Raw genomic sequence first — 554,656 nt, 5'->3', positions numbered from 1 at the left:
TTGTTAATGCATGTTCTTCCTATTTGTTGTCTATGTAATTTTTCTTCGGTGCTTTTTAAAATTAAATATGACCGTCAAATGCTCCCAGTTTATTTTCAGTCCATTGATATGCTTGGGAGAAAGGGTGAACTTCATCATTATGAGACTCGGCATAAAGACCAGCATATTTCTTCTCGATTTATAACGGAGCGGTCGAGATTTTCACCAAGGAACATGGTAACAAGCCCATGGAGAAAATTTCGTACTGTATATGATGATACTAAATCGTTTAATATAATAAGAGTTGAACTTTTAAATTTTTTCCTAGAAACGTTTCACCATTAATCCTTTTTTTCTCTCTCTATGGATTTTTTTTTTAATTCATCATCTCTTATTGCTCATGATGTCATTCTCCGTGCACGTTTGTTTGATTGTTTTGTTATTGTGGTATTTATTTTGTCATTCTGCTTCATGTGGTGGGCCGTGGACTTGGGTATTGGATCTTCAACTAATATTATTTATGTTGTAAATATTGATGGGGTCACCACAATCACGAGCTCTGTCTCTCCGTGGTAACCCAGTGTATTTTATTTGTTATGCGTATTATATTAATAAATTGAACTTGAAACATTCGATCAAATTTTGAGATGGCTATTTGACTCAGCATAGTTTAAAAGTATAATAAACATGCTTTGGGAATCACATGACCCCCCCCCCCCCAATAATCCTTGAGGATAGGGCTGTAAGCTACTTAATTCCCACATTGTGTACGTTTTGTATTTGTTATGGGAATACATGACAAATTCTGTGAGAAATTTTCTGCTATCCTACAGGAAGGATTTCTCACGGAGAGAAATGTTTCAAGGGGCAATTTTCAGGAAAAGTGGTACACGAGAGGCGGAAGGAGATTGCCAGGCACTATTTGAAAAAGAGACAGACATTAAATTTAAAAGACAAATTATTCATCTGAAAGTAAGGAGCAACGCTTAAACTTAAAATGAACAAAAGTTAAAATTTATGTGACGGGCGCTGTTTCTTCCTCAACCCTCACTCCTAACGCTAAAGTTTGACTTTTCGTCAGCTTTCTTTAGGAAAGACTGGTCAAACACAAGGAAGGGCCTTCGAATTCGAATTAGAAGCACTTTTAAAGAACTTTAAGACTTTACCATAAAGAGGGAGAATCGAGGAAGATGCAACTCCCCTCATATACAGAATAATCTCTGTCTTAAGTTTTAATGTTGTTCTTTAATTCCAATTGAAAAAACTTGCTTCTTATTTAATTAAAGAAAAGAAACGTATATGGCATTCTTGTAGGCTATTTTGACGTTTCTAGGTTAAAATGGACACTTTCTACTTGGATACGGATCGACGTGCCATAATACTCGGAATCAGCACCATCGATTATCCTAAAAGCTCCTCAAACCAACGGTAGCAGATAAATGCCACCCAATCCTGTTTTAGCGATAGCCCGCCGTGGATTGTAGAATACTAACTAGAAGAGTTCAGTGTCACGTTCGAGATATGGCTAAACATATTGATGAACAGGTAAAGCAGGATTTGCTAAATAGGGACACAATTAGCATAGCAGTTTATGAAACCACATTCTGTATTGTAACAAACTATTCTAAAATGATAACATCACTGATCCAAACGTCACTTTGTATTCCTATTTTGGCTGATTTAGACCCTCAGTGAATAAGGCTGCCAACCTTGATATATATATATATATATATATATATATATATATATATATATATATATATATATATATATATATATATATATATATATATGTACGTATAAATATACCCCTCCCCCCTCCTCCAGTTACGATCATAATAATAAACACTAGTATTTAAGTACGATGAATAGGCAATCAAACAAATTTCAATTGTAAGATCAACTATCTCATTTTTTTTCACGGGTTTAGCTTCAGGGCGCAATGGTCGAAGTAAAATTAGAACCTTTATAATGTTGAATTTACATAATCCATTCTGTTGGGTAGGATGAGTGGGTAGGAATGGGAGAAGCAAAGAGTGAAGGGAGAATGGCTTGGTACGATGTCGCAGCTGTTGCTTTTGGAGTTATTGGAAGTATGTTGCAATTATGGAGTAAGTTAAGTTTATTTATTTTTTACTAAAAAGAACAACACGAAGTAGTATTTAAAATCTACCTCAGAAATAGATATGCATTATGTTCAATTTACTAAGTAGGGAAGGGTAAAGGATAAACGTTCTTCAGGGCCCCTGCTGGAACATAGCGCGTCGAATCGTTATTACAATTGCTGGGTGCTTTTACAGGTGGTAAAAGCATAGTGCATCAATCCATAGTGCTTCAACGGATTAAGGAGGAAGGGGAGGTTCCCAATAAAATTTCCAATGTTTACCATTGTTTATCCTTGACTCCAAATATGTAAGACTAAATGTGTTTTAGGATTCCAATTTTAAAATGCAAAATCGTAATAAAATTGCTTCAATATAATAAAGTTGAGTGTGATTCGAGAGGGCAAGTAAGCGAAGCATTTTCTTTTGTTTTTTAATCAGTAAACTAGGTCTAATTTTTTTTACTAGAAGCAATTACTAACTTTTTTTTTCACTAAACAACTTGCAAAATTTAGTATATTCTCTGACCCCCCCCCTTCTTACCTAAAAAGAAAAAAAATTGTAATTTGGTATACCCCTGAGTGGAACGAAAGTGTGATATTTCTGACCATCAGTAGACTAACTGATCAATTTGTCATTACATATAACGCTTGGACAAAAAAAAAAAATCTGAATCCAATTAAAATGAATAAAAGAAACCACACTTGTACATTAAAGAGTTTCCTTTGATTCTATTGGTTTATTTATGCGACGTATTTTCGTTACCCAATTACATTGTTCCTTATATGGGAGAAATAGGGTAAGATTCAAGATGATGGAGTTCTTTTTACCTTTGAAAGTCGTTGAGGCTGAAGGATAGTGAAGGGGGGATTGCCGGCCTCACTACAACTTCTTAATTGAGGTCCGTGTTTCTTAGGCCCTGGTTTGGGCTAAAAATCGTTTACTGAATTTTATTCTTTTTTTTAGCACGACAATCTTAAGGATTTTCCAAAAAGCCCCATCTCTATTATTGTCATTAAATAGAGTTAATATACCTAATTCCCACAGCAATAAGTGATTTCAACCGTACTTGTACATTAAAGAGCTTCCTTTGATTCTATTGGTTTATTTATGCGACGTATTTTCGTTACCCAATTACATTGTTCCTTATATGGGAAAAATAGGGTAAGATTCAAGATGATGGAGTTCTTTTTACCTTTGAAAGTCGTTGAGGCTGAAGGATAGTGAAGGGGGGATTGCCGGCATCACTCCAACTTCTTAATTGAGGTCCGTGTCTCTTAGGCCCTGGTTTGGGCTAAAAATCGTTTACTGAATTTTATTCTTTTTTTTAGCACGACAACCTTAAGGATTTTCCAAAAAGCCCCATCCCTATTATTGTCATTAAATAGAGTTAATATACCTAATTCCCACAGCAATAAGTGATTTCAACCGTACCTATTGGCAAGAGGGACACTTACATTTTTACCTCTCCAATTTCTAGATTTTAAGGTCTATTTAGTAAGGTTTACTTTCTAGGTATATTTTGTTTATATTTTCTGCCGTGTTTTTTAATTAGTTTTAGTTTTTCGGCAACCTAAAATCTTCGAATTAGTGTGGCAAAAGATTAATTTATTTTAATTATTAATTAATTTATTTATTTAGAGACAAAATTTCTTTCCCCCTTGCTGGTGCGAATTTCAGAAATGTAAACACGCATGTTTAAATGGTAATTCTTCCCAGTGTGACTTTCCAGAAGCAGTTTAGCTTAAACAGGGCAAGCAATACTCTTTTATTTATCCCTCTCTTTTCTTTTTTCTCTCTCATTTTTTAGCCCCCTCCTCAGCGTAGTTGAAATTCTCCGCGCGTTTCGTAGTTCTGGAAAGTTGAGAATGAGACAATCTTGAACACTCACAAATTGTAAGAAGACTAAAAGTGTAAGATAAGGTTATTTTAATCTACTTTACTGCTACTCTAATCTACTTTAACCTTCTTTCATGTACTTATATATTAATTTAGGGTACTTTAATCCACAACTTTAATCAAACAGTTCGTGGTAACGAACTGTAAGTAAGGAGCGATCCGGCCAAATAGTAACCGAAACTCTAAAAAAACGTAATTTTGATAGATATATCAAAGGAATTAGAGTTTGATGCTGATTTCAAATATATAAGTGTCATTGTTTCAAGCTGAAAGAAACTTTCGTATTTAATTGAATTTATAACAATTTTTCAGTTCATGGCTGGAAATCCCCTTCCCTCCCACAGCGTAATTTTCCATCGGAAACTTTTTCAGTATACGGCACTCTACTTCTCAATTTTTGGGTTTCCCTCATAGAATGTTATTTTAATGTGACAAGATATAAAACAAAAACTCAGATTTTGGCAAATACAGCCTATGTGAATACATCTAACCAATAAATCATACCAATCCAACCACTAGTTTCCCTAGGGGGAAGTAGGGCCTGATAAGCTCGAGCGCTCCAAGCTAAGGCTGGGAACTCGTATATGATTCACACTTTTGTCCCTAGTGAGGCTAGAGGAGAGCCGTGGGCTGCACCTCATCGCGGTGGGGTGGTGAAACGTTCTGCTGGCTGCCTAGCTATACGGGAAGAACGGCTGATGCAACGGGGCACCAGATGTTTGAGGAGCTGCGGGTCAAGAAAATTCCCCTGAAACACCAAGAGATATAACGATCAATGCCAAGGCGTTTGCAGTAGGCGATGTGGAGCAGGTTCGCTTGATACCTGATTTGAGAAGCAGGCGAATCATCCCCACCAAGAAACTCAAAGTTGGTTCTTGAAATGTAAGAAGTTGCAAAGCTGAGCCAACTCAGATGGTCCTTGCTAATGAAATGAAAACGTATTGTATCAATATATGCTGTCTTTCTGAGACTAGATTGGATGACATTCTGACGAAATCAATTGACCTCACGGACTCAGATACATTGAAATTTTACAGCTATGGACTGACTGATGGGAGCGGTCTCAACAGAGTCGGATTCCTCCTGGATCCAATTGTTGCATCATCTGTAATTTATTAGCAACCAGTGCCAGCAAGAATCTCTACACTGAAACTGAAAGGTTGGATTAGTATCATGACTATATTGTACGTCTATGCGCCTATCAGAGATAGCTCTGATGACGCAAAACAAGCGTTCTACTTTGAACTGCAGAGAATACTCGACTTTGTACCAGGATGCAACATACTATTTGTCACCGGTGACTTTAACGCAAGGGTTGGTAAAGCAGATGCAAACACAGAAGATAGACATAAGTCATACAATCGGAGATAGATGCTTGAACGGTGAGAGGTTGCTACAGTTTGTCAAATAAAATAGCCTATGCCTAGATAAGACCCAGCTCGAGCACAAGAAGCTCTAGCTTGTGAATTGGAGATCTAACGACGTTGGAGGAGTTCATGTCTGGATTCAAGAGTCCAAGGAGGTGCAGATACAGGCTCAAAAAATGGATCCGATCACTTTCTTCTCATTCAAAGACTAAGACTAAATCAAAGACAAAGCACCCATAAAAAGAAGATAAAAATCAATCGGTTTGACGTATCAAAACCACTGATTTTACAGATAAAGGCTGATTTCAAGCTGCAGGCTAGCAACTGATTTGAGGCCCATACTTACTGCACTTACCAAGAAAAGGTTCTTGGTCACACCAAGAGGAAACGAAGGCTCCTGATTTCGGACACCCCAATTGAGCTAGTGGAAAAGAAACGGCCCCTTCTCAATGGCCCTAATGAACCCCTAAAAACTTCTCTCAAACAGGTAAAGTAGTCTGCTTGTAGCGACAGGGAGAAATATTGGTAGCAAATGGCCTCTGATATGCTACAAGCAGCAGTATTACATGACCTAAGCAAAACATTCAAGCTACTGAGGGAAGTGACAGGCAAGTTGCCCACTGATCCCTGAAAGACAAAATGGGCGACCTTATTCAGACGGAAAAAGACCGCCTTGAGAGATGGAAAGAATGTTTGTCCGATCTCCTTAATACCACAAAAGCTCTGTGTGATCTTCCCGTTATCCATAGTAAGCCGAAGGAGCCCTACCGGATAGATCTACATCCACCGTCATTTGCTGATGTTTTGCAGCACCCTCAAAACATCAGCAAATGACGGTGGATGTAGATCTATCCGGTAGGGCTCCTTCGGCTTACTATGGATAACGGGAAGATCCACAGCCCCCGGAGAGGATGGAATCTCAGCAGAGATGTGTAAGTCATCCCCCACACTATTATGTCAGTTGAAAGACCTGCTAGTTTTAGGTAAGGACAACAAAGAAATTCCCAGAAGATTGTAAATTCTTAGTACTTATAACTGTATATAAAAGCCGAGACAAGGCAGTCTGCTCGAACTACCAAGGTATATCACTAATAAACCGCACCATGAAGGTCTTTTGCATAATCGTCTTCAGCCGTCTCAAGGACGCCCAAGACACGTTGACAAGACCAGAAAAATCAGGCTGAAGACCTTGCAGGGGCTGTCAAGAACATATTCTTACACTCCGCCTTATCCTACAGTAGAGTGAGAGATTTCATTTGTCTGCTATAATCGCCTTCATCGATTTTTTCTGCCACTTTTGACTCCAATTTTAGGATCGAGCTTTCGAAGATCATGGTGGAAGATGGTGTCCAAGCAGAACTGATTGAGCTACTCAAAGGAGCCCATGAGTCTACAGTTACGAGATTCCAAACTGATGACGGCAAAACCACGGAATTTGACGTTGAGTCAAGGGTCAAACAGGGGTTTCCTCTTTTGCCAGCCCTGTTCAATTACATAATAGACTGGATGAAGGTGAATTCACCCTGCACCCACAAATGGTTTATCGTTGGTTAGACAGAAGACAACCCAATCGCCCTGACAGACCTTGGCTTCGCAGACGACATGAGTCTCATCGGCCGTATCAGTAGCTCGTCGGCGGAGCTCCAAAGATAGTCAACGGTGTATCATGTACATCAAAGAAAGCTGGTCTTATGGTCAGCAAGTCTAAAGCAAAGGTCATGAAAGCAAACACTCAAAACCACCCAGATATCCAACTAGAGGGGGAAATCATCCAGAATGTTGATGATTTTCACTACTTTGGTTCCGTTTTACACATAACAGAATTGCAGAAGCTGAAGTTTGACCTTGAATAGGAAAAGTATGGCGTTTTATCACAATCAATAAGTTACTTTGGAATAGAGATGAAATTAGCGTCGAAATGAAGATGAACATCTAGAAGGCAACTGTTCGATCTCTCCTGCTGTACGCCTGTGAGACTTGGCCATTAAAGGCTGAAGAGACACGTTCACTAGAAGTATTTAACCATTGCTGGATGATGCACAAACTACGGGTCGGTCAATGGTCTCATTTCTCAAACGTTGAGGTTCCATGACGTTGTGCCCAAAAGTTCCCCCTCTCGGGAATCATAAAATAATGACGCCTGAAATTTCTGTGACACACTCTACGACGGTCAGCTGGAACCATATACCGCGATGTCCTCACCTGCGATCCCCTTCCAACTTGGAAACGGAGACCAGGCGGCCAAAGAAAGAATCTCTCTCAGACATTCAAGAATGAACTGAATCCTTAGTTTGGCTTCCATCGACACGGGCGTCGTTAGGAGAAGGACTGGCTGAAAATTGCAAAAGAGGCTCCTGCTGGCAGATCATGTTAGACTACGTCAGCCACCCTATCGTCCTGTAGTGCCGGTCAGGATGGATCATCGTCTAGTTCCCGCAAAAAAAGTAATTAAGTATGTGAAAACAGCGAAGCTATTTTATCAATCAGTTCGTGGTAAGGAAATGTGAGCATGGATCTACCTGGCACAATAGTAACCAATACTCTAAACAACGGAATTTCGATACCAACAGATATATCAGAAAAATCGTTTTTTTATGTTGATTTCAAATATATAAGCTTATTAAGTTTAGTCTTGCCCAACAAAGGTTACAAGCATGAAAAAAATTGGCATATTTTATAAAAAGAGGGAAACACCTTAAAAGTCAGAGAATCTTAATTAAAATCACACCATCAGATTCAGCATATCAGAAAACCCTACTGTAGAAGGTTCAAGCTCCTATCTGCAAAATGTGAAAGTTCGTATTTTTTGTGAGAGATGTTTTTTTACAACTGTTCAGCGGAAATTGAAAGTTCTATTGCCGTTTTTAAAAACTTAAGGGTAACTAGGCCCCTCCCACGCCCCTTTTTTCACAAAATAGTCCGATCCAAATTTTTGAGATAGCCATCTTGTTCAGCTGAGTTGAAAGGCCGAAAACCTTACCTTTGGAGACATCATGACCCCTCACAGCCCCTGTGGAAAGGTATTTAATTTATAAAATTTGTCCAGTGTTTGCATATACTATTTAATATTGAAAAGTATCCATATTTTGGGTGGCGGGGGTGAATTTTCTGCTGGTGGGATTTTCCACCGGGGTAATTTTCCATGGGGATGGAAGTTTCCAGGAGTCAACTTTTCAAGGGAAATTTTACATGGGGGGAATTTGCCAGAATTCCTATACGAAATTTGTCCTATGTCTTATTTTCTGTTTGGCGACTCACTTTTACACATGGAGATGTCCGGTTTAAGTTTCCATCAGGATTGAATTTTCTAGAAAATGAATCCACGGGGGTGAGGAATTTTTATTGGATGTGTATACAGACTTCATGGCATTATTTAAAATCTACCAGAAACTAATTAAAAAAAATTAACTGAAATTAAGAAGCGACATTAAAATTTAATACGAACAGAAACCATCACGATAGGGAAGAGTTGCCTCCTCCTCAACACATCGCTCTTTATGCTTAGTTTAAATTTTGTCCCAAATCCTTAGGAACGACTCCTGAATTACTATGTTCATTTAGTTAGAACAACAAGAAGCTCTATTTTAAAAGTACTAAAAACTTTAGCGTAAAGAGCGAGGTGTTGAGGAAGAGGAACCCCCTTCAAATACGTAATAACCTCCGTTCGTTTTAAATTTTAGTGACCCGCCTTACTTTCAGTTTAAAAATTTTGTTGTTTCTTATTAAACTAGATATTTTCCACTTATTGCAATGTATCTGGTTCCTACTTACTGGCTATATTATCTCCCGCCCCCTACTTTTTCTAGACCATGGGAATACTAAGATGCTATTAAATTGTAATATTAAGTACAGTGATCAACAATTAAATAAATCACAATTAAAGTATTGGCTATTCTGAATTTTTGTTACGGGTTTAGCTTCAGGGCCAGTGGTGCCGGTAACTAGAATTGAATTCGCGGAATCAATTTTATTTACTACATTTCTAAGTGTTCCTTTTAGAATGGATCACTAGAGATGAAAAAAGAAAAAAATAAGGGTGTGGGAAAAAATGGATTGGTACGAAGTTGTTGTCATTGCTTTGAGAGTTTTTGGAAGTATGTTGCAGCTATGGAGTGAGTTTTTGCGCACTATTATATTTAGTTTCATGTTCAATTTTTTTGGTTTATCGGCAAAGGTAGCTTCAATCTCATTAGCTTAAGGGTGCAGCTGGCACGTACGCAGGGGGGGCCTTCGGGCCCGCCCCCCTGAAATTTTGTGAAATGTTTAATATCCCCATGGTTTTTTGGGATTTCTGGCAAAAGTAGGACATTTATTAAGAATCTAGATCCATGTGTGAAGCCTTTTTTGGGGGATTTTACAGCATGCAATTATCTGGTCAAGTCACTGCCCAATTATTATCCATTTTCTGTCTAATCTTTTACCCTCTTTTAAGTAATTAGCAATTTTAATGTTATTTTTTTTTTGTAAAGAGAGTTTGATTTCCACAGCAAAATAGAATTATCCTTGATGTTAGGGCGTTTATCCCCCCTTTTCAGGATAAAGTACAATTTTTAATGGATCAATTTCGTAAACAATCATTTTTCATTAAAATCTGAGTTCTTGCAATAGAAGAACTACCCCCCACAGCACCCATATTGCAGTGAGAGCCCTAAAATTTCCCTTTCAGTGGGATATAACAGATTAATCACTGGTTCTAAATTGCTATTAAATAAAAAAAAACTGATTTTTTAAGCTGAAAGTAAGGAGCGACATTAAAACTTAAAACGAACAGAAATTACTCCGTATATGAAATGGGTTGTCCCCTCCGCAATCCCTCGCTCTTTACGCTAAAGCTTTTAATTGTTTTAAAAAGTAGAATTGTGGCAAAGAGTCAAACTTTAGCGTAAAGAGCGAGGGATTGCAGAGGGGACAACCCTTTTCATATACGGAGTAATTTCTGTTCGTTTTAAGTTTTAATGTCGCTCCTTACTTTTAGCTAAAAAAATCAGTTTTTTTATTTAATTTCTGAACGTTTTTGAATTAATGCATGTTTGGTTTTAGGTCTCCGCACATAAATTATTAAAATGAAATTTGTATATTAATTCTTTTTATGGCTAAATGGCTTTCTCTTAGTTTTGATCAGACGATTTTGAGAAATAAGGGTGGAGAAGGAGGCCTAGTTGCCCTCCAATTTTTCGGTTACTTAAAAAGGCTACTAGAACTTTTAATTTTTAACGAACGTTTTTATTAGTAAAAAATATACGTAACTTAAGAATTAACTTACGTAACAAACTTTCATAACCTTATATTTTTATTATGAATACGAGGGGGTTTTTACCCTCGTTAATACCTCGCTCTTTACACTAAATCTTAACTTTTCTCCCAATTCTTTAAGAATGACCCCTGAATCAGAAAGGCCGTAGAATAAATAGTTGAAATTACTAAAAATACTTTAGCATAAAGAGCAAGGTATTTATCTCCTCCTAAATACCTCGCCCTTTATGCTAAAGTATTTTTAGAACCCCTCATATGCGTAATAATCTCTGTTCGTTTTAAGTTTCAATGCTACTTCTTCCTTTCAATTGAAAAAAAATTTCCATGTTTATTTTTCATTGTTTTCTTATAGTAATGCTAGAGAATCCTGCGCCCTTTTCATTGAATTTTTCATCCCCCATGACAGATTCCTCCAAGGAAAGATCCTCCAACATAGTCCCTCTCCTCAGCCCCCCCCCCCCAAACAAAATAAAATCCCCCTGAAAACGTCTGTACACTTCCCAATAACCATTACTATATGTAAACACTGGTCAAAGTTTGTAACTTGCAGCCCCTCCCCTAGGGATTGTGGGAGAGTAAGTCATCTCCAAAGACATAGCTATTATAGTTTTCGACTATGCTGAACAAAATGGCTATCTCAAAATTCTGATCCGTTGACTTTGGGAAAAAAATGAGCGTGGGAGGGGGCCTAGATGCCCTCCAACTTTTTTGGTCACTTAAAAAGGGCACTAGAACTTTTCATTTCCGTTAGAATGAGTCCTCTTGCGACATTCTAGGACCACTTGGTCGATACGATGACCCCTGGGAAAAAACAAATAAACACGCACCCGTGATTTGTCTTCTGGCAAAAAAAATACAAAATTCCACATTTTTGTAGATAGGAGTTTGAAACTTCTATAGTAAGGTTCTCTGATACGCTGAATCTGATGATGTCATTTTCGTTAAGATCCTATGACTTTTAGGGGGTGTTTCCCCCTATTTTCCTAAATAAGTCAAATTTTCTCAGGCTCGTAACTTTTTATGGGTAAGACTGAACTTGATGAAACTTATATATTTGAAATCAGCATTAAAATGCGATTCTTTTGATGTAGCTATTGATATCAAAATTCCATTTTTTAGAGTTTTGGTTACTATTGAGCCGGGTCGCTCCTTACCCCATCCGCTACAATACTACAGATTAAATTTATTCTGCATTTTCCGATATACATGCTTTTTGCATTACTAAATAAAAAAAGTGATACTTTATATATGCTTTTTCGAAGGTTTTGCCCCCCCCCAAAAAAAAAATTCCTGTGTGCGTGCCTGGGGTGTAGTTATGTTCAATTTCACGAGTTAAGGGCAGCTTCACTTTCAATTTCTATATTTTTTGGTCATAATTATGTTCAATTTTAGTAGTTTTTGGGCGCTATTATGTTTACTTTCATGTTCAATTTATTTAGTTTATGGACGAAGTTAGGCTCAATTTCCTTAGCTTTTGGGTGCAGTTATGTATCATTTCACGAGTTTAGGGCAGGTATATGTTCAATTTCAACTATTTTTTGTCCATAATTATGTTCAATTTAATTAGTTTTTGGGCACAGGTGTGCTAAAATTCATGCTCATTTCATAGTTTTTGGGCACAGGTGTGCTAAAATTCATGCTCATTTCATAGTTTTTGGGCACAGTTATTTAGATTTCATGCTGGAATTAAGGAGTGAGCTTGATGCCATTTGTTTTCTGAGTGCTGCTTCTGATTGAGTGCGCTTTAATTCAATTGTATTTATTAGAGTAATATTCGATTATTTGATTTTTTATTCCAGTACAAACATTACGAACAGGAAATCTACCAAATGCTGAGTTTTTATTATTTCCTGGCTCGGATGGCTTATTTCAGGTGGCCATTTATGATAATGAAGACTACCGTGTGCCATTCCACCCCACACAGGATGTCAAGTTTCTACTCTACACTCCGTAAGCATTAAAATTTTTACTTTCTAATCCCACCCATTTCCCGAAACCGTAACGGTCTATCTTCTACACAGGGCTAGAGAGGATAGTGGGGTATAGTGGTATGAGGATGGCAGTCAAAACCGGGATGTAGTGCACATCTATGAAGAGAAGTTTTTTTTTTACCCTTAGGGTTCGACATCAGTAGAATTTAATATGTAGATTGTCGATGAGTTTGGCGTAATCTGAAGAGGCATGGGAGTAAATGGGGGGGGGGGAAGTCAAATTCTCCCTGGAAATGAATTCTCAAAGTCGTAAGGAAAGATTCAAAGGAACTGGGTACTTCTTAGGCGAAATAAAGAGTAGAGCGAGAAACAAAGTGGCGTAAAGAAAAGGCGTAAGTTTCTATTTCAGCTCCGCGGCTATGGATAGCTGATAGCCAAATCGTTTGGTTTTCGCTTCAGCAAAATTTAAGTGACGAAAGCTAAGATTTCTTAATATATATATATATATATATATATATATATATATATATATATATATATATATATATATATATATATATATATACATATATAACAACTTTTTTTGCTCAGGCTACAAAAATTATTACTGTTTTTTCTAAAGAAACTAATTAATTGTTCACGTTTAGTTAAAATCGAAACAATAGCCTTACGTGAAAAGCTTGTAGGCGATACGACGAAAGTGAAGCTTTAAATGAAGACAGTTTTTTGCTTACGCGAAGATAAATACGATTTTTAATTTTCTTATAATGATTTATAATGATTTATAATTTTCTTATAATGATTCTACCAACTTACTTTGAGTCTATTTTTGTTCAGCCAAAAACCAGTGCTTTATGTTACAAAACTTTTTCATGACAGAAGAATTATATCTCAACCCCGGTTATTGCCTTTGCATCGAAAACTAAGATTTTTCACAAATATTTAACTTTTTTCTTCAAACTTTTTTTCAAAGCTTTATATTAAATAAAAAACGTTTGACAAAACCATTTTTGCTTACGTGGCGTACGTGCACATGTAAATCTAGTTATAATGAAATTATAGAAAGACTCAAACTTGTTTTAGGCCTGTTCAACGTAAAAAAAAAAAAAAACTAAGTCTTACATGAGTAAACTCTCACGCAACGCTAAGCGACGAAGCCTCAAACGACGATTTATGTTCCTTACAGAAAAAATACATTTTTTACAACGTTTTCATTTATTAATTAACGTTTTATTAATTTTATAAATTAACGTTTTTTTACCTCGTTTTCAGCTTTGTTTGAAAGCAAATACTTTCAATGCTTTCAATGTTTGAAAGACTCTTCGGTAAAATGTTTTTGCTTAAGTTAGAAAAGCTAAGATCATAGTCATTGCAACCTAATTAAGAGTAAACCAAGACCCATAGTGACCGAAAGTTTGGAAACGCAATTAAAAAAAAACAAAACTGTCTGATAAGAAAAACTTATCATTTAAAGTTGATTGAGGACTTAAAAAATTATTTAGCTCTTTCTTAACAGTTCAAGCTTTAATTAAAAAAAAAAAATCGGAATTTCGAAAAAGAGCATCAAATCTCTTCTCGATTACGGTGGATAAATTATAATTAAATCAATGAATTATAATTATAATTGATTGATTATTGGTTTATTAATAATTGGTTTATTATTATTATAATTGATTATTGGTGGATCAATCAATTATAATTATAATGGATCAGTTATAATTAAATTACTGGATTCGCAATGGTATAAAACCTACAGTAGGAGTTTTTCAGCCCCCAATTTTGAAAACCCGAGGAGATCATACTTTGGCCTGTGTATGACTGATCCCTTTCCTTTTTTTCTTCTAAAATAGGAGAGCACTGTAACATCGAAGAGATATTTTATGGGTATGTTTGAAAGCAAATGTTCATATATGTGTTCTTTTTCACAAAAATGCCTGGATAAGGCAATCGTAGGGTACATTGTGTCAACAAAAATTGCATTTTTTAATAATTTCTTGTTTTTTTTTCTCGAAAGTTTTTTTTCTCGAAAAAGAGCGGAAAGATTGAAAAGCTTAAAAAGTGCACCCCTGAATTTTTCATGGTGAAATATCAGAAATCTGAGCTTTCGTCACTTAAATTTAGCTAAGGCGAAATCGAAACGATTTGGCTAGCAGCTATCCATAGCCGTGGAGTTGAAATAGCAAGATACGCCCTTCCTCTACGTCACTTTGTTCTGAGGTTTATTCCTTACTTTCGCCTAAGAAGTTCCCACTTATTTTAAGTCTTCTCTTACGACTTTTTCCCGCCTTTCAAATTTTAACCTAACTTACCTGTTTTGGTGATTTTTGACAAAATTAAAATCCCAGAATATTAACCTCATAATAATTAAGTATTCATGGATCACAGTCTAACAATGATAATGCCCATTTAATTCCTATTGCAGGAGAGTAAAGTTATGTGTACACATTCAGTTTCAGGGAGATTCGGACCCCCAACTTTTGAATTATCTTCCATCCAGTTGCCGTACTAAGTGAAAAGTAAAAAACACGGTTTTTTAGCTGCCTGATAAAAATCATTTTCATTTAAGAATAATAACTGTCATTTTTTTAATAGTATAAAGTATGTTATAGTATTTTGATACCCTAGATACCCAAGAGCTTGTAATGTTAATGTGTCTCATTTTCTTCTTTATTTCATCAGCACTAGCGGGGCACTAGAACATCGCTGAGGGTTATTTTCACAAAGTTAATTTGAAAACTGATGCACATTGCATAGGTACGTTAATCTGTGGTTCATCTTGATAGAACCGCCGTAAAGTGATGCTGTAAAGTTTTCACTGTATAGTTAAAACTGATGCACATTGCATAGGTACATTGATCTGTGGTTCATGTTGATAGAACCACCGTAAAGTGGTGCTGTAAAGTTTTCACCGAGAAGTGAAAACTGGCGCACATTGCATAGGTACATTGATCTGTGGTTCCTCGTGGTAGCACCACCGTAAAGTGATGCTGTAAAGTTTTCACCGTAAAGTGAAAACTGACGCACATTGCATAGGTACATTGATCTGTGGTTCATCATGGTAGCACCACCGTAAAGTGATGCTGTAAAGTTTTCACCGTAAAGTGAAAACTGATGCACATTGCCTAGGTACATTAATCTGTGGTTCATCTTGATAGAACCGCCGTAAAGTGATGCTGTAAAGTTTTCACTGTATAGTTAAAACTGATGCACATTGCATAGGTACATTGATCTGTGGTTCATCATGGTAGCACCACCGTAAAGTGATGCTGTAAAGTTTTCACCGTAAAGTGAAAACTGATGCACATTGCCTAGGTACATTAATCTGTGGTTCATCTTGATAGAACCGCCGTAAAGTGATGCTGTAAAGTTTTCACTGTATAGTTAAAACTGATGCACATTGCATAGGTACATTGATCTGTGGTTCATCTTGATAGAACCACCGTAAAGTGGTGCTGTAAATTTTTCACCGAGAAGTGAAAACTGACGCACATTGCATAGGTACATTGATCTGTGGTTCATCGTGGTAGCTCCACCGTAAAGTGGTGCTGTAAAGTTTTCACCGAGAAGTGAAAACTGACGCATATTGCATAGGTACATTGATCTGTGGTTCATCGTGGTAGCACCACCGTAAAGTGATGCTGTAAAGTTTTCACCCTAAAGTGAAAACTGACGCACATTGCATAGGTACATTGATCTGTGGTTCATCGTGGTAGCACCACCGTAAAGTGATGCTGTAAAGTTTTCACCGTAAAGTGAAAACTGATGCACATTGCCTAGGTACATTGATCTATGGTTCATCGTGGTAGCACCTCCGTAAAGTGGTGCTGTAAAGTTTTCACCATAAAGTGAAAACTGATGCACATTACAGAAGTACATAGATCTGAGGTTCATCGTGATAGCACTATCGTTAAGTGTGACCAAAAAAGATAAGAAAAAAGACCATAAAAAGATCGTAAAGTGTGTTTCTTGGAGATTCTCCAAGATGTTTTTTCATCTTGGAGATGAGATAAGTTTTTCAACTAAAAGTAAGAGGCAACATTAAAACTTAAGACAAACAGAAATTATTACGTATATGAGGGGGGTCGCTCTCTCTTCAATAATTAGCTCTTACGCTAAAATTGGATTTTTGTGGCAGCTATTTAAGAATCAAACGGTTTGTGGTAACGAACTCTAGTAAGGAGCGACCCGGCTCAATGTTAACCAAAAGTCTAAAAAACGGAATTTTGACACTAATAGCTACATCAAAAGAATTGCATTTTAATGCTGATTTCAAATATAAAAATTTCATCATGTTTAGTCTTACCCATCAAAAGTTAAGAACCTGAGAAAGTTTGCCTTATTTTAGAAAATAGGGGGAAACATCCCCTAAAAGTCATAGAACCTTAACAAAAATCACACCATGAGATTCAGCGTATCAGAAAACCCTACTGTAGAAGTTTCAAGCTCACATCTACAGAATGAGGAATTTTGTATTTTTTTGCCAGAAGACAGATCACGGATGCGTGTTTATTTGTTTGTTTGTCTTTTTGTATTTTGTTTTTTTTTTCCACAGGGGTGATAGTGTCGACCCACTAGTCCTAGAATATCGCGAGAGGGTTCATTCTAACAGAAATTAAAAGTTCTAGTGCCCTTTTTAAGTGACCAAAAAATCGGAGGGCATCTTGGCCCCACCCCTTGGCCTGAGGACGACTTAATTTTGTAATGGGGAATTTTGTATTTTTTGCCAGAAGGCAGATCATGGATGCGTGTTTATTTGTTTGTTTGTTTTTATTTATTTTTTTTTTTCCCCAGGGGTGCTCGTATCGACCCAGTGGTCCTAGAATGTTGCGAGAGCGCTCATTCTAACAGAAATGAAAAGTTCTAGTGCCCTTTTTAAGTGACCAAAATAATTGGAGGGCACCTAGGCCCACTCCCACGCTAATTATTTTCCCAGAGTCACCGAATCAAAACTGTGAGATAGCCATTAAATTCAGCGTAGTCAAAAACCCCCTCCCACGCTAATTGTTTTCCCAGAGTCACTGGATCAAAATTCTGAGATAGCCATTTTATTCAGCGTAGTCGAAAAACCTTATAACTATGTCTTTGGGGACGGCTTGCTCCCCACAGTCCCCGTGGGAGGGGCTACAAGTTACGAACGTTGACCAGTGCTTACATATAGTAATGGTTATTGGGGAGTGAACAGACGTTTTCAGGGGGATTTTTTGGTTGGGGGGAGGGACTGAGAAGAGGAGCATATGTTGGGAGAACTTTCCATTGAGGAATTTGTCATGGGGGAAGGAAATTTCCATGAAGGGAGCGCAGGATTTTCTAGCATTATTTAAAAAAAAACAATGAACAAATAATTATGAAAAAGTTTTTTCAGCCGGAAGTAAGGAGCAGCATTAAAACTTAAAACGAACAGAAACTATTACGCATATGAGGGGCTCACCTCCTCCTAATACTTCGTTCTTTACGCCAAAGTATTTTTAGTAATTTCAACTATTCATTCTACGGCTTTTGTGGTTCAGGGGTAAAATTTTGAATTTTGCGCCAATGAATTGGGGCAAAATTTAAGCTGCAATACGTAAGCTCGTTCAGTTCAAAAGTTCGTTACGTAAGCTAATTTATAGTTACGTATATCTTTTGCAAATAAAAACATTCGTAAAAAATTAAAGGTTCTAGTTGCCTTTTTAAGTAACAAAAAAATCGGAGGGCAACTAGGCTTCCTTCCCGCTCCTTCTTTTTCAAATTCATTCTATTAAAACTATGAGAAAGCCATTTAGCCAAAAAAATAAATATGCAAATTTCGTTTTAATTATTCCTCTGCGTAGAGCCAAAGTCAAAACATGCATTTATTCAAAAACGTTCAGAAATTAAATAAAAAAACAAGTTTTTTTATTGGAAGTAAGGAGCGACATTAAAACTTAAAACGAACAAAAATTACTTTGTATTTGAAAGGGGCTGCTTCCTCGTCAACGCCCTGCTCTTTACGCTAAAGTTTTTTACTGTTTTAAAAAGAAGGGTTGAAAGAAAGAGTCAAATTTTAGCGTAAAGAGCAGGGCATTGATGAGGAAGCAGCCCCTTTCATATACGAAGTAATTTCTGTTCGTTTTAAGTTTTAATGTCGCACCTTACTTTCAGTTAAAAAACTTGTTTTTTATTTAAAAATTACTAGTAAAAACGTTCGTAAAAAATTAAAAGTTCTAGTTGCCTTTTTAAGTAATCAAACTAATTCGATAGAAACTACGAGGAAGTCAATTAGCCAAAAAATAAATATCCAAATTTCGTTTTAATTATTCATATGCGGAGAGCCAAAATCAGAACACGCATTGATTCAAAAACGTTCAGAAATTTAATATAAAAAGCAATTTTTTTTTAACTGAAAGTAAGGACCGACATTAAAACTTAAAACGAACATAAATTACTTCGTATACGAAAGGGGCTGCTCTCTCCTTAACGCCTTGCTCTTTACGCTAAAGTTTTTTACTGTTTTAAGAAGTAGAGTTGAAAGAAAGGGTCAAACTTTAGCGTAAAGAGCGGGGCGTTGATGAGGAATCAGCACCTTTCACATACGAAGTAATTTCTGTTCGTTTTAAGTTTTAATGTCGCTCCTTACTTTCAGTTAAAAAACTATTTTTTTATTTAATAAGGTCAGCAGCGAAAAAAGCTAGGCTGGCATTAAAACATGTTTTAAATCATTTTCTTTCATTTTAATGAATTGCCTCGTTTCATCGCAATTTATTGTGATGAAACGAGTCGCCACCCCGGCGACTGTGGGTGGCCAATTGATCCTCAAAGACATAGTTGTTAGACGTTTCTACTATGCTGAAAAATAGCCATCCCAAAATTTTGATCGGGGGACTTGGGCAAAAAGGGCTTCGGAGGGGACTAGCTGCCGTTCAATATTTTGGTCACTTAAATAGGGCAATAGAACTTTCGATTTCTAAGCCAATGAGCTCTCTCCTGATCTTCTACGATCGTTGGTCCGATACGATCATCCCTGGTGAAAACAAACAGATACAAAAAGAAAACGAAAAAACAAATAAACACGCATCCGTGATCTTTCTTTCGGCAAAAATGCAAAATTTCATATTTGTGTATATAAGTGCTTGAAACCTCTACAGTAGGGTTCTCTGGCGTGCTGGATCCGATAGTGTGATTTTCATTAAGATCAGTTGATGTTCTGGGGGTGTTTCCTCCCTTTTTCAAAAATTGGATGAACTTTCTAAGGCTCGTAACTCTTGATGGGTAACGTTAAATTTGATGAATTTTACATGTTTCGAATATTTATCAAAATTCGATTGTCTTGAGGTATATATTGTTGTCAAAACTCTGTTTCTTAGGGTTCGGTTGCTATTGTGCCGCCACGCTTCTTACTTACAGTTCTTTATGACGAACTGTCTGACACCTAATAATGCTGACAGCCTTTTTTATTGTGGAAATTAAATTTAGCATGATTCAAAAACAAGAAATAGAGAACCAAATATACCTCTGGTTAATTTTATTTTTCTCCATTCTATTGACAATTTCAAGCTATGATGCTAATTCTTAAGGTTAATTTATAATCCTCACCAGTGCTGTATCCAAGGTGGGTTGTCCCGCTTGGCCCCGCACCCTCTAAAAAATATTCAGGTTGGTACAAAATCGATAAAATGTATGTAAACAAATTTTTGTGCGCTATGCAAAGCTTTTGTTGGTAAACTCGTCCAAACAAAAATCCCTCTAACACTACCAAGACACCATCAATCCAGATTCATTTACATAAATAATGATTTACAAGTCGTTCTCATTACCTAAATCAAAATCATAGAAAAACTTCCTAAAATACTTTTTTACGTAAAACAAAAAGAGATCTTACAGGGTTTTATTTTTCTTCGTTACAAAAAAGCATATATAGTTTTGTGATTTGAGTAACTAAATATCATGAGTGTAATTGTTAGAGTTATGTTTAAACATATATGTTGCATTGACTACAGAACAGTAATTTGTGTTTACTTTAAGTTCCAAATTCACTCTTTACTTCCATTGAAAAGTTAGTTTTTTCAAAAGAAATTTTATATAAAGATACTAGTTCCAGCCCTGTGCTTATAAAAACACCAAAGTTAAAACCTGTCTCAACGAAGCTTTTATGCGATGGCAGCCTCGTGTGACGCCAGCTTTTTTGCTTACGTGACCAAAATTAAGATTCTTTTTTTATGAAGACTCAACTTACTTGTTCCAAGCCTCCTTTCCATGCAGATTACATCCATGCTTTAATTAGAAACATTGATTTAAAATTCTCGTTTCTTGATTTAGGATCTTCCGCTTAAACCATTTCTACATGTTTGATTACGAATTGCTTCGATGCCCGACCGGGACTAATGACTTAAATATCCTAGACAAAAATGTTAGTGAAATGAGTACGTTTTTCAGGTTTTAAATAGTTCAGGGTCCGACCAGAAGTTTGAAATTGATATTCCCTAAACTCTTTAACATTAGTGAAACTTAAAACTTTACCAAACTTTGTAGAATTTAGACCTCGTGAAATATTCTTAAAACCCTCCAAACTCTCAAAGCGGTCAAGTGTCACTCCATATATATATATATATATATATATATATATATATATATATATATATATATATATATATATATATATATATATATATATATATATATATATATATATATATATATATATATATATATATATATATATATATATATATATGTTACTGTGAATGTCCGACAACCTTTTCAGCTTTATGCAAGGTTTGATGGTGACAGGTTAGATTAGGCGTTTAATGCATTCCTGAGATTTATGACCTAACTTAACCTAACCTAACTAATCAAACTAAGTTTTATTAATAAATTAACGAATTACTTAATAATAATATAACTTAACCTACACAGCTTTTATACCACATAAATGTTAATTTTATATTTATAATAGATCACATTTTTTTTTAAGAAATTAAAAAATTTAAACGGTAATTAAATCTTATGTAAAGTATAAATTATGTAATTATAAACTTACTCAGAGTAAATTACTAAAGTTGATATAAACTATATGATACAAATATACTAATAAGTATACAGCACATGATCAAACAAACAGTTTTATGCATTTACAAATTATAGTGTAAATATACTATATAAACAAACTATTTATTCTCTAAAAATGCTAATTATTATGTTATAATAAATTTCAATTATTTCTATATTTCATAGATTGTGATGGCGTTTTAAATAAATTACAGGCTTGTAGGAGGTAAATCTTTTCGAAAGTAATATTTAAATATTTAATTTTTCACAGCTTTACAGTTACTTTGATATAATCTATATGATTAAATAAACTGTATAATAGCCATACATTTATTTCAAATCAGTAGGTAGATCTTTATTGCTTGGATCGCTTAACGAAAGACAGTGGGCCAAGCTGTATACTTGTAAACAGAATTAATAGAAATTGGCATGGAAGAGGGGCGTTCGTAGCTTTGTTGGTCTCACGCAGCTTTCTGCTGCGTTGACTTATTACAAGTAGTAGTAGTAGTAGTTGTTGTTGTAATAGTAGTTATTGGTAGTGTTTTCTAGGGTTTAAACTTTTTATTATTGTATTTACTTGTAAATATAAGAAACTACCTTCCTCCATCCTCTCCCTCATATGAATGGGATTCGAACTAATCCCTCCAAAAAAATTGTGATCAATAAATTGATTTCTTTTATTTTAATGACACTAAAAGAGGGTTGGCAACCACAGTTTATTGTTGTTTAAATGTCTGATTTATACTATTTAAACCATAAAGGAGTATACATATTTTTTTACAGGTGGGGGGAGGGAGATTTTCTTACAATCTCTTGGGAAGGTTTGCTTATAAAGATTTTGTGGGAGGGGGAAATGGTATTTCCTAGTGTGTCTAGATTTTCCAGTAAGCCTTTAATTAACCCAAAGTATTAGTTATCCAGAATAAAAAAAAAACTGATGTATTTTGGAATATTATTATTGACGCAAAAATGAAACCCAAAAACCAACCCAAAAAAACTGTAAAAACGTTGACAAAGGAAATTCAAAATTAAAAAAAATTAATTTCTAAAAAGATTAGAAATTTTCTTTGATTTTTCTAAAAATCGTAGTCGATAATATTTTTCATGGTTCAATTCGGAAAAACTGAGAATTTTCTTGCAAAAAATACGGAAACTAATTTTATTTATTTTTTTTTGGGGGGGGGGGTCTACAATCTCATAGAAGAATAACAAATCAATTTTTGTATTCTTCTTACTCGCTCAAGATTTGACATAGCAACAACAACTAAATATAGTAACAGGAAAAAGGCAGAGCATTTAAGATTCCCCCCTTCAAACGCTAAAGGACTAATGTGAGTGCATTACACAATAGCTTGTAGGAGGTAAACTTCATAAGAACGTGTTATTTATTTTTATTTTGCATCTTAACAATTACTTTAATAACTTGTATTTCATTATGTAAGCTATACTATGGTCATAAGATCTATTCAAATTAGTTGGCAAATCTTGTTTTTTATCTTACAAATTTATACCTACTTAAATAACATTTATATAATACAATGTTCTTATTTGGCCATAAATTCAGAATTTATAATTCAGAATATTTGATCTGAACATGTTTTACTGTAATTATTTTCAACTGTAATATATAAACGTTTAAATAACCAGTTAGAATTTAAGTCCTGTTTTCATTGACGAAAAAAGGGACAACTTATCATTGAAAGAGAGGGTTAGTTGCCATCAATAAGGGTAATTTGAGAAGAAAAAAAAAACTTCCCCATTGCGTACGGAAAATTGTTTATTTGCATAACAAGTTACAGCACAAGCAAAAGCTGTTTCGAAAAATTGTAATTAGAAAAATAACAAGGATAAAACCCAAGAGGCATTGAATTATCGTATACAGGAGGGAACTTTCACTTTCCATCGATACCCTATCCCTACGCTCAAGTGTTGCATTTTGTATGCAGAAGGTTTGCTACGTTGCTGCGTTACAGTAATTGGCCAATTGGTGGCTATTAATGATTTAATCGCTTTTTAAAGCAATAGAAAGCGCTTGCAAGAAAAATGTATTGTCAAACAGTTCGTGGTAACGAACTGTAGAAAGGAACGACCCGGCTCAATAGTAACCAAAACTCTAAAAAAGGAATTTTGATACCAATAGCTACATCAAAAGAATCGCATTTTAATGCTTATTTTAAATATATAAGTTTCATCAAGTTTAGTCTTACCCATCAAAACTTACGAGCCTGAGAAAATTTGCCTTATTTTAAAAAATAGGGGGAAATACCCCCTAAAAGTCATAGAATTAACGAAATTCACACCATCAGATTCAGAGTATCAGAGAACCCTATTATAGAAGTTTCAAGCTCCTATCTACAAAAATGTGGAATTTTGTATTTTTTGCCAGAAGACAGATCACGGATGCGTGTTTATTTGTTTGTTTGTTGTTGTTGTTTTTTCCAGGGGTGATCGTGTCGACCCAGTGGTCCTAGAATGTTGCGAGAGGGCTCATTCTAACGGAAATGAAAAGTACTAGCGCCCTTTTTAAGTGACCAAAAAATTGAAGGGCAGTTAGGCCCCCTCCCACGCTAATTATTTTCCCAAAGTCAACGGATCAAAATTCTGAGATAGCCATTCTATTCAGCGTAGTCGAAAAACCTTATAACTAAGTGGTCTTTGGAGACCATTTATTCCCCCACAGTCCCCGTGAAAGGGGCTACAAGTTACAAACTTTGACCAGTGCTTACATATAGTAATGGTTATTGGGAAGAGCACAGACGTTTTCAGGGGGATTTTTTGGTTGGGGGGGGGGGTTGAGAAGAGGGGATATTTCGGGGGAACTTCTCATCGAGGAATGGGGGAAGAAAATTTCCATGAAGGAAGTGCAGGATTTTCTAGCATTATTAAAAAAAAAAACAATGACAAAATAAATTTGAACAAGTTTTTTCAACTGGAAGTAAGGGGCAGCATTAAAACTTAAAACGAACAGATATTGTTACGTATATGAGGGGCTCACCTCCTCCTAATACTTCGCTCTTTACGCTAAAGTATTTTTAGTAGTTTCTACGGCTTTTGTGATAACTATTTATTCTACGGCTTTTCTGACTCAGGCGTCATTCTTAATGAACTGGAACAAAATTTAAGCTTTACTGTAAAGAGCGAGATACTGACGAGGGGATGAACCACCTCAAATATGTAATAAAAACATGAGAATACAAAAATTTGTTACGTAAGTTGATTTATAAGTTACGTATCTTTTACTAATAGAAACATTCGTAAAAAATTAAAAGTTCTAGTTGCCTTTTTAAGTAACCAAAAATCGGAGGGCAACTAGGCTTCCTCTCCCACTCCTTTTTTCCTCAAAATCATTCGATCAAAACTATGAGAAAGCCATTTAGCCAAAAAAAATGAATATGCAAATTTTGTTTTAATTAATCCTCTGCGGAGAGCCAAAACCAAAACATGCATTGATTCAAAAATGTTCAGAAATTAAATAAAAAAACAAGTTTTTTTAACTGAAAGTAAGGATCGACATTAAAACTTAAAACGAACAGAAATTACTTTGTATATAAAAGCGGCTGCTTCCTCATCAACGCCCCGCTCTTTACGCTAAAGTTTTTTACTATTTTAAAAATTAGAGTTGAGAGGAAGAGTCAAACTTTAGCATAAAGAGCGGGGCGTTGATGAGGAAGCAGCCCCTTTCATATACGAAGTAATTTCTGTTCGTTTTACTGTCGCTCCTTAATTTCAGTTAGAAAAAACTTGTACTTTTTTTAATTTATTTTCCAATAAAGTAACGCTCATATTACAAGCAACGCTTTAATGTCACTATTTAGGTGGCTTTCTCTAGTTTAGATAATTTTGCCCTTTTTAACTGTTAACGTCGGCGCAAACTTGTATTTTAAGACGTTCTTTTTAAGATGGTTTTTCAAGCAACAATGGAATTTCACTATTGGGAGGTGGTGGCCATGATGAAATAATGGCCTACCTTGGCTCTATTTAAACCATAAATGAGGATACAGATTTTTTACAGATGCCAGCCTTTAATTAACCCAAAGTATTAGTTATCCAGAATAAAAAAAAACTGCTGTATTTTGGAATTTCGTAATTGACGCAAAAATGCAACCCAAGAATCCACCCCCAAAAAAACTATAAAAATGTTGGCAAAGGAAATTTAAAATTTAAAAATGTTTAATTTTTAAATAGATTAGAAATTTTCCATGATTTTTCTATAAATCGGGCTTGATAATATTTCCCATGGTTCTGTTGGGAAAAACTGAGAATTTTCTTGCAAGAAATATGGAAACTAAAATTAATTTTTTTAATTTTTGCTGGTCTGCTATCTCATAGAAAAATAAACAATCAATTTTCGGATTCTTCTTACTCGCTCAAGATTTGACATAGCAACAACAACTAAATATAGCAACGGGAACAAGGCAGGGCCTTTAAGATCCCCCCTCCAAACGCTAAAGGACTAATGTGGGTGAATTACACAATAGCTTGTAGCAGGTAAACTTTATAAGGATATGTTATTTTTTATTTGCATCTTAAAAGTTACTTTAGTAACTTATATTTCAGTATGCAAACTATAATTGGGTCATAAAATCTATTCAAATCACTTGGCAAAATTTGTTGTTTTTTTATTTTACGAATTTATACCTACTTTAGTAACATTTATACGACACAATGTTCTTATTTGGCCATAAATTCAGAATTTATAGTACAAAAGATTTGACCTGAGCATGTTTTACTGTAATTATTTTCTACTTTAATAAATAAACATTTAAATAACCTGTTTGAATTGAAGTCCCGTTTTCACTGACGAAAAAAGGGACAACTTAGCGTTGAAAGAGAGGGTTAGTTGCCGTCAATAAGGGTAATTTGAGAAGAAAAAACCGTTGCTTACGGGAAAAAGTTTATTTGCATAATAAGTTACAGCACAAGCAAAAGCTGTGAACAAGGCTAAAAGTAACAAGAAAAATAACAAGATTAAATTAGAAAAATAACAACTCAAGAGGCACCACTCAAGAGGCTAAAACTCAAGAGGCCCCAAATTATCGTATACAGGAGGGTGCTTTCACTTTTCATCGATATCCTATCCTTACGTTCAAGTGTTGCATTTTGTATCCAGAAAGTTCGCTACGTTAGAGTACTTGGCCAATTGGTGGCTATTAATGTTTTAATCGCTTTTTGAAACAATAGAAAGCGCTTGCAACAAAAATGTTTTCCAAATAAAGTAACGCTTGAATGTCACTATTTAAGTGGCCTTCTCTAGTTTAGGTAATTTTGCCCATTTTAATTGTTAATGTCGCTGCGGACTTGCATTTTATGACGTTGTTTAGGATGGTTTTTCAAGCAACAATGGAATTTCACTATTGGGAGGTGGTGGCCATGATGATATAATAGCCTCCCTTGGCTCTGGACAATTTTGCTTATTCATATTTTCAACCTCGTTCTCTACTTCCATTTTAAATATTAGCTTTATTATATTAAACAAATATGCGTCACGCTTTAGGTGGCCTTCCCTAGTTCATGTAATTTGGCCCTTTTTAATTGTTCACGTTACTGTGGACTAGTATTTCAATATATTTACTTTAAGTTTTTTTTATTTCAAGCAACAATGGAATTTCACTATTGGGAGGAGGTGGTCATGATGAAATAATGGCCTCCTTTGGCTCTGGGCAATTTTGCTTATTTATATTTTGAACGTCGTTCTGTACTTCCATTTTAAATATTAGTTTTATTATATTAAGCAAATAAGTCTCACGCCTGAGGTGGCCTACTCTAGTCCAGGTAATTTTACTTATTTCAATTGTTCCCATTGCTGCGGACTTATATTTTAAGATTTTGATTTAAGATATTTTTATGTCAAGCAACAGTGAAATTTCACTCTTGGAAGGAGACGTCCTTCCAATGGTGGCTTTCTCTGGCCATTTTGATGGCCAGATGAAGCGTGGATATGGTGATTTTGAGTTTAAATTTTTAACGTCGTTCTATACTTCCATTTTAAATACTATTTGTATTGTATTCACGAAATAATTAGTAATGACATGACTTGATACGGCATGATAAAGATATTAATAGACGCGACATTAATATATCCTACATAAAAGTAAAAACTGCAATTTAGATATATGAATGAAGCTTAAAGAGGGAAGCACGGGCCCTTCTTTGGGATTTTACATCTATTTTTAAATATTTTGAATGTAGCAAATAATTAATTTTAATTATTAATATTCTAATTACAAATAATTTTAATTTTAATTCTAAAATAGTTGCAGCAAGAAACAGCCTATTGTTGCTAAAAAGAGGGATATATTTACAGGATAGGCTTGTTTTGGTGTTACTTGGTTGTTTTACATTTGCTGTTTTTTTTTTCTTTCATAGGCATGTATTTTGGGGGTGATACCTGACACGGGGATGCCATGGATATTCTGTGGTAGCCACAAAACTTGGCTGGGTAGAGAATTTAGAGTGGCGAAACCCTATATAGGCCAGTGTATTCTCCTGATGAGCCCTCGTGTTGGGTTGTTGCCTCTGAATTATTTGTCTTTATTATTTTTTCTATTGTTTGGTAAATGACGACTTATACTTATTGACGACATGACTGCCTGTCCATGGATTATTCTTTATGGTTGATTGTGAATGGCTATGCTGTTTGACCTATGTGATTGTATGGATGAGTAGGGTTAAGGCCTCATTCAAGTGCTGGTCTATATTAATCACTAATTTAGGAAAACAGTCTTCCTTTTCTCCCTCTGTCTCTCTCTCTTTTTTTTGTGTGTGTGTGTGTTTGTGCTGTTGCATTGGTGATTTCTCTTTTCATGATATTTAAAATCAGAGTTAAAATGTGATTCTTTTAATGTAACTATTGGTATCTAAGTTCCATTTTTCAGAGTTTTGGTTACTATTGAGCCGGATCGTTCCTTACTACAGTTCGTTACCACGAGCTGTTTGATAAATGACACCAAAGATAAGGATTTTTTATTGATGAGTTGTACGATTCCTATGATTTAGTATGTCTCCAGGAGGATCTTCTCACTGCTTCAAGTTTGAATCTTTTTGCGTCGAAGTCAGCATCATATTGCGTTCTTGAGTCCAGCAAAAGCTACTGGCGGTCGCCCTTCTGGTGGAATGGTCTGTGTCTTTAAACGGGACATTCATCACCCTCTCCAGTGCTCTTCTACTCCGACGAATTTTTTTTTGTCTTTGCTTGTTGGTAGTATCGCATTTACAAAATCTTATCTCCCATATTCGCAAAGGCTTGTGGTCTGCCGAAGAATCTAGTGAATCAGGTGCTGTCAAACTCCCTACAGTATATAATAATTGGGGACCTTAATACTGATATTAATCGATCTTCCGTGAGAAGTGATTCACTTTATGAGTGTCTTCCATCGTACCGCGTTGTGCCAAATTCCTACAATTTTTCATATGTTCATTATTCTGGAAGTACAAGTGATATTGACCATATTATTTGCTCGCTTAGTATTATCTCTTCTTCTGCTTCTGTTCATGTTAACGAGCAAGATACTGACAACATGCCAATTTCAGCGGCATTTGTAATGAATAATGATCTATCGGAAACTAATTACTCACGAGAAAAATCAAAGTAGTTTGAAAAAAGGAACTGGAGCAAAGCAACTATGTCGCAATGCATCTCTACCTTGATAGTCCTTCTTTCTACCATTCGTGTTCCATATCATCTTTTTCAGCGCCAGGTAACTACGAATGGTAAAGCCGAAATTGACTGTTATTATAACCAACTTGTGATGTGTATGAAAAGGGCAGAATAAGCTGCCGTACCTCGGCAACGTATTCGTAAAAGAACACAAAAACCTATCAGGTCAATGGACCTTTGTTTAAAATCGATAAAAATAAAGCGAAACTATGGCTCCAGATATGGAATGGATGTGGTCGGCCTAGTTTTGGGTGTGTGGCTGATCTCAAACGTAAAACTAAAACCAAATATAAACTTTATCTGAGGTCGGCACGTTACCGCGGTATAGACTTCCCTGTGAGTAGGAAAGATTGGCGAAAAGTAATCAATTCTGACAAGATAAACGATGAAACTATGACAAGTAATTGCCTTTTACCTTCAGCTTGGTATAAAAATTATTCTTCGATTTTTTTGGTGATCGATATTCAGTGCATTCTGTATATGCTCGCCTTCCGACCCCCCTCTTTAGTACAACGCTTTCGCAACACCATATAGTGCCCATATCTTTTTCTTCCGTAGTGGATGCTGCGAAAAGTTTGAAATCTGATTCAATAGATAAGGATGGTATTTCTAAGATGCATATGCCGATTGAATGCACCCCCCCCCTTATATATCAATTTTAACTTCTTTTGAAATGTTTCTATTTAATTCAAGCGTACCTGAGAGTTTTCTGTGTGGCACTGTTTCGTCAATTTTAAAAAAGGGGAAAGTCACCGACTGATTACTCCTGCCAGTCCTGTGGTGGTGCAGTGGATTTGACCTTAGCTTGGTAATACGGGACCCAGAGATTGAATCACGCTGCAGGAATGCACTGCAGGGCTGACGCAGAGACCTTAGCAGTCAAGAAGCGTCGTTAATTCTTAAATAATGATTACTCCTGCTATCGACCTATTGCTGTCTCTTGTAATATTAGCAAGGTTTTTGAGAATATCATTCTACCTTTTTTGACTAAAAATATTATGAGGGTGAGAACCAATTTGGTTTCTGGTATGGGGTGGGTTGTCAGCATCCGCATAAGATTCTGTCTTCTTTACTGATTCATAATTCTTCCAATGGAAATGGTCTTTATATTTGCGCTTTGAATCTTTCGAAAGCGTTTGATAGTGTGGTCCATAGTCAGCTCCTTTTTTCTCTGAATAATTCTGGGGTCAATCTCTCTGTTATAATGCTTCTTGGATTTTGGTATTCAAATTCTTTTCTTCATTAAGATCCGCACCAGACACTATTATAAGGATACGAAAAGGAGTTAGGCAGGGCGGTGTTCTGTCCCCTACGCTTTTTAAGATTTGTATTTCTAGTGTGCTGGCTAAGATTTCAGGTACATACCTTTCTGGTTTTGTGGATGTTTCTTATCTTGCGTATCTTGACGACTTGCCGTTCCAAATTGCCTTGACGATTAGCCGTTCCAAAAAGGGTCTTTCCCAAACGGTCTCTATAGTTTCTGACGCCTTCTCTGATATTGGCCTTTCACTTAATATAGATAAATGTGAGTTTCTTCCCTATAACTGTACTACTGCTACTCCCCTTCACTGTAATAACTTCACTATCCCGCTTGTTGATTGTATTCGTTGGCTTGGTATCTCTATTGCTAACAATCTTTCGAGCTTACGTCAGCGTACTGTTTGTGATATAAGTAAAAAAATTCAGATAGGCTATGCAAATGTTGTTGCAAACACAGGGAAGTATGATAGACGTGCGCTGGCCAAACTTTATTCTACTTTCTGTGATCATTCTGTCCTTTATGCTTCAGGTCTTTTCCCCCCTCTTAATAATGGTAATTTAAAAAGAGTTCGGATAAATTATTTTAAATTTTGCAAATTTCTTCTGTATATTCCACCTTGGACAAAAAACCGGACTCTTATTAGAAAATTTTCAGTTCCTTATAGAACTAAAAAGTTAGAGATTCTTCACAGAAAACTCTCCAGTACAGCTTTTGCGCGCCTATCCCCTCGCCACCATCTTGTCTGTTTTTTTGTTGATTTTGTGTGTATATTTGTTTTTCTCTTTGTGTTTTTTTTAATATTTATTCTTACTCGACCATATTTACTTTATGTATCGTGTGGATGAAAAATATAATAAATAGAATAAACAATTTTGATTGCTACAACATTGGGAAGATATAAGTAGATACAATAGTATATATCTAATACTGAAATCAAGAATCCAGTTAGGACATACTTCAAGCTTAGAGAGGGGGTCACAGATATTTCTTCAGCCCTTTAATTGCGTTTTTAAAATATAGTCAATTGATCAAATCACTAGTGGTATCATTAACAGTAGCGAAAACTTGCGAATATACAACATTCTTTGCTGTCCCATTGTCTTTGCATATAAATAGATTGTCAGGTTTACCGACTCTTGAACATGCAACATATAATGGTCCATGGGAAAACAATCTGTATTCAGATCTATACCTCATGATTCTAATGATTGCCCTTGAGCTTTGTTGATGGTGATTGCTAATCGACCATTCCCTGTCCCGGTGTCCCGGTCGTCATTTATATCCCCCTGTTTCCCCCGGTGTCCCCGTTGTAGTTGTCTCCCTGTGTCCCGGTCGTCATTTATATTCCCTGTGTCCCGGTCGTCATTTGTATCCCGGTGTCCCGGTCTGTATATACATTCGTTTTTTAGTTTTGTTTTTCTCCTTTATTTTTTTCCTTTTTTTTTTCTTTTTTAGTTTATTTAGATTTTTAGATTTTTTAGTTTTTTTATTAGTTTTTAGTTTTTTTTTTCTTTTTAGTTTTTTTGTAGTTTTTACCTTCTTTTTAGTTTTGTTAGATTTTTTTTTACTTATGTCCTGGTCGTCATTTATACTCCCTGTGTCCCGGTGCTTTGTTGATTGCTAATCGAACATTCCTTTTGTCCTGGTCGCTTTCTCTTTGAGTGTCGTCATTTATTTTTTTCTTTTTTAGTTCTTTTAGTTTTTACCTTTTTTAGTTTTTTTTAGTTTTTTAGATGAAAATTTTTTTTAGTTTTTTCCTTTTTTTCTTTTTAGGTTTTTATTGGTTTTTACCTTTATTTTAGCTTATTTTTCAGTTTTTTCCTTTTTTTTAGTTTTTTTTTATTTTTTATTTTTTTTAGTTTTTTACCTTTTTTTAGTTTTTTTTATTTTTTTTAGTTTTTTAGCTTTTTTACTTTTTTTATTAGTTTTTAGTTTTTTTTGTAGTTTTTGCCTTTTTTTAGTTTTTTCGGTTTTTTTTTTAGTTTTTTATTGGTTTTTACCTTTATTTTAGCTTATTTTTCAGTTTTTTCCTTTTTTTTAGTTTTTTTTAGTTTTTAGTTTTTTTAGTTTTTTACCTTTTTTTTAGTTTTTAGTTTTTTTAGTTTTTTTTTTTTAGTTTTTTAGTTTTTTTTAGTTTTTAGTTTTTTTAGTGTAGTTTTTGCCTTTTTTTAGTTTTTTTCTTTTTAGTTTTTTTGTAGTTTTTACCTTCTTTTTAGTTTTGTTAGTTTTTTTTTTTTTACTTATGTCCTGGTCGTCATATATACTCCCTGTGTCCCGGTGCTTTGTTGATTGCTAATCGAACATTCCTTTTGTCCTGGTCGCTTTCTCTTTGAGTGTCGTCATTTATTTTTTTCTTTTTTAGTTCTTTTAGTTTTTACCTTTTTTAGTTTTTTTTAGTTTTTTAGATGAAAATTTTTTTTAGTTTTTTCCTTTTTTTCTTTTTAGTTTTTTATTGGTTTTTACCTTTATTTTAGCTTATTTTTCAGTTTTTAGTTTTTTTTAGTTTTTTAGCTTTTTTAGTTTTTTTTTCTTTTTAGTTTTTTTTGTAGTTTTTACCTTTTTTAGTTTTTTTCTTCTTTTGTATTAGTGTGAAATAATTCAGACGTCATATGCGGACAAACATGACGTCACCTGATCCACACACAGATCCACACACAGACAACTTATTGTTATATATATAGATAGATATGTGAAGTCCTTAGGTCCTCCATACAAGAAGAATTTCATTGCATCAAAATAGTATAGAAAAACAGATACGGAAATCCTTGCACCCTTACGAATCGATTACTCAATCATAAATAAAATCTAACACTACCCTAAATACGATTTTTGTATTGGGAGGGGATAGGGCTTAACCATGAGGAATATTTGTTATCAGCCTTAAAATAAGCATTTCGGGTATTTTATGTGAATCTAATCATAGTTGGAAGGCTGAATTACCTCCGTCTATGGCTTTACGTATCAGCGTAAAATATACTGAGTGAAACGGTGTAAATATAAATGAAGAAGACAAAACGTATTTTCAAAATCTATAGGGAGGGACGATTTTTTGTCAATTTTTTCAATAAAAATACCAGAAAAAAGGAAAAGAGTACAAAACAATTTATTTGCAATCAGGTCTAGGTGTTTAAACCTTAATTACATAGTTTCCAACTATAACTCAAATATGATGCAAAACGTTCAGGACACGCTTATTTTTAATAGCTACGTTTGACTTTTTAAACATGTGCTGTAAAGGATCAAATAAAAAAACCAAATAAAGTGGAGCTGTAACAAAAACTAAAGACGAGTGTAAGTTAAAACATATTTTAATTGAAACGCAAAACTACTAGAAATTTAAATGAATCAAATGTCAAGCTTGAAAAAAAAGAAGTCACCACAAAAACGAGTAGGGGTTACATCCCCTATCACTTTTGCATTCTTCACTTACATAAGGTTTTTCTCCAGTTTGGGTTCTCATATACCTAGTCCAATAAAAGTTCTAAGCAAAATTCTTTTTGCATCCTTCACATTCTTATAGTTATTTACCGTGCGCTCTCATATGCCGAGCCAAAGTGTGCTTCGAACAAAACTTCTTTCCGCATACTTCACATTCATATTGGTTTTCACTGTTGTGGATTCTCATATGATGAATCAAACTCTGTCTGGAAGATAATTTCTTTTTGCATACTTCACATCCATAGGGTTTTTCCCCATTGTGAGTTCTCGCATGCCTAGCCAAATGTTGCTGCAAAGAAAATTTCTTTTTGCACATTTCACATTCATAGGGTTTTTCTCCACTGTGAATTGTCATATGCTTAGCCAAACTGATTTTCCAACGAAATTCCCTTTTGCACGCTTCACATTCATATAGTCCTTCAGTGTGTGTTTTCATATGATTACGAAGAGACCCTCTCCAAGAATATTTCATTTTGCATATTTCACATTCATGCAGTTTTTCGCCAGTATGGGTTCTCATATGAACAGTCAAGCTCCGTTCATGAATAAATTTTTTTTTGCATACATCACATACTGCTACATATTTTTTGTTGCGTTTTCCATAAAAAAACCTACAAAGTAGCCTACCTGCTTCTGATGTCCCTGGATTTATCTGGGTTTGTTTTACGATGTCTGGATGACCGTTTGAACATTTAGACGGACTATCTTTTCGGTTTTTGAAATCAGTGGTTCCACTCATAAGCTGTGAATCTAGATCAATGCCAAAGTCTTCAAAACATAGAGCCATATCATTGAATATATGTAGTATATCTTCTTGTTTTGTAAAATCGGTCGCTCTACTCGTAAGCTGTGAGCCCTGGTCCATGCCAAAGTTTCCATCGAGTGCCTTCTCTAAGTCCGAAATTGTCTCGAAGTCCAGTTGTATATCTTCTCGGTTTTTGAAATCAGTGGTTCCACTCATAAGCTGTGAATTTAGATCAATGCCAAAGTCTTCAAAACAAGGAGCCATATCATCGAATATCTGTAGTGTGTCTTCTTGTTTTGTAAAATCGGTCGCTCTACTCGTAAGCTGTGAGCTCTGGTCGATGCCAAAGTTACCATCGAGTGCCTTCTCTAAGTCCGAAATTGTCTCTAAGTCCAGTTGTATATCTTCTCGGTTTTTGAAATCAGTGGTTCCACTCATAAGCTGTGAATCTAGATCAATGCCAAAGTCTTCAAAACATGGAACCATATCATCGAATGTATAACACTGGCTGATTGTGTCCATACCTGCTATTTTTTAGACTTATATAACTGCTTGCTTTTCAAAAATCTACTAAGGGATCTTACTAGTCAGCGCTTGTTTTTATGATATAAGTGACGTCATTGAAACAGATTGTCCCGTGATTTTTCATATGACGTCATCTATGAATGTAACATGAATGCAGTCTTTTGTAATAGTAAATGACGTCATCATAATGGTGATGTATATAATTATGACATCAATAATATGTCGTTTTTTTCCAATTAAGGTTTTTAATCAAGCTCGTGACCTATCTAGATTTTTTTTTTCAGGCCAGAAAACCCCAGGATACAAATTTTCCAAAGTTTTTGAAAAAATATATCCGCGAGCCGCAGGAACCTAGTGGATACGATGCCGGGCCCCGGCACAGCTACACGAAAGGCTTGTATATACTGATTCTCACTGTCACTTACCTTCGAACTGCAGTCTCTTCTTAATGTTATGGCGTCTTCATAGGTTCGATACACCAGCCCTACGAAAACGCAAATTTTTACTTTAGGTTGTGACCTCTTTAAATCGTTTGTGGCAGGGAACGTCAGTACTCCAGTTTTAAGAAAAACAACTTTGTAGCCAATTTCGAGGCCAGACCCCAGCACAGCTGCGGGACAGCTTTGTAATTATTGATTCTCATTGTTTCTTGTTTCCTAACCGCAGTCATCGTGAGCCTCTTCTTGATACCATGGGCCAGAACCCGGCACGACTGTGTGGCAGGCTTACGCACCAGGCTTGTAAATATGGATTATTATTGATGCCACCAATGATGTTTCAGCAATGTGCCAGATCTAAGAAAAAATACTATGTAGACAATTTTGAGGCTTGATCCTGGCACTTGTCACCCGGCAGGCTTGTATATATTGATTCTCCTTGTAAGTAGCAACCTTCAATGAGCCACCTTTGTTTGCTTCTTCCTCGGGTAAATGGAGGGCTCCATAGGGAATACATACACCGTTGAAGGGTCTAGATGACTTGTTACTTTCATTTATTATACATTCTGATTTTAGCTGTCGCTAGTAATTCTTGCTGCCGCGTATCTTCTAACTGCATATTTCTTTGATCTAGCTGGGGCACATCTCTGCACATTTGTTCTTCAATTTCATTTTTAGTTCGTTCTGGTCCTTGCTATCGCATGCTTTGTAGCCGCATATCTCTTTGTTATTTACTTTTATTTTTGACTTGTTTAGTTCTTTCTGCCGCTTATCTTCCAACCAGGTATTTATTTGTTCCTCACTTTTGTTTTAACTCGTTGTAATTGTCGTTGACGCAAGTATTCTAATTGTATGTTTCTTCGTTCTTCATTTTCGTTAATCATTACTTCAGAAATTTTGCAATATCCTCTATCTTAGCTGCTCAGATTGGTTTTGTTACATTTGATGGTCTAGGTTATTCATTTTTCCAGCCAATTTGAATGCAACCACCGTAGAAAAATTTAAATTCCTCCTTTAAGTTGTGACTTATTTAGTTCGTTTTTGTGTGCAGAAATGTCAATATGTTTAAAAAAAATAAGTAAAAAAAAATCTGCAGCTGATTTCAAGGCAGGGCCACTGAACGGCTTGTGTATATTGATTCTCATTGTTGCTTGTCTTCTAACCGCAAAAAAATAAACCTATTTTTGAGACGATGGCTGTCACTATAGGTTTGAAACAACAACCCCGAGAAAGATACAAATTCTTCATTGAAGTTGCAACCTTTTTAGATACTTTATTTGGCAAGAACTGTAAATATGCTATTTTAAGAAAAAATAGCTATGAACCCGATCTCGGAGGCGGCCCTGGCACTTGGCATGCGGTAGGCTTGTATATATTGATTCTCGTTATAAGTAGCAATCACAGCATATATATTAAACAGTAGCAAACATTTCCATAGTCTCTAGTAAACATTTTTGGGACACATCAGTTAAACACCTCCTCCATGACTCCGCCTTCTTTAATATTTTTGCTGTGGTAGCAATTGAAGCTATCACTGTGACGCAAAGCAAAACTTTCCTTTCTGCGCGCTGTGACATATCCCATATCTGAACCAAATTTTTGCTTTAGTTTAATATTTATGTCGTGGTAGAAACCTCCTAATGAATCACCTTTGTTTGCTACTCTTTCCTCAGGATAATCAAGGGCTCCACGGGACTCCATATGACGGTGAAGGGTCCCAATGACTTGTAATTGACGGTTATTGTGTTTATAGCATCTTATTTGTACTGTACTGGTTTGTGCTGGTTATTTGTACTGGTTTGTACTGGGATTTGTGTCACGTTTTGTTGGCGTATAATTTTATGATGGCGTTGTTCTTCTAACACACTGTTTCTTTCTTATTTACTCTCATTTTTGACTCGTTCTGATTTTCTCTGTCACTTATCTTCTAACAGATGAATTTCTTGTCTTTCACTTAAAAAAAACCATCTCGCATTTTATTTCCACAAAATTCAGTCCTTTTTTACGTCTCTTCAACCATTTTTGGCATATAAGGGCCCATGGAAAAAAAATATTAGGTAAACACGTGTTAAGAAACATGTCAAGATATATGAAGCAGAGAGAGGGGTCTTGGGCAATTTGTGGCAATTGCCCACAATTTGTGGCAATTGTGGCTGTACCAAAGTCCTTTGCTTTATAAATTCTTTGGCTATTTGGTTTGTTTAAAATATATTTTAAACATTATCCGTTTTATAACATTAACGAATCCAAAATTATTGTGACTATAAGATTATTCAACTGATAATCTAAATATAATAGTTATTTTCAGTAGCCTTCGTAATTGGTGATTTTTTCTTCTTTTTTTGTCGTCATAACAAATAAAACACACAGCTCGAAATAAGATTGTTTTCAATAAAGTGCTGATGATGTTCTGGTGTTCCGAAGCCGTGGGGGCGCTGACCCAACTCCTGTTCGTGGTAATTTTGTTTGTTTTGAACTTGACTTTATTACATGATTTTATTTATATACGCTGGGTCTAGAGACTCTAAGAGCTTCTTCTTCCTTATCACGTTCACAGCGAAGTGATTGCCGACAGCAAAGTCCACTGGCACCAATCCGTGAAATTATGGGGGAAGGGCAACAATATTTTTCGATTTTTTAATTAAGATACCGAAAGATATTGCTCAAATTCTAGAATGGGGAGTTGTAAATGCTACGGTTCCCCCTTATGTAAATGCTGTAAATGCTAAAAATACTTCAAAAACTAAAAGTGATTTCCTCCTGCTTTTCCCCTCCCCTTTCCTGGTACTCCTGGCTTATTCCTTATCGTGCTGATATCTGCTGGTAACTTCAAAAGGTTGAAGGGAGATTAAGCAGTTTTTTCAAAAGTTGTAAAACAAACAACAATTTTTTTTTCTAATCTGCGGAAAATATGCATCAGAGGGACGACAAGGCTAAGACACGAGGGGCCAAAAGAGCTGCCATCTTGTTCCCTCAAGAGGGAGTTTCACCAGAGTTTTTATTAAATAACTCCACCCGCCCCCACACCCGCTTAGTCAATGAGTTTCTGCAAATAGAAAAGTCCACATCAGCACTCAGATTTTCAAATATATTATACCCAGGGAAAATACCAGGCTGGGCCTGATACCTTCCCGAAATGTTGTTTCGACTCGTAAAAGTGTCGTTAAGGTGTAGGCAAAATGACGGTTTCACCAAAAAAAAATATTTTTATCATACTCACAAATTGGTCTTAAAAATACAGGTAAGAAGAATCTTAGCCCTTCCCCTGGGACTCTCTGGGATTTACCCCACCACTAGAGGGAAACAATTTATCTAGTACTGCTAATACTACTAATAACAACTCATCACAGATCCAAGCCGTCTGAGACAAACACAGCTACACACGGTCCTCTTCCCCACCAATCTGTTCGAAGTCCCCTCTTTACACCCTCCCAGGTAGTTTCAATTTCCTTTAAATTTTTCTTTACCACAATCTCTCACCCCAATCACGGACCACTTGCTTCCCGTTTAGTCCTAGACGGCTGGCCAAAAGGGACAATCTTCAGCAATCTGTCATCCTTCATCAGCAGAACGTGCCGTATCCATTTGCAACTTTCTTTGCCCCAGAAAGTGGAATTGAACCACACTTTTCGTACAGTCTATTGTTTGAAATACGGTCAGTCAGCCAGGTACCCAGAACAATCTGGAGGCAATTTCTCTGGAGAATATCTAGCAAATCTTCATCCACTTTTCAGAGCACCTATACTTCAAAGCTATATTTGACTGCTGTCCTTACTGTAGCTTCCAATATTCTGCTCTTGGTTTACAGGCTTATCCTCCGGTTCTTCCAAATCTTTTTTAGCTGTGAAAAAACCTGAGCCTTGGCTAGTCCATTTTTAACATCTTCTCTGCTTCCAGCGTCTCTCCTAATAGTACTATCAAGATAAATGAAGCTGTCCACTTGATCAGTCTTTTCGTTACCCAACGTCACCTTTCCATCTTCACTTATTCCTAGCCTTAGTGACTTTGTTTTTCCTCCCCATTTGATTCCGTTGTCTCCCATTGCTTTCCCTGTGTTCCTTAAAACAAATTCCATCAAAATAATCCAAATAAAGGAGTAGAACAAAAGCCTTCTTAACTCCTGATTTAATCGAAAACCAGCTACTAACCTCATTTCCTACCTTAACCGCAGCAGTATTATTCCCGTACATAACACTAATAACTTTAATGTATTTGTCTAATATACCATACAAGGGTAAAACCTTCACTAAAGCTGCTCTTAACTCTTAACGCTTTAACTCTTTCTCTTAACTCTACTTTTTAAAACAGTAAAAAGTTTGACTCTTTTTCTTAACTCTACTTTTTAAAACAGTAAAAAACTTTAGCGTAAAGAGCGAGGCGTTGATGATGAACCAGCCCTTTCACATACGAAGTAATTTCTGTTCGTTTTAAGTTTGAATGTCGCTCCTTACTTTCCGTTAAAAAAAACTTAATTTTTTTATTTAATTTAATATAGAAGCTCTTGTCCTCGGTAGTAAGGAGTTAGGCAGGGAATGGTCTTCCAAAAACCCTGAATTCTCATAAATTTTTGGGCACTTCTTATTTACGCTATCAAATAATTTTTGCTCTTACCCCCCTCCCCTCTCCAAAAAATGCCTATTTGCGTGCCTCCTCAGTGGCACAAAATAACAGTTCTGTGGTAGGTCGAAAAAGTAGGCTATATGAAAATATTCCCTCTGAATTACGCTCCTTACTTTCCGTCAAAAAAAAAAATGTTTTGTATTTAATTTAATATAGAAGCTCTTGTCCTCGGTAGTAAGGAGTTAGGCAGGGAATGCTCTTCCGAAAAGCTCTGAGGCTTTAGTTTCTGAACGTTTTTGGATCAATGCATGTTTTGATTTTGGCTCTCCGCGGATGAATAATTAAAACGAAATTTGTGTACGAACTTTTTTGGCTAAATGGCTTTCTCATAGTTTTGATCAAATGATTTTGAGAAAAAAGGAGCGGGGGAGGAGACCTAGCTGCCCTCCGATTTTTTGATTAATTAAAAAGGCAACTAGAACTTTAAATTTTTTACGAATGATTTTATTAGTAAAAGATATACGTAACTTACAAATTAGCTTACGTAACGAACCTCTGTATTCTCTTGTTTTTATTACGCATATGAGGAGGTTCACCCCCTCGTCAGTACCTCGCTCTTTAAACTAAAGCTTGAATTTTGTCCCAATTTCTTAAAAATGACCCCTGAATCACAAAAGCCATAGAATAAATAGTTGAAATTACTATAAAATATTTAAGCGTAAAAAGCGAGGTATTAGGAGGAGGTGAACCCATTATATGCGTAATAATTTCTGTTTGTTTTAAGTTTTAATGCTGCTCCTTACTTTCAGTTGAAAAAAACTTTTTCATATTTATTTTTTCATTTTTTTAGATAATGCTAGAAAATCCTGCGCTCCCTTCACGGAAATTTTCTTCCCCCATGACAAACTCCTCCTAGGAAAGTTCCCCCAACATATCTCCCTCTTCTCAACCCCTCCCCCCAACCAAAAAATCCTCCTGAAAACGTCTGTACACTTCCCAATAACCATTACTATATGTAAGCACTGATCAAAGTTTGTAACTTGTAGCCCCTCCCACGGGGACTATGGGGGAGTAAGTTGTCCCCAAAGACATAGTTATAAGCTTTTTCGACTAGGCTGAATAAAATGGCTATCTCGGAAATTTGATCTGGTGACTTTAGTAAAATAATTAGCGTGGGAGGGGGCCTAGTTGCCCTCCAATGTTTTTGGTCACTTAAAAAGGGCACTAGAGCTTTTCATTTCCATTAGAATGAGCCCTCTGGCAACATTCCAGGACGACTGGGTCGATACGATCACCCCTGGGGAAAAAAAAAACAAAAAAAAACAACCAAACAAATTAACACGCACCCGTGATCTGCCTTCTGGCAAAAATACAAAATTCCACATTTTTGTAGATAGGAGCTTGAAACTTCTACAATAAGGTTCTCTGATATGCTGAATCTGATGGTGTGATTTTTGTTAACATTAAATGACTTTTAGGTGTTGTTTTTCCCTATTTTCTAAAATAAGGCAAATTTTCTCAGATTCGTAACTTTTGATGTGTATGAATAAGCTTTTGATGTAGCTATTAGTATCAAAATTCCATTTTTTTTTAGAGTTTTGGTAACTATTGAGCCAGGTCGCTCCTTACTACAGTTCGTTACCAGGAACTGTTTGATTTGCAATATTAAAACTGTTAGCGGAAAAAATATATTAAGGTTGTGTTTGGCTTATCACGGATTTTGGCGAATTTCGGAAATTTAGGTAGTCGCAGCTTTGAGCTAGAGTTATATGTCTAATTAGGAACTTATCGTTCTTTTTACTGACTTAAAATTTCACACAGCTGAACCAATCGGGTATTAAAAGGGCGGGGCTATTTGGCTTCTCTTCTGAATATTAAAGTAGTCTCGCTGAGAATCCTAAAAATTTGTTTTCTTTCCTTTCACAGATCAAATAGGAAACATGCATTTCGGATATTTGTTAATAACGAGATGATTTTCAAGGCTTCTCCATTTATAAGAGACATTCCAGTTAGAATACTCATCCACGGATTTGGACAAAGTTCAAGAAAAGGGGACTTCCCTAAAAAGGTTAGAAAAAGTAAGATTTTGTATTATACTTGTACCACAAACCGCAACGTTACTATATCTTAGGGATTCCATGCCTATGTCCTTAATGAACATGTTACTGTTGACTACTTCCTCTGTATAAGAACCTCCTCTGGTCTCATGTCCACATTCATGGATCTTGATACAAGCCACTAATGTAGAGAAAATCGGTTGTTGCGCAAGTGGCTGGAAAAATACATCTAGGTACTCAAAAAGTAACTGGCGTTTTTGGATATAAGAAAAATTCCTAAATAAAGCTAATATTTTTCATCCTATTTTGTTTATATTTGAAAACTAATTTCCTATTACGAAATTCAAAATATTCTGTATCCAACATCAGACAGTTTTTGCATCCGTACAGTAACTTTTTAACAGGCTCCTTGTAAAGTTATGCCCCTAGGACTGCCAATACTTTCCTTTTGCGTTGAGGAGGGAACCGTGGAGTTAGTTCTGAAATTTTTGTATCTATTTTCTTTATAGTGTTTGGGTTAGCAGTTTGCGGTTGAGCAAAGTCGCCTAAATTTAGATGGTGCTGGGGATTTTCTTTTGGAAGTGTTATTTTACACTCATAAGTTTCCACGTGTTCTTCGATATATAGAGCACTTTGTTTGTCGGTTTACTAAACATTTCTAAGGAAATGAATCAGTGGTGAAACTAAGAAATTTAGCCTTCTCGGGTTAAAAAGTTCCAGGGGCAGCCGTTGTAGGAGGATTGAGGTCTACCAATTTTTGTGGAAAGTGGAGTATCAATAAATTTTATTTCGTATAAGGTGCATATAGCAAGTGTAATTCTCTCTGATAGGGGTTACCAAAAAGGGGGAGAATTAGCTTAAAAATATTATTTGTATTTCTTTATACCATATGACTTTGTATATGACTTAATTAACCTTAAATATCTGTCTTAAGTACCACTTTCGCAAGCAAGATTACTGAACTTAAAAAAAAGAACTTAAAGAATTACTGAACTTAAAAATTACTGAACTTAATTACAGAACTTAAAAATTACTGAACTTAATTACAGAACTTAAAAATTACTGAACTTAATTACAGAACTTAAAAATTACTGAACTTAATCACTGAACTTAAAATTTCAGTGTTTTGTACTTTGCCAATTTGGTTTCTTGGGGCCAAACATTTTGTTTTTGCGATAGAACATAGCAGGGAGTGACAGGAGAAGCTCAAGAAAACCTGAGGAAGGCTCAATTTTGAGAAAAGGCGGTGGTTTTAAACTGATATCAGGAGGCACCACAGCATAAATATTAAACAGTAACGACAACTTAGTTCAGAAATGGAACACATCACAGCCCACGCTTTGGTAAGTTACCAAAGCGTCAAAGCAATAGACTCCTATCTCAAAGCGTTAAACGTTTATCAATATGCGAAGATAGATGTGCTGCTGATATGTCTCAAAAATCTTTAATGGAAAGTATTGGGATTTTCGTCAATACTTTGGGAAACACTGAAAAAGTTAGATATGAGATGCAAAAATCATACATATTAGAGATTTCTAAGCATTACCAAGGGCTTTCAGGTAGTTGTATCTATAAATTAGCCAGATGCTTTAAATCTCCATTAATAATGCGAACTTGCTATAATACTAAGATTCAGGTAATGCTAAAACTTAAGGATAATATACGCTATGTTATATTTTTATAATCAAATATAAAAAAGCTAATATTATCAATTTTAATATGTATTATGAGGTGCATTATTTGTATCATTTATGTTTATATTGGTATGCAATTTACTATAAGCATGTCAATTAATATGTCAATTTTACACAACATTTCAATTTCAGCTTTTATGGCAGAAGAGGCAGATCCCTGTAATTTAATATACGTTGACTGGGAGAAAAGTGCTGTGGCACCACTTTACAACACGGCAGCAGCAAACACTAAAGATGTCGGTCATGAAGTTTCAAAACTTGTGTATTTTCTCATCTCTAATGGTGCTAATTTGTCAACGGTGCACATTGTTGGATTTAGCTTGGGTGCTCACGTAGCAGGATTTGCTGCAAAGCATTTTAGGAAAAAATATGGACAAATGCTGCCCCGTATAACTGGTAAGATTTGTTTCTATTTATATGACTCCTTCTTATTAAGGAGTGGCAATCTCTGAGCTAAAAAGTAACTCAGTTTTATGCCGTGTTGGCTTCGGATGTCTTTTTGCTGCGATGAGTTATTGGGTGCAGAGAGCTGTTCTGAGGTGTTAGCTTTAAAAATAACTGTAGTTATGCCCTTAGGTGTAGAAATCTACGACGTGTCATTATCTGCAGAAAGCAACGGTGTGTCGCTATCTTTAGAAAGCTATGACGTGTCGTTAGTTGTAGCAGTCTGCGGTGAATCATTAGCTCTAGAAAGCTGCAATGAGCTGTTAGCTGTAAAAAACTGTAGTAAGTTTTTAGCTGTACTATATGTACTTAGCTGTAGAAATCTATGGTGTGTCGTTATCTGTAGAAAGTAAATATGTGTTGTTAGCCGTAGAAAGCTGCGATGATTTGTCAGCTGTAGAAAGCTACGATGAGCCGTTAGCTATAGTTAACTGTAGTTAGCTGTTAGCTGTATAAGGCTAAGATAAGCCGTTAGCTTTTGAAATCTACAATGTGTCGTTAGCTATAGCAAGCTGCAATGAGTCATTAGATTGGAAAGGCGTAGTTAGCTTTAAAATGCAAGAAACTGCGATGAGTTGTATGACTCCTTCCTCCTTAGGCACTTGTATGACTCCTTCCTTCTAAGGAGTAGCAACCTTAGTACTGACAAACGGGTTTACTTTGTGCCTAGTTGGCTTCGGATATCTTTTCGCTCCAATGAGACGCTGTCTATGATCTCCAGAATTAGAAGCAATTCTATAGGCCTATACACCTAGGGGTCTTCCAGCTCAACGAGTTTTAACTTGACGTGTCTATTTTTTCACGCGTTTATCGTGTTGTTTTTTTCAGCTATCTGAAATCCACCTCTCAAATGGTACTACTAGAAAGATCCTTATTTTCAGTTCCTGGGCATTATTGTTGACAAAAACATGTATTTAAACTTCGCATCGGTAGGATTAAAATGAAGACATGCAAGAGCCTTGGCATTTTGCAGAAAGCTTAGTTTACTTTTCCTAAAAGTATATAAAGTATATTATAAAGTAATACAAACTATATTATAATAATGAGCTTTAAAGCTCCTTTTTCACTGCTTAATACAGTCTTGTGTGGCCTGCTGTGCAATAACATGGATGTCAATTTATCTTTCTTTCCTAAGAACTTTCTTAGGTTTATATATTGGCAAGAAACCTCATTGGGAAAACTAATCGTTTGAGAACTATATCCTTAGATCCATTTCATAATGACGCGTTAACCTTTCACATTGAGCAAGGCAATTTCTGTATTGCGCTCACGCCGGAACAATGTAAAGCTTGCGCAGTAAAATGTAACGCTACAGTCAGTTAGTCAGTCTTTATGACAGCACTTGACCTCCAAGGTCCAAGGTCCTGGTGGTGCGGATGTCTATTTTGCGGCTCTTCAGCAAGAAAATGCAATGAGGAAGGGGGGCATCCTGTGCTTTTACACCCCTCTTCATACGTAACGCTGCGTAAGATTAGGACCAAGCTCTATTCTCGTGTCGCGTTTGAGTGTAAAAGCAAAGGTTTTTTTATTAGGTTTTCTAAATAGAGGTTTTGGAGGGAAGATTGGCAATCTTAATGCAAGATTGAATTGGGGTGTGCCAAAAAAAAATCTCTTTGATTGCCGCAATAAAAGCTATACCAATAACGTATGGGGATAATTTTTTATGTCAGCTAAGAACTTGGCAGAAGTATGATTGACAAAACCAATTCCAAAGTAACTCAATTTCTAGTGTTGGCTTTACTCTTTGCTGCCGGTTGAGTTCTCAAAGTGTGTATTTTTTTTCCACTGACCTATTCAGTACACCCAATGCTTTTCTTTATTATGTTCATCCTCTAACCAAAGCTGGGCCATCTCTTTGTTTAATCAAATAAAAAGGAATTAACTGGCAGTCAGGAGAAAAATGAATCTTAAAATAAACATAAATTATTCCGTATATGAGAAGGACTGTCCCCTCCTCAACCCCCTCGTAATTTAAAACCCTCTGGTAAAGTCTTGTAGTAGTTTAGGAATGCTAACCAATAGCTCTAGTGTTTGAGAAGTTGTTCGCAAGAAGTCGGGACCAAAATACAACTCCGGCGTAAAGAGGATTGACAAGTGGGGTCCTCCTCACGTAAAGTTGCTCCTTGCTTTCAGCTGAAAAAATTGCTTTTTATTTAATTGCTGATCGTTTTTCAAGTCATACCCAGGACTAGCCAAGACATGGGATCGGATATTTTAGGTTAAAAAGAAAAATATTTTTGTCAGTAAGAGGAGAACTAGTATTTATATTCCACTTAATCCAAATGATGGGGACTAGAGATTAATTTTTACATCAACCCTACCCAAAACTTCTTCTATATTTACTTAAATAGTCACAAAAAATTGCAAAATTTGGGTGTGAAAATTTGGGCCTTTTGGAACATCAAGCTTTCCTCCAAATTAGCCAATGCCAAATTATACTTTAATGTACAGAATTTTATCAAACATAATCTGAATCATCTTGGTTAGATCTAAGCCGTAAAATCAGTGTCTATATTAACCATTTATCAGAGGCAACGCTTCAGCATTTCCTATAGTAAAGGCCATAAGGCTTCAATGTTTTTTGTTTTGTTTTTTTCCCAAGAGGCATTTCATATGGAAAGGATGGTCGTATAAACTTCGGAAAAGGATCACTTTAATGAAAATTGGAAGCTCTAGTGCCCTTTTTAAGGGTCAAAAGGTAGCTATTCCCACGCCCCTTTTCCACTTAACGGATAAAATAAAAGATAGTCATTTAGTTAAAAATAGTTCGAAGATCAGATTTTAGCGCAAGTTCAAATTTCCAGAATGGACCCAACCCCTCCGAGGAGGTAAGTGTCGCAAGTTATGCCCTGGGGCATAAGATTTTATGTAAGAGATCATCGTATGAGCTTTAAAGAGACTCTCTATAAACGGTGATTCTTCGTGACTCTTCAGGAACGGATATATCATTGGCTTTACTGTCTTTGAGACTGGGAAGCTTAGTACATGGGTTCTCGATAATTTTAAATCTCAGAGTTTTGGCAATCTTTGGGTCAAAGTTGTAGTTTATTTCTATACAGTAGGATAACGCCCCTTCGCTGTGGCACAATCTTTTTGATCACTTAAAAGGAGCGCTAGAACTTATGATTTCCAATGGAATGGGCCGTTTCTGAATTTACTAGAACTATTCGCTCGATACAATCACCCTTGGGAGACAAACAACAAAAAAACAAAAAGCATGAATCTGGGATTTTGCTTCTAAAAAAAAACGTGAAATTCCACATTTACGTAGGTGGGAGCTAGAAGCCTGTACAATAGGGCTTTCAGATAATTAATTGCGTTTTATGCATATATTTAAACACATTAATAAATTGTATGCAAAGTGGAAAATATTTTTTTTACAACTATACAAAATTGTAAAAACACCAGAATAACAAAAAAATGAAATGAAATGCAACTAAAAACAACAAAAGGATAGGCTTAATGCAAGTAAATTCGATTAATGTGAGCATAAATTTTTAGAGCATCTTTTAAATTATAAGGAAAATTACAAGGGGATTGCAAAAAATATTTCAAGGGAAGAATAAAAACAAACCAACTTGCAGCCTGAATCGACCTCAGGTTAGTTTTTAAGCACAAATACCAAGACGAATCTCGTTTTATTATGCATTGATACTTCATCTTATTTGACCAAAAATAGTCGGCAAAATTTTTGAAGTACTGTTTCCTTTTATTTTAATAAGTATTATTACTGGTATTATATATATTATTATAAATTATAAACAATTATTAATTGTTATATTATTTTCATAGTGAAATTACTACAAAAAAAAGTAGTTTTATGCTGTTATCGAATAGTTAGTGTGCGCATGACAAACCAATATTTTCAATATAGGACTAGACCCTGCATTACCGTCATTTTACGAAAAAGGAGCCTCGAATAGACTCGACTTTACTGATGCCGACTTTGTCGACGTCATTCATACAAACGGAAAATCAAGCGCAAGATTTGTTGGTGTTGGAATTCATAACTCTATTGGCCATGCTGACTTCTTCGTCAATGGAGGAGATAGACAAACAGGATGCCGAGGGCTTTTGGATGTTCTAAGTAGGTTCTCTTGCTTGTTTTTTTTTGTTTTTCTTTTCTTTTCATCAAACTTTTTTTCAAAAAATTGAAAATTTAGACTAAAGATATGGAATAGCATATCTATAGAATTAAAAAACGTTCAGAGTTTATGCCTAAAGAAAGGTTAATTAGGGGGTTTCAGTCAACACCAAAAGAACTAAGTAACTCTCTCTGAAAACCGAATGAAAAAAATTCAATTACCCAACAAGAACAGGTTTTTAGTTAAACAATCATAGATCGTTCTTGATGTATCGATTGGTGCTATCAAGAGGATTACTAGATGTGGTCATTTGTTACTTATTATTCTTCCATAAACGTAATAGTTGTAACTCTTTTCCATGCCACCCTGTGAGTTCAACTTTTACTTCCTCAAAGCTTCTTTTCTGCAAAGAAAGATTTTTTCCAGACAGCTTAAAACAATTTAATTTTTCAAAAGATCAAACACATGAGTGTAACTCTACAGGGGAAGGGGGGTTCCAATGAGGTGTAAAGTTTGAGGTGTAAAGTGTAAACACATCAAAACTACTTTTCAAATGTTGCCAAGGAGGGAAGTTCCAAGCACAATTTGGACCTTCCCCCCTCGTCACCGGCTGTTCTTAACAATAGTAAGTATTGCTATTTAGGAAAGTTTATAGTATCCCATTCCATTAAATCCGTGTCCTTGTTTAGCAGTTCGACCGACTGAGGTAGTTTTGTTAAATATTTTCCAGATAAATTGTCTAAGAATGGTTCCTTTACTAAATTTCTATTTCTGATTGGAAAACTTTTGCATGATTGTAAATTACTTTTTTAAATGGTTTTTTATATGCTAGGAGGCTACAAGCACAATTTGGATCCCCCTCCCCCTCGTAACCGGCTGTTCTTAACATAAGTAAGTAAGGCTACTTAGGAAAGATTATGGTTGCGGTAGTTCTTTTGAACAGTCTTGAAATGCAAAATTAAAGGTTTTCAGACGTTTCTGCAGTTGCAAGTCTATTTTTTATGTTGGTAAATATCGATTTAACGTAAGGAAGCTTTTTTTGAAAGGAGAAAAAAATCATTTGGCAGTCTTCAACATTCACTTTTGGAAACAATGCTTTTGTTTTTTATTTTACTTTTTTTGTCACTGTTGCTGAGATTTCTAAATATAGCTGATCACACATTTTTGTTAACCTCTGGAATGCTATTAAAAAGAAAAATAAATTAAATAAAAAAAATTTGTCAAATGAAGATTGAAACTAATACTTAAAAAGGACAGAAATTACATCGTATATGAGGAAGGCTGTCCTCTTCTCAACTCTGTACTCTTTACAATAAAATTTCAAATTGTGTCCTAATTCTTTATCAAAAACTAGCAAAACACATATTAAGTTGATTTAGAACGAGAATTGTTTTTAAAGCAATTTAAAATTTAGCGCAAGGAACGGGGGTTGAGGAGGAGGCATCCCGTTCATATACTGTATAACTTTTGTCTGTTTTAGAACTTTTGTAATTTATACCAAAGACTGACGCACGAAAAAAAAAGATTAAAAAAGGAAGAAAATTACAAGAAGCCTTGAAAAAAAAAACAAAGACGAGAATACCTTTAAGCCTGCAAATACACAAAAAAAGCAGAGATTTCGACAAGGCCCTCCTCTAAGTCAAACTCAATATTGATAAAAAAAACTGAAGGTTAGAATAAATAAAAAAAAATTATTTTTGTATCATTATACGAAAGTTCCTTTGGTTTGAATTCTCGTTAGAAAAGCAATTTGTCACCAAACCTTATCATCATCGCCTTTGGAAAATCCCAGTGCCATTAAGATGATGTTTGATGTTTACCAAACATCATGTTTATGAGTCGATGATGTTTCTGAGTAAATGTTGTTGAAGTGAGACCGTCTTTTTTAGTGAGCTTGTACTGCTTTGTTCATTAACAGTTTATGTTTGGAAATATTTGCTCCTTATACTGTCATTTCAAATTAGCAATTGAATTAAATACGTTCTGAGACCATACTGGCTACGCATGACGTATGAAAACAAAGAAAGGGAATAAAAAATGAAAAAACAAATAGGTGAAAAAAACGAGGATTTTATCAGCCAGTAGCTAAATATGAAAAACAAACAAATATTTCGACAAGGACCTCGCCAAGTCGTCCTCAGTGCTCAAAGAAAACAAAGAAAAAAAAACAAAAAAAAAGCAAAATCTAACCTTTATAAGTGAACTACACGAGAGGAAGACAGACACTGACTCAACCAACAAAAAACCAAGTTTAAATCAATGAAAGAGAAGTTACCAATTAGATTGAATAAGTATCCTTTGCCTTGCAACAGATTTCACCTGTCTACAATTTAGGTTTTCATTAGATATGCGGACAGGTTGTCTTAAATTAGACTGAGCGAAAGTATTCATAGAGTGTTTTAATATTAGATTATTATAAATTGGGCTTAAGGAAATATCTTCCGTGTCTCTATTTATAGCCAAATTTATATGTTTTTTTTTATCTCAATAGCCTCTTTAAAAGATTGCGGTAGACCATTTACAGTAGATATTAAAGTTGCCTCTTCAAAAAGAACTAAATGGTCAGGATTTTCGTATATATGCTGGGCCAGAGCTGAATCAAAGTTGTCATTTTTATTTTCCAATCTCATGAACTTATCTATTGAAATTTTGTGTTCCTGCAATCGTTCCCCTAGTTGTTGATTGGTCCTTCCAATGTAACATTTTCCACATGAACAGGGGACTCTGTAGACACCACTACCTAGTATAGGGTCAGTTTTATCCTTTCCCGAGTTGAAAAAATGTTCAACTTTTTGTTCAGTTTTAAAAGAAACAGAGAGATTATGTTTTTTCAAATTTTTCCAAGTTTGTCGCTGAGTTTTGAGACGTATGGTAATGTAGTGAAAGTTTTTTTCTCAATTGCCAGTGTACCTGAATCAAGGGGGACGGGCTTCCTGTTTTCCTGTTTTATCTCTTTTAATTGTCTATCTATTATATTTTCAATGAGGTTGATTGGGTAGCCATCACAGAATAGAATATCTTTAACATAATCTAACTCGGATTTTACATGATTACGTGAACATATTTTTAGAACCCTGTCGACTAAAGAAATTACTACCCCTCTTTTTACACAAGGAGGGTGATTTGACGAGAAATGTAGATACCGATCATTATGGGTTGGCTTTCTATATATAGAAAAATCTAGGCTAGGAATATTTTTTATAATTAAAACATCCAAGAAAGGGAGCTTTCCTGAATCTTCCAGTTCTATTGTAAATTGAAGATTCGAATCAAAAGAATTGAAATGTGCCAAAAAAACTTTTAGAGAGTTCTGACCATGTTCCCAAACAGCAAGAATATCATCAACGAAACGAAACCAGAGAGAGTGTTTTAAGGGGAAACTATTCAAAGCAGACTGTTCTATGAAATCCATGTAAAAATTTGCCAAAAAAGGAGACAAAACAGTGCCTATGGGCAGGCCCTTGACCTGAAGGAAAAATTTTTCTCGAAACCTAAAATATAAAGAGAACTTGTTGCAAAGACGTACAAGCGTCATTATTGTGTCAATTTCCAAGGTTTTGTAATATGTCCAAGTAGAATTTTCCTCTTATTTTCTTTGTAAGGCATGTTCACATTTATGGACATCGCATGAAGTGTACATGGAAATTGCATCAAAACTAGATAAGATAGTTTTTTCTGTTATACTATGATTTTTCAGCTTCTCAACAAGATCTATGGAATTTTTTATATAAGATTTCTGTATTGTTAGAAGATACTTGAAAATTGTAGCTAAGAATTTTCCTACGCCTGTAGCTGGAGAGCTATAACATGCTACAATAGGACGCAACGGAGTATCCTTCTTATGAATTTTGGGTAGACCATAAAATTTTGGGGCTGAACAACCTTTTGGGTAAAATTTTCTGTACATTTGAGGGGTGATTAGTCTATTATCTTTTAAAATTTCTAATTCTTTCCTCAACTGCTTGGTGTATTTATCTGTGGGATCAGTTTTTATTTCTTTATAAGTATTTTTATCCAATAAAAGGCTATTTATTTTATTTTGATAATCTGCAGAATCCATAATCACAACTGTGTTTCCTTTGTCCGCTCTTGTAATTACTGTATTTTTATCTTTTTTCAATTTTTGGAGGATTTTAATTTCTTCCTTTGATTGAGATGTAAGCGACAATGACGGCTTATAATCAAGAATACTCTTCACTTTTTCCCCTCTTAATAGGTCTGGATTTTCAACTTCACCATCAGAGCTAAAAATCTGAGCCATTGCAAATTTAGGTCCTTTTGATAGAATACTTAGCTCCTTGGGTGTGAAAACCTTGGAGGATAGATTTTCCAAAAGAGAGCCAGGACAAAATCTAGGAAGGAAAATCCGTGTTTGTTGAAAATATTGAAATTCGAGTTTCGAAAATTTTTCTAATAAGCGGGTTTTCGCTAAATTAAAAACGCGTCGGAAAGACCTTTGCGAGATCTCTAAAATTTGGAGAAAATCCGGAACGGATAAAGTCTGATGTAATAAAGATTTGAAATTAGATATTTTATTACTAAGGACATATCTTTTGAGTCTATGGTCTTTCAAAATATGTGTTAGAGTTAAATTAGACTGAGCGAAAGTATTCATAGAGTCTTTTAATATTAAATTATTATAAATTGGGCAATAGATAAGTCCATGAGATTGGAAAATAAAAATGACAACTTTGATTCAGCTCTGGCCCAGCATATATACGAAAATCCTGCCCATTTAGTTCTTTTTGAAGAGGCAACTTTAATATCTACTGTAAATGGTCTACCGCAATCTTTTAAAGAGGCTATTGAGATAAAAAAAAATATAAATTTGGCTATAAATAGAGACACGGAAGATATTTCCTTAAGCCCAATTTATAATAATTTAATATTAAAAGACTCTATGAATACTTTCGCTCAGTCTAATTTAAGACAACCTGTCCGCATATCTAAGAAAACCGAAATTGTAGACAGGCGAAATCTGTTGCAAGGCAAAGGATACTTATTCAATCTAATTGGTAACTTCTCTTTCATTGATTTAAACTTGGTTTTTTGTTAGTTGAGTCAGTGTCTGTCTTCCTCTCGTGTAGTTCATTTTTAAAGGTTAGATTTTGCTGTTTTTTTTCTTTGTTTTCTTTGAGCACTGAGGACGACTTGGCAGAGGTCCTTGTCGATATATTTGCTTGTTTTTCATATTTAGCTACTGGCTGATAAAATCCTCGTTTTTTCACCTATTTGGTTTTCTCTTTTCATTTTTTATTCCCTTTCTTTGTTTTCATAGTCATTGAATGAAAAAAAAAATTGTCAGTATTGGTTGAACAAACGTCTCTGTATAATATAATTGCTTAATTTCCGTTTATTCTACAATTATCTTGACCACAAATTTCATTGCTAATTTGTATTGAACACTAATGACAATTCGTATTTATGCAATGAAAGAAGCCAATGATATTCGTAATAGGCTCAAAGTAGAGTCGGAGTTAGGTGTTTTCTCAAAGGGGGAAGGGCAAATGTACTCTTTACCGCCCCAGCCGCACCATCAATACTGTAAACACTACAGTTTGTGCCCAAGAATATTAAAATTTAAGCTTGTTTTGCGCCTTTAGGCTTGCCACTCGGGGTGCTTATCCACTCAAGCCCCCTAGATCCAGTTGTGGTTCAAAGATATCTTTATTTGATTAACCATAAAAGTGCCACATCATAGTAGCTCTTATTCATGTTAAGATTCTGTATTCTAGTGCCAAGGCCGTATACGCCAGGGGGTTTGACCCCCCCCCCCCCCTAAATGGTTGTTTGACTCGTAAAAACGTAACAAAATGTAATAACAGTTTTTTTTATTTTTGAGGTTTTTTCGTGTACCCCCCACCAAATAAATAAATCCTGGTGTAAAATCCTCCCGAAAAAAATCCCTGCGTAAAACACCCCCCAAAAAAAAAATCCTGGATACAGACCTGTCGTGAGCTGTACCCCTTTTCCCCAAATTTTAACTTTGAACTTTCACTACAAAAGCAAAATTTAGAGTAGAAATTTCAAAAGCCTAAGCTAACACTATACTATTGGGCTACACCAACTATACAATAGGCTATACTAAAATCTATGAAACAGGGTATGCCAACGCTATACTAACTTTACAATAGGCTATATTAAAGTCTATTCAAAAGCTAATGCTAACGCTATGCTAATGGGCTATAGTAACTTCACAGTAGGCTATGATAAAGTCTATTCAAAAGCTTATACTAACGCTGTGCTAACAAGCAATACTAACTATTAAATGAAAAACAAGTTTTTTAACTGAAAGTAAGGAGCAACATTAACACTTAAAACGAACAGAAATTACTGTGTATATTGAAGGGAGGTTTCCCTCCTCAAAACCCCTCTCTTACACTCAAGTTTGACTCTTTCTCTCAATTTTACCTTTTAAAACAGTAAGAAACTTTAGCGCAAGGAGCGGGGTATTGAGGAGGGAAAATCCCCCTTAATATACGGAGTAATTTCTGTTTGTTTCAAGTGTTAATTTTGCTCCTTACTTTCAGCTAAAAAACTTGCTTTTTTCATTTAATTACTGAACGTTTTTGAATTAATATATTTTTTATTTTGGCTCTCCGCACATGAATAATTAAAAACAAAATTTGCATATTAATTTTTTGGCTAAATGGCTTTCTCTTAGTTTTGACCGGAAGATTTTGAGAAAAAAGAGGGAGGAGGCCTATTTACCCTCTAATCTTTTGGTTACTTACAAAGGCAACTAGAACTTTTAATTTTATACGAAAGTTTTCATTTGTAGAAAATATACGTAACTTGTGAATTAACTTACATAACAAACTTCTATGTATGTATATTTTTACTACCTATATGAGGGGGTTTGCCCTCTTGTTATTATCTCGCTCTTTACAGTAGAGCATAAATTGTGTCCCAATTCTTTAAGAATGACCCCTGAATCACAAAGCCCGTAGAATAAATATTTGAAATTGCTAAAAAATACTTTAGTGTAAAGAGCGAGGAATTTAGGAGGACATGAATCCCACATATGTGTAATAATTTTTTTTCCTTTTAAGTTTTAATGCTGCTCCTTGCTTTCAGTTGAACAGAATTTTCCATATTTATTTTTTAATTGTTTTGTTTTTGTTTTAAATAGTGCTAGAGTATCCTGCGCTCCCTTCGTGGAAATTATCTAATCTCTTGACAAATTCCTCCATGGAAAGATCCTCCCACGTAACCCCCTCCCCTCAACCCCCCACCCCCAACCAAAAAATCTCCCCGAAAACGTCTGTAAATTACCCAGTAACCATTACTATATCTAAACACTGGTCAAATTTTGTAACTTGCAGCCCCTCCCCCATGGAGAGTGATGGAGTAAGTTGTCCCTAAAGACATTGTTATGAAGTTTTTTGACTATGCTGAATAAAATGGCTATCTCAAAATTTGATCCGTTGACTTTGGGAAAAAAATGAGCGTTGGTGGGGACCTAGGTGCCCTCCAATTTTTGCGGCCACTTAAAAGGGGCACTAGAACTTTTAATTTACGTGAGAATGGGCCTTTCGCGACATTCTAGCACCACTGAATTGATACGATCACCCCTGGGAAAAAAAACACGCATCCGTGATCTGTCTTCTGGCAAAAAATAGGAAATTCCACATTTTTATAGTTAGGAGCTTGAAACTTCTACAGTGGGGTTCTCTGACATGCTGAATGCGATAATGTGATTTTCGTTAAGATTCTATGACTTTTCGGAGGTGTTTCCCCTATTATTCAAAATAAGGCAAATTTTCTCAGGCTCGTAACTAAATTTGATTAAACTTATATATTTAAAATCATCATAAAAATCTAATTCTTTTCATGTATCTATTAGTATCAAAATTCTGTTTTTTAGAGTTTTGTTTACTATTGAGCCGGGTCGCTCCTTACTATAGTTCGTTACCACGAACTGTTTGATAAAACATGCTAGATTAAAGCCTTTTTAAATGTCTATGAATAAGTTTATACTAACGCTATGCAATATACTATAAAATAGACTATAGTAAAACCTATTCAAAACCCTACAAAAGATTCTATTCTGACGCGAATCTCTTCCCAATTACTGTCTACTAGTACTATATCTTTGTATCTATTGCCTGGTTCATTATTAAGATAGAAAGAACTATTCATTCCAAGCCTCGGTGTTTAAAAAATTGCTGTCGTAAACCTTCGCTCTGGTTTGTTCGCTCCAAAGTAAGCATTGTTCAACTCATCAAATTACGTTCAGGCCGCATAACTAGCGTAAATATCGTGCGTGACTTTGGTTTCATCCAGAATCATGACTTTTCATGAAGAATCCTACAGAGCCTTTGCGGGCGCAGAGGACGTCGAAACAACACAACTTGGATACCATTATTGGTATCTAAGCTCTTTGAACCAATGTTTGTAGTGCTGGATTGAAACCACAGCTTAGATACCAATATAGTTATGATAACTCTTATCTTGCCCATGAGAAGCTTTTGGTAGGGAGCTCTGAACTTGGCGCCTCCTCCAAGCCCGCGCTTCGACGCGTAGATCGTACTGCAACACCATAGGCGGGGACGCAATTTTAGCATAATTCTCACATAGCGCTGAATCATAGCTCCACGATTCTATTCACGACGTCAGTCCAATTGGTCCGACTTTTAGATTCAGACCATCAGTTTTCTGTCCAGCCGCTAGCATCGCTACTGCGCACTGTGTCCCAAAAATAAATTGAATTTTCATAAATCATAAATTTCTATAATCATAATTCATATAATTCATAAATTTCATAAATCGAGTTTTCATAACTGTATTGGTATCTAAGCTGTGATTGAAACCGTGACTATCAGCGGCAGTTCTAGACCTGGGAAGGAAGGAAGGGGAGCATTTTTCTGACAGCTGACATTAAATTCCTTTTATTTTATACTTTTATACTCCTCAGGTATTCCTTGCCTCACCCCCCCCCCCCTCCCCCGAGGATTAAAGGCTAAAAATGATACTGGTTACTACAATTTGGCATTAATCTTTTACAAAAAACAAATTAATTTGGAAAACATAGGGCACATGACTCGCTAAAAACTATTTTATAAGAAGTATGAAACCAAGTGTTTGTATTTAACAGATGACTCCCATGATGATGATCATGGTCACCACGCCTATGAATAAATTGGTGAAAGAAAAAGAAAAGCATCATTACTACCCATTCAAAAAATCGATTTCCAGTGATTTTCAAAATAGAGGCGGGACTCAAACTCTATGGCGTAATTTTGTCAAAATCAGAGGGGAGGGGCAAAATAGGAGCAAATTTTCTCCAAATCAAAATGACAGAGAAAACTGAAGAATTAGCCATAGAGTACCATAAAGGTACAGATATCCTAAGGAAAACTGACCTGTTTCTGTGGAAACCTGAATTATGCAGGTTTTTCATAGTTTTGACAAGATTTTTGAAGAAACTAAATTTTTAGTTAAGGGGGTAAACTGGTCTCTGTGGGGGTGGGGCCCACTGAAGGTTGGGATGGGCAGTTCACCCTCTCCTCTTGTCTCATAGTAAACTATGCCCCTGGGCTCTAACCCTCCTGGTTAGGGTTTTCGGCAATGACTATTCTAATAGGCGTTTTGATGCAGTGCAATTTTCGATGAGTTTCAAGCTCTTTTTAAAAAATCGTGAAGATCTTGGGACAATAACCTTTTACTTTTTATAATTAGTATCATTTCTGGTAGATATGCCTTTTTGACTGCTGGGAGGCAAATAGTCGTTTGATTGAGCTCAGCAACCTACTCGACATTCTTTAAAAGTTCCGGCTTAATACTATAAATTGTTTCTGTAACATTGCACACCCCATTTCAGCAAGCTGGATGAACATATTATACTTTGATTTAGTCCAACATCCCCTGAAAGTTTCAACCAAGTACCGTAAGCCGGTCCTGAAATAGTTTAAATGCGCTCTTTTGACAACCTGGACGTACAGAGTGTCTTTAATTATCATCATCCCCCTTAACATTCTCTAATGGTTTTAACTTAGTGCCTTTCCCTAAATCTCCTTGAAACACAGATGCTGTTTGTACATCCTGGATATAGTGTCGACGTGAAGTAGTCACAGTGGCGAGTAGCAAGAGTTGCAGCACGAGTCTTCATACCCACAGCTGTAATTAATCAAAGTCACAAGTTGCTACAGTAGCAGTCAAGCCACATTCGTTATCATAGTCGCACGTAATTGCAGTCACGAGTAGTCTTAGTCACAAGTACTAATAAGTAGTGTGCTAATAATGACTTTAACGAAACACATAGGAGGAATACTATTGGAGCTACTAACCCCTCAATGCTTTATTATGCGCATCTGGGTCTTACACAATAGTAAAGTAACTTTTTTGCTATGGAACAATATAGCACATCTGATTATTACGTAACAGGGCAAAGTTTGTTTACTTATATGAATGTTTTCCTCACGCGTTTTGATTGTTTTGTTAAATGTTTAAAAACCCACAAGAGCCAGGAAAATCCTTCAGGGCCTGCTAAATCCTGTTTTATTCGATTCCTACGTACTAGGGGCTTGTTTTTTTACCTATGCATATATTCTCTTCAAGCTTTCATTGGTTGTTACGTAATACAGCAAACCAGTAGAGAACCTACAAGACGTTAGGCCCAAGAAAGCGATTCCAAAGAGAAAAAGGCAGTCAATACCAACGGGGCCCTAGCAAGCAGCTCAACTGGGGCCCTAGCAACCAATTCCCATGGGAGGCCCTAGCACTCAATTCCAGCAGGGCCCTAGCATTCTTTTGCGTCGGGGCCCTTCCAATTTTAATGTGGCCCCTAGTGACCAATTCTAATGGGAGGCTCGCTAGTCAAGTGGGAACCCCCCAGTTTTAACTAAGAATGACTTAATCTCAAGTGATTTGTTTATTTTCAGACCCTTGGGAACCTCCGCTTGTAACTAAAGGTGGCGCACAAGTGGATGTTACGTAATAAAGGAGTAATCGTGGGATGTTACATAATGCTTTAAGACGGTTTTTCTGCAAAATTTGATTTTCTTCAAGACGTTTTCCTTTTTCTTCAAGGTTTTTGTCCGCTCTAGGAATCGAATAAAGGACCAGAGATCTCAAAAAGGACCACACAAGAGCCTTAATCATCTGACCCAGCAATCATTTCGTAGTATTATGATTCGGGAAATTTATTCTACGGGACATGCTGTTGGTCTCGTCTTTCCAATCCATTCCACTTGAGAAACCGCAAGTATCCAACATTGTTATTGATTATTGCTCTTTTATACGCACCTGCTTGCTACATTGTATTAATTTTCTAAAGTGACATTCTCAAATGGCCTTATAAGACATAAGCTTTTAATTCTACATAAAGGTTTTATTAATAAAAAAAACGTTATGAACTCATGGAATCACAGAAAAAATGAGTTAAGGATCAACAAACGTAAAAAAATTTAAAAAAGCTGATAAAGCATAAAATATAAACAAAAAATCGTATTTAAAGAAATGTGAAAACCCTAACAACCGATTCGAGGGAGGAGAAGAGATTTGTGTTAAAAGAGGTGAATTTGAGCAATATTAAAAGAAATTTCTTAGAGATTTGAAAGAAAATGCATCGTTTCTTTTAGTCAGAACTCTATATTCCTGATTGACAAGCAGACATTTGAATAATATTTTCTTCGTATTTCTCTTAATATCGTTAGAGACGAATTTAAGCCACATTTATAGATGTTTTTGAGAGGTTCCAAGAGGAACACCCAATTCTGTAAGCCAAGGCTAGACATTCCTTGTTGAAAAGCACACATTTGATTAGTATTTTGCATAATCCCGTCAAAAGTTAATTTAATTCATATTAAAAGGTGTTTCTGAGAGGTTTTAATGAAGTTTTCGTTTCTTAGAGCCATGACTATGCATTTTTGATTGCCAAGCATCAAAAACATTATGAAATCATGAAAAATCAGAACAAAAAGTGGGTAAGCAGCTAAACCAACAGAAAAAAGGAAACGTAAAACATCAGATCGAGGATAAAATATAAGCAAATAAGCGTGAATTAAGGAAAGGGGGGTCAGCAGGGAAACCCAGGGTGATTTTTAATAGAGGTAAATTTAAGCAGAATTAAGAGATTTTCTGAGAGGTTCAAATGAAAATGAGACTTTTCTTTACGACAAGACTTTGCATTCCTGATTGCCAAGCATCTAAAACATTATAAAATCATGGAATCACATAAACAAGAAGTTAAAACTCAAGAAACGGAGAATAACGAAAAAAGCTAATAAACAACAAGACATAATTAAGGCTTGAATTAAGGTATGAATTAAGGCTAGAGGCAAGACAAGAACCCTAGTAGCCAATTCTTGGGGGAGGGGTGTGTTATTAGCAGTAAATTTAAGCCATATTAAGATATATTTCTGAGAGGTTTAAATGAAAATACCTCATTTTGTTGAGCCTAAACTATGCATTCCTGATTGACAAACACACCTCCGAATGTTCTTCTTATTTTTCATAACTTTTTTAAAGGTAAATTTAATCCGCATTAAGAGATAGAAGGTAAGTTTACGCCACATTAAGAGATATTTTAAGAGCTTTTAATTGGGAACCCCAATTCTTTAAGGCATTGTTAGGCCTTCCTGGTTGGCAAGCCCCTATTTGAATCTTATCTTTCTTCGTATTTTGCATAACATCGTTAGAGATAAATTTAAGCCATATTAAGAGGTATTTCTGAGAAGTTTTCATCAAAAAGTATCGTTTCTTTGAGCCAAGACGGTGAATTCCTGATATGCCAATCATCCCAAACATTATAAAATCCCGAAATCATAGTAAAAACAAATTTAAAACTTAACATATGGTGAAAATTGTTCTTATGTTTCAACCCCAATTGTTTAACCTTTTCCCGGAAAATACCAATGCCAAACAAGAATTGCTCTTTGTTTTTCTTTGTTATGTTTTAAGCAGGGCTTCTCGGCTTTATCTCGAAAACAGCGATACTAAAGCCGAAGTGCTTTGTTTTTGCTTCATTATTATTTCAAACCAGGGTTGTTTGACTTTTCATTTCCAAAAACGGCAATGCTATACCTAAATTATTTTGTCACTGTTCTCGTTCTTATGTCTCAACCATGCTTTTTTGGCTTGTTTCACAAATAATAGCAATACCAAAGCAGATACATCCCTAGAAGACACACACACGCGCATACACACACACACACATAAACATACATGCACACAATTAAACGCAAACGCACAAGCACACCCTCAAACATACAAAGATAGACAAAGAGACAGAAAAACATACACTTAAACACACAGTTACATAGAAAAAGACGAAAACACATTAAACACAAAAAACAGGCAAACAGACGCTAAGACAGATAAGCACAGAAAGTGAGTGAGAGAGACAAAACCCATTGAAACACACAGAGTTAGACACACAAAGAAAGACACAGATATAGCCAAACAGGCACTCAGATACAGAGGCACGGCGTGTTGTGAAACACTGAGTCAGACACATAAACAAACCAAGACAGACAAAGGGAAAAGCGAACATACGGTCAAACACATACGCGCAGAGAGGCACGTGTAAACACATAGAGTCACACACAAAAACGTAAAAGACACACACACAGAGACAAGAAAACAGCCCAGACACACAGACAGGGTGATAGGGGGACAAAAAGACATACTCGAACACGCAGAGTCAGACAAACAAAAACACAAAGACAGACACCTGACCAATAAAAGTACCACATCCCACAGCACGGGTACCTGCAACCAATCTATAGCTAACCCAAATTCCTGCTATCGACGTGTTGCACCACGGATACCTGCTGTCGAATTCTTTTGAGAGCTAAGAGAACAATTGTAATTCATATGGTTTTTTAGGTAAACCCACGTCTTTTAAGGATCGATCTTTTTCTTGCATGTTATTAGGTTAGGTTAATCTAATCTACACAAGGTATGTTAAGTTTCTGTTATTTTTGGGTGTGTGATTTTGTGTATATGTGTGTTTGTGCAAGCTTGTGTGTTAGTGTATGTGTATGTATGTGTTTTTGTGTGTGTATGGGTGTGTGGGAGTATCTTTGTGGGTTTGTGCGTGTGTTTGTGTGTTTGTATTTGCATGTATGTGTGTGTATTTCTGTGTTTTTGTGAGTGTGTTCGTCTGTGTGTGTGTTTGTTTGCGTCTGTGTGTGAGTGTCTGTGTTAATATGTGTCTGTGTGTGTGTGTTCCTACTTTCGTATTGTTATTTCTTGAGGAAAACAGCTGAACAAGTCTGGATGGAGCACAAAAACGAGAAAAGACACAAAACAATTCTACTTTGGTAGTTTTGGGGAAAAGGTCAAACACTCCTGGTTAAATTATAAGCAGAATGTTTTCTCGTTTGTTGAGTTTTAACTGCTTCTTCTGTGATTTAAGGATTTTATAATGCTTATTGTGCTTGGCCATCAGGAATCCATAGTTTGGCTGAAAGAAAAGAGGTGTTTTCGGTATAACCTCTCAAAAAGTACCTGTTAATATGGCTTGAATTCACTTCTAACGAGACTATTAAACATACAAAGAAAAATATGAATGATATATGTGATTGAAAACCAGGAAGGCCTAGCCATGGCTTAAAACAATGGGCCTTCCGTTAAAAGGTCTCAAAATATCTTTTTATGTGGCTTAAATTCACCTCTACTGAGATTTTGTGAAATACGAAGAAAATATTATTCAAATATGTGCTAGTCAATCAAGACTGCATATTATTGGCTGTTAGAAACCAGGCTTTTTCATTAAAATCTCTCAGAAATATCTCTTAATATGGCTTTCATTTACCTATAATAAAAATCCTCCCCCCTAGAATTGGTTGTTAGGGACCCACCTTTCTTTAATTAACAATTTTTGCTTGTATTTTATCTTTTATCAGCTTTTTCACGTATTGTTTTTCCCGTTAGTTCAGCTTCCACTGCTTTTTTCTGTGATTTCATTGTTTTATAATTCTCTTTTATCAATAAAATTTTTATTTGCAGTAAAAAGTATGTTTCTTACAAAGCCATTTGAGAAGGTCACGTTAGAAAATTGATGCAATATAGGAGAAATTTCTGGTGTTATATCTGATTCTTAAGGCGGACAAAGTCTTGAAGAAAAAATCTCTTAAAGTATTATATAACATCCCAAGTTTGCGCCGCGAATACGTAACAGTAACTTGTGCACCGCCATTACGTAATACTAACGTGTGCGTAACCATTTTGTAACTTCTACATACGTCTCGTCCTCAGTTAAAAATATGTGGTTCCCCACGGGCAATGAAGAAACGAAGTAGCGCGATATTACATCATTATCAGTTACAACCGGTGCTCCCCTCTTAGCTAGAAGGCCCCAATTTGCAATTAGTTGCTAGGGACTCAGTAGAATTGGATGCTTGTAGCCCGTTGGAGTTGCTTACTAGGGTCCCCGGCTAGAATTGGTTTCGAGGGCCCCGGTGCAAGTGCTTGCTAGAGTCCTGGTCGGAATTGGTTGCTAGGATTCCGTTTGAGTTGACTGCTAGGGGCCCGTTGGAGTTGGTTGCTAGAGTCCCAATAGAATTACTTGCTAAGGCCCCGTTGAAATTGGTTGCTCGGGCCCCATAATAATTGACTGTTTGGTCCCCCGTTGGAATTGGTTGTTAGGCCCCCCATTGGAATTGGTTGCTAGGGCCCTGTTCAAATTGGTTTCTAGGGGCTAATTGAAATCAACTGCTAGGGTCTCGTTGGGATTGCTTTCTAGAGCCTAGTATCTCAATGGTTCTGCACTGGTGGACGATATTACGTAGCAACAAAAAATTAATTTTGAAGAAAACGTTTGCCTAAGTAAGCAAAAAAGTCCCCTACTATGTAACAACCAAAAAAATCATGATTTGGCGGGCCCTTAATGTTTTTTTGGCTCTCGTGGGTTTTTAAACACTTCTCGTGGGTTTTAAACGAAAAGCCATAGAAATCTTGAAGAAAATATTTGGATAAGCAAACAAACAAGCCCCTATTACGTAATAATCAAATGTACTATAGCATTACCTAAAAAACAAATGTGCTATAGCATTGTGTAGGAGCCAGGTGTACGTAATAACTTCTTGAGGTGTTAGTAGCTACGATTGCATACCCCCAATTTTTGTCTCTAAAGTCATTAATAGCACACTACTCTCATAGTTCAAATCAAAATTAGCCTTAGTCACAGTTACAGTCACAAACTGTCGAATTTGCTAGCACTCCCAATCACAAGTAGCTACAGTCGCAGGTAGTCAAAATCAGAAGAACTCTGAGTCCCAAATGCTAGCATTCACAGCCGTAGTCGCAAGTAGTCACAGTCGCAATCAGTTACAATTGTAGTCGCTGTTACAATCAGTTACGGTAGCATTTACATGTAGTTACAGTCATAAGTAGATGCAGTCTCAGTCCCAAGTAGGCATATTTGCAAGTAGTCGCAATCGCTAATAGTCCAATTCGCGCATAGTCACAATTTTCTATAAGTTGTGGTAGTAGTCACAGTAGCTACAGCAATAGTGGTGCTCGAAGTTTCAAGTTAATTACCTTAGCCGCTCCTAAAATATTGCAATTACACCCTTTTGATAACCTGAATGTATTAAATGTGTCTTGTTTATAACATTCCCTGAATATTTATCGTAATACTCTTAGCCTTTCTAAACACCCAGGATCAAGCATACCCCCCTTACCAATGATTAATCCTGTGTAAAACAATGGTTGGAATGAATAATTTATAATCCTATATTTTAAGGACGTGGTATCCCCAGATATATGGTTATCATGTCCTTTGACCAAGTTGAACAAAGTGGCTATTTTAGAATAGCCACTGTCAAGTCTCAAGGGGGCATCTGAAAAGGACAAGGGAGGTTTTTCAACCTGTCTCAAGAATTTAAACTTAATTTATCATCAGCCAACCTACTATCAGCCTGCATATTTTTATTTTGTTCGGCACCTCCTCATCAGATCCTGAAAGTCTTACCGTAATAGCCTTTCTCTTCATGGAGACCCAGAATGAAAAAAAACCCTTCCTCTAGCAACGAGCAACAAGTCTTATATACAGACGACGGGCAACTTTTATAGCGTAGAGTCCTTACCCCAGGGGTCGTGGGGAGTTATGTCATCCCTGAGGCATTTTTTTGGCCCTTAGACCATTTTGAACTCGGACCATCTAGGACTCAAACTCGGACTCTAGACCATCTGACTCGGATCTGATCTGACTCTGTATGGCTTTGACACACGATCAGATGACATATACATAGGCTGCCACCCCAAGAAGCATAATTGTTAGACTTCTGACTATTTTGAACAAAATTGCGTTTCCAAAATTCTTATAGTCATGAGAGAGAGGGGGGAAAGGACATGAGGTTTGCTTACCGTCTGGTCACTCTTCAACACCCACCTCAGCATTACTAGCAAGTTTCCACTTAATACCCTCAGCCGTTCGTTAGTTATTACTGATACACCCTCGTGACAATCTTTCACATATAGTGTATGTATTTTAATCTTTTTCAATATCCCCTTCAACATTACTGGAAAGTTTCACGTTAATAACCTATGTCTCGTTGGAGACCCAGGATCAAACATGTCCCTTTTTCCAAAAACACACTTTATGTATAAACAACGAGCAACTTACATAACTTACGCCCTTCAGCCACTTTTCAATATAGCCTTCGACATGCTCTGAAATTTTGAACTTATTAACATCAGTTGTTCTTAATTTATTTCAGACACACTTTTCTTTTAAACTGGATATACTTAGGGCATTTTAATTTAGTTGCATACCTTTTAATATTCTCTGAAGTATTCTGTATGTAAACAATGGGCAAATTGTATAATTTACAATCTTTGCCGTGGAACTGTTGGGGTGATGGAATTCCCGAAGGTATTACCCCTTTGAATATTTTTTATCGGTTAGCCTTTTTATTAATTTTTTATCAACAAAGTTTTGATCAGTTTTGAGCGAGGACATCTAAAACAGCATGGGGGTTGTTGCCCTTAGAGAACTCTTAAATATTCCGCTCAAAATACCCTAAGTCATTCACGAGATATTAAAAATACGCTATTTTGACAACCACCTTACATATACTTTGTTCTGATTTTATTCAGTATCCCACTAAACATTTCCTTAAAGTTTCAACTTATACCCTATACCATTTTAGAAAACACGGATCGAACACGCCCTATTTCATCCCAAAAAAGCCTTAATATATACAGTGGCCAATAAGCATAGCTTACAGCCAAGGAGGAGGGCCGGGCTATTAACCCTGTAGGTATGTTTGTTTGAAACTTGGACTTTTTGAGATTAAATGGTCATCAAAAAATTTGGCTGGATGTAATTAGAAAAAATTAGCATGGGAGGGAGACTGGATGCCTTTGGTCACTTAAGAATTTTAAAAAGGGCACTAGAACTTTTAATTTCTAATCGAATGAGCCCCCTCCAAAGTTTATGCGGCTACACTTTCCATTTCAAGTTGTTCTGAAAAAAAAACGGAGAATACATTGAAGCGTTGCCGTAAAGCACCACCGTAAAGCACTGTTGCCGTAAAGCACCTGAGCAGTGCCTGAAGCACCGCCTTAGCGATGCCTCTTATAGAGATAACTAAGCATAATGTTATATGTTGCAGCTGCGTGTAGTCACATGAGAGCTTGGAGATATTTCTTAGAGTCTGTGGCAAGTGCAGACCGCTTTCTGGCAGTTCCGTGCCCTGATAATCCAACATTTAAGGCTGGCCTGTGTGGCGATTGTGATAGGACCAAAAGAAATTGCAGCGTTGCCATACCTATGGGGTTCTGGACTCCATCCACGTGAGTTGTTTTTGTTTTGTGCTAAAAAATGATAATGAAGAACAAATGGTTTTACTTTAAAATACTACTGATACGATTTATTTACATAGAGAATATGAAGCCAACATTCATGTATTCGGTTTTTGTTAGAACGAAAATATAAGAAAAACAAACAGAGTAAAAAAAAAGTAATTTTGTCACTTTGAGCGATATTAGATCTATTAATACTTGAAAACCATGATTTTATTATGGTGTATATGCTGCAGCACCTAATTTTCGACAGTGTTACCATTTTTAACCGTTGAAATAAATAAATAAGATTATTAGTTCAATTCGAAAAATTTTCATCCGTAAAAACTCAAAAACTTTTTTGTCTGTAAAAATTCCAACATCGACAATCTACTTACTTACTCACTACTTACTTGCTAATGTCCCAACCATCCTCATGGGACGTTTAGGGCCCCTCCTTTCATTTTTTTTACCAATACTTGATCAAATGTTATGTCAGGCGGAGTTCTGGATAGTTGGGTAATACACTGACAATAAAAATTGTTAATACACCCTTACGAGGTTGCTCCCGCGGCAGGTGCCGCTCAACACAAATTTTAATTCACTAATTTTTTAGTTTATTTTCCATAGATAGAATTTCCATCTATGAAAGATGGAAAAATTCCAAGAGGAAGTTTCCATAGATGGGGAGCTGAATTTCCCGGCGTTATTTAAAAACGATCAGAAATAAAATAAAAAACAAGGTTTTTCAAGTGAAAGTAAGGAGCAGCACAAAAACTTAAAATGAACAGAAATGATTACGCAAATAAGGGGGATTTTTTCCTCCTCAGTGCCATGCTATTTACACTGAAATTTGTTTTAGAACTTTTAATAGAGCTAATCATTCAAATTAAACGGCCCATTTGTTTCATGAGTCCTTCTTAAATAATTGGAACAAAAAGCCAAACCTTAGCCTAAAGAGCAAGGCATTAAGGAGGGCATAACCCTCCTACATGCATAATCATTTCTCATCGTTCTAAATTTTGACGTTGCTCTTTGCTTTTAGTTAGAAAAACTTGTTTTTTTAATTTAATAACAAGATTACATTGATGCTCAAAGAATATAGCAAAGTTGTGAAAACGAAACAAAAAAAAAAAAATCCGATCAGCTTAACAAATTGAATCTTAAAGCCCCAATACTAGTTCTTTTGACATGTCAAATTAAATATTTTAATTTCTGATTATATTTATTTTTGAGGGTGTTTCCCCCAAAAAGATCAAACAAATTTTCCCTGGCTCATAGATTATGCTGAGTAACGTTAAATTTTATAAACTGTACCCGCTTAGAATCACCATAAGAAACAAACTCTTTCGTTGCATATTTTATAATCAAAATTCCTTTTTTGAGTTTGAGTCACTAGTACGAGTTGTTCCTTACTCGGAACTGAGAACTATTTTCTGTAACAAAGTCACGCTAGCCCTCGAAGCTGTAAAATGAAATCAGTGAAGGTCAGATCAGCTTGCATTTAAAATATATGATAATACCCAAAATTAGTTCAAGGAATAAGAAATTTGGGATACAAAGGAATTGCACGAATAGAATGCATGTAACAAATTAAGTGGCTACTTTACCTCTTTCATAGAAAGTAAGTAGCCTTTCGCTAGCCATCAGGTGTTATGCATCATTGTGTCATATTGATAAGAGGGGTGTCACGCATCACTCTGTTGCATAGATTAGAGTGGTTCCAAGATTCATTGCACAGGAGCAATAAAATTCTGCGCAATTGATTTCTCTTGCCTTGAATTACCCGAAGGTGACTCCCTAAGGTGCTTGGAGGTGCAATAAACACTTGTGCAACTGATTTCTCTGGTCTTGAGTGTTACTCCACAATCAATTATGAGACGAGCATAGGAAAAACCCTATTGCGTAACTATTGGAGTCAATCAAATGTTACTTGCGATATTGAGTAACATCTTCATGTTGGCTAACTTGTTGCACAACTTAACTGTTTCCAAGTGAGTGTGGTCTTTGTTTTTGCTTACGAAATTGATTTGCACGATCGATTTCTCTAGTCATGAATTACTCGTAGGTCATTCCCTAAAGCACATGGAGGAGAAGTAAACTCTTGCGCAACCGATTTATCTGGCCTTGAATGTTATCTGTGCAATGAATTATCAGACAAGCATAAGAAAAACCCTATTGCGTAACTATTGGAGTCACTGAAATGTTACTTGCACTATTGCGTAACATCTTTATGTTGGCTAACTTTTTGCACAACTTAACTGCTTCCGAGTGAGCGTCGTCTTTGTTTTTGCAAAACCGATTTCTCTAGCCATTAGTTACTTGTATGTCATTCCCCATAGCCCTTGGAGGTGCAATAAACTCTTGCGCAAATGATTTCTCTGGCCTTCAGTGTTAGCTCCACAATGAATTATCAGACGATCATAGGAAAAACCCTACTGCGTAACTATTGGAGTCAATGAAATGTTACTTGCATTATTGCGTAACATCGTCATGTTGGCTAACTTGTTGCACAACTTAACTGCTTTCGAGTGAGTGTAGTCTTTGTTTTTGCTTGCCAAGTTAATTTACAAAATCGACTTCTCTAGCCCTGAGTTACTTGTCAGTTCTTCCCTAAGTCACTTGGAAGAGAAATAAACTCTTGCGCCACCAATTTTTCTAGCCTTGAGTTACTTGTAGATCATTCCCTAAACCACTTGGAGATGCAATGAACTCTGAAAAACCTAGACAAGGTGGTTCTAATGGTGCACTGAAAGGCCAGTGAAATTTTAATCAATCTGGTAATGGCGACTTTCTAAGGCTCTCTTGAGTATGAATGAACTATGAACAAAATTTAAACTAGTGTGAAACAGATTGTTAAATGGTTCAAGATCATGGTAATTGGTTTCTGATGATTTAAGAAGTATTTTACTGGTGTAGGATTTGAACTAGGGACTCCTAAGGATGAAGGAACGACGTGCTTGTCAACTACTAACAATTAAATGTTGATATTTTGTTCTTAAAAATGCATTAAAAGCAACATGATTCAAGTTAGTGAATATTGTCTTCCTCAATGAGCTGGTTAGTATGTCTATTTCCCCAAATGTTTATACCCCCCCCACAAATTTGTAACATGAGAATTCTCCATTATTTTCATAAGTCTTTATGTACTTATCATAAGAAATTCAGTTCAACCTTGACAGGTGCTATAGACTTTGAGTGAAGATGGTTTTTGGAGTCTTTTTTTTTTAGTGCGGCTGTCCCCACGATATTCTGTTGCTAGTCATCGAGATTGGTTGGTCTATTAGATGTTCTTATTCAGCATTAACAATATAGTGGTAGAGTAAACACTTCCATCTGATTTTAAACATTAAAGATAAAATATTTCAAGAAAGTGTCTCTACATGATAGAAATATTGTAGCATTGAATTGTAACTAGGAAAAATATTTCAACTACGAATTAAGTACTAATGGCGACATAATCGTAAACGAATGCGTAGATTCTCATAAGAGTGACCAAATAAATTTCTCTGGAGTACCGAACAAATTCAAAACTACTATTGGTAGATATATGAGAGTGAGATATCCAGAGATGGTACCTCTCAAAGAGAATGCAAGTTTATTACTACAAGTTGATTAAGAGGGTGAGCTTTTTGCTAGTGCTTCTGGTAACACGTTACCACTTGATAAATCTTATCTTGATTTTCGGGTATTAGAATTCAAAGTAAGGAAAAAGGGACAGGTATACTCTTCTGCCAACATTTTAAACTATATTTTGTCTACGTGCCAGAACTGTTATCTTTGTAAAACTAATATTTTAATAGACAGTGAAGTTGCACATAAATAAAAAGAGCATTGGCAAATAATATCACCAAGGAACATAAAGACAAATCGATGAAAAACAAAGCGCCAGAAAACTTTGCTAGTACCATCGGCAGTTTACCAGCAGATTATGTCAATGAATTCAATAATACCGATGATAAAACTTAGATTGAACCTGTAGGTTAAACAAAGTTAAAAGCCGTGTATGACCCCGGAATGGAATAAGTGCCATGTCAAGAAAAAACATTATGCATCATTTTCATATTATTATCACGAAATATAAGAAAGATTCAATGAAAATTAAAGTATAAGCAAATTCCAGTAGTGTAATTGGTAGTCAAACAGTAGGTAACGAACTGTAGTAAGGAGCGACCTGGCTCAATAGTAACCAAAACTCTAAAAAATGGAATTTTAATACCAATAGCTACATCAAAAGAATCGCATTTTAATGCTGGTTTTAAATATATAAGTTTCATCAAGTTTAGTTTTACCCATCAAAAGTTACGAGCCTAAGAAAATATGCGTTATTTTAGAAAATAGGGGGAAACGACCCCTGAAATTCATAGAATCTTAACGAAAATCACACCATCAGATTCAGCGTATCAGAGAACCCTACTGTAGAAGTTTCGAGCTCCTATCTACAAAAATGGGGAATTTTGCATTTTTTGCCAGAAGGCAGATCACGGATGCGTGTTTATTTGTTTTTTTGTTTTGTTTTTTTTTCCCAGGGGTGATCGTATCGACCCAGTTGTCCTATAATGTTGCAAGAGGGCTCATTCTAACGAAAATGAAAAGTTCTAGTGCCCTTTTTAAGTGACCAAAAAAATTGGAGGGCACCTAGGCCCCCTCCCAAGCTAATTATTTTCCCAAAGTCAACGGATCAAAATTCTGAGATAGCCATTTTATTCAGCGTAGTCGAAAAACCTTATAACTATGTCTTTGGGGACGACTTACTCCCCCACAGTCCCCGTGGGAGGGGCAACAAGTTACAAACTTTGACCTGTGCTTACATATAGTAATGGTTATTGGGAAGTATACAGGCGTTTTCAGGAGGATTTTTTGGTTTGGGGGAGGGGTTGAGAAGAGGGGGATATGCTAGGCGAACTTTCCTTCAAGAATTTGTAATGGGAGAAGAAAATTTCCATGAAGGGAGAGCAGGATTTACTAGCATTATTTAAAAAAAAACAATTAAAAAATAAAAGTGAAAAAGCTTTTTCAGCTGGAAGTAAGGAACAGCAATAAAACTTAAAACAAACAAAAATTATTACCCATATGAGGGGCTCACCTCCTTCTAATACCTCGCTCTTTACGCTTATGTATTTTCGGTAATTTCAACTACTTATTCTACGGCTTTTGTGATTCAGGGGGTCATTCTTAATGAACTGGGATAAAATTTAAGCTTTAGTGTAAAGAGCGAGGTACTGACGATGGGGCGAATCCCCTCATATATGTAATAAAAACATGAGAATACAAAAGTTCTTTACGTAAGCTAATTTACAAGTTACGTAAATCTTTTACCAATAAAAAGATTCGTAAAAAATTAAAAGTTCTAGTTGCCTTTTTAATTAACCAAAAAATCGGGGGGCAACTAGGCTTCGTCCCCCGCTCTTTTGTTCTCAAAATCATTCGATCAAAATTATGAGAAAGCCACTGAGCCAAAAAAAAAATATGCAAATTTCGTTTTGATTATTCCTCTGCGGAGAGCCAAAATCAAAACATGCATTGATTCAAAAACGTTCAGAAATTAAATAAAAAAAACAAGTTTTTTCAACTGAAAGTAAGGAGTGACATCAAAACTTAAAACGCACAGAAATTACTTCATATATGAAAGAGGCTGCTTCCTCATCAACGCCCCGCTCTTTACGCTAAAGTTTTTTACTGTTTTAGAAAGAAGAATTGAGAGAAAGAGTCAAACTTTAGCGTAAAGAGCGGGGCGTTGATGAGGAAGCAGCCTCTTTCATATACGAAGTAATTTCTGTGCGTTTTAAGTTTTGATGTCACTCCTTACTTTCAGTTGAAAAAACTTGTTTTTTTTATTTAATTGACTAGAAGACTCCATCATCGAACAGAATAATAGCAATGATGAAACGTTAGCCTATAGGCGAAACCATTTTAAAAGCCGTGTATGACCCCGAATGAAACAAATACCATGTCAAGAGAAAATATGTTGAAATTTTTATGGGAGGGATTATGAAACATTCAAATTTTTTATAAAATATTAATAACAGGCAATACAGTATGTTCCATTATTTCAATAAAACATTTCATTGCATTACTTTGTTATGTTTCCATTATGTTTATAAGTCTCAGACGTATCAGCAGGATATTCTGTAAAGTCGAAAAAGAGCGAACTGAATTTTTTGCAAAAGTCAGAGACATGTCAACTGGACTTTTTCAGTTTTTTACCAATATGTGACGCATAATCAGGATCTTTTCGAAATTCAGAAACGAGCGAACTGTACACATGGACACAGACAAAATAAGACAGATAAATAGAAACACATATAGAGAGACAGACATAAAACAACACAAACATACAGACAAACACAAAATGACACTTTGATACACAGCCAAAAAGACAGAAAGACGAAGGGAAACCCAGACAAACAGACACTCAGACAGGCTGACTGATAAAAAGATACCCTGACACACAGACAGAGAGGTAGACAAACAGACAAAAAGACACACCAACAGACGGATAAAAATACACACAAACAAAAAGACAAACACAGACAGACAGAAAAAGACACACAAGCAAACAGACAAAAAACACACAGACCAAAAGACAAACACACAAAAAGACACACAGACAGAACGATGAAAAGACACACAAACATACAGACAAAAAAGGCATATAGATAGCCAGGCAAAAATACAGACAGACCCACCGAAACCTGACGAACAGACAAAAAGACACACAGTCAGAGACAGACAGAAAGATACACATACCGACAAAGAAAAACAGAGACACAGACAGACAGAGATAAAGACAAATAGACAAAAAGACACAAAGACAAAGAAACACACATATAGAGACAGAGAGACACAAGGATATACCGACAGACAACAAAATGACACACAAAAAGACAGACAATACTACACACAGACAAACAGACAAAAAGGCACACATACAAAAGAGAAAAATATACAAAAAGCCGCAGAGAAACAGAGACAGATATAAAAAAGACAGACATACAGACACAGACAGACAGAAAAACAAAACACACAGATTGACCAAAAAGGCCATAAAGACGGATAGACAAAAGGACAAACAGAGAGAGAGATAAACATATACGAAGACAAACAGACAGACAAAAAGATTCCCAGACACACAGAAAAAAGACACAGACGGACAAAGGAAAAGACACATGGACAGACAGACAAAAAGACGTACTGAGAGACTGACAAAAGGGCAAACAAATAAACTAACAAAAAGAAACTGAGATGCATAGATAGACAGACAAAAAGACACTCGAACGCAAACAGACAGATAAAAAGACACACAAACAGACACAAAGGCACACAGACACAGAAAAGGACACGCAGACACAAAGAGATAAAAAGATACAAACGCAACAGACTCTAAGACACATACAGACAGATAGAGAAAAATATACACAGACAGATAGACTGAAAGATACACAGACCGAAAAACAGAAAGGCACACAGACCCACGAAAAGACAGACAAAACGACACACTGGCGGACAGTCAAAAAAGAATTACAGACGGAAGGGAAACACAGACAAACAAACACTCAGACAGGCTGACTGATAAAAAGATACCCTGGCACACAGACAGAAAGGTAGACAAACAGACAAAAAGACTCCAACAGACGGATAAAAAATACACACAAACAAAAAAACACACACAGACAGACAGAAAAAGACACACAAGCAAAGAGACAAAAAACACACAGACCAAAAGACAAACACACAAAAAGACACACAGACAGAGCGATGAAAAGACACACAAACGTACAAACATACAGACAAAATAGGCATATAGATAGCAAGGCAAAAAGACAAACAGACCCACGGAAACCTGACGAACGGACAAAAAGACACACAGTCAGAGACAGACAGAAAGATAGAGACATACAGACAGACAGAGATAAAGATAGTTGATAATTGTATAATTGTATTGTATAATTGTATAGAGATAATTGTATATACAGAGAACACACAGACAAAAAGATAAAAGGACGGAGAGACAAAAACACACAAACACACACTGACGAAACACTGACAGACAGACAAAAAGACCCATAGACAGCCGGAAAAAATACACACAGACCAAAAAACAGACGGACTTTTTATTTTTTAAGCTAGAATGGGGCTTTTTCAAGAGGCAAGGAGATATAAATGGGGATTTTTAAAATTCAAAGACAGGTGAATGCATTTTTTTCAAACAGTCAGAGAAATGACCACGAATTTTCCTAGATATTTACCAGGTCTGAGACAGAGAATTTTCCCAAAATCAGGAAAAAATGAAATAGATTCTCTTTTACAGTTAGAAACATAGTAATTGGGACTTACCAAGATTCAGAGGCTGGCGAATGCAAAATTTTCAAAAGTTAGACATGAGAACAAGATTTTCAAGGGTTTTCCCTAAAGTCAGAGAAACAAGAACAGGATCTTTTCAAAAGTCAGAAACATATAAAAACAGATTTTTTTTTATAAATTTGAAAAACAGAAACAGAATTTTTTTGCGACACTCGAAAGTCAATAACATGTCAATGGGAGTTTCAAAAGCTAGGGACGAATCAACAAGATCTTTCAACATTCGAAAGTACCTGAATTGAATTTATTTTTTCTTCCAAATGTTTTACTGCCTAAAATAAGATGAGGAAGTATGCGACGGTGCTGCTTAAAATATATTGTTTCTTCAAATGAAATAGAAATAAGCGAGTTCATTATTCAACAAACAAATATTTTCATCAAAATGTTATAATACTTTAAATATGATTAGAAAAAATGTGATGGTGTTGCTCAAAATATTTTGTTCCTTGAAAAAAATTAAAATAATCAAACGTACTATTAAAGGTGTCAAATATTTTCATGTTTTGCTGCTTGAAATAAAATGAGGAAATATGCAATGGCGTTGTTCAAAACCTATCATCTATTCATTTAAGTTCATAGATGGCACCATTTTTGCTACTAACCTTCTGCCATCCAATCCACTATAGCTATGCTAAGCAGATCAAGTGAGTTTTAAATTAGGTTATATCAGATTAACTTATTTTTAGTTATGTTTGTTTGGGTTCAATAAGCACACACGTACATACTGAACCCAAACAAACTTAACTCAAAATCAGTTAACACAATGTAACCAAGTTTAAAATCACTTCTGCTGCTAACCTTTTGTATTTCTGTCAGTGTGATTTTTTGTGTATCGGTCTATGTTCCTGTGTCTTTTTGTGTGTCTTTGTGTCTCTCTGTCCGTTTGTCTTTTTCTTCTGTCTTTTTTTGTGCCTTTTCCTTCTTGTTTCTCTGCCTATGTATCTTTTCGTGTTTCTGTCTGTGAATTATTTTGTCTGTGTGTCAATTCTTTTCTTTTCGTGTTTTTTCTGCGTATTTTCGTATGTCTCTCATGTGTCCTTTTGTCTGTCTGTAGGTTTGTCTTTTGTCTATCTGTCTGTGTGTCTTTTGGTCTGTTTGTTTGTGTATCTGTGTGTCTTTTTGTCTCTCTGTATGTATGTTTTTTATCTATCTGTCTGTGTATCTTTTGGTTAGTCTGTCATTTTTGTTTTTGTGTCTGTTTGTATATATGTGTGCCTTTTTATGTCTGCGTGTCTTTGTGTGAGTTTGGGTGCCCATGTTTCTGTTTTTGTGTCTTTTTGTCGGTTGGTCAGTGTGTCTTTTTGTCTGTCTGTCTTTGTGTCTTTTTTCTGTCAGTTAGTGTGTCCGTAAGTCTTTTTTATCCCTGTCTGTGTATCCTTTTGTCTTTCTGTCTGTATGTCTGTCTGTCGGAATTCATTTTTGTCTGTCTTTTTGTCCATTTATTTGTTCGTCGGTGTTTCTTTTCGCCTCTTCGTCTGTGTTTCTTTATGTTGCGCGTTTTTTTCTGTATGTTTTTTGTCTCTTTGTCTGTGTGTGTGTTTTTGACCTATCTGCCGATGTGTTTTTTGTCTGTCTGCCCTTGCTTCTTTTGTTTGTCGGTCAGTGTGTCTGTGTTTCCTTTTGTCTGTCTCTCTCTGTGTCCTTTTGTCAATATGCCTCTTGGCCTTATGTTTTTCGTCAGTCTCTCCGCTTTTCCTTCTGTCTGTGTGTCTCTTTTTGTTTCTGGGTCTTTTTTGTGTGTCTTTTTTTGCGTTGTCTTTTCGTCAGTGTGTATTTTTGTCTGTCCTATCCTGATCATACATCTCAAGCTTCTAAAAAAATGGAAAGATAACACAGAAATACATTCAAATATTTTTATTGAAATAATAGTACGTGCCATATTACCTGTTATTAATATTATCATAAGAAATTCAAATATTTCGAATCCGTTCCATTGAATAATTCAACGTTTTTTTTCTTGACATGGCACTTATTTCATTTCGGGGTCATACACGACTCTTAAAATATTTTCACCTACAAGTTCATCACACATTTTATCATTGCTATTATTCTGTTCGATTATGTTATCTGTTCGTAAAATACTTACCAATGACACTATTAAAATTCAAGGATGCTTTGATGTTCATTGAATTATTCTTATATTCCCCAATGATTTTATGAAAGTAATTCATCATGTTTTCTCTCGACATGGCATTTTATTTGTTTTTGGTTCATACATGACTTTTAACATTGTTTCAGCTATACGTTCAATATACATTTTTATTAACGGTATCATTGAATTCATTGACTATATCTGTTGTTAAAATGCTGATGATACTATTAACGTTTACTGGTGATTTGTTTTTGGTCAAATCCTCTTCATCTTCCTTGGTGATGTTATCTCCCAATGCCTTTTTTGTGTTGTCTGCAATTTTACTGTCTATTACAACATTATGTTTATAAAGGTAACCGTTCAGGGAAGTAGAAAAGATATGTTTCAAGATATTGGTAGAAGATTAAGTTGACCCTCGTCATAAACTATTAGTTTTAAGCTTGTAATCTTTTTGAGAGGTATCATCTTTGCAGATCTCACTCTCACATACCAATCAACAGTAGTGTTGAATTTTTTCGAATATTTTACTCGAAATAAATTTAATCTCTCACTGTTAGGTTTCCTGTGATTTCACCATTAGTACTTATTTCGTAGTTGAAATATTTTACTCTGTCAGAATTCAATGCCACAATATTTGTATCATGTTAAAACACTTTATTGAAATATCTCATCTTTACTTTTTAAAATAAGATGTAAGTTTTTACTCTACCAATATTTTGTTAATACTGAATTAAAAAAAAAACTAATGAATTTCGATGACTAGCCACAAAATAGCATGGGGTAGCCGAATAAATAAAACTAAAAATACCATGTTCACTAAAAGGTTACACGATAATACCTTTCAAATTTGAACTTAATGGTGTAAACGATTTCACTACAAGATGATTCTTTAAGACGTTCCAAAGGATCAATATACTCTTGAAATGCTTCATAAGATTTTTATGATACCAGACAAGATTTAAGTATCCTTTTATATTCCAAAAACATAAACCACATTTTTTAAATGTTAAAACTGTTAAAATAATAGTTGAGGTATAAAAAGTTAAGGGTGGGGGGGGGCAAAAGCCTGAAGGGGAAATAGGAGGCAATAGATCCCTGTGAAGTGAGTAGGGGGCTCTTTCAAATAGCCATTCTAACCAGGTCATTGGAAAAGGCACCGTTCATGAACATGAAACCTATTGCTTAGAATTTCTTTCTAAGAACAATTTATTCACATCGTTTTGTTAGGTCAGCTCACTAGACCGCCACTCTGTTCTTAGGAGTCCCAAATTCAAGTTCTATACCAGTCAAATGTTTCTGAAGTCATCGAAAACTGCTTTGCCATCATCTTAAACCATTACGTAATGTTTTTGTCATTAGCACCGAGAAAGGTGGGTTTGTTCAGAGTTCATTGTTACTCAAAAGTGCCTTAGGAAATACCATTACCGAGTCTGTTTAGATTTCATTCGTCTTCCAGTGCACCATTTGCTGAAACCTATTGCTTAGAATATATTTCCAAGAACAAGTTATTAACATCAACTCGTTATGTCAGTTGACTAGCAGGTCACTCTTTCATCATTAGGAGCCCACAGTTTAAATAATACACCAGTAAATTTTTCTAAAGTCATCGGAAACTACTTAGTCATCATATTCAACTATTACGCAATCTGTTTCGCATTAGCACCGAGAAAGGTAGAACCGCCTTGTCTGGGTTAGTTCATTGTTCCTCAAGAGTACCTTAAGAAATCGTCATTAGAGGGTTTTGTCAGAGTTCATTGCTCCTCCAAGTGCCTTACAGAATGACCTACAAGTAAATCGATTTCGCAAGAGTTTATTGCTAACGAGGGGCTACTGAGTTTCTTTAAAAAGGGTATAGCAGCCAGGTAATTCATTATATGCATTCTACTTACACATTACACTGGTTTTCACTTTAGCTAGCAGAAATAGCACTCTTCACTTAAAAAATTCACATCAGAAATAGCAAATTACTTCCTCAGATTTTCATTTAGTGCAGGAATTGTAAGTGTTTCCGTGTCCTTAAAAGGGAAGATTTGGAGTACAAAGGACAGTGAAAATGAAATCCAATTGCTTGAATTGGTCAATTGAAAATTAAAACAACATGAAGTAGAAAATTTAAATTTAAAATTGAGTGTTTAATTAAAAACACCTATATGTTCAGTGTTACAATTTTCAGTAGCAGACAAAACCAAGCTTAAAACTGAGAAACGTGGGTAAAAAATCAACAAAAAATTAGCTAAAGCAGCTTGAGCGTATTTTTCATTTGAAGGCTTAGTTTTTGTTCATAAATAAATAGATCGTTAATTTATGAATCATAAAATCCAGTTTAGGAAAGGCAACAGCCACGAATCCTTCAAAAGATTCAGAAGATTATCCACGTGAATAGATCCTACAACGTTCATGATTCTTTGAAAAACAGGGATACGACAGCAGTGCCACGAAATTAAATCTCGACAGAGGAAAGAGATACTTTAAGGAGGCTTTAAACCCACAAGTAGTGACAGAATCAAACGTTCTAAGAGCTGCTTCACAAGTACAAATTATTACACCCCGTCATCTCTAAAAAGATTCGAGACCAATGAGGCCATATAATCCCTGAAGCGAGGCAAAGCTCCTGGACCAGTGTTGTAACTGTGGAACTAATAAATATTCACTCAAAAGATGTCGTTGACTCATATCACAGTATTATAATTTCCACCTGGTCCGCTGGATATATCCCCGATCAATGGTGAAAGGCAGCAACAGTCCCAATCCTCAAAAAGGCTCGAAGAAAGAGTGCTACCATTATTCACCCTGACAATCCACCAAACCAGAATGCTGATTAATATCCTCCTTCATGAAATACGAGCAAACACTGGCCATGTTATTAACGTGTATCAAGCTGGGTTTCGACCGGGAGGATCAACTACCAACCGAATCTTTACCATGCACAAACTGATGGAGTGATACATTGAGTTTAATAAAGAGCTCTATCAACTATTCGCTGATTTTTGACAGGCCTTTGACGTCATCTGGACGAAAGGTCTGTGGCACATTATGAAACATCACGGTATCCCAGATGAAACCGTCAAAACCATCAAGGACATGCACAATCAGTTTAAAAGCCAATTTTTAACTACCGATGGGCTTATGACAATAAAAATTGTTAATACACCCTTACGAGGTTGCTCCCGCGGCAGGTGCCGCTCAACAGTCTCTTCGAGTGAGATATTGGGTAGTGAAATAGGGCTCATTCTCTTGATGTTCTCGAACCAACGTAGTTGCTGTCTTCTAAGGTTGCTTAGGATCATGTCTGGTGATTTTAGTCTCCTCCGTACATCTCCATTTGTGACATGGTTACTGTACTTAATATCCACTATCCGATATAGGCATTTCATTTCGAATGCTAGAGGGTGCACTCGTTTTGAGTTTTTACATGGTTTGAAATGTGGCTGGACTTCAGTAAATTTGAGAGTCTTCTGAACTAAAACCGGAAAGAGCTAGTCGGGGCTTAATATCCACAATATGGCATTTGTCGGCCATTAGGAAACTGCCAAGATAAAGAACTCGATCTACTGTTAACAATTATTCACCACATAATTATAGAGGTGGGATTTGTAGTTTTCTGGTATGATGCATTTATAACTTTAGTTGTGTTTGCATTAATCTGCATCCCAAATGACTTCGTCGCTTGAGAAGTGCTGTCTGCCTGTCTTTACCTATTTTTGCCCAATATTCAGATGGTATCAGGGAGACAATAGCATGCAGGACTAGGCTACTCAATGCTGGCATAAGATGTATCCCTGGAGGACTCTTCAAGTTGTCAAGAATTCATCAAAAAGCCCATCGGTAGTTAAAAATTGGCTTTTAAACTGATTGTGCATGTCCTTGATGGTTTTGACGGTTTCATCTGGGATACCGTGATGTTTCATAATGTGCCACAGACCTTTCGTCCAGATGACGTCAAAGGCCTGTCAAAAATCAGCGAATAGTTGATAGAGCTCTTTATTAAACTCAATGTATCACTCCATCAGTTTGTGCATGGTAAAGATTCGGTTGGTAGTTGATCCTCCCGGTCGAAACCCAGCTTGATACACGTTAATAACATGGCCAGTGTTTGCTCGTATTTCATGAAGGAGGATATTAATCAGCATTCTGGTTTGGTGGATTGTCAGGGTGAATAATGGTAGCACTCTTTCTTCGAGCCTTTTTGAGGATTGGGACTGTTGCTGCCTTTCACCATTGATCGGGGATATATCCAGCGGACCAGGTGGAAATTATAATACTGTGATATGAGTCAACGACATCTTTTGAGTGAATATTTATTAGTTCCACAGTTACAACACTGGTCCAGGAGCTTTGCCTCGCTTCAGGGATTATATGGCCTCATTGGTCTCGAATCTTTTTAGAGATGACGGGGTGTAATAATTTGTACTTGTGAAGCAGCTCTTAGAACGTTTGATTCTGTCACTACTTGTGGGTTTAAAGCCTCCTTAAAGTATCTCTTTCCTCTGTCGAGATTTAATTTCGTGGCACTGCTGTCGTATCCCTGTTTTTCAAAGAATCATGAACGTTGTAGGATCTATTCACGTGGATAATCTTCTGAATCTTTTGAAGGATTCGTGGCTGTTGCCTTTCCTAAACTGGATTTTATGATTCATAAATTAACGATCTATTTATTTATGAACAAAAACTAAGCCTTCAAATGAAAAATACGCTCAAGCTGCTTTAGCTAATTTTTTGTTGATTTTTTACCCACGTTTCTCAGTTTTAAGCTTGGTTTTGTCTGCTACTGAAAATTGTAACACTGAACATATAGGTGTTTTTAATTAAACACTCAATTTTAAATTTAAATTTTCTACTTCATGTTGTTTTAATTTTCAATTGACCAATTCAAGCAATTGGATTTCATTTTCACTGTCCTTTGTACTCCAAATCTTCCCTTTTAAGGACACGGAAACACTTACAATTCCTGCACTAAATGAAAATCTGAGGAAGTAATTTGCTATTTCTGATGTGAATTTTTTAAGTGAAGAGTGCTATTTCTGCTAGCTAAAGTGAAAACCAGTGTAATGTGTAAGTAGAATGCATATAATGAATTACCTGACTGCTATACCCTTTTTAAAGAAACTCAGTAGCCCCTCGTTAGCAATAAACTCTTGCGAAATCGATTTACTTGTAGGTCATTCTGTAAGGCACTTGGAGGAGCAATGAACTCTGACAAAACCCTCTAATGACGATTTCTTAAGGTACTCTTGAGGAACAATGAACTCTGAACTAACCCAGACAAGGCGGTTCTACCTTTCTCGTTGCTATTGCGAAACAGATTGCGTAATAGTTGAATATGATGACTAAGTTGTTTCCGATGACTTTAGAAAAATTTACTGGTGCATGATTTAATCTGTGGGCTCCTAATGATGAAAGAGTGACCTGCTAGTCAACTGACATAACGACTTGATGTTAATAACTTGTTCTTGGAAATATATTCTAAGCAATCGGTTTCAGCAAATGGTGCACTGGAAGACGAATGAAATCTAAACAGACTCGGTAATGGTATTTCCTAAGGCACTTTTGAGTAACAATGAACTCTGAACAAACCCACCTTTCTCGGTGCTAATGACAAAAACATTACGTAATGGTTTAAGATGATGGCAAAGCAGTTTTTGATGACTTCAGAAACATTTGACTGGTATAGAACTTGAATTTGGGACTCCTAAGAACAGAGTGGCGGTCTAGTGAGCTGACCTAACAAAACGATGTGAATAAATTGTTCTTAGAAAGAAATTCTAAGCAATAGGTTTCATGTTCATGAACGGTGCCTTTTCCAATGACCTGGTTAGAATGGCTATTTGAAAGAGCCCCCTACTCACTTCACAGGGATCTATTGCCTCCTATTTCCCCTTCAGGCTTTTGCCCCCCCCACCCTTAACTTTTTATACCTCAACTATTATTTTAACAGTTTTAACATTTAAAAAATGTGGTTTATGTTTTTGGAATATAAAAGGATACTTAAATCTTGTCTGGTATCATAAAAATCTTATGAAGCATTTCAAGAGTATATTGATCCTTTGGAACGTCTTAAAGAATCATCTTGTAGTGAAATCGTTTACACCATTAAGTTCAAATTTGAAAGGTATTATCGTGTAACCTTTTAGTGAACATGGTATTTTTAGTTTTATTTATTCGGCTACCCCATGCTATTTAGTGGCTAGTCATCGAAATTCATTAGTTATTTTTTTTAATTCAGTATTAACAAAATATTGTAGAGTAAAAACTTACATCTTATTTTAAAAAGTAAAGATGAGATATTTCAATAAAGTGTTTGTACATGATACAAATATTGTGGCATTGAATTCTGACAGAGTAAAATATTTCAACTACGAAATAAGTACTAATGGTGAAATCACAGGAAACCTAACAGTGAGAGATTAAATTTATTTCGAGTTAAATAATCGAAAAAATTCAACACTACTGTTGATTGGTATGTGAGAGTGAGATCTGCAAAGATGATACCTCTCAAAAAGATTACAAGCTTAAAACTAATAGTTTATGACGAGGGTCAACTTAATCTTCTACCAATATCTTGAAACATATCTTTTCTACTTCCCTGAACGGTTACCTTTATAAACATAATGTTGTAATAGACAGTAAAATTGCAGACAACACAAAAAAGGCATTGGGAGATAACATCACCAAGGAAGATGAAGAGGATTTGACCAAAAACAAATCACCAGTAAACGTTAATAGTATCATCAGCATTTTAACAACAGATATAGTCAATGAATTCAATGATACCGTTAATAAAAATGTATATTGAACGTATAGCTGAAACAATGTTAAAAGTCATGTATGAACCAAAAACAAATAAAATGCCATGTCGAGAGAAAACATGATGAATTACTTTCATAAAATCATTGGGGAATATAAGAATAATTCAATGAACATTAAAGCATCCTTGAATTTTAATAGTGTCATTGGTAAGTATTTTACGAACAGATAACATAATCGAACAGAATAATAGCAATGATAAAATGTGTGATGAACTTGTAGGTGAAAATATTTTAAGAGTCGTGTATGACCCCGAAATGAAATAAGTGCCATGTCAAGAAAAAAAAACGTTGAATTATTCAATGGAACGGATTCGAAATATTTGAATTTCTTATGATAATATTAATAACAGGTAATATGGCACGTACTATTATTTCAATAAAAATATTTGAATGTATTTCTGTGTTATCTTTCCATTTTTTTAGAAGCTTGAGATGTATGATCAGGATAGGACAGACAAAAATACACACTGACGAAAAGACAACGCAAAAAAAGACACACAAAAAAGACCCAGAAACAAAAAGAGACACACAGACAGAAGGAAAAGCGGAGAGACTGACGAAAAACATAAGGCCAAGAGGCATATTGACAAAAGGACACAGAGAGAGACAGACAAAAGGAAACACAGACACACTGACCGACAAACAAAAGAAGCAAGGGCAGACAGACAAAAAACACATCGGCAGATAGGTCAAAAACACACACACAGACAAAGAGACAAAAAACATACAGAAAAAAACGCGCAACATAAAGAAACACAGACGAAGAGGCGAAAAGAAACACCGACGAACAAATAAATGGACAAAAAGACAGACAAAAATGAATTCCGACAGACAGACATACAGACAGAAAGACAAAAGGATACACAGACAGGGATAAAAAAGACTTACGGACACACTAACTGACAGAAAAAAGACACAAAGACAGACAGACAAAAAGACACACTGACCAACCGACAAAAAGACACAAAAACAGAAACATGGGCACCCAAACTCACACAAAGACACGCAGACATAAAAAGGCACACATATATACAAACAGACACAAAACAAAAATGACAGACTAACCAAAAGATACACAGACAGATAGATAAAAAACATACATACAGAGAGACAAAAAGACACACAGATACACAAACAAACAGACCAAAAGACACACAGACAGATAGACAAAAGACAAACCTACAGACAGACAAAAGGACACATGAGAGACATACGAAAATACGCAGAAAAAACACGAAAAGAAAAGAATTGACACACAGACAAAATAATTCACAGACAGAAACACGAAAAGATACATAGGCAGAGAAACAAGAAGGAAAAGGCACAAAAAAAGACAGAAGAAAAAGACAAACGGACAGAGAGACACAAAGACACACAAAAAGACACAGGAACATAGACCGATACACAAAAAATCACACTGACAGAAATACAAAAGGTTAGCAGCAGAAGTGATTTTAAACTTGGTTACATTGTGTTAACTGATTTTGAGTTAAGTTTGTTTGGGTTCAGTATGTACGTGTGTGCTTATTGAACCCAAACAAACATAACTAAAAATAAGTTAATCTGATATAACCTAATTTAAAACTCACTTGATCTGCTTAGCATAGCTATAGTGGATTGGATGGCAGAAGGTTAGTAGCAAAAATGGTGCCATCTCTGAACTTAAATGAATAGATGATAGGTTTTGAACAACGCCATTGCATATTTCCTCATTTTATTTCAAGCAGCAAAACATGAAAATATTTGACACCTTTAATAGTACGTTTGATTATTTTAATTTTTTTCAAGGAACAAAATATTTTGAGCAACACCATCACATTTTTTCTAATCATATTTAAAGTATTATAACATTTTGATGAAAATATTTGTTTGTTGAATAATGAACTCGCTTATTTCTATTTCATTTGAAGAAACAATATATTTTAAGCAGCACCGTCGCATACTTCCCCATCTTATTTTAGGCAGTAAAACATTCGGAAGAAAAAATAAATTCAATTCAGGTACTTTCGAATGTTGAAAAATCTTGTTGATTCGTCCCTAGCTTTTGAAACTCCCATTGACATGTTATTGACTTTCGAGTGTCGCAAAAAAATTCTGTTTCTGTTTTTCAAATTTATAAAAAAAAATCTGTTTTTATATGTTTCTGACTTTTGAAAAGATCCTGTTCTTGTTTCTCTGACTTTAGGGAAAACCCTTGAAAATCTTGTTCTCATGTCTAACTTTTGAAAATTTTGCATTCGCCAGCCTCTGAATCTTGGTAAGTCCCAATTACTATGTTTCTAACTGTAAAAGAGAATCTATTTCATTTTTTCCTGATTTTGGGAAAATTCTCTGTCTCAGACCTGGTAAATATCTAGGAAAATTCGTGGTCATTTCTCTGACTGTTTGAAAAAAATGCATTCACCTGTCTTTGAATTTTAAAAATCCCCATTTATATCTCCTTGCCTCTTGAAAAAGCCCCATTCTAGCTTAAAAAATAAAAAGTCCGTCTGTTTTTTGGTCTGTGTGTATTTTTTCCGGCTGTCTATGGGTCTTTTTGTCTGTCTGTCAGTGTTTCGTCAGTGTGTGTTTGTGTGTTTTTGTCTCTCCGTCCTTTTGTCTTTTTGTCTGTGTGTTCTCTGTATATACAATTATCTCTATACAATTATACAATACAATTATACAATTATCAACTATCTTTATCTGTGTCTGTCTGTATGTCTCTATCTTTCTGTCTGTCTCTGACTGTGTGTCTTTTTGTCCGTTCGTCAGGTTTCCGTGGGTCTGTTTGTCTTTTTGCCTTGCTATCTATATGCCTATTTTGTCTGTATGTTTGTACGTTTGTGTGTCTTTTCATCGCTCTGTCTGTGTGTCTTTTTGTGTGTTTGTCTTTTGATCTGTGTGTTTTTTGTCTCTTTGCTTGTGTGTCTTTTTCTGTCTGTCTGTGTGTGTTTTTTTGTTTGTGTGTATTTTTTATCCGTCTGTTGGAGTCTTTTTGTCTGTTTGTCTACCTTTCTGTCTGTGTGCCAGGGTATCTTTTTATCAGTCAGCCTGTCTGAGTGTTTGTTTGTCTGTGTTTCCCTTCTGTCTGTAATTCTTTTTTGACTGTCCGCCAGTGTGTCGTTTTGTCTGTCTTTTTGTGGGTCTGTGTGCCTTTCTGTTTTTCGGTCTGTGTATCTTTCAGTCTATCTGTCTGTGTATATTTTTCTCTATCTGTCTGTATGTGTCTTAGAGTCTGTTGCGTTTGTATCTTTTTATCTCTTTGTGTCTGCGTGTCCTTTTCTGTGTCTGTGTGCCTTTGTGTCTGTTTGTGTGTCTTTTTATCTGTCTGTTTGCGTTCGAGTGTCTTTTTGTCTGTCTATCTATGCATCTCAGTTTCTTTTTGTTAGTTTATTTGTTTGCCCTTTTGTCAGTCTGTCAGTACGTCTTTTTGTCTGTCTGTCCATGTGTCTTTTCCTTTGTCCGTCTGTGTCTTTTTTCTGTGTGTCTGGGAATCTTTTTGTCTGTCTGTTTGTCTTCGTATATGTTTATCTCTCTCTCTGTTTGTCCTTTTGTCTATCCGTCTTTGTGGCCTTTTTGGTCAATCTGTGTGTTTTGTTTTTCTGTCTGTCTGTGTCTGTATGTCTGTCTTTTTTATATCTGTCTCTGTTTCTCTGCGGCTTTTTGTATATTTTTCTCTTTTGTATGTGTGCCTTTTTGTCTGTTTGTCTGTGTGTAGTATTGTCTGTCTTTTTGTGTGTCATTTTGTTGTCTGTCGGTATATCCTTGTGTCTCTCTGTCTCTATATGTGTGTTTCTTTGTCTTTGTGTCTTTTTGTCTATTTGTCTTTATCTCTGTCTGTCTGTGTCTCTGTTTTTCTTTGTCGGTATGTGTATCTTTCTGTCTGTCTCTGACTGTGTGTCTTTTTGTCTGTTCGTCAGGTTTCCGTGGGTCTGTCTGTATTTTTGCCTGGCTATCTATATGCCTTTTTTGTCTGTATGTTTGTGTGTCTTTTCATCGTTCTGTCTGTGTGTCTTTTTGTGTGTTTGTCTTTTGGTCTGTGTGTTTTTTGTCTGTTTGCTTGTGTGTCTTTTTCTGTCTGTCTGTGTGTGTCTTTTTTTTGTGTGTATTTTTATCCGTCTGTTGGTGTGTCTCTTTTTGTCTGTTTGTCTACCTCTCTGTCTGTGTGTCAGGGTATCTTTTTATCAGTCAGCCTGTCTGAGTGTCTGTTTGTCTGGGTTTCCCTTCGTCTTTCTGTCTTTTTGTCTTTTTGGCTGTGTATCAAAGTGTCATTTTGTGTTTGTCTGTATGTTTGTGTTGTTTTATGTCTGTCTCTCTATATGTGTTTCTATTTATCTGTCTTATTTTGTCTGTGTCCATGTGTACAGTTTGCTCGTTTCTGAATTTCGAAAAGATCCTGATTATGCGTCACATATTGGTAAAAAACTGAAAAAGTCCAGTTGACATGTCTCTGACTTTTGCAAAAAATTCAGTTCGCTCTTTTTCGACTTTACAGAATATCCTGCTGATACGTCTGAGACTTATAAACATAATGGAAACATAACAAAGTAATGCAATGAAATGTTTTATTGAAATAATGGAACATACTGTATTGCCTGTTATTAATATTTTATAAAAAATTTGAATGTTTCATAATCCCTCCCATAAAAATTTCAACATATTTTCTCTTGACATGGTATTTGTTTCATTCGGGGTCATACACGGCTTTTAAAATGGTTTCGCCTATAGGCTAACGTTTCATCATTGCTATTATTCTGTTCGATGATGGAGTCTTCTAGTCAATTAAATAAAAAAAACAAGTTTTTTCAACTGAAAGTAAGGAGTGACATCAAAACTTAAAACGCACAGAAATTACTTCGTATATGAAAGAGGCTGCTTCCTCATCAACGCCCCGCTCTTTACGCTAAAGTTTGACTCTTTCTCTCGATTCTTCTTTCTAAAACAGTAAAAAACTTTAGTGTAAAGAGCGGGGCGTTGATGAGGAAGCAGCCTCTTTCATATATGAAGTAATTTCTGTGCGTTTTAAGTTTTGATGTCACTCCTTACTTTCAGTTGAAAAAACTTGTTTTTTTTATTTAATTTCTGAACGTTTTTGAATCAATGCATGTTTTGATTTTGGCTCTCCGCAGAGGAATAATCAAAACGAAATTTGCATATTTTTTTTTTGGCTCAGTGGCTTTCTCATAATTTTGATCGAATGATTTTGAGAACAAAAGAGCGGGGGACGAAGCCTAGTTGCCCCCCGATTTTTTGGTTAATTAAAAAGGCAACTAGAACTTTTAATTTTTTACGAATCTTTTTATTGGTAAAAGATTTACGTAACTTGTAAATTAGCTTACGTAAAGAACTTTTGTATTCTCATGTTTTTATTACATATATGAGGGGATTCGCCCCATCGTCAGTACCTCGCTCTTTACACTAAAGCTTAAATTTTATCCCAGTTCATTAAGAATGACCCCCTGAATCACAAAAGCCGTAGAATAAGTAGTTGAAATTACCGAAAATACATAAGCGTAAAGAGCGAGGTATTAGAAGGAGGTGAGCCCCTCATATGGGTAATAATTTTTGTTTGTTTTAAGTTTTATTGCTGTTCCTTACTTCCAGCTGAAAAAGCTTTTTCACTTTTATTTTTTAATTGTTTTTTTTTAAATAATGCTAGTAAATCCTGCTCTCCCTTCATGGAAATTTTCTTCTCCCATTACAAATTCTTGAAGGAAAGTTCGCCTAGCATATCCCCCTCTTCTCAACCCCTCCCCCAAACCAAAAAATCCTCCTGAAAACGCCTGTATACTTCCCAATAACCATTACTATATGTAAGCACAGGTCAAAGTTTGTAACTTGTTGCCCCTCCCACGGGGACTGTGGGGGAGTAAGTCGTCCCCAAAGACATAGTTATAAGGTTTTTCGACTACGCTGAATAAAATGGCTATCTCAGAATTTTGATCCGTTGACTTTGGGAAAATAATTAGCTTGGGAGGGGGCCTAGGTGCCCTCCAATTTTTTTGGTCACTTAAAAAGGGCACTAGAACTTTTCATTTTCGTTAGAATGAGCCCTCTTGCAACATTATAGGACAACTGGGTCGATACGATCACCCCTGGGAAAAAAAAACAAAACAAAAAAACAAATAAACACGCATCCGTGATCTGCCTTCTGGCAAAAAATGCAAAATTCCCCATTTTTGTAGATAGGAGCTCAAAACTTCTACAGTAGGGTTCTCTGATACGCTGAATCTGATGGTGTGATTTTCGTTAAGATTCTATGAATTTCAGGGGTCGTTTCCCCCTATTTTCTAAAATAACGCATATTTTCTTAGGCTCGTAACTTTTGATGGGTAAAACTAAACTTGATGAAACTTATATATTTAAAACCAGCATTAAAATGCGATTCTTTTGATGTAGCTATTGGTATTAAAATTCCATTTTTTAGAGTTTTGGTTACTATTGAGCCAGGTCGCTCCTTACTACAGTTCGTTACCTACTGTTTGACTACCAATTACACTACTGGAATTTGCTTATACTTTAATTTTCATTGAATCTTTCTTATATTTCGTGATAATAATATGAAAATGATGCATAATGTTTTTTCTTGACATGGCACTTATTCCATTCCGGGGTCATACACGGCTTTTAACTTTGTTTAACCTACAGGTTCAATCTAAGTTTTATCATCGGTATTATTGAATTCATTGACATAATCTGCTGGTAAACTGCCGATGGTACTAGCAAAGTTTTCTGGCGCTTTGTTTTTCATCGATTTGTCTTTATGTTCCTTGGTGATATTATTTGCCAATGCTCTTTTTATTTATGTGCAACTTCACTGTCTATTAAAATATTAGTTTTACAAAGATAACAGTTCTGGCACGTAGACAAAATATAGTTTAAAATGTTGGCAGAAGAGTATACCTGTCCCTTTTTCCTTACTTTGAATTCTAATACCCGAAAATCAAGATAAGATTTATCAAGTGGTAACGTGTTACCAGAAGCACTAGCAAAAAGCTCACCCTCTTAATCAACTTGTAGTAATAAACTTGCATTCTCTTTGAGAGGTACCATCTCTGGATATCTCACTCTCATATATCTACCAATAGTAGTTTTGAATTTGTTCGGTACTCCAGAGAAATTTATTTGGTCACTCTTATGAGAATCTACGCATTCGTTTACGATTATGTCGCCATTAGTACTTAATTCGTTGTTGAAAAATTTTTCCTAGTTACAATTCAATGCTACAATATTTCTATCATGTAGAGACACTTTCTTGAAATATTTTATCTTTAATGTTTAAAATCAGATGGAAGTGTTTACTCTACCACTATATTGTTAATGCTGAATAAGAACATCTAATAGACCAACCAATCTCGATGACTAGCAACAGAATATCGTGGGGACAGCCGCACTAAAAAAAAGACTCCAAAAACCATCTTCACTCAAAGTCTATAGCACCTGTCAAGGTTGAACTGAATTTCTTATGATAAGTACATAAAGACTTATGAAAATAATGGAGAATTCTCATGTTACAAATTTGTGGGGGGGGGTATAAACATTTGGGGAAATAGACATACTAACCAGCTCATTGAGGAAGACAATATTCACTAACTTGAATCATGTTGCTTTTAATGCATTTTTAAGAACAAAATATCAACATTTAATTGTTAGTAGTTGACAAGCACGTCGTTCCTTCATCCTTAGGAGTCCCTAGTTCAAATCCTACACCAGTAAAATACTTCTTAAATCATCAGAAACCAATTACCATGATCTTGAACCATTTAACAATCTGTTTCACACTAGTTTAAATTTTGTTCATAGTTCATTCATACTCAAGAGAGCCTTAGAAAGTCGCCATTACCAGATTGATTAAAATTTCACTGGCCTTTCAGTGCACCATTAGAACCACCTTGTCTAGGTTTTTCAGAGTTCATTGCTCCTCCAAGTGGTTTAGGGAATGATCTACAAGTAACTCAAGGCTAGAAAAATTGGTTGCGCAAGAGTTTATTTCTCTTCCAAGTGACTTAGGGAAGAACTGACAAGTAACTCAGGGCTAGAGAAGTCGATTTTGTAAATTAACTTGGCAAGCAAAAACAAAGACTACACTCACTCGGAAGCAGTTAAGTTGTGCAACAAGTTAGCCAACATGACGATGTTACGCAATAGTGCAAGTAACATTTCATTGACTCCAATAGTTACGCAATAGGGTTTTTCCTATGATCGTCTGATAATTCATTGTGGAGCTAACACTGAAGGCCAGAGAAATCATTTGCGCAAGAGTTTATTGCACCTCCAAGGGCTATGGGGAATGACATACAAGTAACTAATGGCTAGAGAAATCGGTTTTGCAAAAACAAAGACGACGCTCACTCGGAAGCAGTTAAGTTGTGCAAAAAGTTAGCCAACATAAAGATGTTACGCAATAGTGCAAGTAACATTTCAGTGACTCCAATAGTTACGCAATAGGGTTTTTCTTATGCTTGTCTGATAATTCATTGCACAGATAACATTCAAGGCCAGATAAATCGGTTGCGCAAGAGTTTACTTCTCCTCCATGTGCTTTAGGGAATGACCTACGAGTAATTCATGACTAGAGAAATCGATCGTGCAAATCAATTTCGTAAGCAAAAACAAAGACCACACTCACTTGGAAACAGTTAAGTTGTGCAACAAGTTAGCCAACATGAAGATGTTACTCAATATCGCAAGTAACATTTGATTGACTCCAATAGTTACGCAATAGGGTTTTTCCTATGCTCGTCTCATAATTGATTGTGGAGTAACACTCAAGACCAGAGAAATCAGTTGCACAAGTGTTTATTGCACCTCCAAGCACCTTAGGGAGTCACCTTCGGGTAATTCAAGGCAAGAGAAATCAATTGCGCAGAATTTTATTGCTCCTGTGCAATGAATCTTGGAACCACTCTAATCTATGCAACAGAGTGATGCGTGACACCCCTCTTATCAATATGACACAATGATGCATAACACCTGATGGCTAGCGAAAGGCTACTTACTTTCTATGAAAGAGGTAAAGTAGCCACTTAATTTGTTAAATGCATTCTATTCGTGCAATTCCTTTGTATCCCAAATTTCTTATTCCTTGAACTAATTTTGGGTATTATCATATATTTTAAATGCAAGCTGATCTGACCTTCACTGATTTCATTTTACAGCTTCGAGGGCTAGCGTGACTTTGTTACAGAAAATAGTTCTCAGTTCCGAGTAAGGAGCGACTCGTACTAGTGACTCAAACTCAAAAAAGGAATTTTGATTATAAAATATGCAACGAAAGAGTTTGTTTCTTATGGTGATTCTAAGCGGGTACAGTTTATAAAATTTAACGTTACTCAGCATAATCTATGAGCCAGGGAAAATTTGTTTGATCTTTTTGGGGGAAACACCCTCAAAAATAAATATAATCAGAAATTAAAATATTTAATTTGACATGTCAAAAGAACTAGTATTGGGGCTTTAAGATTCAATTTGTTAAGCTGATCGGATTTTTTTTTTTTTTTGTTTCGTTTTCACAACTTTGCTATATTCTTTGAGCATCAATGTAATCTTGTTATTAAATTAAAAAAACAAGTTTTTCTAACTAAAAGCAAAGAGCAACGTCAAAATTTAGAACGATGAGAAATGATTATGCATGTAGGGAGGGTTATGCCCTCCTTAATGCCTTGCTCTTTAGGCTAAGGTTTGGCTTTTTGTTCCAATTATTTAAGAAGGACTCATGAAACAAATGGGCCGTTTAATTTGAATGATTAGCTCTATTAAAAGTTCTAAAACAAATTTCAGTGTAAATAGCATGGCACTGAGGAGGAAAAAATCCCCCTTATTTGCGTAATCATTTCTGTTCATTTTAAGTTTTTGTGCTGCTCCTTACTTTCACTTGAAAAACCTTGTTTTTTATTTTATTTCTGATCGTTTTTAAATAACGCCGGGAAATTCAGCTCCCCATCTATGGAAACTTCCTCTTGGAATTTTTCCATCTTTCATAGATGGAAATTCTATCTATGGAAAATAAACTAAAAAATTAGTGAATTAAAATTTTGTTTCTAAGAAAAATGCAAAATTCCACATATTTGAATTAAAGAGCTCAATACACCTAAATTGGTTCCTACAGTTTCTACTATTAGAGAACCTACAGGGTTCTCTAATAAGCTGAATCTGATGGTTTTTTTCGTAAAGATTACCTGGTTTTTTGAGGTGCTTCCCCGCCTTATCAAAGTCGGGTAAATGTTTTTAGGCTGGTAACTTTTCATAGGTAACGTTAAACTTAATGAATTTTAAATATTTTGAATAGACATCAAAATTTCATTCTTATAATATATTGGTTGTTATCAAGACTTTCTTTCTTAGAATTCTCGTTACTATCAAGTCGCATTACTCCTTACTTACAATTCGTTGCCACGAACTGTTCAATATTTTTAAAAAGGGTGACGTTTTTGAATTTCTTCGAAAAGGATACTTTTCTTAAGTGACGTAAAAGTATTGTGGGCTCTCTGTTTAATAGTGCAGGCTGTGGAGTTGTGTGATTTTTTAGGATAGTAATCGTATGATATTTCTTATAATTGGTAATTTTATCCTTTTTTTGCACTTCAATTTATAGTTTTCATTTTAGATAGATGCCATAGATAAATTGTTACTATTCTAAACCTTATTAAACCGCTGATCAGGAAAATTTGCAAGCTTAGAACTGAAAAATGCTTTTTAAATATTTTTACCATTTGTGCGGAAATTATACATTAATATTGGGCAACATATGGATGAAAATTTTATTCTCTTCATTGAATTGTTTTAATTTTAGTTGAACTTTAGGATGTTCACCGCATCTTAATTCAAATCATTTACGCTTCATAGACCTAACCGGTAATTTGGTGAATAAAAAAAAAACTTGACCGTCAGTTGGAGTTCATCGAGCATATCGCTTTTATTAGGCAAACCCATCAAAAATGTTTATCAAAAGCTAAAATGCAAATACCTTTATCGTACCACATCGTACCGTTAAATTAAATTATGTGTCAAATATATATATATATATATATATATATATATATATATATATATATATATATATATATATATATATATATATATATATATATATCATGAAAAGAGAAATCACCAATGCAACAGCACAAACACAAAAAAAAAGAGACAGAAGGAGGAAAGGAAGACTGTTTTCCTAAATTAGTGATTAATATAGACCAGCACTTGAATGAGGCCTTAACCCTACTCACCCATACAATCACATAGTTCAGACAGCATAGCCATACACAATCAACCATAAAGAATAATCCATGGACAGGCAGTAATGTCGTCAATAAGTATAAGTCGTCATTTACCAAACAATAGAAACAATAAAGACAAATAAGTCAGAGGCAACAACCCAACACAAGGGCTCATCAGGAGAATACACTGGCCTATATAGGGTTCGCCACTTTATTATTCATATATATATATATATATATATATATATATATATATATATATATATATATATATATATATATATATATATATATATATATATATATATATATATATATCCATAGATTATTCTTTATTGTTGATTGTGTATGGCTATGCTGTTTTGACCTATGTCATTGTATGGATGAGTAGGGTTAAGGCCTCATTCAAGTGCTGATCTATATTAATCATTAATGTAGGAAAACAGACTTCCTTTTCTCCTTCTGTCTTCCTTTCTTCTTTTTTTCTTTTTTCTTTTTTGTTTTTTTTAATGTGTTTGTGCTGTTGCATTGGTGATTTCTCTTTTCTTGATATATTTATATATATATATATATATATATATATATATATATATATATATATATATATATATATATATATTTATTTATTTACATATATATATATATATATATATATATATATATATATATATATATATATATATATATATATATATATATATATATATATATATATATATATATATATATATATATATATATATATATATATATATATATATATATATATATATATATATATATATATATATATATATATATATATATATATATATATATATATATATATATATATATATATATATATATATTTGCACTGAATAAACAAAGTCATTACACGTATTAATAAATCTTCTGTACTCTATTGATAGTCTGAGAAACTGTCGTAACCTTTCAAAAGTCATACAACGCTCATCAATCACTATACTCGTAAGCCGTCTTTTATCAAACCTACACCCTCCATGCGCTTCCTTTGGGGAACTAACTCAATTCATTACACTCACATTTTACATGATTCATACTCGCATCCATTTCTCCACACCTGGGGGAAAGGCAAGAACTATTCAATCTTTGCCTCCTTCCTTAATATTTCATTCTTGCCTCAAGCGACAAACTATCCGCCTTCAATTGAATAATATATTTTACCTCCTCCTTTCTTAATCAAACAGTTCGTGGTAACGAGCTGTAAGTAAGGAGCGGCACGGCTCTATAGAAACCAAAACTAAAAAAAAAACAGAATTGTTGATATTAAGAGGAATACCAAAAAATTTGCCTTATTATGCTGATTCCAAATGTATAAGATTCATGAAGTTTAAAGTAACCCATCAAAAGCTGCGGTCCTGAGAAAATTTGCTTTATTTTTGAAAAAGGGGGACCCGTTGAAGGACAACCAATCTTAATGGAAATAACACCATCAAATTCAACGTATCCGAGTTGAAGTTTGAACCCTGAAGTTCAAGTTTCAAGCTCTCATGAGCAAAAATGTGGGATTTTGTATTTTTGCCAGAAGGAAGATTACGGATGCGGGTTTATTTTTATTTTATTTTTTTCCAGAGTAAATTTTCTGCGGGGACTACTTTCTACTAGGGGACGGGGGAGGGGCTATTCGCAGGAAAACTTTTCCACAGAGGAGGGACTTTCCAGAATAATTCTTAAAAGAATCAAAAATAAAAGAGTTTTTCAAATTAAAGTGAGCTAAGAAAGGTTTTCAACCTGGTATCGACCGCGAGAAACTTTCCGAGCTAAAATTCGCAGCTAGAATGGAATTTTCTTGGGATAATTTCTCTGGTGGAGGGTACTTTACATGGAAAGAACTTTCCATAGAGGAATTTTCTGGGGAGGAGGAGCCGGATTTTCTGGCATTATTTGAAAATGATCATAAATTAAATAAAAATCAAGTTTTTTCAACCAAAAGTAAGGAGCAATAACAAAATTTAAAACTAATAGAAATTATTACGCATGTGAAAAAGGTCTTCCCTCCTCAAGACCTCGCTCTGTACGCTAGAATTTTTATTTTTTGTCCAAATTCCTTAAAACGACTCTCGAAACACAAGTAACGTTGAATTAGAATATTGAAACTTTTTTGAAAAATTTCATAAATTTCGGTTGCACGCAATTTTGAACAGATTTTGACTCTGTAAGATAAAATTTGCTGTTCTAAACTTTACTATGAATGATTCATCGAATGATTATCTATGACTTTTTAGTAAATTGATTTTGTATTGGGTTCGCTGTTTTATCAAACAGTTCGTGGTAACAAGCTGTAGTAAGGAGCGACCTCGCTCAATAGAAACCGATCAAAAGAATCGCATTTAAATGCTGATTTTAAATATATAAGTTTCATGAAGTTTACGCATCAAAAGTTGCGAATCTGAGAAAATTTGCCTTATTTTAGAAAATAGGGGAAAACAGCCACTAAAAGTAATACAATCTAAACGAAAATCACACCATCAGATTCAGCGTATCAGAGAACACTTTTATAGAAGTTTCAAGCTCCTATCTACAAAAATATAGAATTTCATATTTTTTGCCAGAAGCCAGATCACAGATGTGTGTTTGTGTTTTTTTCCAGGGGTTATCGTATCGACCCAGTGGTCCTTGAATGTCATTTGAGGGCTCATTCTAACGGAAACTAAAAGTTCTAGTTGCCTTTTTAACTGAACAAAAAAATGGAGGGTACCTAGGCCCCCTCCCACGCTCATTTTTTCCCAAAGTCACCGGATCAAAATTTTGAGATAGCCATTTTATTCAGCTTAGTCGAAAAACCTAATAACTGTGTCTTTGGGGACGACTTACTCACCCACAGTCCCCGTGGAAGGGGCTACAAGTTACAAACTTTGACCAGCGTTTACACATAGTAATAGTTATTCGGAAGTTTACATAAGTTTTCAGGGGGATTTTTTGGGTTGGGGGGTTGTTGAGAGGAGGGGGCTATTCGGGGGATCTTTCCATGGAGGAATTTTTCATGAGGGAAGAAAATTTTCACGAAGGGGGCGCGGGATTTTTTAGCATTTTTTCAAGAACATTGAAAAAATAAATATGAAAAAGATTTTTTTCAACTTAAAGTAAGGAGCGGCACTAAAAGTTAAAACGAACAGAACAGAAATTATTACGCATATGAGGGGTTCAACTCCTCCTAATACCTAGCTATTAACGCTAAAGTAATTTTATTAATTTTAACTATTTATTCTACTGCATTTGTAATTCAGGGGTCATTCTTAAGAAGTTGGGACAAAATTTTAGCTTTAGTGTAAAGAGTGAGGTATTGAAGAGTATGTGACCCCCTCATATACGTAATAAAAACATACGAATATAGAAGTTCGTTACGTAAGTTAATTCGCAAGTTACGTATATTTTTACTAATAAAAAGTTCGTAAAAAACTAAAAGTTCTAGTTACCTGTGTAAATAACCAAAAAATTAGAGGGTAACTAGGCCCCCCCCCCGCTCCTTTTTTCTCAAAATCATGCGATCAAAACTATGAGAAAGCCATTTAGCCATAAAATAAATTAATATGCAAATTTCGTTTTAATTTTTCATGTGAGGAGAGCCAAAATCAAAACATGCATTAATTCAAAAAAATTCAGAAATTAAATAAAAAAACAAGTTTTTTTAACTGAAAGTAAGGAGCGATAATAAAACTTAAAACGAACAGAAATTACTCCGTAAATGAAAAGGGTTGTTCACTCTTCAACGCCTCGCTCTTTACGCTAAAGTTTGACTCTTTCTCTCAATTCTACTTTATAAAACAGCAAAACTTTAGCGTAAAGAGTGGGGCGTTGAGGAGTGAATTGTCCCTTTCATATACGGAATAATTTCTGTTCGTTTTAAGTTTTAATTAAATAAAAAAACAAGTTTTTATTAAACTGAAAGTAAGGAGTGACATTAAAACTTAAAACGAGCAGAAATTAACCCCTATATGAAAGGGGCTGTTCCCTCCTCAACGCCCTGCTTTTTACACTAAAGTTTGACTCTTTCTCTCAACTCTACTTTTTAAAACAGTAAAAACTTTAGCGTAAAGAGTAGGGCGTTGAAGAGGGAACAACCCCTTTCATATAGGGGGTAATTTCTGCTCGTTTTAAGTTTTAATGTCGCTCCTTACTTTCAGTAAAAAAACTTGCTTTTTTATTTAATTTCTGAACGTTTTTTAGTTAATCCATGTTTTGATTTCGGCTCTCCGCAGAAGAATAATTAAAGCGAAATTTATATATTTGTTTATTTGGCTAAATGGCCTTTCCATAGTTTTGATCGAATGATTTTGAGAAAAAAGGGGGGTGGCCCAGTTGTCCTCCAATTGTTTTGGTACTTAAAAAGGCAACTAGAACTTTTAATTTTTTATGAACGTTTTCATTAGTAAAAGAAATACGTAACTTACGAATCAGCTTACGTAACAAACTTCTATATTCGTATGTCTTTATTACGTATATGAGAGGGTTTGCCCACTTATCAACACCTCGCTCTTTAGACTAAAGCTTAAATTTTTCCCCTGAATCACAAAGGCCGTAGAATAAATAGTTGAAATTACTAAAAATACTTTAGCGTAAAGAATAAGGTATTAGGAGGAGGTGAACCCCTTACATGCGTAATATTTCCTGTTCGTTTTAAGTTTTAATGCTACTCCTTACTTTCAGTTGAAAAACTTTTTCATATTTATTTTTTCATTGTTCTTTTAAATGATGCTAGAAAATGCTGCGCCCCCTTCATGGAAATCTTCTTTCCCCATGACAAATCTCTCCATAGAAAGTTTCCCCACATAGCCCCCTCTTCCCAACCCCTCCTCCCAACAAAACAACCCCCTGAAAACGTCTGTACAATTCCCAATAACCATTACTATGCGCAAACACAGGTCAAAGTTTGTAACTTGCAGCCCCTCCCACGGGGACTGTGGGGGAGTAAGTCGTCCCCAAAGACGTAGTTACAAGGTTTTTCGACTATGCTAAATAAAATGGCTTTCTCAGAATTTTGAGCCGGCGACTTTGGAAAAAAATGAGCGTGGGAGGGGGCCTAGGTGCCCTCCAAACTTTTGGTCACTTGAAAAGGGCACTAAAACTTTTCATTTCTGTTTGAATGTTCCCTGTTGCAAAATTCTAGGATCACTGGGTCGATACGATTACCCCTGGGAAAAATAAAAAATAAAAATAAACTAACACGCATCCCTGATTTGTCTTCTGGCAAAAAAGAAATACAAAATTCCACATTTTTGTAGATAGGAGCTTGGAACTTGTAGAGTAGGGTTCTCTGTTACGCTGAACCTGATGGTGTGATTTTCGTTAAGATTCTATGACGTTATAGGGGTGTTTCCCCCTATATTCTAAAATTTTGCAAATTTTCTCAGGCTCGTAACTTTTAATGGGTAGGACTAAACTTCATGAAACTTATATATTTAAAATCAGCATTAAAATGCAATTCTTTTGATGTAACTATTGGTATCAAAATTCCGTTTTTTAGAGTTTTGGTTACTATTGAGCCGGGTCGCTCCTTCGTTACCACGAACTGTTTGATATCACTCCTTACTTTCAGTTTACCAACACTTCGTTACCACGAGCTGATTGATATCGCTCCTTACTTTCAGTTAAAGAAACTTGTTTTTTTAATATTAATAAATAGCATTGAAACAAGCTGGACACGTAAAGCAAAAGCAAAAATACTGGATAATTCCAAGTTTTATTACATATAATTCCAAGTCTAATATTATAGATAGATAGATAAGTGTATTTCAAAAACCCGTGGGCCATATACACAAAAATATAAATAAATAACAAATAAGCAAGGAAATTAACAACAGTACGAACACGCACAAAAAACAGAATTCAACGCAAAAAGTACCTAATCTAACTACAAAAGAAATTAATCATATAAAACTTTTTCTTCTTATTAAAGATTTATCTATATATACTCCCACTCGAAATATTGTGGTTGGGTTACTATTTTGTAGAATTCCCGGAAGCATCAAATTAACCCCATGCAAATAAATTTCCCGTAAATCCAAGAGCACCGGGCATTTCCGGAGAAAATGATCCAAGCCTTCATCATCATCTTTACAAAGGGGACAAACATACCGCCTATCAGAACCAACTATCATTTTATTTTTGTCGAACGTTTTTTGCCTGTTCTGGATTGGAAGACAATTTGCCCTAAGCTGAATCCAACGACGTAGAATCATAGCCGGTAAGTTAAATTTGAAACAAACTTCCTCCCCAAAACTAGGTTTTGCCTGATTATAATGTTGCAGGGTTGTAGAATCAAAAACCAGCCCTTGCCAATGCTGAATTTCCTGACTCTCTAATATAAATCGTACCCGGCTTTCTAAATTTGTTGGTACATCACGAGAGCAAAGACCATTATTCCATAAATAGGGCATTCCTACTTTTTCTAGTAATAATTTAATTTGGGATGGCCACGAGGTTTTTAAACCACATTTCAACATCTCTTCATATGCCGCTCTTACTAGTCTATCTTCATTACTCTTAGTTAACTTCAACCAGAATCTAAGCATTAAAATATACCTACGTAGCTTTAAAGAAAACAGGCCCATATCACCTTTCAGAATCTGTGAATGAGTTGTCTGATGTAGACCAAACACTCTTTTATAATACTGGAGCTGAAGGGACTCCAGTTGCTGCACCGTTTCTCCACCCCATATCTCTGCTCCATATTCTATCACGGGTAAAATTTTTGTGTTAAATATTCTTTTATGCATTTTTAGGTTTTTGATCCCCATTATCGTCGGGTTTCTAAATATAGCTGACATGGCCACCCTACCTCTCTTAATTATTTCATCTACATGACTCCTTAGGCTTCCATTTTCCGATAAGATAAAGCCTGAATATTTTATTCTTTTACTTATAAATAGTTCCTTATTATTAAATTTAAATGTATAATTTTCATTGTCCCCAACCTTCCTTTTTTTTAAAATAACAACTTCGCTCTTTTCAGTATTCAGCCTTAACTTTTTTATATGCAAACATTCTTCTATGAGATTCAAAAGAGTCTGTAGATCTTGCGGTTTATTAGCCACCAAAGCAATATCATCTGCAAATAATAAGAGAGATAGTTTTTGAGTCCCTAGGCTAACTTTCGGAGCCCATCTATTCTCTAGAAAATTAACAACATCATTAATAAAAATATTAAACAACTTAGGTGAAAGGGTGCTGCCCTGTTTTACTCCCCGCTTAATATCAAAAAGCTTCGAAAACCTATTACCAACTTGAATGATTCCACTCACACAAGTATATATGCTCACTATCAATCTAACAAATGAATGGGGAAGGCCAATATTTAGCATGGCATCCTTCAATAATTCTCTTTCGACACTATCAAAAGCCTTATGGAGATCCAGAAATCCCACATAAAGACAAGTTTTACCCTTTCCATATTTGTCTATTAATGCCTTTAAAATAAACACACTATCTGTCGTCCCATACCCTGTCCTGAAACCTCCTTGTTCCTCATGCACTAAATCATTTTTATTTAACCAATTGGAAAGCCTGGTATCTGGTAAACCTTACTTAAAGCAGTTTGTAAGGTTTTTACTTAAACCTTACAAAACCTTAATTATATTGATACACGAAACTTATTATATTTCAAGATTAGACGAATGTACATATAAATAAAACCAGCAATACACACAGACTTGTTACGGAAATTGTAGTCGTATATGTTTTCTCTTTTAATTGCCAACAGTACAAGCGAAGATGATATTTCTAGCCCTGTGCTGTGCGGCAGTACATCTTCAACCATTAAAGGCAAAAAAAGGTTTGTCACACGCCGCAGAATTTATAGCAATGTACAATTTAAATAAATCAAATATAAGAGAAAACACTCATATCAAACGTTTTTCAGTAATAACTAGATTTTTTTTTTGCTTTTTATATCCTCAACTCCATAAAAACAGTGTAGCTCAGACATACAGTGTTCTAAATCGAGCTTATAGTGTTTGTGTTTACATACATAGCTTACACTGTCTTTGTTCATTTCGGTTGCACCTAGCATTACGCATAAGCTGTTCAAAAAGTTCAAATTGTTTTCTTCTAGCCTACTTTCTACGTATGTAATTAGAACATCAACAACAGGATGCAACACTGTATTTTTGAAAAACTCTTGCGCTGTCTCATATGGTACTATTGTGCCCCCACTTATTTTCACTGGAACTTTACGTTTCCGGGGCAATTCAGGAACAATTATAAATGTAAAACAATTATTTTACACATTATGAAGTAGATCTAACAATTATTTTTCAGCATATTTCGTTCTCAACCGCCTCAATTCTATAATTGTGAAAAATTTAAGGAGGGAGGGGGGGCAATCTTTTCTTCTTTTTCCATGAAAATACCAAATAAAAATTTGTTTTTGAAATCAAGGTATGGGTGTAAATCCAGGAGGCACCCCCCCCCCCCCTGTGATTAGCGCCACTGAAACAAGTTTCAATTGCAACGTAATACCATTCAATACTCGGGATTTTAGGTTTCTAGATCTCTGTAGGTCTGAATTCCTTCGGCATTGCCCTATGGGATCGCCTAGACCAAGTATTAAATTATTGCTTAATGTAGGTTAAAACGCAAAATTCACATACCATAGTCAAATTTAGATATTGAAAACAGTCGAGCTCGTTTCTAAAGAGCAAAATTCTCCCTGATTGATGTTTCACTGAACTTGCATAAGAACTAGATAATACTCATATTTCCTTGATGATAAGACTATATAGGTGGTATATGTGTATACATATAAATGAAGAAGTTCAATGGACTACTATCTTTCGCATTTTTTACATTAAAAATAAACTGAAATTAATGAAAAAAATTACCTGGTCGAAATAAAGAGCGAATTTAAAGCTTAAAACAAGCAACAGTTTAAAGTACTTAATGAATTATAGTTTTCCACCGAATTACTGTGGCAGCAACTACCCTTCCTTGACCCCCACCCCCACCCCCAAGCGAAGCCACTGTATTTTACCACTGTATAGAAAAGCAATGAATCACAAAGACTTCTTTCATCCTACCAATCCTTTACCTCTTAATCTCTTAAAAATATTTTCTGTCATTTTTGCAACTTCAATATCCATTCCTAATCAATTATCAGCACTTCCCCACCCTAAAATATTCCTTATCAGGTACGGCCATGAATTTGGTGACACATTTCAAAAAGCTGTTAAATAAGTTGATTTAAGCACCTGCACTCGTGATATCTTCACATTACGCTCCCAGAGCCTAATTACATTGATTATCTCACAGCTTATTAGCGGAAAAGTTCCCAATTTTCTTCTAATTATTAAACTATTACTGTATCTGTTTACACCTCGCCATCTCATGTAAAATCCTAGCTTTACTCTTTCTTGTTTATCACTTTTCTGGAATCCCCTAAACTTCCAATGCAGAATATATCACAGATGCTATATTATTCTTACCTTAGATACCTTAGAATTATTTTGTGAGCCTTTGCTTAATCAGAAAACAAAATTCAGACTTTCTAATAATATATACTAAATTAAAACTGGATATCTCTATCTGTGGTCAAGTTTGTCGTCCGTCACCATATAATAGCTGAAAATAATACTTTGCCGTAGAACAATATTTGTTGTTGCTTAAAAAGATAATAGGATTTCTTATGTCCTTTCCAAAGAACTTTCTCCTGGTATTTAGGACTATCGGTTTGGCAGAATCAATCCCGAGGAAGAATTCGCACAAATAATCATAAGACTGGAATTGTCTTTCTCGGAAAAAATAAAAAATTTCGATATGTATTGGGAAAAATATACAAGGAAAAATTTCCTTGTATATGGGGGCTCGAAAGCTCACTCATTCAGTTACTTGTCCTCGCAGGAGTATTTTCCCCCTTTTCCAAAAATAGAGAAACCTTTCTCAGAGTTTTAACCTTAGTGTCTACTTTTGTGTCTAACTTTGTCTCTGTTTTTGTGTCTGCTTTTAAACTTCTCGTATTTGCTGAACGAAATCACTCTATCTCCATCTGTAGTGACTTGTAATTTTACCCGACCTATGATCCATAGTGACCTCTATAATGTTGACATTGAACCATTCTCAGTGGTATAAATTTAGAGAAATAGAAAAACAACAAAGTTTCGTAGCATCTGCAGGATCCAAGCGGAGTTGCTCAAAAATCATGTCGGTACTATGCTGCTCTGGCTCCAAATGGTGTTCACTGCAACGGCGAAAGACTGGCGTACAAAAGTGATCCTACCACTGTGGCAGAAAAAAACCTCCAAGAAGGAGCACACTAACTTAAGAGGGAAACACTCCTCAGCACCAGGCAAGCTCTTTTCTATAGTGTTGTAACAATGATGTTTTGCACGTCTTCGACGAAAGCGAAGAGTAGAGCAGGCTGGTTTTATCCCTGATTGGCTCTGAACCCGTTTCAGAAAGAAGCTGCCAGGATCGGAATATCCATTAATTGGAAGAAGACAAAAGTTATAATAGTGCAGCCAAAATTTTACACTGACAAATCAAGATAATCGATCACCAGAAGCCGAATCAAAGTGGATGGCCATATCACTAACTTTGGTTCTATTATTCTTCAGACAGCTGCATCACCAACGAAGCTATTGCCCGCTCGACCAAGGTCCCTGTCGTCTTCGGTATTCTGAGCCATACTTAGAAGAAGCTACGGTCTCTTAGATCCGGCTGTAGGTAGCTGAGACATGGCCTACAACTGCAGCTGTCCATCGTCGTCTCGATACTCTGCAATCTAAGTACCTCTGGAAAATTTAGGGAATCCGATGGACAGACTTTTTCAACAATGACCATCAGCGAGGTATGACCTTCAAGTCACTCTTTTTACACCAGACTGCCAAGTGGAACTCTACTAGTTCGGTCATCTTCTGCAGCGGCCTTCAGACATTCTGGCTCGGATTCCATATGACTTTGACCCAATCAGTAGCGGCTGTAAACGTCCAAGAGGAAGGCCCAAACTCCGGTAGAATAACAGTCTCAGGATATGTCTGGATCCAGCATAAACTCCGCTGTCAAGACCCTTGCTACTGATCGCTCCACGTAGATGAGGCTGACGGCACCCTTAACGCCATCCTGGCATGAGGATTGAGTTGGTAAATTTGGTGGGTAAATTTAAACTTAATAAATTTTACAAATTGGAAAACAGATTAACCTCACAAAGAACCAATTCTTTCAATTTTTATGTTGTTATCAAAACTCCATTTTAAGATTTTTGATTACTATTTTTTATTACTTATTTTATTTACTTTATTATATTTTTGATATATATTTATTTAGCATAAATATATTTATTTAAATAAATATATTTATTTAACTATATTTATATATATAAATATAGTATAAATTTATTCAGTATAAATATATTTATTATTATAAATATATTTAATATAAATATTTATATAGTAATCAATATATATATATTTGATTACTTTATACTTTATTATATTTTACTTTATTATATTTTTGATTACTATTAGATATAGGATTGCTTGTCGCTTTCAGAACCGTCAAACATAAAAAGAAAAATATATAAAACACAATACCTCCCTTCGAACATCAGTAAAAAATGTTCATAACAAAACTTGCACCCCCCTCCTAGGATACTTACTGACAGGGCTCGAGATACCTCCCGTCACCCACTATCTCTCCATATTTTGTGCCGTTAAATTATGAATGAAAATATTTTGCTTTATAAAAGAAAGCATTTGTTCTCAGTAAAAAGGGGAGCTATCACCCCACGGCACCCACATTCACTCTTAATCCAAAAGAAAGAAGATCGGAGATTAGATTGTTTCCCACAGGACCCTTCATGCCCTATTTTATATTTATCTGAATTTTCAAGGACAGTTAGAAAATTCGGACCTGTATTTTTGAGTTAACAGACACAAATCCAACATCCCCCTCCCCTTCCCTGCCTACACAACGACCTACCATCCCTGCTCTAAAATAGCTTATGCGAATTTTATGTCGCTGTACATAATTTATCAGACATAAAGTGAATCAAATTAGTTTAATGATTCTTTAAATTAAACGTAAATATTAAGAGTTTATTTTATACGAGTAGGGTGACTCTTTCAAAACGAATCTGCCACATTGCAGCATTAATGCCTCAGAGATTGGCACGGTTAACGAACAGTTTTTCAATAAGTTTAAATCGATTGTCTATCTCAGAATTTTCAACTTAACTTTTTGGTCAAAATTGTAGCTAAATACCACAAAACGGAAAATACCACTTTGCCATGACATCATCTTTTTGGCTGCCTAAAAAGGGTAGTAGAACCTTAATTTTTGTTCGAATGAGCCGTCTCGCTATTTTTTGAACCAATGGTACGATACGATAAACCTGGGTAAAAAAAACACACAAAAAAATGCGCATCCGTATCTTCCTTCCCGATAAAATCCTACGAGGCCATGGGTAAAATTGCCGAAGATCTGGAAGATGCAGCTAGGCGAGACACAGTTGCAGGAAAAGATACACAGGAAAATAAAAAGTTTGATATACCTTGGATGTGAAGCAAGACTTTTTTTTTGAGGAAGACTTAACTATAGCAATAAAAGGATTCAATAAAAGGATTAAAGTCACTAAACTAGAATTTTGGTAAAATTTGAGTTTAGTGACTTTTGGCTACTTCGGAAAGGGGTTAGGTTAGGAAAATGAAACTTTCAGAGATGGGTCTAAAGGCTAAATTGTGTCCCGGGAAGGTATTTTGAAGTACCTACCTCCACTCTCTCTCCCTCTAGAGGGTCCTGACCTTTGATGTCCTTTAAAAATATGTGTGTTATAAAATTGAAACCTTGCAAAATAGATCTTCTGCTTGAATAAAGTACATAAAAATTGTTTTCAGGTTCACAACTTTGCTAAATCCCAATTTATAAGGTTTTAAAGACATGCAAATACATTTCCTAAATTCGAAAAAAAAACATTGATATGGCTTAGAATTCTACTCAAATAACAGGAATTACATTTTGAGAACTACAGGCAGAGAAAAAGCAACTGGTAACTGAAAATTAAGGTAAAATGTTGTTTTGTCAAAATTTCAATAGGTATAGACCTGTTATGTAGGTGAATTTCAGGGCCCTCTAGAGGGAGAAGGAGTTGCGTTGGGTACTTAAAAATACCTTCCCGGGATATACTTTAGCCTTTAGACCCAGGTTATGATAGTGTGGTACATGAGTTTCATAAATATGGTGGCTCCGAGGTTAAAAATAAGTTACTGAAGATTATGAATATTATTTTTGAAAAAGGGAAAATACCCAACGATTTTAGGAAAACCTTAGTTAAACCACTGTATAAGAAAGGTGATATAAAAACGTTCAATTCTGTTTATGTAAGAACTTTAGCAAATGTATTATCCTTATATGGTATACCAGACAAATACATTAAAGTAGTTAGTGCTGTGTACGAGAAAAATACTGCTGTGGTTAAGGTAGGAAATGAGGTTAGCAGCTGGTTTTATAATAAATCAGGATTTAAGCAGGGTTGTGTTCTATCCCCCTTCATATGGATCATTTTGATGGACTTTGTCTTAAGGAGCACAGGAAAGGCAAAGGGATACTAGGAATCTAATGGGAAAAAAAAACTCTCCTGGACTTAGATTATGCTGATGTTCTAAGCATCCTAGATGAAAGTGTGAGCAAAATAAATGAACTTTTAGAGGTTTTGCGAGTTCAGGATGCTAGAATTGGTTTGAAAATTAATGTTAAGAAGACTAAGTCACTAAGGCTAGGAATAAGTGAAGATGAAAAGGTGCCGTTGGGTAACGAAAGGATTGATCAGGTGGGCAGCTTCACTTATCTTGGTAGTATTATTAGTAAAGTAGGTGGGAGCAGTGAAGATGTTAAAAGTAGAAGAGCCAAGGCTCAGGGTGTTTTTTCACTATTAAAAAAAGTTTGGAAGAATAGGAAGATAAGTCTGAAAAACAGGATTAGAATATTGGAAGATATGGGGATGACAGTGGTCAAATATGGCTCTGAAGTATGGGTGCTCCAAAAAGTGGATGAAGATTTCCAGAAAATGGTGTAAAGAGGGAGGCTCTGAATATACTGGGATGGAGAAGCGTGCGTAGCTGTTGGCCTCAGGCGGCTTGGTGATGTGCTGAGTTGTTAGTAGTACCAGTAATAGAAGTAGTAACTTGTAACTTGTAGCAGTAACTTGTGATTTTTTTAACGTATTTTTATAATCTAATCACAAAATTTCTTTAGCGTTGATCAGAAAGGAAAATAATAGCTTCACCTTTTTAAACCCTGACCTCACCTTGCATGATATCTTAAGATAGTGAAAAAAACGAAAAATTCAAGTTCCACTGGATTGGCTCTTCTGTGTGAAATTTTTAGCCAATGAAAAGAACGCAAGGCTCTTCAGTCATGCGATTTTTTACAAGTAAAAATTTTCCCACTTCATCATTCCTAATGTTACTTATTTTTTTTTATAGAGCCCGAGGAAATTATTACTTATCCACAAAACGGAGGAAGCCATATTCCTATACTTGAACCTAAGAAGTACAAAAGTTGCCAAGGCCATCCTGCTACTGAAACCTGGAACATTTCTACAAGAGATTTTAAAGAGCTGACTAGTCATAAAGCTTCACTAACTTTTTAAAGTCAAACAAATAAACATCTAATATTTTTATTTCTTTTTATATTCTTTTGATTAGTCTATTTTTATTTGGTTAGCTTTTTTGGTTATCTTTTTTATTTAGGCTCTTTTTGATTAGAAATAGGTTACCAAATCAATAAATGACATACGGTGTGTAATGTTTAATTTTACTGCTTGCAACTACTACAATAACTTTTTGTGACTACTAACTGGGAATGTTGAGGAGGAAGTTGAACTTTGTAACTTTAATATTGAAAGAAATATCACTTTGATGTTTTGATACTTTGATGAAACTTTGGTGTTGAGAAGAAAATGGTATTGAAATGGAGATTGTTGAAGACCTGAAACCTTGGCAATTAAAAACGAACGGAAATTAACTAAAAAAAATACTTCCCGTAAAGAAGTTTTTCAAAAAAGGAAAGAAAAAGAAAAATGGGGAAAAAACAAACATGATCGCTTATTTTAATTTTGATCGTTTTGAGCAGTAGTAATTTCTGGTCGTTTTGAGTTTGAATTATTATAGGAATTTTTTCTGGTGTTCTTAAATTCAACATGGCTCTTAAGTTCTCTTTGGAAAATTTCTGTTTCGGAAAGATTTTAATGAATTTCTATTCGTTTTTGATTGCCAAAATTTTGGTGATTACGACGAATATGCCTTACGTTTCTCATGTCCCTGGTGTACGAATTAGAATATCTAATTCTAATTTAACTGTTCTAATTAGTAGTTTTTGGTTTATTTCAACACCCGCTCAACATTTCCTGAAAGTTTCAAGTAAATATCGCTAGCCGTTCCTGGTATATTTCAGATACGTCCTTCTGACAATCAATATGCATATAGTAGCTGTTGATTTACTATTCTGACCCTAAAATTTTGTAGATTTATTATGTTGATAACCTGGATACACTTAGTGTTCTTTGATTTAATTTAAAATTCCTCGATGCATTCCCTGAAGGTTCAAGCACTGGTCAAAATACCCTGAAAATTTGAACTTAATACCCACTGCCGTTCCTAAAATATTACTGATGTACCCTTTTGACAATCAGCATACACATAGTGTGTTTTGATTTTGTTCAATATCCTCTAACGTTCTCTGAAAATAGTCAAAAGTAAAAGTAGTACCATTTGCAAGTAGTCACAGTCACAAGTTTTTCAATCGGAAGTAGTCAGTGTTGCAGTCGCAACAATTTGCGGCTGTATTATGTCATTATGCCAATATTATGTCAGTAATCAACACCGATTTTAATAAGGCGGATCTATTGGTTCATTTTCTTGTATGCTCCAAAGGAATAGAATGATAGGCTTATAAAAATATGTCACATATTGTGTATATCAATACTTCTTTTGGAGGAACTTATAGTCATCCAAGGTCCCCAGTGTCCCTTCTCCCAACTACTTGCCCCCGCTGGTGGAGATTCCAAGATATATAATCATCCTGCATCAGATAGAGCAATACAGATTCAATATAATGTTGAACTTCAACATTTCCATTCTTCCATTCTTCTGTTAAATTAGGAACGGGTGACCGAATCTTAGTAAAATTTTATATTTGGAAGGAACTCATGTCTCAGAGCTCTTATTTCAAATCCCGACCAGATCTGTTGACATTGGGAGGAGTTGGAGGCGAAACTGGAAATCTTGGAAAACAATTGGAGTGGAGAAACCGGGATGAAACTTGGTGGGTAGAATAAGCAAATGTCGTAGATACATAATTGACGTAACCGTACTGGTTCCGCTCTCTTTGGGGGATTTAGGGGGTGGGATTCAGTGCTTTGGCGAGTTTGGTGCTTTCGGACGTGCTAACACGATGAAAATTGGTAGGCGTGTCAGGGACCTGCCCAAATTGACTTGATGACTTGAAGTCGGTTTCCCCGATTTGACCATATGGGGGGCTGAAGGGAGAGGAAAAGTTAGAAAAAATGAGGTATTTTTAACTCACGAGTGGGTGATGGGATCTAAATGAATTTGGATTTTTAAAAAGACCTCGTGAGTAAGAGTTCTTATTTTAAATCCCGACCGACACTAAGCTTCTGATTTTCCTTTTAAATCAATCTATTGATTCTTAGAATTTTGCTAGAGCTTATACCATATGAGCTCTTGGCTCTTCCGGCCTCGTCATAAGTGCCATATGAGCTCTTAGCTATTATTTTTATGTTTAATTGGATTACTTGTTTTAATTCTTATTCGTTTCGGGTTTCATTTATTCATTGATAGTTTTTCCTGTTTATTATAGGTTTGAATTGTTATAAAACTTTATTTCTGCTAATCTTAACTTTCAATATTGGTTTTTAGTTTTCTTTGAGAAATCAATGATATATTTAATCCAACTAAGATACATCAAGAGAATGAAATGGTTTCCTCTAAATTCTGTCTCCAAGCAAGCTCAATTAAGAAAGGTGTAACTAATAATTGACTGCACACTGAATCATCCAGTAAACATTTGCTAAATTTTTATCATTATATTAGCAAATATTCCATCTGTCTTATTTAAAAAATCGATAAGTAACAAAAATAGCTTTTTACCAAAGTTTCATTTAGAAATAAGCGATTATTCGTGTGTCTTTATCAAAAGCAAACAGTGAGTGTCATAAAGTGAGAAAAAGAGTAAAGAAAAAAATAGAAGGACGATTTTTTTCGTTTTTTACATTAGTTAAAAATTATGTTATGTAAAAAAAAAAGTTCGGAGCGATTGTAAACCTAAGCATAGCAAACCTTTAAGACTAAACTTCGACCTTCTAAAGTAGGAAGAGAGTAAGTGCCGCATATTAGCAATTTGGCCTTAAATGGGTCAAATTATTAATGGATAAAAATTTTAAGAATTGTTGAAAGGATGTTTACGTAGCATCCCAGTCATAGACGTCTTAATGGCATTAACTGCACTCTCCGTACCTAAATATACATGCTGTTAATAAAATGAGCCGTTATTATTCAATCAAACTAATGGGTAGAGAGCATCGCGAAGTTGCATATTATTTATCAGGGCGTCAGCCAGTAAATTCTCTCATGGGGAAAGGATACCTAAGCCCAGAAAACCTGTTTCATGCCTATGCGTTCAAACTTTCCAAGAGAAATGCTTCTAATGGCTTAAATAAATTTTAAGATAGATACGGATTTGAACTAGCCAAAAGACACTATGTATATACTTTTGATTCTACTTCTACGATTACTGAAACTAATTACACTAAGGGCATCAAGTTGAGACGTCTAGGGGGAGTTTCATGTAAACAAAAAAACTACACACATGCAAGTATTAAAAGAGTGTATAAGCAATATAATAGGTAGAGGTGCTCTATCATAGCTAGTAATTTCATTATATCACCTTTTTAAGAGTCAAAAGTTATTGGGGGCCAATCAGCCCTTCTCTATAGCTCATAATTTTCCAAACACTTCCAATCAAAATTTAAGGTAGTCATTTTGCTCAACATAGCTTAATAGTCTTGTAACTGTATTTCTAGAGCTATTGCCTAGGTCAACCCCTTACAGTTATGCAATTTGCCTATTATTTTTAAAAACTAAATGTTACCTTAAGATTAAATTAAAAAGCATTGTGTACATGCTGATTCTCAATAGGACACCTCAAAAGTATCCTAAGAACAACTGAGGGTTTTACGTCCAAATTTTTGGGGTTACTTTTATTACTACTTCTGCTCTAAAAATCTGACTAAATTAAAAGAGTGTAAGCGTATCCAAGCTGTCAATGAGCATAGATAGATTCTTTTTACGAATGCTATTAGGTTCTGTTTTTCAGGTCAACTAGAGGAAGTACAAAAGTAAATTAAACACTACAATTTGTGTCCAGATTTTTTAAAGTATTTAGTTGTAAAAAGTATTGAAAAATTTTCTCCAGCATATAAATAGCAACCCAAACCTTAAATTTTTAAAGAAAACCCCAAAAGTTTTAAACTTTTATTTTCTTTTACCCTGAAAAGATATTGTCAATATAAAGCAAACAGAATTTAATTTAAAAATATTTCATCATAAAGTATATTTTCTAAAGGAAAGTAAAGAACTCTATTTTAAAAAAAAAGAGCAAATATAGAATCAAATAGTCTACTAAGCGTAAAACAACCCCAAATCAGCAGCATATTATTAACATTATTAACATTTTATTATTTATTAACATTTTAAGGAATAAATATAAGCAAACCTATACTAGACTGACAATGCACATTCATTTGTTGTTTTTTTTTAGTAAAGTGAAAGTTATGTTGATGATTTCAGCTTTCTAGATGAAAGTTTGAGCAAAATGAATGAAACTTTAGAGATTGGTGAGTTCGAGGTGCTAGAATAGGTTACATTAAGTTAGGTTAGATGAGGCGTCATCTAACCTTTCTTAACCCAACCTACCGTGTGTAGGTTAGGTGTATGTTCCGCCACGCTTGGTACAGACCCCCGGACCTAAACTAACCTATTAGAAGTTCCATGAACTAAACCAATTTCACGAAGACAAAAATCATTGTGCAAGTTTCACGAAGAGAAAAAACAATATTCAACAAGTTTCACAAACAAAAATCAAAATGCAACAAGCTCCATTAATAAAAATTCAGTTTCATGAAGAAAAAACCAACATGAAACAAGCTTCAAAAACAAAAATCAGCACGCAGCAAGTTTCATGAAAAAAGATCTTCATGTAACAAGTTCGACGAGCAAAAATCCACACATGCAACGAGTTCCACGAAAAAATCAATGTAAAACATTCACAAAGAGAAAAAAACATGCAACAAGTTTCACGAACAAGAATCAGCATGCAACAAGCTCCACAGGCAAAAATTGACCCAAAAAGTTCCATGAACAAAATCAGTTTCACGAAGAGAAAATTAAATGTTCAAGTTTCAAGAAGAGAAAAATCAACATAGAACAAGCTTCACGAACAGAAATCAGCGCGCAACAAGCTTAACGAACAAAAATCAGAACGCAACAAGTTCAATTAGCAAAATCAGATTCACGATGAGAAAAATCAATGTACAAGTGTTACGGAGATAGAAATCAATATGCAACAAGTTTCACGAAGAGATCTGCTTGTAATTTACGGACAAGAATCGGAAAAAGTCGACAGCTTCATCTATCTTGGCTCAGTTAGAGATCTTTGTTGATACTGTGACCTTGATGCCCAGAACAGAATCAACAAAGCCCAAGCCATCTTCGCAAAACTCCACCGCCATTTGTGTAACTGGTGGGAGATCAGCATGAAGACAAAAGTTTATGTGTATAAAGTGGATGTTAAATCTGTTCTCTTCTATCCAGTCAAAACCTGGCCACGTAAGGCTCTTCACCTCCATAAATTGGAAGTCTTTGACCATCGCTGTCTACGTAAAATCCTGAAGATTCGATACTCCGACAGAATCTCAAATTTTTATATGCGCCACCACTACTGTAAAATCGAAACCGCCGCCTCGATTGTCAAACAGAGAAGACTGCGTTGACTTGGCCATGTCCTTTGAAGGCTCAATGGCCACATCATAAATCAAGTGCTTCTAGCTGCCCCGTCGCCAGATCGGCACAGAAGACTTGGCGGTCAATTGAAGAATTGGTGGGCACCTGCCAAAAATGACCTTGATTCCATTTGCGGATTTCAAAAATTTGGCAAAAGCTATGAGAGCTGCTGGCTCCATTTTACAGAAGAGTTGCCACAAGGCCGTAATAAATGGAAGTAAACCATACGTAGTCTTCTATGTGCCGGGGGAGCCATCTTTTTCTGGTTCCAGTACAAGTACAAGCAAGTAAGTATGCATCAAGTTCCACGAAAAAAAAATCAGCAAGCAACAAGTTCCAAGAACAAAATAAGTTTCCTGAGGAGAAAAATCAATGTACAAGTTTCACTCAGAGAAAAATCAACCCGCAGCAAGTTTCGCAAACAGAAATTAGCATGCAGCAAGTTCTATGAACGAAATCAGTTTCAAGAGGATAAAAGTCAAAGTACAAGTTTCACGGAGAGAAAATTCAACGTGCAGAAAATTTCACGAAAAAAAATCACCACGCTGCAACTTTCACGAATAAAAACAAGCGCGCAACAAGTTCCACGAAAGACAATCACTAAGTGACAAGTTTCATGAACAAAATCAGTTTCAGGAAGAGAAAAATCAATTTACAAGTTTCACGAAGAAAGATCAGCGCGTAACAAGTTCCATGAACAAATCGGTCTCAAGAGGAGAAAAATCAATGCACAAGTTTGACAAAGAAAAACCAATTAACATACAAGAAGTTTCACAAGCAAAAATCAGCAGGGAACAAGCTTCATGAAAAATATCAACAAAATTATGAAAAGGTGATGTTGGGTAACGACAAGATTGATTAGGTGGGAAGCTTCGCTTACCTTGGCAGTATTATTATTAAGACGGTGCGAGCAGTGAAGATGTTAAAAGTAAAAAGTGCCAGTCTCAGGGTGTTTTTTTACATTTAAAAAAAATTTGGAAGAATAGAAAAATAATTCTGCCAACGAAGATTAGGATATCGGAAGGTATAATGATGACTGTAGTCAAATATGGCTTTTTTCTCTTGGTGAAAGTTTTACATTGTTTTTTTCTCCTCGTGAAACCGATTTTGCTTGATTAAGCTTGTTGCGTGCTAATTTTTGTTTGTAGAACTTGCTGCATGCTGATTTTCGCTTGTAAAACTTGTTGCATGTTGATTTGTCTCTTCGTGAAACTTGTATTTCGATTTGTCTCCTCGTGAACCTGGTTTCGTTCATACAACCTGTTGCTTGCTGGTTTTTTTGTTTGTGGAGCTTGGTACATACTGATTTCTATTCTTGCAATTTTTGTATCTTCATTTTTCTCTTCGTGAAACTTGTGCATTGATTTTTCCCCTCGGGAGACTTTATTTTATTCTTGGAACTTGTTGTGTGGTTGTTTTAGTTCGTGGAGTCCGAGGTGTTCTGATTTTTGTCCGTCTAAATTTTTAGGTTTTGATTTTTCTCTATGTTAAACTTGTATATTGATTTTTTCTTTGTAAAACTTGTTATGTTGCGTGCTGATTTCTGTTTGTGGATTTAGATGCTTGCTGATTTCTGTTCCTGAATTGTTTTACATTTGATTTTTGTCTTCTTAGGCGTGTACATTGATTTTTTTTTCTTTGTGAAACTTGTTCTCTCGTCGTGAAATTAATTTTTTTCGTGGAGCTTATTGCTTGTTTTGTTTTGTTCGTGGAACTCATTGCGTGCTGTTTTTTTGTTCGTGGGACTTATTGCGTCCTGATTTTTGTTCCTGAAACTTGTTCCATGTCGATTTTTCTCTAACTTGTCTTACTTGTACATTCATTCCTCGTGAAACTGTTTTTGTTCATGGAACTTGTTGCTTGCTGATTTCTGTTTGTGAAACTTGTTACATCTTCTTTTTTCTCTTCGTTAAACTTGTGCATTGATTTTTCTCCTCGTGAAACTTAATTTGTTCTTGGAACTTGTTGCATAGTGATTTTTGTTTGTGGAACTTGATGCGTGCTGATGGCTGTTCATGAAACTTGTTACATGTTGACTTTGTTAAATTTTTACATTGATTTTACTCTTCCTGAAACTTATACATTGATTTTACTCAGCATGTCACTTATTTGGTTCATGGAACTTCTCACGTGCTGATATTTAATCGTGACAATTTTAGATTTTTGATTTTTGTTCATGAAACTTGTTGCATGTTGATTTTTCCTTTTCGTGAAACAGGTATATGGATTTTTCTCCTATTGAAACTGGTTTTGTTCTTGGAACTTGTTGCGTGCTGTATCTCATTCATGAAACTTAATTTTTCTCTTCTTGAAACTTATAGATTGATTTTCTCTTCTTTTATAACTCGTCTTTATCATGGAGCTTCTTACGCTCTGATTTATGTTCGTGGAACTTGATACATGCTGATTTCTGTTCGTGAAACTGTTTACATGTTGATTTTTCCTTTCTTGATTTTTGTGCTTGGATTTTTTCTCTTCGTGAAACCTGTACGTTGATTTTTCTTATAGTTAAACTTATTTTGTTCATAGAAACTATTGTGTGCTTATTTTTATTCGTGGAACTCCTTCCTTGCTGAGTTTTTTGTTTGTGGAGCTTGTTGCGTCCCAATTTTTGTTCGTGAAACTTGTTGCATATTGATTTTATTCTTTTTGAAAGTCGTACTTTGATTTTTCGCTTCGTGAAACTGACTTAGTTCATGGAACTTGTTGCAAGCTGATTTTTTTTTTTCATCGAACTGGTTGCAAGCTGATTTTTGTTCCTGGAACTTGTTGCATCTTCATTTTTCTCTTTGTATGAAACTTGTACATTGATTTTTCTCCTCGTGAAACTAATTTTATTCATGGAACTTATTGCATGCTGATTTTTGTTTGTGAGACTTGTTGCATCTTGATTTTTCTCTTTGTGAAGCTTGTACTTAGATTTTTCTCCTCGTCAAACTGATTTCATCCATGGAAGTTTTTGCGTGCTGATTTTTCGTTCGTGGAACCTTTTGCATGCTGATATTTTTTGTTCGTGAAACTTTTTGTATCTGCATTTTCGTCTTCGTGAATCTTGTACATTTATTCGTGGAACCTTTTTTCCTGATACTTGTTGCATGGATTTTGTGCATGGAACTTGTCACTTATTGCAACAAGTTTCACAAACGAAAATCAGCTTGCGGCGATTTCCACGAACTAGATCAATTTCACATGGAGAAATAATCAACGTAAAACTTTCACAATAAGTAAAATCAACATGCAATAAGTTTCGCGAACAAAATTAGCATGCAACAAGCTCCACAAACAAAAATCAGGAGTCTGTAAGTTCCATGAACAAAATCAATTTCACGAAGAGAAAAATCGACATGCAATAAGTTTCACGAACAAAAATCAGCGTGCAACAAGTTTCATGAACAAAATCAAGATTGCGTCACATCCTACGTGTATACCGTTATTATGTAGCACCCAAGTGTGTGCCTAGCTCATTTACAACTGGGACTTCCCCCTGAAGAAACAAGTCACGTTAGAATTCATCATCCGTAACAATGGTAAACATTCCCTATTACATAAGTAATAAAGAAGTAATGAAGAAAAACGTCTTGAAGAAAAACTTTTTAAAAATGTCTATAAAAGTCATCAAACGTCTTGACAAACATCTAGAAATGTCGCGAAGAAAAATGTCTTAAGACACGTCTTGGAATGTCATGAAATATCTTGAAAAACCTCTTGAATAAAAATATTTTAATAATCACCCCCCCCCTGCTTTATTAGTGGACTCTAGCACGTCCTATTATGTAACACTCCAAATCCTATTGTGTGACATTGAAAGAAATTCTGGAGTGAAGAAGCCCTGAAGGGTTTTTAAAGAACTGTCTTAGAAATCCTGGGGTAAAGAAGCCCTGAAGGTTTTTAATCATAGAAATCTTTGAAAACCTGAAGTAAACAAGACCTCATGGTTTCTTTTTAGCCCTCGTAGGTTCTTTGACACTCAAAGAAACTATGATGTTGCATTTATTCCCTATTATGTAACAACCAAAGTAACCCTCCTTATGATGTGAGATGCACCTGCATCTTTTAGAAAATATTCCCTACGACGTAAAATACAAATCCCTATTACGTAACTGTACTAAACACGTGCGCTATAGTATTGCGTCGGACCCACGTGTGCGTAATAACGTCTTGAGGGACTGGTAGCTCTAATAGTTTACCCCCTGTTTGCCAAGTTTAAACCAGTGATGTATCACTACTCTTATTTATGCTAAAAGTAAAAATCACAATCTGGTAGTGTCTAGCGTTAGTTTAAAGCTGAGATTTTGGCACTGTAACTTCCTCCCAATAAGTTAGTATGTTGGTAGAGTCCAGGATGAGATTTTGAGAGAAACTTACTAGGAACAGTTGAATACTAAACTGGAGAGTTTAAAATTTGACAACATGGAAGATGGATGCAATAATCTAAGAAAAACAATTTGTGAAGTTGAAGATGAAGTTGTGAGTTAGGGAAGAAAGCTAGGACCGAACCTAGGAATATTAGTGAAAAAGCTTTATGTTTAATAGAGAGGAGAAGGGCTTGTGCAAGAATTATCTGAGTAATACATCATATGAAAACAAAAATAATGTAAAGAAAGTTGGGAAAGCATTAAACTATAAACTAAGGAGATGTGAAGTGGGGGCCATTGATAAAATTGCGGAGGAACTGGAAAATGCAGCTAGACGGCATTGTAGTAAAATATTGTACTGGCATGTTAATAAATTGAGAGGGAGTATTCAATCTGGACTTTTCTCAGTTAAATATAAGAACGGGGCCCCAATTACTGATGAGGAACTCATTCACCACACTATCAATACCTGGAGCCTTATTATTTTTTTAATCCTTTTAGTACTGTCGCTAATTCTCCATAAAAAAAAATTATTCCTTCGTATCCAAGGTATCACAAACTTTTCCATTTTCCTCTATATATTTGCCTGATAACTATGCTTTTGGATATAACATAACCCTCCCACTGCCCCAGAGGAAGGGTCTCTAAGTTATAATATTTTCCCACTGTTTACCTATAGTATTTGTTATTGGTAAGCTTGTATGTATTCTTTTTACATGTTCTTGCTTTCTTTTCTTTTTACAAAATTCTTTTTGTAATTCTTTTGTAAGAATTTTTTACAAAATTCTTTTTACATGTCTTGCTTTTTCTTTTCCGTCTCAATTTTATGCGAGTAGTTGTTAAGGGTATCTGTTTTGGGTAAACTTTCACTGGGATTGAATTGACGTGAGGATATATATATGGGGAAGGTATTTATCCGTGGAAGTGGGACCAGATTTCCTGGGAGTATTTAAAATCGATCAGAAATTAAATAAAAAACTCATTTTTCAACTGAAAGTAGGGAGCAACATTAAAACTTAAAACAATCAGAAGTTATTAGGTATATGGAGGGGGTTGCCTCTTCCTCAAGACCACGATCTATGCGCTAAAAATCGAATTTTGTCCCAATTTTTTAAGAACGACTTCTAAAACACAAGGATCATTTAGTTAGAACAATAAGAAGCTTTTTTAAACATACTAAAAACTTTAGTGTAAAGAGTGATGTGTTGAGGAGGAGGCAACCCCCTTCATGCACGTAATAATTTCTATTCATTTTAAGTTTTAATGTTGCTCCTTACCTCCGGTAGAAAAACTTGTTTGTTGTTTTATTTAATTTATTGAAGTGACCAACTCATGTGGTTTCCAGATTATACCCTCGTGAAAGTGTGGGAGCTGGACCAAGCGAATGATCTCCAAAAGCTAAAACTAAATCTATCTGTGAAAATCTATCTATGAACAAAGGCTAATTTACATAGTGAAGGATTAGCTAAGGAACTGTACAGGCTATGATGATCCTGAAGATGTATTTATTAGACCTTGTAAGGCTTATAAAAAAAACTAACATCTCAAAATTCGGATTCAATACTATTGGACTCACGACAGAAGGACGAGTGGCAGAAAAGGGAAGAGAGGCTGGTTGCCCTCAAGTTGCTTTTGGTCCTTAAAAAGGTATTGCATTTGTTAGTTACCCAACGACTGAGTTTTCTTTCAAATTTCAATTGCCATTTTTCTAAGGAAAGCACCCAGGGAAAGTCACTCAGCCCATTTCTGGCCCTTTGTCATACCTGGTTGAGGGGATTATTTTTCTTTTTCTCCTTTTCCAACTAGGTCCCATTAACACCAGGACTTAATAAGACACGTTCCGAACTGATCAAGAAAAAGAGTTTGTTGGATGTTTTTCAGCCCAATTTTGTAGGTGGCAGTGCCCAGTAGTTTATTGTGCATATTAGGTTAATCCTAATCCAAAGACTTAAAGCTCTGAGTTTCAAATTGATCAGGAACAGAAGGCTTTTGTCCCATTTTCAGGCCTCCTATTCTCACAATCCAACAAACAATATTTGATTTTTTCAACCCAAAGTCTCATTCTCTAAATAAACGAGCCCCCCTTTTACATTACAAAACCTGTGTTTAGACCATTAGCTATTGCAATATTTGGCTATTAAAAGGAAAAGGTATAGGGGTTGAGTTGCCCTCCAATCATTTTCAACCATCAAAAGGGGGATTAGAACTTTGAATTTCAAAGGGATTGCGTTCCTTGTGAAGTTTCTACACAGGATAATTCCCCCCCCCCACTTCTGAAACAAAATGCTGCGAGCTGCCTTGCGTGTCCATTAAAAAAAGCTTGCAAAAAAGCTCGCGGCACTTACTTGTTAGAGATCAGAGCAAACACTATTCAGTCAAAGGTATTTTGTTAGTTGGACTTGTCATTGCACACATTAAATTCGTATGTAAACAATAAATCAATTTTTTATTTAATAAAAGTACAAGTTTTCCCTATTTACTCTTTTAGGCAAGCAATAAATATGTTATGCAACTTATCTTTAAGAAAATCCAACTTATTTTTAGTAGCTGTCTACGTGATAACCTTTCTAAAATAGCTTCTTTAAGGGTGGACATGAAAATAAATCACTGTTTACAATCCATATCAAAAGTGAACACTGAAAGTCGGTATAAAAAGTATCTAAGAGAAAAAAGTTGAACCATTAAAAGAAATAGCACTAAGATGAAAACCCTTTTTGCTATTATATTTGGCCTCTTCATAATAACGGCAAGTAATGCCAAAGTTTACGAACGCTGTGAACTCGCCCTGGAATTGTACAACGAACATAGCTACGGTAGACAATACCTTGGAGATTGTAAGTTTTCTTTTTCTATTTCCTCAACAAGTTCAGTCTATTCGCTTTACGATATGGACTTTCAATCCTGACTCGGATTAATTTTTAAAAAAATTTCTACAAAACAAGTTTTTCAAAGAAAAGTAAAGAGCTTCATTGAGCCAAAAATGCGAAGAAATAAATTCAAATAAACTTCCAAGGGTAAAATTACCACATATCACCATCAATGAATAAATGAAAACCAAAACGAACAGAAACTACTAAAGCTCAACCGAGTAAAGCTCAAAACAAGCAAAAATTAACGTGAGTAGGACTGACAACCCCCATGCCTTCTGAAGACTAGAACATATTTTTCACTTTACTGAAAACAAAACACATTTTTATTGTTTTCAATTTGTTTACTTTATTAAATAATAAAATATCAGAACTTTAAGAAATAACTACAGCCACAACTACCAATCCCCAATCATTTGTTTTTTTTTTTGTTTTTTTTTAGTAAAGTACAAATTCTATTCTTGGGTAGGCCCAATGCAGCCTTTTGGGACAAAATGATGTATTTACTTTACTTTGCAATTTTTTGGGTAAGTAAGTGAATTGGTCAAGTTATTTCATTGCTCAAACCGGAAGTTGAATAATTCTTCAAACTTTGGGTAGTTACCGACAATCCAATTTCAGGAATTGGATTGTCGAAAGAAATTGGACCTTTGCAATAAGTTCTGAATAAGGTTTTGGAGTTAAACGACAGACTATATATATATATCTATATATATAAAAATAAGTTGTCTGTCTGTGTGTCTGTGGATCAGGTGACGTCATGTTTCTGTGTTGACTGACGTCATGTTTTCGACTGACGAAATTACAGACCGGAACATCGGGACACAAATGACGACCGGGACACAGGGAATAAAAATGACGACCGGGACACAGGGACACAACTACAAAGGGGACGCCGGGGGCACAAGGGGATATATAAATGACGACAGCGACACAGGGAATAGTCGATTAGCAATCACCATCAACAAAGCTCAAGGGCAATCATTAGAATCATGAGGTATAGATCTGAATACGGAAACCTAACAATCTATTTATATGCACAGACAATGGGACAGCAAAGAATGTTGTATATTCGCAAGTTTTACTTAGTTAAAAACATATATATATATATATATATATATATATATATATATATATATATATATATATATATATATATATATATATATATATATATATATATATATATATATATATATATATATATATATATATATATATATATATATATATATATATATATCACAGGTGGGACATAGGGACAGAACTACAATGGCGCGTAACGACTTACGCGCGCAGGGTGGCTTGGGGGGGGTGCGAAGCGCCCCCACCAACTAGGTGTTGGGGTGGCGCGAAGCGCCACCCCAACAGCTAGTATATATATATATATATATATATATATATATATATATATATATATATATATATATATATATATATATATATATATATATATATATATATATATTGCATATATTGTCGTTTCGAATGGTCGTATTTTGCATTTATTTCTTTGATTTTTATCTAGGTCGCATTTACATTAATAGAGAAATTTTGACAAAGTGAAAAATTTTGAATAATTGTTTAGTTTTAATAGAGATTGTGAATTGGTAGCTTAAATACATGAGAGCCAGAATTAAGGTATGATAATCTTGTTTTGGTGTTACTTGGTTGTTCTACATTTGTTTTTTCATATGCATGTATTTTGGGGTTGATACCTAACACGGGGATACCATACTAATGTAGGAAAGCAGTCTTCCTTTTCTCCTTCTGTCTTCCTTTTTTTTTACGTGTTTGTGCTGTTGCATTTATAAAGAAAATCATATAGAACCAGACCCAGAAAATCAGTTCCCAAATCCACCTAAGTAAAGCCCCTATCCCGATATGTAAAAACTCCGGTGTCTACAGGATTCCTTGCTCTTATGGTCTTTGGTATATAAGAAGAACTAACCAACGACTTACGGATACACTAACTCGGCTCTCTACCTCAATTAATAACACCCTTAAAAGCGAAAAAAAAACAGAAAATTTTAACTTTGCCCTCTCAGAACACAAATTATTACTCCAGACCATGCTGTTTTGTTCAACCAAGCTAGCCTAATTTCGCGTGACAAAGCTAATGTCCAGCATTACAGAGAAACTGTTAAATTGTATAAATACCAACCCTTAGGTCTAGCATTGAACAGAGATTCAGATGATTTAAGAATAGATGAGTTGTATCTCGGTTTTCTCAAAAGAGAAGCCGATACTTTAGTAGTCCCTAAATTAAATGCTGAAACATTTCCCCAGTCATATAATCATATACGTCTTTAACCCCTTAGGTCTTAAAGGGTATCTGCAAGAAATGCAATGGTTAAAAGCAGAAATCAGGTGACCTAATTCACCAATTTATTCAATTGCTGCTTCTTTAGTTTGAGTGAATGAATTTTTTCTTTTATTTCTCAGTTGTTCGTAAGTATCCGTCGATGGCAATTCATTTTTGTTTGGATTTTGTGCAAATCACTGATATTGGCGAATAATTCACTTTATTGTTGTTAGGTATTTGATTTTAATTCTTTTAATTTTTGGTCTTCTATTTAATTTTTTGGTCGTTTTTTCATTGGTTTTGTTGTTTTTTTCCGCGTTTGTTTTTAGGTTTTTGCATTTTTCCTTGATCATATTATTATGTTTGCGCTGAAGAAGAGAGGTGGTTGTCCTCTCAAAATATTCATTTCCTATTTTTGTTCAGTATTTTCATTTGGCCTTTAAAAACCCTATTTTTGGTCGTTTTCTTTCTTTATATTATCAAAAATCAATCTCTCTTCCCAAAAAATAGAAATGTAATTAAATTAAAGTAAGCGAAGACCACAAATTCCTCGTCCTCCCCTTCCCATTAAGACTTCTTTAATCTTTTCTTAAACTGCTGTAGATGTTCAGCCGCCTTAATACTCGCCAAAGGCACGTTCCAGACACTCGATTCCAAAGGGTGAATCATAAATCCTGCCCGAGTACTCTACCTATGTTCAATAACAAGGTTATCTATTTCTAGTTTGATACTCATGTAAGCAATATTACTCGTATCATAATGAAAAAAATATCTGTACATATATCATTTTGTCATTAACACATAAAATTGCAGCCTGATAATCTCTAAGCTTTCTAACATTCAAGGCTCTTAACTTTCTTCAGCGTGTCTCCGTATCATTAAAATCTTTCAAATATTTTCCCATTATTCTCACCATATTAGTTTGAAAAATTTGGATACGTATACATATAGAAGTTACAAGCACATAAAACACAGCCATATGAAACATACTGATTGCCTATTGAATGATATAAAAGGAGTAAAATTTTATCCGGAAGAGAATGTGTCAAGGGACGAATAACCCCAACCCCTCTAGCCACTTTGGTAGCAATTAAACCACTGTTCCGCTTCCAAGATAATTTACCATCAAAATAAAAACCAAGATATTGCACACAATTTACCTAATTCAATGGCTCTCCACTCAATAGAATCTTTCAACGCAGATCAATCGGCGCTCCCACTCTAATACACATTATAAAATTAGTTTTACTCGGATTTACTGATAATAAATCAAATCAAAAGCCGTCCTGGCCGAGAGGGTTGTTGCGCTGGATTTGGGATCCTTTGTCTGAGAGGACGCGGGTTCAAATCCCAATGTACCTAATTTTTCAGTTTGGAACGGGGGTCAGTGGCGTGACTCTGTAAGCTTAGCCAGAGTCGACCCAGCTCTAAATGGGTACCTGGAGAAATCTGGGGAAGGTAAACAGGAAGGGTGTGAGAAAGCACAGGATGGCTGGCCCCCAGCCCCCCATTGCACTTCCTGGCTGAAGGGCCAAGAAACGGAGATCATCACCGCCGGTACGGACTGTAAAGTCTAATGACGTATCCTTTACCTTTTTACCATTACTGATAATAAGCTAAGACTAGTGAATGTATAAAGTTGAGCGATTACACTATTAATCTTTTCTATTAAAGACTCAACACAACGACTTAGTTGTTTTTTTCTTTATATATTTTTTGTGAGCCTTGCTTTTGAAAAGATCAAATATTTCGCGGTAACTTACTGTAAATGAGGGATGATTTGGCCTAATAATAACCGAAACTCTAGAAAGCGGAATGTTACTAACAATGAATCAACAAAAAAACTGGCTTTTAGCTTGATTCCAAATGTTTAAATTCGTTAAATTTAATATTACCCACAAAAAAGCCACGAAAGCAAAGCGTATCAGAGAACCTTGTGGCTAGAGGTTTCAAGTTTCCATTTTCAAAAGTGTAGAATTTTGTATTTTTACAAGAAGGAAGATTGCCAATGCCTGTTTATTTGTTGATTTTTTCGCCCAGGGGTTTTGAATCAAACTAATGGTCCTAGAAGATCAGGAGAGGGCTCATTTGAACGGAAATTAATAAGTTCTAGTGTCCTTCTTAGGTAGCCAGAAATGTCGGCAGCAAAGTGGCTTTTACTGCCATCTTATGGTACTGGACTACAATGTTAATCCAGAGAGGGAAATTAACATGGGGAACTTAACGCAAGGGAGATTCTTCATTGGGGATTTTCTTTTGGAGAAATTATTCAGGGGGGGAGGGGGGTATTTCCAGGAAAAAATTATATGAAGGTGGGATTTTTGGGATTTTTATAAAAAATGATCTGAAATTAAATAAAAAAACAAGTCTTTTTAAATAAATAAAACAAGTCGTTGGAAGCTTTCCGAAGGAAATTTTCAGCGAGGATGGAATTATGTGGGGGAAAGTTTATGCGTGAGAAACCTTCCATGGAAGATTTTTTTATGGGGGGAATTTTAATGGAGGGAGAGGTGGAGTTTCCTTCATGGATCTTCCTCCGTGTGCTCGAGCAGTTTTCCCTAAGGAACTATGACAAAAAGTCAAACTTTAGCGTAAAGAGCGAGAGTTGCGGAGTGACAGCCCCCCCCATATAAAGAATAATTTCTATTCGTTTTAAGTTTAGATCCTGCTCCTTATTTTCAGTTGATAAAACTTGGTTTTTGTTTATTAATTAGAAGATGTACACAATCAGTAGTGTTTTGTAGCATCATGAGACAGACAGTAGCTCCGAATTTTGTTTAACTAGCAGTTACTTCGCGTGACATCTTGTGCTAGCCGACTTTGGTCACGTATGTAATTCCACTTCAAATAAAATCCGAGCATATTATAATACAACAGTATAATATTGAAAATAAAAATAATATATTTTCGTTTTTGTAGGGGTTTGCATGGCTTACTATGAAAGCGGCCTCGCAACATTTGTAAAAAACCCTAATTCATATGGTGGCAACGATTATGGCATATTCCAGGTTAGTATTTTTAATTTTGATATAGATTATATCTACAGTGCTGAGTGTGGAAGACCTGCGTCGGTTTGCCTGTTTCTATGCTAAGATCAAGTCAAAGGGAGGAAAATCTTAGGGACAAAGAGGTAACAACAATAAAAATATACGCTAAACCCAACAACTCATTGTTAATCCTAATCCAAAGACTTACAGCTCTGAGCTTCAAATTGATCAGGAACAGAAGGCTTTTGTCCCATTTTCAGGCCTCCTATTCTCACAATCCAACAAACAATATTTGATTTTTCAACCCAAAGTCTCATTCTCTAAATAAACGAGCCCCCCTTTTACATTACAAAACCTGTGTTTAGACCATTAGCTATTGCAATATTTGGCTATTAAAAGGAAAAGGTATAGGGGTTGAGTTGCCCTCCAATCATTTTCAACCATCAAAAGGGGGATTAGAACTTTGAATTTCAAAGGGATTGCGTTCCTTGTGAAGTTTCTACACAGGATAATTCCCCCCCCCATTTTTGAAACAAAATGCTGCGAGCTGCCTTACGTGTCCATTAAAAAAAGCTTGCAAAAAAGCTCGCGGCACTTACTTGTTAGAGATCAGAGCAAACACTATTCAGTCAAAGGTATTTTGTTAGTTGGACTTGTTATTGGACACATTAAATTCGTATGTAAACAATAAATCAATTTTTTATTTAATAAAAGTACAAGTTTTCCCTATTTACTCTTTTAGGCAAGCAATAAATATGTTATGCAACTTATCTTTAAGAAAATCCAACTTATTTTTAGTAGCTGTCTACGTGATAACCTTTCTAAAATAGCTTTTTTAAGGGTGGACATGAAAATAAATCACTGTTTACAATCCATATCAAAAGTAAACACTGAAAGTCGGTATAAAAAGTATCTAAGAGAAATAAGTTGAACCATTAAAAGAAATAGCACTAAGATGAAAACCCTTTTTGCTATTATATTTGGCCTCTTCATAATAACGGCAAGTAATGCCAAAGTTTACGAACGCTGTGAACTCGCCCTGGAATTGTACAACGAACATAGCTACGGCAGACAATACCTTGGAGATTGTAAGTTTTCTTTTTCTATTTCCTCAACAAGTTCAGTCTATTCGCTTTACGATATGGACTTTCAATCCTGACTCGGATTAATTTAAAAAAAAAAAAAATTCTACAAAACAAGTTTTTCAAAGAAAAGTAAAGAGCTTCATTGAGCCAAAAATGCGAAGAAATAAATTCAAATAAACTTCCAAGGGTAAAATTACCACATATCACCATCAATGAATAAATGAAAACCAAAACGAACATAAACTACTAAAGCTCAACCGAGTAAAGCTCAAAACAAGCAAAAATTAACATGAGTAGGACTGACAACCCCCATGCCTTCTGAAGACTAGAACATATTTTTCACTTTACTGAAAACAAAACACATTTTCATTGTTTTCAATTTGTTTACTTTATTAAATAATATCAGAACTTTAAGAAATAACTACAGCCACAACTGACAATCCCCAATCATTTGTTTTTTGTTATTTTTTTTAGTAAAATACAAATTCTATTCTTGGGTAGGCCCAATGCAGCCTTTTGGGACAAAATGATGTATTTACTTTACTTTGCAATTTTTTGGGTAAGTAAGTGAATTGGTCAAGTTATTTCATTGCTCAAAACGGAAGTTGAATAGTTCTTCAAACTTTGGGTAGTTACCGACGATCCAATTTCAGGAATTGGATTGTCGAAAGACATTGGACTTTTGCAATAAGTTCTGAATAAGGTTTTTGGAGTTAAACAACAGACTATATATATATATATATATATATATATATATATATATATATATATATATATATATATATATATATATATATATATTGCATATATTGTCGTTTCGAATGGTCTTATTTTGAATTCATTTCTTTGATTTTTATCTAGGTCACATTTACATTAATAGAGAAATTTTGACATAGTGAAAAATTTTGAATAATTGTTTAGTTTTAATAGAGATTGTGAATTGGTAACTTAAATACATGAGAGCCAGAATTAAGGTATGATAAGCTTGTTTTGGTGTTACTTGGTTGTTCTACATTTGTTTTTTCATATGCATGTATTTTGGGGTTGATACCTAACACGGGGATACCATACTAATGTAGGAAAGCAGTCTTCCTTTTCTCCTTCTGTCTTCCTTTTTTTTTACGTGTTTGTGCTGATGCATTTATAAAGAAAATCATATAGAACCAGACCCAGAAAATCAGTTCCCAGACCCACCTAAGTAAAGCCCCTATCCCGATATGTAAAAACTCCGGTGTCTACAGGATTCCTTGCTCTTATGGTCTTTGGTATATAAGAAGAACTAACCAACGACTTACGGATACATTAACTCGGCACTCTACCTCAATTAATAACACCCTTAAAAGCGAAAAAAAACTGAAAATTTTAACTTTGCCCTCTCAGAACACAAATTATTAATCCAGACCATACTGTTTTGTTTAACCAAGCTAGCCTAATTTCGCGTGACAGAGCTAATGTCCAACATTACAGAGAAACTGTTAAATTGTATAAATACGAACCCTTAGGTCTAGCATTGAACAGAGATTCAGATGATTTAAGAATAGATGAGTTGTATCTCGGTTTTCTCAAAAGAGAAGCCGATACTTTAGTAGTCCCTAAATTAAATGCTTAAACATTTCCCCAGTCACATAATCATATACGTCTTTAACCCCTTAAGTCTTAAAGGGTATCTGCAAGAAATGCAATGGTTAAAAGCAGAAATCAGGTGATCTAATTCACCAATTTATTCAATTGCTGCTTCTTTAGTTTGAGTGAACGAATTTTTTCTTTTATTTCTCAGTTGTTCATAAGTATCCGTCGATGGCAATTCATTTTTGTTTGAATTTTGTGCAAATCACTGATATTGGCGAATAATTCACTTTATTGTTGTTAGGTATTTGATTTTAATTCTTTTGATTTTTGGTCTTCTATTTAATTTTTTGGTGGTTTTTTCATTGGTTTTGTTGTTTTTTCCGCGTTTGTTTTTAGGTTTTTGCATTTTTCCTTGATCATATTATTATGTTTGCGCTGAAGAAGAGAGGTGGTTGTCCTCTCAAAATATTCATTTCCTATTTTTCTTCAGTATTTTCATTTGGCTTTTAAAAACCCCATTTTTGATCGTTTTCTTTCTTTATATTATCAAAATCAATCTCTCTTCCCAAAAAATAGATATGTGATTAAATTAAAGTAAGCGAAGACCACAAATTATGGTTCCTCGTCCTCCCCTCCCCATAAAGACTTCTTTAATCTTTTCTTAAACTGCTGTAGATGTTCAGCCGCCTTAATACTCGCCAAAGGCACGTTCCAGACACTCGGTTCCAAAGGGTGAATCATAAATCCTGCCCGAGTACTCTGCCTATGTTCAATAACAAGGTTATCTATTTCTAGTTTGATACTCATGTAAGCAATATTACTCGTATCATAATGAGAAAAAATATCTGTACAGATATCATTTTGGCATTAACACATAAAATTGCAGCCTGATAATCTCTAAGCTTTCTAACATTCAAGGCTCATAACTTTCTTCAGCGTGTCTTCGTATCATTAAAATCTTTCAAATATTTTCCCATTATTCTCACCATATTGTTTGAAAAATTTGGATACGTATACATATAGAAGTTACAAGCACATAAAACACAGCCATATGAAACATACTGATTGCCTATTGAATGATATAAAAGGAGTAAAATTTTATCCGGAAGAGAATGTGTCAAGGGACGAATAACCCCAACCCCTCTAGCCACTTTGGTAGCAATTAAACCACTGTTCCGCTTCCATGATAATTTACCATCAAAATAAAAACCAAGATATTGCACACAATTTACCTAATTCAATGGCTCTCCACTCAATAGAATCTTTCAACGCAGATCAATCGGCGCTCCCACTCTAATACACATTATAAAATTAGTTTTACTCGGATTTACTGATAATAAATCAAATCAAAAGCCGTCCTGGCCGATTGGGTTGGTGCGCTGCATTCGGGATCCTTTGTCTGAGAGGACGCGGGTTCAAATTCCAATGTACCTAATTCTTCAGTTTGGGACGGGGGTCAGTGGCGTGACTCTGTAAGCTTAGCCAGAGTCGACCCAGCTCTAAATGGGTACCTGGAGAAATCTGGGGAAGGTAAACAGGAAGGGTGTGAGAAAGCACAGGATGGCTGGCCCCCAACCCCCCATTGCACTTCCTGGCTGAAGGGCCAAGAAACGGAGATCATCACCGCCGGTACGGACTGTAAAGTCTAATGACGTATCCTTTACCTTTTTACCATTACTGATAATAAGCTAAGACTAGTGAATGTATAAAGTTGAGCGATTACACTATTAATCTTTTCTATTAAAGACTCAACACAACGACTTAGTTGTTTTTTTCTTTATATATTTTTTGTGAGCCTTGCTTTTGAAAAGATCAAATATTTCGCGGTAACTTACTGTAAATGAGGGATGATTTGGCCTAATAATAACCGAAACTCTAGAAAGCGGAATGTTACTAACAATGAATCAACAAAAAAACTGGCTTTTAGCTTGATTCCAAATGTTTAAATTCGTTAAATTTAATATTACCCACAAAAAAGCCACGAAAGCAAAGCGTATCAGAGAACCTTGTGGCTAGAGGTTTCAAGTTTCCATTTTCAAAAGTGTAGAATTTTGTATTTTTACAAGAAGGAAGATTGCCAATGCCTGTTTATTTGTTGATTTTTTCGCCCAGGGGTTTTGAATCAAACTAATGGTCCTAGAAGATCAGGAGAGGGCTCATTTGAACGGAAATTAATAAGTTCTAGTGTCCTTCTTAGGTAGCCAGAAATGTCGGCAGCAAAGTGGCTTTTACTGCCATCTTATGGTACTGGACTACAATGTAAATCCAGAGAGGGAAATTAACATGGGGAACTTAACGCAAGGGAGATTCTTCATTGGGGATTTTCTTTTGGAGAAATTATTCAGGGGGGGAGGGGGGTATTTCCAGGAAAAAATTATATGAAGGTGGGATTTTTGGGATTTTTATAAAAAATGATCTGAAATTAAATAAAAAAACAAGTCTTTTTAAATAAATAAAACAAGTCGTTGGAAGCTTTCCGAAGGAAATTTTCAGCGAGGATGGAATTATGTGGGGGAAAGTTTATGCGGGAGAAACCTTCCATGGAAGATTTTTTATGGGGGGAATTTTAATGGAGGGAGAGGTGGAGTTTCCTTCATGGATCTTCCTCCGTGTGCTCGAGCAGTTTTCCCTAAGGAACTATGACAAAAAGTCAAACTTTAGCGTAAAGAGCGAGAGTTGCGGAGTGACAGCCCCCCCCATATAAAGAATAATTTCTATTCGTTTTAAGTTTAGATTCTGCTCCTTATTTTCAGTTGATAAAACTTGGTTTTTGTTTATTAATTAGAAGATGTACACAATCAGTAGTGTTTTGTAGCATCATGAGACAGACAGTAGCTCCGAATTTTGTTTAACTAGCAGTTACTTCGCGTGACATCTTGTGCTAGCCGACTTTGGTCACGTATGTAATTCCACTTCAAATAAAATCCGAGCATATTATAATACAACAGTATAATATTGAAAATAAAAATAATATATTTTCGTTTTTGTAGGGGTTTGCATGGCTTACTATGAAAGCGGCCTCGCAACATTTGTAAAAAACCCTAATTCATATGGTGGCAACGATTATGGCATATTCCAGGTTAGTATTTTTAATTTTGATATAGATTATATCTACAGTGCTGAGTGTGGAAGACCTGCGTCGGTTTGCCTGTTTCTATGCTAAGATCAAGTCAAAGGGAGGAAAATCTTAGGGACAAAGAGGTAACAACAATAAAAATATACGCTAAACCCAACAGTCCACATTCAGCTATCAGAACTGAATTAGCACTTAAAATACTCATTAATGACTGAGACCTACAAAACCGCATCGATGTGGATTGAACCTAAACTGCAAACTAGCCTCTAACTGCTCTGGTCGCTGCGTCTGTAACCAATGAGCTACAACATGCTACTGGTGATTACTGTCAATATACTATTCAATATACTACTGGTCTCCACTGGCAAATTTCACTTTTAGATCTCATTATGCTAATCATAGTGGCATATTGGTGTATTTTTTGTTCTAGGCATTTATCCTCCCCGGAAAATACCCCGTGCAAAATATACCCCAGCTGAAAGGAAATTATTCCCAAAAATGTATCCCCACTGAATATTAATTATCCTCCACAAAATGCCCCCCTGCAGAAAACTCCCCCGCGACAAGTATCCGTATGTTTCCCATGCAATAACAAATAGTATCTGTAAGCAATGGAACAATTACAAACTTTAAAAGGCATTTAAATTCCATATAGGGTTCTCTGATTCGTTTGTCGTTAGGGAGGGAGGGAGGTACCTCAAAGTGTAAATTTTAATGCCAACTCTCATTGAGCCATCAGATACACACTGAATTAGTTGTAAGAGAGAGGCAAGGGGAGGGAGGAGGTAGAAATTGTTGTATAATCCCAAGGTCCATAACCAGGATTTTTCCTGTTTTTTTTTTTTGGGGGGGGGGGTACAAAAAGCACTTAAAAACGAATCAAAAATTTAAATTGATATCTATTCCCTTTTGATTTCGGGGTAAATTTCTGGTCTATGCTGTTATTATGAAAGTGAAGGGTAACATTAAGCCCCAAATTGATGGGAATCTATTCCGTATAGGGAGGAGACTGCCCCTTCCTTATCCACATCTCTACCTCATGGTCTCAGAAACTTTGGACGGTCTTCAATAGATCAGGAAAAGAGAGTTCTAGTCTTTTTTTATAATTCGAAGGTGATTGTAGACCAACTAGACCACGGGGCGGGTGTATTTTCCGGCGTTATTTTCCGAGGGGGTATTTGTCACAGGAATATTTTTCTCATGAGATATTTGCTTTGGAGGGGGGTATTCTCCAGGGGTTATTTTCCGGGAGGTAGAGGCTGGGCACCGTAATTATTATTACATAGGAATATAGGATACTCTAGCTTCGATTCTCACTGATAAAGGAGAACCTTTTTTCAACTAAAAGTACATAGTATCATTAAAACTTAAAACGAACAGATTTTATTATGAATATGAGGGGGTTGCCCCCTCCTCAATACCTCGCTCTTTACGCAAAAGTTTGACTTTTTGCTCCAATTATATAAGATTGACTCATGAAACACAACGCCTTTGAATTAGTATTATAAGTTTTCTTTAAAAGTTCTGAAAAAAAAATCTTCAAAAAACAGAAAGTTTCTTTTTAGAACATTTAAAAAAGCTTATTATCAGAGCTAACGCTACAGCGTTGCCTAGCGTAAAGACTATACAGCTACAATGTTATATTATTTATGATTAATTTTCCCCAGAGTCAATTTATATGGAGGGGGCTTCGTATAAACTTCAAGTGCCCTAGAAGTTCTAGTGTCCTTTTTAAAAGTCTAAAGTGATCGGAGGGCAACTAGCCCCCCCAAGCTCTTTTCCGCCAAATGCATCCGATAAAAATATTGAGATAGCCATTTTGTTACAAATAGTTCAAAGATCATATAACAAAAAGTCCGGGATCGACACAACCCCCCAGAGCTTGGGGGCAGGCGTTGTAGGTTATGCCCTGGTGTATATATGATTTTTATTCGAGGGATGCTCGTATAAACTACAGAGAGGGATCATTTGATTAGAAATTGAAATTTCTAGTTCACTTTTTAAGAGTCAAAAGAGATCAGAGGGCAGCAAGCCCCCCCCACGCCATTTTCCCCTAAACCCATCCAAAAAATATTTTGAGATAGCCATTTTGTTAAAAACAGTTCAAATATCAGATAATAAAAACTCCAGGGTCAACCAAACATATAGGGACCAGGAGCAGGCGTTGTAAGTTAGGCCCTGGGGGCGTATATGGTTCTTGTAGAAGGCATACTCGTATAAACTTCAGATAGGGCTCATGTGATGGGAAAACCAAAGCTCTAGTTCGCTTTTTAAAAGTCAGAAGAGATAAAAGGGCACCTATACCCCCCACGCCCTTTTTCCCAAAATGCATCCGATAAAAATTTGGAGACAGCCATTTTGTTAAAAGAAGGTCAAAATCATATAAGAAAAACTCCGAGGTCGATAAAACCCCCCAGAGCCCGGGACAAGCGTTATAAGTTACGCCTTGTCGGCATATATGGTTCTTATAGAAAGGATGCTTATATAAACATTAGAGAAGGCTCATTTGATTGGAAATCGAAAGATCTAGTTCATTTTTGAAGAGTCAAAAGAGACCAAAGGGCAACCCATCCCTCTTTTTCCCAAACCATCAAGAAATATTCCAATGATCAGATGACACAACTTCGGGGTCCACGTGACCCCCCTTCAAAAAAAAGCTACAAGGGCTCTAACCTATGCCGCTGGGCTATATACAGTTTTTACGGAAAAGGTGGTCGTATGAACTTCGCAGGGGACTGCAATGACTAGAAATTGAAAGTTCTAGTTTCCTTTTTAAGAGTCAAAAGTTATCAGATGGCAACTAGCCTCCTCGCACCATACCCAAGGCCATAAGGCTCCAATTCATTTCTCCAGAATATAAACTTCAGTTATAAACTTCGGAGGGGCTCATTCAATTGAATTAATAATGTCTAGTGTTCTTATTAAGTAAAGCGTGGTTGGAGAGCATCAAGCCCCCCTTTCCACTCCCTCTTTTGCCCAAGCACATCCAATCAAAATTTTGAGATGGCTATTATGTCCGAAATAGTCAAGAGTTGAAGTAATTAAAATAATTATTCCTTGGGGGTTGATTAAACCTCCCACTGCCCCCAGGACAAGGGCTGTAAGTTATGCAGGCTGTCCATTATTCATATATAAGTTTTTTACCGAAAGGGTAAAAGTATAGATTTCGGAAAAGCCTCATTCGATTGAATGGCCGTCCTGGCTGAGTGGATTGGTGCGCTGGTTTCAAGATCCTTTGACTGAGAGGGCGAAGGTTCAAAACCTAGTGTACCCAATTATTTAGTGTGGGACGGGGGTCAGTGGTGTGACTCTGTAAACTCAGCCAGAGTTGACCCAGCTCTAAATGGGTACCTGGAGAAATCTGGGGAAGTTAAACAGGAAGGGTGTGCGAAATCACAGGATGGTTGGCCCCCAACCCCCCATTGCACTTCCTGGCTGAAGGGCCAAGAAACGGAGATCAGCACCGCCGGTAGGGACTGTAAAATCTAATGCCGTATTCTTTACTTTTTATTTTTACTCATTCGATTTAAATTGAAAGTTCTAGCTCAATTTTGAGAAATCAATAGTAAACAGACAGCAGATAAACTCTCCCCTACGGTAGCTGAAAGGTCTGTAAATAATGTTTTTAAGAACGACAATCTCCCCCCCCCCCGACAACTGTCAGCGTAATTGTTGTTATCCCCTGAGCCCACATAAGATTTTTATGGAAAGGGTGGTCATATAAACTTCAAAAGAGTCTCATTGGATTGGAAATAAGAAGTTCTAGAGCCCTTTTTAAGAGTCAAAGTGGTCGGAGAACAGCCACCCCCACCCTAACGTTGTATTTTCCCAAAATGCATCCAATTGAAATATTGAGATAGACATATGTTCAAAAACAGTCAAATGATCATATGGGGCATATGAAGTTTTTTATAGAAGGGGTTGTCGTATAAACTTTAGAAAAAGCTAATTTGATTCCAAATATATAGTTCTAGCTCCATTTTAAGAGTCAAACATGATGGATAGCAACTAACCCCCCTGACATCCTCTATTCACGAAATGCATTCAATTGAAATTGCGAGATAGTTGTTTTGTTTCCAGTAGTCCAAAAATTATATAACAATGTATTTAGGGTAGATAAAACCCCCCGGAGGTCACGGGCAAGGGCTGTAAGCTATGCCCCGGAATATAAAAGATTTTTATGGAACAGGTGGCCATATGAACATTGGGTCAGATGGAGCTCATTTGATTGGAAGTCGGAAGTTTTAGTGCCCTTCTTAAGATTCAAAAGTGAACGAAGGATAGTTAGCCCCCCCCCCCCTCAAGCCTATCATTCCCCAAAACGCATCCGATCGAAATTATAAGAAGCTATTTTGTTCAGTATTTTTAAAAGGTCCAGTAATTATGTCATTGGGCATGTCAACCCCCGCCCCACAGTCTCCAGGGTAAGGGCTGTAAGTTTACATATAATATATGACTTTATTGAGATTAATTAAAGACTTTTTACTCCAAATAAGTTTTTCAAAAAAAGTAAAGAAGTGGCTTTGTAAAAAGGCATTCTTAGGAATTTTCCTGCAAAAATTTTCGTTTACACTAGAGTCGATCGTTTAAACGTAAGGGAAAATTCGTAATACCATTTCTTCTGATGACTCCTAGCAATTGACGCCAGCGTGGCACAGTGTGACTGCCTAGTGGCATCCTTTGGTACTCGCATCATCACTTGAGCGTTTCCCGACGTTTGAATGTTACGATAGATATTTTTTTTTTGAACGATGGGAACATACCATTTCACCATTATATCGCATGGCGTAATTTATTAAATAATTTAAATTCGTATGGCACTATTAAACGAATGACGTAATTATATGAAAATCCTGTGGGAGGCTTAAAGCTGGGCCTAGTGGCCTACCAGAACTTTTTAGAGCGACATTTAAATACTGATTTGAAAGCTATTGCTCATATCTACGTGATTTTTACCAACTATACCATCCGTAAGTGTAAAACCAAACTAAAACAAAACTTTTGGTTTCACTTTTAAGTAGAGAAACTTGGAACTATACAACAATGCCATCATTGTAATAATTATGGTCCAAATTCTTAACTGGATATTTACAAGAACGACACCTGTATGTTCCTCCTCCAGGCCCCATTAATAAGCGATGCAATTTAGGTACAAACACTAACACATCCATTTAAATTGTTAGAGACTTGGTGCTGCTAATACAGCATTGGATTTCAAATTAGAGTGTCTTGTGTTCGATTCCTGCTGGGTTTTTTTCAACCACGGTTTGTCTCTTCTTTTTGATCACTTTCAGATGATTTCACTGTTTTATGGCCCTTGGTATTTACCAAGTCACATATAACGATCGCAAATTCTGTCGATCTGTCTGTCGGTCTGTCTGTTTGTCCCGGTTTTGTTAATTTAGGCACTTCCAGATAAGCTAGAACGATGAAATTTGGGAGGCATATCAGGGACCAAACCAAATTAAATTAGAAATAATTGTTTCCCTGATTCGACCATTTTAGGGGAGGGAGTAGGGGGACGGTTAATTCGAAAAGAATAGAAAAAATGAGGTATTTTCAACTTGGGAACGGGTGATCGGATCTTAATGAAATTTAATGTTTGGAAGGATATTGTGCCTCAGAGCTCTTATTTTAAATCTTGACGAGATCCAGTGAGATTGGGGGGAGCTGGAGGGGAAACCTAAAATCATAAGAACTCTTTGAGTGGAGGGATCGGGATCAGACTTGATGGGAAGAATGAGCACAAGTTTTAGATACGTGATTGAAATAATTGGAACAGATCCGATATCTTTGGAGGAGTTGGGGGGAGGGGATTTCCAAAGCTTTGGCGATTTCGGTGCTTCTGGAATCGATCCGCTCTCTTTGGGAGAGTTGGGGGGGAGGGTTAATGCTGAAAAATTTTATATAGAAGGAACTCGTAACTCAGATCTCTTATTTTAAATCCCGACCGGACCCAGCGTCATTGGGGGGAGTTTGGGGGGATCTGAAATCTTGGAAAAAGCTTAGAGTGGAGAGATCAGGATGAAACTTGGCGGGAAGAATAAGCACAAGTTCAAGATACGTGACTGACATGAGCGAACTGGATCTGCTCTCTTTGGGGGAGTAGGTGGGGGTGGGGTAATTCGGAAAAATCAGAAAAAATGAGGTATTTGTACGACATATGAAAACAAAGAAAGGAAATAATAAATAAAAAGAGAAAAATCAAATAGGTGAGAAACGAGGATTTTATCAGCCAGTAGCAAAATATGAAAAACAAGCAAATATTTCGACAAGGACCTCCGCCAAGTCGTCCTCAGTGATAAAAAAAATATGAAAGAGGAAAAAGAAAGAAAAAAAGAAACAAAGAAGAAACAACAACAAAATCTAACCTTCTTAAGTGAACTGTACGAGAGGAAAAAAGACACTGAATCAAACAACAAAAACCAACTTGGAATCAATGAAAGAGAAGTTACCAATTAGATTGGATCTTAATGAATTTTGATACTTAGAGGGACATCAAGAATCAGAGCTCTTATTTTAAATCCTGGCCGTTATTAAGCCTCTGATTTTCCTTTTAAATCAATCTATTGATTCTTAGAATTTTTCTAGAGCTCATACCATATGAGCTCTTGGCTCTTAGCTCTTTTTGCCTCGTCACAAATGCCATATGAGGTCTTAGCTCTTGTTGTAAATGTGATGCATTTTCAAACAGTTCGTGGTAACGAACTGCAGTAAGGAGCGACCCGGCTCAGTAGTAACCAAAACTCTAAAAAATGGAATTTGATACCAATAGTTACATCAAAAGAAATGCATTTTAATGCTGATTTTAAATATATAAGTTTCATCAAGATTAGTCTTACCCATCAAAAGTTACGAGCCTAAGAAAATTTGCCTCATTTTTGAAAACAGGGGAAACACCCCCTAAAAGTCATACGATCTTAACGAAAATCACACCATAAGATTCAGCGTATCAGAGAACTTTGTTGTAGAAGTTTCAAGCTCCTATCTACAAAAATTTGGAATTTCGCATTTTTTTTGCCAGAAGACAAATCACGAATGCGTGTTTATTTGTTTTTTTGTTTTTTTTCCCAGGGGTGATCGTATCGACTCAGTGGTCCTAGAATGTCGCGGAAGGTCTCATTCTAACGGAAATTAAAAGTTCTAGTGCCCCTTTTAAGTGACCAAAAAAATTTTTGGTCTAGAATTTTTCTAGAGCTCATACCATATGAGCTCTTGGCTCTTAGCTCTTTTTGCCTCGTCACAAATGCCATATGAGGTCTTAGCTCTTGTTGTAAATGTGATGCATTTTCAAACAGTTCGTGGTAACGAACTGCAGTAAGGAGCGACCCGGCTCAGTAGTAACCAAAACTCTAAAAAATGGAAAACCGGGATATCGATAGCTACATCAAAAGAATCGCATTTTAATGCTGATTTTAAATATATAAGTTTCATCAAGTTTAGTCTAACCCATCAAAAGTTACGAGCCTGAGAAAATTTACCTTATTTAGGAAAATAGGGGAAAACACCCCCTAAAAGTCGTAGGATCCTAACGAAAATGACACCATCAGATTCAGCGTATCAGAGAACCTTACTGTAGAAGTTTCAAGCTCCTATCTACAAAAATGTGGAATTTTGTATTTTTTGCCAGAAGACAAATCACGGATGCGTGTTTATTTGTTTGTTTTTTTGTTTTTTTTTGTTTTTTGTTTTCCCCAGGGGTCATCGTATCGACCAAGTGGTCCTAGAATGTCGCAAGAGGGCTCATTCTAACGGAAATGAAAAGTTCTAGTGCCCTTTTTAAGTGACCAAAAAAATTGGAGGGCATCTAGGCCCCCTCTCACGCTCGTTTTTTTCCGAAAGTCAACGGATCAAAATTCTGAGATAGCCATTTTGTTCAGCATAGTCAAAAGCCATAATAACTATGTCTTTGGGAATGACTTACTCCCCCACAATCCCTGGGGGAGGGGCTGCAAGTTACAAACTTTGACCAGTGTTTACATATAATAATGGTTATTGGGAAGTGTAAAGACGTTTTCAGGGGGATTTTATTTTGTTTGGGGGTGGGGCTGAGGAGAGGGGGCAATGTTGGAGGATCTTCCCTTGGAGGAATCTGTCATGGGGGAAGAAAAATTCAATGAAAAGGGCGCAGGATTTTCTAGCATTACTATAAGAAAACAATAAAAAATAAACATGAAAACGTTTTTTCAAATGAAAGGAAGAAGTAGCATTGAAACTTAAAACGAACAGAGATTATTACGCATATGAGGGGTTCTAAAAATACTTTAGCATAAAGAGCGAGGTATTTAGGAGGAGATAAATACCTTGCTCTTTATGCAAAAGTATTTTTAGTAATTTCAACTATTTATTCTACGGCCTTTTTGATTCAGGGGTCATTCTTAAAGAATTGGGACAAAACTTACATTTAGTGTAAAGAGCGAGGTATTAACGAGGGTACAAACCCCCTCGTATACATAATAAAAACATAAGGTTATGAAAGTTTGTTACGTAAGTTAATTCTTAAGTTACGTATATTTTTTACTAATAAAAACGTTCGTTAAAAATTAAAAGTTCTAGTTGCCTTTTTAAGTAACCGAAAAATTGGAGGGCAACTAGGCCTCCTTCTCCACGCCTTATTTCTCAAAATCGTCTGATCAAAACTAAGAGAAAGCCATTTAGCCAAAAAAAGAATTAATATACAAATTTCATTTTAATAATTTATGCGCGGAGAGCCAAGACCAAACATGCATTAATTCAAAAACGTTCAGAAATTAAATAAAAAAACTAATTTTTTTAGCTGAAAGTAAGGAGCGACATTAAAACTTAAAACGAACAGAAATTACTCCGTATATGAAATGGGTTGTCCCCTCCGCAATCCCTCGCTCTTTACGCTAAAGTTTGACTCTTTGCCACAATTCTACTTTTTTTAAAAATTAAAAGCTTTAGCGTAAAGAGCGAGAGATTGCGGAGGGGACAACCCATTTCATATACGGAGTAATTTCTGTTCGTTTTAAGTTTTAATGTCGCTCCTTACTTTCAGCTAAAAAAATTAGTTTTTTTTATTTATTTATTTTTAAAGCATGTCCCGGGAAGGTATTTTGTCAAGCACTCTAATTCAAAAGGAAATGAAAGTCATCCAGTTCAGCCTTTGCAACAACATTCTTAGTAAATCAAAAAATCCATACCAAAAATGAATGGCGTAAATTTGTCAAAATCCTGTGGGTGGGGGGGGGTCAAAGTTGCAGTCAGATTGAGGGTTCAAAGTTGTAGTTGCAGTTGCAGTCAGAGTTGCGGTCAGATACAAACTTTGACATGTGTTTACATATAGTAATGGTTACTGGGAAGTGTACGGACGTTTTCAGGGGGATCTTTCCGGTTTGGGAGGGAGAGTTAAGGTAGGGGTTACGTGGGAGGATATTTCCATGGAAAAACTTCTCATGGGAGAAGAGACTTTCAATGAAGGGGGCGCAGGATTTTCTAGCATTATTTTAAAAAACAATGAAAAAATAAATATGAAAAGTTTTTTCTACTGAAAGTGAGGAGCAGCATTGAAACTTAAAATGAGCAGAAATTATTACGCATATGAGGGGTTTACCTCCTCGTAATACCTCGCTCTTTACGCTAAAGTATTTTTAGTAATTTCAACTATTTATTCTACGGACTTTGTGATTCAAGGGTCATTCTTATGGAATTGGGACAAAATATAAGCTTTAGTGCAAAGAGCGAGGTACCGAGAGGGCTAAACCCCCTCATATACGCAATAAAAACATACGAATGTAGAAGTTCGTTACGTAAGTTAATTCGTAAATTACGTATATTTTTTACTAATGAAAATGTTCGTAAAAAATTACAAGTTCTAGTTGCCTTTTTAAGTAATCAAAAAATTGGAGGGGAACTAGGCTTCCTCTCTCAATCCTTTTTTCTCAAAATCTTCCGATTAAAACTATGAGTAAGCCATTTAGCCAAAAAAAAAAATACAAATTTCGTTTTAATTATTTATGTGCGGAGAGCCAAGATCAAAACATGCATTAATTAAAAATCGTCCAGAAATTAAATTTAAAAAAACAAGTTTTTTTAAATGAAACTAAGGAGCGACATTAAAACTTAAAACGAACAGAAATTACTCCGTATATGAAAGGGGCTTTTCCTCTTCAACGCCCCGCTCTTTTCTTATTAAAAATATACGCATAGTGCCTTCTGGCTAGTTCAAAATCTCCCACAACTTACCCTTAAAAGGTCTAAAAGGTCTTAAAGGTCTTTTTGTTTACTTGAAACTCCACCTAAACGTTTCAACTTAATGCCCTTAGTGTCATTAGTTACAGTAGCCGTAGAAGTAGTATAAAAAGTATGCAGATAATGCCTTCTGGTTAGTTCAAAATCCCCCAAAATTTACCCGTAAAGGTCAAACTTACTAATATAAGTTTTTCTTCAGATATTGCTCTGTTACCTCTTTGAAAGTCCACATGCTCTTAGTTCGTTTTGATTTAGTTCAATATCCGCCTAAATATTTCTTAAAAGCTTCACCTTAATACCCTTGGCTTGCGTTGTAGAAATAGTTGTAGAACGATTAGTAGCAGTATCCGCATAGCACCTTTGGTTTCTTCAACAACCCCTTGAACACACGCTTAAAGTTTCATCTTAATACCAACAACCGTTTTTGAAGCATTTCCCATACGTTCACTTGACAACTTATGTGGACATAGTGTGTTTCGATTTAGTTCCTTACAGTTTCTATATATTCCATATTTTTTGCCTCAATACCCTTAGTTTTAATAGCAGTACTAATAATAGTACCAGTGGAATTAATAGTAGTAACCTAAGATTTAGTGGCAGAAGTAATAACAGTAAGAATAATCATATTATGACTAGAAGCAGTAGCATTAGGATGCAAATATTTTCTTTTGGTTAGTTCAACATCCCCCACAATAAGCCCTGTTAGTTTCAACAGCACACGCCAAACTGTTCCTAAGATATTGCTACTACACTCTCTTGGGAATCTGCATACAGACGATGTGTTGTGATTCAGTTAAAACCAATTGGAAATTCCACCTTCATACCCTTAGGTATAGTTGTAAAAGTAGTCGAAGTAGTAGTATTGATATTACTATTACTATTATTAACAGTAATAGCAGTAGTACTAATAGCAGCAGTACCATTAACGTATTGCCTTTTCCTCAGTAGAACATCTTTCTCATCAAGTCTTGGAAGTTTCAACCTAATACAATCAACCATTGTTATTACATCGTTGATATGTCCTTTTGATTCCCTGTATGTTCATCTACTTCTTGAAATTTTAATCTCAATGCTCTTAGCCTTACAAGTAATTGCAATAGAAGCAGTAGTATTAGTGGTAAGTGTAGCACTAACAGCAGTATAGCAGTAGCGTGCACATATTGCCTTTTGGTCAAATGATCTTCCGCCTTAAGCATTCTCTGAAAGTTTCAACTTAATACCCAAATCAATTCTTGAGATACGCTTCTTAGACAATGTGCATGTAAATAGCGTCTTTTGATCTAGTTTAAGTTTTCCCACAATATTACAAAATGGAGTAGTGTAGTAGTAGTAGTGGCTGTAGTTGTAGCAGTATTGGTAGCATGAAAATATTGCTTTTTTGATCTATTCTCTTTTCATTTCCTGAATTTTCAAAATTAATATACTCAGTTGTTCTTGAGTTACGCCTTCCTGACATACGTAAACAATGAACGAATTACCTAACTTACTGCCCTTGCCCCGAGGACTGTGGGGGGGGGGGGGGTTGACATCTCCAAAGACATAATTACTGGAGCTTTCAAATTTTTTTGAACAAAAGAGCTTCTTATAATGTCGATCGAATGTGTTTTGGTGAATGATAGGCTTGAGGGGGGGGGTAATTGTCCTCCATTCATTTTGACTGTTAAAAAGAGCACTAAAACTTTCGACTTCCAATCAAATGAGCTCCGTCCGACCCAAGTTTTATATGAAGACAGTAATTATTACGTATATGAGGCGGGTTTATCCCCTCGTCAATATCTCGCTGTTAACGCTATAGTATTCTTAGTAATTTCAAAAGAGCTATTCATTCTAATTAAACCGCCATGGTGATTCATAGGTCACTCTTATAGAATTGGAACAAAATTCGAACTTTAGCGTAAAGAGCGAGGTATTGACGAGGGGGTGAACACTCTAATATTACTATATGAGGAAGTTCACCCCCTCGTCATTGCCTCGGTCTTTGCGCTGAAGTTCGAATTTCGTAAAATAATGGCCAACATAAGCAATAATTTGTTTGTGTTATTTTCCAGCCGATCTCAGAAATTCATTTTACCTTAAGCAGCTTCATAACTATAATTAAACAAAAAAAAACAAATTTTTTTAACGGAAAGTAAGGAGCGGCATTAAAGCTTAAAACGAACAGAAATTACTTCGCATATGAAAGGGGCTGCTTCCTCATCAATGCCCCGCTCTTTACGCTAAAGTTTGACTCTTTATCTTAACTCTACTTTTTAAAACAGTAAAAAACTTTAGCGTAAAGAGCGGGGCATTGATGAGGAAGCAGCCCCTTTCATATGCGAAGTAATTTCTGTTCGTTTTAAGTTTTAATGCCGCTCCTTACTTTCCGTTGAAAAAACTTGTTTTGTTTTTTTGTTTAATTTCTGGACGTTTTTGAATTAATGCATGTTTTGATCTTGGCTCTCCGCACATAGATAATTAAAAGGAATTTTGCATATTAATTTTTTTGGCTAAATGGCTTTTTCATAGTTTTAATCGGAAGATTTTGAGAAAAAACGAGCGAGGGAGGAGGCCTAGTTGCCCTCCAATTTTTGATTACTTAAAAAGGCAACTATAACTTTTAACTTTTTACGAACGTTTTCATAAGTAAAAAATATACGTAACTTACGAATTAACTTACGTAGCGAACTTCTATATTCGTATGTTCTTATTGCGTATATGAGGGGGCTCACCCCTCTTCGATACCTCGCTCTTTACATTAAAGCTTAAATTTTGTCCCAATTTCTTAAGAATGACCCCTGAATCACAAGGGCCGTAGAATAAATAGTTGAAATTACTAAAAATACTTTAGCATAAAGAGCGAGGTATTACGCGGAGGTAAACCCCTCATATGCGTAATAATTTCTGTTCGTTTTTAGTTTTAATGCTGCTCCTCACTTTCAGTGGGATAAACTTTTCATATTTATTTTTTCATTGTTTTCTTAAATAATGCTAGAAAATCCTGCGCCCCCTCCATTGAAAGTCTCTTCCCCCATGAGAATTTTCTCCATGGAAAGATCCTTCCAAGTAACCCCCCTCCTCAACTCTCCCCCCTCCAACCAAAAAATCCTCTTGAAAACGTCTGTACACTTCCTAGTAACCATTACTAAATGTTAACACAGGTCAAAGTTTGTAACTTGCAGCCCCTCCCACGGGAACTGCGGGAGAGTAAGTCGTCCCCAAAGACATAATTGTAGGGTTTTTCGACTATGGTGAATAAAATGGCTATCTCAGAATTTTGATCTGGTGACTTTGGGGGAAACATGAGCGTGGGAGGGGGCCTAGGTGCCCTCCAATTTTTTTGGTCACTTAAAAGGGGCACTAGAACTTTTAATTTCCGTTAGAATGAGACCTTCCGCGACATTCTAGGACCACTGAGTCGATACGATCACCCCTGGGAAAAAAACAAAAAAACAAATAAACACGCATTCGTGATTTGTCTTCTGGCAAAAAAATGCGAAATTCCAAATTTTTGTAGATAGGGGCTTGAAACTTCTACAACAAAGTTCTCTGATACGCTGAATCTTATGGTGTGATTTTCGTTAAGATCGTATGACTTTTAGGGGGTGTTTCCCCTGTTTTCAAAAATGAGGCAAATTTTCTTAGGCTCGTAACTTTTGATGGGTAAGACTAATCTTGATGAAACTTATATATTTAAAATCAGCATTAAAATGCATTTCTTTTGATGTAACTATTGGTATCAAATTCCATTTTTTAGAGTTTCGGTTACTATTGAGCCGGGTCGCTCCTTACTACAGTTCGTTACCACGAACTGCTTGATATTTATGTGATAATAAACCAAAAATATTGTATGTGTTCGGCTCGTGGTTGTTATCATATAAAAAAACAAGGTTTTTCCAACCGAAAGTAAGGAAAACATTAAAACTGAAAACTATCAGAAATTATTAAGTATATGAGGAGGTTGGCCCCTTCTCAGTATCTCATTCTTTACGCTAATGTTTGACTTTTGTTCCATTTATTTAGGAATGACTCCTGACACACAAGGACCGTTTAATTAGACTAATAAGCTTTTACAAATTCAAAAACACTTTAGCGTAAAGAGCGAGATACTGAGGAGGAGACCCTAACTGAGAGTAAGGAATAACATTGAAACTTAAAACGAACATAAATTATCGCTTACATCTTTTAATGATCTTTTCTTTCATTCATTTCAGTCATTTGAGAATTGCTCAACTTGTGACTCTCGTTTCCGTAACAATAATTTCGACCCCTTTGACCGTTTTATTACTATGCCTTACATAGCAGTTCCACAAACATCACTAATTTAAGTTACGTGGGAGAATCTTTCCATAGAGAAACTTTTCAGGGGGGAAGGGAATTTTCAATGGAGGGGGAGCTGAATTTCCCAACAATATTTAAAGAACGATCAGCAACTAAATAAAAAACTAGTTTTTTCAGCCGAAAGTAAGAAGCAATACTAAAATTTAAAATGAACAGAAAATATTACGTATATGAGATGGGTTACCACTCCTCAGTAGCTTGCTCTTACGCTAAAGCTTTTTTAAGCTCTTATAATAGGCTATTATTCTTATTAAATAGCCTTTGTGATTCAGGAGTCATTCTTATACAACTGAAACAAAAATCAAACTTAGGTTACTGTACGGTTATTATTAGTTAAAAAAAGTAAAATTAATATGCAAATTTTATTTTAATTATTTATGTACGGTGAGCCAAATTCAAAACCTGCATTAATTCAAAAACGTTCAGAAATTAAATAAAAAAACAAATTTTTTCTACTGAAAGTATACATTAAGTAAATACAATAACAATATTATTGCGGTCAAGGTAGGAAGTGAAGTTAGTAGCTGGTTTCGTATTTAATGTGGAGTTATGCAGGGTTGTGTTCTATTCTCATTTATATTGATTATTTTGAAACCTAGCTGTTTTTTTTATATTCATATTCTTATTTGTATTCATAATTTTGATTGTTTTTTTCCCAAGGAACACGACAAAAGCTATTGGTGAGCATAGTATCAAGTAGAAAAGTAAAACTGTCCTAAACTTTTAACCATGACTAGAACTATTAACCTAGACTTTAACCTAACTAGAACTATTTGAACTAGATTATTTGAGTGTTCTCGATGGAAATATTAACAAAATAAACAAATATTTGTAGGTTTTGACAGTTTAGGAGAATAGGAAGATAGGTCTACGAACCAAGATTGGAGTATTGGAATCCATAATAATGGCAGTGGTCAAGAAAGTTTTTGAAACATGGGCACTCTGGAGGACAGAGGAGGAATTGTTAGATGTTTTCCTGTTTGATGGTACCTGTACCATGATGGGTAGATGGGTACCTGTTTGCCTGACCGTATTTCAATCATTAGCTTTATTAGCTAATAAAATATATAAAACGTTGCTCTATCTTGCTTTCTGGAGCAATAATTAGAAAAAAATATACTTCGATAGGACACGTTTTGCAGATGAAGGATGACAGACTGCAAAAGTTCGTCCATTTTGGCCAGCCATCTGGGGCCAAACAAAAAGCAGGTCGTCCCCGAATTGAACGAGAAAAGTTCATAAGAAATATTTGACGGAAAATGTGACTTCTTAAGAAGGTGTAAAGAGGGGGGCTTTTCATAGATTAAGAGGCAGAGTGTACCCAGCTGTGTTCAGGTGGCTTGGTTATGCAGCGACTTTTTTAGTGGCAGCAGTAGTAGTAGTATTTGGAACATTAATTGCTCACATAACTAATATGAACTTCTGTACATAAATATTGCTTTGCACCTTTGTGGATTTACTTTCCATTTTCACTTCTTGCCTTCATCTGATCAAAAAAAAGAAAATATCGAAAATAAGATTACAAGAATCTTACAGGGTATACTATACTGAAAAAATAAGAGAAAGCTATGTTTAACAATTTTGAAAATTTTTTTTTATTTAAGACCTTCTGTTTAATCCCCATTGAATACTAGTAATTGTGACTTTATGCATACACTAGCCAAAAAGAAATGGCTTATTTTATCCTAGTTTCCGATGGTAACGAAAGCTTTTAATTTCAGATTAGTGACCATGAATGGTGCAGATCCCCCGAGAATCCTGACGTTGCAGAATGCACATACGACTGCACCAGTAAGTGTCAAAACTTTTTTCCCATTTTAGATTTTTTTTTTTCTTTCTTTTTTTATCTTCCATAAGGTCAGCTTTCTCGAATTATGTCTCTTTTATACATTAGACCTACCCCCGTACCAATTTATTTCTTTCTCTCTTTCCCTCTCGCTCTTATTATCCTTTTCTTACTTTACTAGTCTCTCTCTCTCTTTCTCTCTCTCTCTCTCTCTCTCTCTCTCTCTCTCTCTCTCTCTCTCTCTCTCTCTCTCTCTCTCTCTCTCTCTCTCTCTCTCTCTCTCTCTCTCTCTCTCTCTCTCTCTCTCTCTCTCTCTCTCTCTCTCTCTCTCTCTCTCTCTCTCTCTCTCTCTCTCTCTCTCTCTCTCTCTCTCTCTCTCTCTCTCTCTCTCTCTCTCTCTCTCTCTCTCTCTCTCTCTCTCTCTCTATCGTCCTCTCTCTCCTAGGAATTAAAATAGGTTGCATACTGTTTAAAAGTAAAAAAGAGTTTTCAGCTTGAATATTTTTTGTTAAGTGTGTGTTTTTTATTGTCTTTGTTACCCATTCATGGATTTCTTATTTACACTTCAATTTGTAGGTTTACTTGACGAAGATATTAACAATGATGCTGCTTGTGCCGTAAGTGTTCAAGCTCGCTATGGCTTTTTTGCCTGGAGTGGATGGGTAAACAACTGCCAAGGAACCAACACTGAAAATTGGGTTGCTGATTGTGGAATCTAATTTAATTTTTTTGTTTATTATCCATCTGGCTTTACCTTGGTTTCCGTTAATCAATAAATATATTAGCTAAAATATATATTTTTCACCCCTCTTGAAAGTTGAGCTCATAGATACCCAAAGTGAGTTGTTATCATCTCCTCGGAAGTGTTTGAGGGCTTGTCAAAGGGAAACAAGCGCAACTCGGCCCTTTTATTTGCGATAATGACACTACGCTGGGACATCGAAATATAATACCAATCCTGATAAATTCTCGTTTACTTAAAATCCATGACATTTTTGGTTTGAAATACTATAGTTGAAATGTCGGGTATAACTTTTTCAATTTGAACCAAACTTTATTTTTCTATTTATTTTTTATTTTCTTTTTTGTTCATAGGCTTGTTTGTTTGTGAGCACGTTGTTACTTGTTTGTTTTACTGTTAGTGATGCTTAATTCTACACAAGTGATTGCACAAACCATTTACCTTGTATCCCACGTATCCTATGGAAACAATTTACCTTGTATCCTACGTATCCTACGGTATCCTACCTTGTATCCTACGGAAACCCTTTACCTTGTATCCTACGGAAACCATTTACCTTGTATCCTACGTATCCTATGGAACTCTTGATTATAGTCAACGACTGGCATTCTTCTCTGTAACTCTTCAGCCCCCCTAAATGTGCCCCCCCTAAATGTGTGATCATTGAATTTAAAAAAAAATAAATAGTTTCTTACCTTGCACTGCCTCTCCATTTTGATTTGCAGCGAAATAAGAATATCTAGAGTCGCCTCTGCTTCTGAAATTCGTCTGTTGAATCTAGTTGAAACTTACTATTTATAAGTATCGGAGCAGGAAGGATCCACCCTCAGAAAACAAATTGGATACTAATTTTAGATGTTTCGATTTGTGATGTATGAAAATCGGTCTTAGTTTTCCTTTGTTATGTCTCTGATAGGCTTGTAACTTGAATGGGCAGAAGTAAACGGCGGCCTCAATGACGCGAAGACCTCGATGCAGATAAAAATATTTTAAAGATTGGCTTCATTGATATGATACCTGAAACTGTGCTAACAATTTCTTTTACCCTAGATTGAGTCTTCTTCGGATTTGATAAAGCAATATTTTCTCGGAGTTCAAAAAAGAAAAAAAATCAAGAATTCTTTAACCCTAGCCCACTGACCTAAATGAGTCAATAGATCATTTGTGTTAACACACAACACATTAGTAGAAGCATGACCATGATATGGTCTATCGACTGTTCATATATTTTTTTAATTTTTTGGTATTGAGTTTGCTCTTAAAGTGTTTAATGGATTATATCGTGCCTTTTTGTATGGAGGTGAGCGACTAGTACATGCTACATCTAGATCATTCTCTTCAAAAATGTTATTCGAGTTGTTGAGAAATATTTGAATAAGCTCGGCAAAGGCTGGTAGAACAATGATTACATCTGTTCATCTATATATATAAAAATAAGTTGTCTGTGTGTCTGTGTGTCGAGTGACGTCATGTTTGTGTGTCGACCGACGTCATGTTTGTCGACTGACGAAATTACAGACCGGGAAATCGGGACACAAATAACGACCGGGACACCGAAACATCTATCTATCTATATATATAAAAATAAGTTTTCTGTGTGTTGAGTGATGTCATGTTTGTGTGTTGACTGACGTCATGTTTGTTGACTGACGAAATTACAGACCGGAACATTGGGACACAAATGACGACCGGGACATGGGGACATCTATATATATAAAAATAAGTTGTCTGTGTGTCTGTGTGTCGAGTGACGTCATGTTTGTGTGTCGACTGACGTCATGTTTGTCGACTGACGAAATTACAGACCGGAACATCGGGACACAAATGACGACCGGGACATCTATATATATAAAAATAAGTTGTCTGCGTGTCTGTGTGTCGAGTGACGTCATGTTTGTGTGTCGACTGACGTCATGTTTGTCGACTGACGAAATTACAGACCGGAACATCGGTACACAAATGACGACCGGGACACCGGGACATAGGGAATATAAATGACGACCGCGACACTCAAAGAGAAATTACAGACTGGGACACCGGGACACAAATGACGACCGGGACACAGGGAAACAACAACAACGGGGACGCCGGGGGGAACAGGGGGATATATAAATGACGACGGGGACACAGGGAATGTTCGACTAGCAATCACCATCAACAAAGCTCAAGGAAAATCATTAGAATAATGAGGTATAGGTCTGAATACAGATTGTTTTTCCCATGGACAATTATATGTTGCATGTTCAAGAGTCGGTAAACCTGAAAATCTATTTATAAGCACAGACAATGGGACAGCCAAAAATGTTGTATATTCGCAAGTTTTACGTAGTTAAATATATATATATATATATATATATATATATATATATATATATATATATATATATATATATATATATATATATATATATATATATATATATATATATATATATATATATTTATCTATATTCACAGGTGGGACACAGGGACACAACTGCAATGGCGCGTAACTAATATGGTGTGTAACGACTTACGCACGCGTGGGGGCTTGGGGGTTGGGGGGCGCGTGGCGCCCCCACCAACTAGGTGTTTTTTAGTATATTTAACGTGGATCACTCATCGTAGACCTCTATTCCATAATACTTAACGGTATTCAAAATATAATGCATATACTCAAGAACTTTAGCAGAATATAAACAGTTATTTTAATATTTACCACAATGATGGCTAATAATTATAATAGAAGAGCTTTAAGACAAGGTATGATATTTTTCCTTAAATTACTGTAATTTACATTAGATGAAGGTCTTTCATATAAATCACCCTTTCAGTCAAATGAGGGCCAAGTCTAACATTTAATTGGACTTGGTCAATTTGAACTTTAAACGCTCCATGACTTCTTTTTGAAAGTTGTGGAGATAAATCGAGCAAGTCCTTTTTATGATATTTTTATAACCAGATAGACTGCGTATTCTATATATAGAAAGAAAATTCAATGTCTCATCTAACCGCATTGAAAAATATGCAAAAAATTATGTTTTAAATTTTGGCAATGATTCAAATATTACTACTACTACTACTATTACTACTAAAACAACTTACCACAGTCCCAAGCCACCTGAGGCCAACACAGATACGCGCACTCCTACTCCATCCCAATCTATTCAAAGCCACCCTCTTTAAATCCCCCCATGAATTTCCCATGTCCTTGAAATCTTTCTTTATTATATCCTCCTACCCCAGACGAGGAAGACATTTTTCCGTTTAGCCTTAAACGGTTGGACAAAAAGGACATTTTTCTGCAATGCGTCATCCTTCATCCACAGAATATGCCCTAGCCATATCAACCTCTCTTTTGTAAGATCCCTAGAAATCAGGATTGAACCACAATTTTCGTAAAGTCTACTGTTTGAAATACGGCCATTCAGCTGGGTACCCAAAAAAAATCCAGAGGCAATTTTTTCTAAGAAACATCTAGTAAATCCTCATCCGCTTTTCGGAGCATCCATGCTTCACAGGCATATTTGACCACTGTCATCTCTATACCTTACAATATTTGTATCTTCGTTTGCAGGGCTATCTTCCTATTCTTCAAAACTTTTTTTAACTGTGAAAAAACAGTTAAGCTCAGGTGAGCCTTGGCTATTCTACTTTTAACATCTTCATTGTTTCCACTGTCTTTATTAATAGTACTACCAGTGTAAGCGAAACTGCCTGACTCATCAATCTTTTCATTACCCAGCGTCACAATTTCATCTTCACTTATTCCTAGCCTTAGTGACATAGTCTAGTTAACATTAATTTTCAAACCTATTCAAGCACCCTGAACTCGAAAAACCTCTAAAAGTTCATTCATTTTGCTCACACTTTCATCTAGGACGCTTAAATCATCTGCATAATCTAAGTCCAGGAGAGTTTTCCTCCCCATTTGAATCAGTGGTCTCCCATTGACTTTCCTGTGCTGCTTAACATAAAGTCCATCAAAATGATCTATGTAAAGGAGGATAGAACACAACGATACTCACCTCCTGATTTAATACAAAACCAGCTGCTAACCTCATTTCCTACCTTAATCGAAGCAGTATTGTTCTCATACATAGCAATAATCACTTCAATTCATTTGTCTGGTATACCATATTATAATGAAGAAAGAAACCACCAATGCAACAGTACAAAGACATAAATAAACATACACCATAAAAATAGACAGAAGGAGAAAAGGAAGACTGTTTTCCTACTTTTCAGTAATTAATATAGATCAGTGCTTGAAAGAGGCCTTCACCCTACTCATCCATCCAATTACATAGGTCAAACAGCATAGCTATACACAATAAACCATAAAAAATAATCCATGGACAGGCAGTCCTGTCTTAATTAAGTATAAGTCGTCATTTACCAAATAGTACAAACAATAAAACAGACAAATAATTCAGAGGCGACAACCCAACACAAGGGCTCATCAGGCGAGTACACACTTGCTTATAGGGCTTCGGCACTTTAAATTCAATATCCAGGCAACTGGCGTGCCCACCATAAATTCTCTATGGTATCTGCGTGCTAGGTATTACCCCCAAAATATATGCCTATAAAAAAACAAATGTAAAACAACCAAGTAACACCAAAACTAACTTATCATACCTTGTTTTTTATTTCTGACCTTAGAGCCACCATATTTAAGAAACTCATTTGCCAGACTATCAGCACCTGGAGCCTTATTATTTTTTAATCCTTTTAGTACTGTTGCTAATTCTTGCTCACAAAACAAATCTTCCTTCACATCCAAAGCATCACAAACTTTTTTAATATTCTTCTCTATCTATTCCTGCAAATGTGTCTCGGTTTAAAACATTCTCAAAATGTTCTGCCCATATCTCTTTAACTCTTTCCTTATTATTAATTGTGGCACTGTTCCAATTTTTAGCTAAGACAAGTCTGCATTGACTAATCCCTCTCAATTTATTATCATGCCAGTAAAATATTATTATTATGTGTAGTATAGAAAATTATGTTTTGGACCACCTAACTCTTCCATTCAATTTACATAATTTTCAGTTCATTTTTCATCACTGTTCATATCAATTATTGTACATTTTTACAATTTTCAATCCCTACATTCAACATGAAAACAGGTCTTTGGAAATAATATCTGGTCTTATTTTAATACTTTTTCACAATCTAAACAAGGTTTTTAGATCCCACCTAGATCGCCACATCAATTTATCCCCTTTTCAATTGAATTCACACCATTTTTAATGAAAATTTCGAACATTTTATAATTTTGTATCATGAGCTTTATGATCAAAACAGGTCTTGTGAAATAAAGGTTTAATTATATTCTATTTTTCTTATACTACTAATAAAATGTAATAATTTAATATTTATTGGACAGTTCTACAGAAGAGCAAAAGCTTGAAAAACATTCTATAAAGGATAACTGTGAAGATCCTGACATGATTATACCAAAAATAGGATCTAAGATTGAATTTAAAAAAATAGCTAAACAAATGAAAGTACCTTACTACATTATAGCCGATTTTGAATCGTATAATGAAGAATTTAATCAAAAGAAAGATAAAAAGACAATGAAACTAGCAGAGCAAAACCCATTTGTTTATGGATGCCATGTATGTTGTTCTTTTTCTACAACACGAAATAAATATTACAAATACTTTGGTGAAGCTTCTAGCGGCTATTTTTTAACTACCATAAGCGAAGTGCTTAGAAAAATAGCCAGTGAGTACAAAACTAGACATCATCGAGATATCATAGTATACACAAGATGTATACATAGTATACACAAGAGAAAAATGGAATAACACAGCTATTAAAAGCTGTCATACTTGTGAAAAGAAAATAATAGCTAATAGTTTTCATTCAGATCACAACCGTACGACTGGTAATATACGTGAATTTACTCATGCAGAATGTAATAAAAACTTTATATTTAATAAACATATCCCTATTGTCATGCATAATCTCTCAAAGTATGACTCTCATTTATTTCTTAGAGAATTAGTACTTGATAAAGGTATTTTTATTCAGTGGAGAGTTTTACATCATTTCATAGAACAATAACTGTTAATGAAACCTAACACGAAAGGCGTTTCAGATTCACCCCGTTTTATGGTTTCATTGGTAGATCGGCTTTCTGAAACTTTAGCTAAATGTAAATTCAAAATATATTGCAATTGTTTAAGAAATAATGTCAAGTATACTTCTAATGTATTTCAAAATATTGAAGAATTCAACGAAATAATAATCTAAGGGATATATCCCTATGAACGTATTGATAGCTATGAAAAATAATTTTTACAAAATTACCTTCAGTAGACAAGTTTTATTGTAGGTTAATAGGGAAAAATATTTCTGAATAATCAAACAGTTCGTGGTAACGAACTGTAGTAAGGAGCGATCCGGCTCAATAGTAACCAAAACTGTAAAAAATTGAATTTTGATATCAATAGCTACATCAAAAGAATCGCATTTTAATGCTGATTTAAATATATAAGTTTCATCAAGTTTAGTCTTAGCCATCAAAAGTTACGAGCCTGAGACCATTTGCCTTATTTAGGAAAACAGGGGGAAACACCCCCTAAAAGTCGTAGGATCTTAACGAAAATGACACCATCAAATTCAGCGTATCAGAAAACCCTACTGTAGAAGTTTCAAGCTCCTATCTACAAAAATGTGGAATTTTGCATTTTTTGCCAGAAGACAAATCACGGGTGCGTGTTTATTTGTTTGTTTTTTTTTCCCAGGGGTCATCGTATCGACCAAGTGGTCCTAGAATGTCGCAAGAGGGCTCATTCTAACGGAAATGAAAAGTTCTAGTGCCCTTTTTAAGTGACCAAAAAAATTGGAGGGCATCTAGGCCCCCTCCCATGCTCATTTTTTTCCCAAAGTCAACGGATCAAAATTTTGAGATAGCCATTTTGTTTAGCATAGTCGAAAATCATAATAACTATGTTTTTGGGGATGACTTACTCCCCCACAGTCCCTGGGGGAGGGGTTGCAAGTTACAAACTTCAACCAGTGTTTACATATAATAATGGTTATTGGGAAGTGTACAGACGTTTTCAGGGTTTTTTTTTGGTTTTGGGGGTAGGGATGAGGGAGGGGGCTATGTGGGAGGATCTTTCCTTGGAGAAATATGCCATGGGGGAAAAAAATTCAATGAAAAGGGCGCAAGACGAATCTGGTCACGTTAGAAAAAAACGTCAAATTAAGAGCTTAATATACAATGCTGGGTGTTCGGAGCCTCTCTATTATGGAGTATAATTTGAAAATAACACAACTATACGAGCGATAAAACATATATACCACAACCATAACTCAACTAACGAAAGAACTGCTAAGAGATAACACAACTATAAAGCGAAAACAGGTGAAAACTAACGGGAAAATAAACGAACTAAGAGGTGGAAGGGGCCCAGAGAAAAAATATAATCCTTTTTCAATTTTGAGCCTAACTTCCGCAATGGAGTAATAATGTCAGAAGCCCCGAAATACCGAATTATTTTCTTTTCAAACAGTTCGTGGTAAGGAACTGTAGTAAGGGGCGACCCGGCTCAATAGTAAACGAAACTCTAAAAAACGGAATTTTGATGCTAAAAGATACATCAAAAGAATTGAATTTTTACGCTGATTCTAAATATATAAGTTTCAATTAATTTAGTCTTTGTCATCAAAAGTTACGAGCCTGAGAAAATTTGCCCTATTTTGGAAAAAAGGGGGAAACATCCCCTAAAAGTCATAGAATCTTAACGAAAATCACACTATCGCATTCGGTATATCAGAGAACTCTATGGCAAAAATTTCAAGCTCCTATCTAAAAAATGTGGAATTTTGTATTTTTTCCAGAAGCCAAATCACGGGTGCGTGTTTATTTGTTTGTTTGTTGTTTTTTTTTTTTTTTTTTTTTCAGGGGTCATCTTATCGACCAAGTGGTCCTAGAATGTCGCGAGAGGGCTCATTATAACGGAAATGAAAAGTTCTAGTGCCCTCTTAAAGTGACCAAAAAAATTGGAGGGCAAATAGGCCCCCTCCCATGCTCATTTTTTTGCAAAAGTCGACAGATTAAAATTTTAAGATAGCCATTTTGTTCAGCATAGTCGAAAACCGTAATAACTATGTCTTTGGGAATGACTTACTCCCCCACAATCCCTGAGGGAGGGGCTGCAAGTTACAAACTTTGACCAGTGTTTACATATAGTAATGGTTATTGGGAAGTGTACAGACGTTTTCATGGGGATTTTTTGGTTTGGGGGGTGGGTGTGATGGGAGAGGGCTTTGTGGGAGGATCTTTCCTTTGAGGAATATGTCATGGGGGAAGAAAAATTCAATGAAAAGGGCGCAGGATTTTCTAGCATTACTATAAAAAAACAATGAAAAAATAAACATGAAAACGTTTTTTCAAATGAAAGTAAGGAATAGCATTGAAATTTAAAACGAACAGAGATTATTACGCATATGAGGGGTTTTAAAAATATTTTAGCATAAAGAGCGAGGTATTTAGGAGGAGATAAATACCTCGCTCTTTATGCTAAAGTATTTTTAGTGATTTCAACTATTTATTCTACGGCCTTTTTGATTCAGCGATCATTCTTAAAGAATTGGGACAAAACTTACGATTTAGTGTAAAGAACGAGGTATTAACGAGGGTACAAACCCCCTCGTACACATAATAAAAATATAAGAATATAAAAGTTTGTTACGTAAGTTAATTCTTAAGTTACGTATATTTTTTACTAATAAAAACGTTCGTTGAATATTAAAAGTTCTAGTAGCCTTTTTAAGTAACCGAAAAATTGGAGGGCAGCTAGGCCTCCTTCCCCACCCCTTATTTCTCAAAATCGTCTGATCAAAACTAAGAGAAAGCCATTTAGCCAAAAAAAAATTAATATACTAATTTCATTTCAATAATTTATGTGCGGAGAGCCAAAATCAAACATGCATTAATTCAAAAACGTTCAGAAATTAAATAAAAAAAAACTAGTTTTTTTAACTGAAAGTAAGGAGCGTTATTAAAACTTGAAACGAACAGAAATTACTCCGTATATGAAATGGGTTGTCCCCTCCGCAGTCCCACGCTCTTTACGCTAAAGTTTTTAATTGTTTTAAAAAGTAGAATTGTGGCAAAGAGTCAAACTTTAGCGTAAAGAGCGAGGGACTGCGGAGGGGACAACCCATTTCATATACGGAGTAATTTCTGTTCGTTTTAAGTTTTAATAACGCTCCTTACTTTCAGTTAAAAAACTAGTTTTTTTATTTAATAATATATAAGAGCGAAATCTATTTGAAAATTGTTTAACCGTAAAATACTATTAGATTACACTAAATTATACCTAACGAGTGAGGTTTGAATTTTATCAGGAAAATTTTTCCTGAATTCAGGAAAATTTTTCCTGAATGTCATGGAAAATTTTTGAAACATATGTTTAAACAATTATAAATTATAAACAATTATGATAATCAATTATAATAATTACAATTATAATAGATTAAAACATTAAAATTAATTATAATAGAACAATTATAATAAACAATTATGTTTAAAGATGATCCGCTGCACATCTTCTCAGCACGAGGACTAACATGGGAAGCTTTTCTCGAACACTTTGAAGCAAAGTTCCATTTATTTCTGATGAAGATATGTATACCTTTATTGAAAAATTAATAAGAGGAGGTGTGTCCCAGGGTATGAAAAGATATTCTAAAGCAAATAATAAACATATGAAAAACTTTGATTTAACACAATCTTCAAATTTGACTGTTACCCTTTGTTAGTATACCCGTCCGTCTAAAGGGAAACAACACCTCATTTAATTAGCCGCAATTAAAAGATTACGTTAAGTCAGAAATGAATAGGGATAATGTAAGAGTCATTTACGAAGTTGATGGTTAGAATATCAAAGAGAGTTACACAATTTACAAAAATATTTATAATTAGCTCCTGAACATATTCAATATAAATTAAGTACAACTTGAAATAATAAAATAAATTATGTTGTGCATCATAAGAATTTTGAATACTATTTAAAACATGGCTTAATATTGAAAAAAGTACACAGAATACTAGCATTTACTGAGTTACCTCATTTAAAAGAATATATCAACCACAATGCTAAATTCCGACAAAAGGGAACGAAGGATTTTGAAAAAGGTTTTTTTTTAAACTCATGAATAAAGCCAGTTTTGGGAAAATCATGGAAAATGTTAGAAAAAGGCAAAAAATAGTTAAAAACATAACTTTAGATCCGAAATTCTCTTTAGCAAGAATTTCATGGTGGCCAGAATGGCCAAGTAAAAAATAAATCTAGATAAACCTATTTATACTGGATTTGCTGCATTTGAGTTATCTAAGATACTGGTGTCTGAATTACATTGTGAATACATGAAACCAAAATATAGTGAAAATATTTATTTATTTTATATGAATATGGATAGCTTTATTTTTAGTATTCGAACTGAGGATTTTTATAAAAACATTAAAGTAGACCTCCAAGAGAATTCAATACTACAGATTATATCAAAGATAGCCCTTATAACTTCCATGCAGTCAATAGAAAAGTGATAGGCATGATGAAAGATGAATTACTAGAACAATAATGTCCTAGTTTGTAGGTTTAATATCAAAATTATATGCTTATTTAAAAGAGGCTGACGATTAAAACAAAGCAAAGAAAAAGCTTAAAGGTATCAAAATATTGTTAAAGATAAAATAACATTACAGAATTATAAAGGCGTGTTATTCGTAAAAGTGGAAAGATTATCAGGAACTCAGTATACTTTAAGAGCAAACAAAAGCAAGAACATAGAATGTTCTTAGAAAAAAAATAAAAAGCCGAAGACCCTAATGACACCAAAAGAAAGGTTTTGAAAAATAAATTAAACTCTATACTCTGTGGATTTAATCCCTTGAAGCTTTAAGCTATAATCGATGAAGTTCAGCTATATACTTTAATCTTCAAAGCTATAAGCTTCAAAGCTATAAGCTAAAAAATCAAAACTATAAGCTGAAACTGTATAGTCTTCATAGCTATAACCTTCATAGTTGAACTTTACTTAACAAAAATTTTTACCAAGTAGGTGCATGGAAAAGCACAAATTAAAGTATATAAATGTGGAAAAAATATCGTTTTAAAAATAAACATTTGCTAGCACCTCTATGGCCGTTTCGACTATTGATTTTTGGTAACTCTGGATGTGGTAAAACTGATTTAGTCTTGAACCCTATTTATGATGACCTATACTTTCAAAAAATTTATCTGTATGCTAAAGACCTTGAAGAAGATAAACGAAAATATTTAATGATTAACATGAATGTCTTGAAAGAAAAAACTGACATGGATCTTTTTTTAATTAAATTATCTTAGACCATTTTGTAACAGAAAAAGATCAGATAAAACTAAAGATTTAGTCATGAGAGGTAGAAAACTAAATACATCAATAATCTATATTTCCCAGAGCTCTTTTGATACAGCTAAAATTATACGCAGAGGTGCCATTTGGGGGGGGGCAGGGGCGGGCAAATGCCCACCCCAGATTTTCCAGGGGGCCCAAGCTTCCACCAAAAAAGGTCCTTTGCCAGCCATAATAATAACACTATTTGCTATTAACCATCGTAAACTTTGATAGCAGATTAGATACATAATCTAATTCTCAGGTTCTGTCAAATGCCCGTTTCCTAGATGATTATATTAATATTATAAATTCTGAATATTTGCAGTAATTCCTCTAAGTTGATAGACTAAAATAGGTCATTTCCTATCCTATCATGATGGAATCGTTCCTTGTTATCTTCCAATTGCACTACATAGAAGCAATTACGCGAGCGACGAAATCGCTGTCTCAGCAACTCCATGCCGTTGCCGTCGACTTGGTTATTTCTCGATCGCGCACCCTGATTCAGGCCACAAGAAGCAAACTCACCGACCTGCGTTCAGATGCTTCATTTGTATCGCTTTTCAAGAAGGCTAAAGAGTTTGCAACAGAACTCGAAATTGAAGTACCTGCTGTGAATGGACCCGCGACTAGACCCTCCTCTGTTGGTCAGAAAGGACGACGTTGAAGAATTCAAAAGATCACCAAGCATCGGAAACAATTGGTGACAACTTTGACGCTAGGAAAGAATTTCATCGAATCTGGAAATTGGACTACTACTTAGGCGGATGAAATGAAGCAAGAATACTTCAAAACTTTAGACCGTCTACTAGCCGAATTGGACAGAAGGTTTACAGATAACTTGCCAGGGCTGAGTACGCTCGAAGCCTTGGATCCAAGCTCAACCAAGTTTATGGACACAGAGCTGCTCAAGCTTTTCTCTTCTCTTTACGGCGAGCTGGATATCGACAGCATTCTTCTCGAATCTCAAGCTGGTATTGCCAAGCGTTTCTTGCTCAATGAGTAGAAAAAGCCGGAAAACTTCCTAGACATTGTCGACCATCTTCAGGCATTACCAGTGCCTTACTCAGAAGTAATCAAAGTACTTCGTATTGCTGCCACACTTCCTGAGACAACAGGGAGCAATGAGCGTTTGTTTTCTAGCCTAGAAATAGTGAAAAACTACCTGCGGTCTACAACAGGAGATGATCGTCTCAGTCACCTCCTTTTGATATTTGCAGAGAAGGATTTAGTAAAAAATTTGGACTACAACCAGCTTGTTGACGATTTTGCAAAGATGAAAGCTCGGCGGTTCCCCTTGTTACCTTGAATGTTGTTATAATTTTTTTTCTTGTTATGTTTTTCATTTTTGTAAATATATTTGATCTGGAAGATTTCTGCTGAAGGGACACTGAGATTTTGGTTACAACCCTCAGCATAACAATGAAGGTTACTTTCACCGACGTATTGTTTACTTAAATAAGAAAGTTTCTCACTGAGGAATGCCAGCCTGTAGTCTGGTTGAATTTTCCACTTTCAGTTTAATCACTTAACCTTATTGATTGTATTCTTCGTTGTTATAATTAATCTTAGAGGTCAGTGTGGCTGAGTTCCACATTTGGTTACAGTACATTTCCAAGCAACATACGGGTGCTGAAAATGCATTTTTACTTCGAATATTCGATCAATGTGCTGCCAAAACCCGGATTTTTCTTACGCGACACAAAGTGAATCGGGGGGGGGGGGATGAAGTTCATGCCCACCCCAAGATTTGGCCCAAATGGTGCCTCTGATTATACGATCAAACTGTTTTTGTATTTTTCAAGCGTTGTAATTTAAAATAAATTGTTAGAATCCGATAAAACCAGGCATCCGACTTGAAAAAAGAAAGATTTATCAACTACTTTAATGAAACAACAAAGTATCATAAATTTTTACTCATTGATTTGAAAGGAAATGATGGATCTCTTAAGTACAGAGAGAACTTGGCTATTCGCTTAATAGAAATTTGCGTAAACTAAGTGAACAATTTTGAAAGCTTAGGAAGTAAATATACAAGTAAGTATACAAATATAAGAGATATAAGTAAATATAAAATTAAATATAAGTAAATATAAGGAAGTAAGTATACAAGTAACAAAAGCAGAATGCTAGATGATGATGGTAATCTTGATTTGAAACGATTAACTAATCTTATTAGTAAATATAATATAAGGAAGTTAAATATAGTATAAGGAAGGAAGTAAATATAAGGAAGTAAGTATACAAGTAACAAAAGCAGAATGCTAGATGATGATGGTAATCTTGATTTGAAACGATTAACTAATCTTATTAGTAAATATAATATAAGGAAGTTAAATATAATATAAGGAAGGAAGTAAATATAAGGAAGTAAGTATACAAGTAACAAAAGCAGAATGCTAGATGATGATGGTAATCTTGATTTGAAACGATTAACTAATCTTATTAGTAAATATAATATAAGGAAGTTAAATATAATATAAGGAAGGAAGTAAATATAAGGAAGTAAGTATACAAGTAACAAAAGCAGAATGCTAGATGATGATGGTAATCTTGATTTGAAACGATTAACTAATCTTATTAGTAAATATAATATAAGGAAGTTAAATATAGTATAAGGAAGGAAGTAAATATAAGGAAGTAAGTATACAAGTAACAAAAGCAGAATGCTAGATGATGATGGTAATCTTGATTTGAAACGATTAACTAATCTTATTAGTAAATATAATATAAGGAAGTTAAATATAATATAAGGAAGGAAGTAAATATAAGGAAGTAAGTATACAAGTAACAAAAGCAGAATGCTAGATGATGATGGTAATCTTGATTTGAAACGATTAACTAATCTTATTAGTAAATATAATATAAGGAAGTTAAATATAGTATAAGGAAGGAAGTAAATATAAGGAAGTAAGTATACAAGTAACAAAAGCAGAATGCTAGATGATGATGGTAATCTTGATTTGAAACGATTAACTAATCTTATTAGTAAATATAATATAAGGAAGTTAAATATAATATAAGGAAGGAAGTAAATATAAGGAAGTAAGTATACAAGTAACAAAAGCAGAATGCTAGATGATGATGGTAATCTTGATTTGAAACGATTAACTAATCTTATTAGTAAATATAATATAAGGAAGTTAAATATAATATAAGGAAGGAAGTAAATATAAGGAAGTAAGTATACAAGTAACAAAAGCAGAATGCTAGATGATGATGGTAATCTTGATTTGAAACGATTAACTAATCTTATTAGTAAATATAATATAAGGAAGTTAAATATAATATAAGGAAGGAAGTAAATATAAGGAAGTAAGTATACAAGTAACAAAAGCAGAATGCTAGATGATGATGGTAATCTTGATTTGAAACGATTAACTAATCTTATTAGTAAATATAATATAAGGAAGTTAAATATAATATAAGGAAGGAAGTAAATATAAGGAAGTAAGTATACAAGTAACAAAAGCAGAATGCTAGATGATGATGGTAATCTTGATTTGAAACGATTAACTAATCTTGGTGATCCAAAATCAGAGAACCAGTGTATGAATTTACCAGATGTGATAATTATTTTAAACAATTTCGAGGGTGAAGTTGTTAATCAACAAGATCTTACAAATCAGGATTTAAGTGAGGATATTAATGAATTAAATAAAATGTATCAATCACCTGACGGTATATTGACTAGAGTTAATGACAAAGGGCTATTATAAAAAAATACCTTAACAGTAACAAAAGAAGATGTTAATGCAGAAAATACTAGAATTAGAAATATCGCAAACCCGAAAAATAGAGCAGATGAAGTTAATTTTTCAACTTTATTGGTATACTCAAAGAGCTTCATGCAGTTGTCTAAACGTTTAGACAATATTGTATTAATTGTCTAAACATCGAAGTAAAAATCAAGCATATGAACTTTTTTTGGAAAGAGTATTACGAAAATCTTTACCTTGGGATTTTAACGATATATTTATTAGAGAACATAATTCCCTGATAAATGGAAGAGTATACAATATTTTTATGAGAATTTCAAAAACAAAAATTAAAACCTGTTTCGATTCACAACAAAAATGTAAAGTGCGAGTAACGCACACAAAAGTGAATGAATCTAAAATGAATCTATCCTTCAAATAACTACTTCAAAATCGTTCAAGATTATTGTTTTTATCTCTTATTGATTTATTTGAAATCAACAAAAAGCTGAATTTATTGAATACACAATTCATTTATCCCCTCTTCAAAAAGTAAAAATAAACTTATCTTTTGAGAAAAAATTGCCGAATTCGAATAGAAAATATTAGTAGTGGTTAAGAACCTATTAAATTATTGCTTACAAGAAAACAAATTGAAAAAATTGATAAAAAAAAATAAAGAATATATCAAAAATATCTATATAATCATATCGTATGATCAACTAATTCAAAAAGGTGGGTTACTTTCATTTTCAATACCATTAGAAGCTGCAGTAGGTGAAGCTGTTCTTACAAGTGCTTCAGAAATATGGCTGTGAAGCATGGGTGCTCCGAAAAGCGGTGGAAGATTTACTATATGTTTCCCAGAGATATTGCCTACGGATTGTTCTGGGTACCCGACTGACTAATCGTATTTAAAACAGTAGTATGTAGGAAAAGTATGGTTGAATTCTGCTTTCTAGGGCTATAATGAAAGAAAGATTGAGATGGTTCGGCCACGTTCCGCGGATGAAGGATGACAGATTGCCGAAGATCTAGGGCTAAACGAAAAGCAGGTCATCCTAGATTTGAGTTGGTAGGATGTCATAAATAAATGTTTAAAGGGAATGGAAACTTCTTGGGAGGGTGTAAAGAGGGAGACTCTGAAAAAATTGGGATGGAGGAGGAGCGTGCGTAGTTGTTGGCCTCAGAAGGCTTGGTGCTGTTTTAAGTTGTTAGAAATAGCAGTAGTAGAAGTAGATTGTTTGGATAGGGACTTTAAACCTCTACAACAAGATTTGCTGAATTGTTGAATTTGAAGATAAAATATTCATTAAGATTACTGGCCTTTTGGGGGTGTTTTCCACCTTTTTGAAAATGCTGAATTTTTACAAGCTCATATCTTTTAATGTGTAACTTTAAACTTGATGAAGCATTTTACTAAGCCAGTAACTCTATTTCTTTGGTATGCTAGATCTATGACTTTTAAAATCTGCGACACACATCTGTGTAGTATGTGACATATTTTTAGAAGCCTATCATAGTATGTTTGGTGCATGCAAAAAAATGAAACAATAGCTTCGCCTTCTTAAAATCGGTGACATCTACTTGTGAAAATTTCTTACGTATTTTTATAATCTAATCGCAACATTTCTTTAGTGTTGATCAGAAAGAAAGATAAAAGCTTCAGCTTTTTGAACCCTGACTTGGCCTTGCATGGACAGTAAGAAAAACAAAAATTTTAGTTCCACTGGATTGGCTCATGTGTATGAAATTTTAAGCCAATGAAAAGAACGCAAAGTTCTTCAGTCATGCGAATTTTTACAAGTAAAAACTTTCATAAGTCAGTATTAACTAACTAAAGAAATTAGAACTAAAAAGAAATTAACTAAAAATACTTCCCAAGAAGAAGTTTTTTAAAAAAGGAAAGAAAAAGAAAAAGGGGGGAAAAGAAAATAAAATCAAACATGATCGTTTATTTTTGTTTTAATCGTTTTCAGCAGTAGTAATTTCTGGTCGTTTTCAGTTTAAATTATTATAGGACTTTTTACTGGTGTTCTTAAATTCAATATGGCTTATAACTTTTCTTTGGAAAATTTCTATTTCGGAAAAATTTTAATGAATTTCTATTCGTTTTTGATTGCCAAATTTTTGGTGAATACGATAAATATGCCTTACGTTTTTTATGTCCCTGGTGTAAAATATACAATACTATTTAGTATGTTTTGGTAGGTTTGGTTTCAACACCCGCTCAACATTCCCTGAAAGTTTCAACTAAATATCGCTAGCCGTTCCTGGTATATTTCAGATATGTCCTTCAGACAACCAATATACATATTGTAGCTGTTGATTTAATATTCTGACCGTAAAATATTGCAAATTTATTCTGTTAATAACCTGGATACACTTGGTGTTCTTTGATTTAATTTGAAATTCCCCGGTGCATTCCCTGAAGGTTCAAGCATTGGTCAAAATACCATGAGTGTTTGAACTTAATACCCATTGCCGTTCCTAAAATATTGCTGATGTACCCTTTTGACAATCAGCATACACATAGTGTGTTTTGATTTTGTTCAATATCCTCTTACGTTCTCTGAAAATAGTCCAAAGTAAAATTATTGCCATTTGCAAAGAGTCACAGTCACAAGTTTTTCAATCGGAAGTAGTCAGTGTTGCAGTCGCAACACTGGCTATTATGTATATAATGTTTTTTAATTAAGGTCCGTTTGAACACAAGCACACAACGAAAGATTATTTCAAAAAGTAAATTTATTTTGAGAGAGTGCATACTTTACTCTATTTTTCAATATATTTACCAACTTTTTGAAACGTTTACCATACCTCTCAACTAATCTTAAAGTAAAGTCTTCATAGGAATTTACCACAGGCTCCAAAAACCAAAAGTTCACTGCTGTTTTTACGCCTTTTTCATCTTTTTAATGGTTGCCACTGAGGTGGCAACCGGTTGAACTAGAGACAAAACATGGCTTTCGCAGGTCAGTTGTGTGCATGTATGCAATACAGAGGTAAGACCCCTCAAGTCATTGGATTTTATACAATACTGATTCTACCTCCTTATTTTGGCACTAAAGCTAGCTTATACCACAGATGAAACATCTTATTTGGGCACTATAGGTTGCCTATACTACACACAGAACACTTGAGGCTTGTCCTAGTTATCTATCAGATTAACAGATGAAAGCTCTTATTTGGGCACTATAGGTTGCCTATACTACAGACAGAACACTTGAGGTTTGTCCTAGTTATCTATCAGATTAACAGATGAAAGCTCTTATTTGGGCACTATAGGTTGCCTATACTACAGACAGAACACTTGAGGCTTGTCCTAGTTATCTATCAGATTAACAGATGAAAGCTCTTATTTGGGCACTATAGGTTGCCTATACTACAGACAGAACACTTGAGGTTTGTCCTAGTTATCTATCAGATTAACAGATGAAAGCTCTTATTTGGGCACTATAGGTTGCCTATACTACAGACAGAACACTTGAGGCTTGTCCTAGTTATCTATCAGATTAACAGATGAAAGCTCTTATTTGGGCACTATAGGTTGCCTATACTACAGACAGAACACTTGAGGCTTGTCCTAGTTATCTATCAGATTAACAGATGAAAGCTCTTATTTGGACACTATAGGTTGCCTATACTACAGACAGAACACTTGAGGCTTGTCCTAGTTATCTATCAGATTAACAGATGAAAGCTCTTATTTGGGCACTATAGGTTGCCTATACTACAGACAGAACACTTGAGGCTTGTCCTAGTTATCTATCAGATTAACAGATGAAAGCTCTTATTTGGGCACTATAGGTTGCCTATACTACAGACAGAACACTTGAGGCTTGTCCTAGTTATCTATCAGATTGACAGAAGCTGAAAAACAAGAATTTTGGGAACTGGTTCGGAGACATATTTTTTCAGTTTATTTGATTTTAGATTGGACTAATAGAATTAGTGATATAGTATTCAACCTTACTTAAAAGCATCTATAACATAGGCCTAGCGTAACCGATTGTATCATCATATTCATGGGAATAAGTCCTTATATAACACTTCATATAGAGGAACTTATAGTCCTCCAATGTCCCATCTCCAAGGTCCCCAATGTCCCCTCTCCCAACTAGTCGCCCCCTCCCGTAGAGATACCAGGATATATGATAATCCTGCATCAAATAAAGCAATACAAATTCAATATAATGTTGAACTTCAATATTTTATATTAAATATTTATAATAGTAATACATTTTATTTATTATTCTCCTTTTTCAGTGCTTCACGCTCCGTTGTGCTCATTAACCGTCTCATTACAATGCGGTATTGATAAATCCCAGTACTCCTTCATATTTCAATGTAACCATCATTCAAAATGTATATTATGTCGTCGTACTATGATTTCCTACCTAGAGAAAAGAAGAATCAATATAGAGAAAAAACGATATTTAACATAGAAAAAAGAACACCCACGGTGACTTAGAATACACAACTGATTTATTATATACATTTTATTTAAGAAACTCAGGCAATAATTTTGACAAATGTTTAATTTTGACACATGTTTAAGATACATCCGATTTATTACATCTATTTAATCGTTTAGAAAACTGGGTTTTTTAGTTTTGACAAATAAGAACAGACACACGATTAAAATACATCTGATTTTTAAAAATAGTTGATTATTTAAGATACTAGGGTTTTAGTTTTGACAATTAAGAACGCAAACATGGTTAAGAAACATTTGATTTATTGAGAATATTTGATCATTTATGAAACTTGGGTTTTAAATTTCACAAATAAGAATGTACACGGTTAAGATACATCTGATATATTAGATATATTTAATCATTTAAGAAACTACGTTTTCTAGTTTTTACAAATAAGAACAAACACGATTACGATACATCTGATTTAATAAAAGTAGTTGATTATTTAAGAAACTAGGGTTTTAGTTTCGAAAAATAAGAACACACACACGGTTAAGATACATCTGATTAATTGAGAATATCCGATCATTGGTGAAACTCGGGTTTCAGTTTTGACAAATAAGAATACATAGGGTTTAAACACATCTCATCTATTAAGAATATTTCATCATGAAAACATAAGGGGACAGTCCCAATGGAATAAAAGCGAAGGGTGCAATTTCAGCTTTTCTTAGAAAATTGAAATATGAAGCAAAACATAGGTTGCCACGAATTTTCCCGGTTTTTAAACTTGTCACAGGTAGAATACTTTGATGAAGATGTTCTAGCATACGTTCAACATTTAATTGCCCTCCATTACTTCAAAATCAGATTTGAAGATATTCCGACGATGGAAATGCCACCATGGATCATAAACCTATTTGATGAAACGAAAGTGGGAAATGCTATATAACTAGATGAGCTACTCGAGATTAGCACTAATCAGGAGCTGGATATAAAACTTAAAAGAGGGTATCAAACATTTTGGTTGCTGGGAGAAATACCCGAAAAATATTCTGGACTGCAGAAGTTTTTGATAGCGTTTCCTTCGTCAAATCTTGTCGAATAGTTCTAATGTCGTTACAAACCTTTTAACAAAAAAAGCAGTAGATTGAATATCACAGAACGGGTAGATCTGCTGTTATTCCTAACCAAATTGAGTTGAACCCTAATATTGATAATTTGCTTTCAATTCATCAAGTAAATCCTCCGCATTAACACATGACTATTTTGTAATTGTTATTGTAGAACTATAGAACTTACTTTACCTTATTAATTAACAGCGTAAAAATTATATATTTGAATAAATACAACACAAGAACGCATACTTTTTTCATTTTTTTTTTCCATTCCGATTATTTCTAAATAAAATAAGCGAGAATTTATTGGTTCCTTGTGCTGTGAGTAGATGTCAAAAATATTATGCTGAATGGACACAATTTTTTGATTGGTCAGTCTTACATTTTGACAACCAATCACTGTACAATAACTTTTTTTTCTCGAAAACCCTGCATTTAAACAACGGAACATTGCAATTTTCGATCAGTTTTTAGCGGAAAGGGCAAAAAAAGAGCAGGAAGGGGGAGGGGTTGGTCACGACAAAATTTCTCTTCATTATCTTCTCAACATACCTTGAAATCCTCAACGCACACTCGTGGTGTTTGTATAGATATTGCTGATATTCCTTTTCATAACCAGCAGTTGTTTTCCAACAATAATAACCATATAACCATAACCATATATATATATATGGTTAACCATAACCATATAATAATAACCATAACCAGCAATAACCAGCGATTGTTTTCGGCATCCCTCTCAACATTTTCTCAAGGCTTCACCATAGTACCCTAAGCCTTTTTAGAGACCCAGGATTAAACATAGTATTTCTGCCCCAAAAAAACATTATTAGTTAACAATGGACAACTTGCATAGCCTACAGTCCTTGCCTGGAGGCTGAGGGGAGGTGTGGCTACCCTGGAGGTACAGATTTTTTAGCCTTTACGCTATTTTTAAAAATAGGACTATCTCAAGATTTTGACGTGAAGTATTAGGAGAAAAAAGAGTGTGGGAGGAGGCTGGTTGCCCTTCAACCACTTCTGCCGCTTAACAGGGGTACAACAACTTTCGACATCCAGCCGAATTTTATCCGACTACCTCTTCCACATAAACCTGAATTAACAAAGCAACCTGCATAACTTGCACCCCTTGGAGGGTCCAACTCCGAAAGCATAGTAATTTGGCTTTGGGCTATTTTGAACAAAATGGCTAACTCTAAATTTTGATCAGATGTGTTCGGGGGAAAAAGACTTGGGGCGGAGGGGGCTGGTTACCTTCCGATCATTTTCAACTTTTTAAAGTGGTACTAGAAATTGCGATTCCCACTCGATTGATTCCTCTCCCCCCCCCCACAAAGTGTATACGACCACCCATTCTATAAAAACCTTATACGTTAACAATAATCAACTACCATAACTTATAGCCCTCGCTCCGAGGACTTAGGGGGGTATCAAAATTGGAACCATAGTCTTTTGACCTACCGATTATTTTGAACAAAATGGCTGTCTTAAGATTCTATAAGCATTTGCAGAAAAGGGTGGGGGGGTTTAGTTGCCGTCCAATCACTTATGATCTCAAAAAGCAAACTAGTACTTTTGATTTCACATCGAATGAGCCTCCTCCAAAGTTCATACGATCACCCCTTCCATCAAAAAATTATATATTAACAATGGCTAACTTGTGAAATTTTCAACCCTTGCTCTGGAGCTTGGGGGTGTCAACCACGAGTGCATAGTTATTTGACCTTTGGATTATTTTGAACGAAATGACTACCTCAAAATTTTTGATCAGATGCATTGGGGGAAAAGAGACGGTGGAAGAGGGGCTAGTTGTCCTCTGATCACTTATAGCTCTTAAAAGAGCACTAGAACTCCTAATTTCCAACAGAAAAAGCCTCTTCCACAGTTTATATGACCACCCTTTCCATATGAAGTCACCCTAGAAAAGACAATAATATAACACTGGTTTGCCTTTATTATAGGCAATGCTATAGCGCTGCCTTTGATTACATCTTTGCCTGAAATTACTAGAAAAAAAGGACTTTAGACGGAGGGGGCTTTTTACCCTCCTGTCACTGCCAACTCTAAAAAATGTCGTCGACCGGTCCCTCAACTGTCGACTCGACCACCATTTTGACATGAAGTGCCTCTGAAAAAAAAAATTGAATATTGAAGTATTATCTCCCCCCTCAAACGACACCCCTGCCAATACCCAAAGGGTTTTGTTTTCAACAGCAAATAAAATGAAATTTAAATTGTTCTATGAGAGATTTTCGCAAAACATAGGTATTTTAACCGAGAGAAGATCGATCTCAACCCCATTTTGTCTCTTTTTGATAATTTTGTTTTATTTTGGATAATGGTTAACTGGATTTCCAAATTTATTACCTTTTTTATTTCGTTTTTTTAGTGATTTTAATTGAGACATATGCTTTTGTTTCTTTTTTTTCGTATGTTTTTTATTGCATGTTTTTGCGTTTTTAGGTGCAAACAAAATGTAATTTTTAAACTTTATCTTTTCAAAGAGCCATTCCAAAAATTAAACTCAATTCCATTTTTCCAGGCTATAAATTTTTAAACAAATTGCCAGACAGAAGCGACTTAATTGCATAACTATATAAAAAATTACAATTTACCGAGAGATTAAGTATTTTAACCGAGAGAAGATCGATCCTCTGTACTATACCTATAATCCGTCATCAGCAATATGGAAAAATAAATAAAATAAAAAATAGACAAAATAAAAAAATAAAAACAGAAAAATAAATATAAAATATAATTTACGATAAAAACGAAAAAGACAAAAAACAACAATTTGATTTTACTTTTTGGTATTTGTACACTGGAAAGGCAATGTCATTGTCATTCCTTCTTTCTATACCTGAGCCCTGACTAGAGTTAGTTTACAAAATTGTGGAATATTAAGGGGCCTGATAACATACATGGTCATTGGAAATAAATACTTATGCAAAATTCCAGATCGTACCACGGGAAGGAGGTGACATACTGATTACATGATTTGACCCAAATGTCTCTAGAATCTAAGCATATCGAGTGAATTAAAAGAGTTTCAAAACAGACTTTTCGACACGAAAAAAAGATTAAAATTTTATTGCCATCAAAACATTGGAGCAATCATTAAACAACTTCCGACTCTTACACAGAGAAAAATCAATCCAATATAAAGCACAATAAACATACACCGGATTTAACTGTACCTACAGTACCACTGGGTAAAAAAAAACCTATCCTGCCAATTACCAATATTAATAATTTATTATCTAATACTATTACCAAAATTATCAATGACTGTATTCGTCTGATTTAAAATAATTGGATTAAACCAATCCAATAGTAATTAAATAAATAATTTGGTAATTAAAAAGAACTATCCTACTGCTTAAAAAAATTGTCAATAACTGTATTCGTTCCATTTTACATTTGGAGTGAAACATTTAAAATGGTAATTAAATCGATAATTTGGTAATTAAAAAAGTTATCATCTTGCTGGTCAATGTTAATAATCTACTATCTAATAACATAGCCAAAAATCACAAAGAACTGTATTTGTTCATGATTAAGTAACCCAATAGTAATTAAACCAACAAATCAGTAATTAAATAACTATCGTGCCAGTTACCAATATTACTTAATAATATTACCATTAACTATATTTAAAATACTCTTGCAGTGATTAGATCAAGACTGGTAATTACCAAATTGATGGTAGTTTTGCAATAAAAATAATGACCAAAAAACGTATTTACCAAAAACTGTATTTATCCCATAAATATACCTGTTATACCACTAAGTAAAAAACACACTACCGTACCACTTACCAATAGTGATTATTTTTTATATACCAATATTATCAACACTTAATTACGAATAAATGCCAAATAGCTATTAATAATTACCAGTATTAGCAATGCCGTTTACCAACAATAAAAAAAGTAATAACAATCCAAAACTAAAATAAATAGTGAATTAATAAGTGAATATAGTCTAATATTCTTCTCTCGAACAACTTTAGACAATACATAAAAAACTGAGGTTTTTAGTATGACTATCGTATAACCAAAAACATTTCCTAGTACGATATTAAGGTTAAGAAGCTCAAATTAATCGATAAAATTTACTATGTTAGATGGATATTTATATATATATATATATATATATATATATATATATATATATATATATATATATATATATATATATATATATATATATATACTATATTTGATTATATTTCAGGTTAGGTTGTAGATTTTAGGGGTTATTTTTAGTTTTACGAATGGGACAATATAACTCCTTGCATGTATATGATGTTAGAGAAAAGGACAAAGGAGGGTTTATAATCTAGGGAGTTCTTGCCCTACTCTTATATTATCATGATATAAACTAAAAAAGAAAAAAAAAGAAAAATTGAACAACCATCTCATAAGATTCAAAAGTTGGAATTAAGAAGCAAGTGTTTTGCCTTTTTTCTAAATCGTTTTTTTCTTTCACCTCTGTTTTCTTTCTGAATCAGCTAAAAAAAAAAATTGCTTCAAAAGGTCGAGGAAGATTTTTTTTTATTGTTTTTAAGAGGAATTGTAAAAGGGTAGTTTTAGGTGTTTGTTTGACAGTATATCGAACAATAAGCTCTATGGACAATGTGGCTTGGTTCCACTTTCTAGGAGAGAAAGTTCCACTTTCTAGGAGAGAAAGTTCCACTTTCTCTCTTTCTAGGAGAGAAAGTTCTCGTTAAGTTCCACTTAACGAGAGAAATGTTCAGATGGTTAGGCCGTGTTTTACACATGAAGATGAATAGATTATACTTTTTGGCATTCAATCCAGGACCAAACGAAAACCAGGTTGTCGTCAAGTGGGGTAAGGAACATTAGCGTTCATGTGGCGTAATAAGCCGTGGAGTATAAATACGGCGTATAAGACGGTTAAACAAACAGTTGCACCTCCATTTTCATAAATAGCAAATTGAGAAACAAATTATAGCATAAATCGAACTAAATTATCGATTCTTTTCAACTGGAGAAAGATAACTAGAACCCATAGCAGAAATAATAAATCATCCCACTTCCATATTAAGATCGCACAAATAATCGCACATCGAAGCGATCACACTCAGGAGACAATCACTGCACCAACTTGGCATTAATAATAAAATTGGGTTTATAGTACGCTTCTATAGGATGCAACGGCAAAAAGAGCAACAGTAGAATATTTTAACCAATGCAAATTTGTCTGTATTGACAACACTGTATACATACCCATACACAGTATGGGCAACACTATGTGCAGCTCGGGAGGGGTAAATACAGAATTAACGACCCCCCTCCCACATTGATAGGTTTCACCCATCATCTTGCAATAAATACACTTTTTTTTAGTTTCTGAAAGGTCCCTCCATTGGTATTTCACAAATCCACCCCTGCAATTACTCTAATTTTTGACTTTCTGGGGGCACACATAAAATCACTCCCCTGGATCTACCCAGCAGTGCGGAAAAGCAGCTAAGCTATCTATTAAATTTACTCGTTAAAGTAATTTGTTGTAAATTAAAAGTGAATTGAATTAGATTGCTAAATTGTACATAATGTATTAAAATTAAAAATATATATGATAAATCTACTATATTAATCAATTAATTAAGTATACAGTAAACTTCAAAGCAGTTGTTAGATTAAAAATAAACTAAAATACCAAATGATGTATCAAACTAAAAGCCAAGTGATAAATTAATCAATTAAATCATGTGTTAAATTAAACAGCATGTGGTATATAAAAAAAGAAACGAAATTTTATACGAAAAAGCCAAATTATGTGTTAAATTAAAAATTTGTTTAGTTTGTTAAAATTTTGGACGCAAAATTGCGCCGTTTTTGTGGATATTTGACGTCAAAATTTTGAAGGGTCTCTAAGTCTATCTCCCGTTTTTTTTTCTATGGCGTATTATAAAAATTTGACTAAATCAAAATTACTTAAGAAGCGATAATTTAACCTAGTTAGAACATTAAATTAAATGTTTTATAATATGATTTTTGCCAGAAGAGAATTGCTATGCTTAAAGAAAAATGATTAAAATAAAATAAAAGATAATTCAAACATTTTCCAAGCAGGAATATATTCATGCTATGATAGTTGCAAGATAAAACACAATTTCATAATTCAGGAGAGAATTAGTTTCAAGTACATCAACAAATAGTACACCCACTTGTTATAGCATAAAGTTAACTAAAAGCATACCCTGCGATTTTGTCACAAAATTTCTTCTCTTTTTTTTACAGGAATTTAATCAGAAATCGCCCCCCCCCCACTTATCTGCCTGCACGATCGAATATGAACCATTACAGCACCCTTGGTACATTACGCCCTTACTACCAGCGCCCTTATGCCCTTACTCGTCCTCCCTAATAGTTTTCCTTCTGCCAGGTTTTATTTTGCAGAGTCGGGCTGATTTTTTTTTACTTTTTATATTGAAAATACAATAAAAGGCATTTATACAAATCTAGGAGGGAAGTGAGTATGCTAAATCTTAATAAAAATATAGAAAATATGTATTTTCATACATTATGGGTACAATAATACCCATTCCCCAAAATTTTGAGAATGATATGATTTATCATAATAAAAAAAACAAAGATAACTGTTTCAGGCGGTTTAATAATTTAGGACAATTTTGTTTTAATTTAGCCTGGGGGAGGAGGGACATCCCTAATCCCTTATAACTCCCTTGCACGTATGATTACAGTTCACATTCAAAGCAAAAGCGCAGACTAAAAAAGTGCCTTTGTCAGGAATTCAAAAGTAAGTGAAATTTTTCCGCAATTAAAACACAGTAGTCTATTAAGCAATTAATTATTAACGGAATTAATATATTAAGGATAAAAAAACGCAAGCAATGGTAATTTAAGAATATATATAGTTAATTATATAATGTCAATGGTGGGTAAAATTAAATACTATCGCTAAGGCCAAAACAATGTATTTAGTTAAAAAGAAAATAATACAAATAATGAATTTTTTTTCTCATGATACTTCAAAATTTTGGATGGTGTAATTTTTGGCCTACTGATGCTATTGGTTTAACTACTAAAATTGAAATTGGCAGGCAGCCAATAAAGATAAAGTTGATCAAAATTGATAAAGTTGCAGTCTCCAAGGCAAAGTGTCTAGACTGTGCTAAAGCAGAAATAAAACGTCAAGAGGCAGCGTACGTATGTGGGCTCTGATTGAAAGATTTGTGTTGTATTAAATTAGGCTCTGTTAATACAGAAACTAAATTCAAAGTGGCATTTAATTATTTATTATTATAATGATATATTATATAATAAATTTAATTAAGTTTATATCAATTTAATAAATTAAATAATATATAATAAATTTAATTGAGTGGCAGCTTCACCTGCAGGGTTTGTCAAGGCGACAAGATAAACATGAAGGCACATAGCTCTGTCTCTCTCTCTTACGACCTAATGAAGGAAAAGCTTCGTAAAGAATATTCAAAACCAATTTTTTTTTGAAGTTTTATTCAAAAAATTCCTTCGAGAAAGTGTCCTAATTTTTAAAATATAATTTTTTTATGCACCAGTAGTCGGTTTTTAATTTATTTTTAGGGTATTTTCCGAGAACTTTTCTAGAATAGTGTCAATCCGGTAGAATTAAGATCAAATATTTTTTTTGAAGTTTTATTATTATTATTTTTTTTTGAAGAATATTCCAAAATCCATTTTCTTTATTCTTTTTATTTGCCACAATTTTCCTTTGGCTGCTCAATTTTACGAAGGGAGGGAAGTTTCCAGAGAAGGAGAATAACTGTGCAAGGGGGAATTTTTCAGATGGAAGAAGATTTCCGCTGGGAGGGGGGGTGTATCTATGGGGTGTTATAAGACTAGAAACCTTTTTTCAGAGTTACACGTCAACCCAGAGCCCTTTACCTGAATAGTTTTATTCTGTCAAATAGACCTATGAATTCTTTAAAGTTAAAGTTTAACAGATATATTAAACCTAGTTATCCAGCTGGATTGAAGAACTAGACATATAGAACAATTTTGAATTTGAGAGAAAAATCTAAAGGTTGAGCAATTGAAACGAGTTTTCAACTAAATTTTATTGCCGAATTTTAGGTTGCTCTAAGTAGGTTTTGACACTTACAGACCTCAAAATTTCTTCTATTAAAAAGAGAAACCATTTTGATTACATTGACCATGAAATACATTGAAACAGCATTCTATTGTATCAAATTCTATTAAAATACTAGAAAAACAAACTCGTCTTCGGTGTTGACTCAGGAAGCGGTTCCTTGGCCAAGGAGAAGAGGTTCCCAGGATTCATCAGGGAGTAGCATGAATAAGCAGTAGATTCTTCAGGTGAATTATTGGAATTATCGAGAAGGAACTTTCGGGGAGATGACGATTTGATGATGAGATGACGAATTTGAGATGAGATGATGATTTGAGATGACGAACGAATATTCAATTCTATCCATGGATTACTTTGAACTTGGACTTTCAAAGGCAAGTAATGTGCAACATTTAAATTTAGATCTTCCAACATTTAAATCTTTAAATCATTAGAATGCTGATACTTAAACAGGCCCATTTAAATAGAATGGAAGTCTACATTATGATGTAGGACACCAGCCACTTTTTTTCTCCTAAGAGGCATAGAGGTACCAGGACGTATAGATTCAAAAACCACGGTTTCATAGATAAAAATGCTTGATTTTATTCTTTTGGTGACCCTAAATGCCAGACGTGATGACCTTTGCATCCACTTTGGTCGTAATGCATGGATTAGTCCGATACCCAGGAACTATGTCCTCCCCACTACAGACCAACCAGAAATCACGTCTTAAGGAAGAAAGGTGTTTTTTTTTTGTTAAGACTGTTTTATTATTGACAATCCTCTTTGATTGGATTTTCAAATTTATCAACTTTTTTTCCACTTCGAATTTGACACAAATGCATTTTTGCTAGTGTCTATACAATTTTTGTTTTTGTTTAGTGTTTTTCTATCATAAAAAAAATTTCTGAATTAAAAAAAAACAAACAAGTCTTTGTCTTTTCAAAAAGCCATTACAAAAATAAACTTTTTCCAGGCTGAATAGTTTTAGTGGGTTGAATAGTTCATTCAAATTTAAATCGTTTTTACCCCCTTCTCAACTTCATTTGGTCTCTTTTTGATAATTTATTTTATTTTGGACAATGGTTAACTGGATTTCCAAATTTATTACCTTTTTTATTTCGTTTTTTTAGTTATTTTAATTGAAACAAATGCTTTTGTTCCTTTTTTTCGTATGTATATATTTTCTTGTTTTTATTGCATGTTTTTGCGTTTTTAGGTGCAAAAAAAATGTAATTTCGGAATTTAAGAAATAAACTTTATCTTTTCAAAAAGCCATTCCAAAAATTAAACTCAATTCCATTTTTCCAGGCTACAAATTTTTAAACAAATTGTCAGACAGAGGCGACTTAATTGCATAATTATATAAAAAATTACAATTTACCAAAACAATCGTTAGCTTAGGCCTTACAACAGATGTTGAGAAAAAACAGTTTTAAATAGTGAGATCAAAAAAAGAAATTAAAAAAAGAACTAATTTACCAAATACACTTTTGACAAATCCCTGTTAGAGTCCGGGATTAGACAACAAATTAAAACATACAAGGCATCGAAAATCACTCAAAATTTCAAAAAAGAATACGTCCAAAAAGCTGAATAAACATAGAAAACAAATTTACACTTAAAACAAATTAAAATCGATGTACAGATATTGTTCACTCCGAACACTACGAAGGTCCTGACGTCACAGAACAAGACTTGGAGATATATATAATTACAAGTTGACTATGTGATATTTTCTCGATTTATCAAGTTGATTATTAAATTTGTTGGTTTCATAATAATACTTTTTAGATTAATTAAAAATAAAAATTAATATTAATCACTAAAATTAAAAATAAATTTTAAGAACTCGGAACCAGTAGACATATTTTCAAACAGAACACGTTGAAAATTTTTCAGTAAAGAATTTAAGATTTAGAGAAAAGAGGAGAAGAATTAGATCCAATAGGAATTACAAGATATGGATTAGAGGAAAGATGAATGAGAGTCATAGAGGAGAATGAGAAGGATTGGGGAATTAGAGTAGGAATAGGGAAATTTAGGACTTACAGGATTTAGTGGAAAAGGATTAGAGGAAAGATGAATTAGAGGCTTAGAGTAGGATTAGGAGGATTTAGGACTTGCGAACTTAGGGGAAAAGGACTAGAGGAAAAAGACTTCGAAAGAAACACTTCTTTTTGAATAATTAAAGCAAAATCCTGAGCTGACAAAAATTTTAGATGGGGGGCTTGTTGCCATCTTAGAAAGTAGTTGAGTCAGGTGAGGAAAACGTTCATGGATTTTCCAAGAGTAGCAAAAGTTGGGAAGGTTTTTCGCAGTATATACCCCCCCCCCTTTCCTTCTCTGAACGGTACTGAAATTTGACGAATGTGCACAAAGCTTCGTGTTATACAAATAAAATTCAGTAATAAATTGACACCGAACTGACCGAACTGAGGTGGAAACCAACTGACACCGCGAATTTTTATCTTTTCTTGTGAAGAAAAAGTTACCTTGTATTATAAGGTTTTCCATACAAAACCCAAGGTATGAGAATCCAGGGGCAGTTCCCTTAATGACTTCATTAATAAATATTGGGCAGAGAATCTTTCGTAATAAATAGAAGACCTGTCGGGCATGTTATTCATTTATTACTTTAAATATTATTAAAATTAATATTTAATTATTCAGTTGATGTGCTATTTAAATATATTTATTTGATACTACTTACGCTTAAATATAATCTAGTTATTCAAATTTATGTTATATTAAATATATTATGCAAATTATTTCTTAAATTATTCTATATTAAATTTGAATTAAAATTTAGAATTATTAAAAAACATAAATAATGTCTTAGACCGACTGCTTTTCCATTTACAGGATTTAAGAAAGAAAAAACAGGAATAATTTAAATAAAACAGCGTAACAGAAAAAAAACTAAACAAAACAGCGAAAAAAAACTTTAAATAATAAAAATTTGAATTTTTATTCTTACTTTTGACATTTAAAGTTTTTTTTCAATTTTCTATTTACATTATGCCTGTTTTTTCTCTCTTAAATTCATTCAATAACTTTATTAGCATAGCTCCTTGTTTTGTCTACAGACATATTTTCTATAGACATAAAATGGCTACTTCAAACCTTAATATTAGTGCCCCCCCCCTCTTAAAGTGTTGGACATCTTTCGGGAAAAAAAAACGGTAAAAAAAATGTGGCCAATTCAACTTTTGCACACTCTTAAAAATGCTGACACAAGAGATATACTCATGTGATAACCAGGAATCTTAGGAAAGGTGTTTATAATATTAATTATAAAGCACCAATTATAATCAGGGAGCTTGACAAACGGAATTGACACAACCAATATTACCCGAAAACCTTCAACAGATAAATCAGTAAAGAGAACAGAGTAGCGAACAAATTATTATATACATATCATTTAGAGAAATCACTAACTATAAGTTCATAGCTAATAAATTTATAAGCGTAAACATTCAAACGCAAAAAGAAAAATATTAAAGCCTTTTTATGAACAAAAATCAAGATTTTCGTGGTGTTTAACTTCCTCTGAGTTTCCAGACTGCGCAGAAACAAGGCGGAGGGGAGTCTCCTCCAGTTATGTCTAGATTTGATTTAGAAAAGAATATGTGCAATCACCCTGGCGATAGAAGCGACGACAATACGAGTGACTGATAATTAAAAACAATTAAAATTACTAAAATTAAAGTTAAAAATAAATAAATAAGATAATTAAAAAGAAAAGACGATATGAAGAATGGCAGTCAGCAGAGGCCTACGCGTAGAATGAAGGCCTTCATCTTCTTCCCCTCCCATCAAGGCCGTATTCAGAGGGGAGGGTGGCCCCCTCCCAAAAGAAAAATTTTGTTTGACTCGTAGAAACGTATCAAAAATGAATATAAAGATATTTTTGATGCATTTTTTTGCCCCCTGAAAAAAAGCCTTTTGTGATTGCCCTATTTAGAATACATTCAAATCTAACCTTCCTCCCATCCATAAAGAAGAAATGGCGGAGCCCTCCGGAATATTTCTTTACTGCTTAAGTGTAAGATTAAAAACAGAGGAAAGGCGAGGAAAATTAGCATAAGTGTAAAAATTATAATTAAAAATTATTATAACTATAAAAAAAGCACAAAAAAGTGTCATTATTTATTTTATCGTATTTGTATTTTGTTATTTTGATCATTCGGCCCAAAAACTAAGAATTATCATTTATGTATGTGTAGATCAACAGAACTTCCCGGCATCAATTGTTTATAGATCTAAATTAACTATTTTTTTTTTCTTTAGCATAGTTCATTGTAGGCTAGAACCCTCCACTTCTTGATTAGACCTAAACTTATTTTTTTCAGAGGGAAAGAGGTCAAACTTAGTTAAAAAGAACAGCAAACTTATTTATAACTAAATATTAAATACACAATATATATTATATATAGATATAATGTTAAAAACAAACTTTGAATATGTATGGTTAATTATAAGTAAAACATAATAAACTCATTAATTCTCCAAGCTACCTGGTCAATAAAGCTAGTCAGCACAATTTGGTGAGGATACAACTTTCCCATGTTTAAAACAAGCAATTAAATATGGGGATATTTCTTGATTTCAGTTGATCAACGAATAAACAACTAGATAGGGGAAAGATATCTCCCGATCTTAAAATCACAGAAGAATTTAATTAATGATTCTATTAAATAATTATTGGGCAATAATCACTTAATAATCAAGCAATAATTAAGGGAAATAATTAAAATCCCATTTTAATAAGGCTATCTCACTTTATCCATGCAATTATATCACGGGTAAGTAATGCAAATAGATTTTGGTTTAGATTCCAAACTTATAATAATACTTCGTATTATAACTTCTAAATTTTCTGAACAAAAAGAAGGGAAAAGATTAAAAGCGAAGCTGCACTTCTAAACAAATAAAAAGTTCAGTCTACAAAATGAAAAAATGTTTAAGCACTTGAAACATTCTAGTAGCTTAAAATCTAATGGTGCTACTTTACCATTAACAGATAATCTTTGGTTAGAAAGACAATAAAACATATAAAAAACTTCGGCATTCTTACTTCAAATCACATCACAAATTGGCTAGCAGCCAATCGCAACACGGCTGGTCATAATCTAGCGACCAATCACAACTGGCATCAATCACTGGCCCCGCCCATGGAAAAAAATCATCAACTTTCGTCTCTAACAAAATTATCACTTTGCGCAGCTGCACCAGGGGCACTTTTGCCCATTTTAACGCCCGAAGATCCGGGCTTTTGAGTTCCAACAGGCAACAAAAACGGCATCGAATTCGCAGGTACTAACACAAATTGTCCAGGGGCTGACGTAACAAGGCAAGCCCGTCCATCTGGCAACAGTGCCACTGTCGGAGCAATCATCATTTGAGCTGGCTGGGGCTGTGGCACCACTGGGGGATGGTTCTGAGGATCTTGACGTTGTAATATAGATGCAACGGTCTGTGGTGGTGCTGCTCTTCGTCTTCTTTTCTTGGGAGATTTGGCACTGCTCGACGAATTTGGCAACGCTGGAACCGCTACAATTGGAGCGACCGGCATTATAGCCTTCATTTCTGAAACTAAAAGTAAATACTTCATAAAAAGGAGGGCTGGGGAGTCAGAGCGATGAGTAAGCAGTACAGGAGTGGGCGGGGCTTAAAAGGACTATAAGTTAAAGAAGAAAGACAAACAAAATTTTTCAAAATCTAGGTGGAAGGGCAATTTTGTGTTTTTTGTATTATTTTTTTTCAAAGGAATATATACAAAACAGAAGTTTTTTTTTAATAAAAATGAAATGTAATGTAAATTCCAAATCTGAAGAGGGGGCAAACAAGTCTAGTGGGCAATGGCCTATGCAAGTTCGCCATGTTTTGTTACGCCTTATTCTCTTATATCCTGAAAATTATGTATATGCTATATAATCCAAGGTGTCGGTAAGACTTATCAGGGAATAGCTAGTCTAAAAACTGGTATGATGCTAGTACGAGACCGTGAGAATAAGTAAAAATTTCTACTAAAAGCCGAGGTTTACAATCAAATCAGTCAATTGATTTTAAAAGCTCTTAGCACATCATGAGGTATTTTGCTATTTTTAGCTAAAGATAAGCGATAGACAAGCCTCGTTATAGATATTGCACGCTACCAGTAGGTATACTATTTACTGTATGTTGTTTACATTATACTGTTTTGCTTTAAGGTTCATATGTCGAGTTGGAACTTTCACAAAGATTTTCTTTTTTGTTGTTGTTGTTTTTTTTAAGGGGGGTCGGTACTTAAAATTTCGTCACAAGAGGACAATCTACGTTTTCTCCAATTTTCACAGAACAGTATAAACTACGTTTTTATTTTCTTTTATTGTGTCTGTTGCTCGATAGGGTCTTGATAGGGTTTTCGGCTAGTCGATATACGTTCAGTAATCTACAAAAAAGCAAATTATAGCTACAGCTACTTAAGTTCTGTGAAGCAATTACAAGATATTACTAGAACTACCATAATCAAAACTCTCAAAGAGAACTTGATGAGCCATCTGACGACAGTCCTTAATTAAACAAGAGTTGAAGGAACTGTACGGAAAAATATCGTATTCTATTTTATGGACAATTCCTACATCTTGAAATATATCAAGCTTATGTATAATGCACATTATGTGTATATAATCTATGAAATATGTGCAGATAAGAGTTTATATGTAAATGGAAACAGAGATTAAACAAGATACGTGGGTCTCTCTAGCCAGAAATATGCAACAATTATATACCCGATAACATACGTTCCAAAATAGAACTACAATTTTCAGTACATATGTTTTCCCCTACCCCATCGAAGAAAATTAAAATCTGCGCACGGGGGTACCTACCCCTTATTAGCACCGTGGTTTTCAAGGAATCTATTTGATAATATAGCAACTATTCAAATACGACTTCTGATAATGACTTTAAAAAAAGGTTTCTAATTTATACCTCCTCATATTATTCATACGTCCTTGTATCAATACAATATTTTTTCCAAGAGTATATGAACTACCTCTGGGAGGATCTCGAAAACATATGCACTTACTCTGGGAGGTAAACATATGCTCTGGGAGGATCCTGATATTGCTATAAAAAAAAAACACACTTCAAAATCCACTTCAAAATCCAAGTACAGCTAATACATTCCAAAAAAAAAACTTCATTTAGACCTCAATCTCCCCTTGCAATGCCCCTTTTGTCCCTGCTATACTGCTACACTGTGTATGAATGTATTACATGATAGCATTCATTGTCAATTACTCAATATAATCAATAGGTTTTATACATCTGTTGAACCTTCAGTTGAAGGAATCAACAGATGGCTTTGAAGGAATAGTCTCCCCAACAGATACGGTTCCAAGCATGTGCAATGCCAAAGAAAGCTGTTTTCATCTATTCTTTCCTAGGTGTTTCCTCCGTTATTTAATCAGAACAAGCTGTGTGCATACATTTGACTTATCGCTTTCAAACCACTCAGAAGACAAAAAAGACGGTTCGCTCTCGTCGATTCCGGTTTCAAAGCCCTTATGCCCATATGGCAAAGCAAGGATTTGTCAGTACGAGTCATGAAACGACTTTTGATTACCCCCCTCAAAATATGCTCATGTGGATCATGACTGTTGAAGGTAGATGACCAGTGTCGACTCGCAGCGCTTGAAACGAAATGTATCCGCCGCTTTGCTGGTATTGGTCAGACTTCAAACATGAAAATCCTCGAACGTCTTAAAGTCCAGTCAACAATCCTCACCAAAATCCAAATCCAGCAACTTCGGTGGCTCGGCCACGTAAAACAGATGAATCCGTCTCCCGAAAATTATTTTCTTAGAACCGGCCAAGTTCACGGTTCTCGTCCTCGTAAAAAAAAAGGCAAAGGATGCAGCACTAGACCCTTAAGGTCCGAACCATCGGTGGCGATCTCCGTATTAAGGCCATTCAGCCAGGAAGTGCGATGGGGGGATGATGGCCAGCCATCCTATGCCTTTGCACACCCTTCCTGTTTACCTTCCCCAGATTTCTCCAGGTACCCATTTAGAGCTGGGTCAAATCTGTCTGAGCTTACAAAGTCACACCATCGACCCCGTCCCAAACCAAATAATTGGGTACACTAGGATTGAACCCTCGCCCTCTTGGACAAAGAATCCTAAATCCAGCACACCAATCCACTCAGCTAAGACGACCAATCCTCTCTTTCTCGTGGTCATTCCCCAAAGAGGTCAATAGGGAATTTTTTCAGACAGTGGCAAACAAATTCGAATGAATATTTCGGCCCTATGTACAAGGGCCGTCCTCAGCAATACAAATAAGAAAAGAGGATAAAATCAATAAAACTAAAATGAACAGTTTTTCAAAACAGTCCCAGCATTTTCATTCATTCAAAGTTCATTCAAATATTCATTCAATTCATTCAATGTTCCTTCAATGGCAAAACGGTCTCATTGCCTTTCCAACTTACTTGACCTAGCAGAGAACCATGAGGCATACAGAAGACGTATCCACTCCATTTTGAAGAAAGAGGTCCCAAGATCACTTTCAAGGACGAATGGGACTTGAGTCAAGTTTCAAAAGGAGTGTCAAAGGGAGAACAAATCTCCTTAGAAGGTAATCACTAAGATGAAAGCAGCGAAAAAACTAAAAAATAAAACAGAATCCAAGCAAAGAATACAAAACAAAACTCCCATCACGACATGGATTTTTTGGTGGCCATTCTCAAAATCCTCTCTGATACAACTTAATTTCAATATTCCAACATGGTCATAAATGAGCACCAGGTAGTGTATATGCGGGAGGATTTACCCAGAGTCGTGTTTTCAGGCACTGGGTTTGAAGCGTGTTTTGAACAAATTTGACAAAAATCGTTTTCAGGTATCCGTGTTCAATCCAGCAAAACTTTAAACCGTTTCCATCTTGCAAGTTCCAAGCCAGTTGGACGGGTTCTCAAAATTGTAATGCATCGTAATAGCATGGTTGAACACGGGTTCTGAGAAGACATTCACCCGTGTTGAATACAGAACTCAAAACGATAATCTACAAAACTCGAGATGAACCCCGTGTTGGATGTTGGTAAGTAAGCAAGACAGCACTAGACTCTTAAGGTCCAAACCGTCGGTGATAATCTCCGTTTCTTGACCCTTCGACCAGGAAGTGCCATAGGGGGTTGGAGGCCAAACATCCTGTGCTTTCGCACACCCTTCCTGATTACCTTCCCCAGATTTCTCTGGGTACCCATTTAGAGCTGCATCGACTCAGGTTGAGCTCACAGAGTCATGTCACTGACCCCCCCCCCCAACCAAATAATCGGCTACACCTGGGATCGAACCCGTTCCCCATGGACAAAGAATTCTCAAACCAGTGCGCCAGCCACTTAGCCGGTACGGCATTGGATGTCAGTGGCCTGAAAACGAGGCTCAGATAAGGCTTCAGCAAGACATACTTGCCCCTCCCTCCTGAACTTATTGTAGGTCTATTCAAACCCAAAAACAGCGATATTCAAATATGTATTTTTTTTATTGTTTCAAAATTAAGAGGTTTAGTAGCAGTATTACATTTTAATCAGAGTTGTCACTTCAAACCTGAAAAATAATAACAAAATAAATTAGGTAAATTTGGCAACACTTTTCGCCCGTAAAAAGTTAGAAATCTCTCGATTCCAAGAAACGATTATACATTTAGAAGAAAGTTACACCTTCTTAAGCTATTTGGCACCGCATATAGCTTGTTTTTTGCTAATTGTCCACCCATCTTTTTTTTAATTTTGCAATCGCTGGTACGAAAAACTGCACGTGGAGGGCTTTTTCCAAAAAGTATGGGTAACTTGTAAAAGTGGAAACTAGCATTAGTATCGGTAAAAAAAAAACAACATCAGGGCCATCTAGTGTTTGGCAATAATTGGCGTTATTTCAGGCTTTGCGACCATTTTTTTTTTACCATTTATTTTCTTACACAGCAAAATATATCTTAAGAAAATAAGAAACAAAACTCATAATTCATTTTTTAGTAAAAAAAAGATTTGGCAATCGCTGGTACGAAAATTGCACGTGGAGGTCTTTTTCAAAAGAGTATGGGTAGCTCGTAAAAGTGGAAACTAGCGTTAGTATCGGTAAAGACACCAAAATCAGGGCCATATAGTGTTTGGCGATAATTGGCGTTATTTCAGGCTTTGTGACCATTTTTCTTACCATTTATTTCCTACACAGCAAAATATATCTTAAGAAAATTAGAAAAAAACTTTATAATTCATTTTTTAGTAAAAAAAAAGACGATTTGGCAATCGCTGGTACGAAAACTGCGGGTGGAAGTCTTTTTCAAATGAGTATGGGTAACTTGTAAAAGTGGAAACTAGCGCTCGTATCGGTAAAAAAAAAAAAACATCAGGGCCATCTAGTGTTTGGCGATGATTGGCGTTATTTCAGGCTTTGTGACCATTTTTTTCTTAGGAGCTGAGATCAGACAGTTATCACTAGAATAATTTGACCAACTACACAAATTAATTGTTCTTATCACTAAACTGCAAAAAAATGCCATGTCGCCAAAACATTAGATGGTGTTGAGGTTGTTTTTTCGTCGAAATTAGCGCTAGTTTCGACTCTTGTAAGTTACCAATACTTTTTCGTCTTGCCCCTTAAATACTCAATACCCTTTTTTCCTAATTTTTTTATTACAGGTATATGGTTGTGCAAGTTTCCACCTGACCAATTTAAACAATTTTATGTATTATTTTCACTCTCCTTCGTGTTCTAGGAAGAATTCAAGAACAAACCTTGAGAAAGCATTCCTCCTTGAAGTTGCACCCGATTCGCCTGCTCTCCTCTGTGCGTGTTTGGCTGCTGCACAGTCTGCTGCTGCAGTAGAATTGTCTGCCCCCCTTGTAGAGATACTTGGTGAACAACACCAGAGTTTTCAAACGATTGTTGTGACAGTTGTACCACTGCAGGGGGACGGCTTCTGCAAGGACGAATGGCACCATTCCAAGAAGCTGAAGCTACCTAAAATACAACTCATGTGTTACCATTATTCAAAGTAACCAACAGTGGCAAGTTTAAAGGATTTGATAGAGCAAAGCCATACCCTCGTAAGAGGGACAGATATTTCCCCTCTAGGGGTCGTCCAAGCGCTAAAGAGTATGGGGAAAGTTTGACAATGTACACAGACGTGCAGAGAAAAATCAAACTTTGAAATTATACGTCTTTGAGCATGTGGAGACCCTCTCTAGAAAATTTTTACTACGCCAATGGTACACCATCAAAGCAGCAGCAACCCCAGCATATTTTCAAATTTTCCCAAAATCAAATAAGGTTTGAGAATCTGGGGGACCATACAGATATAGTTAAAGTAAAATCGGGAACCCCGCCGCGACATCCTTGATGGGTTATATAACACTTGTCTGAGCAACTCGATAGAATAATTAGATCTCTCTTCCGGTCTCTCTATCTTTATCTCTCTCTCTCTCTGTCTCTCTTCCGAGAGTGTTTCCAAGGCTAAGGAAAGCTCCCTTCCCCCGCCACATTAGCCCTGGAGCCAGAACCCTCAGCCCGGAATAAAGTCTAGACTACAAATATATTCTTAGATATTCCCGATTCCCATTCTCCAAAAGAAATCCCAGGCCACTTTATATTAAACAGGAGTTATTTTGCAGTTGTGCTATAAAGTCGTTTTTTCTTATTATTTTAAAAAACTTTTTCCACGAAACAACTTTTTCAAAGATGAGTAAAGAGCAGGAATAAAGTCAAATAATCTTCCAAGCGTAAAACTATCTCAAATCACCATCAGTAAACAAAGTATACCCAAAAAAAAATAGGAATTACACCAGATAACCGAGTCGCTCAAAACAAGTAAAAATTACCATGCGTTGGGCTGACACCCCCATGCCTCCTCAAGACAAGAATATAGCTTGCACTTTACTAAAAAAAAAAATGACCATGGATTGTCAGTTCAAAAAATACATACTAATATTTATTCCTTAAGGTTTTAATAGTTTTATATTTATTAAAGTAAAAAATTTAACTTTAAAATGTATTTTGTTCTTTACTTTACTCTCTTTACTTTTACTATTGCGCTGTCTACGATTCAGATTTTCATTGCTTTAAAAATTTCACGTTCAATAAAAAAACAAACAAAACGAAGAAAAAACATAATTAAGAAATGAAACGAGTTTAGATTTTTGATTGAATAGATGTCACTATAACACCATAGTAACTAAAATTTACTAAAATTACCTAAAATTTAATTTTGGCTATGATTAACAAACAGTTAGAGTAACAATAAGATTAAAATGAAAACACCTCCTCCCCTCGAGTCATTCTTAGGTCTATTCATACCTGGGAACCGCAGTTTTCTAAGATTTTCTTATAGTTATTTTTAAATTATAAAATTTTAGAACAGTACCACAATTTCGTCAGTAATGCCACGCTGAACTATGAAAACAAACAAGCAAAGATAAAAAAAAATTAAGAATTATAAAACAAGAGTTAAGAGCTCATATGGCACTTGTGACGAAGTCGGAAGAGCCAAGAGCTCATATGGCATGAGCTCTAGTAAAATTCTAAGAATCAGTTGATTGATTTAAAAGGAAAATCAGAGTCTTAATTCCGGTCGGGATTTAAAATAAGAGCACTGAGACACAAGGTCCTTCTAAATATCAAAATTCAGTAAGATCCGATCCGATCACCCACTCTTAAGTTATAAATACCTCATCTTTTCTAATTTTTCCTTTCCTTTCAGCCCCCCAGATGGTCGAATGGGAGAAAACAGCTTTATCAAGTCATTTTGTGCAGGTCCCTGATATGCCTACCAATTTTCGTCGTCCTAGCACACCCAGAAGCACCAAACTCACCAAAGCATTGGACCCCCCTAACTCCCCCAAAGAAAGCGGATCCAGTCTGGTTACGTCAATAACGTATCAACGACATTTGCTTATTCTACCCACCAAGTTTCATCCCGACCTCTCCACTCTAAGCGTTTTCCAAGATTTCTGGTTTCACTCTCCAACTCCCACCAATGTCACCAGATCTAGTCGAGACTTCAAATAAGAGCCCGAGACACGATTTCCTTCTAAATATCAAGTTTCATTAAGATCTGGTCACTCGTTCTTAAGTTAAAAATACCTCATTTTTTTTAATTTTTCCGCATTATCACCCCCCCAACTCCCCCAAAGAGAGCGGATCCGTTCCAATTATGCCAAACACGTATCTAGAGCTTGTGCTTATTCTTCCCATCAAGTTTCATCCCGATCTCTCCACTCTAAGCCTTTTCCAAGACTTCCGCCCCCCCCAACCTCCTCCCAATAACACTGGATTCGGTTGGTATTTAAAATAAAAGATCTGAGATCGAGTTCTTTCTAAATATGAAATTTCATTAAGATCCGATCACTCCTTTGTAAGTTAAAAATACCTGATTTTTTTCTAATTTTTCAGAATTAACACTCCCCCCAACTCCCCCAAAGAGAGTGGATCCGTTCCGGTAATGCCAATTACGTATCTAAGACTTGTTGTGCTAAGTTTTTCCACCAAGTTTCATCCTGATCCCTCCACTCTAAGCATTTTCCAAGATTTTACGTTTCCCCCTCCAACTCCCCCCAATGTCACCTGATCCGGTCGGGATTTAAAATAAGAGCTATGAGACACGACATCCTTCTATGTATTAAATTTCATTAAGATCCGATCACCCGTTCGTAAGTTAAAAATACCTCATTTTTTCTATTTTGTTAGAATTAACCCTCCCCCCAACTCCCCCAAAGAGAGCGGATCCGTTCCAGTTATGTCAACCGTGTATCTATGACTTGTGCTTATTTTTCCCACCATGTTTCATCCTGATCTCTCCGCTTTAAGCGTTTTCCACGATTTCCAGTCCCCCCCCCCTAATGACACTGGATCCAGTCGGGATTTAAGGTAAGAGATCTGAGTTTCGAGGTCCTTCTAAATATGAATTTTCATTAAGAGACAATCACTCTTTCGTAATTTAAAAATACCTCATTTTTTAGAATTAAACCTCCCCCCTCCCCCCCAACTCCCCCAAAGAGAGCAGATCCGTACCTAGGACTTGTGCTTATTTTTCCCACCAAGTTTCATCCCAGTCCCTATACTCTAAGCGTTTTCAAGATTTTAGGTTCTGCCCTAAAATCCGGTCGGTTCCTCTTCACCGGATCCGGTCGGTATTTAAAATAAGAGCCCTGAGACATGACATCCTTCCAAACATCAAATTTCAATAAGATCCAATCACTCCTTCGTAAGTTAAAAATACCTAATTTTTTAATTTTTTTTAATTAACCCTCCTCCCCCCAACTCCCCCGAAGAGAGTGTATCCGTTCAAGTTATGTCAATCACCTATCTAGGACTTATGATTGTTTTTACCACCAAGTTTCATCCCGATCCTTCCACTCTAACCGTTTTCCAAGATTTTAGGTTCCCCCACCAACCCCCCCCCCCCAATGTCACCGGATCCGGTCGGAATTTAAAATAAGAGCTCTGAGACATGATATCCTTCCAAACATGAAATTTCGTTAAGATCCGATCACTCCTTCGTAAGTTAAAAATACCTCATTTTTTCTAATTTTTCAGAATTAACCCTCCCCCCCCAACTCCACCAAAGAGAGCGGCTCCGTTTCGGTTATTTCAATCACTCATCTAGGACTTGCGCTTATTTTCCCCCCGAGGTTCATCCCGATCCCTCCACTCTAAGCGTTTTCCAAGATTTTAGCTTTCCCCCTCCAACTCCCCCCAATATCACCAGATCTGGTCGGGACTTAAAATAAGAGCTCTGAGACACGATATCCTTCCAAACATCAAATTCCATTAAGATCCCATCACCCATTCGTAGGTTAAAAATACTTAATTTTCTATTTTTTCCAAATTAACCGGCCCCCAATTCCCCCCCCCCCTAGATGGTCAAATCGGGATAACGACTATTTCTAAATTAATCTGATCCGGTCCCTGATACGCCTGCCAGATTTCAACGTCCTAGCTTACCTGGAAATGCCTAAAGTAGCAAAACCGGGACAGACAGACCGACAGAATTTGCGATCGTTATATGTCACTTGGTTAATACCAAGTGCCGTAAAAATAATTTTAAATACCTGAGGATCAAACGAAAATACTTCCTCGATTTTCAGAGGACATGGAAGACCACACTTACAAGTGCCATTCCGTCGTAAATAAGCGGCCACCGCTGAAGATGAACCAAGAGATTCGCCACTTGGACTAGAAAAAAAAACGTAAAAAAGACAATATCTTCACACAGCAGATGTTAAAAAAAAAAAAAAAAAAAAAAAAAAAAAAAAAAAAAAAAAACAGAGAAAAAAGGTACCAAAATGAAATTATTTACACTAAATCATAATGATACAACCACTAAAATTCCTGTTTTATCAAAATTCCAGTCTACAAATTTTCGGAATATTTTGTAGAACCATTTTAGGTATACGGTCTTGGCCATCTACTGGATATTTCCAGGCACCCCCGGTCATTCTTTCATAATAAATGTACTTAGTGGGGTGATACCCAGTAGCGTCGATTGGAAGGGGAGGCAAGAGGGGCAGTTGCCCCCCCCCCAAGAAAAAGCAAGAGATTCGCCCCTGGTGAAAACAATTCGTTTATAAACAGCAGTTTTTGTACTATTATTTTTTTTATTATACAAAACATTCTATTAAAATAATCGAGGGCGTTTTAGAACTATGGCTTCGACAAGCCTATGGCTTTCTCCTGTGTTGAGTAAAATAAATAAATTAGTTAAGCAAATGTAGCTATTGCAAGCCCTGAAACTTGTATTTTTAAGGCTTTTTTATCTATGCAAGCTTTCGACATGTTAATTTTAGGGGTTTTTTTTATCGATGTTAAGGATAAAATATACAAGGATTATAAAATATACTTCTTTAAAATATATAAGAATTATAAACACATAAATTTGCAAATGGGGTTAAATCCATTTATTTAGACAGTGAAAAAAAAAAACAGGTACATTTATCTCCTTTCACAACTGGGTGGTTAATTTATATAACCATTTTAGGTAAACGGTCTTTATCCATTTACTGGATATTCCCAGGCAACCCTGGTCACGCTTTCACAATATGGCTACAACCTATGATTATGACGTAACTGATCAATATTGTACACGAAAAATGTAGTTATACTTAGAAAATTGAATGTATTTTTTAAATATTTTTTTTGAAACAAAGGTTTCAACGCCATCAATTTCCTTTAAAATGAGCCATTAAACAGCATTCTACGATATTCCAGTGCCAAGCAATCTGAAGTGAAAAAAAAACAAGATTCCGTTTATGCAGAATATCGTGGTTTCAGCCAATTTTCTTGATTTTCAGTCTAATATATTTACCTTGTTGTTCAAGCCAAGGAAAGGTAAGTTTCCTACCTAGGGGTTTCGGACAAAGCGGTTCTAACACTGTACTTCTTGTTTTGATCTGACACCATTTTTTGGAAATTTTTCAGGAAAATTCTTAGGAAAAAATTAGGATTTTTTTACATTTCTTAGTATTGGACGCGATCGTCACTTACTAGGTTGCTAGCTACCGCTGCAACCCGGATGTGTACTGTATGGTCGGATTATTTCGTTCACGAGGAGCCGTGCATGGAACTTAATTGCAATTATGGATTTTTTAATTATTCCTAGACTTTTTTCGAAGAACAAAACAGCTTCGATGGAAAATACCTAGTATTTCTTAGATCATATTTATTTCTTTGAAGCTATTTCAGGCCCTGACAGGCCGAATCGGTAATTATAAGGTTTTTACTACCTGTACAGCTTTTTGACACGTAAAATTTCTGTAGCTCTACGACCCCATATACAAAATGTTGAAATTCCTTTGCACTTTTTTTAATTTTGAACACTACAATGAAAACAGACAAAAAAAAAACATGCGAAAACATGGATATGTTCTTGTTTTCTAGCCTAGCAACTGCCACCTGGTAAAGGACAAACCTAAACACATATTAAACAAAAATTAATTACTTTGAAACAAATTGGGTAAAAACAAAAAGTACACAATCAGAATCACCATGGTCGAAAATCCATGCTTGAACTACAAGAAAAAACACTTTTTTGCATGGGTAACATTGATATGTCTTTTATTTTCCTCTGCTGCAAGTTGAGCGCTGAAACATCACAGTGAGCTCTTCAAGGGCTCATTTTAAAGAAGCTTACTATATCTGATGCCTTTACAATTAACTTAACAAGATATCTATAGTAAAATCGATTTTTTGACAAAAGAGACTATCTCCGTATACAAGATGATGAATGACAGCATAATCGTAGCTTACAACCATAAATGATAAGATAGTAAGATTTAAAGGGTACCCTGGGTAGCGATGATAAGGTAGTTCGCCACTAGTCCTACCAAGAAAAAGCTGTGAATTTTTTTCCCTGTGTGTAATATACTTTACGGGCACTTTTCAATAATTCAATCTAAATCATTCAATCTTTTCAATCTAAAATCCTTCTAAGAGAAATCTAAGCACTACCATAATTTGATTTGGTGAATTGATAAATCTGAAACCAATAATTTAAGTATTGTGTATTATATATATATATATATATATATATATATATATATATATATATATATATATATATATATATATATATATATATATCTATATAAAAATAAGTTGTCTGTCTGTCTGTCTGTGGATCAGGTGACGTCATGTTTCTGTGTTGACTGACGTCATGAAATTAGGAATATAAATGACGACCGGGACACAGGGACACAACTACAACGGGGACGCCGGTGGCACAGGCGGGATATATAAATGACGACCGGGACACAGGGATTGTTCGAATAGAAATTACAGACCGGGACACCGGGACACAAATGACGACCGGGACACCGGGACACAGGGAATATAAATGACGACCGGGACACTCAAAGAGAAATTACAAACTGGGACACCGGGACACAAATGACGACCGGGACACAGGGAATATAAATGACGACCGGGACACAGGGACACATCATTAGAATAATGAGGTATAGATCTGAATACGGATTGTTTTTCCCATGGACAATTATATGTTGCATGTTCAAGAGTCAGTAAACCTGACAATCTATTTATATGCACAGACAATGGGACAGCGAAGAATGTTGTATATTCGCATGTTTTACGTAGTTAAAAACATATATTTATATCTATCTCTATTCACAGGTGGGACACAGGGACACAACTACAATGGCGCGTAACTAATATGGCGCGTAACGACTTACGCGCGCGGGGGGGCTTGGGGGGGCGCGAAGCGCCCCACCAACTAGGTGTTGGGGTGGCACGAAGCGCCACCCCAACAGCTAGTATATATATATATATATATATATATATATATATATATATATATATATATATACCCCCGGCGTCCCCGTTTTTGTTGTTTCCCTGTGTTCCGGTCGTCATTTTTGTCCCGGTCGTCATTTGTGTTCCGGTGTCCCGGTCTGTAATTTATCTTTGAATGTCGCGGTCGTCATTTATATTCCCTATGTCCCGGTCGTCATTTTTGTCCCGGTCGTCATTTATGTTCCGGTATCCCGGTCTGTAATTTCTTTTTGAGTGTCCTGGTCGTCATTTATATTCCCTGTGTCCCGGTCGTCATTTGTGTCCCGGTGCTTTGTTGATGGTGATTGCTAATCGAACATTCCTTGTGTCCCGGTCGCTTTCTCTTTGAGTGTCCCTGTCGTTATTTATATTTCCTATGTCCCGGTGTCCCGGTCGTCATTTATGTCCCGATGTCCCGGTCTTTAATCTCGTCAGTCGACAAACATGACGTCAGTCGACACACAAACATGACGTCACTCGACACACACACACACAAAACAATCCGTATTCAGATCTATACCTCATTATTCTAATGATGTGTCCCTGTGTCCCGGTCGTCATTTATATTCCCTATGTCCCGGTCGTCATTTGTGTCCCGGTGTCCCAGTTTGTAATTTCTCTTTGAGTGTCCCGGTCGTCATTTATATTCCCTGTGTCCCGGTCGTCATTTGTGTCCCGGTCTGTAATTTCTATTCGAACAATCCCTGTGTCCCGGTCGTCATTTATATACCACGCCTGTGCCCCTGACGTCCCCGTTGTAGTTGTGTCCCTGTGTCCCGGTCGTCATTTATATTCCCTGTGTCCCGGTCGTGATTTGTGTCCGGGTGTCCCAGTCTGTAATTTATCTTTGAGGTTCCCGGTCGTCACTTATATTCCCTCTGTCTCGGTCGTCATTTGTGTCCCGGTCTGTAATTTCTCTTTGAGTGTTTTTTCTTTTTAGTTTTTTTTTAATTTTTTACCTTTTTTCTTTTTTCAGTTTTCTTTTTCTTCTTTATTTTTCAGCGTCACTATGAAGTACATATCGACGAACCTTTGTTTTTTTTAACTTAAATCTGGTAGGCATTGATGACCTTATCCAAGTCAAAATCCTAAACCCAATCATCATTGCTATCATTTTCAGTTTTGATATGTTTTGACTCTCGCTGTCCAGGTGGATTTTCATCTAACTGCGCGGTTTTGCGTTCTTTAGCCGCAAGCCTGTTTTCTTGCTGTTCTTGTGATTCCTCGGAACGCTTTCTTTCCTTACTTTCTCTATCAGCAGCAAGTTTTTTGGCATAAACTCTTTGAGCAGCTTCCTCGGCTGTTGCCATTGTAGGTTCTTCAGTCATTTTACAATTAAACATTTTTCCGTGAACAAATGTCTTAAATACCGTTAATGACGTCACCGTCAAAGCAAAAACGACGACAACTAATTTCATGACGTCAGTCAACACAGAAACATGACGTCACCTGATCCACAGACAGACACACAGACAGACAACTTATTTTTATATATATATATATATATATATATATATATATATATATATATATATATATATATATATATATATATATATATATATATATATATATATATATATATTTACAGGTGGGACACAGGGACACAATAGGGAATATAGATGACGAACAGGACACTCAAAGAGAAAAGGACCGGGATACAAGGAATGTTCGATTTGCAATCAGGGACACAGGGAAACAACAACAACGGGGACGCCGGGGGGCACAGGGGGATATATAAATGACGACGGGGACACAGGGAATGTTCGATTAGCAATCACCATCAACAAAGCTCAAGGGCAATCATTAGAATAATGAGGTATAGATCTGAATACAGATTGTTTTACCCATGGACAATTATACGTTGCATGTTCAAGAGTCGGTAAACCTGACAATCTATTTATATGCACAGACAATGGGACAGCCAAGAATGTTGTATATTCGCAAGTTTTACGTAGTTAGAAATATATTTATATCTATCTATATTCACAGGTGGGACACAGGGACACAACTACAATGGCGCGTAACCAATAGGGCGCGTAACGACTTACGCGCGCGGGGGGGTTTTGGGAGTGCGCGAAGCGCCCCCACCAACCAAGTGTTTGGGGTGAGCTAGTATAGTATAATTTTCAATGATAAGTTAAAGTCTCGTTGGTAAGCTAGTGATTTTGCAATAACTGAGCTTTCATGCTAAATTCTATATTTGTCTTCCTGATCTGGGCTATTGAAAGATAATATCATTCAAAAGAAGCCAGGGGTTTGAACCTGGCCAGCGAATTGGCCAGGGTCAATCTAAGGTCCACCCCTACGCAAAGTTCGTAGTATAGAACTCGTGATTTGGTTTTTAGTCTGTACTGAAACTCCGCTTAGGGAATGTGTCTTCAGAGTTTATAGATGTATGTATAAGTGACCTTTGGTGAAATACAAGTGAGTTTTCCACAACCGTGTTAGATTATTTTTCCAGGAACCCATGCACGGTAGGAAAAAGGGTTCGCGAGAAATACCGTCATTAGTATATCGAAAGGGGGACCCGTTTACTCTTTAAAGAGACAGCTGGAGATATTAGTGTTGACCCAGGTTGGGGCTCCCGTGGCCGAGAGTTTGGCCCGTTTAAACGTTGGGACAAATTACCATACCCTGGAAAAGGGTATACCGTAATAGGGTATTACTATACTCTATATTTACGGTACAGTAGTGGTGGCTGCGGTGCATTCCATAACAATATTCGGTGCCAGTGTTGGTTCAACTACAATAAGTGGAGCAAGCACCGTTTCCGCACCAATAAAGTGATTCCGATTATTTTGAGAATTGCGAGGGCTGTAGTGTGCTTCATAACATGATAAGTAGATGTCACTGCATCTGCTCTCGTGGTTTTGTTGTTATTATAAATACTTGATAGTTCAAAGACAATAAACACAGCTGAAAAACCCAAATATTTGATGCTCAAAGCTATGTCTACCAGCAGTTTATTGTATTACCTGGTATATAGATATAACTATTATATAGGCTAATAACGCACGTGAACTCTAATGACAGACCAGACTAGCGTTTAAAAGTCTTTTCAGTTTAATCTCTTGTAGGCTCACATATTAGGTAAAAAATATATTGTAAAATTTCACTGAGAACATAAAACTTGAGTCTCAAACAACAATGAGACACAAGTAAAAAACTTTAAACAAATCAAACGAATTAATATACACAATGGAAAATAAAAACAACTGAAGTTAGGCCTCAAGGCTAAAAAAAAAAAAAACAGTTTTAAAGTGACAATTGTAAGGATAACGAAACCGTATATGAAATAGTCTAAACAAAAAAATGAAAAAAAAAGAAGGAATTTGCAATAATAGTCTAAACCAAAAATGATAAAAAGAAAAGTAAGGAATTTGCAATAAACAACAAATCAGAATGTGTTGTAATAGTATTGCAAAATATATATTATATTTTCATAGATTCTTCATGGAGTAGCTATCATTTATTTTTAAACGATTTTTTTGGGTTCGTTTGATTGGGTTGGTTTTATTTTTGAAGTTGTTACTGTTATATTATACTAATACTTGTTACTGTTACTGTTATATACTGTTACTGTTACATAGTTGTTATGTTACTGTAATAGTTGTTACTGTTATTTGGGGTTGGTTTTATTTTTTAAGTTGTTACTGTTATACTCTAGAGCAGGGGTGACCTACCCCCGTCCCGCATGCGGTACGCCGTAAACATTTTTGCAGCCTGCGAGATTCATAAAACCTGTATATTCTGCACTCCCATGATGCGCGCACATCTTGGAGCAAAAGCGCGGAGCAAAAAGGGGCATTGCAAGGGGAGATTGAGATTTAAAGGAAGTATTTTGTGGAAGGTATTAGCTCCAACTGGATTTTGAAGTGTGTTTCTTTGATAGCAATAGCATGAGTTGGTTTTATTTTTTAAGTTGTTACTGTTATACTCTAGAGCAGGGGTGACCTACCCCCGGCCCGCATGCGGTATCCTCCCAGAGGTAGTTCATACACTCTTGGAAAAAATGTTGTATTAATACAAGAACGTATGAATAATATGAGGAGGTATAAATTAGAAACCTTTTCTTAAAGTCATTATCTGAGGTCGTATTTGAATAGTCGCTTATTATCAGATAGTTTCCTTGAAAGCCACGGTGCTAATAAGGGGTAGGTACCCCCGTGCGCAGATTTTAATTTTCTTCGATGGGGTAGGGGAAAACATATGTAGTGAAAATTGTAGTTCTATTTTGGAACGTATGTTATCGGGTATATAATTGTTGCATATTTCTGGGTAGAGAGACCCACGTATCTTGTTTAATCTCTGTTTCCATTTACATATAAATTCTTATCTGCACATATTTCGTAGATTATATACACATAACGTGTATTATACCTAAGCTTGATATATTTCAAGATGTAGGAATTGCCCATAAACTAGAATAAGATATTTTTCCGTACAGTTCCTTCAAATCTTGTTTAATTAAGGGCTATCGTCAGATGGCTCATCAAGTTCTCTTTGAGAGTTTTGATTATGGTAGTTCTAGTAATATCTTGTAATTGCTTCACAGAACTTAAATAGCTGCAGCTATAATTTACTTTTTTTGTAGATTACTGAACGTATATCGACTAGCCGAAAACCCTATCAAGACCCTATCGAGCAACAGACATAATAAAAGAAAATAAAAACGTAGTTTATACTGTTTTGTGAGGATCAGAGAAAACGTAGATTGTCCTCTTGAGGCGAAATTCCAAGCACTGATTCCCCTTAAAAAACAAGAAAAGTTTTTCTTGAAAGTTCTAACTCGACCTATGAACCTTGAAACAAAACAGTATACTGTAAATAGTATAAAGTAAATAGTATACCTATTGATAGCGTGCAATATCTATAATGATGCTTATCTATCGCTTATCTTTAGGTAAAAAAAAGGAAGCAAAATACCGCACGATCTGTTATGAGCTTTTAAAACCAATTGACTGATGTGATCGTGGATCCTGGCTTTTAGTGGTTGGATCCATCACAATATCCATCACAGAATCGTATCTACACAGTCAGTCTATCTTTTAGATGGTACCTGGGTATCGTCCATGATTGGTACAAAATAAGATATTGAATGCAACTAAAAAGGTTATGTAACATTTGTTCTACAAGATGATCGTCTTGGATATGGGAGCACCCCTCCCCCCTCTCGTGTATAGTTTATACTTTGAATACAAGCATTTTATGCATAAACTCAGCTACGGCTGTTGAATGCGAAAAAAAAAATGTTAGCCATTGACTTTTCCAGAAGGTACAATAAATTTGAGCACAGGAAGATGAAAAATTTTGTAAAAAAAAAAAAAAATAATTAAAAGCAAGCAAAACAGCAGCCCTTTAGAGGGTTACAGTCATTTCTATGTCGTCCTCATAGCTACTGAAGAAAACGAACCTCAACTTCATAACACACGATGGGGTTTGGGTATTCTAACCAAATTTATTATTCGTTATTAGTTTCAGTCGTGAAAATCGTTATAATTTAGTTACGGCGTATGTTTCAATTGTTGCAACGGAATGATGGCAAATACCAAATTGGCAACCAAAAGCCTAGCAATTGTCGTCAATAATAATAATAATAAAAAAAAAAAAAAAAAAAAAAAAAAAAAAAAAAAAAAAAAAAAAAAAAAAAAAAAGCCAAACCGTAAACTATTCTTGGAATCAGGATCGATACACCGACGTGAAATTGAGATGGGAAACGGGGTTACGCATTAACGTGAATTATCTGTGAGCGTTAATTTACGAAATGTACGTGATTAAACGTTATTGATGTGTAGCGGAATTGCAAAAAAAAGGACTATGTGACAGAACCGACTAGTACTCTTACAATTATGCTCTTAAGAAGGTATGAATTTACAACTACCTTGTGATTGCTACAGATACTGCATGAATATGGGGACCATACCAATACCTTGATATGTGGATCAGGATTATAACCAGGATTATACATTAACATAAATAACCTATTGACGTTATTAACAGAATTTACGTGGCTAAACGTCATTGGCATATAATAGAATTTCATAAGACAAGATATATTTTTTTTTATAGGATTGTCTAGTACCGTTCTAATTATAGCATCTCATGGTCTTAAAACTGACATATAACAAGAGTCAAATTTAGAAGTGTCTTGAAATTGCATCAGGATACTTATTATGAAATTGCTTCTAAGATACTTATTATTTATAAATAATTATAAATAATATATTATTGTGTTATGTCTTTTTTCACCAACGTCAATGTGGAGGTTATTCTACGTACAAACAGAGCATACATACACAGAAAACTAACAGACAAGTACTTACCTTGAATAGAATACCTGACCCCCTTGTACACTTCTGGTCCAGCCATTTGGAACAGGAATAGCTGCTAAAATTATACAAATTTCAATTAAGGAATAAAAATCTTCAAAGGATACTAATTTAATTCAAACAAACCAAATTCAGATGTATATGCATTTAATCTTCTTAACGTATACTTAATATATAATGTTACATAGATGAGATAGTTGTAAATTGCAGCCTAGAGCAGTTTTGAACGCAATGTTCAAACAAGATTATTACTTCAGATACTGTTATTGGAAAACAGCATTTCCAATAACAGCATTATTGCTATCCAATAACAGCATTATTGCTATCTAATAACAGCATTACTGCTATCCAATAACAGCATTATTGCTATCCAATAACAGCATTATTGCTATCTAATAACAGCATTATTGCTATCCAATAACAGCATTATTGCTATCTAATAACAGCATTATTGCTATCCAATAACAGCATTATTGCTATCCAATAACAGCAATAACAGCTTATCTCTGTTACTGAGAAAAAATGTAACTATCAATATGGCTATGTTCTAAAAGCCCATTCCCATTAACTGTAATTAATTATTTGTACATTACCTTCATTCTAAAACAGCAGACAACAACAAATTCAAATCCCTAAATGCTCATATTGCCAAAAATTGTCCTTATTACACAACCATCTGGGGCCAAGCGAAATACAGGCCGTCTGCGAATAGAGTGGGAGGAGGCCGTAAGGAAAAATTTAAGGGAAATCGAAATATTTGCATGGTTTTTCTTGTTTTTCACTGGTTGTTACTGTCCTCATTTCTATCTTCTTTACGATTTTTTTGTCATGATTAATAATCTTCTTATTAACAGTACTTTGACTTTGGGGGAATTCGATGGGTTCAAGGAACAGAGTATGTTTTCCTGTATGTTTTTTCAGTATGTTTGAGGGAATTCGATGGGTTTAAGGAACACAGTATGTTTTCCTGTATGTTTTTTCAGTATGTTTGAGGGAATTCGATGGGTTCAAGGAACACAGTATGTATTCCTGTATGGTTTTTTCAGTATGTTTCGAGGGAATTCGATAGGTTCAAGGAACACAGTATATTTTCCTGGGCCATTCACTTCGCTGGCATAGGTGGGAGTAGATAAGATTTTATCCACAATTGTTATTGTCATTTTTTATCCAAAATTGTGTGCCCAAACGTTTTATTGTTAAAAAAAGAAAAAAAAATCAAAGAAAAGTAAACAGCCATAATAGAGCCTAATACAAACAAAAATAAGTCATAATTCGAAATTAAATCACAGAGAAATTACTTTGAATATATATTTGAAGCCAAAAACGAATAAGGTTATAAAACCAATAATCACAGAACATGAACATCACAGAACATGGATGAACGCTAAAAAACAGAAACGAAATGAATAGTCAATCCAAAGTTAAAAATAACAGAGATTATTACAGATAAGAGCAGGAATATTGCCCCTCTAAAGGCAGGGTGTCATTTTTACTCTGACAGAAAATTTTATCTTGAACACTTATGTTTTTTTTATTCGTACAAAAATCACCAACTACATAACTCATAGAATTACAAGGATTATCGAAGTTAAAAAACAAGATATACCTCAAATAAGGACAGGGACAATCCTCACTTTCTCTCAAACTTTCTAAAAGCTGGAGTGTTATTTCCACTTTACTGAAAACCCTATTTATTTTGATTGGTTTGTTTTTACTGCAAAATTTCTTCAGCAAAACAGAACTTCAGGACCATAAACAACATTCCAGCAAAGATAAACGTTTTTTGGTTCTATTTAACATAAAAATTTAGCAAATTGAGTCCTAAATAAAACTTCCAAAACAAAAATTAGTAATTTTCAAAGCAATCAGTTTTATTTGTTGAAGCAATATTTTGAATAGACGAACCCATAAATGACTATGAAATGAATTTTCTGAACATTCAAAAGCATTGCGCATAAAAATAAAAATTAATTCCTGGAAGTCTCAGCATTTTTTCCTTTTCCAATCGTATTATAATAAACAAATGTTTAAAAAAAATTTCAGTAAAGCATAAATGATGCCCTCACCTCTTGAGGATTTAAGCAGTCGCTCAGGTAGCTACTGCTTAAACCAGGTAGCAGTGGCCCTACGTCACCGTAGCAGGGCAGTAGCCGTAACCTTATTCATTTTAATTTGGGCTCCTACTGAGTCTCATTTATTTGCTTATCGTGGGTTCTGTTTGTTTTAGGTTTTAAGTAATATACGACTTAATTTCTACTCATCTTAGTTTTTGATTTGGGCTCCTACTGAGTCTCATTTATTTGCTTATCGTGGGTTCTGTTTGTTTTAGGTTTTAAGTAATATACGACTTAATTTCTACTCATCTTAGTTTTTAATTTGGGCTCCTACTGAGTCTCATTTATGTGCTTATCGTGGGTTCTGTTTGTTTTAGGTTTTAAGTAATATAAGACTTAATTTCTACTCATCTTAGTTTTTAATGCGACTCTGTTTTTCTTCAAAAACCTCTTTTTTGGAGAATGTGTTTTTTAGTTCATTTTTGCAACTGAACCAGTTTTATTATTGGTTACTTGTAGGAGTATTTGTCAAGTTCTCACAATTGTCCTGCTTATGAACTAAACATTTTAATTAAAAATTTTATAATTGAGAATGACCAGAATCTTTAACTAAATTTTGGGCCAATTACAATCGAAAATAGGGCAAAATCTTAATATTCAGTCCAAATGTTCAATCAGCCGTCAAACTGTGCAATAGCTTTTGGTAGCAGCTTTAGCATTCAAATTTGGGTGAATGGAAAGGGGGATTCATATGGATGGAAAATAGGTGTAATTTAGGTCTTCTGTGGGGATGAAGCCACCCTATAAACGCCTTTGAACATAATATTCAACCCTTCACCATATTCACCAGCCGCCATTTTATCAAGAAAATATTCCCATACAAAAAGAGTATGGGTAACTGATAAGAGTAGAAACTGGCTCTAGTGTCGACAAAAAAAAACTATAAACGCCATCTAGCGTTTGGCGACACTTGAAACTTTTCCTGAGATCAGAAAATTATTACTACGCTAATTTTGCTAATTCCACAATTATAATTACAATGGAAAGGATATCAAGTGTCGACAAACACTAAATGGCGTAGGTAGTTTTTCTTTTGTAAACATGTTATTCTAAGTACACAGCTCTTTAAATTTTCAGGCTGCAGGAGTTATAACAAAAGCCTATATTTATTTTTTTTGGAAGCAGACCACCTTTATAGGCTGCTTTTATTTTACCTAAGTGAATCAATACAGACAGATTTGTCTCCTTAACTCCCTCCCCCTTAATGCAGAATTTTTCAGTCCAATCTATATTCCCCGAAATATCCTAACAGACCAGCAAAAAATATTTAAAAACTTTAGGTATGAATTGGTAGGAGGGCATAAATATTTAAAATGGTATGAGGGTATGAATTAATCCAATTAAATTTCCAAAACGTATTGTCCTCCTAAATTCCCCTTGGTTTAACTTTCTTACCTTGAAAGTTCTTAACCAATAACAGAAAAAAAAAACTTTTGGCCTCTTCCGGAGTAAATAATCCTTGCAACCTAATTTTTCAAATATTTTCTGTTTTAAAAACTTTCTTCTTTTACATATTTTACAATATTTACTTCAAAAAAGGTAAAACAAAGTTGGGCATATTTTGGGTGTCATTATTCTGGGCATATCCGCGACCTGATAAACCTGAGAAACAAATTTGGGCATATTTTGGGCGTCAATATTCTGGGCATATCCGTGACCTGAGAAAGTAGATGCACTATCTTTTGGAGTCTCTCCTGTAGTGTCTCACCAAAAATAGTTTATTGTGCGCATGGTCAAATCTGATCTGATTTTTAAATGGGGCTTAAGTTAGCTTTGCGTGACTTCAATTCTTGGCCTTCATTAGTGTAAAAACAGCATTAGTTCCAGCTGCAGTAATTTGTATTAACTAACGATGCAGGATTAAACTAATTCCTGACCTCCCCGGTTTTAAGTCTTAAGCAAAGCCCTAAGTAGTTCTAAAGTCTAGTCCTGAATAAAACCACGCCGATGCAGTAAATACTCGATACAGAATTTTACTTGAAGAAACCAAACATAACTTATAAAGTCAAAATTTTTGCTGTATTGGTTCGTGATGTCCAAAAATTAGTTTCGTCTCTGAAAGGCTGAAATATTACTAGGGCGGGTAGACCTTAATGAATATAAGGCTATTGTGAAGTTAGGTTTTATCTAAATGTTACTCCCAAAAGAGGGTCAATAAATTTTGTTTTCTACGATTGGCTTAACTTACTGGGAATGTAGCGGAATCAGTTTGTTCTATCTAGGAAAATAACTGAAAACACCTGATTGCCAAGTGGGAATGTCATCCCCTGAAATGCCAAAGGTTATATGAATTTTAGCCCCTAGGAAAATAACTGAAAACACCTGATTGCCAAGTGGGAATGTCATCCCCTGAAATGCCAAAGGTTATATGAATTTTAGCCCCTAGGAAAATAACTGAAAACACCTGATTGCCAAGTGGGAATGTCATCCCCTGAAATGCCAAAGGTTATAGGAATTTTAGTCCCTAGGAAAATAACTGAAAACAACTGATTGCCAAGTGGGAATGTCATCCCCTGAAATGCCAAAGGTTATAGGAATTTTAGCCCCTAGGAAAATAACTGGAAACACCTGGCTGCCAAGTGGGAATGTATGGAGTTGCAATTTGAGATATATTGATGTTAGAAATAGGATTTTAAATTATTCGATTGTTTCATCCGCCAGAAATGTTTAATTTTGTAGTTTTCAAAAACTCTTTTATTTAAAAAAAAAAATATAAAATAGTACTGATATTTATATTTGGTCAAAATTGGATTAATTTCAAATTCTCAGAGAAGGAGGTCAACTATTGAAAAAGGTTTTTTAATAGTCGATATCAAAAATAAATAGCGAGTGGGGGTGATGGAACTTAAGATTAGCTTAGAACGAGGAAAATTAATTTGAATTAATTAAATATTAATAGCGCTTTCTTCAATTCCGTGGCTATCTGCTAGAAGAAGGCGCACAACACAATCGGGCCGCTTCGGAGACAAAATGGTACATATGCATTATCCAGACCACACTCTTGTTTTTTACTTTAATCAAACCGGTTTCTCCATATGCACTCAAAGATAACAAGCTTAGCCTGAGTGAAATAAACTACTGAGAAGGTATATTTTAATTAAATATTTAATATATAAAGGTGGTTTGGTATTTAATGCAATGCGTTCTGGGCTGCCTGCTTTCCATAGTTATCTTCTGTAGTTTCCATAATTTTATTACTAAAGCATTATATTTTCATCATATTTTGGTATATTTGATTACGATTAACCTAACTTCAATTTTTGAGTGTTTTCTTTGCGCTGGAGGGGGTAGTGGATTATAAAAAAGCGAGTTAAAAGTTAAAGGGATTAGAGCATAGGCTGCTCAGAATTACGAGTTCCACTAAGAGCACAGTTAGTAAAGGTGAAACCAACTATTACATAGGTTACCAAGAGGGAGTGGCGAGATGTCCTAACAATTCCCTTTGGTATATTTGCAGGGGATAACGGCTTTGGGATTTAGCAACCGATTCCCAAATTTTTAAAGGGTTTCAGTATAATTACTTACATTTTTACTATTATTAAGCTATTGTCTATTTTCTTCAAAATTAAAGAGACCTAACCCCAAGGATGTAACTTGGGAAGAATAAGGGTGGATAAGTCCCCCTGGAAAAGTCACAAAACTGAGTAAAATTTAAACAGTACCAATACCCGTTAATTCTCCCTCCCCCGCTCCTAAATAGCTATTTTTCAAAAGATAGGTAGCCACTAAAAATACAACTAAAAGTAATTAGTGATTTTTCGCGTTGGAAGAGGGGGGGGAATATTTAACAGTGAATATAAATGGCTAACAGTACAGGCTGCTCAGAATTGCGAGTTCCATTCAGATTTGAGAGTTCATTGAGTAGAGGTAGAGCAAGTATCAGACGGGATACCACTAAATGGAGGCAAAATGCCTAAAAACTCTTTTGGGCATAGTCCCAGGGGGAAGGAGCTTTGAAATCTTTCCACTGAATCCCATCTGTTTCTATGGTTTTCCCTCAACATCCTACATTTTAAATATTATTCACCTATTGCTTATATTTTCTTCAAATTGAAAGAGAGCCAAACCCCGCACAAGTAATCCAGGAAGAGTATGGGAGGGTAAGTCCCCCTGAAGAAATCCTAAAAGCGAGTAAAACCTACGTCCTGACCGTAGCCGTTAATCCCCCCTCCCAATTAGCCATATTTTCAAAATAGATACCTTGAGGATAATAAGCATTCTTCAAGTTAGGATTCCAAGATGGGTTGACTTCAGCTCTTGAATTATGTACTACGGCTCCACTTTGCGAAGACTGGTAAGTCCAATCTGGACCAACCTGATTCTGAGGCCCTTGCTGACTATTTGGCCACACACCATGTTGAATTTGCCACTGGTTCTGCTGTTGTGATGCTATAAATGGCAATAGTGTTATCAGCTCTCACAAGACAATAAAAACGAACAATTAACCAAACCCATGATCAACAATTTTTTTGGTCATACATTAACAAATACCAGGGGACAGAGCTTTAATTGGTGAAAATAGCTTTCTAATCTCCTTTGCAAAACGGATTTAACTTCATTTTGTTTTATTGGCTGGACAAACAAAATTATTAGGGTATTGGACGTCGGGCCATTTAAGACGTTATTCATATGAAAAAATCCCTATTAATTAAGGTATGAAGCGAATTTTCGAAATCGTAACGAGTATAGTTTGTTTTTCCACACCAGAAAATGAACAATTTTATTGTAACGAACATTCTAATTAAACAAACTATAATCCTCAAGCAAAGCTTGATCCAATGGTATGCAAACTATTCTTGTAATTTTTCTAACGTAATGCGTAGCATTGAATAAAAAGCAATTATGAATTTGAGACACACTTCATAGCTATGAAATCATAATATCTTTCTCTAAGAGCTCGGAATCAACTGATTTGTCGAAAAGGAAATTGCGTTTAGAAACTCTTATTGCTTATACTTAAGGCTTTCAACCTTCAGGGGTCTCTGATTTCAGTCAGCAGATGATTTATGAAAAATATATAGGGGGCAAATTTTATATTTAAGGAATATCTCATCATCAAATAACGCTGGAGGAATACCTTTCAAAGGCGATATTTGTGAGAAACGTCGTACTTCAGCTCCTGGGTTATATTTTCATCAAAGAAGTCATACTGAAGGGACAGCCATGCGTTTATGTCAGTGTTTAAGTACGCAAAAAGTTTATCAAAATGTTCAAGTAAAAATCATCAATGTATTCACACTAGAAAAAATTTCCTGTGTAATTTTGTGTTCTCACGAAAATTTTTGTCAGCAATATATAAGGAAAATCTTCTTCAAAATCTTAGCAAAGCCTAAGCAAATTTTCAGTGACTTAGAGTCCATTTTAAACTTAGGAGCAGCAGAATTTACGTCCTATAATAATTCAAACCTAGTGACCTGAAATTAATGTAAAAAAATAAATGCTATCCAAAAGGAACATTACTTAAAAATAGAAGTTTGGCTATTGCCCCCTTGCTCCTCCCCTAAGCGTAGGACTCCATAGCCTAATATGTCATTTGCGTTTTACTGAAAACTATGCGTATCTTGAATAGTATGCTTGGCTTTTCAAAGCGTCAACTTAAAAGCACGATAATAATCAAGGTGACTGGAAAGAACTATTGAAAATAAACTGGATGTTTATATGAGTGATATTAATTCCTGAAACATGAGTATTAGAACAATTTTATTGAAAATAATCATTTTTATGTAATAGTACAACAAAAGCGGAACTTGCGAGGATGTGCTAAAATAAAAAAAAAATAATAAAAAAAGAAAAGTAAAAAAAGAAAAAGAGTATGGAGCATGAGACCATTTACTGAAACCAACATAAAAATAAACAACAAAATATTATAATATAAAACCCCAAAACAACACAATGAAAAATACAGAAAAATAACCCAATGAAAATATAATTAATCGGTTTCGAAATCACACCTACGGAGCTACTCCACACGTAAATCAGATTTAAACTGGTTAAAATTACCATTATCCTTAATATCCTTAGTAAGTTTGTTCCAAAGCTTGGAAGCTCTATAAACAAGAGAAAAAGAAGACCTACTAGAAGCAACCAATGGAACCAATTTACTTTTTCAAAATTTTATTTCACGGTAATTTTATTTTTATTTTTCCGTATGGGAATGAGCATACCATCCCGAGAGGCATAGTTATTAGACCTTTCAACTATTTTAAACAAAATGCCTATTTCACAAACTTGATGAGTATTCAGGACATCTAGAAATGACAAGGAGGATTATTTACCCTGCAAGCACTTTTCATCGTGCCCTGAAACTTTTAACTTAATGGCCTCAACCGTTCCTGAAATATTGCTGATGCCCCCTTTGGACAATCAGCATCCACATAGTGTGTTCTAATTTGTTTAACATCCCCCTCAACATTCCCTGAAAGTTGTCACAATTAGATGTAGTCACAGTTGCCAGCAGTGGCAGTCACAGTCACAAGTTGTCACATTCAGAAGTAGTCACAGTCATCGCCACAATCAGTTGCATTGTGGGGGGCATCGTATACACGGAAGCAAAGTTCTAAGAAATTTTGAAAATTTCGGACAAATTTATGTTCCAAGAATTTCGATGAGTGTTGGGGAGGAGACATGTAAACAGTATAAGTGAGAAGGGGCTTGCTGCCCTCCAATCACTTTCAAGCATCCCCCTGAAAATGTCCTGAAAATTTCAGCTTTTAAACTAAGCCATCCCTGCCATATTACTGATAAGCCCTTTTGACAACCTCCATGTAAATATGATGATTTGGTTTGTTAAATATTTCCCTCAAGATTTCCAAAACCAGTCGCAAATAGTTTTTTTTACGCATGGTGTGCTTTGATTTGTTCAATATCGCCATCAAAAATACTAAAAGTAATCGCAAGTAAAAGTAGTCGCAAAAGCAGTCACAAGCAGTTGCAGTCACAGTTATGAGTAGCTGCAGTCACAGTAGTAGTGGCCATGATATTTTCAAATTAATAACCTTACCCATTCCTAAGATATTGCAGATACACCTTTTTGATAAATCTCGAAATATCACCTCAAAATCCTTACCCTTTTCAGAGGCATATGATCAAACAATCCTTCCTTTCCTAATAATAGATCCTGCACATAAAAAAAGGCCGAATTGCATGGCTTTTCAATTTTTTTTTCTTTTACCTTAATACCCTTGGCTGTTTCTTAGATATTACGCAGTGATCGCTTTTTAACATCCCCTCAACATACCCTGAAAGTTTCAACTTAATACCCTACGCCGTTCCTTAGGTACCGCTGATACGCCCTTTTGACCACCAGCATGCACTTAGCGTCTTTTAATCGTGTTCGGCATCCTTCTCGACAGTTGTTAGTGACATGTCATCCCCATAGGCATAGTTATTTGATCTTTAGACTATTTTGAACAAAATGGCTATTTTAAAACTTTGCTCAAATATTTTTGAAAGAACGGCTACTAAACGACATGTGCTAAAAGTTTCAAATTAATATCCTTAGCCAGTCATAAGATATTGCAGATCCGCTACTTTCATTAACTGGGTGCACATACTGCCTTTAGATTTAGTTTAATACATCCGTCAATGCTTTCCAACACAATGCTTTCCGCTCCTTAATTCTCATAGCTTTTTTGGACCCACCCAGAATCAAACATTTCCCCTTTTTCCTAATGACAGATCATGCATGCAAACCGTGGTCAAATTCCAAAATTTGCAATCATTGCCCCAGGGCTGTGGGGGGCATGGCATCCCCGAAGGCACAGCTATTAGACCTTTTGACTAGTTTGAAAAAAATAACCGTTCCAAAATTTTTATCTGTGTTGCAGAGAGGGTGTACGTAGAAAAGGCATGGGGGGAGGCTATTTGACCTCAAATCGCTCTTCAACCTCCCCTCAACATACCTTCAAAGTTTCAGTTTAGTATCCTCGGTCGTTCCTTATACATTGCTGATATTCCCTTTTGAAAAGCAACAAGCAAATATTGTGTTTTGCTTGTGTTCGGTATGTCTCTCAGCATTTCCTTAAAGTTTCACCTTAATACCCTAAGTCCTTTTAGAGACCCAAGGTCAAACATGTCATCTTTTCCGAATAAAAAACTTTATACGTAATCAATGGGCAAGTTGTATAACTTACAGTCCTTGCCTCGGGGGGCTGTGGGGGGTTTTGTCAACCCTGGAGGTATATCATTATATCCGATTAAAGACGCTTCTTGACTTCTAAGATCCTGGCGTTGGCCCTGCATTGTGTTGCCACAGTTGGGTTAAATCTCTTGGTCCTCCATTACCAGGCTGAAAACTTCGAAAAAAAAACAGAAAAAAAACAGACAGATTTTAAGGGTAGGAGGGCAGAACCATTTTTTTATAGTGGAAATTCTGACAAAAATGTGAAGTCCTATGAAGTTAAGGTTATAAAATTTGAAAAAGAAAGGTACAGAGAAAAAAAAAACAGAAACAGGTTAGGCAGGGCAAGAGAGGAGGAGGTAAGAGATGGAAGTGACCTAGAGAAAAGTTAGATAAATATAAAAAAAAAGAACTATTAATGGACATGCATAGAAGGCCAAAAAGTCAGACCTTTTGGGGCCAATGGAATATTTTTGGGAAAGGTCCTCCATTACCAGGCTGAGGGGCATCTCATCTCCTTTGGGTTATCGCAAAAGAGCAACTGGCAATTGAGTATTATTTTGAAACCAATGTTTTTAATATGAAGAAAAAGCGGTTTTTATACCAGATTTCACAATAGTTGGATTTCTTTTTGGAATTGTGGTGGTAAAAAAAATCAACTAAAAGCAAGGTAAGCGAGTAAATAAGTAAAAGACGTTACTAGACCCTTAAGGTCCAATACTCCCTTTCGTGGCCCTTCAGCCAGGAAGTGCAATGGGGGGTTGGGGGCCACCATCCTGTGCTTTCGCCCACCCTTCCTGTTTACCTTCCCCAGATTTCTCCAGGTACTCATTTAGAGCTGGGATGACTCTAGCTGAGATAACAGTCACGCCACTGACCCATGTCCCAAACTAAATAACTGGTCACGCTGGGAGTGAACCCATGCCCAATGGACAAAAAATTCTGAAACCAGCGGGCCAGCTACTTAGCCAGGACGGCTCTAAAACAAAAGCAAGGTGCAATATTAAAACTTAAATAAACAGAAATTACTCCAGGTATAAGGGCGGTTATCCACTCCTCAACTCTTTCTCATCTGCTCTCACTCTTTATGCTAAAGTTTGACTTTTGTTACAATTCTTTAAGAAAGACTGCTCATACACAAGAGCTACAGAATTCGAATTTTGGGGAAAAAAAATTGAAGAACTTTAAGACTTTAGCGTAAAGAACAAGATAAGGAAGGGGCAGCCCCCTAATATATGAAATAAATTGTGTTCATTTTGCTTCAATGTTGCTCATTACTTTCATTTGAATATTTTTTTTTATCTGTTCAAGGTTGACAATTTCTATAGTTAAGCAAACTAACATCACAAAAGCTTTTTGGGTTTGGGACAATGGTGGGTCCAAAACAAGTTAAGGTTATAAAATTTGAAAAAGAAAGGTCCAGAGAAAAAAACAGAAAGAGGTTAGGCAGGCAAGAGAGGAGGAAGTAAAAGATGGAAGTGACCTAGAGAAATGTTAGATGAATATAAAAAAAAAACTTTTAATTGACAAGCATAGAAGGCTAAAAGGTCATACCTTTTGGGGTCAATGGAATATTTTTGGGAAAGGGTCTTCCCCTAGAAATGAACATCTTTCCAAGGAAAAGTACAACAAACGTCTGTCTCTAGTATAAAAAATTACTAGTCAGACAATTACAGTTTTTTCCAATTCTGAAAACGTTTGTAATGTTAGTTGTATTTACTTGTTGTTGTTTTTTTTGTGTGTGTTTGTGTTTCGTTGTCGTTTTCTTAAGATGAGTTAATTTTAAAAAAATTGTTTTTTTTTCCTTAAATTTTTTTTCTCTTGAAAGAGGCTTCCGGACGTGGAGTCAAAATATTCGGATTTTTTTTAACTATTTAAAGTTTTGTTATTGTTTTTATCTTTTTTCCACTGCCTTGTTTAGATTAAACCCGTTTTCACTCTTTTAATTTTTGTATATGGAAAAGGAGTGTAGTCTCAAAAATCCTTTATGTATAACCCATTTTGACAGCTGAGTTAACTCTCTCTATCAAAAAGAGAGAAACCTGATAAACCCTGCTCTCTGCTCCAAGGACAGAGCATTGGGAGGTTGTAACAGACTGCTCTCAAATGTGACCTGAGTCGGTTTAAGGAAACAACTGAAGCAAAATGAAAAAGAAGATAAAATTGAACTAGAATAATGCCAGTGTCTTGTGTTCTATTTATGGAAATGGAGATTACCTTGTTGTTGATGATGATTTCCTGGGCAATGGTACTGGGCATTTTGCCAATCCCTCCTATCATATCCCGATGGATGCCATGTTGGCTCCATCAGATACTTTTCTTCTTGCTCTTCTTACATTCTTCAAACTTCATTGTTTGATCTTTCCATTTTAATCCACACATGCCCAAAATTACAATAGACTACTCCTGGAAAAAATATTATAGATTTTTTATAGTGGGCACATTATAAGTTGGGCAATTTGAACAAAAATGGAATAAATTTATCTTGATGTACCATTACTTTGTAAGAAGTACCTTGGTTAATATCTCTCCCCATTAAAAGTTGAATTTGTAGTATATTTGAGAAGAAAAAAATTAAGATACCATAAAAAAGGCAAATGTGTGAAATCATAAAAAAAATAAATGATATTGGAAGTGTATGAAAAAACCTGTTGGAAGCTAAAGGGATTTAATTGGATTCTAGGTATATAGTTTAGGATTATATATTTAAGGATTCAGGATTTAAGGATTCATCAATAAGTTATTTTCCCTAGTTTTCCTTGGAGTTCATGTCTTCAGATTTAATTTGCTGTTTTATTGAGTTCGTAAAATCATGTACTACTCCCCTGCCTACTTGTGACTTCTCGTTTTTTTTAGGTTGGCGACTTGATCATGGATTTTTTTTTTTTTTGTATTTATGTGTATCTTGAAGATGTGAACGCAATATGTTAAAAATGTTTTTTTTTATATTTTTGTTTCATTTTTGTTTCTCCTCTGTTTTTTTCTGGTCATAGAGCCTATAAGAGAGACTAAGTTGAAGTGTTTGTTGTAGCCTACATCTATTGATGAATAAATAAACTCTGAACTTTCATCAAAACTCACCATGAAGTACAGTACAGGACTACGTGTGCAAACACTGACAATGTTCTACAATGTTCTACACTGACAATGTTCTACTATTAGCACAGCAATCATTACAAGGCAGAAATCTTAATAGCAGCCGCAATGAGCCAATCTACAACTGCCCCCCTTAAATTTTATTTTCTGTCTCACACCTGAACTTAAAATGATGCATCCTACGAAAATCCTAGAAGCTATGCAGGAAATCGACTTTTGAGCAGATGCACCACAAGACCACCAAGAAGGAATGTTCTATCTGCTAAAATCAGAAACCAGATTGAACTAGGAGTGCCAAGCCAGCAAATCCATCACGAAAATTTTCTATGAAAAACTTAAATTGTCCTGGGTGGAGTCAATTCAATCGAACCAGTCAGCTGTTAGATATCCCTTCTTACAGTCCTGTACACAGTGTAAATAATGACCCAGACGTATTTCGTCAGTCACGTATCAAAAGGCTGTATCTCCATAATTGTAAGTTTTCAGAAAAGCAAACCAAAACCCTCACAACTTTTTTTTATTTCCCCTCTCATAACTGTAAAACAAAAACAGATTGATATGTATTGATTTTATATATCAATCCGTTTTTGTGTTATGGTTATCAGAGGAGAAATAAACAAGTTGTGAGGTTTTTTATTTGCTCTTCTGAAAGCTTACAATTATGGAGATGTGAACTTTTGATACAGGACTGACGATTTACGCCACTGATTAGTGTCAAAAACGTCATTTCCTCTATTTTGTGCCACAGAGAGCATGAGCAACATAAGCAGTACCACTGATTCACTCAGCCAGGCCACAGATTCTACTTCAGCAGCAATAGTAAAACACGTACTAATTACTGATTACCTCTTATATGTATGCTCTATTTGTGTGTTCTACTAACCAACGAACTATATAAACCTGAAAGTCTGATATACAGCAAAGGTTAGGAGTGATTTCATTAACTGAAATATACACCAAGAATACTAAGAGTGGACTAGAAATATTTCAATGCCTAGATAACGAAATATCTCTAACATATCTTCTAATAAAGAATACAAGAGTGAACTTTTAAGCATATATATATATATATATATATATATATATATATATATATATATATATATATATATATATATATATATATATATATATATATATATATATACAAAGCTACAATTGATTTTGATTTTTATTTCAAGGCCCTTTTTATAGACACAAAGCTACAGAACTTAAAAGATGATTGTCTTATTACAGGAGACTTCAATTTCCCTGAACTTTTGTTGAAGAAGATATTGACCAACAGCACTATTACCAGTGGTTCTACCAATATATATGACCCTGTATGGACTCTCTTATTATATCCCTTTATTGTCACTCTTATTAAAAGGAAAAGTTACCGCCTATTAATCAAGATAGTCACCTACAGACACAGAGGCAGACACACAAAAAGATATTCACTGACTACTAGGCCATTAGAGCTAAACTAAGCCGTCACTGCAATCAGTAGAGCTTATTGCAAATAATTTTTGTAGGTATTTCAATGGAGAAGGTCTCTGATTTAATGAAAGTGTTGTCAAGTGGTCACTTTCAAACAATCAAACGTTTGTCATATAGTCAATAGCCGGTAAATCAGAAAAAAACATGATATTCAGATCTTTAAAATGGAACTGAAGACTTTTTTTTCTCTGAGGGTAAACATCTTTTAGAAAAAACAATCATCTTGAATTGCTTTTCAAAACAGAATATGCAAAAATTTGATTATAGAATAGAATATATTTATTCACTACAATAGCCAGAGCAAGCATTAGCATGTCATGACAAAAATAATTTATACCTTCAAAAACACTCACAGGAAAATTTAACAAACATTATATTAATCAAACACATAAACATTAAATATTAGTCGCGTCAATATTATTAAAATGACGGGTAAAATATGGAACAAATGATTTGCGATATCTCTCAGTAATATAGGCTGAGCAAGTCAGTAACTGTGGACAATTCTTTTTTATTTGTTGGAGTCTAGTAACGGGTCCTTCAGTTGGGGGACTCTCAAGGTTGGGTAGTAGACGACAATGAGTTGGGGAATTCAAACAATTTAGTCCAAATCTATATGTTAAGCCATGTCTACGACTATCAAGTGAGTCCAAATTGAGTTGTTTCAGTGCATCCTCATAAGTTGAGTAGTTTTGTCCAAGTGATTGCCAGGTGTATTAGTCAGGTTTAGTTTCAATCCCTAACTACAAAGATTAATTGCAATAGCTTCTACTAAACATAAAGCTAATGAACTAGAAATTGATATCCATTATCATATCAATGAGTGGCAGAAAAAAATTCTAGATAACAGTCATAGAGACTTAAAAAATGTACACAAAATATAAGTCTGTCTCATGTACCAAAGATCCAAACAAAAGTGACAGCTATCATTAGACAGCTGAGAAACATTTAAGAAACACCACTGGAAAAAAGGAGACAAACCAGGTCACTATGAGAGATGTGTTAGAACTCAAGACAAATTAAGGAACCTGACTGAACAACTTCATTATAATTTCAATTTGAGACTTGTTGACGAAAGTAAGTTGAATCCCAATAAATTTTGAAACTAAATGTCTATCAAAGACCCCAGCTGGAGACCCACAATATCCAATGGAAACAAAGTCATAGCCGTCCTAAGTTTAGCCAATCTCCTTAATGAGCAATTCATTTGAGTCTTCACCTCTGAACAAGATAGTCTTCCTTCTCTAGTCCAATATCATAATATTTTAACACCAAAGACTATTACTACTGTCATACTGTCTACAGTTGAAAAACAACTTAGAAGTATCAACACTGCTGACCTAGACGACATTTTCCGCGAGGGGGGGGGCGAGGGGGGGAGGTAAACGCCTAGAACGCCATACTCTAACAATTTCGTGGGAAGTCGCCTCTCAATCGAAATCATCCCACATCAGACCTGTCTTCTAGAAGGAGAAAAATAAAAATAACTACAGAGACATCAGCTGTTTGTAAGTGTTTGAAGGGATGGTCAATAATAACTTCTCCAAATCCTTTTACAAAATGATCATCTAGGACAGGCAACATGGGTCCCAGCCATGAGATCTTGTTGAAACTAATCTCTTAAACACCTATAAAAGTAATAATTTATTTCCGATACAATAATGTAAATAGTTGAGTATAAAAGAAAAAAAGAATTTATGAAAACAGCACAAATATAAGATTGTGGAAAGGTGGCAACTGAAGCTGGTCACTCAACTATTATACAAAGCCACCCCTGTTAATTGATTCTCTTGGTTCTGACATTAGCTTTTGGAACAGGCTGCATTCCCAGCTTATACAAGTAGGAATCAACAAAGAATTAGTAGACTGGCTATCAGACTTTCCAGCTGGTATAACAAATATAGTCTAACTTCCCACAACAGATGGCAAACACAATTATCCCAAACCATCCAAGTTTGTGAGTGATGTTCCCCAGGGGACTGCCTATGGACCAACACTGTTTTGTATCTGTATAAATGATATAATATTTGTAATTGGCAACTATCTAACCCTCTTTGCTACTTGTTTAAAGCTATTCGATGTTTCTAACAAAACACAGGCTTAGCTCTCCTCTTTTAACAAATTGAAGTCCATCACTGTTTACCTTAGCCACAGTAGCCCACAGCATGATGGACAACCAGGCATCGTCTGTCCTGCCAATTTCAGCTTGCACTAGCAGCAAAGATCTGGGAATTATTGTAGATAACATATAGAAGTTCTCAGAAAAATATTCTATGCCAACAGGGTCCAAAACTAATAAAAAAAAACTCAGACAAGAGCATGCTGATTACCAGCTGATCATGTGGAATTTTCTTGGAACTATACAAGGCAACTATGAGACCAGCACTAGACTTTTGAGCCTATCTGTTCTACGGAAGCTATGCACATCTGACTGTTCAGTCTGAAATCATACAGCATGAGGTTGCATGCCCTAAGCTACCATGTCTGGTACTTCAACACAAGTACAGTGACATATAGCTAACATTCAAAAACGTGTAAAATAGCAAAAATAAGCTCTTCACACAACTTGGCAATAAAAGATTAACATGGAGTTACTCAAAGAAACTCTCAATGCCCTCTGTCAATGACAAAATTCATTTTTAGCCAAAGGGCAGCAAATGATTAAAACACACTGAGTGAGGCAACTGTGACCTCTGTACTAGCTGAAGTTTTCAAAAGAAGGTTTCTCAGAGAACTGAAAACCAAACCTTTGCAATACAAACAGGAGCATTAAATTTCTGTGTCTTATATTTAGCAGTAGTTATAACAATATAAATTCAGAGTTTAGCCAAGAAGCTGGAGCTGATTATCACACCTAACCAGCTTGGAGACTACAGCCAACATTGCTGGTCTGTATTAATGTCAGCATTAAGCTACTGAAGATTGGTCCTTGGATCATACCTGCCTCTAGTTGCTGTCACCAAGTGAGCTAACATTACATTTCTCCAACACAACCATAGTCAGAAGGCATATCACTGAATTGCAAACTCAGGAACAAACAATTTTTGCATTAAACAACTGGCTTCCAATCAGCAATGGAACTGAATATATTTACTTTGTCCAAAAGTTCAAATTAAGGTAATCTATTGATTTAATACTGAAATCGATACAGCATGATTATCATCATTGATCATCATATTCGAATTGAAATGGAATAGTTGTGGGGATTAAGTCATGGCTAATTGTAGAAAAAGCCAAGACAGATAGTCTAATTGAGTGAGAAGCAGACCTGGCATTAATTCCCCCCTTATTACGATTGTATAAAAAGGAGGTTAGTTCATTTTTTAATAGATATGTCTATCTATTATCCGTCCATGCATCATTGCGAGGGCAGTGAAACCAAGGTAGAAAGTCAAAGAGCTAATATAGTGATAGAACCTATAGTTTTCCAAGTGTTTGATTAATTTGGCTTGGGTAATGCTGAACTCTGGTTTGATACTGAAGCTAGTGTTCTATAATCTGTAGCTCCATATGCATAACACCATAATCTTTTGAGGTTACTCTTGGAATTATTAGTAATAGGTATATCATGATCTTAAATTGGTCATACTGCACAACTTAATTTTTAATTTGTGATTCATCCCTAATAGCTAATTCAAAGTTTAATTTTGAATTTAGTGAACAGTTTATTTTTATATCATTGCAAGCGGATTTCATATTCTTTCTTCATCCCAGTCCTTGGTTTGGCACATCAAACCAATTCATATGGTAAATTTTTAGATGTTTACATTATGGTATAGGGACAAACAACACGATGTCATTCTTATGCACTTGTCAATTATGATAACCATTTCACTCTTGATTCCAACTTAAATCCCTTAAACAAACCATAAAAGTAAGATCTAATTCCAAAGAAATCACTTAGACAGGGTAGTTTTCACACATCCCATGAAGTCAATTCAGCTAATCCATTATAAAAATGGATATGTGATACAGCACAAGATGGTCAAAGAATTTTTTTGGACCATACCTGCAACCCCAAGGGAAAGGGGTGCATTGCTATGGTAACAAACATAAAACAGGAATGTAATGGTATTAATTTTAATCTAACAATTATTTTCAGGCCATGATAGGAACTAGATGCCCCTTTAGGCTCCATTTAAGGTTTTTAAACTGTCTATTTACACTTGTTACATTGCAGGGTATATCATTTATTTTTAAGCCAAGGGGATTGGTGCACTGGATTTAGGACCCATTGTCTGAGAGGGTAAGGGATCAAATCCTAGTGTAGCCAATTATTTGGTTAAGTACAGAAGTCAGTGGTGTGACTCAGTAAGCACAGCCAGAGTCGACCCAGCTCTAAATGGGTACCTGGAGAAATCTGGGGAAGGTAAGCAGGAAGGGTGCGCAAAAGCACAGGATGGTTGGCCCCCAACCCCCCATTATATTTACTGGATGAAGGGCCAAGAAATAGAGATCAGCACTGCCAGCAGGGACTGCAAAGTCCAATGCTGTATTCTTTACCCTTTTTTTTATCTAACTGTCTATTTACACTATTTACATTGCAGGGTATATCATTTAATGTTCCATTGCAGCCAGATGGGCTGCACAATTCTCAATGTTTTTTTGGAAATATTGAGTTCCCATTGCAAACTATACTATAGAGTTACTATATACTATAGAGTTATGATGGATAACATAGTTTAAAACTAAATATTACTCTAAGAATAAATCAAAAGGCATTGCAATAAATGGCGCAAAATTTTTAAAATTGAAAAGACATGGCTAAAATTAACTGGATAAGTTTTTTGGCCTAACCAACAACACTTTAAGCAGTCTGAAGTACCGGTTCTGCCTGCATACCAGTGGGTAAAGGAAGGCATACTTAACTGCCCCCACCCCTGGGGTGCAAGAGGGGACTCATCAGGTGAGATCTAATTTTAACTAGTAAATTGCCTACATTATTCTGTTCTTGGGTTAATGCCACTGCTACTGTTGATGCTTGATGTCTTAACTGACTTCTTCATATTCTTTAACTTTCAAAATCTCCTGCTTTGTTATTTGAAATTTGCTCTTAGAATATGGACTGTATACTACCTTATACCCAACCTGTCTTATACCACAGCTTACTCTGTACCTGTTTTGTTGTCTACATCAGGTAAGAAATGAAAAGTCAACTCAAGCCATCCCATGAACTAAAGTCAGACAGCTCACTCCAATTCTCTGGATTAGAATCTGTTTCAGAGCAACTACTCATGCTCACTAACCACATAAATAACAGGACAATCAAACATATTACGCTAGCAGATGTACTGCAACCTGACAACCTTAAATCTTCAGTGAAAGGGTTACTTGACGACCTCATATTGGCTAAGATCTCTACCCAGGTAGATGAAGCAGTGATGAAAATGAACAAGGAACAGGTGCAACATGATGTCACTATTACTTCAGATAAGGTGGATGCATTCAAGCAGGATGTGTATACTGGCCTCAGTCTAGATCTTAGTAGTCTAGTTGATAACACCCTTGAAAGCTATAATAAATGCATATTTTCAATTGAGTCTTTTTGACTACTCTAGGGTCATCAATGAAAGACCTTGAGAGCTCTTTCAGGCCTATCCAGTCAAACCTGGCAAGATTAAATTACCGTTTTGAACAGCAGGCATTGAGCAACCAAATTATTGTCTTTGGGGTGAAGAAGATGCCCCCATTGAAAACACTGAAAGTCAATTTATGTCACTATGTCCTGGGAAATTTCCTGGCACACCAATAACTCAGTCTAATGTGTCAGCCTAAAGAATTGGCAAACAATCTGCCAAAACCAGGCCCATAGTTGTAGAATTTTGCAACTTATGAGTTTGTCAACTGCTTCTCAGACAAAAGAAGGATTTGAAAGGATCTGGTGCACTATTTTCTGAGACACTTACAAAACCATGCTTACAGCTTCTTTCATATACCAAGTCAAAGCTTGGCTTGTGTGTAATATTTGGTCCAGTAAAGGTGATATTCAGTATAAAACCCAATCTGGAAGAGTGGTTAAGTTCAGTGATCAGAATGAAATTGATTTGTGTGCTGCAAATGCAGAAAATTAAAGTGATAGGTTTGAATTTATTTTGTTATAATATGTTGAAATGTTTCTGTATAAATTTACTTTATGTTCTTACAATATTCCTCTTTTATTCTTTACTGTCTTTACATAATTTTGACTGGTGCCATATTATACTTTGGGCCAATTTTTTGGATGATATGTCCCTTCTCACTAATATTTCTTTATATTTGTTTGTGCTTCATATAGCCTGATTTCTATCACATTCTTTCCATGTCAGCATACTTGTAGCTCACATAATTTTAACTGTCACATATAGTTTGTGCCAATACTTTGCATAATATGTGGCTTACCACTGATTTTTTCTTTATGTTTGTTCATAACCCTATCACCATTACACAATTACGACTGGTCCCATGTTATATTTTGGGCCAATATTATGAAAATAATACATGCCATCCCACTGATATTTCTTTGTTTGTTTGTAATCCTATCACCTTCACAGAGGCTGATTTCTACTGTATTCTTGTCATGTTGGTATAATTGCAGCTCATATAACCTTGACTGGTTCCACATTATACTTTACCAATGGTTCCACATTATACCATACATTATCCCATTATATACATTATAGACGTTATACCAACTGGTTCCACACTATACCAATATTTTGATAAATATGTGCCATCCCACTTTTTTATTATTATTACATATTATTATTACCTATATAAATATATAGTATTTCCTTGCCTATGTGTTTGTGATCCTATCACCTTCTTATAGCCTGAATTCTATTTTATTTTTGTTATGTATTTTTGCATTTAATAATAAACTTGTCTCTATATATAAATAATAATAATAATATGTCAGCACACATGCAGCTCACATAATTTTGACTTGTGCAGATAAACAATATCTGACGAAAATATAACAGTTCAAAATAGGGATGAAACCTTTTAAAAGACAGTGAAACTATAAAATTTTAACTGAATATTACAGACACATATACTTTGTCCAACATCAGCAGTAAAACTAAAAGACATTAATAAAAACAACGAAGTTTATACCCAATAAACTGATTACAAATAGTTTATTGCTCTCATTTTTTTCAATGCAACAGCTGAAGCAAATCCCCCTGACCTTTTTGGTTCCAGTTCATTTGATTTATCTGAAATATCAGGTGGACAGAGGTCAAAGCTCTTAGGTGAAATGACATCTACTTTATTTGACCTCAGTAAACTATCATAAATTGAATTAAATCTAAATTCGCCTGTATCTCTGTTTATGGAATTATTCTTGAATATATTTTTTTTTTAATTTCGATTGTTTCTCTGATAATTTGCTTTAAACCTTGGTCCCTAGAAATCAAAGAAACATTCTGGAACAAAATAAAATGATTTGGATAACTAAAAATACGCTCTGATAGAGCCAACATGAAATCTTCAGGTTTGGAATTTTGCTTTAAGCACAAAGAAGCAGAATTATGATGTTGTAGCAATCTCATTTTCAAGTTTTGGTTAGTACATACCACATAAGAGCTTCCACAAGTACATTGGATTTATAAACCTCACTTGGTTGCTTTACAGAAGCTTGATCCTTTCCAGAATTTAAAAAGCTAGCCAAAGTATTACTACCTCTTAAAGCTACCTTTAGACCATTATTTTGTAAAAAATTTTTAAGTTTTTCACTCAGCCCTGGAACATATGGTAAAGAACAAAAAACATCTTTCTTTTCTGTTGTTTCCAGGATATTGTTAGAAAATTCTAAAAAAAAAAATTCTTCTGGTCAATTAACCAACCTGGACAATATTTAGGCCTACTTATAAAATTTCTTTTAACAACAACAATTCCTCCTCAATGAATTTTGCAGAGCAAATTCTAAAAATGTGGTCTGTTAAGGATATGGTTAAACCAATTTTTACTTGGCAGCATGACTGGAGAAGAACAACAAAAATCTATTATTGTTACTCCAAGCCTCCTAGACATAATATTTCTAAGAAGACCAGGATCCCTTCTTAATACTAAGTACATGCCCCCAATCAGGATAAGCGACCATGTTGCCATATAAATAAAACGACATTCCTCAAAGTAACTAACAGCTACATCAAAAGAACCTTCATAGACTATGAGAAGATTAGAATGGATCTCAGCAACATCTCCTGGGATGATGTCCTAATCAGCTCTTTGGAACAACAATGACAATGTTTCAAATCATTACTGCTAAGCAAAACTGAAACACTTCAAGCAAGCTCATCCCAAAACCGCAAACACCTACCGACAATGACAAAAGATATTAAGAAGGAAATTAACCAAAAAAGCAGACAATGGAAGAAGTACAAAGAGCATCCATCCCCAGAAAACAAAGAAAGATTTTCAAAGAGCAGGAACAAACTTAAAAACTTAACATGCGATTTATACACAAGCTTTGAATCTAAACTTGCAGATGAAGCTAAGACAAATCCAAAGAAATTTTGGTATTATGTCTCTAGCCAAGAACATAATAGACAAGGCATCAGGAAATTGGTAACTGAGGAAGGTGAAGAAATAACCAAGATCAACAAGCTTGCAAACTCCTTAAATCAGCAATTCGTTTGTGTTTTCAAAACTGAACCTGATGGTCCTTTGCCCTCTTCACCTGAATACATTGTAAAATCCCCAATGGAAAGCAATACTCTATTGCTTACAGAGGTTATCAGATGCTTACAGAGATTAGATACTAACAAATTGCCAGGACCAGATAACCTACATCTCAGGCTATTCAAAGAAACTGAAGCTATCATAGCAGAACTGATTAGGAAAATTTTCCAATTATCAAAAAGATAGGAAAAACTATTGGCCTATTAGCCTGACCTCAGTTGTTGTCAAAATGCTTGAGAGCATAGTCAATGATTCAATCCTTAAGCATTTGACAACCAACAAGATCTTGTCCCCAAAGCAGCATGGCTTCCAGTCAGGGAAATCAATTGAAACAAACCTCTTGGAATCATACAAGGAAATCTCAAACCTAATTGACCATGGACATGTGGTTGACCTGCTCTTGCAGGACTTTGCTAAGGCCTTTGACAAGGTTCTTCACAGTCAAAAGCACCCCATAATATCCACTATTGGCATCAATCAGGCTGTTGTTGACTGGCTGATGAATTTCCTTACAAATTGCAAGCAGGAAGTTTGCTTATTTCCTACAGATGGCCAACCAATCTACTCTGACAAGGCCAAAGTAATGAGCAGAGTACTGCGGGGAACTGTATTGGATCCAACTCTCTTTCTGATTTACATCAATGACATATTTAACCATATTGACAATGGCATGCACCTGTTCACTGATGATGCCAAACTCCTTGGTATTGCATGCCCTCAGAGTATCCAGCACAACATAGATGAGCTACAAGTTTGGACCCAAGACTGGTTTCTCTAATTTAATGTAGGAAAATGCTGTGCCATCAACAAAATGTTTTTTGGCATCAACAAGCCAAGTTATGACAAACAAACCCCAGTTCAAGAACAAATTTTTGCCTTTAAACTTTAGAGATCACAGATTCCTCAGCAAGAAATGACCATTGCTCAAATTACTACTATGCTTTGATTAGAAAAATGCTTTAACACATTTACAGACAGCAAGTGCAGACTATTATTAGAATACAACAATTACTGTTCACAAATCATCATGGCCCCAAGCTGCAATGAAGCCAAAACCACTGTGCACACCAGATCCAGTTCAGAGCTTAACTTTTCACTCCTTCCCTTCAAGTTTTCTCATCATTTTTTTATGCAGTCCTCTTTAGTCCTTGTGGGATCATGAAAAATATGGAAATTGCCAAAGAGGGGGAGGGGGGCATTAACCAACTAAGAAAGGGAAAACAATAGAAAACTTTGTTTCAAAACCAAGCCCTCTGTATATTTGCCCCTTTGTCCTCAAGACAATTTAGAACACAATTTTTCATTGTAATGAAGATACTACTAATACTACTACTAATAAAAACTCACCACAGCACCAAGCCACCTGAGGCCAAAACAGCATGCTCCTCCTCCATCCCAATCTGTTCAAATCCTCCCTCTTTATACCTCTTAAATATTTCTTTTTGATACCCTCCCACCCCAACTGCAGGCTACCTGCTTTTCCATTTAGCCCCAGATAGTTGGCCAAAAAGGACAATCTTTGGCAATCTGTCATCCTTTATTGACAGAACATGCCCTTCCCATATCAACCTTCCTCTCACTATCAGTCAATTGGGTACCCAAAACAATTTGTTGAAAATTTTGCTGGAAAACATCAAGCAAATCTTCCTTTATTCTCTGGAGTGCCCATGCTCCAGAACCATATCTGAACACTATCATCACAGTAATTTCCAACACTCTAGTCTTGGTTTGCAGACTTATCTTCCTATTCTTGCAAACTTTTTTCAATTGTAAACAAAAACATCCTGAGCCTTGGCTATTCTACCATTAGCATCACTAATGCTCCCAATGTCTTTTCTAATAGCACTAACAAGGTAAAGAAAGCTGTCCACTTAATTGATCTTCTTGTTACTCATCATCATCATTTCATCTTCACTTATTCCTAGCCTAAGCAGCTTTGTCTTCTTAACATTAATTTTCAAACCTATTCTAGCACCCTGAACTTGCAAGACCTATAGAATTTCATTCATTTTACTCATAGTTTCATCTAGGATACTTAAATCATCAGCATAATTTAAGTCCAAGAAAGTTTTTTTTCCCTATTTGATTCTCTGTTCTCTTATTGCCTTTCTGATGCTCTTTAAGACAAAGTTCACCAAAATAACCCAAATAAATGTAGATAGAACAGATCCCTACTTAACTCCTGATTTAATATGAACCAGCAACTAACTTCTTTTCTTACCTTAACCACTACACTGTTATTCATGTATACAGTACTAATCACTTTAAAATATTTGTCTGGTATACAATACAAGGATAAGACCTTCACTGAAGCTCTTCTAGCAGCTAAATCAAATGCTCACTCATAATATACAAAACTGAGGACCAATGGTGGTTGATGACTTATGGATTTCTCAATTATTAACCTAAGAGTGAAAATTTGGTTGATATTCTCTACCCTTCCTAAAACTGCAGTGTTCTAAATTACAAAGATTACCATTAAAGCCCCTCACAAACTTGGACTATTTGTCTAGGCTTTTTCTACAAGTAGCCATGGCTTGATGCCCACAACTACTGGATTTTAGTTCAAAATCAATGGACTCTAAAAAAGGAAAGCTTTTCATCTTGAATTCAAAATCAATCAATATAAAAAAGGCTGACCAATCTTTTACCAAACTTTAATTTCATCTTGTATTTCTATTTGGGTAACAATCTGGAAACAGGCTATTATTTGTCTAAAGGAAATATCTTAATACTTAAAATAAAAGTAGAGGCTAGGCTTACCAATACATCCCTTATTTTATGTAGGCTACAGTTTTAATACAGTAGTCATTACTGTATTACACCTACTGTATTACAGGGCTGTGTATCAAACAGTTAGTGGTAACAAACTATAGTAAGGAGTGACCCAGCTCAATAGTAACCAAACCTCTAAAAAAATGGAATTTTGATACCAATAGTTACATCAAAACAATCGCATTTTAATGCTGATTTTAAATATACAAGTTTCATCAAGATCAGTTATACCCATCAAAAATGAGACCCTGAGAAAATTTGCCTCAGTTTAGAAAATAGGGGGAAACACCCCCTAAAAGTCATATAATCTTAACAAAAATCACACCATCAGCTTCAGCATATCAGAGAACCATATTGTAGAAGTTTCAAGCTCCTATCTACAAAAATGTGGAATTTCGCATTTTTTTTGCCAGAAGACAGATCATTGATGCATGTTTATTTGTTTTCTTGTTGTTTTTTTTTTTTTTTCCCAGGGGTGATTGTATCAACTGAGTGGTCCTAGAATCTTGCAAGACGGCTCATTCCAACGGAAATTAAAAGTTCTAGTGCCCTTTTTAAGTGACCAAAAATTGGAGGGCACCTAGGCCCCCTCCCATGCTCATTTTTCCCCAAAGTCACCAGATCAAAATTCTGAGATAGCCATTTTATTCACCATAGTCGAAAAACCTGATAACTATGTCTTTAGGGATGACTTACTCCCCTGCAGTCCCCATGGGAGGGGCTGCAAATTGAAAACTTTGACCTGTGTTTACATATAGTAATTGTTACTGGGAAGTGTACAGACGTTTTCGGGTTTTTTTTTGGTTTAGGGGGGAGAGTTGAGGGGGGTGGGGTTACATGGAAGGATATTTCCATGGAGAGACTTCTCATGGTAAAAGAGAATTTCAATGAAGGGGGTGCAGGATTTTCTAACTTTATTTGAAAAAAACAATGAAAAAATAAAACATGAAAAGTTTTTTCTACTGAAAGTAAGGAGCAGCATTAAAACTTAAAACAAACAAAAATTATTACGCATATGAGGGGTTTACCTTCTTGTTATACCTCACTCTTTCCACTAAAGTATTTTTAGTAATTTCAACTATTTATTCTACAGCCTTTGTGATTCAGAGGTCATTCTTAAGGAATTGGGACACAATCTAAGCTTTAATGTAAAGAGCAAGGTATCAATGAGGGTTGAACCCCCTCATATATGCAATAAAAACATATGAATATAGAAGTTTGTTATGTAAGTTAATTTGAAAGTTAAATATATTTTTTACCAATGAAAACGCTTGTAAAAAATTAAAAGTTCTAGTTGCTTTTTTAAGTAATCAAAAACTTGGAGGGCAACTAGGCCTCCTCCTTTGCTTCCTTTTTTTCAAAATCTTCTGATTAATTGCAATTAATTAATATGCAAATTTTGTTTTAATTATTTATGTGCAGAGAGCCAAGATCTAAACATGCATTAATTCAAAAACGTCCAGAAATTAAATTAAAAAAAAACAAGTTTTTTTAGCTGAAAGTAAGGAGTGACATTAAAACTTAAAATGAACAGAAATTACTTTGTATATGAAAGGGGCTGCTTCCTCATCAATGCCCTGCTCTTTATGCTAAAGTTTTTTACTGTTATAAAAAGCAGAGTTAAGAGAAAGAGTCAAGCTTTAGCGTAAAGAGTGGGGTGTTGATGAGGAAGCAGCCCCTTTCATATACAAAGTAATTTCTGTTCATTTTAAGTTTTAATATTGCTTCTTACATTCAGCTAAAAAAAACTTGTTTTTTAATTTAATTACACCTTGGACCCAATAATCCAATGGCAAACTACATGATCTACAACCACACCACCAAAGTAAGAGAGCAACTAAAGAACAGAACAGAAGAAAGGGATCTAGGTGTCATTATTGATGATAAACTTAAATTTTAATAGCCATGTCCAGCATGTTGTTTCCTGTGCAAGCTCTAGTCTTGGGCTATTAAAACAAACCATCAACAGCAGACAGGCATCTATATTTATAAAATTATACAAGGCTTTTGTCAGACCTCATCTTGATTTTGGCATGTGTCTTGCTGGTCCTCCTTACCAACACAATGTGAGGCTCATCAAAAAACGTACAGAGATGAGCAACAAAAACCATATGAAGTCTAGCATCAACCTCATATGAGGACCACCTCAGGTACCTTAAACTGCCCACACTGGTTTACAGATGGTTGCACAGCAACATGATGCTTACTTACAAGCTATAGAATGATAAGTCAGCAATCTCAGTACCAGCCTGTACAACACAAGAGGACACTCCAAGAAGCTACCAAAGTCAAGCTCCCAGTCTAAAACTTGCCAAACATTCTTTTTGAGAAGAGTCATAAATCATTGGAATAAACTGAAAGATTCAACTGTCAGTGCTCCCTCCATCCAGTCCTTCAAAAACCAACTTGACAAAGAGTGGGAGAAGAAGAAGTGGAGGTTTGACTGGCAGTCATCAACTCAAGAGCACTACAGGTCTGGAAGATCTTAAAGCTCTCAGATGGATTAAGGTAAGGTAATATTTTTTATTACTTCAATTTGGTCATAGTTAAGGCTACTTAAAAGGTCCTTGATGAAACTGAGCTTTTCTAAAGACTAGAATATACCTTTGTCTGTCACTGCACAGTAAAATTACAAAAAAAATATAATTTTAAGCAATTTAAAGATGTGGATAATAATGGAAGGAAACAAAATAATCTAACTACACCTATTATTTATGTATATATATATATATATATATATATATATATATATATATATATATATATATATATATATATACGTATATATATATATATATATATATATATATATATATATATATATATATATATATATATATATACGTATATATATATATATATATATATATATATATATATATATATATATATATATATATATATATATATATATATATATATATATATATATATATATATATATATATATACGTATATATATATATATATATATATATATATATACGTATATATATATATATATATATATATATATATATATATATATATATATATATATATATATATATATATATATATATATATATATATATATATATATATATATATATATATATATATATATATATATATATATATATATATATATATATATATATATATATATATATATATATATATATACAAGTAACTCCCTAGAAAAGAGTTGGTATTTTTTTATCTTTGTAATGTTTATTAGTTAACTTGTGATACCAATCAATATCCAGAGGTTAATTCTTGTCTATTGTGTATTGTTGCTTATTGTTTTTTTACTGCTAATTTGTAACAAGACAATGCTTATTCTGCTTTTTTTTAAATAAAAAAAAAGAACAAGGCCTACTTTTATTATATTAAGATGATCCTTTAGAAGAGATGTACTTCCAGACTATTACCAGTAAGTATTTTGCAGTTCATATGATTTTCTTACCAATAAAGTGAACATACCACTTGATGCCTTTTTTATGTTCTTTATGAATATAATAATTGCTTCTATTGCAAATTCAAATTTAAGCACTTTTTGAGCTCTTAAAAATGAGAAATTTTCAATTAAAGCATTAGTTATCCATTATTTTTAACAAAATAATAGGCTACTATGTTTTCTTGGAGCTGTTTCCTTTGTCATTTTTGACAAAATAATAGGGCCTACTACATTTTATTGGTGACAAAATCATTTATAGCAAGGTTAGGTCAAAAAGTGTTTAAATTTGGGTTTTGAAATAGAAGCAATTAATATATTTGTAAAGAACATGGTAAAATTCTTGTTTATTGACTTTTGGCTATCTCAGAAAGGGGTTAGGTTAGGAAAATGAAACTTTGAGGGATGGGTCTACAGGCTAAAGTATATCCTGAGAAGGTATTTTGAAGTACCCACCTCTACTCCTTCTCTCTCTAAACAGCCCTGAAATTTGCCTTCATGACAGGTCTATACCTACTGAAATTTTTAAACAAGAAGATTTTACCTTAATTTTCATAAACCAGTTGCTTTTTCTCTGCCTTTAGTTCTGAAAATGCAATTCCTGTTATTTGAGTAGAATTCTGGGTCAATGTTCCTATTACCTGAACACTTGCTTAGGGTCATGAAACTATTGTTAATAGATCCATTTTGAACATCTTTTCTCTCTTACAAAACTTCTGCAAACTCCATGTTATGGAGTTATTCTAGCCAAAATATCCTGTATTGACACATATAGAATTGCAATCAATTCATCTTCATTGAATGGATATTTGAAGTTGCAAATCTGTAATAGTTTAGAAACAAATTTGGGCTATATATTTGCACATCAGGTGGTGGGGGTAAAGCATAGCATATATTAAATACATAAACTAACCATTTATGTATTTAATATATGCTATGCTTTACCCCCCCCCCCCTAATGTGCAAATATATAATAACTCCATAATGGTGAGTTTGTGGTAATTTTGCAAGAGAGAAATGCAAGAGACCCTAAACAATTGTTCAGGTAATAGGAACATCAATTGAATTTTGAATAGAACTGATTGAATATCAATTTTTTTTATAATTTAGGGAATGTATTTGTATATCTTTAAAACCTTATAAATTGGGATTCAACAAAGTTGTGAAGCTGAAAACAATTTTGTTGTACTTCATTCAAGCAGAAGATCTATTTTGCAAGGTTTTCCTTTTATAACACACATATTTTAGAGGGAGAAGGAGTGGAGGAAGGTACTTCAAAATACCTTCTTGGGATACACTTTAGCCTTTAGACCTATCCTTAAAAGTTTCATTTTCCTAGCCTAACCTCTTTCTAAGATAGCCAAAAGTCAATAAACTAGAATTTTACCAAGAACATACAAAAAGACATCAAGTGGTATGGTAATGTTATAAGTAAATCAATTATATCAACTATGAAATATTCACCCTATTGCCTCTATATAGTACTATAAATATACTATAAAAAGTACTTGTTCAGATGCTTATGATAATAAAAAAAACAAGAACTGAAAACTGATCTTGGTTATATGGAATTATCACTGCTTTTTAACCCTACAGGCTATTTGGTATCAGCACTGAGAGGAGAATTTACAAGTGCATTTATTTCTCTGCCTGATTTGTCTAGTATTTGAACCTAATCGGACAATCTTTAGAGACTTACAAGAAGGCAGGCATTAAAATTAGCTAAGAGCTAGAGTCCTAACCTAGTTTGGACTGTAGATCTTGAAGATCTCATCCACCTGGCTCAACGAATTTTGAAGTCAGAAGAATAACTGAAAACTCTCTCAATGCCTCAAACAGTAAAAAATTACTTTATACCATTCGCAAGTATGTAAAGAGGACAATTTTAAAGTATTTTCCCTCCTTTATGCATAATTTTATTTCTTCCTTTCCTCGGATAACAATGAAAGAGATGAACTCTTTCTGAGTGGCCTTCGAGCGTTACCCATGAAGATACAGTAGTTGAATGTTTCGACAAAAAGATATCACATTGTACATTTTAGAGGAATCTTTATCCCTTTTTCCCCAAGGATTACCAGGCACCCTCCTTTCGAAATACTTGTCGTCCTTTAGAATTCCTGTCTTCTTAGCCTTGCTCTTCTTACAAAAAATGTATGATTTTCCATTTAAAGAAAAAATCACTCAATGATAATTTATTGCACCCCCCTGGCATTGTGCACCCGTGGGCCCTGGTCTAGTGCGCCTATAAGAAAATCCAAGTCTGAATCCAAGCATAACAAACTTGCAAGTTTGTCCTTCCTCTTCCTCGAAACCAAGCCCTTCTCCTTATTAAATTTTACCTGTATGTTATCTTAGTATAATAGGTAGTCATACTGAACATGTTGTGTACTAAGGAAACTTTACCCTCAGAAGTCCTATTTGAGCTTTAAAATTTTGTTCTTCAAATCCCCACAATCCCCCAAAAATTCATATTCATAAATACACGAACGCTAACACGGAATGCAAATTTTTAGTTTGCTCTAACGTTATTTTTTGACAAGACCTCCAAGGAACTAAATGTTCTTTCTGGGAAATTTAGGAAAACCGGTAAGTTCGGGGAACGTGAAAGCATTAGTCTGAAGTATCGAACTTTGCCCCCAATTTTTTTTAAGCTTTAAGATTTTGTTCTCCAAAATCTCATAGAAAGTTAACATTGATAAATGCACGAATGTCAACACGAAATAAAAACCTTTTACTTTTTATCAAGATCTTCAGCACCTCAAATTTCTTTTATGCAAAGTCACGAGAACTGTGAAAAATCTGGGGTGCTTGAAAGTACTAGTACCAAGTGTTAAATTTTGCCCTCGAAAGTTCTTTTTGAGCTTTGCAATCTTTTTCTCCAAATCTGTAAAATCTTTGGGTTCTTTTCAAGCTGTATAATTTTTTCTCCAATTCTACAAAATCCCTCGAATACTACGCTAATATGAACGCTCATAAATGCACAAACATTAGCACAAAAATTAAATAATTAACTTTTGGAAAGATCTTCAAGGCCCCAATTTTTTTTTTTAGGAAGATTCTGGAGACACTCTAAAAAATTAGAGGAACGTGAAAATACTAGTGCCAAGACAGCGTCCAATTTTGTCCACAAACGTTCTTTTTAAGCTTTACAATATTTTCTCCAAATCTGCAAAATCTCCGCGAATACTTAAGTTCAAAAATACACGAACATGAACTCATAAATTAAATAATTATTTTTGGCAAGGTCAGAAAATCAAGGAGCGTGGAAGCACTAGTGTCAAGTGTCCTACTTTGTCCACGAAAGCTCTTTTTAAGCTTTGCCATTTTTTCGTCCGATCCCCAAAATTTTTACAAATTTTTCTCTGTTAATTTCTATAATCTTTAGGTTCTGTAAATTCTCCTCGAAAAACTAATTTTCATGATTTTACGACGCTTAACACGAACATTATATCGTTAATTTTCGGCAAGACGTCTAAGAACCCAAATTTCTTCTAGAAAAATTCAGGGGAAACTCTGAAAAATTCGGGAAACTTGAAACACTATTGCCAAGTATCCAACTTTGCCCACAAAGCTTTTTTTTAAGCTTTACAATCTTCTTCTCTCTAGAACTCCAGATTCCTTGGGTTATCCAAAATCTCCTCGAAAATTAACGTTTATAAATAATCGAACGCTAACACGAAAATTACATCGTTAATCATCGTTAACATTAGTTCTTGGCAAGATTTCCAAGAAACCAAACTTCTTTTAAGAAATTTCAGAGAAACTCTGAAAAATTCACGGATAGAAAAATACCAGTGCCAAGTGTCGAACTGATCCCTCAAAAGTTCTTTCTAAGCTTTAAGTTTTACAAATAGCTGATAAATAGCCAAGTTCAGCTCAGGGGTGTAAATTGGATACGGGGTAAGGGTGCAATCACTCCCAAGAATTTACTACCCCTTATAGTTTCCCAAAAGTGCATACTTGATATTTTCATTGAAAAAGTGACCCTCCCCCAATATTTCGAAAGATACATTTTTTTAATCATAAGTAAAAAAATCGAAAAGAAATCATCCCCTCCCCTCCTATATGTGCGTGACCTGGGATCCCTAAATTCAGCTATCTGTATATTCCGACTCGTAGCTGGATTTTAGCGAAGATCCCCTGTTGCTAATTATCAACTTTACAGCCTAAAACAACAAAAAGGTCATTAACATGATTTATTCATACTTTTTAGCAAAATTGTATGTTCCAGTCACCGATAACCTATAAGCCTGGCTCCAATCCAAGTTAAATAAATCTTATTATAATCAAACAAGCCTTAACAAAGCTATACAATCCTATGCTTAGTCCATTTAAATTCTGACTAATTTCCTCTTAAACAATTAAAAAGCAAAACGAAACGAATAAATGTTGAAAGAACACAAAAAAGAAAAGAAAAAGGAATGGAAAAACGAGGATGATATAAAATTTCACACGAACAGCAAAGTAATTTGAAATTTTGTATTAAAATATTAATAATGAACATGAGGTCATTATATATTTTGCTGTAATGTTACTGTAGCTATCTATCCTCACTTTAGGTCTAAACATACAACTATATTACCCAGAATTAGTATATCAGCTCAGTAATAAAGCCAAGGGGAGGGGGGTGGGCCATCCATTTTGAAAATAAACATCCAAACTCAAGCAAACAGGACGATGGCTAACACAGAACAGACTGCCTTTAGGAAATATCATGAGTGCTGCAGGGGATTTCCCAAGGAAGGAGAGGGTGGGGGTACGTGCTACCAGGAGCTTTATATTAACCGAATTTTAAGCGAAAACATTTTTATTTTCCTACTTTTTATTCTTTTTTTATATCATCTTGTTTAGCAAGGAACAGGGATTTCAGAAGGAACAAGAAAAAAAGACAATGAAAAAAGCTTTTTTAAAAGCGTAGAACTAAGCTATTGCCCCCTCCTCCCTATATCGGCGTCCATGGCCAATATACTACTGCAATCAAAGTAAAATGAAGTGAGCATACGGGAGATGGCAAAAATTTTGCACGAACCCCACGTTTCTATCGTTACTGTGATTTTCAAGATCCTAAAATTATTTATAGAAAATAAGGACAGCTCGGAAACAATAAATAACAAAAGTATAAGCAAATATAATGAGGAAAATGTAAAATAAATACAAAATATGAAAATAAATAACCGTTCTGTCCTCTCAGATCATGTCTGTGTGAACCCAGCGTTTGGAACTTCGAACCCAACATCATGTTTGCAGACAATAACAATTTTTTGTTTTCATTAATGCAAGACCCAGACAATGAGAAGCGCCCAATCAGGTGAAAAAACCCAGAAAAATTGTGAGACTACTTGTAATAATTATTCGCGGCTGAAATCCTGCGGTTCTTTTTACTGGCTTAATAGTCTCACACTGGAGAACCAACTGGAGAACCAATAACAAAAAATTGAACCTTTCGCTCTTCTTACTGGCTTTTAAATTCACAACCAATCAGGTTTTAAAAAGAAGAGTTTTTATATCAGGTTTCATGAAGAGCACAACTGGTTTTGAAAAAAAGCAGTTTTACAGATCAGGTTTTCATCAAGAACAAAACTGGTTTTAAAAAGAGGAGTTTTACACATCAGGTTTTCATTAAGAGCCAAACTGGTTTTAAAAAGAGGAGTTTTTATATAAGGTTTTCATCAAGAGCCAAACTGGTTTTAAAAAAAATAGTTTTACAGATCAGGTTTTCATCAAGAAACAATCAGGTTTTTAAATAGAGGAGTAAAAAGGTTTTCATCAGGAGCCAATCAGGTTTTAAAAAGAGAAGTTATTCCGCTTTTGGCATACAATTCAAAAATAGTGACAAACCGAGAACGAGACCAGTCAAATCAAAATGATAAATTCGAGTCTGAGCAATACATTCACCTTCGTTAGGGTAGCATTTTGTGATTGGCTAACAAAACACGTCGTATAGGAACAAGCATACATGTGTAAACCAATGAAATTAAACAAATTTTATACCACCGAATTACAGGATCTTTTTTTTTGACAAGTTTTAAGAAAAAAAGGGCAATTTAAAATGTAAACATTTATAATCAAAATGCAAACAGTGAATATCACTTATTACCTCAAAAAGAAATTTTCTTTTTGGTAGCAATGTCCGAAGAATTATAACAATCAACTTTATTAAAATCCCTGGACATTTATTGGATCGACACCGTCTAAAGAGAGAACGTTTCGTGTCATGTATAGGCGGTGTATAAGGGGGGGGGGGCAGGACGTGGTTCTGATTTAAGAAGGCCGTTTTCTTGTGGTGACTTTTATTAACTAAAAACTATGGGGAGGACTCAACCACATACAGATGGTGTTGGTAACAGTATTATGTTCAGTATTATTTGTTATACACAAATATCGTCTGAACTAGAATATTTTTTTGGGAATGTGGATTGTAATTAAACGGAATTATCGACATATTCTTCTGCTTGGCAAAATTTCTGAAATACACTTGAAAACAGAGAAGAAAGAAGTTAAAGCCCTCAATAAACTTCCAACAGGGAACAATCCTTTCGAGTAACGTCAACACTTAACGTTAAAGATTAAACGATTAACGCCAATTAATTTTGCTTAAAGTTATTCTTCAATAGCAAAAAATCAGAGGGCGCGATATCGTGAAAATTGTAAGAGGGGAAGGGAATAGGGCAGAGATTTTTTTCATTAAAAAAAACAAAGATACAGGAAATTTTTTTTTGAAACCAAGTGGGGGATAAATGCGGGGGCAATAGTAAGTTTATATGTGCTACGAAGAAGCGGACAGAGACATTAAAAAGTATTTCCATCGACAGTCTTGACAATGAACACGATTGATTCATCAATCAAAATCAGAGCAGCAAATTCTTGCAGTTTTTTTTTTGCTTTTTTTAAAAAATAACTACAAGTTAAAAAAAATAATTAAATAAAAATAAAAAAAAACAAGTTTTTTAACTACAAGTAAGGAGCGACATTAAAACTTAAAATGAACAGAAATTATCCCGTATATGAAAAGGGTTGTCCCCTCCTCAACGCCTCGCTCTTTACACTAAAGTTTCTTATTGTTTTAAACAGTAGAGTTGTGACAAAGAGTCAAACTTTAGCGCAAAGAGCGAGGCGTTGCGGAGGGGAGAACCCCTTTCATATACGGAATAATTTCTGTTCGTTTTTAGTTTTAATGTCGCTCCTTACTTGCAGTTAAAAAAAAAACCTTTTTTTATTCAAAAAAGGTAAATATCGAAGGTAAGTGTTCAATTTATCATAGCCAGATATAGTAAGGGTGGTGATGTACTCGTAGTTCTCACGCTCAACTTAGGTTTGGAAAAAAAAAATACATGAGGGATCCCCCCCCCCCTCCCCCCCGAAACACAAATTACCTCCCCTTTCCCCGAAGTCAGGTCTCGTGGGTCAATAATAGTGACTTCCACAGTCTCTGTTCCATATATTAATAGACTTAAAATGAGTTAAAATGTTCGCTCTAATTATGCAAAATTTTCTAAACAGTAACAACTTTTTTCTAACAAATAGGAACATGTAAACAGTAGTTCTTATTCTCAGATTCTCATTTCAAATTAGGCTAAGAACTACAGAGAAATTAGAAAGACAGAATTTACGAAAGATTTACTGGTAATAAAATTCCTCCTTTGGTAATAATTCCCGACTCCCTCCCTGTGGCTATGCCTCTGCATATATGTTCGAAAACAGAAATAACTCCACATTTTTTCTGTTCGTTAGGAACATGGACAAAATAGAATAGAGAGGGTTACAGGGTAGATGAACATTTTTAAAATGAAGAATATATACTAAATCATAAAAAAATTACGAAAGGGGTTGCCGGTAATAAATTTCCTACTTTTGGTAATAATTTCAGACTCCATCCCTCTGGCTATGCCTCTGCATATATGTTCAAAAACAGAAATAACTCAACACTTTTTCTATCAATTAGGAACATGGACAAAACAGAATAGCCAGGTTCTAAGGTAGATGAACATTTCTAAAATGAAGAATATATACTAATTCACAAAAAATTCACGAAAGGGGTTGTCGGTAAAGCATTTCTTACTTTTGGTAATAATTTCAGACTCCCTCCCTGTGGCTCTGCAAGGACATTACAACACTTCTTAGCATTAAAAAAATGGCAAAAATAATTAAATGGCAAACTAAAACAGAGGCAGCATTTAATTTTCCAAAAAGTAGGGAAGGGCGGTAATCCTCCCCCAAAAATACATCGTTTTTTACATTATATGAAAACTGAAATAGTTTTCATTGAACAGAAGTACTAGGAACAATTAAAAGCTAAACTATTAGAAAATATTACAAGCAGTCGGAATTTTCACCAGGTCTTCCAAAGGTAAAATGTAGAAATACCGGTGGCTAAAAGTATGTTAACAAATCCAATCCCCCTCTCTCCCTCCAGATGTTTTCATGAAATAAAGCACGACCATGTAATTGGTATTTGACACCTCCCTACTTATTTAAATGGCACCTCTGTTAGGAAAAAACAAGCAAAAGCTCTACAAACTTTAGTTGAAGACCTTTACTCCATTGGGTTTCCAAATTCAAAGACAAGAAAAAAAAAAAGAAAAAAGAAAACTTCACAGCTTAATGATATAATCTGTTGTCATTTTAGATCACAAACAGAAACTAGTAAAATGGAATCACTGATTTTCTGAAGGGGTCATCTGGGTGGTGGGAGGAGCAGTGGGCGTGACAGCTTCTTCAGCACGCTTAGCCTCTGCTTCTTTCAAGGCCTCTTCAAAATCGTGGGTTGAGTTGGAACGAGACGTCACAACCTTGGACTGAAAAAAGGGAATTTTAAAATGGAGACTCAATCGGTCGCGTAGATTCAAAAACCATTAATTCAAAATGGATAATAAAAAGTTTTATTTTGATGTTCTTAGCACTTCTAATAGACTTGATAATGTTATTTGCCAATAGCAAAGGAGTCGTTTTTTCTATGTAACCTTTTATTTAAATATACTTTCATATAATTTTTCAAGAAAATTCCATTTTAGATAACTTCTCTTCTAATCACACCTACCAGCCAGAGCTTGCACAGCGATATCTCTAGGTCGTTTTCGCTTTACAAATTCGTTACCTTCTGTGATATCTTAATTTCAGAGGTAGGCTTCAACTAGCTGCTGTGGGAAATTCGAAAACCTCAGAACATTACATAGAAACATAATTTCACTATTTTCTATTTTTTCCACGAACATACTGCCTTTCTATGACGAAACATATAAGAGTTCCAAACAGGGATAAGTTCTTCTATTATACAATGAAACAAAAATATTCAGAAGTTACTGGATATTTCGATCACATGCATGAGTGATCATCATCAGCAGAAAAATCTGCTGTTGTATCTGTTTTCACTGACTAATAAAAGAACCTATCCCTATTAGAACTATTAGGTTTCTTCACGTATTTTAAGCAATCGCTTTTTTTGTGGGTACTGCCCATCTTATATAGTTATATATTTAGATATACAGTGAAACTTTAAGTATACTTATGGCAGAACGATCAGAAAACCAACTTTGTGCAACCGGTCAATGTGAAAATTAAATAATCTTGGGTTCCCCATTATGATTTTATCGATATCCAGAGTTGGCAATACAAGGTTTTGTTCCCAAACCATAGAATACGGTAGAAAAAAAAGCTATATTAAGCAATTGTTTCATTTTGCACGAACCGAATATGCCACATATATGCTAAATAAATATAATCAATTTATATCCGTGTCTTTCAAACAAACACAAAGTAGAAACAATAGGGTTTTTTTTTCCAAGACAGTGGAATTCAATTCAGTGGATACTTCGGCCCTCTGTCCAATGGTCGAATTTTCTATGTATATAAAAAAATATATACATACATATATAAAAACTTACATTAAAACGTGAGAGTTAAAACTAATAATATTTGTAAAAACTTTTTAAAAGAGCCCTAGCATCCTTACTTCACCGAATTTAAACCAGGACTCGTCAAAGTAAGGGTGCTAGGAATGTTTCAAAAAGTTTTTAAAATATTATTAGTTTAATTCTCACATTTTAATGTAAGTTCATGCATATATATATATATATTTTTTTCTGGTAGTTGTGCTGAAGAAGGCCCTTGGACATACGGCCGAAATATTCGTTGAATTGAATTCCACTGTCTTGGAATAAAATCTCTATTGTTTCTACGTTGTGTTTGTTTGATATGGAAAGACAGTGTGGTCTTCGTCGCTATTTTCATCTGGGCCTTTTTAGTAATGTTCTTAAAACTAAGCCTTTACAAACTGTTAAAAGCTCATAAACATTTCTGTAAGCTCATCTTGGAAACAAACCTAGGAGCATTCGAGATCTTGCTGCCCGGTTCTGACTTCAAAGCTTCAGCATCTTCTGCTAAGTGAGTTAACGAAACAGTTAGAGAGATTTGTATAGCTTCGTTTTTCGGCTTCGAGTAGCTACGTTTTCTAAAATTTCGTAAAACTTCATGTTCCTGTTCTATCAAGTATTTGTACCAATTTGTCATTTTTGTTAGTATAAGAACACTTTGAAGCTTTAGATTGTTTAGGGTCACTCAAAATTCATGGAGAATTTGAGGTTTTTTTGTTGTTTTTTTTGGTGATTAAATAGAAAAAACAAGCTTTTTTTAACTGAAAATAAGGAGAAACATTAAAACTTAGAACAAACAGGAATTATTCCGTATATGAAAGGACCCTTCCCTCAACGTCCCGCTCTTTACACTAAAGTTTGACTCTTTGTCATAACTCTACTTTTTAAAGAATAAAAAACTTCAGCGTAAAGAGCAAGACTTTGAAGAGGGGAGAGCCCGTTTCATGTACGGAATAACTTCTATTTGTTTTAATTTTTATCATCGCTCCTTACTTTCAGTAAAAAAACTTAAAAAAAAATTAATTCCTAAACGTTTTTCTACTAATGCAGGTTCGAATTTGGCTCACTAAACATGAAAATTAAAACAAAATTTGCATATTTATTTTGACAGATTTATTCCGTATATGAAGGTTTTCCCCATCCTCAATTCTTACTCTTTATGCTAAAGCTGTTAGAATTTTTAAAAAAGCTTCCTATTCTATTTAAACTGCCCCCGTGTTTCAATAGCTGATCTTAAAAAATTGGGACATACAGTTAAACTTCAGCTTAAGGAGCATGGTATTGAGGAGGGGGCAACCCTTTATATACAGAACTAGCTGTTGGGGTGGCGCTTCGCGCGCGTAAGTCGTTACGCGCCATTGTAGTTGTGTCCCTGTGTCCCACCTGTGAATATATACATATATATATATATATATATATATATATATATATATATATATATATATATATATATATATATATATATATATATATATATAACTACGTAAAACATGCGAATATACAACATTCTTCGCTGTCCCATTGTCTGTGCATATAAATAGATTGTCAGGTTTACTGACTCTTGAACATGCAACAAATAATTGTCCAAACAATCCGTATTCAGATATATACATCATTATTCTAATGATGTGTCCCTGTGTCCCGGTCGTCATTTATATTCCCTGTGTCCCGTTCGTCATTTGTGTCCCGGTTTCCCAGTTTGTAATTTCTCTTTGAGTGTCCCGGTCGTCATTTATATTCCCTGTGTCCCGGTCGTCATTGGTGTCCCGGTGTCCCGGTCTGTAATTTCTATTCAAACAATCCCTGTGTCCCGGTCGTCATTTATATATCCCGCCTGTGCCCCCGGCGTCCCCGTTTTAGTTGTGTCCCGGTCGTCATTTATATTCCCTGTGTCCCGGTCGTGATTTGTGTCCGGGTGTCCCAGTCTGTAATATATATACATATGTTTTTAACTACGTGAAACATGTGAATATACAACATTCTTCGCTGTTCCATTGTCTGTGCATATAAATAGATTGTCAGGTTTACTGACTCTTGAACATGCAACATATAATTGTCCATGGGAAAAACAATCCGTATTCAGATCTATACCTCATTATTCTAATGATGCGTCCCTGTGTCCCGGTCGTCAGTTATATTCCCTGTGTCCCGGTCGTCATTTGTGTCCCGGTGTCCAAGTTTGTAATTTCTCTTTGAGTGTCCCGGTCGTCATTTATATTCCCTGTGTCCCGGTGTCCCGGTCGTCATTTGTGTCCCGGGGTCCCGGTCTGTAATTTCTATTCGAACAATCCCTGTGTCCGGGCGTCATTTATATATCCCGCCTGTGCCCCCGGCGTCCCCGTTGTAGTTGTGTCCCTGTGTCCCGGTCGTGATTTGTGTCCGGGTGTCCCAGTCTGTAATTTCTCTTTGAGGTTCCCGGTCGTCATTTATATTCCCTGTGTCCCGGTGTTCCGGTATGTAATTTCATCAGTTGACAAACATGACGTCAGTCGACAAACAACTTCATGACGCATACAGCTCAATCCTTATAATAACGTCAGTCGACAAACCTGACGTCAGTCGACACACAAACATGACGTCACTCGACACACACACAGACAACTTATTTTTATATATATAGATAATAATACAAAACTTCCCCGGAGACTGTTCTTTAAAGCATTTTATCCCAAAAAGCGCTTCTTTGGTAAATTCTCTTATCTATAATTGCCAGGAAAGCGTAATCATTATGATGGATGAATTACCTTCGTGACCACAATGGCAGGGACAATATTTAAAATCGTCCTAAAAGGAGGGAAAAATATATTCGCTGAATACCAACATTTTTGCAGCGTCAAAACAATTCTGAATTGACCAGACGGATTTGGGAAAGAATAATGACAATTTAGAAGAGATAGTTAATTATATCCCTCCCCCCCCGAAGAAAACAAGAAGATGATGGTTCAAGTTATCCTGCTTTGGTTACTTATCCGCTATGAGTGATTATGTACCCTTGGCATTTCACGGACAATAATAATGATAAGCCTCACCTTAATTACTGTAATAAGGGCCATAGGGATTTTACGCCTTATCAAGTTTATGCACAAATTACGAATAGCAGATTTTCAGGGTCTTTCAAGTTTTTTATTCAGCGTAGTTTTTTACATAGCACAAAAACAAGCTGAAAACGAAAGATAGAGGGGGAAATAGAAGGGAGGAAAAAACAAACTTTCTAGGTCAGTTGGCTGTTTTTTAAATTGTCCTTCATATAGATAAAAAAAGGATCATATGGATTCAGCACCTTAGAAAGCGTATACAAAAATTGTTGAAAGGAGATACCACCTCATCTTAATTCATACACGAGACAAATAGAAGAGAAACCATTTTATTTCCATTATTGATCTTTTTATTACATTATATGAAAGAATGAGGAAGATTTGTCTAATTAAGCCCACCAATAACGCCCTTTCTTAGTTGGTGCAATAAGGGTCATTCGGATTCGCCACCTTAGAAAGCTTATAAAAAAAATATTGAGAAGAGATGTCTCGTTTTAATCCATGCATAGAACTAGACAACATTTCTTTTCATTATTAGTCTCCTTATTACTATATACTAAGGTTGAGGAAGATTTGTCTAACTCAACCCCTTCTTAGTTGGTACAATATGGGTCACAAGGATTCGACACCTTATAAAGCTTATACAAAAATTTTTGAAAGAGATGTCACCTCGTCTTAAGTCACGCATAAAACACATAAAGCAGAATAGACAACATTTCCTTCCATTATTGGTCTTCTAATTACTATATATTAAGGTTGAGGAAGATTTGTCTAACTAAACCCCGTCATAATTGGTGCAATAAGGGTCATACGGATTCGAAACCTTATAAAGCTTTTACAAAAATTTGGGGTAGGGGAATTACCGCCTCATTTTAACTCATGCAAAAGACAAATAGAAGAGACACCATTTTTGTTCAGAAGTTGGTCTCCTCATTACTATATATAAGGGTTGAAGAAGACTTGTCTAACTAAGCCCACCAACTAAGCCCTGTCTTAGTTGGTACAATAAGGGTCATGCGGAGAGAGAGAGAGAGAGAGAGAGAGAGAGAGAGAGAGAGAGAGAAAGAGATACACCTACAAACATATATAGTCAGATACATAACATACAAAGGCAGACAGGGGGGGGGGCACAAGCAAACATCCTCTCAGACACACAGGTTCAGAGAGAGAGACAAATAAAAGCACTTTTGACTACAATAGACTCACCTAGCTGATAAATCCCAACAACTTTACTGAACGACAACTAGGTTACATTGAATTAACTGCTTTTAAGTTAGGTTCGTTTAGGCTCACTTAGCTGGCGGGCCAAGCTAAGTGACCGTAAACGAACCTAACTTGAAAACGGTAAACTACATCTGTCGGTATTAAGTCAATGGTAGTAATAATGTTCCCACGCGCTTTGTTTCTAGTCAATTCATTTTTATACCCCGTTGTCATATTATCTACCAATACTCTTTTTATTCTGCTTTCGATTTAACTATCTATTATCGCATTGTTTTGTAAAGTTTGCAGACTTGGCACATTGACAAGATATGCATTATAACATTAATGCAACAGTAGGCCTTTTTTTCCCTTTTCTTTCATTGGAATACTAATACCAGGAAGATAGCGATTGGATCTATCAGCAGGTAACGTGTTACCAGAACCATTAGTAAGAAGTAGACCCTCATCGTCAACTATTAGTTTCATGCTTGCATTATTATTGAGTAATAACTATCTGGAAATGCTACTTTTGTATATCCACCATCATAAAAGTTGAAGTTTTGGAATAGTCTAAAGAAATCTAGTCTCTCACTGTCATGACAACGCACACTTACATTTCCGATAGTGTTATCACTAAAACTTATTTTATAGTTAGAATACTTGTCTTTGTCAGCATTCAACGCAACGATAACTTTATCATGTGCATATACTTTCTTGGAATATTTCACCGTCACTTTTTTAAACATGATGCAAGTGTTCATCATTCTAACATACAAAAATACTGATAAAAAAATTTAATAAACTAGGTGGTGTCCATGACCATCGATAGAGTACCACGAAGGCAACCGCAAAAAAAATAAAAAAAACATGTTCACCAATCCAAAAAATGTCGAAAATTCTGAATCCCTAAAGTTCTAAGTTCTAATTTTTTTGGAAGGGGAAGAAAACTTGGAGGGAGGAGGGGCATTGGGACCCTTGGAGGTGAAGCATGGATGACCATAAGTTCCCTCTAAAATATGTGTTGGTATAAGCACTCATTCACACGAAGATGATGATACAAGCGGTTATAATATGCCTATGTTATAGATGGTGCCAAGTAACGTTCAATACTATATCATAAATTCTATTAGTCCAATTTAAAATCACATGAAGCGGTTTACTTTATTTTGTTAATTATGTTCAGACAGGTATTTAAAAATGAGATGATGGCTGGATTACGTTAATGATGTATTTCTATTGTAGTATAGTCATCTAAGTAAGTCAATGACCCAAATATGGGCAATCTACAGTGCCCAAATAAGGGTGTAAGTTCAGGACGTATTATGGCCATACTACTTTAGCATGGAGACTATTCAAATTTGTTGAATCAAGCCTTCGCAGGAAAGCTGTAAAAAAGATCAGAGTAATCTTTAATCTAGAAAAATTTCTAATCAGAAAGTTGGTTGAAAATATGCCCGGATTGAGTAAATAATGGCGTTTTTAGCTTGAGAAACGCTCTACCACCTAGTTCAGACAAAACAAACAACAAAACGAACACGGTCATTTTCTACAGCTAAAATAATTTATTAACACGATAGAATCTTATCGTCGTTGTCATGGCTAAAAGTTGTATCTGGCAATTTTACGCTTGTAATACAATTGGCAAAGACTTTTTGTCATGCTATATTAAAATAGAGATCAGTAGGACAATCAGTGGCGGCTATGGGTCTCCTGCACCCGGGGTAAAATCTAGATTAGCCCTCTCCCTCGTCTCCCACAATAATTTTTCTGGCCAGTATTAATAAAATTTTCATTTATCAACATTAATTTATAATTTAATGCTCAATTATTTTTAATTTGTTATTTAAGTTATTTAAGTATCCTTATTTATTTTAATTATTATTAACTAGCAAGGAAGACAATACTACCTTTCTATCATAAACAAAACAACAAGTAGAACAATAGATTTTTTTCCTAAGACAGTGGAATTTAAATATTAAATGAATACTTCGACCGTATATGCAAGGGTTGTCCTCAACAAAACAACAAATGAAAAAAAACAAAAAAAAAAAACAACAAACTTACATTAAAATACGACCACTAAAACTTTACACTTTTAAAACAGTCCTAGTATCCTTACTGCAGGGAAGTTCAACAAGGCCTCTAGTTCCTTGTTCCTCGTTGAACTTCTTTGAAGTAAGGGAACTAGGACTGTTTTATACGACTGGACTGGTTTATATGGACTCTTTTATAGGATAAGACTAGGACTATGTTCTGGCAGAGGACAGCCGAGGCCTTCCAGAAGCTTAATATGTCACCGGATTAGCCAAGGGTTTGCAATTAAGAACCATCTTAGTTGCATTATCTATATGACATTTTATTAGCTTATGCGTTTTATTTAGTAGCTACATAGTTTGTCTACGTGAGAAGCGCTTCTAGTGCTTTTTCAGTAAAAATACGATATGAATGATATGGAACAATGTGAATCCTTATAGATGTTTCTTTTTTCAACAGCTTGATAAAACTTATTATTGAAAAACGATATACAATGAGGGCTGAATTGTTTGCAAACATTAAATAATCTTATGAAAACCTAACTTAATAAGAAAATTGTTCCGGGAAGTCACGTGTACAAAATGGACAACTTTTTACTATCAAGTTACAAATTTTTATGAGTAAAAACTGCTGGGAGGTGGCTATCCCACCACTCCCTGTGAACGGGTGCTGACGGATTATCAAGACTAAACTTACAACTTAAAAATAACTTATTTTTATAATACTATGCTTATGTGCTCTTTGCGGAAAAATACTTGCTACTTTACGTTCGCACGTTCACGAACTTGGATTGACCTGGCTAAGTAGACGTGAATCGATTTTAATCCCCACAGGGGCTAATAGTACAAAAACGAACATAAGGGTCGGAGACACAATACTTTTATTCCCCCCAACTTAAAATACTAGGGTTCCCCCCTAAGAAACCTGGAATTCTCGACTGCATTCCCTGAGATATTCCCCAAGATATTACATTTGTGTTTATGATAGTCTGGATATTCCTGAGATGTTACAGATAGTTTTTTTAATAGTCTGGCCACGCATTGTGTCTTTAAATTTACATCTGCCTCCTCTTCAGTGAAAAGTTGCGGTCTACTTGACTCCCCATGACCCCTCCCCCAATTTCATTCAATCTCTAAAACTTTTCTTGTTATACTGTGGATATCCCACTTAACTAAATTCCAATCCCACTAAAATCTCATTTAAATTAACGATGGTAATTTACATTGCTACCTCTCTGTGAATGGAACCTAGTCCAACAGTGTATTTAAGTGCCAAACTTCTTGAGTAATTTGAAACAAAATAAAGCTCGCACTTCTCTGGCTTTTCTTCAAAGTCGAAATTCAGAGTTCAGATGATTTACCCCCCCCCCCCCCTCCTTGAAAAAGAAACTTCCATAAAATTTAAACTTGATCTCCCAGGCTGTTCCCGGCAGATAGACAATTTTGATAACCTGGGAATAAAGAGCGTCTTTTTATTTGCCTCGCTACTTAACTGTGAATATATTCTGTTTTCCCTAGCAATTTATGGTCTATAAGCGTTTAGATTGACCTCCCACAACCCAAAATTTGTAGTTCCAAAATATTTTTAGCTTCCTGCTCCCGCTGCCTTCTCCCCCGAAGTCAAAATATAAGGTTCACTTGGCCCCCTAATACTCTATGAAGGCTTCAAATTAATATTCCAAACCCACTTTGAGAAGTTACAGATACGCTAATTTGATAGTCTGGTACCATGCAACGACTTTGCTATATCTTGCTAATTAGACATGAATCGATTCCCAATTTTGGAGCGTATCGAAAAAAAAACGCTAAGAAAGGTTAAATGCATAAAATGTTTGCAACTCTCCCCAATGAAGTCCCTGAAATATTAAAGATAGCGTTTTGAATTACCTGAACATGTATAGCATCTTTAGTTAACCTCAACCCCTTCTTGAATCAAAACTTGAGGCTCATTTCCCTCTCCATGCCCTCCCCAAAAGTTCCAGTTCAATCCCTCAAACCTTTCTTGAGACATTGTGAATATCCCATTTAGTTAAAATGGTTACGGTGTTTCTCAATTTACAATACTACCTCACCATAAAAAATCAACTAAACCCAAGTCACCTTAAAGTACTAAAACTCCTCGGACAATTTGAGACAAAATATAAAAAGCACTCTGCCACCTGTTCCAAATTGAAATTCGTTGTCCACATGGTCCATTCCCAATCCCCCCGAAAAATCCCTGAAAGTTTCAACTTGATCTCCCAAGCCGTTACCGACATATTGGAAATATGACATTTTGAGGATATCTTTCGATATCTATTAATGAGATATCTTTTGATTTGCCTCACTACTTAGTTTTGAATAAATTCTGTTTTGCCATAACAGCTTACAGTCTAAAAATGTTTAGGCTTACGTCAACCTCATTCAATATAAAATTTCAAGTCCCTTTCTACTTCTCGAACACTAAATGAGAATTTCAACTGAATCTTCAGTGCCGCTCCAAGGTATTGCACATGTGGTAATTTGATAACCTGAGTGCAGATAATGTCTTTTTATTAAGCTCTACTCTCTCTCCCTAAGTTTTATGCAAAGTTCATTTGTATCCCCCCCCCCATCAACAGTCCGTGAAAGTTTATATACCCCAATCCTTCTCAAGATATTGCAGACATTATAATGATAGCGAGGAAAAATATGTCTTTTGATTTACCTCGCTACTTGTCCGTGCATACATTTTTTTTCCAAATCGGCTTATGGCCTAAGCATATTTAGGTTAACATTGATCTCCCCCAACATAAAATTTAAACTTCCTTTCTTTTTTTCTAACATTAACTGAGAGTTTCAACTCCATAGCTGGAGCGGTTGATGTCTCATCCTTCTCCCTAAGTTTCATTTAACTTTCACCCCCTCAACAGCCATCCCCCTCATCCCGTCTTTGAAACTTTCAAAATTACAACCCAAACAGTCTTCAAGAATATTATATATACGCTATTCTGATAACCTAGCAAGACGTGTCTTTCGACGTACCTCGCAAATGGTCCGTGCATAGATTTTGAGTCTCATAGGACCTTAGAGGGCAAAAAAATTTGATGGATCGTACAATCAGCCCCCCCCCCAGCAACACTGAATTCGAGTCTTCCTTGTCCCTTTCATTTCATCAATTTAAATTCTAAATCTTCCCTGATGTTCCTAAAAGTTCCTGAATAGCATCATAAGGAAGTCATCATTCGGGCAAATATATTTAAGATTGTTCCGATTTAGGACAGTTATAGAGAACTAAACTCTAATCATTTTGGAATATTCTGTAAATATTACCCGACGAATACAAAAGAGGCAAAATAAAATTCTATTATTAATTTGAGGATGATGGAGGAGGGGCGTTGAATTACGATAGACGCAAGGGTCTCACTTAAAGTCCCGCATGAATACACGTTGGGGATTCTGTCCTTTTTCTCATTAAAAAAATATGTATATAATACTAGCCTTATATTTGTAACTGACTTAATTGCCAGCTTTTCAAGCTTTTTTTTTTGCCGGTTTCGCCAGTATTTTTTTTCTAGTATTGTAGTATTGCCAGTATTGGCAAATTGCCAGTATTAAAAAAAAAAAAAATACTTAATTGTCAGCTTTTGTGAAAACCAAACGCTATATGTGGGTTTTGGACTTTCATATCGCATTAACAGCCTCAGATTCGTAATCATATTGTAAGTTAACAGTAACCTATTTAGTCAAATTGGGATCCTTGTGCCAGTGTTTAAGCGCATGGGCATTGAGACGGACTGCAGAAACTACCCCGGTATCACCCTACCATCAGCTCCTGGAAACCTGTTTGCGATGCTGCTGCTGAAACGTGCAACAAGTTTCCTACATGCTTTGCGCCGCCCCCAACAAGCCGGATTCATGACAGGAAGATCGACAACCAAACAGATTCACAGGGTTAGACAGATCGTTGAGAAGACAGTGGAATTTTAAAAAAAGCCTACATAGCTTTCATTGACTTTCGTTCTGCCTTTGACACTGCACACCGTCCCTTTAACTAATCCTGAAAGCTGCAGGCCTACCCACAAAAATAGTCAGCCTCTTCAAAGAACTCTACAGCAACACAGAAAGCACTGTCCTGGTTAACGGGAAGCTTTCTTCTTCCTTCCCCATCCAAAACGGACTGCGACAAGGATGCGCTGCTGCACCTAAACTGTTTAACTGTGTCATCGACCACATCCTGAACGAAACGCACCATACCTACCCTTTCGGCATCAGATATGCCAGGAGGACTCTGTCTGATCTTGACTTTGCGGACGATGTAGCTATCCTTAGTGACGATCTCGACCAGCTTACGTCTGCACTCGAGACGCTCTCCTCCAGAGCGGCTAGAGTTGGGCTGCAAATCAACTGGAAGAAAACGAAGATCATTCCCATAGAAAAGACCTCATCAGCACCACTCTAAACTGTTAAGTTTAACGTCCAAGCTGTGGATGTGGTAAGGCAGTTCGCATATCTCGGATCAATTATATCCTCAAGTAATTGACGCCGAAATCTCAGCCAGATCAGCCAAGGCAAGCTCTGTGATTGGAAGACTCCATAGAGCATTCTTCCGCAAACCACATATTAGCCGCCATACCGTACCCTGAATTTACAACGCCACGGTCTCAAGCATCATGCTGTACTCATCTGAGACATGGCCGATAACCCCGACACAGCTAATAAAGGTTGATACCGCTCAGACTAGACACCTGCATCGAGTCAAAGGCTTCAAATGGTATTACAAGATCCGCAATACTGAGATCCTGAAGACCTTCAAGCTGGCGAACCTCTCTACCCAAGTAGAAGCCCGCTCTCTAAGCTGGTACGGCCACGTACTCTGTCTCCCGCTAAGTACCACCGCAAGGATCATCTCGGACTTCAATCCCTTGGAAAAGGGCTGGAATCACTCTCGAGGAAGGCCACGCACTAGATGGGATAATACAATAAGCCAACGCATGCTCAGCCGCAACATCAACCCAAATGAGGCCCTATCCTTAGCCCTGAACAGGGCTACTTGGAGAAGACTGGCGGCTTTGTCAACTAGCTTCCCTCTACGCTTGCGACCCTGCTGAGCAAGAGCATTAAGTGAAGTAAGTGAAGTAAGTATTCTACTAGGAGCTCTGATCAGCTGACTAGTGAAATCAGGCATACAATGCGATCTGGGTTTATGATTAAACATGTAGGTGTTGTTATTTGGAACTCAATTCCAGAGAGTGTTAGGTGTTCTAAAAACCTTATGTTATTGAAAGTAAGAATAAAAAATTATTTTTTGAATAAATTGTAAATTATATTGGTTAAAATTTTATCTCTTTTTTTTCTTTTTTTTTTATGATGAGAGATGGCTGTTTAGAGATTGTATAGTGTTTCGTCTGTTTTTTTTTGCGTATTTCTTTGATTTTGAACGAATAGTTATCATTTATTTGTTGTAGTTTTGCTGCTGAACAGGGACATTTTAGGTCCCTAAATTGAGCAGCATATTATTGATTGTAAGTGCAATTTTAGTAATTTTTATTTGATGAAATAAACGCATACCTACCTACCTACCTAAAGTCATCCTATAATCCTAAGGATTAAGATTTAATCATCAAGAAAAATTCGGCCATTAAGGCCAGGGTCAAAAACAGAGCAAATTGTTTTAATTGTAATTGTATCAACTAATTTTAATATTATTAAATAAAATGAACAAATCACTTTAAATCAAGACTTTAATTAATCAATTCTTATTCTAGCTTGATTGTGATTTAATTTCAGCTACAGTATGCACTTAAAGTGATTTTTGTTACCTGTTTATCACAGTCATTCTAGGATAATGACGATTAAAGTTAAATTAGTAGTGTCCATTCTATCATTCTGGCTAGTGCCAAAATTTGAGCAAATTGTTTGTAAATATTGATGATTAGTTATCGATTTACTTAGGACAATAATTCTGTGAAATTAATGATTAATAGGAATTACCAAAAATTAAAGAACTTCGACGTTTCAGAAAAGGGAACCTCAAAAAAAAGAGAAAAAGAAAAAATATTCCCGCAGCATACCTTGACATTGGTGTAAGCAGATCCAACTTTTTCCTCAAGTGACTTAAATGTGGCAGTTTCTTTAATACCTCCAATCTTTTGAGAAAGATTGGAACCGAGGCCACCAAAAAAGCTAGTCGTTTTTTCTGCGGTTACTTTAATTACTGTTTCAGTTTTTTGATACCTGGAAAAGAAAATACACATAAACAATATATATATATATATATATATATATATATATATATATATATATATATATATATATATATATATATATATATATATATATATATATATATATATATATATATATATATATATATATATATATATATATATATGTAATATATATATATATATATATATATATATATATATATATATATATATATATATATATATATATATATATATATATATATATATATGTATATATATATATATATATATATGTATATATATATATATATATATATATATATATATATATATATATATATATATATATATATATATATATATATATATATATATATATATATATATATATATATATATATATATATATATATGTCTGTGTAGGTATACATCAGTGTGCTGAAAAAATAAATAGCACCAATTATTTAATGAGGCAGAATAAATAAACTAAACAAAAAAAGAAGCTGTATAGCAGACAAGGTTGTAACGAAAAATTGTAAATGCTAATTGTACATTTTAATTACAGAATATTCAACTTAATACTCGATAGAATTTAAAACTGGCAACTAAGAATACTATATTTTGTACCAGACATATTTAAAAAATGAAAGAATAGCTAGTTTTACTATAAAACAATTAAGTAGCGGTTAAAATGGTCATAAGAAGAGTAAGAAAAGTATGGAATAATCAGATGATAAATTTCACTTGTCAATGATAGTCTATCATCATCATCTTTCATCATTTTTTAAATGATGCCGGGAAATCCCGGTGCTCCCTTCGTGAGAAAACCCATCCCCCACAAAAAATTTCTCCTTGGAAAGATCCTCCCATGTAACCCCCTGCCCCGACAGAAAATTCCCCGACGCAAAAAGTATCTGCATACTTCCCAATAGCCAATATTAAGTGTAAACAATGGGAAAAGTTCATAGCTTCTACTCCTTCCTACGGGGGCTTCAGGGGGTCAAGTCATCCTCAAAGACATAGTTATTAAATTTGTAAACTATGCTGAACTAAATGGCCATCTCAAAACTTTGATCAGAAGATTTTCGTAAAAAATGGGTTTGGAAGGGGGTTAGTAGCCCTCCAATATTTTTAAGCACTTAAAAAAGGGCACTAGAACTTTTGATTTCCAATCAAACAAGCCCCCTCCCGATCTTATAGGGTAACTGTTTCGATACGATCGCCCTTGCCCAAAAATGCAATATTCCACATTTTTGTGTATAGGACCTTGAAACATCTAAAGTAGGATTCTTTGATATACTGAATCTGATGGTGTCATTTTCATTAAAATCCCTTTATTTTTGGTGGAGTTTCCCTCATTTGCCAAAAACTGGGCAAATTTTCTAAAGCTAGTAGCTGTTGATAGGTAGCATTAAACTTGAGGAATTTTGCGTATTTTGAATAAGCATCAAAATTAGATTTTTTATGTATCCATTGCTATCAAAACTATATTTCTACCACATTCTTTACCACGAACCATTTGAAAAACGACCAAACGATAAACAACTCTAATTTCAGAGATGTTGTACTTTCGTTCTTTATGTGTCACTCCCAGTGGCAAGGTTTTGAAAAGAGAGGCGATAACCATTTTCATAAAAAAAAACTTTTCAGGCATGAAAAAAATGTAAGTTTACTAAAACTGCCAGGATGTACGGATATTTATAGCAACCGAGCATAACATTACGCCCTACACTTACCTCAATAACTCCAAGTAGCTCAAGGAGTTACATCCTTTTGAAATCGCCTACAAAATCAGGGGCGTATTTAGGGGGAGGGGCAAAGATCGGAGCAAAGTCCCAACCCATTATCTTATATTGTTCCAAATTTCTTGACACTTCTGAATTCAAACTATAAACAAAATTAATATTTTATTATTAACAAAACACACCCCTGCCCCCAAAAAATCATCGCACGTACGAGTAAAAGAGAGCGTGTACCAATCATGGCGTGAATCATGTCATGCCTTTCGTGAAATGTGCCAAATGGAACAGATAAACCGTCACTTCAAGATGTTGGTTGGCGGAGAAAGGGCAACCACTTTGAGCACCTCTTGACCGTTTTAGAAACCTTACCAGGGAAAAATTCCCAGGGAAATGAAGTTTATAATTACAAACCCTTGCAAAATGAACATTAAACAATCGAGTTATCTCTGACCATTCTCCCATTTTAAGGAGTTTGCCAGAAGTAGCTTGTAGACGTATCGTCATTCAAGCAACTCATATGCATACAAAAGCGTATCTAAAAAGCGGAAGGAGAACTGGAAAAAAATCCTTTCCAGGATCGGACAAACATATTATCTGAGTATACGGTCTAAAAAAAATTTGAACAAAGAAACAATATGTAAATTGTAATTTATTTATATATCAGTAATCACGCTATGGTTTTTTCTGTGTCTCAGTATTATAAGTCATTCCTACTACCACTGTCGATAACGCAAAAATAATTCTAAAATCTTCCAGGCAACAAGCGACAGAAACAGAGACTCAAGCCGGGAGACAAGTAGGCCTCCCCAAGTTCCTAAACTTTCTGAATTTCTCTCAAATAATAATTACTTTATTTTTATTTTTGCACTCCCTTAAGAATTTTCATGACTACCATTTGGGCCGGACAAAAGCCGTACGAATCTACAAATAGTAAGCATTTTTGGTATTGTCTAGAGTTGGGCAGACTTACTTGGTAGTAGCCAGTAGATAATTCTGCAACACAATCTAATACTTCCTAAACAAGAACATCATGGGAATAAGCCAATAGTTTATTTCAAATAGAATACAAGTCTAATTTTGAAATGCCTTAATAGCTTTTCAGGTTAAAACATCCATAATGATATTGCCTTTTGTAAGCTTTATTCTATTTTTTTCTGAGCATTCTGATCTTAAACTTTCTGGCCTTAACTCTATATTTAAGAAAAAGAATATCCCCCGTGTTGAACCTCCCTATTTCGACTACTGTTAATTTTTGATTTATCATTCTCTTTGGTATCAGAATCGAAAAATGGTGAAAAATTTTCACCTCGTAACTCGTATTGAGAAGCCGACTGATCAAAAGTATACGTCGCCAGAAACGGCGTATGGACGCTGGTCATGGTCCGATCCGTTCGTTTGATGATAAAAAGGAGTTTACTTGACAACAGTGAACCTTCCAAACTTATCGCTATTTCGCAAAAAGAAGCAGTTTATGAAACTTCCAGGAAAAGACCATTTTCTGCTCCATAGGATATTAAATGAATAAGACATGCGAATACTGAAGAATTACGCTTTAGGATAGCAAATATTGACGTTCTTGCTATGATCACATTTAAGAAGAGAGAGTTCTACAAAGAGAAAATGATTTAGAAAATTTCATCTTACTTCTAATGAAAACTCCGCCTACACCAAGTTTGCTTTAGTTGTAAGATGAAAAATCACGATTGAACATTAAAGATAAGAGAGAAAAAAACTCCTAGCGATAAAAGAAAAGAGGAGGACTATTTTAGGTTGGGAGGGGGCCATTATACGATAAATATATTGCAAAACAGAAGTGAAACCGTAATAAGAAAATAATAATAAAACAACACATTAACATACATATTTTACCATGAAAAAGGAATTTCAGGCCTCCAAAATTTTTACTTTCAAAAATATTTATGAGGCTTTACGTAAGGGGTGGAGAGTAACTTAATATTTAAAATTATGAAAGTGTGGATTGCACACTAATACAAAACTATACTCATCTAAGCAACCCAGCAGTGCGAATCTAACCTAGATGTCTCAGTCAGATCGATTAGTTAAATGATTCCACCGGGTTCTCTTACATGCTGTTTAGAAGCATCCTGTACCCTACTCCACTTCTATCTTCTTGTACATCGTTTGAATTTGATAAACTGTGTATTCAGTAACAAACACTTATTAAAAAGGAAGCAATAATAGAGGCGACTCTTCCCTCCCCAGAAAAATACTATGTTATGGATTATGGATAAAATTGCCAGTTTTCAATAATGGTCAAGATAAGGGCCACAGCCTCCAACTGAAAAATATCGTGAAAAATAAGCTTAGCCCACTTATAGGCGAATCAAAATTTTTTTCATGTTTTTTTTTTTTTGTGCAGAGGTTCCCTTCACCCACAGACGTGACTCTGTCTTTTAAAAAATGAAAAAAATAATTCAGCTGAAAGTAAGGAACAATACTAAAACATAAATAAAGAGAAATTATTACGTATACGATGGGGGTTGCTCCCTCCTCAACACCTCGCTCTTCACGATAAAATCTTTCGGAATAAAAAAATAGTTACTTATTGTTCTAATTAAACGACCCTTGTGTTTCAAAAGTCGTTTTTAAAGAATTGGGACAGAATTTCAGCTTTGCGTAAAGAGCAAGGTGTTGAGGATGGGGAAACTCCCCTTGTGTTTCAGGAGTCGTTTTTAAAGAACTGGGAAGAAATTTAAGCTTTAGCGTAAAGAGCAAGGTGTTGAGGAAGAGGCAAATCCCCTCATATACGTAATAATTTCTGTTCGTATTAAGTTTTAATATTGCTCCTTACTTTCAGTTGAAAAAATTTGTTTCTTTTATTTAACTTCTGATCGTTTTCCAAGTAACGCCAAGGAATATGGCTCCACCTCCACGGAAAAATCCCCCTCCCCACGGAGATATCCTCTGGAAAATTTAATCCTGGTGAAAATTTACCCCGGACCAATTACCCTTAACACCTCAACGCGTAAAATTGAGTTAGTAATGAGAAAGCAAGTCATATAAAGAAATTTCGTATAGGAATTCTTTCAAATTCCCCCAGTATACAACTTTCCCTGAAAAGTGCGTCCCCTGGAAAATTCCCTCGCCATGAAAAATTCTCCCCGATCAAAGTCCTCAGCGAAAAATTCGTCCTCCCCACCCAAAAAATGTATGCATACTTCCCAAAATACTAATACTATCGAAATACAATACGTTAGCAATGTGCAAATTCTATTATCTTCCCCAGGAGCTATGGGGGTCAAGTTATCTCCATAGATATAGTTATTAGGCTTTTCAACTATGCTGAACAAAATAACAGTCTCAGAACTTTGATAGGACACTTTTAGAGAAAAAGGCGCGGAAGGAGGCCTAGTTGCCCTCCAATTTTTTTGGTCACTTAAAAAGGGCACTACAACTTTTAATTTCCGTTATAATGAGTCCTTTCTAATTTTCTAGACCCACTGGGTCGATACGATTACCCCTGAAAAAAAAAGTACAAAAAGTAAAATATTCCACATTTTGGCAGTTAGGAGCTTGAAACCTCTACAGTAGAGATCTCTGATACGCTGAATATGACGATGGGCTTTTCATCAAGAGTACATGAATTTTAGGGGATCTTTCCCTCTTTTTTTGAAAATCAGACATACTTTCTCAGGTTCGTAACCTCTGATGGGTATAACTAAACTTAATAAAATTTATATATTTAAAATGATCACAAAAATCCAATTGTTTTGATATAGTCACAGGTATCAAAATACCCTTTTTTAGAGTTCCTGCTACTATTGAGACTGGTCGCTACTTACTTACAGTTCGTTACCACGAAGTGTTTGAAAATGTAGGCCCGTTTTGCCGACCCCGTTATTGGGGAACCAGTCTGTCAGTGTAAATATTTTGGTTCTCTCACCCAGTCCCCTAAACACAAAATTTTTCGGAAAGAAAGATTTAATGAAAAATTGTTTAAAATGTTATTTCCTATTTTTTTTTTATAGATAATTCTAAAAAAACAATAATGAAAATTTTTAATAATAACAACTATTCTGCCTGGATAAATTGAGCTCCAAAATTTCCTTTCGCTTCATAAAAACTAATAATATTTCTTTGCATACTTTATATCGGGGAAAGATTGACCCAAAGGGAAGATTGATATAGACATTGGAATACAAAATATTGCTATGCTTATAAATACTGAATTGACAAACTTTTTTTTTAAGCAATGTCAGAACAAAATTACCTTTAATAGTTGAACGAGATTGGGGTAAAAGTAGGCAAGTCCAAATGTCAAGTCAAAAAGTAGGCTAGTCAAACCACATCAACATAATTGAGGTTACTCAATGAATACAAACAACAGGGAATTTTCCTTAAGACAATGGAACCTTAACCCTACATGAATATTCCAACCCCATATCCAAGGGCCGTCCTCAGAAAAACAAATGAAAATATAAACGAGACTCACATTAAAATACAATCACTAAAACTGTTTTTGTTTTTGTTATATATATATATATATATATATATATATATATATATATATATATATATATATATATATATATATATATATATATATATATATATATATATATATATATATATATATATATATATATATATATATATATATATATATTACTTACTGAATTTTACTCAATTTATTTAATCATTTACTCAATGAATTTTCCAAATAAGATCAAAGTTTGACTTTTTGCAAACTTTTATCGTTAGTGAATTCCGAAGTATATAATTATTGGTTTTTTTTTAAGAGTATCCAAACTATATGCGAAATTTCCGCCTGACACATGCAAATATATAGCTTATTTATAAACTATTATATTCATGGAATATTATATTATTTTATTACTGAAATAATATAATATTTCATAATACTTTAATTAATAATAAGGTGTCACATGGGAAAGAAACAGTATTTTCGGTGCATCATGCACATTACGTTATATTTGAATCTTCAGCCTGAATCAAACACACAAATACAAAATATACAATCATAATTTGATTAACGCACTACGAACATGTCACCATCTTCACCGATGTTCACCCTATGTGCTACAACATTCCCCACATGATTGCAATTGATCGTTAGAATAACAAGGATGGTTAGGATAGCTGGCTCTCACTCAGCAGGCCAAGGTTCGATTCCCGGTACCGAAAGTTTTTATGCAATTGGGTAGAAATTACAATCGTTTTCGACACTGATTAAAGTAGCCTTGAAAAATAAAAGTTCTCGTATTTTCTTAAGGTATCCACGTTAGATTAGATAATTAAGTGCAATACCACGCTTGAGCTATTACGCTGCAATCAGGGCTGCAGTAGTAGCTGTTGCCTTGTAAAGAGCGAATCCCTACCCACAGTAAAAGAAAAAATGTCTTTCAAATAATTGCCTAAAGCAACAGAATTACCCTTTACAGCAGATTTAGGAATAGTAGCTATTTTCCAAGTTTACTGTTAAGTTTCCAAGTGAAACTTAACAGTAAACTGTAATTACAAAAAAATGAAGATGGGAAATTTTGGAAAATCCCTCGAGACTAGAGTGGGGTAAAAAAGGTACATAAATAATATGACCATTGTCAAAAACACCCAAAACCAGAGCTTTTCATCAGCCCATCTTGAACTCGTATTTTAGCTTGGATAGCATTAATGCGCCCTCTTTTTTTTGTCCAGTGCTAACAGGCCATTGTAAATACATGGCTAAAGGCCCATTTGAATGAATGAACTTATTTTTTACCCGCAAATACAACAAAACAGACGCAGAATACAACACAAAGAAAAGAAAAACAAAACAAAAACCATAAAAAGGAAATAGAAAATAAAAACTAAAAAACATAAAATGGACAGCGAACTTTCAACACAAATAAAAAAGGTCTGAAGCGGGTAATGCTTGAAGGTAAATGCTTAAATACAGGTACTTTTTTAAAGCTTGTTTGGGTACCGCTAGGATAAATACGTTTTCATTACAATTGTAAGTGGAAAGTAGTGTGGTCAAAGAACTTGCTTACGAAATATTATATTACTTTAATTATTGAAATAATCATAATACTTTAGTTAATAATAAAGTGTAATAATAAAGGGAAAGAAACAACATTTTTTTGGTGCATCATGCACCAATTACGTTATGTCTGTTTACGCCATCATCATCATCATTAAAACATGCGCGCATCATTTTTTCAGCTTTTGCATTTGTTCCAACGGCCTCATTTGAAATTCTTAGAAAGAAATCGTTCCATAAGCGACGAGGAGACAAATTCTGAAGTATCACAAAGTTTTTGTTTCCTTATCAATACCATTACTGTCACTACGACTAACAACTCACTGCAGCACCAAACCACCTCTGGCCGCTTCTGCGCATACTTTTCCTCCAACCCAAACTATTTAGAACCTTATTTTTTACCCCCCCCTCCCACATGAAGTTCCTATTTTCTTTTGGATCCCTTCCGTATGACATTTTCCCACCCCATTCGGGAAGGACCTGCCTTTCGTTCTGCCTCAAATAGATGGTAAAAAAGTACAATATTTGACAAATACTGCCTAAATCTATCTATCATGATTTCCCAGAATAGTTTCCAAGACCAAAATCGTCGAAAACCTAAACCTGAAGGTTTAAATCACCATCTTGAAACGGTATTTTGGCTTAGATAACACTGATGCATCCCCTTCTTCGTTCTTTTCTTCTGCACTAGCAGGCCGCTGGAGGATTGTACAGAGAAGTTTAAAAGATCATTTGAGACCCTATCTAGGCATTCTTTATATTTCCTTTTAGTAGTTCTAGAATAAAGTGCCATATGGTAAAGAAACTGTATTGTTTGGTATATGGTAAAGAAACTCTAGTTTGGTGCAGTAGCTCTAGAATATAGTGCAATATGGTAAAGAAACTGCATTGTTTGGTGCAGAAGCTCCAGTTTGGTGCAGTAGCTCTAGAATAAAGTGCCATATGGTAAAGAAACTGCATTGTTTGGTACAGTAGCTCTAGTACGGTGCAGTAGCTCTAAAATAAAGTGCCATATGGTAAAGAAACAGCATTGTACCGACTACTTTATGTATGTATGTATGTACTTAGTTTTGTTCGCTTATTATGTTTTCACACGAGGGATCACATAGAATTCTTAAAAACGGATAGTCCCATTAGCAAGAAGATGAATAATGAAAATGCAAAGTCTTTGTCTCCTTGTTAATGCTGCCTAATGCTACTCATTCTGATTCCCAAAATTAGTTCCCAAGAAGTTTTCAACAGGAAGCGGGATTCTTCTCTGCAAAATGACACAAAAATATTCTAAGGGAACCATTGACAGAATCTGTGTCTTATAAGCTTCAGGGGAAAAAGACATAAGAGTTCTTTTGACACATCAATATTGGAAAAAGAGAGTCTCAAAGGAGAAGAGATTGAGAAAAAACCTATTAAGATCAACACTTTTCGTTCCGATAAAAGTTAGTTTGAAATAAGGGTCGGATTACTTGGTAAGGTAGCATTAGACTGCATACTTGGGCCCCAAAGGTTAGTGCACCTACACATGGGAGAGGGAGGAGTTTACCCAATCAGCAAAAACAGGCATAGTTTACAAAAATAATGAAACAGAAACCTTTAGAAGCCGAACGTAGAGCATTTCTACAATTTCAAAAAATATTTGATTGTTGACCCTATTTTTAGTATTAGTCCTGGCGTCTAACCTGTGTAGTAAAAACATGAACCACCCCTGGATGGGTATTCTTTTTTGATTTGTTTGTAGTCAGTGCTATGTATTTTTATGTATAGTATTTCCTTATATTTCACATTTTTCTCTCTTTTTGTACTCATCGTTTTCACTTTTTTGTGTTGATGAGTAATAAAGTATTTCATTCATTTATTCATTAGTTATATCCTCTGGTTTGGGGCGGTTGCCTATTCACTTTTCGAGATGGGAACTATAAACCACTATTATAGAGTTTTAGACCATGAAAAATCGATTAGCTATCTTAGAATTTGTATTTGCAGTCATTACAGACTTCTTTAAGCCACACTTAACATTTCGTGGTCCGAATTGTAGAAAAAGACACTTTTTTTTTCAAACTGTGACGCATCCTCTTTTGTACTTAAAAAGGGCAATAAGCCCCACAAAGGGCACATATTTTGAATTTTGTTCAAATAAGCCTATCTCTGAATATTCTAGAACAATTGGTTCAATGCAGTCACTCTCAGGGACAAAAAAAAGGAAGACACATAAGTGCTAACTATGTAAAAATGTGACTTTCCTAAATCGTGGAGTTTAATTCTCCAATTCAGGGTTTTCAACAATGTTATTTTCAATGGCACACTATTTTTTATGTTTTGAAAGCATAAGGCTAGTTTTTGAAGTTTCAACAATTTTCTCTTTAATTTCAATAATTTTTTTCTGAATGAAAATCACTACGTCTTAAACAGTGTTATAAAATGCTTTATATATGTTTTTAATGTAAAAAATGTTTTTCACTACACTGTTACTTCAAAATTTCATTTTTTATATTCAGACTACTATAGGCCGTGGTTTACTTTTTACTAGACAGCGGCCACTGACGCAGTCCATTGTTCTGAGTATTGCAAGCTAACAGGTGGAGCCAAGCCAGACGTTAAGCACCAGGCTAATAGTAATAAGCTAAAGTCAGCGCCATCTCTTCAAAGTTTAGAGGATAATAAGATCTGAATTCGTCACATCAAACTCGAGGAGTGAAAGGCAGTATCAGAGCCGGGGTAGATAAATCTAAACTTTGAGTCATTAATAATCTACCAGCTATCAGATCCGAAGCCCTGTTAAATACTGCTTCAAGAGTAATGAAAGATATAACCGCCTTAAAAATACTTGAGGCTTCAACTCTTTTCTATAAAACAACCACTAGATCAGATAAATAATGATATTTGCCATTTCTATAATACTATAAATATCACCATGGATATTAACCGAAAGTGTCAGAATTAATAGTGGCATGATGTGTAACCCCCCCCCACTGTTAAAATGATAGCTACAAAAGTGTGTTCAATTTTTAAGGTGTTTCAGATGAAGTTTCACTTGAACGAACGAACACACTTTGATTTTAAAATTCCATCATACAGAACTTCTCGATCTGATATCCTGCGCATAACAGACCTGTGTCACAAGTATCCAACCTCAATCATTGTTGCCAGATGAGGTATCTTTGCGCCATTTGAGTATTTTTTCATGTGGTTGGTCATTGTATTCTTAATACATTGCTTCTACCAGCTATCAGATCCGAAGCCATGTTAAATACTGCTTCGAGAGTAATGAAAGATATAACCGTCTTAAAAAATACTTGAGGCTTCAACTCTTTTCTATAAAACAGCCACTAGATCAGATAAGTAATGATATTTGCCATTTCTATAATACTATAAATATCACCATGGATATTAACCGAAAGTGTCAGAATTAATAGTGACACGATGCTGTACCCCCCCCCCCCCACTGTTAAAATGATAGCTACAAAAGTGTATTCAATTTTTAAGGTGTTTCTGATGAAGTTTCACTTGTTAAATACTGCTTCGAGAGTAATGAAAGATATAACCGTCTAAAAATACTTGAGGCTTCAACTCTTTTCTATAAAACAGCCACTAGATCAGATAAATAATGATATTTGCCATGTGTATAATATTATAAATATCACCATGGATATTGACTGAAAGTGTTAGAATTAATAGTGGCATGATGCTGTAACCCCTCACTGTTAAAATGATAGCTATAAAAGTGTGTTCAATTTTTAAGGTGTTTCTGATGAAGTTTCACTTGAACAAATGAACACACTCTGATTTTAAAATTCCATCATACAGAACTTACCGAACTGATATCCCACGCATAAAAGACCTGTGTCACAAGTATTCAACCTCAATCATTGTTGCCAAATGAGGTATCTTTGTGCCATTTGAGTATTTTTTCATGTGGTTGGTTATTGTATTCTTAAAATGAACATATTTTTGAAAGCAACTCATAAATTTGTATCTTAGGCGTATTCTCACCTTCACTGCAGGGCTATGCTTTAACAGAAATACGACAACACTGCCCTCATTCCCTTCTACAAGTGAGTATTTACCTCATTTTCGTCTTTTTTCTATGACAAACGGTGGCAGAGGGTTGAGGGAGAAGCTAAAACGAGTTCCTCAAAAAGAGCCGAGTAGATTCAACCCATGGAAGACAGTAACTAACATCGCTCCGAACTTTTCTTGAAAAGGTAGTAATGGGTCTCATGAGGAGCAACAATATATCTTGCTATGCTTATCTGGTGTCTTCAGAGTAGTACCAAGCCCAGCAGATTATGGGGAGAAACATTCGATACTGAACGAGTTAAAGGCTAGCTTAAGGTGTTTTGGGTGAGAAGAATATAAGTGGTAAAAGCTGTCTTCCTGGTTATAGTTAAAGTTCTATTCAATGATCTCTTAGAAATTCCAAATATAACACTTATTGCGAGATTGTTAGCAGCCTATACTATATAGTAGATGTATGTATTTTTCCGCACTGGAATTATTGTACTGGAGATTGGGAATAAAAACAGATTAAGAAGTTAGAATAATTCATTTTAATGTCATCTTTGACCACTTGAAACTTTTTATAGTTTGAAGTCATGCACATATTTTTCCTTTGATATTCCATATTACATTGGTGAATTTTCGACACAATAACTTAAATTAGGTATTTTTTTTTCAAGACCAGACTGCCTTTCTATGACGAACAAATAAAAGTTCAAATGTATTTCTTTTCAAACAATTTTCTACAATTCGGGCCACGAAGTGTTAACTGCGGCTTAAAGAAGCCCGTAATGATTGAACGAGTTAAAGGCTAGCTTAAGGTGTTTTGGGTGAGAAGCTTATAAGTGGTAAAAGCTGTTTTCCTGGTTATAGTAAAAGTTTCTGTTCAAAGATTTCTTAGAAATTCCAAATATAACACTTATTGCGAGATTATTAGCAGCTCCGCAGCGTATAGTATATAGCAGATGTACGTATTTTTCCGCACCGGAATTATTGTACTGGGGATTGTGAATAAGATTAAGAAGTTAGAATAATTTATTTTAATATCATGTTTGATCACTTGAAACTTTTTATAGTTTGAAGTCATGCACGAACTTTTCCTTGGATATTCCATATTATATTGGTGAATTTTCTACACAATAACTTCAATTAGGTATTTTTTTTCAAGACCAGATTGCCTTTCTATGACGAACAAATAAAAGTTCAAATGTATTTCTTTTCAAACAATTTTCTACAATTCGGGCCACGAAGTGTTAACTGTGGCTTAAAGAAGCCCGCAATGATTGAACGGGTTAAAGTCTAGCTTAAGGTGTTTTGGGTGAGAAGCTTATAAGTGGTAAAAGCTGTTTTCCTGGTTATAGTTAAAGTTTCTGTTCAACGATTTCTTAGAAATTCCAAATATAACACTTATTGCGAGATTATTAGCAGCCTATACTATATAGTAGATGTACGTATTTTTCCGCACCGGAATTATTGTACTGGAGATTGTGAATAAGATTAAGAAGTTAGAATAATTCATTTTAATATCATGTTTGATCACTTGAAACTTTTTATAGTTTGAAGTCATGCACGTACTTTTCCTTTGATATTCCATATTACATTGGTGAATTTTCTACACAATAACTTCAATTAGGTTTTTTTTTTCAAGACCAGATTGCCTTTCTATGACGAACAAATTGAAGTTCAAATAGGTTTAAGTCCTTTTATTAGACAGTGAAAACAGATGGAGGGTTTATTTGGTTTATTGTGGATGGCTTTTATTTGGTTTATGGTTTATTGATTTATGTTTATTGTTTATTGATTGGTTTTGGTTTATTGAAAGAGATGGATGGTTTATTTTTTGAAAAAGCGTGCATATGGAGATAAAACTTTCGTCAAGAAGCCTAATAAGTTTAATATTTTGGTTTAAAAACAAATTCAAGAGAAATAAAATTAAATCTGGCCTTTTTCAAATATTTCTTCTAAACTTAAACGTGGCCTTTTCAAATATTTCCTTCAAAATTAAACCTGGCCTTTTTCAAATACTTCCTCTATACTTAAACGAGGCCTTTTTCAAATATTTCCTCTAAACTTAAACGTGGCCCTTTTCAAATATTTCCTCCATGTAATCAGTAAGAAGATACTATTTTACTGCCTTAAATCACGAGGAATCCAAATACGGGAACAGTATGTAATCTCCTTTATTCTTATCCACAACCGAGTGATTAGAAAGATGACCAAAAAAGGAAGGGAAAATCCTATAAGAGATGTATTCCTTTTCTACTTGTGATTATCTTTTTTGTTCGAGGGGAAATCCGATATAGTGAATGAGTGCCAAATAGAATACCAAGGGGATATGAGACAATCAGACTCTTGTGAGGAAAAGCCTTTTCGATCTGGAATCGAAAGCACTTGGTACTTTCTTTTTTTTTCAATGGTTCCATCCGTAAAAAAAGGCATAAGTTTTCCACCAAAAAAAAGGCAAAAAAAAGGCCGTAAAAAAAGGCCATAAGTGTTCCATCAAAACTGTGAGTTTCGCCATCTATATTTAATGAGTTACTTGATTGCCCTTTTGAAGTGAAAACCAAAGAAAATGAGGGTGATTTTCAATCAGTTGGAAAAACAAGAGCTAAGAGCTCATATGGCACTTGTGACGAGGTCGGAAGAGCCGAGAGCTCATATGGTACGAGGTCGGAAGAGCCAAGAGCTCATTTGGACGAGGTCGGAAGAGCCAAGAGCCAAGAGCTCATTTGGCACTTGTGAGAAGGTCAGAACCTAAAGTTAAACTTTATAGCACAAGATCCTTCTAAATATCAAATTTCATTAAGATCTGGTCACCCTTTCGTAAGTTACAAATACCTCAATTTTCAAAATTACCTCCCCCCTCCCAATTCCACCAAAGAGAGCAGATCCGGTCCAGTTATGTCAGTCACGTATCTTAGACAGGTTTCTATTCTTCCCATCCAGTTTCATCCTGATCTCACCGCTTTAAGTATTTTCTAAGATTTCCGGTCCCCCCAACTGCCCCCCCCCCAATTACGTTTGATCCGGTTGAGATTTAAAATAAGATATCAGAGTTACGAGGTCCTTCTAAATATGAAGTTTCATGAAGATCCGATCACTCCTTCGTAAGTTAAAAATACGTTATTTTTCTTATTTTTCAGAATTACCCCCCCCCCCCGCAATTGAGCAGATCCGTTCCAATTATGTAAATTACGTATGCAAGACTTTTGCTTATTTTTCCAACCAAGTTTCATCCCAATCCTTCCAATCTAAGGGTTTCCCATCATTTTAGGTCTCCCCACCCCAAACTTCCCCCAATGTCACCAGATCCGGTCAGGATTTAAAATAAGAGCTTTGAGCCACGATATCCTTCTAAAAATCAAATTTCATGGAGATCCAATCACCCATTCGTAAGTTAAAAATACCTCATTTTTTCTAATTTTTCAGAATTAACCCCCCCCCCCCCCAACTACCCAAAAGAGAGCGGATCCGTTCCGTTTATGTCAATCATCTATCTAGGACTTGTGTTTATTTTTCCCACCATGTTTCATCCCGATCCCTCCACTCTAAGTGTTTTCCAAGTTTTAGGTTTCCCCCTCCCAACTCCCCACCCCCATCACCAGATCCGGTCGGGATTTAAAATAAGAGCTCTAAGACACGATATCCTTCTAAACATCAAATTTCATTGAGATCCGATCACCCGTTCGTAAGTTGAAAATACCTCATTTTTCTAATTTTTAAGACTTACTCCCCCCTCCCAACTACCCCAAAGAGAGCAAATAAGTTCCGATTATGTCAATCATGTATCTGGGACTTGCGCTTATTTTTCCCATCAAGTTTCATCCCGATCCTTCTACTCTAAGTGTTTTCCAAGATTTTAGGTTTCCCCCCTCCAACTCCCCCCAATGTCATCAGACCCAGTCGGGATTTAAAATAAGAGCTCTGAGACACAATATCATTCCAAAAATCAAATTTCATTAAGATCCAATCACCCGCTCATAAGTTAAAAATACTTCATTTTTTCTATTTTTCCGAATTAACCGGCCCCTTCTCCCCCCCCCCAGATGGTCAAATCGGGAAAACGACTATTTCTAATTTAATCTGGTCCGGTCCCTGATACGCTTGCCAAATTTCATCGTCCTAGCTTACCTGGAAGTGCCTAAAGTAGCAAAACCGGGACTTTAGGTTTTCCCCCTCCAACTCCCCCCAATGTCATCAGATCCGGTCGGGATTAAAAATAAGAGCTCTAAGACACAATATCATTCCAAACATCAAATTTCATTAAGATCCAAATACCCGCTGATAAGTTAAAAATACTTCATTTTTTCTATTTTTTGCGAATTAACCGGGCCCCCACTCCCCCCCAGATGGTCAAATCGGGAAAACGACTATTTCTAATTTAATCTGGTCCGGTCCCTGATACGCTTGCCAAATTTCATCGTCCTAGCTTACCTGGAAGTGCCCAAAGTAGCAAAACCGGGACCGACAGACCGACAGACAGACCGACAGACCGACAGACAGACCGACAGAATTGGCGACTGCTATATGTCACTTGGTTAATACCAAGTGCCATAATGAAGCGAAAAGATAAAAACAGATATTTGGCAGGGAGCTCTAACAAGCCATCCTCAGGCTCAACATAGAAAAAAAACTAAACCTCTCAAATGAAACCTAACAAAACATAAGACACGTTGAAAAAAAGAAGTAAAACTAAGCCAGAAAAATAAAAGGCAATCAAACAATTTGTGGTAATAAACTTGTATGTAAAAAGAGACTTGGCAAAATAGCAGCCGAAACTCTAAGGAAAGGCATCAAAAGCTACAAGCCTGCGAAAATTTCTCAGATTTTTAAAAAAGGGCGAAAACTACCCCAAAATTTCAAGTAATCTTAATGAAAATTGCACTGTCAAATTCAGTATATCAAAGAACACTACTATAGAGGTTGCAAGCTCATATTCTTGATTGAGAGTTCATACTGTAAACACCTATGTTGAATATAATGAAAACCTATGTTGAAAACACCTATGTTGGATATAATCCCATTATACAGTAGGACTCAATTGTGATTCCGATTCCCTATGGACTCATCAAAATCAACCTTGAACTTGAAAATATTTGAGCTTGGATTATTTAGCTATTTGATTTCCCTACGAACTTTTACTGAAAACAGTTTCCGAGTCAGAACTTGAATTATTTAACAGCTATCATTTGTGAATAAATTCCCTTGAGGTTAATGAATTAACAGAATAATTCCTCATTTGGAAGGATATTGATTTTGGACTTTTGATTATTTGTATTACCAGTAAAATTGTATACTGAATATGACACGAGCCACAGCTACTTATACCTGCCCTGAATGTGAGAGGCCATGTGGGAAAGGTGTGACGACTCAGTGCTCGAAATGCCTTTTATGGTTCCATCCCCCCCTGTGCTGGGACCACATCAGATTACGGCAAGAAAATCCCAACTGGAAATGCAGCACATGTGTTATGGCTGTTGTAACTGAGCACCCTGAGGCTGATACTCCTACACACTCTGTCGTTAATCTCAACGATGTTTCCCCGCCTTTGGAGAACCCACCCTCTCAAAATTGTCCCAATAGTTGTGAGAGTTTCCTTTCAAAGACAGTTTAATCCTGCAACTTGAAAAAAAGATCCACAGAATGGAAGTCGATTCTCAAGTCCAATCCTTGTTGATGAAACAGACCGAAATCGACGCTCTCAGTTAACAACTATTTGAAAAAAGTTTTGACGTTGTCGTGAAAATTGCTGAAAGACTAGGAGTTACCAAAAAAGAAGAAACGAAGAAAAAGGGCCTCTTTTTTATGTCAACTGGTGCATGTAGACTTATTGAACAATGTCCGTTTAATAACGAAAGCAAAAATGTTACTGATAAGAAGAAACAACCAGATCAACGAGAAAATTGCCATGTAAATAAAATGTGGAAATATTTCGAAGGAGGTTCCTGCAACAAAAAAAAGAACTATAAATTGTCTACACGATACAAACTGGAAAAGTACAAAGCAACAACTGGCAATTTCGAATATATTGATCTTTGCCCTATGATGGCTTGTGCCAACAAGTTGTGCAGTTTTGCTCATACTGCTAGTAATTTAAAATGTCACATTAATCGTTCAGCGCCTTTTAAGTATTTTGACCAATTGTTTCGAAACTCTAAAAAACGGAGTTTTAATACCGATACATATATCAAAAAGTTATTTCACCGTTTCTAAATATGTAAGTTTCTTTAAGTTTAGTTTTAACCATTAAAGACTTTGAGCCTGAGAAAATTTGCCCGATTTTTGAAAATAATGGGAAACGCCCATTAAGACTCTTGATGAAAATCACACATTCAGATTCACTGTATCACAGATCCATACTGTAGAGGTCTACTCTTCCTAGCTTGGCCCTCGTCTCGACTTTTGGTTACAAGGTTGACGCCCCTTCGGGAACTATCATGCAACACATCTCTGTAAGAAACTTTAGTCTGTCCCCTAAGTAAATAATTATAAAATTGGATGTATTTTTACATTCCCCTTCATATCCATTAATCCTAATCCCCCCATAGATACTTTTCAAAAGTTTTCGGCTTGTGATTGCATTTTAGAGAGTAATCTATGACATTTTTTTTTGTAATCTGGGATTGACATACTGATTCTACTAGTACTAGTGCTATAGATTTGTTCACGCAGGTTTTCAAAAGGGCATATCAGTAATAACATAGGCAGCACCGCTCTATAATAGCTAGCAGTATCATTGAAACTTTTAAAAGAGCTAGTTCGATCAGAAATAAAAAAGTTGTATTGCCCTTTTTAAGATTCAAAAGTCATGGGAGGGCAAGCAGGCCTTCTCCTTAGCGTATATATTGTCTTAACACCCTCAATCAAAATTTTGACACACCCGTTTTGTTCAGCATAGTAGAACGGTCCAGGAGCCATTTCTCATGGAATATTGTGTATGCCAACCCCCAACGGTTATGTAATTTGCCCATAATGCTTTATAATTAAATGTTGCTTCAAAACTAAATGTGCTTTAAAATAAATCCAAAGGGCCTGTGAGTATTTTAGTTTCCAATTAGACGTCTCAGCGAAATCTCAAGAAAGACCTGGAGTTTTAAGTTAAAACTTTTAAGGCTACTATTATTACTACTTCTGCTCTAATTGGCACCAATATAACCGGGGTAAATAACAAAAAATGTTTTTGGCATCTATGACGTCATGTTAAATTGCAGATTATTTTGAATGAATCCGAACAGCTAAAGCAAAATGCATGGAAATATGTCTGGCAATTATGCATGTAAACGAGATATGAGGCTATAAGACTTGAGACAACGAGCATCAAAACGAATTCCAAACGAAAACAATGGACAGCAAAATCTATTTAGCAACAATGGACAACAACAATGGACAACAACAGCAACAATGGACAGCAAAATTTGTGGTGTGAAGAAAAGTGACAGGGACAATCACATCGAATTGTAAATGAAAACAGCAGTTTTTGCATTAACAGAAACGAAGAATTCAATTCACGGCAGAATTTCATAATTCAATTGGAATTGCTAACACCTTCTCACACATATTTTTCTCCCAAAGACATCCGACCAAAATTTTGAGACAGCCATTGGTTCAGTACAGTTGAAAGGTCGAGTAGCTATGTCTTTAGGGGTGAGATGACCCCCCCCCCACATTTCTAGGAGAAAGGCTGTAATTTATGCAATTTTTAATTGTTTACATATAATATTTGTTATTGAGAAATATACAGACAACTTCCGGAGAAGGAGAGATTTTCTGCTCACAGGGGTGATTTTCCACGGGGACAATATGTTATGGGAGATTTTATAGGGGCCATTTTCCGAGGAGAGGGAGAGGTATTTTCTGGAATAATTTGTAAACGATCAGAAATTAAATGATAAAAATAGTTCTTTTCAACTGAAAATAAGGAGCAAGATTAAAATTTAAAACGAATAGGAAATTATTCAGTTATTGAGGATGCTGCCCCTTCTTCAATCGCTCACCCTTTACGCTAAAGTTGGACTTTTTAGCAATTCCTTAAGAACAATACCTGAAATACAAGACCGTTGAATTTGAATGAGAAGTGGTATTTTCAAAGAACTTTAAGACTTTAGCGTAATTAGCGAGAGATTGAGAAGGGGGCAGTCACCCTTACATACAGAATAATATATGCAGGGCAAACCAAGGTCAGGGAGGGACAGTTGCCCCCTGTCCCAAAGAAAATTACGCCCCTGCTTCTAACCTTTTCCTATTTGAAATAGCCACTTAGTGAATACTGATACACAAATCCCTTTTCGAAAGAACAATTTGATCTTCAAAATATTGAGTTTAATTAGGGTTTGCACATACATAGTAGCGAGAGTATGTGGTTGGGCCGCTATACACAGGTCTTATGATTCGGAATGCCTCAGAATTGAAAGTTTGAAATATAATCTAGACTTCACAAACTAACCGGGAAATCCGAATCCCACATTAATAGCCGAAAAAAAAATTGGATAGAAAACTCTCTATTTCAGGAAAAACATAACTGTAACCGCCAGAAAACAAAGTTATAGCAAGGGGTCACCAGCATGAGCGACATGTCACTCACACTGTCAGTTTTGTGAAACATGTCACAAGAGTATTGCCTCTCGGCATCCTGTTTCGAAATCACCATTTTATTCAGCCTAATAGGGGGTCCATGTATTTCTCCATCACCTCTGTACACAAATTTTTTCAGATATTGGAATTAAAGTACCAGACTAGAATAAATTAAAGTTTCCCATTATCGCGTTCGAGATAGAGGAAACATCTTGCTCAAAACATCAGCAACCAAACGACAAATTAATATCGATACCTTCTATTGCTGCCCATCTCTAGAGAGTAAAAAGTATTGTTTTCGATAGGTCGAGCACCAAACTACATCGATATTACAAATTATCATGCATCTTTGAACATTAGGAATATCGTTTTGGCATATTAATATCGAAGATCAAACTACCCAATAGCTATTATTAGTTCCCACTACCCTATATGTATTCGATTTTAAGAATAATAAGTAATCTTGTATATCCATATCTTAGTGGATTCGAAACACGAGCAAAACGAAGAGAGAATCCCACGAGATGTGTGTATTCCTCATCCATTCACGATTAGTTTTTGTATTAGAGAGGGAAATTCTACATTCTGGGCTCGTGCCAAATAGTAAAGATCTGGCAAGAATAAACTGTCAACTTGCCACTATATGATACTGTTCACCAATAAGTTATCAGTACAAGTGAATTATAGTTCTTTGGAGCAGAAGTAACGAGACAACATTTTCCTGTACTCTATTGTATGGCCTTTATTGTGCTTAATAAACTATCTATTGTACCATCCAAGGAGAGTAGTTCAATCCACTTGCGTTTTAGCTGCGATAAGTATTAAACTGAATCAATAATTAAATGACTACAATGACTACAACTAAATCAGTTATTACCATTTCAACTTTGTAAATCTATTTACAAAAAAATGTTTCCCTATAATTGCAATTTTTTGTCAGGCTGAATTCTTTGTTTTTCTTTTTGTTGCCTAATTTCATTGAACTACGGCTTTGGTTTAATTCAGTAATGAATCTGTAACGTATCTTGCTTTACATAACTGGTAAGCGTTCATAACTCTCAGCCAATGACTGATCCGAAGACAATTATGCGGCATTATACACCAAGTACCATGCTTGAAGTGAATATTTCTCGACAGTGAATTCCACAATTGGAGTCAGTTCGTATCTGCTGCTCACAAGAGAATAACCGTTTTGTGCATCCATGTTGTTCGACAGTCTCTTTGGGTAGTCATATCAAGTTACCACGCTTGTTCATTCTTAAGTCAAAAAGTTTTTGAGCCATTGCTGGCTCGGAAAAGAAAGAGAAGTCAAGACAGAGAGAGAAAAAAACATAAAAAGAAAGGATGCGAGTACTTCTACTCCATGTCCTCTTTTTTTTACAGCTTATGCTATCACTACCTCCCCAACAAAGTCTCGAGAGGATTCCAGCCTCCTTTATACTTTTATTCCTGCTTAAACTGGGGCCTTTTACTCTTTTAATCTTTGTGGACTAAAACCAATTCATCTAAGCACGCCTACACACACTTAGTTGGCTAAAACCACTGCCTCCACATGTCAGGGTTCGACACCTTGCCAGTAAAACGACATCTTCATTTTACTGTTGAAAGGAATTTTGCCAAGTACAGATTAAGGCTTACTCCCAAAACTAACATTTACGTCATTCATTAAACGACTAGACCATTCTCCTCTTCTTTATTAGCGCCCATAAGAGAACAGAATAAATTTCATTACAAAGCAATTTTCGGCACCTTTAAGCGAAGTTGGCCTAGTGCCAAATTGAATAAAAAAAACAAGTTTTTTTCAGCTGAAAGTAAGGAGCGACATTAAAATTTAAAACGACCAGAAATTATTCCATGTATGAAAGGGGCTGTCCCCTCCTCAACGTCCCGCTCTTTACTCTAAAGTTTGTCTCCTTGTCAGAGTTCTACTTTTTTTAAAAATATTGTGTAGAGAGCGGGACGTTGAGAAGAGGACAGTCCCTTTCATATACGGAATAATTACTATTCGTTTTAAGTTTTAATGTCGCTCCTTTCTTTCAGTTGAAAAAACTTGTTTCTTTTTAAATTTAATTTCTGAAAGTTTTTGAATTAACGTATATTTTGATTTTGGCTCAACGCACCTGAATAACAAAATTTACATATTAACTTTTTTTGGCTAAATGGCTTTCTCATAGTTTTGATCGGACGATTTTGACAAAAAAGGGGTGGTGGAGGAGGCCTGGGTGCCCTCCAATTTTTGGCTACTTAAAATGCAACTAGAAATTTTTGTTTTTTTACGAACATTTTTATTAGTAATAAATATACGTAACTTACGAACTAACTTACATAACGAACTTTCATATTTGTATATTTTTATTACGTATATGAGGGGGTTCGCCCCCTCGTCAATACCTCACTATTTACACTAAAGCTTGCATTTTGTCCCAATTCTTAAGAATGACCCATGAATCGCAAAGGCCGTAGAATAAATCGTTGAAATTACTAAAAATACTTTTCGTAGAAAGCGAGGTATTGAGGAGGAGACGAACGCCCTTATATACGTGATAATATCTGTTCATTTTAAGTTTTAATACTGCTCCTTACTTCCAGTTGAAAAAACTTTTTTTTTCTCATTGTCATTTTTTAATAATGCTAGAAAATCCCCTATTTTCCAAAATAAGGCAAATTTTTTCAGGCTCGTAATCTTCGATCGGTATAACTAAACTTGATGAAACCTATATATTTAACATCAGCATAAAAATACGATTCTTTTGATGTAACTATTGGTATCAAAATTCTGTTTTTTTTAGTTTCGGTTACTATTGAGCTGGGTCAATCCTTACTACAATTTGTTACCACGAACTGTTTGATAACCCTTAGTCTCAAAATAAGCTTCAAGGCTCTCCACTAAAAAAGACTAGAACATCTTCCTCTTCTTTGTTAGCGCCCATAATGAAACTTATTAAATCACATCCCTAGGCAGCGTTTTACATCTTATTACTAAACTTGCGTTTTCTTTAGGCTTAAAGGAGAAGGTTGAGATTAAATGCTCAATCCCGACGAAAAACTAAATAAAAAACAAGTTTTTTCTACTGAAGGTAAGGAACAGCATTAAAACAAAACCAACAGAAATTATTACGTACTAGCTGTTGGGGTGGCGCTTCGCGCCACCCCAACACCTAGTTGGTGGGGGCGCTTCGCCCCCCCCCAAGCCCCCCCGCGCGCGTAAGTCGTTACGCGCCATATTAGTTACGCGCCATTGTAGTTGTGTCCCTATGTCCCACCTGTGAATATAGATATATATATATATATATATATGTTTTTAATTACGTAAAACTTGCGAATATACAACATTCTTTGCTGTCCCATTGTCTGTGCATATAAATAGATTGTTTACCGACTCTTGAAAATGCAACATATAATGGTCCATGGGAAAACAATCCGTATTCAGATCTATACCTCACGATTCTAATGATTGCCCTTGAGCTTTGTTGATGGTGATTGCTAATCTACCATTCCCTGTGTCGCCATCGTCATTTATATATCCCCTTGTGCCCCCCGGCATCCCCTTTGTAGTTTTGTCCCTGTGTCCCGGTCGTCATTTGTGTCCCGGTGTCCCAGTCTGTGATTTCTCTTTGAGTGTCCCGGGCGTCATTTATATTCCATGTGTCCCGGTGTCTCGGTCGTCATTTATATCCCCCTGTGCCCCCCGGTGTCCCCGTTGTAGTTGTGTCCCTGTGTCCCGGTCGTCATTTATATTCCCTGTGTCCCGGTCGTCATTTGTATCCCGGTGTCCCGGTCTGTATATACATTCGTTTTTTAGTTTTGTTTTTCTCCTTTATTTTTTTCCTTTTTTCTTTTTTTTCTTTTTTAGTTTATTTAGATTTTTAGATTTTTTAGTTTTTTTATTAGTTTTAATTTTTTTTTCTTTTTAGTTTTTTTGTAGTTTTTACCTTTTTTTTAGTTTTTTTAGTTTTTTTTACTTATATCCTGGTCGTCATTTATACTCCCTGTGTCCCGGTCGTCATTTGTGTCCCGGTGCTTTGTTGATTGCTAATCGAACATTCCTTTTGTCCCGGTCGCTTTCTCTTTGAGTGTCGTCATTCATATTCCCTATGTGCCGGTGTCCCGGTCGTCATTTGTGTCCCGATGTCCCGGTCTGTAATTTCGTCAGTTGAAAACTTATGATGAAATAAATTTTTAATTTTTTCCCTTTTTTGTTTTTAGTTTTTTTTTATTGGTTTTTACCTTTTTTTAGGTTTTTTAGTTTTTTTCTTTTTTCTTTTTAGTTTTTTTTTGAAGTTTTTATCTTTTTAGTTTTTTTATTTTTATTTATATTTTTTTAGTTTTCTTTTTCTCCTTTATTTTTCAGTTTTTTCCTTTTTTTAGTTTTTTTTCTTTTTTAGTTCTTTTAGTTTTTACCTTTTTTAGTTTTTTTTAGTTTTTTTAGTTTTTTAGCTTTTTTTATTTTTTTTTATTAGTTTTTAGTTTATTTTATGGTTTTTTCCTTTTTTTAGTTTTTTTTTTAGTTTTTTATCTTTTTTTAGTTTTTTTTTAGTTTTTAAGCTTTTTTAGATTTTTTTATTTTGTTTTCTTTTTTTTTTGTAGTTTTTACCTTCTTTAGATTTTTGCTTCTTTTATTTTTTAGCTTTTTTAGTTTTTTTTTCGTTTTTTCTTTTTAGTTTTTTTGTAGTTTTTATCTTTTTTATTTTTTTGTATTTTTATTCATATTTTTTTAGTTTTCTTTTTCTCTTTTATTTTTCAGTCTTTTCCTTTTTTTTAGGTTTTTTCTTTTTTAGTTTTTAGTTTTTTTTTAGTTTTTTACCTTTTTTTAGTTTTTTTAGTTTTTTAGATTTTTTAGTTTTTTTATTAGTTTTTAGTTTTTTTTGTAGTTTTTGCCTTTTTTTAGTTTTTTCAGTTTTTTTTAGTTTTTAGTTTTTTACCTTTTTTTAGTTTTTTTAGTTTTTTAGCTTTTTTAGTTTTTTTTTTCTTTTTAGTTTTTTTTGTAGTTTTTACCTTTTTTAGTTTTTTTTCTTATTTTGTATTAGTGTGAAATAATTCAGACGTCATATGCGGACAAACATGACGTCACCTGATCCACAGATCCACAGATCCACACACAGACAACTTATTTTTATATATATAGATATGAATGGGTTCGCCCCCTCGTTAATCCCTCGATCTTTACGCTAAAGTTTTTTTTAGTACTTTCAAAAGAGCTACTTATTTTAATTAAACCGCCTTTGTGATTCAGGCGTCATCAAACAGTTCGTGGTAACGAACTGTAGTAAGGATCGACCCGGCTCAATAGTAACCAAAACTCTAAAAAATAGAATTTTGATACCAATAGCTACATCAAAAGAATCGCATTTTAATGCTGATTTTAAATATATAAGTTTCATCAAGTTTAGTCTTACCCATCAAAAGTTACGAGCCTGAGAAAATTTGCGTTATTTTAGAAAATAGGGGGAAACACACCCTAAAAGTCATAGAATCTTAACGATCTATGAATATAGAATATCTTAATATAGAATCTTAACCATCAGATTCAGCGTATCACAGAACCCTACTGTAGAAGTTTCAAGCTCCTATCTACAAAAATGTGGAATTTTGCATTTTTTGCCAGAAGGCAGATCACGGATGCGTGTTTATTTGTTTGTTTTTTTTCCCCAGGGGTGATCGTATCGACCCAGTTGTCCTAAAATGCTGCAAGAGGGCTCATTCTAACGGAAATGAAAAGTTCTAGTGCCCTTTTTAAGTGACCAAAAAAATTGGAGGGCACCTAGACCCCCTCCCACGCTAATTATTTTCGCAAAGTCAACGGATCAAAATTCTGAGATAGCCATTTTATTCAGCGTAGTCGAAAAACCTTATAACTATGTCTTTGGGGACGACTTACTCCCCCACAGTCCCCGTGGGAGGGGCAACAAGTTACAAACTTTGACCAGTGCTTGCATATAGTAATGGTTATTGGGAAGTGTACAGGCCTTTTCAGGAGGATTTTTTTTGGTTGGGGGAGGGGTTGAAAAGAGGGGGATATGCTGGGGGAACTTTCCATCGGAAATTTGTCATGGGAGAAGAAAATTTCCATGAAGGGAGAGCAGGATTTACTAGCATTATTTAAAAAAAACAATTAAAAAATAAATATGAAAAAGCTTTTTTTCAGCTGGAAGTAAGGAACAGCATTAAAACTTAAAACAAACAAAAATTATTACCCATATGAGGGGCTCACCTCCTTCTAATACCTCGCTCTTTACGCTAAAGTATTTTTTAGTAATTTCAACTATTTATTCTATGGCTTTTGTGATTCAGGGGTCATTCTTAATGAATTGGGACAAAATTTAAGCTTTAGTGTAAAGAGGGAGGTACTGACGAGGGGGCGAACCCCCTCAAATATGTAATAAAAACATGAGAATACAAAACTTCTTTACGTAAGCTAATTTATAAGTTACGTAAATCTTTTACTAATAAAAAGATTCATAAAAAATTAAAAGTGCTAGTTGCCTTTTTAATTAACCAAAAAATCGGAGGGCAACTAGGCTTCCTCCACCGCTCTTTTTTTCTCAAAATCATTCGATCAAAATTATGAGAAAGCCATTTAGCCAACAAAAAAAAAAAAAAAAATAAATAAATAAAAGAAAATGCAAATTTCGTTTTGATTATTCTTCTGTGGAGAGCCAAAATCAAAACATGCATTGATTCAAAAACGTTCAGAAATTAAATAGAAAAACAAGTTTTTTTAACTGAAAGTAAGGAGCGACATTAAAACTTAAAACGAACAGAAATTACTTCGTATATGAAAGAGGCTGCTTCCTCCTCAACGCCCCGCTCTTTACGCTACAGTTTTTTAAAGAAGAATTGAGAGAAAGAGTCAAACTTTAGCGTAAAGAGCGGGGCGTTGATGAGGAAGCAGCCTCTTTCATATACGAAGTAATTTCTGTTCGTTTTAAGTTTTAATGTCGCTCCTTACTTTCAGTTAAAAAAACTTGTTTTTTTTATTTAATTCTTAAAAAAAAATGGAACAAAATTCAAACCTTGGCGTAAAGAGTGAGGTATTGACGAAGGGCCGAACCCCATCATATACGTAATAATTTCTGTTCGTCTTAAGTTTTAAAGTTACTCCTTACTTTCAGTTTAAAAAACTTGTTTTTTTTATTTAATTTCTGATCGTCTTTTAGATAATGCTGGGAAATCCGACGCCCCCTTCAAGGAAAATTCTCTTCCCCCATGAAAAATTCCTCCATGGAAAGATCCTCCCAAGTAACTTAGTCCCCCAACCCCCCCCCCCCCCCCACAGCAGAAAAAATCCCCCTGAAAACTTCTGTATGCTTCCAAATAACCAATATTATATTTAAACAACGGGCGAAGTTCGAAATTCGCAATATTCTAGGAATTCTGGGTCGGTACAATTACACCTGAAAAAAATTAAAAAAAAATAAACACGCATCCGTGCTTTTTCTTCTGACAACAAATACAAATTCCACGTTTTTGCCCAGAGGAGCTTGAAACCTCAGCAGTAGGGTTCTCAGGTACGTTGAATCTGGTGGTGTGATATTCGTTAAGATTCTAGGACTTTTAGAGGGTATTTCCCCCTTTTTTCGAAAACAAGGCAAAATTTTTTCAAACTCGTAACTTTCGATGGGTAAAACTAAACTTGATGAAACTTATATATTTGAAATCAGCATAAATATCCGATTCTTTTGATGTATCTACTGGTATAAAAATTATGTTTTTTACCATGAACTTTTTGAAATACCAAAGTAAGATATAAATATAATATTATAGAAACGATTTTGGACTATACATTTACACATTAAGGGGGAAGGGGGTAAAGTATAGCAGGTCTGCATTCCTAATGTATTAGGTACAGTTATCGTATATATTATGTAGTAAGAATTTATTTTCTAACTTTGCATTGTCCAAATACTTTATCCCCCCCCCTAATGTGCAAATATATAGCCCAAATTATATATTTTCCATCAATTCTATTACTTCTTTGTCATGTCTCTCGCTAAGCTGAAAAAAAAAAATAACGAAAAAAAGCTGATGTTATAATGCTTCAATGAAATGAACAACTTGAGAGATAGAGGGTTTATCATACAAGTACCCAAAGACAATTTTTTAAATTAAATTAAAATTAAAGAAATTAAATTAATTAGAATTAAAACTAAATTATTTAAATTCAAATTCATTTTTAAATTCAATTTAAGAATTATTTTTAAAAAAATTAAATTAAATTAAATTAAAGAAATGATTTTTCTTTTTAAAGCTAACAGTAGCACTGGACAAACAAAACGAATATTTCAAGAGGACAACAACCTTTCTTCTTCTGCGCTATAAGAAAAAGTTATAAGGAAACATGTTACTGTTTTCTAAACCAAAATTAGTTATCATTTTGCTTTTGTCCTAGTTGTTTCGTTCATATTCCGTTTATATAATATGAACGTGTTTCCTTCTAGCTTTCTCTTCTAGCACAGAAGATGGGAGGCAGTTGTCCTCCCGAAATATTCGTTTTGTTTGTCCAGTATTTTCGTTGGCCTTGTTAAAAAAAAAAAAATCAAAAAAAAAATCTAGATCTCCAATCATTTAATTTTAATTTTCGAACGTGACGTTTGGGATTGCATGATCAGAGTAAAAAATATGGTGTTAGATTTTTTTTTATTCGAAACGATGAAAGCTTGACACCGCAGTTTTTTTATCTGGTAATAAACTGGTACAAAATAATACGAAAAAATTACGCTTTTAGAAACAATTTTTCACTTCTGCAGTGCATGTGTTATTTTCTTTATGGTGAGGCTATAGTGAGGCTCAGACGGGGACAAGTTGGGACATTTTATAAGAGCAGAAGAAGCCGACGCATAGATTAAAGTTGAGAAATAGCAGCTTGTCCTTCCTATGCATCACTTTTATCATTTTTAGTTCCACTTAAGAGACGTATAAGTGGAAAAAAGACCAAAAACTAGATCAGAGCTTAAGATATTCACAAAAGCACTGAGGGACTCTGATAAAAAGCATTAAGCTGTACGAGAGGGTAAAAGGAACAGAGGAGGAAAAAACTTAAGGTATTCACAAGAGTACTGAGAAGCTCCGCTAGAACCAGGTAGGCTGTAGCCAAAAAAGCAAATAAAAGTAGTCCAGCTTCACCTCTCCTTGATTTCATAAGTAAGAGAATCCCCAGTAAGGAACTTTGAAAACTCAAATATCCAGTTTTCTATATACCCGTCAAAATTGTCCAGCTTATAAAAGGTAATTTAATTTTCATGGTATTGAATGTAATGCTTGGGTTTCTCCTTCTCAAAATACAATGTAGTATAAGAAAATTCACGAAAAAAAAATTCAAGACCGAAAGGGGCTCATGGGAGCCGAAGAGAACTATCCCACCTCACTCCTTCCCCAAAAACAAAATTGAAAGTATCTTTGCCCCCCTGTACTCCCAAAAAGTTGCACGACACTTTATTCCCAAGCTGCTATATTATTTGACAGATATATTACTTTGACAGCCTTTCAAAACTTCTTGTCTTCTGATTGACGTCACTTCTTAACTGTGTATTGATTGTGAATCTCATAGGATCGGACACGTACACCGGGGGGAGGGGGGGGCTTCGGGCCCGCCCCCCCCTCCGAATTTTTGTGAAATGTTTAATTTCCCCATGGTTTCTTTGGATTTCTGGCAAAAGTAGGACATTTATTAAGAATCTAGATACGGGTGTGAAGCCCTTTTTTTGGATTTTACAGCATGCAATTATCCGGTCAAGTCATTGCCCAATTATTAACTCATTTTCTGTCTAACTTTTTACCCTCTTTGAAGTAATTAGCGATTGTACTCTTATTTTTTTTCGTAAAGAGAGTTTGCTTTCCACAGCAAAATAGAATTATCCTTGATATTAGGGTGTCTATCCCCCCTTTTCAGGATAAAGTAAAGCTTTCAATGGATCAATTTTGGAAACTATCATTTTTCATTAAAATCGACGTTTTCGCAATAGAAGAACTACCCCCCCCCCACAGCACCCATATTGCACTGTTGACCCTAAAATTTCCATTTCAGTTGGATATAATAGATTAATCACTGGTTCCGAATCGCTATGAACATAACCTGAGCCTAAATCGTACTTTTAAGGTTTCAGTCTTCCTCCCCCCCCATCCGCGACAATACTACAGATTAAAGTTAATCTGTATTTTCTGATGTACGTGCTTATTGCATTTATTTAGCTACTAAATAAAAAAAAGTGCTTCTTTATATCTGCTGTTTCGAAGGTTTTGGCCCCCCCCCGAAAAAATTCCTGCGTACGTGCCTGCATAGGAGTTTATATTTTTGGTCTATTATTTCGCTACTTCATCGTGAAAAACAAAAAAAAAAAAAAATTCCACAGAATCTCATAGCGCAAGTAGGTAAGTAAATTATGACAGCATCATACCCTCAAGGCCCAAATCGGCAGTACTAACCCCCGTTTCGTGGCCCTTCAGCCAGGAAGTGCAATGGGAAGTTGGAGGCCAGCCATCCTGTGATTTTGCATACCCTTCCTGCTTAACTTCCCAGATTTCTCCAGAATCCCAGCTAGAGCTGAGTCGGCTCTGGCTGAGCTTACAGAGTCACACCATGACACCGTCCCAAACCAAATAACTGGCCCCGCCAGGAATTGAACAAATCCTTTGTTTGTCAAAATGGAGAAACAAATCGTTTTAGACCCCATCTTCCTACTCTACCTAAAACAACAACTTAAGCGCGTAAAACAACAACTTAAGCAAAAAATGATTTATCGAGTCAAAGTTATAAATAAACTCTGATCTGCAGTCCCTCGAATTCTGGCCCCCTTCGCAGTGGAAGAAACAGCAATCATGGCATAGAACAATCTTGGCATAAATCTTAACATATCACTAGGAGGAAAGGTTTCGCGCCTTATGGGGAACATCGGAGGCACAAGAGACTGAAGTAAATCTTTTGAAGACCAGACCGTGAATTGCGGTTTACTGAAAATGGTTCATATCTTGAGCAGTTAGTTTTTATTTGTAATAATCTTAGCAGCAAAATAATAAAGAGTAACCAGGCTAAATAAAGGCTAACAAGCATAAATAAATATTAAGGGTTTGGAATAAGATCTTGAAGTCCAAACCGGCGGTGCTGATCTCTGCTTCTTGCCCTAACTTAATTTTATTATTTAAAAAGGTTTACTAATCAGTGTTTACAAATAACAGCTATCGCAAACAAGAGTACTATCCTCCCCACTCCCCATCTTCTCAAACCCTTGAGTATCATATACGCTTTATTGGAAACGATATTTACCTTGAATAATGCGGTGTTTATTTGTTAAAACTTCAACCAAAACATATACAGAAATCACAATAATAGTCAAGATTACATGATAGAAAAAATCTTAAATATTTACATTTATGACTATCAGATTAATTTACTATTTTAGAAGGACAATTTTCCTACATTTTCTTTTAGATTATATTTCAATCAAATGAATACCATGCTACAATAGACTTTAAATATTTCGGCTTAAGATCATCGGGGAAGTTGTAGCCGACGAAGTGGTCGTCAAAATTAATTCCAAATTCGGTGGTCCGAGCAGAGGCAATATGTTTTGTAACTTACGAAGAATTAGTATTTGGAATTGAAGAAACAACAAGTGATCTAAAAAAAGGTTTTCTAAACATCTGAAAGGACTTTGTTTAAAAGGAAGAAAGTAGGATGCAAATTTATTGATTAGTCTAGAGTTATTATTTAAAATATTATAACATTAAATCGTGGACGTGTTTAAATTTTAAATGTTAAATGATAATAGAGAAGAGATTTAAAATATATTTCATCTGCATTAAGTGACGCTTATACCTTTAAAGAGGGGGCTGCGCCCCAAATAATGTCGGTGGTAATTTTTGTTTGTTTAAATTCGACTTAAGTTTTCATTTTAATCCCCATTCGTTTTAGGATTCATCTATTCGTCCATAGAATTAACTGTCATCTTTACATTTGATTAAATAAAAAAACTAATTTTTTTAGCTGAAAGTAAGGAGCGACATTAAAACTTAAAACGAACAGAAATTACTCCGTATATGAAATGGGTTGTCCCCTCCGCAATCCCTCACTCTTTACGCTAAAGCTTTTAATTGTTTTAAAAAGTAGAATTGTGGCAAAGAGTCAAACTTTAGCGTAAAGAGCGAGGGATTGCGGAGAGGACAACCCATTTCATATACGGAGTAATTTCTGTTCGTTTTAAGTTTTAATGTCGCTCCTTACTTTCAGCTAAAAAAATTAGTTTTTTTTTATTTAATTTCTGAACGTTTTGAATTAATGCATGTTTGGTTTTGGCTCTCCGCACATAAATTATTAAAATGAAATTTGTATATTAATTCTTTTTTTTGGCTAAATGACTTTCTCTTAGTTTTGATCAGACGATTTTGAGAAATAAGGGGTGGAGAAGGAGGCCTAGTTGCCCTCCAATTTTTCGGTTACTTAAAAAGGCAACTAGAACTTTTAATTTTTAACGAACGTTTTTATTAGTAAAAAATATACGTTACTTATAAATTAGCAACTTACGTAACAAACTTTCATAATCTTATATTTTTATTATGTATACGAGGGGGTTTGTACCCTCGTTAATACCTCGCTCTTTACACTAAATCGTAAGTTTTGTCCCAATTCTTTAAGAATGACCCCTGAATCAGAAAGGCCGTAGAATAAATAGTTGAAATTACTAAAAATACTTTAGCATAAAGAGCGAGGTATACATCTCCTCCTAAATATCCGCTCTTTATGCTAAAGTATTTTTAGAACCCCTCATATGCGTAATAATCTCTGTTCGTTTTAAGTTTCAATGCTACTCCTTCCTTTCATTTGAAAAAACGTTTTCATGTTTATTTTTCATTGTTTTCTTATAGTAATGCTAGAAAATCCTGCACCCTTTTCATTGAATTTTTCTTCCCCCATAACAGATTCCTCCAAGGAAAAACCCTCCAACATAGCCCCCTCCCCTCAGCCCCACCCCCAAACAAAATAAAATCCCCCTGAAAACATCTGTACACTTCCCAATAACCATTACTATATGTAAACACTGGTCAAAGTTTGTAACTTGCAGCCCCTCCCCCAGGGATTGTGGGGGAGTAAGTCATCCCCAAAGACATAGTTATTATGGTTTTCGACTATGCTGAACAAAATGGCTATCTCAAAATTTTGATCCGTTGACTTTGGGAAAAAATGAGCGTGGGAGGGGGCCTAGATGCCCTCCAATTTTTTGGTCACTTAAAAAGGGCACTAGAACTTTTCATTTCTGTTAGAATGAGCCCTCTTGCGACATTCTAGGACAACTTGGTCGATACGATGACCCCTGAAAAAAAAAAAAAAAAAAAAAAAAAAAAAAAAAAACACGCACCCGTGATTTGTCTTCTGGCAAAAAAATACAAAATTCCACATTTTTGTGGATAGGAGCTTGAAACTTCTACAGTAGGGTTCTCTGATACGCTGAATCTGATGGTGTCATTTTTGTTAAGATTCTACGACTTTTAGGGGGTGTTTCCCCCTATTATCTTAAAAAAGGCAAATTTTCTCAGGTTCGTAACTTTTGATGGGTAAGACTAAACTTGATGAAACTTATATATTTAAAATCAGCATCAAAATGCGATTCTTTTGATGTAGCTATTGATATCAAAATTCAATTTTTTAGAGTTTTGGTTATTATTGAGCCGGGTCGCTCCTTACTACAGTTCGTTACCACGAACTGTTTGATAAGTTTATTCATTATCAATTTCTGTTCTTTATGAGTTATAGCTTTTTATTCTTAGTAATGTTTTTAGTTTGAACTTAACTGCTCCTTTCAAGTTTAACCCAGCCTCTTACTTTTCCTCCAAATTTTTTTTTGAAAACGTTTTCTGAATTAGTTTCTGTTCGTTTTTTTTTTTATTTGACAGGGTTTTATTTTAGTCAATCGTAGGAATGTTTGTAAAATTTTACTGGTTCGAAGAACTGCTTAAGAACTAAGATGATGAATTGTGATTTAATTAGGTAAAATCTGACAGTTCGGCCAAAAATTTAAATCAGGCATAGTTTTGTGCAATATTTTTTTGAGTTTTGAATAAGTTCCGGTTCACCGAAAAAAAGTTTGTTCGCCCTTTCTAGGTGCCCGGGCCCCCACAAGGCTCAATCTGTAATTTAGATTTTCTTGTTCAAATGACTTATAGCTATAATTTTCATACTAATGAGGGAATGAAAGTGTTTTTCCAATTTTAAAGTCCCTAATACCCCCCCCCCCAAGAAATATGTGTTCCACTGGGCCCAAAGAACAATCCTTCCAAAGTGGCTACCCAATCAGAGAGGCAAGATCGAACATGACTCCTTTTATCCCTATAGAACCAGCCAGTAACTATCGGGGATTTGCATAATTTACGTTCCTGAGCATTGGGAGCCGCGTCGTTCCCAGAAGACCGACCATTTCCGGTTAAAGTGAAAAACTTGGTCAAAGTGATCAGACTCGACAGCCTAATTAGAGAAAAGCCAAGACAGATAATCCCTTTGAGAGACAAAGCTGGGATGGCTTTTTCAGATTTTGTATAGCAATGATTATTTTCACTTCTTCATGATAGTCTTTCATTAAAGGGCAGAACTAAAGCAGTCAGAAAAGAATAGAAATTAAAAATATATGCATAAAAAAGTAGAGAGTGACATTAAGACTAAGGCCATAGTCTACAGTAATTATCCGATGTATAAAAGAGACTACCTCTCCTCAAGCCTCCTGTTTTACACTACAGTTTTACTCCTTTCCATAAAGAAAGGGTGCTCTAACACAAGAGCAAAGTAACAAGGACTTTTCACTGTGCCCTGGTAAAAGATGACATTAAAGACTTACTGATGACTCAAAACATTTTGCTTGAAATTAAAGAGTTACACAAAATCAACCGGCTACATATTTTGCTTTGCCATCAGGTAAGTATTAGCTAGTCCTTTAACGATTAAATAAAAAAAAAACTATTTTTTTTTTAGCTGAAAGTAAGGAGCGACATTAAAACTTAAAACGAACAGAAATTACTCCGTATATGAAATGGGTTGTCCCCTCCGCAATCCCTTGCTCTTTACGCTAAAGCTTTTAGGTCATCCCCAAAGACATAGTTATTATGTTTTTCGACTATGCTGAACAAAATGGCTATCTCAAAATTTTGATCCGTTGACTTTGGGAAAAAAAAGAGCGTAGGAGGGGGCCTAGATGCCCTCCAATTTTTTTGGTCACTTAAAAAGGGCACTAGAACTTTTCATTTCCGTTAGAATGAGCCCTCTTGCGACATTCTAGGACCACTTGGTCGATACGATGACCCCTGGGGAAAAAAAACAAACAAATCAACACGCACCCGTGATTTGTCTTCTGGCAAAAAATACAAAATTCCACATTTTTGTAGATAGGAGCTTGAAACTGCTATAGTAGGGTTCTCTGATACGCTGAATCTGATGGTGTCATTTTCGTTAAGATCCTACGACTTTTAGGGGGCGTTTCTCCCTATTTTCTTAAATAAGGCAAATTTTCTCAGGCTAAGACTAAACTTGATGAAACTTATATATTTAAAATCAGCATTAAAATGCGATTCTTTTGATGTAGCTATTGATATCAAAATTCAATTTTTTAGAGTTTTGGTTACTATTGAGCCGGGTCGCTCCTTACTACAGTTCGTTACCACGAACTGTTTGATAAGATTTGGAACCTCCCTTGTTTTTAGGATGGTTTTTGTTCGTTTGAGTTTTCAACGCCACTCTACATTAATTTGAAAAAAAAAAACTCTTTTATTTAATTATCTAAAGAAGGTTAAAATGATCTGATTAAGATTTAAAGCCTGGTTAGGATATTTAAAAGCCATATTAGACTTATATTAGGTCATATTAGGCCTGTAATTGCCGTTTTTCACCTATAAGCCGTATTAGGCCCATAGTCATGCTATTCAAATAGGCCCACACAAGGATTGTTCTTTTCGGCCTATTTGACCATAAGCTACATCAGCATTGTGTTCGAAAGTCATATCAGGATTGTTTTATTCATTAAAGCAGGCGTAAAAATCATACCATACCTGTTGAATGTAAATTATTTTTTTTCATTATAAAGTTAATTTAAGGCAATTAATTAATTAATTCAATTTAAAAAATTGAACATCTTACACATCCTTGGCTGCCTCCATACTTGGCTTGTATCCAATTGTAAATAGGATAAGAGCTAGGCTCACGACTGGTCTTTCCTAGCGACTGAGAGGGATTTTGGAAAAATTTTGGTTTCCAGCCCTTCTAGAATGTGAACAACGCATCCAAACGAGCATTGATCTTAGAGCGAAGAGGATTTCGAAAAATCTGTTCCCCGGGGAAAGTAATCCTAGGACGAAGAATGAAATAGTGAAAGGGAATTCGAGTCATTTGTTTACCAGTAAGTTTATCAACGGTTCCTTATAGAAGGACAAAGCTCTAGGTCTGTCCATTACTTATAAGAAGAGGGAATAAACAAAATAAAAACGAGGGAGAACAAAAAACATAGAGAAAACTTGTTTTTTTTTTATATATCCGAAACGGATGGCCAGGTGTCGTACAAAGCTACATTTTAATCATAATTTTTTCACGTGATAATACGTGACCAAATAATACCTCTATGAAAAAAGTCCCGAACCAAATAGTAAGCATTGGACAGATACTATAACATTTTGGCCATGAAGCATACTATTTTATAAATCAACGGATAGAATATTTTGAAATTATATAACTATTTGAATATTTGAAATATTATTCATGATATTTATTCTTTCAGTATGTTTGTTTTACATATCTAATAAAAAAAAATAATAGTATTTTGAGATTATTCAAAAATATCACGCGGACAATCTTTTTAGAATATTTTTCGTAAATCGTTAATAAGTTAAATTTTATTAAACAAATTAGGGTCTTGTATTCTATATACACTATATACATATTGTATATTCTATATACATATATTCTATATACAGATATATATATATATATATATATATATATATATATATATATATATATATATATATATATATATATATATATAGATATATATATAGATATATATATATATAGATATATATATATATTCTATATATATTCTATATATTCTATATACATATATTTCTATATTCTATGTATTCTATATTCTATGTATACACTATCGAATGACAAAGCTCTATCATCACTAGTACTACTTGTGAGAAGAGGTGACAAGCAAAATAAAATAAAGGAAGAAGAAAAAAAACGCGAAAACTAAAACGAAAGGGAAAGGAAGAACTGACTTGGATGGTTAGCTGTCGTACAAAGTTACACATTGATCATAATTTTACTTATTGACACTACATGACAGTGATATGTGAGCAAATACTATCTCTATGAAAGAAATAAAACCCCAAACCTCTGCTAAGCACTTGAATGATACTTCAAAATTTTGGCCTTGAAGTTTGATATTTAATAATTAATTAAATATATTACTCTAAAATAATACAACTTTTTCAATAGCCAAAATATCAATTCTTGGCATTTCCCGGCACGATATTAAAAACCGCCAAAAGTTGAAAAAAAAACAAAAAAAACAAGTGTTTCTTCTACTGAAAATAAGGCGCAACATTAAAACTTAAAGGCAACGGAAATCATTCCGTATAAAAGGAGGGGGGAGCTCCTTTCTCAACCTTTCCTCTTTACGCTAAGGTATGACTTTTTGTCACAATTTTTTGTAAGAAATTTAATTTCTTGAGTATTTTTAAAGAACTTCTAAGATTTAAGCGTTTTGAGCGAGGGTTGAGGAAGAGGCGTCGTCCTCATTTACGTAATAAATTCCGTTCCTTTTAAGTTTTAATGTTGCGCCTTATTTTCAGTAGAAAAAATAACACTTATTTTTTCAATTAATTTCCGACTGTTTTTCAAATCATGCCGAGAAATGCCAAGAATTGATATTTTGGTTGTTGAAATAGTTATATTATTTTAAAATAATATACTAGATAATTTGTTAAATATTAATTTCTGCCTGTTTTTCAAATCAAGCCAGGATACTTTAGCTATCTTCAACTATTAATTGATAAGAATTTAAATATGTAATACTATATTATTTCAATAATTGAAAAAATATAATATTACATGAATATAATATTTTATAAGTAAGTTCTTAGACTACACTGCTTTTCCATTGAAAATTGCAATGAGAATTTATGGAAGACGGGTAAAACCTTTTAATGAAACAGTAAAAAATACAAAAATTTTTAATTCAAAAATAATTATTAAAGTCCAAATAAGTCGGGTTTATTTCCAGAAGCCTTTATCGACGGTTGAAAAAAAGAACTAGCCTACACAGAACATATGAAGAAAAACACAAAAACTATGCGAAAAAATACGAAAAGAAAACCCCTTTTTCATTTCCAGTTTTCATTCATTTTTCTTTTCGATTTTCACATAGCGTCTATTGCGTTTTCCGTATATGCTTTTGATTAGGCTAGTTTTTTTTTTCTTTCTTTGATAAAGGCTTCCAATATATTCGGATTTTAATTTTTATTTTTGTAAGAAAAGTTTTTTTCTCACTGTCTTATTAAAAGGTTTTACTCGTTTAAACATATTTTCATTACTATTGTTAATGTTGTGTAAATAATATAAATATTGCTACATGTTATTAATTTATTATAAGTATTACATGCTATTATATTAAAGAACTTGCTTCTGGAAGAAAGTAACACAGGGATGAAGAGCGAATAGAGACAGATAATTTCAGCCTGATGCTTTCCAATAAGTTTACCAACGGTTCATTAGAGGGAGATAAACCTTTAAGTCTGTCCTGACATCTGAGTAAATTGTTAATCGTTTAGTGCTACTCATAAGAAGAGGTAACACAGAAATTGAAATGAAGGAATGAAAAAAAAACACAGAAAACTTGGTAAACGAGATGACAAAGAGAATAAAAACAGTAGGGTGTAAAAAAAATGCACAGAATCTGTTTTCATAACCGAATTGGCTATCCAGCAATCGAAGGAAACTACGCTCGAATCACTATGTTTTCATTTAGGTACCTTCGGCCAGATTTGCCTGGACAATCCTTGGAATTCTAAAAAACTGTCTCAACAACTGGAAATTTTAATTCTGTTGGATCTGAATAATATTTATTATTTCTAGTACTTCTGTATTGTAGCGACCACACTCAAGAAGTAAAGTTAGGTTAATCATAATGAAATACACCAAAATATGATGAAATCAGACAGTTTCTACAAAAATATACTTCCGAGTTTCGATTACTACGAGCCATAGCTGGCAATTTAATAGGTGGCAACTAGAGCTGCAATTACGATTAAGGAAAAATAAATGTCTTTTGAAATTCTCGAAAAATCGTTTCAATTATTGCAAATCATTATTTTATTGAAACTGAATAATAGTTATTATATTCGAATCAGTCTCAACTAGGAAATATTTATCACTAGAAAGCTTTTTGGAAAATTTACTCTTTAACTTTCGATTAATTTGGACGATGGTTTACACCGTACTACGGTGCAGCTGCTGCTACAACCATGATAAAAAAGACAAGGCCACGAATAAAAGCTACAGCTGCATAAGGTATTTGGTGCCATGTATTTATCTTGATTTTTGCTGATTTTCACCACTAATTTTGATTGTCAATTGTCTTTTTGTATAAGACACTGGTGATTTTCATTACTTTTCGCAGATTTTTTGCTGATTTTCACTACCTGTTTTGATTGTCAGTTGTCTTTTTGTATAAGACACTGCTGATTTTCATTACTTTTTGCTGATTTTCACTACTAGTTTTGATTGTCCTTTGTCTTTTTGTATGACACTGCTGATTTTCATTACTTTTTGTTTACTTTTTGCTGATTTTCTTACTAATTTTGATTGTCATCTGCCGTCTTATGAAAGAAACTGAGCATTAAAAGTTTTTTTTTTTGTAGACTCGAAAATATTAAAAGAAAAATATTTCCGAGTAACCGATAATCAACTTTTTGTTTGCCTTTAACACTGAAAAATACAGTTTTCGAACTTCAATTTTTAGTCAAATCGATGGAAGCTAAATTTTATTAGGGATTGAAGAGAACTAAATTGGGATGGAAACACCCAGTGGCATAGAACAATCTACTTCGAGTTACCCAGTTACTGTTGTTCGGAGACAAACAAACAGTAAGTAGATTCTCAACTTTTCAAAAGGTCAAATGCGTCCAGAATTCGCTCTCTAAAAACAGCAAAAACGAACATTGATATTTTTATATTACTAACTTAAAATAATTGTTAAACGCTATTATTTTTTGTAATTATAATCATTATTGTTATTGTTATTATATATATGTAAATATAAATATATATATATATATATATATATATATATATATATATATATATATATATATATATATCTATCTATATATATAAAAATAAGTTGTCTGTCTGTCTGTGGATGTGTGGATGGATGTGTCAGGTGACGTCACCTGAAAAAACTGGATCAGGTGACGTCAAAACTGAAAAAACTAAAAAAGGCAAAAACTACAAAAAAAACTAAAAACTAATAAAAAAAATAAAAAAGCTGAAAAACTAAAAAAACTATAAAGGTAAAAACCAATAAAAAACTAAAAAGGCAAAAACTACAAAAAAAAACTAAAAACTAATAAAAAAAGTAAAAAAGCTAAAAAACTAAAAAAACTAAAAAAACTAAAAAAACTAAAAAAAGGTAAAAAACTAAAAAAAATAAAAAATAAAAAAAAACTAAAAAAAAGGAAAAAACTGAAAAATAAGCTAAAATAAAGGTAAAAACCAATAAAAAACTAAAAAAAAAGGAAAAAACTAATAAATGACGACACTCAAAGAGAAAAAAAAGGCAAAAACTACAAAAAAAACTAAAAACTAATAAAAAAAATAAAAAACTAAAAAAACTAAAAAAAGGCAAAAACTACAAAAAAAACTAAAAACTAATAAAAAAGCTAAAAAACTAAAAAAACTAAAAAAAAGGCAAAAACTACAAAAAAACTAAAAACTAATAAAAAAAATAAAAAAGCTAAAAAACTAAAAAAACTAAAAAAACTAAAAAAAGGTAAAAAACTAAAAAAAATAAAAACTAAAAAAAAACTAAAAAAGGTAAAAACTAAAAGAACTAAAAAAGAAAAAAATAAATGACGACACTCAAAGAGAAAGCGACCAGGACAAAAGGAATGTTCGATTAGCAATCAACAAAGCACCGGGACACAGGGAGTATAAATGACGACCAGGACAAAACTAAAAAATCTAAATAAACTAAAAAAGAAAAAAAAAGGAAAAAAATAAAGGAGAAAAACAAAACTAAAAAACGAATGTATATACAGACCGGTACACCGGGATACAAATGACGACCGGGACACAGGGAATATAAATGACGACCGGGACACAGGGACACAACTACAACGGGGACACCGGGGGAAACAGGGGGATATAAATGACGACCGGGACAAAAAAAAAAAAAACTAAAAACTAATAAAAAAACTAAAAAATCTAAAAATCTAAATAAGCTAAAAAAGAAAAAAAAAGGAAAAAAATAAAGGAGAAAAACAAAACTAAAAAACGAATGTATATACAGACCGGGACACCGGGATACAAATGACGACCGGGACCCGGGACACAGGGAATATAAATGACGACCGGGACACAGGGACACAACTACAACGGGGACACCGGGGGAAACAGGGGGATGTAAATGACGACCGGGACACCGGGACAGGGAATGGTCGATTAGCAATCACCATCAACAAAGCTCAAGGGCAATCATTAGAATCATGAGGTATAGATCTGAATACAGATTGTTTTCCCATGGACCATTATATGTTGCATGTTCAAGAGTCGGTAAACCTGACAATCTATTTATATGCAAAGACAATGGGACAGCAAAGAATGTTGTATATTCGCAAGTTTTACGTAGTTAAAACCATATATATATATCTATCTATATTCACAGGTGGGACATAGGGACACAACTACAATGGCGCGTAACTATTATGGCGCGTAACGACTTACGCGCGCGGGGGGGCTTGGGGGGGGCGCGAAGCGCCCCCACCAACTAGGTGTTGGGGTGGCGCGAAGCGCCACCCCAACAGCTAGTATATATATATATATATATATACAAACGTTAAATATTATTAAACAGACTGAATTGTCATAATCGTTATTTACGTTTTAAGACCATTGTCACGTAACAACTTGCGCAAATCGAGGTGCACCCTCCAACCAACTGGCTCCCTGAGCAAGTTGCCCCCTTGACCCCTTATACATATATCAATATATATATACAAACGTTAAATATTATTAAAGAGACTGAATTGGCATAATCGTTCTTTACGTTTTAAGATCATTGTCACGTAACACCTTGTGCAATTCGAGGGACGCCCACTTTCCATCGCCCGGCGTATATTTCCGAGCAGGAACGGATCTAGGAGGCAAGGGGCAACTTGCTCAGGGAGCCAATTAATAGGGGGTGCACCTAATGAGACCCTTCTTGATCCGATCAAATGGAAGAAGCTTATAAGTAAAGAAGCTTTAGCGAATTAAAGTTTATTAAAAATTGTTTTAGAAACAAGACGGCCGAGCAGCGCTTGACTAACTTGAATATAATCCACATAGAACATGATATGGTTAGGAAGCTCCGTATTAAGACATTCTAAAGACTTTTAAATTGAGAAAACCTCGAAAAGTTAATTTGTAGTGTACAGGATTAGGTTGATTGTATATAATTTATTTTGTATATGTACTCAGGGTAGTTACTAGCTAAAATATTTGGGGGAGAGGGAGGAATTTTACCAACTGGCCGGTCGTTTTTCCCGACTTTTTTTTTTTTTTTTTTTTTTTTTTAATCAATAAATAGCATAACGTCTGTTTTGAATACAATACGTAAGATCACTGCACTAATCGGTAAAACCGCATAATCTTCTGATAGAGATTGAGATTTCGGTTTATGTCATGTCACTATTTCCATGCTCTTTATTAAATCAAACGGAAAATCGTGGCACCATCTGTAAAGTTACGGCAGGAGTCGGTAAAACTGCTGCCTTTACGGACCAAGTTGAATATTTCTCTAGATAACATGTCAGAATTTAATCAAACGAAAAATTTTGACTGAGTCGGTAAAATCGTCGTACTTCATGCCATGATTTTACCGACTCATTTTTTACCGAGTGGCCCAAAAATTTGGGGAGGGGGTCCCTCTCCCTATAAGTGACGGTTCTGTGTGAACTATTTACCAATAAAATGTCGTTACGTGGAATCTTAGAGTTTTCTTAGGCCTTGTTTTGCAGATCAGGATTTACATAAAAAATATATTTTAATGATAATAAAATTATTAAATAAATTAACAATAATTAAATATATTCTTTAAAGAAGTAAAGTAACCACGATTTGATATCTATCATCGGTTTGTTGACGGGGGAGGGGGAGTACCAATTGCCATATTTGCCCCGGGCACCAATATGTCTAGATCCGTCTCTGTCTCGGAGCACAATGTGTGCTGCGCGGTTCCGCCATACTTTACACAGTTTCCATTACGCTTGACAAGTCCTACTTGGTATACCTACATCCTGAAATCCCCCCCCAGAGGACATTTATGCAATGAAAGAAAAAAGAAAACACAAAGAAAATGGTAAACGTAATGAAAGAAAAAGAAAAAATAGAGAAATAATAATGCAGAAACTGCAAAAGAAAAAAGGGTAGATATAACGATAGGATCCTTGACTCTCAAAGCAGCCTGGTAGCACGAAGCACGTAATTGGGAAGTAGGGAAGGAATAAACGCAATAAAAGAGAAGGGGAAAAAGAAGTTAAAGTATAGACATTACAGGAGATAAAACAAATAGACATATTCTTTCAAGATTCTTTCAAGATAGCTTTCAATATTAAAAAAAAGATAAATATAGCGATGTGAATGTACGATTGCATAAGTAACTTAAGCAGCACTTATTTAACCACAGTGGGGTCTCTATCTAAATATTCCCTAGCGCAATTGCTCAATGCGTCCTCGGATTTAAACGACGGAATCTTTTATCAGATATTTTTTTTTATCAGAATCTACACCGGTTTTTATGAAACCATAAACCAATAAACCAAAAACCAAATATATACAATAAATCAATAAGTTTAGTGAATCCAGAAGAAACTCGCGCAACTAGTGACTTGTTGAAGATTAGTCCCTCATTTCATCACCCTCATCTAGACCGAGAATAACATTCGAATTCACTAGTTTCTATCGTTTAGAGACAAACAAATAGGAAATGGATTCCCAAATTTTCAAAAGGTCAAACGCTCCTATATGTCAACATTCCCTGTCAGAACATTCATCTTTTTTTTTGTGTTAAATAAATAAATAATTTCTGTCAAGCTTGGACTCTTCAATAGCAATTTTCAGTCGCTCCTGTCGTATGTAGCCGAGCCATGGCACTTAAACTGAAAACAAAAGCAGTTAATTCTGGCCAGTAAGAATGATGTCGTGGAATAAGCCTGGACTTACACTGGACATATCGAGTCTCAAATGCCAATATTCGAACTCCGCCATAGATTTAGAATATCAGAGAACCTTGTTGCAGAGGTTTCAAGCTCAATCTGAATGCAAGATCTCAGAAACCGGTTTCAAAGCCACAAAGACATATAACGGGCGACAAAATGCATTGGACTTGAATAATTTGGACTATATATTTGCACATAAGGGGGTGAGAATAGGGTTAGGTTACTTTAAGCATCTCGTATGCTAATTTGTTCCGAGTAGTTTTCACTTTATTTTTTTTATTTCATTATCCTTTACTTTCCAATTCGGTTTATTTTTTACGCTTCTGTGATACCGACGCCGATGTCATACAGATGGCTTCTATAGCCATCTTGTATGTACTCAATGTATCCATGGTTTCTTCCATGTATCATATAGATATGATACAGATGGCTTCGTCTTTGAACGAGTGTACTTTGCTGTTTCATGTGGTTGGTTCTTTACTATTCCAACTAATATAAAGCCAAAGACTTTTTCTTGTGTGTTATATACATATATATATATATATATATATATATATATATATATATATATATATATATATATATATATATATATATATATATATATATATATACGATAGACATATCTAAGCCATTTTTTTTTATAACGGGGGCTTTGAAGTCGGAAAAATCGGCATGATCGAGCAAAAGAGTTCTCCTTAGGGACATGCAACGGAGCATATACAGAATTCTGTAGCCGGATTTGGAAGCCGTGCTGGTAGCAACAGGTTACCGAAAAGATTAAGGAATTCTTGTCGATACTCTAGGTGTCTCTGGAGGCACAAGAGGAAAGAAAGGTCAAAGTAAACAAACATAAAAGGCTTACTAAGGGATAAATTTAAAACTATACGCCAATTCTAAGTGAAATTGAATGAAAAAGAACAAGTTTTTTAACTGCAAGTAAGGAGCGACATTAAAACTTAAAACGAACAGAAATTATTCCATTTATGAAAGGGGTTCTCCCCTCCTCAATGCCTTGCTATTTACCCTAAAGTTTGATTCTTTCTCACAACTCTGCTTTTTAAAAAAATAAAAAAAAACTTTAGCGTAAAGAGCAAGGCGTTGAGGAGACAGTCCCCTCCCCCGGGAAGTGTGGTGGAGCCAGTCGTCCCCAAAGACATAATTATTAGGTTTTTCGACCATGCTGAACAAAATGGCTATCTCAGAATTTTGATCTAGTAACTTTGGAAAAAATGAGCGTGGGAGGGGGCCTAGGTACCCTCCCAATTTTTTGGTAACTTAAAAAGGGAACTAGAACTTTTAATTTCCGTTAGATTGAGCCTTATTGCGACATTCTAGGACCACTGGGTCGATACGATCACGCCTGGGGAAAAGAAAAAACAAAACAAAAAACAAATAAACACGCATCCGTGATCTGTCTTCTGGCAAAAAATACAAAATTCTATATTTTTGTAGATAGGTGCTTGAAACTTCTCACTAAGGTTCTCTGATACGCTGAATCCCATGGTATGTGTGATTTTCGTTAAGATTCTTTGACTTTTAGGGGGTGTTTCCACCTATTTTCTAAAATAAGGCAAATTCTCTCAGGCTCGTAGCTTTTGATGGGTAAAAATAAACCTGATTAAACTTACATATTTAGAATCAGCGTAAAAATGCAATTCTTTTGATGTAACTGTTGGTATCAAAAATTTCTTTTTTTAGAGTTTCGGTTACTATTGAGCCGGGTCGCTCCTTACTACAGTTCGTTACCACGAACTGTCTGATAAGACACATTCAGAGATGAAGCCAACAAGCTAAATAAAACAAACAATAAAGCAAATTGAAAGCATACACTTCTGATACACTTCTAAGCTTATTTATTGTCTAAGCTTCAAATGGGAAGAATGTTACACGGAGGGGGGGGGGGGGGGGTTTAAACACCATACCCCTAAAATCTCATGATTTCCCCCCTTACTTCCAAATAGTACGCCTGTTACTTGATTTTTTCACCAATAATCCATGACCCCTCTCCAGAGTAGATTTCAGTACATGTGCTTCGAATGTGCATGTGCGTGTATTCGAATGAGAAGAATGTTACACGAGGGGTGGTGGTGGTTAAACACCAGACCCCTAAAATCTCATGTTTTTTTCCCGCCTTACTTCCAAATAATACGCCTGTTACTAGGTGCTTTCACCAATAATCCATGCCCCCTCTCCATAACAGATTTCAGTGCATGTACTTCACCGGAAGACCGAACCCAGTGTAACACCGAACTCAGACCCTTTAGGTAGTTATTTCAACTTTTCTGAGAATAGAAGTCCTGTATAAGGTTATTGGAAAATCCTCATCTCATAAAGCAAAGTCGTAACTGGGGAGAGTGTATATTTAAGTTAAATGTTATATGAAATATTTTTCTATTTACAGTACTGCTTACCGATTAGCTATAGTAACCAAAAGCGTAAGATGAAGTTGTCCTAATAGAGTCTTATCTTTTCTATGAGTCATTTATATTTTGTGTGTCACTGATTGAACTTCGGTAAATAAATTGATATGCACTTGGATTTTGCTACCTGTATTTATCAGAAATATGACTATTTTTCCAAAATGGTAGCAAAACGATCATATAAGGCTTGTTGACCTTGACATTATTCTTCATTTTTATGTGAATTTCTGAGTTCTTTCCTTTCGAAAGGGTCGCTGATTCAGATTCTACTGTAACCATTGCATCGGAAATATCTAAAGCCTTCGCTAAGGGCACATTCAGGATGAAATCTTTCTAATATCGAAGTTTTCCTAATTTTTCTAATGAATTTCTTCTAATTGAGTTTCGATTCATTTCAATTTTTTTCTATAGAATACTTTGGCCCAGTGGTTCTCAAACTGTTAGTACCGATAACTGAGAAGGACTATATAAATGTTTTGTAAATAAAAAGGGATACAGTGTCGAAATAAGTTTAAGAATCATTGCTTCAGCCAATCAAAAGATCTTATGAAAATAATTGGTAAAGTAAAAGGTAAATAATATGGAATTAGACTTTACAGTCCCTACCGGCGGTGCTGATCTCCGTTTCTTGGCCCTTCAGCCAGGAAAAGCAATGGGGGGTTGGGGGCCAACCATCCTGTGCTTTCGCACACCCTTCCTGTTTACCTTCCCCAGATTTCTCCAGGTACCCATTTAGAGCTGGTTCGACTCTGGCTGAGAATACAGAGTCACGCCACTGACCCCCGTCCCAAACTAAATAATTGGGTCAACTAGGATTCGAACCCTCGTCCTCTCAGACAAAGGATCCTGAATCCAGCACACCAATCCACTCGGCTCAATAATTGGCTCAGTTTAACACTGGCTTTACACCGATTCCATCACTAAACCGCATATGAAACGATCTGTTGAAGCGTCCATAAATTTTTTTTAGCAGTTTCTAGTTGCATTTTTTCAAACTTCAAGGACATCACATAATTCAGTTTCACCCCTATCTTGGTATTGTTTTTGGCAACCCTTTTTCCTATCTTTGTAATGTAGCTGCATACTTCTGATTAAAGCGGTTAAGATGTTAGAGAAAATATTCCCTAGCAATCGATAGGGAAAAAAAATATATGCGTGGTTTCTAATTTGTTAGGAGTTTTGTCTACAAAAGGTCACACTCAGTGGGTGGATATGAGAAGTTACGAAAAAGATTAAACGCTAAAAAATGTTATTTATGACCTGATCACACATATGCAACTTACCACCATTTTGAAACTTACCAAGGAAAGTAAAATATGTTTAACTACAAAAGTTTCAAAACAAACTTAAAACTGCTCACAATACTTTTCTAGTGCAATCCCCACTCTGTTATGAGTGACTCATTCGAAACCAGGGATAAATCAAACAGAACTACCATTTACCAGTTTTTCGATTTCATATCTCATTAAATGAATTTTTTTTATTTCAATTTGCGTTAGGAGTGAAGTTGTTCAATAAATCAAACTAACTACATGTCTTTTCCCCATAACTTTAGCAATAAATACCGCTAAATTTATGGCTAAAAAATCAAAATGAGAAAAAAAATAACTCTTTAAGGGGAATAGTCCTCATAAATTCTTTCATCCCCTGTATCCCCTCTACGCTACGCCCAATATACTATTGAACTATTAAACTTGAAATTTAATTGTAAACAATCTTGTAATGCAAAGACTTTTCGTAATTTTTAATGGTTCAAAGCCATGGTTGCTCCAGTAGGGGGAACCTAGTAAAGAACGAACCACAGCCCATAGTAACAAAAATTTTTAAAATAAAATGCTATTTGAAAAAAAAACAACAACTGTCAAGTGAGAAAAAATTACCGCTTAAAGCTGATTCTGGAGCAATAAATATGATTTCGACTAATCCTCATGGTAAAAGTTTATCATGGGACTTTCCAAAAACAGCCTGGAAAACCTCGAAAATTGTGTCGGATCGAGATGAGAACCGCACAACTGGAATTGTCCTTGTCGAAAACCTTGAACAGGGACGTTACAGACCCCACCACAAACAACAAGAATGATTACTTTTTTGCATAGGTAGCTAGCACTGGTATGTATCCCGTTTTTTCTTTTTTCATTTTTTTTTTAGCTAGTGGGCTACTAGAACGTCACAGATAAATTTTTAACGGTTCATTCAAAAACTATTCCTCATATTTACATGCTTTTTAATAAATTCTACCATCTGTAAGTGAAATTACAACCCCCCCCCCCAACCTGAACAGCAAGGAAAATCCTTTTTTACATCGGTAGCGCTGGTATAACTAGCTTTTCGCTGGTAGCGCTGGTAGGTGGGTAGATCAGGTTTGGCGTTCTTTTTGCTAGCTCAAAATTTGGCCTAGCAACAAGAGACAAAAAAGCCAGAGGTTACTTGGCTTCTCTCTCTGACATAAACTTAAGGAGTAGTGTATAGGCTAGCGAAAACACACCACAAAAATAAACCAATGGTATTGGAGAAACAGTTTTTAACTCGGTTGTATTGAACAAATCTCTATTTTTCAAGATAGTTTTCAAGTGACCTGACCGATAAAGCGATCACCACTGACGACGACCGCTAAGGATTTATCGTGGCACCTAAAATGCCACAATTTAAAACGTTCATTAAGCCCCCCTCCCCTTGAGTTGTGTCTTTTAAACTCCCTTTTAAAGGAACAGACACGTTTTCAGATATAGACTTCCTAGGGAAAATCTAGTTGCGGCGTATTAGAAAACTGTTTTTAAAGCACTCAGTGTGGGGTGTCTCATCTTGACGGTAATACGATTGTACCCTGTTTCCCCTCCAGTACTTCATTTTCTATAAAGTAGGTGGATTGACCTGTTGTTACATGGTGACAAGCAATATACAAAAAAGTTTCAAAACCTGATAGAAAAAAGAATGTCACGAGCGTTTTCCACTTCTATTTCTGAAGGAGAACTTCTCTGGAAATTAGAGGATCGATACAAAAGAAGAGTGTGAGGCTAAGAAGACATTTCCTTGAAGGAAATTATAGGAAACTCAAAGCCAAGAGAAACTCTTGCGGGGGCGCGTATTCACCAAAGAGTAGAGGAAGGATTGTTCTTGGTTTTTAAAAATAAGATGCAAAGAACATTGTTTTAAATGTAGGAAAGCGGAGCGTTTTCAATTATTTCCAATGAAAATATTAATAAAAATTTATTTTTCAAAATCTACGAAGACAGGGTATTATTGTACTCTTGAATGAACCTCTAAGAATAAAGATATAGAGAATATAAAATTATAAGAAATTCTAGGAAGACAATTCTAGGACGATTTGATGTCACGGAAGAAAGGATGCGGTAGGACTTGTCTGATCTTTGAACTATTCTAAAAACCCTCGTATAAAAACTAATATGCCACAAGGGCATAACATACAATACTGAAGGGTTGTGTAAACCCTGGAGTATTTGTTAGATGATTTTTGGTCTAATTTGATCAAAAGGACTATATCAAAAATTTTATCAGATGCATTTAGGGAATATACCAGTTTATTACCAATAGTTTTACCAAAGTTTATTATCAATATATATATATATACTAGCTGTTGGGGTGGCGCTTCGCGCCACCCCAACACCTAGTTGGTGGGGGCGCTTCGCGCCCCCCCCAAGCCCCCCCGCGCGCGTAAGTCGTTACGCGCCATAATAGTTACGCGCCATTGTAGTTGTGTCCCTATGTCCCACCTGTGAATATAGATATATATATATATATATATGGTTTTAACTACGTAAAACTTGCGAATATACAACATTCTTTGCTGTCCCATTGTCTTTGCATATAAATAGATTGTCAGGTTATCCCCCTGTTTCCCCCGGTGTCCCCGTTGTAGTTGTGTCCCTGTGTCCCGGTCGTCATTTATATTCCCTGTGTCCCGGGTCCCGGTCATCATTTGTATCCCGGTGTCCCGGTCTGTATATACATTCGTTTTTTAGTTTTGTTTTTCTCCTTTATTTTTTTCCTTTTTTTTTCTTTTTTAGCTTATTTAGATTTTTAGATTTTTTAGTTTTTTTTATTAGTTTTTAGTTTTTATTTCTTTTTAGTTTTTTTGTCCCGGTCGTCATTTATATCCCCCTGTTTCCCCCGGTGTCCCCGTTGTAGTTGTGTCCCTGTGTCCCGGTCGTTATTTATATTCCCTGTGTCCCGGTCGTCATTTGTATCCCGATGTACCGGTCTGTATATACATTCGTTTTTTAGTTTTGTTTTTCTCCTTTATTTTTTTCCTTTTTTTTTCTTTTTTAGTTTATTTAGATTTTTAGATTTTTTAGTTTTTTTATTAGTTTTTAGTTTTTTTTTCTTTTTAGTTTTTTTGTAGTTTTTACCTTCTTTTTAGTTTTGTTAATTTTTTTTTTTTACTTGTGTCCTGGTCGTCATTTATACTCCCTGTGTCCCGGTGCTTTGTTGATTGCTAATCGAACATTCCTTTTGTCCTGGTCGCTTTCTCTTTGAGTGTCGTCATTTATTTTTTTCTTTTTTAGTTCTTTTAGTTTTTACCTTTTTTAGTTTTTTTTTAGTTTTTAGTTTTTTTAGTTTTTTACCTTTTTTTAGTTTTTTTAGTTTTTTAGCTTTTTTATTTTTTTTATTAGTTTTTAGTTTTTTTGTAGTTTTTGCCTTTTTTTTTAGTTTTTTGTCCTGGTCGCTTTCTCTTTGAGTGTCGTCATTTATTAGTTTTTTCCTTTTTTTTTTTAGTTTTTTATTGGTTTTTACCTTTATTTTAGCTTATTTTTCAGTTTTTTCCTTTTTTTTAGTTTTTTTTTATTTTTTATTTTTTTTAGTTTTTTACCTTTTTTTAGTTTTTTTAGTTTTTTTAGTTTTTTAGCTTTTTTACTTTTTTTATTAGTTTTTAGTTTTTTTTTGTAGTTTTTGCCTTTTTTTAGTTTTTTCAGTTTTTTTTTTAGTTTTTTATTGGTTTTTACCTTTATAGTTTTTTTAGTTTTTTAGCTTTTTTATTTTTTTTATTAGTTTTTAGTTTTTTTTGTAGTTTTTGCCTTTTTTTAGTTTTTTCAGTTTTGACGTCACCTAATCCAGTTTTTTCAGGTGACGTCACCTGACACATCCATCCACACATCCATCCACACATCCACAGACAGACAACTTATTTTTATATATATAGATATATATATATATATATATATATATATATATATATATATATATATATATATATATATATATATATATATATATATATATATACATATAAGTTGTAAGTTTGTGTGTTCGTCCATGTTTTGTGTTTTGTGTTTGTCCGCAGATGTGTGTTTTTTTGTCCGCAAATGACGTCATTATAAGTATATAAGGCTTTGCATATGACGTCAAAGGTTTTGTATAGGACGTCAAAGGCTTTGTATATAGCGTCATTATAAGTATATAAGAAGGCGATTCAAAGAGAAATTTTATTATAGATCTTACATTGACAGAAGAAACGGCCGAGGAAGCTGCTCAAAGAGTTAATGCCAAAAGGCTTGCAGCTAATAGAGAAAGTAAGAAAAGAAAGCGTGCCGAGGAATCACAAGAACAGCGTGAAAACAGGCTTGCGTCTCAAAGAGAAATTACCAAAAAAATCGTGCCGAGGAATCACAAGAACAACGTGAAAACAGGCTCGCGGCTCAAAGAGAAATTACCAAAAGAAAGCGTGCCGAAGAATCACAAGAGCAACGTGAAAACAGGCTTGCGGCTCAAAGAGAAATTACCAAAAGAAAGCGTGCCGAGGAATCACAAGAGCAACGTGAAAACAGGCTTGCGGCTCAAAGAGAAACTACCAAAAGAAAGCGTGCCGAGAAATCACAAGAGCAACATGAAAACAGGCTTGCGGCTCAAAGAGATAAGGCCAAAAGAAAGCGTGCCGAGGAATCACAAGAGCAACGTGAAAATTATCGCCTGGCATTCAGGTACAGCCCAGTAGATGATTATAGCTTGAGTAGATGTGTTCAAATCGGGACTATGTCTAAAATATGTCCCTATTGCAAGGCCTTGAAATTTAATGGTGAAACAATGGGAATGTGTTGCGCCTCAGGAAAAGTTAAACTTCCTCAACTACCTGCACCACCAGAGCCATTGAAGACTTTATGACGTTACAGACCGGGACACTGGGACACAAATGACGACCGAGACACGGGGACACAGGGAATATGAATGAAGACCGGGACACTCAAAGAGAAATTACAGACCGCGACACCGGGACACAAATGACGACCGGGACACAGGGAATATAAATGACGACCGGGACACAGGAACACAACTACAACGGGGACGACGGGGGGACAGGGGGATATATAAATGACGACGGGGACACAGGGAATGTTCGATTAGCAATCACCATCAACAAAGCTCAAGGGCAATCATTAGAAAAATGCGGTATAGATATGAATACGGATTGTTTTTCCCATGGACAATTATATGTTGCATGTTCAAGAGTCGGTAAACCTGACAATCTATATATATGCACAGACAATGGGACAGCGAAGAATGTTCTATATTCGCAAGTTTTACCTAGTTAAGAACTTAATATATATGTATATATATATATATATATATATATATATATATATATATATATATATATATATATATATATATATATATATATATATATATATATATATATATATATATTTATATATATATATACATATATATATATATATATATATATATATATATATATATATATATATATATATATATATATATATATATATATATACTAGCTGTTGGGGTGGCGCTTCGCGCCACCCCAACACCTAGTTGGTGGGGGCGCTTCGCGCCCCCCCAAGCCCCCCCGCGCGCGTAAGTCGTTACGCGCCATAATAGTTACGCGCCATTGTAGTTGTGTCCCTATGTCCCACCTGTGAATATAGATATATATATATATATATATATATATATATATATATATATGGTTTTAACTACGTAAAACTTGCGAATATACAACATTCTTTGCTGTCCCATTGTCTTTGCATATAAATAGATTGTCAGGTTTACCGACTCTTGAACATGCAACATATAATGGTCCATGGGAAAACAATCTGTATTCAGATCTATACCTCATGATTCTAATGATTGCCCTTGAGCTTTGTTGATGGTGATTGCTAATCGACCATTCCCTGTCCCGGTGTCCCGGTCGTCATTTACATCCCCCTGTTTCCCCCGGTGTCCCCGTTGTAGTTGTGTCCCTGTGTCCCGGTCGTCATTTATATTCCCTGTGTCCCGGTCGTCATTTGTATCCCGGTGTCCCGGTCTGTATATACATTCGTTTTTTAGTTTTGTTTTTCTCCTTTATTTTTTTCCTTTTTTTTCTTTTTTAGCTTATTTAGATTTTTAGATTTTTTAGTTTTTTTTATTAGTTTTTAGTTTTTTTCTTTTTAGTTTTTTTGTCCCGGTTGTCATTTATATCCCCCTGTTTCCCCCGGTGTCCCCGTTGTAGTTGTGTCCCTGTGTCCCGGTCGTCATTTATATTCCCTGTGTCCCGGTCGTCATTTGTATCCCGGTGTACCGGTCTGTATATACATTCGTTTTTTAGTTTTGTTTTTCTCCTTTATTTTTTTCCTTTTTTTTTCTTTTTTAGTTTATTTAGATTTTTAGATTTTTTAGTTTTTTTTATTAGTTTTTAGTTTTTTTTTCTTTTTAGTTTTTTTGTAGTTTTTACATTCTTTTTAGTTTTGTTAATTTTTTTTTTACTTATGTCCTGGTCGTCATTTATACTCCCTGTGTCCCGGTGCTTTGTTGATTGCTAATCGAACATTCCTTTTGTCCTGGTCGCTTTCTCTTTGAGTGTCGTCATTTATTTTAGCTTATTTTTCAGTTTTTTCCTTTTTTTTAGTTTTTTTTTTATTTTTTATTGTTTTTAGTTTTTTACCTTTTTTTAGTTTTTTTAGTTTTTTTAGTTTTTTAGCTTTTTTACTTTTTTTATTAGTTTTTAGTTTTTTTTGTAGTTTTTGCCTTTTTTTAGTTTTTTCAGTTTTTTTTTTTAGTTTTTTATTGGTTTTTACCTTTATTTTAGCTTATTTTTCAGTTTTTTTCCTTTTTTTTTAGTTTTTTTTAGTTTTTATTTTTTTTTAGTTTTTTACCTTTTTTTAGTTTTTTACCTTTTTTTAGTTTTTTTAGTTTTTTAGTTTTTTAGCTTTTTTATTTTTTTATTAGTTTTTAGTTTTTTTTGTAGTTTTTGCCTTTTTTTAGTTTTTTTAGTTTTTTAGCTTTTTTATTAGTTTTTAGTTTTTTTTTGTAGTTTTTGCCTTTTTTTAGTTTTTTCAGTTTTGACGTCACCTGATCCAGTTTTTTCAGGTGACGTCACCTGACACATCCATCCATCCACAGACAGACAACTTATTTTTATATATATATAGAAGATATATATTCACAGGTGGGCCACAGGGACACAACTACAATGGAGCGTAACGACTTACGCGCGGGAGGGGGGGGCTTGGGGGCACGAAGCGCCCCCACCAACAGCTAGTTACCAATATAATATATTACCATTATAATATATTATATATAATGTAATACATATTACATATAATATATATATATATATATATATATATATATATATATATATATATATATCTATATATATAAAAATAAGTTGTCTGTCTGTGGATGTGTGGATGGATGTGTGGATGGATGTGTCAGGTGACGTCACCTGAAAAAACTGGATTAGGTGACGTCAAAACTGAAAAAACTAAAAAAAGGCAAAAACTACAAAAAAAACTAAAAACTAATAAAAAAAATAAAAAAGCTAAAAAACTAAAAAAACTATAAAGGTAAAAACCAATAAAAAACTAAAAAAAAAACTGAAAAAACTAAAAAAAGGCAAAAACTACAAAAAAAAAACTAAAAACTAATAAAAAAAGTAAAAAAGCTAAAAAACTAAAAAAAACTAAAAAAACTAAAAAAAGGTAAAAAACTAAAAAAAATAAAAAATAAAAAAAAACTAAAAAAAAGGAAAAAACTGAAAAATAAGCTAAAATAAAGGTAAAAACCAATAAAAAACTAAAAAAAAAAGGAAAAAACTAATAAATGACGACACTCAAAGAGAAAGCGACCAGGACAAAAAACTAAAAAAAAAGGCAAAAAACTACAAAAAAACTAAAAACTAATAAAAAAAATAAAAAAGCTAAAAAACTAAAAAAACTAAAAAAAGGTAAGAAACTAAAAAAACTAAAAACTAAAAAAAAACTAAAAAAGGTAAAAACTAAAAGAACTAAAAAAGAAAAAAATAAATGACGACACTCAAAGAGAAAGCGACCAGGACAAAAGGAATGTTCGATTAGCAATCAACAAAGCACCGGGACACAGGGAGTATAAATGACGACCAGGACACAAGTAAAAAAAAAAATTAACAAAACTAAAAAGAAGGTAAAAACTACAAAAAAACTAAAAAGAAAAAAAAACTAAAAACTAATAAAAAAACTAAAAAATCTAAAAATCTAAATAAACTAAAAAAGAAAAAAAAAGGAAAAAAATAAAGGAGAAAAACAAAACTAAAAAACGAATGTATATACAGACCGGTACACCGGGATACAAATGACGACCGGGACACAGGGAATATAAATAACGACCGGGACACAGGGACACAACTACAACGGGGACACCGGGGGAAACAGGGGGATATAAATGACGACCGGGACAAAAAAACTAAAAAGAAATAAAAACTAAAAACTAATAAAAAAAACTAAAAAATCTAAAAATCTAAATAAGCTAAAAAAGAAAAAAAAAGGAAAAAAATAAAGGAGAAAAACAAAACTAAAAAACGAATGTATATACAGACCGGGACACCGGGATACAAATGATGACCGGGACCCGGGACACAGGGAATATAAATGACGACCGGGACACAGGGACACAACTACAACGGGGACACCGGGGGAAACAGGGGGATAACCTGACAATCTATTTATATGCAAAGACAATGGGACAGCAAAGAATGTTGTATATTCGCAAGTTTTACGTAGTTAAAACCATATATATATATATATATCTATATTCACAGGTGGGACATAGGGACACAACTACAATGGCGCGTAACTATTATGGCGCGTAACGACTTACGCGCGCGGGGGGGCTTGGGGGGGGCGCGAAGCGCCCCCACCAACTAGGTGTTGGGGTGGCGCGAAGCGCCACCCCAACAGCTAGTATATATATAAATATATATATATACATATATACATATATTCAAAGGTGGGACACAGGGACACAACTATAATGGCGCGTAACGACTTACGCGCGGGGAGAGGGCTTGGGGGGCACGAAGCGCCCCCACCAACTAGGTGTTGGTGTGGCGCTTCGCGCCACACCAACCGCTAGTTACCAATATAATATATTACCAATAGTACAAATATTACCATTTTAAGTTGTGAGTGATACTGATATTTTTTCGCTTATTTTTCTGTCAAAGGAGCATAATATTTTATAAGCATTCAAAAATAGTACAAAAAAAATGTTTTATATGCCACTGAAAACCCTATTGAAATAGTGCTTAGGCTAGGCAAGCGCCAATGCGGAATTAAGCCAAGTGGCCACAAGACGTGGATCCGTTATCGTATCAACTTTCCTGCGACTGGGCAGCAGTGATTCAAACGACTAAACTTTAAAAAACATAATCCATTTTAAATATTTCAACTCTTCTTTATCTCTAATAAATCTGAAACTACTGAAAATTGAAGGAATAAATGTCAGTATATGTATATTAAAGCATATGCAATGTAAAGTGTATACAATATGTATACAATTTAGTTAATTTGTTGTTTGTTTTTTGTTATGTAAATTTCCTATGGCCCATGGGCTTTTTCTGGAATGAATTATTATCTATAATATGTATATGTATGTAAATATGTATATGTAAATTCAGATTTATTTGTTTTTCACAGTAAAGTGCAAATTAGTCGTGAGAAATTATCTAGTCTTAACAAAAACTTGGGGCTGTCAGCCCTACTCATGTTAGTTTGTGCTCGTTTTGAGTTTGACTCGGTTATCTATAGTAATTTCTATTCGTTTTGTGTTTTCTTTCCATTTATTTATTGATGATGATTTGCGGTAGTTTCAGGCCTGGAAGATTATTTGACTTTAATTTTGCTCATTTTGGTTTAATAGAGCTCTTTACTTTTCTTTGAAAAACTTATACCATGCAAAAAGTTTTTTAAATTAATTTTATACACGCGCAGAGATACAGTTCATGCGATTCGGCAGTCCCAGGTTCAGTATACGGAGAAATTCCCCATCAAGCTTCAACATGCTTTGGCAAAGAATTGGTGGAGAATTTTCAAGCAAGCTTTACTGTCGTCCATGGGGCGTCCATGGGGAATTCCTTCTCCAAAGATTACAAGCACTGTGGCACAAAGACCCACAGGCAAAGACTCAAGCTCTTTCTAAGACCTTTACCGAATTCTTGAATCAGGACGACGACAAGCGAGAAGTGCCAAAGTTCTCTGACCTAGTCAATACTGGCATGGATCATGTGAATTTTTCTACTCATAAGATCCGTCGCAAAATGCGGCATCTTGTTGTGACCGAAGCCACAGATCCTGACAACATACTAAATGTTGTCCTCAAATCCCACAGTGCCGCACTAGCTGGACCATTTCATTGCTTTTCCGGACATACTTTCGCTACGGAACCTTACCATAAACATAGAAGACCGTCCATGTTAACCTATCCTAAAGCCATATGGCGACCCAACAAGCATGGGCTCCTATAGGCCTATTAGCTCCCTCTGCTGCGTTGGCAAAGTCTAAGAAGAGCGTCTCCAACAAAACATTTAAGCAGTTCCTGGAATCAGATGACCTTCTAGACGATAGCCAATATGAATTCCACCGGAAACGCTCAACATTAGACTGCCTAGTGGCTCAGTATCAGGGGCATAATTTGCTATCAGGTAGAGGGGGGAACTTCCCCTTCCAGACTTCAGTGTGTCCCCAAGCTGAAATTTCCTTTCACCTAAAATCATGTTAAAACTAAGATAAGCCTGCATAATTCAAGCATACACAGAAACAGATCAGTTTTTTTAGTACATCTTTACCTTTTTATTACTATAAGCCCATTTTTCAGTTTTCATTTGAATTGAAAAAATTGGCTCCAACTTCGCCTCCCCCCTCAAGAATTTTAACAAAATTACACCACTGGCCAGCATCAAGAGTGAATCAAATTCCTGGCAATGGGGTACAACACCGTGACCTGCAAAAAAAAAATCCATGCGTACGGCGTTCGTGGATGTCTGTTAGATGTGGTTGAGAGCTTTACTTCTGACAATTGGCAGCGGATTTTCTTCGACGGGTTTATTTCCCACGAATATTCAGTGAAAGCAGGGGTAGGGCAGTGTCTTTGGACATACGCTTTTCCTCATTTACAAAAAATCACATAAAGACGTGGGAGACACTCGTAAGCCCTCTGCCTCACATTGCCGACGATACCATGACACACTCAGCCGCCCGAAAACGCGAAGACCCACAAGCCTCCCTCTCCCTACAGATGATTTTTTTTAACTTAAAAAGCGGTTTGATGCATGGACGATCGACTCCAATGCATTGAAAACCAAGGAGTTCCTATCTAACCGATCAAAGGTACCAGGTGAACATCCCAGCTTCAGTTTCACAAATGAAACTATAATAACGTAACAAAAACGTAAGATTTGACGAGCTTCGTCTACTGGGGCTTCATTTATCCATCGATGTCTGTTGGAATAACCACCTTGATCGGTTGAGAGCCTCCTGCGCAAGAAAGCCGGAAGTTACTCTTCGCTACAAAAATCTTCCAGCCAGCTCAATTATCCCACTCAACAAGTCCTTCATTAGACCCACAGCTAAATATGGATGTCTGCTCTATGTTGTTGCCCCGAAAACACTGTTGGTGTCACTCCAGACAATCCAGAATAGGGCAATTAGGGGGACTGCGCCTCCACACATGACTCAATCCAGCCTATAAATGAAAGTTTAGATGTAGCGTTGATGGCTTTTTGCAACAAGTAGACGAATTCACCTCCCCCAGAAAAGCTCTCTCTCATTGTCCCCCCATTGTCCAATGGTCAAGGCAGAAACGAAGGCACATGGCTCGGTCAAACATCTAATAATGGACACGCCAAGAACCGAGTACTTGAGGAACAGCTTCGTCAAGCGTTGCGCTTTTTTTGGAACACTTTTCCAGGGGCTGTTATTCCTGCAAATCCCTCTGCTTACTCCCTTAAAATAATGTTTACCAAACATTTAGAACCTCGATGTTTCGGGACGAGGTAAAGGAATAGTGGCATATCAAACACTTTTAAGTACCAGGCACAGTGAACATGAGAATAAAGGTAAGCACAACCTGTAAGATGATGAATGATTCCTAAGAGCTGAAGCAAAAGGCATGGAACAAGCGATAGGAAAAATCACATTGAATTGTAAACGAAGTCTGCGGTTAGACGACAAATCAGATGGAATGAAAGGGAGTGTTATTTTGCGTTCGTGAAGCATGAGCAAGAAGGAGGAATTGTTTTCACCCCTGAATTTCCTAATTAAACTGAAATTGCTGATTTGCCACCCTGTAACTTAAAACCAAAGAGTAACAAGATAATCATACAAATGCGTAGTTTATATATTTCAAAACTGCAATGGGATGTAGGAATGTGATTTTTAGCGTATGTGAAGAATAAACAGGAAAAATGAATCTAATTCAAGCCAGAATTTCCAAAACAAATGAAATTACGGATTATCCAGGTTATGACTTAAAATTAAAGAATAACACAACAACTATGCTAATGGGTAATTTACATATTTTTGAGGGTGCATAAAAGTGAAAATGCCGGGTTGTAACTGAATTACATAACGAAGTAATTGAAGTAAAAATATAATTACTGGTGAAAACCTGGAAAAGTTTTTTTGGTATCTATGACGTTGTGCAAAGCTAAACACGATCATTAATGAATACAAATATCTAAATCAAACGGTATGGAAAAAATTTCTGAAGTAGTGACGAAATAAAATGAAGAACAACGAGATCTGCAGTTAGAAAACAAACACCAACAAGGATTACATCGGATCGTAAACGGAATCTGCAGATAAAAGAGAAGCTAAAGCGACAATCACAACGAATCACAGGAGACCACAAATCATATAAAATGTATGATTCTCAGGAGCATAAATAGGAAGGAGGAATTGAATTCACCAAAGTTTCTTAAATCAAATGAAATCGCTGACTTTTCCACCCCATGACTTAAAACCAAAAATATCAAAATAATTATGCTAATACATAATTGAGAATCACATATATACTATCTTGCCACGTGCCGAGAGTCATGGCCCGAGCGAATTCTCAGAAGCACAAATAGGAAGGAGGAATTGCATTCACCAAAGTTTCTTAAATCAAATGAATTTACTCACTTTTCCACCCCATGACTTAAAACCAAAAATATCAAAATAATTATGCTAATAAATACTTGAGAATCACATATATACAATCTTGCCACGTGTCGAGAGCCATGGCCCGAGCGAAGCTCGGGCTCCAGGTACTTATTTTTAATCTACTAACAGCAACAAATTAAATAGTGGAGTGGAAAAAAACACTAAAAAAAGCATTATTACAAAAAAACACATGGTTTCATGCAAAGCTGGGTCCAGGATTTATGTTCGGACGAGGGAAGGGTGCAAAAAATATCAAAAAGTTATGTCTATGCAAATCGGTTACTTTTTCACCAGTCAGACAAAAATTTCCGGGGGGAAGGAAGGTCAAGCCCAGCAACTTCAGAATTCCTGTTCCTGAAGTCAATGGATTTTCGTTCTGTGTTGTTAAGTCCAGCTTGCAGTCCCATCGAAGGGAATTTGTAGATACTCTAGCTACAGGCCTAATTCTGAAGTTACAATTCTAAAGTCTATGAACATTAATTTTGTTTTTTTTTAGTCCTTGATTCTAATTGCGTTTTGCTTCCATTACATATGAATATTTTAAACCAAAAGTAGCAAATTCTGAAACCGGAATTCATGTTTCTCAAATCAGTGGATGTTAGTTCTGAGTTTTCAAGTCCAACTTTCAGCGTATTGAAGATAACGAAGTTAATTTAGCTAAAGGTAGCTAATTTTGAAGTTATAATTCGTTTTTCTCACATCTATGTATATTAATTTTGTGTTTTCGAGTCCATTATTCTTATCATGTTTTGTCGATTCCTGCTGCCAATACATTGGTAAGATTAGGTCAATAGATATTGCAGCAGACATAGGGGATGTACCTGGAGCCATTTGGAGTTGCCGACCCTTCATATCTTTTCAATAGATACTGTAATACACATAGGCAGGGTACCTAGGGCCATTTGGAGTTGCTGACCATTCGTATGCCTTCAATAGATACTGCAACAGACATAGGACTTGGCTGTCGATAGGACATAGGACATAGACATAGGACATAGAACTTGGAGCGATATGGAGTTGCTAACCACTCGTATCCCTTTAAACGATACTGCAACGCACATAGGGGGTATACTAGATCTAATTGAAGTTACTAACCCCTCTTGTCGACATATGACGTTTGACGACAGCAACGCCATGTGGACAGATAATGATATTTCTATAACATGTGGTCATAGAAAAAAAAATACGGTTGCTAAGCCTTAAGATCGATGAACTGTTTCCGGAATTTTCTTGGCACCATTCCAATGACACGCATAACGCAATGATTTGAGATGGTTGCTAATCAGTTTTCGATGATATGGCATAATAGATCCGAGCACTGCACCCGGCCATCTGGAAAGATAATGAGAGTATTACGCAATTGATTTTAGAAGGTAGGTACTCTTCTTTTTTACGTAGTTCTTCTCGCAGATTTATTTTACTCAAACGATCATCTATAGCAACCCAGAGGTCTCTTGTTTATCAATCAACTCAACAGTGGAACTCCATCGCTCCAGATATTCTTCTATTTCTTTCTGTAAAGGCAATTTTTCGTCTTTCCAGTCTCTTTCTCCTTTGTTTTTATTTTCCCTGTTTTCTCTTTTTGCTATTGTTGCTCCTTTTTGGAACTTTCCAAACCGATATATCTCAACTGTGAAACTGTTGAAATCCAAAAATAATATTTTTCGTAATGACATTTTACATGAGGCAAAACAATAGTAATTATTTCATTTTCCAATGTTATGGAATATTTTTGAAATCCAAAAATAATATTTTTCATAATGACATTTTACATGAGGCAAAACAATAGTAATTATTTAATTTTCAAATGTTATGGAATGTCGTAAAGAAACTGTCCTATTGATGCGTCTCTCAATTATGAAAATCCTATTCACGTGTCATTCATATTTGTTTACTTTGTCAGGATTGTGTGAAATCGTTTCATTTTTCTTAGTGAAATCCAAAAGTAGTATTTTTTAGACCTTTTCGTAAGAATAGACATTTTCCCAGGGCAATCGAATGTCGTTAAGAAAAACAAACTGTCCCAATCATGTATCTCTGAATTATCGAAAAAATCCCGTTCCCGTGTCTCAAAATCTTTAAAAAATTTTTCCTTTCCCCATTTTTTCAAGTTGAAGTACACACCTTATTTTGTCTCCATAATTGGTTTTTAACTTTATGCGTATCCCAACGTCAAGCAATATTTATCAAGAGGCTTTACAATAAAAATTTCATAAAAGCTCTTCCTTACTATTCCTCAAAACCCAATTTTTTAAATTAGAATGCACATCTTTTTTACCCCCAAATTCGACTTTACGGAAATTGGAACTCCAAAAAATACTCTTCAAAATCTACATTACTTATCAACATATGTTGATCCCAACATCAATCAATACTTTTCAAATGATATATCAATACATTTGATATCATTTCAGAACAAGTTCTATTCTTAATATTCATCCGAAGATTCATTTTCAACTTGGATTAGACATCCCTTTCACTCCCAACATTGCTGTTCGAGTTTATGCATATCCCAACATCACGCAATACTTCACCTTTTGCTCTAAATTTTCCCAAAACACTTGTGAAAATTGACTAATGAAAGTTCCCGTTCAAGACAATCAAGACATGTGAAATCGTTTCAATTTTTTTTAAGAAAAATTCAAAAGTTATGTTTTTTGTGATAACATTTCCAAGGTAATGGAATGTCTTTGAAAAAAAAATACTGTCCCAGTGACGCAACTCTGACTGATGAAAATCCAATTCAAGTGTCTGATATTTTACTTTGTCAAGATAATGTGAAATCGTTTTATTTTTCTAAGAGAAATCCAAAATCAAAGTTATAATTAATAACAAAACAATAGTTATTCTTTTCGATGTTAATGGAATATCGTTAAGAAGAAGACACTGCCTCACTGATGGGTCTATGCCTTATGAAAAATATTGTTCACGTGTCTTTGATGTTCGGAAAAAATTATCTTCCTAACTCAATTTTTTTCAAGTTACAGTGCACATCTATTTTACCCCGATATTGATTTTCGTTTTGAGATGGCATTGGTGACGTGTTACCAAAAGCGGGAGCAAGAAGTTGAGCACCGTCATCAACTATTTGTTTTAGACTTACATTCTCTTTATATCGGTCACCCTCCCATATCGGTCATTTTGATGGTGTTAATTCTTGGATAAAAAAAAATTTAATCTCTTGCTGTCGTGACAACACACGTATTAATTTCCAATAAAATATCCAATACTGCTTGTTTCGTAGTTCAAACATTCATATTTACGAGCACTCAATGCTACAATAACTCTATCATGTACAAACACTTTCTTGAAATATTTCATCTTCACTTTTTAAAATAAGATACGAGTGTTTTTTTCTACCAATACAATACACTAATTACTGTCGATGACCAGCCACAGACTACCAAGGGGTCAGCCGCATAAAAAAAAAATAATCTAAAAACCATGTTCACTCAAAGATTACATGATAGTACCTGTCAAATGTGCACGTATTTTGCAAACGATTTCATTATCCAGTAATTTCGAAAAATACTCCTGAGGATCCTCTTGAAATACTTCATAAGGTTTTGATAGTACAAACAGTTATTTTACTACCATTTCATATTCCAAAAAATATCAACCGAATTTTTTATCGTAAGAACATGCAATTTCATTTAGATTTGAAAAAAAGTTGAAAAAAATTATCATGTTCAAAGAAAAAGAATTTGGCAAGAGGCAAGGGGGGAGGGATAAAAGTTTGGAGGAGGAGCGAAAATGGGGGCAGGGAAGTTGCAGGAGCAAAAAAATCAAGGCGGTAGAAAACAGATCAAGGAGAGGCAAATAAGTTGTAGGAGGAGGGTAAACAATTAGGGGGAGGGCATTGGGGCCCATGGAGGGGGGGGTTCAGTATTATAACGCTTGTATCAATTTCTTGAATGTTCACAGCCAAAAAAAGTTCCGTATTATGGGGGGAACCATATTCACGGTGTGTATTCTACTACTACTAGTCATGTGAAGGTCCAAGCTAAAAAACAGTACACGGATTGAATGCGAAAATTCAAGAATGGCTAATAGGGAGGGGAAGGTTTTAGATGAAAGATGATGTATGTCATACAGTCCCCAACAATTTGGTAACTAGAGGGATTGTAAGTGTGTTTTGATACAACGAAACTGTAGGGAAAACAGTCCCCTCAACAAAGCATACGACAAACAATACTAAACTCCTTCAATAGTACATCAGATTTCGTATCAAAACCTCTTTTACTAGACGTATCTGTTCAAAGTTTAATCTCAGTTCAACTACTGATTTTATAATAGTCCATTTTATAGCTTTTATATACACACTCAAGGTCAAAATCAAGTGTGTGACACTTTCATTATCTATCCAGATAGCTGGGCGCAGTGCTCGGATCTATTACGCCATATCATCGAAAACTTCTTAGCAGCCATCTCTAATCATTGCGCAATGCCTGTTGTCGGAATGGTACCATAAAAATCCCGGGACAATGTGTCGATCTCAAGCCACAGCAACCGTATTTCTTTTTCTATTACCGCACGTTATAACAATCTCATTACCTGTCCCGATGGCACGGCTGTCGTGAAACGTTTTATGTCTACAAGATGGGAAAGTAACATCAGGCGGATCTAGCATACTCCCTATTTCTGTCAGAGTACCTATTGAAGGGATATGAGGGGCTAGCCGCTCCAAACGGCTCCAGATACACACCCTACGTGTATTGCAATAGCTACTGAAGAGATCCGAGGGGTTATCAGCTCCAATTAGTTCTAGGTACACCCCCTACGTGTGTTACAGTATCGATTGAACGAGAAGTTAGCAACTCTAATGGCTCTAGGTATCCCCCAAATGGCTCCAGGTGCATCCCCTTTGTGTTATGCAGTATGTATTGACCCATTCTTACTTACAATTAAAAATAATTTGAAGAAAATTCTGTCAAAAGTAGCTAATCTGAAATCAGAATTCATGTTCCTCAAGCTAGTGGATTGCAGTCTTTTGCCCTGCTCACAATTCTCTTGAAAACAATTTAAATACAATCTTCCTACAGGCAGCTAGTTCTTACATACCCTGAACTAAAACCGAAGCTCACAGAGTTCGCGAGGATCCTAAAATTTGGCGGAATCTATTATTTTCTATTCATCTTGAAACTAAAATACAAGTTCATAGCCAGTTTTAAAGGAGCCTGTCTGCTTTAACAGCAATTTGCCGTCAAGAGTAACATGACGAAATAAGATTAGTATTGGAATAGAATTGCTAAAGGGATTGTAAGGATTAATTTAGCAAAAATAATAAATTCAGGATATCACTGTCAAACACTTAGTAATTCATAAGTAGAATCAATGGCGGCAAGCAGCCACGTACCACAAATCTCGTCTCTTGAGTCATTTTACTGAAACTGACACAACTGAAATTTTTATCGACTTATATAAAAAAAAACACATCCAGATTCTCACGCCACCTCCCCAACATTTTGTACACTGCCTCACTCTTGTCTATTTAAAAGTACCCTAACCAAAGCCTTTCTTCAGGTTGAATTTAAATCGACGCTTAGCTAACTTAACATAGACAATTATTAGCTCACTTAATAACTGACCCCCAAGATTTACAAAACGCTTTTTTTTATATTTTTACTGAAGAACGCTTTTTGGAATTTCTACAAAGCTAACTGAAAAAACAATTAATTCGTCCCCCTACAGATCTAGAAAATAAATTTATCTCCCTCTGCAGTTTCCAACGAAATTCGAACCAACATTTCCGTGACGCTAAGCTGCACTGTGCCATGATGAACCGTGCAGCCCTTCCCCTGACGATTTGCGAGAGTGGGGGGGAATCCAATCATTCTTAAAGACATTATTAATAGACATTTCGACTTTGATTAACAAAATGACTATCTTAAAATTCTGATCGGACAACTTTGAGAAAAAATAGGTGTGAGAGGGGAGATAGCTGTCCTCTTCTATTCTTGGCCACTTTAAAAGGGCACAAGAACTTTTAATTTCCTATAAAGCGAGCCCTCTCCCGATATTCTAGGATCACTGGTCTGATATGAACATCCCAGGGGAAAATATGAAAAACAACAACAAACGAACACGCATCCGTGATCTTACTTCTGGCAAAAAAACAAAATGCAAAATTCCACATTTTCGTATGTAGGAGCTTGAAACCCCAATAGTAGGATTGTCTGATATGCTGAATCCGATGTTGTAACTTTTATCACTTTATGTTTTGCGGGTGTTTTCCTGCTTTTTCAAAAATTGGTAAAAATTTCTCGGGCTCGTAACTTTTGATGGATAACATTAAACTTGATGAATTTTATATATTTTGGATAAACATCGAATTTCGATTCTTTTCATGCATCCATTGCTATCAAAGACTCTGTTTCTTAAAGTTTCGGTTATCGCTCTGGATCGTCCCTTACTTAAAGTTCATTACCACGAACTGTTTGATCCAAACTCATAGCAACCTATTTCATTTTTACCTGTTTCAGTAAATTCGACAGAAGGATTATCTTTTCCTTGATTGAATTTTTGAGAAATCTTGATTGAAAAGTTTTCTGGAATCACCAATCTTTTTCAAAAGAGAAAACAGGCTTTAGAAAAGGCAACAGCTCCAAAGACTGCAAAAACCCATTTTGAACGGCTGTCAGTACTTCACTAACTTCACTAAAAAGTTAGTGTCAATATTTCACTAAAAAGTTAAAGTGAGTACTTCACTAAAAAGCGACCGTTGGGCTATGGCTGTCCTATTTTATCGGTCGAAAGCAATAGTAAAGTTCTTCGTGGAAAACTGTTGGAGATCCTATTCAACTTGGAAGTCACTAAATCTGTCATGTTCAAGCAATTGTAAAACGGTGATTCATTCTGATTCTCATGGACCTTCCTCGAGGGATGATCTTAAGGTACCTCCTTTCAATCTTCACGATTCGAAACTTGTACCATTGCTCTGACTGCAGCCTAGTAAAGAACGAACCATGACCCATAGCGACAGAAAATTTAAAAGACCATTTGGTAAAAAAGCCTGTCAGGTAAAAAAGAACTCCCATTTGAACCTGATTTCGGACGGGCAACTGATATTGCGGGGAAATTTTAAAAATAAAAGTAGTACAAATGTATGGTAATTTCAAAAAAACAGCCAGAAACCCCCAAAATAATAATATCAAATCGAAATGAAAGCTGTACCATTGGAATCATCATGGTCAAAAAATTGATATAGCAGAATAACCGTACTTACCCCTGCACCTAATCATGTTTCGTTACGTCAGTTTCGTGTGTTCAATTTATTTCTTTACCAAACAGTTCGTGGTAACTAACTGCAGTAATGAGCGAGCCGGCTCAATAGTAACCGAAATTCTAATGTTGATACCAATAGATACATAGAAAGAACCTTATTTTCATGCTGATTTTAAATATGTAAGTTTCATCAAGTTTAATCCTACACATCAAAAGTTACAAGCCTGAGAAAATTTGTCTTATTTTCGAAAACAGGGAAAACACCCCATAAACATCATAGAATCTTAACAAAAATCACTCAATCAGATTCAGCGTATCAGAGAACCGTACTGTAGAAGTTTCGAGCTCCTATCTACAAAAATACAGAATTTTGTGTTTATTGCCAGAAGACAGATGACGGATGCGTGTTTATTTTTTTTTCCAGGGGTGATCATATGGACCCAGTGGTCTTAGAATGTTGTGAAAGGGCTCATTCTAACGGAAATTAAAAGTCCCAGTGCCCCTTTTAAGTGACCAAAAAATTAGAGGGTACCTAGGCCCCCTCCCAAGCTCATTTTTCCAAAGTCACCAGATCAAAATTTTGATAACTATGTCTTTGGGGACGACTTAATCCCCCACGGTCCCTGGGGGAGGGGGTGCAAGTTACAAACTTCGACCATTGTTCACATATAATAATGGTTATTTTGAAGTGTACAGACGCTTTCAGGGGGACTTTTTCACGTTGGGGGGGGGGTCGGTAAAAGGGGGTTACGTGTGAGGATCTTTCCATGGAGGAATTAATCACGAGGAAAGAAAATTTCCATGAAGGGGGCGCTTCATGTAACTCTATCTTTAGTAACTTTAAACAATTTATTCTTCGGCCTTTGTGATTCAGGGAGTCATTCTAAAAGAATTAGGACAAAATTCAAGCTTTAGTGTAAAGAGCGAGGTATTGACGACAGGGCGAACCCTCATATATGTAATAAAAATATACGAATTTAGAAGTTGGTTACGTAAGTTAATTTGTAAGTTACATATATTTATTACTAATAAAAACACTGGTGAAAAATTAAAAAGTTCTAGTTGCCTTTGAGGGAAAAACTGGAGGGAACTAGGCCTCCTCCTCTACCCCTTTTTTCTTAAAATCGTCCGATCAAAACTATGAGAAAGTCATTTAGCCAAAAAAATCAATTTGCAAATTCCGTTTTAATTATTCATGTGCGGTAAGCCAAAATCAAAACATGCATTAATTCAAAACAAACAAGTGCATTATTTAAAAAAAAACAAGTTTTTTCAATTGAAAGTAAGGAGCGACATTAAATCTTAAAATGAACAGAAATTATTCTGTATAATGAAAGGGGCTGTTCCCTCCTCAACGCCCCAATCTTTACGCTAATGTTTGACTCTTTCTCACAACTCTACTTTTTAAAACCATATCAAACTTTATCGCAAAGAATGATACGTTGATGAGGGGACACCCTTTTATATACGGAATAATTTCTGTTCGTTTTAAGTTTTAATGTCGCTCTTTACTTTCAGTTTTAAAAACTATTTTTTTTTTATTTAATAAAAAAGAAGACCGACGTGACAAATCAGAATTAGGAGCAGAAAAGTTTTAAGTAGATCTGAAACACTCAAAATTCAGAAAACAAAATTCAAAATTCAGAAAATTCAGCTTCAAAATTCAGTTAAGTGACAGTTTTACAGAATTCTACACATATTACGAGCCTACGTTGGCCTATATAATATAGGGCTATATAATAGGCTATATAATATATAGCCTATATAATAAGGCTATATAATATATAGCCTACGTTGCACAAACCTCGAAGCAATAAATTTCTGCTTTGTAAGCTTCAATATCGCTCTTTATTTCCATAACTTTGCTTTTCCAATCACAGTCAGTGTTAGTCCTCTAAGCTAACAGTTTTATAATACGAGTTGGTAAATAGTGTCTGCTTGTTTAAAAGAATAGAAACCAAACTTAAAAAAGCATCCACCTTGAACACCAAACTAAATACCAGAAAAATGTTCAAACTAAACTTAAAACTATAGCAGCTTGTACCATTCACAGCGAAAGTTTTACTTAAAAATTATCAACAAAAAGTCTTAAATTTAATTAATCAATAAAATTAATTCCTTAATTTTGTCACACGAAAAATTAAGACATTAAAAACGGGTGTAATAATATAATTAAGAATGTGAGTAAAATGTTTTTCCATGAAAAAAGAATAATAATTAGTGTTCAGTGCGCGAGAACATGTTTGGAAATAAATATTAAGAAAGCCGAGTGGCTTAAACCAGGAAAACATAAGGATAAGGTGGTGATATCAAAAAAAGGTTAAGGATGCGGCAATAGACCGTTAAGATTTTAACCGACGGTGCTTATATCGGTCTCAAGGCCCTTCAGCCAGGAAGTGCAATGGGGGATGAATGCCAGCCATTCTGTGCTTTTGCACACCCTTCCTGTTTACCTTCCCCAGATTTCTCCAGGTACGCATTTAGAGCTGGTTCGACTCTGGCTGAGAACACAGAGTCACGCCACTGACCCCCCTCTCAATTCAAATCATTGAGTACACTATGATTTGAACCCTCGCCCTCTTGAAAAAAGGATCCTAAATCCAGCGCACCAATCCACTCGGCGTGGGGAAAATCCATCAATCGACTCGACTAAATCCACTCGATTAACGAGAAAATCCATGAGGGACAATAGCTTTACTAATTAGGCAGCAATATTAGTAAAGATGGTGATTTTCAACGAAAATTTCCGCGGTTTTCAACGACAGGAAGATTTAAAAATTATATTAGCCAAAACGTAGGATGTTTCACCACTGAAAAAAAATGGAGGAACATGAATACAAGTCTTTGATTTAAGACTTTGATGCAAACAAACTACTAGTTATCAAGCATGGGCATGAAATAATTGGGAGAATTCGAAAAATTGACATATGCAAGATGTTTTTCAGGGTGTTTGTCTAAGCATAATTTTTTGTACTCACTTGACTGACTATACATCAAACATTAAGTTGCAATAAAAATGTAATTCCATCCAACTTTTTCTAGAGGTACAACGAAAAAAGAATTAAGTTAGGCAGGGTTTTACAGATGAAAATGTTCCCCAAAAGTTTGGCCATCTAACTGGGGCTAATCAAAAACCAGCAAGTCCTCGCATGGGGCGGTAAAAAAAAAAGTAAAGGATACGGCATTAGACTTTACAGTCCGTACCGCCGGTGCTGATCTCCGTGTCTTGGCCCTTCAGCCAGGAAGTGCAATGGAGGGTTTGGGGCCAAACATCCTGTGCTTTCGCACACCCTTCCTGTTTACCTTCCCCAGATTTCTCCAGGTACCCATTTTAGAGCTGGGTCGACTCTGGCTAAGCTTACAGAGTCACGCCACTGACCCCCGTCCCAAACTGAAGAATTGGGTACACCGGGATTCGAACCCGCGTCCTCTCAAACAAAGGGTCCCGAATCCTTTGTCTGAGAGGCTTCCCGCATGGGAAGAGGCTTCTCATGCTTCCCGCATGGGGCGGGAAGATGACAAAACAAAAGATTTAAAGGAGCGTGAGGGAAACTTTGAAAAGATTGTGGTGAAGAAAGAGTGCAGAGCTGTGTTGGCCTGACGCGATTTGGTACTTCTATTGGTTCTTGGTAGTAGCGGCAGAATTGTAAAGCAAACTTTACACCATTTTCTATGGCGTTTTTCACACCGACAGATCGTTCTACCAGTGTCTGAGATTATTAGAATCCCAACAATACCATGTTAGAAGTAAAGCAACATTACAGCTCTAAGAAAATACAAGTTGGTTATACTTCAAGCAATAAAACTTAGCATGGTTCCCATTGAATCTGATGAAGATTTCTCAATTGAATCTTTTTTTAGTTGCAATTTTTAAAATTTACTGCTACAGTGCCTCCTAAAATAAGTTGCAGGCCCCATTGTTATTAATAAATAGCTCTTTTATTAAGCAAGCCAAATGCAATAACAGTTGCAAAAATAATAATCAAATAATTAAATTGCTTCATGTGCGACTCTTAAACATCTTTTTTACAACATAAAGCTTGTAGTCTATGTGTTTTTTTATTTGTATGCTATTTTTTGGTATGTTTTTATGTAGTATGTCATTGGTATGTTGCATGTTATTGGTATGTTATACCAAATTTTGGTATGTTATAGCCGAGATTCCGCTTTTTCGATCTATTTAGCCACATTTTTGAATTTTACTCTTTTTTTCGATTTACAGAAACATTTTGAAAAGGTTACAAAAACAAATAGAGATTGAAAAATGTTCAAATATTTCAAATGTATCAAATGATCTAGGCATCCTTTCGTTTCCGTTCAAGTGGTATTTCAGTTCGTAATGAAATGCTTAGCCAAAATACAAAAACAAAAAGACAATAAAATTATAGTTTTCTCGCGCAGTATTTAGGAAAAACTTGGGCGGAGGGAGAATTTCCCGCTCCTAATTCATGTTTTTTGGGAAATAATTCAAAATATTGCGCAACTTTGTGTGCCCATAAGCTAATATCTGTCACAATAGCCACTTCAGTATTCCTTGATATTGAAATTCTTTATCAAAAGATTTTCATTTTATCATAAAGACTTGTATGGCTGTAAAAGCTGAAAAATATGTATTCTTATTAGCATCTTTGGAAGGAGTAAACCCAATGGTAAACACAAAGAAGGCAGTGGGAGGGACTAGCATATTTCCATATCAGAATTTCTGACACGCTTGATGTTACAATGTCCACTAGCCTGGTATTTATACACAGTTAATCCTATTCCTTTTACAAATAATTATTACGCTTCACTGGATAATTGATATGAAAATTGGCAATTTTTCAACCTTTCGATGAACCAGAAAACCGTTGATAATGCTAAAAAATCTGGCACATTTCACTGCGGGTCTAGCCCCCTCCCGAAAAATTCCTTCTCGGAAAATTCCTCCCTTGGAAAATACTCCCCACCCGCATATTCACCCTGGATAATTGGTTTATGTCACAATACGATTACTGTGGTCATAGAAACTCCAGAGAATACTAATTCGGTCGGAAATTGATAATTCTAGTCCTTTTTTATGAGTCCGTTTTTTAAGTCCCTTTTTATAAGTCGACAGTGATTGGGGATTAACCAGCCATTGTCCTTAAACCTGTTTTGGGTACCCCTTTCATTTTGTTACCCCTTAGGACATCTGATCAATATTTTGAGGTATATATTTTGTACTTTCCCTGTGGTTGCTCAATTTTGCTGGTGGGGGAATTATCCAGGGTGGTGAGAATTATCCAGAAAAATTTTAGGGGGAGGGGGTGCCGGCTCCCTTGACTACACCTCTGTGGTCTACTGAAAAAGATAGTAAATTTCAGACTCTTTAGGAACCATGCTATGGCAATATTTCTTTCGCCAAGAATTCTACCAAAAGGCGTGCAAAAAGGAACACAAAACCACTTACGCTGGACTGGCTGCTACAGCTTGGCTTACACCGCCAACTGTGTTCTCAACTTTTTGGTATCTAAGAGTAAAAAAAAAAGCTCAATGCGCAAATCTATGAACACTGGGGTAGTATTCTCCCCAAAACAGTGCGTTGTCATGACAATTGTATGAATCAAGACTCATAACCTAACAAACACAGAAAAATTAGAGTTTACTCGTAAATAAATTTTGTGACAGAAATATCCTGTTGGGTGATCAAACAGTTCGTGGTAACGAACTGTAGTAAGGAGCGACCCGGCTCAATAGAAACCAAAACTCTAAAAAATGGTATTTTGATACCAATAGCTACATCAAAAGAATCACATTTTAATGCTGATTTTAAATATATAAGTTTCATCAAGTTTAGTCTTACGCATCAAAAGTTACGAGCCTGAGACAATTTGCGTTATTTTAGAAAATAGGGGGAAACACCCCCTAAAAGTCATAGAATTTTAACGAAAATTACACCATCAGATTCAGCGTATCAGAGAACCCTACTGTAGAAGTTTCAAGCTCCTATCTACAAAAATGTGGAATTTTGTATTTTTTGCCAGAAGGCAGATCACGGATGCGTGTTTATTTGTTTCTTTTTTTCCCCAGGGGTGATCGTATCGACCCAGTTGTCCTAGAATGTTGCGAGAGGGCTCATTCTAACGGAAATGAAAAGGTCTAGTGCCCTTTTTATGTGACCAAAAAAATTGGAGGGCACCTAGGCCCGCTCCCACGCTAATTATTTTCCCAAAGTCAACGGATCAAAATTCTGAGATAGCCATGTTATTCAGCGTAGTCGAAAAACCTTATAACTATGTCTTTGGTGACGACTTACTCCTCCACAGTCCCCGTAAGAGGGGCTACAAGTTACAAACTTTGACCAGTGCTTACATATAGTAATGGTTATTGGGAAGTGTAGAGGCGTTTTCAGGAGGAATTTTTGGGTGGGGGGAGGGGTTGAGAAGAGGGGGATATACTGGGGGAACTTTCCATCGGGGAATTTGTCATGGAGGGGAAGAAAATTTCCATGAAGGGAGCGCTGGATTTACTAGCATTATTTCAAAAAAAAAAACAATGAAAAAATAAATATGAAAAAGTTTTTTTCAGCTGGAAGTAAGGAGCAGCATTAAAACTTAAAACAAACAGAAATTATTACCCATATGAGGGGCTCACCTCCTCTTAATACCTCGCTCTTTACGCTAAAGTATTTTTAGTAATGTCATCCATTTATTCTACGGCTTTTGTGATTCAGGGGTCATTCTTAATGAATTGGGACAAAATTTAAGATTTAATGCAAAGAGAGAGGTACTGACGAGGGGGCAAACCCTCTCATATGTGTAATAAAAACATAAGAATAAAATTTCTTTACGTAAGCTAATTTATAAGTTACGTATATCTTTTACTAATAAAAAGATTCGTAAAAAATCATAAGTTCTAGTTGCCTTTTTAATTAACCAAAAATTGGAGGGCAACTAGGCTTCCTCCCCCGCACTTTTTTTCTCAAAATCATTCGATCAAAATTATGAGAAAGCCATTTAGCCAAAGAAAAATAAATATGCAAATTTTGTTTTAATTGTTCCTCTGCGGAGGGCCAAAATCAAAACATGCATTGATTCAAAAACGGTCAGAAATTAAATAAAAAACAAGTTTTTTCAACTGAAAGTTAGGAGCAACATTAAAACTCAAAACGAACAGAAATTACTTCTTATTTGAAAAGGGCTGCTTCCTCATCAACGTCCCGCTCTTTACGCTAAAGTTTTTTACTGTTTTAAAAAGAAGAGTTGAGAGAAAGAGTCAAACTTTAGCGTAAAGAGCGGGACGTTGATCAGGAAGCAGCCCTTTTCATATACGAAGTATATGAAAAGTATATGAAAGTATATGACGTCATGAAGTTAGTTGTCGTCATTTTTGCTATAACGGTGACGTCATTAAAGATATTTAAGACATATATGTTCACGTAGAAATCTATTAATGTTTAATTTTAAAATGACTGATGAACTTACAATGGCAAAAGCCGATGAAGACGCTCAAAGAGTCTATGCCAAAAAACTTGCTGCTGATAGAGAAAGTCAGAAAAGAAAGCGTGCCGAGGAATCAAAAGAACAGCAAGGAAACAGGCTTGAGGCTGATAGAGAAAGAAAGAACAGAAAGCGTGCCGAGGAACTACCAGAGCAACGCGAAAGCAGACTTGCTGCTAAAAAAGAAAGTGAAAAAAGAAGGCGTGCCGAGGAATCACAAAAACAGCAAGAAATCAGGCTTGCTGCTGATAGAGAAAGTAAGAAAAGAAAGCGTGCCGAGGAATCACAAGAACAGCAAGAAATCAGGCTTAATGCTGATAGAGAAAGTAAGAAAAGAAAGCGTGCCGAGGAATCAGAGCAACCTGAAAGTTATCGCCTGGCATTCAGGTACAGCCCAGTCGATGATTATAGCTTGAGTAGATGTGTTCAAATCGGGACAATGTCTAAAATTTGTCCCTATTGCAAGGCCTTGAAATTCAATGGTGAAACAATGGGAATGTGTTGCGCCTCAGGAAAAGTTAAACTTCCTCTATTGGCTGCACCACCAGAGCCATTGAAGACTTTCCTTACTGGAACTACGTCAGAATCTAAGCGTTTTTTGTCACAAATCAGAAAATACAACTCATGTTTCCAAATGAAGTCGTTTGGAGCCCAAATCGAAAATCTAGATCAATTTATGTCTACTTTCAAAGTAAAAGGGCAAATTTATCATAGAGCAGGGTCCCTTCTACCATTCTCAGGCGAGAATCATAAATTTTTACAATTGTACTTCATCAGTGATAGAAATTCTGAATTGAATGCACGTTGCGAAATTTCTCCCAACGTTGAAAGGACAATCGTTTCCCAATTGCAACATCTTTTCCACGAAAATAATAATTTAGTGCGTCTGTTCAAAACAGCCATCGATTTGATGCCTACTGATACGCATAAAATTGTTATTTCCGCTGACAAAACGCCTCCTGGCCAACATGTGCGTAGATACAATGCTCCAACTATCGACGAAGTGGCAATCGTTATGGTCGGTGATCAGTTTTTACCTCGAGATATTATTCTTCATAAGCGAAACGCTCAGTTGTTAAGAATTGCTGAAACTCATCGATGCTACGATGCCCTACAATATCCTATCATTTTTTGGGATGGAGCCGACGGCTTATCACTTTAATATTAAATTGATGAATCCAGCCACTAACAAAGAAATGAATAAGAAATGCAGTGCAATGCATTATTATTCCTATAGACTAATGATTCGGCAGGATGAAGAAAATTATATTTTAAAATGCCGTGAATTGTTTCACCAATTTGTCGTTGATATGTATGCTAAAATTGAATCAGAACGTTTGCTATATATCCGCCTGAATCAGACCAAGCTCCGCTCTGAACAATACATTCATTTGCGAGACGCAGTTATAAATGACGGTAATACCACAAACGTTGGAAGATTAACAATTTTACCTTCGTCATATGCTGGCAGTCCCCGTCATATGCATGAATATGCTCAAGATGCTATTGCGTATGTTCGTCTCTATGGTCGTCCAGATTTATTTATTACATTTACATGTAATCAATCTTGGGACGAGATACTGCAGCTTTTACTTCAAGGACAATCGGCGGTTCATAGGCATGACATTACGGCCTGTGTCTTCCGGCAAAAGTTGAAATCACTGATAAACTACATAGTAAAACTTGAAGTGTTTGGGTCAGTGCGATGCTGGATGTACTCAGTGGAATGGCAAAAACGAGGTTTGCCACACGCACATATACTAATCTGGCTACATAAAAAAATTACTTCGAACAAAATTGATGATGTGATTTCCGCTGAAATACCTGATAAAAATGTCGATAAGGGGTTACATGATATTATTGTAAAAAATATGATACATGGACCTTGCGGTGCAATGGCACGCGACTTGTCGTAAAAAAAACAATGGAAAACCTAATAGAGGCCACAATCTTGACAGGGCCTTTTGAGGGTGAGGCTGTTCTTATTCCTCGCATTCCCATGATTCCAACGGATCTGCCTTTTCAATTTAAAAGATTGCAATTCCCAATTCGATTAGCATTTGCAATCACCATTAACAAAGCTCAAGGTCAATCATTAGAAAAATGTGGTATAGATCTTAATACTGATTGTTTTTCCCATGGACAATTGTACGTTGCATGTTCGAGGGTCGGTAAACCTGACAATCTATTTATATGCAGCGACAATTGGACAGCGAAGAATGTTGTATATTCGCAAGTTTTACGCAGTTAATTTGTATTGTATCTATCTATCTATATAAAAACGAGTTGTGTGTATGCATGTTTGTTTGTTTGTAAAAAGAGCGTTTGCATATGACGTCATTATTAGTACATACGGCTTTGTATATGCACAGACAATGGGAAAGCCAAGAATGTTGTATATTCGCAATTTTTACGTAGTTTAACTCCTGCAGACGAAATGAATGCTTGCCTGAAAAATTCTAATTTATGGGTACACGTAAAAATATTAAAATTAACTACAAATATGCGTGTCCGATTGCAAAACGATGACTCTGGTCAAACATTTTCAGATCAATTGCTGGCAATTGGAAACGGAAAGCTCCCAGTAGTGGGAAAGCCAAGAATGTTGTATATTCGCAATTTTTACGTAGTTTGAAACACATATATAAATCTATCTATATTCACAGATGGGACACAGGGACACAACTACAATGGCGCGTAACTAATATGGCGCGTAACGACTTACGCACGCGGGGGGGCTTGGAGGGCGCGAAGCGCCCCACCAACTAGGTGTTGGGGTGGCGCGAAGCGCCACCCCAACAGCTAGTATATATATATATATCTATCTATATAAAAATAAGTTGTCTGTCTGTGGATGGATGGATGGATGTGTCAGGTGACGTCACCTGAAAAAACTGGATTAGGTGACGTCTAAACTGAAAAAACTAAAAAAAGGCAAAAACTACAAAAAAAACTAAAAACTAATAAAAAAAATAAAAAAGCTAAAAAACTAAAAAAACTATAAAGGTAAAAACCAATAAAAAACTAAAAAAAAAACTGAAAAAACTAAAAAAAGGCAAAAACTACAAAAAAAAACTAAAAACTAATAAAAAAAGTAAAAAAGCTAAAAAACTAAAAAAACTAAAAAAACTAAAAAAAGGTAAAAAACTAAAAAAAATAAAAAATAAAAAAAAACTAAAAAAAAGGAAAAAACTGAAAAATAAGCTAAAATAAAGGTAAATAAAAAGGTCAATAAAAAACTAAAAAAAAAACTGAAAAAACTAAAAAAAGGCAAAAACTACAAAAAAAAACTAAAAACTAATAAAAAAAGTAAAAAAGCTAAAAAACTAAAAAAACTAAAAAAACTAAAAAAAGGTAAAAAACTAAAAAAAAATAAAAAATAAAAAAAAATAAAAAAAAGGAAAAAACTGAAAAATAAGCTAAAATAAAGGTAAAAACCAATAAAAAACTAAAAAAAAAGGAAAAAACTAATAAATGACGACACTCAAAGAGAAAGCGACCAGGACAAAAGGAATGTTCGATTAGCAATCAACAAAGCACCGGGACACAGGGAGTATAAATGACGACCAGGACATAAGTAAAAAAAAAAAAACTATCTATATATATAAAAATAAGTTGTCTGTGGATCTGTGGATCGTGGATCAGGTGACGTCACCTGAAAAAACTGGATCAGGTGACGTCAAAACTGAAAAAACTAAAAAAAGGCAAAAACTACAAAAAAACTAAAAACTAATAAAAAAAATAAAAAAGCTAAAAAACTAAAAAAACTAAAAAAAGGCAAAAACTACAAAAAAAACTAAAAACTAATAAAAAAGCTAAAAAACTAAAAAAACTAAAAAAAAGGCAAAAACTACAAAAAAACTAAAAACTAATAAAAAAAATAAAAAAGCTAAAAAACTAAAAAAACTAAAAAAACTAAAAAAAGGTAAAAAACTAAAAAAACTAAAAACTAAAAAAAAAACTAAAAAAGGTAAAAACTAAAAGAACTAAAAAAGAAAAAAATAAATGACGACACTCAAAGAGAAAGCGACCAGGACAAAAGGAATGTTCGATTAGCAATCAACAAAGCACCGGGACACAGGGAGCATAAATGACGACCAGGACACAAGTAAAAAAAAAATTAACAAAACTAAAAAGAAGGTAAAAACTACAAAAAAACTAAAAAGAAAAAAAACTAAAAACTAATAAAAAAACTAAAAAATCTAAAAATCTAAATAAACTAAAAAAGAAAAAAAAAGGAAAAAAATAAAGGAGAAAAACAAAACTAAAAAACGAATGTATATACAGACCGGTACACCGGGATACAAATGACGACCGGGACACAGGGAATATAAATAACGACCGGGACACAGGGACACAACTACAACGGGGACACCGGGGGAAACAGGGGGATATAAATGACGACCGGGACAAAAAAACTAAAAAGAAATAAAAACTAAAAACTAATAAAAAAAACTAAAAAATCTAAAAATCTAAATAAGCTAAAAAAGAAAAAAAAAGGAAAAAAATAAAGGAGAAAAACAAAACTAAAAAACGAATGTATATACAGACCGGGACACCGGGATACAAATGATGACCGGGACCCGGGACACAGGGAATATAAATGACGACCGGGACACAGGGACACAACTACAACGGGGACACCGGGGGAAACAGGGGGATGTAAATGACGACCGGGACACCGGGACAGGGAATGGTCGATTAGCAATCACCATCAACAAAGCTCAAGGGCAATCATTAGAATCATGAGGTATAGATCTGAATACAGATTGTTTTCCCATGGACCATTATATGTTGCATGTTCAAGAGTCGGTAAACCTGACAATCTATTTATATGCAAAGACAATGGGACAGCAAAGAATGTTGTATATTCGCAAGTTTTACGTAGTTAAAACCATATATATATATATATATCTATATTCACAGGTGGGACATAGGGACACAACTACAATGGCGCGTAACTATTATGGCGCGTAACGACTTACGCGCGCGGGGGGGCTTGGGGGGGGGCGCGAAGCGCCCCCACCAACTAGGTGTTGGGGTGGCGCGAAGCGCCACCCCAACAGCTAGTATATATATATATATATATATATATATATATATATATATATATATATATATATATATATATATATATATATATATATATATATATATATATATATATATATATATATATATATATATATATATATATATATATATATATATGTATATATATACATAAAATCCATAAGGTTTAATGTCATCCATCAAAAGCTAACAGCCTGAAAAAATAGTTACTGAAGATTATGAATGTGATTTTTTATATAGGGGAAGTACCTAATGATTTTAGGAAAACCTTAATTAAACCACTATATAGGAAAGGTGACAAGATTGAGTGTCGTAATTATCAAGGCATTAGTCTGATCTCAGTAGGTAGCAAATTACTTAGTAATATGATACTTTTTAGACTGGGAGATGCTGTAGACAAAGTTTTAAGAGACGAATAGTGCGGTTTTAGAAAAGGTAAAGGATGTGTCGACTATATTTTCATTAGGTTAATAATTGAAAAGTGCCTTAATTGTCAAACACCTTTGGTCCTCAGTTTTATAGATTATGAGCAAGCGCTCGATTCTATTGATAGAAGAGCTTTAGCAAAGGTTTTATCCTGATATGGTATATCAGACAACTAAATTAAAGTGATTAGTGCTATGTACGACAACAATACTGCTGCGGTTAAGGTCGGAAATGAAGATAACAGCTGGTTTTGTATTAAATCAGGAGTTAAGCAGGGTGTGTTCTATCACCCTTTACATGGATCATTTTGATGGACTTTGCCACAAGGAGCACAGAAAAGGCGGTGAGGGACCACGGAATCAATGGAGAGAAAAAACTCTCCTGGACACTTATTATGCTAATGATTTGAGCATACTAGATGAAAGTGTGAGCAAAATGATTGAACTTTTAGATGTTTCGCGAATTCAAAGTGCTAGCTAGAATGGCTTTAAGAATTAATGTAAAGAAGAGAAAGACACAAAGACTAAGAATAAGTGGAGACGAAAAGGTGACGTCGGATAACGAAAAGATTGATCAGGTGGGCAGCTTCACTTACCTTGGTAAGTATTATAAGTAAAGACGGTTGGAGCAGTCAACATGTCAATAGTAGAATAGCCAAGGTTCAGGATGTTTTTTCACAGTTAAAAAAAAGTTTGAAAGAATAAGAAGATAAGTCTACAAGCCTAGATTAGAATATTGGAAGCTACAGTGATAACAGTGGTCAAATAGGGCTTTGAAGCATGGGCGCTCCAAAGAGCGGATGAAGATTTACTAGATGTTTCCCAGAGAAACTGCCTAAGGATTGTCCTAGGTACCCGGCTGACTCATTCCCTATGGTTCAGTCTCTCTTTCTAGGGCTATAATGAAAGAAAGGTTGAGAAGGCTAGGCCACGTTCTGCGGATGAAGGATGACAGATTGCCAAAGATTTTCCTTTTTGGCCAACCGTCTGGGGCTACACGGAAAGTAGGTCGTCCACATCTAAGGTGGGAGGATGTCATAAAGAAGGATTTAAAGAAATTGGGAACTTCCTGAGAGGGTGTAAAGAGGGAGGCTTTGAATGAATTGGGATGGAGAAGGTGCGTGCGTAACTTTATTAGCCTCAAGCGGCTCGGTGCTTTGGCGAGTTATTAGTAATAGTAGTAGTCGTAGTAGTATATAGTTTTTTCCAGAGGCAAAGTCCAAGATGCGGGTTTTTTTATTCCCAGGGGTGAACATATCAGACCTACAGTCATAGAAGATCGAAAAAGAGCTCAAATTGTGCAATAGCGATTACAAAGGAGGGGTGGCGATTCATTTTGTAGGCGGGAGGGGAGAGCAGATGACTCAAAGCGTTCATTTTAGTTTAATTCTCAATTATTAATAAATTATTTCAATTCTCACTGATCCTTCAGATAAATATAGAATGATTTTTGGGAGCAGATGAAAAATCTGTATCTTATTCCTCTCGATTCCCGGGCTAGTCCCTCTTCACCAAGAATATTTTTTTTCTACACCTTTATTATTTGATTCTGAGGGTGGGGGAGGTAATAGTGCCTCTCCCATTTCAACCCTCTTTCTATGCAGCCTAAAACATTATATTCGCATGCCTACCGGCACGGAGGTGTAAAACACAAGGGGGCATCATAAGCCTTACCAGGAAATTTCTTAGGCGGGAGGGGGGCAAGTGATACCAGTAGTTTCACTTTTAGCAATTTTAAAAGGTATTTTTTCTTATTTATGTATAATGTTAAATTTTATGGAAATATATGCATACCATATATTTAGACATCAGAGAAAAAAGGTCGCAGAGGTTGCGATGGCTTCCGCCAAGTACAAGATCAAAAGTGAAGCAGAATTTCCGTCCATTTGAACAATAATATCCCTCTTCTTCTACCTGAATTTCAAATTTTTGTCTAAAATTTAATTACAATTCAGCATTTTGATTCTTAAACAGAAAAACTGAAAAAACGGGACTCAAACAAGCAATTTACAATTAATCAATCAATCAATCAATTAATCAATCAATTTATTCAACCAATAAATTTACAACAAAAATACTTCAACATAGACTCCCCCGTAAGGCTCTATGGACAGGAAAAAACAGGGGAGAAACAAAAACGAAACAAATCCAAAAAAAAAAGAATTGAATTATTATCAATACTTAAAACATCTAATGGGTTACTTTGCGATTGAAGTTAACACCCATCAAGAAAGTAAACATCCCCAGAGCCTGAGTTAGTAAAATTCATAAAACTTAAAGAGATGGCGTGTCAAACCTGTGTCACAATACAAACAAAAATAAAATGAATAAAAAAAGATGCAAAAAAAGATATCATCTTTCTTTCTCAAAAACTGACAGTAAATATCAGAAAATACGCAATCACGGAAAGCATGATTATCTTCCTTAGCCGTTTTTTATTTTCGAAGTTTCTGAATAATTGTCATTATACGACAGAAGATTCGCTTTTAACACGTTTTGAAAGTCATTGGATCCATAGCAAAATAAAATGAATTTAATGCATAGAGTCTCTCTGGGTAATAATGCTAACAATCCGAATTGGCCAAAGAGAATATCCCTTGAACCGTGCTAGCGCCAAATTCCCCTTTTGAAACTGTAACATGATGAAAATAAGGATCCAATAAGTCAAAAGTTTACTTATCTTTAGCAAACAGGGCCATGCTATACGTAGGCAGACACCTTATGGATGGGTGCCTGGTGGAACATGGGAGCCTTTCAGTTTTTCCCACCGTATTCCGACATCTCAAACTACTGCTATTCAAATTATCCAAATCAAATTTATTCGTATTCAAAAATCACAGTTAATGTTCTGACGTCAGCAGCTAGCTAACAAACACTGCACAGCGGAGATGTTCATTCAACGAGAAATGAAGTGCTACTCCATATATAAAACTTAACAGCAAGAAATTTCGTTTTTATGGGGCCTAAAGCCCACATCTTATCCTGTTTAGACCTGGGCGTGATTCGAAAACGAACATAACGATTCTTTTGAGGAGTGAGTTAAACCCATTACTTTGTGTCTCCCTTTGGCATTGGTATCAAAACTCTTCTATACGTGTCCGCGTCGAAAATATTTATTACAGCCAAATTTCTTTGCGTCGCGGAGCAATCCAGGGCTCAGTGATAAGTCCAGCAATATTTAACAATGCCATCCGCTTTGCAACCCGTAGAATACCGCATTTTCTTATCGAGCCATCTATTGATGCAAGTCACTTTTCGTGTGCAGATGACATTCTTCTGCTGTCTGATAATTTGGAATCACTGGAGGCTGCTGTGGACAGCCTTTATGCCAGGTTGTCTGACATCGGGCTGTCAGTCGCTTCTGCTAAAACTGAATTTCTCATTTTGGTTGTCATCACCATCCCGATTCAAACATTCAGGTTGGCTCTTATAGAATTTTTGCCAGTGCGTCTCTCAAGTACCTTGGGCTTGCATTCCGGACCTCGATTCGAGCAACAAGGTCACTAACAACAGATGTGTTGTGAAAGAAGTTGAGAAATCCCTATGGACGTTTCTGTAGAATTAAAGGTCAATTTGACAAAAAAAAAAAACGCTTGGTTGGCTTTATAACTCGCTTTTTGCTCCCAATGAATTTTTTCTGGTGGCATTATGGAAGTTTTTTACCTCGTCAGAGCGTCAACAAATTCGCTGTTTTTTTTTTCAAATTTTGTAAGTATTTTCTTGGTGTTCCTATCTGGTCCCGTAACAATTATATCTCCAAACGTTACGGAGTTATTGAGATATGTGATAAGATGGATGTTTTAAAAAGCAGATTCAGACAGCGATCTGAGTCAGTCGTAGATTTGCCGTTTGGGTGTATTAATAGTTTGTGAGTTATTATTGGTGTATTTTTTAGTGTTTGTAATGATAAGTGTTTTTGTTATGTATAATTCTTTTCCATACTCCTCTAAGTGCATTTTTGTATATATAGAGGGTTCAAATAAATTATTTTTATTAGTTATAAATTAAATAAGAGAACAATTTTTTATTGACTGATGTAAGGAGCAGCATTAAAACTTAAAATGTATACTAATTATTCAGTATATAAGGAGGAGTGGTGCATCGTTCTCAACTACACCCGCTCTATGCTAAAGTATGACTTTTTTTCGAAATTCTTTAAGAAAATATGCGAAATACTTTCTAGTTATTAGTTTTAATGTTGCTCTTTACTTTGACCTGAAAGAATTATTTAATACAATCAAAGCACACTTTTTAACATGGAAAGTAATTCTCCTTTACCCTTCAACCTGGGTCCGGCCAAATTTGTTTTTTATGCTTGTTCCATTGTATATGAAATTCATTAGGAGCATGATGAAATTTGGCATAATTTAGAAAAATGGGGAAAACGCCCCCAAAAGGCACGTGATCTTAACAAAAATTACACCATTAAATTAAGCATAGGAGAGAATCCCACTGAGGAGGTTTTAAGCTCTTAACTTTAGAAATGCGGAATTTCACCTTTTTTCCCCAGAGGAAAAATCGTTTAAACGTGTTTTATTTATTTACTTTTATTTCCCCAAGAGTTATTGCAACGAACCATTGGTCCTAGAAGACTGGGAGAGAAAGTTCTAAAGGCTTTTTAACATGACTTGTGGTTCCATTTTGCTCCATGGAGGACAAAGTTGCTATCGGTTAAAAATTTTGAGGTAGCCAATTAAATTAAAAGGATTAAAAACATATATGTTGAGTTTCCCAGTTGCAGAGGAAACAATGCTGCACGTTCGGATGCACGCCTAGAGGACGATGCACAATACGTATTGTGCCTAGAGAGATACGGTATTGTGCCTAGAGGACGATGCACAATACGTATTGTGCCTAGAAAGATACGGTATTGTTCCTAGAGGACGATGCACAATACGTATTGTGCCTAGAGAGATACGATATTGTACCTAGAGGACAATGCACAATACGTATTGTGCCTAGAGAGATACGGTATTGTGCCTAGAGGACGATGCACAATACGTATTGTGCCTAGAGAGATACGGTATTGTGCCTAGAGGACGATGCACAATACGTATTGTGCCTAGAGAGATACGGTATTGTGCCTAGAGGACGATGCACAATACGTTTCACGTAAGCATGGCTTGATGAGTTTTTGAAAACTTGCTTTCCCCAAACTATCGCTTGTTTATTAGAACAAAGGAGCTCTGTCAATTTAAAATTCGCTAGATACTTAAGGTGTGACTCCTTGTTATATACATACAATTAGAAAAAAATGGCTTAGTAGAAGTCTTCTCGGTCGCGAGGAGTGACCTAGTAAAATGTACTATAGTTGTCACCAGGAGCGTCATGTACGGGGGAGGAAAACGCCACTACCCCATTTTTTTCAGCCGGTCGGATAAAAATTTGAGTCAGTAAGATAGCGAAGCTCCACGCCTCTAATTTACAGGCTCAAGTATTCTTATTTTTTCGTTTATTAGGACATATGAGCTGATGGAAATATATGAAATGAAATCCAAAAAAGAAGATCAGTCTCAGTCGGTAAAGAATAAAAAATGAATAAGTTTTAATAGCAATGTCACACAAATCGGTCGGTTAGAATTCTGCAAAACTAGTATTTTACTGAAAACATTAAACGAGCACAACATAGCAGGGTTAAGAGCAGTAAAGCCCTCACGGCCTGCATATCTACAAAACTCAAATAAGCTCAGTTTTCAGACAAGCGTTTTTGTTTCAGTCTGTTTCATAAAAAAATATTTTGGGATACCATTATTTTGCACCAGTCAACTTATGATAAAATTTTATCATGCAAAGAATATTAGGAAAACCAGTTTATGACGACATTTAAGGAATGTAACGATATTTCCCGTAATGAGGTAACGGAGCCATTCAAACATGACATTATACCCAAGAGAAGCAAATTTTCGAAAGAGAGGTATGTTATATCATCTTGTATATGAATATACAGTTGAGGTTAACTGAAAACTATCGGTTTGTCACATTGTAGGGGGAGGGGGTTCAAAACCTCCTGTTTGCGGTTTTAGACTATGGCATTGATTGGATATCTTAGAATCCCTATTGTCTGTCATTTTTTACTCTCTTTGGACAAAACTTAATAATTAGTGGCAGAAAAGGGCAGAGAGCATCACCTCACTAAGGCACGTCTTTCGTTACTTAAAGAGGGCACTAAATATGGTCATATCCTTTTCAAATGAGCCTTCTCTCAAGATGCTAAAATCAACTGTTCGGTATAATCAACCTTGAAAGAAAAACGTAGAAAAAAGGGGACATGTCCCTGTTTCATTCGTCATTCTTCAAGACGGAGGACAGTAATTCTCCTCCTAAGAGGTGTGTGCTTTACCACAATAATTCAAATGGTGCAAGTTTCATTTTGATCCGTCACTATTATAGAGGAGGGTTTCGCGCCCTTTTTCGAAATTCCCGAAAATTTGCTTTCAGTACAATCAACCTTGAAAGAAAAACGTAGAAAAAAAGGGCACATGTCCCTGTTTCATTCGTCATTCTTCAAGACGGAGGACAGTAATTCTCCTCCTAAGAGGTGTGTGCTTTACCACAATAATTCAAATGGTGCAAGTTTCATTTTGATCCGTCACTATTATAGAGGAGGGTTTCGCGCCCTTTTTCGAAATTCCCGAAAATTTGCTTTCGGTACAATCACCCTTGAAAGAAAAACGTAGAAAAAAAGGGCACATGTCCCTGTTTCATTCGTCATTCTTCAAGACGGAGGACAGTAATTCTCCTCCTAAGAGGTGTGTGCTTTACCACAATAATTCAAAATGGTGCAAGTTTCATTTTGATCCGTCACTATTATAGAGGAGGGTTTCGCGCCCTTTTTCGAAATTCCCGAAAATTTGCTTTCGGTACAATCACCCTTGAAAGAAAAACGTAGAAAAAAAGGGCACATGTCCCTGTTTCATTCGTCATTCTTCAAGACGGAGGACAGTAATTCTCCTAAGAGTTGTGAGCTTTACCACAATGATTCAAATGGTGCAGGTTTCATTTTGATCCGTCACCATTATAGGGAGGGGAGGGTTTCATGCCCTTTTTCGGAAATTCCCAAAAAATTTGCTTTCGCAATAAACTTTTACCAATAACATTAGCTGAAATAACAGCTACCATTCCCGAACCAGCTTCAAGTGGCGACTCTTCCTCGTTTGACTGTCTTTTTCAAAACAAATTGGCCAAATTGACGGAAACAAATTTCCGTTAACCTCCGGTAATTGGTAACTTCCGGTTACTATAGGCTGTGGTTTGCTCTTTTCTAATTTTTAGCCACAGAAACAACCATGATTACATTTTAAAAGAAAAGCTACACTTGCTTATGCTGGTGGCAGTGCTTCCACTCCTCCCGATTTATCGGGAGATCTCCCGACTTTTTGGAAAATCTCCCGACTGAAATTTCCTCCCGATAATCTCCCGATTTCTGTTGAATTGAGCTCTGTCCAACTTGAAGTTTCTGATCTTTCTTGATTGTCTGGCAGAATCCAAAATATGTCTTTGTTGCCCGTAAAAGGGGGATTTCAAAGCCGCCGGCCGCGTTTGATTCGCGGAAGTCAACTGCGGACCCTAATTAATGACCTAGTCGGCAGCTTGTCCCGTGAGAGACCATTGTTGTGTTCGAAAAAGGGTTGATTTGATTTGATTCTCAGTTCATAACTTCATCTGATCTGATCAGTCAACTCAGATAGTTCATTTCCACTGGATAATTTGTGTAAAATAAGGACGTGACAGGATTTTTTTTAGGGTAAGTACCAAGTTTACTGGAACTGGACAAGCATACATCCCTACACGTGGGCAACCCAAGAAGTAGGCTACTGTTCTGTCCTAGGGGGTAGGCGGCTTTTCTGCTTCTATGATCTGTTTCTTTACCAAAATAACATGTTTTAACTTGAAACCAATTCTTAACCTGTTGCCAGTTCAAGGATTCTATAGTACAAACTCGAATACACTATTCTTACGGGTCTTATAGATATCCGGTATTCGCCAGACTACTAGCCTAGCCTATATCAAAATAACGATTTCGAGTGTCGGCGACATCGGCTTCACAAGTCACAACAGAGCAAAATAACACTAGGGAGTAGGGTCAAGAACTATGCTTTCCTTGCTTTGCAAACGGGCCATACTCATAGCGCCGCCCACTACGCTTGTGACATTTAAAGCGAGACAAACATGCGGGTTTAGAAATTTCTAGTAAAGGTAATATGCGGTCTGCACACGTCGAGGAAACTGGGGAGGTCGTATCTTTTTTTTTTTTGCTTTGTTCAAAATATGAAGTTATTGGAGCCAGCGCTGATGCAAGACCAATTGAGTTTCAGTAGGGACGTTCACTATAGCTAGTGGTGCTAGTGTGGCTGCTGTTCGAGTGTGTCTCACTTTTTCCAGGTCTTGGCGCTACTGTCTAGTGTTATTTTGCTCTGCTTCACAATATAGGAGGATAGGAGGATGGATTTTAAGATGTAGGCCAAGGCCAGCCATACGAAATCTGTTTTCAAAGGGACAAATCTGTTTTCAAAGTGCCGATATGTCTAAATTTTATGTCACAGTGTTCAAAGTGTATTATTTTGCTCTTCAAAGTGTGTTATTTTGTTCTGTTTTGGGGAGACCGGAAATCTTGAAAAACGGTTAGAATTCGTAATTCTAGTTCTAATTATGTGAACAAGTAGTTTTAGATGACTTTCAATAAAACCATTTAGTTTGCATAAGTTTTGTATGAAAGAAACATTGTTCCTTGTTGATAGCTGATTTTGGAGTAATAATAAGTCTTCACCTTCCGGAATCTGGGTTCCAAGATTTTCCGAGATTTTTTTTTGAATTTCTTCTGCGATAATTCAAAATTCCGGAAATCTGGAAGTTCAAAAGCCCCCTTTTCATATTCGAGATGCAAGAAGAAGCAGACGTCAAAGAATAATCTGGAAGCCCAGATTCCGGAAGTTCCGGGAGGTGAAGACCGGACTTAAGACTCTAAAACATTTTTTCGATTCTACTTTGTTCTGTCTCTCTATTACTGACATTTTTACCACCAATACAACTGGTATGTGACACAAAACAGCTGTTTAAAACCTCCTGATTTTTTCCCCGACTTAAAAAAAACCTCCCGATAATCTCCCGACTTTTTTGGAGTCGTTACTGATTTTCAGAAAAAAAAAGTGGAAGCACTGGCTGGTGGCTTTTTTTTTAATTTGTTGTCCGATACTAACAAAAACTACATAGCTGCACATGAGCTCTCTAGCATTAAATTGAATTCCATGATTTATTTTAATTTCTTAAGATATTAAATAAAAAAAACAAGTATTTTTAAATGAAAGTAAGGAGCAACATTGAAACTTAACGAACAGAAATTACTCCGTGTATGAAAGGGGCTTTTCCTCCTCAACGCCTCGCTCTTTACGCTCAAGTTTGACTCTTTCTCTTTACTCTATTTTTAAAACAGTAAGAAACTTTAGCGTAAAGAGCGGGGCGTTGAGGAGGAAAAGCCCCTTCCATACACGGAGTAATTTCTGTTCGTTTGAAGTTTTAAGTTTTCTTGGCTCTCCCCACATAAATAATTTAAACGAAATTTGCATATTAATTAATCGCAATTAATTGGAAGATTTTGAGAAAAAAGGAGCGAGGCAGGAGGCCTAGTTGCCCTCCAAGTTTTTGATTACTTAAAAAAGCAACTAGAACTTTTAATTTTTTACAAACTTTTTCATTGGTAAAAAATATACGTAACTTACGAATTAACCTACGTGACGAACTTCTATATTCATATGTTTTTATTGTGTATATGAGGGGGTTCAACCCTCGTCGATACCTCGCTATTTACACTAAAGCTTAGATTTTGCGCCAATTCCTTGAGAATGACCTCTGAATCACAAAGACCGTTGAATAAATAGTTTAAATTGCTAAAAATACTTTAGCGTAAAGAGTGAGGTATAACGAGGAGGTAAACCCATCATATGCGTAATAATTTTTGTTCGTTTTAAGTTTTAATGCTGCTCCTTACTTTCAGTACAAAAAACTTTTCATATTTATTTTTTTATTGTTTTTTCAAATAATGCTAGAAAATCCTGCGCCCCTTCATTGAAATTCTCTTCCCCCATGAGAAGTTTCTCCATGGAAATATACTCCCTCGTAACCCCCCCCCCCTAAACCAAAAAAATCCCCCTGAAAACGTCTGTACACTTCCTAGTAACCATTACTCTATGTAAACACAGGTCAAAGTTTGCAACTTGCAGCCCCTCCCACGGGGACTGCGGGGGAGTAAGTCGTCCCCAAAGACATAGTTATTAGGTTTTTTGACTATGGTGAATAAAATGGCTATCTATATAATTTAAACGAAATTTGCATATTAATTAATCGCAATTAATTGAAAGATTTTGCGAAAAAAGGAGCGAGGGAGGAGGCCTAGTTGCCCTCCAAGTTTTTGATTACTTAAAAAAGCAACTAGAACTTTTAATTTTTTACAAACGTTTTCATTGGTAAAAAATATACGTAACTTACGAATTAACCTACGTGACGAACTTCTATATTCATATGTTTTTATTGTGTATATGAGCGGGTTCAACCCTCGTCGATACCTCGCTATTTACACTAAAGCTTAGATTTTGCCCCAATTCCTTAAGAATGACCTCTGAATCACAAAGGCCGTAGAATAAATAGTTGAAATTACTAAAAATACTTTAGCGTAAAGAGTGAGGTATAACGAGGAGGTAAACCCATCATATGCGTAATAATTTTTGTTCGTTTTAAGTTTTAATGCTGCTCCTTACTTTCAGTACAAAAAACTTTTCATATTTATTTTTTATTGTTTTTTCAAATAATACTAGAAAATCCTGCGCCCCTTCATTGAAATTCTCTTCCCCCATGAGCAGTTTCTCCATGGAAATATACTCCCTCGTAACCCCCCCTCTAAACCAAAAAAATCCCCCTGAAAAAGTCTGTACACTTCCTAGTAACCATTACTCTATGTAAACACAGGTCAAAGTTTGCAACTTGCAGCCCCTCCCACGGGGACTGCGGGGGAGTAAGTCGTCCCCAAAGACACAGTTATTAGGTTTTTCGACTATGGTGAATAAAATGGCTATCTATATAATTTAAACGAAATTTGCATATTAATTAATCGCAATTAATTGGAAGATTTTGAGAAAAAAGGAGCGAGGGAGGAGGCCTAGTTGCCCTCCAAGTTTTTGATTACTTAAAAAAGCAACTAGAACTTTTAATTTTTTACAAACGTTTTCATTGGTAAAAAATATACGTAACTTACGAATTAACCTACGTGACGAACTTCTATATTCATATGTTTTTATTGTGTATATATGAGGGGGTTCAACCCTCGTCGATACCTCGCTATTTACACTAAAGCTTAGATTTTGTCCCAATTCCTTAAGAATGACCTCTGAATCACAAAGGCCGTAGAATAAATAGTTGAAATTACTAAAAACACTTTAGCGTAAAGAGTGAGGTATAACGAGGAGGTAAACCCCTCATATGCGTAATAATTTTTGTTCGTTTTAAGTTTTAATGCTGCTCCTTACTTTTAGTACAAAAAAATTTCATATTTATTTTTTATTGTTTTATCAAATAATGCTAGAAAATCCTACGCCCCTTCATTGAAATTCTCTTCCCCCATGAGAAGTTTCTCCATGGAAATATCCTCCCTCGTAACCCCCCACCCAACTCTCCCCCCCCCCCCTAAACCAAAAAAAAATCCCCCTGAAATCGTCTGTACACTTCCTAGTAACCATTACTCTATGTAAACACAGGTCAAAGTTTGCAACTTGCAGCCCCTCCCACGGGGACTGCGGGGGAGTAAGTCGTCCCCAAAGACATAGTTATTAGGTTTTTCGACTATGGTGAATAAAATGGCTATCTCAGAATTTTGATCCGCTGACTTTTGGGGAAAAAAGAGCGTGAGAAGGGGCCTAGGTACCATCCAATTTTTTTGGTCACTTAAAAAGGGCACTATAACTTTTAAATTCCGTTATAATGAGCCCTCTCGCGACTTTCTAGGACTACTCAGTCGATACGATCACCCCTGGGAAAAAAACAAAAACAAACAAACAAACAAAATAAATAAACACGCATCCGTGATACACGCACCACTCAGTCGATACGATCACCCATGGGGAAAAAAACAAATAAACACGCATCCGTGATTTGTCTTCTAGCAAAAAATGCGAAATTCTACATTTTTGTAGATAGGAGCTTGAAACTTCTACAAAAAGGTTCTCTGATACGCTGCATCTGATGGTGTGATTTTCGTTGAGATTGTATGACTTTTAGCGGGTATTTCCCCCTATTTTCTAAAACGAGGCAAATTTTCTTAGGCTCTTAAATTTTGATGGGTAGAACTGATCTTGATGAAACTTATATATTTAGAATTAGCATTAAAATGCGATTCTTTTGATGTAACTATTGGTATCAAAATTCCATTTTTTAGAGTTTTGGTTACTATTGAGCCAGGTCGCTCCTTACTACAGTTCGTTACCACGAACTGTTTGATATGTGGTCTAAGTTTCCATTTAGCTAATTCAAGCAATCATATAATGTGATTTCACTGTTCTTGGTATTCCTAGAGTAGAAACTGTCCGCTTTTTTTTCAGCTAAAATACTCAAAAATATAAATGACGTCATAGAAAAAATTGTACCAAGTATGCCTATTTGGTAACAATTAACAATGAAGCTATCTTAGCTTCAGAAACAGCGTAGACACAACGAACACCGCAAGAAATGACGTGTCGACAATTATTCTTGTTCATGTTGATTTATATATTTTACTTTCTATTTGTATTTATGCTAATCTAACTATACCTATTACCTTTTTTAATTGCATATTTTCGCATTCCATTGCATTAAAAAAGACATAGAAGGCCTCCATTTCAAAGAAAAGTGCTCAAAAGAGATACTGCTAAAAAGTAAAGTGCCTAGCAGCTCAAATTGCAGACACGCTTAAACTGGCAATTCTTAACCCTAATTTGAAACATATTGCGTTTTGGCGGAGGGTCTATTGTTAAAACCTCCCCCACTGTATTCCCCGCATCCTCATCTAATTGAAATATTTTGTTACCAGGCCTCCCTTTATCATAGATAATTGCATAAACTATTGGATTCAACAGCTACAATTAGCCATTCAGTTAGCACCATATTCCTTATTCTTTACCTCCTTCCCCGATTTTTTTTTTTACAGAAGTCGCATTTTCAAAAGCTGAGGGGAGAAGGTCTGTGAAAATAGTGAATTCTCATTTATCTTAACCTCATGCATCGAGTTTCCTAACATTGGACAAGTATGGCTCTAAAACGCGGGTACTTGAAAAGCTTGGGTGAGATACATTTTTTTTTTCGAGTAAAAAACCTAAGGGTAGTTTTAGTTACTCCTTCGACTGACCTTATGTCAAATAATAAGTTGAACAGAAAATGTGATTTCGACCCCACTTCTTGCATATACGCGCGAATATACGGTGAGAACCGCATGCGCTTCTCCGCAAAACACCGATTTTCCGCAAACTTGTAATAAGTGTGAAAATTAGGTTGAGCACAGGGTTGCCACCCATAGTTATTTCTCACTATTGTTATTGATTTTTTAGTTTTATTTGTGGTTTTCCACAAATCGGAAATAATGCGGGAAATCCACCATAAAGGACATTAACGCTTGGTTTACACTAAAATTAGCATTGGCATTCTCGTCTTGAGAGGACAGCATGCAGGCAAGGTAGTATACATTGCCGTTCTCACTACGTATTGTGATTTTTTGTTTTTTTGTTTAAATACCTTGTTGTTTTCATTCATACGACTTTTTCAGTCAATACGTCATGCGCCCTGTTTTATTGGTTACTTCAGATAAAAAAATCGATACCCTTCTCACCTCTTTTCAGAAGAAAGTAGAAAAAAATAAATTTCATTGATTTTTCCCATCATCTAGTGAGTTTTTGTCAAAACCTTAGTGATTTTATTCCTGATACGGGGACAGTTTTGAATGACATCGTATTTCTCGAATCCAACTGAGGTTAAAATTACACTAGAAAATCCTACATAATTTATTTTCCCCGGTTGATAGAATGTTTTTCGAAATTGCAAATTAATTCCGCTCGTCAATGATTTCCCAGTCAATCAATAAGCATCAGTTTTTCCTCATGGAATTTTTTCTGAATTCTGCTGACTGATCAAGAACACATACGCTCTTATTTTCATAATCAGTAATATCAATTGATTTCCAAAGTATCGACGGTATGTTTTTGGCTAGTGGTAATACTGAAACAATGCACAAAGTGGGCAGATATCTAAAATCCATGATAATTGGAATCATCTTTATAGCCCTTATTTATCTATTATTGGAATATACTGGTAGCCCTGTGGGAGCAATCGCGTTAGCTAGTATGGCTGCAGCACCAGCGCTTTATTTTGCATGTCGTAGAACGCCATTGCGGCCACCTTTAGATTTGGATAAGCAATCAGAGCCCAAGGGTTCAGATGAGATTCATTATTCAAAACTCAATGAAGATGGTACAGATGTAAAGTTCATAAGCCATCTCTACGAGGATACACTCACTATTTATGATGCAGTTCGCCGTGGTGCGAAAGTATCCAACAACGGTAACATGCTTGGATGGAGAGATTCAAGGGACAGTCCTTACCAGTGGATGCGATATAATGAAGCCCTTTCAAGAGCAAAAAATTTTGGATCAGGACTTATCAATCTAGGTCTTCGACCAGGGTCTTCCACTTTGGTTGGTATGTATGCGCAGAATTGTCCCGAGTGGGTTCTGACAGAGCATGCACTTTACTGTTACTCCATGGCAATTGTTCCTTTATATGATACTTTGGGACCTGATGCTGTACGATGCATTGTTGATCAAACTGAGATGCAGCTCGCTGTATGCGAAGAGGACTCTAAAGTGAAACTTTTGCTACAGAAACCCTCGCGTTACCTCAGGAAAATAGTTTGCGTTAAAGAAGTCTATCCCGAGACATACAAAATAGCAGCAGATGCTAACGTTGAAATTTATAGATTTGAACAAGTGGAGAAATTGGGAGCGGAAAAAATGAACAAAGAAGTTCCCCCACGACCGGATAATTTATGTACCATATGTTACACGTCAGGAACAACTGGAAACCCTAAAGGAGTTATGCTGAGTCACAAAAATGTTATAGCAGATGTCTCTGCGGTCTCTTTACAATTAGGTGATCACAAGCCAAGAAGCAGCGATGTTATGTTGTCTTTTCTACCTTTGGCTCATATGCTGGAACGCACCTGTCATGTAGTGGTTTATATGCAGGGAGGATCCATCGGATTCTATAGTGGAGATATAAGAAATTTAATGGAAGACTTCAAGGCTTTGAGGCCAACCATAACTCCGGCTGTCCCACGCCTATTAAACCGAATTCACGATAAAGTACTTAGCACTGTGAATGGTTCTCTATCAAAAAAATACTTATTTGACATGGCGCTTAGCAGTAAGCAGAGGGATTTGGAAAAAGGGATAATTAGCAGAAGCACAATATGGGACAGGTTAGTGTTTAAGAAAGTTCAGGAATCAATGGGAGGCCGCATTCGTCTTTTAGTTGTTGGTTCAGCTCCTCTAGCTGGAAATGTTCTTACTTTCATAAGATGCGCACTAGGATGCGTCATTGTTGAAGGTTATGGCCAGACGGAATGTGTAGCTCCTGCAACACTGACGACCCCAGGTGACGCCAAGCCAGAGCATGTTGGCCCTCCCCTTCCGTGCTGTGCCATAAAGCTTGTTGACGTCCCTGAAATGGAGTATTATACTACTGATGGCCAAGGTGAAATCTGTATCAAAGGAACAAACGTTTTTATGGGATACTATAAAGAGCCTACAAAAACCAAAGAAGTCTTGGACGATGATGGATGGCTTCATACTGGAGATGTTGGAACGTGGCTGCCGAACGGAACCTTGAAAATAACTGATAGAAAAAAACATATTTTCAAGCTGTCCCAAGGAGAATACATAGCCCCAGAGAAAGTGGAAAACATTTATCAGAGCAGCATTTATGTGGCTCAAGTCTTTGTCCATGGTGAAAGTCTGAAGTCGTGCATCGTAGCGGTAGTAGTACCTGACATTAGCACAGTAAAAAAGTGGGCTCAGGAGCAAGAGATTGAAGGAACAGTATCAGATATATGCGCCAATCCAAAAATCAAAAAGCTAATTCTAGACGACATCCAGGACATAGGAAAGAGCAAAGGATTGAAATCGTTTGAACAGGCGAAGGACATATATTTGCATCCGGACTTGTTTTCAATCCAGAACGGTCTTCTTACACCCACTTTAAAGTCAAAGAGGCCTCAGCTAAAGCAATATTTTAAGATTCAGATAGATGACATGTATAAAAACCTAAACTAACTTTAATATTATGGCAGACGATTTTTCAAACTCTTCCAAATTTAATGTCAATCAAGATTTTTGTGTGGTAACTGAATGTTGTTTATTCCTTTATTTACTATGCTCATCTAGAAATGAAAGGCTCCTTAAAAATTTGAAGAATATTTTTGCACAAGAAATAGACGATGTGTTTTGTTAAAAAAAAATTGACACAAAAATAAGTTATTTTTTTACATACTCTGACAAATATCTGAGGGTTGAAACAAGTGGCCCCGTCCCTGGGAAAGGCTAGTAAGAGAGCTAACCACAGGTCATAGTAACTGAATATTTAAAAACGCGCATAAAAGAAAACCGCCGGGTGAGAAAGATTTGTCGTTTAAGCATTATTTAGGTTCATCTTAATAGTAAAAGTTTATAGCGAAAATAAATTTTTGAGAATTTGTAAAAAAAAACTTAAACCCTCAAAAATGTACGAAATTGAAATGAAAAGTACACCACTGGAATCATCATGGTCGAGAACCCTACTAGAGGCCTCCTGGTTAAGTTCTAAGACCATAAAAATCAAATGGCTACCATAGAGCTTTTGTTACCTAGGATTTTGACTCATTTTGAAGTACACAAATACCCAAAACTGAAGTTTTTTTAATTGCATCTTACTCTAATAGAATCACTTAACTCTTAAGAAGTGCACTGTAAATTTCAATTTCCAACTGAACGAGTCGTCTCATAACTTACCATCCCATATATGCAAAGATGTAGGAAGAACGTAAACAAAATACACTACATTGTCCTTCTTCTTTTTCGGATTGTTAAGGAAACGCTTTCACAAAATCTCATCACTAGAATTAAATTCTGGTGCTACACCATTTTTACTAATTCAAGAAGGGGCAATCCTAGTAAACGGCGAAAGCTTAAAACTGTGGTTCTCTCTTACTAGGTTCCAGACGGAAACCTACTGGAACTTCCAGCTGAGAAAGGTAAGATAAGACAAGATAATATTTATTTTCAAAAGACTATCACAAGCTCTATAAAGCCGAATTCGCTTTATATATCAGTATGTAACTGAAAGTAAGGAGCGACATTAAAACTAAAACGAATAGAAATTACTTAGTATATGAAAGGGGCTGCTTCCTCATCAACGCCCCGCTCTTTACGCTAAAGTTTGACTCTTTCTCTCAACTCTTCTTTTTAAAACAGTAAAAAACTTTAGCGTAAAGAGCGGGGCGTTGATGAGGAAGCAGCCCCTTTCATATACGAAGTAATTTCTGTTCGTTTTAAGTTTTAATGTCGCTCCTTACTTTCAGTTAAAAAAAACTTGTTTTTTTTTATTTAGTTTCTGAAGGTTTTTGAATCAATGCATGTTTTGATTTTGGCTCACCGCAGAGGAATAATTAAAACGAAATTTGCATTTTTTTTTGCTAAATGGCTTTCTCATAATTTTGATCGAATGATTTTGAGAAAAAAAGAGCGAAGGAGGAAGCCTAGTTGCCCTCCGATTTTCGGTTAATTAAAAAAGCAACTAGAACTTTTAATTTTTAACAAATCTTTTTATTAGTAAAAGATATACGTAACTTATAAATTAGCTTACGTAAAGAACTTTTGTGTTCTCATGTTTTTATTACATATATGAGGGGGTTCGCCCCCTCGTCAGTACCTCGCTCTTTACATTAAAGCTGAAGTTTTGTCCCAATTCATTAAGAATGACCCCTGAATCACAAAAGCCGTAGAATAAATAGTTGAAATTATTAAAAATACTTTTGCATAAAGAGGGGGGTATTAGGAGGAGGTTAGCCCCTCATATGGGTAATAATTTCTGTTCGTTTTAAGTTTTAATGCTGCTCCTTACTTCCAGCTGAAAAAAAAATTTCATATTTATTTTTTTCATTGTTTTTTTTAAGTAATGCTAGTAAGTCCTGCGCTCCCTTCGTGGAAATTTTCATCCCCCATGACAAATTCCTCGATGGAAAGTTCCCTCAGCATATCTCCCTCTTCTCAAACCCTCCTCTCGACCAAAAAATCCTCCTGAAAACGCCTGTACACTTCCCAATAACCATTACTATATGTAAGCACTGGTCAAAGTTTGTAACTTGTTGCCCCTCCCACGGGGACTGTGGGGGAGTAAGTCGTCCCCAAAGACATAGTTATAAGATTTTTTCGGCTACGTTGAATAAAATGGCTATCTCAGAATTTTGATCCGTTGACTTTGGGAAAATAAATAGCGTGGGAGGGGGCCTAGGTGCCCTCCAATTTCTTTGGTCACTTAAAAAGGGCACTAGAATTTTTCATTTCCGTTAGAATGAGCCCTCTCGCAACATTCTAGGACAGTTGGGTCGATACGATCACCCCTGGGAAAAAAAAAACAAACAAATAAACAAACAAATAAACACGCATCCGTGATCTGCCGTCTGGCAAAAAATACAAAATTCCACATTTTTGTAGATAGAAGCTTGAAACTCCTACAGTACGGTTCTCTGATACGCTGAATCTGATGGTGTGATTTTCGTTAAGATTCTATTACTTTTAGGGGATGTTTCCCCCTATTTTCTAAAATAACGCAAATTTTCTCAGGCTCGTAACTTTTGATGGGTAAGACTAAACTTGATCAAACTTATATATTTAAAATCAGCATTAAAATGCGATTATTTTAATGTAGCTATTGGTATCAAAATTCCATTTTTTAGAGTTTTGGTAACTATTGAGCCGGGTCGCTTTTTACTACAGTTCGTTACCACGAACTGTTTGAAAAGCTAAGAAAAAAAAAATTCAAATCAGTACATTAAGTCAAACACTTAAAATTAAAAAGAAATTAGAAAAGCAAAATCACCAAAGATAAAGGGCAAATCAGTAAACTTAACAATTGAATTACAAAAACATTGCAGTAAATCAAAAATAAAAACGGCAATAGAGGAAAAGAGGAATTTGGCAAGTACATAATCACGAATTATTATTAAGGTGTTCCAGAATAAAGGGGATAAAACTTTTACGAAACCTCTCTGTAACAGCATGGATCGGAGAGTAAGTTGGGATCGCTAAGGAGGCTGACCGGGGGAGTCAGAGTCTAATGGGATTGTGAAAATCAGGGAGTAAGTCCTCAGTATGGGGATTGGAAATGACTGATTTAGCAAAAAGCAGGCAAATTTTTTCCCTCCTTTCTTTTAAGGTGGTAATGCGTGCAGCTTTAAGGAGGAAGGAATATGGAATTTTGACTTCTTTGTAAATGATCCTGAGCGAACGATTTTGGACCGACTCGATTTTGTCACTAAGTCCATTTGAAAGTTGCAAATGTCAGACCGGACATGCACATTCCAAAAACGGCCTGATAAAGGATAAGTAAACACGGAGGGAATGCTTAGTAAACCTTCTTACCTTCGTAAAGCTTAGAAAAAAACTGGAGTGAGTGTAATAGGACGCATGTTGGTTATAGTCAGACTGGAAGATTTCTTTGGGATGGGTGTTATAAAACCTAGTTTCCAGCAACTTGGGAAATTTCCCGTGTGTGGGAATTTTCCGTGTATGGTGCATTATACACTAAACAACTAAGGACACCGATATGACAAACTTTTCGCCCTCCTGGCTCCATTTTCGGTCTATTTTTACCTCGAAATTAGGAATTTTCTACTTTTTTTGGAAGAGGAAGGTTCTTATACAGTTATTATGATTTTCCCGTTGCGTAGATTCTCTCCATTCCTGCCACAATCGAATCGTGAATTGGAATAATGACTAAAAGACTGAACACGTGTTGTTTTTTCAATTAATATATAAATAAGAGACCAAGTTTCACAGCCAGTGTTTGATTCAGGGAATAATTTTTTGACTATTGTGACTTTGACATCATATTGTGACTATTGTGATTTTGAAATCATTGTAACTATTAAGGTTAAGTGTTTCAGAGATCGCAGTGATTTTTCTGAACGGAGTCAACAAGATAAACAAGGTAATGGGAAGCTGGAGTGGATTTAAGATTCCCAAACTAATCAGTAAGAGATGGAACTTTTCTTTAGCTATCTGCAAAGAATCCTTCATACTGAATGAGGGAGATGGAAAAGAAACTAGATTTCTGTCTTTTCCGTCAAGGTGTCTGCAGATTAAGGATGACAGATTGCCAAAGATTGTTCTTTTCGCTCAACCGTCTAGGGCTAAACGAAAAGCAGGTCATCCTCAGTTAGTTACTCCTTTCCCCACTTTCTCCACTTAAGATCCCACTTTCTCCTGACAATTACCATAACTTTGATGTATAATGACGATTTACACTTGCTAGTACCAAAGACCAGTCAACCTAACCTGAAAAGACAACCATTTATCCAACAAACTCGAAATGTGCCTCTTCCGTAGCCTCGTAATCCCCATAGTCCTACTGAAATCAGAAACATGGACAACCAAAGACGAACTTAAACTTCCAGTAGAGTTCAGAGTGAGAGTGAGAGGTTCCAGAGTGAGAGGTCAGATGTTCACCAACACGATACTCGCATGCGAGGAAATATTGAGGTTCCTCGACTTGCTTCTAGTAGGTCTTCTTTTTCTCTTGTTTATAGAGCTTCTAACCTTTGGAACAAACTTACTAAGGATATTGAGGATAATGGTAATTTTAACCAGATTAAATCTGATTTACGTGTGGAGCTGCTCGATAGGTATGCTTTCGAAACAGATTAACTATATTTTCAGTGGGTTATATTTTCTGTATTTTTTTCATGTGTTGTTTTGGGGTTTTACATTGTAGTATTTCGGTGTTGTTGTTTTTTTTTTTTTTTTTTAATTTTGTTTTCGGTAAATGGCCGCATGATCCATAATCTTCTCCTTTTTCTATTTTAGCACATCCTTACAAGCTCTGTTTTTGTTGTGCTATTATATAAAAATGATTATTTTCAATAAAATGTTCTACTAATACTACTACTACAGTATTCGAGATGAGTAGCCTCTATCGCATTATATATATAAAAAAAAACTGATCACATCCCAAATATAGAAGAATACCAGGGTTTCAAGTTCACTAATACTATTGTCAGCAGAGTTAAAAAGCCGCGGTGCGCTGGTTCGGCCAAGTCAAGCAAAAAGAGTCGAGCCGCCTCCAAGGAAATCGCCTTTGAAAGATCTCTCTGTGGCCTTCGTGCGCGAGGCAGGCACGATTGGGAGGTTGGCGAGGCAGATTGGGCAGGGAACTTTGACAACGTCAAGATAGTCAAGGTAACACACATCATACCAAATAGAACGATATACCAAGCCATTGCGCATTGAGTTGGCAGGAGTTGTGACCCCAAGTCCTTACCAAGAGCTGATATACCAAACCCTTGCGCATGAGTTGGCCTGAAAATAACCCTTGAAAGATCTATCCATGGCCTCGGTCCACGAGGTAGCCACGACAACAATTGAACTGAGAACTTCGAACACGTCAAGATAGCCCAGTTATCATGCATAACACCAGATAGAGCGACATACCGAGCTCTTGTGCAGTGAGTTGGCAGTTGTGGCCCCAAAACATCCCACGGAGATGACCAAGACCTAAGTGAGCAAGTATACGGGCATTCCATTGGTTCAGTCTATTCTAGGGTCTATTATTCGCTTTTGTTTCATCACTGCTAAAAGAAAATTAGTCTTCACGCACGCCATCTATACCCTACATTGAACTTCAAAACAATATTAGATGGCTCACTGAAGAGTAATGAGTAGAATTGCAAATTATGAAGAATGGTAATTATATTAATAGAAGAGAATTTTCATTAGCTTTCCCGCTGAAATTTTACTGCACAAGAGCATAAAATTTTATTTTCTCCTTTTTTAGATTAAGACTACTTTTGTTGTTTGACTCGTTTTATCTAGCCTGGCATTCAACAGAACTTAATGTGAATAAACTAATAGACGCAAGTGTTGTCTCTATTTAACGCGGTTTTGAATTATACTAATAAATCTCTACAAAAGGACGGTTGGCTTAATAACAACAACAGAAGAAAGCTTAAAGGAAACAACAAGAGAATGCAAATTGCAATAAGTCATAATAAGCATTACCTACAATCCCATTTTGAAGGCCAATTAACTTGTGATATAAATAAAAAAGAAAATTAACTACAATAAGCACTCTGGAACACGGGGCTTTTAATACTGGTTTTAAGTTTCACGTCAGAAGTCACTCAATGTAAGAGTTTTGAAACAGGTTTTGATCGGTTAATAAATCAACCAATCATCATAAAGATGGAAAACAAACAGACAACTTATTGGGCCTTTTGGTTTGAAAAACAAAGAAAATTTGTGTTCAGTACTTGCAAAACTTCCATTATTTAAGATCCAGTGAAGGACGAAAAAACGAAATTGGAAAAAAACGAAATAGCTGAAAACAAACTGAAAATAGAAAGGAGCAAATAAAACTAAAGCAAGACTTACACAGGATTTGCAGCAATGGCTGATCCAACTCCAGAGGCAGCCTCTTCTATAGATTTAAACCTAAAAGCCAAAACAAATACAAAACGAAAACGAAATAAAAAAGAGATAAGCTTTCAAAAAAAAAGAAGAATAAACTACTTTCCAGGTGTTTAAAAAGCAAGCTTAGAGATAACACACACCATGTCCTGAAAATCCATTTAATACGGGCGAGGCTCATATGCATGGAGCCCTCATTTCTTCAGGAAGGGGGAGGAACTCAATTCACATTAGAGGGGCGTTTTCAAAATTACTAAGCACCGTCAAAATGGGATGGTTTGATTTCAGAAAGTTTCTGTGTAGAACCAAAGTTATTTTGACAGGGGGAGTATACCCAAGAAGAAGCTTTGGCTATCTGGCTCTTTGCCAAGTATTATCAGCTGATTGTAAGGGAAAAATTCATCCCATCAAGGCTATATCGATAATATTTATAGGCCCGTGAACTAACACTGAATATTTAGAATTTCAAAAATAAACCCAATAATTAAACTGACCCTTACAGAACAGGATCAATGTTCGGGAATGTCGTCCCGAGTTTCGAGAATGTCGTCCCGAAACCCAATAAATAAACTGCCCCTTACGGAAAGAGATCAAGAATTTCTGAACAAATTCTAGAATTTTGGAATTATTTTTATTACAGACACTTAGATGTCTAACTCTACCTCCTCAGCTGTCAGGCTGCTCATGCATGTTGGGAGAATAAGCATTGGGAAAATCATAAGCCGTTACTTCTCAGCTTGAGCCCCACGCCCTTATGTGCATACAAGTATCTATATATAATTTTACATAGTTCCATTTTAGTATCCAAAGTTAAATTCCAGAGGTTATCCCTAGGCAATCTTGGTAAACACTTGGAATTGAATCAGATAAACTAGTAAATACGAACAAAAAACAATACATAGAAAGCCTAGGAGATGTAAACAAACAAAAAATAATGGAGGGAAAAAAGGCTGCAAAAGCAGTAGAATATAAAGAAACGCCAGGCTAATTGTAGAATTTTGGGGGCTTGTAGAGCGAAAAATTAGTTAAAAGGTTTATTTAGCACTTTATAATGTTGGGAATTTTCTATAATTTTCTAGAATTCTATAATGTTGGGAATTTTCAGAGAGGAAGTCAGTTTAACTGCCAAAGGCCGATTTATTATTGTCAGCATATTTGAAAACGTAAAATAAAATTATTGCGAGACCAAAAAAAAATTGAATGAAAAAAACTATTACAAAAAGCGGAAACGCCAGACCATTGGTAGTTCGTGGAGGAATGCAGATTTTACAATTTTCTATTTAGAATTCTATCCAGTACATTTAAAAACATGAAAACCAAACAGGCTCACAGTCTGCATGGCAGGTTACAAAATGTGGCAGAAACAAAAATCTTAAATATAGTCAACGGTATTTTATGTAAAGGAGGAATCTATTTCAGTTTAATTGCAAAATTTCTTCGCTCCACGAAAACCTTATAAGAGATTAATATATCATCACCTAGACTTTAACCTCATCAAATATAATTTTTAGGTATCTGTTATGAGTAGCTTCTATTCTCAAGACAATTCCACGGAGAGTGGAAAATAGGAAAGGGTCCATGTCACCAGATTCTTCTAATTTACCAAAGGAGATTGAAGCACTGCAGAATTGGATCTGATAGTGTGATAAATTTGGCAATATTTTTCCTTGTTCCCTTCCAATACTTGGGCTTCAAAATAAACTAAATAAGACAGTTCATCTTTGCAAAAATACCAGCACAGCTGTTTTTAACCATAAGGAGACGGATTTCCACCTCTCCTATGCAACCTTGTAACAAATGTCAGTTATCCCCCTAATAATAAGTTTTCAAAGTCCTTTTATTTTTGTATTCATTAGAACAGTTAAACAATTACAATCAAACAGAAACAGTTTCAAAAATAAAAACAAAAATAATTTCAAAATAAAAAAACTATAAAGAAAAACAAATATAAAAATTTAACATAACTAAAAAAGAATGTAGCATAATTAAATAGAGTACAAAAATACAAAGCGAACATAAGCAGATTATACATTTTAACAAGCAGCCCCTCTCTCTTCTCCCATTAGGGGTATCTCAACACCCCCTTTGTCTCAAAACTGATTAAAACTATATGACCGAGAAAAGACCTTGAGTTCCGTGTAAGGAGTTGCTGCAACAGGAAAAAGGAAAATATGGTACACGAACAGTCTTGCTACCCCCCCTCCACCCATCACATCCAACCCATTCCGTTCTCTCCTATAAGCACTACTACTTTCCAAGAAGAATCAATACGGATGTCTCAAAGCCCAGCACAAAGTGACCACCGAGTTTTCTGGTCAACATTTTGGTAAGTCTGAATTTCATCAATTATTTTATCTATCTTATTTTTACTGCTAGGGTTGTCTTGGAACGTGACTTTGTTACGTGACTTCACTATGCTTTTGTTGTCTAAGCCCAAATGTTTCTAAATCATATAATGAAGAAACGATTAAAAGAGGGTTTTTAAGGCCAAACCAAAATACTGAAAAAACACAAAACGATGGCGGTTCCAAGAGTTTTGAATTTTGTGTAAATCGTGAATAATGGTGAATGCCACGCTTTTTTTGGTTCTTAGGTATTTGGTTTAAATTCTCCTAATTTCGGCTTTTATTGAATTTTAATTTTGGTTTTTCCTTGGTTTTATTGGTTTGTTTGTTGTTTTTTTTTTCACATTGACTCTCCACGTTTAATTTTGGATTTTATTTGGGCCTTGTTGGAATTTTCCTTAAATATTTTTGTTTCTTTTTTTTTGTTCACACTGAAGAAGAGTCTTTTCGAGATATTCATTTTGTGTTTTTTTTCAGTATTTTCGTTTGGCCTTTAAAAATCCTATTTGTGATCGTTTCTTCCTTATATTATGGCAAACCAATGTGTTGTATGAAACTGTCTCTAATCAATATTTAAAACATCAAAGACATGTCCCTTCGACAGAAAAACACAGAAACGCAGAAACACAGATTTTGAATTTATCCTGTCTGCAATCCCAGGATCACAGCCCTATTGTATTTACTCAAATGCTCTAAAATCAAAATTAAAAGGATGCTTGAATTTTATATTTTTTAATTTAAATTTTCTATTATTTAATTGAATTATTTATATTATTTTATTTAATTTTGAATTTTAAAATTTAATTTGAATTTTATATTATTTAATTGATTTCTATATTGAATTTAGAATTTTATAAATTTTATTTTACGCATGACTCATTTCCTTCTCAACAAGTTTTTTTTTTCTTAACTTAACTATGCAAGAGCTTGGGAGCTTTCTATACATAAATACATGTATTATTATTATTTAGTCATAAACAATTAAATAAATATTTATTTTAGGTATGCATACATATAATCTCTTTTTTTAATTTTTCCTAAATTCATGGGAAGATCCATAAAACCATTTGATAGTGGGTTAAAAAAAATCCACAAAAACCCATGCTAATTATTAAACTAATTAATTTTCAACTATTAACAGTTACTGTTATAATATACAATTGTCTTAATAAATATTACCTATCGTTGTATTACTTTACTAAGGACAATGGAAATGCAATTTAATTGTTTGAATTGGTTTGAATCGTGAGTTCAATTTTTAACAAAATAATCTTTATATGCAATTATGTAATGTTTTCTGGCAATCGGTGCCAAATTTAAAGAAAAGAAATGTAAGTGTAAAATCAGAAAAAATAAACCAAAATCATGTTGTACCAAATAGCTTAAAAGGGTGTAGTTTTCGTTTGAAGGTATAGTTGTCTTATGGAGTTAACAGATTGCTAATGACTGATTTTTTGAAGACGAAAAGCGTTGTCAAATTTAACTTTTTAGTTTCGCTTATTTATTCTCAAGATTCAACGTGACAATACTGACAAAAAATGTGATGCTGTGTTAAAAACTTTGTAATTTCGTAAAAAAATCAGAAGAACATGGTTTTTGGCTTTGAATAGACAAAAATATAAGGCAGGGAATTTTTTTTTTTCATTTGATGTCTTTGGCACTTTAACTCGTACAAATTAAAAAAAACCAGTGGTAAAGTGTTTTTTAAGAAGGGCTTAATGTTTTTAAATTTCCTTTAGAAACAGCAATCAAGGCCAAAGCAAACTCCTGAGGCGAATGTTTATTCTTTCAGGCCAAAATCTCAATGTCCACTTTTGGACCACGTTTTCATTCCCTTACCAAGTGTAACCACCCATGGGAACACATCCGTAAACTTTGAAGCCACATCCGTAAGTCACATTCTAAATGGTCACTTTCATTGGCTAGAACAACCTCATCTGGTGGTGCATACGTAACCTTTGAGGCCACATCATTATTCCCCAGGTCATAGGAGACTCCCTCAGGAGCGTATCTATAGCTTTTGAGGCCAGGTAATACGACACAATCGGTCATGATGCAAAGTAAACAACAATAAAATCAAGTATAAAAAAAACTCACGTGCTGGACTCCTTCACATTTTTCAAACTTTGAGATATGTCATCACCAATTTCCCTCCAAGCTGATATACCCAACTTCCTCTTTAGCTCATGCACCTTGCGCGTCTTAATTTGCAGCACTTGACGTAGGGTGTGGATTTCAAATTCAAGCTAAAATTACGAGGATCCGTTATAAATTCAGGTAAGATGATCTTTACTAAGTATACCTCCTACAAGCAAGAGTGATTTGTTTAATGCAACATATAATTTTATTAAACCGTTTTATCTAAATCAAAGATGATAGCATGGCAAATATTAAGGGCTCATGGAGACAAGAGAGCAATATTGATAACATGCAAATGAAAGAGAAATGAAGAAAGGAGAAAGAAACAAATATCTGGCACCATCAAAGTTGAAAGAAAAAAGAAAGAAAATGAAACAGACGTATTAGAAGGGGGGGCAAAAAGAAAACAACAGCTACTGCGAATACAAGGCGTCATCAAAGATATGAAAAAAATACTTTAAAAATTAGTAAATAAAACAGGACGTTATAAGGATTTATAAAATGAATTCTCTATTCCCCTAATGGGAAAAATTACATTAAGTGTATTTTATATCATTGTTTTTTCCATACACGGGGCACTTTGGAGCAATCTCAAAGGGAGAATTCCGTTCTTATCTCCCTAACACACCCCTCTCCTGGCCCGTAACTGTGGTAGCTCAGCCTGAGCCGACCCAACTCCAAACCTGGAAAAAGAAGGAGAAGGTAAACAGAAAGGGTATGCACAAGCAAAGGATAGCCTATGGAAAAAAGAAAAAAAAAAGATTTGTCACTGCAAATACGAGGTGACTTCAAAGACGAGAATAAAAATGTTTAAACATGAAAATGAAACAGAGATGTAAGAAAACGAGGAAGAAGGAAAAATTAATCGTCATCAAAAACAAGAGAAAAACTTTAAAAATGTAAATTAAGCATGCATAAAATTAAGAGGACTCATTACAAATATATTCCTCATGTGAAATAAAACACAAAGTATCCCCACTCCCAACCAAAGGGGTTTGTCTCATAAAATATATATGTTTATCAAGTGGTCGAATGAACGATGACAAAAATAACAAATACTAAGGGTTAAAGAAAATAAGAAAATATAAGAAAAAAAATATGAGAATTAAAGAAACGAGAAAACCTTGGAAACATAAAAATAAAACAGATATATTGTAAGGCGAGGGAAAAAATATTAGGCACCGCAAATGCTAGATGCTGTAAAAAAAAACAAGGGAAAACGTTAAATATGAAGATGAAACAGAGATGTTAGAAAGCGGGGAAGAAATTAAATGAGGGGTGAAAACAAGGTTTACTCTCCCCGAGAGTTTTTTTTTACCTCAGCATAGAATGTCTATTTGTAAAAAGGAAACACTTGACAGGAAATATTATTCAGGAAAGCTCCAAACCAGCAAAAATACATCGATGGAAATCTAGCAAATAAGAAAAAGAAGAGTGATAGAATAAAACAAAAAAAAACAAAGAACTGGGAAGAGAAGAGATTAAAATTGCAAGATAAATAGGCATATAGAGTCATACGTAATTATTTTTTTAAGGAAGAGTTAAAGTTTTTAAAAGAAATTTCCATGCTCGGATCTTATCTCTATTTTACAGTGTGATCTAGGTTGGCAATAATGCATTGATAGAATTCTTCCAGGAAGACTGGCCATTCACTTCCAGTCCTTAAATCTTTTTAAAATTGTCTCCCCCACAAAACACAAGACTTTTCGCATCATTTTGTAACTATATTAATGTGTAAAGTTGAAACTGGACGTCCTTTATATAAATATGAAGGGTGAAATCACCTCGATCCAGGGGCAAGGGCCCCTAATCTCTAACCTAGCATAACTGGGCACCATAGTGCCAAGCCTTTCACTACACACTTGCCAAAGCACAGACTCAAATAAAAATATAGACAATACGAAAACAGGATTTTACAATATTAAATATCAATTTCTCCTCTGGTTTGGAGGAGCCAGATACTTTCCTTCAAGGGTTCAAGCAAACTTCTCTGGCTGGGAGAGGGATACTTTGCACAAAATGTTTAGCTTAAGGATCCTCAAGTTTTCTGGTATTCTCCCACAACATCCCCACTCATCCTCCAAATCACACTGAATGCACGAAGGACACCATTGTCCTTTGGTGTCTATCTATGACAGATAAAAAGAATCTTATATACCCTCATTTTTCGAGCATTACAATTCAAGCAGATAATGTGAAACAACATGTTGTCTCATAATTATCCTGATTACTACTACTACTAACAACTCACCAGAGCACGAAGCCACTTGAGGCCAGCGGTGCTACACATACTCCTCCTCCATCCTAAACAATTCAAAGCCTTCCTCTTTATACCCTACCAGGAAATTCTCATTTCACTTAAATCTTTCGTTACGATATCTTCCCACCCCGACCAGAGACGACCTGCTTTCCGTCTAGGCATAGGCAGTTGGCTGAAAAGGACAATCTTTGGAAATGCCACAGCCATCTCAACGTTTCTCTCATTATAGCCTAGAAAGCGGGATTGAACCAAACTTTTCATACAGTCTATAACTCGAATTAAGTAAACGAGCCTATAGTATTTTATGTGGCTCTTTAGCTATTGTACATAAAGTTATTTTATATATATATATATATATATATATATATATATATATATATATATATATATATATATATATATATATATATATATAAGTTGTTTGTTTGTGTGTCTGTCGACTGACGTCATGTTTGTCGATTGACGTCATTATAAGGATTGAGCTGTATGTCGTCATGAAGTTGTTTGTCGACTGACGTCGACCACCCCAACGGCTAGTATATATTTATATATATATATATATATATATATATATATATATATATATATATATATATATATATATATATATATATATATATATATATTTGACCAAATTTGAAATGCACTATTTATTTACACGGAAACTGAAACAGAAAAAAAGAAGAAGAATTGATTATTTTTAATATAAAAAAAACAGAAATTTTAATATATATATATATATATATATATATATATATATATATATATATATAAATTTGACCAAATTTGAAATGCACTATTTATTTACACGGAAACTGAAACAGAAAAAAAGAAGAAGAGTTGATTATTTTTAATATAAAAAAAAACAGAAATTTTAAGAAAAACAGTAAAAGGGAGTCCGCGACTCCCCACCCCTTTTCAAGATAAATAAAAGTTACAGCACTACATGGCGGTCTAGAGGTTTGAGCTCTAAAACAGTTTTTTTTTACTATTTTTGACTATTAATTTAAAAATCAATTTATTGATTTTGTTTTCTTAATTTATTAATTTAATCATTAATCTAATTTTTAAAAATTTCAGTGAACCCTAAAGGGTTAATATTAAATCAATAATTGAATTCACGATATTTTAATATTATTTACTAACTCATTTTTCTCCATAGTTCTGACTGAACTAACAAGAAGAAAATGAGAAGTAATTTCCATTATATTTTACAATAGCGAATGGTGAACACCAACATTTTATAACGCCAAAAACTGCTTGACTGGTGAAGATAAGAGAAGGGGGATTGCAAAATAAATAAAGCATGGTCTAAAAAAGTATTAAAACATACTAAATTAATATAGTTTAATATTTCTTATAATTTAAAATATTTCCAATAATCTATATATACATAAAAATAAGTTGTCTGTCCGTTACGCCAGATTATATCTTCTATATATATATAAAAGAAAACAAACTAGAATGTAAAAACTGGAAATTGCATAACTATTTCGAAATATTTTGACAATAGATTAAAGTAATTCGAAAAAAGAAAAATGGTAAAAAACTAAAAAAAAATAAAAAGAAAAAACTAAAAAAAAACTAAAAATTAAAAAAATTAAAAAAAGAAAAAACCTAAAAAGAAAAAACGTAAAAAAATAAAAAAGATAAAAAACTAAAAAAGCTAAAAAACTAAAAAAAAGAAAAAACTAAAAAAAAACTGGGAATTGCACAAATATTTAAATATATTTTGACAATAGATTAAAGTAATTCGAAAACCTTAAAACAGATACCCCAAATTTGAGGTTTAATATAAATTGTTGGAGCTTTAGCATGCTTGGCACGTAAAGATTTTTCCAAGTGTCAATGTTAGAATGAACATTGACAAATTGAAGAAAACAAATCAATAAAAAGAAGAAACTAAAAAAAAGAAAAAACTAAAAAAGAAAAAAAAACTAAAGAAGAAACTGTATCTATATATATAAAAATCTATACATATAAAAATAAGTTGTCTGTCTTTTATGTCTGTTACACTATGTCTGTTACGCCAGATTATATCTTATCTATATATAAAAATAAGTTGTATGTATTTTTGTATTGAGGGTTTGCATATGAGGTCTGAAAAATCAAGAAGAAAAAGAAAACTGAAAAAAGAAAAATGGTAAAAAACTAAAAAAAACTAAAAAGAAAAAACTAAAAAATTAAAAAAAATTAAAAAAAGAAAAAACTTAAAAAGAAAAAATGTAAAAAAAATAAAAAAATAAAAAAACTAAAAAGAAAAAAAACTAAAAAAAGCTAAACAACTAAAAAAAGAAAAAACTAAAAAAAAACTGGGAATTGCACAAATATTTCAATATATTTTGACAAAAGATTAAGGTAATTCGAAAACCTTAAAACAGATACCCAAATATGAGGTTTATTATAAATTGTTGGAGCTTTAGCTTGCTTGGCACGTAAAGATTTTTCCAAGTGTCAATGTTAGAATGAACATTGACTAATTGAAGAAAACAAATCAATAAAAAGAAGAAACTTAAAAAAGAAAAACTAAAAAAGAAAAAAACTAAGAAAAGAAAAAACTAAAAAAGAAAAAAAAACTGAAATGAAACTGTATCTATATATCTATATAAATGACGACCGGGACACTCAAAGAGAAATTACAAACTGGGATACCGGGACACAAATGACGACCGGGACACAGGGAATATAAATGACGACCTGGACACAGGGACACAACTACAACGGGGACGCCGGGGGCGCAGGGGGATATATAAATGACGACGGGGACACAGGGAATGTTCGATTAGCAATCACCATCAACAAAGCTCAAGGGCAATCGTTATAAAAATGCGGTATAGATATGAATACGGTTTGTTTTCCCATGGACAATTATTATGTTGCATGTTCAAGAGTTGGTAAACCTGACAATCTATTTATATGGACAGACAATAGGACAGCAAAGAATGTTGTATATTCGCAAGTTTTACGTAGTTAAATATATATATATATATATATATATATATATATATATATATATATATATATATATATATATATATATATATATATATATATATATATATATCTATATATATAAAAATAAGTTGTCTGTGTGTCGAGTGACGTCATGTTTGTGTGTCGACTGACGTCATGTTTGTCGACTGACGAAATTACAGACCGGGACATCGGGACGCAAATGACGACCGGGACATAGGGAATATAAATGACGACCGGGACACTCAAAGAGAAAGCGACCGGGACACAAGGAATGTTCGATTAGCAATCACCATCAACAAAGCACCGGGACACAAATGACGACCGGGACACAGGGGATATAAATGACGACCAGGACACTCAAAGAGAAATTACAGACCGGGACACCGGAACACAAATGACGACCGGGACAAAAATGAAAACCGGGACACCAGGACACAGGGAATATAAATGACGACCGGGACACTCAAAGAGAAATTACAGACTGGGACACCGGGACACAGGGAAACAACAACAACAACGGGGACGCCGGGGGGCACAGGGGGATATATAAATGACGACGGGGACACAGGGAATGTTCGATTAGCAATCACCATCAACAAAGCTCAAGGGCAATCATTAGAATAATGAGGTATAGATCTGAATACAGATTATTTTTCGCATAGACAATTATATGTTTCATGTTCAAGAGTCGGGAAACCTGACAATCTATTTATATACACAGACAATGGGACAGCCAAGAATGTTGTATATTCGCAAGTTTTACGGAGTTAAAAATATATGTATATATATATATATATATATATATATATATATATATATATATATATATATATATATATATATATATCTATATTCACAGATGGGACACAGGGACACAACTACAATGGCGTGTAACTAATATGGCGCGTAACGACTTATGAGCGCGGGGGGGCTTAGGGGGGGCGCGAAGCGCCCCCACCAACTAGGTGTTGGGGTGGCGCGAAGCGCTACCCCAACAGCTAGTTATACTATATATATATATTACCGTGAACATCCGACAATGGTGAATCTCGAAATTCACCGGTGAATATCCGAAATACTGTTTTTCCTCCTGGTATTTAGTCAGCGTTGCCAGGCAACTTTTTCGGTTTTATGCATCGTTTGATGGTGACAGGCTAGGTTATATTTTTAACCCATTTCTGAGATTTATAACCTAATTTAACCCAGCCTAACTTTAACTTTACAATCAAAGCTTGCATAAGACTGAAAAAGCTTATTCGCAAAGGTAATTGAATCTAGGCAGAGAAGAAGGAACATGATATATATATATATATATATATATATATATATATATATATATATATATATATATATATATATATATATATATATATATATATATATATATATATATATATATATATATATATATATATATATATTAATTTAAAATTAGTATAAGCTAAAATAATATAAGCATAAGTACTGCTTTAAGCACGTTCAGCTGCGACAACAGTTCGATCTGAACTTGTTCAAAATAATGACGTTAGAGCTGTTCTAATGACGGCTTTACTTTTGGTTTTTTCCTTTTTTCCTTTACGCCGAATTTTATCTTTGTTCTACTTTTCTGTTTCGCTGAGGATGGCTATTAAATGTATAGCCAAAATAGTCAGTTTGTATTATTCTACACCTCAATATCTTTAAAAATTCTGCATTGTACTATCATCTTTTTTGTTTGTGCTATCAGGTATTATTTTCATTGTTTTTGGTAGCTTTAAGTGTTTTTGTTTTTTTCACAATTCAGTAACAGTGAGAAAAACATACACACACAAAAAATTAAAGCTAGGAAATCACTCAAATCCATATTTCAATATGTACCGTTCTGTGCAGACCTTCAAGACAATAAATCAGTATTGCTCTATAAAAATCGGTATGGTTTTGACAAGTAAGATTTTATCATATTACTTTAGTAGCTCCATCATTCTTCCAGTCCTTTTTGTTAAGAGGATTTGGCCGAACTCCAAAGGCGGCTTTTTTTATAGATGTCAAGAAAGAAATCTAAATCGCTCATAGTTAATCGTAGGAATTCCCACTTTCAAAATCGGGTTAACCGGGTGACTGTCCCACGAGTGGCAGAATAAGTGACACTCCGAGGTGCACACTAATTGGTGAAGAGTATGCAACCCCTAGCAAACAATATGAAGAGTCTAGAACCAAGAAAAAAGCGGAATCAAAAAGTTAATAAATAAGCGCGAGGGAGGAGGGAGGAATGACGGCAGATATTTAGACTAAAAAGTCCTTGGAGTCAAGAATGAAAAACTTTCAAAAATATTATCAAATTTAGGCTATACTTACTGTTCTGAACTGTTCTTAAGTTTTTTTCTTCCTTCAAGTGATAAATAATTAGGAGAAATTTCGAAGATTTGGCACATGAATGGATCAGCAAGTATACAAGGGTTGCCTATGGACCCCTAATAGCATCGATAAAAAAAATCATAAATCTGGGTTTTCCAATAATTTTTTCATTTAGTCCGTCAAGTTTTTCTGAAGTTGTACCCCCCCCCCAGAAAGTTCAAACCCTCTGGACCAAACTCCTCCACACGTTACTGGCTCAGGTGTGCACAACAGGGGTTATGACTACCCCCCTCAGATCCTATGATTGCTATGACTCTGTTCACGGTTTTTATATTTTAATATATTTGTAATATATTATATATATTACAATATATTTGTGTTCTTTTTCCTTTAAGCCCAACTCCTCTCCCCAATGTAGAGCATTTGAAACAGTTACTTTGTGTGATATAAATAGCAGTTAAAATATATCACCCATAGGTGTAAACTAGTGGAGCTACTAGCCCCTCAAGACGTTATTACGCTCACCTGGGTCTGACGCAATACTATAGCGCAAGTGTATAGTACACCTACATAATAAGGTTTTCTTGTTATATAATAGTTTCTTTGATTCTTTCAAAAACCTACGAGACCCCACCAACACTAGATTTCTATGGTTTTTGTGATGAACAAGAGCTAGGAGCTCATATGGCACTTGTGACGAGGCTGGAAGAGCCAAGAGCTCATATGATATGAGCTCTAGCAAAATTCTAAGAATCAGTAGATTGATTTAAAAGAAAATCAGAGGCTTAATGCCGGTCGGGATTTAAAATAACAGCTCTGAGTCACGAGGTCCTTCTAAATATCAGAATTCATTAAGATCCGATCACCCACTCGTAAGTTATAAATATTTCATTTTTTTAATTTGTCCTCTCCCTTCAGCCCCCCACATGGTCTAATCGGGGAAAACGACTTTATCAAGCCAATTTGTGCAGCTCCCTGACACGCCTACCAATTTTCATCGTCCTACCACGTCCAGAAGCACCAAACTCGCCAAACCACTAAACCCTACCCCCTAGCTCCCCCAAAGAGAGCAGATCCAGTACGATTACGTCATTCACGTATCTACGACATTGCTTATTCTATCCACCAAGTTTCATCCTGATTTCTCCACTCTAAGCGTTTTCCAAGATTTCCGGTTCCCCCCCCCCCAACTACCCCTCCCCAATGTCACCAGAACTGATCAGGATTTAAACTAAGAGCTTTGAGACATGGGTTGCTTCTAAATATCAAATTTCATTAAGATCCGGTCACACGTTCTTAAGTTAAAAATACCTTAATTTTTCTAATTTTTCCATCTCAACACCCCCTAGCTCCTCCAAGAGAACAGATCCGTTCCAATTATGTCAAACACGTATCTATAACTTGTGCTTATTCTTCCCATAAGGTTTCATCCCAATCTCTCCACTCTATGCGTTTACCAAGATTTCGGCTTCCCCTCCAACCCCCCCCCAAGTCCCTAAGTCCGATTTGAATTGAAAATGGAACATCTGAGACATAATATCCTTCTATATATCAAGTTTCGTTAAGATCCGATCACCCATTCGTAAGATAAAGATACCTCAATTTTCACGTTTTCCCCGAATTCCGGTTTCCCCCTGCAACTCCCCCAACATCACAGATCTGTCTTATTTAAAATAAGAGCTCTAAAGCACAAGATCCTTCTAAATATCAAATTTCATTAAGATCTGATCACTCGTTCGTAATTTACAAATACCTCATTTTTTCTAATTTTTCCGAATTACTCCCCCCCCCCAACTCCACCAAAGAGAGCAGATCCGGTCCGGTTATGTCAGTCACGTTTCTTAGACATGTTTTTATTCTTCCCACCTAGTTTCATCCTGACCTCTCTGCTTTAAGTGTTTTCTAAGATTTCCACCCCCCCCCCCCCCCCAATGACGATGGATCCGGTCGGGATTTAAAATAAAGATCTGAGTTACGAGGTCCTTCTAAATATGAAATTTCATTAAAATCCGATCACTTCTTCCTAAGTTAGAAATACCTAATTTTTTTAATTTTTCAGAATTAACCCCCCCCCCCCAACTCCCCCAAATAGAACGGATCTGTTCAGGTTATGTCAATCACGTATATAGAACTTCTGCTTATTTTTCCCACCAAGTTTCATCCCGATTCCTCCACCTTAAGCGTTTTTAAGATTTCAGTTCCCCCCCCCAAATCCCCCCAATGTCACAGGATCCGTTCCGGTTATGTCAGCCACGTATCTTGGACTTGCTTTATTCTTCCCACCAAGTTTCATCCTGATCTCTCCGCTTTAAGTGTTGTCCAAGATTTCCGGGTTCCCGGAATATCAGATTTCATTAAGATGCGATCACCCGTTCGTAAGTTAAAAATACTCTTTTTTTCTATTTTCCAATTTAACCGTCAACCCCACTCCCCCCCCAGATTGTCGAAGCAGGGAAACGACAATTTCTAGTTTAATATGGTCTGATTCCCGATACGCCTGCAAAATTTCATCGTCCTAGCTTACCTGGAAGTACCGAAACTAGCAAAACCGGGACCGACAGACCGACAGAATTTGCGATCACGACAGAATTTGTCACTTGGTAGATACCAAATGCCATGAAAACCTAAGAGGGCCAGGAAAAAACCTTCAGGGGCCCACTAGTGGGGAACCTTCAAGACACCGAACCCCAGCGAGCAATTCCGGCAGGGTTCCGTAGCAACCAATTCCAACGGGGCCCTAACATCCAATTCCATCGAGGGGGCCCTAGCAGTCAATTCCAAAGAGACCCCTAGCCTCCAATTCCAATGGAGCCCCTAGCAGTCATTTCCAACGTGCCCCCTAGCATCCAATTCCAATGGAGCCCCTAGCAGTCATTTTCAACGTGCCCCCTAGCATCCAATTTCGCTTGGGGCCCTGGCATCCAATTCAAACGGGGAACCCTAGCACCCATTTTCACCGGGCACCGAAACTAACCACCGGGGGCTCCTAGCATCCAATTGTATCGAGGCCCCCAAGCATCCAATTTCACCGACCACCTAACCTGGGCCCCAGGAATCCGATTCTACCAGGGCCCTAACGAGCAATCCCAGCAGGGTGCCTTAGCAACCGATTCCAATGGAATCCGTAGCATCCAATTGCACCGGGGACCTCTACCGGATCCCCAGCATCCGATTCAACCGGGGCCCTAATGAACAATCCTGGCACGGTGCCCAAGAAGGTACCGACAAGACGTTTCAAGATTTTTTTTGTTGAGATGTAATAGGGGAATGTTTACTTATTTTAAGGATGACACATTTTAACGTGACTTGTTTCTTCAGGACCCATGGGGGGATCCCCGCTTGCAACTGGGGAGGACTTACATGTGGTGTATTACGTAACGACGATAAACAAGAGGGATGTTACATATACATTAAGAGATTTTTTCTTCGGATTTTCATTTTTCTTTTATGACGTTTTTTCTTTCAAGGCAATTTTTCTTTCTTATTGAAATTTCGTATTCTTTCAAGGCGTTTTTCTCAGAGACCATTTATTAACTAACGATTTTTGTCCACATTAAGACTCGAAAGGGATTCACCCTTTTTAGTAATGGTCTTTTACTCTGTTGAAACTTGACTGTGCTATCAGACATGAAATAAAAGCGAGAGTATCATTATGACTAGAATATGGTACACCTTCATACATGATCAAAAGCCTTTCTTTTCCTATTTACTACAAAGAGTTTAAGACTTATATTAGAGGCAAATCTTGAACGAGCATACTAATGTACATGGGCTACAAGAGGCTTAAATTGCATTAGTGAAATATATTGAAATTTCATCCTGAAATAACAAATCTGAAGGACACAGACTTTTGTACATACAAATTGGAATTTAAATCTTGATAATAACAAAATCCCATTTTGAAAAATGAAACATGCAAACGAACAAAAAAGAGACAGATTTTTGAAGTCGGTTTATTTCTGACAGCTTTTAATGCAAACACCAATTTTCTTCGAGCCAAGGCTATGCGTATTCACGCCACTGCGACAATATGTGGCAAGCCCACCCTAGCAAGCGATTCCAGAGAGGAGAGTTGATATTAGCGGTAATTTTAAACCATATTAAGAGGTTTCTTGAGAGGTCTAGGTGAAAATGCCTCGTTTCTATTGCTCTATTGCCTACTCCTGCCTGTTACATTTTTTTAACTTAACTCTTGATACTATCAAAATCACATTTTGAACAAGAGCTAAGAGCTCATATGGCACTTTTGACGAAGCCGAAAGAGCCAAGAGCCAACAGCTCATATGGCAAGAGCTCTAGCAAAATTCTAAGAATCAGTAGATTGATTTAAAAGGAAAATCAGAGGCTTAATGCCGGTAGGATTTAAAATAAGATGTCCTTCTAAATATCAAAATTCAATAAGATCCGATCACCCACTCGTAAGTTCAAAAACTCATTTTTTTAATTTTTTATCTCCCTTCACCCCCCCCTAGATGATCGAATCGTAGAAAACGCCTTTATCAAGTCCATTTGTGCAGCTCCCTGACACACCTACCAATTTTCATCGTCCTAGCACGTCAAGAAGCACCACACTCGCCAAATCACTAAACCCCACCCCCTAGCTTTTCCAAAAAGAGCGGATCAAGTCCAGTTCCGTCAATCACGTATCTATAAAATTTGCTTAATCTACCCACCAAGTTTCATCCCGATCTCTCCACTCTAAGCGTCTTCCAAGATTTCCGGTTTCCCCCTCCAGCCCCCCCCCCCAATGACGACAGATCAGGTTGGGTTTTGAAATAAGAGCTCTGGGACGTGAGTTCCTTCCAAATATCGAATTTCGTTAAGATCCTGTCACCTATTCTGAATCCGGTCGCCAATTGAAGTTAAAAATACCTCAATTTTAATAATTTTTCCAAATTAACACCCTCCAGCTCCCCCAAAGAGAATGGATCGGTTCCAAATATTTCAATAACTTGTCTATAACTTGTGCTTATTCTTCCCATCAAGTTCCATCCCGATCTCTCCACGCTAAGCACTTCCGGTTTCCAAGATTTCAGTTTCTCTCCTCCAGCCCCCCCATGTTTTTGGATCCGATTCAAATTGAAAAGAGAGCACCTGAGACATAAGATTTTTCTATATATCAAGTTTCATTAAGATCCGATCACCCATTCATAAGATAAAGATACCTCAACTTACTAATATTTTCAAGAAATATATTTTCCAAGATTTCCGGTTTCCCCCTCCAACTCTCCCAATGTCACCGGATCTGTTAGGGATTTAAAATAAGACCTATGATGCAAAAGTTCATTCTTCATTCTAAATATCAAATTTCATTAAGATCTGATGACCTATTCGTAAGTTACAAATACCTCATTTTTTCTAAGTTTTCCGAATTACCCCCCCCCCCCTCGAACTCCCCCAAAGAGAGCGGATCCGGTCCGGTTATGTCAGTCACGTATCTTAGACTTGTGCTTATTCATCCCACCAAGTTTCATCCTGATCGCTCCACTCTAAGCCATTTCCAAGATTTCCGACCCCCCCCCAAACTCGCCCAACAACACTGGATCCGGTCGACACTTAAAATGAAAGGTCTGAGTTACGAGGTCTTTCTAAAAATGGAATTTCATTAAGATCCGATCACTCCTTCGTAGGTTAAAATTACCTCATTTTTTGTAATTTTTCAGAATTAGCCCTCCCCCAACTCCCCCAAAGAGATCGGATCCGTTCCTGTTATGTCAATCACTTATCCAGGACTTGTGCATATATTTCTCACCTAGTTTCATCCCGATCTGTCCACTCTAAGCGTTTTCGAAGATTTTATGTTTCCGTCTCCAACTCCCCCCAATGTCACTAGATCCGGTCAGGATTTAAAATTAAAGTTCTCAGCCACGATATCCTTCCAAATATTAAATTTCATAAAGATCTGATCACCCATTCGTAAGTTAAAAATATATAATTTTTTCTATTTTTTCAAAATTAACCGTCCCCCACCCCCCTCCAGATGGTCGAACTGGGGAAATGAAAAATTCTAATTTCATCTGGTCTGGTCCCTTATGCGCTTACCAAATTTCGTCGTCCTAGTTTATCTGGAAGTACCTAAACTAGCAAAACCGGGACCAATAGACAGACCGACAGAATTTGCGATCGCTATATGTCACTTGGTAGATAGCAAGTGCCATAAAAATGAAACGTATAAACGAGAAAGAAGACAATTTTTTGGATTCTGTGATTTGTGAGAGGTTTTAATGAAAATGCCCTGTTTCTTTGTGCCAAGGCTAAGCATGTTCACACAGCCGCGACAACATATGGCTAGCCAACCCTAGCAGGCAATTTTGAAAAATGAAAAATAAACGAGAAAAACGGAGACTGATTTTTGCATCCGGTTACTTCTGAGAGGCTTTAATGAAAATTCCACGTTTCTTTGAGCAAAGGCTAAGCATATTCACGCCACCGTGACAATGTGAAGCTAGTCTACGCTAGCAAGCAATTTCAAATGGGGATGGTTGTTATTATAGATAAATTCAAACCTTATTAAGAGTTATCTCTGAAGGGTCTTATGGAAAATACCTAATTGCTTTGACTACGTGTTGGATTTAAGTCCCCCACCGCCGAAGAATTCATTTAAAACCTCCCACCTTAACTTTAAGTCTTAAAACATGTTAGTCCAAGCAATCAAACCACCGTGGTAATATGTGACTGGCTCATGGCACCCTAATGACACGAATTATCATTCTTAAGACAATTTCATAATAAAAATATGGTTTAAATTCAATGATTCGTGTTTTTGCAAACCACCTCTAACGTGATACACCATCTCACTTCACGCCACCGTGCCATACTGCGATTGGCCCCTTAACACTCCCTGATCATTCCTAAGACATTATCTAGATATTTTCTTGTTAAAAATCATACATTAAATCCACTGATTCATGTTCTTCGCAAGCCATCCCTCCGTGATACACCATCTCAATTCACAACACCGTGTCACGCAATGACTGGCCCCTTCGCATCCCCAAGGCATTGTCCAGATATTTTCCTGTTAAAAATCATGTATAATCTATTGTCATGTTTTTCGAAAGACATCTCTCTGTAATAAATGAAGTCAATTCACACAATCATACCACACTATGACTGGCCCCCTAGCAACTCCTCATCGTTCCTGAGACATTTTTCTGTTATTTACCTGTTAAAAATAATGCATTAAACCCAATTGTTTATGTTTTCGCAAGACAACCCTCTGTGAAACAACATGTCAATTGACACCGCCATGACACACTATGACTGGCCCACGGCACCCTCTAACACCCCCTCATCATTCCCAAAACATTTTACTGGTATATTTCTTTTAAAATCACGCATTAAATTCAAAGTTCAATGTTTTCTCAAAAAACCATCCGTGATACAACATATTAATTTACACCACCTTGCCAAACTATCACTACCCCCTTTTAGCACCTTCTGGCGTTCCCCTCATCATCCCTAAGAAATTTTCCAGATAGTTTTATGATAAAATCAGGCATTAAATCCATAGCTTGTTGTTTTCGAAACTCAACACTCTGTGATACACCATGACAATTCCAGCCACCATGCCACACTATCACTGCCCCCTCTAGCACCCTCTGACACCACCTCATCATACCTAAGGCGTTTTCCAGATACTTTCTTGTTAAAAACCATGCCTTAATTCCAATGTTTCGTTATTCTTGCAAACCATCCTCAATGTGATGTACCATGTCAACTCACACCACCGTGCCACGCTATTACTGCCGCTCTGGTACCCTCTAGTGTGCATTATCACACCTTAAACATTTTCAGACATTTTCCCATAAAAATAATCGTTCACACTAGAATTGATCATTTATGCTTAAAGGAAAATTCGCAACAGCGTTTCTTCTAATGACTCCTAGCAATTGACGCCAACGTGGCACACAATGGCTATAATATGGCACCCTCTAGCGTGCACTATCACATCTAAATCATTTTCAGACATTCTTCTACAAAAATAACCATTTACACTAGAATTAATCATGTGAACTTAAAGGAAAATTTAAAGGATAATTCATGCCAGCGTGGCACATATTGGCTGGAATATGGTATATGGAATATATGGTATATGTGATATACATTATAAAAATTAAGGGTTTTTCAACCTTATTCCCACAAAAAATAACTTTATACCCTAAACAAAACCATTGTATTTATATGACCAGCGGAAACTTAGTGCTGGTTAAACAGCACTGATCAGAACAAAGCGGCGTGAATCAGAAAGTCAAACACCTTACGCACATCAAGAACAAAAGCTAAGAGCTCATATGGCACTTGTGACGAGGCCAGAAGAGCTAAGAGCCAAGAGCTCATATGGTATGAGCTCTAACAAAATTCAGATTCAGATTCATTTATTCAAAAAGGAGGGGAAAAACACTTGTGTCATTCAAATAGTAGTTCAGGGAAAAAAGAATTGTAAGCAAAAACTAGCTAAGCAAAAACTAAACAGGCCCCAATCAATCCTAGATAAAAAAAAAAATTAAGTTTGGAAAAACCTATAGTCTTGTTTAAACTGTGACTATGCTATTGTTTATTGGCTCACATATATTGACACTAAGAATATTGGCGTCGTGCCACTTTGTATACGACCAATTATTTATTTGTGACTTCTGTTTTGCAAGGCCGTATTCAGGAAGGAGGGTAGGGTGTTTGAACCCCCCACCCACTCTGATATTTTTGTCCGGCTTGTTAGAACGTAACAAAATGAATATAAGCAAATTTTTAATGCCTTTTTAAGTCTTTTTATACCCCCTTCTCCCTCTGAAAAAAATCAATTTCTAAAGGATTATAAAAGGACAATCCTTTCCTAATTGATTTCCAAGGAAAAAGAAAATCAAGCTTATTGACTCATTTGCAGTTAGTTTGAAGGATTTCCAACCAGGATTGCCACCACAACCGGAAAATAATCACAAAAATATCACCAAAACCAAAATAAAAGAAAAAATACCAAAAAAAAACGGTGGTTGATAATTATAGGCTATACACCAAAAAGGTTGGGCATCTTGAGATAAGACACTATGTTTTTCAAAGGCTGTCAACTGCTTCAAGAAGAAAGAAATACGGAATAAGGAAAAACGGAATTTCAACTAAGAACCAAAATTCTAATCCAAAACCCTTTTTTGCGCATAAAAAAGAGTCGTTTTGTTTATTTACTTACTATTTTATTTTTTACTTTGCATAATCTTTTTTTTTTTTGGTTTTCCATTTAAACAAATAACCACGATATTCCTCTTCCGTCCTCAAATCAAATCTAGTTTGATTTTGCGCGTATTCAACCCCATGTCATAGGCCTCCTTAATGGTAAACTTTATCTTTGGAAAAAGAACACTCAAATGGTATCCAATTTCTTATAAATTGCATAAATTGACTTTTTGGACTTTGTCTCAATTAGTGAGGTCCAGCTTGCAGTTGTTTCTTGGATTATGGTCTGGAGGAGTTTTGTTAACTTTTTGTTTAGTTCAATACAGTTTTCTGTGTTAGGATTCCGCTTGACTTTGTTCTCAGCCTGTTTCTTCTCAATTTGAGCTTTTTGGCATGCTGGATTCCATTCAGGGATTGAGTTTAGCTTTTTTCCTTAAATGTCTCAAAACCAAATACCTTTTGATCTGCACTGATTAGGGTGTTGGTGATTGTGTCTGTAAACTCATCTGTAGTCATGGCACCTTATCTTGAATTTTGTGAAGCTGCTGGTTAAATTCATACCTCCATGCTGGCCACATCTCTTCTTTAGAACTCCATAGTTTCATTTCTTGTACTCGATATATATATTCCTATACTCCTCAAGCATGTGAAAGGTAGTTAACACTGAATAGTAATCTGATGAGAAAGTGTCTGGGATTGTAATGCCAAAGTCAGTTTATAGGTTTTGGAAGCCAAAGTCAAGTCAATTGTAGACGTTCTTCCATTTGTCTTATCAAGTCTTGTACCAAGATCCAGAGGGGCGAGTAAGCATGTCAGGAATACAGGATCAATGATAATGTTGATTAGTTAATTTGACTTGTGATCCTGTATCCCACATGGGATTGTAGAGGTTGAAATCTCAAGCCAGTATTTTTGAATCTTCACAACTACTCAGAATCTCCTTTAGTTGTTTCACATTAAAATTTTCTTTGGAACTGTTATAATAGTTGAAAATGCTCAACCAAGTTCCATTGACCTTTACTTTAAGAGGAATCTACTCCATTTTGATCTAATGCTATTTTCCTATCAAACAGTTCGTGGTAAGAATAGTAACCGACACTCGAAAAAAAACGGAATTTTTGTTACAATAGTTACATCAAAAGAATTGGATTTTAATGCTGATTTTAAATATATAAGTTTCATCAAGTGTAGACTTACCCATTAAAAGTTACGAGCCTGAGAAAATTTGTCTTATTTTAGAAAATAGGGGGAAATACCCCTTAAAAGTCGTAGAATCTTAAAGAAAATCATACCACCAGATTTAGCGTATCAGAGAACCATACAATTGAAGTTTCAAGCTCCTATCTGCAAAAAGGTGGAATTCTGTATTTTTTGCCACAAGACAGATCACGGATGTGTGTTCCTTGTGCCCTTTTAAGTGACCAAAAAAATTGGAGGGTACCTAGGCCTCCTCCCACGCTTTTTTTCCAAGAAAATTTCCATGAAGGGGCGTAGGATTGTTTAGCATTAAAAAAAAAATGAAGAAATAAATATGAAAAATTTTTTCAACTGAAAGTAAAGAGCAGCATTAAAACTTAAAATGAACAAAAACTATTATGCATCTGAGGGGTTCACCTCCTCGTAATACCTTGCTCTTTATGCTAAAGTAATTTTATTAATTTTAACTATTTATTCTACGGCCTTTGTGATTCAGGGTTCATTCTTAAGGAATTGGGACAAAATTTAAGCTTTAGTGTAAAGAGCGAGGTGTTGACGAGGGGTGAACCCCCTCATAAACGTAATAACAACATACGAATATGGAAGTTCGTTTCATAAGTTAATTCGTAAGTTACGTATGTTTTTACCTATAAAAACGTTCGTAAAAAATTAAAAAATCTAGTTGGCTTTTTAAATAACAAAAAAATTGAAGGGTAACTAGGCCGATCCTTTTTATTTTCAAAATCGTCATGAGCGGAGAGCCAAAATAGAAACATGCATTAATTCAAAAACGTTCAGAAATTGAATAAAAAAAGTCTTTTTAACTGAAAGTAAGGAGCGACATTAAAACTTAAAATGAACATAAATTACTCCGTATATGAACGGGGCTGTTCCCTCCTCAATTTTCCACTCTATACGCTTAAAAATTTCCAAATTCCAAGAATCAAAATTCCAAGAATCAATAGATGGATTTAAAAGGAAAATCAGAGGCTTAATGCCAGTCAGGATTTAAAATAAGAGCTCTGAGTCACGATGTCCTTCTAAATATCAAAATTCATTAAGATCCGATCACCCACTCGTAAGTCATAAATACCTCATTTTTTCTCTCCCTTTTGCTCCCCAGATGGTGGAATCTTGAAAAACGAATTTATCAAGTAAATTTGTGCAGCTCCCTGACACGCCTACCATTTTTCATCGTCCAAGCACGTCCAGAAGCACCAAACTCGCCAAAGCACTGAACCCTCCCCCAACTCCCCCAAAGAGAGCGAATCCAGTACGGTTACGTATCACGTATCTACGACATTTACTTATTCTATCCATCAAGCTTCATCCCGATTCCTCCACTCTAAGCGTTTTCCAAGATTTCCGATTTCCCCCTACAACTCCCCCCAATGTCAACAGATCTGGTCGGGATTTGAAATAAGAGCTCTGAGACAGGAAATCCTTTTAAATATCAAATTTCATTAAGATCCGGTTACCCGTTCTTAAGTTAAAAATACCTCAATTTTTCAAATTTTTCCAAATTAACACCCCCAGAACCTCCAAAGAGAATGGATCCGTTCCAATTATGTAAATCACGTATCTAGAACTTGTGCTTATTCATTCCATCAAGTATCATCCCAATCTCTCCACTCTAAGCGTTTTCCAAGGATCCAATTCGAGTCAAAAATGGAGCATCTGAGACATAAGATCCTTCTATATCAAGTCTCATTAAGATCCGATCACCTATTTGTAAGATAAAAATACCCCAATTTTCACGTTTTCCAAGAATTCTGGTTTCCCCCTCCAACTCCCCCCCCCCCAATGTCACAGGATCTGGTCGGAATTTAAAATAAGAGCTTTAAAGCACAAGATCCTTCTAAATATCAAATTTTATTAAGATCTGATCACCCGTTCGTAAGTTATAAATACCTCATTTTTCCGAATTACCCCCCCCCCACCAACTCCACAAAAGAGAGCGGATCCGGTCCGGTTATGGCAGCCATGTATCTTAGACTTGTTTTTGTTCTTCCCAACCAGTTTCATCCTGATCTCTCCGTTTTAAGTATTTTCTAAGATTTCCAGTCCTCCCCCCAACTGCCCTCCTAATGACGCTGGATCCGGTTGAGATTTAACATAAGAGATCTGAGTTACGAGGTCCTTCTAAATGTGAAGTTTCATGAAGATCCGATCACTCTTTCGTAAGTTAAAAATCCGTCGTTTTTTCTAATTTTTCAGAATTAACCCTCCCCCCCCAATTCCTCAAAATAGAGCGGATCCGTTCCATCAAATATCTAAGACTTCTGTTTATTTTTCCCACCGAGTTTCATCCCGATCCCTCCACTCTAAGCGTTTTCCATGATTTTAGGTCCCCTCCAAACTCCCCCCAATGTCACCAGATTCGGTCGGTATTTAAAATAAGAGCTCTGAGCCACGATATCCTTCTAAATATCAAATTGCACTGAGATCCGATCACCCGTTCGCAAGTTAAAAATACCTAATTTTTTCTAATTTTCAGAATTAACCCTCCCCCCCAACTACCCCAAATAGATCGGATCCGTCCCGGTTAAGTCAATCATGTATCCCCCCCCCCGACTCTTCCAAATAGAGCGGATCCGTTCCGGTTAAATCAATCACGTATTTAGGACTTCTCCTTATTTTCCCCACCAGGTTTCATCCCGATCCCTCCACTCTAAGTGTTTTCGAAGATTTTAGATATCCCCCTCCATACTACCCCCAATGTCACCAGGTCCGGCCGGGATTTAAAATAATAGCTCTGACACACGATATCCTTTCAAACATCAAATTTCATTAAGATCTGATCAACCATTCGTAAGTTAAAAATACTTCATTTTTTCTAAAAAAAAATTTCGAATTAACCGGCCCAACTCCCCCCCCAGATGGTCAAATCGGAAAAACGACTATTTCTAATTTAATCTTGTCCGGTCCCTGCTACGCCTGCTAAATTTCATCGTCCTAGCTTACCTGGAAGTGCCTAAAGTAGTAAAATCGATTAGTGCTCTTTTTAAGTGACAAAAAAATTGGAAGGCACCCAGACCCCCTCCTACGCTCATTTTTTTCCCAAAGTCACCGGATCAAAATTCTGAGATAGCCATTTTATTCAGCATAGTCGAAAAACCTAATGACTATGTCTTGGGGATGACTTACAACCCCACAGTCCCCGTGGGAGGGGCTACAAGTTACAAACTTTGACCAGTGTTTACATATAGTAAGTGTACAGACGTTTTCAGGGGAACTTTTGGTTAGGGGGAGGGGTTGAGGGGAGGTGGTTATATGGGGGGGGGGAATTTCCATGGAGGAATTTTTCATGGGGGAAGAGAATTTCCATGAAGGGGGCGCAGGATTTTGTAGCATTTAAAAAAAAGAAAAATAAACATGAAAACGTTTTTTCAACTAAAAGTAAGGAGCAGCATTAAAACTTAAAACGAACAGAAATTATTACGCTTATGAGGGGTTCACTTCCTCCTAATACTCTGCTCTTTACGCTGAAGTATTTTTAGTAATTTCAACTATTTATTCTACGGCCTTTGTGATTCAGGGGTCATTCTAAAGGAATTGGGACGGAATTTAAGCTTTACTGTAAAGAGCGAGGTATTGACGAGGGGGTGAATCCTCTCATATATGTAGTAAAAACAAACGAATATAGAAGTTCGTAAGCTGCGTAAACTTTTACTAATAAAAACGTTCGTAAGAAATTAAAACCTGCGTTAATTCAAAAACGTTCAGAAATTAAATTAAAAAAAACATGTTTTTTAACTGCAAGTAAGGAGCGACATTAAAACTTGAAACGAACAGAAATTATTCCGTATATGAAAGGGGTTGTCCCCTCCTCAACGCCTCTCTCTTTACGCTAAAGCTTTTTAATTGTTTTAAAAAGTAGAGTTGCGACAAAGAGTGGAACTTTAGCGTAAAGAGCGGTGCGTTGAGGAGGGGACAACCTCTTTCATATACGGAATAATTTCTGTTCGTTTTAAGTTTTAATGTCGCTCCTTACTTGCAGTTAAAAAAACTTGTTTTTTTATTTAATCTGATGAAAAGGTAGTGGGGTCTTCGTAGCTATTTACGTCTAGCCTAGGGGGAGAAGTTGACCTATGATATCTTATTAGTTTAGGTAAAGAAGTAATAATTCTATGGCTGCTTATATTTTTGCTGGTGTTGTGTTGAGGACAGTGGGTTGGTGCGCTGGATTCGGGATCCCTTGTCTGAGAGGACGCGGGTTCGAATCCCGGTGTACCCAATTCTTCAGTTTGGGACGGGGTTCAGTGGCGTGACTCTGTAAGCTTAGCCAGAGTCGACCCAGTTCTAAATGGGTACCTGGAGAAATCTGGGGAAGGTAAACAGGAAGGGTGTGCGAAAGCACAGGATGGCTGGCCCCCAACCCCCCATTGCACTTCCTGGCTGAAGGGCCAAGAAACGGAGATCAGCACCGCCGGTACGGACTGGAAAGTCTAATGCCGTTCTTTACCCTTTTTTTTACCTTGACATAGGGCCGAAATATATACTGAATTCTACTGTCTTGACAAATTTTTCCCTATTGTTTCTAAGTGTGCTTGTTCATTAAAAAAAAAAATAGAAAAAGCCACCCCACTAACAATATTTAAACACGCCCTTTTCGTTTCTTCATTTTTCAAAACCGAAAACGTTCTTGTTCCACCCCTTAATTTCCATAAATTGGCACCATTATTCCTACCACTGCAAATTCACTCCTCCAATACTTTTGGTTCTGCAATCCGCCTGATTTTGTTGCTTTGAAGGGAAACCAGGATCAAAGAAGCTAAAGCTATTTCTTAAAACAAGATTTGTACCCAAATATTAAAGTGAATATAAAAAAAAAATTAGAGGCTAAATAGGGACCCTTTTTTCTGAAGCATCGTTCACATGCCCCCTTCTATATATAATACTACTATCTAACCCTTGCTGCAAAAATTATTTTGCTACCATCCCTAGACAGTAGTATGACCATTTTTTTTTCTTTTTATGGAAAAGGGAAGCCCTACTATTAACCATTTTTAACCCTTTATAATAATTTAACTTAATGCTTTAAATTTTAGTCTACATCTTTTTTAATTTTTAAATTTATTTTTAAACAATTTTGATTAAAATTCAGTAGTGTTAAAAATTAGCCAAAAATTTCTGGAAACTTAACCAATTTAATCTATAGATATATTAGCCTAAATATGTTCCAAGACCACAAGACCAAGACCAAGACCTACGCAAGACGTTGATATAAAAAAAAGTCCTAAAATTGTAAATATAATTAAGAAACCAAGAAATGAGCGCAAGTTTCAGCAAGTTAAAAAGCAAAACGAAAATACAAAGAAAAGCAAAAAAAAATGAAAAAGCGAAAAGGCGAAGTCATTTTCAGCCAATGAAAAAGCGAAAGCAAATATTATTAACTATAATTAATTAATAATTAACAATATGATTAAGCGAAAGCAAAATAATATTAATTAGAGACAAACCAAATATTTCATCAACGATCAACACCAAATGTTCTCAGTGTTCAGCACAGAAGAACAACACATATACACAAAAACAACAGCAACACTAAGCCTTTGAAGTATACTCTGACAAGACAGAAAACACTCAAAATGTTCCCTATCTCGTTTGTTTTTTCCATATTTGCTTTGTCTTTTCGATTTCTCTTCTACTAGAAGAAAATCACCCTTGTTCCTTGGTTTTTTGATTATGTTCAAGCCTATTTCATATTTTTTCGTTTTTATCAAACATATTAACCTATTTACAGATCATATTTTCCTCCTTACTGCCCATTTCAAATAATGGTGCCACTGTTCTTGCCTCTTTAAGTTCACTCTTTTACTGCTCCCTCCTTTGCTCCTGCTCTGCGTCTGAGCAGAGCAGGATGAAATTTATAGACCCTATTTATAGACCGCATTTTCCTCCTTACTGCCCATTTCATATAATGGTGCCACTGTTCTTACCTCTGGAAGTTCACTCTTCCATTGCTCCCTCCTTTGATCCTGCTCTGCGGCTGAGCAGAGCAGGTTGAAATTTATATGCCATTTATAGAACCTATTTATAGACCGTATTTTCCTCCTTACTGCCCATTTCATATAATGGTGCCACTGTTCTTGCCTCTGCAAGTTCACTCTTCCACTGCTCCCTCCTTTGATCCTGCTCTGCGGCTGAGCAGAGCAGGATGAAATTTATAGACCGTTTATAGACCCTATTTATAGACCATATTTTCCTCCTTACTGCCCATTTCATATAATGGTGCCACTTTTCTTACCTCTGCGAGTTCACTCTTCCACTGCTCCCTCCTTTGATCCTGCTCTGCGGCTGAGCAGAGCAGGATGAAATTCATAGACCGTTTATAGACCCTATTTATAGACCATATTTTCCACCTTACTGCCCATTTCATATAATGGTACCACTTTTCTTACCTCTGCAAGTTCACTCTTCCACTGCTCCCTCCTTTGATCCTGCTCTGCAGCTGATAAATTCATAAAAGATTGTGACATAGGGAATTCACCATCTGGGGTGACCAGGTTGCTACCATTCAGAGCATCATGACCATCACTCACTGAAAAAGTATTTCAAATAAAACCATTTCATTGAATGGAACAAAATTTAAAAGATATGTAGTACCTTGCTGTATTTAAACCTATATTCTATGCATAGCACATTCATTTCCTGAAAGACAAAGCCCTTTTATGTTTACAAGTTTGACTGTGGAGAGTTGTGGAAAATTTGATTAATCTCCTATGATCACACTAAGTATCAGAAACAACCTTAAACATTAAAATCTTAACAAGTAATACAAACAAAAATATTTCGCTAAAAGCAAAATTAAATAGAAATTTGTGTGCCAAAATTGTGAATGGTGAAAATTACAGAAATACATTTGAAACCCAACTATAAAACACAAAAATATTGAGGAAACCAAGACTTATTTTTATATAAATTGAAAGAATTAAACAAATTATTAACCTGAGTCTAAATTAAACTTATATTAAAATTAAACAGATATATGCTTAACTAAATTAAACAGATATATTAAACAAATTATCAGACAAGATCTGAAGGGAACAATAATTTGTGCCTGGAGGCTATAAAAAGCAACTTTTTCTAGTTCTCCAGGAGTCTGCAGATGGATATGGAAGGAGGTTGGGGGAGTGGGTTTGGAATAAATCGGTCTCTAATCTGCTTTCACCCCATGAATATTTTCAGACTAAGCCTACAAAATGATTCTTCCCCCAATATTGCAGAACACAATGAAAAAATTATGAGGGAGAAAATAAAAAATAAATAATATAAAACTCAGTATCATTTTTCTTGGACAAAAGATGTAGAAAGGCACTAAGTTTAAATACAGAGAATCTGACTTCTGCTAACCATATTGCATTATAACCATATTCACTTCATTAATAAAATCATTCCATATAATCAGGAATCATATCATTCAATGAAAAAATGAAACAATAAACAATATAATATAAAATATATTGACAATACAAATATATTGTCAAAATCAAACTAACCGTCTATCATTTAATCCTATACATTCTAAATAAATTGTACATAAGATCACTAAGCAAATAGCATGAGAAATTTGAAAGAGTGGAAAAAGAAGCCAAAGTCAAAAAGAAAAATCGATTGATGACTGTGCCAGCCTTTGGTGACTTTGATGGCTGTATGCTTGACTTTTTGGATAAACAATACACTCAACAGGAGACATGGTTGAGTATATACTCTACCCTTTGAGCACAAACTTAATTATGAAAAAAAAACAATTTAATACATAATAAAATATAAATATTAAAATATTGCAATACTTAAAATATTACAGTGGAGCGTCGCAAAGAATTTTTTTTTAACCGATAACACGAAATTTAAAAAATTCAGCTCAACAGGGGACATGGTGGAGTATATACTCTACCCTTTGAACACAAACTTAATTGTGAAAGAAAGCAATTTAATACATACGAAAATATAAATATTAAGAATAGTGTAATACTTAAAATATTATGGAGGAGTGTTGCAAAGATTTTTTTTCTCCAATAACATAAAATTAGAAAAATTTCAGCTTCACCTCTGGAAGCTTTTATCAATAGGAAAAAACAACAACAAAAAAAGAAACAAAACTAAATCGGACAAGCACAAGAAATGCAAAACCAGAGCTAAGAGCTCATGTGGCACTTGTGACGAGGCAAGAAGAGCTAAGAGCCAAGAGATCATATGGTATGAGCTCTAGCAAAATTCAATGAATCAATAGATTGATTTAAAAAGGAAAATAAGAGGCTTAATGCCGGTCAAGATTTAAAATAAGAGCTCTGAGTCACAAAGTCCTTCTAAATATCAAAATTCATTAAGATCCGATCACCCACTCGTAAGTTATAAATACCTAATTTTTTCTAATTTTTCCTCTCCCTTTTGCCCCCCAGATGGTCGAATCTGGGAAAACGACTTTATCAAGTCAAATTGTGAAGCTCCCTGACACGCCTACCAATTTTCATCGTTTTAGCACGTCCAGAAGCACCAAACTCGCCAAATCACTGAACCCCTCCCCTCAACTCCCCCAAAAAAAGCGAATCCAGTATGGTTCAGTCAATCACGTATCAAGGACATTTGTTTATTCTATCCACCACGCTTCATCCCGATTCCTACACTCCAAGTGTTTTTCCAAGATTTCCCCCTCCAACTCCCCCCAATGTCAAAAGATCTGGTTGGGATTTGAAATAAGAGCTCTGAGACATGAATTCCTTCTAAATATCAAATTTCATTACGATCCGATCACCTGTTCGTAAAATAAAAATACCCCAATTTTAGCGTTTTCCAAGAATTCCAGTTTCCCCCTCCAATTCCCCCGAATGTCACAGGATCTGATCGGTATTTAAAATTAGAGCTTTAAAGCGCAAGATCCTTCTAAATATCAAATTTGATTAAGGTCTGGTCACCCTTTCGTAAGTTACAAATGCCTCAATTTTCAAAATTACCCCCCCCCCCCCCAACTCCACCAAAGAGAGCAGATCCGGTCCAGTTATGTCAGTCACGTATCTTAGACAGGTTTTGATTCTTCCCATCCAGTTTCATCCTGATCTCACCTCTTAAGTATTTTCTAAGATTTCTGGTTCCCCTCAACTGCCCCACCTCCAATTACGCTGGATCCGGTTGAGATTTAAAATAAGAGATCTGAGTTACAAGATCCTTCTAAATATGAAGTTTCATGAAGATACGATCACTCCTTCGTAAGTTAAAAATACGTCATTTTTTCTTATTTTTCAGAATTACCCCCCCCCCCCCGCAATTGAGCGGATCCGTTCCAATTATGTAAATCACGTATGCAAGACTTCTGCTTACTTTTTCAACCAAGTTTCATCCCAATCCCTCCAATCTAAGCGTTTTCCATCATTTTAGGTTTCCCCACCCCAAACTTCCCCCAATGTCACCAGATCCGGTCAGGATTTAAAATAAGAGCTTTGAGACACGATATCCTTCTAATATCAAATTTCATGGAGATCCAATCACCCGTTCGTAAGTTAAAAATACCTCCTTTTTTCTAATTTTTCAGAATTAACCCCCCCCCAAACTACCCCAAAGAGAGCGGATCCGTTCTGGTTATGTCAATCAAGTATCTAGGACTCGTGTTTTTTTTCCCACCAAGTTTCATCCCGATCCCTCCACTCTAAGTGTTTTCCAAGTTTTAGGTTTCCCCCTCCCAACCCCCCCCCCAATGTCACCAGATCCGGTCGGGTTTAAAATAAGAGCTCTGAGCCACGATATCCTTCTAAATATCAAATTTCATTGAGATCCGATCACCCGTTCGTTAGTTAAAAATACCTCTTTTTTTCAATTTTTCAGAAATACTCCCCCCCCCCCAACTACCCCAAAGAGAGCGGATCCGTTCCGTTTATGTCAATCATCTATCTAGGACTTGGGTTTAATTTTCCCACCATGTTTCATCCTGATCCCTCCACTCTAAGTGTTTTCCAAGTTTTAGGTTTCCCCCTCCCAACTCCCCGCCCCCATCACCAGATCCGGTCGGGATTTAAAATAAGAGCTCTAAGACACGATATCCTTCTAAACATCAAATTTCATTGAGATCCGATCACCCGTTCGTAAGTTGAAAATACCTCATTTTTCTAATTTTTAAGAATTACTCCCCCCCCCCAAAAAAAAACTACCCCAAAGAGAACGAATCGATTTTGATTATGTCAATCATGTATCTGGGACTTGCGCTTATTTTTCCCATCAAGTTTCATCCCGATCCCTCCACTCTAAGTGTTTTCCAAGATTTTAGGTTTCCCCCCTCCAACTCCCCCCAATGTCATCAGACCCGGTCGGGATATAAAATAAGAGCTCTGAGACGCAATATCATTCCAAACATCAAATTTCATTAAGATCCAATCACCCACTCATAAGTTAAAAATACTTCATTTTTTCTATTTTTTCCGAATTAACCGCCCCCTCAGATGGTCAAATCGGGAAAACGACTATTTCTAATTTAATCAGGTCCGGTCCCTGATACGCTTGCCAAATTTCATCGTCCTAGCTTACCTGGAAGTGCCTAAAGTAGCAAAACCGGGACTTAAGGTTTTCCCCCTCCAACTCCCCCCAATGTCATCAGATCCTGTCGGGATTTAAAAAATAGCTCTGAGACACAATATCTTTCCAAACATCAAATTTCATTAAGATCCAATCACCCGCTCATAAGTTAAAAATACTTCATTTTTTCTATTTTTTGCGAATTAACCGGGCCCCCACTCCCCCCCAGATGGTCAAATCGGGAAAACGACTATTTCTAATTTAATCTGGTCCGGTCCCTGATATGCTTGCCAAATTTCATCGTCCTAGCTTACCTGGAAGTGCCTAAAGTAGCAAAACCGGGACTGACAGACAGACCGACAGACAGACAGACAGACTGACAGAATTGGCGATTGCTATATGTCACTTGGTTAATACCAAGTGCCATAAAAAAACATCATCTTAATAATATCCTGTATATTTGGATTTATGGTGTTCATTTCGTGAACATTTTCGTGTTGAACAAATAAAACATATAATACAGATAAAATTAAATTCAGAGCCAATTAAAATGAAGCCATTTCAAAAAGGAATACTGTAGAAGATTAGAAACACAAACGAAAAGTTTTTCAATAAGGAATTGTTACAATTTCTGCTCAATTTAAATAGTAGTAATGGAAAGTATGACTTCTTTTTTTGTTGGTATTGGCTGAATCTATCTAGGGCGAGGAGAATTTGGTGAATTTTGACTTAAAATAGACTAATTCTTGAAAATAAAAAAAGGCAGATGAATTCCTAGCCATTAAAGACACAGGAAAATTTCAGCTTTATTCCTTGTGCATTGTGATTAATCATTTAAAATATTGGATTTCCTTTGGAATTTTCTCCTTTTTAATGAAGTTTCCAGGTTGAAGTTGCAGTTGCCAGGATAAAGTTGGAGTTGCAGTTGCCAGGATAAAGTTGGAGTTGCAAGGTTGAAGTTGCCAGGTTGAAGTTAGAGCTGCCAGGCTGAGGTTGGAGTTGCCAGGATGAAGTTGGAGTTGCTATGTTGAAGCTGGAGTTGCCAGGTTGAGATTGGAGTTACCAGGTTGAAGTTGCAGTTGCCAAGTTGAAGTTGCAGTTGCCAAGTTGAAGTTGCCATGTTAAAGTTAGAGTTCCCAGGTTGAGCCCAGAGTTGCCAGGTTGAAGTTGGAGTTGCCAGATTGAAGTTGGAGTTGCCAGGTTGAAGTTGGAGTTGCCAGGATAAAGTTGGAGTTTCAAGGTTGAAGTTGCCAGGTTGAAGTTAGAGCTGCCAGGCTGAGGTTGGAGTTGCCAGGATGAAGTTGGAGTTGCTATGTTGAAGCTGAAGTTGCCAGGTTGAGATTGGAGTTACCAGGTTGAAGTTGCAGTTGCCAAGTTGAAGTTGCAGTTGCCATGTTAAAGTTAGAGTTCCCAGGTTGAGCCCAGAGTTGCCAGGTTGAAGTTGGAGTTGCCAGATTGAAGTTGGAGTTACCAGGTTTAAGTTACAGTTACCAGGTTGAAGTTGGAGTTGCTGGGGTGAAGCAGGAGTTGCCAGTTTGAAGTTGGAGTTGCCAGGTTGAAGTTGGAGTTGCCAGGTTGAAGTTGGAGTTGCCAGGATACTACACCTAAGTGGCCTTAGTAGCTTTTAATCTTGTACATGTACTTTCCTTTTATATTAGATTTTTAACATGTAAAAACCTTATTATTGCATTTGTTAAATTTAAAGTAGACTATGTTAAGTTGCTGAAGATCTAATTCTTATCCTTGGTTCACACAGATACGATTTTTTTTAAGCAAGCTCATGGACAGCAATGCTGGAAAATCGCGAAAATGTTTACATAAAGGCGGTTCATTGAAGCCATTAAAGTGCAAAAACTGTTTGGAGATATTTGAATAGTTTAGGCATAGGAAAAGGCTAAATCTAGGCAATAAATAGATTCAAGGAGCTAATCTGTATTAGCCTGGATTAGCTATGCCTAACTACTAATATGATTCTTATCTCCTGTGTTCATTTTTCTGGGAATGTTCTCCCAGGCCTTGAGGATTGAAATTCTGGATAAAAAAGACAAATTCACAAAAGACAAGTGGATAAAATCCCAGAAACGTTTACATAGAAGCAGTTCATTGAAACCACTAAGGCGCAAAACCTTTTGGAGATATTTGAATGGATTAGGTGTAGGAAAAGGCTAAATCTAGTCAATAAATAGATTCGAGGAGCTAATCTGTATTAGCCTGGATTAGCTACACCAAATTAATAATATGATTCTTATCCCCTCTGTTCAGGCCTTGAGGATTAAAATTCTGGATAAAAAGACATGACCCTTCTGTCTTCTCTTATGTATTAGTGGACAAGGTTTGGTAAACATGATTAGCTCCTCAGGTATTTGTAATGTATGGTTTTAAAAAGGGGTTCAATTCTGAACAAAAGATACAATTTCAACATCTCAATAGAAATATTTCAACATAGCCATTGAATCGTTGTGAACCATAAACCTGCAGTAAAAACAAATGGAATTTGATAGATTATGCAAAAACGGCCATTTGGCCCTACTCTGGTTTCCAAACTTTGATCAGTCTTATAAAATTATTGTGTTATTGTTATGGTATTTAATAGTTTGGTTTCTATTTGTCATAAAGATTAATTCTAAAAATCATTGCATTTGCAACCTTCTATTTAACTTCACTATGTTGAAAGGGCATCTTTTTTGCCAAAAATTTTGTCATTAATCCTGTTTCAGTCAAAATATTTACAATTGGTGCTAAATAAAATTGTCAAAATCAGCATAATCATTATTGAAGCAATCTGTTAGTTTGTCAAAGCAATATTTTTTCCTTTTTTGAAAGGACAAATAAATAAGTATTTAACAACTAATTTTCAAACATTTGAAACCAATATATTTAAAAGAAATAGAGCATAGATAAAAGGTTTTTTTGGACTAACAATAGAAGATTGATAGCATAAGATATAATTATACTAGTTCCTGGAAGTCCCAGTAATTTTTTGAAAAATACTGCTTTAAATATATTTTGTTTTCAGTGAAGCATACATGATAGTCCTGTTGAGGTACAGATGGTTTGATTTCAGCTTGGTTATACAGCATCCAGAGGGCTTTAAAGGTCCAGACAGCATCCACAGTTTGAACTCAGCTGTAGCTATACACTGCATGGCCATACAAGGACTTTAGCTGTCAAGAGTGATTATTAATCCAATAAATAGGCCACAAGCACAAATTGTACTGAGGCCTTTATAGGTCCAGATAGAATCCAGAGTTTGAACTCAGCAGTAGCAATACACTGCATGGCCATACAAGGACTTTAGCTGTCAAGAATGATTATTAATCCAATAAATAGGCCACAAGCACAAATTATACTGAGGCCTTTATAGGTCCAGATAGCATCCAGAGTTTGAACTCAGCAGTAGCAATACACTGCATGGCCATACAAGGACTTTAGCTGTCAAGAATGATTATTAATCCAATAAATAGGCCACAAGCACAAATTGTACTGAGGCCTTTATAGGTCCAGATAGAATCCAGAGTTTGAACTCAGCAGTAGCAATACACTGCATGGCCATACAAGGACTTTAGCTGTCAAGAATGATTATTAATCCAATAAATAGGCCACAAACACAAATTATACAGAGGCCTTTATAGGTCCAGATAGCATCCAGAGTTTGAACTCAGCAGTAGCAATACACTGCATGGCCATACAAGGACTTTAGCTGTCAAGAATGATTATTAATCCAATAAATAGGCTACAAGCACAAATTACACTGAGGCCTTTAAAGGTGCAGACAGTATCCAGAGTTTGAACTCAGCTGTAGCAATACACTGCAGGGTCATACAAGGACCTTAGATGTCAAGAATGATTATCAATCCAATAAATAGGCTACAAGCACAAACTATACTGAGGCCTTCAAAGGTCCCAACACCAGCCAGAGTTTGAACTCAGCTATAGCAATACACTGCATTGCCATACAAGGACCTTAGCTGTAAAGGTTCAGACAGTATCCAGAGTTTGAACTCAGCAGTAGCAATACACTGCATGGCCATACAGGGACCTTAGCTGTCAAGAATGATTATTAATCCAATAAATAGGCTACAAGCACAAATTATACTGAGGCCTTCAAAGGTCCCAACACCAACCAGTTTTTGAACTCAGCTGTAGCAATACACTGCATGGCCACACAAGGACCTTAGCTGTCAAGAATGATTATTAATCCAATAAATAGGCTACAAGCACAAATTACACTGAGGCCTTTAAAGGTCCAGACAGTATCCAGAGTTTGAACTCAGCTGTAGCAATACACTGCAGGGTCATACAAGGACCTTAGCTGTCAAGAATGATTGGCAATCCTATAAATAGGCTACAAGCACAAATTATACTGAGGCCTTTAAAGGTCCAGACAGTATCCAGAGTTTGAACTCAGCTGTAGCAATACACTGCTGGGTCATACAAGGACCTTAGCTGTCAAGAAAGATTGGCAATCCAATAAATAGTCTACAAGCACAAATTATACTGAGGCCTTTAAAGGTCCAGACAGTATCCAGAGTTTGAACTCAGCTGTAGCAATACACTGCTGGGTCATACAAGGACCTTAGCTGTCAAGAAAGATTGGCAATCCAATAAATAGTCTACAAGCACAAATTATACTGAGGCCTTTAAAGGTCCAGACAGTATCCAGAGTTTGAACTCAGCTGTAGCAATACACTGCAGGGTCATACAAGGACCTTAGCTGTCAAGAATAATTGGCAATCCAATAAATAGGCTACAAGCACAAATTATACTGAGGCCTTCAAAGGTCCAGACAGTATCCAGAATTTGAACTCAGCTGTAGCAATACACTGCAGGGTCATACAAGGACCTTAGCTGTCAAGAATGATTGGCAATCCAATAAATAGGCTACATGCACAAATTATACTGAGGCCTTTAAAGGTCCAGACAGTATCCAGAGTTTGAACTCAGCTGTAGCAATACACTGCAGGGTCATACAAGGACCTTAGCTGTCAAGAATGATTATCAATCCAATAAATAGGCTACAAGCACAAATTATACTGAGGCCTTTAAAGGTCCAGACAGTATTCAGAGTTTGAACTCAGCTGTAGCAATATACTGCAGGATCATACAAGGACCTTAGCTGTCAAGAATGATTATCTATCCAATAAATAGGCTACAAGCACAAGTTATAATGAGGCCTTTAAAGATCCAGACAGCATCCAGAGTTTGAATGCAGCTGAAACAAAGCACTGCAGGACCATACAAGGACCTTAGCTGTCAAGAATGATTATTAATCCAATAAATAGGCTACAAGTGCAAATTACACTGAGGCCTTTAAAGGTCCAGACAGCATCCAGAGTTTGAACTCAGCTGTAGCAACACATTCTAGGGCCATACAAGGACCTTAGCTGTCAAGAGTGATTATTAATCCATTAAATAGGCTACAATTGATGATTAAAGTTTTGGTTCATTTCAAGTTTCACTGGATTTTTATTTTAATTTATATTTGTTTAGGATTCATATGTTCATCCATAGCAGTGTCTGCTACTTTTATGGTTGATCTGATTATTCATTTTAAATTATAATGGTTTTGAGCTTCCTTTGTGCATTCGCAGCACTGTCTACCTGTTTTTAGATTAAATTATTATATGACTTTATTTCTGCCTGTTTTATCTTTAAATGAGAACTGGTAAAATTCTAGATGAGGGGCTTTTTTTCAAAACAGGAAATTCAATAGTTGAGAAAGATGAATGAAACTCTCAGGAAGGAATCAAGAGAATGTTCCAATTACAACAAAATATAATAATAGCAAATAATTTTTTGGGGTAATTTTGTAAAATTTTTAAAGAAATAATAATTTTTTTTATAAAAGTGGATTAATAGCTGAAATGATCAAAACTAATTTTATATTAAATTTGTATGAATCAGTCAACTAGTGTATTTAATGAGTTAACTTCCCCACAATCATCATCAAATTGGAGAAAATGGATTTGAATGACTAAATTTATGAGATTAATGAATGTTAATGCACTTACACTAATATTTTTCTTGTCACTCATGGAAAATATTCATATTTTAATCTCAATATAATACATATTAAGGATTAGTTAGTAGACAGTTTAGCTACTAATTTGTAATAAGTTAGAAGTAAATACATATTAAATTGAAATTTTCACCAGGAATGTACTCAATGATTCCCAAGAAAGTACTTTGAAGTATCTAGCCCCCACCTCTCTCCAAAGGGTACTGGCCTTTGATGACCTTTTACAATCTTTGAATTATCAATAATTGATTTATTATTGGATAATTTATTTAGATAATTATCAATAACTGAGCTTTCTTTGCTCCTCCCAATCTATGAAGATACCTTTATGAATATCTATAAAGATACCCAATCTATAAAGATACCTTTATAAAGATCTACAAAGATACCTTTATAAAGATCAATAAAGATAACTTTATAAATATCTATAAAGAAATGTTAATAAAGATCTATAAAGATACCTAAAATGCCTTCATAAAATATTTATAAATATACCTTTATAAAGATCTATTAAGATACCTTTATAAATATCTATAAAGAAACCTTTATGAAGATCTATAAAGATACCTTTATAAATATCTATAAAGAAACGTTAATAAAGATCTATAAAGATACCTAAAATGCCTTCATAAAATATTTATAAATATACCTTTATAAAGATCTATTAAGATACCCAATCTATAAAGATACCTTTATAAAGATCTACAAAGATACCTTTATGAAGATCAATAAAGATAACTTTATAAATATCTATAAAGAAACGTTAATAAAGATCTATAAAGATACCTAAAATGCCTTCATAAAATATTTATAAATATACCTTTATAAAGATCTATTAAGATACCCAATCTATAAAGATACCTTTATAAAGATCTACAAAGATACCTTTATAAAGATCAATAAAGATAACTTTATAAATATCTATAAAGAAACGTTAATAAAGATCTATAAAGATATCTAAAATGCCTTCATAAAATATTTATAAATATACCTTTATAAAGATCTATTAAGATACCCAATCTATAAAGATACCTTTATAAAGATCTACAAAGATACCTTTATGAAGATCAATAAAGATAACTTTATAAATATCTATAAAGAAACGTTAATAAAGATCTATAAAGATACCTAAAATGCCTTCATAAAATATTTATAAATATACCTTTATAAAGATCTATTAAGATACCTTTATAAATATCTATAAAGAAACCTTTATAAAGATCTATAAAGATACCTTTATAAATATCTATAAAGAAACGTTAATAAAGATCTATAAAGATACCTAAAGTGCCTTCATAAAATATTTATAAATATACCTTTATAAAGATCTATAAAGATACCCAATCTATAAAGATACCTTTATAAAGATCTACAAAGATACCTTTATAAAGATCAATAAAGATAACTTTATAAATATCTATAAAGAAACGTTAATAAAGATCTATAAAGATACCTAAAATGCCTTCATAAAATATTTATAAATATACCTTTATAAAGATCTATTAAGATACCCAATCTATAAAGATACCTTTATAAAGATCTACAAAGATACCTTTATAAAGATCAATAAAGATAACTTTATAAATATCTATAAAGAAACGTTAATAAAGATCTATAAAGATATCTAAAATGCCTTCATAAAATATTTATAAATATACCTTTATAAAGATCTATTAAGATACCCAATCTATAAAGATACCTTTATAAAGATCTATAAAGATACCTTTATAAAGATCAATAAAGATAACTTTATAAATATCTATAAAGAAACGTTAATAAAGATCTATAAAGATACCTAAAATGCCTTCATAAAATATTTATAAATATACCTTTATAAAGATCTATAAAGATACCCAATCTATAAAGATACCTTTATAAAGATCTACAAAGATACCTTTATAAAGATCAATAAAGATAACTTTATAAATATCTATAAAGAAATGTTAATAAAGATCTATAAAGATACCTAAAATGCCTTCATAAAATATTTATAAATATACCTTTATAAAGATCTATTAAGATACCTTTATAAATATCTACAAAGATGGCTGTACAAAACATCTAAGAAGATACCTTTATGAATATCTATAAAGATACCCAATCTATAAAGATACCTTTATAAAGATCTACAAAGATACCTTTATAAAGATCTATAAAGATACCTGATACCATTGCACCACCTGATCTCTAAAGCTTTGAATATTTGAAAATCTATTTTCTAAATTAAAATAAAAGGCTTAAATCCTGTTGTCTAAGGGTACTACTTGGATTTATTCAGCATGTTTCCTTCAGAAGTTGCCAACCACTATATATTTACCAGGATAGTTACTAGATATCTCCTTCCTAGTACACATTTTAACAGCTTGATTCTTTATCTGGATATGGACCCCTCAGAACTTATTGGGAGGGTGTAAAGAAGGACAGAGGCATAGTTAAACAGGGAATAAATGTGGAAAAACAAATAATGTTATACATCCCATACCCTTGACTATCCAGATATGAACCTTTCTTGTCCCTAATAAAAACAGCCTACTAGAGATTTACCCCTGAAGAAAGAAGCCTTGAATAGATAAGGATGAAGAACCCTCAAGAGGGAGAGGGAGTGGAGGTAGGTACTTCAAAATACTTTCCCATGATATGCTTTAACCTTTAGATCTATCACTGAAAGTTTCCTTTTCCTACCCTAACCCCTTTCCAAGATAGCCAAAAGTCACTAAACTAGAATTTTACCATACCAGTAAAATTCTAACTGCTTTCCAAGATTGCCAAAAGTCAATAAAGTAGAACCAGTCTGTTCCAACTATCCAATACTAACCATTTAAGCCTATATACATCATGTCTAAGATTAGAAGCCAATCATCCATATTTAAAAGATAGGCTAAGATGTAAGAAAGACCTATCCCCAAGAGTAGGCACTGTCTGAGCAGTGGGGATCTTACCCTATGTGATCTCCTAAGTTCTAGAAATTGTGAAAGGAGGTTGTAGCTTGATAACTTCTTTCCAATGTATACTTTAGACCCTGGGTTCATTTCTGAAAGTTACACTGAAACAACTCAAATAGCCTACTTTCTCAGGTAGCAAGAAGCCCATTAGCTAGAACTTTATCAAATAGCAGAAATGGTCTAAATTATGCTAGGTACAAAGACTAAGACAAGCATATTTCAGAATGGATGTTTGTTTTCACTAGCCTAGGCCCAGGGGTGGTTTAAGAGGCACAGCTCCCCTGAGGAGTAAACTTTATCTGTATCAAACCCTCTTAGGCCTAATCATAAACTATCAAAATTAGAAAAAAAGATCATTTTCTCACATGGGGTACCTATGCTTGGTCTTTTCTCTGAGTCCATTTCAGCTTTAATTACTATATAACTGCTGCCGATGTTTTGGGTATGCAGAATTTCTGATTAACAATTAAATGTTAAAAAAATATTTTTTGTATTTTTGCCTTAAACCCTATAGAGCGCTACCTAAATAGTTATACAAGTAAAATTTTACAGCCATAGATAGCGCTACAAAACTAGTTGTGCTTTAAAAGCGTATTATAGTTAGTAATAAGGTATTAATCGGTATTATATTCCTTTTAAAAAAGAAAATAAATTTTTATAGCCTATTCTCGTTATTTTAAATGCAAGAAGGGGCTTCCTTCTTAATCCTATAACTAGTTGAACAAAAAACAGGCCAAATTTGTTGTTGTCTTCCATTCTAGGCAGAAGTTATTGCTAAATAATTAATTATTACCGATAATTGACCACGATGAAAATCATCAATCAATGCTCATCAACCTTGCCGAAGAAGAATAAACGATGGAGCTAAATTAAAAATTTGAGAGGGGGTGTTGTGCGTTTTCTTGTTCTTCAAACTCTATTACCCATGGGATTCTTTGGGCTTCCTTTAGGCGCATAACGGTTTTAATTGTTCCCCAATAACTGTAATACGTTCAAAATTCGCCAATAAATTTGGTTTATGGCATCTTAATAAGTGTAATGGGGGGGCTGGGGGCCAACCATCCTGTGCTTTCACACACTTCAGGTGCCACTGGTAATCTTACTACATGTAACTACCAGTGGTAACTGAATTTTGTAAAAAATGGCTTATGACTCAGCCAATAGCACCCAATTTTCTGTCAAGCTATTGACAAGCTATGGCAGATTATTGACAGGTAAGGGAGAAATAATTATGTTTAATTCTCCCTTAGGACACATTTTTTCCAGTTACCCTGTACTCAAACAAGATATGTTGCAGAATTTCCTCTGTAGTGTAACATAGCCGTAACCTAGACTAAGGTGCGATAGCCATTTTAAATTCCGTATATCTATGAAAAGAGCATGACATTTAAGTTTATTGTGCAAGGAATAATTTTGCCCCTTTGTTTTCATTGGTTGACAACAAATGAAAAATGTCACCAGGGAATTTTTATGGTATCAATTTATAATAACTTAGGGGTGGGGGCGAATTGTATTTTCTTAAACCTGGATGGTGGCAAATTTGTTGATATAAATAAAAAAAAGCAAAGAAAGGTATTTTAAATGGAAATACCTCAAAAAAGGTATTTTTCCATGTCTAGGAGGACAAAAAAATGGGGCCAACGGGGTCAGAGAGAGTTTGTAAGTTTTCTTCTCATAGTCTTTTTGTGGTGAGTCTGTTATGAATCAGACGAATAACAGTTATTGCCTTTATGAGAGGATTAAATTAAAAAACAACTTTTTTAAACTTAAAGTAAGGAGTAACATTAAAACTTAAAATGAACAGAAATTATTATGTATATGAGGAGGTTTACCCCTTCCTTAATACCTCGCTCTTTACGTTAAAGTTTTGTTCCAATTCTTCAAGAATGACCCTTGGATCATAAAGGGTCTAGTTAGAATAATAGCTCTTTTGAAAGTACTAAAAAAGCTTAAGCGTAAAGAGCGAGGCATTGACAAAGGGGCGAACCCCCTGATATGCATAATAATTTCTGTTCGTTTTAATATTTTTCCTTACTTTCAGTTGAGAAAACTTGTTATTTTATTTAGTGTCTGATCTTTTTTAAATAATGATGGAAAATATTCATGGAAAATTTTCTTCCCCCATGAAAAGATCCATCCACGTAACCTTCTTCCTCTGACCCCTCTCCCATGCCAGAAGAAATCCCCCCTGAAAACGTCTGTATACTTCCCAATAACGAATACTATATATGAAGACTAAAGCTTCCGATTCAAATATGACAGTAAATCTTCTATTTTAACTATTTCATTTTTAAATTCTTCTGAACCTAATTTCCGACCAACTATCTCTGATTCTCTTAAAGTCAGTAAGATTAAACTCTTGGGAGTTATTATAACCAGTGATTTAAAATGGGAAGCAAACACAACTAATCTAGTAAAAAGGGGTAATGCTGGGCTGCAGATGCTCAAGCTTAAATCGAAACATGGCACCCCTCCAGATCACCTCCTCCGAATATTTACATCTTTTATTCGCCCAATTCTGGAATATGCAGCTCCTGTATGACATTTTGTCATACAAACCCTACTTTAAGGTTTGAAGCTCCTATAAAGAAAAATGTTGAATTTGCTTTTTTTTTGCCCGAGAAAAGATCAAGGATATGTGTTTATTTTTTTTTTCTCCAAGGATGATTATATCGAACGAATTGTAGTAAAAGATTGGGAGAGGACTCATTTGAAAGGAAATTAGAAGTTCTAGCGTCCTTTTTAAGTGATCAAAGAGATTGGAGGTTAGCTACCCTCCAATGCAGCTCCTGTACAGGAGCTATGCAGCTCCTGTATGACATTTTGGACTGACGGCTGAGCAAAGCGCCAGACTCGAAAGAGTTCAGAAAAGAGCTCTAATGATAGTTTCAAAGCAGGCAGAAATGTTGTATGAAGAGCTGTTGACAAAGTTTAAAATACAAACTCTGGAAAAAAGAAGAGAGAAACTCTGCAGGGATTTTGGACGAAAATCTTTGATCCACCCAATCCACAAAACCCTTTCCCCCCTCAGTCCACAAAAAAACGACTCCCGCGCAGGGTGGCAGTGCCTATTGACAAACTTCAGCCGGTACGCTGTGCCCACCAGCGGTTAGCGAAGAGTTTCATACCTAGCTTTGTAAAAATGTATAACGAAAGTTAGGAGGATTGATGTGTTTTTTTTTCTTTGTTTTGTTTTTTATTTTGCGTCGCTTTTTAATGTGATTATACCATAAGAAATTTGGCAGAGCCATGAAAATTTTGGTGAAAATAAAATCGTATCTATCTATCTAAACAATGGGCAAAGTTCACAACTTAATGCCCTTCCCCCGGGGCTGGGGGGGATTATGTCATCCCCAAAGACAAATTTGTTAGATTTTTCAACTGGGAAAAAGCGAGCATGGGAGGGGGTCTAGTTGCCCTCTAATTTTTTGGTCACTTCAAAAGGACACTAGAACTTTTAATTTCTGTTTGGATGAACCCTCTCGTGATATTCTAAGACCACTGGGTCGATATGATCACCCCTGGGAAGAAAAAAAACAAACAAATAAACATTCACCCGTGATCTTTCCACTGGCGAAAAATACAAATTCCACATTTTTGCAAATAGGAGTTTGAAACCCCTACAGGATTTTTTTTCGTAGCTTTTGAATCCAATTATTTTGATGTTTCTATTGGTATCAGAATTACGTCTTTTAAAGTTTCAGTCACTATTGAGCTGGGTCACTTCTTACTTACAGTTCGTTACCACGAACTGTTTGATAGTCAGCTTAATCATTGCCTTGGATTCCTTGAAGACTTAGGCTAAGCTGGAATTTACTCTTCTTCCGCCTCTGTTAAGCACTAAGTAATACTCTTTTCAGAAAGATAATGTCCTCATCTGGATCGTCGTACATATACTCAAAGAAGTACTCTAAATTTTCCCATCGAAATTTTCCAACGGCACAGCATAAAAAGTAAATTTAATTTTTTTGGTGTTTTGTCACAAAAAAAGTTTTCTATTTTGGTTAATTTTGAAACAAGCAAAATCTCCTATGAAGAGTTGCTATTATTCCTCAAAACCAGTTGCAAGGCTGTTGTATTATCAATCAAATGCACAAAATAACGTTCTTATAGCATTCAGTTATGCACAAAATAACGTTCTTATAGCATTCAGTTATGCACAAAATAACGTTCTTATAGCATTCAGCTAATTTCAAGGTTTATCTAAAAATGTAATTGTCAATTTCATTCACTTCTTTTAGTAAAGTAGTTATTAAGACATTACATTTCCATAAGAGGATGAAGTTGTTATTTTTCTGAGACCTAAATTGAATGCAGGACCCTGGTTGAGAACTAATGATTTTTCTTATGGAAAAATTCGTTCTCTATGATTTCTAAGAATCTATTCCAGATGGATTATCAAAATTTTATGGGCAAACTGCACGAAACTACACCCAAGGAAAGATTGAAATATTTGCCAAAGTTAGGGTAAGTGTCTTCTATGGAATCTTTTTCATTTGTCAACTAGGGTCTAGAACTTTTCAACTCCGTCTAGAACGGAGTCTGAAAAATACAAATTGATTAATTCATATTATTTATGAAAAATAAAAATAAAAAGTCTAATACAAAGATAAACTTGAACTAGTAACCTTATCTGGGCTCATCATCTTGTTTGAGACTTCGTTCAAGATATTTTTTTATTTGTTCGTAAATCGTTCGATTTATTTTAAAAAATAATTTTTTCCCTTTTCTCACTTTAATTAAACTTTCCCCCTTTATCTGCAGTTTTCTGTGGCCCAAATTTATTTTTGAACGCAAATCTCGAAAAAGAGGTTTTTCCTGTAAAATAGAATTTATTTTTTAATTCTTTTTCTTCTCCGTAGCCTTTCCTTAGTTGCTGAAAAACTGATAATTACAGAGCAACAAAAAAAAAGCAAAAAAATAAAACAAACTAGGCATGAATAAATCAACGGTGGGTTCAATGAAGATTTTTTTTGGTGTCCCCGACAATTTCAGTAAAAATGCTAGCATTCTGGCAAGGTGCCAGTTCCTTCCTCATTTAAAAAGAGATTTTTTGAAGTAGAAATTCCAGAGTCTCAGGGAACCATGCCTACGACTTTAAAAAGGATAATGTCTCAAGTTTGCAAATATATTAATGAAGTGTGAAAAAAGAGATGAAAGCGAGATGAAGTTCGTGTTTTTGCCTCTGTTGTAGTTTTTGGGGAGAGGAGAGATAATTATTTTCATATTATGATTTTATTATGTGACTACACAAAACCTCTTTGGGCGTGTAAATTAAGTTTATTACGACTTTTATAGCGGAGAAATTGACACGGCCATTTGGCGATATCTGCTTGTTGAAAAGATAATAGCACAAGGCTACTGGAACAAGCTTTTAAATGTCTTGCTGGCGCAATTCAAACATGTTGAATCACCGGTCCTGAATTGAATATCAATCGTTTCCTCAGTCCAAATTTGCTTGAATCTTAAAGGAAGAAAACACTTCTTCTCAAGCGAGATTACCAATGTCTTTTAATCACGAAAAGAGCTGATAGGATATACACGTGGGCGGCGTTTCATAAGAATCCTAAATTCACTATCCCAGGATTTCTTTTTCTAAAGTTTACGTTTTTCCAAATTTCTTTGAGAAATAATATCTCTTTTGTCATATTGTTCGTAAGCGTAACATTTATCAGATATCAACGGTAGTGAACATATAGGGGAAGGAACTTGTTGCATTAAAATGTAGGAATTGATGATTGTGCTCGTAGTTATTTGGCAACTGTCTGGTTCAGCCTTTTTACCCTCATTAATTCTATTTTGACAACGTTTTTCTCAATACTACCATGGTTATATATCGTCCAAAATAGGTCGCATTTGTTAAAATATAAATACATGTTTCATAAAAAATATGAAATAGCATGATAATAAATTCCCTAGGGCCAATATGTATAGCCTAGGGGTTAGAAGTCTTATAGTCAGTTGGGGTGAAAATCCAGGATGTTCTTGAAATATGCAGGACGGGCAAAAATTCCTCTCTGGATTTTAATATAACTGACAAACATTTGAAGTACTCTACTTAAACATAACAAACGATTACAACACGAATACCAATATGGGGGAGGGGATTCATGCAACTGACATGTAAGGGATGATGACCTACTTTAATTAGTTTTCCATGTTCAAGTCTGTGACAAATTACAAGTTTTGTGACAATTAGCTGTGACAAATCTCAGCTCCAAACCGCTTAAAATAGAGCAAAATCAGATAGAATAGGAATAGAATAGGTTTTTATTTGCACAATCTCTCGTAGTCATAAAACTAAATGGCGCTTGTGCTTACAAAAAAGAAAAAAGGATTAAATCAAACGACAAAAAAAATCAGAAGACAAATAGTTTAAAATCAACAATTGTTATACTTTGATACAAAGAAAGGGATGAATGAGTTGGAAAAACGATTTGTGCGTGAAGGAGGTGCTGCTAATCTGTCAAATTTCTTCAACCTAGTACTTCGATGTTTCACTAAAACTGGTGGTAGTATCGATCTGTATTTATCACTTCTGAGAAGATATTGGCCAAATTCAAGGATCAAACTGAGACGACGCTCTTGAAGAGAGGGAATTTGTAAAGTGGATAATGCTAACTTATATTCGGTAAAAGCATCGCACAATATTACTTTGACTGCTCTTTTTTGTATTGACTCAAGCTGGTCACTTAGGTAAATAGTGTTATTGACTTATGGGCCCCATACGGGACATGCATACTCTAAAATTGGTCGAATGTAAGTAAGATAGGCTATCCTTAGTTGTGTCACTGAAAAACCAAATCGACGCATTAGTATAAGTGTCCGCATCGCACTATTTGCCTTTTATCGCACTTATCGCAGATTCTGTTGAAAGGATTGAAATTTGTAATAGCACCCTCAAAAATACCTAATAGTGAAATTATCGCAAACTATCGGTTTGAATTATCGAACCGAGTCAGCAGTTCACAGACTAGGGATTGGGATCAAGAAAAGGCTACCCCATGAGTGGCCCTGATCTCAATAGACAATCAATTGGGGTAGGGAAAAACAAGACAATTTTTCAAGAACCGAAACAAGGCAAAGAGCCAACAGGAAACCGTTCGGACGGAGGCGATTAGGATTCTGTTTCTACAAAAACGAACTTGACAATAACATGAAATAGCACAAATTTCAAAGCTACTTTAGCTTACTATTCCTTAAAAAAGACACTTTCTTATTGAAAGTCGGTCAGACTAACAAGTAGTACAGCAGTTGACCCTGATGAGTTCCAGGGGAATCGGGCAGCCCTGCATCTAGCTTAAACAGAGAAGGTGCCAGGATCTGTTTTAATAATTTCAGAAGTTTTTTTTTTCTAGCATCATTAAAGTAATAAATTTATAGTCTACCTAATTTATCTACATATTCTACCTACCTTTAGCTAGGAACAATTGTTTTTTGGAAATAAAACCCCTTGCTTATAACAAACTACATGACAAATATCAACTTTATATATTTATATTTCCATTTATATATTCATATTTCATTTTAATGTGTTTTAAATTTTCTTGTCACGTGACATCCATGGATATCTCCAGCTATTAAATCACTAATAAAAGAGAGGTCTCGCCTCTACTCCCGTGGTGATATTATCAACGGCAAGAAATTGCGAAATCAAATAGTCTCTTTGGTAAAGAAAGCCAAAGCTCAGTATGGTCGTGAGACAATGCCCTCCCAATTACTTACTTCAGACCCCAAAAAGTGGCCCAACGCTGTGAAAAAAGTGGCCAGCCAAGCTTTTGACAGCAGTGTAAAGATCAGCAATAATGGTGGGTCCTTAATCAGTGCAGAAGAAGTAAGAGAATTCTTTACCAAGATCTGTACTACCTATCCAACTATTACGGCTCATGAAAAGTCCACCATACTTGAAAAATATGAGCCTGAGAACAACATAATAGTCAGTGTAAACAGATGTTTACACGGAATTACGGAAGATCAAACCGAATACATCTTCATACCCTGGTGAATTACCTGCCAAACTGCTACGTGAATATGCAGCCTTCATAGCATTACCACTGTCCAGCATCATTAACGAGTGTTTTGCTTCTGGCTATTTCCCGTCACAGTGGAAAAGGGCCTATATTAGAATTATTCCAAAAAAGCGCGCCCCTAGTGCATACGACGATCTCCGCCCGATCTCACTTACACCTTGTTTGGCGAAAGTAACTGAGGCCTTTGTACTCAAGTGTCTTCTGAAACAAATTCATGGGCGTCTTGATAAATTCCAGTACGGTGGACTCCCCAAGTGTAATACTACAATCTACCTAGTACGGATGTTTGACTGCGTCCTCCAATGGCTTGAAAAAGGTAGCTGTTTCACCAACATTTGCGCAGTGGACTTCAGAAAGGCCTTTGACCTAATCCACCACCTGATTCCAGGCATGAATCTCAAGGAAATGGGTGTCAAACAACGCACCCTTGGCCTTGTACTTGACTTCTTAACTGGCCGAAAACAAAAAGTCTTTGCACTCCACGAAAACGATTCGGATTCATCATGGTCAGATACTTCTTGCGGGGCCCCACAAGGCACGAAATTAGCTGGAATAATTTTCCTGGCTATAATTAATTCCCTGCTTAACCATCACGACGACCGTTACAAGTTTGTAGATGATCTGTCCATAGTGCTCGCTTACCTGGTCGAAAACACTATCATAACAAAGCATTTTTCAGACCAGTTATTTGATCAGCTAAAGACCGAATGCTCAAGTCATGATCTTACCATTAACGTAGCCAAGTCGAAGATAATTCGTTTCAACCCTCTGAAGCGGAATATAGATATGCCTCTAGTCCCTTTGCCGATGTTGAACGAAATAAAAATCTTAGGAGTAACTTTCACTAGTGACTGTAGTTTCAGTGCCCATATTAATTTAACCGTCCACAAGGCTAATGCAAGCCTTCAGACACTTACCAAAATGAGGCGTTTTGGGTGTGAAACTGAAAGTCTTCTCCATGCCTACATGTGTTATGTTCGCCCGTTGCTCGAGTACGCGTGCCCGGTGTGGGGTCCATCTGCTATCCGCACAGCGTACCTATTACGCGACATAAGAGTGCGTCCAGAAAAGAGCGACAAGGATTACACTCCGAAACCGTGGCATGCCCTATGATCAAGCCCTCGCTAAATTAAATTTATCTCCACTTAAAGTACGGCTTGAACACCTTATTCACCAATTTGGAAAATTCATCCTAGCCAATAAGAGCCACCGATCACTACTACCCGAACCAGCCCCTCCCAATAGCCGAACTCGGTTAAAAAATAAACTTGTACCCCCTAAAGTACCAACTAATCGATACGCCAACTCATTTGTGCCTTTCTTCACATCAATTTTTAATGCTGAGTTGTAGTGTGTGATTTTTGTCTAAATGTAAGATTTTTGTAAAAAACTGGATTTAGCTATGCTACGATAGTTTTTAAATATACCGATCTCTCTCTCTCTCTCTCTCTATCCACTGCTAGTTGTGCTCGGGCAAAAAAATATATTTATTATTTTATTAACTTTACGAAGCATCACCCTTAGAGCACACCTGAAACACAAAAGCACAAGGGGGGTTATGCGGAGATTCCGTCTTCTAGGATTAGAATCTCCTACAAAAATCAATGGCCGAAAACTTAACTTTTGATTTTATCCTCCCTCGCCTCCCCTACTCGTCCACATGGAATAAGTTGTGACTAAGGTTTCCTTCAATGGCAAAAAGCTGAACGATTGCCTACTACACAAAATATGATATTTTCTATACATATATCTTTTATCTATGATTCTAAAGTTTGATTTAGGCGGGTGGTTTGTGTTGAGTGTTCAAAATTTTAGCTTTTTTCATAGCGTTATGGTTTATTCATAACGTTAGAAACGTTATGAATGGTGCAACCAAGATTCGATTTTGGGATGGTTAGCATCTATATTGGTGCGCAATGCTATTCTGAATGGTCTTTTTATACATTTGAGGGTGAAAGTGGTCTGAACATTTCCGAAAAAGAGAAGCTAAGGCGCAACTTCATAGGCATGCTGAAAAACATATAAGATCTATTTTTACGACAAGTAAATTCTATTTAAATTAAATTACAAGAAAGAATAACAAAACATATTTCAACTTTCTAAAAACACAACAAAATTCACATTGACAATCAGGACGTCAATTGACTAAACAAAGGGGAGTGGAGAGGGGGTAAGGTCCAATCTTTGACATGAAATGTTTTAATTTCCTGTCAAAATAGCCACTTTTCAAGCCTCCTCTTTGAATTCTTGAAACTTGATGGAGAGCTGTGGTACCCCCGAATGACGTCCCAGATTGTTATGGCACAGCCAAAAAAAGAAATAGAAGCGACAACAACAGCTAAGATAAATCCAATGGCAAGAAACGAATAGGTTATCATACGGTACTGGACTACTAAGTACTAAAATTTAAAGAGGAGGGGTTGAAAGCCAAAGGGCAAAGAGGGTAGGGAGGGATCTGTATGATTAGGAAACTGATTCTTCTTGAAGATCTATCTTATTTCAACTTTTCAAAACGTTGATCTTTTCTGCAAACCAATGTAAGTTAATTGAAAAGAAATATGAATCTGGATTGGGATAAGAAAATGACACCTCGATAATGCACTCATCAACACATACGATTGTGGCACATATTACTTATTCACATAAATGGGTACCAAAACAACAAACAATCTAGACAAATACAAGAGTAGACTAACTTCTTAAGTACTTCGTATTATATCCCTTTTTCAAATTCTTTATAAGTAAAAAAAAAAAAAAAAAAAACGAAAAAAACATGAAATTCTGAATAATTTTTTAAACAGCCCAAGAAAAAAACTAAGTAATAAGACAAAAATCGATTGTTTTTTAAGTCAATTGATCCTAAATACTACTATTATTACTAACAACTCACCGCAGCACCAAGCCACCTGAGGCCAACACAACTACGCACACTCCTTCCCCAGCCTAATCTATTCAAAGCCTCTTCTTTACACCCTTCCAGGAAGTTGTCATTTCCCTTAAATCTTTCTTTATGACATCCTCCCACCCCAACAAAGGATAACCTGCTTTCCGTTTAGCCATAGACGGTTGACCGAAAAGAACAATGTTTGGCAAGCTGTCATCCTTCATCCGCAGAATGTGCCCTAGCCATCTCAACCTCCTAAATACGTGCCCTGGCCTCCTAAATACTCCTTAAAATTTGGTATGGAATTACAACCGTTTTATAAAAGTGATTTATATTCTGCGATCTCCACACTAATATTACTGAGTGTCCAGAAAAATAATTAACAAAAACGGAATACCCTGCAGAAGAAATACCTACTTTTAATGCTTTTTCTTTTATGTGGTTTTTCATTTTATTCATCAATTGAAGAGACTATTGTTTTTAATCATGGAAGAATTACCAGTAGAAAAAGTTTGGAAGCTGATGTGACCCGAACCATGATTTCATGTGACCTTTTGTTGAATTATTAACAATTTGTTTTGTTTTAGTTGACTTTTTGGATAGTCACCTACTTTTTCTTGGTATACTTTTTGAGTATTATCCCATTTACTCCTTTTGATAATTTACTTGTTAAAAAGGGAAATAAGTTGGACATTTAGTAATTCCATTTTGTGGCTCAAATTTTTAAAGAGAAATTAAATTTAAGAAAGCTAAATGAAAAATAGCGCAAATGGACTGTCGAAATATTACTTAATTCAATGATCGATGTCTCAATAATCAAACTGCATGTAGAGCCAGTCACAATATTAGTTCTAATTAATATGTATGATTTCAGTTGACGGCCTTTTCAGTATGATTAAGAGGAGAGTCAGTATTATGACGGGATAATGAATATAATCACTATTCTTCATGATAAAGAGGGGAGTCTGTTGGTGACCTTTTCAGTATTGATTTCAGTTGATGGCCTTTTCAGTATGATTAAGAGGAGAGTCAATATTATGATGGGAGAATGAATATAATCACCATTCTTCATGATAAGGAGGAGAGTCAGCTGATGACCTTTTCTGTATTGATTTCAGTTAATGGCCTTTTCAGCATGATTAAGAGGAGAGTCAGTATTATTATGGGATAATGTATATAATCACTATTCTTCATGATAAAAAGGGGAGTCACTTGATGACCTTTTCTGTATTGATGGCATTTTCAATATGATTAAGAGGAGAATCAGTATTATGATGGGTAATAAATAAAATGACTATTCTTTAAGATCAAAAGGGGAGTCAGTTGATGTTGGGGTAATGAATGTGATAAATATTCTTTATGATTAAAAGGAGAGTCAGTTGATGGTTGCTTACCCTTGATTTACACGAGTGCAATGCCACACTATTAAACATTTGGTTTTATTTCTAATACTTTTCACTTTAATTGCCTGAAAAAAATGTACACAAGAAATATTCCTTTAAGTTCACTTTGTACTTCCCCTTCGAACTTTCTTTATGAGAGAGTGCGCCATGAAAACCATCTCTTGCTTATTTTAAGAAAATGTTCAGCAAATAAATAAGACTTTGTAATGAAAATGGGTTAAAAGAAGGCACTACTACTTACATTTATTATTCCTGGCACCAAGAAATATGCTATATAGCTTTAAAAGAAACCATTGATATGATATATTATCTTTAGAGTTTTAACCACTTGAATTTTTTTTCACCTACCCAAACACAAAATTGGAAACCTCTTTTCTTAACCCTCCTCCTTCTTTTCCCTGACAGTACCATAAACTTTAAACACTATCTCCCTAGCCAATCCAGAGATATTACTGAATCAATATTGTGATAGCCTGGATAAAAAGATAAAACTTTCCCAAAAATTTCTTTTCTAAGTAATATGTCGAAACTAGTCGATTGATTAGTCCATCTCTTCTGGCAGACGTGATGGTAAATGGCAACAATGCCATTTAACTGAAGTATGACTGAATATAAATACAAGAATTTTTTTGTCTTGACTGGGAGATTGCTCTGAGAGCTTGTGTTTTTTCAGTATCAGAAATGTGGAGACCGTGAATGCGTTCGGACCTTGGATTTTATTTGGACTATAGTCAACTTTAACCATTTTACCCACGAGTCACAACTATTCTGATCGTTTTACCCTCAAACACTAGTTGAATTTTCATAAATCATGTAACCGAGTTGAGTCAGAGCGTAGTCTCTGCTTAAAATTTTGCTTGACAATCGGAATATTCCGCTTAAAATCGGAATATTCCGCTTAAAATCGGAATGTTCCGCTTAATATTTTGCTTGACAATCGGAATATTCCGCTTAAAATCGGAATGTTCCGCTTAAATTTTGCTTGACAATCGGAGTTCCTCACTGACAAAGAAGTAAACTTTTGGTGTTTATATATTTTTAAACTACAGTATACTTGACTATAGTCAAGTCAATTATAGTCAACTAAAATATTTCAGCCTTTTAACACGCTCAATATCAGCAACTAAACAAAAACGTATGTCTACAAGGCTACGGTAGTCCAAAAGATTCTTAAAGTAGCTAAAACTAGAATGAAAACTAATACTAATGCATGAAAAATAATCACAAGGATCTGTGAAATAAAAATGAATGTGTTCCCTAACCTAGCAATAAGCCATAATGAAAGAAATTGTCGTTGAACCAAAACACACTAACCATACAACTCAAACTTACAACATTTATAGTTTATAAATCAAACAAACATATAATACAGGAGGTTATGGAGGTAATAAATCAATCAAACATATAATATTGGCTATTGGGAAGTAAACAGATATTTTGGTTTGGTGGGGGGGGAGAGTATTTTTCTAGAATAGGAGTGGGTTAAGTAGGATGATCTTTCCATGGAGGAATTTTTCATAAAGGAGAACTGGATTTCTCGGCATTATTTAAAAAACAATCAGAAATAAAAAAAAATTTAAACTGAAATTAAGGAGCAACATAAAAACTTAAAGCGAACCGTACTTATTACGTATAAGAGAGGGGGTTACCCCTCTCTTATACCTTTCTCTTTACGTTTAAGTTTTTTAGAACTTTTAAAAAAGCTTATTATTCTAATTAAACGGCCCTTGTGTTTCAGGAGTTATTCTTAAATAATTGGAACAAAAAGTCAAACTTTAACGTAAGGACCGAGGTATTGAGGATGGGGCAACTACCCTCATATAAGCCTACGGAATAATTTCTCTCCGTTTTAAGTTTTAATGCTGCCTGCTTACTTTTGATTTCAAAAACTTGTTTATTTTATTTAATCCCCTAAAACACTGTTTTTGATTTTTACGAACACAGCTTAAAAAGTAAACTCAAAATATAATCTAGTTTTTACGACTAAGCCAGAGTAAAGCTTTCAGTAAAAAATATCCAAATCCCAAAGTATACATAACAAATTCTCTGTTTTGTCTATGCTGGTTCTCCAATTCTAAAGTCATCAACCTTCGGTTCATTCGACTAATTTGTCTTCTCAAATTATCAATTTCTTCTGTAGTATCACTGACTCCGGACAAAGATGCCATAGATTGACTAAAACAGAGATCATTATTAGACTGTTGCTTAAGCGGTAGCCATGCACTACACACATCGAACTCCATTTCCTTGGATATGCAGGGAGATCAAGGCATAGGCGTATTGAATATTCCTTGCTCAGACAAAAAATGAGCTGAAAACAAGTGAAAACAACTCAAGTAACTTTAACCTTCCTTTACAGATATAGTCGTCTTTGGCAACAAACAACTTAATAATGTTTGAATATAGGAAAGCTGTTGTCAAATTTATCTATTTTTTTTCGGGCTATTTATTTTTATGGCTTAACGCTGCAACACTGACGAAGGTTCAAATATCGATTGAATCTGGCTCATCACTGATACAAGAAAAAGAAGCAATAGATTTACTAAAACAGAAATAGCTCTTAGATTCGAACTTCATTTCCATGGATATACAGGGATAGCGGGCATAGGCATACCAACTATTCATCGCTCAGGCAACAAATGAGCTAAAAACACACGAAAATAAAAACCCATTTAGTCTTCCTTTTGCAGGTATAGAAGTCTTTGGGGACAAAACATATTATTACTGTTTGAACTTTTACGAATGAAAACAGCTGTCAAATTTAACTAGTTTTATGGGGGATATTTATTTTTACGGTTCAACGCGGCAACACTGACGAAGGTTCAATTATCAATTATTTCTGTAGCATCACTGATATCAGACAAAGAAGCAATAGAATGAGTAAAAAACTTGGCTTTCACATTTAAGTTCCATTCCCTGGATATACAGTGTTCAGGGCATAGACATAGACTGAGTTTTAGAAAGAACACACTCGAGTTTTGATAGTGTAATTATGGGATTCGGTATTAACGTGTCTGACCTGAACTACGCCGATGATATCACTGCTTTTACTTCTGATCCAGCATCTGCTCAAGTAATGCTAAATGAAATAGCATATTTCTCTCAGCTACTAGGTATGAATATCAGCAAGGTCAGTAACTAAAGTCAAGGACCTAAATATACATTTATATTATCAGTTTGTGTTTTAAGGATACGAATTTGTAAAAGTCGATAGCTTCACATTTATCTTGGTTCGCTAATACTCTCGTGAAGGCTTTGACCTTGGCATTCAGAGCAGAATTAGCAAAGCCCAAGCCATCTATTCTCAACTATGCCGCCATTTGTGAAACCGACAGATGATCAGTATGAAAAAGAAAATGTGTCTACAAAGCGGCTGTTAGATCTGTCCTCTTTTATACAGTTGGGACTTAGCCAATGAAGGCGCTTCATCTACATGGTATGGAAGTCTCTGACAACCAACCTTTTTACGAAAAATCCTGAGGATTTTAATTCCGACAGAATCTCAAATGCTGATGTACGTCACCGCTGATGCAACACCAAGCCCACAGCCACGACTGTCAAACAAAGAAGATTGCTTAGCTTAGTCATGCCCTAGTAAGACCCAATGACTGCATTATTCCAGCTGCTCGTTTGCCAGACTGGCGCAAAAGTCATAGCAGTAAATTGAAGAATACAACTGTCAAAAACGACCTCGATACCATTAGTGGATTTCAAAAGTTTGGCAGAAAGTGGGAGCGCTGCTGGCTCCAGTTTTTTGAAGAGCTGGAACAAGATCGCTACAAATGGGAGTCAACGTCTAGAGTTGACTCCCATTTGATCAACCGGGTGGGACGTTCAACCCATAGATCAACCGGGTGGGACGTTCACGCCTGGCCCTGCAGCAAGTAAAAGTACGGAAGGCATATTGACAATTCATTTTTTGGGCATTAGAGCAGGCCAGAATTCAGCAGAAAGTGATCACAACTGAGCAGATAGTTTGGCAGAAAGTGGGAGCTGCTGGCTCCAGCTTTCTTAAGATTTTTTGGTTACTTAAAAAGGGAACTTTGAACTTTTCACTTTTTTACGAATGTTTTTATTAGTAATAAATATACGTAACTTACGAATTCATTTACGTAATTAACTTTAATATTTGTATATATTTATTACGTATATGAGGGGGTTCATCCCCTCGTCAATACCTCGCTCTTTAAACTAAAGCTTTAATTTTGTCCCAGTTCTTTAAGAATGACCCCTGAATCACAAAGGCTGTAGAATAAATAGTTGAAATTAATCAATATACTTTAGCGTAAAAAGCGAGCTATTGAGGACACGAAACCCCTTATATACGTAATAATATCTGTTCGTCTTAAGTTTTTAATGCTGCTCCTTACTTCCAGTTGAAAAAACTTTTTTTTAATAATGTTGTTTAATAAAACTGTTTTTTTTTTAAATAATGCTAGAAAATCCTGCACCCCTTTCATGGAAATTCTCTACCCTCATAATAAATTCCTCCATGGAAAGATCCTCTCACGTAGCCCCCTCCACCCAACGCGAAAACGTCCCCCTGAAAACGTATGTTCACTTCCCAATAACCATTACTATATGTAAACAAGGGTTAAAGTTTGTAACTTGCAGCTCCTTCTCTGGGGACTGTGGGGGATTAAGTCGTGCCCAAAGACATGTTTATCGACTATGCTGGGTTTTTCGACTATGCTGAACAAAATGGCTATCTCAAAATTTTGATCTCGTGACTTGGGAAAAAATCCCATTTTTTTGTCAATTAAAAAGGATACTAGAAATTTTAATTGCCGTCCGCATGAGCGCTCTTGTGACATTCTACGACAACAGGGTCGATACGATCACCCATGATAAAAAAAAACACACAAACAAATAAACACATATCCGTGATCTTTCTTCTGGCAAAAAAACAAAACAAAAAAAACACCAAAAAACAATAAAATTCAGCATTTTTGGCGATAGGAGCTTGAAACCTCTTCAGAAGGGTTCTCTGATATACTAAATCTGATGGTGTCATTTTCATTAATATTCTATGACTTTTAGGGGGTTTTCCTACTTTCTTCGAAAATAAGGAAATTGTTCACAGGCTCGTAACTTCGCATGAGCGCTCTTGTGACATTCTACGACAACAGGGTCGATACGATCACCCATGATAAAAAAACAAACAAACAAATAAACACATATCCGTGATCTTTGTTCTGGCAAAAAAAAACAAAACAAAAAAACACCAAAAAACAATATAATTCAACATTTTTGGCGATAGGAGCTTGAAACCTCTTCAGAAGGGTTCTCTGATATGCTAAATCTGATGGTGTCATTTTCATTAATATTCTATGACTTTTAGGGGGTTTTCCTCCTTTCTTCGAAAATAAGGAAATTTTTCACAGGCTCGTAACTTTTGATAGGTAGGATTAAACTTGATGAAACTTAAATATTTTATATCAGCATAAAAATCAGATTCTTTTTGATGTACTTGTTTGTATCAAAATTCTTTTTTTAGAGTTTCAGTTACTATTATGCCGGGTCGCTCCTTACTTACAGTTTGTTACCATGAACTGTTTGATTCTGCGAAGAAACATGCACAGCTGTATTGGTCTCAGGTAACTTGGTGGTGTATTGAGGTATTAATAGAAATAGCAGCAGCCTTATACTCTCGTGCATAGGCGATGCGAGAAGATACATAAAATTAAGAGCTCATTTTCAGAGATAAGGGCAGCCTTTCTGATTTAGCAGAGACATAATATAAAATTAAAGAAAGCTGAATATTCCCTATGCGTTAATTCTGACAAGAAATAAGCTTACTTGAGCGACGTTTAGGCTACAATTGTAAGGTATATAACAATGTATAATTATGATTAATTATAGTTAATGGGATTGATGAGACTAAAAAAACACAGCTAGATTTCAATTCTGACAGTGATTAAGCTTCCCGATGCACTGCTAAGACGACTTAAGTTCGAAGATTTATCTGGAAAATTTCCAGAAAGTTGGGACGGGAGAGAGCAGGAAGTTCGGAAGGAGAGAGTTACATGGGAGGATCTTTCATGAAGGAATTTTTCATGGGGGAGAAAATTTCCATGAACGAGGCGCTGCATTTCCCAGCATTATTCAAAATACAATCAGAAATTAAATTAAAAAAACAAGTTTTTCAACTGAAAGTAAGGAGAAAAATTAAAACTTAAAACGAACAGAAATTATTACGTATACGGGAGTTTGCCCACCCGTCAATATCTCGCTCTTTACGCTAAAGTATTTTCAGTAATTTTAAGAGCTATTTTAATTATTTTAACAACATTCTTTGTAATGTTGTTATTTAACAACATTCTAATTAAACGGCTATCTATTATATTATAACAGAGCTATTTATTATATTAATTATAGTTAATGGGATTGATGAGACTAAAAAAACAGCTAGATTTCAATTCTGGCGGTGATTAAGCTTCGCGATACACTGCCACGAAGACTTAAGTTCGAAAACTTATCTGGGAAATTTCCAGGAAGTTGGGGCTTCCCCTTACATATTTTAAAAAGAAACAAAATTTACTTTGGTTAAACATGAAACAAAAAGATAATAGAAGCTCTGAAAAGCGCTTGCAGAATAGGTGTCTGGGATCTTATTTATTTATTAATTGAAAAGTTTTCAAAAACAATTTCGGATAAAAGTAAAGAAACATATTAAGACCTAAAACAACTAAGACAGTCACGTAACGATTTCAAACTAAAACAAGTAAAAATTAAAACAAATAAACAAACATAAAACTAATCAAAGTGATTATTTAAACCAAACCTAAAAATAATAGATAATGCTACAGATGAATAAATAAATCCTAAAACGAATAGAAATTAAAACCTGCGATCAACATTTGGCAGTAATAAAAGGCTTACCTTCTAGTAAGACTATCTTTTCTTGTAACATTCACTCCAATGTCTCTGATTTCAGTTCGACTTTGATTTTTGGCTTTTACAGTAATTTTTTCACTGATGTCATCTTCAGTAATTTTGAAGGTCTCATCATTCAGTGTTATGATTCTAGGAGGAGTCTAAAAATAGGTTTTCTTTCAAAAATGTATTTTAGATTCAGTGTTATGATTCTAGGAGGAGTCTAAAAATAGGTTTTCTTTTAAAAATGTATTAATGTGATTTTTCTATTTGGACTGTGTTTTTCAGTAGACAGGCGGGGGTGGGACAAAGTTGATTTTCCCAAATCAAGTGAAAATGCTAATGAGAAATGAAAAACTAGTCATATAGTACAACAAAGGCAAAGATATACTAAAGAAGAAAATTGACCTGTTTCTCTGGATGCTTGAATCATGAAGGCTTGTCTTAGTTTTGACTAGATTTTTTTTTACAGAACCTAAATTTCAGCTTGGGTGGGCTAACTGAGGTCTGGAGGGGGCAGTTGCCTCCCTGCCTCATAGTAAATTACACTCCTGCCCCCTTGTGGAGATGTATTTGCAATAATGAATCCATTCCTTCCATCTGAGAAGGGGATCGATTGGTGGAATAATTTTCCTGTGGTGAACTAACTGTGCATTCTGAGGAAGTGCAACACCAAATTTTCCGAGGTGTTTTCTTTGTGTGCTTACAGCCAATTTTGGGCAAAGCTCCACTGAATAGTGAATAGTTACTGTTAATTGAGAGATTAACATAAAATACAAATATAATAAGACAAAAATATAATATAATAGAATGAAGACAAGCTATTCGGTCATTTAGTGTTATGATTCGAGAAGAGTCTAAAGGATGCTCTGTTAAAAATGTGACGTTTTTATTTTTCTACTTGAAGCGCACAGAGATCAATGAACAAACTCTGTGAAATGCACCACAGAAAAATCTAAGAAATAAACCTAATAATTTTTACCGATAAGAAGTCAAACAAGTGGCCAAACAAAAAGAAATATTCATTGAACTAAAGTAATATTAGAACAAATCATTTTAGAACAGAGAATTTACAATAAGAATGTATTAGTTCATCTTCGAACTTTTGTCTCAACAATTATATAAAAAAAGAAACAAAATTCGAAAGGAAGAACTGTTGCCGCATTTGATCTCAATTGCACTATTGAATGATTCAATTAATAGTAAGTAACTGCAATGCAATTAAGGTGATTACTTGCTATTTAACTGAGTCGATTGTTTCCATATTTTTACCCAAATCAAAACTGGGAAAATCTAAAGATCTATTGTGAAAAAAAGAACACAAAAAGTAACAAGGAACACAAAACCAAAACAACGTATAAAGAAGAAAAGAGAGCAGACATATGAATGATTTTGATTTAATAATTGAATTTGATTTAATTATCTTAATTTAAATTGCAACAGTTCGTTCCTTCAAAACGATGAACTAAACTCTTATAAGGCCATGGTACCAAACAGACCCCAGATGAAAAAATATTCTATTTTTAGAATTTTTTACAGAGGAGCAAAAATAAACTTTTTCAGCATTTTACAAGAATAGTTTTATCCAAGAGTATACAGAAAATTAGTAATAATTGGAAAAAAATTCCAGCGTGTTACCAAAAGAATATGAATTCTTTTTACATAATAAGTAGTAAATAGTTTTGTACATGAAATATCTGAAGTGTAGTCATTGAACTAGATAAATCGAAACATTTGCATGGAAACAGGGCAAGTCTCTTGAGAGCGAAAGCGTTTGTAATCTGTGACATCACCGCGAGTGACTAAATTTTGTAGCTTCATTCTGCTTTTTAGCATTTAAAATGTGTGCATAAAAATATGTAGTACATTGAATAAATGCAAATTAGTCATTGAACTAGACAAATTAAACATTTGCATCCAAAAAGGATAGGTCTCTTGTGAGCGAAAGCGTTTCTAATCTGTGACATTTCCGCTTGTAACTAAATGATGTGGCTTCGATCTGCTTTTTAGTATTTAAAATGTGTGCATAAAAATAAGTAGTATCTGAAATAAATGCAAATTAGTCATTGAACTAGATAAAATGAAACATTTGCATCTAAAAAGGACACGTCATTGTGAGGGAAAGCGTTTCTAATCTTTGACTTGCCGCATGTAACTAAATATTGTAGCTTCATTCTGCTTTTTAGTATTGAAAATGAGTGCATAAAACACTTAATATATGAAATTAATGCAAATTAGTCATTGAACTAGATAAATTGAAACATATGCATCCAAACCCAAACAGGGTAGGTCTCGTGTGAAGTGAATTGCCTCTGCAAGAGGCAAAAAATATAATAAAAGAATGCTACAATACAATAGTTCGTTTTTCTGCAAAAAATAAAAAAAACAAGTTTTTTCTACTGAAAGTAAGGAGCAACATAAAACGAACAGAAACATTCCGTATACGAGGAGGCCTGTACCCTCCTCAATACCCCTCTCTTCACACTAAAGTGATTCTAATTACACAACCCTTATGTTCCAGCCATCATTCTTAAAGAACTGAGACAGAAGATCAAACTTTACGTGATGAGCAGCGCATTGAGGAGTCGGCAGTCCCCCCCATATATAAAATAATTTCTGTTCGTTTTATGAAGTAATTTTGCTCCTTACTTTCAGCAGAAAAAACTTGTGTATTTTATCTTATTTCCGATCATTTTTCAAATATCCCAGGAAATTCACCCCCTTCCACAGAAAATCCCCCATAAGAAATTCCGCCATAGAAAGTTCCACCCACGTAAAATTTTCCACCAGGAAAATACCCCCAGACAACTCCATCCTCGCAGCGGAATGCCCACGGAAAATTCCTTGTTTACGATTTCTCTTGAAAAATACTCCTTAGCATACTTTCATTTGAAGAGAGACTTGTTTTTATTCAATTTCTTATCCTTTTTAAGATCATGGGAGGATGCCCGCAGTGCAGAAAATATTTCCCTCCCCCCAATGGAAAGTTTATCCTACAGAAAATTTCCCCATGGAGGATTACTCCTGGTGATATCCCGATCTGAGCTCTTTTATGGATAATGGTGCAGAATTGGTTAGAGCGAAAAAAAAGAAGAAGAAAAGGCCTTTTGAGATGTTGCAGAAGCATGTATTTTTTCTACAGAAGCTGCTTAACTTAAGGTTTCGAAAAAAAGCACAAACATTTCAGGTCGTGATTAAATAAAGTGATTCCAATTTGTTATGCAATAGAGTAGCCTACATAATATGCACTGTAGTAGCAATACAGTGCAGTAGCCTACATGAAAAAAAAAATTATGCAAGGTAGTTTGTGAACTAGAGGTGATGATGCAGGTTTGTCCAACCATTTAGACCATTAAACTGAAGACTTAATGCGAAATCATCGTCTACAAATCCCCTCATATTACCCCTACATAAACTTAGGCTAAAGTCTTGAAGGTTTATCATTATTTATCTAAAATTCGTATTAAGAACGAACCTTAAAGTAGAAAAAGTACAATAGGATTATTTAAAACAGAATCAGCAAGCTTTGGCACGAGTTCCCCACAACCACATTAATATTCACCTAATTTTGATCACCCCCCCCCGCCTTTGGGGGATTTCAGATCTTAACATCGGAGGGCATGGATATTAAACTGGATGGCATGGGACTTATGCCTCTAACTTGTACTGAGATGACTTGATCTTACTCTCAGATATCATGGATCTTAATAGATTTTAGGCTGACTGACATGGGACAGAGCCTTCTCACATAGACTGAAATGACTGGATCTTAGCCTTAGATCGCATGGATCTTAAACTGAGTAGCATGGATCTTAGCCTAGATGACATGAGACTGAGTCTGTAATGCGTGTAAGAACTTGCATTAAGATACTGGATCTTAACATTATACAGTCAGGATCTTAACCTGATGGAATGGGAGTTAGCCTTCTAACTAAGATTAAGATAATTTGACATTAGCCTTGGATACCATAAATTTTAATGGATCTTAGCCTGACTGACATGGAGCATTCTCACATAGATTGAGATGACCAGATTTTAACACTGTGTGGCATGGGTCTTGATGGGTCTTAGCCTGGAACTTGTCTAATGGCCTGGAACTTATTTCTTTTTTACCTGGATTGAGATGGCTGGATCTGCTGGCATTAGAGCATTTTGTACTTCAATTTCATGCGGCTGAGCTCTATCAAAGATGCATTTTTCATTACCTGTCAAATAAAATAAACTCTTAAAACTGATTCACTTTAAAAATTAAATAAACATAAATATAAACTAAAACTAAAAGCCTACGTTAAAAAAAAAAAAATACCCAATAGTGCCAGTTTGGATTAAAATTCTGAAAATTACTACCATACGCATTAACTCCGTCCCAATGGCTTCTACGGAATGATCTTCTAAGCAATTGTGTTTTATTTTATTATCCGAAACCTGAGACATGAAACCTACTTTCCAAAACGCCGAGTTTAATTTTCCAGGAGAAACACATTTTTTAAAAGTTTTTCCTTTACACAGAAGGAACTGTTTCTTCTGGAAAAGATAATCTAATGGTACTTGTCTGTTAAAGGAAACACACTCAATAAAAAAAGTTGGGTTAATCCAAATGAAATATACCAAAACATGATGATAACATAATACTTTAGAAACAAAATCATGGAAACTAAAACAAAGAGTTATGGAAACTAGGCCACCCAGAACGCATAATTTTAAATACCCAACCTAACCCCTAACCACCTTTATATATTAAATGTTTAATGAAAATGTGCATACATCATAGTTTTCTCACTCAAAATAAATTTTTTTTTACCGATCTAGGGAGGGAAACTGGTTTCTGTTAGATGTTTTACAGCGTAATTCTTGAATGCGTTCCATTTGACAGACAAGCACAAATCTTTTTTTTTCAAAACTGATAATATCAAAACATCAATGTCCTCCTATCCCCTGAAGTGGAGAAAAAGAAAATTATTATGACCAACTGACAATACTATTGTTAATAAGGTAAGGTAAAGGTAAAGGATACGGCATTAGACTTTACAGTCCCTACCGGCGGTGCTGATCTCCGTTTCTTGGCCCTTCAGCCAGGAAGTGCAGTGGGGGGTTGGGGGCCAACCATCCTGTGCTTTCGCACACCCTTCCTGTTTACCTTCCCCAGATTTCTCCAGGTACCCATTTAAAGCTGGGTCGACTCTGGGTAAGAAAGAGTCGAATTTTAATCAAGAGTCGAATCTCAAAATAAAAATACGATAAAAAATTTACAAATAAATACGTTGCACAAATTATGAAATAAGTAATGTTTGAAGCTCCAAAAGCAGATTAATAGTAGATCCTGAGATTTTTCACAATTTAAAACTGGTTATTTAGAGGGCCCGGATAGACATCAAGATAACTAAGCATTCTATATTTAATTTTAATTTCTGACTGAACTATCATTTGATAATGATTCCTAATTTGTACTTTTATTAGTGTTTCTGTATCTTCACATATATACGATGTGTTTTGTTAATTATTTTTTGTCTACTATGTGCATGTAAAGACTTTCAAGAGGTATGATGCTTCACAGATATGGGTATTTTGAGGTTAAAAAATCTGTATTATCGGATCCTGTGGTGTTTTTCATAAAATTAACCTACAGAGGGATTGCAGGGAAGGAATGAGTTTGGAATACTGGTTAGATATTAAGGTGATCAAGCATTTTTCTGGTTTCATACTATGACATAGGATTTTCACAACTTGTCTGAATAAAGATCAAAGTACACAAGCAGGAAAGTATATAAAGGAACCAACACTTCCAAGGAGGGGTGGGGGATCAAATAAACATAAATGGACAAATTAGGCTGTGAGAATCATGTGAAAAAAATACCTTAAGATTGATCTGTATATATCCATGATAGGTTCCATATTTTTGGAAGATTTCATTCAAACAACAAAGACAGAGTAACTGTATGAAGAATTTGAGAGGGAGAAGAGGGGGATACAGTATGACTGGTTCAAAAGTCAATCAATTATTATGATTCCTTCAGCTGGCAAAATAGGTAAATAAAATCCTGAAATAAAAGTGCTTGAATACAGATGAATACCCCTTTGAGGCAAGGACCACAGAGATTCCAATCCACCCACTTTGTTCCTTCCTGCCCAGCAGAAGCCCAAAGCAGGGAAAAGGGGGATATAGGAGGGTTTTCCAGGGCAGTTGAAAGCTAAAAAAAATTGCTTAAAATCCAAGTCTTTCAGAGATTATGGAAAAGTGACCATTACTCCTTTATTTGAAAGGTCATAATGCATTTATCATGAATATTTTCTTCTTAGCACGCAGCAAATCACAAAAATTGCTTCTCTATAAAGCCTACATATATCAGTTCAAGACGAAAACCCTTATAGCACTATAAGCCCTTATAAAGGCTACATGTCTTAATTTAATTTAGAGGCCCCATGCAGTAACTAACAATAATAACTTAATTTGTTTAGTTGATGGAGAGCTTGAATACTTACCCATAAGGATGATTTTTTCAGGCACTATCATGGTAGAGATACTTGTAGGTTCTCCCAGGTATCCATTTTGCATCCTGATAGGGCTAGAAAAGGGGTCTTCAAGTTCACCTAGAGCATGAGAATAGTTCAAGCCTTATTTTGGTGTTTCTTTCAATAATATCATAAATAGCACTCAACATACATTTATGTTTCCAGTGTGATGCAAGAGTCGTGTAGTCTTTCTTGTGGGTCTGAAAGGGTTCTGTGGGTCTGAAAGGGTCCTGGGTTGAACAAGAAAGGGTCCTGTAGTCTTTCTTGTGGGGCTAATAATAGGCACAGCTAAACTTCTTTATAATTCTTCATTATGGTTTAATTAAGTTTAAATTAAATCATATTTACTTTTTTAATACTAAACAAAAGAAAAATTGTTCTAAATTCATTTATGCTTTCAGTAAAACATAATCGCCTATTTAGTCTTTGTGCGAATGTAATGAGGGGAGGGGGAGGCAGTGCTGCAAAACATCAATTATAGTAATAAATATTTATTTGTTGTAATTTCTGGTGGGTTTGGGTTTTTACTTTGTCAATATTCAGTAATTTTTGTTGGTTTTAAGTTTGATATTTTGTATAAACTGAAGGTCAAGGAGGCAGAAACTTAATGATAAAAGATTTGCTTTTAATGATGGAAGATTTGCTTAAAAAGGGCATGTCATGAATCAAAAGAACTATTACATGCCAAACATTTGTGAGATATGTAGTAATAATTTTTTTTTAATGTTTTGCATAAGAACAATGCAAGTAGCCATAAATTTATCATGAGTGGGTATAGAAACCCTTAGATACAAATTTTGAAGAAAATCAACAAAAAGGAATAAGAACAAAAAAAGTAGCTCTGAGTTCCATGGTGTCATCCTTTTACCTTTCCTCTTGGCATGTAAAAGTCATATCAATGTAATGTAACCCCAAGGAACAAGGGCCTAACTATGGTATTATCAGCTTTAGCAAGTTATTACCAACCAGCTTTTGTATAATATATATTTAATGTGTTTTGATTTGTGACTGTTGTAATAACCTGAGATTTATAAACAACAGCCTTGCAAGTCTATAAATATCAACTTTAGCAAAATCCAAGTACCAAGCATGGAAGAAATGTTTATTTCCTTTTGATATAGGATATAGTTTTTTAGGTATCTAAGAGTCTTCCATAAAAGAACCCAGGGCAATCATGGTTAACAAGTTGATAGAGGTACAACAACTTTATACTTATAAATTTGGAGAAGTGGGTGGACAAGGTGAGGGAACACCCTGAGGCACAACTTCAGACATGCCAATCATATCTGACACATTATCAGCATCAATTAAAAAAATATATACTTGTCATGTTCTGATTTGGCAAAGTCATGTAAATATCTACCATCACAACTGAACAGGTCCCTGAACAACAATTTCATTGTTTTATTTTTAGATTGATTGGCTATACACATGACCATCATGTGGGGAGGGATGAGTGGTCTCAAATATTACTTTAACCACAAACAGAGTAGGGTAAAATATCCAATAGTTGGCCAGCCAATCTAATCATTAACAGCTAAATCCTTGTAAAATTCCTATCATATTGCCTAGAAATTAGATAGTTTTACCATCAAAATCTTATTAACCAGTCAAAATCAAGGACAAGTTAACAAGGTAAAAACCTTTTTAAAAAACTAAATGATTAGTTGGAATATTTTAACAATACACAACACTCACAATTTGAAATATACTGATAGACTACAGTGGAGCCTAATCTTGGCCACACAGTTAAAGCTTGAGCCTAATCTTAGAAATTGCTGTCTATTCTTTGACACAAGGATCATAAAGTTTGAACAACATTCCCCAATCACAAACACAGTCAACATTGGGTATATTTAATCTAAGACAAGAATTGTAAAACAGAATATTTGTCTTAAAATGGGTCAGGATTTAGAAGTAACTTTTGTCTAAACGTTTTATTCAGAGTTTCAGGTGAATGCATCTGTCTTAAATGGAATATTTTATTAACATAACATTATTAAACCAGTAAGCTTTTTCAGTAAATTTTGACCCCAGTTATGAATAGCAATATTTGGCAAAGGATTATAGTTTCTGATCCAAATACAAACAAGTCTCAGCATTACAAGTGAGAGATAATCATACGAGAATAATTATTGAATTATTTTAACTGATTAATTATTTCTGCCAATTTTACTAACAAGTGAGCAGAAGAGGGGTGGTTTTGTCTTGCAAGCACTGTTGTATCTGCTGTGAGGGGTGTCTCCCTTAATCTGTAGGGAATAGGTAGCAGAAGCCAATGCTTCCCTTGCTTATTGATATCTGAGCATTTAAAAATAGCCTACTTTCTGATTACCTTCTGATATCATCTTAACTTTTTTTGTTATTTCTGAAAGACAAACATGAGCAAACACTAGTTTTGAATGTGTGCTAAAATTTCTTGCACAACCACTAACAAAAGTGTGAAAACAGATTGCATTGTAACCTTGGCTGTGAGTTTCTTTACACACAATGCAACCTTATCAGCAAAGAGACTTAGTTATTTTGAACTTAACATACAAGGCATCAGTCATGTCAAAGGCAACAGAAACATTATAGACATTTATAAGCTCTTCATATCAGCTGTCAAAGAGAAGAAAAATATACCATATTTTGTCATTTTTAATCCCTTTGAAACTCGAATCTTTGGCAATGCTATTTCTGCTACAGTGGCTGCAAATTTCTGCTACAGTGGCTGTAGCATTTGACTATTTATAGTTTATTATAAACCCAAGCACCTAGAACAAATACAAAATATAAGCACAAGCAAGCAATGTTATAAATATAAGCACAAGCAAGCAATGTATAAGCACAAGCAATATAAGCATAAAAAAGCAGGTTAGTCCATAATGCTGCATCTCCCTTCTTTTCATGAAAGGCGGTCTGCCTACAAATCCGGCCTTTTAGGTGGCCTAACCACTCTGCCGCTGCGGGTGTGCGGCATCACCTTTGATGTAGTGGTAGGGGATTTAGTCCCTGTGGCTGGGCAGTCGGGAGCGGCATTTTCAGGCGTAGGAACGATGGTTGGTGCGACAAGGGGTGGGTCAGAAGGTTCATCTTCTTCTCTTGGTAACGGAACATTTCTTGGCGAGGTTTCGATGTCTGTGCGGATTGGCTGGGGTGATTCGGTTAAGATGGGATGGGATATATCATTGCTTTTGTCCTGTGTGGTGGGCTGGATTCTGACCTCTTCCTTGGCTACGGGAAAGGAATGGCGGGAGATATGGACTCTATTTCGTCGCAGCCTGGAACCGTCTTCTGTCTCCACTATGTATGATCTGGGGTTCTCATGGCATGATATGATTTTCGCTTTGGTCCAGGGGCCGTTTGTTTTCTTCTGGATAAAAACTTGGTCTTCCAGTTGAGGTTCACGTAGCGGTTTCGCAGTCTTATCGTGATAGCGTTTCTGTCTTTCCTGTTCCTTCGATCTGTGTTGTAGGAAGGTCTGAAGGGGGGTGACTCTTGGTTTTAGCTGGTTGTATGTTGATGGTAGGACTGACCGTAGCTGGCGGCTCATGAGGAGTTGAGCAGGTGAGGCATGGCCGTCAACTGGGCTGTTTCTATATTCTAGAAGTGCAATATGTGGGTCGTTTCCACTTTCTTTCGCTTTGGTTAGTATCCGTTTGCAGGTTTGTACTGATATCTCCACCAGACCGTTTGATCTCGGATAGATGGGGCTGGAGGTTTTCAGACTAATTCCCCACTCTTGCGCAAAATCTCGGAACTCTTGTGAGAAAAGTTGTGAGCCGTTGTCTGAAGTTATCAGCTGAGGGATTCCAAAACGTGCGAAGTTGGCTTTCAGTTTGTCGATGATTGCGGTTGATGTCTGACTTGACAATTTGTCTATTTCAAAGTATCTGCTATAATAGTCGGCAGTGATGAGATAGCAGGTCTTGTTCCAGTCAAAAAGGTCAATGCCAATGTGTTGCCATGGGAGTGAGGGCGGCTGGTTGCTAATCAACGGTTTCTTTTGATTATTTGCTGCAAATTTAGCACATGTTTCACATTTTTGGACGAAGGACTCAATGTCAGCGTTCATCCCTGGCCAGTACACAATCATCCGGGCGCGCTGTTTGGTTTTGTCGATCCCAAGGTGTGCTGAGTGTAGCTGATGAATTATGTTGGTTCTAAGAGGATGGGGTATGATGATTCGTTGACCTTTCAAAACTAACCCTTTGTGGATTGCTAGTTCGTCTTTGATATTCCAGAATCGAATGGCATCTGTTCGGCACGACTGGCGTGTACCGGGCCATCCTTTGAGTATGAGTTCTTTGACTGCCTTGAATTGAGTGTCTTTTTCTGTCTCGTGGCGTATTTTGTCTAGTTTGGAGTTGCTCACTGGCAAGGATTTCATCACTGTATGCACAAAAACTTCAATGTCATTCTGCATTTTGGTATCAATGTCTGGCAGGTGTAGTCGAGAGAGTGCATCTGGGACTGGGATATCTGACCCCGGGCTATAGTGTACTTCGATGTCGTATGGCTGGATCTGAATCATCATTCGCTGTAGTCGTGCTGGTGCTGTATGGAGTGGTCTTGATAAGATGGTCTCTAATGGGCAATGATCTGTTGTCATGATGGTTTTTCTTCCATAGATGTAGTGATGGAAGTGTTTGCACCCAAACACGATCGCATACAGTTCCTTCTCTAGTTGAGAATAGTTCTGTTCAGTCGTGCTAAGGGCCCTAGATGCAAATCCTACGATCTTCCCATTTGAGGAGAGCTCAGCTCCAAGTCCATGCTTTGAAGTGTCAACCTTGAGTTTGACTACTTTGCATTTATGGTCGAAGAAAGCTAGATTTTCTGAAATGCAGCTCTTGATCTCTTTCATACTTGCTTCATGATCGGTTTCCCATCTGAAATCGGTGGCTTTAGTAAGATCTCTCAGTGGCTTATTTTTCGAGGATAGGTCGGGTATGTATTTTGATAGGAAGTTGAGCATTCCTAATAGTGTCTGTAGCTCTTCTTTAGACTGTGGGCTTGGCATGTCTTGTATAGCCCTAATCTTTTCTGGGTCTGGTTTTATCCCGTCTCTGCTAATGATATGTCCAAAGTACTTGACTTTGTCTTTGGAAAATTTGCATTTTTCACTGTTGAAGCGGATTCCTTTTTTTCTGGCTCTTCTAAGAACGGCGGATAGTCTCTGGTCGTGCTCCTTGCGGTTCTTTCCATATACCAGAATATCATCTACAAGTATTCTGATACCTTCCAATCCTTCAAACACCTCTTCCATTTTTCTCTGGAACTCGTCTTGTGCAGACACTAGACCAAAGGGGTATCTCTTCCATCTGTATCGGCCGTAGATAGTGCTGAAGGTTGTATAGTAGGAGGATCGCGTGGAAAGTGGGAGTATCCAGTAGCCTGAGCGGGCATCAAGCCTGCTGAATACTGCCGCTCCATCCAGTTCAGCAACGGCATCGTCGAAAGATGGGACCGGATAGTAGGGGCGTTTTATCGCCTTGTTCAGGTCAACAGGATCGATGCATAGTCTCACACCACCATCTTTTTTCTCCACCATGACCATGGCATTAACCCAGTCTGTTGGCTCACTGACCTTTTTGATGATATCAAGACTTTCTAGGCGCTCCAACTCGGTCTTGAGCTTCTGCTTTAAGGCTAGCGGTATTTTCCTAGCTGGATGTACTGTGGGTGTTGCATTGTCTTTTAAGTATATTTCACACTCTGTTTTGAGTTTGCCTATACCCTTGAAAACATCACTATATTTGGTGACTGGTGATTTTTCAATGGTCAGAACAAGCTTGATCAGGTTCATGTCTTTGCTTGCTTTAAACCCAATTATAGGTGTGGTGTTTGACTCAACCACAAAAAAGGTGAGTTGCTTTGTAGGCCCATTTTTGTAGTGACAAGGAATATTGCAGACTCCTACATAGGGTATTGTCAATCCACAGTAGCTGGTGAGGCGTTGCATGGCTTTCAGCAGCTTTGGCTTTGGCGACAGCTTGTCCAGGTACTGTGAAGGCAGGATGTTGACCTGAGCACCCGTATTGATCTTGAAATCAATGTGGAAAAACATAGCAGGAGAACACTTGATTCTTTTTGGGGGCAGCATAGTCTCTAAACTTCTTGAAGTAGATCTCAATTTTGTCCTTCTCTTTATCCACAAGCTCAAAAGTGCTGAAGATTTCTCTGCCTTGTGGACCAACCCAGATTAAGAGGTAGGCACATGCTACTTTCTCAGACTTGTCAGCAAGGGGGCCTTGGCACATAAGCTTTGCGTGGTTTTCAAATGTGGTCCATTCTGAGTTGAGGTTGTCTGCATTCCAGTTTATTGACGGGTGGGTGATCTCCATGATGTCTGACACCATGTAGCATTTGACTATTTATAGTTTATTATAAACCCAAGCACCTAGAACAAATACAAAATATAAGCACAAGCAAACAATGTTATAAATATAAGCACAAGCAAGCAATGTATAAGCACAAGCAATATAAGCATAAACAAGTGGGTTAGTCCATAATGCTGCAGTGGCTGCTAAACATGATTTCCTAAAAGCTAGATAGATGTATTGACACCACAACCCACATGCTCTTAAAAGTGAAATCAAATACTGAAAAAATAACAATGCATCAGCCTCTGCTACTAAAATTCACAAACTGCAAAGACATCATATAATGTAGTGCTAAAAAATGATCCACAAGACATCAGGGATCCTCATGACCATAAACAATTTACTGACAGTACATATAACAAAGCTTTAAATGATATTACAAATCTTAAGCAATCAAATAGCTACTGAGAAATTGTTGTGCACTCCAAATCAATGGCTAATAAAATAGTTGAGTGTGAAGGCCACTCAGCCATCTATAAGTGCTTCTATAAGAGAACCAGTCTTTGCACTAAACCCTTTCCAAGATAGCAAGAAGTCAATTAATTAGAATTTTATTGTTAGTTGTTATGTAGGCAAATTTCAGGGTCCTCTAGAGGAAGAAGGAGCAGAGGTGGGTACTTTAAAATACCTTTCTAGGACATACTTTGGTAAAATTCTAGTTAATTGACTTCTTGCTATCTCAGAAAGGGTTTAGGTCAGGAAAATGAAACTTTCAGGGATGGGTCTACAGGCTAAAGTATGTCCTGGGAAGGTATTTGAAAGTACCCACCTCCACTCCTTCTCCCTCTAGAGGGCCCTGAAATTTGCTAAATGACAGGTCTATACCTATTGAAATTTTGACAAAACAACATTTTACCTTAATTTTCAGTTATTAGTTGCTTTTCTCTGCCTTTAGTTCTGAAAATGCAATTCCTGTTATTTGAGTAGAATTTTGATCCATATCAATGTTTTTTTTGTTTTTTTTTTAATTCAGGAAATGTATTTGCATATCTTTAAAACCTTATAAAATGGAATCGAGCAAAGTTGTGAAGCTGAAAAATTTTTTGTTGTGTTTCAATTAAGCAGAAGATCTATTTTGCAAGGTTTCACTGTTATAACTCACATATTTTTAAAGGTCATCAAAGGTAAGGGCCCTCCAGAGGGAGGAGTAGAAGTAGTTGCTTCAGAATACCTTCCCAGGACATACTTTAGTCTGTAGATTCATCCCTGAAATTTTCATTTTCCTAACCTAAACCCTTTCCAAGATAGCAAGAAGTCAATTAACTAGAATTTCACCCATACTTTAGCCTGTAAACCCATCCCTGAAAGTTTCATTTTCCTAACCTAACCCCTTTCCAAGATAGTCAAAAGTCACTAAACTAGAATTTTACTGATATATCAAATAAAGCCATAGGATAGCCTACATACAGCAATAAGGATGGTAGGGTATGCTTGCAAATGAAATGATTGTTAGCCTAATTTCTACCTGGAAAAGCATTGAAAAGGGTATTAACTGAAATCCTCTGCTTGTCCCTATGTTAGTAATGGAATTTTTTACATATTTACCAAATCATGGCTTAACTAATCATGTCTAATAGGCTGCACTACCTATAGCCTAATGTTCCTGTCACTTCTATAAATTTTCTAAGCGTAGACAAACCCAAAATTTTACTATCTTTAGCATACAGCCAGGATCTTGTATCCGAGTGTGAAAAACTTACAATTCAGCTTTATCTGGTCAGGAATATTCATTTTTCAATTTTCACCGAACTCCATGTTATCTTTTTTTCAAATATTTTTAAGTTTTTATGCTCCAGCGTTGCTTAATATTCGAACATTGAAGTTTGAACAGCGTTAAGTTTGAACATTTAATAAAAAATACCGTTAAAAACTTAGCAGGGATTAAAATGAATGCATCATGTGATGCCTTTTCTCATGTTCCTTACTAGTTGATAAATCAATCATTTTATTTATACTAAAACATTATTACACCTGTGAAATGGTTATTCAGTCGAGTTTTTGCTTGTTTTGTGCTACAAAGTACAATTTTAAAACACTGAAAAAACACTGAAGCTGCCGTATTTCAACAACAAAGAGAACACAAAAACCTATCTGGTCAATGGACCCTTGTTTAAATTCGATAAAAAATAAAGCAAAACTATGGCTCCAGATATGGACTGAATGTGGTCGGGCAGGTTTCGGGTGTTTGGCTGCTCTCAAACGTAAAACTAAAACTGAATATAAACGTTATCTGAGGTCGGCACATTACCACGCAATGGATTTCCCTGTGAGTAGAAAAGATCGGTAAAGAGTGATCAATTCTGACTAGTTAAATGATGATACTATGACAAGTAACCGCCTTCCACCTTCAGCTTGGTATAAACATCATTCTTTGATTTTTTTTTTCGGTGATTAACAATTTAGTGCATTCTGTATATACTTGCCTTCTTACCCCTCTCTTTAGTACAGCGCTCTCGCAACGCCATATAGTGCCCATATCTTTTTCTTCCGTAATTGATGCTGTGAAAAGTTTCAAATCTGATTCAATAGATAAGGATGGTATTTCTAAGGTGCATATGCAGTTGGATTGCAACCCCCCCCTTCTATCTCATTTTCACTTTCTTTTTCAAGTGTGTCTCTGTACTTCAAACATACCTGAGAGTTTACTGTGTGGGACTGTTTCGTCAATTTCAAAAAGGGAAAGTCACCAACTGATCGTTCTTGCTATCAACATATTACTGTTTCTTGTAATAATAGCAAGGTTTTCGAGTATATCCTTCTACCTTTTTTGACTAAAACTATTAATGAGGATGAGAACAATTTGGTTTTTGGCATGGGGTGGGTTGTCAATATGCGCATAAGATTCTATCTTCTTTACTGGCTGATAATTCTTCCAAGGAAAATGGTCTTTATATTTGTGCTTTGGATCTTTCGAAAGTGTTTGATAGTGTGGTCCATAGTCAGCTCCTTTTTCTTTGTTAAATTCTGGGGTTAATATCTCTGTCATAATGCTTCTTAGGTTTTGGTATTCAAATTCGTTCCTCCAATTAAGATGTGCACTAGACACTATTGTAAGGGTACAAAGAGGAGTTAGGCAGGGCGGTGTTCTGTCCCCTATGCTTTTTAAGGTTTGTATTTCTAGTGTACTGGCTAAGATTTCAGATGCAAATCTTTAAAGTCTTGCGGATGTTTTTGATCTTCCGTATGCTGACGACTTGCTTCTGATTAGCCGTTCCAAAAAGGGTCTTTCCCAAATGGTCTCTATAGTTTCTGACGCTTTCTCTGATATTGGCCTTTCACTTAATATACATAAATGTGAGTTTCTTCCCTATAAATGTACTACATCTACTCCCCTTCACTGTAATAACTTCACTATCCCTCTTGTTGATTGTATTCGTTGGCTTGGTATCTCTATTACTAACAATCTTTCAAGCTTGCGTCAGCGTACTGTTTGTGATATAAATAAAAAGATCCAGATTGGCTTTGCAAAGATTTTTGCAAACAGAGGTCACTTCCTGATATGACTTTAAAGTTGGAGATTTTTCACATAAACTCTCCAGTACAGCTTCTGCGCGCCTATCCCCTAACCACCGTCTGATGCGTTTTTTTCGTCGATTTTGTGTATTTATTTCTCTCTTTGTGTTTTTTTTATATATATTCTTACTCAACCGCATTTATTTTATGTATCGTGTGAGTGAAAAATGAAATAAATAAATAAAAAAGTGCTTCTAGTGGCTAGTTTTTCCGATGAAGGAGTCAGAGAAGTGAAAATACTTGATGATGGTCCATATGCCTCACTACAATTTTTGGAACTGGCTTTTTTTACGCCTTGACAATCCCGTTTATTTGCAACTCGATACAATTCATTTTTTTTGTAATCTGAGTTTTCCACCCTATAAATTTATCTATTTTCATGAGTTTTTCTGGAAAAAGTGAATGCTTTGTCATATTTTGCTTTTATGATAATATATTTTTAATAATTCTTTTTCAATTTTTAGGCTGTTAAAGCTTGGTTAGGTTAGAAAAAGAACAAGATATTATCCTTTATAATTCAGACTGGTGATGGAGAAGCGCATTTCTTCGATACATTGAAATGGAGGAGTGCGCATAGTTGTGTTGGCATCAAGCGGTTCGGTGCGCAGTGAACTTTTAGCAGGGGAAGAAGAATAGAGTAATTCATTTTTTTTTAATTTTTTCTGTTATCCTTAAATTACATCCCAATTCGCTTTTTTTAATTTCAAGTACTAAGTTCTTGTTTTTAATTCTTTGTCTTCAGCAATTTGAAAACGACATCATTTGTCTTCCTAGTTGAAGGATTTTCTATTATAGTTTATTGAATTGGGCTATACATTTGTTTTAAGTTTTTCACAATTCATTTCAATGATGTTTTAGATCAGTTTTCATTTTAATTCTAATGATTTGTTTATAATTCTACAATGATAAAACTACAAGTATGGATAAGGACTTTGGCAAATTATGGCGGCAAATGCCTGTTGACATAGATGACGATAAAAATGACGAAAAAGAAGGAATTAGAAGTATGCAAAACAAAAAACGCAACAAGTTGCTAATGTTTTAAAAAGGAAACAAATGAAAGAAAAAACAAGACTGAAGAAAGTGAGACATAATATTCATCCAGAAACTGGTAAAACGGTTTAAACAGTTTGTGCGGTTTGTACTTCGGATGCAAAATTGTAATTCCCGTGTCGGTTTTAAGTGCAAAACACTACTTTTGAATACATTTTGATACCACCCGTGGTTAATACCAGGTTGTAGTTTTTATACCTATTGATCTGCAATTACATGCTGCCTTATAACGGTGAGTGGTCTGTCTTTCGTGGGCTGCTGAGAAGATACTGGGTAGGATATACTGATGCTATTCTTATCTTAGGACTAGACCTTAGGTCCACATGTGCCTCCCCAAGTACCGAGATCACGAAAGAGAAGCCACCAGTCATCCCTCAGGGTACTCGCTCCAGTGATGTCCCCCTATAATGGTTGAACCAAGGCGTGCAGATTGCGTAGATCTCTCTAGTAGATCTGACGCACTGTATTTCTGAGTTTCCCCCGGATACAACTTACTTGTAGTTGCTAATTTAAAGCGACTTTTAGGGGTCTATGGTCCTCCATACAAGCTAGTTTTCGAATATTATAAATGGATTATCCCTGTAGTAGTTGAATGGCAAACAAATAAAAGAAAACTAGAAAACTAGGGCCTAAACATTTGAAGGACAAGATAAGTTGCATTAAACAAGGCGTCTTCAGTACAGATGAAAACAAAAAATAACAGGAAATAAAACAATAGAACAAAAGTAAATGACTGAGAAACGATAGAAGCTAGAAGAAAAACAAGAAAATTTAAACAAATACAAAACCAAATGTACTATATCTACTCCCATCAAATTTTAGTCACCATATCTGAAGTAAAATATAATCGAAAGCATTATGCCCGTAGCACTATTGTTTTCCTCAATATCCCTATCAGAACACAATTAAAGTTTAGACTTAATACCATCATCCGTTCCTGTAGGACTTTCACGGCTTGATTCACTAGGGATGAAAAGGTAGTGGAAAGTGCTGGACCGAAACACAGACTAACGAAATACATGAGCCATGCCTGATAAAAACAAAAGCACAGGGGCGCAATAAGCGTTATAAATCATGCACAAACCGTTGCGGTTGTAACGGCTTTTGTTTGGGGATATTTTTCCGAAAACGACGCATACGATTTTCACAGCTTGATTCACTAGGGATGAAAAGGTAGTGGAAAGTGTTGAACCAAAACACAGACCAAGCCAACTAACTAAAGAAGAACATGGCAGAATTGCAGTCCCAGCAACGAATGGAGCAACCACATAAGGGCTATTAAAACAAATAAACTCGCATTTAGACGCATTAACTGACGCTCCAATCTTAGATAGTTCATTGTTTAATATAGTAAAATCATAAAGCAATCCACGGCGAGTCCGGGCGACAAGAAGAACGTCGTCTGCATATGCAACAGAAGACAAACCAATATTACCGTAAGAAACAGAACTTTTAAGGGGACGCAGGAACAATGTAAGCACACATTTAAATATACTAGAAGACAATACGGCAGAAGTTGCAAGCTATCTATTTCTAGCAGCAGTTTTCACACCATGAAGTGGCAAAAACCATGAGACTAAGTCGAAAATCTTTGAGAAAAAAGGAATAAAATAAGAGCTAAGAGCTCATATGGCACTTGGGACGAGGTCAGAAGAGCCAAGAGCTCATATGGCATGAGCTCTAGCAAAATTATAAGAATCAATAGATTAATTTAAAAGAAAAATCAGAGGCTTAATGCTGATCGGCATTTAAAATAAGAGCTCTGACACACAAGGTCCTTTTAAATATCAAAATTCATTAAGATCTAATCACCCACTCGCAAGTTAAAAATACCTTATTTTTCTAATTTTTCCTCTCCCTTCAGCCCCCCCCCCCAGATGGTTGAATCGGGGAAATAAACTTTATCAAGTCAATTTGTGCAGGTCCCTGACACGCCTACCAATTTTATTGTCCTAGCGCGTCCAGAAGTACCGAACTCGCCGAAGCACTGGACCCCCTAACTACCCCAAAGAGAGTGGATCCAGTCTGGTTTCGTCAATCACGTATCTACGACATTTGCTTATTCTAACCACCAAGTTTCATCCCGATCTCTCCACTCTAAGCGTTTTCCAAGATTTCCGGTTTCCCCCTCCAACTCTCCCCCAATGTCACCAGAACTGGTCAGGGTTTAAAATAAGAGATCTGAGACATGAGCCCCTTCTTAATATCAAATTCAAAAATACCTCACGAACGGTCACCCGCTCTTAAGTTAAAAACACCTCAATTTTTTTAATGTTGCCGAATTAACACCCCCTCCAACTCCCCCGAAGAGAGCGAATCTATTTTGGTTACGTTAATCACGTATCTAGGACTTGTGCTTATTCTTCCCACCAAGTTTCATCCTTATCACTCCACTCTAAGCGTTTTCCAAGATTTCCGTACCCCCCCCCCCCCCCCCAATGACACTGGATCCGATCGGGATTTAAAACATGAGATCTAAGTTACGAGGTCCTTCTGATATGAAATTTTATCCGATGAAATTCAAAATCCGATCACTCCTTCGTAAGTTAAAAATACCTCATTTTTTCTAATTTTTCAGAATTAACCCTCCCCCCAACTCCCCAAAGAGAGTGAATTCGTTCTGTTTATGTCAATCACGTATCTAGGACTTGTGCTTATTTTTCCCTCTAAGTTTCATCCCGATCCCTCCTCTCTAAGAATTTTCCAAGATTTTAGGTTTCCCCCTCGAATGTCACCTGATCCGGTCGGAATTTAAAGTAAGTGCTCTGAGACATGATATCCATCTAAATATCAAATTTAATTAAGATCCGATCTAATTTTTCCAAATTAACAAAAAGTACTTTCAGCACTTAAACCCTCTCTCCCTCGTTCTATTTGAGCTAGGGTTTTCATCTCAAAACTTGATGCCTGTCACGGTCTTAGGCTACTTTGGTTCAATATTCACTGAGATCCATCAATCTCTCGCAAGCTGCACTGAATTAAGTGAAAAACTCAACTTTTAATTAAGCTTGGGTCTCCATCTCAGAACTCAATGCATATCATACTCTTAGGCATCTTTATTCAATTTTCATCGAAATTCATCTCCATATGCAAGTTACAGTGAATTAAATGAAAAACTGGAATTTTTTTAACACTTAAAGCCCCATCGCCCTAATTAAGCTCAATTTTAATCCAAATAGTTCAATTTCAGTACAAATCCGCTATACTCGATTGCACAGACGGACGGACAGACAGACAGATCTCAAAAACCTATCTCGATGGATATTTTCCACTGTCCAAATAGGTGATGATACCTGCATGATGATATGCCATTGTTTTTCTTGTTTTGGATCCAATTAGCCAACAAGGCTACCTAAGACGCTGTAAAATCCGACTGTCAGTGTAATCACGTATAGGGGGAGAAACGTTGGTTGGATTTGGATGAAAATTTTGATGGCCAGATTTAGTGCCAAGGATCATGAGATACATCAAGTTGAAAGATGAAGACCCTAGCTCAAATAAAACAGGGGGGAGAGGGCTTTACCTGCTAAAAACAGTTTTTCGTTTAATTCAGAGGAACTTGCGAATGGAGTGATGGATCTGAATGAAAATTGAACCAAAGAGGCCTAAGACCATGACACATATCAAGTTTTGAGATAAAGACCCTAGCTTAAATATAACAAGGGGGAGTGGATTTTAATTCCTGAAAAATTTAAGTTTTCTGTTTAATTTAGTATAACTTGCAAATGGAGTAACGGATCCGAATCTAAACTAGACCAAAGATGCCTAAGATCAGGGCCCATATCAAGTTCCGGTATCACAAACCCTATCTGAAATAGGGCGAGAGGGTCTCAAGTCTTAAGAAAGTTGAGTTTTCCTTTAATTTAGTAGGGCCTATAACTTATGAATGGAGTGACAAATCTGAAGTCAGATTCGTCTGAATACCTGAATTTGCTGAAACGAATTTGACAAAATACCACTGCATTGGATCCTGCTAGAATTACCAAGCAGGTCGACCTGGCCGAGTGGGTTGGTGCGCTGGATTTGGGATACTTTATCTGAGAGGACGCGGGTTCGAATCCCAGTGTACCCAATTCTTCAGTTTGGGACGGGGTCAGTGGCGTAGCCCTTGTAAGCTTAGCCAGAGTCGACCCAGCTCTAAATGGGTACCTGGAGAAATCTGGGGAAGGTAAACAGGAAGGGTGTGCGAAAGCACAGGATGGCTGGCCCCCAACCCCCCATTGCACTTCCTGGCTGAAGGGCCAAGAAACGGAGATCAGCACCGCCGGTATGGACTGTAAAGTCTAATGCCGTATCCTTTACCTTTTTTTTTTTTTATTGCAGACAACATTTAGATGGGCAAAGATTCATAGCTTCAGTAGTTTTACCAATAATATGGTCCTGAAGATGATGAAATGGTAGAAATCTGGTTCAGTTGACGAGATGACAAAACTTAAACATTAATGGTAGAAATATAAGCCCAAATGGACTATAGCATGCAACATTTAGCACAAAACAAGGGATTTTAGCTCACTGTCGACCAGTGAACTGCGAAATAATTTCAATTTTCTTTGTTATATAACTTTTAAACAAAAATTAAACCAAGTGTTAATAATACTATAATTTTTTTTTGTCAAAAACAAATACCTTATTTCATATCCAAAAATAGGGCATGGAGGTATATCTGAGTTTACTCTAAATCTAAAGGGTGATGTTTTCTTGTACATTGCCAAAGCACAGACACACAAAAGCTATATCTGAGTTGGCTCTAAACCTAAAGGTGATGTTTTCTTGTACATTGCCGAAACACACACACACAAAATTTTCGTGTCAAAGGTAAAGTATTTGAAAAACAAGTAAATTAAAAGTATCTGAAGTAATAAGTATTTCGTAATCTTACTTAAGTATCAAGTAATAAGTACACCCTAGAGTTTTTACTTAAGTACAAGTAATGGAAAATTTTACTTAAGTAGTACTTCAAGTAAAAGTACTTCAAGTAAGTGACAGCACTGGGCCATAGTATGTTCCAATTAAGTCAAATGTAGTTCGAATGTTCCAAAAAGTTTTTCACCTAAATAATCTTAGCATTAGTAGAATTAGTACCTTTACTTTTTTAGTAGAATTAGTAGCTTTAATTTTTGTGGCTGAAGTATTAGCTCACGTAGTAATAATAGTACCAGTAGTATAAAGTTGCAATAAGATGGAAATACACAACAAGCCCTGCAAGTTTCAGCTTTACACACCAAGCTGTTCTTAAAATATGGCTGATACGACCTTTTGACAATCCGCATACTGACGGCGTGTTGTGATTCACTTTAACTTTCACCCTCAAAATCCCCTGAAAATTTCACCTCCACACCCTTAATCATAGTTGTAATAGTAGTCACAGTATTAGTATTAAGGGCATTTGCATTAGTACTAGCAGCAGTAGTAGCGTTAATGCATTGCCTTCTGGTCCTGGAAGTTTCGACCTAACACAATCAGCCATTGCTACGACATTACTGATACCTCCTTTTGATAACCTGTATATTTATATACTGCTTGAAATTTTCATCTTAATGCTTTTAGGCTAATTATTAGTTGTTATAAATGTTATAGTAGTAAACGTTACAGTTGTAGTAATACAAGTAAACTGTACACCTAATGCCTCTGGTCAACTGACCTTACCCTTTAAGCATATTCTGAAAGTACCAACATACTAACAAAAAAATAAATACAAAAATAATACATATGACCCAAAAGACTTGACTGATCATTTTCTCATGATTTACAAATATCCCAAACAATAACCGGGAGCTTCTTTTTTGTGAATTAGGTCTACTAGGCCTAGAGAATGGTTTTTAACCAGTCAGAGCAACAATCACCCCTGGCCCATTCAGCAAACCAAAGTTTTGAGCTGACCGAAAAACTAGAATTTTCGGCTCATTTTGGAGTAAAAGCAAACGGAAATAATACGTCGTAATTTCATCAAAACATCAGGATATTTCTTAAAGCTTCCCTTGGTTGTCAAGAATCCACAACAGAACAAAGTTTTGCTTACAAAGTTCTTACGTTAGAAAATGAAGCTTAAGGTCCTTTTGAGCCTGATTGCACGGACAAACCAATATTTTTCATTTCTTTATTTTCAGAATTGGTGTCCAGAAGACTTTATAATCACTTAAAAGAACGTCGATAAATTGGAGCACTGACTTAATGAGGAGACATCCCCCCTCCTCCCTGAGTATAAATCATAAATCATCCCCTCCCTGAGTATAAATCTTGGTGATAATCATGGTTTTAAATATTTGATTCTCTGAGGATAGACCAAAACCTGCATTAATCATTATTCAAAGTGTTTGAATCCAAAGGATATGCAAAGAAACTTCCAAAAAGGTAAGAAAACATTAAAAGAAGAATAAAATAGACTCTAAAGGGGTGTTAACTCAACCAGACACACACAAAAAGAATTACTAGGAGAGGGGGGAGAGGGAGAAAGTCATTGCCAAAGGAAGGAACAAGTTAAAATAAATGGCAAAAGAAAAATCATTAAAGAAATAAACAAAAATATTCCTCAAATAAATAAATCAAAAGAATAGGAAAAGAAACTTGGTAAAAGTATTACAAGAAGAATAAAATGGACTCTACAAAGGCGTTTACTCAACAGGCATACAAATAATGAATTTTGCTGTTTTTTTTTGGGGGGGGGGAGAAGGTCACAGCCAAAGGAAGGAACAAGTTAAAACCAAAAACGAAAGAAAAATCAACTGAAGAAACTAAAAAAATATTTCAAGAAAAATCAATTAATTAATGAACTAAAACTACTACTACTACAACTCACCACAGCACCAAGCCACCTGAAGCAAAAACAGCAACGCAAGCTCCTCCTCCATCCCAATCTATTCAAAGCCTCCCTCTTTACACCCTCCCAGGAAGGTCTCATTTTCTTTAGATCTTTCTTTATGACATCTTCCTACCCTAAACGAGGACAATCTGCTTTCCGTTTAGCCCTACATGGTGTGCCCAAAAGGACAATCTAATTAATAAACTGTAAAAAATATAAAAGAGCAACAAAAAAGAAGAGTTCAACAGGGTTCAGCAAGACCAAAGAAGTTGTTAGTGTACAAACGAACCAGCAAATTCTTTTCTAAAAATGGGTTGTTATATGATTATTAAGATTTAATTTAGAACAACATTCTACCTTGCATATATTATACTTAAAAGGATTTTCACCATTGTGTACTCTTAGGTGCTGAATCAAACCGTCTGACTGAGAAAAAGTTTTCGCACATACGTTACATTGAAAGGGCTTCTCACCACTGTGCACTCTTTGGTGCTTAAGCAAACTGCTTGACACAGAAAAAGTTTTCTCGCATATTTAACACTTAAACGGTTTCTCACCAGTGTGCACTCTTAGGTGCTTAATCAAACTGCTTGATACAGAAAAAGTTGTCTCACATACATTACATTTAAAGGGTTTCTCTCCAGTGTGTACTCTTTGATGTTGAATTAAAATGCTTGACCGAGAAAAAGTTTTCTCACAGACCTCACATTTAAAGGGTTTTTCACCTGTATGTAGCCTTTTATGCATTTTCAAATTGCTTGACACAGAAAAAGTTTTCTCACATATATCACACTTAAACGGTTTCTCACCAGTGTGTACTCTTTGGTGCTGAATCAAACTGCTTGACATAGAAAAAGTTTTCTCACAGATCTTACATTTAAAGGGTTTCTCACCAGTGTGTACTCTTTGGTGCTGAATCAAAATGCTTGACCGAGAAAAAGTTTTCTCACAGATCTTACATTTAAAAGGTTTCTCCCTAGTGTGCATTCTTTGGTGCTGAAACAGACCATTCAACTGAGAAAAAGTTTTCTCACATACATTACATTTAAAGGGTTTTTCACCTGTATGTAGCCTTTTATGCAACTTCAAATTCCTTGACTGAGAAAAAGATTTCTCACATATATCACATACAAAAGGTTTCTCACCATTGTGTGCTCTTTGGTGCTTAATCAAACTGCTTGACAATGAAAAAGTTTTCTCACAGACCTTGCATCTGAAAGGTTTTTCACATGTGTGTATTCTTTGATGCGGTTTCAAATGACACAATTGAGAAAAGCTCTTGCCACATACATCACAAATATATTGTTTTATCCTTGTATGTATTTCTTTCCGTCTTTTCAATATTCTAGGTTTTTCACTATGCAAAGAAGTTTTCAAATATATATTATGGTTGTCCAAGTTGTTTTCTTCAGAACCCAATGGGACTGAATTGAAACGAACACTTGTAGAATGATTTTGTGCAATATCTAGTGATGTACTTCCCTCTAAGTCTAATTTGGGTAAGTTTAGTGAAAAATGACCTTGTAAAACTAGATGTTGACTTATATCACCTATAAATTCACATAGACAAATAGGACATTTTCTTGTTACTCCCATTTGATGTTCCACGAAATGAAAAACAAAATTTCTGTAATCCCTAAATACTGCAGGGCAGATATCACACTCAATAGAGGATAGTTGCTCACAGCCAGTGTCTATGTGAAGATCTAGCATAAAAAACAATTTTTCTGCTTTTCCACAGGTGGCACAACGCCAAATACCAGCTGTTAATTCTTCAATAGCCCTATGTGTCAGCTTCTTCACCTTCACGATTGGTTTTGGACCAAACAGTTTTGGTTGACATATACTGTCAAAACTGTATACAGTTGAGTGCATTTTCTCTAGAGTAAAAAAAATAAAAATAAATAAAGCTATACAGAAGAAAAAGGATTAAAAACGAGGCATTATAGCAATTATAGATGAAAGGTGAGTTTTCCATAAGCATAAAATGACTGTATAAATTGTGCCTAAAAATGCTAAATTAAACAAAATGAAAAGTAAGAGGATTCAAATTAACTTCAATTCATAGAAATAGCAGAATAAAGGCGACACCGAGAAAAACATGGCTTTTCTAACTTAATAATCAGACAAATCCTCACCAGCTTAAGGATAATTTTCTCACTTTTCATAAGATAATACCTTGGAATCCTGTTCTAACTTTCCAAGTCATATTTTAACTAAAAATATTATGTAATTTTATTCTACACATACCTAAATCCCCTTATAATCTTAAGTTTAAGTTACTGACTTTTACCACGTCATGTTTGTGTTGTGGGCTTTGGTTTCACCAGAATCAGCATACATGTTTTTTTCAAACAGTTCTTACGATAATAGCCTAATCTTGATGTCGTTCAATTCTTTATTTTACCACTTTTTTAGTAAAAAAAAAAGAAAGACTTACTTTCCTATTATTCTTATCATCAAATGGTATCTTACATGTTCTTTGATTTTAATAAGCCTATAAAAAAACCCTTAAACAAGCATTTTTCAAATGAGATTATCGTGTCTTTTGGTAACCATAAAATAAACAATTTTTGACAAAACCTAAAGCAAGAACTTTTAATAAACAAGATATAGCTAGATTCACTGCTTTCACATCTATCCGTTCATTGAGTCAGAATGGAGAAACTACTTCCACTTTTTCTTAGAGAATGTTGAAACTTTCTCGAAAATTGGAAAATATAATTATTTTTGCATGTTGTCAAGGTGTTTTTCACTACAAGAAACTTGTAATTATAAAGTTTGAATCGATGGATGGAGAAATTGATCCTCGGCTATCAAATGATTAAGATGGTAAATAATTATGAGGAAACTCGAAGAGAAAAAAACATTAGCTTCCAGAATCTCTCTACGAACTACTGTATATACTACCAATGCATATGTGACTTTTTTTCATGAAGGAAGAAGTGAGAGATAGGAGAAGGGAGAAGAAGAAGGATGGGGGAAGAAAAATTACGAGGAAACTTGTAGAGAAAAAAAAAACATTAGCTTCAAGAATCTCTCTACGATCTATACTACCAACGCAAATGTGAGTTTTTTTCACGAAGGAAGAAGGGAGAGATAGGAGAAGGGAGAGAAAAAGGGAGAATGAACTTTCAGTTTATTTGAATTATGGTTTTTTAATGGTAATTTAAATGAGATACTAAGATACGTTTTATTTAAACTTGAGACTGTGTTTCTTATGGGGTCTTATGTACAAAAAAAATGATAAAAAAAATATACATTATTATTATGTCGAATCTGAATAATAGCTAGCATTCTTGAATATGCATCCAGTATTTCTAAATCTATGCAATGGGTTACCATTGAATTCGTTTTGCTCTTTACTTAGTTCACAGGTTACGGATACTGCCCCAACAATATTATTGAATCAATAAGTATTGAAATCAATACAGATTTTGACAAAACATTCCATGCTTTCATAGATTATAGCGAGGAACTGCGAATTATAGGTCAGAGGACCTGTGGACATGCTAACAAGTCATAAATGTATAAAAAGTTTGCTACCCTTTGTAAGGATTACAACATCATGGTAGACAAAGACAGACAGCCAACAAAAAAAAGTTTGACCATCAATAAGGTCTTGCTGTGCTTTAATAACAGGAAATTCAGTGCAAGGCCCAGCAGGTGCTCAGTAAAGGCCATTGACACAGAATTAATACATAGTTAACATATAATCAACGATGATGACTCCCATGGTTAACAATAAGGGAATTTAGGCACCACATTACGATCAATTGATAGAACTTGTTTTTGCCATAAAAACAAACTAGAATCCAGTCCTTAAGACTGGATAAAAGAAAGTTTTCAACATAAACAAAGAAAACAATAATTTCATACTAAATGGAAGAGAAAAAAAAATCATTCACGCTAAAGAATTTTGTTTAAATATTTCTTTGATAATTTAGTAATATCTGGGGTAAACCTTTTTATGGCACTTGGTATTAACCAAGCGCCATAAAATTGCCGGTTAACTTGGTATTAACCAAGTGCTGGTTAATTTGGAAAAATGAGGTATTTTTAACTTACCAATAGGTGATCGGATCTTAATGAAACTTGATATTTGGAAGGATATTGTGTCTCAGAGCTCTTATTCTAAATCCTCACCGGATCTGGAGACATTGGGGGGAGTTGGAGGGGGAAACCTAAAATCATGGAAAACGCTTAGAGTTTAGAGGTCGGGATGAAACTTGGTGGGAAAAATAAGCACAAGTCCTAGATACGTGATTGACATAACCGGAACGGATTCACTCTCTTTGGGGGAGTTGGGGGGAGGGTTAATTCTAAAAAATTAAAAAATGAGGTATTTTTAACTTACGAAGGAGTGATCAGATCTTGAGAAAATTTCATATTTAGAAGGACCTCGTAATTCAGATCTCTTCTGGATCAATTCAGATCTGGTGATCTTAATGAAATTTGAATTTAGAAGAAACTTATGTCTCAGAGTTCTTATTTTTAATCCGGCCAGATCTGGTGATATTGGGCGGAGTTGGAGGGGGAAACCGGAAGTCTTGGAAAACGCTTCGAGAGGAGAGATGGGGATGAAACTTGGTGGGTAGAATAAGCAAATGTCGTAGACACGTGACTGACGTAACCGGACTGGATCCGCTCTCTTTGGGGGAGTTAGGGGGGGGGGTGGTCCAGTGCTTCAGTGAGTTCGGTACTTCTGGATGTGCTAGGACGATGAAAATTGGTACACGTGTCAGGAACCTGCACAAATTGACTTGGTAAAGTCGTTTTTCCGATTCAACCATCTGGGGGGCTTAAGGGAGAGGAAAAATTAGAAAAAAACAAGGAATTTTTAACTTACGAATGGGTAATCGAATCTTAATGAAATTTGATTTTTAGAAGGACCTTGTGTCTCAGAGCTCTTATTTTAAATCCTGACCAGCACAAAGCCTCTAATTTTCCTTTTAAATCAATCTCTTAATTATTGGAATTTTGTTAGAGCTCATGTCATATGAGCTCTTGGCTCTTCTGGCCTCATCACAAGTGCCATATGAGGTCTTAGCTCTTGTTTTTTCTTATTTGTGCAATTTTTTTGTTTTTTGGCAAAATGGAAATATTTCGATTACTTCACTGTGCTGCGCTTGTGCATCAACAAGAATCTTACGAAAAGTCTTACGAGAAATTTTTTCTCTTTACAATTTGTTAATACTTTACATTTAAATTTCTTTGATGTTTTCAAACCATTCAAATTGTGAATGCAGCCTTAATTAAGGCTGATGCAAACATCTCCAGCCACACCTTTAGTAATACTATTTGAAACATTTATGAAACGTTTCATGCTTTATCTTAGCTAAGTAAAAGTCTTTGCAACAAAATTTATTTCTTATTAAAACCGATTCGACAACACTGTTAGTTCAATTATACTATCGTCAGTTTTATACATTTTTGGGAGTCCAACTCCAACGGTAAACTGAATATTCTAGGTGTAGTACCCACAGGTAGATTTTGATGCTCTGGTGTCAAAGTGGAATTGGATGTTTCCAAAAGTATTTTGGTGACACGTGAAGATGTATCTTAAACTTCTATAACAATAAATAAAGAAATATAATATACAGAAACTACAATAAAACATTCTTAATAATTTACCCAGAAAAAATGAAAATGATAGCAACATGAAAGCAATCTCATTTCCACAATATAAGGTAGACAGTGGAAATTTTCATTTCAGCCCCCAATGGTATCCTTTCGCTTGGGGTAGTGATACATTTTTTTTATAACCTTATTTTCCTAATAGACTCCAGCTAGTTTGTGAGATAATTCATTGCAAAATGAACATCCTTGAGATAGTTCAGTCATGTTCTAAACAAAAATCTCTACAATTTAAGCAATAGGAGCATCCTTTGACATGTTTTGGAAAGCTTCCTCATTCACTTGTAGCTGCTGAATAGCATTTGTATTTCAATTTTTATGGCACTTGGTATTTACCAAGTGACAAAGCGACCGCAATTTCTGTCGATCTGTCGGTTCCAGTTTTGCTAGTTTGGGCAAAACTTGCTTTTAAATATTGAATTCACGACATGCATTAACATTTAAACAATAAGCACAGGAAGAGAAAGAGGAGAAAACTGAGATAAACACAAAAATGATTTTTTTTTTCATTAACTGTTGAACCTATTAGGAAACATTTTTAATTGATATATTTGGAAAACGGTATAATATAATTAAGAAAATAAGCTGGTCACATAAAAATTCTGGCTATCTTAAATAAAAAACTCCACTTCAATCGTGGTATTCTTTGCAAATATGGAACATAGTAGATAATAAATCAAGGTTTTATATATTTTGGCTTACAAACCAACCAGTTTTACCTCCTCAACACTTAAGGGTTTGTTCAAAATGCATTAACAGTTACGTTCTTTTTTACTAAAAAATACTTTTAGTAAACCCTTCCCTTATTTCCGTGTGCGAGTCTTCTAAAATTTGGCTGAATATTTGGAAGGATTGCGGCAGGCCTAAGTCTGGGACTATAAATGGTTTGCGGCTACGTTTTAAACGTTTTTTTGCTAAAGTGTTAAGAAAACATAAGGTTGATCTTATTGAGAAAAACGCTCATAAAATTGCAGAGAACCCTTCGAAGCTCTGGAAAAAATTTGAACGCCCTTGTAAATACATTAGTGCAAATAATATTCCTGAGCCTGAGTTGATAAATTATTATAAGCATGAGTTTTTTTCTCCCGATCCTGCTCTTGAGTCAAAAATTTGAAAAAGAATTAAGTGCTTGTCTGAAAAAACACGAACCTTCGACATTTATAATTAAGCCAAGTGATGTATCGTTTTATTGTAAAAAACTAAAGAAAAGAAATTCCGCGGGAGTTGATGGAATTACTGCCAGACATTTTGATTATGCAAGTGCTCTTCTTTTTAATCATTTATCTCTACTTTTTCAAATGTCTATTGAAAACGGAGTTGTTCCTTATCAATTTACAATTGGTCAAATGACCCCTATCCCGAAAAAAGGCAAAAAGGATTTTACTGCGTGTAATTCGTTCCGACCTATAAAAGTTTCTTGTACTATTTTTAAATTGTTTGAGTCAGTTATTTTGGATGAAACTGTTTCTAAATGTTATGTCCCACCCCACCAGTTTGGTTACCAAAAAGGTATTAGCCGGGAGCATGTCCTTTTTGCTTTAATGATTGTTCTTGCTGATGCAGAAAGAAGTAGATCCCATATTATCCTTTGTGCTTTAGATCTTGCTCGTGCTTTCGACTCTTGCATTTTTTCCCAAGTTTTATTTGAAGCGAATAAAAGAGGGGTAAATTTTTGTATAGTAAAGTGCCTTCTGTATATGTACCATCACCTTAAGGCGAAGTTAAAGGGGGGATCTTTCCTATTTGATATTTTGAAAGGAGTCCGTCAAGGTGGCCTTACCTCACCTTCTTTATTTAATAACTCTGTTTTAAATGCCCAAAATTCAGTTAAATTTAGTTGTATTCACCGTGGATTTAACTTGTCTTTAATAACTTTTGCAGATGACGTTTTGAATCTAAGCCGTACTTTTAGTGGATGTGAAAACGCGTTTAATCAGCTTTACAATGAATATAAAAATATTGGGCTTTCTTTCAATGTTGAAAAAACTGCTGTTGTAGCTATCAATTTTAAAGAGACAAATGGCCCTATTTTTTATCTTTAGCTAATGTTCAAGTCCCCCTTTCTCAAAGATTAGTTTACCTTGGAATGCCTATTGGAAAAAATATGAAAGAAACTGTGAAATTATCGATTGAAAATTTGAAAAAAAAACTGATAATTGCTTATGCTTCAATTGTATCTAATATTAAACACATTGATAAATTAAATCTTGCGAAAATTTAAATAGCCTAGTTGTACCTCATCTCCTTTCTCTTTGTCCGGTTTGGCAGTTTTTTAGTGAACCTCAGAAACTATATGTTTGTAGAGCATATTTTCGTTATGCTAAATTTCTTCTCAGTTACCCTCCTTGGACTAGAAATAGTTACTTAATGAACAAATTCCGCCTAGTTTCTCCTACATCTATTAATGATAAAAGGCTTCATGATTTTTGCTTTCTATGTCGATAGTGTTTCACCCATGGTCAATATTACTTATTTAATTGTTTGTTTGTGTTGATTTGTTTTTATTTGTAGCTTTTATTTTTTCTCTCTTATTACTCCATCTTAACGGCGTTCCGCCCTCTTTTTTGTAGATGGGTTATAAATAAATTGATTGATTGACTTTATAAGAACGCAGAGAGAAGGAGAAAATTAATTACAAAGCAAACAAGTTGTACTTTCAATTCACCTATCAAAATTTAATAAGAAAAAATGCCATTTTCAATATCAGAAGCCTCAGAAAGGGTGATGAGTTCAGCCATGTTCGGAATTTGTGGTAAGTTTTTCGGAATAAGTCAACTGAGAACTGCTTTATAAGAAAGCAGAGAGAAAAGGCAAATAAGTTGTCTTTTCAACTCAGCTATCAAAAGTTTAATCAGAAAACATACCATTTTCAATGTCAGAAGCCTCAGAAAGGGTGATAAGTTCAGACATGTTCGGAATTTGTGGTAATTCTATAATAGAAATTGAAATAGGTCACTTTTAAAACATATATTACGATCAACAACAACTGGATTCAGTTGTTGATCAACTGGATATCAGTTACGATCAACAACAACAACAACAAATGGAGTTTCACAAGGCAGGGTTAATGCACAAATTCCCTGGAATTACACAATCTATAATGACTCTTTTCAAGTAGTACAAAGCCAATTTCACCTATTGCCAAATTTGCATACTAGATTGAACTATTATAATTGAAACATTAGATTGGATTTTAATAAAACTAAAAAGTCAAACTGCAAAATATAAGCTTTTACTAACTAGAAAAAGCAGCACTTTTTAATCAAATTCAAACCAATCAAACTCAAAGTCTAAGCTTGGACCCAGTAAACTCAACTTTTCAATGGTATGTTTGTTTTTTTGTTGTGTTTTTTCTTTTAATTTCAGCTTAATTTCACTTGTCTCATAAAATAGTGCTAAAACGTGCACCGAGAGGCACGTTTTTCGTTTTACTATAAATTCAGGTTTCTTCTGGTATTAATCAGAATATTTAAAAAGTTTAACAACAATGGAGGTGGTAACTCAGGAGACCATTGCATCCCTCTGGGTTTCAAAAAGCAAGTTTTTTGGCGTTTTCATTACAAATAGCTCCCCCATAGGAAATTTTTGTGAGTGGATACTCCTGACTAAATGTTGCTTTCAAGAAACAAAATTAAATTCTTACTGATAAGTAGCAACGTGTCCTGGAGCATGGGAAAATAAATTGTAGTTTCAAAACCGAGTCTAATATACCCTGCACAGGCCTACTACTCCAAAGTGGTTACGACTAGTAACTTATAGTGTTATATGTGGATAAGTCCAGTACGGTTACGTCAATCACGTACCTACGACATATACTTATTCAATCCACCACGTTTCATCCCAATCTCTAGACTCTATAACTGTTTTCAAAGATTTCCGGCTTCCTCTCCAAATCCCCCCCCCCCAATGTCAACAGATCTGGTCGGGATTTGAAATAAGAGCTTTGAGCCATGAGTTCCTTCTAAATATCAAATTTCATTAGGATCCGGTCACCCGTTCTTAAGTTAAAATACCTCCATTTTTCTAATTTTTCCAAATTATAAACCCCCAGCTCCCCTAAAGAGAACGGATCCCTTCCAATTATGTCAATCAGGTATATATAACTTTTAATTATTCTTCCCATCAAGTTTCGTCCAGATCTATCTATTCTAAGCATTTTCCAAGATTTCTGTTTCCTCCCTCCAACCCTCTATGTCCCCCGATTCGATTCTAATTGAAAACAGAGCACCTGAGACATGTGAATCTTCTATATATCAAGTTTCATTAAGATCCAATCACTCATTTTTAAGATACCTCAATTTTCACGTTTTCCAAGAATTCTGGTTTCCCCCTCCAACTCCCCCCAATGTCACCGGATCTGGTCGAGATTTAAAATGAGTTATAAAGCACAAGACCCTTCTAATTATCAAATTTCATTAAAATCTGATCACCTGTTTGTAAGTTAAAAATACCTCATTTTTTCTAATTTTTCCAATTTATTTTCCCCCCACTCCCCCCAGATGATCGAATCGGGATGAAGACAATCTGGACAAAATTAATCTGGTCTGGTTCCTCATACGCCTGCCAAATTTCATTGTTCTAGCTTACCTGGAAGTGCCCAAACTAGCAAAATTGGGACAGACAGACCAATCGACCAACTGACAGAATTTTGCAATTGCTATATGTCACTAAATAGATACCAAGTGCCATAAAAAGTATTGAGAAATAAGAAAAATTAATTTTACTAGCAATTGGTAGTATTTAGTTTTGTCTTTTCTGATTTGTCTTATAAATTTGTCCAGTTGACCTTTTGGAATTTAAACAAATCAAAATTATACCTGGTACCTGTTCATTATTCCAAACAGACTCAAGAAACTTCTTTTGCTTGATCTGAGTAGACCAGTTTCTCTTTTGCATTTGCGTATAACTAGCTTGTTCTTTTGAGGTAAACTATGACAAAAGTAGGACTATATTTTAGTTAAATATTTAGTACACAAAAGTGGTTATGTATTCAATACAATATGATCTGGGTGGCCTTCTTTCCAAAATTCTTTGCTATAATTTCCATAATTTTGTAAAAAAAAAATATTATACTTTCATCATATATAGGTAGGCCTATACTTTATTGTAATTAACCCAACTTCACTTCTTGAGTGTGTTCTGAATAGTAGACAAGTACCTTATAACCTACCTTAATTTAATTTTTGTAAAAAGTAGCTTGTCTAAAATTTCATCAAAATCTGATTCTAAAGGTACACTTTGCTCATTTCTTATCCACAAAGTGGATTCAAATTGCATACATCCAGCAGACCTCTCACAGGGCATACCATAAGGCCCTAAGACAGTGAAGTCACAGGACCCTAACATGGTGGTGAAAAAAAAAATTATGCTTCATAACATTATATGCAGAGCAAGAGCCAAGAACTCGTAAGTGACGAGGTCAGAAGAGCCAAGAGCTCACATGACATTTGTGGCAAAGGTTGGAGCCTAAAAATAGACCTGGTACTCCCGTTTCCAAGATTTTCGTTTCCCCCTCCACCCCCCAATGTCTCCAAATCCAAATTGAAAATGAAGCATCTGAGGCATGACATCTTTTTATATATATCAAGTTTCATCAAAATCCAATCACCCATTCATGAGACAAACATATCTCAGTTTTCACGATTTCCCTTCCCTCCAGCTCCCCCCCAGATGGTCGAATCAGGGAAACGACTGTTATCAAGTCAATTTGTACAAGTCCCCGACACGTCTACCAATTTTCATCCTCCTAGCACATCCAGAAGCACCGAATTTGCCACAGCACTGGAAATCCCCCTCCCTCAACTCCCCAAAAGCCAGTGGATCTGATCTGATTATGTCAATCACGTATCTAGGACTTGTGCTTACTCTTCCCACCAAGTTTCATCCCAATATCTCCACACTAAGCGTTTTCCAAGATTTCCAGTTTCCCCCTCAAACTCTCCCCAATGTCACCAGATCTGGTCAAGATATAAATTGTATCTAAAACATTTTACAAGCAGCTATGCCCCCAACTATATAACTAAAATACCCCCAACTATAACCTGAATAATGTATTTCATACCTACTCTCCCAATGCATCTCTCTTATTTCAACCTATGTACCTGGAAATTAAACCAACTGTGATGAAATAAGAACCAGAAAAACAAATGATGGGTGGCAGAAGAAACTGAATACATAAACAGTTTGAGCAGTATGTTTACAAATTAGGGTGGGGCATAAAGTATAGCAAGGCTACATGCAAAATGTGTCAACTAGACACATTCTGTCAATTATGAAATATGATTTTTGTTTTTCTTAGCATTTTTCCTTCTCTAGGCTTAACTCAGTATTCATTTCAGTAAATGTGGAGCAGTTCATATTATTGACCAAAAAACTTGACATACTTTTCTAGGTGCCAAATGACATTTGCTGTTTAGGAAACATCTGAATATACAAACATAAATAACAGTATGGTAAAATTAAGAAAGTTGGTCACATAAAAAATCTGACCATCCTATATAAAAAAAATTCTACTTTGATCATGATATTCTTCCCAAATTTGAGACATTATAGATAATAAATTATGACTTTCTATATTTGTAGTCATAAACCAACCAGTTTTACCACCTAGACACTTAAGGGTTTGATCAAAATGTATTTACAGCTGTTTTCTTTTCAACTGAGAACTGATTTATAAGAAAGCAGAGAGAAAAGGCAAAACAGTTGTCTTTTCAACTAAGGTATCAAAAGTTTAATCAGAAAACATACTATTTTCAGTGCCAGAAGCCTCAGAAAGGGTGATGAGTTCAGCCATATTTGGAATTTGTGGTAAGTCTATAGTAGAACTTGAAATTTGCCACTTTTGAAATATATATTACCATCAACAACACATGTATATTTTACTGGAGTTTCACGCAGTAGAGCTGATGCACAAAGTCCCTAGAAAAAATTAGATTTTAATAAAAATTAAAAACCCAAACTGCAAAATATAGGCTTTTATTAACTAGGAAAAGCAGCACTTTCCCAATCAATTCAAAGTCTGACCCAGTAAATTCAATGTTTCCAAAGGTATGTTTGATCTTTTGTTGTTTTTTCTTTTAATTTTTGTTAAATTTTGTTTGTCTCATAAAATTGTGTTCAAAAGTGCTTTGAGTGGCAATTTTTTCCTTCAACTATATCTTAAGCTTCCTACAGGCATTAATCAATATATTGAAAAGGTTTAACATCAATAGAGGTGGGAACTCAGAAGACCAAGGCATCCCCACCTGGGTTTTAAAAAGCATTTTCTTTTTTTTTGTATTTTCATTACAAATGCCTCCCCCAAAGTATATATTTGTGAGTGGATGCCTCTGACTAAACATTACTTTCAAGAAACAGAATTAAGTTCTTTCTGAGAAGTAGAAATTTATACTGGAGTATGGCTAAATAATATATAATTTCAAGGTTAAATTTTCATCATATATTATTTATATTTTCATCAAAATTATATTTTCATCATATTTAGGTATACTCCATTAAGATTAACCTAACTTCACTTGTGTGTTCTGAATAATGGACAAGTACCTTATACTGTAATAGTGTTTAGTTTCTTTTTCTCTGGTTTGATTTCTGAAAATGGATCTGCAAAGAAATGTCTTTAACAGTATATGGAACTAACATAATTTTGTTTAATCTAATATTTCCCATTTTAAAATTATTATTACCTGTATTATAATACCTATTATACTTATATATATGTATTATATAATAATACCTATTATATGTATTATACTTGAATGTATTATAATACCTACCTCTACTCTTTCTCCCTGTCATACAAAAAGTGGGGTAGCAAAGTAGCAATGCTACTTGGCAGATTTTGTATGAAAATACCACTTTTACATATAAGAATATTTTTTGCTCAAAGTAAAACTACCAAAACACAAGTTATGCTCTGCTGTGCAAAAAGTGGGGTAAATAGTAGCAATGCTACTTGGCAGTTTTCAATTAAAATTTGGTAGATTTTGTCTGGAAATATCATTTTTACATATAAAAATTTTTTTGCTCAAGGAAAAGGTGTCAAAACACAATTTGTGCTTTGCCATCCAGAAAATGGAGTAACTCTGAGTAGAAGCCCCTCATGGAGGTCTAAACTTTACCCATCAAGAACTAGTGGATTCAATTTGCCAATAGGTCTGACAACCCCAGTACAGATAGTTTTCATATTAGTTGCCTTATATTAACTCTATCAGATGCAAGTCCATATAAAAAAAAATATTACATGGACTACTTTTTATCTTTTTAAACTTTGTTCAATCAGATTGATGAAACAATCTGAAGCTTTGTAACATATAGGTGCAAACATGGGGATGTCATGACTGCCTTCAAACTTATTTTGACAAACATTGTCCTGATTTATTCTCATTTGCCACTACCTTTTCTACCAGATGTCACTCAAAGAAACTGTCTACTATGTCATGTAGACTCTGCCAGAGAAATCAGTTCTTTTCAAACAGAGTCACCAGCCTTTGAAATAGACTATCACAATATACTGTCTCTGCAACTTGTCCTAACACTTTCAAATCAAGGGTGGATGCTGAATGGAAATATGATTGGGAAGCCCATGAGTCTTCAACTTGTCTTTATTTCTTCATGGAGCCTATAAGGGGTAAATCCTTAGATTGCTCCAAGTTGTAATTTAAGATAACTAGGACATCTGTGGTGCCCCTTCCAGGGAAAAAGCCAAGCCATTCAATTTGTATGTGGTCTGATAATAGGGTTAAAATTCTTTGTTTTATTACCCTCTCAATTAGTTTTGCAACACAAGAAGTGAGTGATATGGTGTGGTATGAATCAACCAGCTTAGTTGCAACCAGCTTAGGCATGAGAAGTGGGATCACTGTTGCCTTATTCCACTCAGATGGCATTGATGAATCTATGACAGATCTGTTGAATTTCTCTGTCACTAGCTCAACAAATGTATCTGGACAATTTTTTGACATCAGATTATGAATTACATCAGGAACAGTTGTACTTAGCTGAAGCTTTGAAATGGTGTCCTTAACTTGCTGAAATCTGAAATGGGAAAAGGGAATAGTACCATTTTTGAGACTGAGTTAATGGAATTTGTAACTGTAATGGTGAATCTACATTCAGAAACTTCTCAAAGAAGAGATTAAGTTTCCCATTGGTTGAAGATTCTGTAGTCCTTCCCATCTGTATTTTTGCAGGAATGGGTTTTCTACTTCTTTTTTTTGCCTGAAAAAATCTGGAAGTTTCTCCATAGCTCTTGGAATAGGAATATTGTTGCCAAATTTGTCTTCAATAAGCCTTCTTCATTCATCTTGTGTCTCAGCCTTTACATCTCTTTGAATTCTGCTGTCTTTTGCTTAAAAACTATTATATTCTCAATTACCTTAATTCACATTTCTGAGCAACAAAGTCCAATGGATCTGTGTTGCTCCAAGAAGGTTATTTAGAGAAATTATTTTTTACCTTTTTCTTCTGTAGGTAGGCTTTCTAGCATTTGCTGTTCCATCCAGAAATAGAATGTTGTGTATTGGGATGGGGTTGTTTGTAACCAAATATTCTTTCTGAAGAAGCTATGATAGCTGAAGTAATCTTATTAGATACTGACTCATCACTTGTCTTAATTTATGATGCCTTTTGCTCTAAGCTGTGTTTCCAAGTGTTCTAGAACTTGTCTTGGAATTTCACTGGTTGGAACCCTGACCTTTCTGGGTTAATCTCAAGTGTCAATGATATGATCTCATGATCAAAGTCAAAATCACAAGGTTTCTGCACTATTTACAATTTCTGTTGATAAGAAAGTAAGGTCAATGGCTGAGTACTTGCCTGTCTGTGGGTTCAAATGTGAATTTAGGTCTTGGGGTGACAAGGGGCAACTTATTTTTGAGTTTCAGGATGTAATTGGTCAGAGGGGTTGCAACTGAATCTTTTGGATATACATTGTCCCATATTCTGTGGTGTAGGTTCAAATCACCACAACTATTTTCACAGAGTTACATGGGCTCACAATCAATTTGAATTGTTTCAAGGGTACTTAATTGTCTTTGGAGTATAACAGTTAGCAATAATAATCCAATTATCACTTCCAAGTAGTTTTATGTCAAATATATCAAACTCTACTTCCCCTTGTGTACTGGGGTCATGTATTATAAAAGCAAAGTCATTTTTTACAAGTCATGGTAGGCCTATGGCTGTTTTGTGGACTCTGTCCCAATTAGCAATATTGTACCCTTAGAAACTGTGAAAGGTATTCTCCTGTTTTTAAAAAGTGTCTTGAGGTAGAAAAATATCAGGTACATGTCTGACTAAAATATTTTGGAGTTCTTTTCTTTTAGCTTGGTTGAATCCCCAGACATTTAATTGGAACACTGAAATGAAGCTAGTCATTGGTGTGTGAGAGGACTAACCTGAGTCTCTGTAGCTTATTACTGCTACCTCCTGGGCTAGGTAAAGCCTTTTTTTCCTTTGTGGTTTCTTTCAACTTTTCCATGGCTGCTGGTGTATGGAGGGGCATTACTGGTTGTAGGGCTTGATTCTACTCTGTTTAGGTTTTCAAGAATTTTGGTCAGGCTAAGGGCAGCATTTTCAAGACCAACTGGCAATATCTTTGAGACTAGTTTACAAAGTGATGTTCAGGGTTCGGACAGGTTGGTTTGTTTGAAATTATAGGCTCTGTCCTATTTATATAGGATTTCCTGAGCCCAAATATAGGCCAAATATAGGATTCGGAAGTCTTTGGGATCAGATTGGTGGTAAATGGCGTGGAATACCTGGTCACGTAAATTCGTCATTTCCCAAGTTTCTGCTTCTTTTTTTTTTTTTAAATCAGATACACATACTGTGCCAACAATTGACTGATACAGGTAAAATACCTGGAATCACTCTTGCTGCTTCTTGGGCATCAATTTCGATATGAGGTCAGTTTTTCTCTTTGCAAGAGACTGCTCCATTCCTGCAGATTCCACCATCTGCTCTCTTTCACTTGTTCTGGACTTCACAGCACCTTTGAGCAAAGAAACAGCTAGGGCAATATCTATGGAACTCTTGGACCTGGCAGCCTTCTTCATTCTATTGGTCACTTCTTGAAGTAGAGTATCTGCTACTGTTCTCTTTTCTCTTCGCTCTGATGCTCCAAGTTTTTCTTTTCCCTTTCCAGGTCTTCTATTTCTTTCTTTTTGTTGTGGATCTCCTGCAACTTCCACTTGTTGTCCTCTTCAAAAGCTCCTTTCTCCTTCTCAGATAGCTCTTCTTTTTTCTTTTCATGCAGATATTGTTGATAACAAGACCATGCAGAACATGCAAGATTCAACAGTTCTTTTGTAATAACAAACCATTCTGGTTTTCCTCCATAAAGTCTCAACGTGTCATATACCATGAGTCTTGCATCCAGAGCATGTTCAGACATTAATGCCTGGTCTTCACCAAGAATCCTACCAGAACACGAGAACCCATGCTCAACATCTGCGCTGCCAGGCAATAACGTCAGCATTGCTTTGATAAGCTTGGTAAGTTTGGGGTACTTGCTGTCCCCATGCTCATTCACCAGTCCAAAGTAATGGCTTCAAAAATGATTGATCCAAGTAATGTCCTCATGGGGTCCATTTTCTGTTCACAAAAGCAGCCACTCAGCCTGGGCAACGTCTGAGCTTGCTCCAATTGCAAATATCGCATGCCACAGCCGCTATGTCTGCAATGCTTCTTGAATCCTTCATGTTGATTGGACTCAAAAAGCGTAAAGCCTCTAGAAAACCATCTTTTTCCAGAGGATATTTGTTCAAAATATGGCAAATGCCCACAATAAAATCTTTTTGCACATTGACATAGAAAATGGCCTTGTCTTTCAGTGTTGCTTTCTTACAGAAAGATTGTTCCACATTTTCTTAAACTATGGGCTTTTTTGCAAATTTTACAGCAAGGTTCAACATTTCTGGTGAGAAATTTTCAATCTTGGTCACGAAATCTGGAGTAAAGACCCATCCACAAAGCGTCAAAACTAGTCTTTTGATCTCTGAGTTCAGAACATGAATGAGAGGCTCTTCTTTCTGGAACAGTTGGGTGAAACTTATGAACAGTTCTGCTGAGGCTAGAACAAACTCAAGTTGGGCCTTCATTGTCGCACTTCTGATATGAGCCACAATCTTCAGAAATTTGGGAGTGGACAGAAGTTTCTTCAGTTTTTTCTCTCTCCGCATGAGGTTCAGGAAGTACTCTAAGATTGCCGGCAACTGCTGCATGATTCTAGCAAGGACACGTCCAATTGTCAGCCAGCGGCTTAGGACATGCTATATGAAAGCATTCTCTGGCACTCTTACTTTCTTTTGGCACTTTCAATAGTCTTCACAACATGAAGGCCGGCCGTCAAAAAATGAATGCACAAGCTGATTAACCAGAAATCTAGAGCTTGGAAACGGTATATGAAGAAGAGGAACCAGGAGACCCTGTCATTTTATAAGGCAGTACAGAATCGTGTAACAGATTCTGTAAAAAAACTGAAATCTTCTGAGATCAAGTTAAACCCAAAATCTTTTTGGAGACATGTCTCTTCTAAAAACCCAAATCATCATACTATTCCTGACCTTGTTGACCACAGTGTAGTACACTCATCTCCAATAGATAAGGCTGACATTCTAAATGCACAATTTGCTTCTGCCTTTACCCAAAATTCAGGCACCTCCTCACCAGATCCTCCATTGTATGAAGTGCTTTTCCCTATGCCTGATCTGTCAGTAGGTGAATTAATGGTTTTCAATAGCCTTGAGAAGCTTGATGTAAATAAGTCAAAGGGACCAGACAGTGTTCATCCACGTCTTCTTAGGGAGTGTCGAAAAGCTCTCAGCTACCCCCTGTGCATGCTGTTCTGGTTATCTCTTCAAAATGGGGAACTACCGCATGATTGGAAAACATCTTATATAACCCCGATCCATAAAAAGGGACGAAGAGACTCAGCAGAGAATTACTGTCCCATAAGCATCACCTCTGCAGTTGTTAAGGTGCTTGAGAGATTTGTTAATAAAGCTCTAATTGAACATCTTGAGGTCAATAATATCCTTTCCACATCACAACATGGTTTCAGATCTGGTAGATCTGTGGACACTAACCTTATCCAAACATATGAATTAGTGACTACACTGCTTGATGAGGGTTTTCCTATCGACATGATTCTTCTTGATCTGTCCAAAGCATTCGACAAAGTTTGTCATGAATTCCTCATAATCAAATTGAGGGCTGCAGGTGTCAATGAAGGTGTTGTACAGTGGATTATGGGCTTCCTAACTGAAAGATCACAGAGTGTCAGAGTTTTTGATTTGCAAGGAACTCCTCATTTCTCTTCTCCCACAACTGTATTAAGTGGCGTGCCCCAGGGCACTATTCTTGGACTGACACTTTTCAACTTCTATATTAACGAATTACCCACTCCTTCTTTCAAATCTTATTACCCTTTATGCTGATGACTAAAAACTAGTTGGAAAAGTGGCTACTCCCTCTGACCAGCAATCAATTCAAACAGATCTTGATAGTCTAGAAAGATGGGCTAACATGTGGCTTCTGACTTTCAATGTTGACAAATGCCATGTAATTCATTTTGGCAAAAATAACAAGCGTCATAAGTATTTCCTTCAAGACAACTTCCTTTCTGCTGTTTCCGATGAAAGAGATCTTGGGGTTATTGTAGATCACCAATTAAAGTTTAGCAGCCATGCTAAGTCTGTTTCACCTTCTGCAAATAAAACCCTTGGTATCATAAAAAGAACCATCTCCAGCCAACACCCTAGAGTTCTTATGAAGTTATATAAGGCGCTTGTATGTCCACGCCTGGAGGTTGGAATGTCATTGGCAGCCCCTTTCTTCAAAAAAGATAGGAAGTTGCTTGAGGATGTCCAGTGTTGTGCCACTAAGATGGTTACCAACATGAATAAATTTCCATACAAAGAAAGACTACATCGTTTGAAGCTGCCAACGCTGACATACCGACGGAAAAGGGGTGACATTATTTTAACCAAAAAAATCCTCTCTAAAAATACCCTTCCCAGTCTCTTTGCACAGCCCTTGCATTCTGGTACTAGAGGACATTCTTTGAAGCTCTCCATGCAGTGTTCCACGAGTAGACATAGAAGCCACTTCTTCAGCCAAAGAATCATCAATATGTGGAACCAGCTCTCTGAAGAAACAGTTTCTGCTACTTCAATTGACATGTTCAAGTCCCACCTTGATAGGGAATGGCTCTGCCAGGAGTTCCTTTACAATTGGGAAGCTGCAGAGTCCTCCACGAGAGTCTAATCTAACAGCCACAATCTACACCAAACGAATTCTTTTTTTTTTCTCATGGAGCATCACAAGGATGGATAATCCTTATATCGCTCCAAGCTGCGATTTAAGGTAATTTAAGGTAATAACAAAGTCAGAACTTTCTTCTCTGAACACCTGAAGATCTTTCAAGAAAGTGTTACGGATTATATGGATGTTTCAAGTACCAATATTCAACATTCCCTTTCCTGTCACTTTCTTTTTTTTGTCATTGAAATTATTCCAAACACTTTTGTTGACATTTGATCCATCACTTCCAAGCATGATCAGTTTTTCAAGTGGCAGCTGATTCTGCTCAATGGCTGACATAATCTTCATACACAGATCATCACTTGTCACGTGGCCCATAAAACTTGTGCATAAAAGTCTGCTCTGGATTTTGTTTCCATATGAGGACCAATATTGAACACATATCTGTAACTCTTTCATACCAGCGTTGTTGGTTACCTCATCATATTCTAGTACATGATAAGACTGAATGTCCTTCACAAGCATTTTCTTACAGTAAGGATGCAGCACATTGGTGATCAGATACATGAGTTTCTTTGCACATAGGGGCATTTTGTTGGAGATATTACCAGGGAACATTGCATGGAAGGTTGTGACAATATGGTCTGAAGAGTTAGCAGACGTGGAACTCTGTGCTGTCTGAAGTGCCCATATTAACTCAGCTTTATAAGCAGCATCACGCTCACAAAACATGTTTGTACCAGCTAATGGTTCATCCTTGGTTGTTTCATCAACTCAAGATTTTCCATTCAGGTGAAGCTATAGTGGATATAGTTAAGCAGTAACTGCGGCTTTGTGTTCTGCAGATTGCACATGTTGGTTTACCCCTGAGCAACCCCAGCTGTGCAATCAAAATTCTTCAAGCAGAGTCTGCAAAAAAAATGAGTACTGGTTGTTACCAGTCTTACACCATTTGCCAATCTTTCTACTGCTGCAATCTGTCTTAGCAAGCCATGAACTATTAAACTTGGTAGGCCCCAAACTTAATTACCAAGCATCACCTATAAAATAGCATCCCAAGATTAAAAGACCACAAAAAGAAAAAATATGGATATGTCCAAAACTGGGCTGTTTTCGCATCAGCCTTTAAAATAGTGTTCAGGCAGGAAACGCATAAGTTGCAAGAACTCTAGTCTCATTAAGCAGATACTGCAAGCCTATATACTGATCTTTGCTCATTTTGGACAGGCCCAAAATGACAAAAAACAAAACATAGGCTACTAAGTCAATACAACAGCATAGCCCAGGCAGAAGCAGCTTACTAAGCCCAGAAAGAAACATTAGTTAAGTTCAAACAGCTCAACACTTGTATTTTAATTATTGATCTACACCAAAAGACTGCACGGTCTACAACAGAGTCAAAAGCAAAAAGAAAAGCACATCTTGGCTTACTTAAAGAGAAGTGAAAATTGCAAATCATGAGCAATGTTCTTAGTGCTCTTCAGCTGAAAATATAGGAATAATAGGGTTTTAGCCAAAATATAGGCATTTTATAGGAATACATTAGAATATAGGAATTTATAGGTGAGTCCAAACACTGGATGTTATTATCTGGGTGAAATCTGCCTTGTACCACATTCAAACATGGTTATATACTTCTTGTTTAGGTCCTCAACTGGAAGGTGGTTAGGTATCAAAGAAGGGAAAGTCTTTATGGATTATGGGGACATGTTTTGTTTGTGTTGGAAGCCCCTTCTTCAAAACCTCAGCAGCAGTCTTCATGGGGACAAAATTGGTGAAAGAATAAGTTACAGTTAGTTTTTTCTCCATGAATACTGAGCACTCCTAGTTGCTATTGCAGCTAATGCACTTGGGTACCTAATCTTCCTTTACTGTTTTAGATTGGATACATTCATCAAGGGTGTGTTGTTCACTACAAGGCAGACATTTTCTGCCTCTGTGGCAATTTGAAGGCATGTGGCCAAAACATTGGCAATTGAAGCACTGTATTGCAGGAGAGATATGCTGCTTCACTGTATACCTTGTACCCTAAACAGAGATTTTCAGAGGGAACTGAAAATCCTGATTAAAGGTGCAAATCAAAGGGATAATGGATGGGCCTGGGTTTTTAAAGGCCAATGTCACTTGTATTATTCTGTCATCAACTTGGACCTCCTTGACAAAATCATCTAGATGGATGACCTCCTCAGATGGGATAAATACAGTGCCTTTTCATTTCTGATTAAAACAGGGTTAAAGCTAGGACCAGCCACAAAATTTACCTTACATCTATTTACTGCTATATCTGAAAAAAAGGGTAAAATTTTAGTTAATTGACTTCTTGCTATCTCAGAATGGGTTTAGGTTAGGAAAATGAAACTTTCAGAGAGTATGTCCTGGGAAGGTATTTTGAAGCAACTACCTCTACTCCTTCTCCCTCTAGAGGGCCCTGACCTTTGATGACCTTTAAAAATATGTGTGTTATAAAAGTGAAATGAGGAAGTACAACAAAATTGTTTACAGCTTCATAACTTTGCTCAATTCCATTTTATAAGGTTTTAAAGATATACAAATACATTTCCTAAATTTTGAAGAAAAAAAACATTGATATGGCTGAAATTCTACTCAAATAACATGAATTGCATTTTCAGAACTAAAGGCAGAGAAAAAGCAACTAGTAACTGAAAATTAAGGTAAAATGTTGTTTTGTCAAAATTTTAATAGGTATAGACCTGTCCTGCAGGCAAATTTCAGGGCCCTCTAGAGAGAGAAGAAGTGGATGTGGGTACTTTAAAATACCTTCCTGGGACATACTTTAGCCTGTAGACACATCCCTGAAAGTTTCATTTTCCTAACCTAAACCCTTTCCAAGATAGCAAGAAGTCAATTAATTAGAATTTTACCAAAAATAGCAGTAGCTGCTGACTGGTTCATAGCTATTATGACAACAGAGCAATCTTGTCCAAGTCATTCTATCATTGAATCATAATGGCAACTGCACTCATAATTTTAGAGATGCTCAAACAGTTTTTTTGCAACTATTCTTCTGCTACCTAATGTCAACAGCCTACTGGTACCATTTGGACCTTCAACGTCTAGAGCCAAAATCCATACACTATAGATAGTCTATTAGGGTCAAGGGTGACAGGACTAGGCTACTAGCTGTCTTGTCAGTCATCAAAATAAAATAAAACTCCAATGGTTTAAAAATAAACAGATAACACAACAAAATCAAATCACAAAACGAAGGAAATTGTCAAATAAATAAAACTAATAGCCTAGGCTACAAGGAGGGGGAGGGGAAGCCCTAAATCAATAATAGATTAAGTGAGTAAAATAATTCAAAAGCAGCCACAGCACAACATTTCAAAGCAGGGTAAAAATGGGGTTGATAAACACTCTCAAGCAATTTGATAGTTGCAATATGCAGCAATCTGGAAAAATTTACAGCAAGGACAATAACAGTCAAAGCAAGCCGAGGCCAAAAATGCAGAACAAAACGAGTGAATAGGGCTCAGGCACCTTAAGGACAGAACCCTTGAAATTTAATCAACAAACCGTGGCGCAGAGGTATCGCAACTAGGGATATAGCAATTTTGAAAGTAGCCTATTTGGCTTAATTTCAACTTCAATTTAATATCAATTTAAGCTCGTCTTTTCTTCCCTCAAACAAAATTTTTTTAGTGTTAATTTTAAACTGCCATCTATTGTGAGTTTTTTCATGGTTTTTATACACCGTTTTACGCAACAATAGTTTTGTCCGAATGTTCAATATTATCCCCTAGACTACCCACTATCTTGTACTAATTCATAGAGACTGTTTCTAAAAAAGAATTTTTTTAAAAATAGGTGATAAATTGAACCAAGGATGAGCAATAATAAAGTTAAATAATTACTTAAGCGTAGAACAACCATAATTTACCTTCAATAAATAAATCAAACGCTAGACGATCAGAAAATACAGTGAAAAACCAAGAAAAGAAACTAGTACAAGGAAAGCAACTTCTGTACCTTCTTTAGACTAGAACATAATTATTATATAACTGAAAATAATGTTTATTTCGAATTGTGTCTTTTTACTTAATATAATATAACAAAAACATTTACGATAATAGCAAACATTACTAAAAAAAACATAAATTTGTCGATTGACCGTTTAAGATATTATTTCCTGATAGTCTCCATAAGTTTAGATTTATCAAAGTTGTAAAACAGAATATGTTTATTCGTTTTTGATTTTTTTTTTGATTAGTGTAAACTATGTTCTAGCCTAGAAGGCAAAAAGATCAGTAGCCTCACTTTTTCTTTGCAGTAATTTTTGCTTATTTTATGTTTAGCTTGGCTATTAACCGTAATTTTTTGCACGCTCTGGGTTGCATTTAAATTTATGATTACACAGGGCTGGAATGTCTTAATTTGTTTCTCATGCCTTTTCTTGAAATACTTCAGATGCACCCTTTTGTCCCCTTGGATGCTTTAATTGACCTTTGATTTAGTTTAAATACTCAATTAATACGCTTTGGCATTTTTAATTAAATGCTGTTAGTAGCTCGTGTGATTTCAAATATTTGCCCTTTGGGCTTGGGTGAATGCTCACACTGTGTTTTAATTTAGTTCTACAGACCACGAAAAGTTTCTACTAAAAACCTTTTTGCATCCGTAAGATAATGCACTACTGCCATTCGATGGCCTGGATCCTTTTGAATGATTTTTATTTAGTTCAATTGTAGCAGTTAGAAGCAGCAGTAGTTACATTTACAGTCACATGAAGTTATTGCTGAAGTCCCATTTATTCGCTGTAGTGGTCATAAAATGTCGCGGTCGTGAGTATTCTTATTTACTGTATCTTGTAGTCGCAGTCATGGTCACAAGTGGAAGTAGTCGCATGCATATGCAATGACGGTAAGAAATAGTTGGAGCTGCCGTCAGAAGTAGCTATAAGCACAACTTATCGCAGCTGCCAGTATTGGCAGTAAGAAGTAACGACAGTTGCAAGCAGTAACTGTCGTAAGTAGGTACGGTTACAGTCTAATATAGTCACCATAGCAGTAGCAGTAGCATTAATTGTACACGTAACAGTAGTAGAAGCAGCATTGATAGTTGCAGTGAAAGGTTCAACGTTTTTTTCAATAGCCGTTCCGGCCATATTGCTGGAGCACCCTCTTGTCAAGCTGCATACATTCGGTGTGATTTAATTTAGTTAAACAGTCACCCAACATAGCTCGAAAGTTTCACATTAATACCCTTTGTAATTCCAGACAGTGCAGAAATACCTTTCTAAAAACTATGTTTTTTAATACATTCCATTCAACATGCCCTAAACGTTTCAATTTAATATATATAGGCCCTGCAATATCATAAATACAACTTCCTGAAAAACTTGAATGTACACAGGGTCTATTGATTTGGCTCAACATCCCTAATAATAAACTGTGAAGCTTCCAATATTTAAACTTCATTAGATTTTGCTAGCTATTTTGTTCCGGACACGTTAGATCTATGCCATTATTAAAACCAGGATGGAGTTTGACAATTTTAATTTAGTTTATTAAAGTAGTAAGAATAGTTGTAGCCGTAGTATTAACAATAAATCTGGGAGTATCAACTTAATACCCTAAGCAGTCCCTGAAACATTATTCATATACCCTTTGACAACCTAAACGCCCTCGCCAGTGATGTTCAACTATTTAAGTGCATGTATTTAAAGTTCGTATTCAGCTACTTGTACGCTCAACCAGTTTTACACTTTACCATTTAAACACAATTTTACCATTTACAAGCCGTAAATCGTAAAATTGATCACGGCAAAATGAGGTATTTTAATGATTTTACCAATATTTTACTAACATATTTTAGGGTGCCCTTTAGTTGGCATAACTCATAACTACCCAAAATCTGGGAAAACATTCTTGGATATAAGATTGTTATTTTGATTTCTACGGGATGCAAAGCAAGGTGAAAGAAAGCAATATAATTGTTAATTTTGTTCATTAATTTCGTTGTGAAGTTTTTATAATTTAGTGGTAAATTGGTATTTGCTAGCCTATCTTTTACGGCATGTCATCTTATTTGCATATGACTATTCTTTTTTCATAAATAGTTTATGTAATCTTTGCAATAAAAGTTTCAGAAAGCAATATCATTTGGCCTATGGGTATATAGTTATGTTCTTATTCTCAAGCCTAGAACTCGATGCTTTCGACAGATTTTGGCATCGTGGTCTACTGAAGAAACTCCACATGTACGGTGTTCGTGAATATTTGTTAAGAATAATTGAGTGTTTTCTTTCAGATCCTTGACTGCGGGTTGTCTTCGACGGGTCTGTTTCCCTCGAACATTCAGTGAAAGCAGGGGTTCCCTAGGGCTTTTTGGAGACCTACACGTTTTCTTATCTACATAAATGAAATGGGGAACAAACTTGCAAGCCTGCTATGTACTGATGCCCAACAAATGCTGCTAGCACCACTCCAAAATATCTGATTTGAAGCAAATAGGGCGTGCTGCACCTCCATACATGATTCGCTCCAGATTTTAAATGAAAAGAGTGATGTAAGAGTCGATGGATGTTTTCTAGAAGTAGAGAAATTTGCCTCCTTCAAACGACCTCTCTCGCATTGTTCCCTCCTTTGTCCAATGGAAAAGGCAGACGTGAAAGCACACAGCTCGGCTCAATAATCAATAGGAAGACCCTCCAAGAACCGATTACTTAAGGATGAGCTTCATCCGGCGTTGCACTTCTATCTAGAACGATCTTCCTGGGGATGTTTTACTACAAATCCCTCTGTTGACTCGTTCAAAAGAAGTTTCAGAGATTTTTAAAACTTCGAGGTTTCAAAACGAGGTAATTGAATAGCGGTATATCAAATATATTCAAGTCCCTGATTCCATGAATATGGGAAAACAAAAAAGTAAATAATTCTTTTCAAGATCTTAACCAAGAAAACTGTCTGTGGTGTCATCAACAGTCACTGTCTGAGCCTTTTCAGTTTCGTCTTATCACCAAATCTATTCACAACCTGCATTTTGTTTTGCTTGCTTTTGTTGCTACATTTTTTTCCCATCTCTTATTTGCCTTCTTTATAGCAAAGGCAGCTTCAATCTCAGCCTTAACTGATGTATCAGTGAGCACTTTTGTTTGCCCTCCTTTTTTCCTTGAAGCATTTTGTTTTCTTGGTGGTGCTGGAATGTCACTGTACTTGTTCAGGTCTGGCTATCCTATTTCAGCATGGCTGCAAAATAAGAAGACTTACTGAAAGTATTGGGTGAGAGGATGAGAGTGCAGGTAGGGATAGGGCTGGATTCAAAACCTGTGATGAGCTTGGCAATTTTCCACCAGCTTCATGGCCTACAAACAGATTTGGTTGGTCTGTATTCGAGAGCATAGATCTTCAATATCAAAAGAATCTAGATTTAAAAGGGATATACCTTCCAAATCCCTTCTGGTTATTTGACGGTATGAAAACTAAGGGGAAAGATTTTCCTACCAACTCAGCTGTGATGTAAATGGTGACAATTCTTCTCGATGGTGACGGTTACTCGATAACAAAAATACTTCTAATTTTGATAATTAATTCTATTAGCAATACACAGCTGTTAGATATTTCAACTATAATGCAAGGGTTCTGAAATGCCAGGGCCTTTTCGTTTCTACCAGATTTCTACTTCTTTTGATGCATAACTAAGAAGACCAGTGTCCAGCCAGCGACTCGTGAAATTTCCAACTCGTGAATAGGCCAAAATCAGTTGTAAATTAACGCTGGGATTTGACAAAAGCTGATCAAAATATAATTGTTTGCGTTCTACAGGGATCGCACTGGCAGTACGCCCACCAACATCGCACCAGCGGCGGCGCAAAAAAAATTCGGCCGTCTCTGCTGCAATTCTCACCCACGCCTTCTCTTATTGGTGTGGCGCTGGGGTCCACACAAATTTTACATACATTCCAAGGATCAGTAAGACAGGATCTAAATTAGAAATTTATAATTCTCATTCGTGGATTTTAATGACCAAAATGATAGAAATAGCAATATACGTTATCCTAGGATATGAAGTCAGTGTAGGAGATCCTTCCAACGATTTGTTAATATTAACTTAGCGTAATTTTAGCTTATGACTTAAAACTCCGGCGTGAAAGAATAATATTATTACTATTTTTCTTAATAATGAGGAATATACCGTATCCCCAACATTGTACTTTTTAAGATAAGTTGGCTTCATTCTGGAAGCTCATTCACCGGCAATTCGACGAATCTAAATATACAGGCATTGTATTGCATATGTACAGAGGCACTGAATGCTCTATGAGGTTCGCAGCACAAAGCATCTGTTGTCGTATTTGATTTTTATTTACAATTTTTATGTTAATTAACCTGCCCCCCCCCAATAATCCTTGATACAGCCCAAAGCTGTAAAAAACCTGAGACTAAATGTGATGCAATTACCACCATATTATAAAGCAAATTTAAATAGATATCTTTGATTTTTATCCATTCTTGGTTGGGTTGGAAAAGGGACGAGGCGTAATATATTACCCCTTATAATTCAGACTGGTGATGGAGAAGCGCATATCTTCGATATATTGGAATGGAGTTCGATATATTGGAATGTGTAAAGTTGTGTTGGGATCAAGCAATTTAGTACCGCTAAAATTATACGAATTATACGATTATTCTTATGAAACCTAAGATTATGAAATCTTATGATGACGCGTGATAGTGTATTTTGATTTAATTCAATACAGTTTCAATATTCCACAAGTTTTTTTGCCTCAATACCCTTAGCTTTAGCGGCAGTAGTAGTAGCTGTGTAAATAATAACATTAGTCTTAGCTTCAGTGGTAGTAGCATTAGTTGAAGTAGTAATTATAATAACAGCATGAATTATCAATAGGATGCAAATATTGTCTTTTGGTAAGTTCAACATCGTTCTTTGGTAAGTTCAACATCGGCGCGTTGTGATTCAGTTCACCTACCCCCCAACAAATTTCACCTTCATACCCTTAGTCATTGTTGTGAAAGTAGTCACATTAGTAGTATTACTTGTAATAGCTATAGTACTAGTAGCAGCACTACCATTAATGTATTACCTATTGGTCAGTTGGTCATACCTCTCATCATGTCGTGGAAGTTCCAACTTAATACAATCAGCCATCGCTATGACATTGCTGGTATCTCCTTTTGATAACATGCATATTTAAATGGTTCTTAAAATTTTCATTCGAATTATGAAAGCCTTATAAGTAGTTTTTATGGAAGTGAAGGATTTGTAGTAACATAAGTAGTAGCGTAAACATATTGCCTCTGGTCAATTGATCTTTCCCTTTGAGCATTCTCTGAAAGTACTAAGTCAATACTTAAATCCAATCCTATGGTACATTTTTTGACTGTGTGAATACACATAGTGTCATTAAATTAGTTCAGATTTCCCCTGAATATTGGAAATGTAGCAGTGTGGTAGGAGTTGAACCAATAGTGGTAGTGTGCAAATCTTGCCCTTTTGGTCAATTGATCATCTCTCTTATCATTTCCTGAAAGTTCCAAATTAATATACTCACTCATTCCTGAGTTACGCCCTTTGGACAGCCCGTATTCATATAACGTGTTTTGATTTAGTTCACCACCCCCCTTAGCTTTTTCTGAAAGGCTCACCTGAACGCACTTTGTCTTTTTGGAAAGTAAAGCTCAATCATTTATACCTTTCTTAATATCATATATTATATGTAAACAATGATCAAACTGCCTAACTTACAATACATGTTATAGGGCTATGGTTGGTTGTGTCAACCTTGGAGTCAATGCCATGTGTCCTTTGGACTTTTTTTTTAACAAAACGGCTATCACACAATTTCGACCAGAAACGTTTCGGGAAAAGTGGGCATCGAGGGGGCTAGTTTCCCGTGATCAATATTGACTCTTAAAAGAGAAATAGAAATTTCAATTTACAGGTAAAATAGCCTCCTCTTGAGTTTATACGAATACCCTAAAGTGTTTTGATTTAGTTCACCATTTCCCTCAATTTTTCTGAAAGGCTCCAACTGAATGCACTTTGTCTTTTTGGAATGTAAAGCTCAAACATGTATACCTTTCTTAATATCATATACTATATGTAAAACAATGATCAAACTGCCTAACTTACAACCCTTGCCATAGGGTTATGTTTGGTTGTGTCAACCCTGGAGTCAACGTCATATGTTCTATAAAATTTTTTTTTTAACGGCTATCACACAATTTCGATCAGATACGTTTAGGGAAAAGAGGGTATCGAGGGGGGCATGTTTCCCTTAATCAATTTTAACTCTTAAAAGAGAACAAGAAATTTCAATTTCCAGGTAAATCAGCCTCCTCTGAATTCTATACGAATACCCTAACGTGTTTTGATTTGGTTCACCACTCCCCTCAACTTTTTCTGAAAGGCTCCACCTGAATGCACTTTGTCTTTTTGGAAAGTAAAGCTCAAACATGTATACCTTTCTTCATGTCATATATTACATGTAAACAGTGATCAAACTGCCTAACTTACAACCCTTGCCGTGACGTTGGGGGGGGGGGGGTTGACACCCACGAAATTATAATTACTGGATCTTTCAATATTTCTGAAGAAAATAGATGCCTCAAAATTTTGATTGGATGCTTGCTTTGAGATATAATAGCCATGGGTGGTGGGGTTGATTGCCCTCAAATCACGTTTGTTTCTTAAGAAGGGCACTATAACTTCTAATTTTCAAACAAATGAGCCCCATTCAAAATTTATACGACCTACCATTCCTTAACAAATTAATCTGCATATAGGGCATATTTTACATCCCTCGCGATTGGGCTATGAATGGTTGTGTCAACCCTGGAGTCAATGCGATATGTTCTTTGGACTTTTTTTTTTAACAAAACAGCTATCACACAATTTTGATTAGATACTATACGTTCCGGAAAAACAGGGCATCGACGGGGCTAGTTTCTTTTAATCAATCTCGACTCTTAAAAGGGGACAAGAAATTTTAATTTCCAGGTAAATCAGCCTACTCTTAAGTTTATACGAATATCCTTTTCATAAAAACCTTTTCATGTCCCTAGGCCATAACTTACAACATTTGCCCACATATTCTAAGGGGTAGTTTCAACCCCAAAGGCCTTGTTACATAATTTTTAGACTATTTTGAACAAAATGGATATCTTAAAATTTCTGTCGGATGTATTTAGGGATAAGAGGATGTGGGGAGGGGGGGATTGATGCCCTTCGACAACTTTAGACACTTAAAAAGGCCAGTACAACTTCTGATTTCCGAATCAACCCCCTTCAAAGTTTATACAATAACCCCTTCCATAAAAAACCTTGTATGTTAATAAACGGAAACTAATATAATTTATAATCCTTGCCATGAGGGTTCTGGGGGTTTGTCATCTTCCAATACATAATTACTAGACCTTTCAACTACGCTAAATAAAATGAAAAAAAAAGGATACAGCATTAGACTTTGTAGTCCCTACCGGCGGTGCTGATCTCCGTTTCTTGGCCCTTCAGCCAGGATGTGCAATGGGGGGTTGGGTTATATTACCCATTTAAATAAAATGGCTATCCCAAAAATTTACCGAATATGTTGAGGAAATGATGGGTGTAGGAGCGGGGGGTGGTTACTCTCGAATTGCTTTTAACTATTAAAAAGGGCGTTAGGTCTTTCTATTTTCAGTCGAATGATGCCCTTTCGAAGTTTCTACAACAACTCCTTCTATACGAAGTGACCTGGTCTAAAAAAATAAGTGCGAAGTTCGCTGGTCATAAAAAAAAAAAAAAAAAAAAAAAAAAAAAAAAAAAAAAAAAAAAAAAAAAAAAACATGTGGTCAAAAAGACTAGATTGATCATTTTCCGATTTCATTTTCATATATACAAATATCAACAAGAACAAAACCCAAAAAAGAATAAAGTGCTTAATTTTTTGTAAATTAGGACTATTTGAACTAGAGTATGGGTTTTAACCAGTTAGAGCCACAATTTTCCCTAACCCATTTAATAAACCAGTTTTAAGCTGATCGAAAAACTAGATTTTTTGGCCGAATTGGGAGTAAAAAAAAAACTAGAATAATGTGCCGCAGTTTTATCAAAACATCAAGATACATCCTGTTGTTGTCAAGGAACCACAACAGAACAAAATTTGTTTCCAAAGTTCTCACATTAGAATATACAGCTTTAGGTCCTTTTGAACCTGATTGTATGGATAAATCGATATTCATTATTTCTTTATAATCTGAATTGGTGTCCAGAAGACTTTACAAACGTCACCAAATTGGAGCACTCACTTAATGAGCAAACAAACCCCCTCCCTGAGTATAAATATTGGTGATAATGATTGTTTTAAAGATTTATTTCTCTAAGGACAGACTAAAACCTACATTAATCATTATTCAAAATGTTTCAATCCAAAGGATATGCAAAGAAACTTTCAAAAAAATTGGGAAAACATTAAAAGAAGAATAAAATAGACTTTACAGGGGTGATAAGTCATAGACAGAGGGAACGAACAAGTTAAAACAATAAGCAAAACAGAAATCACTGAAAAAATACACAAAAATATTCCAAGAAAAATTGAATTAATTAATGAACTGATAGAAATATAAAAAGAAGAGCAAAACAAAAGAAACAGAGGTATAATAGGGTTCAGCAAGACCAAAGAAATTGTTATTGTACAATATGGACAAGCACTTTTTCTAAAAATGGGTTGTTATATGATTATTAAGATTTAATTTAGAAGAATACTCTATCTTGCATATTCCACACTTAAACGGTTTCTCACCAGTGTGTACTCTTTGGTGCCTAATCAAATTGCATGACAGAGAAAAAGTTTTTTCACATATATCACACTTAAACGGTTTCTCACCAGTATGTACTCTTTGGTGCTTCATCAAACTGATTGACTGAGAAAAAGTTTTCTCACATATATCACACTTAAACGGTTTCTCACCAGTGTGTACTCTTTGGTGCTGAATCAAATTGTTTGACTGAGAAAAAGTTTTCTCACATGCATCACACTTATACGGTTTCTCACTAGTATGTATTCTTTGGTGCTTAATCAAACTGCTTGAATCAGAAAAAGCTTTCTCACAAAACTCACATTTAAACGGTTTCTCGCCAGTATGTATTCTTTGGTGCTGAATCAAATTGCTTGACCGAGAAAAAGTTTTTTCACATATATCACACTTAAACGGTTTCTCGCCAGTATGTATTCTTTTGTGCTGAATCAAACTGTTTGACTGAGAAAAAGTTTTCTCACATAAATCACATTTAAAAGGTTTCTCCCCATTATGCACTCTTTGGTGCGTAATCAAATTGTTTGACTGAGAAAAGCTCTTGTCACATACGACACAAATATATAGCTTTATCTTTAGATGTGTTTCTTCCAGTCTTTTCAATGTTTTGTGCTTTTTTGGACCAAAGAATTTTGGTTGATCCACATCATCAGAAGTGCACACAGTAGAATGAATTATCTCTATAGTAAACAATTATTTTATTAAAAGTAAATAAGGTGAAAACGATTCAAAAATCAGAGATTATAGCAATAATAAATGAAAGGTGACATTCTACAAATGAAAGAACGAAACTTGAAATTAGTTTCATTTCATAGACGAATTAGAATTGAAATAATAATAAAGAAAATCTCTATCAGTTTTGCAACTTGAAAGTCAGACGGGACTACAAGAAAATTTATAGGTTATAACAAATGATTTCCTTTTCTACCCCTGTCCCCTACTACTACTATTAACTCATTGCAGCACCAAGACACCTGAGGCCAACACAGCTACGCAAGCTCCTCCTCTAACTTAATCTATACAAGGCCTCCTTCTTTACAACCTCCCAGGAAGTTCCCATTTCCTTTAAATCTTTATTTATGACATCCTCCCAACCCAGGCGAGGACGACCTGCTTTCCGTGTAGCCCCAGAAGGTTGGCCAAAAAAGACAATATTTGGCAATCTGTCATCCTTCATCCGCAGAACGTGGTCTAGCCATCTCAACTTTTCTTTCATTATAGCCCTAGAAAGCGGGATTGGACCACATTTTTCGTACAACCTACTCCCCTAGTTGAACTGATATCGTAATTACACTTTGAAAACTAATTTAACAGCAACGTTACATAAATCAGCCTGGCCGCTGTACCAATATACTCATAGACAGCAGAAAATAATTATGTAGTTCTAAAAATGGGAATCTACTGGGAAAAGTGTCCACCCTTTCCTCTTTCACCTAGTTTTCTGGAAAAACTTAGGTTTAAACTAAATTGACGTAAAGGTTTTATTTTTAGCCTATAAACATTTGTTGTAGATTTTGTTTTCATGTCAATGATTTTCGCTTATTTAGAAATTTCTTTAAAAGAAGATATTTTCGTGCAATGCTATCGGCATGATGATGGATGTCTAGAAGACCATAAAAGAGACACAACTGCTCAAAAACAAGTTCTAAGCACAGTCTGATAGCACACAAAAATGGCTTTAGACAATATGCATATTCTCTCTAGCTATTAGTAAGGCCTTTGGTCAGTTTGCTAAAAACATCTTTCTAGAACTGAAAATTTTCGACACTCAATTTATTTAAAATACAATTACACAAGGAACCTAACATGTTTAACTTAGTTTTTACACGGTCGAATGTGATCATGGGCCTTAAACTTAGTCTACAGGATTGGCGGCTCAATTTTGTCAAGGCCCATGGCTTTTATTTTGCTGGAATATAGCCTGTCTTTAACTTACGGCACATCCCACTCTAGAAAATTTCACTTACTTTGAAAACAATTTACTCATCACTGGACTAACGAAATTTAGTGAATGGGCGCTTCTTGGAGGCACTTTTTTTCTGAGCTATTAAAATTTGATTAAAACAAAACAAATATACTTTTTTTAGACCAGGGCACTTCCTATGAAAGGAGCTGCTGTAAAACCTCGAAAGGGACTCATTCAATTGGAAATTGAAAGATCAAGTGCCCTTTTAAAAAGTCAATTCTTTTAAAATAGTCAGTCTTTTCAAATAGTCAGTCAGTATTTTAGAATAGGCAAATCTAAGCAATTGTAATCAAACAGTTCGTGGTAACGAACTGTAGTAAGGAGCGACCCGGCTCAATAGTAAACGAAACTCTAAAAAACGGAATTTCGATACTAAGAGATATATCAAAAGAATCGGATTTTTTTCGGATATATCAAAAGAAGGGGTCATCGTATCGACCAAGTGGTCCTAGAGTGTTGCAAGAGGGCTCATTCTAACGGAAATGAAAAGTTCTAGTGTCCTTTTTAAGTGACCAAAAAAATTGGAGGGCACCTAGGCCCCCTCCCACGCTCATGTTTTTCCCAAAGTCAACGGATAAAAATTTTGAGATAGCCATTTTGTTCCGCATAATTTGATTCTTTCTCGCAACTCTACTTTTTAAAACAATAAAAAACTTTAGCGTAAGGAGCGGGATGTCGAGGAGGAAAAGCCCCTTTCATATACGGAGTAATTTCTGTTCGTTTTCAGTTTTAATGTCGCTCCTTACTTTCATTTCGAAAAACTTGTTTTTTTTTATTTTTACGGAAAAGAAAGCAGGTCATTTATCCGAAAAAGAGAAGAAATAGGAGTGAAAATCCAACAATCAGATGAAAATCAAATTTGGTAAATTTTAGATAATTTAAACAGGCATGAAAATTCAACTCTTTTGATATGTCAATTGTTATCGAAACTCTGTTTTTTAGAGTATCGGTTTCTAATCAGCCACATGGCTCCCTAATTAAAGTTCATTATCACCAACTGTTTGAAAAGAGTGGCATAACGTCTCATTTAAAGTCACGAGCACTGCTGTCAAGTCAAGAGTCACTTCCGGAAAGTGACAGACAATCCACATTTCAAAACTAAAAACTAATTTATCCCGAAAATATTAGTCATTTACGGTGATCTAATTTGAGGCAAAATATTTTCAAACTCGACAAAAATATATTTTTGAGGCTTGAACAAAATTAGTGTTACTGCTGTCAAAGTGAGAGAAATTACCCTTTGCACATTTCTGAATAATTGGATAAAGAAAACTATTTGACGTTGTGTATTGTTTGAGGTGTTCCTTCTAGTAGACTTCATTCCCCCCCCCCTCTCAGCTCCTATCTTTGTGTACTTCTGACGATAAATGTTGTGCTTTTGACTAGAACAATCAAAAAGATGTTCTTAGTAGCACCGTTTAAACATTTCATATTGTTTTAGAACTCTTTTTTTATATTAATTGTAATTATTCCAACCTGACGTGTCTAAACATTCTTCCTTTATAATTTATTATTATTATTTCTTCTCAACGTATTACTTTTTCCTTTTTTCGGTTTGATTATGAAGTGGTAATCTGACAAACCATGATATCCCTTTAACACTATACACCTTACTCCAACACAGCGGGTAAATAAACAAAAAAAAAACTAATTTAGTTAGCTGGAAATAAGGAGCAGCACAAACAAAAAATAAAGTATACAAATTATTATGTGTATTATAGGGGCGCCATATCATTAATCCCCTTTCTATATCCAATTCATTAGATCTTGTCTTGAAGGAATCATTCTGAAAAAGTTAAAACATCGATATCGAAACGGCTAAATTAACGTTTCTGATATTCAAATACATTGTATGCATACAATAAGGCTAAAGAGTTAGGATGTTCGGGTGTTAAATCAAAATTGTTGAAGAGTCTGACAACTCCACCCTCCCCCCCGTCCTTGAAATAATCCACCTTTTCTCTTTGATAATATATAATGTTCAAGTAAGCATCAATAAACATAATTTCACAAAAAAAATTAAGTGAACAAACTTATTTATTTTAAGGATCCATTCCCCTTGATCTAGGAAGCTACATAGTTGCTAAAGTCACTGCTTCTAGATCAGTTGGGTATCTAAGGAAATTTAATTGTTCGTAGCTGATTCTTTTTATGGTAAAATCTTGGTTTGGCACAAGATCATGTCAAGAATTCATTTCCCTTTCGAAAAATCTTACCGGTCATTACTAAAGTTCACTGGAGCTTTGAATGTATATAAACTCTTCTAAATATCAAAGACAATTAGTTCAATGTGATTGGAATATCAAAAATGAACAAACACACATCCTTGATTTTTGTTTCTTAGCAAAAAGGGGAAATTCCACATTTTTGTTCTCAAATAAATATAAGCTATTCCAATTTCAAGGTCTCCCCTTAAAATCACAGTAAAGTATTCCAAGAACAAATCAGGAGAATCCCGTTCATATAAAAATCTAGGAAGGAGACGACTATATTTTTCCTTGTTTCAAAAACATATTTCTCAGTTGAAGTACAATTCCCCCTCCCCCAAAATTAAAGAGGGAAGGGCAGAAAAAAGCACAAGATGTTGGTCATTGTGCTCTTCCTCAAATGGGTATTCTTGGTTTACCTCAAAAGCCCAAGCCTAAAAGAAACAGTTTTACCTTGATATTAAAAGTAGCTACATTATATTAGTCAAACAGTTCGTGGTTACGAACTGTAAGTAAGGAACGACCCGGCTCAATAGTAACCGAAACTCTAAAAACGGAATTTTGATACCAATAGTTACATCAAAGGAATCATATTTTAATGCTGATTTTAAATATATAAGTTTCATCAAGTTTAATCTCATCCATCAGAATTTACGAACCTGAGAAAATAAGGCGAAACACCCACTAAAAGTAATAGAATATTAACGAAAATCCTACAATCAGATTTTGCCTACAAGGCAGATCACGGATGCGTTTTTAATTGTTTTTTTTTTTTCCCAGGGGTGATCGTATCGACCCAGTAGTCCTAGAATGTTACTAGAGAGCTAATTCTAAAGGAAATTAAAAGTTCTAGAGCCTTTTTTAAGTGACCAAAAAATTGGAGGGTACCTTGGCCCCCTCCCACGCTCATTTGTTTCCCAAAGTCACCAGATCAAAATTTTGAGATAGCCATTCTGTTCAACGTAGTCTAAAACTTAATTCCATGAAGGGGACGCAGAATTTTCTAGCATTATTAAAAAAACAATGAGAAAATAAATAATTTTTTTCAACTGGAAGTGATGAGCAGTAATAAAACTTAAAACGAACAAAAAACATTACGTATATAAGGGGGTTTGTCTCCTCCACAATACCTTGCTCTTTATGCTAAAGCATTTTTAGTAATTTCAACTATTGATTCTACGGCCTTTTGATTCAGGGATCATTCTTAAGGATGTTGGGCAAAATTCAAGTTTTAGTGTAAAGAGCTAGGTATTGACGAGGGGGCGAAACCCCTCATATATGTAATAAAAATGCACAAATATAGAAGTTCATTACGTAAGTTAATTCATAAGGTACGTAAGTTTATTACTAATAAACACGTTCGTAAAAAAATTGGATGACAGCTAGGCCTCCTCCCCTACCCCATTTTTTGATCAAAATCGTCTAATCAAAACTCTTAAAAAGCCATTTAGCAAAACAAAGAAATTAATATGCAAATTTTGTTTTAATTATTCATGTGCTGGTAGCCAAAATCAAAACATGCATTAATTCAAAAACTTTCAGAAGTTAAATAAAAATAAAGTTTTTTTTTAACTGAAAGTAAGGAGCGACATTAAAACTTAAAACGAACAAAAATTACTCCGTAAATGAAAGGGGCTGTTCTCCCCTCAACGCCACAAATACAACAAACCAGCTATCCCAGCTAACGCCACAATAACAAACCAGCTAGTTGGTAGGGATAAATCTCAACCAATATCGATCCAGATCGGTCCGGTTCCCTAAAAAGGAGTGGGCTGTATCTTCCAAACGTTTACTTAAGAAAAGAGCATGAATAGGACAGAAAATCTCAAACTATGTAGAAGAGGGTCCTACAAAGCCGCCTTAGGTGAGTTGCCACAGGCCGTTCCCTCCCTTCCTGGAGGACTGCCCTGTCAACTCCACTCTCCGGGAGCTCCCCATTCATGAGTATTTTAGACTAGATAATCGACGGTCTTACGAGGCTTCCAAACACTAAAATGGTGGAATGTGCCTCCCGAAGGATACAAATGACCCATAGTGCTGCGCTATTCCATCTTCGCTCGCCAATACTAAGGGAATCCTTGTTAGTTTCTTTTCCTCCACTGACTAATATGCTAAAGTCAAGTGGGTCGTCACCAATGAGCCAAGGCAGGGGGGGGGGGGTTCTTAAAATGACCGGATCATTTGTTCTTCTTAACAATCACCAAAGTAACCTGGTCATCACTACCTGTAATGTCAGCATGACCCTTTAAGTCAACAGTTGAATAACAAATAAACAAATTTCCTACTGCCAAAGTCACACTAGTCTGTTCCTGTGCCTAAGGCTGTCAGTCATAGTGTTTTAGCTGAGATGAATTTGATTTCATCCTCATTGTGACTTATACTGTGCTACCCATAATGATAACACTCCTATCGTTCCACCAAAAAGGAACTCAGTTACCATTATTCAGTTGGGTGAAAAGTAAAAGGGTGATCCCCAAGAGGCATAGTCCTGGGCATTGTCTACTTGATGAGATCACTTGCACTCTTTATACTATTGACTCCTTAACCAACAGCCAAAAAGGCAATGTGTACTTCTGACGATACATGTTGTGCTTTTGACTAGAACAATTATAAAGAGCTAAGAACTCATATGGCACTTGTGACGAGGTCAGAAGAGCCAAGAGGTCATATGGTATGAGCTCTAGCAAAATTCTACGAATCGGTAGATTGCTTTAAAAGGAAAATCAGAGGCTTAATGCCGGTCGGGATTTAAAACAAGAGCCCTGAGTCACGAGGTCCTTCTAAATATCGAAATTCATGAAGATCCGATCACCCACTCGTAAGTTAAAAATACCTCAATTTTCTAATTTTTTCTCTCCCTTCAGCCCCCCAGATGGTCGAATCGGGGAAAACAACTTTATCAAGTCAATTTTTGCAGCTCCCTGACACACTTACCAATTTTCATCGTCCTAGCACGTCCAGAAGCACTAAACTCGCCAAAGCACTGAACCCCACCACCTAACTCCCCCAAAGAGGGCGGATCCAGTCCGGTTACGTCAATTACGTATCTACGACATTTATAAGCGTTTTCCAAGATTTCCAGTTTCCCCCTCCAACTCTCCCAATGTCAACAGATCTGTTCGGGATTTGAAAGAAAAGTTCTGAGACATGAGTTCCTTCTAATTATCAAATTTCATTAAGATCCGGTCATCCATTCTGAAGTTAAAAATACCTAAATTTTTCTAATTTTTCCAAATTGAAACCCCCCAGCTCCCCCAAAAAGAACAGATCCGTACCAATTATGTCAATCTCGTATCAATAACTTGTGCTTATTCTTCGCATCAAGTTCCATCCCAATCTCTCCACTCTAAGCATTTTCCAAGATTTCTGTTTCCCCTCTCCAATCCTCTATGTCCCTGGATCTGATTCGAATTGAAGATGGAGCATCTGAGACATAAGACTCTTCTATATATCAAGTTTCATTAAGATCCGATCACCCATTCGTAAGATACCTCGATTTTCACGTTTTACGAGAATTCCTGTTTCCCCCTCCTACTCCCGTCAATGTCACCGGATCTGGTTGGGATTTAAAACAAAAGTTTTAAAGCACCAGATCCTTCTAGATATCAAATTTCATTAAGATCTGATAACTCGTTTGTAAGTTATAAATACCTTATTTTTTCATAGTTTTCCAAATTACTCCCCCTCCCCAACTCCACCAAAGAGAGCGGATCCGGTTATGTCAGTCACCTATCTTGGACTTTTCTCTTAACTCTACTTTTTAAAACAGTAAGAAACTTTAGCGTAAAGAGCGGGGTGTTGAGGAGGAAAAGCCCCTTTCATATACGGAGTAATTTCTGTTCGTTTTAAGTTTTAGAAACTTTTTAAGTTTTAAGAAGGAAACTTTAGCGTAAAGAGCGGGGCGTTGAGGAGGGAGCAGCCCCTTTAATACACGGAGTAATTTATGTTCGTTTTAATGTCGCTCATTATTTTCAGGTAAAAAAAGTAATTTTTTTATTCAATTTTTTTTTCGAAAAAGACCTACCATTGAAGGAGGGTGATTCGATACTGTAATTTCTGTTTATTCGAAGATCTAAGGTCATTTTCATCCCTTGTTCCCAATTCTACACTGCTCTTCAGCAACTAAAATCCAACTAAAGAAGTACATGATAATTTTAAGAAAAAAGAACTTAATTGAACTTATGAATATGAATTACTAATAACCCGGTTTTATTAATTACCCTTATTTCCTGATTTCTGTCATATCAAGTCGTTTGATTTTAGTTGTATCCAGGAATATTTGCTAATATCCAATTACTATGATGGATAAGTAATGTTTGACCTTTCATAGCCTATCTTTAATTAATTGTTGTATTAAATAAGAAATTAATCGAACAGTTTGAGGTAGCGAGCTATATATTAGAAGCAACTCGGTTTAGAAGTAACTGCAACCCTAATGCAAGGCTGCAACCCTGATGCAAGGCTGCAACCCTAATGCAAGGCTGCAACCCTAATGCAAGGCTGCAACCCTAATGCAAGGCTGCAACCCTAATGCAAGGCTGCAACCCTGATGCAAGGCTGCAACCCTGATGCAGGGCTGCAACCCTGATGCAAGGCTGCAACCCTGATGCAAGGCTGCAACCCTGATGCAAGGCTGCAACCCTAATGCAAGGCTGCAACCCTGATGCAAGGCTGCAACCCTGATGCAAGGCTGCAACCCTAATGCAAGACTGCAACCCTGATGCAAGGCTCCCATGGCGTTATCAAAGGTAATAAAGTTTTTAATGAAATTGTGCACTGTTAAATTACATGTTTGAAATTACACAAAAATTTCGCGTTCTTGACTCTATTAAATAAAAAAAACCAAGTTTTTTAAATGAAAGTAAGGAGCGACATTAAAACTTAAAACGAACAGAAATTACTCCGTATATGAAAGGGGCTTTTCCTCCTCAACGCCCCGCTCTTTATGCTAAAGTTTGACTATTTCTCTTAACTCTACTTTTTCAAACAGTAAGAAACTTTAGCGTAAAGAGTGGGGTGTTGAGGAGGAAAAGTCCCTTTCATATACGGAATAATTTCTGTTCGTTTTGTTTTTTAATTAAATTTATTGAGACTAGAATATTTTTTTTCTTTAGTCAGTTGGTATTATTTTTATAATTTCCAGTATTTCCTTTTTTTGGATTTGCAGCTTGTTTATGTTAGAATTTATAGTTATTATATATATTATTATATTATATTTAAAGTTATCAATGAAATGTAATTGAGAATGGCCTGTATTTATATTTGTTTGTTGTTTTATATTTATATGGTCAATTTGTTCATTTTTCTTTATCTTTATACTCTTCGCTTTAGGAGGTTAATAAAATAATTTAATTTGAATTATCTAGTCCTGTTCATATGGCTTGATACATATGCTGATGTTACGCTTGTATGATTTACAAAAATGTTTACATTTGACAAAATATTTCCTTTTTCAAACCAAGTTCACAACACTATCAATTTTAATAATACCTTTGTCATTACTGTCCAGATTTTGAGAGTCTGATTCTGATTTTAAATTGGTTATTCTGGATGCAGCACCCACAGGTAGCAGTTGATGTTCAGATGATAGAGTAGAAATAGAAGCTTCTCTTGTCGTTTCAGTTTCAATTGATGAAGTATCTCCAGCTTTAACAACAAAAATAAACAAAGAGACAGAAATTGATAAAAGTAGGATTAAATATTCTCAATAACATACAAATAAATACTGAATCCTCATAAAACAAAAAACAGACTAGAAGCGTGAAAAATGACACTAAATATTACATCTGAATAAATCTAAGCGTTATAGTTTGATGGAACCGTGACAATAAAAGGTAATTTGATTAATAGAAAACCAATTTCATGATTTGGCACTTTATTCACAAATTTTCAAATCCAAATGATAGCTAATAAATTTTTGGAAACAGAAATAACTAGAGCTAACCTATTTATGCTTATTGGAAACTAGCCTTTGGGTAATGGAAAGGCATAATAGCAAATTATCAGAACTTCTACCTTTGGCTTGTTAAAAAAAAAAAAAAAAAGTTGTAAAGCTCTATAGTTTCTCAATCATCTTTTGAATTTACAATTTCGTCTCTGCTCCTCTAGTTTCTTAAGGACTCTTGAAAAACTTTACTGTGGTGTTATCGAACTAATAAAAAAGCCCATATTTAGAGTGGCGAAGGTACCGTTGCACTAAAATCTCACGCATTTATATCATAAAGCAGATATGAGGTTACGACGTCCTTTTTCTCTTTAAACAAATTCTTTTGTCACTTGTCTTTTTGTGATTATTTTTCTGTTTTATAAGCATGGGTCTACTCGGATACCAGAGTGGCGTAAAACAACGCTTGCAACAACTTTTTCTGGGAAAGGGTGATGATTCGGTGAGTAAAGGAATCAAAACAACAACAAGCTATCTAAATCAAGATTTTTACAAATTTTAACCATTCTCAAATGTTTTCAATACCCTTTTGAAATTCACACAAAATCCTGAACACTAGACGGTTATTTTTCAAAGTGTTTCACACTTTAGGCTACTATGCACCAAGGTTTCCATTGATTTACTCTTTACTAAGCTGCAGCAATGATTCTGTTCTTTTTGCTATACTGCTCAGAAAGGAATATAAAGGGAGGCACTAAGTTTCAAATGGGAATAAAACGTACCTTTTGGAGGTATTGGCTGTGTGTATGGCTTAAATGTACCTTTTGAAGGTATTGGCTGTGTGTATGGCTTTTGCAGACTTAAAACAAAACAAAAAACACATTTTTCCCTTATTTGGCTCAAATTCTTGTTTTGCATCACTTAATGGATATTTTATAATCGGAATAAAAGTTATATTGCCTTTCAATTAGACTATTTAAACTGTACTGTGGCAATAGATTTTCCTGCGTGATCTCTCTCTATTTTTCATGGTAAAGGATAATTTTGAATCTGGTCTGGTTTTGCTAATGTGTTGTTTCCTATTCTAGGGACTTAAACTTCATAATCTTGTCTTTTCTATGTAATTAATCGAATATTACGATTTCCCTATAAATTTCTTTTTAAAGGTAAGTTTTCAAAGAAAGTTAAAGAACATGAGATTGGTATGAAAATAGATATATGATTAACGAAAAGGTTGTGAAAAATCGATATTTGTCACTTAGGAGGTTGGTCACAAAAAAAATGGTTGGTTATAATTTACAATTTCATTTCGTTATGGTTGGTTGAACTCTTCATTATGGGCTTGACCAAGCTCAACTGGTATGAAAATAGATATATGATTAACGAAAAGGTTGTGAAAAATCGATATTTGTCACTTAGGAGGTTGGTCACAAAAAAAAATGGTTGGTTATAATTTACAATTTCATTTCGTTATGGTTGGTTGAACTCTTCATTATGGGCTTGACCAAGCTCAACTGTTACTTGATTAGTTGTGCTGTACTTTATAGCGAAGTACAGTAATTTTATTTTGATAATAATACTAAGAATACAAAACCGAATGAGCGCACCATTCTTAAAGTTAACAAACCGTATTAAGCCAATGACCAGCACAGTTAAAGTCAAACAATATTTCAAACAACTGAAATTACAATCAACGAAACAAGTAAAGAGGAGACCCGAAACAAATAGGAAATACAAACATCTCAAAAGGCCAGACTATCATTTGTGCTTAGGTGGCAACATTTCCTTTTTTGTGAGATGTGTTATTAATTTTCATTACACCAACTAAAACATAGCAATAAAAATAACATACCAAGCCTTTTCATGTTTAACAAATATTATACTTAAAATATACTCAAGTAATTTTAGTTTTTTTTTTTTTTTGGAAAATTACATTTAGTTTCTTTGGGGAAATATAACAGCCAAGATTTAATTTTTAAGTTTTATGTTTTCTCATTACAAATAAACATAAGATTCAAATTTCCCCCCCTTTCTTTGATTGCCCTTCCAAGTCCCAACAGCATCCACTACTCATTGGTGTCAAAAGCAAGATTGCTGTCATAAACGGACTCCTTTCTGAGTTTAGTAAATGACCACCTTTCCATGCCTTACACCTGACTATTTTCAAAATGATGGGGATTATTCTGTTTATTTTTTTGTGAACAGGGAACTTACAACAGGGTTGAAAAAAAAATAAAACCTGATAAATGATTGTATTGCGTCCATGATGCCCTGGAATGAAAGTAAATTGATGATGTGAGCTCCAGGTTTGTGACTCATACCATGTGGAATCGCAGTTTTGGAGGTGTGTTTTCTATCAGTGGCCTTGTGCGGGAGTGCTGGATTTGAAATGCGGGGGTGGTTAAACATGCAGTATAAATCTTTGAATATGTATTTCTAAGTATAAAATCCACCCACTGTATTTAGCTAACTAACACAAAAGCCATAAGCTTTAGTAGCTAGGGCTAACAATGGAAAATACCCTTAGATCTTTCGTAGTCTTAATATACTTGAAAAGTGAGCTTCCACTTTCTTCTCTTGGTGCAAACACCTGGAGAGTGCCACCCTATGTGGTCTACGCCACCTGATTATGCCGCTGCCATTACTACGTTGAAGAAGAATGGCTTAGAAGTCTGTAGAAAAAGATCATGTTCTGCTATTTTATATTATAGAATGTCTTCGAAATCTCTTTTTTTTTTTTACTGAGAACACTATGATAAGAACAATCTCAAGGCTCATGTGCATGTCATTATTTTCAGTAGTATTATTTTTTGCACCATTTTTTTTTTTTTTTTCTGATATTACTAATTTGGAAATAACGGAAAAATATTGTCCACTTCTTCCACACAAAAATTCTCTTCCTCTCTTACTTACTCCTATAAATGCCGGAGATTCTTTTGCAACTGAAAATTTATAATCACCATTTAAACTTTTGTTTACTGGCTTTTGTTTAAATTAGGTTTTTCTAGAGCTGTTTGTGGAAATTTCTAAATATGGTAGCATAATCCCTTAAAAGATTTCAAACACCATAAATGTAGCGTTGACTTACGTAACAATTATGTCTTTCCTTTTAAAAACAAAGGTCCATTTACTAATTTGGACATAACGGAAATAATTGGACATAATTTGGACATTCCGAAAATTCAGAATCCAAACTGAGTCTTACTATAAACTATTATTAATACTATTTGAAAGCTTTATAGAATAATAATAATATATTTTCTGCTGGATTTACGACAATAGAAATAAAACAAGCGGAGCAAAAAAGAAAAATCATCATCTACAAGTGCAAAACCTCTACACTACAATACTTAATACTACAGTACAAGACGACATTAATGTTCAATATTTTTTTTTAGAAATGAAAGAAGTTCATTGAACAAAACAAACAATTCTTATACAGAAAGTTACAAATTTGAGAATTTGCAGGAATTGCTGTCCATAGTCCATTGCACAGTTTCAAGTAATTTTTTTTTCGACTCGATTTGGCTTCAGCAGTTTCAAATCTTAAGATGATGAAGACCTAGCAAAGTCTAATTTAATCTATTTGATTATATAAAAACCAAATGCTTGAGATGTACCTTTTCTGTCAAAACATGTGGAGCTCAATTCCTGGGTGTCAGGTTCAAGTTTACATGGTCCTGAAAAAGAGCAAAAAGTATCCACAGGAACATATTCCCTTTTATGAGACAAAAGGTGGTTTGGAAAGTCAAAAAGCTCCTCATGGTCACTTGGCAAAGCATCTTCAACTTCTGAAAGAAAGTATAAATAACAGGGACATCAAACATATTCAACAGAAAAGCTTACAACACAAGCCCAGCTGCTTCCCTCTTTTCAACACAATGTCCAGGAAAATAAATAATGACCCTTAAAAGGGCAGAAAACAAACTATCTTAGGCAGATAGCCAACACAAAATGTCTAGATTTATAGTTGAAAAAGAGTCCTGAATATTCTTCCACAGGTTATGTGGTTGATATGCTAGTGATTTGGCTAATCATCTAGTATAAAAAAGCCACCAAATGGTTGGTGGTAATGTTGATTTTTCCTTTGAATGCTAGTTCCACTTTCCTTTAGCGTCAAACAACAAAATTGTTCAATCAAATCTATTTTTGCATCTTTTATTCATTTTGTTTTAGATTCCATACTGGTGAAACGATTTTGGAAAAAATATGCATATACACGAGAAAAAATAGATACCCCATTTCCTGTTTGACAGAAACATTGAAATACTAAAGCTAATAATTGAAATATTTTCCCTTTGAATACTAACGAAATAACAGATTATCACCGAAATGACAAGATTATCACCAATTATATGCATCATTTTTTCTACCCTCCCCTCCAAAAAAAGTATCTTTTCACAAGGTTCTCAATTGACAGAAAGTATGGCCTAGAGGCAAGCTTGCAATTTTATGACACAACAAACATACAAATCCGACTACTTGAGGTCAAACTATCATCAGATTCGGTAGGGCTTAAGTTTAAATCTAAGAACAAGTAATGACTAAAATCAACAACAAATGGACGTGATAAAAATATTATTTACAATACACACAAAGACAATGTTACCTGGAAAATAAAACAAGGAATATCTTTGGTAGGCTATCTATAAAATGATCACACTTAGCTATACTGAACAAACACCACATATCTCTGAAAGAAAACAAAAACAGTACTTGAAACATAAGTGAATATGTGCAGTGTTAAAGGGGAAATCTACAAAAAAAAACCTAAGAAATCATTTTGTTTTGCACCCCTCCTAACCGAAATCTATCGATTGCATCGATTACAATTAGTGGCAATGCTGCCTTTTCCTTTGAATGCTAGTCCCAGTTTCCTTTAGAATCAAACAACAAAATTGTTCAATTGATTCTATTTTTACATCTTTCATCATTTTGTCTCAGTATCAATACTGGTAAAATGATTTTGAAAAACATATGCATACACATGAGAGAAAGTAGATACCCCACTTCCTGTTTGAAAGACAGATTGAAATAGGTATACCTGATAATTGAAATATTTTCCTTCCAATTCTAATGAAATAACTGAAAGATTGTCACCAATTATACGAATCGTTTTAGAACCAGCCCTCCCTCCCCCCCCAAAAAAAATCCTTTTTACAAGTGTAATATTCTGATCTCTTTCTATTCTAGATGACCTGGGTTTCTACTTATCCATAATAAACGTTGAAACTTTCTACATGGTGTCAGACACACTTTGAAAAAAAAAGAAAAGAAAAACAGCAACATAGAAGCCTAGGTCCATTACCCCGCAATGGACTGGACAATAACAACCTTAAAGAGGCATGGATAAGATTCAAGAACAATGCAAGCCTAATGTTCCAAGGACACCTCAGTGGAAAGACAGAAAAATGCCAACGTGTCTTTCTACTAATATGGATGAAACATAATGGGCGAGACATCTTTAGCACCTTAAAAATTGCAGCAGATGAGAAAGACGAGATTGAAGTATGCTTAAACAAATTTAGTGCGTATTTCAATCCTCAATGTAATATAGTTTTCTCAAGGTACCTCTTTCACAAACGTGATCAACGTGATGGTCAACCTGTGGATAAATACATGAATGATCTAAAGCTGTTGGCCCGTGAGCGTGCCTATTCCACAACAGACATAAGAGAAGAAATGATAAGAGACAGACTTGTGTGTTTTGTCTCCTCAGCAAAGGTCAGAGAAAAACTTCTCCAAGCAAGTTCAAATCTAACTCTGTCACAGGCAGCTATTTTTGTGCAAGCACATGTAGAAACCCAGGCGCACTCAGAGCAATGTTACAACTTGATAAAAGTGGCACCCAAGCTTTTTAAGAAATACAAACAAAACAAGAGGTTGACTGTATAAAAAAAAAACATACCAAACCAAAAGCTTGTTACTTCTGTGGTGGTGAATATTCACCCTCCAACATGTGTCTAGCAAAAGGAAAGATTTATAGTGACTGTGACAACTGAACCACTTTGTGAAGTAGCAAAAGGACAGTGAACACAACAAACCAGCAACAGCATCCTTATGACGCACAAAAAAATAAACAATGATGAATTTTTTAATATGTCGTAAACATGGAAATGAGTGACAATCAACCATACTTAAGGCATATGATCAATGGGCAAATCAGCATTATTTTTAAAATTGACACAGCTCTAACAAATATTATACCAGATAATCTATTAAACTCAATCAAACCAAAACCAACAATCAGCAAGACACTACAAATCCTCACCAATTTGGGGGGGGGGGGGGCAGAGAATCCAAACAACAGGTGTTTGCAGCCTCACCTGTGCATACACCAATGTATGCAATGAAACACATCCCTTCTTTGTAGTGAAAGATGCCCCCATACCAATTATAGGCCTTGAAACTAGCAGAAAACTGAAATTAATCAAGCTGATAATCACAGTTGAAAACATAATCCCAAAGTCAACCGTTTTTATAGAGGAATTCCATGACATTTTCCAAGGTATTGAACAACTCGAAGGAGTGTCACATTACTCTCAAAGAAGGGGCTGACCCAAAGGCCATACCAGCCAAGCGCATGCCAATAGCCCTCCAGGACACATTCAAGGAGGAACTAGATAGAATGAAAAAACTGAGTCTCATCAAAAAAGTCTCTCACCCCATAGACTGGGCGAATGCAGCAGTTGTGGTAAAAAAAAAGCCTGACAAAAGCCTTGGGGTATGCACTCACATGACTTAAACAAGGTTATAAAAACACCCCACCACCCAATACCCACATTTGACAAAGTAATATTGAAACATTCTGCTCCATTTGCAAAATTGGATGTCCACCATGGATACTGGTCTCACATCCTTGATGAGGATTCATCTCAATTAACAATGTTCAACATACCACATGGTCAATACATCTTCAAACCGCATGCTGTTTGGTCTAATCTCAGCACAGGACGAATTCCAGAGAAGCATGGAAGAGACATTTGAGGGTATCAAAGGGTTCTCTATCATAGTTGATGACATCATCTTATCAGGAAAAACCATAGAAGAGCATGACGCCAATGTCCACAGCGCGCTAATCCAGGTACGTGAAAAAGCTGTCAAGTTCAACCCAGAGAAATTTGTTTTTGGATGCAAAAGCATACCAAACTTTGAACACATAATATCAGAAAATGGCATCCACCCAGATCCAAAAAGGTCAGTGCACTAAAAGAAATAAGGCCCCCATCTACCAAAGAAGAACTCCAAACTATACTAGGAATGATGAACTACCTTGCACAGTATATTTCTAACCTGTCGTCACTAAACCAGCCCCTACGTGATCTTGCAAAACAACCAACAGCTTAAGTGGGAGCACCAATATGACACAGCCTTTACCAACATCAAAGAATCCATCTGCAGTCCCTTACATTGTTTGATCCAGCAGCAGGGAATATTGAGCTACAAGTTCATGCTCTGTAGTTTGGCCTAGGAGCCACTCTCATTCCTTATGAGAAACCAATTTCATTCACATCATGTGCACTGAACGCCACCAAACCAAACTATTTGCAAATAGAAAAAGAACTTTATGCCATTCTTTTTGGATGCATGCACTATCATCAATACCTCTATGACCAGAAATTCAGGGTGGTATCTAATCACAAGCATCTCAAAGTAGTCCTGAATTAATCAATGTAAAAGTCTTCACCAAGACTTCAATGAATGTTACTGACAACCCAACCATACAACTTCACAGTAACAATCCGCCCAGGCAAAAAAATCCCTGTTGCCATTGCCCTGTCTTGCCTGAATCTTCCTGAAGAGGATACAACAATGCAAAAGGAGATTGAATTATACATACACTCAGTGATGTTGCTACAACCGATCAGCAACAGCAGACTCAAAAAGCTCAAACAACAGACAGCAGCAGATGCTCAAATGATTGTGCTTGCTAAGACAATTTAAAGGGGTTGGCCGGAAACCAAGAAACCTCTCACCAGCCCTCAGCTCATTCTGGGATGTCAAACATTGCTTAACAATCATAGACAATATCATACTAAAAGGAGATCACCTAGTCATATGCAAAAACTCCCGAAAAGCAAATCCTCAACTGCATACATGCATCACATTAGAGCATAAAAAAAACTAAGCAGCAAGCTTGCTCAGTCATTTTTTGGCCAGGAATGACAAAAGACATTGAAGGACATATCAAAAACTGCTATGCATGCACAAGATACCAAAAAAGAACTCTTAATGCCACATGACATTTCTCACTTGTCATGGAAAAAAATCTACAAAAATCTTCTACAAAAAGGGAGAATATTACCTCATTACCATTGACTATTACAGTTGCTTCTTTGAAGTCAACAGATTGGGATGCAATGCATACACACAACAAGTCATACACTACCTGAAGAGATACTTAGCACATTACAGGATTCCCTATGCTCATTACTGACAATGGCCCAAAACTCACATAATCACTTTCAAAAATTTATATTAGAATGGAAAATATCACAAGCCACATCATCACCAAACTTCAGCCAAACGGATTGGCTTAGCAAAACCAATATGGAACTTTGAGTTAGCACTGTTGGAATATAGGAACACACCTGTTGATGGATTAGCCTCCCCATCCCAGTTGCTAATGAACAGAAACCTGAGAGCAACAGTTCCATGCACAAAGGAACTACTTGTACAAAAGATCATCAACCATGATCATGTTCAAAGAAATCAGATTAAACAGCAGTCACGCCAGATCAAGTATCATGACCCAACACTCAAAAGAACCAAAGCCACTACAAATTGAGTGACTGGTCCAGAAACAAATCCATGGTAAACTGTGGAAAACTGGCATTATCAAGAGCTAACATAAATTCAAGATTCTACATAGTGAAGATTTACCCCCCCCCCTGAAATCAAAGTGTAAAGTCAAAGTAGAGTGAAGTGTCTATAAATATTAGTTCAGCCAAATAAAAGTAGAGTGAAGGGTCTATAAATAATAGTTCAGTCAGAGGAGCAAGCCTAACACTTTCTCTGGAAAGCATTGTTGTAAATTGTGTTGCATTATAATGTGATAAATCAGCTGTGAGAAATGGGCTCTTCAGTAGAAATGCTTTTTTCTTATTGTTTTCTAATTTTTCTTAATGTTTATGCCTGCAAACAAGAAATAGTAAAAGAAAAATTTTCAAATTGAAGACTTGTCTCCTCTAACTGAAAAAATATAGCTAATAATTTAGACACTTTTGTAGCAAAATAGCCCTTTCATTACATAGCTTTTATACAGTTGCATATTCTTTCTTTTTTGTTATTTTTACTGAGGAGAACTTTAGAAGCAAGAGGAAAAAGAGAAAATTATTTACTAAAGAAAAACAGCTTTCTTTTTAGTTTGTTACCAAAATTTTTATTGGATAACTTACCATTTTTGACAACAGTAGAATCAGGAATGGTGACAGGCTCAGCCATGTTTGGAATAAGAGGCAAATCCATAATATTATCTCTGATATATGTTAATGTCAGCTATAAAACACATAATACTATCAATAACACTTGGAAATGGCACTCCAGTTTTCAATTCTTTCCACAAAATGGACAAATTGATATGTATTCACTATGATAGATTTTCAAGCTGGTATTTTTTTCCAGTTTTTCCCAACTTTCTGAAAATATTTTGTTTCTGTTATTTTTATTGACTAATTTTAAGTGCCTAGATTTTTGTTATAGTAATACAAAAATGATAAAATGGTAGAATACAGACTTTTATTAGCTTAAAAAGCAGCACTTTCTCAATCATATTTCAAGCCCAAACTAGGACCCAGGAAGATGCATGACAGTTTAGCTGCAAACCTTGTCTTCAGTCAAATTCAATCAAAATTACTTTGGTGAAAGGGTTACTGATGGTATTAGAAAACTAAAAAAAAATTAAAAAACTTAAAAAATAATTTATTGCTTATTTCAATTGATTTATTGCTTAAATCATACAACCAAGATGAAATTATCATTCTACAGATGATCTAGAGATGTAATCTATTGCTCACATCAAATCAAATCATAGAACCAAGATGATAAAAACTATTATTCTACAGATGATCTAAAGATGTAGCACATGCGTTTCCCTGGGTGCAGAAAATTTAGTTATACTTGTGGCAAATTTGTTATCACTTTATTTACTAATATCAAGAAATACTATTATTCCAATTGTAGCACACAGCTATATGAGAACAAGAGCTCATATGGCACTTGTGACAAAGTTGGAACCTAAAATTAGACTTGGTGCTAGATTTTTTAACTCTGCTGTTTGCCCAGAAGCACTGAACTCACCAAAGCACTGAAAATCCCCCCCCCCAACTACTCCAAAGAGATCAGATCTGGTTGTGTCAATCATGTAACTAGAATTTGTGCTTATTCTTCCCATCAAGGTTCATCCTGATCTCCCAATTCTAAGTGTTTTGCAAGAGTTCGACTCCCCCCCCCAGATCCAACCTAAATTGACAATGGAGTATCTGAGACATGAGATCTTTCTATACATCAAGTTTCATTAAGATCTGTTCACCCATTTGTAAGATAAACATACATTAATTTTCACAATTTCACTTCCCCCCACCCCCCCAAAGCTGGTCAAATTGGGGAAAAAACTGTTATCAAGTCAATTTGTGCAGGTCTCTGACATGAATACCAATTTTCATCATCCTGGTTATCCATAAGCACCAAACTTACTAAAGCACTGGAAATCCCCCCCCCCCCTAAAGAGAGTGGATACAGGCTGGTTATTTCAATCATGTATCTAGGACTCATGCTTATTCTTCCCACCAGGTTTCATCCTAATCTCTCCACTCTAAGCATTTTCCAAGATTTCCAGTTTACCCATTACATTCCCCCCAATGTCACCAGAACCAATCAGGATCTAAAATAAAAGCTATGAGACAAAAGGTCCTTCTAGATAACAAATGTCATTAAGATCCAATCACCAGTTTGTAGGTTAAAAACACCTAATTTTTCCAAATTAACCATACACCTGCAAACTTTCAGCAATCCCTGTATTGATCATGTATCTAGTTTTAGATCATTCTGCATGTGAAAATTCAAGTCATCCAGGATTCAAATCTAAGACCTCACTCACTCAAAGCAAAAATCATACTACTAGACCAACAAGATACACATAAGAACCACAATCATTTGTTTTGTTGCAAATAGAGATTCTTCTAAACTATCTTGTTTACTTGCTCCCCTCAGATGGTCAAATTGGGGAAGTAACTATTTCTAATTTAATCTGGTCTGGTCCCTTATATGCCTGCCAACTTTCATTGCCCTAGCTTATCTGAAAGTGCCCAAACTAGCAAAGCTATGATCAACAGACAGACATACTGATGGAAAGAAACTACATTTGCTATATGTCAGTTGGTAAATACTAAGTGTGGTAAAAATGGGTCACAACCATATATATTGGAACCAAACTTGCAAGATGTAAGTTTTTTATGCTAGTCCAGTATTATTTATGTGTTACACAAATATTACTAGAAATAAAGATTACATATGAGCACATTGATGGGAGGAGGATACAGGGTTATTGCCTCCACCCTGTATTTTGGAAATGCATTTTATGGTATTGTCTATGAAATACTACCTTTGCATTATACTTTCAAAAGCAAAACCTTTATGAAGAAAAACTTTTGCAAATTGACACAATTGAATACACATTTTGGTCTCATGTTTAAAATGGAGAAACTACCATATTTATTTGCTGGCATATTTACAAAACATTAACATAGTAAATCCATGCAGATGCATTTAGTGACTGTGGTACATCAAGTTAGCATTGGATTCTGAATAACATGGCAGATTTTTATCTTAGATCTAAAACATAATGAAGGGGAGGGGAACTGGAGCAAAGGAACCTTGATCAATAATAGGTAGGGTAAGTATTTTTAATATTTGTTAGCTGTTCTTAGGGAAACCTTTTCAAATCAGAAAAGAGCACTAAATGTTTCCAAAGTATGACAGGTAAAATTCTAGTTCAGCTACTTTTTGCTATCTTGGAAAAACGTAAGTTTTTCCAAGATAATGAAAATGAAATTTTCAGTAATTAATCTAGTGCCAAAAACATACTCTGGAAAGGTATTGTCTAGCTCCCATGTTAACCCTCTTCTGATTCATAAGTCTCAAACATTTGCCTACTTGAGAGGTCAAACCCATGACCTTGACAGTCGAACCCCATGACCCCCCTGCTCCTGGATACAGCCTTGGTTGTGCTATTTTCTCAAGCACCTACAGACAGAGACACTAAATAGGAAGAACAAAATATGCTGCATCTCTGTCTTAGGCTATTTTGGACTTTGAAAATTAAAATAGCCTTAAATTGGACATCAGTAATTTGAAAATTAGCAATTTTAAAGTTTTTTTTTGGGGCGAGGTTCAAATAACTAAAATTTAAAAAAGCTTCAAATTAATCAATGTCACTATTTGCAATGGATGAGGGAGCAACCCCAGCCTGAGAGAAGCCATTACTAGTTGCAATGATTAAAGAACAGATATTAACTGAAAGCCATAATGACAATATTTACATGACATAATGACAATGATCTATTGAAATTCTGACATAACAATGTTTTAACCTAATTTTCAGTTATCAGTTTATGTTTCTCTGGTTTTAGTTCAGAAAATGCAATTGATGTTATTTGAGTAGAATTTTAATTCATATAATTTTTTTCAAAATTTAGGGAATGTATTAGTGGATCTTTGAAACCATCAAAAATTGAAATTGAATAAAGTTCTGAAGCTGAAAAGAACTTTTTGTACTTCATTTAAGAAGTATATCTATTTAGCAAGGTTTCATTTCTACAACAAAAAGATTTATGAAGGTGATAAAGGTCAGGGCCATCTAAATGGAGAAAGAAAGGAGGTAGTTTCTTCAAACTACCTTCCCTGAGGTAGTTACTTCAAACTACTTTCCATAAACATACTTTAGTCTGTAAACATATCTCTAAAAGTTTTATTTTCTTAACAACCCCTTTTCAAGACAGCAAAAATTAACTAGACAAGGATTGTGCCCTATGGCAATCCCCCCAATGATTCTATATATATATATATATATATATATATATATATATATATATATATATATATATATATATATATATATATATATATATTTATATATAACCCTGATGATATATTTCATTATTATTGAACACTGTTATGTGTCAGAGGGTCTTTGTTGTAATAAGTCTTGTGTAGTGTATTGACTTGGTATCATCAAATTTCTATTTCAACAAGCCATTTCTTAATGACAAAAAAGAGCCAGTTAAAAAAAAAATGATGGCTAAACTGGCTTATAATAAAGACTAGTGAAAAATGTACCTGCTAGTTTTAAACAACAAATAACAAGTCTTTTCTAAATTCACTATTATTCCATTGTTGTAATTTATTCTTATAGCCTAGGCTATATCTTCTGTTTGGCCTATGTGAAATCCATCTTTATGTGTGTAAACTATTTGTAGGTTTGGGTTTTCAAACTATTGCTGATTGCACATAAAACACAAATTTTAATAACTGGTCAGAGTTAAAATGTTGAAAGACTTTCAAAATGCTGTTAGTTTCAGTACACATGATTGAGCATAAAAAAATTACTAATAAAATGCTAGACAAGCATACAAAATATTTTATTAAATCCTTTCTTCTTTGATATTAGCATGCACATTTGCCAAAATCCCTAAAAAATATGTCTGGAAAAGAGAACTTCATTTTCAAATTTAGCCATAGTTTCTCTGATGGAAAACAAATTGCTCTAATGAATAAAACCATCAAAAATTGAAATTGAATAAAGTTCTGAAGCTGAAAAGAACTTTTTGTACTTCATTTAAGAAGTATATCTATTTAGCAAGGTTTCATTTCTACAACAGAAAGATTTTTGAAGGTGATAAAGGTCAGGGCTATCTAAAGGGAGAAAGAAAGGAGGTAGTTTCTTCAAACTACCTTCCCTGAGGTAGTTACTTCAAACTACTTTCCATAAACATACTTTGGTCTGTAAACATATCTCTAAAGGTTTTATTTTCTTAACAACCCCTTTTCAAGACAGCAAAAATTAACTAGACAAGGATTGTGCCCTATGGCAATCCCCCCAATGATTCTATATATATATATATATATATATATATATATATATATATATATATAGGCCTATATATATCTATATATAGCCTATATGTATATATATATAGCCTATATATATATATATATATATATATATATATATATATATATATATATATATATATATATACATATATATATATATATATATATATAGCCTATATATATATATATATATATAACCCTGATGATATATTTCATTATTACTGAACACTGTTATGTGTCAGAGGGTCTTTGTTGTAATAAGTCTTGTGTAGTGTATTGACTTGGTATCATCAAATTTGTATTTCAACAAGACATTTCTTAATGACAAAAAAGTGCCAGTTGAAAAAAAATGATGGCTAAACTGGCTTATAATAAAGGCTAGTGAAAGAATGTACCAGCTAGTTTTAAATAACAAGTCTTTTCTAAATTCACCATTCTTCCATTGTTGTAATTTATTTTTATAGCCTAGGCTATATCTTCTGTTTGGCCTATGTGAAATCCATCTTTATGTGTGTAAACTATTTGTAGGTTTGGGTTTTCAAACTATTGTTGATTGCATATAAAACACAAATTTCAATGTTAATAACTGGTCAGAGTTAAAATGTTGAAAGACTTTCAAAATGCTGTTAGTTTTCAGTACACATGATTGAGAATAAAAAAAATTACTAATAAATATTAGACAAGCATACAAAATATAAATCCTTTCTTCTTTGATATTAGCATACACATTTGTCAAAATCGCTAAAAAATATGTCTGGAAAAGAGAACTTCGTTTTCAAATTTAGCTGTAGTTTCTCTGATGGAAAACAAATTGCTCTAATGATCAGTTAATGATCAACTAATTGCTCTGATGACTTAGTACGCAGATGAAAAACACATTACAGTTGACCAAATCCTAAGCAGGGAAATAGCACTACTTAAGTAATAAATGACGAAGGCACAAATTTTTAGCTTAAGAACGGGTGACCGGATCTTAATGAAATTTAATATTTAGAAGGAACTAATATCTTAGAGCCCTTATTTTAAATGCCGACTAGATCTGGTGACATTGGGGGGAGTTGGAGGGAAAAACCGGAAATCTTGGAAAACGCTCAGAGTGGAGATATCGGGATGAAACTTGTTGGGTGGAATAATCAAATGTCGTAAACATGTGATTGATATAACCAGACTGCATCCACTCTCTTTGGGGGAGTTAGGGAGTTCCAGTGCTTTGGAGAGTTTGGTGCTTCTGGACGTGCTAGGACGATAAAAAGTGTTAGGCGTGTCAGGGACCAGCAAAAATTAACTTGCATGCAAATAGTTTTATCTTTTAATTGAAAATCCCCTTAATTGCTCCCTAAAAGCTTCACCTCAATACCCATGCCACCATTAATTACAGCAGTCGCAGCAACAGCATTAATATTATACAAATGGTACTTTTGGCTAGTTCAAAATATTTCACAACTTATCCTGAAAGAGCAAACTTAGCTGTTCTTGATATATTGCCGTGCCATCCTCTTGACAATCCTTTTCACCCTTTCTTCTGAATACCAATAAGTTTTAGTAGCAGCAATATTAGTGGTAAAATTAGTAGTCATTTCCTTAGCTTTAGCAGTAGTTATAGACCATGTCCGGAAGCTTATTTCACAAAGAATGCTGCATCTAGATGCAGGGTTAATTCTGAATACTCAGTCCGAAAGCTGTTTTCGTCATTTGTTCTTTGAAGCTCAAATCTCTACTCAACAGCAACTCAGTAGTAGGAGAAGAAACAGAAATCAACCATCAGATTGAAAGAAGCTTCTATGTAGCTCCTATTCACTTTGCTACTACTGCAAATTAAAGCACTGGACATGCTTTTGCTCTGTCTGATGGAGGAGCAAGTTATCTCTTACAGATAATGCATGCAAAAATGTCAAGATTTTGTATAGCTTAGGTCAGACACTGGGTATATCTAGCATTTACCATAGTCTTTGGTAGGCCTATGCCTAACAATAAGTAAGGCCCAAGACTTTCTTATGATGTCAATCAAGATCGAAGGTCATCACTAGATTCAATGATCAAATTTTCTCTGGCCCTTGAAATCTAGTGGTCATGCAAATTGGGTGATCATTAGATTTGTAACATAGTGCATATCCACTTATGCGCTAAATATACCTCTAGAGAAAATAAAATGTAAATGTCTCCATAACCATCTAGACCATATATAGCAGGCTAATAGAACTGAGATTGTCCATTGCCAAGCTGCTGCTAAGAATCAGAAACACAAAGAATTCAGAATAGAAAGCTGTTGTTTTTATAGGCATTGATTATTTAGACCAATAAGATCTGTCATATATTTCACCACCTTTTAGCTGAATTCTTATGTTTTGCATTTGCTTTGCTAAAAAGTTGTCTTAAAAAGTGCCAAGTTTAGAGAGTTATGTTAATATTTTTCTTGCTGATCAGAACAATTGTCTTTACAATTCTTTCTGTTAAAAGAATTTCACAGAGTTTATAAGTGCACCATGGGCATATTGCAATCTCAAATGAGCTTATGGTAAACAAATAGGAAATATAATTTTTCTTATTTTGCATTATTTCAAGACTATAATATCACAAAACTAAGCTTTCATATTGCTTATTGTATCTTAAGTAAATACAATTCCTGATAGAGTTTTGTTGATACCTGTCTTAAATTTACTTTGTCTAAATAAAATGCATATTGTTTATGGGCAGCAACTATGGCTTGAGTTGTTTTCAATATTTTCTTTTTTCAAACAATTGTTGTTCTGTGGTCACATTTGTGTTCTTTCCTAAGTGGCTGGCTCTCTAGCTTGAGAATCCTTGTCCAAAGGGCACAGGTTTAATTCCTGGCATTACCAGTTTATTTGGTTTTGGACAGGGATCAGTGATGTGACTCTGTCAGCTTGGCTAGAATTGGCCCAACTTTAAAAGGTTACCTAAAGAAATATGGAGCAGGAAGGGCATGCAAAAGCATAGGATGGCTGGCCCCTAGCTTCCTATTGTGCTTCCTGGCTAAAGGAACACCTGGTCCTTTACTGGCCTACTGACTTGGCCATATAAGCTTTCTTTTAAACTTATTAAATAAAGTACAAATCAATTTAAAGATTAGAAGACAATCATTTAGAATTCAAACAAGACAAATAAATAAATAAAAGTATCCCTTTATAACAATTTGATGAATTGTCACAAATGTAGGTCACTCTTAAGATTGAAATGAACAAAGCTTCAATTCTGAATCTGTTTTTTTTTAAACAGACTGAAGGGGCAAACCTTCAAGCTTTGACAAATTCAATCTTACTTTTGGGCTCTTTTCAATGGGAACTTTCTTTGGATTTTTTTTTTACCAACTAAAAACAGTGGGGAAAGCATCAGGTTTAAGTGACTTAAGAGACTTGACAACATTTAGAAAAAGCTACAACCAACCTGATCTAAATAAGGATGCTATTGTAGAGTATCAAAGAGAAGTCTACAGGTATATCCCAAATACAGTAAAGGCATATTACAAAGAACAAGAACAGGTTCATAGAATACCATTGAAGTGGTAAAGAAACAAGAAAATTTCAAAAATTGAGATTATAAGATTAACAAGAAACTATGAAAACTGCAAGTACAGTATTAGCCTCCTTCCAACAGGACAAATACGGGGATTCACACCCCAAAGCTCTGACTATTTTCAATCACACCTTTAGGAGCCAAAAAAAAATACATTTTTTCACATATGTCAAATATGACAGTTGACTCAGGAGTTCAGGGTTAGGGATTCAACACTCTGTGGTGCCACAAATGGAAGGATATTTGCTGTCATAAGCATTGTTAATCCTAGCACACACCCACACTCAAATATAACATTCTGTAAAATCATAAACATCTTAAACAGCAAAAATAAGACTTTTTTTTATTTTTGATAAATATTATTTGAAAAAGGACACTACAAGGCAAATATCAGGTTCATCAGCATGCTAAATTTGATGTGTCAATGATAAGATTTGTTAAATCTTTTCTGGGATCAAATGTGTTAGCTATAGATAACACAGACATTGCAATATCTATTTGTCCATCCATCTATTTGATTGAGATTCTGAGACTATGACCCTAAGTCAAAAAGGCTAAGGCTTTTAAAGTTTTTTTCATTGACCTTAGGTCAAATAGGGAAAGAGAAGGGGGTTCTATAAACAAAAAGAAGAATTTTTTGTTGATTTGCCGAAGTTAGTGAAAGGAGTATCAAATTTAAATGGAAGATGGAATAAATGTACATAGCAAAATATCACCAAATTGGATCCTACTAGAATTTATCAGATTTGTTTAGTATAATTTCAAGCATAGGTAAGGTGCTGTCTCTGATATTTGACCAAGTTTAAAAAAAATCCTTTAGACCAAAAAGCTTAAAAATAAATTTGTGTCTGATACACAATATAGTTAAAGAAATGTAGTTAAAAGAAACGCTATCATATTTTTGATCCCTGGGAAATTAGTTTAAAGCCCTATCCTGATTAGAAGAGGTAGCTCACATCAGGTTACTCAAGCATAATTGTAAAGGAGCTAGACCATGGTTAAAATGCTAATACTGCACTGATACTTAGTCAACTATACTGCTATTTCAGCTTATTTGCATTGTGATGTTGACAATGGGTTTGCAGCTTTAATGTGATGATTGCTTGAAGACAGGATTATCACCCTATTTAGGGCAGATCAATTTTACTTGAAAGAAAATCAATTGGTAAAATTCTAGTTGATTGACTTCTTGCTATCTCAAAAAGGGGTTATGTTAGGAAAATGAAACTTCCAGAGATGCATCTACAGGCTAAAGTATGTCCTGGGAAGGTATTTTGAAGTGCCTACCTCAATTCCTTCTCTCTCTAGAGGGCCCTGACCTTTGATGACTAAAATATGTGTTATAAAAGTGAAATACTGCAAAATAGATCTTCTGCTTGAATGAAGTACAACAAAATTGTTTTCAGCTTCACAACTTTACTCAATCCAAATTATAAGGTTTTAAAGATATGCCAATACATTTCCTAAATTTTGGAAAAAAAGATTGATATGGCTCAGAATTCTACTCATAACAGGAATTGCATTTTCAGTACTAAAGGCAGAGAAAAAGCAACTGGTAACTAAAAATTAAGATAAAATGTTGTTTTGTCAAAATTTCAATTTTGACAAACCTGTTAAAACTGTGAAACCTGTCATGTAGGCGAATTTCAGGGCTCTCTAGAGGGAGGAGTGGAGGTGGGTATTCTACAATTCCTTCCCAGAATATACTTTAGCCTGTAGACCCACCCCTGAAAGTTTCATTTTCCTAACCTTACCCCTCTGTGAGATAACAAGAAGTCACTCAACTAGAATATTAACAATCACTTTATTAAACAACTATCAACAACTGCCGATAAGATATCACTCTGCTTAGAGATAACCTTTAGCAGGGTATGATAAATTTTATGTTTTCTCTTTGTTTAAAACAGCTAAATTTTTTTGCTTCAAGAATAACAAAACAAGAAGTCAATGATCATTGTATTTAGCAGTTACCATAAAATTAAAGCTCTATGATCAATGAGCAAGGTGAAGATCTACATCCTTAATGATAATAATCTAAAAGCTGCTGATCACAAATGATTATTTTTTTGACTGAGATATTCTTAGCCACTTACATTGGAAGTTTTTTTATTGCACATTTCTGGAATTTGAAATCTGCCTGGAAACAGATCTTTCTTCCTTATGCTTTGGATATGGATCGCCACTATCTTTAGTTTCTTCTGAAAAACCTCAGATAAATGCTGCAATTTCGTAGAATTTTTTCGTGGGGTTTTTGACGTCATAACCCTGCGATAATTACAGATGAAATTCTAGTCCGGACTGAGAATTCTTCGAAGAATTCCAGACGGATGCGAAATTAATTCTGCATACTTGAGCTTTCGGACACGCTCATAGTACCACCAGTAAAAGTAGTTGTAGTATGAGGAAAAATAGCAGCATTAGGGTGTAAATCTTGTCTTTAGGTTAGTTCAACAACCCTTGCAATAAGCCCTGTGTATTTCGACATCAGAGCAACAAACTGTTCCTAAAACATTGCTGATACTCCCTTTTCACAACCGGCATACATACGGCCGGTTGCGATTGATTTAGTTTCTCCAATAGAATATATCTCGAAATTTCACCTTTGTATCATTAGGCGTCGTTGCAATAGTAGTCAGAGTAGTAATATTAGCACTATTTGTAGAATTTACAGCATTAAAAATAGTACTAGTTGCACAAGTAGTATTAACATATTGCTTTTGGTCAGTTGAAAATCCCTCTTGTCAAGTCCGGTAAGTTTCAGGTTAATGACATTACCAATATGTTTTCTTGATAACCTTACATTCATTTACGTTTTGAAAATTCATCTTTGTTTTTAATCAAATGAGCCTCCTTTAAAGCTTATATGATCACCCCTTCCGTAAAAGCTTTATATATCCACTGGCCCTTAATTTAAAAGCCTTGCCCCCAGACTCTGGGGGTTCGTATCAACCAAAGGACATTGTCATACGCTCTTTAGACTAGTTTGAACTAAATTGGTATCTCAAAATTTGTATCAGATACATTTGGGGAAAAGAGAGCGTGTGGGAGAGGGGGGAAAGCTCTTTGCTCTCTGATAACTTTCAAATCTGAAAAATTAGGACTAGGAACTACGACTTTCAATTTATAATCAAGTGGGCCTCTGTCAAAGCTCATACGACTACCCCTTCAATAAAAAACTTATATGTCTCGGCTGTCTTAACTTACTACACTTGTTTCCAGGCCCTAGGGATCGTGTTAACCTATATGCATTAATGTATGCTTTTTGTATTCTTTTGAAAACAATTACTTTCTCGAGATTTCAGCAATTGCATTTTGGGGAAAAGAAAGTGGTGAGGGGGGGCTAAGTTATATCCGGTCACATTTGACTCTAAAAAAAGGCAACTAGAACTCCATATTTTCAGTCAAATGAGACTTCTCCAGAGCTTATAAGACCACATCTTTTGAAAAAACTTATATATTAAGGATTTTCTACTAAGAAATTTTCTAGCGCTTAGCAATAGGGATGTGTGGGAAAGGGGTGCATCACCAAAGACTCGATTACTGGGCTTTTAACTATGTAGAAAAAACGGCTAAAACTTTATTGTGTCAAAACTTTGACATAATATTTTTGGGTAAATAATGGATGAGTAGGACCGGTCGCCCTCCAATCACTTTGGATTCTTAAAAGGATACTAGAGCTTTATATTTCTAATCAAATGACTTCTTTGCAAAATTTCAACAACAACTCCTTCTGTACATAGTGCTTTGGTCAGAAAAAAATTAATACTTTGTACCTACATCATTTATTACTTAGAAAGTGCTATTTGGCTGCTTATGATTTGTTCAACTGTAATGTGTTTTTCATCAGAATTATAAGTTATCAGAGCAACTGACCATCAGAGAAACTGATCATAAGAGCAACTTGTTTCAAATCAGAGAAACTACGGGTAAAGTTGAAAACGAACTTCTCTTTTCCAGACTTTTTTTTAGGGATTTCGATAAATGTGGATGCTGATATCAAAGATGAAAGGATTTAATAAAATATTTTTGCATGCTTGTTTCTAGAATTTTAATAGTAATTTCTTTTATTTTATTTTATACTCAATCACGTGTACTTATTTAAATCATTACTAACATTCTCTGAAAAAAATAGTGTCCATTTTCGGGGATCTGTAAAAGAAAGTTTAGTTTTCTATAGGCTAGTTAATTTCCATTGTGCAGTAATCTGTTAGACCAATTTTTTGTAAGAAGCACAGCTTGGATACCAATATACAGTTATGAAAACTTTTATCTCGCCCGTTAGGAGCCTTTGGTACAGAAGTCTGAACTTGGCACCTCCTCCTAGCCTTCACTCCAATGCATAGATTGTACTACAACACCATAGGCAGGAACCATAGCTTAGATACCAATATCCAGTTATGAAAAGTTTTATCCCGCCCATGAGAGGCTTTTGGTACAGACTACCAGTTTCCTGTCTGCAGCTGCTAGAATTGCTACCACACACTATCCCAAAAATAAATTGAGTTTTCACTACTGTATTGCTACCGAGCTGTGGTAAGAAGACAAGAATTGATTATGTTCTGGAAGCAAAACCAGAATACTGGTGGGAAGTGATTGTGGCTACCTCTTTTTGCTTTTAGATTCAAATTATCTGTCTCATGAGCATAGTAAAAATTGAAATTTTGATTCTTTTTTTTCATCATCTTGTTGAAGAAATTAACAACATTTTTAAAAGGCTTTCAACATTTTAAGTCTGACCAGTTATTAATATTAAAAATTGTGTTTTATATGCAATCAGCAATAGGAAAACCAAAACTTACAAATAGTTTGCATACATAAAGATGAAATTCACATAGGCATGCATACATAAAGATGAAATTCACATAGGCACACAGACGATATAGCCTAGCATATAAGAATAAATTACAACAATGGAAAAATGGCCAATTTAGAATAACTGTTTTTTGTTGTTTAAAACTAGCTGGTACATTTTTCACTAGCCTTTATTATAAGCCAGTTTGGCCATCTTTTTTTTCAACTGGCACTTTTTTGTCATTAAGAAATGTCTTGTTGAAATAAAAATTTACCAAGAATCATTGGGGGGATTGCCATAGGGTACATTGCTTGTCTAGCTAATTTTTGCTGTCTTGAAAAGGGGTTGTTGAGAAAATAAAACTTATAGAGATAGGTCTACAGACTAAAGTATGTTTAGGGAAGGTAGTTTGAAGTAAATACCTCCTTTCTTTCTCCCTTTTAGATTGCCCTGACCTTTATCACCTTCATCAGTCTTTTTATTGTAGAAATGAAACCTTGCAAAATAGATATTCTGCTTAAATGAAGTACATAAAGTTCTTTTCAGCTTCAGAACTTTATTCAATCTCAATTTTTGATGGTTTCAAAGATCCACTAATACATTTCCTACACTTTGAAAAAAATATTTATATGAATTAAAATTCTACTCAAATAACAGGAATTGCATTTTTCAGAACTAAAACCAGAGAAACAGAAACTGATAAGTGAAAATTAGGTTCAAATGTTGTTTTGTCAAAATTTCAATAGATCATTGTCATTACATCATTGTTGTGGAGCTCATGGTGGTCATGTAAATATTGTTACGGGGGGGGGGTTTCTTATGAAGTTTGTTCGATTCTTTTAGTTTACTGATTGCTTATAAAGTTTACTTGATTTCTTATATAGTTTATTTTGTTTGTGGTATGGGAGCCTTATAGTTAATGGATATAGATTGGGAGGGTTCTATTGACCAGTCTCTATAACCTTGGAGACGAATTCATCATCATGACGTTTAGGTTTGCCGAGATGGGCAGATTCCCTTGGGAACGTACCAGTAGACAATAGGAACTGTACCTGTACCTTAACTCAAAGACAAACACAATTATTGACAATAACTTTATTTTCTTACTTCATATACAACTTCAGGTAAAACGGCTCCAATAAATGATAGTAGTATAAAGTGCATCAAAGAGAGACTACCAAAAAACTGAATTACACACCTAACTTTTAGTTCACCTTATATATCCCGAATCAATCCGGATTTCTAAATTAAGCACAGGGTAGACTGACCTCAGAAGAGTTGCAACACAACTCTTTTTTTTTGACTATACAACATATGGCTTAACCTCCTTGCAAAGATTTATTATAACGAGGGTTTTCACCTTCAGTTTGTTGACCAGACCAGATGTAGAAATCTGGTTTCTAATTGGCTTTATTCAAAAGTTTGAATCTAATTTTGGTAGTCAAAAAACTATCATTTTTTGCTTGAAGGAAGATTTGTACCAAAGGTAAAAAGTATCATTTTTTGCCTGTTATAAAACTTGTACTAAAAAAGCACAAATCCTATGAGATGATAAACTTTTACTTTAAAATCTTTATATGTATAAGAGATTCTTATTTTAAAACTTTCTAAAATAAATGAATGAGAGATTTGGTTTTGAGTTCTGAAAGGGGGAGGGGGTTTGCTGGTCTATATGTTACATATCCCCTATCCCGCTGTAGATTGACGCCCTCGTCAATCAGAACATTCCCTGTCCTTAAGTTTTATTTTTCTTACAGTTTCTTATTGTCAAAATATTTTTATTTTAATTCTTTCACCACAGAAATGATTATTTAAAGAAAACGTATATACTCCTACACCTTTAATTAACCTACACCTTACACTTGAATTACATTAAAACATCACTTGACATTAATAAGGTATATACTTGAATACCTGGTTTCACAAAGAAAATTTTTTGTATTTATTTAGTTTTCAATTGATTTCAGGTATTCTTACAATAAAGTTAAAAATATACAACGTTACATAAAAAGTATTTCCACTTGCACTTTTATTAAGCTCCAACTACTCACTACTTGGCACTTTTTAATTGTTCACCATTTACTATTTTTGGAATATTATACACCAATCACAATTCTCGTGTCCTTGCCCTATCCACTGATTGAATTAATATAATGTCATTTCTTTAGTTTATCACCCTTAATTTTTTTTTTGTTTCTTAAAAATTTAGCATCCGTACAGTCTGTCTTTCTATCACGCTTTTTCAAAATGGGAAGTGCAGGACTAGGAATACCTATCCCCTAGGAGTTTAAGTACAAATGTACACCTGGTACTACGGTTCTTCCATTCCTTTCCCGCTCCCTTCTGCATTTTAAGCGTTATTGGACTGAGGTAGTATTTAAAACCTTACTTTGTGGTTGATTCCAAAGTTTATAAGATTAGAATTTTCTGATTTAAATCTTCATTTGGGCCTGATGTTGTTGATATCGGGTCTTCATGTTGTGTTTCGTTACCATCTATGGTGCCTTCGCGGATATGCTGTGGTTGTATTTTGGCTGAATGTTACGCCTTCTCTATTTTACGATGTCCCATCAGAAGATTAAAATGATTGCAGTATGGTAGATGGCGTTCTCTGAGGTGTTATGTGGGTGATAGCTTTCTGGTTGAATCATGTGTTTTCGGGCATTCCTTGGCGGTTGATGAATCATGATAGGTGTTTTCCAGTTTTCGACCATTATGTAATGTCGGTCAATTGCCAATTTCTGTAATGAAAAAATTTCCAGGCAGAATCATATGGTTATTAAATAGAATAGTAACAACATTATATAATTGTAAAAACGATGGTTATGATTAACATTGATTATTGTGACATTTATATGATAGGCATAAGATTATGTGATTAAACAAGTAACACTGTTTAAAGGCGTTGATTAAGCATAAGATTAATTTGGAGGTTTTTTTTTTTCTTTTTTTTTGTATATTTCTAATTCTTTATACTCCCAACGCAAGACTTTGTAGAAAAGAAACGTCTATTTCTAGCGTCATAGCTTTTCTATTGCCATGCGTTAGGAATATTTAGTTTAGTAACACAATATCGAAAATTACAAGAGACAACCTCCATTCTCTTGTTTATATTAAGAAGGGACAAGTGATTAAACTTGTCAGAGGTCTAGATCTTACATAAAAAATTTCTGCCAAATATTTATATTACTGATGTATTTCCGCCAAAAAGTAATACAATTAAATCGTATCTTAGCCTTCTTGCTGTAATACACCAACAATATTTATTAAAGTAGGGACTGGATATATGAATATATGGGAAAAGACCTCGATTTTCCCATACTGTTATAAACTCCCTTTATTATGGCTTAAATATCATCCGGGGCTGTAGGGTTTATTTGATGCATTTCCTGAGCATCAATCGCATCGTTTTTTATCGTTTTTCGTCTCAAGAGCTTTCCATAATTTACTGTGAGTAGCGCTCTTATTGTTAGAGATATAAGAAATACCAAAAATATGGTTATTATTATATTGTACCAAGAATTTGGTGAGAATAATCCATATTGACTTTCTACGTACTTTAGTCTTTGGTCTTCTGTCGTGAACAACGGTATTTGTAGGTGAATATTTCTCTTTCTGTGCTTCCTACTAAAACATCACATGAGTTGGGAATATCTTGCTGTTGCGATTCCTTTAGGAAAAGATCTAATATGCAAGATCCGATTTTTACATTATATATAGGTAGCGTTAGTTGGCAGATTAAATTTTTAAAAGAGACGCATTCTTTTCAATCCTGTGAATTGGCTAGTGCATATTTTCTTCTGTCTTGATCAATTAGCATATATTCTGCTTCAGGCGTATTGCTCATGAATCAATATTGTTATCAACCTATTCCTAGGAAAGTAATTTCAGTGATTAGTATAAATAAGATCCGTAGTTTGTGCCAAACCTTTATTATTTTCTTATATATAGCCTTGTTGGTTACAGGGCGGTAGGCAAAATTTTCAGATGCATAGTTGCACCTGGCCTAAGGCTTAAGTTACTAATTTCTTATGGAGTAGAAATTTATTGCCCTATTTTGTTACCAAAATTTTTGATTTATGGTTTAAATTTGAATTTAGTTTAAATCCAACTACAGATGGCTTAATATAGTCTGAAGCTTAAAACGAGGGTTTGTTATTACATAACAAGATTATAAGGCCTAGTAACTTTATCTTAAAGATCACAGCTTTCTTGGTATGCACTTTGGGAAATAAATAGCACTATTGGCTGAGGGTGTCATGTTGAGGTTTAATGTTACCTCCGATAAGTTAGCGTTCTTTTGTATTTTTAACTCCTTCCAGCTCAATGAGTAGCCTAATTGGTAAAAATAAAAAAAAATTTAACCACTAATTTAAATTCGGTCGAGTTTTAGCCTAGTTTCAATGATAAAGTCGTAGGTTATTAGTTTCTTTATATATATGGTCTTATTGTCTCATAATTGAGAAGTGATTGTATCTAAATCATTTAAGAAGAGTTAAATTATTAGAAAAAATTTCAAAAAAAATTTTTTTGTTCATTATAGCCTATGGTTTAAAATAATAGCATTTTTATTTCATTTAGGTTATGTCTACTCCGTCGAAGATTATTGGGAAACATATGGTATTAATTTGTTTAGGTTAAAAGGAAATTAAATTACTTTATTACTATATGCACAGTTTTTTAGTGCATAGTGTAGTTTTGGTGTAGTGTAAACACAAATTTATTAAAAAATCTAATTTTTTGCAGCGCATTTGATTCTAGTCTTATACGGCACACAGCGCAGCGCGTAGCGGCGCATTAAGTATTTTTCCCTTGAGCTTGTCTTTTACGGGACACAGTGCATCGGATTGCGGCGCTTTTGTTAACGGCGCATAAAATACTTGTTCTTATTAAGTTTTCCCCTATACAAAATTTTAGGTTAGTCAACAAATAGGTAAGCGTTTCATTTTCAATTCAATTGAACAAAGAAAGAAAACACGTTTTTCCATTAGGTAGGAACACATTCATAACGCAATCATCTTGTCTGTTGAACATTATTCCAGTTTTTTTTTTGTTAATTACGCGGATGTCATGTTACAGACGAGTATGGATGCGACTAGTCTTCCGGGTTTTTTTTTTCTTTCGTTGGCAATGACTTATATAAGAAAACTGGATTTTGATCCTTGACTGTATATATAAATATTTTGTATGGTCACGTTTAATTATCAGATACAATTCTTAGATATGAATATTAGATTCTTTAGACGAATCTAAAGAAATCTTAGATATGACATAGCGTAAGTTTTTTTTATTCTTATTCTGATTTAAATTTTTGTTTTTTAATTTTACCCTTTATTATCTCGCCATAAAGTAGAATTTAGTTTTTTTAAGGTACATTGAATTATCTCGTGGGGGGGGGGTTTGTGGAAGGTTTTATTTATTTACGTCATGACATTCCACCTTGTTATAGAAGTGGCTATTTTGCTCATATTTATAGGTTTTTTTTTTTTTTTGGATTCTGAAATAATTAGGAATATTCTATTTTACTGTTTATCGCAAGAGTCGTTAAATTTATTTATTTATATATATATATATATTTTTTTTTTAAAGGGTATGCAGGAACTATGGTTAATTTATTTGCTTAAGATTATGCACGTGAAATATAATCAAAGTTAAAAATAATTAACCTCGATTATTTCCACCTGCATTGCTTTATGCTTTTGCCAAGCTTGCTTAGGTATTGGGCCAATGATATGCTATAACACAGAGGAAATAAACAGATGTATGTATAGTTACTGCATTTTATATATATATATATTTTTTATATTAATGAATTTTTACTTTTTTTTTTCCTTTTCATATTATAGAATTCTTATTATTATTATTTTTTTGAGAAAGTTAGAGTACTACAGCCAATTTTTAGTTTTCTTTTCTTATCTTGCGAACAAAATAACAAGATGAACAAAATTCTTGTTATTAACTTATTAGAGATGCTTACGGGAATTTCGAGAAGGAGGTAGAGAGTTTGGTATTGTAATTCTCCTGTTGCCTTCTTAACGGAATTTTCTAAATCTTGGTCTAATAATTTGTGTTCAATTTTTGACAAATTTGGCAAACTTTGGGTTTTACAAGGAAACCAAGCTGTTCGGTTTTTCAGGTAACTAGTGGGAGTTTTTATGGTTCTAGTTTTTATATCAAAACTTTCCCCATTCCTCAACTTGGTAAGGTTGGGATAACTTAGGGTTCATTTTAATGGCATGATATTTCTTTTTCAATTTTTGTTAGTTATAAGCAGGTTAGTTAGCTAATTGGCGGTTATCTTGACACTGGTTTCTTCTAGAATGCGTATGACGTGTGTATTAAGGTATTGATTTCTATTTGTTGCCAACCAAATTTTTCTTTTATTTTAAACAATTCTTCCTTGTCTACAAATTGGAAAAATTACATAAAGGGGGAGGAGAAAAAAGGGTAAAGGGTAGAAGAGGACCGTCAATTTCATAATTTTCCGTAATTCTCAAAATTGAGCCACTATTGGCCAGTAAATTGTACTCTGACTTTAAAAGGTAGGGGGTTTTGAATGTTAATTGGAAGTCCTTGTCGGTGATCTCGGGGCCGTTTTCCATGTACATTATATATTTCTTCAGGAAAGTGGGAATTTGGAGGCTTTGTATGGAATAATTAATGTCCCTTTTCCTTAATATTTGCCGTATTTGTTTCCTGCATAGATCTTTAAGACTGAATTTATTTGAGGTCGTGTGAATTATTTTATAAATCAATTCCTTACGGAAGCATAGCGGGCTAGCTATGTCTAGGAATCTTTCATACACAATGATGTCTTTATCTGGCAAAATTTTTGATCCAAAATTTTCATGATTCAAGTTGAATTTTATTGTCACGTTTCTTAACTCCATATATTGTTCATCATAAATATTATGGGTTGAATTTCTTACGGTTATTGGGTCAAAATTGGTATTGTACCATAAATAGTTTTCATATATTCCCAACAATATATTTTCATTTTCCACTATTTTGTAATTCACATCTAGTAGTAATTCCAGAAACTTTAGGGGCCATAGTATTTTGAAACCTGATTCAAAATACTGCGTGTGCCAAAAATTTTCGCGTATTAAAGATGCTATTAAAGGATACATAGCGGGGGGCATTGCTTTGAGTAGGGCTGCGAAGGTTTATGAAGCATTTTTATGCCTATAATCGTAATCTTTGCTCAATATATCTAGCGAAAAAGAGCCGTATAATAGGATTATCATTCCGTGTATAACGAAATCCTGTTTAAGAATGAGGGGAACTTGTAATAAAGAGCTTAAGGTATTATATTCTAAGTTTCTTACTGCATTAGTTATTGCGGATTCAAGGATTGTTTCACGTAATTCATAATCTATTACTGAGAGGTTTGGTAAACTTTGAGTTTTATTTGAAATCCAAAATTCTGGTCTTGCAAATATTAGGTCTTGGTTGGGTTCTAAGGTATCGGTATTACTTAAGGTTCTTCGTCGCGACATTATCCCGGTTAGTACCAGTCACACGTATAAGCAGGCTAACTATCTAATGAGTAATTACCTTTTCAGCCTTGAGTCCTTCTGGTGTTTCGTCTAAAAAATTGTAGATTTTGTTTATTGTTTGAATTTTTTTGTTTTTAATTTACTTTTAAATGCGTCTTTTTTTGCTTCTTCCGATTTTTTTCTCTTTAAGAAAATGTTATTTCCCCTTACTGCGTATTCTTGGGACGTTGGATCATACTTAAATTTGGCGTAATGTCGGATTTCATCTAGAGGGTGGTGAATTCCTTCGTACTTAATACAATTTTAATTTTTTTTCGATCTTATAACGAATTTTAGGTGGCCTACATTTATTAATTAAAAGTAGATTAGTTTGATTTGGGCCCTTGCAAAACCAATAGCTTATATTAAATTTTTGTTGTAATTTTCTTATTAATAGTTGAAGGCTTGTCAAGTTTTTTCCTTTCTTGCTTTTGTTTGAATATTTTACTTTTACTTCTCCTCTTGCTGGTTGATATTTAGCGGTATTCGCTAATTTTAAGCCAAATCTATATGTATGAGGTTCAAATTTTGTTAAATCGTAATTGAGGTACCATGTTTCAGCATACACCTCTTTACCATCCTCATCTTGAACTAAGATCGCGGCAGCGTATATAATGTTTTCTTTGGCATGGATAATTGAAATAAATTCTGTATCTATAATTCCCTTTATCATAGTCAAATAATATTTAAAAAAAAATATTTAAGTGCGATCTTGATACCGCAGGGAGGATAAAGTAGATTTGATGCCAAGTATGAATGTCTGTCAGATATTATAAGTTATGGCTATATTAATGTCGTTTTTTAGCTATGAGTTAAATTTATTTGAAGCCACTAAATTTATATGATAGTAGGGAGACGAACCAAGAATATGCCTGAAAGGAGTATGACAATTATAAAGTAAATTTGAACAAGTTTGGCTATGACTACAATTTACGAAGACGCTCGTTGTCACCTGACTATTTGTAATAATTTTTTTTTTTTTTTTTATTAAGGTTACTAATGAGTTTTAATTTACTATTATTTGATGGTTGTCTGTACAAGCTTTATGTTTTGTAATATTTTAGTTTTTACGGTAGATAAGGGGACAGCGATTCCTATAGGGCAGGTGTTAGTTATAGTTGTGTTAATAAGCTTTTGTTTTAAAGAATTATTATTATAGTAACAAATTAGTTTTGGGATCTACTCACAATACTGAGCCCTTTTTGACGGAGCAGGCCAATTTTTCAATCGGAGTTTATCAAACTTGTCTGAAAAGTATCCTATTTTATTTTTGGATTCTTATTATGGAGTCACTTGGCGAGGAGCAAAAAAAAATTAAATTAACTTTCTCTGACTCACAACCCGACGCTACCAATAAATACATCGAGTTACGCCGCAGAAAAAATCAAATCAACTCTTCCCGGTCGTTATTCTGGTATTGTTTTACGTGTATATTAAATATTTCTTTAAACTTCTGGGGAGTTGGAGATTATCAAGGGTACTGAGAATATTTATTTTTCGAAATAAAAGTTAAGCATTAGGGGCTGTTTTGCCAACCCATCTAGCGTTATGTAACACTGAAGAAGTAGCTTCAAGGAGTCCTCTCAAATAATTACGGGATGGTTTCTTAGCGAAACCAATTAAAAAAAAAATGACTATTTTATATATTTTTTTTTCATTTTACACAAGGCTGATAGATTCTTTTATTAAAAATCTAATTTATCTGGTTTTTTGACAACCCGGCCGGATCTTGTTGTTTTTTGACAACCCGGCCGGATCTTGTTGTTACCTGTTCTTCTTTAGGCTCAGTTTTTTCTTTGGTTTTGCTAGCGATATCAAATCAAACTTTTTATATTGTTTTTTAAGACTATTTTATATATTTTTTTTCATTTTACACAAGGCTGATAGATTCTCTTATTAAAAATCTAATTTATCTGGTTTTTTGACAACCCGGCCGGATCTTGTTGTTTTTTGACAACCCGGCCGGATCTTGTTGTTACCTGTTCTTCTTTAGGCTCAGTTTTTTCTTTGGTTTTGCTAGCGATATCAAATCAAACTTTTTATATTGTTTTTTAAGACTATTTTATATATTTTTTTTCATTTTACACAAGGCTGATAGATTCTTTTATTAAAAATCTAATTTATCTGGTTTTTTGACAACCCGGCCGGATCTTGTTGTTACCTGTTCTTCTTTAGGCTCAGTTTTTTTCTTTGGTTTTGCTAGCGATATCAAATCAAACTTTTTATATTGTTTTTTAAGAAATTTTTGACCTTTTAATTGTGCTTTTTTTGCCTGGCCCGCTGCACTGGGGGGTCTCATTTCTTTTGATTCCTTGAACTTATCTGCGTCAGATTCACTATCCGTATCTGAGGAACTAGTATTTGTTGATTTATCGCCTGGTTCTTTTGAAGAAGAAGAAGTTTGAGATTTAGGCGTTGATCCAGCCTGACCTTCGTAAATTTCTTCTCCTCGTGAAGTGGAGGGTTTGTTGATTGACTCGTCCTGTTGATCTCTGGGCTCGGGAGAATTGAACGATTCTTGGGAGCTTTGGGAGGATTCAAATGTCTTCTTGGGGTGCCTCCACTGCTTGAAAGCCATGTTTTCCAGGGGGTGAGGAATTGTTTGCATTAAGGTTTCCTTCCAAGATACCCAGTCCTTTGGTTTTGCCTTTGAGACGGTTATATCGTGATACTGTTGCTCATCAGTAGCTGGATTAGTATAAAATGTACTCTGTCTAGTCTTAATTGGGTAGTTAATGATATCCATTGCTTCTCTTAATGTTTGTTTTTGGGGCTGTTTGTCCCTTTGTGACTCTATGTCCCCAGGAGTCTTTATAGCCTTATTTAATTCATCGTGTAACGATAAGGGTCTGTCTATTGGTGAAATAGGTTTCACTAAATTGTCGGGGAAACGTTTTGGGGGGTAAAGGGTTGACCTTTTATCTGGAAAAAATTGTGACTTTGGAGAAATCGTATAGTCCAATGGATCTGACTCCTCACTGGAAGATAAGTCGCCCATTTTGCGTCTTTGCGTGACGGGGGTACTTTTTGGGGGGGTAACCATATTTGTCATGGTTAGAAATTCATTAAATTTTTCTTCCTCACTACTGTTTTCAAAATACCCTTGTTTAAAATTAAAAGGTTTAAGCTCACTTAGTCTAGAGCGAGGTGGTTCATTTTCGTCCTCCGAGGTATCTGATGTTGAAGGTTGAGGGGTCCATGTTTCTGTGAATTTTGCCCTTTTTATACGACTAACATGGGCTTTATAAGTTTTCCCCGTTTGTGGTTTTAATAGTTTGAATGTAACGTCATTATCATATATCTTAATTATTCTATAAGGGCCAGCGTACCTATTAGAAAGCTTTTTGCCTTCCAATTTGGTTTCATTTTTTAAATAAACGCAATCTCCTACTTGAAAATTGAGTTCACCTTTAACATTTGGAATATTTTTGGCCTCTTTTTGTCTTTTTTATTTTTCTATTTCTTGTTTTACAAGTTTGTAAGTTTTTCTCATTCTATTGATAAATTCTTGCCTATAATCTTGAGAATCATTATAATATTGCCTCGATTCTATAATTTCCTTATAAGGGATTCTAAAGTCTTGTCCGAATAATATGTAGAATGGGTTATCACGAATGACCTGGGAGTAAGCGGTATTAATTACATTTGTTAAATAAGGTAAGGTTTCATGCCAATCTCTGCGATTTTCTTTCGTATAAATGCTTAAAATATTAGAGAAAAGTTTGTGTCTGTTCTCGATCTTCCCGTTGGCCTGGGGGTGATAGGGGGTCGATACCAATTTACTTATTTGAAGAAAAGACATTAAATCCTTAGTTACTTTCGATACGAAATTAGGGCCGTTGTCGCTTAATACTGTATTAGGAATACCGAAATTAAGGAATATTTTAGCGAGAGCTTTCGACGTTGTATAGGCGCTTTGATTTTTTAATGGTTTTGCAAAAGTGAAACCAGAAAAGTGATCAATCACTGATAGTACACAGGTGTGTCCTTCATTAGACGTGGGTAGTCCTCCGCTAGTACCATATAAATCAAAAGAAACTATATCGAAGGGGAACCGGGCCGTAGTTCTTCCTGTCCCTGGATTAGGGTAGACTTGAGGATTTTTTCTTAAATTACATGTTTCACAACTATTAACGTAATTTTTTAACTTTGTTAAGGCTGAAGCAACGAAAAAGTATTGTTTTAACCTATGGAAGGTCTTCTCTATTCCTAAGTGACCTCCTCCGTCAGAATGAAAAAATTCAAAAGCGGGTTTTTCCAAAATTTGGGGTAACACTGGTATAATGGTCGTTTGATTTCTTTTATTGTTATCGGTCATTATTTTACATAGTGTTTGTTCATCTAAATCGTAATAATAATTATCAATTTCTTTTTTAAAGGATTTCATTTCATTGGGTAGGTCTCTATCATATAAGAAATATTCTATTAGAGCAGCACAAATATTATCTTTCTTTTGATGTATTTTTATATTATTTAAAGATAGTGGGTTGTCTTTGTGTTCTTCTTCTACCAAATTATTGGTCTGCATTTTTAAATTTTTATTTTTCGGAGCATGTTTTTCTTTTACCGTGTTAATTTCTTCATTTTCATTTTCTAAGGGAGCATTATCTGGAAACCTACTAAGATAGTCGCATGGGGCGTTTTGTTTTCCTTTAAGATGTTCAAATTCATAATCTAAATCTTGAATTTTTAATATCCATCTCGCGAGGATTCCGGACGGTTTTTTGAAAGTCTGTAGGTATTGAAGACTTTTATGATCGGAACGTAGTTTAAATTTTCGTCCAACCAAGTAATGTTAAAATTTTTCTAAATGGTGGATAATTGATAATAATTCAAGTTGTGTCGCAGAATAATTACTTTCTCCTGGGGTAAGAGTACGCGAAGCATATGCTATAACTTTTTCTTCCCCGTTTATTATTTGGGAGAGAATCGCCCCAATCCCCTTGGTTGAAGCATCCGTAGTAACAACGAATTGTCCTGTTTGGAAGTCGGGTAAACATAATATAGGTTCTGAAGTTAAAGCCTTTTTTAAATGATCTAATGAATCTTGAGCTAATTTAGACCACGTAATTTTTTGGGGGTTCCCTCTAGTGAGGTCCGTGAGAGGTTTTGCTACTTGTGCGTAATTTCTTATAAATTTTCGAAAGTAGCTCATTAATCCTAAGATTCCTCTTAATTGTTTAATTGTTTGAGGGGGTTTTATATTTTTAACAGATTCTATTTTTTCAGGGTCTGGGGAAATTTGTCCTTGTGTTACAACTACTCCTAAAAATTTTAGTTTGGTTTGAAAAAGATTTACTTTTTCCGGTCTACATTTTAAATTGCCTTCTCTAAATTTCCCAAACACTTTTGCTAGGGTCACTAAATGGTCCTCCGCGTCTTTGTCCATAGCTATGACGTCATCAACAAAATGAATTATGTTATTTAGGCCTCTTAGTAAATGAAGGAGGGGTCTACACAATGCACTTGAACTAGTTTTTAGTCCAAATGGTACTCTTAAGTATTCATAAGAACCACATTCAGATGTTGAAAAAGCTGTTTTAAAAATATCGGCCGCTTTTATTTTTACTTGATGATAACCTTGTGTCAAATCTAAGGAAGTAAATATTTTATTTTTATTTGATATTGAGTCTAGAATTTCGTCTATTCTAGGTAGGGGAAATTTGTCACTTACTACCTGTTTATTTAAAGCTCTATAATCTACCACTAGTCTAAGATCATTATTCTTTTTCGGGACTAAAATAACGGGGGCAGAGTATGGGCTTATGCTTGGCCTTATGATTTGATTTTTTTCAAGTTCATGTATTTTATTTATTAGCCATTCTTTATGTTTATAAGGAATTCTGTATGGTTGTTTTGCAACTGGCGGCCCCGTGGTTTTTATTGCGTGTTCATAAAATGGGATAAGTCCTATGTCGTCTTCAGATGTCGAAAAGACATCTTTATATTCCCATAATAAGTCGCATAATTTTTGTTTTAATGATACATCGGTTATGTGACTTAGTTCGAATTTTTCAAGAAATTGAGATCGCGTCAGTGAAAATTCTTTGTCAACGTGAACATTAATATTATTCACTAAGTTCTTTTCCAAATTTTTCCAATTATTAATATCGGATTCCGATACTATTTGTATCTCTACTAAACATGTACCTTTACTTAGGGTGATTAGGTCGTTTTCGTGGGTGTTCGTTACCCAAATATATCCTTCACCCTTTTCATAATTTATAATTTGTTCTTCGCAAACTATATTTTTCGGGAGATTTTCCGACGGCGATGCTACCCAAGTTTCATTTTTATCATTAACTGGTTCTAACATCTGTGATATTTGGACCCTCTGCATTGATTTAGGGGGAATCTTAGTTTTTCTTACTACGAATAAATAATATTTTTCGTTATGACTTTCTTTTATTGAGTTTAGGATATTATCTTCTGGTTTTTTTCTGGGAGTTTCTATATTCGCTAGCTTTTTCCATAAATATGAAATTTCTTGAATTTGTTTTTCTCTATATTCCTTCATGTTGCCTATGTTTTCCTTTACCTTGTTTGCTTGTATGTTATTTATTTCTGATTTGGTTTTTGTCGGATATATAAACTTTGAATTTGCTACATCTAACAATATTTTATTGGCTTTTAAAAAGTTAGCGCCTATTATCGCTTCGTATGGAAAATTTTTACAAACTATAAATCGAGTATAGAAATTTCTGTCATCTTTGCGCAAGGTTAGGTACACAGTGCCTTTTACATCCAGGTCGTGTCCCGTCACACTTGATAAATTGGGACATATATTGCTCATTCGTCGTTTAATATAATTGGGTAATTTGTTAAATACGGATGTATTTATCACATTTACTGTTGCCCCTGAATCTATAAGGGCTGAGAAATAAATATTTCCTGCATTAAAATTTTCAAATACTGGTAACGTATTATTATTATTTGCACTTAAAAATGGTATAATCACTGGCAGGGACCTATATATTATTTTGCCACCAAATTTTGGTCCTATGAATTTTGGGGGCTTGAGTCGTTTCCCTGGGGTTCCCAGATTTCGGGTGTAGAGTGTTCATTAGTTCTATTTTGGTTTTCTTGATCATTAATTGAAGTTGAGTTGTTATATGGGTTCCGTCGGCTGATAAAGTTACCTCTTGTATTTCTGTTCCAACCATTGTTAGGTTGGTTTGTCCTTCCGCGATACCCTCCGCGATACTGATTCGTACTGCGTTGGAAATTTCGGGTTGGATAATTACCTCTTGTTAAAAAGGTGTTCCCTCGATTGCCTCTAGGGGCGTACCCATTATAGTTTGTCCCCCTAGATAAATGGTTGCTCGATCCCCTAAAATTCGGGCGATAATTATTGTTTGCAAAACAATTTCTTGCGATGTGACCTAATCGGTTACAGGCGTAGCACGTTAGTGGTTTAGTATTGGCTTGTGCCCTTATTTGATTATTGGGGGCAAAGCGTACTTGTCTTGGAGGTGTGGTGGTTCGAATTTGATTTCGAAGCGGTTTTGGCGATGATTCTCTAGAGAAAAATCGCGGAGAGGGATCTCTTGATTTTACAGCTGTTTTATTTTCTACCGCATTTATTGATAGTTTTTGGTGCTGCAGGACTATGGAATCGATTTCCACGGCGGTCTCTATTTCCTGAACTGCCAGTTCTAAGTCGTCGATTTTTTTGGAAATTAAGAGACGATATAGTTTTGGGTTGAGTCCCTGTTTAAATGCGTTTAGTATTATTTTTTCATACAATTCCCCTTCACCTGGACCGTATCGCGCTTCTGTTGCGATTCTGATCTTATTTAAATATTCTCTTACGTTCTGGGTCTGTTCGAATGTTACTAACCCATGTTTTAGTTTGTTCAATGAACTAGTATCGATGAATCTCTTTTGAAAAGCCTGTTGCAATAACTTTATTGAGTTAATTGTTAAGGTGGTTTCAGTTCCTACGGTATTTTCAATTTGTTTCAAAAATGTCAAAGCCTGTCCTTTTAGTCTTAAGAGTAGCATATTTTTTAATGCATTTAAGTCAATTTTTGTCATTTCAACAAATTGTCCTAAATGGATGTTTAATTGATCTACATCTGTATCCCCTTCATAATCAGGTAATGATTTTGCAATTTCTACCGAAGTTGCAATAATTTGTTGCGCTTTTAATAATTCATCTTGTTCCTGAGCCATATTTGTTATTTTAATTCAGTTTTTTTCTTAAAGTTATGCGGTATATAAAATTTTAGTTTTCATTTAACATTTATTTATATTTAACTACTGAAGATTCTAATAATTTTAAGATGGGGTACACATAAAAAAAAATACATAAGTAGAAGTAAAATTATACTGCACTTAAATAATGTAAAATTAAATGCACTTAAAAATCAAAAAATAATTTGTGAATAATCATATTTGTCTAAGGTAGCAGGTAGTCATGTTATTAGACATATACAGTTCCTTCAGTGTCTTTTTTGATGACCGCGCCAAATGTTACGGGGGGGGGGTTTCTTATGAAGTTTGTTCGATTCTTTTAGTTTACTGATTGCTTATAAAGTTTACTTGATTTCTTATATAGTTTATTTTGTTTGTGGTATGGGAGCCTTATAGTTAATGGATATAGATTGGGAGGGTTCTATTGACCAGTCTCTATAACCTTGGAGGCGAATTCATCATCATGACGTTTAGGTTTGCCGAGATGGGCAGATTCCCTTGGGAACGTACCAGTAGACAATAGGAACTGTACCTGTACCTTAACTCAAAGACAAACACAATTATTGTCAATAATTTTATTTTCTTACTTCATATACAACTTCAGGTAAAACGGCTCCAATAAATGATAGTAGTATAAAGTGCATCAAAGAGAGACTACCAAAAAACTGAATTACACACCTAACTTTTAGTTCACCTTATATATCCCGAATCAATCCGGATTTCTAAATTAAGCACAGGGTAGACTGACCTCAGAAGAGTTGCAACACAACTCTTTTTTTTTTGACTATACAACATATGGCTTAACCTCCTTGCAAAGATTTATTATAACGAGGGTTTTCACCTTCAGTTTGTTGACCAGACCAGATGTAGAAATCTGGTTTCTAATTGGCTTTATTCAAAAGTTTGAATCTAATTTTGGTAGTCAAAAAAGTATCATTTTTTGCTTGAAGGAAGATTTGTACCAAAGGTAAAAAGTATCATTTTTTGCCTGTTATAAAACTTGTACTAAAAAAGCACAAATCCTATGAGATGATTAACTTTTACTTTAAAATCTTTATATGTATAAGAGATTCTTATTTTAAAACTTTCTAAAATAAATGAATGAGAGATTTGGTTTTGAGTTCTGAAAGGGGGAGGGGGTTTGCTGGTCTATATGTTACAATATTGTTATTGGGGCTCTCAGGTAAGTATATGTTCTTTAATCATTGCAATTGGTAATGGCTTCTCTCAGGCTGGGGTTGTTCCCTTGTCCCTTGCAAATAAAGGCATTGATTAATTTGAAGCTTTTTTTAAATTTTCAGTTATTTAATCCCCACCCCAAAAAACTTTAAAATTGGTAATTTAAAGTCCAATTTAAGGCTATTTTAATTTTCAAAGTCTAAAGTAGCCTAAGGCAGAGATGCAGCATATTTTATCCTTCCTATTCAGTGTCTTTCTGTCTGTAGGTGCAGGAGAAAATAGCACAACCAAGGCTGTATTCAGGAGCAGGGGGGTCATGGGGTTTGAGTATCAAGGTCATGTGTTTCACCTCTCAAGTAGGCAAATTTCTGAGACTTGTGAATCAGAAGAGGTTTAACATGGGAGCTAAGCAATACCTTTCTAGAGTTGTTTTTGGCACTAGATTCATTATTGAAAATTTCATTTTCCTAACTTACCTTTTTCCAAGATAGCAAAGAGCAGCTAAACCAGAACTTTACCTGTCATAGTTTAAAAACATTTAGTGCTCTTTTCTGATTTGAAAACGTTTCGTTTCATGTTGACATTACTTTTTACTTAGTTATATTTGTTTGATAAAACCACATACAATTGAATTGAGTGGTAAGTTTTTTTTTGTGATTAGATCATCATATTTTAGCCTCTCTATAAATCATCCCTTCTATGAATTGGTAATATTTGTGTAACACATAAATAATACTAGACCAGCATAAAAAGACTTGCATGTTTGGTTCCAATTTGTATGGTTATGACCCATTACTTGGTATTTACCAAGTGACATATAGCAATTACAATTTTTTTTCATTAGTTTGTCTGTCTGTTGGTCACAGCTTTGCTAGTTTTGGCACTTTCAGATAAGCTAGGACAACAAAAGTTGGCAGGCATATCAGGGACCAGACTAGATTAAATTAGAAATAGTCACATCCCCAATTTGACCATCTGGGGGGAGCAAGTAAACAATATATTTGAGAAGAATTTCTATTTGCAATAAGACAAATGATTGTTGTTCTTATGTGTGTCTTGTTGGACCAGATTAAATAAAAAATAGTTGCTTCCCCAATTCAACCATCTGAGGAGGAGTGGATGTATGGTTAATTTGGAAAAATTAGAAAAAATGAGGTATTTTTAACTTACAAACTGGTGATTGGATCTTAATGAAATTTGTTATTTAGAAGGACCTTTTGTCTCATAGCTCTTAGTTTAGATCCTGATTGGTTCTGGTGATATTGGGGGGATGGAAGGGGTAAATTGGAAATCTTGGAAAATGCTTAGAGTGGAGAGATTGGGATGAAACCTGGTGAGAAGAATAAGCATGAGTCCTAGATACATGATTGAAATAACCAGCCTGTATCCACTCTCTTTAGGGGGGGGGGGGGGGGATTCCAGTGCTTAAGCATGTTTGGTGCTTCTGGACATGCTAGGATGATGAAAATCCGTATGCATATCTGGGACCTGCACAAATTGACTTGATGACATTTGTTTTCCCAATTCAACTATCTTGGGGGGGGGGGCTGGAGGGAAGGGAAATTGTGAAAATTGATGCATGTTTATCTTACAAATGGGTGATCAGATCTTAATGAAACTTGATATATAGAAAGATCCCATGTCTAAGATGCTCCATTGATTATTCAGATTGGATCTGGGAGTGAGGGGAGTCAAAATCTTGGAAAATGTTTAGAGTTGGGAGATCAGGATGAACCTTGATGGGAAGAATAAGCACAAGTTCTAGATACATGATTGACACACCCAGACCAGATCTGATCTCTTTGGGGAGGGGATTTCCAGTGCTTTGACAAGTTCAGTGCTTCTGGGCAAACAGCAAAGTCAATAACTCTAGTACCAAGTCCAATTTTAGGTTCCAACTTTGTTGCAAGTGCCAAATGAGCTCTTGGCCCTTGTTCTCTTATAGTTGTGTGCTACAATTGGAGTAATAGTATTTCTTCATATTAGTAAATAAAGTGAACAAATTTGCCACAAGTATAACGAAATTTTCTACACCCAGGGACATGCATATGCTGCATCTTTAGACCATCTGTATAATATTAATTTTTATCATATTGATTCTTTGATTTGAAGGAAGCAATAGATTACATCTTTAGATCTTCTGTAGAATGATCATTTCATCTTGGTTCTATGATTTGAATTGAAATAAGCAATAAATAATTTTTTAAGGTGCTTTAAATTTTTTTAGTTTTCTAAAACCATCAGTAAACCTTTCACCAATGTAATTTTGATTGAATTTGACTCAAGACAAGGTTTGCAGCTAAACTGTTGTGCATCTTTCCAGGTCCTATTTTGGGCTTTAAATATGATTGTGAAAGGGCTGCTTTTTCAAGGTAATAAAAGCCTGTATTCTATAATTTTATCATATTTGCATTACTATAACAAAATTCTGGGTGCTTAAAAAAAGTCACTAAAAAATAAAAGAAAAAAAATATTTTCAGAAAGTTGTGAAAAATGGGGGAAAAAATACCAGTTTGAAAATCTATAACAATGAATACATAACAATCTGCCCATTTTGTGGGAAGAATTTAAAACTGGAATGCCATTTCCAAGTGTTGTTGATAGTATTATATGTTTTATAGCTGATATTAACATATTTCAGAGATAATATTATGGATGTGCCTCATATTCCAAACATGACTGAGCATGTCACCATTCCTGAGACTACTGATGTTAAAAATGGTAAGTTATCTAATAAATATTTGGTAACAAACTAAAAAGAAAGCTGTTTTTCTTTAGCAAATCATTTTCTCGTTTTCTTCTTGCTTCTAAAGTTCTCCACAGTAAAAATAACAAAAAAGATACAATATTCAATTGCATAAAAGCTAGGTAATGAAAGTGCTATTTTGCTACTCAAGAGTAAATTATTAGCTATATTTTTCCTTTGAAGAGACAAGTCTTCAATTTGAAAGTTTTTCTCTTTCTATTTCCTGTTTGCAGACATTAACAATAAGAAAAATTAGAAAGCAATAAGAAAAATCATTCCTATTGAAGTCCATTTCTTGCAGCAGCCACAAGAATTATCTATTAATAATAAGGACTAGTTTCATCTATAATGATACAATTATAAATTAGTTATAAGGTTTAGTTTTTTTGTCTCTTGTAATAAGGATTTTTTTTAAAAACCTAATTACCTACAATCTTTTTCATAAAATTACTTTTTTAACAAACTTTTTCACAACATTACTTGATGTTTGTTTGTTTCCTGTGATTTGTAAATAAACCAAGAAAAAGAAAAGGAGTTTATGATAAGGTAAATGTTGTTGATTAAAGAGGGAACACCAAGCAATCTTCTTTTTTCAGTTACCTCTCTTCGTACCTAACCTACAAGCTGTTGGTTTTTATCTTGAAATATTTATTATTGTTTCCTTGTCCTTTTCCTGCCAATTTTTATTGATTATTTCCTATTATTTCCTTGGCAAAAAGCATATAATTTCATCAGTCTTTTCAATTTGTCCAAATTCTGTCAAGTTTTTATTTTCAAGAGCCCAAACTTATTATCAAGAGCTGTTCAGGTGTTGCTAGTTTTATATATTACAGTTAGTATATTTCAAGTAGGAGGAGTGAAAAAAAAATTGATTTTTCTAGTTTTTTTTTTAAAGTAGATTTAGACAACTTCTCCCACCCTGCACATATTCACTTGTGTACCAAACAATGCTTGTTTTTTTCAGAAATATCTGGTATTTGTTCAGTATAGCTAAGTAATTATCTAATAGATAGCCTACCAAAGATATTCCATGTCTTATTTTCCAGGAAACATGGTCTTTATGTTTATTGTAATTAATGTTTTTCATCACAGGGGTTTGTTGTTGATTTTAATCAAGACTTGTTCTGAGATTTAAGCCCTGTTGAATGTAATGATAGGTTGACCTCAAGTAGTCTGATTTGCATGTGTGTTGTGTCTTAAAATTGCAAGTTTGCCTCTAGGCCATATTTGCAGTCAATTGAGACCCTTGTGTAGACATTTCCAATGTTTATTATGGATAAGTAGAAACCCAGGTCACCTAGAATATAAAGAGAACAGAATATTACATCTTTGCCTTTCCAAACCAGTGACCTGGTACAAAATAGTAAACCTTATCACATTTTAATGCAACACAATTTACAACGATGCTTTCCAGAGAAAGCATTACGCTTGCTTTTCTGGCTGAACTAATATTTATAGACACCATTCTACTTTTACTTTACACTTTCTTTTTTTTTGGGGGGGGATACAACTCCTCTTGCTCCTTCAATTTACTCTGGAGATTGATTTACTATATAGGTTGAGCCTTTGGACTGACTTCACTGAGAAACCGGTAAAGGTTATGTAGGGGGCAATTTGGTGTTTTGTTGGGATCAAGCAACTGGTGCTTGAGATAGGTACTGGTGTGTGAAATACTGGGCTGTGATTGTGACTAACTGGCTGCAGATGGTTTTGATTTGGTGTTTTGTGGGATGAGGTAAGAGTTGTTCTAGATGGACTTGGCGGTGCTTTTGATGTCTCTTGGTATGGGGTAATCTCAGAGCTGGTGACATAGAATCTTTATGTGACGCCTGTTTCTTCTATAGGTTGCCCCTTCATCAGTCTTGACTATGTACAATCTTGGATTTATGTTGGCTCTTTTGATAATGCCAATTTCCCATAGTTACCATGGAATTGTGTCTGGACTCGTCAACCGATTTTTTGTGACTTCTGTTCTTTTGTGTGTTTGGTCATGATACTTGATCAGGCATGACTGTTGTTTAATCTGATTTCTTTGAACTAGATTGCAGTAAATGATCTTTGGTACAAGTAGTTCTTTTGTGCACAAAACTATTGCTCTCAGGTTTCTGCTCATTAGCAATTGGGATGGGGAGGCTAATCCATCAACTGGTGTATTCCTATACTCTAACAGTGCTAATCCAAAGTTGTTTCCAGCCATATCAGTTTTGATAAGTATATCCTTGGCCATTTGTACAGACTTTTCTGCCAATCTGTTTGACTGAGGGAAATTCGGTGATGATGTGGTTTGTGATGTTTCCCTTTCTAATAAAAATTTTTGAAAGAGTGATGATTTGAATTGTGGGCCATTGTCAGCAATGAGCACAGGGAATCCTGTAGCATGCTAAGTTTTCTTCAGGTAGTGTATGACTTAATGCGCGTATGCATTGCATCCTAATCTGTTGACTTTAAAGAAGCGACTGTAATAGTCAATGGTAATGAGGCAATATTCTCCCTTTTTGTAGAAGATGTCACACCCAATTTTTTCCCATGTTAAGTGAGGGATATCATGTGGCATTAAGAGTTCTCTCTGGTTTGAATTTTGGTATCTGGTGCATGCATAGCAGTGTCTGATATGCTCTTCAATGTCTTATGTCATTCCTAGCCAAAAAACGACTGAGCAAGCTTGCTGCTTAATCTTTTTGATGCTCAAATGGGATGCATGTATGCAGTTGAGGATTTCCTTGCGGGAGCTCTTTGGTATGACTAGGCGATCTCCTTTTAGTATGATATTGTCTATGATTGTTTGGTCATGTCTGACATTCCAGAATGAGCTGATGATTGGTGAGAGAGGTCTTTTGGCTTCCAGCCAACTGTTTTGAAATATCTTAGCAAGCACAATCATTTGAGCGTTTGTTGTTGTCTCTTGAATGAGCTTTTTAAGTCTGCAGTTGCTGATTGGTAGTAGCAACATCACTGAGTGTATGTATGATTCAATCTCCTTTTGCATAGCTGTTTCCTCTTCAGGAAGATACAGGTGCGACAGGGCATTGGCAACGGGGATTTCTTTGCCTGGGCAGAATGTTACTGTGAAGTTGTATGGTTGGGTTCTCAGTAACATTCATTGAAGTATTGGTGAAGACTTTGACATAGGTTGATTCAGGACTACTTTGAGAAGCTTGTGATCAGATACCACCCTGAATTTCTGGCCATAGAGGGATTGATGATAGTGCATGCATCCAAAATGAATGGCATAAAGTTCTTTTTCTATTTGCAAATAATTCTGTTTGGTATCATTCAGTGCACATGGTGTGAAAGAAACAGGTTTCTGATTTTGAATGAGAGTGGCTCCTAGGCCAAACTTCGAAGCATGAACTTGTAGCTCATTGTTCCCTGCTGTTGGACCAAACGATGCAAGGGAACTGCAGACGAATTCTTTGATGTTGGTAAAGGCTATGTCATATTGGTGCTCCCAATTACGCTGTTGCTGTTTTGCAAGATCACGTATTGGCTGGTTTAGTAGTGACATGTTGGAGATATACTCTGCAAGGTAGTTCATCATTCCTAGTACAGTTTGGAGTTCGTCTTTGGTAGATGGGGGCCTCATTTCTTTTAGTGCACTGACCTTTCGTGGATCTGGGTGGATGCCATTTTCTGATATTTTGTGACCCAAGTATGGTGTGTTTTTGCGTCCAAACTCACATTTCTCTGGCTTGAACTTGACAGCTTTTCCCTCGTGCCTGGATTAGCGCGCTGCGGACATTGGCGTCAAGCTCTTCTATGGTTTTTCCTGATAAGATGATGTCATTAACTCTGACAGATAACCCTTTGGTACCCTCAAATGCCTCTTCCATGCATCTCTGGAATTCGTCCTGTTTTCAGATCAGACCAAACGGCATGTTTTTGAACTTGTATTGACCATATTGTATGTTAACATTGTTAATTGAGGTAAATCCTCATCAAGGATGTGAGTCCAGTATCCAAGGTGGACATCCAACATTGCAAAGAACTTAGCAGCAGAATGTTTCAATATTGCTTTATCAAATGTGGGTATTGGGTGGTGGGGTCTTTTGATAGCCTTGTTTAAGTCTTGTGGGAGCACAGGTTGACCATCACGTTGATCACATTTATTGGGAAGTGGGGTATCAAAAACAGGTTTGTGAAAGAGGTACCTTGAGAAAACTGTATTACATTGAGGATTGAAATATTTACTAAATTTGTTCAAGTATACTTCAATCTTGTCTTTTTCATCTGCTGCAGTTGTTAAGGTGCTAAAGATGTCTCGCCCTTTGTTTCCCATCCATATTAGTAGATAGGCACCTTGGAACTTGTCTGTCTTTCCACTGAGGGGTCCTTAGAACACTAGGCTTGCATGGTTCTTGAATCTTGTCCATGCCTCTTTAAGGTTGTCACTTGTCCAGTTTATTGCGGGGTAATGTACGTTGGTTCCCATGTCGTTGTTTTTCTGTTTTCTTTTTTTTTTTTCAAAGTCTGCCTGACACCATGTAGAAAGTTTCAACGTTTATTATGGATAAGTAGAAACCCAGGTCACCTAGAATAGAAAGAGATCGGAATATTACACTAGTTAAAAGGAAGATTTTTTTCGGGAGGGGGGGAGGGAGGGTTCTAAAACGATTGGTATAATTGGTGACAATCTTTCTGTTTTTTCATTAGAATTGGAAGGGGGAAATATTTCAATTATGAGCTATACCTGTTTCAATATGTCTGTCAAACAGGTAGTGGTGTACCTACTTTCTCTCTTGTGTGTGCATATGTTTTCCACAATCATTTAACTACTATTGAATCTGAAACAAAATGAGTGAAAGATTCAAAAATAGAATCAGTTGAACAATTTTTTTTTGTTTGTCTCTAAAGAAAGCTGGGACTAGCATTCAAAGGAAAAAGCAGCATTGCCACCAATTGTAATCAATGTAATCAAATGTAATCAACCCTCCCAGAGCCTGTCTCTTTCATACCGTTTACCCCCTAACCTGACAATTTTCTCTGCAGAGCTTATGGCAATTAAGTTTTCACTTCAAGCCATATCAAGCCAAACAGAGAGCAAACATCAGAAGTATATTGTCTGCTCTGATTCACTTTCAGCCAGCTCTGGATTACCTCTCACACCAGCAACACCAAGCAAGAAATGTTGCCATTGAGATTGAAAATTTGGTTACTCAACTTGCAAAAAAGGGTATATCTGTTCTATTCATATGGGTCCCAGCACACTGTGGTATAACAGGAAACGAACTAGCAGATCAGGCTGCAAAACAAGCCTCCCAACTAGGCCTGATCACCCAAACCCCTATCACTGGTTCTGAATTTCTTTCTTCAATTAGCTCAAAAATTTTTGAAGAAGAAGAGGCCTGGCTCCATTCTTCTCATACTCAGCTCCTCGATCTCTATGATTATAAGCAGCCTTCAAAAGAAATGTACCTCACTTCTCGCATCCTTTCTACCTGCCTATTTCGTCTTAGATGTGGCCATGCAAAGACAAAATCAACACTATTCCAGTGGAAAATGGCTCCATCCCCCAACTGTGACACTTGTGGAGTGTATGAAGATATACGTCACATAATCTTTAACTGTAGAAAATATGAAAAAGAGAGAGAAGTACTAAGAAATTGCTGTGAGAAGGCATTTAGTGCATTCACAATGCGTTCTGTTCTGGGACATCACACGTCTCCTCCTTGGGCTAAAAAACTAAGCACAAACCTATTAGGTAGATTTGTTAAGACTACTGGTTTGGTTCATTCCCTATAATTTTTTTTTTTTTTTTTTTTTTTTTTTTTTTTTTTTTTTTTTTTTTTTTTTTTTTTTTTTTTTTTTTTTTTTTAATAGGATTTTTAGAATTGCCCTATTTTTCATTTTAGATATATTTTATCGGCATTTGGTTGTATTGATATTGGTTATAATGTGTAAAAATTGTATTACTTTTTATTATTGTGTTGTACATGCATTTTAATTGCTGTTTGACAATGCATAGTTGCAGTATTTTGATTCCCGTTTTTCAACGCAGGCAGTTGCTGCAGGCAAATAACCCCCCTCCATTAGGAAGTCAAGCGATACTGTTCTGGTTCAGTGAATACTGACTGAAGTGACACCCAAGCAAGCTAGTGATTATAGAAGGCATAGAACAACTGAGTGATACGAACGCATATGACCTATTGGTCGAACGCGTCAAACCCCAAACAACAACAACAACAACATCTGTTATTTCGTTAGTAGTCAAAGGGAAAATATTTCAATTATTAGCTTTAGTATTTCAATGTTTCTGTCAAAAAGGAAGTGGGGTATCTATTTTTTCTTGTGCAAATGCATATGTTTTCCAAAAACGTTTCACCAGTATGGAATCTGAAACAAAATGAATAAAAGATGTAAAAATAGATTTGATTGAACAGTTTTGTTATTTGACGCTAAAGGAAACTGGAATTAGCATTCAAAGGAAAAATCAACATTACCACCAACCATTTGGTGGCTTTTTTTTATGCTAGATGATTAGCCAACTCATTAGCATATCAACTGCATAACCTGTGGAAGAATTTTAAGGACTCTTTTTCAACTCTAAATCTAGACATTTTGTGTTGGCTATTTGCCAATGATAGTTTAATTTCTGTCTTTTTAAGGGTCATTATTTATTCTCGTGGACACTGTGTTGAAAAGGGGGAAGCAGCTGGGCTCGTTTTGTAAGCTTTTCTGTTGAATGTGTTTGAAGTTGAACTGTTATTTATTGACTTTCTTTCAGAAGTTGAGGAGGCTTTGCCAAATGACCATGAGGAGCTTTTTGACTTTCCAGACCACCTTTTGTCTCCTAAAAGGGAAGATGTTCCTGTGGATACTTTTTGCTCTTTTTCAGGACCATGTAAACTTGAACCTGACACTCAGGAATTGGGTTCCACATGTTTTAACAGTGAAGGTACATCTCAAGCATTTGGTTTTTATATAATCAAATAGAATAAATTTGACTTTGCTAGGTCTTCATCATCTTAAGATTTGAAACGGCTGAAGCCAAATCGAGATGAAAAAAAAAATAACTTGAAACTATGCAATGGACTATAGACAACAATTCCTGCAAATTCTCAAATTTGTAACTTTTTGTATAAAAATAGTTAGTTTTTTTCAAAGAATTTGTCTTATTTCTACAAAAAAAATATTGAACATTAATGTCGTCTTGTACTGTAGTATTAAGTATTGTAGTGTAAAGGTTTTGTACTTGTAGATGATTATGTTTCTTTTGTACTCCGCTTGTTTTATTTCTTTTTTTGTAAATCCAGCAGAAAATATATTATTATATAAAGCTTTCGAATAGTATTAATAACAGTTTATAGTAAGACTCAGTTTGGATTCTGAATTTTCGGAAAACACATCAAAGCAAAACAAGAGTTAAACACAAAACAACTCACTCAGTGTCAAATATTACCCTAAAATAGACCTCTGTTTTAAAAGGAAAGACAGAATTTTTATGCAAATCAACGCTGTACTTATGGTGTTTGAAATCTTTAAAGGGATTATGCTACCGTATTTAGAAATTTCCATAAACAACTCAAGAAAAACCCAGTTTAAACAAAAGCCAAGTAAACAAAAGTTTAAATTGTGATTATAAATTTTCAGTTACAAAAGAATGTCCAGCATTTATAAGAGTAAGTCAGAGAGGAAGATAATTTTTGTGTGGCAGAAGTGGACAATATTTTTCCGTTATGTCCAAAATAGTAATATCAGTTGAAAAAAATGATGCAAAAAATAACACTACTTAAAATAATGTCTTGCACATGAGCTTTGAGATTTTTCTCATCATAGTGTTTTCAGTAGAAAAAAAAAGATTTTTAAGATATTCTATAATATAAAATAGCAGAACATGAAGTTTTTCTACAGACTCCTAAGTCATTCTTCTTCAACGTAGTAATGGCAGCGGCATAACCAGGTGGTATAGACCAAGGGTTGCACTCTCCAAGAAAAGAAAGTGGAAGCTCACTTTTGAAGTATATTAAGACTACGAAAGGTTTTAGGGCTTTTCCATCGTTAGCCCTAGCTACTAAAGCTTATGGTTTTTGTGTTAGTTAGCCAAATACACTGGAAGGATTTTGTACTTACAAAAACATATTCAAAGCTTTATACCGCATGCTTAACCACCTCCCGCACTTCTGCACAAGGCCACTGATAGAGAATACACCTCCAAAACTGCGATTCCACATGGCCTGAGTCACAAACTTGGAACTAACACCATCAATTTACTTTCATCCCAGGACATCATGGACGCTATACAATCATTTATCAGGTTTTATTATTTGTTCAACTCTGAAGTTCCATGTTCACAAAAATTAAACAGCTTAATTCCCATCATTTTCTAAAATAGTCAGGTATAAGGCATGGAAACCTGGTAATTTATTAAACTGAAAAGAGTCTGCTTATGACGACAACTTCGCTTTTAACACCAATGAGTAGTGGATGCTGTAGGAACTTGGAAGGGCAATCAAAGAAAGGGGGGTAATTTGAATCTTATGTTTATTTGTAATGAGCAAACATAAAACTTAAAAATTAAATGTTGGCAGATATATTTCCCCAAACAAACTAAAATTAATTTTCCAAAATAAAAAAAAAAGTTAAAAAAATAAAATTTACTTGAGTATATTTTAAGCATAATATTTGTTAAACATGAAAAAGCTTTGTATATTATTTTTATTGCTATGTTTAGTTGGTGTAATGAAAAATAATAACACATCACACACAAAAAGAAACGTTGCCACCTAAGCACAAATGATAGTCTGGCCTTTTGATGGCTTTTGAGATTTATGCATTTCCTATTTGTTTCGGGTCTCCTCTTTACTTGTTTCATTGATTGTAATTTCAGTCGTTTTAAGATTGAAATATTGTGTAACTTTCATTGTGCTGGTCATTGGCTTATTACGGTTCTTTAACTTTAAGAAAGCTGCGCTTACTCGGTTTTGTATTCTTATTATTATTTTCAAAATAAAATTACTGTACATCGCTATAAGGTATAGCACAGCTAATCATGTAACAGTTGAGCTTGGTCGAGCCCATAATGAAGAGTTAAACCATCCATAGCTTAATGAAATTGTAAATTTTAGATAAAATTGTAAATTATAACCAACTATTTTCTGCTGACAAACATCTTAAGTGACAAATATAGATTTTTTACACCCTTTTCATTAATCATATATCTACTTTCATCCCAGTCTGATGTTCTATAACTTTCTTTGAAAACTTACCTTTAAAAAGAAATTTATAGGGACATTGCAATATTTGATTAATTACATGGAAAAGAGAAGATAATGAAGTCTAAGTCCCTAGAATAGGAAACAGCACATTAGCAAAACCAGATCAGATTCAAAATTATCCTTTACCGTAAATAAAAAAAGAACTTGTAACCTCATCCCTGCTTTTATGAGGTTAATTCACGCATTTATAAATGCGTGGGATTTTAGTGCAAAGGTTCCTTCGCCACTGTGAATATGGGCGTTTTTATTAGTTCAAGAATACCTCAGTAAATTTTTCAAGAGCATCTTAGAAACTACAGAATAGCATTGATGAAGTTGTTAACTCAGTTGTAAATCGTAATTTGCAATTGTAAATTGATGCCTGTGAAATTATAGAGCCCTAATGGCTTTTTTTTTAATTAGCCAAAGGTAGAATCACTGATAATTTACCATTATACCTTTAAATTATACCTTAAATTATTGACAATATTTAATCCTACTTTTATTATTTTCTGTCTCTAATGTTTCTGTCTAATTTTTTTTGTTAAAGCTGGAGATACTTCATCAGATGAAACTGAAACGATGAGAGAACCTTCTATTTCAATTCTATCATCTGGGTATCAACTGCTATCTGGGGGTGCTGCATCCAGAATAACCAATTTAACATCAGAATCAGACTCTCAAAATCTGGACAGCAATGACGAAGGTATTGTTGAAACTAGTAGTGTTGTGAACTTAGTATGAAAAAGGAAATATTTTGTCAAACATAAAAGTTTTTGTAAATTGGACAAGCATAACAGCAACATACATATCAAACAATATAAACAGCATAACATAATTCAAATTAAGCATTTTATTAATCTCCTAAAGTGGAGAGTATAAAGAAAAAAAAAAATGAACAAACTGATCATATAAATATAAAACAATAAAAAAATATAAATACTGGCCAATATAACCAAATTATATTGCACTAGGAATTCTTAGTTACATTTCATTAATAACATCGTAAATTTTAACATAAACAAGCAGCAAATCTAAAAAAAAATGAAAAAAAATGGTTGGAAAAATGGAAAAAATATTGGAAATTAAAAAATAATACCAACAGACTAAAGAATGAAAATAGTCTAGTTTCAATAACTTAAAAGTTTCATAGTCGGGCTATGGGAAATAAATGGCCCTAGCAAATTAAATTTTTGTTGCTTCTTATTCATTATCATAATGGGATCACTCATATCATATTGTTTTGTCACTGATGACGTAGAATGAAATTTTGAAAGTCGACATAAAAAACAAAAAACAAAAAATAGCTGTATTAATATTTGAACGATTAAAATAACTAAAATATGTTAGCCATGCTAAATATAGAAGAGCTTGAGGTAGAGCTACGGAATTAAAAACATTATTTAATGAATTTCTAGTCAAAAAGTCCTGCTGAGAAATTACCCTACCAAAACTTGCAGAGATCCAAGAAAGGGCGAATTTTATTATATTTGCTTGACAAAGGGATAGTGACCATAAGGGATATCTAGGATCTATTGTCCTAGGATAAGGACCATAAGGAATATCTGAATAAAGGAAAGAGCATTACATAAGATGTTTTTAATGTGTCACATTATATGTTTAACGTTTTTAAAGCGTTTAAATAGTATTACCAAAAGTCTTTGCCAGGCTCTGCTTGCATTTCGAATGATAAGGTAGCACATCAAAATTACTTAAACCTTAAGTACAAAAAAATTATTGGACATTTTTTCGTGAGACTCTTATCATTAAAAGTAACTAAACTTCTTTTTATACTAGTTACTTAAAAACTTCTTTTTTAAGTAACTACTGTTAATTTTTAAAGCAACATGACTTCCGTTACGTGGGAATATGGCTGATTATTCTTTTCCAGAGTTAAGTACTGTTACTAGTACCACGACCGACTCATCGTAGCACCAAAACGCGCGAGGTCAACACAGCTACATGCGCTCCTCCTCCATCCTAATTTGTTCTAAGACTCCCTCTTTGCATACTCCCAGGACGCTCCCATTTCCCTTAAATCTTTCTTTATGAGGTCCTTTCACCCCAATCGTGGACGAGCTGCTTTCCGTTTAACCCTAGACATTTGACCGGAAAGAACAATCTTTGGCAATCTCTCATCCTTCATCCGCAGATCGTGCCCTAGCCATATCAACCTTTCTCTCAATTATAGCCCTAGGAAGCGGGGTTGAACCACCCTTTTCGTGCAGCTTATCGTTTGAATTTTAATCAGTCAGTCGGGTACTCAAAACAATCTGTAGGCAATTTCTCTGGTAAACATCAAGCAAATCGTTCTCCGTTTTTTTGGAGCACCCATGCTTTAGAACCATATTTGACTACGTCCTCAGTGTACCTTCCAATATTCTAATCTGGGTTTGCAGACTTCTCTTCCTATGCGTACAAACTGTGAGCTGTGAAAAACCGCAGCTGTGAAAAACATCCTGAGCCCTGGTTATTCTAGTTTTAATATCTTCAAGGTACCCACCGTCTTCACTAATGATACTACCAAGGTAAGTGAACCTGTCCACTTCACTGATCTTTTTGTTACCAGAAATCACCTTTTTTTTCTTTTTTTTTTACTTATTCTTAGCCTTATAGTCTTAGTCTTCTTAACATTAATTTTGAAACCTATTCTAGTACTCTGAACTCTCGAAATCTTTAAAAGCTCATTCATTTGCTCACATTTTCATTTAGGATGTTTCAATCTTAGGCATAATCATCTGTGTACTGGAAAGTTGTACTTCCCCATTTTATTTCGTGTTCTTCCTTTAGAAAAGAATCTATTTATTTACTACAATAACCGGAGCTAGCATTAGCATGTCATGACAAAAATAATTTGTACCTTCAATAACACTCACAAAAAAATTTGATCAGTCCATCAGTCCAAGACAAAGTCCATCAAAATGATCCATATAAATGGAGATAGAACACAACCCTACTTAACTAGAGATTTAATACAAAAATAGCAATTTTGTAGCTTTAATACGAAAGTATAACATTCCAGGACATAGATTATGCTGATGATTAATACGAAGAGACGTATTTCCTACGTTAACTCAATTAATGTTATTCTCTTACATAGGAATAAGTGTTATTCTCATTAAGATAGTATTTGTCTGGTATACCGTATAAAGATAAGTCTTTGGTTTACAATGACGTAATCAAGACTGTTAGCTGTAAATACAACCCATAGTAGATAATTAATTGGGAAGAGGTTTTTATCCCGAAAACACCCACCAAAACAGACCATGCCCTTAAGAATAATCTATTAGTCATAATGGCGTGGGAATGCTTTGTCGTTGCATTGCTGGGAGAAGGTATGTAACTCACGGCACGCGTCCCTACACCAGTCGGCAGTGCTGAGTATACATTAGAGGGGCCTTCTTCTTCTCCTTGTATTCACGGGCCCCAAGCCAGGGTGCCCCAGTTTCTATTATGGACCCCCCAGGGTGCGTTTTTGTGCGTTTGCTCCTAAGAAAAGAATTGACATTAATTTGAAAAACTGAGAATTCGAAAGAAACTCCTAAGTCAGGCTTAGTGCTAAAAGCCTGTAAATATTCGTCAATTTTGGTTTATCTTATTATTTAAAGTGACGTCAACTCTCAAAACACACACAAAACAGACAAAGCCCATAACAATTATCCATTAACCAGAATCTGGTGCGAACTCTTTGTCGTCCTCAAGTGAAAATTGACTTGGCAACAAGGTCCCCAGGCCTGCGAGTAACCCTACAGGGTCACAGCAGGCCTCTGCTGAGGCCCTTGTCCATATATCTGGATCTTACGCTCTGCCGCAGTTGTTTTGTAGAGAATCCTCCTACGATGGGGCTCTACGTCAACATGCAATTTAACTTTTGGTTCTGCCAAAATTGTGTTAACCAATGCAAAATCCAGATGATAGTTTTTCTAAATATATCTTCTGGTCTTCAGAATGATGAACCCCAGTTCTTGCTTGATTTCATCGAATTAACTTCGAGGTGGAGTTTAACTTAAATTTGTACTTGAAGTTTCGTTAGGCAAGTTTTGCTGATTCAGAAAAAAAAAGTACACTCTCCAAGAAGCTCTCATTCAAACTTATACGTTTGTTAATCGAATTTCGTTATTCCACAGATGTGTAAAGTGAAAGTTCTCGAAATAAATGAAATTTTCAAGAGGGGGAAGTGCTGTAAGATAAAGACAACTTTTATTGAATCAAAATAAACGAAGCCATGGAGGATATTTCAAAAGGTCTGTGACAAAACTGAGTCACCAATTCTAAAGACTAAGTTTAAGGGCCTCGATCGCCTATGATCGTGTAAAAACCAAGTAAAACTATATTAGGTTCCTGTTGTAAGTGTGATTTTAGATAAGTTTTTTGTCAAAAATTTACAGTTCTAGAAAAATATTTGTAGCAAACTGACCAAAGGACTTATCAATAGCTAAAAACAAAATGCATATTTTCTAAAGCCATTTTTTGTGTGCTTTTAGACAGTGCTTAGAATTTGCTTGTGAACAGTCGTCTCTCTTTTATGGTCTTCTAGACATCCATCATCATGCTGATAGCAATGTTTGAAAAGTTGCTTAAAGGAAATTTCTAAAAGGAATTTTAGGTTCCAAAAGGTTCCTTAAAGGAATTTCTAAATAAGTGAAAACCATTAACGTAAAAAAATAAAACATTTAGTCTACAAAAAAAATTTTTTAGGCTAAAAACGAAAGCTGAACATCAATTGTGTTTACATCTAAGTTTGTTCAGAAATCATGATAAAAGGGGACAAGGGGGGCAGTTATCCCTGTAGATCCTAATTTTCAGAACTACATAATTATTTTCTGATGTTTACGAATTTATTGATACAATGACCTCCATGGATTGTTGCTTTTAAATTAATTTTTCTAGTGAAAAATTTTTTTTTTTTTATCCCGTATGACTCAAGTTTGAAATCTGAAACAGATTTTTTATATGATCATCTATTGAGTGAAACTAATTTCAAGTTTTTTTCTTTCATTTTTGTTTCATTCGAAAGTGGTAGGCAGTGTAGATCCCAAACAGGTAACAGTTATAAAATTTTCAACTTTCATTTTAATTGCTGTGATGTCTAATTATTAAATCGTTTTTACCTTATTTAATGTTAATAATTTTTTTTTACTATAGAGATAAATCATTTGACTGTGTGCAGTTCTGATGGTATGGATCAACCAAAACTCTTTGGCCCAAAACCAATCTTGAAGGTGAAGAAGCTGACAGAGAAGGCTATTGATGAATTGACAGCTGGTATTTGGCGTTGTGCCACCTGTGGAAAAGCAGAAAAATCGTTTTTTATGCTAAATCTTCACATCAACACCGGGTGTGAAGAACTTTCACCAATACAATGTGACATCTGCCCTGCAATATTTAGGGAATACAGAAATTTTGTAGTTCATATTATGAAACACCAAATGGGACAGACAAGAAGATGTCCTATTTGTTTGTGTGAATATATTGGTGATGTGAATCAACATTTAGTTATACATGGTAATTTTTCCCCAAGCCGGTCTGAGTTAGAACTACAGGGAAGTTCATCTCTTGCTGATACTCAGAATCATTCAACAAATGTTTCTTTTAATTCCTTCGAATTGGATTCCGAAGCAAAAAACTTGGACAATCATAAGATATATTTGAATACTTCCTTGCATAGTAAAAAACATAAAACATTGAAAAGACTGAAAAAGGCACATGTAAAGATAAAGCAATACATTTGTGACGTATGTGACAAGAGCTTTTCTCAGTCAAGTATTTTCATTAAGCACCAAAGAGTACATACTGGTGAGAAACCGTTTAAGTGTGATATGTGTAAAAAATGCTTTTCCGAATCAAGCTCTCTGAAAGTACATGAAAGGCTACATTCAGGTGAAAAACCCTTTAAATGTGATTTGTGTGAAAAAACCTTTTCTAAGTCAAGCCACTTGACTCAGCACCAAAGAGTGCACACTGGGGACAAACCGTTTAAATGTAATATATGTGAAAAAACTTTTTCTCAGTCAAGCAATTTGATTAACCACAAAAGACTACATACTGGTGAGAAACCGTTTAAGTGTGATGTATGTGAGAAAACTTTTTCTCAGTCAAGCAGTTTGATTAAGCACCAAAGACTACATACTGGTGAGAAACCTTTTAAGTGTGATGTATGTGAGAAAACTTTTTCTCAGTCAAGCAGTTTGATTAAGCACCAAAGACTACATACTGGTGAGAAACCGTTTAAGTGTGATATATGTGTAAAGAATTTTTCTGATCCAAGCAGTTTTATTACGCACCAAAGAGTGCACACTGGAGAGAAACCGTTCAAGTGCGATTTATGTGAAAAAAGTTTTTCTCAGTCAAGCGGTTTGATTAACCACCAAAGACTACATACTGGTGAGAAACCGTTTAAGTGTGATGTATGTGGGAAAACTTTTTCTCAGTCAAGCAGTTTGATTAGCCACCAAAGACTACATACTGGTGAGAAACCGTTTAAGTGTGATATATGTGGGAAAACTTTTTCTGTGCCAAGCAATTTAATTAGGCACCAAAGAGTACATACTGGTGAGAAACCGTTTAAGTGTGATCTATGTGTAAAGAATTTTTCTGATCCAAGCAGTTTTATTAGGCACCAAAGAGTGCACACTGGTGAGAAACCTGTTTAAGTGAGATATATCCAAGATAGAATATTCTTCTGAATTAAATCTTAATAATCATATAACAAATCATTCCTAGAAAAAATGCTAGTTCATATTTTACAATAACAATTTCTGTGGTCTTGCTGGATCTTATTGTACTCTGCGTCTTTATTTTGCCATTCTTTTATAGTTTTATCAGTTCATTAATTAATTCATTTTCTCTTTGAGTTTATTTCCTGAAACAATTTGAAATAATTATTAATACAGGTTTCGGTCTCTCCTAAGAGAAGTAAATCTTTAAAACCATGATTATCACTCAGATATATACTCAGGGATTTATGCTCAGGGAAGAGGGATGTCTGCTCATTAAGTGAATGTTCCAATTAGGCGACGTTCTTTTAAAGTGATTATTACAGGTTTCGGTTATTAAGTTATTAATACAGGTTTCGGTCTGTCCTAAGAGAAGTAAATCTTTAAAACCATGATTATCACTCAGATATATACTCAGGGATTATCACTCAGGGATTTATGCTCAGGGAAGAGGGATGTCTGCTCATTAAGTGAATGTTCCAATTAGGCGACGTTCTTTTAAAGTGATTATTACAGGTTTCGGTTATTAAGTTATTAATACAGGTTTCGGTCTCTCCTAAGAGAAGTAAATCTTTAAAACCATGATTATCACTCAGATATATACTCAGGGATTTATGCTCAGGGAAGAGGGATGTCTGCTCATTAAGTGAATGTTCCAATTAGGCGACGTTCTTTTAAAGTGATTATTACAGGTTTCGGTTATTAAGTTATTAATACAGGTTTCGGTCTGTCCTAAGAGAAGTAAATCTTTAAAACCATGATTATCACTCAGATATATACTCAGGGATTATCACTCAGGGATTTATGCTCAGGGAAGAGGGATGTCTGCTCATTAAGTGAAAGTTCCAATTGGGCGACGTTCTTTTAAAGTGATTATTACAGGTTTCGGTTATTAAGTTATTAATACAGGTTTCGGTCTGTCCTAAGAGAAGTAAATCTTTAAAACCATGATTATCACTAAGATTTAGAACTTGATTATTTAGACCATGATTATCACTAAGATAAGAACTTTTTCTCTGTCATGCAATTTGATTCAGCATTTGATTCAGATTTATGCTCAGGGAGGGGGGAATGTCTACTCATTAAGTGAATGTTCCAATTGGGCGACGTTCTTTTAAAGTGATCATAAAGTTTTTTGGACACCAATTCACATAATATAGGAATGAGTAACATTTGTTTATCCATACAATCTGGTTCAAAAGGACCTTTACTTTGTAACGTAAGAACTTTGGAAATCTTCATAATCGTCTAAAGTAAGTTGGTATGTGTACGCCTGGTTGAGTTAACACCCATTTAAAGTCTGTTTTATTCTTCTTTTAATATTTTCTAACCTTTTTTGAAAGTTCTTTTTTGCATATCCCTTGGATTGAAACATTGTGAATAATGATTAATGTAGGTTTTGGTCTGTCCATAGAGAACTAAGTCTTTAAAACTATGATTATCACTAAGGTTTCTACTCAGAAAGGAGGGTTGTCTGCTTATCAAGTGAGTGTTCCTATTTGGTGACGCTCTGTTAAGTGATTGTAAGTCTTGTGGACACCAATTCAGAAAATAATGAAAAGAGATATATTGGTTTTTATCCATTCAATTAGGTTCAAAATGCCCTAGAGCTTAAAATTCTAACTTAAGAACTTTAACAACTCTGGAGAGAAATTTTGTTCTGTTTTGATTTCTTGACAGCGAAAGGATATGTGAAGAAATCCTGTGAAAAAATATCTTGATGAAAATGTAACTTTTTACCGACAGCAACCCAAGTTGTTACTGTGAATAATATTGTTTTTTGAAATTTTCCACAAGCATTCTGCTATTGGCTGACATTTGCAGACTTTCTTGAAAACATTAAATAAAGTTCAGCTTTTTACCGACAGCAACCCAAGTTGAGAGAGAGAGAGAGACTTTTATTTTTAAAAATGACTTTAACAGCGTGTGGCGCCGAATTAGCGTTTTACGTCAGGTATTACAGTCAGATAAAACTTGTCAAATAGGATTATGCGAGGTAAACGGTTTACCAACTTTATTGACACCAATGGAGTCCCGTATGACAAACAAGATTTCGATAACTGTCAATATATCAAAAATTAAGGTTTCATGCTGATTTCAAACATTTAAAATTCATTTAGCTGAATGTTAAATATTTAAACTAAAATGTTTTAAACTACAACCCGTTAAGTTCTGTACAAAGAGATTTTTAAACTCCTTCCTACCATATTTTGTAAGCCCAGTTAACAAATGTTAGACCTTATCTCTTGTTTCTATTTCACTTTGATTTTAAAAATAGCATAATTTAGCATTCATTTTTTGAATACTACAATAGTTTTTTAAATAAACGATTACAAATATTCTCTATTAAAAGTTACGAGCCTGAAAACATCCGATTTTCAAAGAAGGAGAAACATCCGCCAAAAGTCTAGTAATTTTTTTTGAAAATCACGCCATTTGATTCAGCAAATCTAAAAATCGTATTTTAAAGGTTTCAAGGTCCCAGGTCCAATTTTCAAGGTCCAAGGCTACCAAAAATGTGAAATTTATATTTTCAGCCAAAAGAAAGATCATGGATGAGTGTTTACTATTTTCTTTTCTTTTCCCAAAGGTGATTGCATTGGACCAGTAGTCCTAGAATATCAGGAGATGACTCATTGTAACAAAGCCAACAATTTGAGTCATTTTTGAGAGATCAAAAGACTGGAGGTTTTAAGACCCCATCCCGCATCAATCCCCCTTAAAACACCCTATAAAAATCTTAAGATATATATGTGATTAAGTGGAGCTGAAAAATTTCCATAGCTTTATCTTTAGGGATGGCAATAACCCACAAAGCCCCAGGGAAAAGGACTTTAATTTTGCAGTTTTCCCACTTTGAAATGCAAGGAATTATTTTCGGTCAAAAGGTTGATTTTCAATTGGGATGAACGGTTCTCTGAGAAATTTAAAACTTGAGGGTAATTCCTGGCTTAATTTGAATTATAGTCGATAATTATATAATAAAAAAATATCTTCACAGTTCGTGGTAACGAACTGTAGTAAGGAGCGACCCGGCTCACTAGTAACCAAAACTCTAAAAAATGGAATTTTGATGCCAATAGTTACATCAAAAGAATCGCATTTTAATGCTTATTTTAAATACTTAAAGTTCATCAAGATTAGTCTTACCCTTCAAAAGTTACGAGCCTGAGAAAATTTGCCTCATTTTAGAAAATAGGGGGAAATACCCCCTAAAAGTCATACGATCTTAACGAAAATCACAAGATGAGATTCAGCGTATCAGAGAACCTTATTGTAGAAGTTTCAAGCCCTTATCGACAAAAATGTGGAATTTCGCATTTTTTTGCCAGAAGACAAATCACGGATACGTGTTTATTTGTTTTTTTCCCAGGGCTGATTTTATCGACTCAGTGGTCCTAGAATGTTGCGAAAGGGCTCATTCTAACGGAAATTAAAAGTTCTAGTGCCCTATTAAGTGAAAAAAATTGGAGGGCACCTAGGCCCCCTCCCACGCTCATTTTTTCCCCAAAGGCACCGGATCAAAATTCTGAGATAGCCATTTTACTCACCATAGTCGAAAAACCTAATAACTATGTCTTTGGGGACGACTTACTCCCCCGCAGTCCCCGTAGGAGGGGCTGCAAGTTACAAACTTTGACCTGTGTATACATATAGTAATGGTTACTGGGAAGTGTACAGACGTTTTCAGGGGGATTTTTTGGTTTGGGGGGAGAGTTGAGGGGGGGGGTACGTGGGAGGATCTTTCCATGGAGGAACTTCTCATGGGGAAGAGACTTTCAATGGAGGGGGCGCATGATTTTCTAGCATTATTTAAAAAAAAATATGAAAAGTTTATTCTACTGAAAGTGAGGAGCAGCATTAATACTTAAAACGAACAGAAATTATTACGCATATGAGGGGTTTACTTCCTCCCTCATATACGCAATAAAACATACGAATATAGAAGTTCGCTACGTAAGTTAATTCCTAAGTTACGTATAATTTTTACTTATGAAAACGTTAGTAAAAAATTAAAAGTTATAGTTGCCTTTTTATGTAATCAAAAAATTGGAGGGCAACTAGGCCTCCTCTCTCGCTCTTTTTTTCTCAAAATCTTCCAATTATAACTATGAAAAACCCATTTAGCCCAAAAAAATTAATATGCAAATTTCGTTTTAATTATTTATGCGCGGAGAGCCAAGATAAAAAAATGCATTAATTTAAAAACGTCCAGAAATTAAACAAAAAAAAACAAGTTTTTTTAAATGAAAGTAAGGAGCGACATTAAAACGAACAGAAATTACTCCGTATATGAAAGGAGCTTTTCGTCCTCGACGCCTTGCTCTTTACTTTAAAGTTTTTAAATTTTTAAGAAGTCGAGTTAACAGAGAGTCAAACTTTAGCGTAAAGAGCGAGGCGTTGAGGACGAAAAGCCCCTTTCATATACGGAGTAATTTCTGTTCGTTTTAAGTTTTAATGTCGCTCCTTACTTTCATTTAAAAAGCTTGTTTTTTTTTGTTTAATCTCAAGTAAGGATCAACATCAAAAACTTTCCGTATGTGAGGGAAAATATTTTTCTCAAAGCTCGCTTTTCACACTGAAAGATTTTCTGAAACACAAGTCCCGTTGAATTTTAGTGAGACCTGTTTCAAATAACTTTAAAACTTTATTCCAAAGAGTGCATGCTCCCTTTACATACGCATTAATTTCTGTGCCTTTTAAGTTTTTATGTTGCTCTTTTCATTCAGTAGAAAAACAAAAATTCTCTCATGATAGTCGAGACTACAAGGGTTGACAGGGGGTTTTATTAGAGGACCAGTTTAATCTTTTCTAATTAATATGTTGATGCTTTTAGCCTTTCGGATTCTGCAATGATAGAAAGAAAAATGCTAATTTGGATGAAAATTTACAGCAGTTTGTGTTGGCACTACTAAGATGAGTCTACAGAAAGCAGGTTGATATGATCAGGAACTTAAAATCAAGCCATTAAACATCCAAATAAAACTGTTGCTTCAATACTTTTAGAGGATTGGCATCAATGTTATGATCGATTTTCAAAAAGATCCAAAGATTCTGGTAAAAATGATGAGAAAAAGATTCTCATCATTTGATGATGAACGGTGTTCAAATTGTTTGTGGTAATGAATTGAACAACCCGGCTCAATAGTAACTGAAACTCTAAAATCGGAATTCGAAAGTAAATATCAAAAGAATTGGCTTATGCTCCTCATCTCAAATATATAAGTTTCGTTATACGCATCAAAGGCTACACGACTGAGAAAATTTATCTGATTTTCGAAAAAGGGGCAAACAACGCATAAAAATCACAAAATCTTAATAAAAATGTCATAATCAGATTCAGCGCATCAGAGAACCCTGCAGCAACGTGTAATTTTGAATTGTTTTGCCAGAAGAAAGTTCACGGATGCGTGTTTATTTGCTTGTTGTTATTTTTTCCCAGGGGTGATCATATAAACCTGGTGGTCCTGGAATACTGAAAGAGGGCTCATTTTTACAGAAATAAAAAGTTCTAGCACCCTTTAAGTGACCAAAAAGATAGGAGGGTGACTAGGCCGTCTCCCTCGTCTTTTTTTTCAAAATCGTCCAATAAAATTTCTGTCTGACCACAACACACATCCCTATGAGATATATGGGTGGACTAAAGCATTATATAAAAATAATAAAATTTTTCATGGTAAAACATTGATCAAATATCGAATTGCTCGAACTCCTTGTGTGACTTTGGTTTCAATAACATTGGCTTCTTCACATACTGAATTTTTCCATCAATTTCCTTGGGCTCGCCTACTCTTGAATATAAAATAAAACTAATTTTTGCAATATTAACAGAGAGTAAGCTTAAACTAGTAAAAATATGAAAACTTTGAAACCCGACTAGCCTTCAAATTCAAACTATGTAAACACCGACTAGAAAATGTTAATGCAGTGTCATCAACAAACTAGATGAGACAAGAACCTGGCAGATAAAACATAATCGTATCAACATATACCGATTACAGTAGAGGACCAAGCACCGAGCCTTGTGTGACCCCACAAGCTACAGCAATTTGGACAGAAGTTACATCATCAATCATAACATTAATAAACCTACCATTTAAATAACTTTCAAACTATTTTAAGCATGATCCTTTCATACATATACATTCCAATCTCCGCAATAAAATTCTAAATCAACGTCACTTTTTCACTTGTAGAATCAAAGAATACTGTTAGGGGCATTTTGCAACTTCAGACAATTATTTACGAAATCAACGAGGTGAATAGCAGCATGACTAGTAGAGTGGCCTCGCCGAACACCAAACTGTGCCTCACTTAACAGGCCATGCTTCGTAAGATGACTACAAAGGTGTTGACGGAACACATTCTCAAGTATCTTGAAGAACAACGGCAATATTACGATTGGTCTCCAGTTACCCATATCTGACTTCAAACCTCATTCGAACAGAGGTATTACTTTAGATTGTTTCAAGGCATATGGGAAGGTGCCTGTTGTGAGGGATGTGTTAATAATGTGAAACAAGGAAGAAAGTAGATACATCATTGTGGCTTTAAATGTCAAATTTTTGAATCATTTCTAGCACCCTCATGAACTGAAGATCCTATTTTTGAATAAAAATGATTGGCGAAAACAACTTTGTTGTCGCATATGTCGTTAAGTTATAAAAAAAAATTTCATTGCTTGCCAGCGCTATTTGTTACTGGGAAGCATGCATAGATTTCTTAGGGGGAGAGAGGCAAATTTTTTGCTTGGGGATTTTCTACGAGGAAGCCTTTTTTGGGGAAGGAAGTTTCAGAGGAAATTTTACACTGAAGGAATTTGCAAAATTCGTATACGCAATTCTTCTTGTCTTGCTTTCTCTTTACCGACTCGATTTTACGCGTGGAGATTTTAAGGGCAATTGTCATGGGTAAATTTTTGCCATGATTGAATTGTCTAGAGAATATATATGTGGGTAAGAGGGATTTTTCCGTGGAGGAGGAGCCAAATTTCCAGTTCTATTTAGGAAAAAAGTCAGAAATTGAATTAAAAAAAACAATTTTTTTCAACTGTAAGTAAGGGGCAACATCAAAACTTTAAACGATCAGAAATTATTCCGTGTATGAAAAATATTTTTCTTCAACACCTTGCTATTGATGCAAAAGTTTGGATTTTGTCCCAATTGCTTGAGAACGAATCGTGAAACACAATGTGCGTTTAATTAGAACAATAAGAAGTTTTTTTTGTACTTTGAAACTTTAGCGTAAAGAGTTTGATGTTGAGGAGGAGTAACCTCCTCCTATATACATAATAAACTCTGTTCGTTTTAAGTTATATTGTTGCTCCTTACTTTCAGTTAAAGAAACTTATTTTTCTTATATTTAATTTACTATATAAAGCTAAGCTTATTAGTAAACAAGTTCTATTTATTTAGTCTTTATTTTTGACTAAATAATGCAGATCTTTATTATTTACGAAGGTTTTATATATATTTGTTACGATCTTAAACTGCTTAAATGATATGAAACCTATCAAGCTTAGGTTATCTAATTGTGAAGGTGTAGTGCATAGTTGCAACGAAGTTAAACGAGGAATAAGTTTTTGGAGACAACTATGAGGGATTTTCTGAACATAGAGTAGAGTTTACCAACACCAAAAGGGCTTCTTGCAATTTGTGTGTCCTGGTTAGACACATAAGCCGTAGCCAGAATCAAACTATGAAATTACCTTTTTCTGCATTGGATTACCTTGAGGAATACCATGAGGATTAAACATAGAAAAGGG

The 554,656-nt window shown here is 35.3% G+C and overlaps 9 protein-coding genes across 24 annotated transcripts; 5 read left to right on the top strand and 4 right to left on the bottom strand.

The window, feature by feature from the left end:
- The first annotated feature begins 1,353 nt into the window (after positions 1-1,353).
- Positions 1,354-110,255, top strand: LOC136035163 (lipase member I-like). 6 transcript variants are annotated; one of them, XM_065716727.1, is made up of 7 exons: positions 1,822-2,090; positions 12,400-12,550; positions 42,084-42,235; positions 44,041-44,304; positions 48,227-48,439; positions 67,004-67,184; positions 110,059-110,255. In XM_065716727.1, exons 1-7 carry the CDS (start codon positions 2,000-2,002, stop codon positions 110,114-110,116), a joined length of 1,110 nt encoding a protein of 369 aa, XP_065572799.1. In that variant the 5' UTR covers positions 1,822-1,999; the 3' UTR covers positions 110,117-110,255. The 6 variants fall into 6 exon arrangements, with proteins under 6 accessions (XP_065572804.1, XP_065572801.1, XP_065572803.1 ...); XM_065716728.1 differs by lacking the exon at positions 1,822-2,090 and adding an exon at positions 9,330-9,459; XM_065716732.1 differs by lacking the exons at positions 1,822-2,090; positions 42,084-42,235 and adding an exon at positions 1,354-1,524.
- Positions 110,256-129,042: 18,787 nt separating this feature from the next.
- LOC136035814 (lysozyme-like) lies at positions 129,043-151,003 on the top strand. The gene is made up of 4 exons (XM_065717784.1): positions 129,043-129,255; positions 133,812-133,900; positions 150,148-150,217; positions 150,789-151,003. Exons 1-4 carry the CDS (start codon positions 129,123-129,125, stop codon positions 150,929-150,931), a joined length of 435 nt encoding a protein of 144 aa, XP_065573856.1. The 5' UTR covers positions 129,043-129,122; the 3' UTR covers positions 150,932-151,003.
- A 32,970-nt stretch (positions 151,004-183,973) lies between these two features.
- LOC136035162 (methyl-CpG-binding domain protein 6-like) lies at positions 183,974-235,970 on the bottom strand. Of its 2 annotated transcripts, none has more exons than XM_065716725.1 (7): positions 235,884-235,970; positions 216,797-216,985; positions 210,661-210,849; positions 204,341-204,404; positions 194,780-194,903; positions 190,469-190,694; positions 183,974-185,280 (listed from the first exon to the last, which is right to left on the bottom strand). In XM_065716725.1, the coding sequence occupies exons 2-7, from the start codon at positions 216,885-216,887 to the stop codon at positions 184,874-184,876; spliced, it is 1,101 nt and encodes a 366-aa protein (XP_065572797.1). In that variant the 5' UTR covers positions 216,888-216,985; positions 235,884-235,970; the 3' UTR covers positions 183,974-184,873. The 2 variants fall into 2 exon arrangements, with proteins under 2 accessions (XP_065572797.1, XP_065572798.1); XM_065716726.1 differs by having other exon boundaries at positions 184,740-185,280; positions 204,341-204,401.
- Positions 228,045-228,593, top strand: LOC136035863 (uncharacterized). The gene has a single exon (XM_065717822.1). The coding sequence runs from the start codon at positions 228,045-228,047 to the stop codon at positions 228,591-228,593; it is 549 nt and encodes a 182-aa protein (XP_065573894.1).
- Positions 235,971-238,209: 2,239 nt separating the features above from the next.
- On the bottom strand, positions 238,210-403,251 carry LOC136035161 (tumor protein D54-like). Of its 6 annotated transcripts, none has more exons than XM_065716719.1 (7): positions 403,097-403,251; positions 389,660-389,799; positions 365,282-365,430; positions 360,804-360,863; positions 330,586-330,645; positions 256,199-256,361; positions 238,210-242,821 (listed from the first exon to the last, which is right to left on the bottom strand). In XM_065716719.1, exons 1-7 carry the CDS (start codon positions 403,122-403,124, stop codon positions 242,681-242,683), a joined length of 741 nt encoding a protein of 246 aa, XP_065572791.1. In that variant the 5' UTR covers positions 403,125-403,251; the 3' UTR covers positions 238,210-242,680. The 6 variants fall into 6 exon arrangements, with proteins under 6 accessions (XP_065572791.1, XP_065572790.1, XP_065572794.1 ...); XM_065716718.1 differs by having other exon boundaries at positions 403,088-403,248; XM_065716722.1 differs by lacking the exon at positions 330,586-330,645 and having other exon boundaries at positions 403,088-403,248.
- Positions 352,319-355,489, top strand: LOC136035160 (long-chain-fatty-acid--CoA ligase 1-like). The gene has a single exon (XM_065716717.1). The coding sequence runs from the start codon at positions 352,320-352,322 to the stop codon at positions 354,450-354,452; it is 2,133 nt and encodes a 710-aa protein (XP_065572789.1). The 5' UTR covers position 352,319; the 3' UTR covers positions 354,453-355,489.
- Positions 403,252-412,763: 9,512 nt separating the features above from the next.
- LOC136035158 (transport and Golgi organization protein 11-like) lies at positions 412,764-436,594 on the bottom strand. The gene is made up of 5 exons (XM_065716716.1): positions 436,494-436,594; positions 428,396-428,503; positions 426,029-426,120; positions 421,922-422,076; positions 412,764-417,214 (listed from the first exon to the last, which is right to left on the bottom strand). Exons 1-5 carry the CDS (start codon positions 436,522-436,524, stop codon positions 417,010-417,012), a joined length of 591 nt encoding a protein of 196 aa, XP_065572788.1. The 5' UTR covers positions 436,525-436,594; the 3' UTR covers positions 412,764-417,009.
- An 8,848-nt stretch (positions 436,595-445,442) lies between these two features.
- Positions 445,443-503,828, bottom strand: LOC136035157 (zinc finger protein 271-like). Its single transcript, XM_065716715.1, is given in 6 exon segments — positions 445,443-447,470; positions 478,808-479,510; positions 488,494-488,649; positions 492,508-492,678; positions 498,286-498,387; positions 503,756-503,828. Coding segments are annotated over 5 exon segments (2,109 nt in total). The 5' UTR covers positions 498,356-498,387; positions 503,756-503,828; the 3' UTR covers positions 445,443-446,461.
- A 6,644-nt stretch (positions 503,829-510,472) lies between these two features.
- On the top strand, positions 510,473-549,117 carry LOC136035154 (zinc finger protein 271-like). 5 transcript variants are annotated; one of them, XM_065716706.1, is made up of 6 exons: positions 511,406-512,127; positions 528,230-528,242; positions 530,880-530,959; positions 537,709-537,876; positions 540,726-540,881; positions 545,321-549,117. In XM_065716706.1, exons 1-6 carry the CDS (start codon positions 512,046-512,048, stop codon positions 546,826-546,828), a joined length of 2,007 nt encoding a protein of 668 aa, XP_065572778.1. In that variant the 5' UTR covers positions 511,406-512,045; the 3' UTR covers positions 546,829-549,117. The 5 variants fall into 5 exon arrangements, with proteins under 5 accessions (XP_065572781.1, XP_065572779.1, XP_065572778.1 ...); XM_065716705.1 differs by having other exon boundaries at positions 511,431-512,127; positions 537,706-537,876; XM_065716709.1 differs by lacking the exons at positions 511,406-512,127; positions 528,230-528,242 and adding an exon at positions 510,473-510,587.
- Positions 549,118-554,656: the final 5,539 nt, after the last annotated feature.

The sequence above is a fragment of the Artemia franciscana genome, chromosome 14 (genome assembly GCF_032884065.1).
Source record: "Artemia franciscana chromosome 14, ASM3288406v1, whole genome shotgun sequence".
In the NCBI taxonomy this organism is placed as follows: domain Eukaryota; kingdom Metazoa; phylum Arthropoda; class Branchiopoda; order Anostraca; family Artemiidae; genus Artemia; species Artemia franciscana.
This window is presented reverse-complemented; position numbering and strand designations above follow the sequence as displayed.

Excerpts from the sequence above, each read along its gene's own strand:
- LOC136035163 (XM_065716727.1), top strand. The coding sequence starts at position 2,000 with ATGGGAGAAGCAAAGAGTGAAGGGAGAATGGCTTGGTACGATGTCGCA. Across the intron at positions 2,091-12,399 it reads AAGTATGTTGCAATTATGGA|TACAAACATTACGAACAGGA; the intron begins GTAAGTTAAGTT and ends TTTTTATTCCAG. Across the intron at positions 42,236-44,040 it reads CCCTAAAAAGGTTAGAAAAA|CTTTTATGGCAGAAGAGGCA; the intron begins GTAAGATTTTGT and ends TTTCAATTTCAG.
- LOC136035161 (XM_065716718.1), bottom strand. The coding sequence starts at position 403,124 with ATGGACTCAGAGAAAAGACCAAGCATAGGTACCCCAT. Across the intron at positions 389,800-403,087 it reads ACCAAGCATAGGTACCCCAT|TGAGTGATGGTCATGATGCT; the intron begins GTGAGAAAATGA and ends ATACTTTTTCAG. Across the intron at positions 360,864-365,281 it reads AATGTGAAGGAGTCCAGCAC|GTTTAAATCTATAGAAGAGG; the intron begins GTGAGTTTTTTT and ends TTTGGCTTTTAG.
- LOC136035160 (XM_065716717.1), top strand. The coding sequence starts at position 352,320 with ATGTTTTTGGCTAGTGGTAATACTGAAACAATGCACAAAGTGGGCAGA.
- LOC136035158 (XM_065716716.1), bottom strand. The coding sequence starts at position 436,524 with ATGAATATTCCTGACCAGATAAAGCTGAATT. Across the intron at positions 428,504-436,493 it reads TGACCAGATAAAGCTGAATT|GTGAACTTGAAGACCCCTTT; the intron begins GTAAGTTTTTCA and ends CTCATGCTCTAG. Across the intron at positions 422,077-426,028 it reads ATCCAGCCATCTCAATCCAG|ACTCCTCCTAGAATCATAAC; the intron begins GTAAAAAAGAAA and ends ACCTATTTTTAG.
- LOC136035814 (XM_065717784.1), top strand. The coding sequence starts at position 129,123 with ATGAAAACCCTTTTTGCTATTATATTTGGCCTCTTCATAATAACGGCA. Across the intron at positions 133,901-150,147 it reads ACGATTATGGCATATTCCAG|ATTAGTGACCATGAATGGTG; the intron begins GTTAGTATTTTT and ends TTTTAATTTCAG. Across the intron at positions 150,218-150,788 it reads ATGCACATACGACTGCACCA|GTTTACTTGACGAAGATATT; the intron begins GTAAGTGTCAAA and ends TTCAATTTGTAG.
- LOC136035162 (XM_065716725.1), bottom strand. The coding sequence starts at position 216,887 with ATGGAGCCAACATGGCATCCATCGGGATATGATAGGAGGGATTGGCAA. Across the intron at positions 204,405-210,660 it reads GAATGCTTATTATCCTCAAG|CAGCTATTCCTGTTCCAAAT; the intron begins GTATCTATTTTG and ends GTATAATTTTAG. Across the intron at positions 190,695-194,779 it reads TATTTTCGTTTGATCCTCAG|GTAGCTTCAGCTTCTTGGAA; the intron begins GTATTTAAAATT and ends GTTGTATTTTAG.
- LOC136035863 (XM_065717822.1), top strand. The coding sequence starts at position 228,045 with ATGCTTGAGAGCATAGTCAATGATTCAATCCTTAAGCATTTGACAACC.
- LOC136035154 (XM_065716705.1), top strand. The coding sequence starts at position 512,046 with ATGTTGTTTTGTCAAAATTTCAATAGATCATTGTCATTACATCATTGT. Across the intron at positions 530,960-537,705 it reads GACTACTGATGTTAAAAATG|AAGTTGAGGAGGCTTTGCCA; the intron begins GTAAGTTATCTA and ends ACTTTCTTTCAG. Across the intron at positions 540,882-545,320 it reads TCTGGACAGCAATGACGAAG|AGATAAATCATTTGACTGTG; the intron begins GTATTGTTGAAA and ends TTTTTACTATAG.